The sequence below is a fragment of the Phocoena phocoena genome, chromosome 8, assembly GCF_963924675.1.
Source record: "Phocoena phocoena chromosome 8, mPhoPho1.1, whole genome shotgun sequence".
NCBI lineage: Eukaryota > Metazoa > Chordata > Mammalia > Artiodactyla > Phocoenidae > Phocoena > Phocoena phocoena.
This window is the reverse complement of record NC_089226.1, coordinates 67,045,700-67,622,415: the sequence shown is the minus strand read 5'-3', so window position 1 is coordinate 67,622,415 and position 576,716 is coordinate 67,045,700. Positions and strand designations below refer to the sequence as shown.

At 42.9% G+C, this 576,716-nt stretch overlaps 2 protein-coding genes across 5 annotated transcripts; both read right to left on the bottom strand.

The window, feature by feature from the left end:
* Positions 1 to 172,481: 172,481 nt before the first annotated feature.
* Positions 172,482 to 176,012, bottom strand: RASSF10 (Ras association domain family member 10). The gene has a single exon (XM_065883059.1). It carries the CDS (start codon positions 175,789 to 175,791, stop codon positions 174,286 to 174,288), a length of 1,506 nt encoding a protein of 501 aa, XP_065739131.1. The 5' UTR covers positions 175,792 to 176,012; the 3' UTR covers positions 172,482 to 174,285.
* A 58,183-nt stretch (positions 176,013 to 234,195) lies between these two features.
* TEAD1 (TEA domain transcription factor 1) lies at positions 234,196 to 491,678 on the bottom strand. Of its 4 annotated transcripts, XM_065882844.1 has the most exons (14): positions 491,267 to 491,404; positions 406,797 to 407,052; positions 301,090 to 301,154; positions 298,679 to 298,741; positions 298,527 to 298,589; positions 285,595 to 285,606; positions 284,682 to 284,816; positions 283,503 to 283,549; positions 282,554 to 282,615; positions 281,451 to 281,575; positions 266,347 to 266,520; positions 244,986 to 245,126; positions 239,853 to 240,005; positions 234,438 to 234,649 (listed from the first exon to the last, which is right to left on the bottom strand). In XM_065882844.1, the coding sequence occupies exons 2-14, from the start codon at positions 406,951 to 406,953 to the stop codon at positions 234,536 to 234,538; spliced, it is 1,311 nt and encodes a 436-aa protein (XP_065738916.1). In that variant the 5' UTR covers positions 406,954 to 407,052; positions 491,267 to 491,404; the 3' UTR covers positions 234,438 to 234,535. The 4 variants fall into 4 exon arrangements, with proteins under 4 accessions (XP_065738918.1, XP_065738916.1, XP_065738917.1 ...); XM_065882845.1 differs by lacking the exon at positions 298,679 to 298,741; XM_065882846.1 differs by lacking the exons at positions 285,595 to 285,606; positions 298,679 to 298,741 and having other exon boundaries at positions 234,196 to 234,649; positions 491,267 to 491,678.
* Between the last annotated feature and the right edge of the window lie 85,038 nt (positions 491,679 to 576,716).

The following is a 576,716-nucleotide window of genomic DNA, read 5'->3' as shown; positions in this document are numbered from 1 at the left end:
AATGACTCTTGACATTCAGTTTTCTGCCTGGGCTGCAATGACTCTTTGTTATTTCCACCTCTTTAGTAAAAGACTCTCATATACACATAAGCCTTCAGTTGGTGGCTCTCTGGGGAATGAAGAAATAAAAGTGGCTGGAACCTCCAAGTGAGGAGGATGGGGGAGGGCGGAGGGGGGCAGGGGTGGGGCGGAGCAGCCCTCAGGAGCCCTGGAGGTGTCAGGGGAGGCCGTGGCCTCCTGTATGGTAGACATACAGCTCATTCCTCTGCATATTAATAAAAAGCCATTCCCGGAAGAGTGCTAGTGACCCACATGTATCAACAAGTAAACACTGCATAACAAATTAGATTATTCCTCACAACAACCATTTATTCCTATTTACAGATGTAGATGAGAAGACCTTGCAAGTCCATTTGTTCTAGAAAATAAATTCCAAAAAGAACTGGGGAGAGAAAAACTCCCCCTCCCCCGACACATTCACACCTGTGTCCAGAGACCTGCAGAGAGGGTGCCCTTGCAAATGGTGGAGTGGCGGCATTGCGAGGATTAGACTTAGAACCACGCAGGGAGCTATGGCTTCTTCTGTGAAAAACGCCGAGTCTGGGTCTGCGGCCAGCATCAGGGAGTTGGTGGAAGCCAAGTCAATGCCTCCAGAGATCCCCTTGTCTCTCATCATTGACATGAGCTTGTACCATCACTGCACAGGTGCTCGCAACCAAGCAAGGACCTTCTTGAATGTCATATTTAGAATGACCAAAAGAAGGATGTCTGCCTATGCCATGTGACCTTGCTGACCTGCATCTGAATGGTCCCATGTGGACACCCTCAGGACACTGGCGGGCCCTTTAAAACAGGATGTGTTTCTTAACAGGCTGAAAGGTGGTTGTAGCTTAAAAAAGAAAACCCAGCACACATTCTTGGCGGGGACTGGACAGTAGGGAATCACATTTTCATTGGGGAAACTGAGGCTTAGAGGGGGTTAAGTGACTTGTTCAAAACCACAAATGTAGATAGTGATGGAGCCAGTATTTGCACCGGTCACTTTAAGTACAAACCTTTTATCTTTAGCCAATCTACCACACCACCTCACAAGTTATTGCTGCAGGTGGAGAAAGGCCCCTATACTCTAAATTTTTCATGTGCCCCAGTGCAGATCTACTTTAAACTCATCTCCACCCCTCTCTGTGCTCTTTGAGGTTGACCTTTGTGGACTGCATCCAGGGGTTCTTTTGCCTTCTGGCTTCCAGTTGGATTTGGCCAATGGGAAGCACAGGCAAGAGGTCGGAGGGCAGGAAGAGAGCGAGGGTGAGCTATTTATTTTCTTGAGCCAAGGACTGGCTGTGCCCCTTGGCTGACAGCCACAGTGTGCTCCAATGTCCCTTTCCTGCAGCTATTCCCTCCGGGTTCTGGTACCCTCTCCCTCCCCCTGTCCCTTCAGCCTTCTCTTCTCACCCCAGGGTACTTCACCATGCTTGTGGTTTCCCTTAACCCTTCTAAATAATCCCTTCCCTAAATTCTCTTTACTTACCTGTTTGATGGAGGGTAACGTCTGCTCTCTGCTGGGACCCCCAAACGATCCAGCTCACAGCCCCCTTGCTCACTAGATTTGGTTGGACCCTGGAATTGGGCCAGATGGAAAACTGGAGGAAGAAAATAAAGAGAGGATCAGATACTGGCCCAGGACACAGAATTTGCCCTAGTGGGGACAGCACTGCCCAAAGCGCCAGCCCACAGCAGCTCAGTGGGTCTCCAGCCCCACCCACCAGGTCCCCCCCTGCGGCCCCCGCTCCCACGGCAGCCCCTACCCCACACTAGCAGTGGCTTGGAGCTGGGAGAAACCCTGGTGTCCCAGCCCGGCAGATGTGGGAGGGGGACAAATAACACCAGAAGACCTCCTGGCTCTGCCACACAAAGGACCGTGCAGATCAGAATCCTGAGTGGGTTTTTCCCCGGAAACTTTTTGCATATACTTCTGTCACAACAGTGTGATATTTTAGATACATTAAGTGATCAATAACATTCAATGACAAATGAATTTTGTGGATGGCTAGGGCCTGACGTTTCTATGGTGATGTGTCACAAATATTTGCCAATCAAGTACCCCAGACAGTAAAATGACCTCATTTACTAAGTGAAGACAGAACACGTCTAACCTGCACTCCTGTCATTTACACCGATGCAAAGCAGGATCCTCATGATTCCCAAATCAAATAAAAGCTGCCCCTGCCCCTCTCACTGCCTTCCCAGGAGACCTCTCAGCTGCTCTCTTTGGCAGCCCAGTAGGGCTGGAAGTGAATCCCTTAGGGAACCCACTGGGCTCCCAGTGGCATGGGCACATCAGTCAAATGACTAAGCCCCTTTGCAGACTGTTGGCGTGGAAGTCATTCTGTCAGACTTCCCTGGTTCTCCTCTGATGATCTAGCAGGGGCTGGAAACACATTGCCTGGAGGTGAGATTGCTTGGTTTCAAGTCTTCTGTGGCTCTGCTAAATTCCTCCAGCAATACCAGTCCCCAGTAAGTTGGCCCTCTGTATCTGCAAGCTCCACATCCACAGATTCAACCAAACTAGAATAGAAAATATTTGGAAAAAAATTCCAGAAAGTTCCAAAAAGCAAAATTTGAGTTTGCTTCACACTGGCCACCGTTTACATAGCATTTACATTGTATTAGGTATTATAAATAAGTAATCCAGAGATGACTTAAAGTATATGGGAGGATATGCAAGGTTATATGCAAACACGATACCACTTTATATAAGGGACTTTAGCAACTACAGATTTAGGTATCCACAGGTGGTCCTGAAACCAAACCCCCAAGGATACTGAGGGACAACTGTAATTAAACTTCCATGCGCTGTGGAACCAGATAATCTTCATAAATGGCACCAGCCCTGTGATGAATCTTACTGGGAGCACTCAGATGCTGTGGCTGATTGCCCACTTGACCAGGGAGAATTATTTGTGACTAGGAAGCATGATTAAAGTCTAAATGCTTCCTTGAGTTAGCATTTGAATGGTTATCTTTAGTACGTGTTGTGATCAAATTTGTGTTTAAATGTGCATCTGAAATGGCTCTCTGAAATGATATAAAAAAATACATGGATGTATTTTACATAATAAATTGCATAACAAGCAAGTTGTAGGCAATGTGACATAGAAGAAAAACTGTGAGCTTTAACATTAGACAGACCAGGGTTACAATCCAGGCACTGTGACTTATCAGCTGTGTGTTCTTGGCAAGGTTACTTAACCTCTCTGAGCATGTTTCCTATTATTCCAATAGGAATATTATTCCTATTATTAAGAATAATAGCCTCACGAGTCTATAGTAAGTATTAAATGGGCCAAGCATGTAAAGCATCTATTCATTGCCTGGCACATTTGAAGGTGCTCTTAAACAGAAGATTAAATATTCAGGATCTCATTTCAATCATAAACTAAATCTACGGATATTGGCTGCATTTACTACAAAGAACAGTAGAGGGCAGGCTTTACAAAGTTATTTATGAAATACTGTCTTTCAAGTCATCTTCCAAGCCGAAAGCCAGAACTCCAGAAATGACTTTCTTAAATCCTTTTGGCTGAAAGATGCTTCTATCACTACTTTTAATTTCTTCACAGAAACTGGGGCTTTCCTGTTTTGCAAGAATTCCAAAGGAGGATGTTGGGCAATATTTACCCACAACTTTCACCACCATGATGTGTGTGTCTGGTCCCCAGATTACAGTGGAGGGGTTTTGACAGATTTCTCTGACCACATTTATGCCTGTCATAAATTTAACGATAAATAGAGGAAATAAAAGATGCCAAACTCTCTTGACATCATTTCAAATTGCATCATGTAAGAGTGGCATGAAGTTTGCGACTAGAAGCATTATAGAATACAAGGAGTCAACCTGCAGCTGACTGGAGATCAGATTACGTTTAGTTAATGATTGGGATCACAGTGGGTGTGAATTCCATTCCATGACAAAAGAACAAATGGGCATTTAATAAATGTTTGTGGAAATCTGAAGAGGTTCTGAAGGGTAAACATTTGTTCCAATTTTCACTGCCACCCGCAGTCTCTGGGGGAACCAGCCTCACCCAGGCTCCACAGCAGTAAGTGATACCACTGCTTGGCATATTCAGTAATTTGGAGATGGAAAAATGGCACCTCAAATTGCTTAAAACTCATATTTCTTTGGTCACCAGCGATGAACGTCTTTCCCCTCTGTGGATGTGAACATTTTTATTTCTTCTTTCATGGATGGCCTGATCATATCTTTGGCTCATTCTTCTATTTGAGTCCTGAACATTTTTTTCTTGACTTCTGCAAAGGATTCATTGTAAATCATTGATATCATCCTTGGAAAACATAAGTGACCCAGTTCTATCAGTCTGTGGTTTTCCTAGCATATCACGTAGCACACGATCGGCACTCAAAAATGTTTATTGAATTGTACTCTTAAATTATTTTATATTTTAAAATACAGTTTTGAAATATAAAGTAAATATATACTCATTATTTTTAAAAATATTGAATAGGTAGGCAAAGTAGAAAGATCACCCACAGAGGCAAAGACTGTAGTTTTACTAGGCACTTTTTAATGGCTAAATACTGTTCAATCAAGTTATATTCTCACTTAGCTATTTTCTAATTCTGTTTTCACTTTTGTTCTATGATAACGCTGTTAAAGGGACAGAAACACCAAATTGTAAGTATTTATATTTATAGTTCTACTCCCCACAAGCAGTGTAATCCACCACCTCTGTACACACATACACCAATGCTCTCTCCAGCCCTCCTCCACTTCTCTCTCTCTCTCCCTCCCCCCACCAGAACAGCAGGTACAGAGGAAGGCGTTTTTGCTTTGCTGAGCTGTGGGGAAGTAGAAGGGATGAATGGCTGAAGGTTTGAGGAGTAGCTTACTGAGAAGGTAGTTGAAGTTGCTCAGGGGGAAGAAATATCAGTGAGGTAGGTTGTGAGATAGAGAAGATGAGGGGGTTGAGCTTTGGGAAGACAGACAGAGATGATTAAAGAGGATTTTAAGGAAGTTTTGATGTCTAAACCAGCACTCTCCATGCTGGGTTGTGAACTGTTTATCTCTCTGCGCTAAGCTAATTGCAAAAATCAAGAGCAAGCATTTAGAAACATTTACAGAAATCTGTCATGGCTGCAATACCCAAGTGAACTTGTCTTGTTGAACAGAACGTGGGCAAGCTGCACGGTAGTCTTGTGCGAAAGGTTCACGTCACAGCATGCCGTGTTTGAAGTTATTTTATCAACTGTAACTCGAAAGTTTATAAAAAGCTGAGAAAATGTAAGATTATAAAGATGAATTATTGGTGTTTATACAAGATGAGAAGCCATTTTGATCAACTTTTAGAAGATGTGAATTGGATAACCAGATTCCTTATTCGTCTGATGTTTTGATAGTTTTAATCATCATAACGCTTCCACGCAAGGAGGTTAACATAGCATATTTCTTTCCATGGCAGATAAGATCTAAGGGTATTAAAAAAAATAGAAGCTTGGAAGAACTGAGTTTCTACAGATTGTTAGGCATGTCCCACAGTATAACAACAATTTTCTGTGAAGTGCGTCTGTGACTCTCTGCTCTTCCACTTCTGACCCCTCATCTTTATTCTTCACTCTCTGCCTTTTTTCTCTCCACCCTCTGGGAAGGTGTTTCTCATCCTCTTCTTTTCTATTCCCTTGGGGGAATCTCATCAAACTCACAGGTCCCAATGTTTACTCTCACATTTATATAAGTCACACAGCTGCAGATAGCAGTTTTCCAAACTTCTAATTTTAATTTGTTGGCTCAAATTTTGATAATGATTTTTTAAAAGTCCATTGTTTTCCTTGAACGGATAGGCTTACTTCATTCATCTACAAGAAAATACCTGCCAAGTACCCAACTCTGAATGTCCACAGTTTATCAGTTCTGCAAGTAAAGGTGGCTCTCCATGAAACAAGCAGCTAGTTTAGCTCTTATGTGAAACCACTGTATATGTGATTTTCCTCAGCATGCAGCATCCTACGAGCCTTCTTGGCAGTGTCATGGCTGAGAAATAAGGTGCTTTCTCTTTAACATTCAGCCTTGACTATTCCTAGTCTTTAAGCCTTACACTAGGGTGACTTTATTTTCTGAATCTCAGATCAGAACATATGGTTTGCAAAACGACTTTTATGCCAATTTGAGGTATAAGAGGCAGGCTGAAAAGTAGACGTTTCAATGGCTTTGATATTTTGTACGACTGACCAAGAGACTGCTTGAAATTGGAACTATCTTAAACATCCCTGACATAAGCCACTATTGAAACTGGCGAGTGCAAAGCTCCTCCAGGAAGGTAATGGGGAGCAATGGAACCATGTCAGTGCCCCACTTGGAGATGTTTAGGCAAAGCCTTGAATGTCAGGCTTAGCATGGTCTAATTTAAATTGACATTCCATAATGGGGCTGCTTAGAACTGCCTCATCAACTCTGTCAACAGACACCAGACACTGAAATACCAAGTCAAAGAGCATCTGATAAAGACCACACCTGTCTTACCTCCTTGCATACACAGGTGATGGACATTTATACTAGAAATGCTGGATAGACTGTTTATCCATCTGATTTTGGAGGTGGATCTGATATGGTCATATGATCACAGGTACCATCTGTTGGGGAGACAAGACTCATAATTAATCCATGATTGTTGGAGAGGTGAAAAAATGGGGCATTGTTGAGGGAGGGAACTGATGACGGTCTTGATGTCCATCTGGCTGCATTAAAACACATGCACGCTCTGACATATGGTCACTAGCTGGAGAGAAGTGAGAGGATTACAATATACAAATGATAAATGGACGCCACAGCTTCCCTTTGTGGCCAATACAAGAGGGGTCTTATTTTTAAGTTGTTTAAAAAATATTCATGAAGAAAAGGGTCTTTTACTTTTTTGGAACATTTTGAGGCTCTAGCCAAGCATGCCACTTCTCCATTCTCTCAAACAGAAACCTTAAATGTTTCTACCCACTTGCCTTTTGCCATGTGGGTATGTTAACTGATGTTTGATGGTGGTTGGAAGATTTGTGGAAGAAATGTCATATATTTGTATGAGCAATTATTACTGTATTATTATAATTTCTATCATGTATAAGGGCAATATCTAATGTCAACTCACATGTAGTGGGATATTATTATGTGTTAGGCATTTTGAGTGTACTGCATGTGTTAACTAATTGAAATCTCACAAAATCGTACAAGATAGAAACTACCATCCCTATTTTACAGAGGAAGAAACTGAGGTATACAATGATTAAGGGACTCATCAAGGGAACAGCTAATAAATGGCAGAGCTGAGCCTATCTGACTGATTCTAAAGTCTATTCTTCACCATTTGCTTTACTGTAGGTAAAATGGAAAGAACATACGACAAGAAGAAGACCCCATGTCTACTGCCAGCCACATGGTGAACTAACTGTATGACTTTGGATAATACAACTCTTGGTTGATTCACTTTTTTAAAAAATTGAAGTATAGTTGATTCAATTATCAATTATAGTTAATATTGTATTAGTTTCAGGTGTACAGCAAGGTGATTCGGTTTTATTTATATATATATATATATAACTATATATATATGTAAATTCAGATTATCTTCCATTATAGATTATTAAAAGGTACTGGATATATTTCCCTGTATTATACAATAAATCCTTGTTGCTTACCTATATTTCATGTGTAGTACATTGTATCTGTTAATCCCATACTCCTAATTTATCCCTACCCTTACTCCCTTTCCCCTTTGGTAACCATACATTTGTTTTCTGTCTGTGAGTCTGTTTTGTATATAGATTCATTTGTATTATTTTTCAGATTCCATGTGTAAGTGGTATCATATAATATTTGTCTTTACTGTCTGATTTACTTCACTTAGTATGATATTCTCTTGGTCTATCCATGTTGCTGTAAATGGCAATATTTCATTCTTTTTAATGGCTGAGTAATATTCCATTGTGTATATATACCACATCTTTTTAAACCAATTGTCTGTTGATGGGCACTTGAGCTGTTTCCATGTCTTGGTTATTGTAAATAGTGCTGCTATGAACACTGTGGTGCATGTATCTTTTCAAATTAGAGTTTTTGTCTTTTCTAGGTATATACCCAGGAGTGGGATTGCTGGATCATATGGTTGTCCTATTTTTAGTTTTTTAAGGAATCTCCATACTGTTCTCCATAGTGGCTGAGCCAGTTTATATTCCCACCAACAGTGTAGGAGGGTTCCCTTTTCTCCACACTCTCTCCAGCATTTATTACTTGTAGATTTTTGATGATAGTCATTCTGATCGGTGTGAGGTGATGCCTCATTGTGGTTTTGATGTGCATTTCTCTAATAATTAGTGATGTTGAGCGTTATTTCATGTGCCTGTTGGCCATCTGTATGTCTTCTTTGGAGAAATGTCTATTTAGGTCTTCTGCCCATTTTTTTGATTGGGTTTTTACTTTTTTGATATTAAGTTGTATGAGCTGTTGGTATATTTTGTATATTAACCCCATGTTGGTTGCATCATTTGCAAATATTTTCTCCCAGTCCATAGGTAAGACACACAACCCTTTGGTTCTCAGTTTTCTCATTTCTAAAACAGGGGTGATAATACCTGCCCTGTTTAACTCATGTGGTTGGTGAGGATAAAAAGACTGTTAGTTCCCTGAGAAAGGAATTGTAGGATTTGTAACTGTAATCTACACCCCAAGCACAATGCTTGATAGAGAATTTTTTAATGATTACGTGCACGCATGAATGAATGAGTCAGTGATTCTATGAGATGATGTACGTGAAAGCACCTTTTAAAAACTGTAGACCATACAATTATAAAGGCTTATTCTTAACTTGCCTATGATATCTTAAATGAAAAATTTCATCAAAATTTTAAATTTAGCTTTTTACTTTGAGATAATTGTAGATTCACATGCAAATGCAAGAAGTAATACAGAAAGATCCCATGTACCCTTTACTTGGTTTTCCTCAGTGGTAACATCTTGAAAAACTACACTACTATATCACAATCTGGCTATTATATAGGCAAGATACAGAACATTTCCATCACCACAAAGATCCCTCATTTTACCCTTTTATAACCACACTCACTTCTCCTCTGCCCTCATACCCTTCCTGGAAAACTCTTATTTATTCTCTATTTCAATAATTTTGTCATTTTTATTTGTCCAATTTTATATAAATGGAATAATACAATAGCAGCCTTTTGAGATTGCCTTTTTTTCACTCAGCGTAATTCTCTAGAAATTCACCCAGGTTGTGTTTGTTCCTGAATGAATCAATGGTTTGTTCCTTTTTATTGCTGAGTGATGTTCTTCGGTATGGATGTACCACACTTGGTTTAAGCCTTCATTCATTGCAGGACATCTGGTCATCTAGTTTTTGGTAATTACAAATAAGGCTGCAATAAACATTTGTGGGTAGATTTTTAGGTGAACTTAAGCTTTCTTTCTCTGGGATCAATGCCCAGGAGTGCAATTACTGTGTCATATGGTAGTTGGGTGTTTAGTTGTTTGTTTGTTTGTTTTTTTTAAAGAAACTGCTTGTTTTTCTAAGGGAGCTGTACCATATTATATTCCCAGCAGCCATGTGTAAGTGATAGTTTCACTGCATCCTTGCCAGCATTTGGTACTCTACTTTTAACTTTAGCCATTCTGATAGCTGAATAGTTACTACAGAATGAACTGTGTCTCCCTTTGAATTCATTTGTTGAAGCCCTGACCCCCAATATGACTATATTTGTATACAGGGCCTTCAGGGAGGTAATTAAGGTTAAATGAGGACATAAGGGTGGGACCATAATCATATAGGACTGGGGTCCTTATAAAAAGAGGAAGAGCCACCAGACAGCTCATTCTTTTTTTTCTTTTTTTCCGACCAGGGATTGAGCCCATGCCCCCTGCATTGGGAGCACGAAGTCTTAATCACTGGACCACCAGGGAAGTCCTCTAGAGAGCTCATTCTATGAGTAAAGAGAAGAGCACAGAGGTCATGTGAGGACACAGCAAGAAGGCAGCTGTCTACAAGTTGGGAAGAGAGGTCTCACCAGAAACCAACCGTGATGGCACCTTAATCTTGAACTTGTAACCTCCAAAACTGTTAGAAAATAAATTTCTGTTGTTTAAGTCATCAAGTCTGTGACATTTTTTTATGTCAGCCCTAGCAGACTAATATAGTAATGATATCTCTTGTGGTTTTCACCTGAATTTCCTAATAGCTAATGATGTTGAATATCTTTTCATGTACTTATTTTCCATCTGTACATCCTCTTCAGTGAAATTTCTGTTTATGTCTTTTGCTCATTTTCTAATTGGATTTTTTTAAACTGTTGAGTTTGAAAGTTCTCCATATTCTAGATACTAGCCCTTTGTCAGATATGAGGTTTGCAAATAATTCCTCTCAACCTGTAACTCATCTTTCATCCTCTTCATAGGGTCTTTCATAGAATGAAGGTTTGGTATTTAAATGAAGTTGAATGTATTAGTTATTCCTTTTTAGATCATGCTTTTGGTGTCAAATCAGTGTTGTGTAGTTTTCAGCATAGAAATTCTGTACATGTTTTGTTAGATTTACACCTATGCATTTCTTTGAGCAATTGTAAATGATATTGTATTTTCTTATTCCACTGTCTATGTGTTTATTGCTAGTATATAGAAACACAATTGATTTGTGTATGTTTATCTTCTGCATCCTTGCTGAACTCGCTTATTAGATCTAGAACTTAAAAAAATATATTCCCTGTGATTTTCTACATAGACAACCAAATAGGGACCATTTTATTACTTCCTTTCCAATCTCTATACGTTTTCTTTTCTTTTCTTGCCTTGTTGCATTGGCTAGAATTTCCTGTCCTATCTTGAATACAAGCAGTGACAGCGGACAACTTGCCGTGTTCCCAAACTCAAAGGGAAAATATTTAGTCTTTCATCTTTAAGTATATTGTTAGCTTCAGAGTTTTTGTAGATGTTCTTTATCCAGTTGGGGAAGTTCCCTTCTATTTTTGAGTGTTTTTTATCATAAATAGGTGCTGAATTTTGTCAAAAAATTTTTTTCTGTATCAATTCATGTGATCATGCTTTTTTTCTTTTTTAGCTTGTTAATATGGTGTTGGTTGATTTTTCACTGATTGGTTTTCAAATATAACACCAGCATTGTATCCTTGGAATAAACCCTTTACATTCATGGTGTATATGTCTTTTTACATATTGTTGAATTCTCTTTGCCAATTTTTTGTTAAGGGTTTTTGTGTCTTTATTTATGAAAGATATTGGTCTATAGCTTTCTTTTTTTATACTGTCTTTGTCTGGTTTTGTTATTAGGGTAATTCTAGCTTCATAAAAATATATTGAAAGTACTCTATTTTCTGGAAGAAATTGTGTAGAATGGTTTTTCTTGTGTTTGGTAGACTTCTCCAATGAAGTCATCTGGGCCTGAAGATTTCTCTTTTGTGGAGATTTTTTAAATTACAAATTCAATATCCTTGATAGTTATAGTGTTATTCAAATTATCAATATAATATTGCTGGCTTGTGTTTTTCAAGGAATTGGTTTATTTCATCTAAGTTGTCAAATTTATTTGTGTAGAGCTGTTCATAGTATTCCCTTGTCTTTTTTTTTTTTGTGGTACGCGGGCCTCTCACTGTTGTGGCTTCTCCCTTTACCAAGCACAGGCTCCGGATGTGCAGGCTCAGCGGCTATGGCCCACGGGCCCAGCCGCTCTGTGGCACGTGGGACCCTCCCGGACCGGGGCACGAACCCGCGTCCCCTGCATCGGCAGGCAGACTCTCAACCACTGCGCCACCAGGGAAGCCCCTCCCCTGTCTTTTTGATATCTACCTGTTCTGTAGTGATATCCTCCATTTCATCCATGATATGGATAATTTGTATCTTCAGTTTTTCTCTGTCAGTCTTGCTAGAGGTTTATCAACTTCATTAATCTTTTCAAAGAAATAGCTATTTGTTTTATTATTTTTCTGTATTATTTTTCTATTTTCAATTTCATTGATTTTCACTTTTATCTTTATTATGTCCTTCCTCTTAAATACTTGCTTAAGGTTTAATTTGCTCTTCTTTTTCTATGTTCTTGAGGTGGGAATTTAAATTATTGATTTGAGACTTTTCCTCTTTTAAATGTAAAGTATTCATTTAGTGCTATAAACTTCCCTCTCAGTACTACAGTCCCACAAATTTTGTGTCCCACACTATTTTTTTTTTTTTTTTTTTTTTTTTTTTTTGCGGTACGCGGGCCTCTCACTGCTGTGACTTCTCCCGTTGCGGACGCGCAGGCTCAGCAGCCATGGCTCACGGGCTCAGCTGCTCCACGGCATGTGGGATCTTCCCGGACCGGGGCACGAACCCGTATCCCCTGCATCGGCAGGCGGACTCTCAACCACTGCGCCACCAGGGAAGCCCCTCTAGCCCTTTTAAAGTTAGAGTATCATTGTAGGCACACCCAGGAGGCACTCAGATGGAATTTGAATTCCTCATGCTCATAATCAGAATTGGAAGTCCACACCCCTGCTTCAGAGAGCAACAGAGTGAATGCTTAGGTCATCCATTCCTTGCAGAAGTTTCTCAAGACTCAAGTCCATGACTGGGACTGGCCTCCTTTGTCGCTCTCTTGCTCTGGCAAGACTCAAGATGCCCACAGCTAGCGTCTGTCAACCACAGGGCATGGTGACCCATGGTTGACCCCCAAACCTTGTATAATTCCTTGACCCTGAGGCCCAGAGCCCTGATGTCTGGGTGTGCCTTCTCTGCCCTGCTCACTCCCCACTTTGACCGACCTTTAAGAAAGACTCTCAGAGGCCGACTGCCTTTTGCTGTGGTAGCTGAAGATTCTCCCTTTCAATCAGACTCTTCCTAGCACAGATGAAGACTCAGCTCCCTCAAGGAGCACAGGAAAAGTCACCTAAAATACAGCCCCGTGCAGATGTGTACAGTTTACGTGCTAGTCCCTTCAAGTTTATAGAAACAAGCGTGCCTACTCTGGGAGAAGGAAACAGAAAGACCTGCTGCACCTTTTCCTTGAGATTAATGGCTGGGAGATGTTGCAACAGACCTGAACGCCTTCTGGGAAAGGGTGTACTGTTTACTTTTGGAGCCACCAGCATGGTGGTGAGTTAGGCTAAGGGAGGATCCATACCCTTTTTGCATCGCTCTAGTCCAACATGCAGCCTTGCTGGAGCAACAGGTTTCAGCCTACAGAGCTAGAGTGGGCTGCCGGACAGAAAGAGCTGTTACTTTTCATGTGGTCAGTGTGGGATTCTGTCCAGCAGGGGAACACTGTACGTCCTTTGAGGCTTGGTTCTTTAGTCTTTGCAGCTGAGCCAAATGGCAGTGCCAGGGAGAAGGCGCTGCCCTCTGGTGTATGGATGCTCTTGTCTGTCAAGGCCAAAGAGACTCCAGCTCTGGAGTTTCTGGTGAAAGGCGCTTTTCAGCCCTGGGGCATTTGCATTTTGAGCGAGGCTCCAGTCTGACAGGAGACAGCCTCCCTCTGCAGCTGGAGCAAAACTCACTCTGAACCAAACCTTTGGGAGGCTGGGGGTGGAGATGAGGGGAGAGAAGAGAAGAAAATAGCAGTTGTGTGTATTCTGTCCCCACTCAAAAATGGCTGGCTCATCAATAGGACAGTTTCCTGGAGTTCCCTTTTTCACTCACAAAGACAAGAGTAACTATGAATAAAAAAGAAAAGAAGTAAAAAGAAAGGGGGAAAAAAGGAAAACCAAAAAAAGCAGTACTTTTGTCAATTCTCCTCTTTGGGAAGTTAGCCCTAGTTATGCACACTAGAAAGCTCTGTCTACATTGTACAAACACACGGGCTGAAAGTAAATCAAACAGCTAGATCTGTGTGTGTGTGTGTATGTGTGTGTGTGTGTGTGTGTGTGTGTGTGTGTGTGAATGCATTTCAATGGGCCAATAGCCAGTTTCTTTTGTTGTTTTGGTAAAAACAAAGTGCTTAATACACAAAGCTGAATTAATGATAAATGTCTTATCTATTCCTGAATGCAGATTTTAGAACCAGGCAGGAATGGATTCATGTTCCACTGGAGAAATTTGGCAGCTTCACGACTTTGGCTAATTCATGAAATCTCCTTGAGGATCAGAGGAGAACTCCTCACCTATAAAATTGGATTAACAAACCTGTCTAAGATGAAAGAAGACTAGATGAGAGAGCAAATATAAAATGATGGACATGTGGAAGTGGGTCTGGAGAGAGGCAGGGACTGAGTCTGGCAGCCTTGGAAGTTATAGGAAGTATCTTGTCTTTATCCTAAAAGCAATAGGTGTAATGAGGTGGATGGACATAGAGTCTGTCATACAGAGTGAAGTAAGTCAGAAAGAGAAAAACAAATACCGTATACTAACACATACATATGGAATCTAAAAAAAAAAATGGTTCTGAAGAACCTAGGGGCAGGACAGGAATAAAGACGCAGACGTAGAGAATGGACTTGAGGACATGGGGAGGAGGAAGGGTAAGCTGGGACAAAGTGAGAGAGTAGCACTGACATATATACACTACCAAATGTAAAATAAATAGCTAGTGGGAAGCAGCCGCATAGCACAGGGAGATCAGCTCGGTGCTTTGTGACCACCTAGAGGGGTGGGATAGGGAGAGTGGGAGCGAGGGAGATACAAGAGGGAGGGGATATGGGGATATATGTATGCATATAGCTGATTCATTTTGTTATACAGCAGAAACTAACACAACATTGTAAAGCAATTATGCTCCAATAAAGATGTTAAAAAAATAAATAAAAGCAATAGGAAACTAAAGAAGGCTTTAAGCAAGGTAGTGACTAGTGGCTGTGACATGGAGAAGGCACTGTCAGGGGTGAGAAGGGTCAGGATCCAAGGCAGAAAGACCAGCTGACCATTACAGCATATTCCAGCCCAAGTGACTTCAGATATTTTCTGGGCTTTGACCCTCTGTGATTTCCTGGCTTTTTTTTTTTTTTTAATAAATTTATTTATTTATTTATTTTTGGCTGTGTTGGGTCTTCGTTTCTGTGCGAGGGCTTTTTCTAGTTGCGGCAAGTGGGGGCCACTCTTCATCGCGGTGCACGGGCCTCTCACAATTGTGGCCTCTCTTGTTGAGGAGCACAGGCTCCAGACGCACAGGCTCAGTAGTTGTGGCTCATGGGCCTAGTTGCTCCGCGGCATGTGGGATCTTCCCAGACCAGGGCTCGAACCCATGTCCCCTGAATTAGCAGGCATTTTCTCAACCACTGTGCCACCAGGGAAGCCCGACTTCCTGGCTTTTGCCACTGCACCTGACTCAAATTCCATGAAACTTCTATGGTCTTCATGTTCCTAATGTTTGACCCACCACTGTTACTAAATTCACTCCTTGGGTCAAAGATAGCTTTGGTTTGTTTTTTGTTAAATCAATATTTATTAAGTGCCCATCATATCCTAAGAACCGTACTGGCTGAATATAGAGTTTAATGCAGAGATGGCAAGTAGATTTCAACTGCTCACACTAGTACAGCCTTCATTGAAAGGGTTCTAGGGTCCCACAGTTAAGAGGGCCAGGACTGATGAGCGTGTCTGCTCTGGGTGAGGGGAGTATTGCCAGCATCTTTGTCCCATATTTGCCATCTCTGGCCCAGGAGTTCTCAGCTCTGATATTCCACCCTAGCTTGATCTTGGCTCTGCTTGCAACGTATTATCCTCAGACAGCTCCCACGAGTCTGGACACAGTGGTTGACACCTCTAGCTGTTTCCTGCCCAGCAACCATTGGAAAAAGAAGCACTCTTTTACCATTGGGACTGCTATGCTAGCAGTACGTTAGCTGACAGGGACCCACATGTGGAGAGAGCATTCCTGATAGTGAACACACAGGAAGGCAAGGTTGAGAGATAAAGAGGTTGAACAGGAGTTACAGTTTGAAGCCCTGGGTCTAGCAATGTTGGAAGCTCTCATCCAGGAGAGAGACATGTCCACAAGTGCAGTGAATTAGTACATCCTGGAGAGGCCTCAAACTTAACACAAGGGTAACCACACACAGAGAGTATGGCAATGGTTGGAGCAAAGTGGCTGAGTTTTAACAGCCAACAACCAAAATGGGCTTATGGACACGTGAATGTTTCTTGGCAGATTTTCAGAAACAGTTGGGAAGGGGAACCCCGAAGGACTTAACTTTCTGTCATACCAGATGGGTGCCTGAATGGTTGCTTTTGGGGATATCAAAGAGAAGTGTGATGCATAATTCTGATCTGGGGCAGCTAAAAGTGGGTGTGCTTTCCTCTGCTCTTTCTTTCCCATCCATAGGGCTGGAAGTAAAGACCTTTGGGAAGGCAAAGCTATAGGACAGAAACCTCTCGGTTCCTGAGGCATCCTTTGGAGAAGAGCTGCTCAGAAGAGCCACACAATCTATATTAAACTGTTATGAGATATAAACTTCAAATGCTAAGCCACTGAGGATTTGAGGTTTATTTGTTACTTTAGCTTATAGTATATTGATTAATGTACAATAAGTTATACATTAATTAATTATAAATTGATACATTGACAATAAACTTATACATTAATATACGGAAAGAGCTAAAAATTCCATTACTTCAGTGTTCAGAAAGGGTTACCTATATACCGCCCCCCCCACAAAAAAAATCTCTACCACTTATTTGTTCATACAATGTTCATTTTGTTGATGATAATGCAAAGTTAAGCAGGCTGAGAGTTTGGTGAGATGAACACTTTCATACGTGGCTTACATTGTAAACTGCTGGAAGGTTTTGGAAGGCAATTTGGCAAAATTTATCAATTATCTTAAAACTATTCATACCCTTTGAACAAATGGTTCTACTTCTAGGAATCCAGCCTAAAGAAACTATGAGACTATGTGTAAAGAATAATGTACATACAGATGGTCAACTGACACATGAAAAAATGCTCAAAATCACTAATTATTAGAGAAATGCAAATCAAAACTACAATGAGGTATCACCTCACACTGGTCAGAATGGCCATGATTAAAAAGTCTACAAATAACAAATGCTGTAGAGGGTGTGGAGAGAAGGGAAACCTCCTACACTGTTAGTGGGAATGTAAATTGGTGCAGCCATTATGGAAAACAGTATGGAGTTACCTCAAAACACAAAAATAGAGTTGTCATATGATCCAGCAATCCCACTCTTGGGCATATATTCAGACAAAACTATAATTCGAAAAGATATATGCACCCTAATGTTCATAGCAGCGCTATTTAAAATAGCCAAGACATAAAAGCAACCTAAATGTCCATGGACAGATGAATGGATAAAGAAGATGTGGCGTGTATATATATATACAATGGAATACTACTCATCCATAAAAAAGAATGAAATAATGCCATTTGCAGCAACATGGATGGACCTAGAGATGAGCACACTAAGTGAAGTAAGTCAGAAAGAGAAAGACAAATATTGTATATGACTCATATGTGGAATCTAAAATATGACACATATGAACTTATTTATGAAACAGAAACAGACTCACAGACATAGAGAACAGACTTGTGGTTGCCAAGGGGGTGAGGGGTGGGGGAGGGATGGAGTGGGAAGTTGGGGTTAGCAGATGCAAATTATTATATATAATACAGATAAACAACAAGGTTCTACTGTATAGCATAGGGAACTATATTCAATATCCTGTAATACACCATAATGGAAAAGAAAAATAGAATAATGTACAAAGTCATTTATGATCATCATGGAAACAACATAAATTTTCAAAAGTGTCAGAATGATGGGAAATTATGGTACCTGCATAAAATGGAATACTATGTGTCAATTATATTTGTGTTTATGAAGACATCTTAATGGCATGGGGAAATGTTTATATTATAGTGTCAGTAGAAATCAGGAAGTGAAACTATATAAAATCGTACTTATTCTGTGTGTATGTATTTAAGGAAAAAACATAGAAGAAAATGCACCAAATTTAACAGTTAATAGTGGTTTTTGACAGGCCTCTTATATAGCCTTATCCACCAGAGGGCAGACCGCAGAAGCAAGAACTACAATCCTGCAGCCTCTGGAACAAAAACCACATTCACAGAAAGATAGACAAGATGAAAAGGCAGAGGGCTATGTACCAGATGAAGGAACAAGATAATACCCCAGAAAAACAACTAAATGAAGTGGAGATAGGCAACCTTCCAGAAAAAGAATTCAGAATAATGATAGTGAAGATGATCCAGGACCTAGGAAAAAGAATGGAGGCAAAGATCAAGAAGATGCAAGAAATGTTTAACAAAGACATAGAAAAATTAAAGAACAAACAAACAGAGATGAACAATGCAATAACTGAAATGAAAACTACACTAGAAGGAATCAATAGCAGAATAACTGAGGCAAAAGAACGGATAAGCGACCTGGAAGACAGAATGGTGTAATTCACTGCCACAGAACAGAATAAAGATAAAAGAATTAAAAGAAATGAAGACAGCCTAAGAGACCTCTGGGACAACATTAAACACAATAACATTTGCATTACAGGGGTCCCAGAAGGAGAAGAGAGAGAGAAAGCACCCAAGAAACTATTTGAAGAGATTATAGTCAAAAACTTCCCTAACATGGGAAAGGAAATAGCCACCCAAGTCCAGGAAGCGCAGAGAGTCCCATACAGGATAAACCCAAGGAGAAACACACCAAGACACATAGTAATCAAATTGGCAAAAATTAAAGACAAAGAAAAATTATTGAAAGCAGCAAGGGAAAAATGACAAATAATATACAAGGGAACTCCCAGAAGGTTAACAGCTGATTTTTCAGAAGAAACTCGACAAGCCAGAAGGGAGTGGCATGATACTTAAAGTAATGAACGGGAAAAACCTACAACCAAGATTACTCTACCCAGCAAGGATCTCATTCAGATGCACTGGGAAAATCAAAAGCTTTACAGACAAGCAAAAGCTAAGAGAATTGAGCACTACCAAACCAGCTCTACAACAAATGCCAAAGGAACTTCTCTAAGTGGGAAACACAAGAGAAGAAAAGGACATACAAAAATAAACCCAAAACAATTAAGAAAATGGTCACAGGAACATACATATTGATAATTACCTTAAATGTGAATGGAGTAAATGTTCCAACCAAAAGACAGAGGCTTGCTGAATGGATACAAAAACAAGACCCATATATACGCTGTCTACAAGAGTGCCACTTCAGATCTAGGGACACATACAGACTGAAAGTGAGGGGATGGAAAAAGATATTCCATGCCAATGGAAATCAAAAGCAAGCTGGAGTAGCAATACTCAGATAAAATAGACTTTAAAATAAAGAATGTTACAAGAGACAAGGAAGGACACTACATAATGATCAAGGGATCAATCCAAGAAGAAGATATAACAATCATAAATATATATGCATCCAACATAGGAGCACCTCAATACATAAGGCAACTGCTAACAGCTTATAAAAGAGGAAATCGACAGTAACACAATAATAGTGGGGGACTTTAACACCTCACTTACACCAACGGACAGATCATCCAAAACGAAAATTAGTAAGGAAACACAAGCTTTAAATGACACAATAGACCAGATAGATTTAATTGATATTTATAGGACATTCCATCCCAAAACAGCAGACTACACTTTCTTCTCAGGTGCACACATTCTCCAGGATAGATCACATCTTGGGTCACAAATCAAGCCTCAGTAAATTTAAGAAAATTGAAATCATATCAAGCATCTTTTCTGACCACAACGCTATGAGATTAGAAATCAATTACAGGGAAAAAAACGTAAAAAAACACAAACACATGCAGGCCAAACAATACATTACTAAATAACCAAGAGATCACTGAAGAAATCAAAGAGGAAATCAGAAAATACCTGGACACAAATGACAATGAAAACACAATGATCAAAAACCTATGGGATGGGCTTCCCTGGTGGTGCAGTGGTTGAGAGTCCGCCTGCCGATGCAGGGGACGCGGGTTCGTGCCCCGGACTGGGAGGATCCCACGTGCCGCGGAGGGGCTGGGCCCGTGAGCCATGGCCGCTGAGCCTGTGCGTCCGGAGCCTGTGCGTCTGCGGCGGGAGAGGCCACGGCAGTGAGAGGCCCACATACCGCTAAAAAAAAAAAAAAAAAAAAAAAAAAAAACCTATGGGATGCAGCAAAAGCAGTTCCAAGAGGGAAGTTTATAGCTATACAAGCCTACCTCAAGAAACAAGAAAAATCTCAAATAAAAAATTTAACCCTACACCTAAAGGAACTAGGGAAAGAAGAGCAAACAAAACCCAAAGTTAGCAGAAGGAAAGAAATCATAAAGATCAGAGCAGAAAAAAATGAAATAGAAACAAAGAATAGCAAATATCAATAAAACTAAAAGCTGGTTCTTTGAGAAGGTAAACAAAATTGATAAACCATTAGCCGGACTCATCAAGAAAAAGAGGGAGAGGACTCAAATCGATAAAATTAGAAATGAAAAAGAAGTTACAACAGACACTGCAGAAATACAAAGCACCCTAAGAGACTACTACAAGCAACTCTATGCCAATAAAATAGACAAACTGGAAGAAATGGACAAATTCTTAGAAAGGTATAACCTTCCAGGACTGAACCAAGAAGAAACAGAAAATATGAACAGACCAATCACAAGTAATGAAATTGAAACTGTGATTAAAAATCTTCCAACAAACAAAAGTCCAGGACCAGATGGCTTCACAGGTGAATTCTATCAAACATTTAGAAAAGAGCTACCACCCATTCTTCTCAAACTCTTCAAAAAAATTGCAGAGGAAGGAACACTCCCAAACTCATTCTATGAGGCCACCATCACTCTGATACCAAAACCAGAAAAAGATACTACAAAAAAAGAAAATTACAGACCAATATCAGTGATGAATATAGATGCAAAAATCCTCAACAAAATTCTAGCAAACAGAATCCAACAACACATTAAAAGGATCATACACCATGATCAAGTGGGATTTATCCCAGGGATGCAAGGATTCTTCAATATATGCAAATCAATCAATGTGATACCCCATACTAACAAATTAAAGAAGAAAAACCATATGATCATCTCAATAGATGCAGAAAAAGCATCTGACAAAATTCAACACCCATTAATGATAAAAACTCTCCAGAAAGTGGGTAACATGGCCTACCTCAACATAATAAAGGCCATATATGACAAACCCACAGCAAACATCATTCTCAAAGGTGAAAAACTGAAACCATTTCCTCTAAGATCAGGAACAAGACAAGGAAGTCCTAGCCATGGCAATCAGAGAAGAAAAAGAAATAAAAGGAATACAAGTTGGAAAAGAAGAAGTAAAACTGTCACTGTTTGCAGATGACATGATACTATACATAGAGTATCCTAAAGATGTCACCGGAAAAGTACTAGAGCTAATCAATGAATTTGGTAAAGTTGCAGGATACAAAATTAATGCACAGAAATCTCTTGCATTCCTATACACTAGTGATGAAAAATCTGAAAGAGAAATTAAGGAAACACTCCCATTTACCATTGCAACAAAAAGAATAACATACCTAGGAATAAACCTACCTAGGGAGACAAAAGACCTGTATGCAGAAAACTATAAGACACTGTTGAAAGAAATGAAAGATGATACCAAAAGATGGAGAGATATACCATGTTCTTGGATTGGAAGAATCAATACTGTGAAAATGACTATACTACCCAAAGCAATCTACAGACTCAATGCAATCCCTATGAAATTACCAATGGCATTTTTTACAGAACTAGAACAAAAAATCTTAAAATTTGTATGCAGACACAAAAGACCCCGAGTAGCCAAAGCAGTCTTGAGGGAAACAAACTGAGCTGGAGGAATCAGACTCCCTGACTTCAGACTATACTACAAAGCTATGGTAATCAAGACAATATGGTACTGGCACAAAAACAGAAATATAGGTCAATGGAACAGGATAGAAAGCCCAGAGATAAACCCACGCACCTATGGTCAAGTAATCTATGACAAAGGAGGCAAGGATATACAATGGATAAAAGACAGTCTCTTCAATAAGTGGTGCTGGGAAAACTGGACAGCTACCTGTAAAAGAATGAAATTAGAACACTCCCTAACACCATACACAAAAATAAACTCAAAATGGATTAGAGACCTAAATGTAAGACTGGACATTATAAAACTCTTAGAGGAAAACATAGGAAGAACACTCTTTGACATAAATCACAGCAAGATCTTTTTTGATCCACCTCCTACAGTAATAGAAATAAAAACAAAAATAAACAAATAGGACCTAATGAAACTTAAAAGCTCTTGCAAAGCAAAGGAAACTACAAACAAGATGAAATAACAACGCTCAGAAAGGGAGAAAATATTTGCAAACGAGTCAATGGACAAAGGATTAATCTCCAAAATATATAAACAGCTCATGCAGCTCAATATTAAAAAAAAAAAAATCTGGATTCCAAAAATGGGCAGAAGACCTAAATAGGCATTTCTTCGAAGAAGACATACAGATGGCCAAGAAGCACATGAAAAGCTGCTCAACATCACTAATTATTAGAGAAACGCAAATGAAAACTACAATGAGGTATCACCTCACACCAGTCAGAATGGGCATCATCAGAAAATCTACAAACAACAAATGCTAGAGAGGGTGTGGAGAAAAGGGAACCCTCTTGCACTGTTGGTGGGAATGTAAATTGATACAGCCACTATGGACAACAGTATGGAGGTTCCTTAAAAAACTAAAAATAGAATTACCATATGACCCAGCAATCCCACTATTGGGCATATACCCAGAGAAAACCATAATTCAAAAAGACACATGCACCCCAATGTTCACTGTAGCACTATTTACAATAGTCAGGTCATGGAAGCAACCTAAAGGCTCATCGACAGACAAATGGATAAAGAAGATGTGGTACATATATACAATGGAATATTACTCAGCCATAAAAAGGAACGAAATTGAGTCATTTGTTGAGACGTGGATGGATCTAGAGACTGTCATACAGAGTGAAATAAGCCAGAAGGAGAAAAACAAATATCATATATTAACGCATGTATGTGGAACCTAGAAAAATGGTACAGATGAACCAGTTTGCAGGGCATAAGTTGAGACACAGATGTAGAGTACAAATGTATGGACACCAAGGGGGGAAAACCATGGTGGGGTGGGGATGGTGGTGTGCTAAATTGGGCGATTGGGATTGACATGTGTACACTGATGTGTATAAAATTGATGACTAATAAGAACCTGCAGTATAAAAACAAAGAAACAAACAAAAACTAATACTAAACTTTCTTTGGGTTATTTGTAGGAAATATATTAATATAAATGCTTCAGACATTACATGAAATTTCTAAAAATCTTATATGTTCTGGTATAATGTTATAAGTCATAATTCTAGTTATTACTTTAAAATGTATATCTCAGAAATAAAAAAAAAATTTTTTTAAGCTATAAAAAAAGACACATGCACTCCAATGTTCATTGCAGCACTATTTACAATAGTCAGATCATGGAAGCAACCTAAATGCCCATTGACAGACAAATGGATAAAGAAGATGTGGTACATATATACAATGGAATATTACTCAGCCATAAAAAGGAAAGAAATTGGGTCCTTTGTAGAGACGTGGATGAATCTAGAGACTGTCATACAGAGTGAAGTAAGTCAGAAAGAGAAAAACAAATATCGTATATTAACGCATATATGTGGAACCTAGAAAAATGGTACAGATGAACCAGTTTGCAGGGCAGAAATTGAGACACAGATGTAGAGAAGAAACGTATGGACACCAAGGGGGGAAAGCGGCAGCGGGTGGGGATCGTGGTGGGATGAATTGGGAGATTGGTATTGACATGTATACACTGATGTGTATAAAATGGATGACTAATAAGAACCTGCTATATAAAAAATAAATAAAATAAAATTCAAGAAGATTAAAATAAATAAAATAAACTACAAGGGTATATTGTACAACACAGGGAATATAGCCAATATTTTATAATAACTATAAATGGAGTTTAATCAAAAAATTGTGAATTACTATATTGTATACCTGTAACTTACATCATATTGTACATCAACTATACATCAATAAGAAATTAAAATTAAAAAATTTTTAAAATAGCGGGTTTTGTCTTATCAATGGGATTATATGGAATTTCTATTTTTTTCTGTATACTTTCCTATATTTTCCAGTTTTAAGGAATGCTGATATATTATTTTTTATAATCAAGAAAAAAAATTGCAAAAAGCTTTATTTTAGAATGTTTGCCAGAGTGTTTCCCAACAGGTTGAGGTTGTCATTGGGCTTCTCAAAGGTGAGGTTGCACTTCCTGAGATATTTCAGGACATGGTCTTTACCCAGGCCTCTAAGTGTAGCCCTTAACCTGATGGCCACTCAGTGGTTCATCAGAAAAGCCTCAGGGCTTCTAGTGAATGTCTGAGCATGTAATAAAGGCAGTAATCAGGGTAAATGATTTCTGCAAGTTGGGGAGAATTTTGCAAGTGATGGTCACCCCCATGTAACCTCTGCCCTCTGCTGCAGAAAGATAGAGGGCAAGGAAGGAGTGCTCAGGGAAAAGTTGGGGTGGGGGGCATGGGGTGAAGAACAAGAGTAAGAGGGAGAATGTGCAAGAAAGAGAGAAAGAGCATGAAGGCAACAGATTCTGGAGGGGAAAAATATACTTAACTTCTGGCATTGCAGAGAGATATCAATAGGGATTTGCAACAGAATAATCAGAGTTACCGAATTACAGGTAGAAGATGCTTGAATAATTTCAAATGAAGAGATGGAGACTTTTCTGTAATTATTACAAAAGCCCTGATATCTAGAGGTATGCATTCTGATGTAATGAACCCAGATTAGAATTAAAAAATAATAATCATTTTAAAAAGAGATGAGCATTTGAGCAATTGAGTACAACCAAAATGAAGATATTTCCCTCTCCCTAAAAAGGAAGAATTTAATTTTTTTTTTTGTTTGCAGTATGCGGGCCTCTCACCGCTGTGGCCTCTCCCGTTGCGGAGCACAGGCTCCGGATGCGCAGGCCCAGAGGCCATGGCTCACGGGCCCAGTCGCTCCGCAGCATGCGGGATCCTCCCGGACCGGGGCACGAACCCGTGTCCCCTGCATCGGCAGGTGGACTCTCAACCACTGCGCCACCAGGGAAGCCCAAGAATTGAATATTAATATCACATCAGTGTTGTATGGTTTCCATTACTTGTTTTAGTGTTTCCCTTTGGCTCCAGAAATGCAAATGGAAATATTTGATAGAGAAAAAATTAACATACTTAGTACAGCAATGTGAACTGGAGGAGTGGGTGAAACACACCAAGTCAACTGCTTCATCCATGCTTCATTCATTCATTTACTCACTCATTTAGCCCTTGTGTGTGCCAAGAATCAACCCAAATGTGCCTGCACTGGAGACACAAAGATGAATCAGTTCTCTGTTTTCAATGAGCACAGAATCTAATGAGGAAGACAACCATGTAAATAAACCAATTATTACACAGTGTGAGAAGTGCTGTAATGATGGAAATATACAAAGTGTACAGCACACACCCTTGATGGGATAGTATATTCATGAGCCTGTAGGAGGGTCCAGGTCAAGAGAGTAGGAAGGGAATTTGAGGTGGTGACAGGAGCATGCCATGCAAAGTCAGAGAGGTGAAAGGCAGGGCATGTTTGGGGAACCAAGAGATATTTGGTGTGGCTAAAACTTGGATGTGGGGAGTAACAGCCTATGAATCTGGTGCTACATTGAGAATGACCTCCTGCAATGCAATAGCATCTCTCAATCTTGGCTGAGGATTGGTTGGGGAGTTTTAAAAATATTGATGTCGGGGTCCCACCCAGGGATTCTTATTTAATTGACCTGTCAAGTGGTTTGGCCAGTGGGACCACAAAAGCTCCCCAGGTGATATTAATATGCAGCCATGGTTGAGAACCGTTGCTCAAAGGGATAGGAAGTCTTTGAATAATCTAATTGAATCAATTAATTTTTTTATAATATTAATTTGGCATCATTTTGGAGGCCAGAGACTGGTGGCAGAGAGGCACATTAGAGACCAAGTACAAATGTCCAGGTAAGAGAGGGTAAAGGTCTTAAACAAGACATTGACCATAAGGAAGGAGGGGAGGGAACAGGTCTGAAATATACCAGGGAGGGAGAATTGGTGGGCTGGGGTGGGAGGAGGGAAAAGAACAAAAACAGTCCACTTTCCTGGTGAATGTCAGTGCCTCCACTGAGGTATGAAACCCAGGAGAGGAAACAGGGTTGGTGCATGCTTAAGGTGTTTGGAAAGCAGGAGTGGAGATGATAAGTTCAATTTGTCTCTTGTTGCATTTGAGGCATTTGTCTAAGTTTTCCATCTTTCAAGCCCCAGCCATCACTTTACAGGCTTTTCCAGTTGCTTGGATACCACGAATCAGATTGTTCAATATCCATTCCAATTTTCTTCTAGATGCTTTCTGATGGTGCAGAGGCTGCACAGAAAAAGAAGCCTGTATTTTTTCAGACTCCAATACAGCTAGGGCTCTGCATGAGATTTAGGCTCTGCCAGTCAGAAGTATCCACACAAGATTCAACAGATAAAAGGGAAACACGATGAGATGGAAGCCACTCTTATGAACTGAAGCAGCTTGTGCTGCTGGTAGTTCTGTTGGCAAACACTCCCATGCAGGCATGCGGGTTTGGGGGTTTTCTTTGGCATTTGAACAGAGATCACAACTCCCTCCTCTTATTTTACAAAAGAAAGGGGCACCTGCCACTCCCTCTCCTCGTAAATCTTACTATAGGGCTTTGCCCTGGAGTGAAAAATCCTCTGTATTCCAAATAACAGGACAATTTGTAATATTTATTTCTAATTGTATTTACGAAGTCTCCTTTAATCAAGGCACCATTGATGTGTTATTGGGCTCTTCCCCTGCTTAATACATATTTCCATTAAGAAAAAAGTGTGGCTGTAAAAAAGCAGATTTTGGTGCACAGTGGGATGATATAAAATTTAAGACAGGGCTTCCCTAGTGGCGCAGTGGTTGAGAGTCCGCCTGCCGATGCAGGGGACACGGGTTCGTGCCCCGGTCCAGGAGGATCCCACATGCTGCGGAGCGCCTGGGCCCGTGAGCCATGGCCGCTGATCCTGCACGTCCGGAGCCTGTGCTCCGCAGTGGGAGAGGCCACAACAGTGAGAGGCCCGCGTACCGCAAAAAAAAAAAAAAAAATTTAAGACATATTACAGAGTGTGGTATGGGGTGATAATTTTTATCTAACCACCTGTCTCTATCATCCCCAAATATTGTCAAGGAATACCTTACTTCTGACAATACAGCCTCTTAAAGTACAGCAGAGTACAGGTCTAAGTAATGAGAGCAGCTATGTCTCATTTCCTCTCTTACCAATCCACTCAGGGCAAAGCTCTGTTATCTGTCTGTCTCGCCTTCAGAATTAGGATACTCAACATTCATGAAAAGCATACTGGGAAATACTAACCTCCTAGGAGGTGTGTCCTCCCTGCATTTTCTCCATTTTCATTAAGGGAAAAGAGCTTGGTGAGAACCCTTATTCATTTGGTCTTGATCTGTGTCTCATTTGCATCTTTTGTATTTCAAGGAAAAGAAGGTGATAAGCTTCATGTTTACCTCTTAAAAACCCAACATTACTTTTTTTTAAACTAAAAATATTCTGTGAGAGGCAAGAAGTGTTTTAAATTTTTCTGCACACTTATTTAACCTCCTTTCTTATTTTGCTTTTACAAAAGGATTATTGGATAACACATTTAACACTTACAGACTTATGGTCACAGGAAATAAAAATAAATAAAATCTTCAATTTGTATACTTAGCTTTGTTGCAGAAAAAGTATTGAGTAATAAGTAAAAAAAATTAGACTAAAACGATATAGAAGGCTAAAATACAGTATAGGAAATGGAATGGAAATCAAAATTCAAGAAGAGAAAACCACAATGTTAGATATTAGACAACCAAAGAAGATTTGCATATGTATTCTTTAAATGGATTATGATGGGAACTAAGATTTATGATACTACTGGATACATTTAAAATAATATGTCAGCTTAATTTTTAAAATTAATATTTACAATGTATCATAAATTGCATCATTTACAGCTATTTAATGATGAAATATTTTAGCTGTCAACTTAAAAATGTGCAAATAGGTACATAGTTTTTCAAAATTCTTTTAGATGGAATGCCAATAAAAGTAGTGAAGTAAGTCAAATATCATATGATATCACTCATATGTGGAATCTAATTTTAAAAAATGATACAAATGAACTTATTTACAAAACAGAAACAGACTTGCAGATATCAAAAATGAATTTATGGTTACCAAAGGGGAAATGTGAAGGGGGAGGGATAAATCAGGAGCTTGGGATGAACACACACACACTACTATATATAAGACAGACAACCAACAAGGACCTACTGTATAGCACAGGGAACTCTACTCAGTATTCTGTGATAACCTATATGAGAAAAGAATCTGAAAAAGAATGAATACATGTATATGTATAACTGAATCACTTTGCTGTACCTCTGAAACTAACACAGCACTGTAAATCAGCTATACTCCAATAAAATTTAAAAAAAAGAAAAGTGTGAAGGCCATTTATCCAGAGACAAGTCTGGGGAGCTTCTGGATAAGGTCAACTCTCCCCTCCTTCCTCCCCAGCTACTCCACCACCACCACCTGCATGGCTGAGCCTGGGTGGGATCAGAGGATGCAAACTAACTTAGCAGTAGCTAGAGAGAAACACCACTGGAAGCATCACCCTGCTGCTGAGGGCCCATGTTCAGATAACTTCCCAAACTTAAGCAGGAGAGACTTCAGGTCCTTGACTGGTTGCATTATTTATGCCTATGATCCCCTCTGTCAGGCTAATCCAGACTTGACAAAAATTAAAAGTGTGGGCATGTCTTGCTGAGATGTGTCACACATGTGTCATCCACCATTTACACATGGCTGACTTTACAACCATTTACAACTTATAGTTACAAGCAGGAACATGCTAGTTTGGGTAGTAATAGCTATTTGGATAAGTGTTCAGGGTTTATGAACAGTTGCACACAATGGACAAAGTGAAAAGTAGGTCATTGACATGCTTTTCTTCACCTTCCTTCTCATCTTGGTCCCCTCTTGAAGGTTCCCTACTTTACCTGCACACTTCAGGCCACATCTGGCTATTGGGGATGAAAAGATTTTTAAAACCCAAAAGGTTTTACTCACTACGGGGGTTGGAGTGGTCTCCAGGCGACTTCTCGCCTCAAATTGTCTGTTTGTCCGTGAATTAGAAACCCCTCTGAGATCCTGCCATCTCGAAGTCTTTGTTAGGGAGCCAAAGCCCTGCAGGCAGCTTCCCCAGATGTCAGCGCCTTGGCAATGCTCTGGTCTGAACAGGATTTTAATAGCAACTAATTCCCTTGGCTGTGGCACTGCTGCAAATGGCTCATTGCTTTACAGGCAAGTTTCAACAGTCATGTAACCAGATGAGAATATTTGCCAGAACAATAGCATGTGGTAGAAAACAGCTAAGGCATGTCAGGGGACCGCTGTGAGGCAGGTAGCGCAATGGAAGGTGGGATGAATTATCTATGTCCTGGAGTGATTACTCATTTAAATCTTTAATAGTTCCTGACATTAACAGGGGGTTGTTTTTTATTTTTAGTACATTTGTACTAATTATTTTTAGTACATTTGTAATGTCCAAGAGGGAGTTTGTACTCAGGGACAATGGCTGCCAGTAAAGTGGGTGTAGGCTGTCAGAGGAGTTATTCTTTTTTTGTTTGTTTTTTTTTTTTGCAGTACGCGGGCCTCTCACTGTTCTGGCCTCTCCCATTGCGGAGCACAGGCTCCGGATGCGCAGGCTCAGCAGCCATGGCTCACGGGCCCAGCCGCTCCGCAGCATGTGGGCTCTTCCCGGACCAGGGCACGAACCCTTTCCCCTGCATCGGCAGGTGGACTCCCAACCACTGCGCCACCAGGGAAGCCCAGAGGAGTTATTCTTAAATTCCAACCCACACTTGGAGGGAAGGGAAAGCCACCGTCCAGAAATGCTGCTAGACTCATGCCAGCCTGAAGCTGCAAATTCATCCCTGTTTTTGAGGTGCCATGACCCCATCCTCCCCATCACCTACCACTCACCCAATAGGTCATCAGAAATCCTGTTGTTTCATCCCTCTAGTGGTTCATTCATTCAGGATTCTGCACCATGACAGGGGTGGGGTGGGGGTGGGGGGTGGTAGGAGGGTACAAATGGATGATGTACCTGAGGCTGGGATGTTCAGTCTCTGAGATGTCAACCTCTAAAGCATATGGCATTATTCAAACATCTGTCATTTGCCTTATAGCCAATGATAAACTAACTCACAATTCATTTAAACCCACAGTGCCTCTAGCTGGAGGTTCAGCTTAGGCTACCTCTGATAATATGAAGGATCAGATGACTTGAATGAATTGGTACTCGTAAAAAGACCATCTTTTCTTGCATTCATTTTCAGTGATAGTTATTGTTCTTTGTTATCTGCTTTGCGGCAGGTTCTTTAAGCAGATCAATGTAAATTCTCATCTTTGAGTTATCAAACAAATAGTCTTATTCCTTTTCCTCCAGATAAAGAAGCTGAGACTCAAAGAGATGACTGAATTTTCTCCAAGTGAGTGACTTCTATGGAGTAGAACCCAGTCTATCTGACTCTGGAGTCTAGGTCCTTTCCACTACATTTGCTGTCGTGAACTTTGCTTTCCCTGAACTTGGGTGATAAGTCCACAGTTCTGACCATGTGCCTTGTGATTTTGTAGACTTTGGCATCTCTGAGTTTTTCCAACAATAGAGTCCTCCTTGTCTTAGAATCCATGGGAAGGCAGTGGCTCCAGGCTACAACTTCTCTCATTTGCCCTTCTCTGGAATTGTCCAGCTTGGCCAAGTTTTCCTTGAATTTCAATGGTCAGGGCCCAAACCAGTGCTCCAGAGGCCAATGTCCTTTTGTTTGGTACAAGGATAGGGAGCCATTTCTTGCTTAGTTTTTAATACCCAATATTGACCACGAAACTCCAAAATTTTTGAGTTGGAAAGAAGCTTAGGAATCCCAGTGGTACTCAAAATGTAAGTGTGCAACAGAATCATTAGCAGGGCTTGTGCATCTATTGCTGCGTAACAAATTACCCCAAACTTAGCAGCCTGAAATAACAAAAATTTATTATCTCATGCAGTTTCTGAGGGTCAGGAATCCAGGAGTAGCTTAGCAGAGTGGTTCTGGCTCAAGGTCTCTGATGAGACTGCAGTCAAGGTGCTTTTTGGGACTGCAGTCATCTGAAGGCTTGACTGAGGCTGGATGATCTGCTTCTAAAAGGACTTACATGTCTGGAGGTGAGGTCTCTTCTTCACCAGGGGGCCTCTCTATAAAGCTGCCTGAATGTCCTAAAAACCTGGCATCTAGCTTTCCTACAGCCAGTGATCCAAGAAAGATCAGGAGAATAACCAAGATGGAAGCCACAGTGTACTGTGAAATATAATCTTGGACGAGACATATCATCCCTTTTGAAGTATTTTAGTCATCAGACAGACCAATTCGGGTTCAAGGTGGGACAGGGCTACACAAAGTTGTGAATTCCAGGAAGTGAGGATCACTGGGGACCATCTTGGAGTTTGGCTATCACAGCATGTTGAAACACAGATTTCTGAGCCCCATCCCTAGAGCTCTGATTCAGTAGGTTTGGAGAGGGACCCAAGAATTTTCTAATAAGTTCCCAGGTGATGCTGATGCTACTCCTCTAGGACACATACTTTGAGAACCATTAATCTATTCTGATTTCGCAGATGATGAAATTGAATCTCACAAAGATAGAGAAAAATGAGGAGCAGAGAAATATACCAACGATGAATTATTGAATACCTACTATGTGTCAGGTGCTCGGTAGACGCCTTTATATACATCTTCTTGTTTAATACAACCATCCCTGTGCATTAGTCACCATTTCATGAATGTGGAAACCAAAACTAAGGTTAAGTAACTTACCCAAATTCACATATACAGTTACTGACAGGGACAGGTCTTGAACTCAAATGTCCTGATTCTCAAGTCAATGTCAAAGTATTTTGTACAAACAAATAGCCCCCAATCTACTATTCTATTATAAGTGGAATTGTTTTCCCTGAAAATGTGTTAGCTGCATTATTATAGCCCCGTCGCACAGGACTAGGAAATCACCCTGTAAATTGTACCCATTGAATTGGCAACTCATAGGCTAAAAACTAACCTTAGTTTCCTTTGAAGACACAGAGATTCAACATTCATGGTGCTAGGTCTTGTAGGACATGTCTAAGAAACACTGGTTCCAGCAGGGATCCCCAGGGAATGCTGACAATTATATCAATTACCCACGGGATGTAACCTCAGTCTATTCAACTGCTAAACTTGCTTGCTGTTCACAGGTTCCACCATAACCTTGGGCAAGTCTCTTAAAAGCCCTGTGCCTTTAGTTCACCGTTTGTAAAATGGAAATAATAATAATTGCTTTTTTGCCGACCTCACAGAGTTAGTGTGAGGTTCAAATGAAATGATATATACAAAGCCCTTTGTAAACTGCTAAGCGCCTTGCACACAGAAGATCCTGTTGCTTTACTGCATTTGTCCATCCAGTACCTGCTTATTTCTGCTCTTTGGTTTTTATCTCTTATTCTTAAGAATAGGATGCTGGACTTTATTGAAAGCCTTTAGGCATACTTTGAAATGATTATTTGATTTTTCTTATGAAACAGGTATTTCTCTAGGAAGAATCAGCTGTAACGTAAGAATTTTTAAAAATAAAAGAAGGGAGAAAACAAACTCTTACTATTTGGAGAGCCCTGTGCTGGGTGCTTAACTTATTTACGCCTCATAACAAGTCTATAAGGGTGATATCAATATCTCTGTTTTAGGAACTTCCCTGGTGGCGCAGTGGTTGGGAATCCGCCTGCCAGTGCGGGGGACGTGGGTTCAAGCCCTGGTCCGGGAAGATCCCACATGCCGCGGAGCAACTAAGCCCGTGCGCCACAACTACTGAGCCTGCGCTCTAGAGCCCGCGAGCCACAAGTACTGAGCCCTCGTACCACAACTACTGAAGCCCGCGTGCCTGGAGCCTGTTTTCCACAACAAGAGAAGCCACCACAATGAGAAGCCCACGCACCGCACCACAACAAAGAGTAGCCCCTGCTCGCCACAACTAGAGAAAGTCTGCAGGCAGCAACAAAGACCCAATGCAGCCAATAAATAAATAAATAAATTTATTTATTTTTTAAAAATCTGTCTTAGACGTAGACATTAAGGAAAAGAGACGTAAGGGCATTGCTGTATTCGACTCCATTAAATTACTCAGCACAGGGCCTGGCTCATAGAAAACGTTCAAAGAATGGAAGCATCTCAGTATCGCACTGATGCATCTATTGGTGATGAACAGGACCACCCTCTCACCATAGTGGATGGGCTTGCTGGAATTAGAGACAATATTTGGAAAGCAGCCATACGAGGAGGACTTACAAATCCTTTCTTCCCAGCATGGAGCATGGTAGAAAGACTTTTTCTGGTAGAGGGTCAGATTTTGATTAAGTCTGTCATTGCTGACTTTTTCCATCATTATGGATGATATTGGGAGCAGAGTTTCACAATGCTGACTGCTTGGGAACATTTTAAAGCATCCAACGAGTACAGTGGTCACTAGGAGGCAGCATGGGTTAACTAAGAACCAAGGTGCTGTTGGGGAAGGATTATTGGATGATAAGAAAAATAAGAAAAATGCTGTAAATGTAGTACATCTTGATTTCTACAAAAATATTTTGAGACAGATGGAGGAAAGGGAGTTGGACACAGGGAATTCCAAAGAGCTGGTTGAAAATTATACCCAAGAAAATAGTGATCCAGTAACATGTTACAAGGTTCCATCCTTGATCCTGTTCTATGCAACAGTTATATTCGTGCCTTTGTCAAAAAGTTGATGACCTGCATATCAAATTTAGAGACGATGTACATCTCGGAGGGATAGAGTGTATGTTGTATGACAGAATAAAGGTTTAAAATGAACATTAGGCAAACTAAGTTAAAACTTAACAACTATTAACATAAGTCCTCCACATGGATTCAATAAAAGCAATACCATAAAGAACAAAGTGGTTTGTCTATAGCTCTTATAATAATGACATAGGTGTTTAAGTTAATCATAACTATAGCCAAAGTTCATTTTAGTTAGTTAAGAAGGTGGGTAGTTAAAGGGTTCCAGCCAATACACTTTATCATATGGCTCCCATAAACAGCCTTGGGCTATACTGATGGATGAGCAGAAGAAATGTAGTCATAAATTTTTACACAGCTTTACGATATCTGGAGGTCTTGGCTGCTACATTTCCAAAGCGATATTGACACACGTCATAATACGCAGAAGACGGAAGTTAAAAGTATGAGAGACACGGACACTGAAGACTTCCAAAGGACCTGGGACTATTCAGTCTGGAGAAGAAAAGAGTTGGAGGGAGGACACGGCAGTTATGTTCAAATGGCTTCTGGAAGGGTTAGAGCCAGTTATGAGCCAAGCGTGTAGGTCATTATAGCCTGCATTATCACCTTCATCCCTGGATCTCCTTTATTGTCTCAACCTTGTCAATTTTTTTGGTATCCTTTTTATTAAAAGCTTTTATTGAGATATGACATACCCACAGTGAAGTGCACACCTGTTATGTGTACAACTTGATGGATTTTTATATATGTATGTACCTCTGTAAGCCCCATCCAGATCAAGGGTCAGAACAGGTTCCCTTGTGCCCCAGAAGTAACCTCTATCCTGACCTCTGTGACTAAAGATCAGTCTTATCTGTAACAGAATTACATAGGATGTACTTCTGTGTAGGCTTTTGTGATCTACATTATTGTGAGAACTTCATTCATGTTGTTGGGGGAAGTGGTAGTTCATGATTTTTCATTGCTGTATAGTATTCTGTTGTATAAATACACTACAATTTATTTATTCAGTCCACTGCTGTTTACAATTTGGGGCTATTTTGATGAGCTCTCTTTTAAACTATACTAACTTGTCATCTTTTATAACTTACTTTAAGTAATTTTTAATACAAATACCTAATGTGCTGAAGAATTAGATCTATTCCATGTTGCTCCACAGGCTGAAACCAGCACTTGTGTATTTCCTGACACATAGTAGGTGCTCAACAAACATATGATGAGTCTGATGAATTATCTGTTAAGTTGCTTAGAATCAATGAGTAGAAGTTACAGAGATGCACATTTTAGCCCTATAAGGAGGAATATTCTCAATATTAGCCCTGAACACCAGAAAGTGACACCAGGTATTGAACACCAGAAAGTGACAAGTTGTAAAACAGTAATTTCCCCTTTTCCTGAAGGTGTGAAAGTAGAAAATATGATCCTCCAACAGGGAACTTGGAGGAGTGGACACAGCGGACTGCCCAGGTCTCCCTGGACCCCCTTTATCATTTCTTGTACCTCACTCCCAGCTTCTGTGTTCTTTTGATTCTAAGGTTCAGCAGGGTCTGCTTCTAAAGAACATGACCTAAGACATTTGGTAAGGAACGAATTGATTTGAACAATTCTGACAGATGATAATTCAGGCCAAATAGTGTGGAAAGAAACCGATTTAGCAAACCTACCGTAGCTGTCTTTTGACACCTAAATGATGCACAGTTCTGACTGTCTGAAGTCAGGGTGCACTGTTGAAACCTGGAGGAGCTGAGTCACTAGGCAAGGCTGGGACCTCTGAGGTGGATCAGCCTGTGCAGAAGGATAAGCTGGAGGAAGGTGGGCTAGGAAAATAGCAATGCAGAGACTGATCTGGAAGAGGAGATAATCAACAGTCTAAATCACAGGTGAGAGACACAGTCTCCACCATTTACCTCCCAGGGAAACACTCAGAGTCCACTGCAGATAGCATCAGGATTCATTGAGTTTAGGTGAGGATCTCGACTGGGGGCTGGTTGCCATTACCCAAGGCAAAAGACCTATGCATGCTGGCTAGACATAAAAGCGGGGACGAGGGGAATGTTGTGACTTCAGAGACAGAGACATGCCTGTTCTCAACAGAGATACTCATGCTGGACTTGTCAGCAAAACAAATTTCAAATTTCTCCCGTAAGTGGAACAGAATTTCTAATAGACTATGCTCTGGTTAGAGTAGGATACAGGGAGAAGTATACAGGCCGAGAAATATTTGTTAGGACTAATATGTGCCCGGCCCACTACTAGGTGCTTTTTATACATTACCTTTAACCTGCACAGCCACTCTAGGAAGAAAGTATTATTAACCTCATTTTTCAAATTTTGAGAATGAGGCTCACTGAGGTTAAATTAAGTGCCCTAGGTCACTGGTTTGGGCCGAATTCACAAGCATCAAACATTAGCTAATTGAACAATGCCCTCTGTGGTCTGTGCCAGGGGAGTGGGGCAAATGATAATTGCCACAGGGGTGTAAACAGAAAAGGCCGAGATGCCAAACCAGCTTTGTAATAAAATGAAAAAATATCAGTCATCCTCATGAGTTGCCCCTTAATGCCAGCTTATTGGGAAATAGAGCATGACTTCTCTCAAAGCACTTTTCTAGACCTATGTATTCCAGAAACTTTTCTTGATTTTTCATACAAATGCCTCAACTGGCTTGGGGCAAGGGATGAGGAAGCAAATTGTTTTAGTCCTTTTATCTGGGTTACCTTGTTTAATTTTCTCAATACCAGTGAGGAAGGTATTAATCATTCTATATTTAAGAGACGGGACTGTTGAAGGTCAGAGAACTTGAACATTCCCCAAATCTCACAACCTATAAAATAATCCTGTTTCCTGTGATCCTGAGTCTATGTGGGTTATTCTTTTTTTTTTTTTTTTTTGCGGTATGTGGGCCTCTCACTGTCGTGGTCCCTCCCGCTGCGGAGCACAGGCTCTGGACGCGCAGGCTCAGTGGCCATGGCTCACGGGCCCAGCCACTCCGCGGCATGTGGGATCTTCCCGGACCGGGGCACGAACCCGTGTCCCCTGCATCGGCAGGCGGACTCCCAATCACTGCGCCACCAGGGAAGCCCTATGTGGGTTATTCTTTACCTGTGCCTCCTTCTCTGTGAAATTCTTGAAATTATCATGGAATTTATCTATATGTTGGTTGTTTGGCCTCTATAACTGCCTTTCTGCTAACTGAGGGATTTATTCCTTGTTCTGGATTTGTGAATGACTGATCCTCACTTAGTTTCCTACCTAGGCCATAGCATAGTGGCTCCTTGGCAAGAATTTGGGTTCTTGGTTCCAACCAAACATGAAAACTTTGACTGCAGAGTCTGAATTGGGGATATCCAGATAGATGGTTTACACTTGTGAAATACAGATCTTTTCAAAGCCCCATCTTGTGAATCTGTATTACTCTGTTCACCCAGCAGCCCACCCTTCTTCTAGGAATAACCCTCGTTCGTTTGGAGAGCTTCGACCCCCTCACTCCAACATGATTTGAGGGGAGATGAACATCCTCCCCTTTGGCCACAGAAGTTGGTCCAGGGAGCTGTCACACGAGCCAAACCAGACCAATCAGAATAGTTCCCTGGGGTTTTTTGAACTGGAACTCAGTAGGGATTTTCTCAGATGATGATGCAGGGAAGATATGAGCCTGCAACTTTGGGGAGAATTGGTCCATCTTTGGAGAGAGTCAGTTTGGAAAGATGAGGTTGCCATGGAGAGAGAAGCAGAGATCAGAAAAACAGATAGAGAGAGAGAGACAGAGCACATAAGCGATGGAGTGCTGATGGAGTCCCTGTCTTGGTCCTCTAATTCTAGAGCCCAGCTCACCCCAGGGTTAGGTGACCCCAAAAATGTCCCCTTGATGCCCAAGCTAGTCTCCGTTTCTGCCACTTGTAACCAAGTCCTGCATAATACAGTCTACCTCTTTTTATCTACTGCTTATTCTCAGCCTAAGGCCAAGACAGTACATGACCCTGAAATAAGTAGTTTTGATTTCAGTGAGGCCTGTGGAATTGCTGTAAAACTGACAGACCTGATGGCTTCATTTTTTAAGGCTAGAATGTATCCCGGTCTGCTCAGGACAGCTGTGGTTGATGCCTGTTGCCCTAGAGTAACTATTGCAAGTGCCCCCTTCCAGTATTATAAGGGCCTGACATGGCTGACAAACCATATATTTACCTTATTCATCTCAGTCACGCCCTTTTTGAAGCCTTTTCTGACCCCCCAACCTTGAGCCATCCTCCCATAAGTGGGAGCCCCTGGGAGACATAGACAGAGCATGCCTCACCCATCGCTGTAGCCCAGTGGAGTTTTCTGCAACATCCTGCACACCGTCTGAACTCACGCAGTTGTGGCTGCTTTGAATAGGTATGCCTTAAAATAACTATTAAACAGGCTTATCTAAAAGAAATCAATTTGATGGATGTGCATTAGTCATGACCTAGGTTTCTAGTCCTTCAAGTTTAAAGGGAACCTAGTCTCATTTATGAGACATTATTATTATGGAAACTTTGAATATGTGCTTTCATTTAATTCCCTAAGATAAATCTTATCTCCATTTTTACAGAGTAGGGAATTGACAAAGAGGTGAAGTATGTGCCCCCAAACCTGATCTCTCCCTACAATATGGGAGCCTTCACTGTGTCATGGATTCACCCCTTGGAGTGCCATTCTGCCCTGCAGAGGCTGAAAGCTAACCACAACATCTCCCACATTTCTTTATAGAGAGGGTTCTGGGTGTGATCCAGGCCCTCCTATCTGATGCTATTACACTGGTTGGAGAATGGAATTAATTCCATAGGATGAGAGGTGGACATTCATTTTGCTGGTGCAGGTCATGGCAGAAGCATGATAGTTCTGGAGCCAGCAGATGCAGGTCCCCACTTCAGCAGAAATGACTTCCTGATCGTGGCGAGAGCAACAGGCCCCTTGAGACCTCCATCTACAGTGTGGCTTTTGGGTGTCACTCCTGGAAGCTCAACCTGGAGTCTGTTTCTTCAGTTCTGCTATCGATTCTGTGGATTTAATACCCTTACAGCCAGGTATAATGGGAGTTCCTCTTTGCGCAAGTAAGCACTGACCATTAGATTATGTCTGCACATACCCGGGAGGCATCACAGATCATGGTTAAGATTCAGGGGAGCCAGATGGGCTGGGTTCACTTCTCTTTACATATGCTTTGATTCTCTTCTTCGTGATGAATAGTGGAGACGGAGTCTGAGGACCCTCCTCTAGGCTTCTGGCCCCTCATTTAATAATATCGAGTTCAAGCCATACCTGCTCACTTCCTACTGCTATCTGCCAGAAGATTATGATCACTACCCAGTCTCATTCAGACAGAGCTATATGGAGGAAGAACAAGCTTAATCATGACCCCAGTGCTGAATTAAAATCATCTGGAGCTTTCCTTACACTGATATATGTTAGAAATTTTTTCCCCTCATTTATATGGGGGCCAAACAAAGGAATACGTCTTTTATTTATTTCCTTGAAATGATTCTTACATGATAATTGTCCTTAGCATAATCACAGCTTGGTTCCATATTCTCACGACTGAACATTTTTCTTTTCATTTTGGGGTAAGGTGACAGAATCATAGAGAAATACTAATCATTTGGTGTGGTTTTCTTGATTAAAGGAACTGTAAATGACTATTTGAAAAAGTCAAGGAAGGCTTATTCTTGGATTAATACCAGGTAAAATTTGTGTCTATAATTCATCTTACAGAGCAACTGGCTACTCTTTAAAAGTTCAAACACAGTAAGATAAGGAAAATGAGAATAATCATGCCATAAGCCTCAATTAGTAAAATATCTCAGGGAATGGGCTGTCCAACCATTAGGGTAACAAGAAGGACTTTTCTTACTAATTTCTTTGTAGCATAATTTTGGCAGCCTCGAGAAAGACCCACACATCCAAAGAAATTCCACTCCCTTGGCTAACAAATTGCTTTGAATTTCTTTACGAAGTTATAATGGTTAATTTTATGTGCCTTGACTGAGCCATGAGGTGACCAGACGTTTGGTTAAACGTTATTCAGGGCGTTTCCTGAGGGTGTTTTTGATGAGAGGAACATCTGCATTGGTAGACTGAGTAAAGCTGATTGCCCTCCCTAATGTGGTTGGGCCTCATCCAATCAGTTAAAGGCTTAAATAGAACAAAAAATTCTGACCCTCCTCCAAGTAAGAGGGAATTCTTCCTGCCTGACTTCCTTCAAGATGTAACATTATTATTTTTCCCCCTGCCTTCAAACTGAAACATCGGCTCTTCCTGGGTCTTAAACCTGCCAGCCTTTGGACTGGAACTACACCACTGGCTCACCTGGGTCTCCAGCTTCACAACTCAACCTACAGATCTTGGGGCTTCTCAGCTGCTATAACCACACAAGCCAATTCCTTATGATGTATGTACAGAAGACATATATATTCATCCTATTGGTTCTGTTTCTCTAGAGAACACTAACACAGTAACAGAGAAGGGACAAAAAAGTACCCATATATCCCAGAGGGGAAGCAGGACTCTCATATACACCCACATACTCAGGAGTGAGTGGCTCATCTCCCTGCTTCTCGAGCACACATTTGTAAGGAGAGGATGGAGGAAGAGCCAAACACTTGACCCAAAAGAGCACAGAAAACACCTGTGAAGGAGATACTTGCCACAAAAACCAGAAGCTTCATTTGGTCATAAAACGTATCTAAGATTTTTCAGCAGAAACTTAGCTACTGGTAGAGGGGTAAAGAGAACATTTCCATTTAGGGGACATGGACTAGACAGACTGGTTAAGAGATGGCCACAGCTTCCCAGTGACAGCTCAGCTGGAATGGTCTCACCCCATTACTAATCAAGTAGGATTTTAAACAGTGTCCATCACTTCCCGGGCAAAATAAGAATGGGTTTTGCAAGTCAGAAGTCCAAATATGCAGGCTTGGATGCAAGGTAGGTTTCCCTGGCCTGCTGGTCCCTGACTCTTTGGCAGGATGGCGGCTCACTCTGAGCTGGTGAAAATGTGACTACCCACATAGACCTCTGCTCAAATGTCTGATTCTTGATTCCAGATTTCAGTTGTCAGCCTCGAGACCACGAGGGTCAGGAGGGAGAGAGACTGGGAACCTGGCATCGCAAGAAGGACAAACAAAGAGTGAAACAAGGGGAAAGTCCAGATTGTCTGAGGCAAAGAGAAGCAAGCAGGGACATGGTCGAGGTGAGCTTTGGGGATCAGGCTAGACAGTTCCTTAGGCGTCTTCTGGTCTAACACTTCCATTTTTCAGGTGGTGACACTAAGGTCCAGAGAAGGGAAGAGGCTTGCCCACGTCATATAAGACATTCTAGGGATAGAACTCTGGACTCTGTCTCCAAGACCCAATAACTTTTCTGCTTTATAACAATACTTCTTAAAAGAAACCCAAACCCTATCCTTCCACCAATAGGACAGGAGACCTTAGGGTCAGGATCCAGGCCAGAGCAGCTCTAGAAAGCAGGATTTCGTACTCCGGGCCTAGAATAGAAGCCATGTGGACACTGCCCATCCCTACACCTCTCACTCCCATCCACACATTGGAGCAGGAAGGGGGCCTGCAGGTGACCTGCCCAGAAGAGTGGAGAGGAAGGGCCCAGGTGACCAAACACCCATGTTCCATATCTCTCCCTGTCAATCCCCACAAATCACTTTCCCTCTTTGTGCTTCAGTTTCCCCATCTGTAGAATACATTGGTCTAACTTCACGCTCTTTAGTTTTATTGATATTTGGACATCCTACACATTAAATGATTAAGTATACCTGTTTGAGGCAGAGACAGAAATACTGTATTTATGTCCAGAGGCAGAACCATTCTGTGCTGCAGTCACCAAGGTGTAGATGTGCTGGAATCAAAGGCCACACAAAGGGCAGATTTCTATTACAATTAAAAGAGGACTCAGAGGATGCAAGAGAAAACGCTAATTTGTCTTCACTTGAAAATATTTCCAACAGAAATTTTGAGAAGGCTCATCCCCTCTTCCAGCCGTGCGCCTCTCCCATCTTTCCCGAACGGAATTCAGCTTGAGAGACAAATAAAGGAGGACATTTTCCTTTCAAAGGTAGCCTGTCTCGCGTCCCAGGGCAGCTGGCTTTGGCAGAGGTGACAGGTGAGAGCAGGCGCTCCTGAGTGAGGACTCGGAAGTGGACATCCTGCATGGCTTTAGGTACAGGTTATAAAGGTGTTACTGACAGCTCCCCACTGAGGTCTGGAGCAGAAAGGACACTAGGTAGGAGTATGTGGGGATTTTTTTGTTTGTTTGTTTGAAAAGATATTGGGTATCCTGATGCTATTATCTTGGTAATTACAAATTGCTTATACCTGTGAAAAGCAGCCACCTAAGGGAGGGGAGGGGTCCCCTTGAATGTGGTTATCTCAGGGCATTTGCCCCCTGCCCTGCCCATCCTCCTCTGCCATCTCCCCACCTCAGGTCTCTCACATATCTTTGGCTGGTGATTCCCAGATATGGGGATATGCTCCACCTGCCAGGCTGCAGTGTACCCTGCTCAGGAAGTCTATCTTGACCCATAAAGTTGGGCTGGGTGCCTGTATCAGATGTTGATGCTCCATCCAGAGCTCCTCGGATCCCTTTACTATTTCTCTGTACTCCTCCCTGGCTTCCTTCTGTTTTCCCCTTTGGAATGTTTTTGCTTCCTGAAGCTTCTCCAGGACAACTGCCCTGGGCCCACTGGCGCTGGCAGGTGTAGCGTGTTGGAGAACGTGCCTGCCCCTGCAGAAGTGCCTAGCCAATGACTGGCAGGGTGGGAGTCTGAAAGTTCATCCTCTCTTGTTGGGACAAACTCTGAGACCTGGCTAATACTCCAGAGTTTCCCTATGGGGTCAAGTGGAAGCCACTTGCAGTAGGACTTACGCCTCTCACCCTTGTTGGGTCTCTTCCCCTGTCCTGCTTCCTCTGCACTCTCTTTTTTTTTTTTTTTTAATATTTTATTTATTTGTTTGGCTGCGCCGGGTCTTAGCTGCCACGTGTGGGATCTTTTAGTTGCAGCATGTGGGCTCTTAGTTGCGGCATGCAGGATCTAGTTCCCTGACCAGGGATCGAACCTGGGCCCCCTGCACTGGGAGCGCGGAGTCTTACCCACTGGACCACCAGGGAAGTCCCTTCCCCGCTCTCTTACCGGTTTCTCCCGAGACCCTGCTTGAAAAATCACGCATATATCCGATGTACCAATCTCTAGGGAACCCAACCTAGGATGGCACTCCCATGTGCTGCCACAGCTCTATGGACCTGCCCCATTTATAGTACTGACCACAGTGACCCATAACTCTCTATCCACTAGCCAGCCCTGCCACTGGACTGAGAGCTTTCCAAAGGCAGGAACTGTGTTTTGTCCAGGGCTGTACCTCAGGACAAACTGAGGACCTGCCAACAGACTCAATGAGAGCTTGTAAATGAATGAATGAACCATGAACTCCAGCTATCAGAATCAATCCCAATAGAAGGCTGAACCCAGAAAGATATCTGAACAGTATGCTGTCTTGAAAATGGAGTAAGAATGTTATGGGACCCTACCCGCTGGGCCTAGGACCAAAATAACCCCTTCTTCCTCGTGCTCTTTTTGTGTGTCTTCACCAGCACACTTCATCAGGCCTTTGCCTGTTGATCCCATTTTCCAACTCTTAAAAATAGACCTATGGGGCTTCCCTGGTGGCGCAGTGGTTGCAGGGGACACGGGTTCGTGCCCCGGTCCGGGAAGATCCCACATGCCGCGGAGCGGCTGGGCCCGTAAGCCATGGCCACTGAGCCTGCGCGTCTGGAGCCTGTGCTCCACGACGGGAGAGGCCACAACAGTGAGAGGCCCGCGTACCGCTTAAAAAAAAAAAAAAAATAGACCTATGTATTTACATCTGTCTTCTTAGTTTTTAATTCCTCTGCAGCTTCTGCATCCAGGCTCTCAGAGTCCCCCACAGCGTCCACATTCATCTCTTAGCTTCTCACTTACTGCTGGATACTGACCTGCCTCAGAATTCCACCCTGAGTCCTGCATCTGCCACATCAGATCTGCTAACTGCTGTCCCCAGGTGCCCCCAGTCTCCAACTGGCCCCCATCAGGTGTCCTTTCCAGATGGCAGGACCTAGAGCATTGGACTCTCACCACAACACCCCTGGCCCCTCCTCTGTTCTCACCCGGGGCCAGCACAGTGTGGAATGTGGCTGTGACAGAGAAGCCCATTCTGTCACCACCACACAATCTCTGGCACGTTCAGGCAGGCCTGGGCAGGTCACCATGGGTTTTGTTGCCAGGAGGGAAGGCCCACAGCTTTCCCAGAAAAAACCGTGATGAAGGCTTGGAACTGTCACTTGGCCTAAATGGAGACAAGCAGATTGGAGGGCTCTTACACTCTAAGTCATCTGGGGTTCTGGAGGATGGCTGGCCATGGGCTGAATTTATCCTCAGGGAGGATACCAAGGCCCGTTTGTCCAATTTATTTGAGGGCAGGGGTGAGGCACAGAAAAAATAAGTCATATAAAAGAAACGAAAGAGCTTGAGAGAAAGAGGCCCCTGCTGGAAAAGGAGGTCCACCGGCTCAGGAGAGGGCCCGGGAAGCAGGTGTAGAGGAGAGAGAGCCATTGGAAAGGGCTATTTAGTTGCAGAGAAAAGGCTCCTAAATCTCATACACACAAAAAAGTGCTTGAAAATGAACTTTGTGAACTTATGCTCCTTTGCCTTTGCTAATGTGGCAAATGCCATCCTTTCATCAAATATTCACAGGCAAGCTATGAATACTTGGGAGTCAGGCTGTGCAGGAAATGATGGTGACCTTGGCTGGGCAGTCAAAGAGAGGGCAGATAGGGCTTCCCTGGTGGCGCAGTGGTGGAGAGTCCGCCAGCCGATGCAGGGGACACAGGTTCGTGCCCCGGTCCGGGAAGATCCCACATGCCGCGGAGCGGCTGGGTCCGTGAGCCATGGCCGCTGAGTCTGCATGTCCGGAGCCTGTGCTCCATCCGCAACGGGAGAGGCCACAACAGTGAGAGGCCCGCGTACCGCAAAAATAAATAAATAAATAAATAAAAGAAAAGAAGAGGGCAGAGGATATGTTAATGATTTACAGCCAGGAGGCCTGGGGATTCCTTCGATATAGACTAACGGCACAAAGAGCCACAGGAGGGATGGCAAAGATGAAAAGGCTCCGTGCAAGGTGATCCCGGGAAGAGCATCTGGGCAAACAAGACTAGTTTCAAGTTTTCTCTACCTTTATCTCTACCACATTGCCCATTCCAGATCCTCATCTGTCACACCCATAAAAATGTCAGAGACCCCCAATCTCCTGGCCTTCTTTCCCCTCTTCCTTCAATGAATATATATTGTCTTCCTTGTACCAGGCACTAGGGAAACTGCAGTGAACAAAACATCAAAATCTCTGCCCTGGTGGCGCTTACATTCCAAAGGGAGGACACAGACACACGTATAGCAAGTCAGAGAGCCATAAGCCATGGAGAGAAGAGGAAAAGGGAATACGAAGGTAATGGGAGGGGAGGGCTGCAAAGTTAAAGACAGAGGTCAGGGAAGGCCTTGCAGTTGAAACTTTTATTAAGCTTCTCTATGCCAGACATCATGCTGGCCACTATGCACGCGTTGGGCACAAATTCCGAATAAAAGGATGGGATTCGCCCTTGTAAAGCTGACCATCTAGCTCCTTTTCTGCACACCTTAAATCTCTCCTCGATATGGCTGGCCTGGTGATTTTCCTATAACACAGGGACCACCACATCACTACCCTGCTTAAAAATCCTTCGATTTTCCTCACACCTCAATGTGGCGAGGATCAAATTCTGCCTCCTGAGCAGGTTTAACGTTCCCCGTCCCACCCACATTCCCGTCTAGGATCTGATTACAGCCTTCCTTCCCTCTAACTAGGTACCACACAGGCTAATCTGCCTGTTAGTCATTCTGCCCTCATATTAGCAGTGTGCACTGCACTCTCAAGGCGGATAATAGCTCGTGCAGTCACGCTACTTGTAGCACAGCCCAACGCTTCAGCTTGTACAAAATACCCACAATTCTCCAAAAACACGTGCTACTGCCAGCTTCCTCACCTTGCTCACGCTCCCCCCTCAGTCGGGGTTACCCTTTCCTGCCGTGCTTTCTGACGAAATCCTCTTTATCCTAAAAACCAGCTGAAATGATAACCTCTCTGTTTCTGGGCTGTCTCCGCACCCTCACCCCTCTACTAGACAGCATCATTTGTTCCCTCCTCTGTGTCCCCAGTTCGTCACCCCTTAAGCTGGTGCAGTGTGCTCCACACCTCCATCTGGGTGTCATCTCCACCTCTGCCCTGGGGGAAGGGCCTGGATGCTGTCCAGCCCTGTGTCCCCAGGGCCTTGCCCAGCATCTGAACCACAGTGGGTACTAAGTGTGGAGTAGGTTGAATGCAGTGTGGTTGTGCTCTAGCTGCAAATATAACAGCTGAAAGCACTAAATGCTTTCAAGGAAACTTCTAGAACTTGAAGACTAGATCTGCCATGCATTCCCCCCCGCCCCGCCCCCAATCTGTCACATAATTTCTTCAACATAGTGTGAAGTCGGTGTCCTAACAGTGGATCTCTTGTTGATCTGCACCTTAATTTTCTGGCTCACAGGTGCTCACTCACCTGTACTCTGTATTGTCTCACCTTCCACTTCCCTTGCCTCCTGGGGGAGAGCCACTGGGACATGTACCTTAGCTCTGAGTCTTGGGTCAGGGGCGCAATGAAGGATATTCTCAGCCTATGATGACAGGGATAGTAGGGAAGTGAGACTGGGGCGGGGGTGATGTCAAGAGTGGGAGCCAGCAAAAAAGCACCCCTTATCCAAAGCTGAAATGAGAAGTTTCTAAAAAGGGAGACATTAGAGGGCAAAGTGTTGGTACCAGCAGCAAAGTTTCAAGCAATTCTATGTTTATGAGTCTTGAGTAAGGGAGGACGAGGGAGGAAGTTTAACACGTGACTGAAGTCAGGAAGCCAATGGTTAGAAGAGGGGGTATGAAGCAATGGAATGAAAACAAGCTATGCTTTTAAAACCCTGGCTCACCATCACTCAGGTGTTGTTTTACTCATTCATATTCAGTCACAGTCGCCCAATGAATACTGAGTGCCTATCTTGGGCTGGGCACTGTGCAAGGTGTTTAAAAGACAATGATTAGAAAAACAAAAGACCCAGTTCATGCCAGTCTAGTGAGGAAGTCAGAGATAATCAAATGCTCATAAGATAAAAATGCCCACTTTAGCATTAACATACATACACCACCAAATGTAAAATAGCTAGCCAGTGGGAAGCAGCCGCATAGCACAGGGAGAGCATAGCACAGCTCGGTGCTTCATGACCACCTAGAGGGGTGGGATAGGGAGGGCGGGAGGGAGACGCAAGAGGGAGGGGATAGGGGGATACGTGTATACGTAGAGCTGATTCACTTTGTGATACAGCAGAAACTAACACAACACTGTAAAGCAATTATACTCCAATAAAGATGTTAAAAAAAATGCCCATTTTAAATGGTTGTAAGTGCTCTGAAGGAAGCATACACAGGACTCTAAGGGCCTATAATAGACCAGGCCTGCCTGGGGAAATGATGGGGAGTTGTGAGCTTACGGATGAAGGAAAGTGGGCCTGCGGTGGTTCCCCAGGTGGAGGTGGTAGCATGTGGGAAGGTCTGGTGCCAGAGAGAAGCAACGCACCGCCGACTTGGTTTGGAGCCCAGAGGGTAAAGGGAAAGCAGGACAAGATGAGGCTGAGAGAGGAGGGCACATACCCTGCAGGGCTGTGTCAGATACCTTAGGGCATCTGGTCTTTTTGCCAAGAGCATGAGAGGACAGGGAGGTTTCTAGCAGTGGGAGTGGGGGTAAAGAGTATGTATGTGTCACCTGATCAGATATGTATTTTGAAAACTTCATTCTAGCTGCAGGGTGAAAATGTGTCGTAGTGGAGAGATCACTCAGCAAGCAATTGCAAGAATACAGGCCAGAGATGGGGTGTGGAGCTCAGACTAAGGAGGGGCCCATGTGACTTCCCATAACCTCCCTGAGTTTCCGTGTGTCATCCTATAAAAGAGACAGTAAGATTTAAAGCTCTGGGTAAGTAAATAGGCAGAGCGTCTACTTCACAGTAAATGCTCAATAGACGTGTGGTTTCCTTCCCTCCTGAGTGAAGCAGGCAGCTGACACCTTGGCCGAGATTCCTGGGCCTGTCAGGCTCTGCTTTCTGAGACAATTTTGGTTTTATTCACAGAAGCAACCCTGTGTTTGTGCAGGGAAATGGGGACAGGAAACAGCCCAAGACACATTGTGGAGAAGTTCCTTTCCAAAATATTTTTGAGGTGTAAAAAGAGAGGACAAACTATATAGATTCCAGGAGTCTCTCTCTCTCTCTCCCTCTCTCCCTCTCTCTCTCTCTCTCTCACACACACACACACACACACACACACACACACACACACACACACACGGGTGAGGTTCCTTAGGTAAAAAATGACATTGGTCTCTATCACAATAGGGAGGGCCAGTGTCCTAGCTAAGAAGGCTGATGGATTCCCAGGAGTATTGTTATATCTGAGGTTTCCTTGGAAAACTCTTCCTGTCCCTTACAGCCAATCAAGTAATGAAAGTTGCATTGGACTGTGATCAGGTAACTTAGATAAAGGCCTCTTGTGTTCATCCTGGTGTGTGGAATATCAGGTGACCTGCTCTTCCAAGGAAAATAAAGAGTAGCCATCCTCCAACTCAGCAGAGGGGGAGAGAAAGCCTCCCCCCATTTCATGTGGTCAGCTGGAACAAAGGCTTCATCATTGGTTGGCTTACAGAGTACACAGCCAAGGGATACCTGCACATTTGCATTAATCAGATGGTGTTATCGTAAGCACAGTCAGAGATGCTTCTGGCAAAAAAGAAAATGTAATTTCATTATCTTCTCTCAAAGTAACAACCTACAAAAGAAAGCTCAACTTGAAGCACGGAAAACAAATCATTCGTTCCTAAAGACAAAATCGGGCAAGAACATTTTGCAAAACTTACTGTAACGTAAACAATTCCTGCGATAAAAGCTTGTAACCAAGAAAGTCACACTTCCTTTTAGTACCCAAATGATGATGGCATTAACCCCAGCAACTGGGTTGTTAATTAACAGCTCCCATCGAAGTGTCCCTTAGTTATCTCAGAAAGCTCCCAAAGGGTGCCCCAGTCTAGCCTCTCAGCACAGACTCCTTGGGTAGGGCCTTCACCCTCCTCTCCTGGTTGGCTGTCCACTCAACCGGATGCTCCCTTGCTGTTCCAACCTGTCAAGCAGATGCCAATGACCCTATTACGGGGGCTCCTCCACGGAATGGCCAGGAAACTACTGGAGGGTCCTGATCAGAGAAGCACATGCTCTTCTTATCTTTAACAGGTTCACGATGTTGCTATGCTAGAAACAAACTGTAGGGGGCGAAAGTGCCAGCAGGGAGACCTGTTTAGAGCCTACTGATGCGCAGGTGAGAGACGAGGAGGCTTGGACCAGGGTGGTGGCAGTGGGGGTGGTGACATGTGGTCAGATTCTGGATGTATTTTAGAGGTAGAACTAATAGGATTGCCTAATTGCAATGCAAGAGAAAGAGCAGAGTCAGGGATAACGCCAAGGTCCTTGGCTGAGAACCAACCGGGATGGAGCCACCATCACGTTCCCTGAGTAGAGAATTGGCTCTATCCACCTTGCTTGCCTGACTGAGCCCTAACATTGTCGCTTACTAGTTCTTAAGCCCAATACTGGGACCAATGAAAGCTGTCTTTCAACTTTATTCACTGAAGATTATATTTACCTCTAGCAAACAAACCACAGTCACTTGTCAGCCAAAAAAGAAAACTTTAAACAGATTTTTTTTAAAATAGCAATTTTACAGGCGAAATTTCTTTTCTTTTTTTTAAATTGAGATATAATTGACATATAACCAGGCAGATTTTCTGATTATTATCTAATAACTTTAAACACAAATTATTAAAAGGTGAATAAAAATCTTTACTTAAGAAGTGTGCACCTAGACAATCTTTGGCTTAATGAGGAAATCAAAAGGGAAATTCTTACTGCTAAAAAGCAATAAAAAGGAGAAACACAAAACTAAAACAAATGACCCAGCAAAGCTGTCCTGAGAGAACTATTTATGGTCTATTACAATTCTCTTATAATTGGAAAAAGAAGACTAAAAAGTAAAAGAACTAAGGACTTGTCTTAAAGAACTAGCGAAATAACAATAAACCAAAGGAAACTAGGAAGAGATTTGTAAAAATAAAAGCAAAATTTAATTAAATATGAATTAATTAAATTTTAATTTATTGATTTATTAAAATTTACTTAAATTTAACATTTATTTAAAAGTTTAAATAAACCTAAAAGCTGGTTCCTTAAAATAGCTAAACCCTTAAGAAATCTGAATAAGTAAAAAAGAGAAACAAAAAAGGAAGATTCAGCCCTATGGCAACAAATTCAAGAATTTAGAGAGAGAAGATGACTTCCTGGCACAGTACGTACTACTAACACTGACCTAAGAGAAAGAGGGAAACCTAAACAGATCAATTCCCATTACTTTGAAAGGTGATTAAAGGTGTACAATATCAAGAGTTTCTAGGACCAGATGGCTTCCCAGGTTAGTAACAAACCACTGTTTGTTCCATTTCCCTCTCTTTTTAATTCAGCCACACCACTTGGTTCTACAGTGAATAATAGTTACATAGTCATAATATCTGAATTCTCTTTATTGGTTTTCTATTTTAATAGAAACAGAAAAATCAGCTCACAGACGAAGCAAACTCAATTATAACTGTACTATAACATCCAAATGTTATGAATATCGAAAATATGGTTCCTTGACTAAAAAGGGGAGGCTAATACAAAGAGAAGTAGATGGGAGAGTAGGCGCATCTAATAAAAAGCAAGTGTATAAGTATGTACAACTTTGATGGATCAAGATATAGAGGTTTAGGTATATTATTTAATGATAATCATCAGAAGAACTCAAATTAGGACTAACACAAAAACCAAGAAAAGGGAGAGGGAATGGAAAAAAGAAGTGGGAGGTGGAGTAAGTGTGCTAATTTCACCATATTTCATATTGAGGAGTCAACAAATACTGTCTTGGATAAATTATGAAATAAAGATTTAAGTATCAGAAGTTAAAGTCATGGTGGTAACCACCAGAAAAACTCAAAATAGAAGTGGGTAAAAGCAGTCATTTCTGGGTGTAAAAGAGATATAGTACTTTAATTTTATTTTGCACTTTTTTTTTTTAAAGCTGATCATCTCTTTTATTTATTTATCTATTTATTTATTTATGGCTGCATTGGGTCTTCATTGCTATGCACGGGCTTTCTCAGGGTCTACTCTTCGTTGCGGTGTGTGGGCTTCTGACAGCGGTGGCTTCTCTTGTTGCCGAGTGCGGGCTCTAGGCACATGGGCTTCAGTAGTTGTGGCACGTAGGCTCAGTAGTTGTGGCTCGCGGGCTCTAGAGCGCAGGCTCAGTAGTTGTGGCGCACGGGCTTAGTTGCTCCGCGGCATGTGGGATCTTCCTGGACTAGGGCTCGAACACGTGTCCCCTACATTGGCAGACGGATTCTTAACCACTGTGCCACCAGGGAAGTCCCTTATTTTGCACTCTTATGTTCTGTTTGCATTCTTAAAATCAATTCTTATAAATAGCAACATTCATGTATACATACACAAAAATAGAGGAGAAAAGAGCCAACACAACAGGTACCCTTTGGGGGAGGGGAAGAGAGAAAAGCCTCTGGTTGTAGCATGGCCAAGGAAGGAATTTCATGGGAAGACTTCTGATGAGCAGTTTTCAGTTGTTTGCGGTGGGGTGTGCCCTGTGAGTCCCCCTCCACCATTCCCACACAGTCTGCATTGCTCCGGGGTGGATCGGAAGTCCTCAGGAGCTACCAAATGGGGCACCCGGGTGGGCTTGGGGTGAACACAGACAGCACATGTGGATTATAGAGCTGTAAGACAAGGAGAAGCCAGTGCCCTGGTTACACAAAGATGGATCCAACAGTTTCTGTCTTGAGGAGTTCACAGTCTATAGAAAGAGCAAGATACAGAAATAGAGCTTTGCTTAGGGCTATGTGTAGGTGAACATAGAAAAGAAAACTGGAAGAGTCCGGAAGGTCACTATGGAAAAGATGACCTCTGAGTTACATGTTGGAAGTTGAGTAGAGAGAGGGAGAAAAAGGGCTTTCTTGGCAGAGGAAGAGGAAAGGGGCCTGACAGGATTACGCTTGTTCCTGGAATGGTGGGTGATTGGTGTGGCTAGACCAGAGGCTATGTGGGGTGGGGAGATTGACAGGAAATAAAGCTAGAATGATACTCTGAGGCAAATCGTGAAGAGGTTGGGCATTAGCCCATGGGTGTTGAAGCATCCATCAGTCAAGGGCTGGGAGTGGGAAAACAGCATGACAAGATTTGCACTTTGGAAACATCACTCTGAGTGGAGGCTGGGAGGCCAGTTAAGACTGTGAAAACTAGGGAAGATATAGTGAAAGTATGAAACAAGTCTGTGGTGTGGGAGTTGTGAATTTCAGTACTTGTCAGCAGCACATGGGCGGTCACTCGGAGAAATCCAGGGAAGATGGGCTTGACCTTGACCCACTCAATAGAGTGCTGCCTGGAGAGACCTAGCCAATGGTCAAGCACAATATGTCTGGGTGCAGCAATCCCCAGGTATGGTTTAGGAAAAGGGCGGGCATCAGTGATTCTGAAAGTATGGCTATCTCAACAGATAGGACACCAGACTGGAGGATCCAGAAAGGAGATTTCGGAAATCCAGGCAGGCAGAGGCCTAAGCCAGAGCAGGGCTATCAGATGCAGCAAAAGCCTCTCAAAGGCTTACTTTCCCCCCTTTTTCTTCTAAACCAACATCTGAATCAGAGTTGGGGCCAGATAGAGTCCTGTGGCTGCCCCAGTCAGGTCTAATTTACTTTAATATTTATTCTATATTCACTCAACAGAGTTGGAAAGAGAAAACCTATTTTCAATAAAAATGCAATGCAAACATGAAAAAAAGGTCCTCTTTATTTTCAAACAAAGCATTGTTAAATATTAAACAATATACTAAACTTTTTTATTTAAAATTTTAATTTTTGTGTTTCATTGATTGTTTTTTCTCACTTATAACTAGATAACATTAGGTTACTCACCAACTCAATTACTGTAGATTAATTTACAATAATATATGGGTTGGCCAAAAAGTTCATTCGGATTGTTTCCATAAGATCTTATAGAAAAACCTGAACAAACTTTTTGGTTAACCCAATAGTTACACAAGTTTTTACCCATCTACCTCCTACCCCTGGGTTTTGAACAAACTGCTTTGAATCAATCCCTTCTTCATTACTGACTAGCTGTATGACAAGGCATGTTACTAAACTAAGGAACATTTTTCTGATCCGGAAGGCAACGGTATTATTATCTTCCTCTCAGAGTTGCTGTGAGGATGAACAAAGTTTATTGTGTGGAAGTTCCAGGAACATAATAACTACTCAATAGGTGCTGGTTGCCTTGTTTTTTCCCAGTCATGTGGTATCTAGAAGTGGGGTTACTGGCAATCTGGTATAGCCAGTGAGACAACATCCCTCATGCCCTCAGTCTTCTGGAAAATTAGGAGGAGGTAGGGAAGAATCATCAGGAGGTATTCAGGCTGTACCTGTTGAAAGTGTACCATATACTCCTGTGAAGTCGTCACTACGGTCGAGATAGTGAATATCCATCATGCCCTAAGTTTTCTTGTGCCCCTTAGGAATCGCTCCCTTCTGCCCCTCTCCACTATCCTCATTCTCCTGCTCTCAGGAAACCACTAATATGCTTTCTTTAACTCTCCAGGTTGTCTTCTTCTTATCGAGTTTTGAGAGTTCTTATACATGGTGGGAAAAAAAAAGTTCTTCAGCAATTATACAATTTGCGAGTGTTTTCTCCCAGTCTCTGCCTTCAGTTTGGGTTTGTCTGACTTTTTCTCATGATCAAACTGGGGTTATGGGATTTGGGGAGGAATATCACAGAGGTGAGGTGCTCTTCTCATAGCATTATATTGGGGTGCATGCTAGCAAAATGACTTATCGCTGGTGATGTTGATACGGATCAATTGGTTATGGTGGTACCTGCCAGGTTTCTCCACTGTAAAGTTTCTTTTTATCCACTTTCTATATTCTTTGAAAGTTGGTTAAGTCTATTCCGTACTCAACTAGAGGGGAATTAAGTTCCACTTCCTGGAAGGGAGAATATCTATGTATATTATTCAGATTTTTCTGTAAAGAAGTTATCCCTTTTCCCTGTTATTTATTTACTCACTCATTTATATCAGTATAAACTCATGGATATTTGTGGTTTTTTGACATGCTCCCATTCCCCACCCCCCCCTTTTTTTTTTTTTTTTTTGCGGTATGCGGGCCTCTCACTGTTGTGGCCTCTCCCGTTGCGGAGCACAGGCTCCGGACGTGCAGGCTCAGCAGCCATGGCTCACGGGCCCAGCAGCTCCGCGGCATGTGGGATCCTCCTGGACCAGGGCACGAACCTGTGTCCCCTGCACCGGCCGGCGGACTCTCAACCACTGCGCCACCAGGGAAGCCTCCATCCCCTTTTTTTTGTACTTCCTTATTTTCTGTGCACTACAAAATACTCCACGCTCATCTTGTATTTTCTCTATCCCAGCCCTAGAGTTAGCTATTTCTCCAAGGATCCCTGCTTCCTTGAATTGGAGGCAATAGTATTTAGAAATAAATATCTGAATAATGTATGTGCTCCTTGTTAGTGGTGTTACTGTTTTTAGGCATGGGCAGTATTTTTTGTTTTCCTTGTAAGTTTCTGTGTATTCAGAGGGAGATTGAGAAATTTACAATTAGCCAGTCATGTAAAAGAGTTCTACTAAGTGTGATTCATGATCCATCAAGGTCAGCATCACCTGTGTGTTTGTTAGAACTGCACATCTTGAGCCTCATCCCAGACCTACTAAGTCAGAAACGAAGTTGGACCCAAGACTCTGTTTTAATAAGCACTGTAGGTGATTCTTTTGCATACTAAAATTTGAGAATCAATGATGTAAGCAGTAGGCTGTAGAAATACAAGTTAACTGCTATCGTATTTGGTACTCCAGTCCTGCTATAGGTGGTGCTCCAGACAATGGCCAAGCTAGTTGGCTTCTTAATCCAGCTGTGATGTCAGTCCTTGGATTCCTACCATTCTGATGATGACACATCAGACAAGGAAGAGCAGACAGGCCAGACAGAAGAAGCAAAAACAAGAACAAAAGAACCAATCATCAACAAAATACTAGCAAACCAAATCTAGCAGCATATACAAAGGACCATATACCATGACCAAGTGGGATTTATTCCAGGAATGCAAAGTTGGTTTAACATCTGAAAATCAATTAGTTTAATACAATATAAATAGAATAAAGGACAAAAAGCACATGATCATCTCAATAAATGCAGAAAAAGTATCTGATGAATTCAGCACCTCTCCATAATAAAAACACTTAGCCTAGGAATAGAAGAGATCTTCCTCACCTACTAAAAGGTATCTATGAAAAACTCACAGCTAACATCATACTTAATAGTAAAAGACTGAATGCTTGCTTTCTAATTTACAGATTTATTTTGAAGATTGAATGAGTGATAATGTGTGTAAAGTACTCACAACAGAACTAGGCACACATACTGAGTCAGTTATAATTATAGAAATATTGGGTGTAGTTTCTTAGTATAGTTTCAACTTACTATAGTTTCTGACACTTATTAAGGGCAGGATTAATATTGGCTGTTACTATTAATATTATTTTAATGGAGTCTTATTATCTTGGGGTGAGGGAGATAGCATACAGAAGTTTCTACATGAAAGGAATCCTGGAGGGACATGGAAGGGACTATAAGCATGAGAATTCTGTTTGGAATTTTGATACAAAAGTAGTACTGAGCATTGGCCAAAGTCCTGCTATAGGGAAATACACTATGGCCAGTTTATCATGAGGTCTGCTTGCTGGCAGCACTGAGCTGGGGTAGGGGTATTCTATAAGCAGGAGAAACTGCCTCATGGAGAGAGGTGTTAGCCACCCCCTGCCCCCACCTCCACCCCTACACCAGCTATGGGGTCTGATCTCCCTCTACATCTTGTTTTATTTATTTATTTTACTTTTGCCTGTGTTGGGTCTTTGCTGCTACACACAGGCTTTCTCTAGTTGTGGTGAGTGGGGGCTACTCATCGTTGCAGTGCGTGGGCTTCTCATTGTAGTGGCTTCTCACTGCGGAGCACAGGCTCTAGGTGCGCGGGCTTCAGCAGTTGCAGTATGTGGGCTCAGTAGTTGTGGCTCGCGGACTCTAGAGCGCAGGCTCAGTAGCTGTGGCGCACGGGCTTAGCTGCTCCGCGGCATGTGGGATCTTCCTGGACTGGGGATTGAACCCGTGTCCCCTGCATTGGCAGGCGGATTCTCAACCACTGTGCCACCAGGGAAGCCCCTTTACATCTTGTTTTACATCTTGTTTTCCCAACACAGCTGGCAGCAGTTGCCTTAGTATTTCCCGGGCCTCTTCTCCAATGACACTCCCTTCCACACAACCACTCTCAGCTGAAAGGCACCAAGAGTGACCATCTGTGAGACAGGCCTATTCAATATGCTTTTTTACAGATCAGAGGCCAGGTTTTGTTTTGTTTTAATTGCATGCCAAGCTGTCACCTAGAGCTTAGTGAAGGGTATGAACATATCCATAAATTATCCAGTATTCAAAGGTGATTTTGATATTCCTATCAGGAGCCTCTTTATGCTCAAATGAGCATGCAGTATTTTTGCAAAGGTAAGCATTCCGAGGGAGCTGTTAATTATTTGAAACTAGGGTGCTTGGGTGACTGCAAACAGCAATGAATAAATCCCAGGAGTGGCTAAGATAGGGCATGATTTTATAGTTGCTAGTGGGGGACTTACTTGGGAACTGTTTAAAAAAGTAAGAGTGACCCATTAGATTATTTCATAATTCAAAAGTGGCACACTATGACAGTGATGGGGTTCAGAGGGAACCCTAGGGATTTTTGTGTCCCTGATGGGGGGCAGAGTTGCCTCTGGGCAACACTGTGGTTACTGAGGTACCCCTCAATAACATGGTGGCATGAGAGTAACACTGAGTCACAAACTGAATTCTTAAAATATCGAATTAATGAAATTCTTCTGAGGTATGGGAGAAGGGGACATTTAATCTCAGATCCACCTCTCTTACTGCTTTTTCTACTCCTTGGTAGCTGGATCTGCTGATGGTTTTAACTCAGGGTCAAGCCTGTCCCAAATTCCAAGCCAATCTCAACAGGCAAAGGCAGGGCCTTTCAGTCATTCATCTTTTTTTCCTTTCATTTATTCAGCATACGCATGGTGATAGGCATTGTTCAAGGAATGAAGGGATAAGAGACTATAAAAGGCATGGCCCCTTCCTCAGAGTAGCTCACTGACTAGGGCTGGAAATGGACACATAAATAACTCTAATCTTCAATTTGTTCTAGGAAGCCCAGCCCTGCCCCAATTAGTCTCTGCCTGACTGTGGCTTACTCAACAAATCCAGCCCTATACGCTCCGCATTCCAGCCCCACATTACCAGGAAGTGTTAGTGCCTTGCACCCAGCTCCCAAGTCATGAGATGGTCTCACACACAGCAGGGTAAAGAAGAAAGGAGGGTCGGAAGAATGAAGGAGGCAGGACCTAGTGAGAAGGCAAGGTTGTCAAGACCAGCTGTGGGGCAGGAATAGAACATTTGATAGGACAAGGAGGAAAGGGGCAAGGCAGTGGGTCTGTTCACATCTGTATCTTCATTATCTAAAACAAAATTTTGGGACTTCCCTGGCAGTCCAGTGGTTAAGACTTCACCTTCCAATGCAGGGGGTGCGGTTTTGATCTCTGGTCAGGGAGCTAAGATCCCACATGCCTCGTGGCCAAAAAGCCACAACAGAAAGCAATATTTTAAAAAATTCAATAAAGACTTTAAAAATGGTCCACAGCCAAAAAAGAAATTCTTTAAAAAAAAAAAACACAAAAAATTTTAACTTTGTCATTAAAAAAGGTTTGTGTTATTCCCAATATTGTTTAGTGGTCAGGATTAGGGGTTTGAGGTCAAGCCAACCTGAATTCAAACCAGTATTTCTCTTACACCCAGGTAAAAGGGGCTCCTGCCAGGACCCACACGTACTAAGGATCCTACCCCCTCCCAAACACACACGTACATATACACAAACACTATCGAGTGACTTTCTTAAAACTTTTAAAGTGCCTCTCTGGTGCTTAGGACCAGGCAGAGCTGGCAGTGCTGTCCAGGTGGGTGCCCTGATCCCAGATGGGACTTGCATGAGCCCTGACCTTGTTTCTCCCCTTGGAAGCTCTCTCTGACCCTCCACCCCATGCATGGGGTCAACCAGATGTCCCCTTTTTCCTTATCAGGACAGTAGCTTGGCAATCCGATTGCTTCTGCTGGCTGGCATGGCATTTCTTTTGCATGAGATGTAGCTGCCCAAACAGTACTGACATGCTGACGTTGCTACTCTCACAAATGTACCACTAAGAATGAGTTCCTGGCCCTGGGCTACTGACGTCCACCGTTGGCCCTCAGGGTTGAGCCGCATGTGTGCGTGTACTTAGGTATACTTGTCCATGTTCTGACCACAGTACTGGCTTCAGGCTACAGACTCAAAGATGGTGGGATGATAGCACACCCTGCACAAGCCTCCTCAGGCTTCACACCATGTGAATCAGCAGTATTCCCAGGTGGCTGTGCTTATCTCCTCTGGGGCTTTTGAGACCAACTGCCACTCTGAAAGATCAATGGATCTTCTGATTGCTGATGTCCTCTCTAGCCAACGTGGTGACATGTGCTCCCCTGGACCTGTGTTGGACCACGCAGAAGTTCCTGTACAGAAGAGACTAGTTTTCTTTCTCTGCCATGGACCCCTCACCTATCTTAAGAAAAACTTTCTTGGTTTTATGATTCATCTTCAGTTCTAGTCCATGCATTTGATCCAGAGGGTTCAGGAAAAGAGATTAAAATGACCTTAAGGAATTAAGGTTTGGGGAGAGAGAATGGATTCAGTAAGAAAACAGTTAAGGAATCAAATTTGTTTTCTTTGGAGAAGAGAAGGTAAATGGATGGTTTAATTCTTGCCTTTAAGTATAGGCAATAGTTTAACGCAAGGAATATAGAAAAATTATTCTTTATGTCTGAAAAGACTAACAAGAGGGAACAAAATTAAATTAGAGCTGGAGAGATTTCAGAATGATAAAGGGTGATCGGAGAAAGCCTCCCTACCCTGGGGGACATATGAAGGAAATCAGACAACCATTCACTCAGCTTATGTTTTCCTGAGAATTTTCAGGGTTTTTTGGGAGAGGGGGTGTGGAGGAAGGGGGAAGGATGCAGGTGTGGTCCCAGTGGTTTTATCCAGGTTTTCAGCCTCAGCAGATGTGTACAGTGTTTAGCGGGTAGGCCTGAGAGATTATTAAGTCTCAAGCCCAGGAGCAAAGGGAACTTGGTTCTCGGGGGTATCCTGAGCAGCAGAGCAGTACCTCTAGACTAAACAAACACCTCTAGGTGTGCCTCCACCTCTCTGCCTGTAAAAAGGGATTACAGACTTTCTTTTGTTCTATCATGTCTAGGAAAAGTCACTGAGGTTTATATGCAAAATAAGTTCCTTAGAGGATTCACAGTCTGACCCACAGCCCACATCAGCTGAATTTCTGCACATCCAGCTCCGGGCACAACAAACATGCTCACCATCTCCAAACACGCCCTGCTTCTTCACTCATAGCGCCTTCTTTGCTGGAAATGAGCTTCCCTTCCCTGCGCTCTCTCTATTCTGGCCAATTCCTACCCATCAGTGAAGGCTCAGCTTAGATGTCATCACCTTTGTGAAATGTTCCCCCACCCTCCCTCAAACTGAAGCAAACTGAGTCCTGCCTCTGCATTGCTGAATGACTTGGTCCACACTATTGCCTCCCCTCTGGACTGAGCTCACTGGGGACAGGAGTCGTGTTTCAGTCTATCAGTCGGTCAGTCAGTAAACAAATGATGGTTGGGCACCTACTATGTCACAAGCACTGTGTCAGGCACAGCAGATACATCCATGAATGAAACAGACAGGATTACTCCCCCGTAGGAGCTTACGATCTGGGTAGGACTCTAACAGATAAAGAGGGCATTACAATGAATTTGATAAGTAAGAGTCCTGTAGAAGAAGAGGGTGGGGATACGTGTTCCAGATGGAGGGAAAGGCATATGTAAATGGGGGTGGCCAGATAGAAACTGGCACATTTAAGGAAGAGAAAGAAGCTCAGTACTGCTGTTGAATAATACTGGCAAGAGATGGGGACAGAGGGGAGAGCAGGGGCCACGTTACCCTGTGCCTTTTGAGCCCTTTAGGAAGATTAAACTTTATCCTAAGAGCAAAGAAGAACATCTGAAGAGTTTTAAGCAGGGAAGTGGCATCTCAGATTAGCCCTTTGAAAGATGACTCTGGCTGCAATTTGAGGGATAGATAGGCAAGACTTGTTATGGAGGCAGGGCCAGCAGTGAGGAAGGATTTTGGTGAAATAGTTTGGTGAAATAAGATGGTAGCAGCAGGAATAAAGACAAGTGGGTTGTTGACAGCGGTGTCTCACAGGTGGAATGGACAGAGCTTGTGGCTTATTATATATGGCTACAGATGGAGGGTAGAGATGGTAATGGAAGGGAAGACTCAGTGGAGCCTTCTAGGCTTTTTTCTTGGACAATGTTTAATGGAGGTGTATTAACCTCCTAGGGCTGCCTTTGCAAAGTACCACAAACTGGGTGGCTTAGAACAACAGACAATTATTGTCTCAGGGTTCTGGAGGTCAGAAGTCTACCATCAAAGTGTTGGCAGTGCCATGTACCTTCTGAAGGCTCTAGGGGTGGATCTGCTCCAGGCCTCTCTTGTAGCTTCTGGTAGCCTCAAGTGTTCCTTGGCTTTGTAGATGGCTATCTGTTCCCTGTGTCTCTTCACGTGGCTTTCTTACAGTACTCATGTCTCTGTCCAAATTTCCCCTTTTCCTAATAACACCAGTCATATTGGAGTAGGCCCACTCTACTCCTATATGACCTTATCTTGATTAATTATATCTGTAGCAACTCTATTTCCTAACAAGGTCCCATTATGTATAGGGGATGTATAGGTATTATGTATTATTATTATGTATAGGTATAGGGGATGAGGACTTCATTAAATGAATTTGCGGGGAGGGGAATTCAACCCATGTTGCAGGGCGTGGGGGTAGCATCATTCACTAAGACAAAGAACTCATGTGATAAAACAGGTTTGGTGATAGAAGATGAAGTCTTGAGCTTGGGGGTTGTTGCATTCAGTGGCCCTGTGGGAAACCAATGAAGAGATGTCTAGAAAACTCTCTGATACACTGGTTTGGTACTTAGAAGAGAAGTATGGCCTGGGCTGGGAATATACATCTGAGAGTCTTCAGCATATGGGGTAGATAAGATGGTGAATCTCTGGGGAGGGTCAAACCACCTGGGGAAAATGAACAATTCATCTTTGAAATCCCAGCACTTAGCTCAGCTCCTGCCATTGCTCTAAATGTTGAATGAATAAGTGCCTGATGAAATGAAAATGTTTCTTAAGTTTGAGACAAGAAGGCTTTGCATGGGTGATGGCGCGCCCCCCTCTGGCTCTGTGACATGGAGGGAGTATACTTTGTAGGAATGAGAAACAAGTGTCCTTAGGTTTTACCTTATATTCTCCTTGGCTCTAATTTAGTAAATTTGTCAAAAGCTTCTCACCCTACATCTCCCAGGGAAAGCCATGAGGTCAAGGGTGAGGGATCCTAGGGTTGTGCCCATCTCTTGACTTGTAGGAACATGAACCAGAGGAAGGGTACACGAGTCTTGTTGCAGTCTGCAGCAACATCTCCTTTTACCTGAAAGTCTTCACCTTTGCCATCAGCCCAGCTTTTCAATAAACTAAATTGTACTGAAGTTTCTAAATAAAGACTTTCCTACACCATCTCCTTTCCCTCCAAATCCCAAGACTGATGGTAATTTGATCTTGGGGGAATCTGGGGCAGAGTCACTCTCTGGCCTGGCCACACTGGAGTGGGAACTGCAGGGGGCGGGAGCTGTGGGTGGTGTAATTGTCTGCTGGGTGCTTGATCCAGCCTTCTTTGTGCCTGTTGCCTGGTGATATCCAGAGGCCCCTATCTCAGAACCACACTCGGGCTTGCTATTGGTTCAGTGGTGGCATTTGTTGACAATAGATACTTCCCTGGCCCTGGACTCTGAAAGGGACCTCTGGAGCTTGAGTTTCAGGCTACACTGCTTGTCCAAGCGCAGTTCCTTAACTCTTTATGTACCCTGCCAGGAAGGCCCAGCTGCAGCTGCCAGGGTGCCGTGAGTGTGTCCAGCCCCATCTACAGCACTGTTCTCTGCCTCAGTGTGCAGCTGGGCTACGGGATTTTCTTTTCTTTTAATCTTATTTTCTTTTATTTCTTTATACAGCAGGTTCTCATTAGTTACCTATTTTATACATATTAGTGTATATATGTCAGTCCCAATCTCCCAGTTCATCCCCCCCACCCCCTGCTTTCCTGGGCTGGGGGATTTTCTTTTCTGCTCTGCTTCTGTGGCAGAACAGGGTTTTCTTCCCTTCTCACCTCTTCCTGGGTTTTCTTGCAAGACAGTTTAAACAAATAGACTTTGTTGGCTTAACAAGTCATCTGAGCTGAGCTAGGAAAGGCAGTCAATATTAACAGAAAGGCTTGTTTTGTCAATGTTCTTTTCTGAACAATCTGAAAGATCTGAACCTCTTCCTGCGGTGCCTAGGAGTCTGTGGATGAGATCTACACCTTCCTGGGATGGAGCTGGGGCCACGCGGGAGAAGAGAGGTTAGAAGGAGACTGAGGTGACTACGGGGGAGGTAAAAAGAGAGGGAAGCCAGTCAGAGAAGGGGTTCTGGATGCCTCCAAGGTGGACCCCATTGGATCAGTGACTGAATGAAGGAACCAAAGGGATGGTACCATTTATGGAGGTCAGTCCTCCACTTGGGTGAGCACCTGGCATCCAGGCTTTTCAGGCAGCTCCCTAGGCCCTCCCCACCTACCTCCTCCTCACCTTCTGCCTTGGGCACCCTTTAGAGAATGGGTCAGCTGAGGGTCAGGCTGGGGACAAGCTGAGTCAGGGCAGCTGCAGTGAGGACTAGAGTTTGCCCAGTTAAGGGAAAGAGAGTTCTGGCTGGTTCCTCAAAGGTCCCAGCCCTGATCTTCTAAACCCAGTAGCACTTGGAGGAATGTTCAGGCCCAGCATCCTGGCAAAGCCCCTACCCCCAATCTCCACCCCCTTGTGCCTCTCTCTCCTTCCACGTGCAACAAAACCACTAACATTTAGGCAGGGAAAGCAGAGGATCTTGCAAAGACGAAGCAAGGATGTGTGTCAGACATGAGAAAATGACGGGAAACGGGAGGAAGGGGAATGGTCTTCCCTCCCTTCTGCTGACCCTTGCAGCCAAATGCCCAAGCCTGACCTACACTCCGAGAGGAGGCCCTAAGAACATTGCAGGAAGGAGAGGAAGTACTAGGGGTTCTAAGTGGTGTCCTCAGGATTAACTGACCTCCAGCTACAGTAGCCAGCACTCCGGAGGAAGTAGGGTTTGGAGCTGGAGCAGAAGTGCCAGGATCCCGTGGCCAGGAGACATGTGTAGCAAATCCCAGTGATCCATGGGTCCTAGGGATTTCTGTTGGGCCTGCTGGAGCCCAGATGTCTGGTTGTCCCTGTCTGAAGGGCACCACTGGGTTGGATGCAGTGAAAGGACCCATCACTCCCCACCCCTGTCCAGCAGGGCTGGGGATCATATTATGCAGCTTCTTTTCTTTTCCTAGTTCATCTTTCTGCCAGCACGAATTGCTCATCAGGGTTTCTGATGTGACTCTCCCTTTTGTTTGCATCTGAGATCCAAGGAAAAGGTGGGCTTTGTTCCCAATGCAGGTGTAATGTGCCAGCTGAGAACGCAGTAGCCCTTTGCCGCCACCAGTTTCCACAACCATTTGGACTAAGAACCAGCAGGAAACAGACCCTGAAATGGGTACAAAGTTTTGCTGTAACAAAGTACCTCAAACAGGAAGTACCACAACAGAAACGTATTGTCTCCCGGTTCTGGAGGCTCGAAGTCTGAGATCGAGGTGTCAGCAGAGTTGGTCCTTCTAGGAGAGAATCTGCTCCATGCCTGACTCCTAGCTCCTGGTGGTTTGCTGTCAATCTGCGGTGTTCCGTGAGAGATCTCACTCCTATCTCTGCCTTGACCATCACATGATATTCTCCTGTGCACGTGTCCAGGCTTCTCCTTTTTATAGGGAACCCAGTCATATTGCATTAGAAGCCTACTCTAGTATGACCTCATCTTAAGTAATTACATCTGCAATGATCCTACTTCCGAATAAGGTCACATTCTAAGTCACTGGGGTTAGGACTTCAACATATAAACTTTGGGGGAGAGAGAGAGCTTTAAAGCATTTGGTAAAATAATCAGTCATCTCTAGAAATCAATGTAAGTCCACTAAGAACAAGCCATGTCAGTCTAACCATTTCCTATTGTCATAGGGTTAAACACAAGTAACCAGATTTACCTGCAGGGATGGGCAGGGGCCAGAGCCCAAGCGCCCTTTTGGCCACACAAAAGGAGACGACATTTGCCTATATAACGTAACTGACCTCTCATTTGTTCCAAGGTCTCTAAAACTCAGAAGTAAAACAGTTCAGCGAGAAAGTTATCCCCCAACTGGCTTCAACATTTGGCCTGGTGGGCAACAAGCTATCATAGTTACTAGGATAGCAGTCATATTATAAATCCAGGGAGGCAGTTCTCAGAATCATTTATAATGAAATCTCTAAAGCCTGGAAAACAATCTCCTATCACTTCCTTTGTCATCATACGACTTCCTTTTAATTTCCAAGCCTCGTTAGTGCCTCTTCCCACAGAGTCTGTGAACGAAAGCAAACGCCTGCTTTCGCCAGGAATAACAGTGCAAAGGAGTGTGGGTGTCAGGGCCCTAACGCCCAAGCTTGGGCCTCCATTTCCCGCCATTGTTCCCTCAGTCATGTTCCCATACACTGGTTTGGGCTGTCCTGGGGGGAGTTTTTCCAGATAAAAAATGGCCTGGTTGGCCGCCAGTGATTCAGGCAGGTTCACAGCCCCACACCTGTTTTATCTCTCACGCTTATCACTCATCATCAGCTTCCAGGACACAGACAATAGGGGCAAAGAGGCATGTTGGCTGGGCCAGGTCTTAGGTGGCCCCAAGGGTTTTAGAGGCCTCCAAATAACCAGACTCCGGCAGTCTCACCAGGTCCCTCTAGGTTCTAGGTGAGGGGTCCTTTCCCAGTTAAAGCAGCAGGGATTCAGTGAGTTCACTTGGTGTTCAAGCTATATAATGCCCATTTCCCTGGGGCCCATAATGGCAGAAACGGATCTCTCCATATGTGTTGATTTGTCCCCTCTTCTGATCCTGCTGTCTCAGGAAGCCCCAGAGGTGGCTGAGCATTTAAGTATCCAGGGAGGAAGGGGTGCCAAAGGGCCTTTTAGATAGTTGTGGTTTTGGTTTTGTTTGTTTTCCCCCAAACTGTGTTAAACTTAAAAATAACCCCAATGGTGAAATTAGTGAAATCTGAATAAACTCTGGATTGTACTAATGTCGATTCCTTGGTTTTGATATTACACTACAGTTAGGCAAGGGTACAATTTTTTGCAACTTTCTGTGAACCTGTAATTATTTGAAAGTAAAAAAGTTCTTTCAAAAGTAATCTTGATGGGTCCCCAAAGCCTAGTCAATGTACCTTGCCTTTGAAAAAGGTGCAGAGTCTAATAGCTGAGAGCACAGGATTTAGGCCAGACAGATCTCAGTGCCAATGCAGGCTTTACGCCTACAAGCTGTGTGACTTTGGGCAAGTTACTTAATCCTTCTGAGCATGGTTTCCTTATCTAGGAGAGAAATCTTAGTGCTTCCCTGATGGATTGAGTGTGAGGACTAAATGAGATAACTCATGGAAAGCACCTAACAGGATAGATGATAAAGCACAAAATGTCCCTTTAAAACCATAATCTATTGAATAGAGGAGCCATGCATGTGTTTTCAATAGTGGGTCACAAGCTCAGACAGTCCTGTGTAGCTGAATTTTTTCAGTGGCCCCCATGGTGAGTAGAGACGATCCACACATGGATGTGATTCAAACATGAGTCAAGTGCCTATGGAAGAACTGTTTGAATTTTGTCCCAATTTTTTTCCCTATAAATTGTCCAAAGTCCCAAGTTTCCTAATGTGGAATTAGATTAAACAATTAACATCACAGAATAAGCAATATTCCATTTCCACTGCAAAGAGGAATTGGCTGAAGCCTACCGGCCAGCCAGGTGCCTGGAGCTCAGATGGGGTGGGAAGCCTCGGGGGCTGAAAGGTGTTAGGCCCTCTTGCCCCCAACTCCTGAGTGAGAGCTAATTAAGGAGAAGCAAATTTTTGTGAACTAACCCAGGCACCTGCACTCCAGAAAAAGAAGGACCCCTTTGTGCCGGGGAAGCATCTTAGCTACTATGAGCACCTCCTGGAGATATAAGAATGGGTCCCGAAGCCAGCTCTTGACATGCCCTTTCTAGTCCTTCTCCCCTTCCCAAGCCCCATATTCCAGACATCCTGGTTACTCATCATTTCTCAGACACCACCTGGTTTCTCCAAACAGGTTGTCCATCCACCTGGAGAGCTCCTCTTCCACCCACTCCTATAGTCTCACGCACCTCAGCTGGTTCCATTCCATCCATTCTTCAAAGCTTCCATCAAATGTTTTATCATTGTCACTCACGGGTCATCTCTCCTCCTTTGAACTCTCCTAAGTCCTGGTTTTTCTCTTTCTCACAGCCTTTACCACAATCATTCAACAAATATCTACTGTGTTCTGTGCAGCAAGCTCTGAAGTCGGCCCTAGAGGTGCTGCAGGAGGGTAACAGAATGTGGGAGCTGTGCGTTGGGATGGGGGTGGGGAGAGGGCCATTAAAGAGTCACAGTGAATCTGAAACTAAAGAATTTTGCTGGGGGCTTCCCTGGTGTCTCAGCGGTTAAGAATCCGCTTGCCAATTCAGGGAACACAGGTTCGAGCCCTGGTCCGGGAAGATCCCACATGCTGCAGAGCAACTAAGCCTGTGTGTCACAACTACTGAGCCTGCGCTCTAGAGCCCATGTGCTGCAACTACTGAAGCCCATGTGCCTAGAGCCCATGCACCGCAACAAGAGAAGCCACTGCAGTAAGCCCGTGCACCACAAGGAAGAGTAGCCCCTGCTCGCCACAACTAGAGAAAGCCCACTCATAGCAACAAAGACCCAACGCAGCCAAAAATAAATAAATAAATAAATTTATTTATTTTAAAAAAAATATGAGTAAGACACAGTCCCCGCCTTCAAGGATCTCATGGGTTAGTAAGGGGAACAGACCAGAAAAGACACCAACATCTGTGACACCTACGTCAATAACAATGAGTGCTCTCTGGGTACTAAGTATGTGCCTAGAGATATCCATTCACTGTTTCGCATGATACTGAGGTCAATACAGTGAAGCAGGTAATAATATTCTCATTTTATGGATAAAGGAGATGAGACTAAGATTTTAAGTTATTTGTCTAAGATCACAACTGGCTAATGGCAGGGTGGAGATGTGAATTCAGCTTTGCCTGGCTCCAACTCCATGCTCTGGGCGTTACCCTCATGGCCTGTGGGCAACGTGTCTCAATGCTTCTTCCCTGCCTTACCCCCCGCTGCAGAAACTCCTGGCCTGCCTGCTGCAGGACATGGTTTCTGGGACATAATCTACCCACCTCTAACAGTGAGAGCAGAGGCCTTGGTTTGTCACAAGAACTGATGTGCTTTAGTATTTTCAGAGCCCCTGCCCTCAGTGAGCCTGCAGTCTAGGAGAAGAGATATCACGCGTATGCATAAACATTCAGGTTATATGACTGACAAATTGATGGCCTGTTCCCTATCTTTTAGACTGTGTCAGCCATTATCTCCCGTGATAGCACCTCCTCTATCTCCATTATAGGTTCCCTGCATTGCATTGTACTTATTTTCTACATTACCAGTTTTGAGGCCTTCCAGAGCCGTGAGTGCGGTGTAATTTCACATCGTGTACATTGCTCATATTTAGCCTCCTCATTCCTGGGGCAGGTCACCGTCCTCCTATCTCATGCCTTGGGTTCTTGCCACAACTTCCTTACAGCTCCTGGTTTCAAGTCTCTCCCTGGTTTGATCCATTCTTCACACTGTAGTCACAGTGATCTCAGACCACAGATCTTGAGTCTATCCCTCGCTTAAGACCCTCAACGGCATACCACTACCATCAGGGTGAATCAGAGCATCTAAGCCTCGTGTTCCAGGACCTCCTGCTATATCTTGTACATTCTATGCTTTAGCAACGTTCTCTGCTCCAGCAAGAAGGGGCTGCTTGCAGAGTCTCCTACATACTTGGCTGCTCTTCGGCTCTGGGTCCCGTTCTTTTGTCTGTGTTGAAAGTGTACTCTCTCCCCACCTTCACCTGGCCGACTTCTACTCATTCACCAAGACTTAACTTGGGCAGAAATCACACAGGAAGTCTCCTCGAACCTGCACTCACGTTGTATGATAATCCTCTCCTTAAGTGTCGGTTTTCACTGCTAGACTGAATTTCATGGGGACAACAAAGGTGTCTTCCGAATCTCTAGCACCCACCGGAAAATAATAATCACTCAGTAAATACTTGTTTAAATAAATGAATGAGTGAATGATTCATTACAGAGTACTAGGATGTATTAAGTGCCAAATGAGTAGTACAGACAATAAGAGTAACAGAAAGGAGGAAGCGGTCACTTCCAGTTGGGAGAGCCCCAGAGGGCTTCACGGATAAAAAGAATTTTATGCTAGGCCTTGCAGGATGAGATAACACATGCGAAAGTGCTGGCCCAATGCCCACCTGCCGTTGGTGTTGAATCAGGGTGAAACGAATCTGATTTGGCTAGGTGGAAAGAAATGGGGAGGACATTCCATGGGGGCAGGAGGTGGGAGCAAAGGTTTAAAGGTGGAAAAACACACGGCAAGTTCAGGGAACAATCAAAAGGCCAGTTTGACTGGAGGAAAGGATTTGCATCCGGGAGGACAAGTAGGTTGGAAGTGTGGGTGAGGCAAGCCGTGGACAATGCAGAGATATCTCATACTATTGCCCAAAGTGGTCAGTATACAAGGGCCCCAATGCCGCCTGCACCTGTCTTTTCCATCAAGAAGGTGTAAATTTGAACTTGATTAAGGGGATCTTTGAACAATGTAAGCAAAATACTCAGGATTGTGAGACAGAGGCAGAGTGGGTAAGGTGCAGGATTAGGTAATTATTTGGTGTTTCTGTAGTGTGAACAGTAGAGCAAAAGAGCTCTGACCAGTTTTCATTTTCCCTTGCCTTTCTAGTTTTGCCTGAATCAGAGAGCAGCTGAGTTGACCTAGAAAAAAAAAGTTGCTGTAAGCAGGAAATGCAGTAGGGAGGGGAATGGGAAATCCCAAAATCATGCCAGGAGAGAAAGCAGTCAGTGCTGGTCAGGCTGGGAAGAGTGAGGCCTGCTTGTCCCACTTCGGTCCTGGCCCGCTCTCGGGAGCAGCCTACCTGAAAGGTGCTGGACAGCACAGGATAATGACAGATGGGCCTGTGTCATGACATGTTTGGAGCCAGCACCGATATTACACCATGTTTGGAGAAGGAAAGCAGGAAATGTAGAGGGGAGCACACAGGAGAACTCTATCCTCTCACCAACCCCACATGCATGTAGCGGGGAGCACACAGGAGAGCTCTGTCCCCTCAACAATCCCACCTGCATCCTGTGTGTGACCTAAAGGAGACAGCACACTGCCGTGAAAGAGAGACGGGGAAGGGGGTTCTGAGCCAGGAGCTTCCTAGCCCACCACCTCTGCTATTTACCGGCTCTGTGGGCTTCACTGGCCATTGAAACTCTCTAAGACGTGGTGTTCTTTCTTTTCTGCTTTTCTAATGAGGGAGGGAGGTTAAGGGTGCCTTCCAGATCTCAAGTTCTATGAGACTCCCACAATTTCCTCTAAGAAACAGAACCGATAGGAATGTGTATATACAGAAGCAGACATATTACAGGGAATTTGTGGTTATGGAGCCTGGTCAGTCCAATATAGGCAGGGTGGGTCAGCAGGCTGGAGACCCAGGGGAGTTGATGCTGCAATTTGTTTGAAGGCTGTCTGCTGTAGACCCAGGAAGAACTGAGGTTACTCTTGAAGTGCAAAGGTAGGAGCCTGGAGAATTCTCTGTCACATGGGGGAGGCCAGTCCTTTTAGTCTAATCAGTCCTTCAACTGATTGAATGAGGCTCACCCACATTAGGGAGGGCAACCTGTCTTAATAAAGGTCCACTGAATCCCAAAACACTCTCACAGCAAGACCCAGAATAATATTTGACCAAATATCTGGGTACTCATGAAATAGGAGGAAAGGGGGCAGGGCACAACCTTTGAAAGAATGACACAGCCCAAGGACATGACATAAACTGATTAGAACCAAATGGGTCTAAGATGGCAGACAAGTCAACTTCCACTAGACCTTGAGCCTCAGTATATGCTCACTGTAACACAACAGCAAGCTAAATGACACACCCACAGGCGCCATGACAGTTCCGAGACTGACAGTAAGGATCAAAAAGTGGGTGGTAGCCCACTTCCTGGAAATCCCCGCCCCTTCCTGAAATAGCTGGAATACTCCTCCCACTCACTAGCCTATGAAATTACCCACCTCTATAAAAACTGACAACCCCATACCCTGGTGCCTTTCTCACCTTTTGAGATGGCCCACACTCTGTCTGTGGAGTGTGTTTCTCTCTAAATAAATCCACTTCTTACCTATCACTTTGTCTCTCACTGAATTCTTTCTGTGATGAGACATCAAGAACCTGAGCTTCATTAAGTCCTGAAACCAGGTGATCTCAGTTGGAAGACTGCGGGTTTTGGCTGGGTTGGAGTCCTGGCCATGTGGGTTCGAGTCCCAATCTGAGGTGCATGGTGTCACCCATGGCCCAGCCAAGTTGACACATAAAATTAGCCATTACACCTGGTTATCCAACCTAAGATTACAGATCTCACTCATCTTTTGCTCCAGCTACAAAAGAATATTCCCCATACCTGCCCTGTATTTTCCAACTTCTATTCCTTTGCTCATGCAGTGCCTTCCACCCCTAATACCCTTCCCTGTCCCTCAGTTCCATTTATTGAAATCCTATATTTCCTTCACAAGTAGCTTTATACCGCCTACTCCTGAAAGCGCTGTCATGTTCTAGCAGAAGATCTCAGATAATTTCCACAACCTCTGTATCCTTGGGTTTCCTCCTCTGTAAACTAGGGATAATGATTCCTAACACAGTAAAGATTGCATGAGCTAATACACATAAGGCAGTCAGAACAGTGCCTATCACGAGCATTGATGGCTTTTTATTATTATTCTCTACCCGTTCCCCCATTCCCTACTAGGAACGTGTGAAGAATAATAATAATGATGAATGAAAATTTAGCAGTTATCTTCAAGGTAAAGTGCTTTGAAAACAGACATCTACACGTAAAATTTACTTCTGTTCTCCCCTTTCATTTGTATCTCAGTGGTCTTGAACATCCAATGGTTATAAGATTTCCTGTCCAGGGCTGTAAACACAAAACAATGTCTGCTCTATTCACAAGCATTAAAGGATGTTGAAGGATAATTGTGACTATATGTGATTTTTGTCTCATGCACTGATTCCACGTAGAATCTAAATAGTGGCTCTACTTTGTGTGTTTGGTTTTAACTACTAAATCCTTTCTCCTGGGGTTTATTGAGGAAGCCCTGGGGGAAAGTGGTCAGCAAAACATTTGCCCTAGGCATGGTTGAGGTGCTCTTAGTTTTCTCACTCTGCCTTTACTTTCACTGGTTGGTTATAGTGCCAATGCCTAGGGGTTTAGAGCTCTCAGAATCACTCTGATTCCAACCCTTCAAGGGCTCTCTTCTGGCTGAATTACTAGCTGTTTAGCAACTGTATTTCAACAGCTTGTAAGTCTTTCACTATTGTGGGGAAATGTAAATGAGGGACTCTGAGCCCACAAGGGGCAAATGCTTAGTCAAGTGGGTGTCACCCAGGCATGAACACTACAGAGATGCAAATGGGCAACCTGAGACAAAGAACACCTATTTGTGCCTGGATGTCACCTTCAGGCAGAGAGACTTCAATGGGGAAAATGGCCCAGAGGACCCTTGGTACAGAGTCAAAAGGAGAAGAGAGGAGGTGAGCACTGTCCTTGGAAATGAAAGTGGAGGTTATAAGCCCCCAACATGCTCTTGTTTACTACATTTGGGGAGCTGTGAGGAAGCCTAGACCAGTGGAGAATAAAAACTTTGTAAGAGTTCAATACCTGTGTTATTTTCCTATATTTGCATCTTGTTTTCTCTCTGGCTGTGCTGCTGGAAACAGCGGTTAGACGTGTGGACTTGGCTTTAAGGAGAGCCAAGAGAGGTAGCTGGAGCGGCTGCTTCCCTCCTCATCAGGCTTGAATGGGGAAGAAAAGGGCCTTAAGAACCCTGGGACCTGCGAGAAGATGCTACTTCCAAGCAGTATGAAGTTCTGGGTGAGTTGCTTCAACAACCATTGCAATATTCAACTTAAAATGCCTATCTCCTTGATTCCTATATCCCATATTAAACTTGTTTTTGTATACAAGTGTATGATGTCCCCCTTAGACTCTAAGCTCATGGAGGTTGGGAGACATCCTTAGTTATGCTGTCACTGCCAGGCTCTGTCTATCACAGGGTGTTGCCTGCAGAAGACACACTGTCTTTAGCTATTGCTATATAACAAACCACCCCAAAACTTAGCAGCTTGGAACAAGAGTGATGTATTATTTCTCATGGTTCTGCCATTTGGGCTGTGTTTGGTGGAGCAGTTCATGCTACATGGCATTGGCAGGGTCACTAGTTAGGCTGCATTCTGCTGTGCTGGAAGGTCCTAGAAGGCCTTGCTCACATGTCTGGCTCTTAGGTGCTCCTCCACCTGGCCTCTATCTGTCCATTCAGTAGTATAACCACAGCTTCTTTATACCATGGTGATGGCTTCCAAGAATAAAAGTGGAAATGGAAGCTGCCAGGCCTCTTAACGGCTACACTCAAAACAGATATAATGTCACTTCCACCATGCTCTGTTGGTCAAAGCAAGTTATAAGGCCAGCCCAGATTCAAGGGAGGGGAATTAAGCTCTGCTTCTTGATGTGGGAGGGACATGCTTATCTAGGGAGGGGAAAAACTGTGGTGGCTATCTCTGGAGATTCCCACAGGCACTTGGTTAGTATTTGTTGAATTTGCTTTCCAATGTGAGGACTGGTGAGTGTGACATCATGAAGGGAAGCTTATATTTTTCTCCTTTTCATGCATCACTATTTTTTGTCTCATAAACTAACAGGTTAGACCAGTGTTATCCAAAAGAAATATAATGTGACTCACAAATGTAAGTCACATATGCAATTTTTAATTTTCTAATAACTCCATTTAAAAAGTAAAAAGAAATGGGTGAAATTAATTTTAATATTATATTTTATTTAATCTAATATATCTAAAATATATCATTTCAGCATGTTCTCAATCAAAAATGAATAATGAGATAGTCTACATTCTTTAAATTTCAAAATTTGATGTGGATTTTACACTTATAGCACATCTCAGTTTGGACAAGTGCCTAAGAGCCGCATATGGTGGCTACCCTATTGGACAGCTCAGAGCAAAACAATTTATTAACTTTCCTTATATCTAAAATAAGAGTGATAGGGACTTCCCTGGTGGTTCAGTGGTTGGGAGCCCGTGCTTCCACTGCAAGGGGCACAGGTTCAATCCTTGGTCAGGGAACTAAGATCCTGCATGCCGCACAGTGGGGCTAAATAAATAAAGTATAAAAAAATAAAATTAAATTAAAAAATAAGGGTGATAAAATAGAACAGGCAAGCACTATAATGCATTTTTTTCAGTGCTATTGTGAGTGCAAAATGAGAAAGAATACATTACACACTCAGCAAGTATCTTGCATGCAATAAGAGTTCATTAAATGTTTGTCTGAGAATTCTGGGCTGTTATAAAAAATGTGCCATAGACTGGGTGGCTTATAAACAAAGCTGGGAAGTCCGAGATCTGCACTGGCAGATTCAGTGTCTGGTGAGGGCCTACTTTCTGGTTCACAGATGGCTGTCTTTTGCTGTGTCCTCACATGGTGGAAGGAGGTGAGGCTGCTCTCTGGGGTCTCTTCCATGTGGGAATTAATCCCATTCGTGAGACCCCCACCCCCCAACCCCATGACCTAATCACCTCCCAAAGTCCCCACCTCCTAATACCATTACATTGGAGATTAGGTTTCAACACATGAATTTTAGGGGACATAAACATTCAGTCTAATTCTGGTCCCTCTTCATTGTTTATGGGTATTTCATTGCGGGAGTGGAAACCCTCTCAAGCTTGCTCAAGTAAGGCTACATGTTCCTTGAGCTGGAGAGCATTTATTATTTGCTTTTATCTGGTGCTCTTAACCAGGTTTCTTGTTTTTCTCATTTCTCAACCTTTCTTGAAATTTCTTTTCTCTCTGCATATCTGCTGTGTTTTCTTCTCCCCACTGACCAGCTTCTTTTGTCTACTCATAGTTCATCATAGCTTCCCCAGCCTTTCTTGCTATGACATGATCTTTTGATAAACTATCACCGACTAATAACTGGTTTGGGTTTTCCATGTTTCCCAACAAATTCCCAAGAGGTAATCTGATTGGCCTGGTTCATCTTTTCATGCCAGTTCATGTCTTACCTTACCTGAGAAATGCCTGCCTCGGGTTCAGGTGCCCATCCTTGGCCTATTCAGCTGTGGGGAGGGATGCACCGTCTTATAGTACTCAATGTGGCCACCGGGAAATCAGGGCCTGTGAGTGGGGAAGTTTCCCTTAGAGGAGATGTGGGCAGACAGGCACTGAATGATATCACAATACACTATTTCTCTCTCTGTCACTGGGATTTTCCAGTTGAGCGCATCAGTCTGACCCTGACAGAAGGAAAGTTTCTTCCCTTTACTTGCTACTTCCCTTTCCTCTGGGATAGACTCTCTTAACAACAATGCATATAATTGGAGACTGCAGGAACCCTGCTTGCCGAGGAAGTCTGGTTAGGCGCAAGGCAGTGCTCAACCAGTGGGAGGGGATGCAGATAGTCTTCCTTCTGTAGTTCTTGACAAACCCATTCTTGGCTCAGTACTCATCACAACAGATTGATCTAAGTGCTTACTTTGCCAGCATGGCCAGAAATCAGTGTTTTTCTAAGTGGAATTTGTCGTGTCACCCTGTTGCACTAGAATCAGCTGGGAATGCTCACGAAAAATGCAAATTCCTAGTCCCAACTGCAGACCTATGAGTGAGAAGCCCAGGGAATGCGGTCAAGAATCTGCATGTTTACAAGGTCCGTAGATAAGTCTAATGCACAGTGAGTTTGAGAAGCATTGCACTAAGCTACCCTATGAACCTCGTCTATTTCAGACTATTCTGTTCCATTAGATTTCATGAAAATCCCTTAGAACACCTGATATGCAGAACCTACATTTCTTTTCTAGAACTTTCCAGGTAGTCTAAGGTCCATCCAAGTATCCTCAAAGGCAGATATAAATAAGCATGCAGGTCCTGGCCACCATCCACTCTGACCCAAAACCCTGGATTCAAACAGGGAGCACCCAACCTTTGCCTCTGACTTGACATTTCCCATGGGATGGCAAAGGGATTTACCTGGTAGCTCTTGTGCGATAAATAAGCACAAATCTCAAGACACCACCCTGGATAGAGGCCCTCCTGGCTGGCAGCCAGAGTCACAGCTCAGTGGGATAAGCCCAAAGAAGCCCCAGGTGGGTGGAAATCAGTGCATGTGGGGCAGCCTCTCTGCAGAATCACAATGGAGCCACGGTTTGCACTAGAGTCAGACAATGACTCTGATTCAAGGGACCAGATGCCAAGGCCGAAGGGTGCTCTGGGTAAAAGGGAGGACCTGGGCCCCTTTCTTGGCTCAGTCTCTGCCTGGAAATGATTCCTCTTTGTTTTTAATCCTATTTGTCTTTCTTTCATATTTCTAGGAGCGCCAATAAATGGCCATCCATTTCTTCCAGGGTAATCACATCTTTTTCCCATTTGACCCCCCAAAATTTAGACACTTACTACCCCAGCCTGTCTATGCTGTATATGAGCAAGAGATATGCATTCTCCAGATTTTCTGGAGAAAATGAAGTAATCGCCTTAACAATGAGTCAGGATTGACATTCAGCCTCTCTCAGCAGTCAACATTCTTTCGCAATGCCTCACTGCCTGCCATGTATCACAGATTTCCAGCTCCAGTCACTCCAGATATTTTCATTTGTACTCTAGGACAGAAACCACCATTTGACTTGTGAGCATTTAATGGATTATGTGCTTCATAATCCATTTCCTTTCCCCTAAGCATCCATTTGTAACACTAAGAGGTCTTCAAAGTAGGCAAAATGTACAAATATGGTTCCTATTTGGTGCCTGCTTATTCACTGAACAGAAAACTTGCTATCCTCTTTCTTTGCAGCCTGGAACTGGATGCATTATACTTGTCTCCAGCCTTTTCCTGAATGGGCTCATCTCTCACCTAAAGAGATGATCAAAGAGACAAAAATTAACAAAGATCTGTGAAAATCTATTATTTTATACAAGAGGAGAAAAATGACCCAATATTCTGGAATCAAATGTAGATTTCTCGCCCTCTGATGTAGATTTTTTTGTACGATATCAAAATACTCTTAGAAACTCTTCGCCTTGTGTTTTTAGTAGCTACTCCTGAAATTCTCCTACTAAACAGGAACAGGACTTACTGAAAATACAATCAGCCAAACAAGAAGAGACTTTGTGGAACTTAAAGTGCAGTACCATTCGGCATCTATGTTGGACATAGAAAAATAATAAATATGACACTGTAGAAAACTATATTAATGAAAGGATAAACTGAAGAAACTATACTAGAAAACAGAAAAAATATATATATGTAAATGAGAGATAAAGAATAGCTAGTATAGAAAACAGGTCCCAGGATCTATCTTATTAATTCTACTGAGAAAGGAAAGCTGAAGCAATAATAAGCGAAAATACTCTTGACTTTACAAACAAAATCAACCTGAGTGTGTTTTCAGTGCGTTTTATCCAAAATATTAACAGGTACAAAAATATTGGCAATTTAAAAAATTTAAAACAGAAGGAATTATCTTAAAAAAAGAAAGAGGCTACTGACAGAAGAAAACAAAAGAATGACCCTCCTAGGTCTTCCCATCACAATGAATGCCGAAAGGTGATGAAGAAATGTCTACAGAGATATGTAGAGAGGAGGTTATTACCTACAAATTCAGAAAAAATTGTTATCTGTGACAACAATAGAAAGATGTTCTCAGAAATGCAAGAACTATGAAAATGTACATCTCATCACTCCTCCTGAAGGTTCCTGAGAATGTCCACCAGAAAGGCATGAGGGGAGTCCAAAGTAAGATCTTAGGACAAGTAGGAGGAAAGAACTGGAAATAAGTACTGAACCAGTTACACGTGCATACATATACACAATTACCCTGGGTTTTTTTTTTTTGGCCACACCACACGACTTGTGGGATCTCAGTTCCCTGACCAGGGGCTGAATCCAGACCAAGGCAGGGAAAGCCTGGAATCTTAATCACTAGGCCACCATGGAACTCCCAGAGGAAAGGATGATTGTTGTTTTGTTTTGTTTTGTTTTTCCACACGCACAATTATTATCAATGTGCTTATGGGAGCTTGAATATAGAAAGTAAACTGAATGGATAATTATATTTTTAATTGTTCAGTTAAGGGACTTCCCTTGTGGTCCAGTGGTTAAGACTATGCACTCCTTGGGGCTTCCCTGGTGGCGCAGTGGTTGAGAGTCCGCCTGCTGATGCAAGGGACATGGGTTCGTGCCCCGGACCGGGAGGATCCCACATGCCACAAAGCGGCTGGGCCCGTGAGCCATGGCCACTGAACCTGCACGTCCAGAGCCTGTGCTCTGCAACGGGAGAGGCCACAACAGTGAGAGGCCCGCGTACCACAAAAAAAAAAAAAAAAAAAAAAAAGACTATGCACTCCCAATGCAGGGGGCCCAGGTTCAATCCCTGGTCATGGAACTAGATCCCACATGCCACAACTAAGAGCCCACATGCCGCAACTAAAGATCCCACGTGCCGCAACTAAGACCTGGCGCAGCCAAATAAATAAGTAAATATTAAAAACAATTATTCAGTTAAAATTATTGGAAATGTGGAAAAATAGACGAGAAAGAAAGAACACTTGGTTCCTCATTCCATGTAAAGAGGAGTAAAAAAGTTAAATGTTTACTTTTAAATAAAATAATAAATATGCTCTTCTGGTTGTCTGTTATCAACTTGCTGTCATTCTGCATGGCTGCAGAGAAGCCAGGAACTACGTTTCCTAGAATCACCTTCCCTGAATGGTTCTGGGTTAGATTTTGCCCAGGAGAGATGCTCTTGAGAAGTCTGGAAGGAGAGGTCTTTGTGACCACAAAAGTGGATAGTCCTGTGACTTCACAGTGGCTTCCCAGTGAGTCCCAAGAATCACCTGCTTTAGATCTTCAGGCTCAGATCTTGGTATGGATTCACTGACCTTCCCAGCCCTGCTCTTCCAAAGTTGTGCCAGCCCTAGTTCCTATTTTAAACTTTTCATTCCTGGAATACCTAGACAGTGGTTTTCCTGACTGAAGCCTAGTGATACATTTGACTTTAAGAATTACTTCATAATTTAGTCACCACTCAAATTTAAAGCAGGAAATCTAATTTCCAAATCATTGTGGAAGATAAAAGCAAACAAAATACTCTCCCTATAGCAAAAGACAAAATAGAAAGTAAACAGAAAACGTAAGGCATAAAGCAAGATGACAGAAGTAACACCAGGCATAACAGTTGTGCCAACAAACATTAACACTTTTAAACCCCTTTAAAAATAGGCAAAGATTCAGGTTGGAGCAAAAACAACAAAGCAATTCAATGACTGCTTACCAAAGCTGACTTAAAATGATGCTGAAAGATTGAAAATAAAAGGATGGGGTATGGACATGTCATGCAAACGTAAACAAAAAGAAATCAAAAAGAATTTAACGTAACAAAGATTAAACAGGATAATTAGAATTTTTTAAACGTTTAGACACCTAGTTACATTCTCATTGTTAAAAATCCAAACAATATAGAATTAAATAGAGGTAAAGGTAAGCACTGCTAACATTTTGCTGCTTATCCGTTTAGTCTTCTATCATTTATTGATTATCTATCTATCTATCATCTATGTTATATTGACTCTAATATGTATCTATTTTTTAAAGTTCCATTATTTCCTGTACATCCAAGAAAGGAAAACACTATGAGTTAAATTATGACATGCTAAAAACTGTGAGATACATCCCAATTTTAGATATTAAAAAATATTTGAATCTTAACAATGGATTTATTTCTAATGTATTTTTATAAGAATTGACTTACTTTATATAAGGTTTTCCTTATTTGTCTATCTATCTATAATATTATCTTCTGTCATTTTATTTCTTTTCCTAATGATATGACTTGGTAGACTGTTCTATTTCATGTCATAACTAACTACCCCAATAAAAATGCTACATGGTGTTTCATAACTTGCATGTATCATCATTTATTAGTTCTTTTCTTTAAATGTTAAACTTAATATTTAGGTTATTTCCATTGTTTTTTGCAATGACAAAATGCTGCAATGATCACTTTACACATTCTTATGGAGCATCTGTGTGCCGTTTTTCTAGAATAGATAACTTGCTCTCTCAAGTATAAGCGCCTTTAAAACTTTGGTAGAACTAGCAGATTGTCCTCCACCAAGACCATACCAGTTTATTGTCCCATTAATACTTGCTTCCTCATCAAAATGGATATTGTTATCATTATATACATTTTTGCTGATTTGGTAAGTTGTTTTCATCTCCACTTTCTTGATTACCAGAGAGGTTGATTAACTTATCATGTTTATTGCTCATCACATTTCTTCTGTGAATTGCCTTTTTATATCCTTTGCTCATTTTTCCATTGGAGTGTTTTTTTCTTCTTGATTTGTGGATTTCCTTAGTGTTGAGGATAATAGTTTGTCGACCCATTATGTACATTGCAAATATTTTCTCCCCCTGTGCTGCTATTTTTACTTTATTATGATTAAATCTGTTATCTGGAATATCAAATAGATATAATCAATTATGTCAATCTTTTCCTTCACAGATTTTAGGGTTTGTATCCTGATTAAAAAACACTTAATTCCAAATCATTTAAAGTCTTCTCCTATATGTTCTCCCAATAAAGAAATGTATTATTTCACTTAAGATGTCCAGAAGTAAGGTGGATTTAGGCTGGTATGGTCAGTGGCCCAATGACATTTTCCGGAACTTGACTTCTTTTCATTCCATTGTCAATACTGGCTTTATTTCAGGCTGCCAACAAGATCGCTAGAGCAGGTGCAGATTTCATATGCAGAGTTCATAGCAAATCCAGAGGAACAAAAGGGATTGTGTTTTCCTGTTTCTCTTCCCTTTTCTTTTTTTTTGGCCACATAGTTTGTGGGATCTTAGTTCCCCAACCAGGGATTGAACCTGGGCCCTCAGCAGTGAAAGCATAGAGTCCTAACCACTGGACCGCCAGGGAATTCCCATGTTTCTCTTCCTTGGAAACATGAAAATCTTTTCCCAAAGTTTCAAAATACTTCCCCTCATGACTTGGCCCAGGGAAACGTGGTGACCGTGAATACCTTAATCCTTTGGGGTGCACAGCTGGTGGGGGTGGTCAAGCACAATGATCACCACGAACTCTTTGTGAAATTTTTCATGTCTGACACTTTACCTGAAATTACTTTGCACGTGGTGCTAGGTAAAGACCACCCCCTTAATGAATATCTAATTATTTGCTTAATGAATATCTAATTATTTTAATACCAGTTATTGACTAAGTTATGGTTTTGTTATTAAAAATGCCACTTTTAACACACGTGCACATATACACACGGGCACACATGTGTGGGTCTCTGGACTTGCTTCTCTTCTGGGTCACTATATGTTTATTTCTACACCAAAGTCATCAACTTCGTTGTGTTTTGCTATGTGGGAAGACAGCCCCACCCACTTCTGATTTTGTGTTTTCCAAAAATTTTTGTTATTTTCAGATGATTTCTTGGACGTTACTGAATCTGCTTGTAAGGGTAAAAGAATAACCCTTCTGTAGTTTTGAATAGGATTGCATTAAATACCTATTGTTTAGGAAAAGAATCACCATCTTCACAATACTGAACCTCCCAATCTAGGATTATTTGGGTCATTTTTTATAGCTCTCAGAGAGATTTGTTGTTTTCTTCATATTAAGCCATACACATTTGTTACTGGGTATGTTATTCTGTTCAGGCTGCCATAACAAAATACCACAGACTGGGTGGCTTAACAACAGAAATTTATTTCTCACAGTTCTGGAGGCTGAAAAGTCCATGATCAAGGTGCTGGACGATTTGGTCTCTGTGAGAATTCTCTTCCTGGCTTGCAGACAGCTGCCTTTTTGCTTTGTCCTCACGTGATTGAGGGTGGGGAGAGAGAAATCTTCCTCTTCTTATAAGGTCACATCCTATTGGATTAGGGCACCACCCTTATGACTTCATTTAACCTTAATTACCTTCTAAAGACCCTGTTTCTAGATAGAGTCACACTGGGGGTTAGGGGTTCCATGTATAAATTGTGAGGGGCGCAAGGGGCACAGTTCAGTCCATAGCATTAGACTTGTTATTGGGATTTCATAGTATCTGAAGATAGTATGAACAGAGAAAGAACTGTTCAGCAGAGCAGAGTCAAGAGGAGACATAGAGGGGCTTCCCTGGTGGCGTAGTGGGTTAAGAATCCGACTGCCAATGCAGGGGACACGGGTTCAATCCCTGGTCCAGGAAGATCACACGTGCCTCAGAGCAGCTAAGCCCATGCACCACAACTACTGAGCCTACGCTCTAGAGCCCGTGAGCCACAACTGCTGAGCCCGTGTGCCACAACTACTGAAGCCCACGCACCTAGAGCCCGTGTTCCACAACAAGAGAAGCCACCGCAATGAGAAGCCTGTGCACTGCAATGAATAGTAGCCCCAGCTCACCGCAACCAGTGAAAAGCCTGCGCGCAGCAACAAAGACCCAACGCAGCCAAAAATAAAATAAATTAAAAAAAAAAAAAAAAAGAGGAGACATGGGGAAGAATAAAAGTTGATCTCTGCCCGTACACTATTGAGTTCAGCTTATTCAATAAAGGTTTCACTATAGATTTACCACCCAACGTATATTCCCACCTGCAGAGTTCCTATTTTCCCATACCCTTGCCATCACTATCATTTCTAAAATCCTTGCACAAATGATGAAAACTTGTAACTTATTTATATCTGCTTTGCCCTGACTGAATAGTGAGGGTATCTCTCATATGTTACTCTCCATTCTTCTCTTCCTGTGCCTTACTTGTTTATGCCTTTTCCCATTTCTCTATTGGGTTGCAGTCTTTTCCTTTTTAATTTGTAGGCTTTCTTTATGTTTGGGATACAGATACTTTGTAACATGTGCAAACATTTCTCCCATCATGTGGCTTACCTTTTCATATTTTAAAAATGTGTCTTTTGATGTACCAAAGCTTTTCATTTTAATATAGTCATGTTTATAACTCTTTTCCTCATGGTAGGTCTTGTCAAAAAATTCTTCCCTACCCCAAGGACACAAAGATATAATATAAGGATATAACATATATTTTCTGTTAATAGGTTTAAAGGTTTGTGTTTTACATTTGTGTCTTTAATCCTCCTAGGAATACTTTGGATAAAGGGTGAAGTAGGAGTCTGATTTCATTTTTTTCCACTTAGAAATCCAATTGCCCCCAAACCACTTAGAGACTATTCTTCCTTTCTGCACTTGGGTTTTTTTTTTTTTTGCGGTACGCGGGCCTCTCACTGTTGTGGCCTCTCCTGTTGCCGAGCACAGGCTCCGGACGCGCAGGCTCAGCGGCCATGGCTCACGGGCGCAGCCGCTCCGCGGCATGTGGGATCTTCCCGGACCGGGGCACAAACCTGTGTCCCCTGCATCGGCAGGCGGACTCTCAACCACTGCGCCACCAGGGAAGCCCTGCACTTGGGTTTTTTAAAAATAAATAAAAAAATAATTTTTTTTGGCTGCACCTTGCAGCATGTGGGATCTTAGTTCCCTGACCAGGGATTGAACCTGTGCCCCCTGCAGTGGAAGCACAGAGTCTTAACCACTGAACTGCCAGGGAAGTCCCCACGCTTGGTTGTTATATCTCCTCTGCTGTATTATACTAGGTTTCCTGTCGTTTGTGTTTTCGTTTCCAGGTTTTCTAGTCTGTTTTTCCAATCTATTGGTCTCTTCCTGCTTCTAGAGGCAACTCGCCCAATAACATGGAAGGCTGTGCATGCACACACATGTGTGTGTGTGTGTGTGTGTGTGTGTGTGTGTCTGATAGAGATGGGTGGGGTTTGATCCCGGGGTAGAGTTTCAGGTCTGAAAGGTTTTCTTGGCTACCAGAAGGCTGCCCACTTTTTAAGAATACTTATGATAAGGGCCACATGTGCCAAGAACTGGGGAGCAAAGCAACAGGCATACTCCATAAACTGCAGGAATTTCAGGAATGCTTTAGCTCCAATGTCATAAAAATCTTGGTTTGCAACATCCAGATTTCTTGCAAGGAAGTGATGGGAGCAAGTCAAACTCAACATTTTTGTGCTTTGTACTCGGGAATATAATCAGTTACCTCACGATGGTCCAAGCAAGTTGAGACTGAGGGTAAGGGAAGATGTCCTCCTAATTCTGTGACATGATATGTTGATGGGTGGTGAAACTGTATATGATTTCCCCTCTCCTTTCAGCTCTTCTGAATTTTCTAAATTTTCTATAGTACACATGTTGCTTTTGTTTATGTATCTATTAGGAATATGTTCAGCTGCAAAAATTGAATATTTGACTAACAGTGGTTTAAAAAAATAGGGATTTATTTGTCTCAAAAATAAGAAGTCAGGACTTCCCTGGTGGTGCAGTGGTTAGGCATCCACCTGTCAATGCAGGTGACATGGGTTCAAGCCCTGGTCCGGGAAAATCCCACATGCCACGGAGCAGCTAAACCTGTGCACCACAACTACTGAGCCTGCGTGCCACAACTACTGAAGCCTGTGTGCCTAGAGCCCGTGCTCCGCAATAAGAGAAGTCATCACGATGAGAAGCCCACGCACCGCAACGAAGAGTAGACCCCACTCACCACAACTAGAGAAAGCCCGCACACAGCAACAAAGACCCAATGCAGTCAAAAATAAATAAATAAATAAATTTATTTAAAAAAAAGAAGTTATTGGGCTGAGCCAGTGTCACAATGCTGTCAGAGACACACTTTCTGTTTTAGATGTAGGCTTTCATCCTCATGACTGTAACCTCATCATCACAAGATGGCTGTTGTTCCTCTAGGATTCATGCTCATGTTCAAGGAAAAAAGAAAAAGGAAAAGGAAGGAGGAACTGGTAACACCTTTACTAGGAAAACAGAAGCTTTTCCAGAACTCCATCATAATAGTCTGCTGCTGTCTTATTGGTCATAACTACCCCTAAGTGCAAGGGAGTCTGAGAAGGTGACAATTTCTAAAAGGGTACATTGTTGCATAGAACATACTAAAAAAGCGCTGGCAAAGGATGGACCACAGGCCTGATGCCTGTTTCTATAAATAGAGTTTATTAGAACACAGCCACACTCGTTCATTTACATATTGTCTATGGCTGCTTTTGCTACAACAGTAGAATTGAGTAGGTGCAACAGACCATATGGCCTCAAAGTTAAAAATGTTTATCATCTTGTCCTTTACAGAAAAAGTTCGTGGACCCCTAATCTAAGGGAGAGGGGAAAAGGATAGCTGTTGGGAGGCAACTAGTAAGTAAGAAAAAAGAAAGATCCAGCATTATGTAGGCAGCCAGTAACCCTTGAGGAATGACAGTCATTGTGAAGAAGGCAAGTTGTCTTAATGTACACAGCCCACAAAAAAGGACAGATGTTTAAAAAAGAAAACAGAAACCTAAGTTAGAATGGAACTCACTGGAACAAATACATTTTTAGACAGTTTCCAGGCCCTGCTGGGCACCAGCCTTGATGTCTGAAGGGCAATAGTTTAATCCTCTAACCCTATTATTTTTTCATCATTTTCTGCTCATTAGCACAGAGGAGAAATCTCTTCAGGTTTCCTAAGTCCCTTCTTAGGCTCTTTAAAAGGAAAGCATTAAGGTGAGCAGGCTGTGTGAAGTAATCTCCTTTCTCTGTCCTCACCCTCCAATGAAAGGGAAATGTAACACTGCCTTGTAAGTTACACTGAAAGGAAATAGTTCTCATTGTATCTGAAAAAATGTGTGGTGGTAGCTGAAAAAGAGACCACAGGATCCTGGGGAATGTGTCCTCTGAGCTTCTGTACAAAGCCCAGTGGACACTGGTATTTAGCTGAGGTTCCTTATAACGATCTCGCTGTACAAACAGATCATTTTACTCCTTTGAGTTACCTTGACTGTGAAAGATCAGCCCAAGTAAACTGGCAAATGAATAGTGCTGATCTTCCTTGATCCTAAGTAAGAAAAATAAATCCATCTCAGGACAAAGATGACCCCAAATTCTCATGACAATCTCTGGTTGACCTTGACTCGGCGATGAGGCATAATATGAGAATGGGGCAATCCACTTCCAGAGCGCCATGGCTCAGGTTTTTTCTGCAGAGACCAACTGTCTGCAGTAACTATCATGGCAGCTGCTCACAACCTACATTCCTGATGCCTAAGGTAGTGTTTTAAGACTGAGGCCAACCATGGCCCCTTGGCTTATAAGGAATCCACCTTCCCCATGGCTGCTAGAGGGATCTATTCTCAAATGCAAATCTGATGAGGGATGTTGGCGAATGCACTGGGATCAACCAACTGTTGGTGTCTGGAGCATTTGTATGCAGATGAGTCCTGAGTCTGTGTTTGAGCTGAGTGTCACAGATTTGAGAAGTCTGTATGAATGGGGAAGGGAGAAGTGGTGTCACAAATACAGGTATTCACTGTGATTGCCCAGAGTATAGCCTTAACTTCCCTGTTGTATGGCTCCTGCCAACCTCTCCAGGCCCCTCCTGCTCCAAATTTACCAAAACCTCCTTCAAGGTCAGTTCAACCCTAACCTTCCCTGTCACACCTTTTCTAATTTATTCAGGCTTCCACCTCTGTGTTCCAAAAGCACCAAATATATATCTCAACAATCCCATGTTGACGAAATGATCTGTTTTGCCTTCTGGTTCACCTACCAAACAGTAAGTTTTTAAGAGAAGCTATGTAAACTGTCTCTAGCACAATTCTTGGCACATAGTAGGCACTGAATAAAGTTTTGCTGTTTTGCCCAAATTCCTTTCACAGGCAGATGGAGACTGTGGGTTTTGCATAGGGCAAGGATAAAAGCAAGGAAATCTTCACAGCAGAGAGTCTGTATGAGCTGAGTTTTGAAGGGCAAGGAGTGATTAGCTGGATGAAATAGGAGAATGAGCTTACTGGGAAGAGAAAGCAATGCTAGCAAATGCACAAAGGCATGAAACAGCGTGATATGTCCAGGAAATTGCAAGGAGCTCCATCAAGAAGGAGCAAAGGGTGCAGGAACTGGTCTTGGCCAGATAAAGAAGAGTCTTGTGAGCTAAATCAAAGACACCAAGCCTCATCTTAAAGCTGAAGAGAACCATTGAAAGTTTGTAAGCAGGAGAGCAACAGGGTGATATTTGAATTTAAGAAAGGTCACTCTGGTTGCAGAGTAGATGATGGCTTCATGAAGGAAAGGTTGGAGGCAAGAATCATTTCTATTGCAACAATCCAGTGGAGAAAAACTGAACTGTCGTATCTTTGATAACCTTGATATATCAATTCCATGCCAAAGAAGATATCCTAAGAAAATAATCAGAGGCACAGAGAGATTTATGTACAAAAATTTTCATTGCATCATCATTTATAATGGCAAATTTTAAAGAATAATTGTAACTTCTATTTATGGGGGATGGTTAAATAAATTATGGTGCATGTATCATACTTTGAAAACATGTTCTAGATCTGTGCCATTCAGTATGGTAGATGGTAGCTGCTAGCCACATGTGACTATTGAACACTTGACATGTGACTGTCTGAATTGAGATGAGGTATAGATATGAAAAAAATTGGAGTTTTGAAGACTTGGAATTAAAAAAAGAACTTAAAATATCCCCTTGGCAATTTTTTATGTTGGTTATATGTTGAAATGATAACATTTTGAACATGTTGGGTTAAATAAAGTATATTAATAATTTGACCTGATTTTTCTTTCTTTTTTAACATAGCTATTAGAATATTTGAAATTAATATATAGCTTACAGTATATATCTATGGGACAACACTAGTCTTGATAGAAGTCACAAGATGGGGAAAAGTAGGTTTCAAGCAATATCACGTGACAGGATGTTTTTATGGTTTAATATTACGTGCAAACCAACTTGCAAACTTGTAATGGGGCAAACTGACATCGTGGGCCTCCTGATGAGATGTACCAAAAAGAACACAACATCACTCAGGAAGTATTCCTGCCTAAAATATATGGTCCGAATCTAATCAGGAGGAAACACCAGACAAACTCAAACTGAGGGACAGTCTAGCCCGTACTCTCCAAATATATCAACATCATAAAAGACAAAGAAAAGCTGAGAAAGGATCCTAGATCAAAGTAATTTAACAATCAAATGCCACATTTTCAAAAAGGCTCTAAACGACGTTCCTGGGACATTTGGCAAAATCTGAATATGGACATAAAATCATATTGACTCCATGTTACATTTCCTGAGTTTGATCATTGTGCTGTGGTTAAGAGAGTGTCCTTGTTCACAGAAAATGTACACTGAAAAGTATTTAGAAGTAAAGGATCACAGTGTCTGTAACTTATTCTCAAATGTTTCAGCAAAAGTTATTGTAGGTATATATCTATGTATGTATATATAGAGAAAGCAAAAAGGAATTCATTGAACTCTTTTCGCATCTTTTCCATAAATTTTAAAATATTTTGAGTAGAAAGTTAAAAAAAATTTAAGTATAAATTTTTTGAAAAGCATATGAGAGGCAGCAGTGTAGAAAGTGTCAGCTAATTCTCATTTTTAAGTAGTAGCACCCTTAGAAGATCCAGGTAAGAGGGGCTCCTGCCCTGCACCTTGCAGTTTAGAGGGCCATATCCTACCCCTCTCTGGCTGCGCCCCTCCCAACAGGACAAGAAGGCTGCAGGGCCAAAGGGATGTACCCTCCCAGGGCCCATCAATCCCATTCTAGAGCATTCTCCAAGTACCCAGAACTTGGAATTCCCTGCCATATAATGCAGAGCCCACTTCCAGACTTGTGTGTGCCTGTTGCCTGGGTCCATCTTCCTAAGAATAGACCGTGCTGTTGCGGTGTACATCCCTGAGTGACAGATGTTTGCAGGGGGCACTGCATGAAGCTAGGATGTGTGGGCAGGGTAACCATATGCATTCAGGGGACACCCCTTGCAGTGCAGGATGGAGCCAGGAGTGGGAAGAGAAGGGTGCAGGGTGGGAGCCAGAGGCCCCTTCTCCCCACACCACTTGTTCAGGGTGGAACTCCAAGGAGTCTGAGAAGTCCAAATTCAGATCTGGCCTTGTAGGTCATTATGAAGTTCCATATGTCTAAGTCAGATGATAAAATGCATTTTATATACAGTTTGCCAGCCTGATGCATAACTTTCAAGTATTTAGACATATGGTATGCAGACTTCCGTTTGTGCTCTTTCCCCAGGTCCTGCAATGGTGGGAGTGTGATGAGGGATAGGAAGCCGAGAGGAGCCTGCCTGCATAGACCTGGCACTACCACCGCCTCCTGTTCCTCATTCAAAAAGGTAGGGGGGACTCCCCAAACAATGGGAAAACCAGACCCTGTAATGATTTGGGAAGATTGACGGGAACCTGGCCTGAATACATGGGGAGACTGAGATAATTCAGAAGAGCCTGCAGGCCCTTGACCAGCAAGCCCCAAGGAAAAAAACATTTTCCAAGAAAAACTCTCACAGGTGAGGACAGAGCACTTTCAGTTTGGCAAGGATCTACTCTCCAGGCCCTGAAAGGTGCACATTATCTGGAAACTCTTGTCTCCAGTCCTTCAAGCTTTACCTGTTATCCCAAAGGGGGTTGGAGGTAGGACCACAAGCCCAGAGTCCAGGGCTGTACAGGCAGCCTCCTTGGAGCCTTAGAAGTGCTGGGTACTGAGCTCACCCATGGCCCGAGGAAAGCCTCAAGGGGGCAGCCCTGAGATACTAGAAAGGCCCAGGCTGGGGGTTCTGACTGCCTCCATCCTGGGCACGGATGCACACTGGCAGTACCACCGTCAGGAAGGATCACAAATCCCTGGATCTGACACTTCTCACTCTTCACATGGCTGGCTCCTGACTACACAGGTCTCAGCTCAAAACCATCCTCTGAGAGCCTTCACTGAGCACCCAGCTAATGCCACAACCTGCGACCCCAGAGCCACCCCAGTCGTGCCTTCTTCTCCCTCTGTTACGGTCTTCACAGCACTTACCACTCCTGAAAGTATCTTGTTCATTTATTTGTTCCCTTATTTATTATCAAACTCCCTTCTTTTATACTAGAACTTTTATGAGAGCAGGGAATTTTACCTGTCTTATATATCACTATAGCTTTAATCTAATACCAGACAGAGAGCGGACATTCAATAAACATTTGTTTAAAAATGCATACCAGGCCTTCCCTGCTGGCGCAGTGGTTGAGAGTCCACCTGCTGATGCAGGGTACACGGGTTCGTGCCCCGGTCTGGGAGGATCCCACGTGCCGCGCAGCAGCTGGGCCCGTGAGCCATGGCCGCTGAGCCTGCGCGTCCAGAGCCTGTGCTTCGCAACGGGAGGGGCCGTGGTGGTGAGAGGCCCGCGTACCGCAAAAAAAAAAAAAAAAAAAGCATACCAGTAAGCCAGGCTGTTTCAAGCTTTCCTTCTAAAGTTTCTTTCTGTAGGGGGCATAAATAGCAAGCCCAACAGGGCCATGAAACATAGGCCCAAACAGCTGACCCAGCAAGGGTCAGCACACCAAAAATTAATATGAAATATTTTTTATTCTAAAAGGTCAGTGTATTTAGTTTTCTGTTGTTGTATATCAAATGACCAGAAATTCAGTGGCTTAAAACAACACAAATTTTTTATCTCATAGTTTCCGCTGGTCAGGAAGCTTGCATGTTTTAGCAGCTTCTCTGCTCAGTCTCATAATGAAATGAAGGTGCCAGCTGGCTGTGTCCTCACTCAGAGACTTAACTGGGGAAACATATATTCCCCAGCTCCCCCTGTTGACGACAGAATTCAGTTCCTTGTGGTTGGAGGACTGAGGTCCCTGCTGTCTTGCTAGCTATAGAACAGCGACTGCTTTTAGCTGCTAGAGACCACTCTTGGCTCCTTGCCATGTGGCCCTCTCCACCTCAGCAATGAAGACCCTCCCCACGCATTGAATCCCTCTCATGCTTTAAATCTCTCTGACTTCCCCTTCTGCACCCAGCCAGAGAAAATGCTTTGCTTTTAAAGGGTTCAAGTGATTATATCAGGCCCACCCAGATAATCTCCTTAAGGTCAACTGGTCATATAACCCAAACCCAGGAGGAAAATTTTGCATATTCACAGTTTTGGGGATTATTCAGAACACATACACCGAGGTCAGGAAATCTCGAGGACATCTTAGAATTATGCCTACCACAGTCAAATTTATTTGTCTATTTCATTGTATATTTGTTTTGAAAAATATGTTTATTTAAATTTGTATGTAAATTTATAACATATATATTTATAATATAGATTATTATGCTATCTATATAGTATAGTATATAATTATATATTATGTATAGTTATATAATATGATATATCAAAATAATAACATAATATAGTTATATATTATAAACATATTTATAATACAAATATTAATGTATATATAAAATATGTATAACAATATATATGTATATAATTTGTATAAAACAATATTTAAATAAAATTGACTGGCTAGGAAAACGTAAGATGGCTCTTCTGTGGCATTACGTGCCCTCTGGCCACCACTGCATATCCAATTTGGAAATCCCAGGTGGAATGGGTCTATCACAGGGATGCCATAGCATCACATAAGGCAAAGCATGAGAGAGAAAGGAGACCAGAATGTAGTGGGTGGTCCATCTACTTTTGCTGAAGTTAAATCAAAAGCCCTAGGTCCCATCACTTGAGGGTGCCCCAGTCGTGGGCAGATGGTGGCAGGAAGCTGGGGCATGGTGCAGGCTTGGAGAGAGAGCCACGGCTGCTATGTGGGTAGGGGAAGCAATCAGAACTTCTGACTTGGAGTCTGACAGAGACGAGCTTTAATCCTGTTTCTCCCACTCGCCAGTTTTGTATCCTTGGGTGATTCATTTAATTTGTGTTTGAGTTTTGGCTTCTCCATCTTAAAATGGGGACAATTAGACTTACCATGGTTTGCTGTATCAAACAGAATAATGCTTGGGGCAGTTCTCAGTCCAAGCCTCAGATTAGGGTAGGTATTCTGTAAATGTTTGTGGATTCCAAATCTGGAATTTTCCCACTGAGCTAAGCCTTTACATTAGGGCATTATGTCTCCATGGAGCTTCTATCACAAGGCAGATGTGTACCTAGAAGGGGTAAGATCTTACCTTGGCTCTGTGCTTGGCACCTGCTAGACAAAGAGAAAACACTTTGGTCCTGAGCAGTCAGCCTTGGTGAGGGGAAGCGGGTCTTGACAGAGAGCTGGTGGCAGAGAAGGTGGCCCCCAGGCCAGGGACACCTGGGGATTGCAGGAGCATGTAGGAAAGCCCAGATCAAGGGTGGCCACTCCTGGGGCTCAGAACTTAGTGGGCAAATCCAGTAGTTCCTGGGAATCCCTGAAGCAGTGGGAACTCTTTACACCCATCCTTCCCAAGAGGGAGTGGGGTTGAGCCCCCAGGCCAGTAGCACACTCCCCAACCCTAACTGTCCAGTCATTGCACTCTGACAGCCTTCCTTCCTCCCTTGCCCTAATTCCCTCCCCACCCCTCCCAATCTATCTGTCATCCTAGCAGATTTCCACTCTGACCTACAAATTCAATGACCCTCCTTTGAGGAGCTCTCACAACACTTGTAAATAACTGTAACCTAAAGTGATCTATTTTTTCCATAGGTACATGTGCACAGTGCTATCATAGCAGCCTGGGGTGGAAGGGAATTGGAGACGGGAGGCGCTGTCTGGAAGGGACTCCAGGGGCTCTTGAGGGCTGGGTGGAGTTGCATAGCTGTAGAAGGGGGAGGAATTCTAGAGGGAGCAGGGGCTGTCCACAAACATCTTGGCTCTCCTTCCGGACACATGATACAATTTCATCTCTCTGCTACTGCTTTCGAACTAGGCAGGGATGGGGGGGGGGGAGAGGGAGAGGGAGAGGGAGAGAGAGAGAGAGAGAGAGAGGAAAAAAGAGTGTGAGGTGTGAGGGTGCAGGGGGCGGGGAGGAGGAAACGTGAGAAGAGAAAAATATTTAGAAGTTTTTTTTCAATCTTCTTTATCGGCTGTGAAGAAAGCAAATATTTGTGAGGAATGTGGTTCTGGTGATGTGAACAAGTAGCCTAGGTGTGTGTGTGTGTGTGTGTGTGTGTGTGTGTGTGTGTGTGTGTGTGTGTGTGTGTGTGTGTGTGTGTGTGTGTGTGTGTGTGTGTGTGTGTGTGTGTGTGTGTGTGTGTGTGTGTCAGAGAGAGAGAGAGACAGAGACAGAGACAGAGACAGAGAGAGACAGAGATAGGGACAGAGAGTCTTTAAAGTGGGTCAAGCCAGAATCAGGCTGAGTAGCAGGTAGCCAGGAATCTCTTTGTACTGAGTCAAGTCAGGCATTTGTCCTGCCCAGGCCACTGAGGGCACCAATGCAAGCACTGTGTCTAGGCATTGTGGCCCAAGCTGCATATGTTCTTTAACCACATCCACCTGATGAAAGTCCAAGCCAGAAATAGGAAGGATTTACAAGGTCCCCACTCTCCCACTACAGAGGCATTTGCTGTTGAGTTATGAAGCCAATGGGGTCAAGACTCCTTAGAGTCACAGAATGTATTACACCTTCTTCTAAGCACTCTGGATCCCATCAGTGCCACTGGACACCTCTGAGGTTAGAAAGTGACTCAGAAAGAGGAAAGGAACAGCCCCTGCCAAAACTGTGCCAGGAATTAGTGCCCAACAGGAATCCTAAGAAACTAATCCTAGGATTTGGAATCAGGAACAGATCCCAGGTAGAGCAACTGCCCCAATACCTTGTTTACTTGCATGTGTTCTGACCTGAATAGCACCAACTATAATTAACCATGCTGATTGTACCCAGCCTTAGCAAATCAGCCAATTAAGTCATGGGTGATTAGCTGTAGAACAAAACAAAACAAAGAATCCCAGGCTTGCAAATTCTTTAGCTTCTTGTTGTAGCTTTTACTCTCACAGCTGTCTGGCCTGCATTTTGCCTTGCCCTACCTAGAGAGGAGACTTGTGTGGGTGATCTGGACACCAAGAGGAGAAAGAGGAAAGGGAGGTGGAAGAGAGAGTGGGAAGAAAAGGTGTGGCCAAATGCTATGTTTCCAAACAAATAATCCAGTGCTGCATAAGTTGCAAAGAAACCAAGAGCCTCTGTTCAGCATAAAAGTGAAAAAAGGGAAGGAAGGAAAGGTCTGCCTCTGAGACACTTGGAGGGGCTTGTGATTTTCTCTGATACTTACCATTCTGCACTGAACTTGAAGCATTCTGGGTCCTTGACAACAGGGGGAGGAGGGGAAGGGAGTAGACCCAGACTGGGCAGAGATTGTAAGGTAAAGAGCACAGCCAAAAAAGTGACCTTCCCTCTGACGCAGCCCAGACTAAAGCAAGTGGGCAAGCCAGGTGTGCCCCACACAGTGCTAGATGGAAAGTTGTGTGTGTGTGTGTGTGTGTGTGTGTGTGTCTGTGTGTGTGTCTGTGTGTGTCTGGCCACCGCAGTGAGAGTGCCGAGTCCTAACCACTGGACTGCCAGGGAATTCCCGGAAAGTTATTAAAAAGAAAGGAGCTGGGTTGCCAGCTCTGGGCACTGAGGGCTCTCTGGAGCCTGCAGAGGAAGGATTAGGGGCCATGTTCTGTATAATGGTGGAAGACATCTTTGGCTCCAACTCCAAAAAGGAAGTGACCCTTCCCAATTAAAGAGGGGTAAACCTCCTTTCCAGTGCCATTATGTGTCCCACAGTCTACAGAGAGAATATTATGTGTCTCTCAATCCACAGAGAGAAGAGACCCAAGGCCAGCAGAGAGCTAGCAAGAGGCAATATCCCACAGCTGTCCTGGCACAAGCAACAATCAAGAATACTACGTTTCTGAAGCATGAGCTGGCCGAGCACGTGCTCCAAAGTGAGGGAGTCAAGAATGGTGAGGGGAACATAAGAGAGGGCGAACCCTCCTCCTCCCACGCAGCCTCAGGGTATCCCAGCAACAAGCAGCTGGGTCCCCTCATCTTCCTCCTGCAGGTCCAAGTCATGTAGAATCCTAACCCAGACAAGATACGGGTTACTGGCCTTGGCCTCCTTGTCCGAGATCCTGTGACTTAGTGATACTTTGACCCCATCCTGAGTACCTCTCTTCTCTTCCTGACATCACGCATACCTGCCTCCAGTTCTGACACCAGTTCCGATGTGTTTTTTTTCCCATACCACCAAGCAATTAACTCAATTCTGACACTATCTACCTAGAGATAGCATCAGATTCTACAGGTTAAGGGCTCAGTCCTACAGGACTGCAGCCTCCCTTGCCACTTCAGATGCCAGTCACAAGTCCAGGTTCACCTGTGCTTCTGACCAACCAGCTACATACTGGAGGTTCCAACGACATCCTTCTTGGGTTCCATTAATTTTCTAGAGTGGATCACAGAACTACCAGTTTATTATAAAAGGATATAACTCAGGAACAGCCAGATGGAAGAGATGCTTAGGGCAAGGTATGTGGGTAAAGCAGTATAAAGCTTCCACGCTCTCTGAGTGTACCACTCTCCAGAAATGAACAGGCGTTCGCCAACCTGGAAGCTCTCCCAACTCAGTCCTTTTGGGTTTTTACAGATGCTTCATTACATAGGCATGACTGATTAAATTATTGACCATTGGTGATTGATTCAACTTCCAGCCCCTCTTTACTACCAGGACATCAGCGGGTGGAAGATCCAACTCTTCCATCACTTGGTTGGTTCTCTTGGCAACCAGCCCCATCCTTAGGTGCTTTCCAAAAGTTGCCTTATTAACATAACAAAGACACCTTGATTGCTCTCACACTTAGGAAATTCCAAGGGTTTTAGGAGCTCTGTGCAAGCAATGGGGCAAAAACCAAATATACTTAATCATGATACCACACTGCCTCAAAGCACTTTTCTCTCCTTTGGCTGCCATGTGGTAGCAGTCCACAAGACTGAGCTTCATGTGCTTCCCTCCCAAAGCCTTAGATCAATTACACTACCTGGTACTCCACCCCCACCCTAAATCCCAGACCCCGCATGTACTCACCCACCCCCTTCTGATGACTGGGTCCTGATTTCCTGCCTCTCTAGGGTTCAGCCACTACTTGAATCCCCATTGCTCTTTATCTCCCATGGCCCAGATGATGACCATTCCTGCAATGCTGTGTCTGAGCACAGAATCTCACTTCCAGGAAGAGAAAGGATCCCTCAGGCTCAAGTTTATCCAGGAGGTTGTTCCTCTGCTTTGCCTATTCTGGAACCAGAAACTTGCTTCTAAGACTCAGGTAGAGGCTTCCAGTTTTAGCATTCATATTTGACAACATACAACCTTGAAAACAAGACTTGAAGCATCACGAAGATAACACTGCTGTTTCTGAGAATGACCAGGCCCATGTTCTCCAAGGAGAATCACATGCAAGAAATATAAAGGACATAGAGTGGCCGGGGGTCCTCATTTCACTGGGAGCTGATAGACGTGTGAACTTTGGCCTCATCTTGGGACATCCTCCCAGTGAATTCTGATGTAATGAGGGGACCCTACACCCAGTTTTCATTTTAACTCTATCCCCCTCTGGGCCTGCCTGGGTCTCAGGGTCTGGATTATATATATATATATATATATATATATATATATATATTTATTTATTTATTTATTTATTATTTTTTTTCCGGTACGCGGGCCTCTCACTGTTGTGACCTCTCCCGTAGCGGAGCACAGGCTCCGGACGCGCAGGCTCAGCGGCCATGGCTCACGTGCCCAGCCGCTCCGCAGCATGTGGGATCTTCCCGGACCAGGGCACGAACCCGCGTCCCCTGCATCGGCAGGCGGACTCTCAACCACTGCGCCACCAGGGAAGCCCTGGATAATATATTTTGAGGGTACATTCATCCATCTATTCATTGATTCATTCATTCAGTATATAATTCCTGTGACCTACTATATATGAGACCCTACCCTGGGGCTTGCAGCTTCCACAGTACGATAGCATTACACAGTGGTTATGAGTGTAGACTAATGCCTGGGTTCAAGTTCTGGAATTCGTACTCATGAGCTATATGATTTTGACCTAATTATTAATTTTCTGAGCCTCAATTTCCTCCTAAGCAGAAAGGAAACATGATAGCACCTAACTTGTGGAGTTTTATTATGCTTGACATATAGTAACTGCTTGATATCTATTAGTTATTATTTTATTTTATGCTGATCCCACTTGGGTTACCAGCCACTCCTCCCATAAAATAAAGAAATCTATAATTTTCAGGCAATAAAACAATATGAATTTAAAAATCTCTGTGTCAACTAAGATAGTCTGGGCTGTATTCAGGTTGTTTCTCATCTTGCTTTCTGATCTGCCGGGAACAGAGGGACTTCGTCATTTAGAGAGGAAAGAGGTAGAATTTCCGAGTACCTTCCTTGGGGATCTTAGTGGGCAAAAGCCTGCTCGCTGTCCCAGACATGCCCTCCCCAGCTTCGCAAGCTCGGCAGCCTCGTGCTACCCCAGGTCATGAGCTTGTCCAAAGTGAAGCAGGACGTTTATCAGTGGCCTCAGCCCCTCCAACACACAGGGCTTAGGGTACAGTTGCTAACTCAGCTTTGGATGGGGGTCTGCCAGGTAAGAGCAACTCTCAGGCCCCCTGCTCCAGGTCTCCTTTTCTGTCAGCTAGATGCAGGAACCAGCGTACTAGAGAGCATGCTGGGCATCTGTGGATCCCCCATACCCTAACACACCGCACCTACCCACTCCCCTTCCTGTGTACGCCTACTTCCAAGACTGTGCCTCTGCCTGCATTTCCTCTCCTTAATTTCCATGTAGGGCCACTCCTCCTCCATAGGCCAGGGGCCCTGCTCTGCATCTCTGCCAGTGGCCAAGGCTCCAGTTCCTGACCTAGATTCTGAATCCTCCTCCTCCAGGCTGAACTCTCTTTCCCACCTCCCTGCCAACTGCTCCATTTGCATACCCCTGGCTCACATGGTTAGATCTGTCCCTACTCACTGCTCAGGCTGGATTTGGAAACTGTTTGCCACCATATTCCTTCTGTTATCCTTGGGGCTGATTAAACCACCTGGGTTTGGATTCCTGAGTCTCTCCATCAGGACAGTTTCTCCAGCCCCCAGGCCACTTAGTCCCGACACTCAGGCTTTGGAGAATCCAGCACCTGCCAGTGGTATGATCTTGCAAACGTTAAAATTTCTATGCCCCAGTTTTCTCAAGTGTAAACTGGGAAAATAAGACCTATCTTATAGGCCCGTTGTGAGGATTCAATGAGATAATACACAGGCAGCACCTAGCACATTGCCTGGCACACAGTAAGTAATCAATAAAAAACAACCGTCAAAGAGCTTAAAGCAACGGTATGAAAAGACATCTGTTCAGTTTTTGGTACAGTTCTGTGTTCACATATTTCTCATTGATCCTTGAAAACTGTAATGATGCTCCCTTTCCCACACAGCCCTTCCTGTCCCCAACTAGTATTCAGGACCCAAGGGACAGTTTGGAAGGGTCTGAGGTGGGTAGAGTCTGTGCTCCCAGGTGCTGGGCAGAGTGGTCTGGGGGTTCAGCCACCTCTTGGTCACCAAAGGTGCAGATGCTTCCCAGGCTCTAGGTATGAGCTGAACCCAGGGAAAAGGAGAAAGGAGGGAAAGAGGATGGAGTGGGGGAAGTGGCTGAGTAGAAAGGACTCAGGAAATGAGAATGGGCTCAGTAGTTGTGGCGCATGGGCCCAGCTGCTCCACGGCATGTGGGATCTTCCCGGACCAGGGCTCGAACCCGTGTCCCCTTCATTGGCAGGTGGATTCCTAACCACTGTGCCACCAGGGAAGCCCTGGTATATTTTTTAAAATACCAATGAAAAATAAATGATTCTAATGTGAGAACTACTGCTCCAGACAGAAGAAAGGATGGTTCCCCAAGGACAAAATGGGAATGGGATAGGGAGACCAGACGAGGTCAGTATTCAGGGGGAACAAGTTCACTTGGATTCCTGCAAAATCCACATTCTTTGAGTCTGATTAATCAAAGAGTCAAAGTAAAGATATGGGCTTTTTCTTCCCCAGTAGGAACCTAAGTCAATCAAAGCTGCTGCAGGAGGCCCCTTTCGCCTCTCCTCGCATGGACACCAAAAAGACATAACTTTCCCCCATACCTACCCAGCAGCTCATTCAGGACGGCTCTGAACCTACTCTGCCCACTTGAGGCTCCCAGACAGGGACCGTAATATTGATTGGGTTCACCTGGCTGAGGTCCACCTCCTTAATGATGCCTAGAGGGATTCTTTACCGAGACCCAGAAATTAAAGACAGCAAAACTATCTGTTGCTAACAAATAAACCCACATTATGGGATGAGCTATGCACTGTGTTTATAAACACACGCACACCCCTAGACACACACACACATATGTGTGTGCACACACCAATGATAAATAAAGTGTAACAATGGTATACATCTGGTGTTAACTTCTGTAAACCAGTTTATTGAATGGGATGAATTCAATGGTTGTACAAACAGAAAACAGGTTAGTTTTTCTCTTATTGCTACCTTCAGCTGCACTGCCTTCCTTTCATGGCTTTCTGGTCACTTTTGTGTATTTAAAGGGTTCAGTCCAATTTAAAACTTGAAGCATTCAAATGTTATAACTGATAAGGGGTTAATATCCAAAATATATAAACAGCTCATACAACTCAATATCAGAAAAACAAACAACCTGATTAAAAAATGAGCAGAAAACCTGAATAGACATTTTTCCAAAGAAGACATACAGATGAGCAACAGGCACATGAAAAGAGGCTCAACCTCATTAATCATCAGAGAAATGCAAATTAAAACCACAATGAGATATTACCTCACACCTGTCTGAATGGCTATTATTAAAAAGACCATAAATAATAAATGTTGGGGAGAAGGTGGAGAAAAGGGAACCCTCATACACTGTTGGTGGGAATGTAAATTGGTGTAGCCACTAGGAAAACATTGTGATCGTTTCTCAAAAAACTTAAAACAGAACTACCATATGACCCAGCAATTCTACTCCTGGGTATTTGAAAGAAAAAAAATTAAAACAATCATTTGCAAAGATACATGTACCCCAATGTTCATAGCAGCATTATTTATAATTGCTAAGATATGGAAGCTACCTAAGTGTCTATCAACAGATGAATGGATAAAGACGATGTGTGTGTGTGTGTGTGTGTGTGTGTGTGTGTATGTGTGTGTAGATACATATATATATATATATATATATATATATAAAATGAAATACTACTCAGTCATAAAGAATGTAATTTTGAAATTTGCAACAACATGGATGGACTTGGAGGATATTATGCTGAGTGAAATAAGTCAGACAGAGAAAGACAAATACTGTATGATATCACTTATATGTGGAATCTAAAAAATAAACTAGTGAATATCACAGAAAAGAAACAGATTCACAGATACAGAGAGCAAATTAGTGATTATCAGTGGGGAGAGGGAGTGGGGGGAGCAATATAGAGGTAGGGGGTTAAGAGGTACAAACTACTATGTATAAAACAAAGAAGCTACAAATATATATTATATAGCACAGGGAATATAGCCAATATTTATAATAACTATAAAGGAATACAACCTTTAAAGGAATACAACCTTTAAAAACTGTGAATCACTATGTTGTACACCTGAAACATATAACATTGTACATCAACTATACCCCAATTTTTATAAATAAATAAATAAACAAGGGTGAAGAAGGTTCTTCCAGAACACAGATGGGAACTTATTCTGAATAAAGAGGAAGTGAAGACTAGGGGGGAAATGCAATGGATACAGAAAGAATTTAAAGAAAAAAACAAAATAAATAATAAAAACCAAAATGATTAATTGGTTAAAACAAAAACAAAAAAAGCTTGAAACACTCTCAATTCTAGATGTCTCACTCCTACTTTCCTTCCTCTAAGCCCAGGCTGGACGTGTGGCTTGGGGATCATCAACGGGGAGGTGAGGACTGCTGTGTTCCTTCACTCTTTCTTCATTTCCTTCCCACTTCCTGCTGTAGATTCCTCCAGGGTTGGGGAATAGAGTGTCTGGTGTCTTACCTGTCCTGCAGGTGCTTTTCTCTTGAGTGTTGACAGCTTCTGGGAACTGTAAGTGTTCAAAGACTGGCTCCACTGCAGGTTCTCCAACCGGCGGGGTGCACTGTCTGGTCAACATCTTGCAACACTCTTAGCAACTTCCCCCAACAACTCACTGTGCAGCCTTTTCCTGTCACCTCTTAACTGGTAGGCGATCCTCTCTGACAGAGTCCCAATTGATCTCAAGCCTAATTATCTTCCCCAGTGCATGTTTATCCCAAAGGAAAATCATGCTTTCTTTTCACACTAAAGCTGGTCTTTTTGCTCACTCTTTTTATCCTGCCTTAGTGGATGACTTCAGCCACCCTCTTGCCTTCCAAATTTAGTAGGAGGTAAGGTTAGGAGGGGGTACCAGTGTCCACGTTCAAATATACCTCCAAACTCCAAGGGAACAAACGTCACTTTCTCCCAATGCCCCTCTCAAGATAGACCCACAATTTCTGCAGCTCACCAGGGCTGTGAGATACCAGCCCTCTTTTTTGCAAATCTCAATTTCATCCGTTTCCCTTCACTTGGTTTGGGAGTGATGGGAAAGAGAAGAGAAACATCACAGCTCTCCCAGCTAAGCTGACAACTCCTTACCTCAGTGACTCTCCAGAGAGCTCCTTTCAAATCTCTTGTTTTCTATATAAGCCCAGTTGGGTTAATGGTTGCTGACCTATTTTTGTTAACCCTTGAGAAGTCCTGAACAGATATGTTAAGCACCTCTCTCTAGAGTATGTGGATACTTCTCACCATGCCAAAAATTTGAATCAACAGGAAGAGTTCCATTTTATATCATTTTATGCTACCAAATCCAACTCCCCAGGGTCCTCAAATAAGGAAAAACTGTTGGTAGTAACAATGATGACCCACCCAGATCCCCTTTGTGATTATATGCTATTGATACACATCGGGGACCCACAATGATCTGAGTCCCTGGAAGCCACTGCTAGTCTGACACACTGGGCGTTCTGAGCTGAAATGCTGCTGCCCAGACTTCTCAGCCACACGGACTATTGTGATTCTCTAACAATTTCTGTTTTAAATTGCTAAATGTCTCACCATGGATATACTGGAGGTGTACCTCTCGCTTTAAAATAGACCTTAAGAGATCTTCTTGGATTTAGCCAGAAAAAGAAAGAGAAATGTCCTGGGTTAAAGGCTGCCTAGAATCCTTTCACCATCTCCTCAGAAATCTCTCTCTTCACGGTTGTTTCTTGAGTCACCTTCCCAAATATCTACCAGCTGCATCTCCTGTGTGGCCCACTCCATGTCTCTTGGGAGTTTTGCTGATATATATTTCATGCTTACTTTTCTGTGGGTTACATACTTTTTGCTTTTCTTTCTCTCTTTGTCCTCCCTATTCTCTTCTTCTAGTCTCTTTTTCTTCATTTTTCCTACTTGTGCCTCAGTTATGCTTGAGAAGACCCTCAAGACCAAAGACATTTGTGAGCCCTGACTAAAAGCTGAAAATGGTTGCATCTAATGGATCCAAAATGCTCTGTGGTCTCAGTCCTTCTGGCTGGACTGGGGACCCTATGCCCAGCTTTGGGCCATTTATATGCTGCAGTCACATTGGCAAAGGCTGTTGATGTCCCACCGATATGCCTCTACCCTTTCCATCTCCGTGCATGCCAGCCTACTTCCAACCGCGACTCCTGGCCCCATGCCTGGGGGCTTTATCCAGCTGCTGAGCACACCTGGAGCAGGTCAGGTGCTAGGAATTAACACCCTCCCTTTCCCCCAGGAGCAGCACGCAGCCAATGACTGATAGGAGTCAGTGACTAAAGAACTCATTTCCCTTGCTCCCTTGGTGGGATAACTCCAAAGTGCATATTCTACACTGGCTCCCAGAGTTGCTTCCGCCAGAGGGATGAAGCTCCAGTTGCCACAACTTTATGGGCTGCCTTCCCTTCCTTGTTGAACTCTCAGCTTCAGGACGCTGTCTCAGGGTACCCTTCTAGGGGAATCTCAACTAAGAACAATTCTGAGACAGAAATGAAAATATTGTGGACAGATTGGCAGGACCAGTAGACTCAGACCCAGGACTAAGCAAGTCTTCCCAGGTGCATGCCACATCTGTGTTGCATCTTTCAATGTAAGGCTATATATAGCCAGGACATCTTTAAGAGAGTACACCTAGCAGCAGACATGCAGCAAAGGGTGAGAATTTTATTCCTCTGTCTGCTCCTCTTCTTTCTCCTTTCTTCTTTCACCTCCTTCTCCTCTTTCTACATGGCCTCTCACATTTAGAGTATGACCCCTGGCTCTGTAACTCAGCCATTCCTTCCTCCTTTTAGAGCTCGCAGCCTTGAGCTGAGCTGGGTATGGGTGCCCGTCTCCCTTCTCTGTCCTGTGAGTGGCCTGGAGAGCAACCAGCATGCCACCTTCTGTGAGCACACCCCGAAGAGCCAACCATTGTCTCAGGTCTTTTGGAAAGAAGTCAGCAAAATGATTCACTGATGAAAGAATCTGGTCTTAGGAAATAAATTCAGTCAAACCTAGGCATTTGTTTTCCTAGTATATGATGGGAAACCTCTTATCTCTATGTCAACTGTGTCAAGAAAGTGACTAACTCATTACTTAATATCAGTAAAGATGATTTAAGGACTTCAGATAGAAGCCAGTAAAAAGGCACGCTGTAGCAGTGATCGCAGGCGAGAGGGCGGTGCTCATTCCTCCCTCCAAGGGTTCAGAAGCCCATGAGGCTGCTCCGTCACTGGATGCATGAGTTCATGGCGAAACCCCACTGGGGTTCTAAGATGCCCTCTAACTGGGGTGTAGGTAGCCCGAAGGGCAGCAAAATCACAGCCATTGAAAGCCACTACTACTGACTGTATGGCATCGTAGCCCTCAGGGTACAGGATGAAGGACAGGTTGAGGTATCCCCATGACAGCACTGCCCTGAACAATCCCCCATGGAGCAGGTGGTGTCTGCTACCCCGCACTGTGTGTGTGCAGCAGGGCTCCTGGCCCCATCTACACGGGGTGGGTCAAGCATGGTTGTCCTCAGAGCACAGCAGCCGGAGGGATCCTTTGCCTGCACGTTTTGCAGACACACTCAAATTCTCTCTGCCAGGCAGAATGATTTATTTGTCTGTCTTCATTGAGGACAATTATTTTTTAGCACCTTGCTAGGCATACTGGGTGATCTCATCACAGGGAAGAGCCCATGAGTGCCTGCATCGCTCAGAGCAAAAGTGGGAAAGGAGCCTCCCCCTCCTGCTCATCGAGAAATTCTCCTCTTTCCCTGGCACCTTCACAGAGATATGAGGAGCCTGCTTTTTTTGTCTTGAGAGCACTGGTTTGCCCATAAAAGTTTCATCGAGGAGGATATTTTAAAGGTGCCTCCCTTTTGGAGAGAGTTTTTCTTTTTTAGAAAGAAAGGGAAAAACATTTCAGATCTCCTTCTTTTTAAATTAACAACAAGTAGCATTAAACCTGATTCAATACGTAAACGTAATACTAAACATGTCTTAGATTTCCAGATGTAGGTAGTTGAGCAGGGGAAGAGGAAAAAGAGAGGAAAGGAATGGAAACAGGACACAGGATGGGCCCTGGCAACAGAGGAGAACCCATGGGAGAGAGATGGAGACAGAGAGATGGACTGAGGGGAAAAGAGATGGAGAGGCAGCAGGCAGGGAAAGAGGCCTGGGCGGGCAGGCAGACAGCAGGGATGGGAGGAGGGGCAGAGAAAGACACCAGGTAGAGAGAGGGCAGGAAGGAAGAAACGGGCAGAGGGCACAACCCCTCCCAAGGCTTCCTGGTTCTCCTTTCCCTACTCACCAATTTCTCCAACAAGGGTCTAGTCCAGACTCTTCTACTTCCACACTACCCATCCCTCAACTCTTTACACCACCTCACCATGCCTCAGTTTGGATGCCCACTCCCACGCTGCTCCTACAAGACTTCTATGGGCCAGATTGACACTGCAGCTCCATCCCTGATTCCTCTACTTCTGTGGCATCTAAGACAGTGGAAGCTGGGTCTATGGGATACAGAGGTTCCCATACCCGTTCTGTTGTTTATTAGCTGTTATATCTTGGGCACGTCCCTTACCCTCTTTGAGTTTTCGTATCTGTAAACTGGCAGTAATAACAGTACTTAGCTTGCTTCCAACACTGGACTCTGTAGTGGTTTTTGGATGTGTGTGTAGGTGTGTGGTGTGTGTTTATATGATAAGAGATAAGGACACAAAGACTCACTGTGAACTATAAAATGATACGCAGGGCGTCCCTGGTGGCGCAGTGGTTGAGAGTCTGCCTGCCGACGCAGGGGACACGGGTTTGTGCCCCAGTCCGGGAAGATCCCACATGCCGCAGAGTGGCTGGGCCCGTGAGCCATGGCCGCTGAGCCTGAGCATCCAGAGCCTGTGCTCCGCAACGGGAGAGGCCACAACAGTGAGAGGCCCGCGTACCGCAAAAAAAAAAAAAAGATACACAAATAGGAGTATTTTGGTTCTTTTGCTCTTACTGTCACTTTTCTCTCTCCTCCCTGCTTGCTCTTCTATACTGCATCTCATCCCCATTATCCTCTTTAAACAGACCTTCCCCAAGGCTTGTCTTTTGTTCCTTTCAGTTCCTGACCTCTCCTTTACTTCCTTTTCTGTCGACTACAAACACATCTCCAGCCCTACGCTCTCTCCGGAGCCACAAGCCAGGCTCTGTAGCCTGCATGCCTCAGCGGCACTTCAGATCAACATGCCCCACGTGGCATGCGTAGAATGTCTGCTTGCCCCAGGCTTGTTTTAGAGGAGTGGGAGAAGATAGACTATGGATAGATAGGCTCAATTTCAAATCCTGGCAATCCTGTGGATGTGTTGCCTTGCAGTAATCTTCTGAGTTTAGTTTGCTCACCCACAGCATGGGAGTAATAAAACCCACCTGAGAAGTAAGATGAGGCCTCACAGTGATGAAATATTAAATGACAGCACAGTGAGATAAGGCCAAGAGGGCACATCTGGGGCTAGATGTTCTACAGACACTTCTCAAGCACCAGTGAGTGAGGGGCCACAGGAGGACGATATTCCCATAGGCAGGTGGCAGGCTTGACTCTAGCAAGCTGGCAAAATAGCATAGAGGTTAATAGCACACAGTCAAGAGCCAAACCTTGGCTCTCCTGCTTACTAGCTGTGTTGCTTTGAGAAAGTTACTTAATTTCACTATGCCTCAGTTTTCTGTAAATGGCTTGTCATGAGGATAAGTCATCAAACATATAAATTCACACAGGCTGCTTACAATGTGCCTGGCATGAAGAAAGTACCATACAAGTACTTTATTTAACAAGTATTATATTAGCTATTAGTGACATTATTTATCAATGGCTGCATGTTCATTTCTTACTTGGGAGGCTTTGGGGGCCACATGGCAGCTAGAAAACAAGAGGCCTGAGGACGATCCCCACTGTGTCTCCTGCCAAGTCTTGCTTCATCTTCCTTCAGGCCATAACCTTCTCTCTCTGAAGAGAAACCGGGTGGGGATTCATCGCTCTCCACCTCACCCCCTGCCTTGGAGCCTTGGTGCAAACTACTGCACATGCAGCTAGGCCTGCGACATCACCAGGTGAGACGGACGTGTCTGTAGGGGCAAGGGGATAACGGAGGGAGTAATGAAAAGTGCCTCCAGGTCCGTCTCCCCTGTCCTGGTGACTCTGGAATGTGGCATCATGGGTCGCTCCTGGCACTGTGACCAGCCAGGTGGAACTGGGGCCTGGCGAGAAAAAGAGAAGTGGGTCTGAGGAGACGAGGACGGGACTGTGGAGGGCTCATGCCCTGTGGAGGGGGTGACTTGGTCCTGAGGGCAGTGAGGAGAGACCTGAGCAGAGTTTTATTTAAGAAAGTTCTCTCTGGCTCCTGGGTGGGAAACGGGGCTCAGTGCAGGGTGAGATGGGAAGTGAGGAGAGCAGGTGCAGACACCCGAATCTGGGCAGTGGCCACGGGGAAGGAGCAGAGGGACCAGACAAGTCTGACTTTAAAGGAGGAATTGGCTGGACTTGGTGTCAGCAGTGGGGAGGAGTGGAGTCTCGGGTAGCATGAGGTCTCCAGAACAATACGTGCTTTGTCCACAGTGGCAGGTCCCACACCTTTCAAAGGTGTTGTTTCACCTTGGGTAGACTCCACAATGTGTAAAGGAAAAGGGCAGGTTGCAGTGTTTGCTGCTTCCTTTAAACACAGAGTGGGCCCCTGCTTGGAGGGAACAGGCAAATGCGGCCCTGCCTTTGAGGTGCTCACCTCTGATCTAAGGAGGCAGGTCCTCTGGCCAAGGAGGCCTCGTACTTCTTGCCTCACCCAGGTTTGGTCAAGAACCAGGGAAAACCTGAGCTTCCCTCCTGGGGGGGGGGGGTGAAGGGAGAACCTCCAGGCCAGCCCAGCCCAAGACGCCACCCTCTCTACTACTCATGTGCTTCCCCAGAGCTCTGGGGTGATATGAAGTTTTAAACTGTAGTTACTAGCTTATCAAGACATTTGTCAACTTGTTGCTTCATCTATTAAAGGAAATGATAAGAGAAAGAATAAGTTAAGAAATATACGTAAAACTCCAAGCAGAGTGTTGGCACATAGTAAGTGTTCATTTAAAAGAGGCACTATGACTATCACTATTACTACTTATTATTACACTTACTATCACACCCCCCTCTGTCTCTTTTCTCTCTTTGCTTTTAATACCTCCGACACTTCCCAGTCCTTCTCCCTCAAAGATTTGTCCGAGACAGTTAAATATTCCCTGATATACATCAGAGAACTTAGTGGAGTCAGAATCAGGAAGGAGAAAAGACTTTCTGGTCCCTGAGGCCTGCTAAGCACCAGCCACATAATTACACTGCCTGGCAGAGTCCTCATAGCCCTAGAAGGAGGTATCATTGCCCTCACTTTACAGAAAATGTAAAATGAAATAGAGAGAGAGGTCAAGTAGCATGATTGAAGTTCACACAGAAATAACCAGGAGGCCAGAATTAAATGGGGGACTGTCTAATTCCAAAGTCTGGGCCCTTACTTCTAACCCCACAATCACATAAAACCTCCCATCACTGAGTAGACAGGAGCAGCCATCCCTTTGATGAACAGCCCACAGAAGGAAAGTAAGTCATTCACTTTTGTGTGGCCTTCCAGATGGAATTGCCAAAGGAACAGAGAGTGCTTTAGACCTAAATAATCCAGACTGGTTGTGTGTGGGGAACAGGGTCAGTGTTTTCATCCCATCCCTTCCTGGTGTGGCCTGGACACAGCGATGGTTGTGAAATGGAAGGGCTATTAACGGAACCAGGCCGAGGATGTACCTGGGCAGACACTTATCTAGGCAGCATCTCCATTACACCCAGAACCCTAGCCCAGCCTTTACTATGGCCAGGCTGCCAAGCAGGAGAATTCCAAGTCATAAATCCTCTTAAGGGCACAGAGCACATGTTCCACCCTGACCAATGGGAAATGCACACCTCATCTGCTCCCTTCCATCCCTCCTAGGTTCCAGCCCTGGGAGAAAGTGTCGGCGGTTATCACAGCCAGCACTTGTGCGTGAACTTTAGACATCTCTTTCCCATCCACGATCTCATTCCACCACATGTGGAGGTGGAGTCAACAGTCCTGTGATCAAATCAAAACTCTGCCATTTACTGGCTCTGGGCTTTGGCTAAGTTATTTCTCTCACTACAGCCCTGTGAGATTTTCACTGGGGAAGTGAGAAACTTGGGCTCAGAGAGGGCACCAAGGTAAATAGCAAAACATGTTTTGTAGCTAGATCTGTGTGATTCCAAATCCAAGGCTCTTTCCAAAAAAACATCTGGTCCATGGAGAAAGGAAAAGCTCAGCAAACAGAGTATCTTTGCTACTTCTCCTACTACCATCTGAAATACAGCCACCCAAATTCAACCATCAGCCAACTCAACAAGTTAGGCAGAAGGGCAAAGCTCTCTGTCCCATTCAAGTTCCATCAATAAGAGACAACCCAGGTGGTGGGGGATTGTACCTTATTTGTGGGACCCCATCCCACCTTCTGGACAGCACAGACTGGCTATGCGAACGCCTCAGCCTTGGGGGATACAGCCTCTTTCTGGAGTGCAAATGCTGACCAGGAATTTAAGATGGTGGGAGTCTGGAGAGTGGGGCTGAGGTAATCCATGTGCTCCTGAGGGAGATCCCAGTAGGACACTGGCTGGCTGAGGACCATGAACAAGGCCCACAGGAATGTGAAGCCTGCAGTTCTGAGATATTTGTGCCTGTTTCCTATGCCTGTAAAGGGATCAAGTCAGTGTGACTTCTGGAGACCAGCCTGCTGGCCAGCACTCTGCATCGTTGCATTTCAGGGTGGACTTTCTGACTTGTGCTTCTTGGTCTCCTTTTTCTAGGAGAAGCTAGAGCCACACTTTGTATCACCTGGTGGCAGAGTCTGAAGACAAACAGTTTACTACTCATTTGTTCACTCACCCTGACTGGCACTGGGGATTACCATTGTAACGAGACAGCTCAAGGCCCCTGCCCTCTCAGGCTTAGTGGAGTGACATGAGATGTAGGGCAGATGGACCAGGGCTCTAATCGCAGCCCAAGCATTTACCATTCGGATGATCTCACCCTTTCTAAACTCTCTGAACCTCGGTTCCCTCAGGTGTCAGATGTGTGCAGTGATGCCACCCTCATAGGATTCAATGAGTGGAAGTTACTCAAATAAATGTGAAAGTGCTTTCCTAACCATAAAGATCATGTCGACTTTAGTTATTTACTGTTAATAATGTGACTATTATTATTACTATTGCTACACTTTTCCATTCAGGAAGTTTTCTCTGCCTGACCTGTGCATTGTGCCGGAATTTGAGTAAAATTTTCTTTGCACAGCAGGCTCAGACAATATTGGTTGAGCTACTCTGGTTAGCCTACTTTCTTTGAGATATAAATTCACTTTCTACACAATCCACCCATTTAAAGTGTACAATTCAATGTTTTTCACTATTTTAACAGGGTTGTAGGACCATCACCAACTCTAATTTTAGAACATTTTCCTCGCTCCTAAAAGAAATTGTATGCCCCTTAGCAGTCACTCTCATCCCCTCCTATCAATCCCCTCTCCCCACTATAAGCAACCAGTAGTCTTTTTGTGTCTATAGATTGGCCTATTCAGGATATTACACATAAATGGAATCGTACAATATGTGGTCCTGTGTGACTGGCTTCTTTCACTTAGCATAATGCTTTCAGGGTTCATCCACGTTGTAACAGGTATCAGTATTTCACGTTTTTATTGATGAATAACATCCCATTTCATAGATAAAACACATTTTATTTATCCAATCATTAGTAACAGACATGGGTTTTTTCCATTTTTCAGCTATTATGAAAAATGTTGCTATGAATATTTGTGTATAAGTTTCTATGTAGACATATGTTTTCATTTTTCTTGTGTATGTGCTTTAGAGTTGAATTGCTGGGTCATATGGTAGCTCTAAGTTTAACATTTTGAGGAACTGCCAGACCGTTTTTCAAAGGAGCTACAGCATTTTACATTCCCACCATCAGTATTCTGGTGTTCCAATTTCTCCACACTCTCACCAACACTTGTTATTGTTTTTTTCATTACAGTCATCCTAGTAGATGTGAAGTGATATCTCCTTGTGGTTTTGATTTGCATTTTTCTAATGACTAATGATGTTGCACATCTTTTCATGTGCTTATTGGCCATTTGTATATCTTATTTGGAGAAATGTCTATTCAAATCCTTTGCTCATTTTAAATTTGTATCATTTGTCTTTTTATTATGAATTGTGAGAGTTCTTTCCCTATTTTGGATACAAGCCCCTTATCAAATATATAATTTACAAATACTTTTCCCCCTTCTGTGAGTTGTCTTTTCATTTTCTTGATGATATTGTTTATAAAACAAAAGTTTTACATTTTGATGAAGTCAATTTATTTTTTCTTTTGTCTCTAACGCTTTTGGTGTCATATAAGGTCTGTTTCTTTCTTTTTTTTTTTTTTTTGCAGTACGCGGGCCTCCCACCGTTGCGGCCTCTCCCGTTGCGGAGCACAGGCTCCGGACGCGCAGGCTCAGCGGCCATGGCTCACGGGCCCAGCCGCTCCATGGCACGTGGGATCCTCCTGGACCGGGGCATGAACCCGCATCCCCTGCATTGGCAGACGGACTCTCAACCACTGCGCCACCAGCGAAGCCCTAAGGTCTGTTTCTTAAGTGGGCTCTGCCTTTTAAAACACGAGTCTATTATTTAAATAAAATTTTGATATTAAATATCTAGCATTAAATCCAAATTAGGAAAAAGCAATGGATCATCACTATGGTCTTGAACAAGTTACAATAATGGAATAAACCTGACTGAAACCTTGTTATAGAAGAAATGGGGAAAGAATGGAGTTTTCAAACTGGCCGAATGGCATCTGAGGTGGGCTAAAACCCCATTTCTCTCACCATCACCAGTGCAAAATACTTGTGGGGGTGGGGTGGGGCTTACGATAAGAGAGAAGAGTGTGGAAAAATGTACTGGGACTGAGATGTTTAGGAATGAAGCAGCCTGTTATGTGTCCTGCATCTGCACCCAAGGGCCAGGCAAGGCCAAGACTGGATTCCAAGGCCACCCTTCTCACCCTCCCCTCCCCACTTACCATCTGGGAAGAACTGGGGGGATGATCGAGCTCTTCATAAGGTTTGACAGGACACCAGGGTCTTTGAACATGCTGTTCCCTCTGTCTGGAATGTCCCCCACCCCCAGTCCATCCCCCAGCCAACTACCACACCTATTTTCACTCATATTTCATTTGTTACTTCCTAGGAAAAAACTTCCCTGACCTCCACCCATCCCCACTGCCAACAAGATCAGGTACCTCTGAATGCATTTTCACAGGTACTGTCCTTTCCCTTCATGAGACTTTTCACAATTTCTGATTATACCTTTAACTAGTTCATCATCTCTCTTTTTCAATAGGCTGCAACCTCCATGAGCACAGAGTTTGTGTTTGTTTTGCTCACAATTGCAGGCTTATCACAAAACTTGACATAAAGTAGATGCTCAGTAAATATTTGTGGAATGAATGAATGAATGATCTCAGGAACTGGAAAATCCCTCCAGAATGACCCATTTGTTTTCAGAGGGGTTTGTTTTCAGGATCCTCATGCAACCAGCATAATATAAAACGATCACTCCCCAGTAGACAGAGCAGCAACAAGCACCCTGTCTGTCTGTAAGATGGCTTCCATAGTACAGGACTACCCTGGCATGGTAACTGACAGGACCCTCAGGCTGGGCAGGGAGGACGTGGAGGCAGCATGAGGAGTGTTAACAGCTCATGAGGTCAGCATTTCAGGGGCGGCTGGCAGCTGAGTTGCTTGCTCCTGGGAAAGCTGAACTTGCAGATGCGGGAGGTAAAGAGTACACCACGGGAAAGCAGTTCACCTGCAAGGGAACTTGTCTGAGAAAATAACTTTGTTTACTGGAAATCCTCAGCCAAATCAGCCAAATTCTCATCCTGACAAATACGCCTCATCCTGACAAATACAAAGACACTTGCCTTCACCAGTTACACCTTACTTTATAAAATGTGAGAGACTTTGTTTAGCTCAAACATTCCATTTGCTTCCACAAACGACTTCTGAGCATGCACTATGAATCAGGTGTGGTACTGGATAAGAGGACACCTGGATAAACATGCTCTTTTCAAGGCGTTCACAATCTCGGGGCGAGACAAACTGTCAATAGATAATTATGAGGCAGCCATGAGTGCCCCGATGGAGCCTTAAAGAAGGGACTGAGAAGAAAGTGATTCTTTTTCTCGTGGAGGTAGCCTGGGAAGGACTCCTGGAAGAGGTAACTCTTCCGATGAGTCTTGAAGTAGGAATCAGAATTATCAAGGGGACGATGCGATCAAGAGGCAGAGATGTTTCATGTAGAAGAACTGAGTTGTGTTGAAATGGTAGGAGCAATATTCAAGCTGGAAACATCCTAAACTAGAGAAAAACAAGGCCCAGTGCTCTTGAGAATGAATCCTCCATCTGCTCACACCCACATCTGACAGGTCTCTGAGACCTGCCGCTTCCATCACCTGAGCAGGTCTTGAATTCTCCTCTCCAGCCCTATTGCCTTCGCTCTAAGCCAGCCCCTCACAAGCTTCCCCAGTTCTACTGCACAGTCTCCCGACTAACTGGTCTCCCTGGCTGAAGCCTCTAACACGTCCTGCGCCCGGTAGATCTCATGTCAGGCCGAGGTGGATTCAGGTATGCTAGCAGCGGCATCAGGACTTGATCTCTCTGTCTTGGCTCTGTTTCCCTTTGTGTTGGCCTCATTCTCAAGCTGGCCATCTCCCTCTGGTGGCCCCACAGCCACAGGTCAGCAGGCTTCCTGCTTTGAGAAACAGGATTGCTTCCCAACAGAGCCAATGGTAGCCTAAGAGCTGGGTCTCCTTGGACCACCAGCAGTGTATGCCCATTTCTGAATCAATCCCTTAGAATCAAATAACGAAATACAGCCTGCAGATTCTACCTTTGCAGATTCAACCAACTGTGGATCAGAAATATTCGGAAAAAAAATTCCAGAAAGTTCCAAAAAGCAAAACTTGAATGTGCCACACACCAGCAACTATTTAACATAGCACTTACATTGTATTTACAGCTACTTACATAGCATTTACATTGTATTTACAGCTACTTACATAGCATTTACATTGTATTAGGTATCGTAAGTAATCTAAAGATGATTTAAAGTATACGGGAGGATGTACGTAGGTTATATGCAAACATGATGCCATTTTATATAAGGGACTTGAGCACCTGAGGATTTTGGTATCTGCAGGGTGGGGGTGGGAGGACCAGTCCCCCGTGGGTACTGAGGGACAATTTACACTGATTGGCCAGGCCTGAATCGTAGGTCCATTCAGGAACCAGAAGGAACCATATGAACTGACAGTGATGGAGGGTTGACTCCCCAAAGCGAAACAGAGACGTTATGATTAGCTGAAGGGCGAGTGAGGGTTGCAGGGGCAAAAGGAAGGGTCGTTCACTGCCAAGATTGTCTGAAGCACAAATCTGATCATGCTGCTCCACTGCTTTCAGGATATGGTGAGCAAGGCCTTCGAGGTGTGGCCCCAGCCCACATCTCTGAAACGACTCCCCATTGCTGCGCCATACCCTCACCTTTCCTGCCTTCCACCCACCATCCGTGGCTTGGCCTGTACCGTCCCTCCATCTTCCTCCAGGCACAATGCAAAGGCTCCCTCCTGCAAGGGGCAGCGTGTGCCCACTCCTCCTGGCCCTCCACAGAGCTGGCCGCTCCTTCCTCCGGTGTAGCACTGAGAGCTCTACTCTGCACCTGTTCATTTGCACCCTCCTCATCCTCGCCCGGTTGCTTGGTGAATGTTGGTTAAACTAAATAATTATTTAACCTGCCAGGCAAAGGGATGCACTGAAGAATCTTCCAAGGCCTGGTTCCTTTGGATAAAATTTTAGAATAAACTGGCTTAAACAGGGCACTTGTATTGGAGGGGGGGGAAAAAAACAGGCTCTACTTTAGTTTTTCCCTGATTCACTGAAGAGAAAATATTTTTCTTTTCAGTGACTGTGTACCCTCCACTCATGCATCAAGACCCTATATGTCCTCTGAGGGACTCCCCACCTCTGGCAGGGAGGCAGTGCCCAGGCCTGGCCATCCCATTGTTCTAGGGGCCTGATCCTGGCCTTGGGCATCACCGTGAGGCTTAAAGCACAGGCAGTGGGTCATCTGGGGACAGGAGCTGTTCTCCACCGCTTCCAGGGCGGCCTGAGTGTCTGTCTGCCACAATTTTGCCCACCCAGAGTCTGCCTGTCTCCCCCCAGGTCTGAGGCTATGTGCTGCCAGCAGCAGCCCTTTCCCTGATGGCCCTACCCTTCTCTCAGGTGTTACCAGGGTGGAGGAGGTGAGAATGCTTGTAGCTCTAACCCAGGCATTGTACAAGTAGCTATTACTGCCTATTTTACCAGAGACAGAAACTGACTCTCAAAATGGCAAGATCACCCGCCCTGTGTGCTTTTGTCTGCACAGCTAGCTAGACATTGTACCTCATGTTACATAACTACACATTAACTAGATTTCAAAGAAATATGGGGAGAGAGCCGTCATGTCTTGTGGGCTTGCGGATCTCTGCTTGGAGACAGTGCAGGCCATGCACGACTGCCCCCAATAACAACCCCGCTCCACTGGCCTTTCTGCCTTGCCCTCAGTTAGCCATTCATTCATTTACGAGTATTTGTTTCCTAGGTACTGTTCTGAGCTCTGGGACACAGCAATGAAAAAGGCAGGCATCAGACTTTACCTTCCAGTAGGTATGACAGAAAATAAATACATAAGGACATAATATAATTTTAGATAGTTAATAAATGCTATGCAAAAAAAATCAAGTGTTGTTAATATTCTAGACCTTAAATTGGTTGGTGGGTTCATAAGTATTCATTACATTATCATGCTTTATAACATACCTCTTCTTTCCATATTTTCTTTGTATCTATTTTTTTATATTGGAGTATAGTTGATTAACATTTGTAAATATATTCTTCTAATTCAGTATTATAGAATAAAAAAGTTGTGCTTATAAAAAGATTGGGGTAAGAGGACGGAGAGAGATTGTGATGGGGCACGGGGGGCGTTTTAGATGAAGTCATCAGACAAGATTTCTCCCCAGATGTATATTTAAGCTGAAATCAGAAGGATGAGAGGGAGCCCGCAGTGCAAAGGTCTGAGGAGCGATACTCACAGCAGGACAGGGAGGGTGAAGGCCCCGCACGGAACGACTTGGGAGTTCCAGAAGCAGCAGACACTGGAAGGACTGGAGCCCTCACCGAGAGTGAGAAAGGGAAGGAGGAGGTGGGTTGAGTAGGGAGGATGGTCCCGGCACATGGATCTTGGGTGCATAGACCTTGGGACACTGGGCTCATGGCATGTGGATATTATTCCAAGTGTAATGGGAGGTGGGTTTTGTTTTTAAAAGATTAGTCTCTCAGGAGCACCACAGGAAACAACTGCCCCTCTCATTTCCCCCCTCGCCTCCCCTCTGTCCTCACATGGTCAGGGATATGCCAGAGGCCCTTGTCCCTCTTTCCAGACTCATCAACTCCAAGAGCGTGGGCTTTGTTTTTATAGGGCAAGGAGGCAGAACCAGTAAAGGTTTAACTTTATGCTGCTTTTACAGGTGACAGTTAAATCCATGTTGCCAGTAAGTTTCAAGTTCAAATATGTCTGTGAAATGATGCTCTAGTTACTTGATTTATATTGACTGTCAATGTTTTCACCAAACTATAACCTCCCCTTAATTATGCTAATAACTTCACTCCTGTCATCTTCGTTCAGCTCCCCCAACAATTCTCCAGTGATGTCTGCCTCGACCCCAGCCTTTGGGTAAGGGAAGAGAACGGGGGAGGGAGGCAGTGAAAAGAGCCTGGTCTAGAGACCTGGCTTTAGCACCTGCCATGTCTCTTATCAGCTGAGTGACTTTGGACAAACCATTTAACCTCTCTGAACTCATTCTCTTATCTGTAAAACCAGAATAAATCCTTTCTCGGAAATAAAGTATGAGAAAAGCACCTAGCACAGTGACTGGGATGCAAGAAGAAACCTGTAAAACTGAGCTGAGTCTGATTTTAATTAAATTCCTAAATTAAAAATCCTAAATCTATTAAATAAATTTGACCATCGTTAGTGCTACTTCACTGACCGCTCAGCATTTTTCTTATTGTTTTTTTAATGACTATGCATACTCATTGTAGGCTATTAGTAAAATACTAAATAGTATAAAGTAGGAAATTGAAATCATAATTCCACCACTCAGAGATAATTACTCTTAAAATACCCATGTGTTTCCTTCTAGCCCTTTTTCTGTGCATGTATTTTCATATCTGGATAGTACTGTTTATTCCATTTTATATCTTGCTCTTTTCATCAATTTCCTAAGTCTCTAAAATATTCTTGAAAACATGAGTAGTAAACAAATAGAAAGATGTCTGCTCTGTGGGAATGGAGGAAAGCATTCAGGTTCAGAATGTATTGGGAAGGAAGAGGAGACAGGTCTTGGAGATGGATTCAATGTGAGTGATCAGAGAGAGAGATCACAGATAATTCCCAGTGTTTAGCCTGAGCACCTGGGTGAAGAGTGGTGCCATTTGCTGAGGTGGGGGAATTGAAAGAGAGGCAGATCTGGGAGAACATCCTTGGCCACAGGGACATTCTAGCTTCTTGGTCTTCTAGAAGACTTTGACAGGGGGATTAGGGGTGGTGGGGTAGATCTGACTAAGTGCTTAGAGACAGCTGACACATCATCCCTGAGATGTTGTAAGATGTTTCCCCAAAGAGCACCTTGTGAGCAATTCATAGGCAGCCCCATGGACTGAGTGCCAGATTATGTTCCAAAACTGGGCCTCCCACCTTTTTTGAAGGAGGAAATCGTAGACACAACTTTCAGCAGTTAAAGGCAGACACAGTGTCCATTCCTCATTCCACAAATAATTTCTGACTGCTTACTATGTGCCTGACACTGTTCTCAATCCTGGGCATACAGCATCCATCCTGCCCTTATGGAGCTTACATTCTAGTGAGCAAGACCATAAGTAGTATATAATGTGTTCCACAGTGATAAGTGCTATGGAGAAAAATAAAGTAGAAGAAGATACCAGGTGGTGTGGAGGGGTAGAGTTGAAATTTTAATTATTGTGGTTCTGAAGGCCTCACCTGTAAGGTGACACCTGAGCCACATGGGGATGAGAGTCTGGGGGATGAGGAATAACCCGGGAGCCTTGGGTCTTTTGTGGTGACTGATATAAAGAGGACTAATAAGATAAGTTCTGATGGTTTCAAGGAAGAGAATAGCAGTAAAGCTTGAATGTCAAGCGTCGACAGAGTGTATTAATTAGACTTTTCAAGAGAAACAAAACCAATAGGAAATATATATTATATATATTTACACACACACAGAGATTTATTATAATATATACTTCATGCAATTATGGAGGCTGAGAGGTCCCATGATCTGCTATCTGCAAGCTGGAGAGCCAGGAAAGTTGATGATATAGTTTGAAGGCCTGAGAGATAGAGACCCAATGATGTAGATTCCAGTCCAAGTCTGAAGGCCCGAAAACTAGAAAGATCTCTGTTCCAGCTCATGCAGTCACGCAAATAGCCAAGTCAACTTTCCTCCACCTTTTTGTTCTACTCAGACCCTCAGCATATTGAATCATGCTCACTCACATTGGGGAGGGCCATCTACTTTACTCGGTATACAGACTGAAATGCTAAACCCTTCCAGAAACACCCTCACAACCACACCCAGAAATAACGTTTAACCAGCTATCTGGGCATCTCATGAACCAGTCCAGTTGACATACAAAATTAACTATCCCACAGGGATAGGGAGGGGCTGTGTCAGGAGTGCACAGAGCTCGTGATTGCTGCCTGGACTCCTGATGATGGAAGGTATGGAGGTTGGAGGAGGGCATCTCACAGAGAACAAGGATGGCTGTAGGGCACTCCCTTGATTTCTGCTGACGGCAGCTGGAGAGGCCAGGGGAGGGCATTCTTAAGTTTACAGAGGACTGGAGAGAACTCAGAGTGGGAATCCAGGTACGAGCTCTAAGGTCAGAGTCAGGAAGGTCAAGGGCCTCAGGGAAACAGGCAGTGTTACTCCTCCCTCAGGCCACGGATGATGGGGAGTTTGGGGGAAGGCAGGAGTCCTCTTCCCGGACAGTAGACATCAGCCAGTTGCTCAGTTTCATAGTACTGGCTATTGTATAGTACACCATAAGTAGGTAGCATTGCTATGCCAGCTGTGCTGTGGCCCAAGAGGCTGCCTGGACTCTCACACTCTGAATGGAAGCTCTGAATATTTGGAAAGTATAATTGAAGAGCTATAAATAAAGATTAGCCAAGTTATTTATATTCATAGTACTCTCATGTCTAGCATAAAAGAAGGTACTTATCCTTCATGTAGCAGGCACTTGATATATACTGGAAATTAAACCAAAAAATTATTTTCAAAGAAATAAAATCTATTATTTATTCAAAACTTACTGTATCCAAAGTTCTGAGTTAGGTGCAATGGGGATTTAAAAAAGGCAAAGACATAAGAATTACCCTTAAGAAGTTTACATTCATAAATTAGAGTAGAAAATGTACACTCAAAGAACAAAATTGAATCCAACCAAGTTAGGGAAATTTGGGACCAGATCAGTGAATGAAATAATGGTTCCAAATACAATCCTCAGATACTTGAGTCAGTCATTATAAGAAATCTTTAAAATGATAGAGGTGAGGGACCTAAGAATTCATTTAGCCATAACTGCTCACACTTTCTGACCATGACCTACAATAAGAAATATATTTTACGTCCCAGTTCAATACATACACACACACATGCACACGCGCACACGCAAACACCTAATTGAAACAAGTCTCACTTATCCTTGATGAATGTGCTGCACTCTGATATACTCTATTCCATTTATTTATTTTTTTGAGAGCTGATCTCAACCCACTAAACTGATTTCACAACCCACCAATGGGTTGCTATAGCGTGAAAGACACTGATCTAGTCTAAATACCTCCTTGTACCATACATACCTTCAGCCCAGGCATACTACGGGACCCCAGGTAAGTTGTGAGTTGCTGACCTCACAATAAACTTAGAGTTTTGACTCTGCAAAATCCAAGGAGAAGAAGAACCCTGGCTCATTCTACTCACCATCATGTCCCTGATGTCTAGCACTCTGCCTGGTACACAATAGATGTTCAAGAAATTGGTTAAATGAATGAATGAAAGCCAAAAGTCCCACAGCCAGTTAGCTAGGAATGATGCTTCCTTTCAAAGGCAAGCTAGAACAGACAATTGTTGGGTGTCAGGCAATAGCAGCTATTTCACAATTCCATAAGAAAATAATTTAAAATTTTAAATGTAAAAATAAATCATTGTCATGACATCTTACATGTCATCAGTACATTACTTTAGGTAGTTACACATTGTTTTCTGTATGTACATCCTCATCTATCCATTCTACCTCTGGCCAATGGATTGCAAGCATTTGGATGAAACAGATGTCTTCTTTCTTTGTTCCCACCAACCACCTAATAGTAGCCTCGGCAGTTAGACTGAAAATCCTTTGGGGAAGAACTGAAATCATTAATAGGATTGATTTCTCTTCCATTGTTTTGTAACAGCTTTATGAGGTATTATATAATTGACATACAATAAACTGCACATATTTAAAGTGTGCAACTTTCAACACAAATATATACCTGTGAAATCATGATCACTATATATATTTTTTAAATATATGATTTGCAAATATTTTCTTCCAATTTTTGGCTTGTCTTTTCATTCTCTTAATAGTGTTTGTCAAAGAGCAGAAGTTTCTAACTTTGATCAGTCCAATTTAGCAAAAGGTCAAAAAGGTTTTCTCCTATGTTTTCTTCTAAAAGTTTTACAATTTTACATGATACATTTAGGTCTGTATTTCAGTTTGAATCGATTTTTGTATATGGTATGAAGTATGGAAAAGTTCATTATATTTACATATGGATATTTAATTTTTCTGGTACTACTTTGTGAAAAGATGATGCCTTCTCCTCTGAATTGCCCGTGTACCTCTGGCAAAAATTGGCTGTCCAAACGTGTGGATCTATATGTACACTATGTATTCTGTTCCATTTACATTTCTATCTGTGTTAATTATATACAGTTTTGATTGAGATTATGTTGAGGCTATAGATCAATTTGGGTAGAAGTGACATCTTAACAATATTCTAACCCATGAACAAGATATATCTAATCCATGAATAAGGTATATCTCCCAGTTTATTTTAGGTGTTCTTTAATTTCTCTTGGAAGAATTTTGTAGTTTTCAATAAATAGGTCTTTCACATCTTTTGTCAGGTGTATCCTTAAGTACTTCATATTTTTTGAGACAAATGTAAATGGTACTGTTTTTTAATTTCAATTTTGAATTGCTTGTTGCAAGTATATAGAAACACAATTGATTTCTGAATAGTCATTGTGTATCAGGTAATCTTGCTAGACTCACTTATTAGTTCTGGTAGATTTTTTTGTAGATTCCTTCAGATTCTATACAAACAAACATGTTATCTGTGAGTAAAAATTTTTTTACTTCGGGATGCCTTTTATTTCTTTTTCTTGCCACAATGCACTGGTGAGGACCTCTAGTACAATGTTGCTGTACAATGGCATTTAACCATTAAGCATATGGTTAGCTATACTTTTTTTGTAGCTGCCTTTAATCAGGTTGAGGAAGTTCCCTTCTTTTCCTACTTTGTTGAGTTTTTAAAATCAGGAATGATGTTGTAATTTTAGAAATTTTTTTTGGCATCTATTGAGATGATCATATAATTTTTCTTTTTTAATTTGTTAATAGAGTGAATTATACTAATTAGTATTCAAATGTTAAAACAACCTTGCATTACTGCAATAAACCCCACATAATTATGATGCATATTCTTTTTATACGTTATTCAATTTTATTTGCTAAAATCTTAGCTAGAATTTTTGCATCTATGTTTATGAGATATATTGGTCTGTAGTTTTCTTTTCTTGTAATGTCTTTGTATGAGGTAATGAGGTAAAATAAAACAAGTTTGAAAGTATTTTCTCTTCTTTAGCTTTCTTGTAGAGTTTATGTAGAACTGGTATTATTTCTTCCTTGAATAGTTGGTAGGATTCATCAGTGAAACCATCTGGAGTTGGGGGTATCTTCGTAGGAAAAATTTTAAACTACAAATTCAATTTTCTCTAATAGCTATAGGGCTATTTACATTACTTATTTCTTGTTGGATGAGCTGTTTTAGTCTGTGTATTTTAAGGAATTTGTCCATTTCATCTAAAATTTCAAACTTATGAACACAAGGTTTTTCATGATATTCCTTTATTAACCTATTAATATTTATGGATGTTTATGGATTTTTTTTTTCCTGATCAGTCTAGCTAGAGTTTTATCAATTTTATTGCTCTTTTTAAAGAAACAGCTTTTGGTTTTATTGATTTTCTCTAGGAAATAAACAAAGAAACAATAGTTTATTGTTTTCTACTTTATTTTTTTTAATTTATTTATTTATTTATTTTTAAATTTTTGGCTGCATTGGGTCTTCATTGCTGTGAGAGGCTTTCTCTAGTTGTGGCGAGCGGGGACTATTCTTCGTTGAGGTGCGCGGGCTTCTCATTGCGGTGGCTTCTTGTTGTTGGAGCATGGGCTCTAGAGCACAGGCTCAATAGTTGTGGTGCACGGGCTTCGTTGCTCGGCAGCACGTGGGATCTTCCTGGACCAGGGCTCGAACCCGTGTCCCCTGCATTGGCAGGTGGATTCTCAACCACTGTGCCACAAGGGAAGTCCCTGTTTTCCAATTTAATCTTTATTATTTCTTTTCTTTCACTTACTTTGAGTTTAATTTGCTCTTCTTTTTCTGATTTCTTTAGGTGGAAACTTAAGTCACTGATTTGAGACATTTTATCTTTTCTAGTGCAGGCATTTTGTGCAATAAATTTCCCCTTCAGTACTGCTTTGGTGGAATCCTATGAATTTTGATATGTTGTGATTTTATTTTTATTTAATTCAAAATAGTTTCTAATTTCCCTTTTGATTTTTCCTTTTCCCATGGGTTATTTAGAAGTGTGTTATTAAGTTTTCAAATATTTAGGAATGTTTTCAGTTATCTTTTTTGTTACTGACTTCTAATTTAATTTCATTGTGATCAGAGAACATGCTTTTTATGACTGAATACTTTTAAGTATATTGAGACTTGTTTTATTGCCCAGAATATGCTGTATCTTGGTGAATGTTATGTTCACACTTGAAAAAAAATGTATATGCCACTGTAGTTGGGTGGAGTATTCTACAAATGTCAATTAAGTCAAATCAGTTGATAGCATTGTTCAAATTGTCTTCATTTTAAATTTAAATTTCAAATCAATTGTTGCAACTTAAAAATACAACATATTTTTGAAAATTGATCTTTTATTTGTCACTCTTTCTCTCTACTTTTTCTACCAATTATTGAGACAGAGGTAGTGAAATTTCTAACTCTACCATTGGATTTGTATGTTTCTCTTTGCCATTTCTATCAGTTTTGTCTCATATTTTGAATCGGTTATTAGGTACAGAAACATTTAATGTTAATGTTTCCTTTTTATGTGTTGATCCTTTCATCATTATAAAATGACCTTTTTTAATCCCTGGTAACATTCTTTGCTTTGAAATCTATTTCGTCTGATTTAACATAGCTGTTCCAACTTTCTTTTGGTTAGGGTTAACATGGTATATATTTTTCTATCCTTTTAGTTTTAAGATATTTGTGTTTTGATATTTGAAATGTGTTTCTTGTACCTAGAATGTATCTAGGATTTTCTTTTTTATACAGTTGGACAATTTCCCAGTTAAAATTGGTGGTGTCTAGACTGTTTACATCTAACGTGATTACTGAGATAGTTAGGTTTAAGTCTATCATCTTGCTACTTGTTTTTTAGGTCCCAACTACTTTTTGTACTTGTTTTTCTCTTTTGCTGTCCTCTTTTGTATTATTATTTTTTCTTATAATTCCATTATGTTTCCTTTGTTATCTTACTATAACTTTGTTTTGTTATTTCAGTAGACTCTTTAGGATTAGTAGGATTCTTTAGTAGGATTTATAATATAGCATCAACAATTTGTCATAGTCTACCTTCAAGTGATATTAAGTGATATTACACAGCTTAACACATAGTATAAGAACTTTACAGTAGTAATCTTCCCTCTGGGCTTTTATGCTATTGTTGTCATACAATTCACTTATGTATGTTATAAAACCCATAATACATTGTTATTATTTTTTTATACACAGTCAATTATCTTTTTTTTTTTTTTTTTGAGGTACGTGGGCCTCTCACTGTCATGGCCCCTCCTGTTGCGGAGCACAGGCTCCGGACGCGCAGGTTCAGCAGCCATGGCTCACGGGCCCAACCGCTCCGCGGCATGTGGGATCCTCCCAGACCAGGGCACGAACCTGTGTCCCCTGCATCAGCAGGCAGACTCTCAACCACTGCGCCACCAGGGAAGCCCCAATTATCTTTTAAAGAGATTTCAATAGTAAGAAAATGATGTATTTACCCATGTTACCATTTCTTGTGCTCTACATTCCTTTGTAGATCCATATTTCATCAAGTATCATTTTTCTTCCATCTGAAGGAATTTCTTTAAATACTTCTTGGAGTGTGGGTCTGCCTACATCTTTTTTATGTCTGAAAATATCTTTATTTCATCTACTTTTTTTTTTTTTTTGCGGTACGCGGGCCTCTCACTGCCGTGGCCTCTCCCACTGCAGAGCACAGGCTCCGGATGCGCAGGCCCAGCGGCCACGGCCCACGGGGCCAGCCGCCCTGCGGCATGCGGGATCCTCCCGGACTGGGGCACAAACCCGCGTCCCCCGCATCGGCAGGCGGACTCCCAACCACCGCGCCACCAGGGAAGCCCCATCTACTTTTTTTTTTAAAGGTATTTTCACTGGGTATGGAATTCTAGATTGACAGGTTTTTCTTTCAATACTTTAAAGATGTTACGCCACTGTCTCTTTTTATTTTATTTTTTTTCTTTTTTGTGGTACGCGGGCCTCTCACTGTTGTAGCCTCTCCCGTTGCAGAGCACAGGCTCCGGATGCGCAGGCTCAGCGGCCATGGCTCACAGGCTCAGCAGCCATGGCTCACAGGCCCAGCCGCTCCCCGGCATGTGGGATCCTCCCAGACCAGGGCACGAACCCGTGTCCGCTGCATCGGCAGGCAGACTCTCAACCACTGCACTACCAGGGAAGCCCGCCACTGTCTCTTGACTTGTGTTGCTCTAATGATAAATTCTGCTGTCATCCTTCTCTTGGTTTTGTGTGTGTGTGTGTGTGTGTGTGTGTGTGTGTGTGTGTGTATAATGTATCTTTCCCTGCTCCCCCCAATTGTTTTTAAATTTTTCTCTTCATCACTAATTTTGAGCAATTTGATTGTGAAAAGCTTTGGTATAGTTTTCCTTGTGTTTCTTGTTTTTGGAGTTCATTAATCTTCTTAAATCTGTGGATTTAGAGTTTTCATCAAAATTGGAAGTTTTTCGGCCATTATTTCTTTAGTTTTCTCCCTTCCTTTTTCGCTTCTCCTTCAAGGATAAGAGTCATGTGTATATGAGGTTTCTTGAGGTTGTTCTACAAATCAGTGATGCTCTTTCTTACTTTTTAATTTTTTTTCCCTCAGTTTTTCATTTTGGATAGTTTCAACTGCTGTGTCTTCACAGTTACTAAGCTTTTCTTCTGAGGTTTCTAATCCGCTGTTAATCTCATATAGTGATTTTTCATCTTACTCTGTAGTTTTCATCTTCATAAGTTTGATTTGAGTGTTTTTTATGTCTTTTTCTACTTAATTTTTCAAACATATGGAATGCAGTTATAACAACTCAATTTCTTTCTCTGCTATTTCCAACATTTGTGTCAGTTTTAGGTTGCTTTTTCTTCTCATTTGGGTCAAGTTCTGCTTCTTTATATTCCTGGAAACTTCTAATGGATGCCAGACACTGTAAATTTATCTTATTGGGCATAGGATATTTTTATAATCCTATAAATATATTTTTGAGCTTTGCTCTAGGAAAGAGTTAACTTATTTGGAAACAGTTTGATCATTTCAAATCTTGCTTTTTTTGATTCATTAGATGGGCTCAGAACAAGACTCAGTCTAGGGGTAATTATTCTCCATTACTGAGGCAAGAACTTCTAGAGTATTCTAGTCAATGCCCCATGAATTATGTGTTTTTCCTGTGTGGCTGATGGAAACAGAACTATTTCTGGCCCTATGTGTGCATTGGGAACTCTTCCTTTAACCTTTTTTGGATGATTCTTTCTCCAACCTTTGACAGTTTTCTCCCACATATGTGCTGATCATATCCTGTTAAAACTTGAGAGGGACTCTATGCAGATCTTAAGGGTTTTCTCTCTGTGCAGCTCTCTCCTCTTTGGTAGTTCTCCCTGTACTGCATATCGTAGCTGCCTTAGCTTCATCTTCTCAACTCTGGAAGTATGCTGAGCTTTACTTGGATTTCCCCTCCCTGAGCTACGGGCAGGTAATAAACTTGGGCAGTCATAGGGCTCACCAAGTTTGTCTCTCATATCTCAGGGATCACTGTCATTCATTGCCTGCTATCAGTATCTTGAAAACTTTTATATATTTTGCCTTTTCTTAGTTGTTTCAGGCAGGAGAATATATCCAATCCCTATTACTCTATTTTGGTCAAAAGTGGAGTCTCCCTCCATTTTTTTCTCCCTTTCTCTACAATGAGATTTGTGTAGGAAGGTTTCTTAGCAACTATCCAAAAATTGTCAAAGGTATCATGTTACTCTCCATGGGCCCAGATCACCTTAATAAATATGACAGCATTTAATTTTAAAAAACAAATAAACAAGAAACACTTCTTGACTCTTGAGGAATTTTTAAAAGGTACAGCACTTGGCCACTGACCTCCAGAAACTGAGACTGTAATGGAGCCATGCCTATATTAATAAATAACTCTAGCAAGACTAACAACTCTGTCATTCTAACTGTTGAAAAAATTGATGTAGCACCTGTCCCTGCAGCCTGCGGGCTGAGAGAAGGGAAGGGTGGGGCCCAAAAGGGGCACACAACTCAGCGAATTCATCTGTAATCTGGAGATTTCAAAAGACTGACTGATAAATGGAGCGTCATAAATTTATCTGTGGTGTTTATCTTCAGAGGTTTAGAGCAGTGGCTTAAAAGACGCTAAATATAGATGTAATCTTAGTTTCAAACAGTCTAAGAAGGCAGCTGCGTTTGGTGAATCTGAGATTAAAGTCTTCCTGGGACCCCTGATAGAGCCATTAGTGTTCTTGCCTGCAGGCAGCGGCAGGGCTAGTGGTTCAGGTGGCTCACTGAGCTACAAGTGGTAACATGGAACATGTGTGGGTGTTAGGCTTTTAGGGAAGACAGCCTTGGGGTGAAATGCCAGCATTGCCATTTACTCTACTCTATGAGCTGGGGCAAATCAGTAGTTCTTTCTGAGTTCTGTTTCCCCAGGGTATATTTTTCTATGACTATTGAAATCACTGCATTGCATGTAATAGAGTAACATCAGTAATACATCTCTTTTTGAAATCCCATTCAAATCATCTACCTTCTGGTGATAGTCCTCTCCTACACAGTGGTATATAAGACAATTGTTTAGCTTTTAGTTTTCTTATTTGCAAAAAAAGGGAAAGGCTCAGGAATCTTTGCTGAATTTGTGTGTTCTCAAATCTTCAAAATCTTTTATTTTCACACTTGACTTGGGTTACTTCTAGTGATGGTTACTCTTATTTTTGCCATTTCTATCTTCCTAATTTCACTTTGGGAGATACCCTCTTTCCAAACACTGGACAGATCTTCACTATAGGGTTTATCACATTTCTTTGGGAATTATTTGCTATTTTTACTGATTGCCCCACTAGGAGATGAAACCCTTAAAAGCTAAGACTAAGTATTAGTCAGCTTGGTATTACCAACATCTACTATATCAAATAAAACATAGTAGGACCTTTTTAAAATAACAAATAATCAATGAATGGACCAATGGAGGAGAAAATTGACATGATATCTGTTAAAGATACACCTAAAACGATCCAAGGTTGAAGTCTAGCAAGCTAAGTTCCTTACTGGGAATAATAATTTAAGTGAAGCCAGTCAGAACACAAAGAACATGCAGGACATCCTTTCTGGAAAGCAGCTCTGAGAAAAACAGTGTGGTAGAGAGAAAGGAGCACAGACCCCACTATCAGAAGGGCTTCAGTTCAAATTCTAGCTCTTCTATGTTTAAAATATGTGACCTGGGATAAATTATTAAATCCATCTAAGCTTTAGTTGTATTTAAAAAGTAAAAAGGGAGAAATAATAATAATAATATTGTGGCAATCATCAAAAGTTTCTGGTTCTTCTTCTTCAGGTACTTGATAAAGACTATACTTCACTTCTCCCTTGTTTTCAGGCATGGCAATACGATTGACTTTAGTCAGTGAAATATGGAAGTGTTTAAGCTAGTGCAAGATTTGCCACTGTTTCTTCTCCTTACCCTAAAGATTGGGAATGTTCCAGAGGTGAAATCTTCACCACCTGGGTCTCTGTGTAGGTATGAAGTGCAACAGAGCCCCCACTGACCTCAAGTAGTAAATTTTGTTGTTTAAAGCAACTAAGATTTGGGACTTGTTACTACAGCATAACCAAGCTCACTGTTACTGATACAAGTTGATAGGTTGTATCAAACTGATAGGTTGTTGAAATAATTAAATGAGATGTTTTTTAAATGCCTGTGTCAGTTTTTAAGTCTTTGTGGGCCTGACGTTGCTGGGTTGAAAATGTAAAAAAGTTTCAAATTATTTAGTTTGAACATGAGAATCTTTTTGGTGAGGCAACAGCACTGCAAAGTCTGTCAATAAGAGAACTCCCAGCCTCAACAATTGTCAATTAATAGACAGTATATACCAACGAGTGAATATTTAGTGTTGGCAACCAGTATTTAGCAAGATCTAATAAAATATGAATTATGTGGCAAAGGGAGCTAGTGAAGGGACAGACCACTTGTAGCTAGAGGAAATGGGGGAGTTTGACAGAAGTCTTGAAGGTGGAAAGGGTATGAACAGATGGAGGAGAGAGAAGACCACAAATTTCTAAAAACTATGACACCTCTAAAACATCTAAGTCTTGCTCTTCTTGTTGCAATTCTCTGATAAGAAGTTGTATCTGAATATAAAAAGCTGCATTTTCACTTTTCTTTCCAGGGAGTGTGGTATCATCAAAACAGCATAGCCTTCCACAATTTCTGGCACATAATAGAGACACAATAAATATTTATTGGTCAGATGTATGAATGGATGGATGATTGGGCTTTATGGAAAGACAGACCTGGATTCAAATCTCAGCTATTTTACTATATGACCTTGTAAAGGTTACTTGTCATCTCTGTGGTTTCTTTCCTACATCATAGCATAGTTTTATGTTCAAATGTAGCACAGTGCTTCACATGGTGGCAGCTCAGTAAAGAGTAGTCTAGCATTTTTCTGTGTTGCAACATAGCTTTCATAATGATCACAGTTAATGCTCTTCACCAAGTGAATGTACATTCTTGGCATGAAGGGAGTTTTCTAATATATCAATATCATAAAAATGTGCTGATAACATCATTATGCCTAGAGAGTCTTCCTTTTGTTGAATATTTTCAAGTTTGGACTCACTGAGTCAAAGGCAGTGAATATATCCATGGAAAAAATCAGCATCTTAAAGGGATGCTACAGGATGCAGTCCCAGCTAGTGCAAGACGGAACATAATTATAAGAGCCCAAATTCAGCTGATGAACTTAGATTGGATCAAAAGATCTGCTTGGGCTTGTTGGCAGATTCTGTTTAGCAAAGTTGTTTTCTTGTGCAAACTCTTTCCCTGTTTTAAATAAATCTTCAGTCTTCCGTCCCACCGTTCCCTCTCATCTCCCAAACCTATCACCACCACCTCTGGAGTTACTTCAATCCCCTTATTAGTGAATGATACTATCTGAGGGTGGTACAGCTGGCTGGGGTGTAGGTTAATTATTTTCTGTGCAGTATGTGGGCCCGTTCTCACTCCTCAGATGCCCTGAGTTCCTTTTCATATCTTTCTGTACTAAAGGTTTTCAATGTGTTTACCGTGTAAGTTATAAATACTGATTCAACTTACAGCAAAAGAAGGTAAAATCCATAGTACTACAACAAGAGATGGCATTTCTAAGAGTGAGATGTAAACACACAGGACTCTTCCTGGAACCAAATCGTGGTTGTGTGTGTGTGTGCGCGCGCGCCCGTGCGCACGCACACATACACATGTCTGTTTTTTCTCAGGGTTTTTACTCCCCCGTGTATCCAGATCATTCAACATTTCATGTCCAAAAGCAAACTCATGATCTTCTACTTTCTCATATTTGGTCTTTTCCAAAGTTCTTTAACTTGCTGAATGGTGCCAATTATTCATCCGGTTGGGCAACAGCAGAAACCCAGGAGCTATTCCTGATTCTTCCTTTTCCCTCAATACCTCCACCCCATCTACATACAATCCATCAAGTCCTGTAGCACTTCAACTACTACGCCATCCCTGAACCAGGCCCCTTTTCTTTGTCTCTACTGCCACCACACCGTTTCAAGCCACCGTCTTCTTTCCCCTGGACAACTAGTTAACTGGGACCCCTATGGCCTCTTGTGGTAGAAAAGGTATGCAGCCCAGATCCCCCTTCAAAGGAAGACTTACTGCCCAGCCATGGGGGTGTAGACAGCAGATGGCTTCCAACTGTTAGCTCTTGCAGAGTCGGCGGCAGCTGCAGACAGCCGCCTCACCTGGGGTCATACTTTTCCCAGGGTATCCCAGACAGGTGACTGGGAAGTAGAAAAGCTTGGTCATTTCAGCCTTATGTGGGACAACTTTGATTGACAGTACTCTAGAGGTCCCCAGTAGCTTGGCTGAGCCTTTGCCACTGAGGCTCTCTCTGTGAGCCCTCCTGGAGAACTCAACCTGCAACGCCTCTCATCCCCTCTCCACTCGTTCTGTTTACTGTGGCCGCAGTGACGTAATTACAGTGTAAGTAGAATATCACTCTCCCCCTTACACTCCTTAATACTGCCCCACTGCTTTAAGTCCAAAGTTCCAAATCCTGGACCTGGATATCTGATTCTTCTACCCTTCCTTTCTCATCTCACACTCCTCCCTTGCTCTCCATTTGACAACTCAGCCACACTGGCTCTATAAGTTTCCTGGGGCTGCTGTAACAAAGTATCGCAGACTAGGTGGTTTAAACCAGTGGTCCCCAACCTTTTTGGCACCAGGGACCAGTTTCTTCATGGAAGACAATTTTTCCACGGACCGGGGTGGGGGTGGGGGGTGGGGCATTGGTTCAGGCGGGAATGCAAGTGATGGGAAGTGGCAGATGAAGCTTCGCTCGCTCGCCCGCCACTCACCTCCTGCTGTGTGGCCCGGTTCCTAACAGGCCGCAGACCGGTACTGGTCCACACCCTGGGGGTTGGGGACCCCTGGCTTAAACAACAGAAATGCATTGTCTTACACCTCTGGAGGTTAGAAGTCCACAAACAAGATGTCAGTACAGCCATACTTCCTGCAAAAATTGTGAGGGAATCCTTCCTTGTTTATTCCTAGCTTTTGTTATTTGCTGGCTATCTTTGGCATTCTTTGATTTGTAGATGCATCCCTCCAATCCTCCATCATCACATGGTACTCTCACTGTGTCTGTCTCTGTTTTCACATGACTGTCTTCTTATAAGGATACCAGTCATGTTGGATCCGAGGCCTACTGTACCCCAGTTTGACCTCACCTTAACTAACCATATCTTCAACAACCCTATTTCTAAACAAGGTAATATTCTGAGGTACTAGGGATTAGAACTACAACATATCTTTTTTTTTCCCCCAACATATCTTTTTCTGAGGGGGACACAAAGTAACCCATAACACTGGCATATGTTCAATCCCTGAAACAAGCCACACTCATCTTGCTTCAGGTCTTCTTCAAATACTGTCCACATCTTCCCAGTTTCTTGTCCAAGCCCTTCATCCTCTCAATCTCAGTGTAAAGTTCATTCTCCTTAGGCAGATTTTCTATCCCACTCTTCCCCCAAGCTAGGTCAGCTCTTCTCACTCACAGCACCTTGTACTCTTTCACAGCATTTAGCACTACTTGTAATTACAGACTGTCTGAGCAATGACTGTCTCCTCCACAGCCTATCAGCTCCATGAGAGCAGAGGCTGTGTCTGTCTCGCACACTAGGTATCTCCAATGCTGAGCACGGTACCTAGCACACAATAGGTACACAGTACATATATATAAAATCAGTGATCTCAGAAAACTTTTATGGAGCTATTAGGTTTTATCCCTCCTTAGAGTTTTGAAGGCTTAGGTGTCCCTGTTTTCAGGAGATATGGTATTGCACTAACCCAGTCAAGACAACAGCTTGCTGAAGAAATGGGGAAGAGGAAGAGAGTAAGCCCCAGTTAAAGATGCTTGAAGTTGACCCCCCAGATATTCCCAGGAACGAGAGCAGACAGAGGCTTCTTCCAGGGGCCAGTTATAAATCCACTACCCAATAGGGAAAGTGGGCAAGCCCTCTATTATTCTCCTGAATTGTGAGCTTTCCTGCCATTAGGACCTTCCAGAAACCTAGGTTCCTCACTGAGTTTCTGGGATCATGCCAGAAAGCTTGATAAATGACAAGAGGCAACATGCAATTCCATAAATATTCCACCTAGAGAAGAGAGGATGCCTCATTCATTCGGGTGATAGTCTGGAAGGTAGAGTGGTGGAAAAAGTCCAAATACATAAAAATAGCTATTTAGAGAAGGTTGCAATTGGGGGAAGTGGAGAAGAAAGTTCTAATTAAGATGTTATTGAAATATACCTATTAAATGAAGGGTGACTGCTGATCAGCTGGTTATTTCTTGAGTAGGGAGAAGTGAGTAGTTCTCATTTGAAGAAAGCCCATTAAAGCTCTTTATGGGCTATGCTTCCTGCAGCTTCTTTTTTTCCCCTTCAAGATGCCCTTTGAGTGATGTACCTTTCCCTCCTGTTTTTTTCCACTCAGGGGCTCTTATGTCCCCTCTGTCATCAGCTAGAGCCATTGTCATCCCATCCTCGGCTGGGACCAAGATTTACCAGGCTGACAGGGACAAAGATGTATCCCAGTTGGAAGAATTCTCATTGCACAGTGCTGCAGTGTGCCAGAGTGGAAGGATCTTTCCAGAGAAGCAGGTTTAGAAGAGTAATCAATATTTTGGATTCTTTAAAATTGTTCCTTTTCTTTTTAACCTTCCCAAGTACATAACCTTTATCATAGAATGCCTTAGGAAGATTAGATTTTGTGACAGAAAGAATGTAAAAAGAATTACCAAAGTATTAATTAGCTTTGGCAATCACGATTTAGGCAGGAGGGTAGTAGTTTGCACCCAAGGCTACAATCTTGAGAGGTGGTTTTCCAAATTCTTTTGTATCCCTCCTTAGGTATCAGGGTCCAAGCCTGGAAGACCTGGCTCAGAGAGTGCTTCTGTGGTGTGGAGAAGATACCCTAGGCCTCATGCAAGCCAGGTACACTGTATGTGAGAGGAAATGGAGCAGAAGCAAAAGACAAGCTCTCCACTTTGTAGCCCCGGGAACAGCAGGAGACAGAAGGAGCACCTGGAGGCCAGAGAGCAAAGCTGTCGGTCTTGTTGGCTACCTCCTGGCAGACCCAGCAGGGGATGTGTTAGTTAAGTCCAGGGGAGCCAAGAAGGCTGGGGGCTCTGTTGTGCAACCTCTGGAAGACTGGGAGGAGGCTAATTCTCAGGCTGTCCACACTGAGCTGGGGGACCACCTCCTCACCCTGATGGCTTAGCACAGTCAGGCAGAGGCCAGCCTATGGTTCAAGTGTCCTGGGTCATCTTTGGTTCCAATGTGGTAGAGACAGGCTCCAGAAATACCTGAGGGTCCAGAGGAGTTTGCAAGAAGGATCAACATGGTGAGGATGAGGGATTTAAGTAGGAAGGGCTACTGAGGGAGACACTCAAGTCAAAGCCAGACAGGAGTCTCAGAGGAGCTTCTGATGCCTGAGAGCACCAAGGGTCAGGATGAGTCAGCCGGAGGGAGCTAGAAGGCCCTGAACAAGCTGAGCAAGGCCAGATCACGAGTCACACTTCCACAGAGACCAGAGGAAGCAGGGAGCATCTGCACAAAGACCCTGAATCTTCCCCATAGCCACGGCCGTGGGGTTGCATAAGCTGCCACCATCCCCAGACACACATCTGGACACATCTTTGGGAACTAAAAAGAGACAAAGAATTTTATCTGTGAAACTGAGCAATTTTATCCAAGAGAGGTTAATTTAAAACTTTAATATTGGGTTTAATATTGAGTTAAGCTTTCATTTGAACATTTACATTTTTTCTTTGCTAACCAATTGGCTGTGGGTTTGGGAAGAAGGCTGTATTAGATATATGAAAAACAAAGCAGATGTTTCTCTGTGCATCCAAGTTATAGTGTGAAGTTAATATTCTGCTTCTGACATACAGGAATAAGGGAACCATGAAATCACTTGTCAAAAATCTCAGCAACGTTTAAAAAACCAAGCATTCAGTTGTTGCAGGGTTGGATGGGTCACATTCCGGAAGCCCCCCCACCCCAAACAGGGCTGACTGCAGCTTTCACGACTGCAGAAAATACAGGAGGAAGTTCAAGGAGTGAACCGGGATGTGGACTCCTCCAGCAAGTATTCTGTTCTCCACTTTAGAGAGAGGTGCCCACACTCAACCCTCATTCAGACCCGTGCTCTAAGGAGTAGCTAGTCTGCCCAAGGTGGGCACCAGGTGACTTCCAAGGACATGAGACCTGTCCATTCACTTCCCTCCCTTGGCAATACCAGTAGGGGTTATGTCAGCAAAACAATTTGTTTAAAACGACCAAGCCCACAATATATGATGAACCACACATAGGTTAACTTACACATGAATGTAGTTAGAGTAGTGAGGAAATAAAAACTCGTATTCTAAGGCAAGTCGAGGAAAAGTTACACATAAAACATTTTCTCTGCACTTTGGCCTCCTCTCTCCCCTCTACCATGCATCATGTATCTGCATTATGCATCGACCAAACTTCTCCATCGGCAGAAATACCCACTTAACCGTAAAGAGCGACATGCTCCCTAGCATCAACAAGACAACTTAAAAGGTAACATTCCTTCTTAATCTTTGTAAGTGTAGAACTGGATCCATCCACTACTTTGTAAGTGTAGAACTGGATTGTGTAAACCGTCAATAATATGTCATTTAATATCCAGCCTTCTGTCTCAAAAACTTATAAAACTGTGCTTTGACCTCTAATGGCAAAATATTTCTCAGAGCTTTCTGAGAGGCCGTTCCTGGGTTATAATCCTCAACTTGGCTTGAATAAAATTTCCCATTTCTTTCTTAGATCGACCGATTAATTTTTACATCAACAGTAGGAAAAAAAATAACATGATTAAAACAACATGGGTCTGGTGTTCGCTACCTTGTCCTCCCCACTAGGACAAGCCACAGGGACTGTGGCCATCTCTTCCCTGTTTTTTTCTGTCTTACTTTCTTTAGTTAACCTTGTTATTCTTTCACAGGTTTCCTCGTGTATGCTGTGCTGAGCTACATTCCATCATGATCCCGGCCCATCCTTTCAGGACGGAAATAATAACAATCAGTGAGCTCTGGGCCATTCCATCTGCAAAGTTTTCATCTTCCATAACTCTAGCCGTTCCTGTTTTTGTTTCTATTTGCACAATAAATTCATGTGTAAACTGTGGTTCTCCTCCAGTGAAAGCCCACTTGGTCAAGTACCTATTGCCAAAGGACAGTGAATGTCCACTTATCATCAGTGCTGAACATGGCCCTCTTTTTAACTCCTGATGGGAAAGGACAACTCCCAGGCTAGGTGCCTCTGTTCCCCCATCCCATTATTCACAAGTTTTTACTCTGAATGCTAACTGTGCACCACTACTAAGTGTCCTGCTGGATGTAGTATGGGGACTCAGAATCGCCCACTTGCTCCCTACGTGCTTTTTTTCTGCTTAGTTCTGTAAGTCTCTCTGCATAGGTAGATGAAACCCACTCTTACACTCGCACACATATCTAGGTGCTTATTTTTAGCAATTCTGAGCACTCAATATTGTCATTAGAAAACTCTACAAGAGTACAATCCAACTCTATGGAAAATTCCTTAAGCACAGGGATGTTGATTTATAGTCATTCATCTGCATCCACCATGGGGATTAGTTCCAGGACCCCCTGAAGATACTCAAATCCTAGGATGCTCAAGTCGTTACATAAAATGGCTTAGTACAGTGGCCCTCCATATCTGAGGTTCCACAGACAAGGATAAGGAGGACCAGCTCTACTTCCTTCATTTCCCTCAGTGCCAAGCAAAGAAGTTTCCGTTTTGATTTGACTTCACATCCAATTAATATTTGATATCTAACCAGTGTTTACTAAGTGTCTGCAATAGGCCTGAGCCTTTCTTATACATTCTCTAATTTATGGACTATAGGATATCCTCAGCTTCGCAGAAGAGAGCACACTGATTCAGAGAAGTCAGGTGACCTGTCCAGTCACTCAGCTAGAAGGTGGTGATCCTGGAATTAGAACATATGCTCTTCCTGCTTCAGAGTGTACAGTGCTATTTTTTGCACCACAGCGGCTTCTCCACTGGTGGCTCTTGCCTTAAAGAAGAAGGTCTGCCTAAGGTCAGTAGACTTACCCAATCAAGAGGAAGTCCTTATGTGGAGAGGTAAGGACCCAGCTTCATGGAGCAGGGCCTGGAGGCCCCATCCTGTGATAGGGCACCAGTCCAGCAGGTTCCCAGTTCTCTGGCTGTGTTAGTAGGTTCTGATGCACGTAGAAGGGCAATCTGGGCTCATTTCACTACTCCTGCCAGGGCTGGGATAGAGGGGGATAAGGCTGGCTTGGCCGGGTCCTCTCACCCACAAAAACCAGGCAAGCGGCTTCAGCATTAGCCCTTTCCATTAAAAGGGCAATGTGGAATTCAGTCTTCCCCAAACAAGGAGGTTGTGATGGGGGTGACGAGTGACACTTCCACACCCTGCCTGTCCTTGACCATGATCATGCAGAGCCCCAGGTACGATCCCTTGAGCAAGCAATGGGGTCATCCATGTTATCCAACCAGGTTTAGCAGGAGTTGACAGGGCCAGAGACAGCTGGGACCCAGGTAGGTCTATCCTCTCCCACTAGTGTAAGAACTCCACGAGAGCTGGGACTTTGAATGTCTTATCTACTGCTGTACCCCACTGTCTTGAACTGTACCTGGCATACAGTAGGTATTGTTGAACAGACATTGTTGAACAAATAATTGGATGGTTGAGCAAAAGAACCAAGAGGCATGCTGCATCTTGTGTGCACAGAACCCCATCTGCAAGGGAAATGTATGCACAGACCTTTTTCTAAAGGCCTCCCCTTAGACCTTGCCGGCCCCCCTCCCTTCTTCAACACATACTGTCTCCTGAAAAAAACATCTCTGACTGATCTCTAAGCACTGGCCTTATGCTGGCACCCTCTTTACCAAAGGCAAGAAAAACTCGTCTCTCAACTTTCCCTTAGATTGAGCAGAAGCAGCCGTCTCCAGCTTCAGAACCGTGATTCTCTCAGGAGCAGCTGAGCCCTTTCAGTTTAGCACCACTCCCCTGAGGCAGGAAGGCGAGAGGCAGAAGCCATGCCACAGTCCAGGCTTGGGTCTCCCAGACTCAAGCTGCCTGAGGAGGACCCCATAGTGAGGCCAGGCCCCAGTGGACATCTGAGAGAGGCGCAACCTCCTGTACATTCTGGAAACTCTCGTCTATACTCTCTCATTGTTCTTTGTCTGAGGCAGTCTGTAGTACATGGGGCCAAGAGTCTCACAGAATATTTGACCACAGGAAACTTTCTTAACTTGGCTAAGCCTCAGTTATCTCATCTATAAAATTGGAATAACAATAGCTTCTGCCTCATAGAATCATTATGCAAACTAAATAAAAGAACATCTACAAAGCGCTTAGCACGTAGTAAGAGCTCAGTAAGTGATAGCCATTATTATTCCTGTTAAGTATGGTTTGTTCCTGTGCTTCTATTGTAAAAACAAACAAATATAACCCACAATCTGAAATAAAAAGTCTCACTTATCAATATTAATTCATTCAACCAAGACTGCATCAGGCCCTATGCCAGGTCCTGGACAGATTAGGGAAGGTCTCTAAGTTCTTTAAGTCTTTAACTTCTCTGGGCTTTCACTTATGTTGATCCCTGGAATGAATCGCACACACTCTCTGTTTGCCTGTCTCACTTTAATCTCCAAAACTCAGCCAAATGGAACCTCCTTTAGGGATGCTTTTCCTGAACGGGTGCATCCCATGCTAGATTCCTCGGGAGGCAAATTCTGAGATTAGCATGGAGGAAATCCTGGGGATGATAACTTACGGAAGGGAGGAGAAGAAAAAAGACTGGATAGAGGGAGATGTTGAGCAGCAATGCAGTCCCAACAGGGGCCCCAGCAACCCCACAGGCCTGTCAGATAGCAGTGAGTGGGCCAGGCCTTCATGCTCCCAAGTTGCATCAGTCATTGGATGCAGGCTGCCTCTGGAAGGTGTGACCTTGGGTGAGACAGTTTTCTTTAGCCCGACAATCCCCAGAGAGGGCTGTCAGCTGAGGGTGATCTGGAAGCACTCCCTGCAGCAGGGGAATGAGTCCTTCATTCCTGACACGGGATTTGGGCAGCGCAGTGTAGCATCCACGATGTACTCCAGCCTAGATTTTATCAGTCATATAGGGATGTTGATTTCCATCTGCTCGACTCCTATCTCTCAAATGGTATACTACATGCGAGGGAAAAAGGAAAGGAATTTACGGGCCCCTGAGCTCTCAGCTGCATTAAAATCTCCATTATCCTCTTCTATTCCACAGCTCTGAGTCCTTCCTTCATTGCTAAGCATCCCTGCCACCAAGGCTAGAAGTCAACAAATGTAGGAGGGTTTATGAAAAAAGTAGTGAGTCAAGATGGAGGAGGGTGGAGGGTGGACAGGGATTGAGCTTATCTCTGGACTGGGCTGGACCTAGTTTAAGACAATTTTTGATGCTTCTATGGCTTTTTTAAAGAGAGAAGAGGGCAGGCAGATTTCAGTCTCACCTGAAAGAGCAGGAAGTTGTTTCCTTGGGCTGTCAGGTAGGTCTACTGCTGTTATCAGTTTGGCACAGTCTATCTTAAGAAAATGTTAACTAGTGGTTCTGCTGTCTGTTGGCAAGCTCCAACAAGGCCTAACTCGAGACATATTGGGCATAAACGTCTATCTGAATGAATTCTGGGATCACACAGTGGATTTGCAAACATGTTTTCAATTAAAGGCTGCTTTCAGGAAACTGCAGCTGCCTTTCCACCCTAGAAAGAAAATATCCAAAAATCCAACTCCAAACTGAGAACTGAACTTGTATTTCAGGCCTATAACAGATTTTTATCTCTGGGGTTTCTGAGTCCCGAAGATATTTTTCAGACTTCTTATTATTACCCACTAAAACTTTTATGAATTTTAAGAATTATGAACACATCCTAAACTCACTTTAGTAGGTTTGTTTATTTAAAGGGCACAGGTGAAGCAATTCTGAAGCTATTATATATGTATTACAGGATTGAGAAGTGAATGAATGTATCAGTGTTGAGATCCAGGGTGTCCACTCTGGAAGAAGGGACATACAAATATGAACTGATAAACATGTGAGGCAATGGATGTGTTAATTAACTAGGTGGTGGGAATCCTTTCAAATCACCATTATGTGTACATGTTAAATATCTTACAATTTTATTTGTCAATTATACCTCAGTAAAAATGAAAAGAAAAAAATATGGATTCGGAGAAGGCAAAAAAGAATTCCATGAGGAAGGAAATGGAGTTATCAGTGTAAACTCATGATTTCTAAAACAAGTATATGTGTGTGAATACACATTTTATGGGCACATATGTACGAATATGTATTTATATTTATATACAGGCATATATTCCCTAGATCTGCCTACTAAAAGGGTCAAGAAGCAAACCCCCTCTCCCCTCCCCAATCTTGGTCTCTAATACCATTCCCCACTAAGAGGAAACATGTTTCTCAGAGGAATGGCTGATGCCAGGGTTGAGGTGAGGTAGGGACAAAATGAACCTAGAACATCTTATTATGCCAAGAATGCAAAAGAGGGAGAAAGAGAGAGAACAATTGGGGCATGTCAAAAGGACACAGGAGCCAGATTAGAGGGACTCCCACTGGCCAAATCAAGTCCATCCATGCATTATAAAGCATTGGAAAAAATAATTTGTATATTCTTACCAAGGACGAATAGATAGATAGGTAGGTAGATAGACAGATAGGTGAATGAATGAATCCATGAATGAATGGAGAAGGGAGAACTCTTGCTTACAGTAAAGTGCAGAAAACCGGCTGGTGAATTTAGAGGTAGTCCTGTAGGTGGAAAATGCTCATTTTGCAACCATCATAATAAAGATAGGATGAGGCAAGAACCATAAATGGAAATAAAATCTAGGAGGAAATTTTGACTAAGAGCAAAATATTTGAACCATCTTAAGGTGTCTCTCCCACAGACTGTTTATTAGGAAGAAAAAAAAGAGTAACTATAGAGTGGAGAAGTCAAACAACACCTTGACTGGGTGATCAAAATTAACATCACTAAGAGGACATCATGAACTTCCAGGTGTGACACCCTAAGAAGGACACATTATCACCTATGCAGTGTTCTGGCCAAGAATGCACGACCTGAATTTAATCATGAGGAAACATTAGATAAACCTAAAATGAAGACTGTCCTATAAACCAAAGGGGAGAGAGTTTGAATTCTTCAAAAATGTCAATGTCATAAAAGACAAAGAAAAGCTGTGGATAAAGAAGACCAAACACCAAAGACGGACAATAGCAAGTGTTAGGGAAGATGTGAAGAAATTGGAAACTTCATACATGGTTGGTGGAATGCAAAACAGTGCAGCTGCTTTGGAAAACAGTCTGGAAGTTCCTCAAATTTTAAACATTGAGTTACCATGTGACTCAGCAATTCCATTCCTACATAGATACCTAAGAGAAATGAGAAAATATATCCATATAAAAACTTGTACATGAATAGTCATAGCAGCATTATTCATGATAGCCAAAAAGATAATAGGCCAATGTCCATGAAATGATGAATAGATAAACAAAATGTGATATATCCATACAATGGGCTACTTATTATTCAGCAATGGAAAAGAATAAAGTACTCATACACGGTGCAACATGGATGAATCTTGAAAACACCGTGCTGAGTGAAAGAAGCCAGACACAAAGGACCACATACTGTATGATTCCATTTATATGAAATGTCCAGAACAGGAAAGTCTCTACGGGCAGAAAGCAGATTAGTGACTGCCTAGGTCTAGGGGAGAAGGAGGGCAGGTAATGCTAATGGGTGAAGGGTTTATTTGGGGTGAAAAATATGTCTAAACTTCGGTTGTGGTGATGGTTGCACAGTTCTGTGAGTATACTAGAATTATATCTCAATAAAAATGGTTTTAAAAGTCTAATGTTCTTTAAAATACCTGAGTAGCAACAATATTTAGCAGTATGATTTATCTCTATAAAGAGCAATTTTTTACAATAAAGAAATAAAACATGCACATACAAGGATGGTTTGGGAAGCATGGAGGACATTTGTGACCTGGGCAGGAGCAGCTTGAGTGACGAAGTAAAGGCAGAAGGCAGACTGGACTGGGTCAGAGGAATGGAAGGTGAGGAAGCAGACAGAGTACGTTTGTATTGCAGACAACTCTTTCAAGGAGCTCCCATGTAAAGGGAAGTACGTAGAGAGATGGAGTGAGACATAGGGATGTGAGGGCTGGAGTAGGCTTTAATCATGTAGGAGAGCTAGAGTGTTGAATGCTGCTGGGCAGGATCCAGTGGAAAAAGCACAGTTGGAGATGCAGGGGTTGAGAGAAGATAATCCATACAGCAAGGTCCAAGAAAAGTCATGGGACCCAGAATCCATGTGATAACCAGGGAAAAGAACAGGAGAAGTGCCCATATATACAGGTCTGGGATTTGGCTTCAGTAAGATGAGAAAATTCCTGACAGCTGACTTCTACCCGTGGAGAAGGAAAGGACTGAAGGTTTGAAGTTTCACATCCTAAGTTGGTCGCCTACTAGCTGTGTGATCTTGGCAAATGTAGTGAGCTTCTCCGAGCTGGTTTCCTCCTTTGTAAAGTGGATTATACCTTGGAGTGTGCTTGTGAGGATAAAATGAGAAAACATACGTAAAATGTAGAACAGGGTGACTATCACACAACAGGCTCTCAACAAATGTTAGTTTCTTTTTTAGTTCATTTCTATACCCTTGTTCACTCCGCTACCACCCCCAAGTACATGCAAAAATAAGAGCTTCTTAAAGGCAACAGCCTTATTTTATTAATCATGTTCCCATGACCTATAACGATACCTGGCACACAGTAGATGTTCAATAAATATGTTTCCTAAATTCCTCTTCTCTGAGTAGCTGTCAAGTGTCCAGCCCCATGCTAGGAATTTTCACCCATGTCACCTCACGTACTCCTCACAGATACACTGGAAACGGGGTGGTATCATCTTGCCTTTACCAGCGAAGGACCTGAAGCTGAGAGAGGTTAAGTCATCCAGCTGCTAATGATAAAGGTGGAACTCCAAGGCAACTCTTCATTCCAACACCAGTGTCTTTCCACTATCTACCGATACCTGGTTTTGTTTTTGTGTTCTGTTTTGTTTTTTCTCCTGTCTTAAGCTGGTTTATAGGTGAGTCTCCAAGACATTGCCTGGAGGAACCTGTGTAAGCCTCACAAGGGCTAGAAGCTTTCTGCTCACCCATCCTAACTTCCCTCCCCATCAGAATTGCCCTCCCTTCTTCCTCCTGCCCCTCCCTGACCTGATGAAGGTGTCTAGTACCACAATTAGATGGTTTAAAGGCTTCCTTTTAGTTATTTCCAGACCCAATATATAAAGAAGAGAATAAAGGGTAATCTTAAAGACTAGTAAATTATCAGTGAGCAAGTGAAATTCACTGTCTAGTTTTGGCATGATAGAAAGTTTGGGGACCTGAAATGCCCAAATTCACTGCTGTTGGAAAAGGATAGAGGGGAAAACTGTATCTTTTGCCTTACATGCTCTGTCTTTTAAAAATTTTCTTAAGGTTTTAATGAAAATTTTTGAACATACAATTACAGTGGCATAATTGTAAAATAACCTAGTAGAGAAACTAGTATAATGAACCCATGTACCCAACAATTAGCAAGATTTTGCTGCACTGGCTTCATCTCTCTCTTTTTTTAAAATGTAATTCCTGACTTCCTGTCATTTCACTCCCCACTTCAAGATGCATTTTTTTTGTGGCTGCGTTGGGTCTTCATTGCTGCACGTGGGCTTTCTCTAGTTGCAGCAAGTGGGGTCTACTCTTTGTTGCGGTGCGAGGGCTTCTCATCGTGGTGGCTTCTCTTTGTTGCAGAGCATGGGCTCTAAGCGCACAGGCTTCAGTAGTTGTGACACGTGGGCTCAGTAGTTGTGGCTTGCAGGCTCAGTAGTTGTGGCACACCGGCTTAGTTGCTCCACGGCATGTGGGATCTTCCCGGATCAGGGCTCGAACCTGTGTCCTCTGCATTGGCAGGCGGATTCTTAACCACTGTACCATCAGGGAAGTCCCAAGATGCATTTTTTTAAATGCATTTTTTTTTAACTTAGCCACAGGATTATTTTTACACCTAACAAGCTTGACAACAATCTCCTGGTATCACCTAATACCAAGTCTGTATTCAAATTTCTCTGATTATTTAACTTTTTTTTCTTTTTCTTTTCCTCTCTCTTTTCTTTCTTTTTTTAAAAAAAATATTTGGTGTGTTTGAATCACAATGCCAGACCTACACATTGCATTTGGGTGTTCTGTCCCTTAAAACTTTTTAAGAGAGGGAGTTTCCCTTTCGTAAGCCCATTACTTGCTTTTGATGCCAATGCATTGGGGGAACTAGATCCATTGCCCTAAGAACATCCCCCATTCTAGATTAGTCTGTTTCCTTGTGATGAAATTTAACTTGCTCTCTCGCCCCCATAATTCCTGTAAACTAGAAGTTGGCATTAAACATTTGATGGACTTCAGGTTTTTTGGCACTGATTCTTTGAGGTGGTGCTGTGTGTTTCACATTGGACCACATCAGGAGGCAACAGCACTGACTGTCCTGCTCTTGGTGATGCTGAGGGTGGTCAGTGTGTTCAGGTCCTTTTCTGGGGTAGAGCAACCATGAAGCAAGTTATCAAAAGTCAAACTGACAGTGATCTTTAATTCATTCAGTTGTCATTACCTGGATCCCTACCATGTGCGAGCCACTCCATTAAGGAGATACAGAAATAAATAAAAAATACTTTTCCTGCCCTTGAGAGAACTCACTGCGACGAAGGAAACACTGTGAACTGCCCTGGTCTTATCCCGTGAATTGCTTCCTCCTCTGTAGGTCTGCAGCTCTATAAACACTTATAAGACACAGCTCAGGGACCAGGAAGTGCCAACATTTTCTCCTAAGACATCACCTTGCTTGAAGCCTGCAGCCTTCCAGGACTCCTGGTCATCATGAGCTTTCCTGTGGGAAACTAAGGGAATAAGGGAGTTTTCTCCAATAACCACAAGGTGCCCAGGTTGACTCTTCCTTCAGTCCTGAAAAGTCTGACTTCATAATTCAATGAGCAATTGGACTTTTTGCTTTTTGCTTCAAATTCTAAAAAGTAGAAACTCTCACCTCCAGTGAAGGGGTCTTAAGTGCAGCTGCTTTGAAACATTTATGTCTTAAGTACCAGGTGGCTACACGTGAATGGGGAGACTTAAGTCTGTCCTTGGCAAAATTAGAACTTTAGAATTGTGTCACCTCAGCTTTTATGTGTCGTCCAAATGCTTCACCCTTCGGTGGTTCTCACTCTGCTCAAAACCCTCCACAAGACTTCTCTGCTGCACTTCTAACTTGTGTTCAGCTCTTGCATGGGGGATAAACAGGGGATATAACTCACTACACCTCAGAGGATGTCAAGTGTATTCTGAGGCTCTGTATCCTTTAAAAGAGGCTCTGCCAAGTCACCTGGTGCACGTGCCCCTCTTGGAGGTGAAGAGAGTGGAAGCAGCTGAGGACACTCCACTCCAGGCCACTTTTTCTCTGAGTATTTTTATTATGGATACATACATCTTTAAAAAGCGATGAAAGCACTCTTTATCGCAAAAACTCCCTCTGTTTGCATTTCTAGCAACATTTCCTAGCCCGCTCTGGAGCTGGAACAAATTCTTTCCTCCGCCTGGCCCTCCTTTCCCATCTCTCCTCCTGAGTGCTGGAGACTGAAACCACAAATGACACATCTACCCTGCCTATTGACAGAGGAGGCTGTGGCCTCTCCTCTGCTGCCCCACCCAATGCCTCAGGGACCTCCTCCACGGAGAGTTAAACCCGTCCTCACCAGTCAGGTCCTTCCCTACAGGTTGGGTTGATCAGAACTCCCTTGACCAAGTTGCCTTGGAGACAGCCCTGGTGTCTGAAGAGAACAAAGGTGGGGAATTGCCGCCCTGCCCTGGAGCCCAAGCAGCCTCCAAAGGCCAGTGGCTCTGACACCAGTTGCATTATCCCCAGTCTCTTAGTATCACACAGTCTCTTTCCCCTGTTTTGTTGCTAACTTTACTAACTTTGGCTCATGTACCAAAAAACTCATTGGGAGGCCTCTGAACATTATGTTTGTGGACTTAGGAGAAAATTCTGAAGAATATCCTAAGTAAGGGGAATGAAGACCCCAGTTGCCAGGGGGTAGGGTTAAGGGGAGAGCAGGGTGGTTTTGCATATGCTTGTCTATCTGAAGTGTATCATACACGAAAATGCCAAGTATACTTCCAGTGGTTTTGAAGCAATAGACAGTTGCAGTGGGGAAAATCTTCAGAGGCACAGAAGGTCTTCCCCACCAGCTGGTCTCTTTTTTATTATCTTTTATAAAAAGACATTCTGATTTATTTGCAGGTCCTTACATCTGGGTTATAAATTAATACTCCTTTTAAACAAATTTACAAGCTCTAAGAGTCAGACATTCTTCTTCCCCTGAATCATGAGTATCCTTTGCATTAGAAAGAGAGAGCAAAAGAGGGTGTAGACTATAAAATCTAAAGCATTATTGAAGACGTACGTGCTCAATCCTTTTCTAGCAAAGCAGGATGGTCTAGCTCTTTCTAGGGCACCTGGGTTCAGATCCTAAAACTTTTCTGTCTTCTGCAGGTGAACCCTTGGAGACTCCATCTATTAATACATAAATTAGGAAAGAAGCAGTACTCATAAAGGTGTTGAGAGACTTAAAAAGAAAGGATGCATACAATATTGGCTTTTAGTGGTGCTCATTACTGGTTAGTCCTCTTTCTTATCACATTGAAAATCTGGAAGCTCTTTCAGAATTCATTAAGTCAGTACAGCAACTTTGGAACAAGAGCTTTGAAGTTCAATTCCCTGAGCTTAAATCCTGCTTCCCTCTCTTATAAGCCCTATGACCTTGAACATGTTCATTAACTTTGCTATGCCCCAGTTCCCTTAACTGGAAAGCAGGGATAGTAGCAATACCTATCTCATAGGGTTGTTGTTGGGCTTAATTGAGATAACAGTCCCTGGCACACATAAAAGTGCTCAATTAGTGACTACATTCCAGAAGCTGAGAAGTGTGAGAGTTGGATCAAAATTACACTTTCTCCTTGACTTTGTCATTATGAAGAACTTTCTCAATTGAAAAAAAAAAATGCTGTTTTTTCTAAGAGCAAAACTTGCCCATTAAGGAGCTACTTGAGTTGAAATGTGCTAGCAGGAGGCGTTACTTTTGATGGATTGTGGAAAGTTCTGTACAGCACGCAACTTGTGAAATGAAATAGGTTATGTTTTTGTAAACTCCTCCCGCTCTAAGAAGGTTTAGTGCCACTAGGGGTTCTCCAGGGACAATGCACGCTTTTGTTGTGGTTTGACTTTTAAAAGTGTTTGATTGTTCAGTACACCTTGTTTGAAGAGTTGCTTTACTACAACTTAATGGCAAATTCCACTCTGGATTTCCTGCCAACAAATCTATAAAAGCTTTGTTTGAGACTGAAAGCATTCAGAACATTTTTTTTTTTTTAAGCTGGGAGGTGCTGGGTGTACAGAAAAAGAGGAGGAGGAGGAGAAGAGAAGTCCTGTGGGTGTAGGATGAGTGTTTGTTCTAAGAACTGGCTCGCCGGCTCCAGAGCAATTAAGAAAGGCCAAGATTTAGAGTGGGGCAAAGCAAGCAAGCAGCTCTGTTATCGCCCGGCCCAGAAGAAACAGCCCGGCTCTGCTCTGCCCCTCTCATTCAACAGTTCTGTTCCTGTTCTGAACTGATGTGATGACAAAGCAGCTTTCAGGGCATTCTTCCCAGGATGTAACATTACATAACACCTACTCTGCTTGGCCTGCTGCGGGTGCCATGGTTTAATATCCAAGACTGGCATTCCAGTGTTAGGCTAAGGAAATAAACACGTAGTGGTTTTCGTGCCAGTGTTCACGGGTGGCACCTGCTTAAAGAGCATTTCAGACTTATGTTCCTAAGGCTGTATCCACGTAAGCCACCTTATATTCATGTTGGAATAATGAAGATTAAAAATAAAATTAAAGTGTCCATTAATGGAGAACTCTTTTTAATATGGATAAATATCATACATATAATGATAAGTGAGAAGAGCAGTTGCAGAAGGGCATGTAGCTGTATGAAGCAATTTAAAATAAGGCTAAACCGCCCTCTGTATCCACAGGTTCTGCATCCTCAGGTTCAAGCAACTGTGAATAGAAAATATTCAGAAAAAAAATTCCAGAAAGTTCCAAAAAGCAAAACTCCAATTTGCCCACTCTCTGGCAACTATTTACATAGCATTTACTTTGCATTTACAACTATGTACGTTGTATTTACATTGTATTTACAACTATTTACATAGCATTTACTTTGTATTAGATATTATAAGTAATCTAGAGATGATTTAAAGTATATGGGAGGATGTGAGTAAATTATATGCATATATCACACCATTTTATATAAATGACTTGAGCATCTATAGATTTTGGTATCCAGGAGGGTCTTAGAATCAGTCCTCCATGGATACCTAGGGACGACTGTATTATGTACTGTATATATACAAGTACAAAAACATGCACAGAAACCCCGAATACCAACTTCAGGATCGTCAGCTCTGCAGAAGGATGAAGAGATGAAGGAAGGGAGAGTGATGGGAGCAAGGCCCTACCTGTATTTGAAGGTTTTTTCTCTTTAAATCCAAAATAAAGAGATCTGGGACTAATATGTCAAAATGTTAGCATTTATTAAACCTAGGTGACAGGTGTGTGGATATTTGTCATATGATCTGTACTTTTCTGCTTTTTCAAATATTTCATCATTTAAAAATTTTTATTAGAAACTAAAAGCATATCTACATGATGGAATATCATGCAGCATTAGATAGAGTAAGGAAAGAATATAGGTTATCAGAGAAGTATGTACAAGAAATATTCTAGATCAAAAGCACAGGCTGCTCACGTTGGCCCAGGCAGGAGTGAAAGCTAGATCTAGGTGGAATGGGGGTGGCCTGCTTAGGTGGAGGCCCCTCTTGACCACCTCCTTTCCCTCGTCTCCCCCCTAACTCCTGGGCCACGTGGGCTAGCCCGCTGAGCGGGGTGGGGGCTGCCTCCACGTTCCTCACCTCCTCAGCCGACTTCTCCACAGGGGCAGGCTGCTTGCGACTGGGGGTGTGTAGCTGGCGTATGGGTACAAGGCCACTCGGGATGCTCTTGTGGAGTCCCCCACCATCCTTTCTTGAGTTTCCACGTTTCCACTTGGGCATCCCTGAATAGTACTCTTCCACTCCAAACTCAGTCTCCTAAGTTCCAGCTTCTGCCATTCCGCCTTTAAGGTGCAGCTCCTAACCCCTTAGACTTTAAGCCTACTCACCAATGTACCAGACCACCCCACGGGTTCCCATAAAAGTAATTTCCAGCCAGAAGGAGGAGGGCATCATTACAAGAACAAGAACAAATACAAAAACATGAAACAATAAGTTGCTGTAGAGCATGATACTATAATCTATTTTTGCATAATAAAATATACATATGTATACATACACACACAAACACACACACACACACACAGTAGTCTAAAGCTTTCCTCTGGGCTCTATACTCATAATCAATGCCTGAAATCTCCATTTGGATGTCACTCAAGCAATCAAAAACCCTACTGGGTCAAAAACCAACCTCTTCATCTTTCCCTCCAGACATTCTCATCTTCTACTTTTCCCCATCTCACTACATGACACCATCATCCACTAGTTGCTCAGGTAAAAATCCCAGGAATCAATGAGGATTTCTCCCTTTCCCTCAAGGCCTGCTGGTCCTACCTGCCAGCTCTAATGGATCCCATCTTCTCACCTTCCCTGTCACCCCCACTACCCAGTCCATTATCAGTCACTGGATGCCTGCAAGTTTCCCGACCAGCTCTCCTGACAGCAACTGCTGATCCCTACAATCCGTTCTCCACATGGCCAGACACAAATCATCCCTTAACTAAAACCCATCAATCTCCCACTGTTCTCAACTCCTTAATTATGGGTCTGGATCTGCCACCTTCCCCTGCCTCATTGGGCACCATGCCCCCCTCCCTCCCCTGCACTCCAGCCACCCTGGAGGACTTTCATTTCCCGGGGATCATCACGCTCCCTCTGGGTCAGGGCACATGCTGCTCCTCTTGCTTCAGATGCTTGATACTTTCCTCCTTTGTAATCAGAAATAACCCATAAACTTAGTTAAAATATCCACATTGAGGGAAGATCAAATAAATGTATTTGTCTTATTTATTTCTTGAATAGTTTATTTATTCACTTAATTCAGCAAATACCTATTGAACACCAACTGTGTTCCCAGATCTGTACTGGATGTTATGGTTCCCTTGTTTGGCTTCCACATCCTAAGCCCAATTGCTTCAAGGTTTACACTAGGGGTTTCATTTTGATTACAGCCCCTTCGTATGCCCAGCTCTGCTATGAGATGGGTGAGACTCAATGGAAATGCAAACACACTTTTATTTCTCATAGGAGAGAAAACTTTTACTATAATAAGCCATCTCCTTCAGGAGATGAGGCTAAACAATTGCCACTGCAATCATTTTCCTCTTATAGACAATTATAAGCCCAGAAACCAAGTAATTTTCACCATGTTCCCACTGACCACTTGTTCTGAGATTTCTGCACCCACCCTGTTGTCGATTGTTCCCCAATGCTAACTTTATGTGTCTGCAGGGTTTGCCAGGGACCTCACTGAGGAACTTCAGTGTTGGAGCTCAGGGTGAGCAGTTTCTGGATATACGGACAAGTGCCCAGTGCACTGTGCGCTCTGTCCATCAGAGCTTTCTCATCTCTTTGGGCATGTTTCAGATCTCATTTCAAAAGCCTCAGGGCAAAAGTCTGCAAGGAAAACGTGTTTGTAAGACTGGAATTATCTAGGTTGACTATCGATATTAATTCAACTCAGTTTCTGTTTTTCCTTTTTATCTCCCTAAAAGACCTGAGTGTACAAGAAAATACTCAGTGAACATCTGACAAATTGTGAGATGAATGGAAGTAGTTAATTTAGCATAGTGTTTAAAGCAAGGGTTTCAGAGCCAGAGAAAGCTTGCTCAATATGTTCTTTCCTTCACGCCCTGCCCTTTGCTTCCAGACAAACTCCTACTCATCCACCAACACCCACCTTAAATATCACTTCTGGAAAATTTTCCCCAATGCAATCAATATGAGTAGGTAGTCCTTTCTTCCTGGGTTCCCAGAGCATGTCTATTATGTTTAGTTTAGCATCTGTCATGTTGTCTTAAAATTGTTTGTTAACTTATATGTCTCTTCCATTGAATAGGTAATACAAGGCCAGAAACACACCTTACTCTGTTTAGCACGGGGTCTGTCATACATTATAGTGATCAAATATGAGCACTAAGTAATCAGTCTGACCTGGGTTCAAATCTTAACTTTACCTCTTACCAGTTATTTAACCATGTGAAGTTAATTAATCTCCATAAGCCTCAGTTTCCTCATCTAAAAGACATTTACCTTTAAGAGTTGTTGAGAAAATTAAATTAGGTATTGCATATAAATGTTTGACATGGTAAATGGTCCACACTGAAGGATTTTTTAACTCTTACTTTTATTATTAACTGCACAAATGTTTGTTAGCCAAATTAATAAATGCATGACCTAAACCTCTGATCACAACCCCTTCATGCCAACCAAAGAAGGCATTGTGAGTGAAATGTAGGAGGAAATGTCATTGACATAGTGTTCACTTTTCTCATAAAAATACAGATAAAAATATACAGGTGTTTTGAATGGTCACTTGTGAAGGACACCTGTTAGGAGAAAATAGCCTAATTGTTCTAAACTGTTTCCCGTGTTAACGGTAAAAATCAAATTCAATTTAAATACTGAAGGTCTTATAATGTGCATTTCAGCCTACCTGTTTGGGCAAGCGATTTTTTTCTGGGAGCCTGCAAGAGACAGCTTAATTAGTGGTGGTCATTAGAAGAGATGCAGCTGATTACACATCACTTAAAAGCATTTCAGGTCGATTTTTTTTCACTTTGTAATCTTCTGCCTTTATCCTTCCCTGGCAACTTTTCTGCTTACTCCTGATTGAAATTTAAGAGATAGACACATTTTCATAAAATTTTACAGCCTGTTATTTTGCCTCAGGCTCTTCATCTTTTCTTAATTATGATAATAGTAGCACGAATTCCCAGAATGCCTACTGTGTGCTAGCCAGACAGTGTGCTACGTGCCAGATACACTGTATATATCTCCTTTTCCCTGAGTTTATCACCATCTAACATACCAGATTACTTGCTTCTCTATTATTTCATTGTTTATCATCTATCTTTCCTCCCCTCCCATCCCTCACCTCTAGGAAAGTAAGAGCCCAAGGGCAGGGATCTTTGTTTTGTTTCCTGATATATCCCGAGAGATTAGAACAATTCCTGGCACATAGAAGATGCTCAATAAATATTTGTTGAATGACTGCATCTTCACACAACCCTGAAGTAGCTAGTATTATGCTTATTTTGAGGCTGGGGAAATCGAGGCCCAGAGATATAAAATAAAAAGCCCCCCCACCACCAAAAAAAAGCCCAGCATCACATAGATAGTAAGCAGCAGCTGTGGCCCTTGGACTCAGACTTGTCTGACTCTAAATTCTCTGCTTTCTCCAAGAGGGAATGCCTTGCTGTGATCAAGTCCTCTTCTGGAACGCGTGCATCCCCTTGTGCCTGGGTTGACTTGTGACGGGATTTGAGATCCAGGATGGCAATGCCAGGAGTGCACATGATTGTGCTGTCAGAACTAGACAAGGAGACAGGTCAGACTGCTGGCCACAAGGGGGTGGCTTGGAGACAGGTTGGCTGACCATAACACCCTCTGGCTCTGTGCTCAGAGAGAACTTCCTGGTCTTCTCAAATCCTGTTTTTCCTGAATGCCAGAAGTTAATATAATCTCCCCTACCTCTTACAGACCTCCCAAGCTTTCTGTGAAAATTCAAGGTGTCTGGGCAGAGATTCCAGTTCTTTGGAGAAAGGTGTTCTCTACGTGCCAGGTGTTATTATTATAATGATCATTTACTGCTATTCACACCCTTTTGATATTTGGAACCAGGCACCTTTGTTCCCGGACCTCTTCAGTCAACCCCAAACTATTTCATCCCCAGCTCCTTTCTCTATATACTGAACATTATGAAAATACTGGCTGAGTTCCATATTCCCATCCTGGATGTGGATTTTGATGAGTGAGTTAAATTAAGAAATCATGACCTGTTGTGGGAGGTTTGGTACCCTCTCCTCATCATACATACTTCCTTGGCAAGATCTTCCAATTCCATAGCTTCAGCTGCTGTTTACTGATTGGCTTCCCAATCAGCATCACTTTGCTTTCCAAACTCCAAACTCATTTTTGCAACTGTCTTCTGCATACCTCCACCTGGATGTCTGGAAAGCATCTCATATCCAGCATGTGCAAAGCTCAGTTTCTCATCTTATCTCCAAGTCTAAACACCCCTCTCAGTTCTTTGTCTAAATGAATGGTCTCTGTCATCTTTTATTTCTCAATTCTCGTTTCTTCACCACCCACATCCAGGCATTAAGCTCTTTCTGTTTCAAATCAGAAAAAATGCTTCACATCTGTTTCCTACTCTTGGTGTCTACAAACACTGCCCTAGTTCTGACCCCAAGCAGCTGCTGACCTCCTCCCTGGCCTTTCTGGATACAGTTTCTTCCTTTTACACGTGGCCATAACAGCTGTCTTTGACATGACAAGCCTAATGATGTTACACGCTCCAACTCTAGGCTCTTCAGAACTGGCCCTATCCATCATGCTAACACCATGGGCCCCATCATGTGCTAACTTCTTGTCCTCACCATTGTCTTCCATGACTACCCTATGTTTCAAACTCTTCATCCTCCCCTACATGCAGTGGTTTTCATTTCTTCATGCCTTCCCACACTCTGTTCCCCTTGTCTGGAATGCCTTTCCTTTTCTTTGCCACCCATCACATTCACATACATCTTTTAGGTCCCATCTCTTTTGCTTTTCCAAATCCCTGGAGGTAGAGTAACATCCTTCTCTATGGTTCTGTAGCCATTTGTAAATGCCCTCTTGTATTAGCCAGGGTTCTCCAGAAAAACATAACCATTAGGATATAAATGTAGGAAGTGATTTATTAGGAATTGGAATAAGGCATTGCCTCACCCTATTATGGAGGCTGAGAAGTCCCCCAATCTGCTGTCTGCACACTGGAGACTCAGGAAAGCCAGTGGTGTGATTCAGTCTGGGTCTAAAAGCCTGAAAACCAGGAGCACTGAGGGTGGGACAAGATTGATGTCGTAGGTCAGCAAGAAGGGATGGAATCTTCTTTCCTCCAACTTTTTATTCTATTCAGGCCTTCAACAGGTTGGATGATGCAGAACTGGGGAGGGTGAACTGCTTTACTGAGTCCACCAATTCAAATGCTAATTTCATCCAGAAACACCTTCACAGACACACCCAGAAATAATCTTTACCCAAATATCTGGGAAACTTGTGATCCAGTCAAGTTGACAAAAAAAAATTAACCATTACACCTCTCAAAACAATTCTTACTAAAAGCATCCTATAATACATGTTTTGTGATGGGCACTTTTCTGACACTCATTTAACCCCTGCAACAAGCCAAAGAGTAGTTATTATCTTTATCCTCATTTTATCCTCAAGAGGCTAAGACCAAAGTTAAGTCACTTGTCCCAGGTCACCCAGCTAGGAAATGGAATTGCCCATTCAAATGGAGACAGTCTACACCAGAGTCCATGCATTTGAACACTATGCATTTTGTGTCTCACTGTGAGATTTATGTATCTGTCTAGACCATACGTTTGTTGGTTTCCCCAACTCTAAAACCTGGAAAATTATTATTAATGCCTAGTTCTCAGGCTTTGGGGAAGCATGAACAGAGCTTAGAAATTAGATGTAGACGTAGATGGTAAAACACTAATAAGCAATTATGATTACACCCTCGACTGTTGCACCAGGCTCCTGAGAGTAATTCATCCTTCCAATCCGTCCTTTTTGCCACCACGTTAGTGTTCTAGAGCACAGATGAAATAATATTATTTGGTGGCATTAGTTTATATGCTAAGGATACAACAGAGAGCAAGACAGATATGTCCCCTGTATATATGAGTATAGAGTCATGGGAAAGATAGATATTAAGTGTGTGGTTGCTAATATGATAAGTATTTTGATAGAGGGCATATATAACAACAATAATAACAAGTGCTGCAACTTCTTTTGGATCTTTTATTTATTTTTATTGAAATATAGTTGATGTACAATATTATATTAGTTTCAAGTGTACTACTTAGTGATTCGACATTTATATACATTACAAATTGATAACCACAGTAAGTCTAGTAAGTATTTGACACCATATGAAGTTATTACATTATTGACTCTATTCCCTATGCTGTAAATTACATCCCCATGACTTATTTAATTTATAACTGGAATTTCGTACCTCTTAATCCCCTTCACCTATTTTGCCCACCCTTCTACCCCCTCTCAACTTTGGTGATCCACTAGTTTATTCTTGGTATCTATGAGTCTATTTCTGTTTTGTTTTGTTTGTCTATTTGTTTTTTAGCTTCCACATATAAGTGAAATTATATGGTATATGTCTTTTTCTGCCTGACTTATTTCACTTAGCGTAATACCTTCTAGGTCTGTCCATGTTGTTGCAAATGGCATGATTTCATTCTTTTTATGGATGAGTAATATTCCATTGTGTATACATATACCACATCTTCTTTATTCATTCTTCCATCAATGGACATTCGTTTCCATATCTTGACTACAGTAAATAATGCTTCAATAAACATAGGGGTGCATATATCTTTTCAAATTAGTGTTTTTGTTTTCTTCAGAACAATACCCAGAAGTGGAATTGCTGGATTGAATGGCAGTTCTATTTTTAATTTTTTGAGGAACATCCATAGTGTTTTCCATAGTGTTGCACAAATTTTCAATCCTACCAACAATGCATGAGTGTTCCTTTTTCTCCACATCCTTGCCAACACTTGTTATTTGTTGTCTTTTTTTTTCTTTTTCTTTTCTCTTTTTTTTTTTGGTGGTGGGGGGGCCATGCTGCGCAGCTAGCGGGATCTTAGCTCCCCAACACCAGGTACTGAAGCCGGGACCGTGGCAGTGAAAGCGCCAAGTCGTAACCACTGGACTGCCAGGGAGTTCCCTTGCTGTCTTTTTATTTTATTTTTTAATTTTTTTTACATCTTTATTAGAGTATAATTGCTTTACAATGGTGTGTTAGTTTCTGCTTTATAACAAAGTGAATCAGTTATACATACACATATGTTCCCATATCTCTTCCCTCTTGCGTCTCCCTCCCTCCCACCCTCCCTATCCCACCCCTCTAGGTGGTCACAAAGCACCGAGCTGATCTCCCTGTGCTATGCGGCTGCTTCCCACTAGCTATCTATTTTATGTTTGGTAGTGTATATATGTCCATGCCACTCTCTCACTTTGTCACAGCTTACCTTTCTCCCCCACCCCATATCCTCAAGTCCATTCTCTAGTAGGTCTGTGTCTTTATTCCTGTCTTACCCCTAGGTTCTTCATGACATTTTTTTCTTAAATTCCATATATATGTGTTAGCATATGGTATTCGTCTTTCTCTTTCTGACTTACTTCACTCTGTATGACAGACTCTAGGTCTATCCACCTCATTACAAATAGCTCAATTTCATTTCTTTTTATGGCTGAGTAATATTCCATTGTATATATGTGCCACATCTTCTTCATCCACTCATCCGATGATGGACACTTAGGTTGTTTCCATCTCCAGGCTATTGTAAATAGAGCTGCAATGAACATTTTGGTACATGACTCTTTTTGAATTATGGTTTTCTCAGGGTATATGCCTAGTAGTGGGATTGCTGGGTCATATGGTAGTTCTATTTGTAGTTTTTTAAGTTTTTTAAGTCCTTGCTGTCTTTTTGATGATAGCCATTCTGACAGGTGTGAGGTTATATCTCATTGGGGTTTTGATTAGCATAATCCTGATGATTAGTGATGTTGAGCATCCTTTCATGTGTCTGTTGGCCATCTGTATGTCTTCCTTAGAAAAATGTCTATTCAGGTCCTCTGCCCATTTTTCTTTTCTTTTCTTTTTTTAACATCTTTATTGGAGTATAATTGCTTTACAATGTTGTGTTAGTTTCTGCTGTATAACAAAGTGAATCAGCTATATGTATACATATATCCCCATATCCCCTCTGTCTTGTGTCTCCCTCCCACCCTCCCTATCCCACCGCTCTAGGTGGTCACAAAGCACCGACTCTACCCATTTTTCAATCAAGTTGTTTGGGTTTTTTGGTATTAAGTTGTGTGAGTTCTTTATATATTTTGGATATTAACCTTTTATCATATATATTATTTGCAAATATCTTCTCCCATTCAGTAGGTTGCCTTTCTGTTTTGTTGATAGTTTCCTTCTCTGTGTAAAAGCCCTTTAGTTTGATGTAGTCTCATTTGTTTATTTTTGCTTGTTTCCCTTGCCTGAGGAGACAGTTCCAAAAAAATATTGCTAAGACCAATGTCAAAGAGCATACTGCCTATGTTTTCTTCTAGGAGTTTTACGGTTTCCTGTCTTACATTTAAGTCTTTAATCCATTTTGAGTTATCTTTGTATATGATGTAAGAAAGTGTCCCAGTTTCATTCTTCTGCAAATGTCTGTCTAGTTTTCCCAACACCACTTATCAAAGAGACTGTCTTTTACCACACTGTAGATTCTTGGTTCCTTTCTCTTGAGTTAATTGACCATAGATGTGTGGGCTTATTTCTGGGTTCTCTATTCTGTTCCATTGATCCATGTATCTGTTTTTGTACCAGAACCATACTGTTTTGAATATTATATCTTTGTAGTATAGTTTAAAATCAAAGAGCATAATACCTCCAGCTTTGTTTCACTTTCTTAAGATTACTTTAGCTGATGAGGATCTACTTTGTGTCAGGTACCGTTTCAGGCCATGAGAAAGCACTATTTTCATGAAGCTTATGTTCTAATAGGAGACACAGACAAATAAAAATGTTAGGTAGGGACTCCCCTGGTGGTCCAGTGGTTAAGACTCCATGCTTCCACTGCAGGAGGCGTAGGTTCGATCTCTGGTCGGGGAACTAAGATCCTGCATGCCATGTGGTATGGCCAAAAAAGAAAAAAAAAAGGTAGGTAGTGGTAAGTGCTATGAAGAAAGATCAATCTGGATAAGGGGTATAAAGCAGTCTGGGAGTTGTATTGGTTAGGATTAAGTCCAAGTGCACTGAATAGGCAAAATAAATAAGGATGGTTTAATATAAGGTTTTTTGTTTCTCTGCAATGACGAAATCCAGAGGTATGCAGTCCAGGGCCTTTAGAATAGTTTCACGGTCATCAGCCTTCCACTTTCTTCTCTGCCATTTTCAATGTGTCTTACCTGTTCAGGATTGCCTCATGGTTCAAGGTGGCTGCAAGAGCTTCAGCCATCATATCTGAAGTCCAGCAATGAAGAGGGAAAAAGGAAGTGAGGACAAATAAGGGGCACCTCTCAGTTAAGTCAGCCCCCTTGAAGGGAATTTGCCAGAAATCTCACACAACTTCTTCCTTCCTATTTTAATAGTCACCCCTAAATGTAAGGGAGATTAGGAATTGCAAGTCATCAGCTGTGTGAAATGCTATCTAGAATATAATCAGGGTTTATTCATAAGAAAGAAGGAAAAAGTGGTATTGGATAGATAACTCCACCAGGAGTTAAAAAGGCTTTCCAGAAGAATGGAGGCTTGGGCTGACAGCTGAAAGATGAGTAGGAGGGGCCAGGCCAAGAGGAAAAGAGCACTGCTACAGATAGAAGAATAGCAGCTCTGATGCTCCCGTAGGGCTGGAACCAAGTTGATCTTTGTTCTGTGCTTAGAACCTTAAGGAACCTTGAGCACCTTGTTCTGTGCTCACCTTAAGAAACAGTTACTGACTAAATACTGGCCTCTGATCGGCTATTTATGCTACCCAATGTGTAGTCTCTACCCCAGGAGGAATACCCCCTCTCCCAAAGAAACTCTCTCTGTTATTTCCATTCTACTTACAGCAAATGACTCTTGGTAAAAAATCATCTTGTATCCAGATGCAGACAGGACAGTGCTCACAGATGCCAAGAAATCAAGGTATAAAACGTGTTGCAGCAAAATCTGACCATAAATTCCAAATGAATCAGGAACACTGCTTAACAGGCCAGTGCATCTCACATATTAAGTATCCTTTGTTGTTTATAGCTACAGAAGCTGCTGAGGTTGGGAGTAAGGTAAGGAAATGAGAAGAAACCTGCCCAGCCTTTCCTGTTGATGAAATTCCAGGGGAGTCTGGTTCTCAGGTTTGGTGATTAGTGAGCCAAGTCTGGGAGATCTGACACTGAGCCAGTCTCTACTCTGCTGGCAGACCTGGAAAGCTTGGATGGGGTGGCTCAGAGGAGGGACCAAAAGACTGTGTGCCTTGCTTAGAGCCTCGCACACGGCAGATGTTCAATAAATATTGGCTACCTGAATGGCTGAGGCATTTGAGAAAGAGTTTGTAGAAGTATGACATTTGAACTAAGTTATAGGGGTTCCTGCAAGGGTGGGAGGAGGGACAGACATTTGAGGTGGGAAAGACAGTGTGTGCAAAGGGAGAGAGGTGTGAACAGGTTAACCTCACGTGGTACAGTGAGGCTAGGGGAGGGTGGAAGTGGGAGATGAGGCTATTAAGATGTATTATGCAGGACAGTGCTAAGATAGACTTTTATAGACTTTCTCCAGTGAGTAATAGGGAAGTTTTGATGAATGCTGAGCACGTGACGGACATAATCAGAGTCATGGGCTCATTCACCCCTCTCTGCCACAGTCACTATTCCAATGCGAACTTTCCATATAGTCACAATATTGCTTCCATTCATTTACCTCTCTCTGTTCCTTCACATCCAGACCTCTTCCTCTCTTCATCCCAATTCTTGATATCATCATAGGGGCCTTCATCATCCACATGGATGTATCTCCCAACACCTGTGGCTTCCAGCTTTGATGACCTTCAACTTCAGCCATTCTCTTTAGCCATCCACTTCCAGAGACATACCATAGACCGTCCCCATGTTGAGAATCTCAAAGCCCAGTTATTCCCTTCCTCTGTCATCCATGGGGCAGGCAAAAGAATCCAATCACATCATTCCCCTGCCTGAAGCTCTTCAGTACATGTACAAATCCAAACTCCTTCCTGTGGGCTTCCGGACCCTACCAGTTCTGGCCCCTGCCTACTTCTCCAGTCTCATCTTGGACCACTCTCCCCCTCACCTTGCATTCTTCCTTGGCCCTTCATCCTTTTACAACTACAGTTGTATCTCCACCCTCATCACACCAGACCTCTCAAACGAATTCTCATTACTTGCTGTCCCTACCTTTCCACTTCCCATTCACTCCTCAAGACACTAAATGTGGCTTCAGCTCCCCCCAATCTTCTGACACTCCTCTCTCCAAGGCTATGGTTATAAATTGCCAAATAAAATGGGTGCAGGTAGCCACCCTTGTCTTGAAACTCACTCCCCCTAAACATGATTTCCACGATGTTACTTTTTCCTTCTTCTCCTACTTCTCTGTTTTTTCTTAGTCTTTGTGAATTCCTCTTCCTCCATCTACTATCTAAATCTCTGTCTTATCCAGAGCTCTATCTTCAGTACCTTATATTCCCACTCTACACTCTTTGTTGAGCATCTGAATCCCTGTCCATGGCTTCCCTGTCCCCTCATCCAGGCACCCAGGCATCTGGGTGCCTGGCACCCACAGACACCTCAACACAATATACTCCAAACTGAGTTCACCATCTCCCACTCCCACCTCTTGCCAAGGCCCAGTCCACACCATTTAAGAAAAGCACCCACCCATATCTTCCCATCTGCCCAAACTTGAAAGCCGGAAATCATTCCAGGTTGTTCCTTCTCCCTCATCCTCCACCAATGATTAATCACCACATGTGAGTGAGGCTAGCTTCTAAATGTCTCAGATCCCTGCTTAACCCCATCTCCTAGTTCAGGCCCTCCGCATCTCTCTTCCAAACTTTTGGACCACCTGATTACCATGTTCCCTATCTTTGTTTTTTATCTCTTGTCCTCATTAGATCATGTCTTATTCAATTTCTTATCCTCTGGGTCTGCTAATAGCGGCTGGCACATAGTGTGTACTTGTAGTAGCGTTTGTGACTATATGAATGGACACATGAATATGTGCATAAAAGAAGGAACAAATTGGGCAAGGCACCTGGCATTGCCTAGTTCAAAATAATATGCCTACAAAATCAAAATTCACAAATCACTTGCACAATAACTTTGTGAGGTGCTTATTATTATTCCTAACCTCTCTAGTTCAATAATTTAACCTAAACGATAGAATTAATGTCATAGAATTTGTAAGTGGAAAAGCCTGGATTTTAACCTATGGCTCCAAATCTTAAACTTGTCACCAAGTCTTAGGGTTTTTCTCAGCAGCTGCATTATTTTTAGGTCCTACCAACAATCTGGGATTAGCCAAATTATCTGTTCTACTTTGCAGCATTGTTTTTAAACAACACATTTTTACCCACAGAAAATGAAATGTATTCATTTCCTTAAAGTACAAAGGTTTGTCTTCATTGTTGCTGCTCCAAAGAATGTGTGATCATGTGCAGCCTCAGGCAGACACTTCAGTCCTGGTGCGTATGTTCAAAAAATAGCCCTAGGTACCAAAGGCTCAGACTTGTATGCTGCTCTGTGGCTTGAAACTCCCTCTTCCTTGGTGATTTTGGCAGCCAGTCCCCTCCTAGAAAGGCTGACACAGATAAAACATCACCCACATAGAGTTTGGTTTCCTGCACCATCCTCCCTCAAACCTCCTCCACCTCTCGTATTCCCTACCTCTGTGAATAGCCACCCATTTCCCAGACCAGAAACTTGGTCATCATCCCTGAGTCCTCCACCTGCACATCCAACCAGTCTCCTCTACCTCCCAGCCAGTCTGTTCTACCTCCTCAGTGTTCCATGACTCTGTTATCTCTTCATTCCAATGACTACTACCTTCATTCAGGTCTCCACCTGAATCTTAGCTGCATTAGGAATCAACCTCCCAACACATCTCTCCACTTTTTGGCTTTGCACACACAAGCCAACATCCACACTCTAGTCCAGTTCATGATGCAAGCAGACAAATCTGCTCAGGTCAGGTTTCTGCCTTTGAACCTCTAACGTCTTCTCTTTTGTCTCAAGATTAAGTCTAAAGTCTTCATCATGGCACACAAGACCCGTCATGGTCAAGCCCCTACCCACCTTGCCAGCCTACTCTCACCCACTTTCCACGTCTCAACTCTGGGTTTGTACTATCTTCTCCTGCACTTTGCATTTACTGGTCCCTCCCTCCCCCACTTCAACTTGGTCAACTCCAACCAGTCCTTCAAATCTTGACTTGGGCATCATCTACTCCCAGTGTCTCTGGCTTCCACAATCTGGGTTAGATGCCTCCTTCATTTTCCCATGGGAGCCAGAGCACTACCCACACCGTATTGTGATTGTCTACTTGTTTGTCTATCCTTTACCCCACACCCCTTACTCAGTGAGCTCTGTGAGGGCCAGGAGTGTTCATCTCTTTGCCTCTAGTTCCTGAGCCAGTGGAGGCTCATGAGTTTGTTGAGTCAATGAATCCTTGGCCTCACCTCTCCCAACTCCCCTTTCGCTGCCACCATAGTGGTGGAGACACCAGTAAAACAGTCAGCATATGTCAGTGTTATAAGAACCTTAATGGAGTTATGTATAACGTGCCCTGGGAGCAAGGAGAAGGGAGCCACGGCAGCTTCAGATGTCTCAACCAACTGTATGGCAGAAATATGCCTGGGATGTTAACTTTCTGAAAAACAGCAAATGGAAAGAGCACCTCAATTTACAACCCTGAAGATCAGCTTAAGAATAATTCATAACTCTACGTCAGTGGTTCCCATTCTCTTTCCATATGAGGACCCCTTCTAATATCAAAAAGTTTAGATATCTCTGTGTAATAGTAGCTGACGCTGAAAATCCTAGAACTCCTCTAACTTCAGTAAGGATTTTATGAATCTGATTGGATTCATCACAATGCCATCTACAAAGATTCACAAATTAGTAGTACATGAATGTGAAAGACAGTTATTATGCCCACAGACTGCCTGCTGTGGGTATGGGTTTGTGGACCCCCTGGTAAACACTCCACAGGGCCCCTGGCAGCCAGCGGTTTAGACTCACTGATGGTACCATAGCCCTTTATGCCTCTCAGCTACCCTTTCACCCTGGATTTAGGCCAACTCAGGAAACTCACTGATGTAGAAGACAGACATGGTTGGAAAATAAGTAACTGGTAATACCTTCATAACTAAGTAATTCTATTCAGGCATTAAGAGATTAGTTCAAAACTTTAAGAATCTGTATTTTAACACAGAATGAGCAGATCAAATACTTTCCTTTAAGCAACCGATCAAACGACCACCTTACTGTAAAGTCTACTTTGCTGCCATGTGATGAGATGAGAAGACCATCTGTCCCAGAGACCATGGATCACTTTGTTATCCCTCATGGCATGCAGGTTGATTGGTTCAGGGTCATGCTGAACCTACTCCAGTGATTCAAGAGCAACCTTCACGCTCATGGTTTTAGGTTCTATTTTCAGCAGCTATGTTCAAACAGGATATAAAAAAACAATCTCCCATGGTACTTTGCTCATACTTTAATTATGACACTTTACTCTTTTTTTTTTTTGGTAGTTACATAAGTTATATGTACTTATTTAAAAAGTCAAATGAGGGACTTCCCTGGTGGCGCAATGGTTAAAAACCCGCCTGCCAAAGCAGGGAACACAGGTTCGAGCCCTGGTCCGGGAAGATCCCACATGCTGCGGAGGAACTACCACAGCACACAGCTACCTAGCCTGCGCTCTAGAGCCTGCGAGCCACAACTACTGAAGCTCGCGCGCCTAGAGCCCGTGCTCTGCAACAAGAGAAGCCACCGCAATGAGAAGCCCATGCACCGCAACGAAGAGTAGCCCCCGCTTACTGCGACTAGAGAAAGCCCGCGTGCAGCAACGAAGACCCAACGCAGCCAAAAATAATAAATTAAATTTTTTAAAAAAGTCAAATGATACCAAGTTTATAAAATAAAAAATAGCAGTTTCTATATCACTCCCTGATCCCATTTCCCAAAGATAACCATAGATAATAGTATAACAAAGTCTTTTGTTCTGTTTTGTTTATTAAAAAGAAAAAAAAACATATTGTTCTACAACCTGATTTTTCCTTCTCTCTTCCAATTTTTTTTTACTTTCTATTATTAAAATCTTCAAACCAATACAAAAACACAGAGAACAGTATAAGGTATCCTCATGTACCTATCACCCAGCTTCAACAAATATCAACAATTGGCCAATTTTGTTCTATTTATCTCTCCTGCACGTCCAATTATTTTCCCTGAAACATTCCAGCAAATCTTAGACATTACAGTATTTCACCATAGTATTTTATTTTGTATTTATAACAGGCAAAATCTTTTAAAAACAATCATTTTGTCATTATCATATCTAAAAATAACCACCTTTTAATAAATAGTCTGTTTCTATTTTTCCTGATTGTCCCTAAAATTTGTTTTTTAACTTTTGGCTTGTTCGAATTACTATCCAAATAAAGTCCATAACTTGTTGATACATCTCTTTTAATCCATAATAGTTATAATAGTTCTATCTCCACTCCCTCTGTTAGGCTATTTATACATGGGTTTTTGTCCTACAGAATTGCCCAGTCTGGATTTGGCTATTACATACTCAGAATATCATTCCACATGCTCTTCTCCTCTCCCTGTTTCCTATAACCTCCTCAGTAGACCTAGACTCTTGATTAGATTCAGACTCTTATTTGGGGTGGAATATCTGGTAGATGGAGCTGACAGCTTTCCATTTTATCATACCAGGAGGTACATCGTGACTGGACGTTCCATGGCTGTTAGTGTTGTCAGCTGATCTGTCCACTATAAAGTTTCTGATTAACTTGACACCTTCTCATTTTAATATCATCAATGATCACCATCTAGATGCATTAACTCATTAGGGGTTGCATAAGGGTAATTTTCTAATTCTATCATTTCTTCTGCATTTGCTAGCTGAAATTTTTTTGTAAAGAAAACTTTCCCTCATTAACTGTTTGATGACTTAGAAACTCAGTGTGTACAAGAAAGACAGAATAAATGTTCTCTTTATTACTAATTTCCAGAATAACAACTTGGTATCCTAGCCAGCTCATATTAATCAAAGGTGATTAATAGGTTAATTTTTTTGTAATATCATTGTGAACCCCTAGATTTTTATGCTTTTGGCGTGTTTCAGTCCATTGCAGTTGTTATTCATATTTTCCTGTCTTTAACCATTGAAGCCCCTTCAGGTTGCCCCTGAGTTTATATAAAATCACAAAATCTTTTACAGTTTCCTTGTTTTCTAGAACATAGGATGTAGCAAGCCTATCTTATCTATTTCTTGTCATGAATTTGGAAGCAGCCATTACTTCAAGGAGTCTTTGTATTTTTAATAGAAAATGGTATTTAGATATCATGGTATAGGTGCTAGTGGGCAGTAACTGATTCCAGACCTTTTCTGTGGACAAAGCTAAGAAATGTATAATTTTTAGAGCTATAAAAAAAGTAATGGGGCTTCCCTGGTGGCGCAGTGGTTGAGAGTCCGCCTGCCGATGCATGGGACGCGGGTTCGTGCCCCGGTCTGGGAAGATCCCACATGCCATGGAGCAGTTGAGCCTGTGAGCCATGGCCGCTGAGCCTGCACGTCCGGAGCCTGTGCTCCGCAACGGGAGAGGCCACAGCAGTGAGAGGCCCGCGTACCGCAAAAAAAAAAAAAAAAAAAAAGTAATGACTTTATACTATTTCTACTTCCTTGCTTTTTTTATTTGACAATATAATATAGATTTTTTTTTCATGTCAGCAATGCAGATCTAATTATTTTAGTAGCTGTGTAATGTAATTATATGGCTATAACATAGTTTATATAACCAATTTTCTCTTTAGAAAAAATATTAATCCAAAGGGCTTAATAAATGTAAAATCCCAATACCACTGTCTTAGAGAGAATTGTGCATGCTTAACCCCTAGGCCTGGTATACAGCAGGAACTCAATTTTTGTGTGTTGACTTGGACCGAGCAAGCCAAGGCCCACAGAAGAAAATGTAAAAAAGAAAAAGTCTAGGCTAAGGCCTCTGTAATAACTCCAAAGGACCTTTGGGAAAGCTCTGTGCCTCTGGTCCAAACAGGATGACAGACCCATGAAGTAGGCCTAAACCTAACCCACAGATTAAAGCCAAGTTCAGTGGAGCCTAGCCTGGATCAACTACCCCCCAGGTGAATGAGAATGAATGATTATTATTTTAAGCCACACTGAATTTGGTAGTGATTTGTTATATTTATTATTATCATATTCTTGGACAGAATGACTTGACATGATAAAGATATCAATTCTGCTCAAGATAATGTATATATTTAATATGATCTCAATAAAACATACTGAGAAAGGTTATTATTAGCTACATAAGATTTTCTATAACTAAAATTGTAGATAATATCAAAATGAAAAGGGAGAAAGACCAGAGAAGTGGGAGTAGTGTTTTAAGATTCTTATCTTGCTTGGGGGCAAACACAGCATTTATAAGTTTATATCGTGGTCAGAAAAAATAAGCAAAGTATGGCTCTTAGTAAGTTTGGAAAAATAGAAGAGCAAAATTAAATGTATAACTTTGAAATCAGTCAAAGAAAATTCTATCCATTCAATGAAAAAAGAAAAGAGAAAATGAAAACACTTGTAAGTGACTTAAGTGGGAATGGCAGAGAAAGGACATCCAAAAAGCTACTTGTCAATAAAAGTAACAAGAATACTTGCAAAAAGTTGTAGGAGCTTCCCTGGTGGCGCAGTGGTTGAGAGTCCGCCTGCCGATGCAGGGGACGCGGGTTTGTGCCCCGGTCCGGGAGGATCCCACATGCCATGGAGCAGCTGGGCCCGTGAGCCATTGCCGCTGAGCCTGCGCGTCCAGAGCCTGTGCTCCACAACGGGAGAGGCCACAACAGTGAGGGCCCGCGTACCGCAAAAAAAAAAAAAAAAAGTTGTCAAAGAGCTAAATGTAAGAACTGAAACTATAAAACTCTTAGAAGAAAACAGAGAAAACACTTCAGGACGTTGGATTTGTAAGGATTTCTTAGATATAACACCAAAAGCAAAGACCACAAAAGAAAAAATAGATAAGTTGGACTTCATAAAAATTTCTTATGCATCAAAGACACCATCAACAAAGGCAATAAATGGAATGGGAGAAAATATTTACAAATCATACATCTGATAAGGGATTGATATTCAGAATATATGAAGAACTCCTACAGCTCAACAAGAACAACAAAAAGAATCTAATTCAAAGTGGACAAAGGACTTGAAAAGACATTTGTCCAAAGAAGATAATAGAAGTTACCAGGGGCTGAGGAGATGAGACAATAGAAAGTTATTATTTAATGGATACAAGGTTTCTGTTTGGGATGACAGACAAGTTCTGGAAATCGATAGCGGTGATGGTGGCACAACATTGTAAATGTACTTAATGCCACTGAATTGTACACTTAAAAAGACTTACAATGGTAAATTTTATGTTATCCATAATTTCGCACAATAAAAAATTAAAAGGAAACAAGGACAATGTATTTCCTAGCTCTTTCCATGAAAACTTTCTAAAAGTAATCACCAACCCAGTAGCAGTTAGTGCTCCTAGTATCCAGACTGTGGTTTCTAATATGGTACTGGCACAAAACCAGAAATATAGATCAATGGAACAGCATAGAAAGCCTAGAAATAAACCCACACAACCACGGTCAATTAATCTATAACAAAGGAGGCAAAACTATACAATGGAGGACAGTCCCTTCAATAAATTGTGCTGGGAAAAATGGACAGCTACATGTAAAAAAATGAACTCAGAACATTCTTTAACATCATACACAAAAATAAACTCAAAATGGATTAAAGATCTAAATGTAAGACCGGATACTATGAAACTCCTAGAGGAAAGCATACGCAGAACACTCTCTGACCTAAGTTGCAGCAATATATTTTCAGAGCTGTCTCCTAGAGTAATGGAAATAAGAACAAAAATAAACAAATGGGACCTAACTAATTAAACTCAAAAACTTTTGCACAGCAAAGAAAACCATAAACAAAACGAAAAGACAACCCACAGAATGGGAAAAAATATTTGCAAACGATCCAACCAACAAGGGATTAGTCTCCAAAATTTAAAAACAACCCATGTGGCTCAATATCAAAAAAAACAAACAACCCAATCAGAAAAATGGGCAGAAGATCTAAAAATAAACATTTCTCCAAAGAAGACATACAGATGGCACAGAGGCACATGAACAGATGTTCAACATCACTAATTATTAGAGAAACACAAATCAAAACTACAATGAGATATCACCTCACACCAATAAGAATAACCATAATCAAAAAATCTATAAACAGTAAATGTTGGAGAGGGTGTGGAGAAAAGGGAACTCTCCTACACTGTTGGTAGGAATGTAAATTGGTGCAGCCACTATGGAGAACAGTATGGAGGTTCCTTAAGAAACTAAAAATAGAGCTACCATATGATCCAGTAATCCTACTCCTGGGCATATATCTGGAAAAAAACATGGTTCAAAAGGATACATGCACCCCAATGTTCATTGCAGCGCTGTTTACAATAGCCAAGACATGGAAGCAACCTAAATGTCCATCGACAGATGAATGGACAAAGAAGATGTGGTACATATATACAATACTGTATTACTCAGCCATTAAAAAGAATGAAATAATGCCATTTGCAGCAACATGGATGGACCTGGAGATTATCATAATACGTGAAGTAAGTCAGACAGAGAAAGAGAAATATCATATGATATTATGACTCTTAAAAAAATGATACAAATGAACTTATTTACAAAATAGAGACAGACTCAACAGACTTCGAGAATGAACTTATCTTACCAAGCGGGATGGGTGGGTGGGGCACGGATAGACTGGGAGTTTGGGATTGATGTGTACACACTGCTATATTTAAAATAGATAACCAACAAGGACCTACTGTATAGCAGAGTGAACTATGCTTAATACTCTGTAATAACTTAAATGGTAAAAGAATTTGAAAAAGAATAGATACATGTATATGTATAAATAAATCACTTTGCTGTACACCTGAAACTAACACAACATTGTTAATCAACTATGCTCCAATACAAATTTTTTTTTAATTTTTAATTAAAAAAAATATTTCCCATTAAAAGGAATCAGTGATGGCTGATTTCAGGTCTGGGTCAGAAAATGTACAGTATGAACCTGGAACACCCTGACACACCAGAGAGCAAAGCTATCAAAGACTGTGAAAAATGTGTGAAAAGGATTCAGGAACTAACCTGAAGAAGCTCCCACTCAGCCAAAGATAGGACCAAAACTATAATGGATTGAAACACATTAAATATTTTAAGTTCAAAATTCCACAATGATTCCCAAAAAGATGAACAAAGAAGAAAAAACTCATTAGTCAACTTTGGAGAATGCTAGGGAACAACCACATTATTCTGAACACTAGTAAATAAAAAGAAAATATAGGAATGTTGCTTTTATCCTATATTTCAGGATAATCAGGATTTAAACTGTTCATCAGGGTGACATTTGATATAAGAAAGAATCTTTCTATAGAAGTATTCCAGTTAATGAATGACAAAGGAATGGGAGAGGGAGAGGAGAAAAGAAGGGAGAGAAGGCGGACTTCCCTGGTGGCGCAGTGGTTAAGAATCCACCTGCCAATGCAGGGAACACGAGTTCGAGTCCTGGTCCGGGAAGATCCCACGTGCCGCAGAGCACATAAGCCAGTGCGCCACAAATACTGAGCCTGTGCTCTGGAGCCCGTGTGCCACAACTACTGAAGGGAAGTGGATGTGGGGTTGGGCGGGGGGAACATGAAGTAAAATAAAATATGACAGAAGAGAGACCTTGCACAAACTGAGGATGGCAATGTGACCTTAATGAAGAAACAGGATCCGGTCAATTCTGTGGTTTTTAAGGTGGGAAAGGATGACATCGAAGAGGGGTCTTAAGCTGGATAACCAACAACCTTATAAATCCTGCTAAGCAATGTGGATTTTATCCTGAAAGCTATAGAGAATCCTGGAGATATCTGAAGCAGGAAAAACTTGCATGGGACTACGTGAGAGGGGCAAAGGCTGGGAGAGTGGTCCTTCAAAGCAATCCATGCTAGGTCTCCACATGTGTAGTGGGGTCAGTGTGGACACAGAAATGCCCTAAATCAGGTGTGCATGCCCAACTCCACGGCACAGGGATCTTTGCAAGACCCAACACTGCCTCCCTTTAACCTTCTCTGATCCTCATGTACCAGAGGCTCAACCAGGAACAAGGCCTGGTTAAAAGTGCTGGGGACAGCTCCAGCACAGTCATGGTTGGTACCACCTTCCAGATGCAACTGTGAATAGGGCACAGCTGTCTGTTCTGATGGACAAGGATTCCAGGTTGTTGACTATACACCTGTGTCCTTGGGGCATTCGGTCAAAACCTCCATGCTGATACAGAGGGTATTAATTTTTTGTGAGAATTTTTTTTCATTGGCAAAGTCTTCACCTCTCTCAGACAGATGCCCAGATATTTATATAGGAATTTCTCCTCCTTTGCTTTTTCCTAAATCCTCACCTGGTAGATATATTTACCAGCCCTATGGTTCTGAAAAGTCATTCCACCTCCCTGGTGGAAATACTTGGACAATACCTGATAGTCTCTGAGCACCACCCTCTCCAATGCCAGCACTCTGAGGCCTGTAAGCACTCTTTTTCTGAGTGTGCAGAGCACTGCTTGGGTACAATGTGCCTAGTGTGATGTAGCAAAATGCGTACAGGTTTTAGTCAGGCTTAGGCTAGTATCTTGCATCTTATCAAATGGGTGGCCTTATCTTCTCTATCTATAAAAACTGGAGGTTAAAAAGGTCTATCTCACAAGATGAATGTAGGGAAAATGCATGTGAAAATACTTAGCCCGAGGAGCGGGCATTTGGAAAGTACTCAAGAAAAGATAGTTCCTCCTCACCCTCCTTCATTTCTGTTTAGGAGAACATGTTTCACAAACACCTTCACACTGAAAATCTCACAAATTGTCATGATCAAATTTTCCCTTTTCAAGAATTTAAGGGTGAACTCAGGTATAGTAACATATGTAGAAATGCCTAGAATAATCTAAACTGTTAATTAGAGGCTGTTAATAAAGTGGTCTTACGTATTTATTTTGATTTAATTTTTGATAGGGGTGGGTAGGGAGAAGCACAAAATCAAATATGTTTTATGATATCGCCTTCTAAGGATACCTTTTCTACTAGACTCAGATGAAAAAAGATAATGATTCTTTTTATAAATCTGATTCTATTCGTTAATCTCCTTAATCTCACTCATGTAGAGTTTTTGGCTCTTCTGCTCAGATGGATCATTGTTCAGCTCTGATATTAGACAAGACTGCTATTAATAACAAGAGTTCGGGGAAGATAAAGAAGTGGGAGGAAGAGAAAGCACCATGTCCTCTTAACACTCTGGTCGGATGATTTGCCCTTCAGGTTGTAAGGATATTTTAAGTCAGTGGTTGCCAGCCCTGGATTCCTGGGGCCCCAATGAATTAATTAATTAATTTTGGTTAAAATACTTTCTTAACAAAATATAATATCAAATGAAAGTCAAGGTGTGGTGAAATAGGCACTGTTATGCGTGGCAGATTGTAATTAGACCAAATCTTTTGTAAAGCAATTTGGTAATTAAGTATCAAGCCTTTAAATGTTGTACTCTTTGACCTGGGAATTCTTTCTGGGAACTTATTGTTGGGGAGGAGTGTCTAATTAGGGAAACAGATATGTACACAAAGAAGCTTATCACAGTGTTGTTTTATAATAGTAAAAAAAAATATTGGGAACAACCTAATAACATGAGAATAGTTATATGCACTATAGTGCATCCAACAGATGGATGGAGCCGTTTACAAGGAATATGTCAAAACCTGAGCCTAAAAGCATATAGGCTTCTCATTAAAATTATATATATATTTTTAAAAAGCAGCAAAATATGAAAACTTCACAATTCAAAAGGTCTGCAAGGAAATATACCAAATTTTGACAGTGATAAGCTTATGGTGATGAGATTTTGATTGACTTTTCCTTCTTCCTTATGTTATTTTCAGGACCACCATGAAGACCACAGAATATAACTTTTCTAATTAGCAAATCATCATTATCATCATCATCATCATCACCAATCATGTTTTATAAGGAAGTAAACAGAGATGCCAGATACAATCTTTTTGGTTTGGGAGACGGCCGAGAATGGGATCATAAAGATCAAAGACACAATAAATTCTATCAGTTCCACAAAAGGATGGGACTGGTTGGTAAGGAGCCTACTCCGTCTCATATTCTCCTGCACAAGCTTGCTGGTTTCTCCTCAGCGTTTCTGTTAGGCTTGGAGAACAGGACAGGAGGTAGTTTTCCCAGGCGCACTGAAATCCTGGTGCTGGTGCATTCACTGTTATGCATTCCTTCTCATTCTTAGTGCCATGATGATTATTTTTAAAGTGAATGAAATTCTAAGGATATCTAGGATTTGTTAGGCACTTTTTATCCCCATATTTCACCTTCCTCAGGCTTGCAGAAGTTCTTAGTAAAAGGAACTATTGTCTCCCCCCCGACCTTCTCCTTTCTCTTACCCACACAGAAAGTGCCTTTGGGGGATATAATTGATTTGGATAAAAGAAAAAATGGGCAGACTGGACCACCCTTTGTTATGAACAAAACCTCCTTGACTGCCTGAAGAGCTGACTGGGAAAGCATGTTCAGGTGGTCAGGACAGGAAGGTTCTCGAAAGAGGGCATCAGAAAATCCCACAGGCTTTCTCCCTGTGATGTGGCTTATTTGCTTTACAGGCTTCAGGCATATTTGCTGACGTCAGCAGCCCGTCAAAGTTTAAAATAATAATAGTGAAAAGGAAAATGGCCCCTTTCTGCCAGGCAGTCCTGTTCTGCTAACTTTTGTGTTTTCTTTTGAGTTAATAAACGTCCTAAAGCCACCTCCCCTACCACCCTTGGTGCGGAGCGAGGGAAGCACAATAACTTTAAAACCACCAGGTCAGCCTATTGCCAGCATAAACCATTCAGACAAGCAGCGTTTGTCACACTCTAATGAGGATTTTACCTCTGCCTCCAAAAGAAAGCTATCATTAGGCTTTGTGTTTATGGATTCAAATGACTGTCTTGGGACAGTGGGTTTCCTTTGGTCCCTTCCTCATTTTAATCATGCTCCAGATCAAACGCATAGACGTTTTCTGCATCAGACGAAACGAAAAAACCATAATTATGCCAGCTAATGTCTTTGGAAAACATCAGTTAAGAAAATGGCCTTTTAATTCCCATTTCACTCGAAAATCTGAAAATATCTACACATGTTATAATAGCACGGCAGTGGTGGAGGGTGGGTGTCTAAAAAGCAGAGAGCTCAAAGGGTCTGAGGAGGTCTGGTGGGCAGGCCCCTCTTGGCAACAAGCAGTGAATCTCTCCAAGAAAAGAAATTTCTCTATAAAAGCAAGACCTCTTAAGTTATCTTCCCATGTAGTGTTGAAACTGGAGCCGGCCCCCGCACAGTTAGGTTGATACCAGGCTGGCACCGCACACACACCCTATTGTTAATACCTCCTCAGGACAGATTAGATCCCACATTTCTCAGAAGTTCTGAGCTCTGGAGGGAACACTGCCAGCAGGCTCCTTCCACAGGGCAACAACTAGCTACAACTGATAAGTTTTCATTGAAATAACTGGAACAATTACACTGAGTTCCCACAGGGCTGTGTCACTAGCTATTAAGAGAGAAGCACTGCACTTGCACGCTGTGGTGTCTGCAAAGGTGTGAGCCAGACAAGAGTAATTCAAGTCGAATCTTTAGCTCAATTTTATATGCCTTTATATGCTTTTATGGCTACATGCCGTTGTTAACCAAATTCTTCACCTAAGGTGTACTATTAGATTGTTTTATGTTTTCTTTTCAGGTCTTATCTAGTAAACCTTGATATTTACACTATCTCAATTTAGGTTTGGACAAGTAACTAATTAATCTCTGACCAAAGATACTGAAGTTAGACTTGGGTTTGTTTGGTAAAATCTGTTGAGGTCATGGTTGGTTTTACACGTAGCTTAGTTAAAAAGCTGAATACTAACAAAGATCTTTGCTTTCAAGGCTTACCTTTCAACCAGAGTGCTCATTAAACAGCAAATGTAGTTGTACTTGAATTCTGCAACTTCCCTTTTATTTTTTCTGAAATAACAGTGTCTGAAGGGAATGAAGTGGCAATAAGAATAAAAGGACAACACACATACCTTTGCAGGAGCAAATCTCAAAGGGCCTAGATTAAATTTTAACCAGGGGTTATGTCTACCACGATTCTGTATCTCCAAGGATTAGGTTTGGCTTTTATAATAATAAAAGGTGATTTTGGGAAAAGGACCCCATTTTAACATATACTGTATTTGCTAGGAGGAAACAGAGTTAGTCTTTGAAAGAAAATAAAAGGCAAAGCGTTTAGCAGATGGGTAATTCCCAAATCTGCATAAATGTAAACAGCCAGGATTTTGGTGCCTATGGGTTTTATCAAAGGTGTGAGTAAGGCTGAGACCAACACCAGTGCATCCTCTTTGGCTAGTTTTAACATGTTCATAGTCACAATTAACATTCAAGGAATTTCCTTTTCATCCAAGTGTTTCTTTAAAAAGTACTTTATACCACAAACTAAAGTTCTAGCTGCCATCAGTCCTTCCCATACAAAAGATTGGTGAAATCTCCATAATACTCTTTTTGTTGTTGTTTTTTTTTTTTTGAAAACGGGCTCGGACCACGTCAACTTCCTGGAGCATTTGTTTTTCCAACATAAGGGGGTTCTCACTTCCTCCCTCCTTTCTTTCCCTGAAAGAGCTTGTAATGGAGACCCTGCTTCCTCGTCTGGTTATCATCCTCCACATTCACTCCAAGGCCAGAGGAGCGCCGCTGCCGAGCAGGCGTCCCCTGCCCTCTCCCGCCCAGTCAGAGCGCTGCTGCCCGGCAGAAGGTCCGGGCCCACTCCCTGCCTGGTTTCAAGTCCCTGAGCCGGTCAAGCCGGTGCTTCCTACAAAGAAGGGAGAATCGGCCGTCTCCCTCTCCCCGCTCTGCTCCTCCTACACAAGGGATTCGCACACAGGCACCGAGTCCGAGTCCTGGCTGTGCATAGAGCTCAGACCGGTATCGGAGTCTTCGTCGTTACCAGGACAGCTCTTGGCCAGTCCGCGGGCCTGGTCCACCCACACCTCTGCGCAGGCCTGAGGCCGGGGTTCCTGCGAGGGACCGCTCGAGACTGGAGTCCCATCGGGAGCTACCGTCAGCTCCAACGAGTGCAAAGTCTGGAGAAGGCCCTGTAGCTCGCGCTCCTTGCTGTCCCACTGCTGCTGGCTGTAATCTAAGTCCGACTTGACGGCCTCAAGGTCCGTGTTGAGCCGGAGCCCGATGTAGAGGCTGGTGCTGAGCTGCGTCCTGACCCGCTCCCGCTCCAGCAGCAGCTCACCGTCGAGGCCGCCATCAGCCTCCGGGGGCTCCTCCCGTGCTGCGAGCTCCTCCTGGCGCCTCCGCATCCATCTCTGGTTCAGTTCCTCCTGGATTTCGGCTGAGAGGCGTTCGAGCAACTCCTCCTGTTGGGCCCGCTGCTCCTGCAACCGCAGCAGGTCGTCGCAGCGCTGGGCCAGCTCCTCCAGCTCGACTGCCTGAGCCTCGCCGTCCAGGGCCGGCGCCGCCGTCGCCGCCGCCGGCTCCTCTCCCGGGCCGCGCCCGTCGAGCTCGATGCCTGCGCCCACCAAGTAGGTGTCCTGCACGTAGTTCACTCCGTGCCGCCGCATGCGGTCCAGATGCACCTTGGCCTCGTAGCGGTCAATCTCTCGGTCCAGCTCCCGGAGCCGCTGCACCTGCTGACGGATGGTGTGGTCCTGGGAGAGCACCAAATGCACCAGAGTCTCCATGCGCTCCACCGACGCGCTCTCGGCGGCCCGCGGCGACGACGAGCAGGACGAGGCTGTGGACGACGACGTGGACGAGCAAGGCGACGACGGCTGCTGCTGGCGCCGCCGGTTGAGCTTGGCCAGCTTGCGGAAGGCCTTCCGCACCACCCGTCGCTGCTTCTCCTGGGTCAGGGCCAGGCTGGGCCGCGCCGGGACGCCCCGGGCGGAGCAGGTGCGCTCGCGACTGAGCACAACGCGCGCCTCGGCACTGCGGGGTCCCGCGTTGGGCAGCGACGCCTCGCTACGCACCAGCACGAAACGTACGTTCTCTCGCTCGTCGCCCCAGGCGTCCCAGAGGCGCAAGATGCGCGTCTTGTTGGGCAGGATGCGCTCAAAGCCCCGCCACTTCTCCACAATGCAATAGCACTGGGGGGGCCCGCACAACATGCCCTGGGGCAGCGCTTCGTCGTCGTCGTCGTCCTCGTCCTCGTCCAGGGGTTCCGGCAGCTCCCCTGGGCCTGGCGGGTCGCCAGCTATGCCCCGCCGCCGGCCTCGCCTCTGCCGGCGTCGCCGCTGGCAGCCATCCTCCAAGAGCACCCGCACTACGTCCGAGCAAGTGGTGCGACGGGAGAGACCGGACACCAGTTTCTCCTCCTGGCAGATCCACACCGATATCGTCTTCTCCGAAGGATCCATGGCTCAACCGGGACGCAGGTGGCGGGAGGGGCCGAGCCCCACTGGGGCGGCAGGGGCAGCGGGCAGCCCGGCAGCTCTTGAATAGGGATTGGAGCTCGGGATCCTCGCCTCGTCAGCACCGGCCCTTCTCCCAGCTGCGCAGAGAAGGCAAGCTGCGGCGGTGCTCGGCCTGGACGGCGCGCTCCCGGAGCAGCATGCGCGGGCTCGGGCTCCCGCCGCTCTGGCTCTGCCTAAGGTTCCCGGGGCCTCCGGGTTTCGCTCCTCCCCACGTGGCTCCTCCCCCTCCCGCCCCCAGCGCCGGAGCTACGGCCGGAACGCGGGAGGCACGGAGCCCAGGCCCGCCCCTCTTCCGCGCTGCCCGCGTGGGCACTCTACTGCGCTTCGGTTCGAGAGAGGGACTCGGGGACCTCCGTGCTGCAGGGCCTGGATCCGTGCCTAGGCGCGGGTCAGCTCCGCTCCTTGCGCCTAGAGCTAGCTGGACTTTCTCACCTTTCCCGGCGCCCCAGAGACGTTTCCTGGTCCTTCAAGGCAGCACGGTCTGAGAAGTGCCGCGGCGCAGAAAAACCGAAACACCCCGCGCCACCGGAGACTCCAACCGCATTGCCTGACCTCCAGATGGGAGCTGTAAAAGCCTGCTATAATGCGGAAGGCCTTCAGTCTTTCTTGTCTGGAGGCAATATTTGCATATTGAAGGAGAACAGGACGGGGCAGTGTGCTCGGGGAACAAGTGTAGATATAGTAAGGTCTAGACTTGAAGGGGACGTTCAGAGGCTGCTCCCGGTGCCCGGCACCGTCACGTCTGTGGCTCCCCACGTCGCCTTGGCTTCGCATAGCCTTCTTGGTAGGGGGACTCCTGATTCTAGTGTGAGTTCCGGGCCCAAGCTCTTTTCCACATCCCACCTTCATAAAGAGAAACCTAGTCATTACCGCGACAGTTTCTGGCATTACCCAGGATCTAGATGTGGTCAAGAGGAGGTAAGGGCCAACTTTCACAGCTCAAGAAATCCAAGACCAAAATGCAAATAAACTTTTTTCATCCTCAGACGCTGATGAGGATGGTCCGTTGTGTGCAAGGCTTGCTCCCAGCTTGTCCTTGGGAACACAGGCCTGATAAGGTCACTGATTTGCTTCAAGATCTTGGATGGCTCTTCACTGCCTCCTGAATAAAGTACTTTTATTCATTCATTCATGCACTTGATAAATATTTGCGTACCCACTGTGCTCCAGGTATTCAACAGAGGTGCTAAACGTGTCCAACACGGGGTCTTCTGTGCTCTGATAAAGGAGAGCACGAGGTGCCAGAGGAATGCTGGAGTAGCGTCCTACCCAGCCTGGAAGAGTCGAGGAAGGCCCCCCGGGGAAGTGTCATCTTAGGCAAGACTGAAAGCATCATCTGAGTCAGCCAAAAGAAAAACAGAGGGGAGGAGGCAGGCAGCATGCCAGGCAGAAGGAACCACATGTGCAAAGTCAAGGAATCAAAAGGGCATGGCAGTTACTGGGGCTACAAGGAGTTTAAGTGAGAGGAGTGTCTAAGAATGAGGTTGGATGGGTGAGCAGGAGCCAGATCTGGAAGGGGCTTTAATTCCATGTGTCGGTATTTGGACCTATCCTAAGGGCAATGAGAAGCCATGGACTGTGGATTCTGAGGTCAGACTGCCTTAGTAAAAATCCAGCCCTGTCACCTACTAGCTCTGTAACCTTAGGAAAAGTATTTCATCTCTCCGAGCTTCATCTATGAAATGGTGACAATAAAAATACCTGCCTGATGCAAACTATTATATATGAGATGGATAAACAGCAAGGTCCTACTGTATAGCAAGGAACTATATTCAACATCCTGTGAAAAATCATAATGGAAAAGAATATGAAAAAGTATATGTATATAACTGAATCACTTTGCTGTACAGAAGAAATTAACACAACATTGTAAATCAAGCAGAAATTAACACAACATTGTACATCAACTATACTTCAATAAATTTTTTTTAAAAAACTACTTAATAGAACTGTTATGAGGATTAGATGCTTGGAACTGGTAAATCCACAATGGAAGTTTTATTGGAAGGTTAGAAGTAGGGGGTATATTAGTTTACTATTGCTGTGTTAACAAATTACCACAAATTTAGTGGCTTAAAATAAGACCCAGTTATTAGGTCTGCAGGTCAGAAGTCCAGCATGGTATGGCTGGGTCTTCTGCTCATGGTCTCCCAAGGCTAAAGGCAAGATGTTGGCTGGGTTGAGTTCTCACCTGGAGGCTCTGGGAAACAATCCATTTCCAAGCTCACTCAGACTGTTGGCAGAATTCAGTTCCCTGCAGTTATAGGAGTGAGCTCCTTGTTTCCTTGCTGGCTGTTGGCTGGAGGTCACTCTCAACTCCTGGAAGCCTCCCTCAGGTCCTTCCCATATAATACCCCCCTTCAGCTCCAAGTCAGCAACAGCATGTCAAATCCTTTGACTCCTCATTGGCTTGAAGTCTCTGTGACTTCCCCTTCTGCTACCTGCTGGAGAAAACTCTGCTTTTAAAGGGCTCGTTTCATTACGTAGAGCCACCTGGATAATTTCCCTGTCTTAAAGGCTGGCTAGAGACTTCCCTGGTGGCACAGTGGTTAAGAATCCACCTGCCAATGCAGGGGACACGGGTTCGAGCCCTGGTCCGGGAAGATCCCACATGCCGTGGAGCAACTAAGCCCATGCACCACAACTACTGAGCCTGCATGCCACAACTACTGAGCCCGTGTGCCACTACCGAGCCCACGTGCCACAACTACTGAAGCCCGCATGCCTGGAGCCTGTGCTCCGCAACAAAGAGAAGCCACCACAATAAGAAACCTGCACACCACAACAAAGGGTAGCCCCTGCTCGCTGCAACTAGAGAAAGCCCATGCACAGCAACGAAGACCCAACGCAGCCAAAAAATAAATAATTAAATTTTTTTTTTTTTTTAAAAAGAAAGGCTGACTAATTAGTTGCCTTAACTGCAAAATCCCTTTTGCTGTGTAATGTAAGATAATCACCAGAGTAACACCAGGGGGATGGAGATCATGGGGCCATCTTCAATTTCTGTCTACCAGAGAGCCTAAGGTGACCATTCTCATTTTGAAAAATCACTCTGCTTGCATTGGGGATGATGGATGGCGGTGGGGAATGAAAACCAAGGTGGCCCTTGCCTTATGAAGACTGTCACATTCATCCAAGGAGGAGATGGTGGCTTGCACTGAGAATAGTGGTGGTGAGAGGACTGGACAAAATTGAGAGCTGTCAGGGAGGTGGGAGAAGCAGGACATGGTAATGGATTCAAGGGGTATTTCCATCTTTCTAGCATGGTATTGGGAATCTCATAATCTAGCCCTGCCTACTCCCCTAACTCCTCCTTCACATGCTTAGATATCCTTGCCTCCTTCCCCTCTCATGATTGTTAGAGCTTTGTTATCAGCTGCAATCCCTAGAAGATTTTAAGCTCCACAAAGGTAGGGATCATATCTGTTTTGCTCACTTTTGAATCCTCTGCATTTGGCACAATGCCTAGCATATTCTAGGTTTACTAGGTATCTGCTGAATAAATAAATGGATGAATGAATGAATCCTACATTCTAGCAAGTCAACACCTCACTCATTCAGAGCAGCACCTGAATCTTGATGCATTCATGCTTTTATAAGTGCTTTCCCCACTAACTAGGATCCCTCTTAAACTGAAAAACTCCTACTCATCCTTCAGAAGTTCAGCTCAAACATCATGTGTTGTGGGAATTCTTTCTTTCCTCCTCCAAGATGAACTGACTCCTTGTTCCTCTTCTGCCTCTCTTGATGCACATGTTACTTTGTGTTGTGATGCACTTTTTTCATCTCTCTTTGTCCACAAGACTTAAGAGCTTTTCAAGAGTGAATTGACTATCTTATTTATATTTTGGTCCCTAGTGCCTAGTGCCTGGTACATAGCAGGCACTTTCTATGTCTTACTCAATACTGTAAGGAACACTGTAAGGAACACTAAGATGAATACTATCTAAGATATTGTGCTACCCTCAAGGTTGTAGTTTCTTTTTAGTGGCAGCAGATAGATACATGAAATCCCTGTTGTAGGAATGTTATATATGTTATTCCTGCTGGAGCAATTAAAGGATAGAGTGATTAAGGGGTCCTGGGAAGACTGAAGAAGGCAGGGCTTTAGTAAATGGAGAGAAGGAGTTGGTGGGAGAAATGACATGAGCTAAAATGTTAAGGTAGGTATGCCCATGGTCATGTACTAGTGTTTTAGAGTGCAGGCTCTGGGGCTGCCCTGCCAAGACTTGAGTACTAGCTGCAAGCTTTCTAAGCTTTAATTTCCTCATCTGGAAATAAAAAAGAATAACAGAACCTCCTTAGAGAATTGTCATGAACATGAAATAATGTACAACATGTAAAAAATTTAGTATGGTATCTGGCATATCACATCACAAATGCTCGATAAAACATAGCTAGCTTTATCCACACATCTTGAGTACCTTTCCAAGCTGTGTCCTGGGCTAGGCTTTACGGCTACAGCAGTGAATTAGACAGGCATGGTCCCTGCCCTTACAGAGCTCACAGTCAGGACTAGTTTGGTATTTGTTTGATTAGAAATGTAATTGTTAGATTAGGCAAGACTGTAGTAATAAACAGAGCCAAACGTGTATAATGGTTCAAACGTAACAAAGGTTTATTTTTCTCTGATGTAATAGTCAAAAGCAGGTATCCTGGTTGGTAGGTGGCTTTATTCCAGACAATGATACAGGGATCCCGGTTCCTTCCATCTCATGACTCCAAAGTCCCCTAGACCTCGTCGTCTACATCCAGCCAGAGGAAAAGGAGAGGAGGAAGGGGCATATCGTTTTCTTCAAGACCTTGGCCAGGAAATGGAAAACACTGCTTCTGCTCACATCCCATTGAGTAGAACCCAGCCACATGGCCACTTGTAATGGCAAGGGAAGCTGGGAAATGTAGTGAATGTCTCAAAAGAAGGAGTGGATTTTTATGAATAGCTAACTACCTGCCAGAAGAATCTTTATAAAAAATGGGAGATGAGGCAGAGATGTTCCAAAAGTCTGTTGTAACAGGAGGCCCACAGGCCAATTCTGGCTGTCTTAGATGGAGCACACCCTTTCCAGTTGGCCATGAACCCAACACTTTCTTTGTCTCTTATATGACCCAATTCACCTACATTCACAAGTCACCTCACCACTGTAGACAGCTGAGTTTGTGACTCCTGCTTCTACACTTCCTCCCAGGATTATCTCACTGCCAGGGATTTAATACTATCGATACACCATGGCTCCCAAATCTAGGCATCCCTTCCAGATCTCCTGATCTCCCAGTATGCATATTCAACTGCTTGCCACATAGCTCCACTTAGGTGTCCCCAAAATACCCCCAAACATTTGTCAAAAGGATAAGCTGAACTTATCTTTCTTCCCAAACCTGTTCTGCCTCCTGAACTTCTATCTCAGAGAATGGCCCCACCATCCACCAAATGACATATGAAACCTGAGGATCACCCTGCATCATCTACCTCTTATCCCACAGTGTAATGAAGTTCTATGAGAGCAAAACTGTTTTGCTTTCTCTCCAGTGCCTAGCACACAGTAGGTATTGAGTGTTTGTGGAATGAATGAATGAATGAATTGCCTTAGCTCCGGCCCTAATTATTTCTCACCTGGATCACACACTTTCCTCCACACTAGTTTCCTCCTGGCTTGCCTTTCTCCCATATTCCCTACTGACAAATGTGTGATGACTTCCTATTATCTTCAGAATCAAATCCAGCTCCCTCAGCAGAGCCTATATACCCCTCAGGATCTGATGGCTGCTTCACTCTCAGCCTGTACACTCCAGCTACCTCCTTGTTCACAGTCTTCCCTCTGACCCCCTGGCTAATTCCTACCCACCCTCCAAGTTTCAGCTTAACTGTCACCTCTTCCTAAAAGTCTTCACTCACAACAACATCCGCTCCAGGAATTAATCCAAGCAGAACTGTGCTTTAGGAAGATTAATCTACATCAGTAGGTAGGATCAATTGAAGTTATGATACACTTTTGTTAAGAAGAACAGGCTGCGGGGGAGGGTAAAGGGCTGCACTGTCCAGTACAGTAGTCACTAGACATATGTGGTTATTGAGCACCTGAAATATGGTTAGCTGAATTGAGATGTGCTATGAGTATAAAATATACACCAGATGTCAAAGACTCAGCACACAAAAGAATTTAATAACATTAGTAATATGCTCTATCAACTACATGTTGAAATGATACTATTTTGGAAATATATGATTAACTCATTGAATTTATTTTACTGTTTTTTTAAATGAAGAAACAAAATTTTATTCAGCAAATGGGAAAAAAAAGAAATTCCAATACTTTCCTAATCAAACACAAAAATTAATTCAAGATGATTCATGGACTTACATGTAAAAGCCGATACTATTAAACCTTTTTCTTAAAGAAACATATTCATAAAAAAAATAGAAGAAAAAATATATTCAAGCTTTAGCATGGCTAAGATTTCTTAGAAAAGACACAAAAATGACCCCAAAAGAAAAACTGGACTTTATCAAAATTAAAGACCCCTAGTCATTAAAAACAAATAAACAATAAAAAACAAGCCTGTTAAGAAAAGGAAAAGGCAAACCACAGACTGAGAGAGGTTATTCACAGTGCATATATCTGACAAAAGACTCATGTCCATAATATAAACTAATCCCTACAAGTCAATAATTTTTAAATGTTATAAAAGCAGACAAAAGACTTGAACAGATACCTCACAAAAGAAGTATAAAAATGGGCAGTGAGCTTAAGAAAGAGCTCAACATCCTCTGTCATCAAGTAAAAGCCAATTAAAACCACACTGAAATACCACTACATATCTACTAGAATGACTAAAATTTAAACAATAACCCCAAATGTCGGCTAGGATGTAATGCCACCAGAACCCTCACACGTGGCTGGTGGCAATGTAATAATACGAATGCTTTGGAAAAACAGTTTGGCGGTTTCATACAAAGTTATACATCTCCCCTATGATTTAGCAAATCCATTCATAGGTATTTTATTCAAGGTAAATGAAAATATGTCTAACAAAAGACTTATCCAAAATGTTTATAAGAGCTTAATTTAATAGCCCCAATCTGGAAACAACCCATCAACAGAAGAATGCAGTATATTATATTACATTATATTAATTATATTAATTCAACAAAATACTAATTAGCAATAAATGTTATAAAGTATTGTTATCCATAGCAACATGAATGAATTTTAAGAACACTCTACTGAGTGAAAGTAATCATATATAACACATATTGTAAAATTCATTTGTTCAAAGAAGGCAAAACCAATCTTTGGTGACTGAAATCAGAACCCTGGTTGTCTCTAGCGTAGAGGAGATTGCATAGGATGGGTTATGGAGAACTTTCTAGGGTGAGAGAAATGCTCCTTATTTTTATTGGTGTTTTTTGTTGTATCGGAGAATGGATTTGTCAAAACTCATTGAACTGTACCTTTATAAATCTGTTTATTTACCTGTATATAATTTTTATCTCAGTTAAGATAATCCAGTCTGTCTGATTCCAATGCCCACATTTTTTTTGCTATCTTATGCTGAATAACAGGCAAAAGTTAGCCACTGGAAATTTTACAAACCTGAAATGAATCAGCACCTTGTGAAGGAAAGAGAATGGATTCCTGTATTACAAGAGCGTAAGTGAGGAAGCTGTTTATAAACTGTAAAGGTGACAGAAATACTTATTTTTAAAAAACTATTATTATAAACTGTTAAAGCAGTATCACACCCTAGGGGCTTTGGAAAAAGTAGCCATTTCCATTATCTGTTGCTGCATAAGTGGCCTAAGGCAACAAATTTTATTCCCTCATTTTTCTGTGGGTCAGGAATTTGGAAGTGGCTTAGCTGAGTGAATCTAGCTTGAGATGTCTCAGGAGGTTGCAGTCAAGTCCTTGGCAGGGTTCAATTATCTGAAGGCTGGAGGGTCCTCCGCCAAGTTTACTCCGTGGTTGTTGACTGGCCTCAGAACCTCACTGGCTGTTGGCAGGAGGCCTTAGTTCCTTGTCGAGTGGGCCTCTCCAGACTGCTGAGAGTCCATAGGATATGACAGCTGGCTTCCCTCAGAGCAAGTGGTCCTGTTATGGATCGCAAGTCCATGTGCCCGACACACAGTGAGGCAAAACAATAACAAAACGGAGTTTGCAGCAAAGAAAGGCTTATTGCAGGGTCATGCAAGGAGAATGGGGGGCTCATGCCTTAAAAACCCCAAACTCCCTGAAAGCTTCCAGCAAAGCCATATTATAGGAAAGGTGAGGGAGGAGCATGGTTAGCAGTTGCAGACTTCTTTGTGTCAGATCCTTTGTTCTTGAGGTCAGGTCACGGTCACATCACGATGTTCCTGTAAACCTTAATGGCGGTGTCCATATACTCCAGCTGCTGAGGCCTCAGCGGACTGCGACCCACGGAGACCGCCACTGCCATTAGGTCACGGAGGTGGGGATGCGGGGAGGGGTTTGCTGCTGCTTCAAGGCCTGGGCCTGGCCAGTGGGCGGCCGTGGCGAGGGCTCTGGAGCTCTGCAGGACACAGCCCTCAGCCTGGCCCCAGGCCCCCCCAGCTCACCTGTGTGTCCCAAGGACGGAGGGCCTGGGAGGGCCCCGGGAAGAAGGCCATGATCTGCATCTCACCGCAACCTCTGCCATGAGGACCACTGACAGGCTGACTGTTGTCGGAGCAGGACCCTACGGTCTCGTGCTCTTTTTTTTTTTTTTTAATGGATAAACCAACACATTTATTTTGATGGATTTTGTTTTTCAGGCAACATAAGAATGATATCGCAAGTGATATGAGATATTTAGTTTTAAAAAAAGGAGTACAGGAGAAACAAAATTTAGATACATTAAAACAGACCTGCTACCAAATTCAAACATAAATAATTGAATTTCACAAATTACTACTCTCTGTAACTGTGGTTTAATCTTACATGAAAGTGACTAAGTTCCACCCCATTTACCTGTTTCTTTTTAAATGTGGCTACCAGAAATTTAAAAATATCTGTATGGCTCATATTATATTTCCATTAGACTATGCCGCCTGTGGAAATTTCCAGAAGCTTGAAGCAAATTGTTTGAGCCTCTCAAAGTGTGGAATTACCCTAAATATCCTAAACAAGTGCATGTCTGCCTGCGTTATGGCCATCTCCAGAGAAAGCCATTGCACAGCTTTTCTAGATTTGTAGTTTGAATGTTTCTTTTTGTTTTACGATGTCCCTCAGAAAAGTTTCTTGTTAGAACCTAAGCTACTCCCCTTAGGCAGCCTAAGATGCACATTCCTGAGTCCAAACCTACAGTTGGATCCAACTGAAAGTCAAAATATAAGTGGTTACTTCCCAGACAGGACTTCAGCATCCTTGCTCATCTACCAGTCCAGATCCCTGGTGGAGATTCAGGTAGTGTCCTGAACCAGAAAATACACAGGCTTCACGATAGGAGAAAATATACAAAAATATATTTTTGATCTGGGCATAGGGGAGGCATTCATAAACAGGACAAAAGAAAGCAAAATTCATAGAAGACGACCACGTAAAAATTTGAAACTTCTGATTGGAAAAATATACAAGGATACCATAAATTATGTTGTCAAATAATAACGCAGAAAAAATTATCTACAGCATAGATACCAAAGGATTAGTATTCAGGAAGTATAAATAACTCCTAAAATTTAGTTTTAAAAAATCATGCCACACGACGTAAGATAGATGAAGGGTAGATTAGAGGTAGATCACAAAAGAGGAAACATAAATAGCCAACAAACAATAATGCCCAACTGGACCAGATATCAGGAAAATGTAAATTTAAGTGAAACCAGATGCCCTTTTACTGACAACAGATTGGCAACATTTTAGAAATTGACACTGACAACGTTGGCCAGGATGAGGGGATATATCTATTAAACATTAAAATGTACATACTCTGGGACATAAAATGTCCCAAACATCAAATGCCCCATTCAACTTCATGGTATCTACCTTAGAAAACATACATGTGCTCAAGGAGGCATGTATACGGATGTGCACTAAACCATTTCGTTTTAGCAAAACAATGGATACAATCAAAGTGTCTATCAATAAGGGAATGGCTGAATAGACTAGGAGATACTCAAAATTTGGAAGGCTTGGCAACAGTGAAAGCCAGTAAAGTAGATTTATAAGAATTAGGTAATCACAAATCTCCAAGATGAACTGTGCTGTGCAAAAGGCAAGTTTCAGTGTGATGTTTATGATGAGATCCCATTTATGTTTTTAACACATACACATATACATCAAATCAGGCCGTGTGTTTCCCTGGGTACAGATAACTATATGTGCATGCACAGAACAAGGTATCGAAGGATGTTTGCCAAACTGAAAGCAGTGAATCCCTCCTGGAAGAATAAGAAGTCTGCAGAGGGAGACGATCAAAGAGGAATTTAGTTTCATCTGCAACAATTTTACAAGAATTTAGTCATGCATTACTTAATTATGCAATTGCAGTGTATGATTTTTAAAACTGAAAGGGCTCAGGTTGGGATCACTAAGTTCTGGTTCTCTTTTCGACCTTTCCTTCATCCCTTTTAGACATAGCTCCCTCACTCATGAGAAAACTGAGGCCATGAGGAAGGGACTGGCCAGTTTCCCAGCTCACAGAGCCCTGTTTTGTCTGCAGTTTCTACCTGTCCAATCTATCCGTCACAGTTCATGGCAGCTGTGGAACACCCAAAACAGGAACTCCCGCCCTTAATTATACTGAGGCGTGCAGAAGTGTGACTGGCCCTTACTGCATGAATCGGCTCCTCTTAATGATTAACTGTAGAAAATAATCCGGCAAATTATGTTTACAAAAACTTTTGGTTGCTCTCAAATGCATTAGAGGAAATCTGGGAACCGCCACGCTTGTCCAAGGGAACCCATTCCTGATCAAACTGAACACCTGGCTGGGGGATATCCTCAGGGATGTGGCTTCTTAAATTGAGGTCAATGGGCCACCTGCCCAGAACTGCCTGTGGTGTTTATTAAAATGCAGATATCTGGGCTCCACTCTAGACATAGTGAATCAAAGTCTCTGGAGGTAGACCCCAAAATTTGCATTTAAAGCAGCCTCTCCTGGGGGTTCTTTTTTTAATAAATTTATTTTATTTATTTTTATTTTTGGCTGCAGTGTGTCCTCGTTGTTGCACATGGAGCGCTCTCTAGCTGCGGCGAGCAGGGGCCACTCCTCGTTGGGGCGCGCAGGCCCCTCACCGCGGTGGCTTCTCCTGTTGCGGAGCACGGGCTCCAGGCACGCAGGCTCAGTAGTTGTGGCTCGCAGGCTCAGTAGTTGTGGCGTGTGGGCTTCAGCAGTTGCGGCGCACGGGCTCCAGAGCGCAGGCTCCATAGTTGTGGCGCACGGGCACAGTTGCTCCGCAGCATGTGGGATCCTCCCAGACCAGGGATCAAACCCGTGTCCCCTGTGTCGGCAGGCGGACCCCCAACCACTGCACCACCAAGAAAGTCCCTCCTGGGGATTCTTATGCACACTAAAGCTTGACCCCAACTGCACTAGGAGGAAAGAACTAGAGACAAGAATGCTTTTAGCAAGAATGCTCTTTAGCCATCTTGGTCCCATAGATGGTGATCATATAAAAATGACATACATACACAATAGGGTGCTGGCAACACATGACAGGTGAGAAAGAGATGTCCCTGAGAAGAAGAAGGTAAGAGAGAGGACAGAGTATGGGAGGGGCTGATCACTCTTTATCCTCTGGAATCTTTTCTCTTTGGTGGAAGCCTGGGTTACAAGATGATAACATAGAAATGTTTAGGTAAGGGAGTCTAAAGTATCAATGACTTCAGTCATCTGAAAGACATTCTGGAAGATACTGAGCATTCCTAGTCCTTGTTCCAACAAAACCAACCTAGTTCCTGATTCACAAATCATCCTGGGAATGTATAGCACTTACAGTCAAAGAGAAACCTCTTAAGCAAAAAGTATCATCTATTCAATGGTCTATGACATCACCATAGAAGACCATGTCAAAAGGGGTTTTGTGTGATTAATTTTCATTATCTGTTGTTACCCAGTTAATGAAAGGTGATACTGTTAATGAGTGTGTGAACGAGACAGTGTCTTCGTTGCCACATCTGAAACATTTCCCAGCTTTCCCAGGGTAGAATAGTCCTGACCCTAAGTGTGGCCTTTCTTCATTATAGAGAGATACAAACTCTTTCTCTCTCCAATTGCCCAACACCAAATTATTGTGTGTCAGCTACTCACCACCCAGGACACAATATGAGGCCTGTACTTGAATTACTGCTATTTTATGTGAGCAAAATGCTAGCTTTATTTTCTCAGTAAAGTCGATTGAGTTGAGAGAAGTTTCAATACCACATTTCTTGGTTTGAAAGCATGATTGTTTTAGTAGCTGGTGTGAACTGCCTGGAACTTGGCAACTCCCTTTAAGAAATATTTAGAAGATATTAAATTTGACTAAATGGAAACTTTGATACAAATAACTTTGAGACAGTGAAACCATGTTCACAAGGAGATGTTCTTTTCCCCACTGAGGAAGAAATGGAGACATGGTTCTATTGTCAGTGCGTCCTATCCGGCCAGATTAAAAAGGAAGGCTGTGGGCTAGATAAGCAAAAATAGGTTACATCTGGGTAACTCTGCAGTCTCTCCCTGCTTGCTGAAGAAGCTCCTCTTTGTTTCGCTCGTAAAGCACAGCGTTGTTTTCTTGGACTGGTGCTCTGAGTTAAACCTGGGTTAAACTATGGATCCCTTACACTTGATTTTGTGATTGGGAGACCTACACAGATGCAAACCTAGAACATAATTGAACCCTTAAAAGCTAAAATCTCCACGAATAGGAAAGAAGCCACTTGATCCTACAGAAGATTGTCTGGTTCCCTTCTCTTTTGTATCTGTTGTTAAACTAGAGAGAGAAATCACTAAATTATCAGTCTGTATTTGCTACTTTAGAGTAGCCATTAAAGAATTTTACAAAACAACTGTGTCATAAAAAGTATTTCATCCATATGATTCAGCCATCCCATTTCTCAGTGTGTATATACCCAAAATAATTGAAAGCAGGGTCTTGAAAAGATATTTGTACACCCATGTTCATAGCAGCATTATTTAAATAGCCACAAGGTAGAAGCAACCCAAGTGTCCATTGCTAGACGGATAAATAAAATGTGATATGTACATACAATTCAGCCTTAAGAAGGAAGGAAACTCTGACACATGCCACAACATGGATGAATTTTGAGGACATGCTAAGTGAAATAAGCCAGTCATAAAAAAGATAAATACTGGGACTTCCCTGGCGGTCCAGTGGTTTAGACTCCGCACTTCCACTGCAGTGGGCACGGGTTCAATCCCTGGTCAGGGAACTAAGATCCCACATGCCGCATAGTGGAGCCAAAAGAAAAAAAAAAAGATAAATACTGTGTGATTCCACTTATATAAGGTACCTAGAAAGGTCAAATCCATAGACACAGAAAGTAGAACAGTGCTTACTGGGGCCTGGGGAAGGAGGGAGTGGAGAGTTATTGCTTTATGGATATGAAGTTTCAGTTTTCCAAGATGAAAAGAGTTCTGGAGATGGAGGTGGTAATGATTGTACAACAGTGTGAATGCAGTAATGCCACTGAACTATATACTTAAAATAGTGAAGATGGTAAATTTTATGTTATGTACATTTCACCACAATTTAAAATCATAATGCTTTTTTAAAAATATTTTAGATTTTTATGCCAAAGCTCTTACTAAGGGAACCTTCAACTTTTTCAAAAGGTAAAATACTTTCCACATGACTTTCAAAGTAAATACAGTATTTTGTTAATTCCCTGCATCTCTCAGGAAACAATTTCTGATCACTGTTCATTTGAAAAACCTTTGTCTTCCTTCTGCTTTCATATTCTTTCTCCCTAGCTCCATGTATTGGTCAACTTTGTTAGCGATTTATGCTGATTTGTGGCTTTATTGCTCCAGTCTTTATGAGAAACTTAGGTAAACAGTTGCAAGCTTTGCTAAGCTTGAAAAATGATAGCTGGGTACTAAGTCTTTATGTTGAAAAGACTGTGACTACAAAATATATTCTTAATAAAATTAATATTCTCCCTAGTTCACAGAGCCATGTGCAGAATAAACAGCACAATTTCTGCCTGGAGACAATCGATATGAACACATGTTGTCCTAGTAGATATTTGCTTATTAAGCAATTGCAAAGAATAGAGCTGGATGGACCCAAAGACATTATTTTTATCCCTGTTTCCTGGAGCACTAGGTTTCTAAGCAGGTCTCCTAGGAGAAACAGAAGACAGGGCTCTAAACCCTGCTTCCTATATCAGCTAGTGAAGCTCCATTTGTGTATATTTTATACACTGGGGCTCCATTCCTCCCAAATGTTTGAAATCCACTGACCATGAAAATGTTTTGCTTGACTCTGCACCTTTCCTTCTCTTCTTCTCACTTCCCAACTGTTACAATTCTGTATGGGAATCAATGCAGTTATAGGGAGGCTGAATCCACCCTCAGCAGTGGGAATGGACCTAGCACCACATTATCTCAGCCTGGCCAATCAACACATTTCATCCCGTCAGTTATTGGTTCAGGGACAGGCATGTGACCTCAGAGGGTGTGGTTAGAGTAAATCTTAGAACTTCTGCTGATAACACTGACACAGAGATTTTCTCTTTGTGCTATTCGTGAATGGGCGTGCATAGCCCCAGGAAACAGCTGGAAGCCATTTTGCCACCAAACGGTCTGCTGGGGTCTGCCTAAGATAAAGCAACACCAGGGAAGCAGTGCCAAGAAATGATGAGGGGCAGACTGATTCCTGGTTAAGTTGTTTGAGCTATCCCTCAAGCTTTTCAAATTTCTTTGGGCTTTTCAATTACATGAGCCAGTAAATTCCCCTCATAATTTAAGCCAATATGAGCCAGCTGTCCTGTTACTTAGAACCAAAAACATTTGAACTGATACACCATCGATACATGTCAAACAGCCCCTTAGTTTTACAGATGAGGAAACTAGGACCCATGGATGCTATGTTAAGAGGCATAGACTTCCAATCCCAGGCTATTTTCTTTTTAGCATCCTAATCATTTAGAGCATATTTGTGGTGAGTTTGGCAACAGTGAATAAAATGTTAATTCTCCATATAAGCAAGCATTAACTGGATGTGATCTAAAGTACTAAAACTGATTTTCCTCATGTTTGACTTCTGGCAATCAATCTCATTGCTTTATGGCTACTCTGTGTATTATGCACCCTGATGATTCATTAAAGAGAAGAAAGATGAAATAGTTGGGAGGAGGTGTGGGGACCTCACTGAAGAATTTAATTTATAGCTAGTTTACCAGCAATTTAGGATGCTGCTTTGCCATTTTCTTCTAAATTTGTCATGAACTTTTACTTCTTAATAATCATCCCTTATTACCATTTCTCATCTTTCAAAAGCACAGCCCTGCTGCCCTGTCTTCTTACTTTTTTTTTTTTTTTTTTTTTGCCGTACGCGGGCCTCTCACTGTTGTGGCCTCTCCCGTTGCGGAGCACAGGCTCCTGACACGCAGGCTCAGCGGCCATGGCTCATGCGCCCAGCCGCTCCGCGGCATGTGGGATCTTCCCAGACCCGGGCATGAACCCGTGTCCCCTGCATCGGCAGGCGGACTCTCAACCACTGCGCCACCAGGGAAGCCCTCTTCTTACCTTTTGAAGCTCCTTCTACAGCTAGAATTTCCAGATTCTGTATGCTCTTTGTCTGTAAACTCTGAAAATTCTATCATTTTTACCTATACATACCATCTCCCTCACCCAAACATTGATCTTATCTTTTGGGGAGGACTTTGTTATCTACCCCTAGCCCTAAAATTACTTAAGAAAATGCTCACTGAGTCTTCAAAGAAATGTCCCACAATGAGGAGAAAAGAGAAAGGAACCCACATTTAATGGGCCAGGAGGGGTACTTGATGTCTCACAGATATTCTCACAACCACCTGACAGGAAGTAGGTAGTAGTGTCCTAGTCTAAAAATAAAGAAGCTGGGATTCAGTGAGTTGTTGAGACTCAAACCTAGGTGGGTGCAGGTCCAAAGACATTTCCTTCCGCCGCCGTGCTGGGCAGTGGACTCTGCCCCTTCTTTTGCCAGCTCTAAATAATAGTGACCACCTGGATCTAGTATTGGGAAGACTGAGGCCGCATCCAGGCCGAGAGGGGAAGACAGTAGACATGTCTGTCAAGCTTGCCAAAGGGGAAAGTGGCAGCCCACATGCCACATATTTCACATCTCTGCATGCCCATGCCACAGCCAGTACCAGAGGTTTTCCTGGAAGAAGTTCAGGTGCATCAGAGAGTCTAGCTATAAAGTTTGTAAACTCAAATGTGTTGGGGGGAATGGTTTTGCATAAAGATGAGTATGCATTTGTAGTGTGTATGTGAGAAAACTAAAAGTCAGAGGGCTAATCGCTGTCTACTGGAGGTGAATCACGAACCAAGCAAGTGAGAAGTTTGGGTCCTGAAATGACCAGTACACTTTTGTACGGAATGCACCAGGGCAGCATACCAGCCTCCTTTTTCAGATTCACATTGACACACAGGTACATGAATGTTGCCATCTGGAGTGACTCGCTTAAGAGGAGCCAGTTCACATGCCACTGCACAGACGGACTTACAGCGTCTTTCTATCAAAGCATACAGTGTGGCACATGAACAAACAGTGAGAAATAACCAGTTTTCTTTTCCTGGAGAAATAGGGACACCAGAAAGGGAAAGAGGAAAGGAAGGTAGCAGTCAGGGAAGCCACCTTCTAGCTCCTGCTTTGAAGACATATTCATCATGCATATCCCTTAGCTGGGTGGTGGACAACACTGGAAGTTACAGGCCTGCTGGTTGCGTAGACGGTGGTCCTCACGTGGGGTTATTCAAGATATGCAGAAGGAAAGAGGCTGGATCTGGTCACAGAAGGCATTTCATAAAGAATAAATGAATGAATGAAAAATGTAATAGAAATTAGTGCAAATCGTGGATTCAGATCTAAGCCATATTTGTCTTATTTCCTCATCTGAAGAATATCTATGATTTTCGGTTGTCTGGGGAGAGACTGCAGAAGGCAAGGAGGCAGATTCTGAGTTCAGTAAAGGTGGGGGTATTTGGGGCTGAAAGAAGGCAGTGCAGGAATGATGGGCTTCACCAGGAGAAAAAGTGCATCTGTCCAAGGGATGGACACTGAGAGTGACCTGGGAGGCTGAGCAGGTTAAACTCTTCCATTGGGGTAGACTGTGCGTTTATCTGAACAGGAGGTTAGCTGTGGGGTAACTGGAAAGGAGGCCATTCTCCAGAATGAGTAACAGTGGATTTAAAGACAGACTTGAAGTAGACAAATTAAAGATGCCAGATTTTTGTGGCAAAGTTAGTATGATATCTAGTTTCCAGAGCTCTGCTTCTCAGTTCTGGCTGAACCCAGAATTACCTGGGAGCTTTTAAAACTTACTAACGCATGGACCCTTCCCACAAAGATTCAGATTCAATTGGTCTGAAGTGAGGCCAGGAATCAATTTTTTTAAATTTTATTGAAATATAGTTGATTTACAATGTTGTGCTAATTTCTGCTGTACAGCAAAGTGACTCAGTTATACATATATGTATTCGTTTTCATATTCTTTTCCATTATGGTTTATCACAGGATATTGAATATAGTTTCCTGTGCTATACAGTAGGACCTTGTTGTTTATCCATTCTATATATCAGGGGTCTCCAACCCCCAGTACCAGTCCGCGGCCTGTTAGGAACCAGGACACACAGCAGGAGGTGAGCAGCCAGCGAGGGAGCGAAGCTTCATCTGTCGCTCCCCATCGCTTGCATTACCGCCTGAACCATCCCCCTGCTTCACTGTCTGTGGAAAAACTGTCTTCCACAAAACCGGTCCTTGTGCCAAAAAGGTTGGGGACCACTGCTATATATAATAGTTTGCATCTGCTAGTTCCAAACTTTCGATACTTCCCTCCTCCGCTCCCCTCCCCCTTGACAACCACAAGTCTGTTATCTATGTCTGTGAGTCTCTTTCTGTTTCATAGATATGTTCATTTGTGTCATATTTTAGATTCCACATATAAGTGATAGCATATGGTATTTGTCTTTCTCTTTCTGACTTACTTCACTTAGTATGATAATCCCTAGATCCATCCATATTGCTGCAAATGGCATTATTTTCATGCTTTTTTATGGCTGAGTAATATTCCATCGTATATATGTACCACATCTTTATCCATTCATCTGTCGATGGACATTTTGATTGTTTCCATGTCTTGGCTAATGTAAATAATGCTGTTATGAACATAGGGGTGCATATATCTTTTCGAATTATAGTTTTGTCTGAGTATATGCCCAGGAGTAGAATTGCTGGATCATATGGTAGCTCTATTTTTAGTTTTTTGAGGAACCTCCATACAGTTTTCCATAATGGCTGCACCAACTTACATTCCCACCAACAGTGTAAGAGGGTTACCTTTTCTCCACACCCTCTCCAGCATTTATTATTTGTAGATTTTTAAATGATGGCCATTCTGACCAGTGTGAGGTGGTACCTCATTGTAGTTTTGATTTGCATTTTTCTGATAATTAGTGATGATGAGCATCTTTTCATGTGAGTTATGGCCTCGTGAGTTTCTGGGGGGCCTCGTGAGTTTCTGGGGGGTAAAGGGTGATGGAAGAGGAAAGAGTAATATGGGAGAAAGTAGAAAAGGTGGACAGAGGTTATTTGAGCTTTAAGAGATACTGACAAGGTTCTATATCAAGAGTATTAAAAACATTCTAAAATTTATTTGGTTCTGGATACAGAATTCACTTAAATTGAAGGAGAAAAGGTGGGACTGAATGTACACTTCTCTAGTTGGAGAAAAACCTAACGTGATGATGATGCTAATGGACATTTTGCAGCACTTGACAGTTTACAAAGTATTTTCACATATTAATAATTATAACTATATAGTACTTTAAGTAAAAAATACTTTGCAGCGCTCTCCCACCTGTAGGAGTTGGTATTGACTGCACACATAAATGGGCTTATTATTTACATGGTTGTTACCAGAAGTGAGAGTGATGGAGATCCAACACTAGCATCTGGACAGCGAACAGTTCAGAAGATGACCTGGCACATCTGTATCAACACTCCTGTATTCAACCTGGTGGTCTCCTAGTCATGGTCTGGAGCAGAATTTGAGCTGTGAGGCCCTGCTTACCTTCCTAGGAAGTATGTCTTTCCTCCATCACCACTGAATCCATATATTTGCTTTACTTCTCCTTCCATTTAGTTTCCATTAACAAGCTGTCATTTTGTCTTTTCTCTCTAGAGAGAATCCTAGCCTGGGAGGCAGAAATTCTGGGTCCCGGTCCCAACTCTGCCATTTAATTATTTTGTTCCATCTGATCCTCACTTTCTTCCCCTAGAGCAGAGTAGAACCAGCTCTTTCCACCTCACTAGGTCTATGTCAGGCTCAAATAAAGTAATATATGTCACAAGGTTTTGAAATGTTAAAAAGCACAATCCAGATAGACCTGAAAGAATGTGAACTATTGTTATTTGGGGGCTTAGCAGGACCAGGAATTTGTTCTCATTGCCTCCAGAACATGTCAGTGCTATGCTGGCCTCCTGACTCCCTAGGATCCTCCTTCCATCACACAGAACATTGATCCTGGATTGTCCCCAGGATTTCCAGAGTATATCAGGGCTGTGCCGACTTCCTGACCATCCCCAGATTGTATCCCTGGTTCTTAGAGTGCTCTTATGGGCTTAATTGCTCCAACTTTCTATCTCCTGCCCACATCTAGAGACTGTCATACAGAGAGAAGTAAGTCAAAAAGAGAAAAATATCATATATTAACGCATATATGTGGAACCTAGAAAAATGGTACAGATGAACCGGGTTGCAGGGCAGAAATAGAGACACAGATGTAGAGAACAAACGTATGGACACCAAGGGGAGAAAGTGGCAGGGGGTAGTGGTGGTGGGATGAATTGGGAGATTGGTATTGACATGTATACACTGATGTGTATAAAACTGGTGACTAATAAGAACCTGCTGTACGAAAAAATAAAATAACTAAATTAATTAAATTTTTTAAAAATAACCTTACTATGTGCTACATACTCTGCCAGACACATAAATTTGCATTTAATCTCCACTATAGCCCTGAAAGTGATGCTTTATTTTCTCACTTTGCAGACGAAGACCCTAGGGTGAGTTGCCCAAGGCCACAGAACCAGGGATTGACAAATCTAAACTTCAGCTTTGGTCTTCTGATCACAACGCCAAGACCCACCAAACCCCCTGATCACTGTAAGCCCCTTCAGGTTATCCACTCATCCATCAGTTTGGGTCCAGAAGCTAAAATAATTCATTCCAACTGGCTCAAATTTTAGAGTCCTTAATCAAGGGACTATTTACAGAGCAGGGTTAAGGGAACAAGAGAGGGACAGTTAACCACCAAAAGATGACTGTATCCAAGTCCAGGAGAAAAATAAAAACAGAAACAGAAACGATGCCACGGTACGAACAGGAAGAATTAAATATAATAGATTGATTAACCAGGCATTGGAAGACTAAAAGGGTAAAAGAGAACATTTCTAAACAATTAAATCAAACCACTAAGGGATGGCCTCTTTGCCTATGGGCAGTAGCAGCTACTACAACCCTGCTAAAGGGGGCTGAAAAGTTAACGGTTGGTCAGCCAGTCACTACACAGACTCCACACCAGGTTCAGGCTTTAGTAAGCAATAGGGAAGGTCAATCTGAGTTCAGGCTATGCTTTTAGACAGCCCAGTGGTTACCATAAAAACCTGTCACATGTTGAACTACCGTATGACCCAGCAATTCCACATCTGGGCATTTATCTAAAAAAATGAAAACACTAGTTTGAAAAGGTACATGCACCTCCATGTTCATAGCAGTGTTATTGACAATTGCCAAGATATGGAAGCAACCTAAGCATCCATCAATAGATGAATGGATAAAGAAGATGTTTTATACACACACACACACACACACACACACACATATACATACAATGGAATACTACTCAGTCATAAAAAAAGAATGAAATTTTGCAATCTGCAACAACATGGATAGACTTGGAGGGCATTATGTTAAGTGAAATGTCAGACAGAGAGACAAATCCTGCATGATATCATTTATATATGGAATCTAAAAATTACAACAAACTAGTGAATATAACAAAAAAGAAACAGACTCACACATATAGAGAAAAAACTAGTGGTTACCAGTGGGGAGAGGGAAGGGGAGAGGGGCAAGATAGGGGTGGGGATTAAGAGGTACAAACTATTATATATAAGCTACAAGGATATACTGTACAACGTGGGGAATATAGTAAATATTTTATAATAACTATAAATGGAATACAACCCTTAAAAATTGTGAATCACTATGTTGTACACCTGAAATGTACATCAACTATACCTCAATATAAATAAGTAAACAAACAAACAAACCTGTCACACTGAATCCTGCCACCCTGCTACCCACAGAAATGGGGCTCCTGGAGCATGACCGTATAGAAACCGTAGACACAATCTATTCCAATCACCCAGACCTAGGAAGTGAGCCTTTTCCAAATGCTGAAGAGGAATGGTTCACAGACAGGAGCAGTTTTATGAGAGAGGGATAAAGGCCAGAAGGATATGCAGTTACCTCCTAGACCCAAGTCATAGAGGCAGGAAGCCTATGTCCAGGGACTTCAGCCCGCTGAGCTGATAGCCCTCACCTGAGCATTAAAGCTCAGGACCAGGAAGATCTTAAACGTTTACGCCATCCTACATGCACATGGGGCTATTTGGAAGGAAAGATATATGCTTACAGTGGAGAATAAGCAGTTGAAACATGGCTTAAACCTACTGAGACTCCTAGAAGTAGTGCAGCTGCCAAAAAAAGTGGCAATGATTCATTGTTGGGGTCACCAAAAGAGGGATGCAGAGGTAAAAAAGGGAAACAAGGTGAACACAATTGCCAAAAGGGCGGCCCTAGAACTAGTAACTTGGCAACTACCACTCATACGTAAGAGGTCAAATCCATCCAATTATTCCCCGGTCTACACAAAGGGAGAATTAGCCAAAGCCCCAAAATGGTGCTTCAGTAGAGATCTAGGAGGCCATGGGTGGCTAATTAATGAATATGGGCAATACTTATTTCCCCAAACTGCAGCTTGTCAAGCCATCAGGGAGGTTCATCAAGGATCTCACTACAGGAGGGAAGCTCTGTATAATTGGTTAGTTGAGGTCATAGTAACTCCCGGCATGAAAGGTATAATCAGTTGGATTGTTGAGACCTGCCCCATCTGCACAATGAACAACCCCAAAGTTGGACCCCACTGCCGACCAGAGGCCCCTAGGTAAGCTCCATTCAGACTATTCAGACCAGAGAGACATATCCTGAAGATCAGCAGATTGATTTCACTGTCACCGAGAGCATTAGACAACTTCAGGTATCTCTTGGTGCTAGCGGACGTGTTTTCAGGGTGGGTAGAAGCATTCCCACTAGAACTTAAACGGCAGCCACAGTGGCTCAAGTATTGCTGAAAGAGATAATCCGAAGGTTTGGGCTCCCAAGATCCCTATAAAGTGATAATGGCCCAGCATTTGTGTCTCAAGTGACAAAGGGGATAACAAGTTCCCTGAGCATAAAATGGACCTTGCACTCAGCCTGTAGACCCCAATTGTCCAGGAAAGTAGAGAGATCCAGTCAGACCTTAAAACAAGCTTGGCCAAGCTATACCAGGATACTCAAGAAAACTGGATTAAGTTACCCCCAATTGCCCCGCTTTGCACACAGTTAACCTCAAGAGATAAGTCAAAATACATTTGACTCATGTATGATAGACCTATTCCCAAGCCCAAGAGAAGGGACACATTAGCCCCCTGGAAATGGAACAACTCAAGTATACCCTCCAGTTAGGAGAAACCACGAAAGCCCTCATGGAATATGGTAACCAGGTGCTGCCTGCACCCACCGACCTTCACCCACTGGCCCTCCACCCCTTCCCCACCGGAGACTGGGTGAACCTAAACACCCGGAAAACTGGCAACACGCAAGATCAGCTCACTCCTAAGAGGACCGGACCCCACTCAGTGATCCTAACCACCCATCCTGCCCTAAAGCTGCAGGGGTCACTCCATGGGGGCATCACACTTGAGTGAAGGGGGCCCCTGACCCCCAACCTCAGAGAGACAACCTGGGGCAACAGACACCCCCTGACTCCTCGTGTGAACCTCTCTCTGGCCTGAGGCTTCTCTCCCGAAAAACCACAAAAGTGTGACCAGGGATATTCAGCCATGGCAGAGACTCGACATCAGGGCACACTTGTACCTACAGGCAAAGACCAAGAAACCTTCATTGGTAGGAAAAATTTTAACGCATGACCATTATTCTCTTGCTAACATTTGGGCCATGCATCCTAAACTGTCTGGTGTCCTTGGTCTCCAAAGTCTAGAGTTTCTAAAACTCCAAATGGTGGTCGCTCAAGGATGCGAACAGCCCGGGCGGAGGCCTGTGACAATGAAGCACACGTAAAGGCAGCTGGGAGAAGCTCTGCTCCTCCACCCGCGGTTATGACGACGCCCCAAATCACCCGGAAGCAGTTACAGACGGACCCGCGCTCCTCGGCGCCCCTCAAGCGTGAGGAGCAGGACAAAAGACAGACGAGGGATTTGTCACCGACAAAGCCCATTAACAATTCCTGGGAAATAAAAATAGAATCTGCGTAATAAAATAAAGTCTAACCTTTTTTCCTCTGTGCTTCATCTAGTTTCACTTGCTCGTTGGGGACCGTGTGCAGAGGCCTCGCACCTGGCACTTGAGTGCGAAACGGCTGCGCCGACACCTCAGCTTGGGACCAAGTGCAGAAGCGCTGGACTTGACACAGTTCAAGATGGCGCCGGCGGCAGGGCGGTGATCAGAGACGCCGCCCCACGCTGGGCAATCAGGGGCGTGAGCAGCGCAGCTGCGTCTGCCCCTAGCGCTCCGCCCCCTACTCCGCTGACTGGAACTGTATAAAGCAGCCCCGCCCGTGGCCTACCTGGGAGAGTGGGTACTCTGGAGGACGAGATTGCCCCTCTCCGTTCTTTGATCAAAGAACAAAGCTTTCCTTCGCTTCTGAACTGAACTTGGTCTTGTTCTATTAGTGTGAGAGACTGCGGGCAGGAGATCCTTGTTGGGGACTGACCTGGGAGGGTCGGTAACAATGCTACACTTAGAGCTCGGGAAACACAAGGAAGAGATTGGGATTATTCATTAGGAAAAACACTGTAGAACTGGGACCCAGATCTGTGAGAAAGGTGCTACCTACCTGCTGGTCCTGTTCATCTGGCCCCTGAGAGCCCCAGAGCGGAGAGAGTGGACACAACAGAGCTGTTCCCACACCTGTGAGAAGAGGGTGTTCTTAGCGGATGCTGGTTCTATAAGAGGGTACAATGAGGCTGATTGTGAGAATATGAACAAAAACGTGAAACCTGGGACCGAAGGCCACTGCAAGGTGACAACCTGTTGCTCAGAGGATTCTGACAGGAGCAGGAAGCCAACACGGAAAGATGCAAGACCTTTCTTCCCCTTCCTGCCTTCCATCTCCTTTCAGTGGCCCCTTATTGACAGAACCTAACAGGGAGCCACTGGCAAAGGAGTAAAGCAATGATAGAGTCCCAGCTCCAGGATGAAAATGCTGAGACTAGAAGGATGTTTTTGGAGCAGAGAAGTCAGAGCTGAGCACCCAGCATAGCCCACCCTTGGCCACTCATTCACATATACCCTTCTACACACACTTGAACTTCTATACAACAATAGAGTTGTATGCTTCTGCCTAACAAAACGCAACTATCCTTCGTACAAATGAAGACAACTTTACCTCTCCCAGAGAGGAAAGGCACAAAATCCCAAAAGTAAAGGCGTCCATTTCTGGATAACAGTCACAGTATCTGTCTCTGGGTGATGTGATTATCAGTCCCACCTGAATGTTTTGTAACCAAAGATTAACTTTAAAGTTTACCACTGCCACCAATACTCATATAAATTAGAAGGGAAGGAAGAGAAAGAAAGAGAAGAAATAAGTGTGTGTTAAATATATGTGTGTGTATGATGTCACTTATATGTGGAATCTAAATTTTGACACAAATGAACTTATCTATGAAACAGACTCACAGACATAGGGAACAGACTTGTGGTTGCCAAGGGGGAGGCGGGGTGGGAGAGGGATGTATTGGAAGTTTGGGGTTGGCAGACGCAAACCATTATATATAGAATGGATAAACAACAAGGTCCTACTGTATAGCACAGGGAACTATATTCAATATCCTGTGATGAACCATAATGGAAAAGAATATAAAAAAGAATGTATATATATATATATATATATATATATATATATGTATAACTGAATCACTTTGCTGTACAGTGGAAATTAACACAACATTGTAAGTCAACTATACTTCCATTAAAAAAAAGTATACACTGCGCAAACATGTAAGAAAAAAACATGCAGAGTGGTGACAGTCCTTGTCTCTGTAGCTGATCACCAGGAAGGGTTGAAATTTTTAACTTCCTTCCTCTGTTACTCATTCTATGTTTCCTTCCTTTGCTCTCAGTCAGCATATCACCTGGTGTGGGTTTTTTACCTGCTAGGATGACATCAACTTTCATTTCGAAAGGGTCTGAATCTTCAGTGGTTCTGCCCACTTTTCCATTAAGTATTACTACTGGAAGTGGAAGTACTAAGAGGTGCCCCAAGCAACCCCTAGATTCCAGACACGGTCCTCCATGTCCTCATTGTGCGGCATCTATCCAGTTTCTCCTTGGTAGTCAGAGCCTGCCATCTCAGCAGTGTTTGGATTCTATCCTGTAGGTAATAAGGAGCTACTGACCAATAATAATAACAAAACAAGGCAGTGAGGAGGATTTTTTTTTTTAATAATATAAGAAAAAACAGGGCTTCCCTGGTGGCTCAGTGGTTGAGAGTCCGCCTGCCAATGCAGGAGACACGGGTTCGTGCCCCGGTCTGGGAAGATCCCACGTGCCGCAGAGCGGCTGGGCCCGTGAGCCATGGCCGCTGAGCCTGCGCGTCCAAAGCCTGTGCTCCTCAACGGGAGAGGCCACAACAGTGAGAGGCCCGTGTACCGCAAAAAAAATAAAATAAAATAAAATAATAATAATAATATAAGGAAAACAAACGACCCAATTTTTAAAATAGCAAAAGATTTGAAGATACTTTACTAAAGAAAATTAGGTATGGCAGGCAAATAAGCATATGAAAAAAATGCTCAGCAACAGTCATCATTAGGGAAATGCAAATTAAAATCACAATTAGATACCAATACACACCTATTTGAATGACCGAATTGGTTTTTTTTTTTTTTTTTTTTTTCCGAATTTTTTTTTGATATTTTAAAGTCTGACAACACCAAGTGCTGGCAAGGATGTGGAGAAACTGGGACTCTCCTACAGCAACTCCACTCATTAGTATTTACTCAAGATAAATGAAAGGGTATGTTCACACAAATAACTGCACATAAATGTTCATAATGGCTTTATTCGTAATCACAAAAAAAAAAAAAAAGAAACAACCCAAATGTCCTTCAACTGATGAATGGATAAACCAACTGTGGTACTTCCATGCAATAGAGTATCACACAGCAATAAAAAAGGAGCTACTGATTCCTGCAACAACATGGATGAGAACCAAATGAAATCAAATTAATGTTGTTTATAGATCTAAAGTTGCCAAATGATGTGTCTTTTTTGAAAATCAATGTTTAACTTTTTAAAAGATATAACTATTTATTTATTCTTGCGCAATTGCCCTACGTATAACAAACACAATCAATCCTTGATGATTTTGCCAGGTCTAAAGCTGCTCTTCTCCATTTGTAAAATATAGTATAAAATTAAATATAAACGATTTCTATTTTCCATCATTCCAGTATATATCTATATAATCAATATGGAGTTTTCCGTATATGCCCACATAAGTTTGAGTTGGAATGGTTTCTGACAGCATTCGGTTATCATTGTAGGTGAACAATCATGAATGCAAAGGAATTTTATCAAATCATACCCAACATCTTATGCATTTTCCACAGTTCTTGAATTTTGGCTACTCTCAATCAACAAAATTCCTTTATCATATATTCCAAATCCCTTTCATGATGCTACATTTAAGAAGAAGTAGAAATCATTTGAAACTTGATATTCAGTCCACATTTCCCCTTCAAGTTAAAAAAAATGACGTGAGACCACAGAGCTGGACACATATTAGGAGTCTTACTGTGCTAGTCCTGGCGGGAGATGGTGAGAGTGGAGCTGGGCAGGGATGTGGGGTGGAGAGGAGGGGACAACACATAAAATAGAACTGGCAGAAAAACTGTGGGTTCAACAGAGTGTGTGTGTGTGTGTGTGTGTGTGAGAGAGAGAGAGAGAGAGACAGAGACAGAGACAGTGACAGAGACAGAGACAGACAGAAATACAGACAGGTACAGAGACATAGAGAGACATGCAGAGAGAGAGATGGAGGCAGACAGGGAGAAGTGGTCCTGGTACAGGACCACTGAATTTTTGGTTCTTTTATTCTCCAGAAAGATACAGGACAAGACCTGGAATTAACACATACAAAAAATCTAAAAGAAAAGCCTTTAAAAAAAAAAAGGATTTTTTTTTCTCTTCTGCACATGGGGAAAGTGCAACCTCTCCTCATTATGAGTTTTCAAGTATAAAAGACTTTTTCTTCCAGGGCATTAAGATCTGTGGGCTGCTGAGATCAGGGAAGCAGCTCAGGCTGCAAAGAGAGCTCTTGGTTCAATTGAAGCCTCCGCACCCCGAGGGCTCAGCCTCCAAGAGGATAAGGAGTTTCAGGAAAGCTCCGCAAACGGTAGCTTCTCTAGGAGAACAATCCTCCAAAGGAGGGGAGCAGGCAGGAGGCTCCCCTCAGGGCTCTTTCAGCAGCTGAGTGTCTGAGCTCTGTGTGCCGATTGAGCTGTCTCTCATCATCACTGGACTCCAAGGACAGTGATCCGCTGTCCATCACCAGCAGAACGTTGTTCCCTCACTTCAGAGGGTCCTCTTGTTATTTAAGCGGTTTTCTGCCTTCTCAAGTTCCTTTGTCAACAGTCTCCAGGAAGAAGCCCAGGCTGCTGGGGCAGAAATGAATGCATGCTCACATTCTACTTGGGAGCGCTTAATCATTGCCTGGATCACCACTCCTGCACCACCTTTGTTTGGAAAAGTTACACGTGGGAAAACTTCCCTTTCTCGTTGAAATTAACAGCGAGGCAGAGAGAGTCCACTGATGTGTAGAACCTCAACACTCACAAAGAGAAAGAACTTTGCTCCTGTGTGTGAGCGAACCATAGAGGAATCAGATAGAGTGATAGTAGTTACCATCCTGCGACCAAGACACTTCTGCAAGATTTGACACCACCCTATACTCAGTCCCCTCCCCCTGGGCCTATGAGACAGACCCAGCCACGAGGACAGGCAGCTCAAAAGAAACTGAAGCTTAAAAAAAAATACTTCGGGTTCAACAGAGGTGATAGGGCAGAGGTAAAATGTGGGAGGGAGGCAGGGTTGCTTTCTTTCACTTCTTCCCCTTTTGTTTTTTAAATAGCATTTATCACTCTCTGCTTTTATCTTGTTCGTGTATATGTTTTTATTATTATCTGTCTTCTCTCCTACCTTGGAAACTCCATGAGAGCCTAGCTGTTTTCAGTCTTGTTCATCATTGCATCTCCAGGCCCTTGATCAGAAGTAGGCTTTCAGTAAATATTTGTGGAATGATTGAATAAATGAAGATGCCCCCAAAGGTGGGCTCTCAGGAAGGCGGGCCTGGGCACAGGTTTCCAGCACCAGTCTGACCACATGGCTGGGATGCATTCATTTCACTTTGCCATCCCAGTTAGAGACTTGGAGAAATAAGCATCCCATAGAGGTGGAGCCATCTCGGGGTGGGGGGACGGCGGGGGGGGGGGGGGGGGGGCAGGTGGGAAGGGATTAACAGCTGTTCATATCTTCCCCTGAGCTCAGTCTGGGTGCTTTCCCAAGGCCAGGGAGCTAAGATCCCCGGCACTGAAAAGGTGGGCATTAAGCGCAAAAGGGCATATGGGAGTAGGATGGCCTTGATGAATCCATGCAGCCATGGGTTTAGGACCAGTGAGGAAAGCTCCAGAAGCCAGAAGGGGGAAGTAGAGAGTGTCTCACATAAGCTGTACCTCTGTACTTACAAGGTTTCCAGATAGCTGGGCTTGTGCCTTGGAAAGAAAATAAAATTTGTTTCTCCTTCTCCAAGAGATTCTGAAACACACAAGGAAACAATCTCACAGGATACAGCAGTAATAAACAAACAACAAAGCAACAACCCCAGGCCCCAGGCTCTGCAGTCCTGGAACTTGGGTCAGATCTAGCTGCCTTATTCATTCATTTATAAATTCATTTAACTAATGTTTATTGAGCACAAATTTATGCTAGAAATTGTGCCACTGTGTCCTCAAGAGTTTCTGACTTGTGGGCTCCAAAAGCTTTTGTGATCTAATGGGTAAAACAATGTTTTGTAAGGAAATACCATTCTGATAGTTGAATATCATATTCAAATTAACTTTGTGGAATACAAGCCATTTTTCAATTGGGATTTGTCTGAATTGCCTTACACTGTTAATGAATTGCTTCCCAGGCTGATGGGATGCTCCTTGGATCTAACCATTGCAGTCTAAATATTGCTAACCTGTGTTTTGTTTTGTTTTGTTTTTTGCGGTACGCGGGCCTCTCACTGTTGTGGCCTCTCCCGTTGCGGCACACAGGCTCCGGACGCGCAGGTTCAGCGGCCATGGCTCACGGGCCCAGCCGCTCCGCGGCATGTGGGATCCTCCCTGATCGGGGCACAAACCCGCGTCCCCTGCATCGGCAGGCAGACTCTCAACCACTGCGCCACCAGGGAAGCCCTAACCTGTGGTTTAAGTCTGCTGCTTTTGTTGTTGCTTCGTTGTTTGCTTATTTCTACTGTTTCCTATGAGATTGTTTCCTTGTACGCTTCACAATCTTCAATTGTGGGCTGATTCTGAGGGTGTTTAACGGTGGGATTTCTGTGTAGTCTGGATTGTGTGTCTACAAAGGGGTTTTTGCATTTGCTTCTGCCAGCCTTGTTACCAGCTCAGGACGTTTTTCATGTCGAATTGTTAGGGACTTCTCCACCACTCAGATAGTATAAGTTTGAACCTGTGAAATTTGAATAACCCCTGTGGGTAAAACCCTTTAGTTACAGTTGGCTTCAGGTTACAATTTCTCTGAAGGGAAATATTTTTTCTTACCCAGAGCCTTTTGCTGGTGGGAAGAATTTTCCAGAATGTGCCTTTAAAAGTTATTTACTCTATGCAGGGGTCTCAGTTTAAGGCCTTGCCCCTGTCCCTGAATGGGCAGTAAAACTCAGACTTGACAGCTCTGCCCTCAAGGACAGCCAAAGCATCAGATACTACTTGAAACTCCTTTTTTCAGCTTCTACTCCATTTTTAGACTCTGAGCATTTCCTTCCTTTTCTTTCCCTTTTGCAAAAGTGTATTGCAGAAATCGGTGTCTATATTTATCCTGTGACTGTTCTTTAATGGCTCATAATTCACAATAGACATGTTTCAAAACCAAATCAATAGATTTTCAAAACGTGCTATTTTAAGTCTCCTTGTGGCACAAAAAAAAGGGGAAAAACTATGAACCGTGAACTCTTAGGCAATTTCATGTACATTGTCTTATTTGATTCTCACAACAATCTTGTGATATCGTTATTATCCCCATCTTACACATAAGGAATCTGAGGCTCCAGCTTAAGTGGCTTGCTCAAAGTCACATATCTAGTCAATAAGAGGACTGGCATTATACCCATGTCTGTCTGACTCCAATGTCTGTGCTCTTCCACTGTGCCATGCTGAGGGTTCATGGCAGAGCCAGAGAGAAAACATAACCAGCAAAAGGCTCAATACAATATAAAAGTAAAAAAATAAAATGATAAAAACCACATTGCAGGAGGTACTACAAGAAAGCAAGGACGTGTGTAGTTGCTGGTGAATAAGCCAGGGAGCTTTGATTTCAGAGGGGCCATAGTGAGCTGGGAGAAGGAGAGACTTGACTTGGGCCTTGATGATACTGTCTCAGTGGAGAAGGGGAGAAGCACATTCCTGACAAAGGGGAGAGCGTAAGAAGAGGCATGAAGGTGAGAAAGCGCATGCCTGCTATGGTCTCCAGGAGTAGACAGGGCATGGTTATATAGAAGTATGGCTGGGAGATAAGATGGGAGAAGTTTGAGGCCAAGTATGGAGGATCTTGACTGCCAATGGATTTGAACTATGTTGAGTAGGTAATAAAGCCTCTTAGCTGGGAAAGGTGTAGTCAAGGTAGTGGTTTAGGAATATGTAAATGGAAGTCATGTACAAGACTGACTGGGAAAGAATGGAGGAAAGGAGAGAAACTTGTGAGCCTGGATTAAGGGGGCAGCAGTGAAAAGGAAATGGAAAGGATGGATAAATAGACATTTCTCCTACTCAGGAGGCCTGGTACTTAGTATGTGTTCAGTGAACAGTAATTTTATTATTAGTTCAATGACTTCATTTTACAGATAAGGCCTCTGAGGCCTAGAAAGCGTTTGCTCAAGTTTGCACAGTTGGTGGCAGAGCTAACAGTCTCTTGGACTCATATTCCTTAACTCTTTCCACATAACCAGAGAAATCACCTACAACGCCCAGGTAATGTGGTCGCGGGTGCGTTCAAGCCTCTGTAGATTGGCTGAGTTGATGAGAAACCTGGATACTAGGAAGTAATAACAGATAACAGCTCTGAAATCTCTCTGTAGCCTCAACATAGGCCTTCTTATCTAATTTTTCAGGATGCTCAGCAAAGGCAATCCCCACACAATGCTCCATATTTCTCTCATAGCTTTATCATGTTTTCCCAGAATTTTAACTTTTGGGGTAGCAATCCTTGTTATTCTCTTCATACTCCAGTCAAGGAACAAAGCTATGGTGCATACCTGTTTCGTTCATTATTAGTTGTTATATAATTATAAGTCTAGATGGCTGGTTCTATTAGTTAATACTTCAAGTGATAATAAAGATACAGATCCAAAATATCTTTCTGGGCAATATTAATATAAAATTTTATAACTTTGGGCCACACCCTCTCTCATACTTTCAATAGATGAATAGCCTGTCCTTGTCAGGATGAATGGAGAACATTTACCTTTGTCAGCATTTATTGGTGCAGTATTATAGGCTGCCATTTCTTTAATAAGACAGTAACTCTTTAGCAGAGTTTATAGGCTGTCTTTCATCAAAAGACCTCAAAGTAACATTGTTAACACTGTGTCATTATTAATCATCCAACTTGCCCAAGGAGGCAAGCGGTGGTTGTTTCAGAGGAGAAACTGAGGTTTTTAGAAGGTTATATGACCTCTTAAGGTCATGAACAAGGTCAGAAAAAGAGCTGGGCACACTGCCTACATTCCTACCTCTCAGGCCAAAACCCAGCCTCCCCCCACAACACTCTCTAAACATTTCCTTTTGACAGAAAATGCAATTGGCTACCTTGATCTATTAAGCAGAAATGAACTCTGAACCCTCCTTCAATGACTTGAGGAAATCAAAGCTGACTTCTGAAGTGACTTCAAGTCATAAAATGCTTGATTCACTATATTAAACAGTAACATTGAAATAAGTAAATAGCTTTGTAGTCAGAATGACAGCTTGGATTTAAATGGTGCCTGTTCACACTGCACTGTTTGAAAAGCACTGCAGTTCACAGGCTTCTAAAGGCTGTCAGTCATTTTGGCTGCCCGCGTCTTTTTGACTTCAAGTATCCCTTTCTTTCTCACAAGTCTTTTTTTGTTTTGTTTTAAATTTATTTATTTGTTTTTGGCTGCATTGGGTCTTTGTTGCTGCGCACGGGCTTTCTCTAGTTGTGGCGAGCAGGGGCTACTCTTCGTTGCAGTGCGCGGGATTCTCATTGCGGTGGCTTCTCTTGTTGCGGAGCACGGGCTCTAGGCGCGTGGGCTTCAGTAGTTGTGGCTTGTGGGCTCTAGAGCACAGGCTCAGTAGTTGTGGCTCGCGAGCTCTAGAGCGTAGGCTCAGTATTTGTGGTGCACAGGCTTAGTTGCTCCTCGGGATGTGGGATCTTCCTGGACCAGGGCTTGAACCCGTGCCCCCTGCACTGGCAGGCAGAGTCTTAACCACTGTGCCACCAGGGAAGCCCTGTCTCACAAGTCTTTTCTCCACCTCCCCCCTTACTTTACACACATCCCTTTCCTTTTATCGAATCATTTCCTCCTGTGCATCAGGCAATCTCAAGATATAAGAATCTCCTTGCTTTAGCTAGATACGAAGAAAGACTTCCAGGCTCTCTGGAATAGCCTGTGGATTCCCACTCTATGGGACTCTCCCAGAGGCTCTTATGGGGATGATTTAGCTCTAATCTTGCTTGAGGTAAAGAATCAAACTTACAAAGACTGATTAAAATTCATCAAACACTCAAATGGTCCTCTAAACATCCCAAGCCCCCTTTTGTTGAGATTGGGGTTTTGTAACTAGTCTGGCCAATGGAAGGAAAGGCAGTTGAGAACAGAATTCTTCCTCCACCTCCCAAACTGCTGAGTGACTTTGGAGGCCACGCCTTCCAGATGGTACAGCTACAAGATGGAGGGTGGTTGCCCACCCAACTTCAGACTTTAAGTAAGCAAGCAACAAACTTTTGTCAGGTTAAACCACTGAGATTTCAATCAGCTGTTGTCAATTATCCTGACCAGCGCCAGGAGTAGAATATCACCCAAACAAAGAAATTTAAGATGTGTGGCATTAGCATAGCAGTCAAGCTGGAGGGATGGCAATCCGTGATATGCAGTGGCAAAAAGTTGAATAAAGGTGGGCGGGAGATAATTTGGAAAGCAGACTGTGAGCTGACGAATTTGTAAGTCTAAGGCAGGGGTCAACAAACTTTTCTGTAAAGAGCTAGATAATAATCTTCAGCTTTACAGACCATACGGTTTCTTTTCCAAGTACTCAAGTCTATCATCACTGTAGCATGAAAACAGCCAGAGACAATATGTAAAGGAATGAAGTATGGTTATGCTCCAATAAAACTTGCCATTGACTGCATTTGACAAGACACTTCAATAAAGAGATGAGTTCCAGAACTATTTGCTGGTTTGCAGTCAGGAATTAAAGAGAGAAGTTAGAAATTTGGGTTCCCAATCTTCCATAAACTAAATGTGGGCTGAGAATGCTGTGCAGCCCCCAAAGCCCATTCAGATGTGGAGGAGGGGGATAAATGCATGAGGAGTGACCTCCTAGAGAACAGAGCAGGGATTGGGGTGAGGGGTTAACCTCATTAAAAATGTGAACAAAGTGAAGGACAAGCTAGGTAGATAGATGGGAGAACAGAATTATAAGCAAGTGCAAAGGTCCTGAGGCAGGAGTGTGCCTTGTACTTTCAAGAAACCACAAGGATGCCAGCATGGCTGGAGCAGAGGGACCAAGGAGTAGAGGGATAGTAAGAGATGACATCAGAGTGGGAGGGCAGATGGGTATGGGGGTCCTGTCACACAGGGCCCTGTAGGTAATTTTGAAGATGCTGGCTCTTATTCTGCATGAGCTGGGAAGGCATAGAGGGTGCTCAGAGTGTGAACAGGGGTACACGCTGATTAATGTTTTTAAAAGGATCATTCTGGTTGCTGGGTTGAGAGAGAAACAAACAGGGGGAAGGATGTAAGCAAGAAACCAGTGAGGAGTCTATTGCAGTAATCCAAGCAAGAGATCATTCATTCATTCATTCATTTACTGAACAAGTATTTCTTGGCCACCTCTTGAGAAGACGTTACCACGGGTAATGCTCCACAAAGTTATTGTGAGAAATTTCCTTTAAACAACAATGCTGTATCCATGCTATGAGAGAAAAGATTAAATGTGGTAATATGTTGTGAGTTCTTCAAGAACTAAAGGTTTGAAAAATCATGAGAAATTTTTTCATTTTTAACCTTTGAGGAAATTTTTAATGAAAAACTTTTGAATTTGGGGAATGAAAAATAAGATCAGATGACAGCTTCCTTATGTTGTTATATTATATAGTAAGAAATTTGTAATGTAAATCTCCTGTACCGGCAAGCTTGAGCTGTAAACAAATGCAACGTATGAATCTAGATTGAACCCTGAATTGGAAAAAAGAAATCTGTAAAAGACATTATTGAAACAACTGGCAATATTGGAATATGGACTGTAGATTAGACAATAGTATTGTAGTCATGTCAAATTTCCTGAATTTTATAACTATATTGTGTTTATATGAGATAATAATAGCCATGGTCTTGGGAAATAACACTGAAGTATTAAAGATAAAGGTATACAATGCATAGAGAAGGGGCATGATATATGCAACTAACCCTGAAATGGTTCAGAAAAAAATATGTACAATGCACATCATATATGTGTGTATGAACATATACAGAGATTGTATATGTATGTGTGTATGGGTATATATAGAAATGTATATGTGTGTATATATATGTGTGTGTGAACAGATATGGTAAATATTAACAATTAGTGCTTCTGGATAAAAAGTATACAAGGGTTATATGTATCATTCTTGATATTTCTGTTAAGTTTGAAATTATTTCCAAAAATTTTTATAAAAACATTTGACTTCCAAAGTCAAGTTTACTAGAAAAAAAATTAAGCTAGTTAAGCTTTCAAAGGAAGAAGTGGAACTATTTCTACCATCAAAGGACATCACAACTTTCATAGAAAAGGGAGGAGGATTCCAAGTCCTCTCTGCTTGAACACTGACCTCCTTTTCCAAACAGAAGCTGGTCAGCCTTCTTCTCTCTCCCCGCTGGGCCCCAGAGTCTCAGAACCATCTCAGCCATTTGACATCACTAGTTCTCAAACTTGGCTGCTTTATTAGAACTGCCTGAAAAGCTTGAAAAATGACTGGTGTTTGGGTCCTACCTACAGAGACTCTGATGCAATGGGTATTGTGTATGTGTGTGTGTGTCTATGCGTGTGGGTGTGTGTGTGTTTGTGTGTGTGTGTGTGTTGGGGACAGGGGTGCCTGAGCAACAGGATTTTTTTTAAAAACCCACATGATTCTCCTGTGCAGCCAATATGGAGAATCCACTGCACCACACCGCGTTGCCTCTTGCTCTGAGCTGAGCTCAGAGCCTGGTGGGGTCTCAGGTATACAATGAGCTCTCTGGCCTCGTTCTTTGGCTGCAGAGAGCACCTCTCCTCCATGAATGGCTTTGCAGTCCTCATCTGGGATGCAGGACTGCAGGTTGCTTGGAAGTGTCCATCTTGGAGGGCCTCGGGCATCACCAAAGACACCTGTTGGTTCCAGGGTTTCCACAGCCAAGCTCAGCACTAGGAGAGTGCGCGGGGGTTATTGGGCATCACTGCAGGAAGGCGGCATTCTGCATGAGCGATCAAGAGGGAGAGCCCCGGGAGGCGGCGGGGTTCAGAAGCTTTTCTTTCAATTGACACCCCTGTTCTACCCTGAAAGCCTAGGGCCTGTCTCTCTAACAGCCCAGAAAATCCAGGGGCAGCATGTAACACTTGTCTGCCTTTGAGACTGGCGATCACAGGATAAGTCCTCGAGCGGAGCACAGAATGGTCAGCATTCTGACCATATCTTTCCTACCACATGGATATCCTCTTTGTCCCCTCTCCCCTTTAAGACACCCACCTTCTACATTCTTCTAAAGAAAGTCATTTTCACAAGCCTTGGAATGCCAGTTCCGAACAGCCTCTGGCATCACGGAAGGCACCGCACAGGTACTTTTCATCTCTAATCTCCCCTGCTCACCTATTAAAAGATACATTTTCAAAGCAATGGGAGCAAGTTACTCATTCAAATGCTGTTAACAAATAACAGGATTTAAGGGTGTAACAGGTAGTTACTCAGCTTTGAAAATTTGCCCCGAAGAGTTAAAATTTCTGCTTCATTGGGAAGGGTGGGGGCCGGGAATGTCCTTGTGGGAGGAATTTTCAGCCCCTAGAATTTTCTGTCTGATCTCTCTCCCCTGCATCTGAGCTGGAACGCGAGATCCAGCGTGAGATTGGAGGAGAGGGAGGGCTGGGGACAATCCCGGGACCTGCAGGTGTTCAGCGGCTACACCAGCCAGGGCTACTCCCCGACCCCAAGCCAGCAGACACCAGCTGGGACTTGCCGCAGCCCATGTCAGGGGAGTTGGCTTGTAAATTACTCCCTGGATCATCCTTCCAGGTTGGATGGGATCACAGGGGGCGGAGTATGGAGGTGCTGCAGCCCGGGCTTCAGGTGGAGGGCTTCCTGGGCCAAGTCCATCAAGTGGAGGCTGACAGTGCAGTGATGACATGCCCCCCCTCCCCCCCCAGCCAACTCAGCGGAGCCTCATCGTCACCACAACCTCCAGAGCAGCCCAGAACCAAAAGCTGGGGTACTGCACCCCCTCCCACCTCTACTGTAATGATTGCTTTTTCTTTTAAAGATTTCTTGAAGTCCTACACCATGAGAACGTGACACTGAGTCCTTCACTATGAGACATCCTATGCAGTGGGGACAATACCTCCAGGGAGGCTGCAGAGTTCTGGTCTCTAGAGTAAGTGCTCAATCAATGGCAATTCTCTTCTGGGGTTTAAGAAAATCTTCAGGCTCCCAGGGTGGTATTAAGACATAAGCTGTGAGGCCTAAAGGGGGGTCAGTAATAAGGCAGCAAGAACGGTAAGGAGGTCAAGACTCCACATTAAAGGACTTCATCTGATCACCAGGAATTCTCAGGTTCGGCTGTTCTGCGGACAGGTTCAAGTTTAAGAGAGTACTTGTGGTATAGAAATTCAGAAAACTTGCATTAAAAGAAGAAACGGTTAAATTAGAGGTGGGAGAGGGGTACAATGACCAAGGTAAGAGAGAAGAAAGGACTCTGAGTTCCCACTTGAGGCAGCTCCTGAGCCTGTAGGCACAGAGCTGAGGGGGGAAAGCGGGGGTACGAACACCAATTAAATCCCTTCGGAGCTTCGAAGAGGGTGGGGGCGGGGAGGAAAGGTGGAAGGAGAAAGAGCAGGAAGAGAAGAGTCAAGGGTCAAGTTCTCAAATTCTGGTGAAAAGAGCAGTCTCTCTGCAGGGGAAATTCAGTCCGCCTTAAAGTTCCCCTTCCCATTCTGGATTTGACCTCATCAGACACCCCATTCTGCCCCAGGCCACCCACCGACAGACAGGGACTCACAGATTATACCTTGAGAGTAGATGCATTCCGGACCCAGCCCAGTACTTTACACATCTCACCTCTGAATCTAGAAATCCATGCCTTAGCTCCCTGTGATCTTACAGCTCGCCTTCCTCTGCATAAATCCCCTTTCAAAGTTCTTATCTTGGATCTAGTTGACCCTGATCTACATTTTTGTGATAATATTTTAATTACCTTTGCATTTATCTATTGATTTTCATATCCAGTCAAAAAGGATTGGAGGCAGCTTCTAAAGTTTTAACGTGGTAACTACTTTGATAAGTCTGGCTTTCCAGACCCCCTTCACAAACAGCTATAGGCACAGCTACAAAATAGAGATGAGCCTTCTAGTTTAACTGCAGAGCAACATACAAAGCACCTTTGAAATCTTGCTCCAAGTTTTAAAATATGTGCATCTACTTAGTATCCCAAGAAGTTTCAGACAGTATTGGGCATCCTGGTCGCAGAGACCTGGTGCTGTCAGTGACCTCAATCTGCTGCCTGTCACAGCTGTCAAAATCCTGGGTTTCCTCAAAAGTATGCCCACCTCCCCTGAACCCCAGCATGAGGCTGATTCTTGTGCAGGAGTTTGGATTCAGGGTTTGGGACACCCAGGAGGAGGACCTCCTGCATTTTCTTTCTTTTGTTAGGTGCAGAGGAAAAAGAGGGGCAAAATTGTGCTGGAGAGAGGTATTTTGTTCAAACCAAGGGGCATTGGAGGAGGAGGGGTTTCCTTCTCTTCCAGAAGCCCCTGCAGTGCCCCGATCTCACCAGCTCAGACCTTTTCCCAGCCACACTCGCGTTCCATCCGGAAGAGAGTCAATCAATCCGATCTGGACCTGTAATCCTTTGCTAAAAGGCCTCTTGGCCGTGGCCCAGCTCAGCAGGGGAGGGTCCAGCATTGTCCTTGGAAGGTTTGCTGTGTAGGGTCCCACCCTTGGGGGCTCCCACGCTGGGACCTAGCAGAAGCCCCTTCCCACATTCACAGAGGTAACTGTTGAGGGTTACAACAGGTCTCGCCTCTCAGGTGTAAGTTACCTCTGGGAACCCCAAGAGAGTCCCTGGACAGCTTCACCCTGGGGTAAATAAATAGCAGGGCCTTCTCTTTCTGCCAGTGACTCAGGGCCAGATCTGCTCTCTCCCCACCCAAAGGGCCAAAGAGAAGACAATGGGGACCAAAAGGGGGCCATTTTTCCTCATTTTGTTGTTGTTTATACATTTAAAATATATACCTTTCTTCTGAAAGCATCTGAGAGGGCGTAGAGAAAGCATGACACGGGAGAAGGTAGTCAAACACAAAATGCAGCAGCCTCTTTGGCTGGAGCAGAATATTTGCTTTCAAATACCAGCCTGAGCTTGGAGGAGGGGAATAACGTAAGAGCTCCCATTTGTGAGTCTGGTCAACACTTGGCATCCATCATCTTATTCGTTTTTCACAACACTGTAGTGGTAAATGTGGTCACCACTATTGGACAGATAAAGAAACAAAGGCTCAGAGAAATGGAGTAAATTTCCCAAAGACCCATCGCCAGTCAGTGATAAATCAGAGCTGGAATCCTGGTTCTAGAGCCCTCCGCCTAAGCCACCGCAGGGTACTCTTCTCCTGTACTGTTACCAGCCTTGATCATTCAGTCCTGCATCCTCCAGCTACTAAGGCAAAGCTAAGCTGCATGCTGGCTAATGAATCTCACTCCTCAGAAGGGCAAAGGAGCACAGTGATGGTTTTCTCTTTTGTTTTGTTGTTTCATTGTGAATGCCCATTAATGAGGCACTCACTGCCTCTCACATCTGACGTTTAGGATTGTTGCCTGCTCCTGGTGTGCATTTGTGTTTGCTGGACCACAACTTTGCCGTTGACTATGAAAAATTTCAGCTCTGTCTTATTTTGACACCTGTGTGCTTTGGGGTCTGCCTTATGTGGTTGCACAAAGTCCTCTAAGTAGCTTTTAAATGTAATCCATTTATATAGAACAGTTAGAAGCTGACTGGGAATGTGAACGAATGTCCACTAAAGTCAGTTTTCACTGGGCTGAATCAATGCTGAGTTTCCCCTTAGAACCACAGCGCTCCAGAAGAGAGCAGAGTAAGCTGCTGGATTATTGCTTTAAAAAGAAAAAAGAAATTTTAAAAGTTCTTTCTTTGCTTGATGAGAGATGCAATCCAGGTCACAGACCTTGGGTGGTTGTGAGTTCTCCTGTTTGCACGCCTTCTCTGTGACTGGGAGAGGGCTGGGGTATAGCCCGAGGGAACTTGTTTCCACCTGACAAAGCAAAGGCAAGAAAAAAATGGCATTCTCTTTTTTAAAATTTTGTAGAGGCAGAATAAACCTGTGTTAAGAGCATGACTTTTTTTTTTTTTTTTTTTTCCGGTACGTGGGCCTCTCACTGTTGTGGCCTCTCCCGTTGCGGACGGAGCACAGGCTCCGGACGCGCAGGCTCAGCGGCCATGGCTCACGGGCCCAGCCGCTCCGCAGCATCTGGGATCTTCCCGGAACGGGGTACGAACCCGTGTCCCCTGCATCGGCAGGCGGACTCTCAACCACTGCACCACCAGGGAAGCCCCAAGAGCATGCCTTTTTGAACCCAGGTAGATCAGAGTTCAAATCCACATTTTCTCACTTCATAGCTGTGTAACCATGGACAAATTACATCAAGTTATATTTTTGAGTCCAGTTTCCCACCAGTAAATGCAGATGAAAATACAGAACTAGCTGGCGTGTTCTAAGGATAAGAGGCAATCCCTGGACGACCCCATGCCGGACCCCATGGAAGGCTCTTCATAGCAGGTCTGGCCATTAACAGGAGGAGCTGGCACGGGGCACTGCTCATCCGGCCGCTAGGCTTGTAACTTCAAGGTAAAAGGAACTGCTCTAACGCAACTCGGACGGGTTTCACCAGAGTAGCAAATACCAGGCGCCACCGCACCTAAGGTGGGGCTCAAGAGCATAGAGTTTCTGGTTGTCAATGATAAAAACAAGCAGACAAACAAGCAGCCCTGTAGCCCGTAAACATTCGGGAAAGTCGGCTTCAAACCCTACCCTTCCTGGGTAAGAAACCCTTAAGTGGCAGTTTGCTGCCCTCTGCTGTTCATCTGGAAAACTCCGGGATGCTTCTGGCAGTGCTGCCAGCCTCCAAATCCCAAGGAGCTTGGATGTCCAGGACTTACCCACCCCCTCCAAAAGGTGCACCCCAAGAGGGAGGGCGGGTAGTACCAGGAAAGGCTACATAATCTGAGGGGTCCAGTGAAATATGCAAGTCACCTTGTTAGAAAATTCAGAATTTCAAGACTGGGACAAGAGTCTTAAACCAGGCAATGGGCACTTTGGAGGATGGGGCCCTGTGCAGCTCCATGTGTGACACACATACAACTGGCACACCTCATTATTACCTGCTCTGACGTTAAACTTCTGGATCCACGTCCTAGTCATCATAGTTGCCAGAGGACCTGAAATTTAGTAGAACATGTCTGGGGAGAGGAGGTGGGGAAAGGGCCTTCTCTAATAAGCCGGACTTGGAGTGGGTGTGGGGTAAGTTTCTTTTGGCTAGAATGTTGTTGTAGCACACATCTAATCTCCTTCTGCTTGAAGTTGACAGCGATCAAATCGAGACATTAATTGACAACAGTCAACATTATACCACGCGGGAGATAGCCGACATACTCAAAATAACCAAATAAAGCGTTGAAAATCATTGGCACCAGCTTGGTTACGTTCATTGCTTTGGTGTTTGGGTTCCACATAAGTTAACCAAAAAAACCCTTCTTGACCATATTTCCACATGCGATTCTCTACTTAAACATAATGAAAACGTTCCGCTTTTAAAACAAATTGTGACATGTGATGAAAAGTGGATACTGTACAATAATGTGGAATGGAAGAGATCGCGGGGCAAGCGAAATGAACCACCACCAACCACACCAAAAGCCGGTCTTCAGCCAAGGAAGGTGATGTCGTGTATATGGTGGGACTGGAAGGGAGTCCTCTATTATGAGGTCCTTCCGGAAAACCAAACGATTAATTCCAACAAGTACTGCTCCCAATTAGACCCACTGAAAGCAGCACTCGAGGAAAAGCATCCGGAATTAGTCAACAGAAAACGCATAATCTTCCATCAGGATAACGGAAGACTGCATATTTCTTTGATGAGGTGAAAACTGTTACAGCTTGGCTGGGAAGTTCTGATTCATCTGCTGTATTCACCAGACATTGCACCTTCAGATTTCCATTTATTTCGGTCTTTACAAATTCTCTTAATAGAAAAAATTTCTATTTCCTGGAAGACTGTAAAAGGCACCTGGAACAGTTCTTTGTTCAAAAAAAAAAAAGTTTTGGGAAGATGGAATTATGAAGTTGCCTGAAAAATGGCAGAAGGTAGTGGAACAAAAGGGTGAATACGTTGTTCAATAAAGTTCTTGGTGAAAATGAAAAATGTGTCTTTTATTTTTACTTAAAAACCGAAGGCAACTTCTGGCCCACCCAATATTTACAACAAAGGGAATGTGATGCGGGAGACTGGTGGTGAGGGTACTGAAAAGCTGAACTCCAAGATGAGCAGGAATAGAAAGTCACTCTAGTTTTTAGGATAAAAGAGCGAAGGGGTAAGGTGATGGTCCTAGATCCCCAGATCAGATCACTAGAAGCTGGAACCCTTGGGGGTCCCTCGAGTGGGAGCTGGAGCCATGAAGGAAATACAGCCTCTGCTGCTGGAGGCGCCCCCTGGAACGGAAAGGGAGGGCAATGAGCCAGCTTCTTCCTTCTACCAGGACCTTGCATTGGCCACGCCCTGCTGCCAGGCACCTGGTAGAGGTGCCTGGAGAAGACAACCAACAAGGTTGCATTTCAGAGGAGGTAAAGGCAAGGAGTGGATCTGAGCGCAGACAGGCCTGGGGCAGAGACGCCCTTGATGGTTACAAACTCCGATGAGTGCCTGTTGCCTACTGGATACAATGTAAATTCTGCCCCATGAAATGAAAGGTCTTTCCCAAGCCAGACCACTCATAAACCGCATTTCCTGCTACTGCCTTGTCCTCGTTCTGTCACTTACTTCCTAATTCTAGGCTCTCAGTCTTGCTTCCTCTTCCTGGAACATCCATTGCCCACACCATCCCCTTCTCTCTTCTCATTTCTCCTCAACCTGCATCCTTCTCTTCACCCCAAGCTTCTCCTTTTTCTTCCTCTTCTTTCCTATTTCATTCCTTTCCTTTCCCATCCCTATCATCTCCCTGTCTTTCTTTCCTATTAATGAGCAGATTGAAGTCCAGGTCTTTAGGTATATTAGTTGTTATTGTTTTCTAGTAACTATTCCTTAAAAATCAATTATTAAAACATATTGTAACCACTGACCCCCCACCCTCACCTCCACACCTGGGAAGCCCCAAACCTAGATGTAACTGATTAAAACCAGTCCAAACTTTCTTTACCAAGCCACTGGATGTCATATTGATTTCACAGCAGAGTTGGGAAGCCCTTGCAAGAGCTCAAAACCTGCAAAGAAATAAGCATCTTCATACCTTGCTTGCCCCGAAAATATCACAGCCAGACTTCTGCTTACTGTAGTGACTGAATAAGATTTTACTAGATGGGGACTTCCATGGCGGTCCAGTGGTTAAGACTCCGCACTTCCAAAGCAGGGGGCGCGGGTTCAATCCCTGGTCGGGGAACTAAGATCCCACAGGGCGCGGAGCCTGACCAAAAGAAAAAAAAGATTTTTACTGTATGGACGTGTACAAAATGGAAGCATTGAAAGTACCGGGGAGTAAAAAGAAGCAGGTGGATTTGGGTGGGAAGTCCATGTGTGGAGAGAGAAGTGATAGGAAGTGAGCTCCCTAGTTCTGCTGTTTTGTGCCCGAGGGGCCAGGTACAGGGAGTGTTGTGCAAGCCAGTGGTGGTGCTAGTGGAAAAGCAGCCATCTTTTTGGCCCATGAGAAAAGAAGATCGAGTACAGGGCAACTACAGCTGCCAAAAGGAGGGGACAGATTCCTGGAAGGGAAGGGCCAGAGAGGGGGTCTCCAAATTTGATCTGTTCATATCTCTGGCTGGCTCCTGGACCACACAAACACAAAACAGACACAAAGCATCTCAGCTAAAGGCAAGAGTCTGAAAGAGTCTTAACCCACTGATCTGATGTACCATTTCTGTCATGTTTTATATAACCTTGGATCTTTTTCCAATCTCCCTATTCTATTCCATCGGTTAGTTTGTCTAATTGTGCATCATTACCGCACAGACTTATTTACTAGGGCTTTATAATAAATATTGATATCTTGGTAGGATTAGTCCCCTATATCAGCCACAGAAATCACACATATTCCTGAACGGGGAAAATGTAGTATAAAGAATTGTTAACTCGTAGAAAGCGGTTTACTAAAAGGGGTAAAAGAAGACTCAGAGGAGTACAGGAATAGCAAGTGCAAAAAGGCATCAACTACCTCTAGGCTAAACAAGAGTGTGAAAATGGACTACTACTCAGCCATAAAAAATGAAATAATATCAATTGCAGCAACATGGATGGACCTAGAGATTGTCATACTAAGTGAAGTCAGAAAGAGAAAGACAAATATCATAAGACATCCTTTACATGTGGAATCCAAAATACGACACAAATGAACCTATGAAACAGAAACAGACTCACATAGCTGTAAACTATTATATAGAGAATGGATAAACAACGAGGTCCTACTGTATAGCACAGGGAAGTATATTCAATATCCTGTGATAAACCATAATGGAAAAGAATATGAAAGAATGTGTATATATATATATTTATAAAACTGAATCACTCTGCTATGCAGCAGAAATTGACACAACATTGTAAATCAACTATACTTCAATAAAATAAATTAAAAAAAGAAAAAGAGTAGACAATGAAGGAACTAGGGACTTAGGAGAATTCCACGCCCTTCCAACCAAAGGTTGAGAACGTGCAGCCTGCCAGTAGCAAAGAAACGTGACAGGGGCATGGGCCAGAGCTGGTCTGTAGAAATTGTCCACCATGGCCATAGGCCATAGCTGGGATAAAGATAGTCTGTAGAAACTGCCTACTTGGTGGAGAGACAGTTGCCAGAGGCACAGTTGGAGCTGCTCCACAAGGTCTGCTGGTCTCCTGTGCAGAGCAATAATAACGGAGGACTGATCCCCAGAAGGGAAACGCCTTCCTGTCGCCATTGCCTTGCAGTGTAACTCCAGTGCTCTCTATTGGTAAAGCGTAACATTGTGTCCAGCTGGCAAAGAAGAAATGTTTACAGGGTCTATAGCTCCACTATCACAAAGCAGGGCAAAGGTTGGATTTGGAGCTGAGAGAAAATTGGTAGCTAGCTCATACTCCTAACCTGTTCTTATTCTTCAAATTTTTTAGCTATTTTTGGTCACTTACCTTCCCATGTACACAAGTGGGAGCAGGGTAGTGGTGGTGGAGATTATTAAATTTTCACCTGCATTGGATTTAATCTGTAGATTTGGTGGACCTAACAGCCTTACATTATGGAGTCTTCCAGCTCATGATATTTGTCTCTGTCCATTTATTTAGATCTTTTTTAAAGTTTTTCACTAACACTTTTATAATTTTCTCCATAAAGATCTCTTACAGCTTTTGTTAGGTTTATTCTTCAGCACTTCATAGTTTTCAAGCAAACAGTATATTAAAAATTTTGTATGTTACTATTAATACAAAAATGCATTTTATCATGGTACGTTGTTTTGTATCCAGCAACATAATAAACTTACTTCCAAATTCTAGTAATAAATCTATCTGTCCTTTTGGCTTTTCTACATATACCAGTTCATCTTCCAAGAATGACAGATTGGATTCCCATTCTTATGGACTGTTTCTTATTCTAGCCTTACGACATTGTGTAGAACCTCAGTATGCTGAGGAAAAGTGGCAAACTTAGGCATCGTTGCCTCGTTCCCAAGTATCAAAAGGAATGCTTTCATTTTTAGCTTATTGATTTATTTTGTAGATACCCGTTATCAGTTCAGAGTGTTTTCTCCTAGTTCTAATTTAAGAAGTTAAAAAAAATCATGAATGGACATTGTGTGTTTTCAGATGCATCTATCTTCCTCTATTCAGATGATCTATGATTTTTCTCCTTTCATCTATTAATGTGAATCACATGGGTTGATTTTCTAATGTAAACCAACCTTGCATTCCTGGGATGGACCCCATTGTGTCATCATGCATTATGCTTTATATACATGGCTATCCTCAAATTAATACTTTAATTTTATGCTCATGAGTGAGATTAACCTGTACTTTCCCTTTTTCGTACTGTCCTTGTTGGTACGCTAGCCATACAGTAAAATGGGGAGTATATTTAGAAACAAACTTTATGCACCTTCTCAAACACCCTTGACTGCCTCCTCTTTCCCTGCCTTGACTTGTAACTCATACATTGTGGAATTTCCCTCCATTTTCAGACTTTAATGAGATGCAGCATTATAAGACATGGGATCTGAATTCCTGAACAGCTGTTATGAGGTGGATAATGCAACCCAGTGGGACAGTCAATCATCCCTGTGGCAAGAACATTGACCAATGAGAACTGAGAGATGGGAGGTTACCTGGTAGCTAGATTACTCCATTTTCTTTCTCCCATTGGTTACTCCACAACATTGTTTCTTCCTGGAAACCTTACCAGAAAAGTCCACATGCTAAAGTTTCACATGCTGAGTAACCTGATAGGTCTCTTTCAACTCACTGTGAAGTGGCAGTCAAGACAATAATGTGTCACAAATTTCATAGGATTCCCCTTGTTTTACTTCCGTTTTTCTCTCATTTTTTCCCTGAGCTTATGTTTCCCAAATGAAGTACAGTATGTGTTAGTATCTTAGTCCTTGCCTCAGGCTCTGCTTTCTAGAAGACCTAAGCTAAGGTCAGAATTATACCCTTTGTTCTATGCACTGCAGTATTTTCTGTAAGATTGCAGGACCTTATTCCTTTCAAGTTTGATAGACCTCACTAGTAAACCATGTAGGCCTGAGTTTTTGTGTGGAAATATTGGGAACTGTTTCATTAACTTTAATGGTTAAGACTACTCTATTCAGGGTTCCTACTTCTTTGTGAAGCAACTTTCATAAGTTACAGTCTTCTAAGAATTTATCCTTTGTATCTATACTTACAAATTCATTGGCATAAAGTTTATGTTTAATTATCTATTTTATTATACTTTTATTAATATCTGTGGGATCTGTAGTGATAACTGTATTTCCATTCCTGTTACCTTTTGTCTATTTAGTTGGTTGATTTGGTTCTCTCTCCCTCTTTTATCAGTCTTGTTAGGGTTTATAGATTGTATTTGTATTTCTGAAAAACCAATTTTTGACTTTGTTGATCTTCTCTATTGTGTTCATTTTCTATTCCATTACTTTGCTCTTTAACAGTTCCTTCCTTGTGTGTGTAGTGTGTGTGTGTGTGTGTGTGTGTGTGTGTGTGTGCTTATTTTGGTCTTCTTTTAACTTCATGAATTGGATGCCTAGCTCATTAACTTTTGGTCTTTTTTCTTATCTAGTATGGACGATTCTCCACATGTTAGTCTAGTATCCTCTACTGCTTTAGCTGCATTCCACACATTTTAGTAGATAGTATTTCTTTAATATACAGTTTTCAATATTTAACTTCTATGACTTCTTTTCTCATGCATTAAGTAGAAATGCTTATTAATTCCCAAACATATGGGAGCTTTTCCAAAGATCCTTTTAAAATTGATTCTACCTTAATTGCTTTGAGGTCAGAGAATATTGGCAGCTTTGCAGCAATCCTTTGGAATATACTGACACTTGCTTAATTTGCAAGTGTACGGTTTTCATACCATTCCATGTGACTGAAAAAATATGAATGACAATTTTGGGACAGAGTACACAATTAGTACTTCGATTTTTCTACATATTTCCTGGAATGTGTCTGCTTGTTCCGTCAACTACTGAAAGCATCGCGTGGTTTTGTCTTTTTCCTTGCAGTTCTCTCGCTTAAGAGTGTTAAGGTAGTTTCATTAAGAGCATATCAATTTACAATTATTTCATCTTTGTGGTGAATTTAACCTTTCATCACGTGAAGTGACATCTTTATTAAGACTCCCAAATAAACTGTTCACCCTCAAGTCTTTTTTCAGGGTCTGCTTCTGGGGGAGCCTAAACTAAGATAGTTGGTCCACTGGAATGTTGTAGCAGCACGACAACTAAGACTGTCACCTGTCGTAAATTGGCACTGGGTCCAGAAGGAAAGGGATGCACTTACCTTATGCAATTTCTAGCATGCCAGAGAGACTGGGGTGGTGTGAATTATGATTGGTTGGTGGCATTAATAGGTTAGTTGTTGCTAAGTGCGATTGGTGCACAGAAGGAAGAAAATGTCAGGCTCAACTCAGGGCATGGTGTAAAAGATCTCCCTGGCAGCATTTAAAGAAATCCTTAGCTCATGCAGTTGAAGGGCAGACTGTGCTAAAAATCAAGCCAGAAATTACAAATAAAGCTGAATTTAGAGCTCTCACAAGTCTCCCGTCAGGCCCTAATAGATAAGGAGTGGGATACTGAAACATGGAGTGGGAACACCTGGGTGGGAACACTGAGAGCTCTGAACCTCAGATCTCTCTGAAACTTCTAGGCTAGCCGTCCGCCCCTCTGCCTGAAGACCATGTTAAGGCCCCATTTGAAACATATGCCTCACAACATGAAGTGCTCGCCTCCCCGCAGTCTGCCCCACCTCATCTCATTGCTTCTAGTAATTGCTTCTAGCAGCCTGAGGCTTTGTTAGTTACAACCACCTAGATAAATCTGACCTATGGGGCATTAAGCAGAACGAAAGTGTCTTCAAAGGCAATTAAAAAAACTCTGAGGCTTCACCAGCTAACACAACACTGTGCTTTTTGAATCGGAATTGTTCAGGTGCTCACCAATGACTTAACAGGAGCTAAATTGCTTTCAGTATGTGGTAGCTATGATAAAGGGTTCTCTGTCAGTAGTAAGGCAGGAAGAAATGATCGGGCTTCCCAGTGAAGTTTCTTGTTCCCCGATATTACAAGAAGCCTTATTCACCCTCCCCTGTGTGCCTTCAATCCCTTTCCTCAGTGATGTTAGGTCACCTAGCATGTCGCTCTCTTTGCTGAACTCGAGTCGACTGCAACTGCAGGCACTAATAAAGGATGTTTTTGATGCGTTGAACACCTTGTTTTAGAGGAGGCGGTGGAGGGCTAAAGCGCCACACAGCCAGCAGCAGAGCCAGGACTGCAAGGGAGGAGGTTTTTCCACCTCTAAACTCTTGCTACTTATTAGCTTTTATGATCTTAACAAGGACTTAACTTCTCTGGGCTTCAATTTCCTTATTGGAAAATCAGAAATGATTCCTTTACTCAAGAGGATGTGGGTTAAAGGAAATCGTGACTGTGAAGGTACCTGGCATATTAACAGGGCCTCAGCAAAATGCCCCACAGTTCCCCTTCCCTCTGCCCCGAGCAGCTCAGGAGACAATGGCCTTCCTCTTGAATTGTAGCTCGCTAAAAATATGCCTCTTCAAAGGAACTGGAAGCTAATTTTTTCTCTGCCCCCCCTCCCACAGTGCCTCTTGGGATTCGAGGCAGGCTGTACCTCAGATTTCAAAGAAATGGGAAGAAGCAAGACCTCCTAAGGTCTAGTTCAAACTGAAGGATCCCAGGGTACATTGGGTCCTGCTGTCAGGGCCTAAGGTCATTGTTGCTTAAGAAAGCCCCTCGGCCCCCAGATTTCTCCTCCCCAGCCTTGAGCTGTTTCCACGGAGTCTCAGTGAGCCAAAATGCAGGGGCCAAGGGTCAAGGCATCAGAGCCAGGGTGACCAGCTGAAGACTCTACCACTCACCAGTCACAACTCTGGACGACCTGCCCTTTCTGAGCATCGGTTGGGGGGTAATAATATTACTGTCAACAGGACGGTTGTGAGAATCACACGTCGTACCAGCACACTGGCCCAGTGCCCAGCGGGCAGTGAACTTAGCGACTCCAAGGCTTTGTTGTGCGTGCGTGTGCTGTACACTCCTGAGGACAGGGCGGGGTTACAGCATGCACCGTGCAGGCACCAACTTCTACCCCTGGTTCCTGGCATGCACACAGCAAGGCAGGCTAACAGTTTTAATGACACACTAAAGAGAGACAGGCAGACAGGCAGGTAAGACCAACTGACCTGTGGATGTTTTTAAGAAACCCTGCTAAAGGGAACTATACTCAATAATAACCTATAAGGGAAAAGAATATGAAAAAAATAGATATATATGTACGTATAACTGAATCACCTTGCTGTACACCTGAAACACAACATTGTAAATCAACTATACTTCTGTTAAAAAAAAACAAACAGGAAGAAAGAAACCCTGCTAGACATTAACATGTCATGTTCGGATAACTGAGCTTGGTGGACACCATCAAAAGGATCATGGCTTCAACCTCCTTTACTCTGTCCTTCATACATTCACCCACAAGACATAAAGCACCTTTCATTATCAACAACATACACTTTGGCAGATAAAAAAGGTGACCCACACTTTCATTTTCTTTATTTTTCATTGATACCGTATGAATACAAAGTTTCTAGAAAGCTACAAAATGTCTACCACTTTATCAAGAAGGCATCAAAATGTGTCACTTTGCAAAGACATGAAAACACCTGCAGGAACTGACACAAAAATAGCATTTTTAGAGTGATGAAATAATTGCACTTAACTGTCATGGATATTACAGTTATCACACATATGTACCGCGAAAGCTAGAATACATTTTTTTTTTTACAAAGCACTTTATAAAAAAATTCTCTGCACACAAACCCTATAATTTTCATATAACTATCATACTAAAGATAAATTCACTTTAAAGCCAACACTTAGAACATTTTTAAACAAAAAGGTACCAGTACCTAAACACAGACGTTAACAAATACAAGAATACTGTACTGCCAAGAGGTTTAACCAAATGCCTTTTCAAAGTTTCTGCAAACAGGTTAAGAAAACGTATGTGAGAATTTGCCCCCATCCCCCCATCTCTCCAATCTACCCAAGAGGAACCTTACTGCCTAAAGGGCAGGCTCCCCAGCCCACTCACAGCAGCAGTACAGTATCAAAGGAACCACTGACCAGATGAAACGCTTACGTCACAAGCCCATTTCATACACGTGACACGAAGACACAGACTGTGAGAATCCCATTAAGCCATTTAGAATGTGAACAAACACACGTGGCAAAAAACCGATTTACATAAAATTTAAGCATATTAAAGAATTAAAGGCTATTCAGGTTTCTTTTTTAAATGTTACAAAACTTTTTTTTGTCATTTTTTTAGGCACATAGTTTTTGTTTTTACTTTTTTTTTTTTCCTTATCTGCAGTCATGAGCCTATTGAAAAAGGCCTACAGAAGTGACTCTTTCAAGGAGGTAACAGGGAGATGGTTTTTTTTTTTTTTAAAGAAGTGCAGTTAGTATCTAATTTACACAGTGAAACTAATCACGGAAAATGACTGATGGAAAAAAGAAAAGAGAAGGAAGGAAGGAAGGAGGGAGGGACTGAGGGAAGGTGGGAGGGAGAAAACCAGAGACTGGTTTCCAATTGATTTACACCTAGATTCTGTCAGCCTCTTTCAGAAAAAGGGGAGGGGAAGGGGAGACAATTTCATAATGGAAGGCAGACAAAAGAGAGCCAACATGATAGAGGTGGAATCTCCTGGAATCTGACCCCATTTCATGATGAAGGAGAGGGAACATAAATGCTATTTCAAATGCTAAAATGATGGAGTGGGGCATATAACAGACTCAATGCAAATTCACAGAGAATAAAACAAGTTTACAGCTTAGGAAGTAGAACAATAAAGACAAATATTTCATCTTATTTAATGGTGCATGACTTCAGTGAAACTATCCTTTGCAATGCAATTTTAAACACAAAACCTTCATTCTTAACAATATAAGTAATGAGTTAATGAGAGAAAACTATTGCCAAAGAAAGCACAGTAACAGTTGAAAAGGGAAGCAGGAAAACAAACATTTGATTAATTTCTTCCAAGTTGTGGTGTAGTCCTGCCACGACAGGGAGGGGCTGAATTCAAGCAGCTAACTATAACTTGTGCTGAGCAATTTTCCTTTTCATTTAACTTTTTTTGTTTCTTGTAGAAATTTCTATGAATACTCACAACTTGGTGTGGATAGAAATCACTCCTGAAATTTCAGACAGCCCAAAGAGACACCAGGTAGAGACAGACGGACCATCGCATTCAGAGGCTAACTTTCAAAGATGTCTAATGTCACTGTAAAGTCTATATTGGTAAAGAAAAGTCTTTTTTGTCCTGGCTTTTGTTTGGCTCGTGTTTTTGCCTTCTCATCCTTTTCACTCCTTTTCCTCCCCTCTATCAATTTTCACAATTTACACAAGGTTTTGATAAAAGCCAGCACAGACTCTAAAGAGTTGCCCTTTGGAGGGCTGGAACATTCTTCGAAAATTCCGAATCGTGAGTGGTGCTCTTTGGAAGTTTCTCATAGCGCATTCAGACAACACTCAGAGTCAACATTTTCGCCCTAAGAAGAACACTTCAATTGTAATGACCCTAACCCATTTTTTTGTTCTGCACTGTCATCTCAGTTTGAGGCTTCCAACTTTCAAAACGGTATCACTGCGTAAACCAGAAGTGCGCGCTGTCATCTGAGTGGAAAGGCAGGCCTCCACAGACTGAACATGAGCATAAGAAGGACAAATCTGTCCACCGGCCGAGAGTCTGCGGTTTGTGTGCAAGTTCCCTCAGGCGGACACAGGGCTGGGTGACGGGTGGAGATGGCACATGGGGTCACGGCGCACAAACACACCAGTTCCTGGGGGCCCTCCTGCCGCTGTGCGCCCCAGGGGCATGGGTGGCAGGGGCTCCCCCACGGCAAACAGACAGCGCAGCAGGCAGGGTCCGCGTCGTGCTCTTGTGAATGGAGGCCTGTGGTTGGTTACTATCCCAGTAAACCAAAGGCATCACGGTGATCTCAGGATATTTTTGGTCTCTCTACAAATTATCGTGATTATGGCAGCACTTTTCTAAGCTGGAATCTCAAACCAAAGGCACTTTCATGCTAGAGTGCAGAAGGTTCACAAATAGCTAAGTATTTGGTCATGAATTTAAAAGGCAACATTAAAAGTATACAATTTGCTTTTCATAGTAAACTACGAAGTTGCAAAACCTTCCATTTTGGTATAGACATTTGACAGTGTGGTCAATGAACTGACTTCTGTTCATTTCAGATTTCAGACCAAGAAGTCAGTTTCCAATAGAACTGGAGAAAAATGGGCTTACAAAACAAAAATGAAAACAATGCTTGCTTGCTCTATTTTAAATACCATGCCGATCAGTAAAGGGACATCGAGAACTGGTGTGAGAAAAGGCTGGCGGCACGACTAAGTATCACTAAGGCACTGCTTACTGAACGCTTTGGCAGCTCTGAATTGAAAACTTCCTACAAAAGTTAACAGTAGTAAGAGAAATGCTTCCAGCTTACAAAAGGGCTCACAGTTCCGAGGCAGCCTTCTGCACTGCAAACCCTACACGCAACATCGCAAAGATTTAAGGCTTTTCAGAAATGACATGTGCAGGGTTTTGCCACAGAAACATCAACAGAAAGAAAGAAGCAATGCAGACGTATCCTCTTAATGTCACAGGTGTGAACATCAACACACAAAATTGGTTCTACCCTTCGTTAGAACAGGTGTAGTGTACCAGAGCATAGACAAAAATCATAGAAGTTATCGGTACCTGGTTTGAAAAGTTGACTGTCATCTTGTGTGATTTAAATAACTTACGTTTATACAAACTGCAAAAGCCACTAGAGTATTGAGACCTAAAGAAGACTTGGGTTTGTAACACCAAGTTCTGGGCACGGGGGCTGTTTTTTGGCTGGTCCGAGCGTGGGACTTTGCTGCTGGGATGCTTTGTGAAGAGAAATTTGACTCAGAGCCTGTGGCAGGTGAACTGTCCTCAGGGTAAGGAAAAGGCTCATCAGCTTTCCTATCTGCTCGCGGATGCCTCCCAGACATGACACTCCAGGGAGAGAAGCAGCGTCACCACCAGGAGATGCTGCTGCTCTGGCAGAGGAAGGGGGTCTTAACCTCCCTCTCTCTTCCGCCCTGAGCACCAGAGAGGGACAACCCCCACCAAGAGGCCAAGGATTAAGTGTCAGGAGTCCCAGAGCCTTACTCTTAATCTGTCACTGACCAGCTGGGTGACTTTGGGCAAGCCATCTCCCCTCTGGGCCTCAACTTTCTCATCTACAAAATGGAGGTCACAGGCATACCTCGTTTCATTGTGCTTCACAGATATCACAGCTTTTAAAAATTGAAGGTTTGTGGCGACCCTAAGGCAAACGAGTCTACCAGCGTCACTTTCCAATAACATTTGCTCACTTCACGTCTCTGTGTCACATTTTGATAATTCTCTCAATAATTAATAATTGAAGAATAATTCAACTTTTTTATTATTTTCATATTTTTTATGGTGACCTTCAAGTTTCTATTGTAATTGTTCCGGCATTTTTTGGCAATATTTTTTCATTAAGGTATGTGCACTGATTTTTTTTTTTAGACATAATACTATTGCACACTTAACAGATGACAATATAGGGTAAACATAACTTTTATATGCACTGTGTGACTCGCTTTACTGTGATATTTGCTTTCTTGTGGTGCTCTGGAACTGAGCCCGCGCTAGCTCTGAGGTATGCCTGAAGACCGTGCTTTCCTAAAGCTCAATAAAGGAACATTCGATCAGCCCTCTTCCGAAATGAATCCCTCTCTCCACCATCCTTAAAGATGAAATGTTCCAGAGGTCTCTGTAAATTCCACAAAAAAGCAATGAGTGCAAGGCTAAAAGTAGAAGACCAGAGGAAATGTATTGAAATGATTAAAGGTTTGATAATGAGAACTATAACCTTAGGAGAAATAATAAAAATGGGTGGGATTTTCTTTAACCTGATAAAATAAGCAACGAAGAGCAAATTAGAAATGCTCTGTAAATAGGTGTGAGTTGATTATAGGGATGATGGTGGCCAGCTGTCCCCAACTTTCCCAGGGAGGAAGGAAAGAATACTTGTAGCAGAGAGATTCTGTTGTGAAATAGAAGTTCTGAAACAGGAAGAAACATGGACACAATATCATTTGAGTAATATTCCTACCTGTCTCTTGATGGCCTGAGACAAGGCTCCCAAGAGAGAAGCTTTCTCAGGGTAAAATGGAAGGAGAAAGAAAACCTCAAACATGGCATTTGTGACCTGTCAGATGCAGGGCAGTGGTTCTCAACCAGGGGCAATTCTGTGCCCCACGGCACATTTGGCAATGTCTGGAGACATTTTGGGTTGTGACAACTGGGGAAAGGTGTATCTAGTGGGCAGAGGCTAGGGATGCTGCTAAACCTCCTACAATGCACAGGACAGCCCTGCACCACAGAGAATTATCTGGTCCAAATGTCAACAGTGTCGAGAAAGGGTTGAGAAACCCTGGTCTAGGGTAGCTTAGACGTTCTGGGATTCTAGGACATGTTTTGGAAAAGCCCCAACTTTATTTAGGTCTCTTGCTAAGATGAAAATGAATACCAAGAGACCAAAGCCCAGTTCTTCCGCTTCTCCCTATTTAGGCTGCGGAAAGTGGCCTCTGGACTCTCCAGTGAAAGCACAAGATGTCCCTGAATCGATCCTGGTAGTGGAGGGTCAACCAGGAGATAGAGCACCCAGAAAAAAGCAGTGAGGACAGAGCTTTGGAAAGGCTTCTTTATGGTACAGAAAGCTTTACGAAGGGAGGAGACTCTGCCATAAAGGGTCAAAGACCAAAAACAGACTTGGATTCGATGTTCTAACACAAATCTAATCCCAGGGTCTAATTTGGGAGTGACAGAGAAAGGGTTAAGAGGTTGGACCAGTGGTTAAGACAGGGAGAATATCTGCCCTGGAGAAATCTTTAGAAGGACAAGACAAGAAGTAAACTTGTTTTAAGAGCAAAAAGCCATCCTCAAGTTCATCCATGTAAACCCCCAAACTCAACTACAAAGGCATTCGGAGGAAGAGGCAAGCATCAGAGGGCCCAGCCTAACTCTGTGAGTTCAGCAGACCAGGGTATGCCCTTCTCTGCAGCCAAAAGAACTACCCTCTAGCTGGTGTTCTTGGGTCTCGATCTATTTGCGCTTTGAAAAAAGTAAATCCTCAGAGCCCCCCTGGCAGTACCCAAGAGCCCCATTCCCGGGAGAAAGCGTGAACCAAATACCTCTTGCCCTGAAGTTCTGGGATGGCGTGGCTTTTAGCCACATAAGATCATTTGCGCCCCTTGGTCCTGAGAGACTGGGGGTAACACCTTGAGTAAAGACACAGGAGATGGGAGCCAAAGAAGCATCCCTAAGAGGGGTGACCAAGAGAAGTCATAAATATATGACCAAGGAAGAAGCTTAATGCTTGGGCCGAAGACCAGATACAAGGGTGGGCCACTAGGGCATTTCTTCAAAGGTCCACCTGGAATCAGGGAACAAACTGTAGTCTCTTTACGTAGGGAAGATACACACCATGCTACTGGCTTATGTAAGGGATGTGTGTTCCAAAAGGGGAAAGTTCTGCGCTCTCTCCTTTGGTCTTCCCAGTGACCAGGGTCATGGGTTTGGGAGAGGTCAGGCTTGGTTCTTCTGTTTGCCATGAGCCAGCCACACCCTCATGACCACCAGATACTAATCAGTATATAAGCAGGGTCAGAGCAGGTGGTGGGACAGGGAAGTGGGTGTGTAGGTTATTTGAATGTGACAGAACAAAGTTTTCATTTTCTGGCTTGACGTAAAACTCTTGACATGTTTCACAACTTACAAAACATTTTATGTTCTAATAGTGTTAACCTATTCCTGACAATTATAAAAAACGTCTTTCCTCCAGGAAGTTGGGGAGCATGCCCTGTCCCCTTCCCAATGAAGCACTTATGGAAATAACCCAAGACATGTGGCCACATCAAACAGACTGCCTGGACAATGCTTTGGAAGATTTGGGTTGGAAAGTTGAATTCCTCCTAGGAAGAAAACCTCCCAAATGTGCCTGTGTGGAAAGGGCAGAGATAGATAGCTGAGCCTCTTCAACCTCAGTCAAATAAGCATTGTGACTTATCGAGAGATGTCAAGGAAACACGTGTCCTTAGCGAATACACCTAGATCTACGGACACAGACTGAGAAATACACACGTATCAGCACCTAGAAAACTGAGTGACACTGAATAGATGTTCAATAAATATGTGTTGAATAACTATATATGTATATGTGTATATATGTACACACAAACACACACGTACACATATAGTTACAGCAGGTTAATACTGGATCACCAGAAAGAATTTACCCACAGGCCGGTGAGCACGCTTGTGATTTTCTGGGGAGCAGAGATCCTAAAACTGATGAGCCTTTTATGAGTTCGGTTGATGAAATCTCTCCCAGCCACAGGGTTTTCTATAATTTGCAGCTCACAGTGCAGTATTCGTGCCAATTTTACATTTTTGTTATTAAATTTCAGTGGTTCAAAGATTTACTCATCTTAATAAAAAATTTGGTTGTCCATATAAAATAGAACTGCACACACAAGACTATAAACATTGTAAGTTTAGATTTTCAGTATTTATCTACTTATTGCAAAAAGAGCCATCTTTTTCATTAAATAATCATCACATTAGTACAATACAATTTTATATTTTTTAAATATACTATATATGTTAAGGATAAGGGGTGAAGTTTTCTTCCTCTGTAATAGCTGTTCCAAGAGTTTAATGGATTAGGAGATTAGTTTTAACCTCGAGGAAAAAAGTACAAATTTGTCTCATTAGGATATGTCTACCAAGCATTTCTTAAGGCTATATTTTAACATTTGGTTTCAAAAAGAAGGAAAAGTTTCATTTAAAAAATAATTTAGTGAATTACATTCTTTCATAACTTCCACCCTAATTTGTTACAAAGATAAGTCTAAAGATTCTTAGTTTTGTGTACTAATTTACATTTATATTTAAAGATTAATTTTACTTGTATCTTAAAACAAGAATTTTATGTTGGAAAAAAAAAAAAACACTAAATACATTTGTATAAAGGCTGTAAATGTCCAATGGTAAATGCTCTGTCTTATTTTTTTTTCTACCGCAACGAGAAACAGGTCTCCGCAGACAGAGACTTGGGTTCTTAAGGTTCACCTTTCTGAGGAATTGTGGGCTGTGGATCTGAATAACACACAGAAACAACTCGATTTCTCTTTTTACAACTGTACCAGAACTTCACAGCTACAATGAGTATGAACACATGAAAAAATGACTTCACTCAAACAGGATTTAGAAAAGTTGGGGTGACCTCAGGGCCAGGGCAGCACCCCTGTGTGGTGAGGTTTACAGTCAGTCGTTCGATCATGGAGAGAGAGTGTGTGTGTGTGCACATATGTGTGTGTGTATATACAGATATCTATATATATAAATAACCACGGTTAGTCCTTTACAAGCCTGTAAATATGATGCTGTGCTCCATGTTCACTATTTGAAACTTCAAATACACAGGCCATGCACAGGAGAGTTTCTTGTGTATCCCTGTTTGTTACCACCTGTTTAAAAAAAAAAAAGTATAAATGGAAAAGAATATGAAACAGAATGTACAATATATATAGGTATAACTGAATCACTTTCTGTACAGCAGAAATTAACACACTGTAAATCAACTATATGTCAATAAAATATTTTTTAAAGTATATATATATGTATATCAAACACCACATGAATGAAAACATATTCCATCTGTGCCATGATGACTACGATTTACTTGGAGAGGAATATGGAGTCCAGTGTTCAAAAAGTGGATTGTTCAGAGATCTGCCCAGCCTCCCTCCGCCCCCTCTAGCAAAAACTCAGGATATTACAGGTCTGACTTAAATCCTATTTAAGCTTAGTTACCATATGTAAGAAAGACCTTACAGATTGAGTCTCATTCAGAGAGCCTAAGAAGACACACAAGAATTAGTGTGGGGTTTTTGTTTTGTTTTGTTTTCTTGGGGAGGGGTGGTGCAATTTTTTTTTACAACACAGAGAATTTTCTATAATTCAGTTCCATTTATGGGACAGTCATTTATCCTAGGGACCGTCTCCTATCTTATTCCTAAACCTCTACTAAATTTTGTTTCATGATAGCCAATGGGAGACATAAACTCTGTGAGTGCCTTGCTCACCACTGTATTAACATGCAGTGCCTGGACTCAGTGAAATATATGCGGAGTAAAAGAACAGTCACACAGTTCAAACCCATGTTGTTCAAGGGTCCACTGTATTCGCTGAATGGATGGAAATTCACAGAATAATAGCCACCATCTGTTCAGTGCTTACTATGCACCTCCTCAGTAGTAAATGCTTTACAGAAAGTATCTCATATAATATTACAACAACTCTAGGAGCAGGTGTGATATCACTCCCTCTTTGACAAGGGAGGATGCTTGGGGTTAATTTGTTTAAGGTTATACTAACGTCAATGAAAAACCCAGATCTTCTGGACCTGAAGACCTTTTTCTTACCCGTTATGCCATGCTGCTCTAGATAAATGCATTGATACAGTGATGAATCATCTGATTTTTTTTTTTTTTTCTGGGTAACAAAGTTTTTTTTCAATACTGGTACCCACCTGCTTTTCTGGTCTCACTCCCTGCCACTTCCCTTGCAGATCAAATACTCCAAGTATGCAAGTCTTCCAGCCCTGAAATCTTTCCCTCCCTCATCCCTATATCCAAACAAATGCCGTGTCCTGCTGCTTTTACCTCCTGAAGAGTTCTTGAATCCATCTCCCTTTTCCCCTGCCACAGCCCAAGGCACCAGCAAAGCTGACCTAGACTCCTCTACCAGCAGCCACCCTTGCCAGGCACCAGTCTCACCTGTACACAGTAGTCACAGTAACCTTGAAAGAAATATGAATCTGACAACACACCCCTGCTTAAAAACTGAATGGCCTCTTTTAAACTTTAGGATGAAGAGAAAACCTGTTCTCATCCTACAAGGATGAGAGTGAGTGGCCCATTCTGGCCGGTCCTACCCGGCCAGCCGCACTGCTCTGTTTCCAGTCCTCCTGCTACCACATTCCCACCTACGTGCAGTATTCTTCCCTACCCTCTCTGCCTCTCTATCCATCTGGAGACACCTCTCAATTGCTTCTTCCTCAGGGAAGCATTCCCTGACCTCCTACTACATGTTCTCTTGTCACCATGCACCGACCTCTACCAGCCGTCAGCCACAGGTGAATTACACGCATTTTGTGACTCCCTGTCCTTGATGAATGCCTGCCTCCCTCACCAGACCCCAGGATGCCTGGTCCCACCTGTCTAGTTCACCGCAGCCCTGCAGCTGACATGTCAGTATGCACCCACCGAACGGGCCTTTTCTTGGTAAATCTGAAAAATATCTGCTTGTCCATCAGGCAACTTAAATATCATCTTTTAACATCTCTGAGAATTCCCCACCTCATTCCAAGTACAGGTGCCTGCTCAGGCAGTTCAACTACTCTGTGCTCCCATGATGTCTGTTTCACAAGTTTACTGCAGCCATGATGGCCTTGCATCGTCATCATCTATTTACCCACCTCGTTCTCCCTACAAGGCCCAGACTTCCTTTGTTTTATTTGCACTGTATTTCAGCAGCTAGTACAACCTTTCCATAACTTAGCTGAATCAATGCAAACATTCTCAATAACCTTTGAGGTGGAGAGGGCAGACTTGAGCACTTTGTTTGTAAACGGAGGTAACTGAGGTCTGGAGACTTGAAATGTCTTACCCAAGGTCATAAAGTAGAGCTGAGTCCTAAACCCAAGTCCTCTCATTCCATGACCATGACATCCCGCAAAGTGTCTTTTCCATCAGTTCAAATCTTAATTTACGTCTATCACTGGCTCTGTGACCTCAGGAAGGACTAACATTCCTTATCCATAAAATAGGGATAAAAATGACTTAACAGTTCTGCAGTGAGAATTTCATAATATATCTACAAAAGATTCAGCACTGTGCCTGGAACCTCTATGATCTATTTTACCTTCTTGCAGACTTTCTATGAAAGACTATATCCTATTTAGGCTTCATGCTTGAGATGAAGGAGGAAGGAAAAAAAATGTTTCTAGCAACCTGTATGTCTGAACATGACCTCAAATGATGATCGAAATCCTTGGCCCACAATTCAGTCGTTGTCTTCCTCAGTATGATTGCCACCATTAAGGCCCCAAACCTACAGGGTCACCTCAATTCCTGAATCATTCTGACGAAACCAGAGTCTAGCCCACCAGCCAGTAAGGCCTGGAACTGGCCGTGGTGACACAGGTTTTGTATCTAATGTTCCTAGTAAAACACCTGCAACTGTGTCCAGCAACTGTCATTCTGGCCATGTCCCTACACCTGAGGAAGTGCTGAAAAGTATGATCTCTCCTGTTTATCAGTGAGATGACTTCATATTCATTGCCCAGGAGTGCTGGCTTAATTTCAGTTTTTCTACAGAAAGCTATTATTTCTAGCAAATATTTATTTGCTACTAATTCTATATTTATTTGCTTCTGATTCTTCATATCAAAGGGATGTATATAGTTGCTTAATGATACGTTTTAAAATTAATTTAACCTGGTAAGTTAAACGGATGGCAGTCATGTGTTCCAAGGGAGCATTACTGATATAGTTACACGGGTTTTGTGGGTAATAGATACTTACAACTTTCCCTGATCATATTTATCTTGGCTGTGCCGTGAAGTCGGGTTTTAGGGACTGAGGACATATTCCTTAACGTGCTGAAACAGTCTCACTGGTTTGTAAGAAACATCTAAGACTCCCTCCAGAAGAGGGGGGGTGGCCATACACTCAGAGAGTTTTGGTTAATTTCTGAGGCAACTGAACGTCCATACCAGGATGCCACACACACCTTCTGGTCATCTGAGCACTAAGGTGATCCATCTGTTCTTAAATAGCAACAAAGAACACCTATATGACAAGTACCTGCCAGCACCCCAAACCTTGAACTGCTCAATTTTCACCGAAGACCGTTAGAAAAAGGATACTAATGAATAGTTATAATATGTTTTCCAAACTTTCTCCTGGACTGCTAGTTTCCAAGTTTCAGAGGGACATGGACACATAAGAGAATCCAGAGATTCTCTCCTTGGAATAAATGAAAATTAGATGTAAAATTATCTGTCTGCCAATTGTATACCCATAATCACGTGTCTGTGAACTGAGGCTCCCTGTGGCTCACTTAACCAATCCCCTATAGCAGTGGGTCTCAACCTGGCTACACACCAGAACTACCTGGGGAGCAGTAAAAATAAACAAAAACCATGATTCTGGGTCCCATCTTTCAGAATTTTTAAAAGCTTCCTGGATGAATATCTTGATATGCAGAAGGTTTTCAATTTCTTGATTTTTATTTATCTTTTTTTTTTTTTTTTACAGTGGCATACAAGAGCTGGCTCCTACCAGCTCTGAAAGTTGTTGTTAAATATGAAGGAATTTCGTGGGCTGGACAAATATTGGTAGCTTGAAATTGCCCATGGAAGCTGTATTTGCAACAATGGAAATGGGCAAAAGCTATGGATCAGGGTTTTGGAAGGAACTAGGGGAGAGCCTTATTTTTTTTTTTTAAACCAGCACATCACTGATTGAGAATCACTGTCCCACTGAATCCAAAAAGTCCAGGTAAAGAATTCTTGCTCTAAGTATTCTAGTTCTTAAACCTGGTAACAAAGAAGAACAAAATAGGCCTTCAGAGGGCTGAATATTTGACCACAATATTGTCTTGCTGCCCCTTTTTGCAAAATTGTTTCCACCAAATTTTGTTTTGGCATTTTGCCTTTGGTTTAATCAAGGAATGTTATTTTTAAAAAATTCGCTTTATGAAATCCATTACTGCATATTTTATAGGTATATTTTGAGAGGAGCCCTGTACTTATTAACCTTCCTAAGTAACCAAATGAAGCCCCTGTGAGAAACTGTTTTAAAGTTAAATTTAGGGGGAAAAAAACACACCAAGCATTGCCCGGGGAACCAGAAAATTTTCCCATCATGGGCCTTGAGCACCATTGCTTTTTCCTTGCCCTTTAGCTGCCCATTAAGTTTGACCATACTTTTCAGCCCATAAATATTCTCCCCTGCTCCTGGTTATGCCACTGACTGTATTCTAGTTTACACTTCTCCTGGTACTGAGGGTTTATACTTTGCTATATTAATGTATGTTACTTATAATAATAAGGCCTTGTAAATCCTTCATGAAATGAGTCTAGGTATGTTTGAAGCACAAACCTGCTGACTCAGCTTTTGCCTCGTTTATGATTTGTATACCACAGTGCTGCTGAGACTCACACTTAGCCAATACTGGAATTACCCAGGGAACCTTAGAAAACCTTAGAAAAATACACATGCCCGGGCCCTATCCTCAGAGATCCTGATTTAATTGATCTAGGAGGCAGCCCTGCTATCGGGATTTTTAGATATTCTCCAGGTCTTGCCAATGTGCAACCAGAATTAGGAATCCAGCTGTGTCACCCTCACTCTCCCCTCCCAAATTCCCGTTCTGCTAAGCTTAGAAAGCCCGGCCAGGTGAGACCCCTTTCTCTTCCACAAACTTGAGCCAAACCAAGTTTGCCCTATGGATGTGTGAATTCAACTACTGATTGACCACCTGGGGCCCAGCCCCACAGTCTAGTCAGTTACCCTTGGCCCAAGCCCCAGCACCTCCCAGGCCCATCTTCCCCACCAGCCTCATGGCTGAGTCTGACAAAACATGAAAGAGACAAACAGTTACCAATAAAATTGTGAAGTTTTCCAAAACACTGTTCATCATATATTTCTCTGGTAAGTGTTTGAGCTTGTGGATGAAATTGATCATATATTCACACATCGGGGAGCGGTTTATTCGGTATACAAATCGGCCATTCTCAAACCTTGCATATTCCGTCTGTGAGGGAAAAAGGATTTGAGCATTTTTACACCTTTGACTTCAAAATACATAAAAAAGATATTATTGCCTGTAAAAGCATTTTACATTTTCAACATGAATCACCTGCTATATGCTGCACTACTTATGTAGTTTACTTCATTAAAAAAAATCCTATCTCCAAACTTAACACCATACTCAGAATCCATTATTTTTCTGGAAATTTTTTTTTCAAACTTGGGAAGATGACAGCTTTAAAGAAAAGTTGTATAGATGCTTTTCAGCAAAGGTTAGAAAAAAATATAACTGCCTGCTTAGTGATTCTCTACCTCGAGATCTGTGAGAGCAAGCCCAGCCAGTCACAATTCTTCAAAGGGCCCATAGAAAATCCTTCTTTACGGTGACAAGGCCTCACAGGCCAACAACCAATGCAGCTAATTTCTCTTCTTTAGGAAAAACTGCTTCACACTGATCATGAGCCCCTGTGTTATGTCTTTAATTTTTTCAAAAAAGGGGTTTTTAAAAAATATATACATGCAGTTTGAAGATCCCACTGAAGCACTTAGAAATAAGAGAGATGCGCTTAGATACTCTGGATCAAAGAGGAGTTTAAAAAGAAATTACAAGCTATCTAAAGCGTAATGAAAAAGAAAATATTTACATCAAACTTTTGGGACTCGATGAAGCTATACTTGCAAGAAAGCAGCTTCATGTCTTCATCATTAAAGATGAAAAGTTATAGAACTTAGTATACATCTTAAAAAATTAATAAACCTTACAAAATAAACCAAAACCAGTGAAAACCAGGAATAGGAAATTAATAAAAAAAGCTCAAATCAATACAAAGGAAATTTCTTTTAAGATTTCTTTTTGTTTTGATGTGGACCTTTTTTTTTTTAAGTCTTTATTGAAACTGTTACAATATTCCTTCTGTTTTATGGTTTTTGGTTTTTTGGACACAAAGCCTGTGGGATTCCAGTTCCCTGACCAGGGATCGAACTCGCACCCCCTGCATTGGAAGGCGAAGTCGTAACCACTGGACTGCCAGGGAAGTCCCGCAAAGGAAATTTAAAATGTAGACAGGATATAAGAACTAGTTATTTAAAAAGACAAAATAAAATAAATAAACCCTTCACAATCTTAAGAAGGAGAAGAAAGAAAAGAGACAAAACCACAATTACATTATTGTTCAGAAGACTTAGAGGAGGTTACTTTATGTAACTCTTTGGCAAACAACCAATCAACCAACCAATCAATCAATAAAAGCAAAGGAAAACCTAGAGGACAGGATGATTTCCCAGCAAAATACAAATTGCTAATACTGAACCAAAAAGAAGTAGAAAACTCCAATAGGTCAATTACTGTGGAAATGACTAAAAACTATTTAGAAATCTACCACTGAAAAAGGTCCAAAGACCAAATGGTTTCACAGCTAAGTTTTATATAACCTTTAAAGAACAGTTATTTTCAATGTTATTCAAACAATGCTATACCATAGAAAAAGACAGGTATTCCAATTATTTTTATGAAATTGATGTATATTCAATACCAAAAGTTGATAGTTTATAAAAAAGAAAAGTATAGATTAATATCGCTTATGAGGTGCAAACATTTTACATAAAATAGCAAACAATGCATCAAAGTATCCAAAGTAGAACTTTCTTCAGGAATGCTGTGGTGGTTCATACACAGGACATGTGTTAACTCATGATGTCAACAAACTGGAGAAAAATCACATAGTAAGAGTTGCTGAAAAGGCATCTGATAAAATATTGCAGCTATTACTAATAAAAAAATTTAAGTAAAATAGGAATAGAAAGAATTTCAATATAAAATAAAGACTATTTATAAAAGCCAATAATAAGTTTAATCCCAAACGTCAACACATCAAAACTATTTCTACTGACATCAGTAACCATACAAGGATACTCACCATCATTATTTCTTTTATTTCTTTTTACAACTGTGTTGGAAGTTTTAGCAAATGAAGAGAAGGTGAGAAAATAATAATAGTAATAATAATAAAAGTGGCATGAACATTGGAAACGAGGAGATAAAATAAAGTCTTCTCTTTTTGCTGCTGCTAAGATAATACAACAGAGAAAACCCATGAATCTAGGGGGAAAACCCGCTGGAGATAGACAAGAGAATATGGTAAGATGGCCAAATAGAATATAGATATGCAAAAACTAGGACCTTTCTACTATTCTAGTAATTAAAATCTGGAAACTGGAAAAATTGTATTAACAAATTATATAATATTTAGAGATATATTTAACAAGAAAGGGATAATCCTATCTATGAAAACTAAAATCTTATTAAAATAGATAAAATGAGATAGAAATGCAAATAGGTTCTTGATTGGAAAGATTTAATATCAATAACATATCAATCTGTCCCCAAATAATATCTAAATCTAATGCAATTACAATTAGGTTGCTCAGGACTTCCCTGGCAGTCCGGTGGTTAAGACTCCACACTTCCACTGTAGGGGGTGCGGGAAGATCCTATATGCCGCGGCAAAAAACAAAACCCCAAAAACGATTAGGTTGCTCAAACAAGATTTTTGTTTTTCTCTACATTTTAATTTTTATTTATTTATTTATTTATTTATATTATTATTTTTTGAGGTATGCGGGCCTCTCACTGTTGTGGCCTCTCCCGCTGCGGAGCACAGGCTCCGGACGCGCAGGCTCACCGGCCATGGCTCACGGGCCCAGCCGCTCCGCGGCATGTGGGATCCTCCCGGACCGGGGCACGATCCCGTGTCCCCTGCATCGGCAGGCAGACTCTCAACCACTGCGCCACCAGGGAAGCCCATTCTTTACATTTTTAAAACGCTCTCATAGTTTGGAAGAATAAATGCTGGCTACCTGCCTAGAAAATATATGAAAAAGAAGAGCAGTGAGATTGACTTGCCCCAGCAGATATCAGAACATGCTGTAAAGTCACTGTAATCAAATCAACACAATACTGGGACATGTAGAGATAAACAGAGGGTGGAATAGAACAGACTCCAGGAACAGCACCCAGTATATGCAGTAACTTAAAGGGGACAGATCCACTCAGTTGGAAAATAAATGATTTAATAAATGACTTTGACACAAATGCCTATCTATTTGGAAGAAAATATAAGCAGACTCCCATTTCACACCAAATGCAGAAACATACTCCAAGTAGATTAAAGGCTTAATTACAAAACTCCACCTGCCACACCACAGCACGTTCTCCATGAAAATGCCTGGGATTTCATCAGTCGAAGACAACCTTTCCCTGTTCCCTGAACTTATAAAGAGATTTGCGTATGTTAGCTGAGGATGAACTGAAGAATAGTTTGACATCTGGGAAACTGAGTTACTTATCTGGTTCATTGTTTCTCACAGGTACCTGTCCAGGCAGGAAGTCCATCTACAGGTAAGCCCTGACAACCTGGCCATTTGGTAGCAACAGTAACACTAACCTTCCGTGCTCCCAACCACCAGCAGGTACCTTTGCTTCCTCCTTCTCAGGGGAGATGGAGGTCATGTGGCTCCAGGTCCCCCAGCTGTGTCTCATTACACAGCCACGTTCTCACCCACCCTCTCCTTGGACTTCCCAGACACTGCCTTGAGCTGGTTTCCCCCCTCCCTCACCCTTCTTTGTCCTCGGCTTCTCTGTTCATGTCTCCCTTTCCACCTACCCTAGGTCTGGCTGCCACTCTCCAAACTTAATCCCTATTTTCCTTGCTATTCCCTCTCTGCAGCTAGCTCTCCATTCCCACAGCTTTGATTATCCTTAATGCTCAGGATTCTCCATTGATATTTTCAGTCTTTACCTGTCTCCCAAATCCTAGTGTTGCAGCTATATTCGTCCCTGACTATTTCCAGTTGAACATCTTATTTACTTATCTCTGCTGGTGGCTACACTGTCCTCCTAAGCATAAAACATGTGATCTTTGACTCTTCCTCCTCTTTAATATTTAATATCCAGTCAGTTTCTAAGTACCATTCAAAATGTCTTCCTGAATTCCCACTACCACCCTTTTAGTAAAGCTCATGACACCTAAGTTTACGGCTACCATCTAGTCAACTCACTTACATCCTCCTCTACCAGCATAACCCTCCTTTACACCATTCTCAGGATGCCCATCCTGTGCTCGGGAAGCTATGAGGGCCTGCAGCATCCCAAATCTGCCTTGTTCAGCCCAAAGTCTTGAAAAACATCTCCTGCTCCCTCTCTCCACCCAATGCATCCTCTCTCTCACGCCTCAACACAAAGTCAGGTTGGGCTCCTGGACCTGAGAGGTCCTGGACATCTGTGAATAAACACCACTCACTGAGCATGGATGAATTGGGTGATGGGTAGAAGACAATGGAAAGCACAACTCTAAATGAAATCACCTGCAAACATTATTCACAAAAAGCAACCCACCCCAGTAAAATGAACATCCATTTTTTGAAGGGGAGGGAGGCATGAACTATAAAGGCCATAAATAGGTTTTTGGTCCCAGTATGTACTGAAATATATTTAAAACAATTAAGATGAAGGGAGTGGAAATGGCAAAAGCAAAAACCAAACTCAAGGCATCAGGGTTTTAGAAGGCAGGTGCCAATCAGCTGAGGACCACCTTGGTTGTTATCAAGATGCCTGGAAGTGCCCTTGAACCTGGAACCTGGGGTGGGAGGGGTACCATCTACTGGGCAGCAGGGTCTATCTCTAATAGATTCCATATCAGCACCCCCCCCATCCCCCCATCCCAAGGCCACCTGCAGGACTGACACACTGGCAAGCACAGGGCTGACTTCAGACAGTCGGAGGGCTGGCATGGGATTACTCCTGGCCTTCTTTCTTTCAGTTGCTTTCAAATCATTTTGCCTTCTTAGAAGTAATGGGTTGTGGGGGTAGGAGTGGGAGAGGAAGGAGAAGATACCAGAAAAATAAAACCCTCTGCCCCAGTTTAGTTTTAAAGGAAGGCGAAAGGCCGCCCTGAATGAAGGTTCCAGCATACAGAGGCCAACTTACCTCTACTTTTTCTACTACTTGCTTCCCAAAGGAGCAAACTTTGGTGGAACAGGTGACTGTCATATTCTCAGAACTCTCATACTGACTGGTCACGCCGTAAAAAGCCCCGGCATCATCTTGAATACTGCAGTTTAAATCCGCCTGTTGGAAATGAGATGGAGGTGGGGATTACTCTCTCATCGCAGGAGTCAAAGCAGTAACCATCCGGGTAAGAGCTCCACCATGCTGGCTGGAGGTCAGTAGAGGCCTGGCGTGGCTCAGAGAGGTGGTGAGGTGACACCCCGCTAGAAACAAGTTCTATGCCTCATCGGTTATTTTTTGAAGAGAATGCTAGTTTGGGCAGTCTTCCCTTGAAATAATGACATGCTATATGTATGTTTCATTTTACCTTCTTGTATTCAGTATAGAATACTATATATCCTTGTAATAAGACATTCGTGAGGTCTCTGAAGTATGTGCAGAAAGCAGTATATGAATTGTATTCATATTCACTAATCTGTAGATATAGTTAAAAGAACAGGAGAATCTGTAGCTGACTGGCCATTTGTTATATAAGTAAAAACAGATACCTCATTAACAAATTACAGCACCCGGAGGGGAGATGGTTCCTACTAAAAACTGGCTTACAAAGATGCAAAATAATTAATACAAGTTTCCACTCATTTAACGTATTTATGATTACTTAGTGAGGCTCATGCTAGAAACAATACAGGACTACAAGCCAATATGGGATGTAAAGAAAATAGCTTTAATTTAGATAGAAAATAAGTACCATGTCAAAGGTAGTCAGTTTGGACAATGGAAGCATTATTTTCAATTAAGGGTATTTACTTTCAGGATGGTTAAGATTTGAACATGCGGAGAAGGGCTGAGAGAACGCTTGCACAGAAGCAGCCTGGAGTGCTTCATTCTAGCTACACCGTGAGGACTAAGGAGACAGGGAGGAATGAGTCTGGAAATGCCACAAGGGCCCAGGTAGAGGAGGACTAAGTAGGGGTATGGGTTGTATCCTGCAGGAAATGGGGACCTACTGAAAGTGTTGACACAAGGCAGTGAGGTGATCAGAGCTGAGCTTCAAGGAGAAGTGTCTCAGCATGGTATAATGTTCACTGCAGAGGGAGGCTGGGAGGCTGCTTCAGCGGCTAGATCACTGACGGACAGTCCCCTTCCCTCAAATATCTACTGACCCTTTCCTGCACACTAGGCACTGGGTGTGGAGCTGGGGATCAACGAGTCCACACAGCTTAAGATTCAGGAGTGGGGACATCGCAACAGAAATAAGCACTCCTGAGATGGGCACAGAGACATGAGAACACAGTGCGGAGGGAGCCCTTGGGGTCAGGGAAGCTTCTGATGATGACGCAGCTCAGATCCAAAGAGAGAAGCGCTGGCACGGGTCGGTGGATCATGCTGTAAGAGAGAGTGTGTAAAAGGTGCTCGGCCAGAAACAAGGCTGGAACAGAGAGAGCAAGGAGAGAGGGTAGCTGGGGAGGTGGGGGTGTGTGGAGGGGTGCGGGGGAGGGTCTTACATCTTAAAACCAAGGGACATACGAGTTTTAAGTACATAGGATAGGGCCAGTGACAGTTTAGGATCAGATCTGTAATCCAGAAAGGCACCCCTGACCACAGCTCGGAGACTTGAGAAGAGAGTGAGAATGGATACGTGAGGTGTGTCAGGAGGCCTGGAAGAAGTTCCAGATGAGGCATGGTACTTGGGCTACTAGGGTGACTGCAGAGAAAGAGAGGGGGATCTGACATACAACGAGACTGTATCTTGCAAGGTGTGGCACGTTTTGGCTAGCTAATTTTAATACCTTGACAGGTACTAACCGCCATGAAGACCTGAGTCAGGCAAAACTTTGGATATGCTGGCTTCAAATAAAAGGACAATATACTTTATATTCCCTTTTCTTATGTGCCAAGAAATTCAAAGTTAAATTAAGTGTTCAACTATAGTCATTAACTTATTCTAGGTACTTCTGATAACTACTAACAACCAGTGTCCAGCTCCTGTTATGGGATTCCAATCTACTTTTACTTGTACTTGTCCAGTTTTACATTATCCATAAATTTAGTATTGCTCCCTCACATTTTGTTTTTTGGAATTTTATGGGGCATAAATTGCAAATAATGAAAAATGCCCAGGTGTGCCTTTGGCTCACACTCAAAGGTTTGACATTTAGCTCCATGAGAGAGCAGTTTAGCGGGGAACGATGGGAGGTCTTACCCTGAGATCTGTATCTCAGCTCCTTAAGGCTGAAGAGAGGCCCGTGAGTCTACGTGGGCTCCAACCTCCAGTACAGAAAGATACCAGTGTATCCTAGGCACACAGGAGCTCTGACACTGGGTTGTCATCCAGCCTTCCAGGGCGGGTATCACCTGCTGTGAACTAAGAGAGGGCCTTTCAGAACTCTGAGCGGGTCCTGCCACCAGCTGAGAACACAGAGCTCCGAGAAGTGGCTCAGGTGTTTTGCGGGGGTGGGATGACCAGTGATGTTCTTTGTGGGATTGATGCTCTTACTATTATGATGTAGTTTGTGCCAACAAGGTTTAACTTAAAAAAAAAGTAAAAATATGCATGTGGTAAGGAAAAAAAGGAAATCAAACTGTAAAAAGGATGTACGTTGTATTTCTACCCTGAACTTGCCAACCTCCCTAGATGAGCAGTGTTATCTATTTCTCAAGTGTCCTTTTAGAGATATTTAGCATTTAGATATTCAAACATACACATTCCCTCTTTCTGCACCAACTGTAGCATTCTTCTAAACCTGGCTAGAAATAAATACTTCTTAGAATTCACATAGTACTGATACAGAATACCAGTTTTTAAAAGAACAGCCCTTTAAAAACCTGAACAGCCACACTTTTGGGCGGCTGCATATTATTCCATTATACAGATGCACCATAATTTAACATGTGCTCTACTGATGAATAGTTAGAATGCTTCCAACAACAGTGCAATAATAAGTCAAGTGGAACAGGAAAGGTCCATTAGAAATTACGTTTACTTTGTTTACATTCAATTTTAAAAAATACCCTGCTTTGAAAATGAGAATTAATGGGCCATAAGTACACTGTTAACTAATACTGCAATTTAAACAAACTCATTTTGATGTAATCAAGTTGTCGTGAAGGACTGGTGAACAATCAAAAACAGTCTGGTGTTTGTGGTGTAAGGGGTGGAGTGTGGGAAGGAGTACGGGGAAATTAGCAATGTGCAGGGGAGTCAACAGGAGAGCACATGGGATTGGGTTACTTTTTAAAAACTATCAACTTCAAATTACATCAACTTAACCAGGAGGGAGGTTTCTTAAGAATTGCACCTCAACTCCCTAGGCACAATGTTTTCTTTTCTTTCAATGCTCCATTTTTCACTTTATTTACTTCAGTGGCAGTATTTTTTTATATACAATTTTAAGGGTTACATTCCATTTACAGTTATTACAAAATATTGGCTACACTCCTGTGTTGTACAGTACATCCTCGAGCCTATCTTACTTATACCCAATAGTTTGTACCTCCCACTCTGCCACCCCTATATTACCCCCCCGCCCCCATACTGGTAACCACTAGTTTGTTCTCTATAATATATTTTGTTATATTCACTAGTTTGTTGTATTGTTTAGATTCCACATATAAGCGATATCATACAGTATTTATCTTTTTGTCTGACTTATTTCACTCACTTAGCATAATGCAGTGGCAGTATTTTTGACAAGCAAAAGATTTACAATGTAAACAAACTACGAGTCTTAAAATCTAAAGCAAGCATAGAAATATACAAAATAATCCATACAAACATACAAATTCAAAATGTTACCCAAGTTTATAATGGCATTCACCATAATTTGATGTTAGCAAAATTGCAGAAAATTTTCCAGCTTTTATGTTTCCATCTCTATGAGTTTCCACGCTTAAGTAATACTGGTGCTATAGCAGTGGCACACCTAGTAGATTTGACAGTTAGAGTGGATCATTTTTAAGACACCCCTTCCTTTGACAAAATTATCTTCAGTAATCATCAGCACTGTTTCACCGTTTTAAACTTTAAACACAAAAACTCTGAAAGTGGTAACAGAGAACGAAGTAACTCTAGTTCTACTTTTTCGTCTTCATAACTACCGTGCCCATTTCCAAATCACAGAAGCAGCAGCACTGTGTGGACTGCAGCTCCAACGATTCCAAACTGTTAGAACTTACTCTAGAATATAAGACTGAGTCTTTAATCACATGTGTTATTAAAGAATAAGTAACATAATGGATAAGCAATATAAGTGTGCTGGTTTGAAGCATATATATATGTGTGTGTCTATACATATATACGAAATAAAATATATATGAAATATATATATATACGAAATAAAAGCCCAACGCTAATTTTACCAGTTGTTTAAGGTTTAGGCCAACAAAGGATTTTTTCTTTTTGAGGAATATTTTATTGATAGCATTGTTTAGAACTGTGGGCACAGTGTGGTAATAAAAATGACAACCATTTTTAGATGGTTTTGCCAGATAAACTTCTCTGCAATGAACCTCCTTAATGCCTGCACCTGGGGCAGACCATGCCCACCCTCTCACCTTTGGTTCACCACTGTCCCTTAGAATTCCCTAAATAATTTAATTAGTTTTAATTCGGAATGGATGACCCGTAGGTACAATGTCAGGAAGTATCAAAAATGAAGGTATTCAAGAATTCACATTATGAAACTCCACCATCTGAAACAATCTCAACAAAGCATGAGTTTTAAAGTTGTTAGGATTAACTTTTTTACATAAAATTAAAGTAGAACATACATTCAGAGAAGTGTACAAGTCACAAGTTTACAGACTGATTAATTTTTATAAAGTGAACACACCCATGTAACCAGCACCCAGACGAGGAAACAGAAGCCCCCTCATCCATGCTCCCTTTCAGTGCAATCAAACGCCCCATGTCACAAGAGTAACCTTCATCCTAAAATACTGTACGTTAATGTTGTCTGGTTTTGTGAACGTTTCACGAGTGGAATCACATAGTGCTGACTCCTCTGTGTTTATTTCTATTTGGGCAGCATTACAGTGTGAGAGCCATCCATGCTGTCGTGTGTAGTTCATCTATCCTTGTCACTGTAGAGTACTCCACTGAATGGACTATACCACCACCTATCTCTTCTAGGGATGGACATTTACAATGTTTCCAAATTGAACCTATTATGAAGAGCGCTACTCTGAACATTCAGGAATAAGCGTTTGATGAACTCATGTGTGCACTCCTGTTAGGTGTTCCTAGGAGTGGAATTGCTGGTCATGAGAGCTATGTGCACTTTCATTTAGATAAGAGCAACAGATGGTTTTTGAATTATCTTGTTTTTCTTAAAAAAGTTTGAGACAACTTCGTATTTAAGTATTAGTGTATATTTAATAGGTTAGATTTTAAAAGACTTCTCAACTAACAGTAAATAAGCAATTTGCTATTACAACTGCTTTGCAGTTACTTTTGAACATGGAAAATAATTACACAGCCATCCAACCATATCACAGCTGTTCTTTGGGAATTTTCTAGGAGGAGGTATTGATGTGAAAGATAATTATCTGTCAGCTGATGATATTATGATTATCCCAGAAAGAAATATGGTCACTGAACCCCCGTGGAGCAAAGGTAATATCAAAGAAAGAATGCTAACATTAAATCAGCAACAGAGGAGGCAAACTCTGTAATGAGTCTACGATTCGTGCTGAGTTCATTATCCACCCTCCCTCTCGACTCATTTTTCCCAACTAAAAACTCAGGGCAAACCTATTTCATATAGTTCTGAAGGCAAGAAAATGAGGAAAAAAATGCTGGTATCAGACATACAAACTATTTTTGCCTAATCAGCTCTTATCTGATTACAGGATATTTTCTAAAAGCAAATAAATATAAAAATCCAAGAAACAGGGACTTCCCTGGTGGTGCAATGGTTAAGAATCCATCTCCCAATGCAGGGGACACGGGTTCGAGCCCTGGTCCGGGAAGATCCCACATGCCGCGGAGCAACTAGGCCCATGCGCCACAACTCCTGAGCCTGAGCTCTAGAGCCCACGAGCCACAATTACTGAGCCCACGTGCTGCAACTACTGAAGCCTGCGCGCCTAGAGCCCGTGCTCCGCAACAAGAGAAGCCACTGCAATGAGAAGCCCAAGCACCGCAACAAAGAGTTGCCCCCGCTCGCTGCAACCAGAGAAAGCCCACGCGCAGCAACGAAGACCCAACCCAGCCAAAAATAAGTAAATGAATGAATGAATGAATTAATTAATTTTTAAAAAATCCAAGAAACAACTAGAACCCAGCAAACTTATCCTCCCAACAAATTCCAAATTCAAACGATATCCTATCCTCCGGGGATAAGCCAGCTGTTGGGGCCCAGGGCAGAGGCCGTTCCAAAATGTGCCTCAATGGCATACTTATTTTGGATTAGAGTTACTTAAGAAACAACCAATGGAAGAGGGACCCTCTGACCCTCTCCTCGGTCTCCCTGAAAGCAGGAAATAAATCTCTCATATGAAAGGTATACTTCCTGCATCTGGAGGTAGAAGGACACCCTTATCGCCAGAGATCGAGAATTTAGGGCCGAGAAGCCTTTTAAACAAACCTTGTTACTTTAAAATTTTACTCCTCCAAGCCCAAGCCCTGTTTAGATTCTTCACTAATTAAGCACCCCAAACCTATGTCTCTTTGTCCTGTGATTCCTCACAAATTTATCGTTCGTCTAAAAAGTATAATAGATGCCTGCTTCAGCCACTTCTTAGGTCCCATTTCTGTGTGAACTCCATTGCCATGAATTAAAAATTTGTTTCTGTTTCTCCTATTAATCTGTCTTGTGTCAATTTTATTTTCAGTCCAGCCACAAGAACTCAAGAGGGGTAGAAGGGGAAATTTCCCCCTCCCTAGCTAGTCACGGGCCATGTTCTAAAATGAAAAAAGAAGAAAAAAACAAGCGCCTTGACGATGTGACTGGAGAGGGCAAGTCCAGGCAAATGGGCCCTTCTAAGGAATCTTTGCCCATTTTGCCCTAGAACAGAGACCCTCCATATGAACTGGGTTCAGAGACCAGCTCCTTCTCCTACCACCTAAGGCAGGAGTCCTTTCTACAGTATCCTGACCTGCGGTGCCTTCTGGCTAAATACTACCTTCAGACACAGGAAAATCATTACTTTTATAAAATACTCACCATGTCCTGGGCAGACCTAATTGTTAGAGAGTTCTTTTTCCTGTTGTTATTAGTCTTCTATTGCTGCTTTAACAAACTACCACAAATTTAGTGATTTAAAACACCACCAATTTATGGTCTTCTACTTCTGTAGGTCGGACATCCAATATGGGTCTCACCAGGCTGAGATCAAGGTATTGGTGGAGCTGTGTTCGTTTCTGGAGGCTCTGGGGAGGGATCGGATTCTTTGCCTCTTTCAGCTTCCACATTCCTTGTCTCTTAGCTCCTTGCCCCATTTTCAAAGCCAGCAACACCAGGCTGAGTCCTCACATTGCCAGCTGTCATCTCTCTAGACCTCTTCTCTTGCCTCCCTCTGCCACTTTTAAGGAAACTTGTGATTTACCCACTCACATAACCCAAGGTATTTCCCTGTCTGCTCTTAGCGACCTCCACTCCCCCATTCCATGTAATGTAACACATCCCCTAACACTGTGGTAAGAACTCGGACATGCTGATGCCTACCACACCCATTACGTTGCAATCGGCTTCCCAGCCGCTTCCACCTACAGCTCTGCCTTCTGCAATCACGCAGGCCTAGGAACACTGCTGTAAGACAATCCTGCAACCGTCTTTCATTTCCCCCCTCATCTCACCTTTCCACTACCCCTTCACACTACAGAGTTCTTCAGGTCCTACTGCTTCCTAGGATCCAAGTTCCATGTTTATTTTTATTAAACTCCATCCTGACTTCAGACCTCCCTTCCATCTAGTTCAGAGACTTGAGAATCCTGAGTCTTCACTTGTCATCATCTCATCTCAGACACCTGACGGACAGGATGGACAGTGGTCACTCCTCTGCGTCTCACTCTCCGCATCTCTAACCTCAAAGAAGATGTTTCCAAAGCCCACCACTGCGATCAGGAGAACGTACACGAGCCTTATCTGTATACTGAAACGTGCCACATAAACGTAGACCACTCCTGTCAACCCAGGGACTTCAACACAGACCTGGACAGAGATTAAAGACAGAGCCTCAAGTCACATCTCCAGAGGTGTGACCCAAAGTAGATGGTGGTTCATAATCAACAAACAAGACAGGCGCTTTCCCCCCAGAGCCAGTCAGAGTCCCAATCCATGCTTATCAGGTGAGCAGCACAGATGCAGCAATGGCTGTTTTCAAACAGAAAACTTAGTACTTTTTCTGATTTGTGAGTTTATAACAAGCCTTAGGTTTTAGGCATAACTGCTCAAACAGGTACAAAATTACAATCTTTCCCACAAAGATATGATTAGAGATGTCATGAAATTCTGCAAAAAAGGAAGCAAAAAAGGCCATCATTAATAAATGTGTGGGGAATGGATTAAAAACTTGAGGATCTATATGCGGGCATATAGATCTGGAAAACAGTGTAAGGTCGAAGTAGAAGCAGGTTACAATGCTAGACAGAGAAAGCTGACTGCACCAGACAGCAAGGAAACAAAAAAGTGAAACATCAAATTCCCTCAAATTCTTCCGTAAATAATCCTTCTCTTACACACTTGTTACTTGTGCGGCTGAGACATGTAAGTCACAAGACGAGACTTCGGCTTGGTTTCTCCTCTGTTACCTCTCACTCAGCAAGCGTATGTGTTCATGGATGTGTTCCACTGCTTCATTTCATGTTTTTGAAATTGAAGGAAAAAAAAAAATCAATATTCTTCAAAGAATGATTCTTCCCATTTCATGGGTGAGGAAAACAAGGCCTAGCCCAGTTACGTAGGATCCAGAGTCCTCTGAGGGGAGGGCTGGGCCAGGGAAGGGGCTCTGCAAAACCTCAGGCCTCTGGAAACCTGGCTCCAGGTGCCTGAACGACAGGGAAATGAGCGTGAGGGTTGCCAAGGGCAGAATGGAATGGTACAGCTCAGGCAGAGGCAGCATTTGGCTGACACAACTACTTTGTCACTGGCCTCAGAAAGAAAAGGGCTGCAGCCATAAAGAGGAAGCAGATCAGTCCAAAGGCAGGGGAGAGGGCTTGGGCGCCGGGTAGGAAAGGAGCAGGCTGCAGACACTCCCTTCCCACCGGCCTCTCCCTTCCACCTGGAGGGCGTGGAAGGGCTGGGCAGGAATTACTTGGTTGCAAAAATGAAAACATCAAGAGGATTGTCCCTGACAAGAGACAGTATAATAGGCACCGAGGGGTGCAAGGAGACGCTGGCGTTTTCACCGCTTTGAACCTCTCCTCTCCATCCTCTCCCAGCCATGATCAAAGGACCAAGATTTCAAATTGTGAAGCAATTTTTTCCAATGGCAGCATCTGGCTCCTTGGCAGGCAGCGCTGGGAGCCAGGCCCTGTCGTGGGCGTCCATCCTGGCCTGCCACGTGGTGAGGCTCGGCCAGGCAGGGCACCACGTGGGCCTTACAGCTGCTCCCCCAGGCGCCGCAACAGCAGTTGCTCTGCCCTGGGCCGTGAGCCGGCAGGCAGAAGTGCTCCAGGAGGCAGCCCGGGCAGGGGACTCTTGAGGCTGCGGTCTGCTCCCCAACCCTCCCGCCTGACTCATCTGCATGCATCTGCCCCGGTGGCTTCGGAGGCCTGGGGTGCGGGAAGCTGGGATGACTGTGGGACGGCCGCCGCGCCCCCTCCCCCCACCCCCCGGGGGCAGGTCGACTTGCATTTGGGGAGAGCGAGAAAGCTGCCCAAAGGGAAGGGAGCCTTTGAGGGTGTTCGGGCCACGGTGCCCCTGCCCGGTGCAACAGGACGAAGCTGTAGCTCTCCGGCCACAGCTGTTTTAAATAAGAATAACAGGCATAAACTCAGCCCCCTGCTCTTCAAGTCACTTCCCACGAACTAGGGCATATATTTACATCTACAAAATAGAAGATTTTAAAAAACAACCACCAAGAGCCCCTTTATAGTGCAGATCAGCACCCATTTGAATTTCATCAACATTTAGTACTTCAAAGAATCTTAAAAGCTTGCTCTAATTACAATAGGCACTGCCCGAAAGACTGGCTGTTTGCATTGCAAATTCCTACAAATACTGCCATTCATTAAAAAAAAATTCAATTAATACCGCCCACACAACTTCAGGTAACTGCCACCGGTGACCTCACACAGTAGGAGCTGGGGTGAAAGAGCAAAGGTCTCAGGTCCTAGTACAAAGCAGCTGCACAGGCCAGTTCTCTCCAGCGGAGGCAGTTAATGAGTCCTGGGTGCCCAGCTGAGCTGGCCCTGCACCCAAAGCATTCACCAGGCAGGCGAACATCGGCCAGAGACCACCTTTTCCAGACCAGAAAACAAGGCCTTTTCTCTGGTCTGGAGTTTTTGTGCATGAACAGTCTTACATAGAACAATAACAACAAATCAATCAACTAATTAACAAGTGGAGAGTTGCCAAATAAAATAACAGGCTTCCTGGTTAAATTTGATTTTTATATAAACAACACACTTTTTTCCGTGGGGATAGGGACATATCCCTTTGTCTCCAAGATGGCATGGGACAGACACTAAAAAAGTATACGCTGTTTACCTGAAATTCAAATCGAACTGGGTGGTTTGAATTCTTATTTGCTAAATCTGGCAACTCTTCTAACAATTCACCTTTACCAAAAAAGAATAACAAAAATTGGGACTTACCCTCAAATTTCCATTGCTGTAAGGAGACATCTTTATGCTCAAAATATTTTTGAGTGGGAAAAAAATGAAGCTGCTGAATAACACATGGAGCATGCTACTTCTTTTAGTAAAAACAAATGGTGTACGTACAATGTTTGTAGATGCACATAAAAAGTCAGGGGGGATACAGGGCTGGCGGAGGGTCGGTCTCACTTTTTCTTCTAGTCTTTGGAACTGCTTGGGAAATTTAATAAGCTTCTCTTGCTTTGGTAATGTAAACAGTACATTAAAATGGGAGTGGATGGGCAGGGTGTACCTTGCATCTCTACCTTCACAGGGAGAGGGAATTTCACACATCACCAAGGGTATAGGTCCAGTTTTAGACAACTGACCAAGATGCCTGAGGCGTTTATGACTATGTCTAGGTAATCCACTAACTCCTTGCAAAACTGGGTCTGGAAATAAGCAGCCACACCCTGATTGTGCCACTTCAATTCTTTCCTTCTCAAGCTTTTCTTGGTGATGGTTACAGAGTGAAGCTAACTGTGCCTCCATGAACAGGGTGAATGCTGGGAGGTGCAGGTGTACCACACGTCTGCTTTCCCCTGGGCTTCTGCTTAGCAGCAGCTCTTGGGGAACACAGTGGCTCTGCATCTCAGCCTGTAACCACGGCACGGAGCAGAGTTAAACAGCCCCATGCAGGAAAGAATGGACCCCTGACCTTGGCTTTGTTAGCAACCACTGAGCCCAATGGCCCAGGACAGAAAGCATTAGAGGAACAGCTGTCAGATGGATTCTCCCAAGAGGTTAAGAGAATTCCCAATTTAGATTCTGCCTAGATGTCCTGAAGAGTTCAAGGTTAAAAAAAAAGGATCCGTGGTGGGACTGAGGTCGAGGGATTGAGGGAAAAGCAGAGTGAGCTTCTGCTCCCAGCTTCCAGGCTGTCCTATTCTGCCTTATGTTTTCAGTGGATTCAGAAAGGCTCTTTTAAATAAAGTCACTGCCATGGAGATCGTTTCCACCCTCAACTCTCACAATTCTCCAGGTTCTGTGAGGCCCAGCGGCCCCCAGGACCTTCTGTCAACTCTCAGTAGGACTCCTGGTCTCTGCACGCATCCACCTGCCCTGAAAACTCCTTCCCACTCCCCTTCCATTGATTAAACTCTTTCAAGATTCAGCTCAAATGCCACATCTTTGTGAGGCCTTCCAGAATGTTCTCAGGCAGAAAGAGCACCTCCTCTACCTCTGTGCTTCCACATTTCCACTAGAGCCCCTATCCCACAGTGTGTCTGCCATCCCACACCAGACCCTAAGGTCTGCCTCTTACTCATGTCTGCTTCCCCAGCTTTCTAGGAGCAAAGTAGAAATCAGTGAATTGACTGATTTGTTGAATGACTCACTGGCGATGTGTATATTCATTACTAATGTAAATGATTAAACTATTTCTCTAAGAACCTAATAACTCCAGAGAGAGCCTGGAAAAGGTTTTGTGTGAATCTCTTGAGGTCTCCTCCTACCCCCTTTCAGTAAATTCCTTGAGAAATTTATTCAACAAACTGTCAGATGCCTACGATATCTGCCTACACTATCAGAGCTGGCCAAGTGACAGTTCTAGGACCCCGTGTACAGCAATTCCTCTAGGTGTACTGAATGAAATAACTCTTCATCAACTGAATTAAAAAAATAAATAAATAAAATAAAAAACTGTTGAAAATCTGCTATATACATTGCACTGCTGGATAAACAAATGCTATGGATAGGATCCTTGCTCCCTGGGGAAGGCTTACAAAGTTTAGGGCACAGGCCTGGGAAAACAGGAAGGAAGCAATAATAGACAGCAGTCAACGCAGAAAGCGCTAACAAGCTCCAGATATTTTTCTCATAAAATCAAGCCAAAATGGGTCGGATGTGCAAGGTTACTGACCACCATGCCCCCCCAACCCCCATCCTTCTACATGAAATATCAGAAACTGCTATCCAAAGAAAATTTTTCAAAAAAACAGACCCTGGTGAAGATAATCATAGAGTCACAGTCTACCAAAGAGAATTTATCATGTATTAGCCCCATAAGTACCTCTGAATATGGTATTTCTTGCTAATCTTCCTTCCACTACATCATTCCATTACTTCCTATTGTTCACATAATTTCAGAACTTAACACTGTTGTGAGAAGAGACAGAAGTAGAGAGAAAGGGAAAGCTTGTTGAACTGAAAGGCCCTTTCCTTATTGATAACTGTTTAAAACATGTGGGGAGCAAATTATTCCATTTTGCTAACGTCCTTTTCCATGAATTGCAACAGGGACATTTGGTTCCAAATGATAGACTCAAGTCTACAATTCCAGCCTAAATCATGCAGAATCCAATCAGAAACAGGCTGAAACTCTGGAGGGGGTCTATCTGGCCAGGTTACATGTGCACCCAGTTTCTTCTCCCTAAATAAAGCCCAGTTGTTTTATTTATAGTGCCTGTCATTTTGTCCAACAAATGTCATTTCGTTCCTACCAAGATAAAAACATCTTCTAAAGGCTGCCCTCTTTCCAGATAATTCGCTTTCCATTTCTGTTTTATATCTTCTCACATCTGCTCTGGTTAGTAAAACTAGCCTTGCTTTTTCTTCCTAGAGAAAAATAGGTTAAGAAAGTAAGTTGAATCACTATGAATAAATTGTTAATTGTTTACACTGGATGATCATAATCCCAAGAATTTTAAAAAGCAAAGCATAAATGGCCATAGGGTAACATGGAGTATATCCTGATTTCTAACATACCACTAATTTAGTAATGGTTTGAGAGAAAAAAGAAATATTATAATTAAGAATTTGTTTCTTAACCACAGGATACAGATCCATACAATTTCATTTTCATATTATTTTCTTCTTTGTTATTCCAAACAAAGTTTGAGAGTAAGCCTTCATCACCCTAATGATTCTTCTGAATAGTTTTAGGCTGTAAGGTTTATAAGTAACATGTTAGTGGCGCGGCTTTCTTTGAACCAGTGTCCCCAAGCTTGACACTCTTGAGGACTGTTAGGACAGAGAGTAGAATTTTGAGGCTCCTCCAAAAATACTACTTTCATTGCATTTTTAAATTTGGTTAAATCCATCATTTTGTTTATTCCCTTAAGTAAGCTACTTATGGCTGGAAACAAACTTCTTTTGAAAGTGAGCTGCAAGCTATACTTGGGTTTCTGTCTTTCAGGATGCATGACTGAATCACACCTACTTCCTCCTAGCTTTGGGGATTCTATGATGAATTGCAAGACAGCTGACATTTTATCTTAAACTAGCTGCAGTGTCTGCCATATCACTGGCAACCCACCTGCGTGGATCTCAATACTGAAATGAAGCACAGCTCTGTCCACTTGTGGGTGTACATCTTCCTTTCTTAGAGCCCACAAAGCATCTGACCGTTGTTTTATAAGGAAAATAGAAGCATGGTTTTCTGCCAGTGCAAAATGTTCACTTAGTACAAATCCGGTCCCACACTCTTCCTCAACGATAATAACAATTTCAATGCTGCATCAAACTATAATTTTTCTGAGACATTTTAATTAGGGATTCAAATTTAAGCTACTAAGTATAGTAGTATACACTACTAGTGCAAGTAATTCAACTAAGGTGACAAGGAGGTGGTGAGATGCCTTTTACACTGCCTACGGTTGCAAAGGGCAAGTAATAATAACCACATCATGACTTACCCCTCTGTGTAGGGGTGGGCACGGTGCTTATGACGGCCGCTGTAAGAAGCATCCCACTTCTATGACTGTTGACATGGGAAGTATATGTCTTAGAATCGAGGGAACACAGTATGTTTAACCTTATTAATAGTTGTTTCTATAGAGAGTGAGGAAGGATTAAAGACTTTGAGTGGAAAGAAAAAATAGCTGCAGATGTAGAGGAAGCCAAAAACCAAAGTGACAACAGAAAGTTGTTTTCTTTTAAATTACGCCACACGAGGCTGATGAAGATGCCTGGTACGCTCACTATTAACGGCTTGACAACTTTCGAAAGCAACTTGGTTCTTTACACACAGACACAAACTCACACATACCTACACATACACACACACACACACACACACACCCTAATCAGTGTCTAATAAGAATGGTTAAATTATGATACACCCAGTAGAGAGGATATTATGTAGTCATTAATAATGGTATTAGGGATCTAATGACATCTAGCTACAGGGAAGGGTGCTAGATAAGGAAGAAAAGCAGGATGCCAGATTTAACGCACTCCTTGGTTGAAACTACATAAACATGTATCACATTAAGCCATATTCATGGTGCATTTAGGAATGAATTAAGAATTATAGATTTCGAAAACTGCCTAGAAGATTATGATGTTGGCTTCGTAAACATGTGAACACGATGGTGCTGCCCCCCGCACAGGCAGCTACCAGGGTTGCACTGATCGCTCTGCTAAAACTGAGGATTCAACTTGAACTTCCTGGTAACACTCACCTTGGTGCCCAGGTAAACAGACACCTGAGCGCCCCATACTGACATGCCTTCACAAAGAAACTACACTGCTTCACTTCAGGTACCCGCACTGGCTTCCACGCACAGACGTCGTGGAAAGCACGTGGATTCCCGAGTCCAGCAGATCTGGCATCAATTAGCCGTGTGACTTTGCAGAAATCACTCTGCCTCTCCATGATTCAGTTTCTTTATGTGTAAAGTGGGAATAACCACATGTACCTCACAGGGTTTAAATAATACCAAGTACATGCTTATGCCTAGTCCAGGGACTGGCTCAAAGGAGGAACTCATTAACAGCCACGGTCACACACTGCTGAAAAAGAGAGGAGCCCCCTCCCTCCTGCTCCAGCAAATTCACTTTCCGCTCTTTGTAATGAGATGTGGAGTAGAATTAAAATGCACGGGAGTGAATAAAAAGTAGGCAAGAAGGAAGAGGAAGGAAATAGGAGACTGTCATAAAAGGAAGAAGTTAAAGAACAAAAATTAAAAAGGCAAAATGTGGAGAAAGTTGCTTAACAGTAAAAAGAATCCTATTACTCTCTTGGCTCAAAATTTGTTGAAGCCACTGACAGCTCCCTATGACTGATACAAATGAACCCCCCTGATTCCTCTCTTTCCTCATTTTCCACCCACCTGTGTTTCCTATATAAGTGAGGACCCAGCTGCAAAACACCTTGATGCACCTGAACACACCTTAACTAGCTTCACATGTCCCTTGTTTTGGTGCTTCCCACTGGTCCCTTACCTGCCACACTCACTGCCATCTCTCCCTATCCTAATACTCGCAGACGTAACGGTCAAAGGAGGAGGTGACCCCTAACATCTCCCCGCTGGGACTGTAAAGTGGTACAACCATCTCAGAAAACAGCTGGGCAGTTTCTTAAGCTAAACACGGAGTTACCGTAAGACCCAGCAACTCCACTCCTGCATAGCTAGCTGCCCAAGAAAAACGAAACCATACGTCCACACACAGACTTGTCCACAAAGATCTCATAGCAGAATTATTTATAAAAGCCTAAAGTGGAAACAATCCACAAGTCTATCAACTAGTGCATGGATAAGTAAAATGCAGTCTATCTATACAGTGGGATAGTATTTAGCAACAGAAAGCAGCAAATTACTGACTCAGGCTACGAAAACATCATAAGTGAGAGAAGCCAGATGCCAACAACCACACATTGAATGATTCCATTTACATGAAATGTCCAGAAAAGGCAAATCTGTACAGGCAGAAAGTGGATCAGTAGCTGCCTGGGCCTGGAAGTGGGAATAAAGACTGACTGCAAATGGGCACTGGGCATCTTTTTTTTTTTTGCGGTACGCGGGCCTCTCACTGTTGTGGCCTCTCCCACTGTGGAGCACAGGCTCCGGACGCACAGGCTCAGCGGCCATGGCTCACGGGCCCAGCTGCTCCGCAGCATGTGGGATCCTCCCAGACCGGGGCACGAACCTGTATCCCCTGCATCGGCAGGCGGACTCTCAACCACTGCGCCACCAGGGAAGCCCTGGGCATCTTTTTGAAATGATAAAAATATTCTAAAATGTAAGAGTGGTGACGACCACAAAACTCTGCAAATTTTTCTAAATATCATTGACTTGTACACAGAAAATGAGTAAAATTTTATGGTATGTAAATGATACCTCAATAAGTTTCTTAAGGAAAAAAAAAAGGTCTCCCCAGATGCACAGCCATTCACAGAGGCCCTTGGGTGTCCCATACCATTAAGGCTCACAGGGTGGAGGGGCACCCACAACAATGGCATCTGTGGCTCTGCCATTCACTTGTGTTTTGGGGCCTGAGTCCTGGGGGGCCAGTCAGAGTCTTCCACCCTGAAGCCAGTGGAGTGACCACTACATGACTCACTGCCATCCCATTTACCTCAGTGTCCCCTGGCAAAGAGCTGGGGTCACAGCTTGGGCGTAAGTGCGGGTACCTCAGGTGGACTCAGTATTTCTCCCACAGCAAACTCCTAAGGTGATCTAGCCTGAATGAGCCCAGAATGGACATGGAGCAAACATTATGAACAAACTAAGAGTCAGCCTGATGGTGACAACCTGGAGACTGCAGGCACTTTGAGAAAGAGGAGAAAGGGAGGAGAAGAAAGATGTGAGGATAGGACCTCTGTTGAAATGCACTGAATTCACACAAAAATGAAAATCTGTGAAGCCAATTGCTAATAGGAAAGAAATTTCAAAAGGAAGATTAAGCCTACTTAAGAAAACACCCACTGACATTCAAGGATAGAGTCTAAGTGTAATTCATGCTTTCTCAGTCATTAGAGGACGGCAATGAGATTTCAAGTTGCAGCAAATTGTAAACCTAATTCAAACTGCCTTTCTCATTTATTCTAACATAGTCAGGACTGAATTTCTTCATAAAGGTTAAGTACTGCTAACAATTATACTGAAGGAGTGATGTCTTCCATCATATTCATAGAAGAGCTCAATTTTAATTCTGCAAATCTTAATTTAATAAACTAATACCTAATCTCAGAGTAATTGCTTCTACATTCACAAATCTCATACTAGCCACCACACTCTAAACATCTGCAAATCTAGACTTCATTATTTGGGGATTCATGACTGAAGGGTCCCATCACTGAAAGCATTTATTAAAATCACCCCCTGTGTAAAATGGAAAATTTTGGAAGCAAAAACAAAAACAACTTTCTAATACTTTGCATTCCACTTTATAGTCAAACAATATGCTGACTATAAGAAATCTTATTATCATTAAAATCCAATACTATATGGAGGACTTCCCTGGTGGTCCAGTGGTTAAGAATCCACCTTCCAATGCAGGGGACACAGGTTCGATCCCCGGTCGGGGAACTAAGATCCCACATGCCGCAGGGCAGCTAAGCCCGCAAGGCGCAACTACTGAGCCCATGCGCCACAACGAAGACCCAACGCAGCCAAAAAAAAAAAAAGGAAAACAAAAAAACCAACACCGTTTAATTTGAAAGCACTGAAAATGGCTTATTTTTATCTTATCCTACAATTTCTGATTAATTTTAATTCATTTGGGTAGAACAGTCTCTTTTTATATCCTTCACAATAGTGGCTCTCAAACTTTTGATCTTGGGACCCCTTTTCCACTCTTAAGATTTACTGAGGACCTCAAAGAGCTTTTGTTTCTGTAGGTTATAGCTGTCTGTATTTTCCACGTCAGAAATTTAAACTGAGAAAAATTTTAAATATTTATTACCTAATTTAAACATAATATTAAGCTCATTGGATGTTAACATACATCTTTTTTTAATTAGACATACCTATATTTTAAAAAACAATGAAAATTAGTGAGAAGGATAGCACTGTTTTACATTTTGCAAATCTACTTAATGTGTGGCTTCATGAAAAATACCTAGATTCTCATACCTGCTTCTAAATTCAATCTGTCATGATTTGTACTTCAACTTTTGGTTGAAGTACATGAAGAAAACCCAGCCTCACATAAATATGTGGCTGGAAAAGGGAAGAATATTTTAATAGGTTCTTCAGATAATTGTGGCCATTTTTCTTTGACGCTACACCAAAACTTGACAAGCTGTAGTTTTTAAAGGTTAGCTATAGTGTGGAGTCTGAAACCATATCAATGAACTTTTCACACTCTGTTACTTTAAAATCCATTGGTTTATCTTGCACAGAATAAAAAAAAAATACATCACATTTGTTAATATGACTGCGGATCCCACAGAAAAGTCTTTTAAGTATTGGGAAGCTGTCAAGTTCACCAAAGTGGATACAAGTTTTCCAAAATTCTTATTTTTACTTGAAAGCTCAAATCTTATCTTTGGCAACAAAGATTATCCGTTGTTTTCCTTGATGTAGCAGGCAGGCTCACTGCATTCATTTTCAGTGTGTACTCTAGTAGGTTCAAGATATAATAAACCTCATAAAGGATATTCTTGGTGTGACTGGTTTTTTTTTTTTTTAATTTAAACTGTGCGGGCTTCCCTGGTGGCGCAGGGGTTAAGAATCTGCCTACCAATGCAGGGGACACACAGGCTCAATCCCTGGTCCGGGAAGATCCCACATGCTGCAGAGCAACTAAGCCAGTGCATCACAACTACTGAGCCTGTGCTCTAGAGCCCGCAAGCCACAACTACTGAGCCTGTGTGCTGCAACTACTGAAGCCCGCGTGCCTAGAGCCCGTGCTCTGCAACAAGAGAAGCCACTGTAATGAGAAGCCCGCACGCAGCAACAAAGACCCAACACGGCCAAAAATAAATAAATAAAAAATAAATTTATATAAAAAAAAAACCCCAGAAACTGTGCATGCAACCCAGCCCGACTGATCCAAGGCTTCAGCAGTTTTACCCTATTACATTTGAACCATCAATGAGCACATCAGCAGAGTTCAAAAGGAAAATAATATCTCAGTGTCATAATGAAAATTGTTTTGACCTTGTCAGCCCATTGAAAGGAGACTAAGGAACCCCCCAGGGGTCTGTAGAACACCCTTTGAAAACTGCTGTGTTATCATATAACAACTGACCCCCAACCACCATTCAAGTCAATAGGTGGCAGCCACTAATTTAGAAGAAGGAAGTGCTTTTTAGGGTGTCCACGTGTATTACTGATCCCAAGAACATTAAATTAAGTAGAAGGCTACTTCCACAATCCAAATTCAATATGGAAGCATGACAAATGAAACCCACTTACCATGCAAGGATTAAAAAAAACCTAAACGAATTAAATTTAATATGTAAATTTCCTCCCAAGGAATTTAAAGTATGAATTTTTCCTTAGTTCATCTGTTTGTTTCCCCCATTTGTTGAGTTTTTTGTGCCAGGCGCTTGCTTAGCTTCGCAGATATGGAGAGCGATTGACAGACCCTGTGGGTGGGGTCCAGGGGACAAGAAGCAGCCAGGAAACAGAGCAAAGGCACTTTAGTCAAACGGATCGGATTTCAAGCCCCAGCTCCCCACCCTGGAGCAGCCTGTACTATGTGATCTCTGGGTCTCTGTTTTCTTAGTTGGATATGAGGCAAATTCCAGGTAACACTGGGAAGACTGGATAAAATGCATGTAAAGCATGAGCGCAGCTCCCGGCCCACAGCAGGCATTCAATCAGTGTAGCCATCATTATGAATAAGGTGTCTGGAAACAGTCGAGTCCAGAGGAGTGGGGCACACATCCAAATAATTACGACACAGCATGGGAACTGAGTAACCACACAACACGACAGGACTAAAAGAAAAATCAACCATTTGTTTAAGTGAGGAAGGTGCTATGTAATAAAGAAGCTACCACCTCAAAAGAAGGAGGGCAAGGAGGAGAAGTAAAAAGTCCACCCACTCACACACAAAGGCAGGCCGTAGGACAGACAGCAAGGGCAACACCCGGAACCAGCTCTTTTAGGGCCTTTAATGCCACGCTAAGAAGTGCAAACATTTGAGCCATTTTCTTTTTATTCTTGTCAAGACTGAGGAGTTATAAACGCTCAGTGCCAGCAGGTCCTCTGCTCTCAGGCCCCCAGTACACACACATTATCCTTACGCTTGCTGTGACATCCCTGACCCAACAGCAGTCCCCTGGCCCGGGCCTGACGGGTGGAGAAGGGACAGCAAAGCTCTCCTCAGAGGCAGGGGGACAGCAGGAAGCCCCAGCAGCTGGGGGAATGTGCCCTTGGTGTTTTAAGGCACAAATGAGGCACGTAATGGGCAGAGCCATTGTGTATTCTGACACTTATAAAACCTTGAAGCGTGTCTTTAGCTCCACCCAAGCCCCTCCTTTGCCTCAGGTCCTACGCTCCAGTGGAATTTATAGGTTGCTTTGCTTAATGGTGTGTGAACAAACAGAAAGAGGGTCTAAGTGTCTCACGTCTGCCATTGTGACCCCAGCCATCTGCAAAGTTTCTTGTCATTGCATGAGAGAGCCCTGAAGCCCAAGCAGCTGCCTGTGTCTCTTTGGCAGGGACAGCAAATGCCACCTGGGTCACCACATGGATGTGCCACAGGCCAGCATGAGGACGGCCCACGGATGTGAGTCTGTGATCCCTTGGCGATCCTGCAGATCAGTCAGTGGGAATCCACAGCCAGTGCTCTGCCCTCAAGTGTGGGATGCGACCATTCAGACAAAATCCACTGAAATCACAGCAAGGTCTTACTCACCCAGAATTTTACGAGGAAGAAGGCATTTTGAGGGCCCTTTCCAAACAGTTCCTTTAAGCCACCTTTCTTTTCAGGAAATTTGTCATAAATCTGACGAATGTCCACTGATTCGAGCAATGGGTCACTGTAAGAATGGTTGGCATGCCCAATGTGCACGAAGAGGTGTTTGTTGTACTGTAAGAAACCAACAGAAACATTCCCATTACAAACCCTTTGATCAACCTGGGACACATCCATCTTGAGCTGCATAAAGAGTGGTAGTCTCGAAATCCCGGAATTCCGCCTTGAATAGCCTCGGGTCTGTGCCTTCGAAAAGATGAAGATATTAAGAAAAGCCATTATAGCTAAGGGTTAAAACAATCATTGTCTATTATTACAAGGGCATATATTTTCCCAAGTGCCTAAAAAAGTCTTTTTTGTAGACACAGTAGGAAACAACAACTTAAGTTACCCAACTACCAAACCTAGAAACAATTCCGTTACCCAGTTTTACCTGACTCAACTTAAAATGACAGTGACACCCCCTTTGGAGCCCATTATTTACAGTGTAAGTCCAATAAGCAGTATGGGTGTGGTCAGCCAACGCCATCACCCAGAATATACTTGTCACTCCAGCTCCCCTAGCAACAGCATGAATGCAGTGCTCTGAGCAATGGTACCCACCTACTTCTTCCATCAGGAATAAGAGAGCTGAGTGTCTTTCTCACAAGTCCCCTTAGTAACCAATCTAAAACTTTTGCAAAAGGGCTGGTCAATATGTGACTGTCAGTGCAAAGTTAGAGTCATGGGTATAGATCATGGAGAGGATTCATGGTGCAGGGCTATACGGGACCAGTAAAAAAAAGTCCAGTCACTCATTCACAAAAACAGAAACAAACAAATCAAAACCCTGGCAAGTCATTTAACAAATGGAAATGCTTTCTTCTCCTTGCTTTGGTATAAGATATGGTAACCAGACCAAAAAGGAGTGTGGCAAACCAGTGGTTCTCACCCAGGATGCAGCAGAATCACCATGGAGCATTTAAAAATCACCAATGCCTGGGTCCCACCCAGGCGAAACTGGCATTTCTGAGAATGAGGCCAGGCATCAGTAATGTTTAATGCTCCCTTGATGAATTCCAATATGCAGCCAAGTTGGAGAACCACTGGCCTCTATACTCCAGCCCCCCCATGCCCGCCTCTCCTGCTGGATAGGCAGTAAGACCAGCCTAATGTGACACAAAGGCATCCGGGGTACAGGGGTCCCAGGGAGCTCAGAACCCAACAGGGTTCACAAGAGAAACCCATGTCAGTATTCGCCCACCAGTCCCTATTCACTTTTCAAGTTTACAATGGCATTTATCCAACTAGAGTCCTTCCAAGTACTAGTTCCATAGGGAATGAGAAGTCCCAAATAAAAGAAGGCTGCTCCAAGCTGCTCGCCAGCAGTACTGTGTACTGGCTGAGATGGAATCTGCGCTCAGCCTGCTTCAGCACAAAACTTTGTGCCCACTGCCAATCAGCTATGACACTGGGTAAGTCCCCCCAGCCTCCGACACGGGGACAGTGATGGCATCTACCTCCCAAGGGCGCTATAGGGTTTATTTTCATCTTTTTGCTTATTTATTTATTTTATTAAAACAATTTTTTTGGCCGTGTTGGGTCTGCGTTGCTGTGCGCGGGCTATCTCTAGTTGGCGGCGAGCGGGGCCACCTCTTCGTTGCGGTGCACAGGCTTCTCACTGCGGTGGCTTCTCTTGCTGTGGAGCACAGGCTTTAGGCGCAGGCTTCAGTAGTTGTGGCACACAGGCTCAGTAGTTGTGGCACGCAGGCTCAGTAGTTGTGGCACACGGGCTTAGTAGTTGCTCCGCAGCAATGTGGGATCTTCCCAGACTAGGGATTGAACCCGTGTCCCCTGCACTGGCAGGCACATTTTTAACCACTGCGCCACCGGGGAAGTCCCAGTGCTATAGGGTTTAAATGATGTACTGCATACTAAGAGCTTACTGAAGCTCCTCCACTCAACAAACAGTAGACACTAAATAAATGTTAGCTCCTATTATGTCTCATAAAACCTCTCTCCTTTGAGGTTCATTGAATATAACACATTAAAAGCACTGCGGAAGAGAAACATTGTGTAACTTTCTATAGCCCAAAGTTTCCCAAAGTTGTTTGCTCACAAAACCCTGTAAATATATCCTGAGGAAGTGATGGTTTACACTCATGACCTGCTACCCACACGCTGTGGATCTCTGGCCACAATGTGGAAGGGCAGGAGGCCCAACACCCCATCTGGTGCCAGCTGTCCACATACAGGGAGTGTGGCCAGGGCCCAGCACCATCTGGGAGAGGGCTAAGCCCCTCTCCTGCTCAACATCAGAGTGCTATCTTTACCAAGGCTTCCAAAACCCTAAAAGGCATCAGGTGAAATGAAAAAGAGGAACGTCAAGCTCTGACATGGACCCAGCCTCTGTTCCAGCTGTCTGGTGGATTTCTGGATGGCCTGAGACCTGGATGCAGCCACGCAGGAACAGAATATGTTGGGCTGGAAGAAAACTTTTAAAATAAAGTAGAAGCCATTGTCATGTTAGGGAAGTGAGGTTATAGGGAGGGGTGAAGTACCTCTGATCTTTTAAAAATTTTCTCAAATGTCATCACATCATCTTTTCAATTATAAGCAAACCAAAGCCCACAGAAATGTATGAGGCACTGCTGCCAAGGTGCTTCCAGTCTCATCAGTCGGTAGGAGGATAAAAAACAACACAGGTGAAGCTGGGAGCACAAACACTAGTGCAAGGCCCTCAGAGATGAGGAGGTGCATGAAGAGGTGATGCCTCATGCCTGGCCCCTCTGTTGGACCTCTAGTTACCAGTACAGGAGCAGAGGGCAAAAGGCGTTGTTCCTTCATTATCCAGACAACTGGCTGTCTCCATGTCCATCACCCAACCCTTAACCAAACCTTGCTTTGCAGCAAGCTCCCAGCCCTACCCGGCTTTGAGAGGCACCATTTCTGTCACTTCTTGTGGCATCCGTAGGCAGTGAGTTACAGGAAAGAATGGAATACAAACAGAGCCTTGGGTAGTATACCTGCGAAAAGAATCAGAGTCTCTCTGTTGAGCACACCTCACTCCCAGCTCTTCTGCCTCGCCAGCTCCCACGGGCCAGGGAATCCGAGCTGGGGTGAAATTAAAACTGTTGTAACTCAGGGACCACAGCCTGGACCTCCAGGCGTCAGAGATCAGGAAGGTGAACGACCGGAGGGTAAAATTTACCGTTCTTCAATGGGGACCCTGAAAGTATAGCTGAAAATCAAGGTGCTGAGCACAAAGCACTCTGGAGCCAGACAAGGACCTGAAATCTCGGTTTTCTCGTATGTACAATGGGGATATATGACTGTCATACAGAACAGGTTGGAAGATTAAAGGAAATAATGCACAGAGGGTTCTCCGCATAGGGCCTAGCATACAAGAAGTGTTCAATAAATCACAGCTGCTAAGATTACTGTTGTTGCAGTGTATTATGTGAGATTAACTAGATCCTGGGGTAGAATCAAAAGAACTTTCCTACTTTAGCTATCCCTCCTGCCTAGCAATGGAAAAATAAACACAAATAAGCCAAGAGCTGGGAGCAAGTTGTGAAGCTGCATGGCTGTTCAGATCCTTGATTACAGCCCGCCCATTACAAGCTGCTCGGGGTGTGGGCCTCTCACCTGTGTCTACAGAAAGAAAGAGAACTGTGTCCATTCAGTGTTGTACAATGTGCTTTCTATATACGTGACCTCTATACAATGACCTCAGGGTCACTGCCTCACAATGACACTGTAGGCAGATTTTATTAAAATCATTTTTACAGATGAGGAAATAGAAGCTCAGAGATGAACAGATTTGCCTGAGGTCACACATCCAGGAACAGTCCTGAAGTTAAGAATAAAACTTGGATCTGTCAATGCCACAGCCCATGCATTGGCTGCAAACATCAACCACACTGTCTCCAGAAGAAAATATAAATGCCTAGATCCTTCTAACTCAGATCTACTTTTTCTGAAAGCTGATCTGAGAAAAAAGAAAAAAGCTGAATAACGTTTTCAAAATTCTGAGAAATGAAATTAGAGTTCGGGACAAACATAATTATTCACAGATGCATCAGATAGAGGCTTCAGAGGTTTCTATTTTGAGGAGTTACCTTAGTGCCCAAGTGGCTGAAATGAACTGAGTATGGGCAGGCTGTCTTTGCCAAAGGAAATCGGGCGCTGCCTCCCCAAGGCTGGTGACTTGAAACCAAACCCTGACTGTTGGCATCTGAGTGGCTTTATTCCTGCCAAGAGGTGACTTTGTTTCTAAGAATACAAAGGGCTAAAGAAGGCATCCTGGAGGCCACAGCAGTGGGACAAACAGACCTCCCTCTCTCCTTAATTCAACCTGGCTAGGTGAGGAATCCCTCTGCACCCAAATCTAGAAGGCTGAAAAGAAGACGTCTACCTGATATGTTTGGGTTCAAGTTTTAATGAAATTAAAACCCTAAAAACTATTTGGTGAGGCTCTACTTCCCATCCTGCCAGATCTCCTTATAAGAGAAGACTAGGGTGGATACCTCACTTCCCTTCCTCCTTCCCCAATAAATCCCATTTTCTTTCCAGCAGTGGTGGTTTCCCCAAAACTAAAGGTGAAACACAAAACCAAAACAGGGCAGTTCTATTCTATATGGCAGAAAACAAATATTTACAAAAACAACAAAAATAACAACAACCAACAATCCCAAGTATGTGGGGAATGTACAAGCAGAAATGGGGTGAATGTCAATGTGTCACGTCTACCAAAGCCTAAGCCTAAATTTCCTTGATATCGAAAAGAGAGGTTAACGCTGGCTTGTTCAATTACAAGAAAGTCTCCTAGGCACTCAGTAGATACGCTGATTATCAACATATCAATGACAACAACAGAAAAGGTGCTCACTCTGCATATTTCTTTTGTGGATTTCCATGGAACAAATCAGCACACCTAAGGTCCATTATACACCAGGCACTGGGGTGGGCACAGGGAATCCATGAGCTAATAGTACAAAGCCCCTCCCTTCAAAGAACCTACAGAGTGGATGTATGGAGCCAGCTTATTGCCTCTGTAGTCAGAACCATCGGCTGCCCATTAAATACATGTTCTCAAAGATTCTCATAGAGAAGACTGGGATTAAGGACAGTCAACATCCCCTCCCCTGTACATCCCATGACTTAAATCAGCATTTACCTGCTCTGTTCATACAGATAGCAGTATTCTCCAGCACTAAACATACAGTGTGATTCATTAGCAAGGAGAACATATGTGGAATTTATCTTGAAAATGTGAATGAAGCTTCACAAGCCTAAGGTGCAAACCAAGTTAGCCATCACATGTGAGAATAGAACACACTCTCAGATTTGTCAGGTTTCAGAAAACCGACCTTCCTTGCAACTATGAGGTAGCAATAGGAGGATATGTTCTTTTGAAATGAGGGAGTAAATCAAAAAAGCAGGAGATGGGCTTCCCCGGTGGCACAGTGGTTGAGAGTCTACCTGCCGATGCAGGGGACACGGGTTCGTGCCCTGGTCCGGGAAGATCCCACGTGCCACGGAGTGGCTGGGCCCGTGAGCCATGGCCGCTGAGCCTGTGCGTCCGGAGCCTGTGCTCCGCAACGGGAGAGGCCACAGCAGTGAGAGGCCCGTGAACCGCCAAAAAAAAAAAAAAGAGGGAGATGAGGCCGGAACCCAGAAGAGAGGTGAAAGGAACACACTGGCCCACAGCTAGGCTGCTGACCTGGACAGCAGCCAGTCCAGAGGGGATGAGAAGCTGGAGGGCTCCTAAAGGGACTAGAGAGATTCCCTGACTTAGCTGATCGTCTGGAGAAGAGCTTGAGAATTCTGTTAGAAATGCGGAGGATGAATTTGTGTAGGTATATAAAAACGGAACAAATAAAAAGGCAGTGACAAACCTTAGAAAAAACAAGTTTTACAATCAAGAAAATGGTTCTAACCCATTATACGTTAACCATGCTGTGTACAAAATTTGCAAAGGTTTGTAATATAAACACTGAGTGTTAATTAAACCAAAAATTGTGATGTAACCATATGGGGGGTGGGTGGTGAGGATGTGCGAAGTTCAGAGAGCTAAGTCCTGGTCTTCCACAGGAAGAAGTCAGAGATAATGTCTGCAGATCGATGGACTGAGATACAGAGTAGAAGCATGTTGTTTAGAAATACGGAGACACTATACAAAGCAAGGAATAAAAGGCGGCAGCAGCTGTTCCTAAGGAGCAGGACTGGGGGGTGGGAGACAGGGCAAGGGGGCAGGCGATGGCTGCTCTGCCTTATAGGCCATGCATGGGGTGTGATCTGGCTTATACACGAAGCACACCTATTACTTTATTAAATTAAATAAACAGCCAATCCAAAACTATCTTGAAACATCATGGAGTTTTGTGAGGAAAGAACTATAAAGGGAAACAAAAACACAAAGGGTCGTGCTTCAGGATGTTCATTCCAGTTGGCCGCAAGTTCCCTGGACCTGAGAGGAGCTTGGTCAGATCATAGAGCCTTCCTAGGCTCAAGTACTCAGGATGACTGAGCAGGAGCTTGGACCCTGTCTGCCTGCAGGGTTCACCAGAAAGACTGATGTTGCACCGGCACAGTCCTACCTGGATTGAGACGTCCCGCGGCTCAGCAGCGCCTGACACAATCGTAATACACAGATTTCTATTCTGGCTTGGCGAAATGCTCATTTTCTCTTTTTATTGCTAGAACCTCTCCAATTATTCTTCACAGCAGTTGTAAACAGTGATAAAGGTAAATGTAATCCTAAAATCTCCCCAAAGTGACTTGTGAAGGGTAATTTAGCTACCCTGGGGGATTAACAAAGGACTTTCCCCCTCCTCCAAAGCTGTTCTGCGAGGTCGCTTTCCTTCCTGGTCTCTGGCTCTCCCTCTCTCTCTGCTGCTTAGAGAGGCTGCAGGGGAGGAGGGCTGAGCACCAGACTCGGGAGTCAGACAGGGTCTGGGTCTGAGTCCTGGCGCCGGCGCCGCTTCCTAGCTGAGTCTTCTGGGAGGGGCGCTTTCAGCCCTCTCCACATCGGTAATGCAGGGATAATAACAGTACCTACCTCGAAGGAGCGTCACGATGCTTAAAGGAGAATCCACAATGCTGTACCAAGCACGTAATTTGTTATTATTATCATTGCTATTATTATTTTCCCCAATAATCACGATGTTTCTGTACTTCGGGTGAGATTACTTGAAATTATGGCTGTTCCTCTGACAGCAACGAAATGGAAATACTAAAAATTTAAAGCAGATATTGAGAGGAAAGTTTCAGACACATTGGTGATTTCTACTGTCCCGACACTGCCATTATGTACTGTACTGTAGGGCAGCTAAGGTAGGGGTGACGTGTACGCGAGGCCTTGAGGAATCCGGCCCCTGAACTACCCCCAAGGCGTGTCCGTGAAGAATGCAAAGTCTGTCCTCGCAAGTGGGGCTAGGGCAGCCTGGGCGGTTGCCCATTACTGCAGATGAGATAAACCAGAACAAGCAACTCCCAAAGTGGCCACTGGGGGTTAATTTTCTTTTCTCTTTTTTGAAAGGGCTGCTAATACGTTCTAGTCCAGAGCCCTCTGATGAGGCAGTTCACTTTTTATGCAAAAGGAAAGGGAAAGCCCTAAGAATCTGCTGGCCCTTGGCATCTGAGAGGCTCCCTTGGACACACCCCAACGCTGCACTACACTGTCTGACCTGAAGATGGCGGTCTTTCCCTAAACTTATTCCAAATATTCCAAGTATTTGAAGAACGCAGTAAAACCTTGAAAAATGACTGCTGTCAAATAATACCGGGAGAAAAATTATAATCCACTTAGGAATTCAAAGAAACCAAGACAAATAACTCATGTCAAGGGATGCTAATGTACAAGTTGAAACAGAACAAGGACAAATCACCTACATTTGCTTCCTGTTATTTTCCTGCCTGGACAGTCTGCTCAGACACCCCCAGCGCAGCCTGGGCAACCTGTGACGGCCCCTGGGCCCTACAGGGACAGGGAGTGGATGCAGGACCAAGCCACGGAAAGTGGCCTGCGTCTTCAGTCCCTGGGGAGAGGAGCTTGCCTGGGCTCACGCTCCAGCAGGCTCTCTCCTCAGCTAGCTGGTCCAGAGGCACCAGCCCTGTTCTGGCTACTTGGCCACCCCGGTGCTGCTTCCTCCCCTCCCTGTGCTCTTCCCAGAAAGAAACATCACTGAACACAAGAAACAAGGAATGAATCGGTCCTTCCTCCTGGATCTCACACCAGGATGCAGCCCCTCACCCCACCTCCCACTTCCACCACCACCTCCATGGAGCGGCTGCTGTTTTCTTAAAAAGAAGTGTGTCTTCCCCACACAAGTGCAGCTGTTAAGGCCCACTGGCTGAGTACAGGGACAGCGACCAGGAAGGCAGGCGGTGGCTGACCTGCTAAGGAAAGCAGATGGAGTCTGGCTGGGCCTCTGTGAAATGTCTATAAAACCCAGATTTCCAGATGCTTTCAATTGCCTCATCCCCAAATGGTCATGAATAAAGAGGGTGAGCGTCCAGAGAAGCTCAGACATGGAGAGTAAACCACCCACTGCTGCTACGAGAGGGTGCAGTTGGCATGTATGAGCTGACAGCACAGCTTGGCAGTCGTGCAGGACAGGGTGGGAAAGGCTGTCACAGCGACCTGTCACCTCCAGCACTGGAGAACACTCCATGTCCCACGTCCTACTGGAAGACCACACGTGGTAACACGTAAGAGAAAAAGCAGGCAGAAGCATGAACATTGAGCACAGCCAACCATCAGACCTCCTGAGGACCTGGGAGGCCAAATGTGCTTTCTGACCATTTATTCAAATATGTGATGCGTTCATTAAGAACCCATGGGTTAGAATCCAGGCCCTGCTGTTTCTGAGTTGTGTGGCCTGAGCCAAGTTGCTTAAACTTTCTGGGCTGTGGTGTTCTTATCTGAACAGAGATGTCACCTGGCCTGCTCATCTCACGGGTCAGTGTGAGGTCAAACAAAACAGGAAACATGACAGTTCTGTGTGAGCCTTAGGGAGCTACACAGATGCTAGGATGCAGGTTCACTATTAATGAGAGCCACACACAAGCCATGAACTGGGGGAGAGAAAGAGTCTCTTTTCTGAAGGACCAGAAACCAAATGTCCTCAAAGAGCTGTTTCCTATGAACACACAACCCCGCTCTGAGATGTAGCGACCCCCTTAATTAGCAGGCACTGCAGGGCTTGGAAGCTTCTTCAGAGAGAACTTGCCCTCTTCCACTCTGTCCAGGATATAGGCGAGGATCCTCCTGGCAATCTGGAATCTAAACCTTGCTTCTGATCTTACTTCTCCAACTGAATTCCCATACAAAACAACTGACTCTTCTTTCTGCCACGGCTCTCCTCAATGTTTTATTTCCTCAGAGTTGCACTCGTCACATTTTCCAAACCAAAGTCGGGATCTGTGAGATCTGACAAAGGAATTTCAGTTGATCTGTGAATTTAGGCCTTTGAAAGAAGCTACATAAAACCATGAAATCATCCTTGGGGTCCACATTTAACCAACTGCCTGTATGGAAAAGAATCAGGCTGTCTGCAGAATATATTTGCAAAACTTGAGGGACAAGACTCCCCCCAGAGGGAAGAACTCAGGTTCCCTCAGGCTGTGAAGACCGCTGACTCACTCCCCGCAATGGGGAAGTCCCATGTTTTTAGGCTGTTCCAGCCACTTAGAAATAAAGATAAGGGGCCAGGTCACTCCAGGCAGCAAAACTCCTCACCTTCTGGTTGAGGAACTGCCATCGTCCAAGCCTGGGTATCATTCGGAAATTCTCTCCTCCTGTGGAGCCCAAATCAAGGGTCCTTACTTTTCTTTCTCCAAATGTCCCGATCACCTTCCTTCACTGGCTGCCCCCGTGTGAAGGGCCTGCTACATCCAGGCTGTGCCTGGGGAGCTCAGACCTTGAAGGGCAGCCGTTTTTGCATCTGAGTGATTTTTTAATTTCTTCAAAAGTACAGTGACATGGTGAATATACAAAGGGGAGACAAACCACGGCACAGTCATTTCCTGGCAGTGGAACTTGATAATGTACCTTAATGCTCCTGAGCCTCCGGGACGGGACGTAAGAACAGTGCCTGTGTCAAATGCTTGGCACGCAGGGCTTGGGACACAGCTCAGCCAATGCTGGAGGTTATCGTGATGGCTGCAACTAGCAGAGGTGTCTCCCTGGTCAGGTGTGCTCCTGCACATCATGGAACTTCTTCTTCCCCAAGATACTGCTCCTTCAAAATCTCAAGAGAATAATCTCCTGTCCCGCCCTCTCCATCCCAAAGCTTGCCTTTCTCTGGCCGTGTAACTCCTACCTAACCGAACTCACACACTCTCTTCCTGCTCGCAGCCCTGCTTGCTCTGGAATCCAGATCACGGTAGGCATTAAATCCACAACCTCTGCCTGGGAAGGTGTGGCTGAGCTTCGGGGCGGCTGGAGGAACCTGCCCTGCACCAGGGAGCAGGTAGAGGGATCCCGTTAGGCTTTACCAGGAAAACCACTCTGCATGCACACACGGGATTCAGCTTACAGCTCATCAAGGCCGGGTTTTCATTTCTCTAAAGGAGCAGCTGCTTCAGGTCTCCAGGAACTGGGCCCTGATTACAGGCGAGGCCCTTTTAAAAAGCCCACCCTGGGTGGAGGATCTTGCACTTAACACCCTTTGATACGCAACACTGAAATCGTGTAGAAAGTGTACTTTCAAGCATTACTAACCACTTCTAAAATAGTCTTTGTTTTTTAGATCTTCCTTTCTTCACCCTCTGCTGTTTTTCTCTTAGCTTCTAGTGGAGCCAAAGGTAACAGAGGGACTGACTTGCTGGTTCTCCACCAATATAAACAACCACCGACTCCGGGAAATGTCTGGTTTACACATGATGCAGAGCCAGCAGGGGGCGTTCATCCCCCAGATTAGTTTTCCCTTAGCTCCTTGTAGATTATGGCTGGCTACAGGTACACACATCAGATACAAATGGACCCGAGAACCTTTGGTTACAGGTCTCAGGATATGGAATCGACAGACCTGGATCTGAATCCCATTTCCAATGTCAGCTGGCTGCCTAATACTGGGCAGGCTATGTCATAGGGCTGGGTAAGACAGTGCTGGCTATCACCAGTACTACTGCTGGTAGGGGTGGCAGAATTGTGAAGAATCTTTAGTGGTAGCAGGTGACACGTGGTAAACCGAAGAGTGAATTTCCAGCATAGCTGGGACTAAAAGAGGTGGCTGACTAACTGAAATGGGGGAGAATTCACAAGATTACTTAAAACAAGCATTCTGGCAAGTCTCAAGCACCAGCCTCTCCAATTATGTAATATGTGCTTCATTTTGCAAACATAAGGTGCTGTTACAATGAACATGTAAAGGCCCTTGAGGTCCAAGGTCACACTGAAAAAACATGTAGCATGTGAATGGTTTCTTTGGCTCTCAGACTTCCAGCTATAAGAAAATTTAAAGCCATCGAAAAGAAACTTAACATTTAACATCAAACATTAAGCATGTTAATTTGATAAGGAAGCCAACAAAGTGACAAATAATTAAAGGTCCTAAACAAATTCAACTTGGGATTCTGCAAATCTTTGTCTACATACAGACATGTACACACATTTCCCCCTACGTCTTTGCAATGGCTTGGGTTCACTGGAATCCTGGGTCTATGGGTAGTGCTGGCAAAAACCAAGCAAATAAATTAATGAGCTTGGTGCAGTGTGATTCTTTTTCATCCCTATCACAGCCCTATGAGGTAGGTAATTCTATTTCTTTCTATAGAAGAGGCTTGGAGAGATCGTTAGTCAATGGCTGTGGGCAGGTCTGAACCCTTTTCTGCCTGTATTGTCGCCCAAGAGGAAATAAGGCACACTCGGGGAGCAACAAAGCCAAGAGGAGAATCTAGTTTGCCTGGTCCTCGGTTCAGGGTGGTCTCCCTTAAGTCCCTCCTACACTGGAAATTCACTCTCTAGTTTACCACATCTGTCACCATTAAAGTCACGTGTTAGAGTCTATCTAAGCTAAAGAGGCAAACCTGTTCATTCATCAGTGAAAGGTCAAATCTAGTTGAACCATTCAGATTTTTAAAAATTTTATTTATTTTTTTATACAGCAGGTTCTTATTAGTTATCCATCTTATACATATTAGTGTATATATGTCAATCAAAATCTCCCAATTCATCCCACCCACCCCCCTCTGCCACTTTCCCCCCTTGGTGTCCACATGTTTGTTCTCTACATCTGTGTCTCAATTTCTGCCTTGCCAACTGCGAACCGTTCAGAGTCTTAAGTGTAATCCTGAACATACATGAAACAAGTATCTCTGGACTCTATTCCAAGGACTTGGTGGGCCCTGCCTTTCTAAGCTAGTCACCAGCTTTCACCTCCTGCTTTATCTACAACAGAGTCATCGCCCCTCGAGTGCTCTTCTCCCTTACTCGTCCCTGCCCATATCGATGCTCTACCTCTTGGCAGGAGGGCTGCTTCCTTGACGAAGCCTGCCCGGTTCCCTGTCCCTCATTCACAGCGTCCAGTGTTCTCCCTCCCCAGCGGTCACCACACTTTGCAGTGGCCTCATGTGTGACTATTGCCTCGTGTGCCTCCCCAACTAGACGTCACCCCCACCCCCCACCCCCGCCCAGGGCAGAGCCAGTGGCTGGCTGTGCAGCACTGGGCCGGCCCCTCCTCGCTACAGCGCCCTGAACAAGCAAGTGCTCATAAATGTTTACAGAATGGACTGAATGAATCTGCCAGTGATTCACAGTGTGAAGCCCAATTAACACCAACAACAGGAAAAAGAGGAACTGGTCATCCTGGGCCCTAACAGGTCCATAACTGAGGAGGACAGTTACAATATGAGGGGGCTGCCATAGGCTTTTTAAATTAAAAAAAAAAAAAATTGTTTCGTTTTTTGGTGATAAAACATTATATTGAGTCTTGTAACAAGGATAACAACTAACATCTTGGGACTTCTGCTTCCCAATGTCTTGGAGTTCTATTCCTTAAAAAAATGGTCAGAGAGAGATTTGCTGATACAGGAGATACACAGACTGAAAACACAATCCAAGAGACCTTCACAATTGGTGATGGTTCACAGTAGTGAAGAGAGTACACGGAAATGGAAGATCTGAACTCCTGGTCCTCCTGCTTATTGGCTAAATATCCTAAGTCATTTAATGTGCCTGGGCCTCAGTTTCTTCATCTGTACAATGGGGAAAAAAAGAATGCAGTTCACCAGCACGTTGAGGACAAAATGAAATAACCAATGACAATGTACTCTGCGAGCAATGAGGTGTCATACAAACACAAGTTACAGAAAGCAGAAGCACAATCTGGGCCAAAAGCCCAGTCTTCAGCCAAAGAACCATCTACACTTCTCAGACAGAAGAGGAAGAAAAGGAAGGTAATCTTTTTGGTTGTTTATTTCAATGCTCCCGCAGAGAGGGATTTAAGCTCTCACCATCACCCTTCTTGTAAAGCCACTCAGACACTAGAGAAGAGGATCCAGGTGGCCTTCTCTTCCCTGTTCTCAATAATCTCATTTTCCTTGACCTGCCTCGATGGGCCCAATGACCTACTCTACAACTCCTTCTTCATTTTTTCCTAATTTTGGAGCAGGCTCTATTTTTCCACCAGCTCCCAGCATTCATAATTCATAGACAGAAATGTCAGGGGGCCACACGTGGGTTCCCGAGTCTCCACTCTGATGACGGCTGGCGGAAACCCCTCTACCTGTGGGGTCTCCCCCATCCTACCATAAGAGGCTTTCCAGCGAGCCAAAGTACAAATACTCCCAGGAGAGGTCACCTCCAGATGTCTGTATCCAAGTTACTTACAACAGACGGTGAACTCATTCATGATGATTTTTCCTGGTAACAGAATGACAGCAAGCGGCAAATACCCAGAGAGCGTGGCACCTGTGTGCTTTTGGTAGCCCCCGAGATCAGCAGGGTGGGGTGAGGTACAAATTATGGAAAGGAGTTGGTAAAGCTCCCAAAGACAAACTCATGATTTCTTTAGTTTTTGACTTGGGCTCACCCACACACAGATGCAATGCTCATAATCACAGCCAAGGAGTGGGAGGGAAGAAAGGGTCTCAGGCTTGTCGGGTGGGAAAGAAGGGAGACTCACATATGCAGGGGAAATGGTGGGCCTGGCTGAGAAACAGGGGGATGACGGGCACTAGATGGGCGGGGAAATGGGAAGGAAGAAAAGCGACAAATAGAGTCCAGATGCCAATGTTCTTGGTATTTATGGAATTATAATGCATCACATTCTACTTCAAATTACTTAAGTACTACTCTGTTACTTCTCCTTCAGAAGGTAGTGACTTGCTATCTTGAGAAGACACAGCTTTGAAAAGAAGTATAGAAAAATGGCTAAATGTTTAGGCTTGAGTTTTACAGACATGAGTTTGTTTGTTTTTGTTTTTCGGTACACGGGCCTCTCACTGTTGTGGCCTCTCCCGTGGCGGAGCACAGGCTCCGGACGCGCAGGCTCAGTGGCCATGGCTCACGGGCCCAGCCGCTCCGCGGCACGTGGGATCTTCCCGGACCGCGGCACGAACCTGTGTCCCCTGCATCGGCAGGCGGACTCTCAACCACTGCGCCACCAGAGAAGCCCAAGACATGAGTTTGAATCTCTAATCCGTAACTCTGTGGCTATAGGGAAATGATTTAACCTCTCTGTTTTCTCATGTACCACAGAGCACCTACCCTTATGGGGTTTTGTGAGGGTAAAATGTGATCCTATCTATAAGCTTTGCACAAAGCACCAGCCACAGGGCAGGGCTCAAAACATGTTACATTTTACTACGTGCAAGAGCCTGTTGAGGTCCTTCGCTACAGCTCCAGCAATCCTTGGAGTTCGCAGTCCACAGCATCCATAACCATTTAGCTCTAAAGTTCCACGTATTTTGTCAACAGAAATACCTTTTCTCTTAATTGAAGGGCTGTTCCGCTATCCTCCACCAGGTCTGCTTCACACAGGTTACCTGTCAGGCCTGAGGGCAGGGAAAGAGGGGCAAACCCTGGGTTCAGGACACACCTCTCTGGGCACACTCACCGAGTCTGGGTCTCGCTGCTGTTCGAGGAAAGCTGAGAACTCCACCAGGCGGAGTTTGGTTGTGCCAATGGAGCGGCCCTGCCAGGCCGGGACCGAGGGAGCTGGGGCTGACGCAGGCTCAAACCCTGAAATACCGATCGATCGTCACCTTCAACCTGGCCGCTCACCTCCCCTCGGGCCTCAGGCCAACCCCGGGGCAGGGCCCTACCAGGAGGAAAGGCCAACAGGCCCGTCCACCAGAGTCAGGGGGGAGCTGAGCCAGGCAGTGGTGGGTTCTGGTGGAGGAGCCCAGAGGCAGGGCCAGCCGGAGAAGCGCAATGCACGTGGCGGCTCTTTCTAAGGCCGGCGCCAGCTCAGGTTAAGGGCTGTGGCATGAGGACACCTAATCCTGGGCGAAGGGGCCTTGCTGGGGACCACGACAAGAGTGACGAAGAGTGGAAGCAGGTGCTGGCAAAGATCTCCTGTGAGACAGGAAAGACAGGCAACAAAGACCTCCTATGCTCAACCACCTCCTTCCCTAAGACTGCAGTCACCAGCACTGTGGAGTACTCTCTTGGAATGCTCCATGGTGCTGGAGCAGAGGGTGACGAGCAAATGCACAGCAGCCTGGGGAGTCTCTAACGGAGAGAGTCCCACTGAGCCTCTGCGCCTGCGTGTGGCGGGAGGCAGGCAGGCCGGCTGGGTCCCCGGTTTCTGGCTGGGTTTCCGTGTAAGCGCTCCTTTAAAAAAGCGTGCTCGGAATTGAAACGCACTTCTCTGAGAAAGGGTGAGTAAAACCCTATCTGCCCTCAAGACTGGGACTGCCCGACATGGCCTGTTTATGATGAGGGAGGAACCACAGCAACTTCCCCTTCCAAGGATGACCCAGGGTCCTGAGTGAAAGTGATCAGCCTTCCTGTTTCTTTAAAAGCCCATGAGAAGAGCTCTCTAGAGATGACCGAGGCGAATCAGGACCTGGGAGGGGACACCCCCCTGACCCTCCTGAGCTCCGGGCTAACCCTGCCTTAAGGAGGGTGCCGGCAAGGAGGGGGCGTCCATGGCTCTGCAAGTGAGGGAGGGTGTGCAGCTGTGGAACAAAGCAAGAGGGTCCCGCAGAGACTCACCTGGAATGGGAGCTGTGACCGCTGGCTGGATAGGGTAGGCCTGTTGCACAAAGGGCTTGACGCTGGAGACAGAGGACGGAGGAGAGTCAGAAACCACGACTGCAGCAGCGGCTACTTCCCAGGCCTGGCCTTGGCCTCCCAGGGGCTAGGGACCCACCTGGGGGCCTCGCCACCGTAAGGTTCCCTGTCTGCAGGTGGTAGCACAGCCCAGGCAAACCTCTGCCAAGACAGAGACCCAGGTATGCTGTCCATTTGAGACGGGCCAGCAGGCTGCTGGGGACCAAACCACCAAGCCTCATGCCAGTTCCGGGGGACGAGCTGGACAGATGTCAGCCTGCCTTGCACATGCTGTGATATCTACCTCGGAACCTCTCCTCTGATCCCTGCAGAGACCGAGGTAGTGGTCACCATCTCCAGGCAAGGATTGGGACGTTTCAGGCTCTCCTTCTCTGGGCCAAATAGCTCTAGAGAATACATGGGCAGGAGTTCCTTTCTGCTTTTATCCCTAGACTGCCCTTATCTTCCAGCATACTGAGCTTGCTTCCCTCGCCCTCAAAGCATCAGTTAGGACTTTCTATCAGCTGCCCCCACTACAGGGAAAGCCGGAATAAAATGGGCTATAGGATCACCTCCACTGCCCTCTCTCAAGCAAGCACTTTCAGGAGGACCCCAGGCTCTGCCCACCAAAGCCATGAAGGGATGGAGCCCCTCCTCCTGTTGCCAGCTGCACGACCACTAATACTTAAGGTGGGAGTGAGGTGTTTACATGTCTCCCGGATCTGAGCAGTCTCTTTCCTGCTATTGGCCTCAGTAGATTACAATAGGGGATGACTTCGGCGATCTCAGCTTCTCCTCCAAGCCTGCAGGCAGTCTGGTGCCAGGAAACCTCTACCCGGGATGGGCTGTGACCAGCCCCTAGTTGCCATTGCTGGCCCCTCCTCAAACTTACTCTTGTGAGGATCCAGGCTGTCCTGTTTGTATCATTCCCGGCCAGAACTGGAAGGCAAAATGCAAAAAGCTTCAGGGTTATGAGTTCACCTCAAAGCACTGCTCAGGACGTCTGTGCGCTGTAATCTCTGCTAAGGACAGTGGGTTCAGACCATCCACCAGCTGCAAAGTGACCTTCCCTAAATGCAGACACGGTGGCTGCCCTGCAGAAGATCGCAACCTACAGCTCCCTCTGGCTTTTCTTCCAGAAAATCTCCTGGACAGCAGGGACTAGGCAGCAGCTCTTCAGCGTTCACCTGACACCCAACTGAAATCTGGGTGCACTGCAGAGGGTTCAAAAATATCTCATCTGACTGCTTTACCCATGTGCCTACCCACCCTTCTCCTCCTCCCTCCATTCTGAAATGTTTGCTGTGTAACATGTGCCTCCACAGCTCCCAGCACCGGGGAGAGGACACAGCTCAGAACGAGAGGCCAGGAGCTCGGAGCAGCAGCAGAGACGCCTCCTTTGCTGTGAGCTTTCCTGAGCTTTCTGGTGCCCGCTGACTGGAGGCCTGCTGGAAAGGCAGTAGGATGTCAAGGGAGTCAGAGAGCCCTGGGTATGAGTCCTGACATCACTAACCATGTGATCATGATCAAGTTACCCAAACTCTTGTTCTGTTACTAATTAACTCCAGTTTTCTCATCTGTAAAATGGCAATAACAGTAAGAGGCATTTAAGATTATTTTGAGGATTAAATGAGATCATAACATTAAGCTTCTCAGCCCTTGGCAGGTGCAAAATGAAAATGATAATAGAATACTTCTGTCCCTTTAGGAGTCAGTTGCCATAAAGTGACTCTGAGGACACAGGAACAGAGACCAAGGGCCAGGATTAAAATGATAGAGCTGAAGAGGCAGATAACAACCTGGAAAGGCACCAAAAAAGTGATACTTAATTCCATGTCTTCAGGGACTAAGCTCCTTCCCTCTCCTTCTCCCTCTCTTACTCTCCCCCTCTCCCTCACTCCATGCTTTCTTTCACCATTTTGCACTCAGCAACAGGGTGCCACAAAATGGTCCTTACCCTCTCTTACACCTGACCCAATTAACAAGAAGTGCCAGGTGGATGGCTTTGTGCTTGGCCACGTGGACCCCATGCGCTCAGGGGCCATCATTATGGATCCACCTCATGACTTACCCCCGGCGCCCCTGGGAAGGTGGGGCGTGGAATCCCTGGCAGCCCCAGCTTGTTGTGAATGGCAGTGGCTGATACGATCTGGGCTGACGACATGGCGGCCATGTGCTGCAGGGCCTTATCCTTTGCAGTCTGATCCTTGAAGGTGACAGTGACACACAGAATTAATACACAACACATGGCTACCGGGCAGCTTAAACAGGCACAGCCACGAGCACAGGGACTAAAATACAGTGCCACAAAAAAGGCCGAAAAAGCAAACATGCACAGATAAATAAACACAGCCAGAAGGCTAAAAACACACTCAACCTACTGTAACTCTGAACATTTACTGAGAACACCCAGTAGCAAGGTTTAAAAAGAAAAAAAATTTTAATCCATTTTCCAACAGAATGGGAAGCCTCTGAGAAGAGTGGACAACGTATTTATTTTTCCAGCTTCCAAAGGGAGATGTCTCCAATTACTTAACAGACTCAAGGAGAGGGGGAAAAAAAGGCCCTGCTTTCAAGCACACAGATGGGGAGGAGGGTGAGAGAAGAGGCGTGGTTGTGGATCTGGGGTAGGACCATCGCAGAGTGCTGGGAGGCCCGTCTGTGTGCTCGGCCTGGGGGCCCTGGCAGACACCTGGTGGGGAGGCTCAGAAGCAGCGGGGCGGCGGGGCGATGAGGCAGGGCGATGACGGGGCCAAGCAGCATGCTGGCGGGGGGCATGCTTTCTCAGGTATCCCCGCCTGGGTCAAAGGCTAGACGGGTTCTTTCTATACCCAAGGACACAGGGGATGCTACCAGGTAAGTGGTTTCCCCTTTTCCTAAAAGGGTCTTTTCTTAAAAAGCCAAGGCTGATAACACACAGCTAGCCAAAAAGTCTGCCAAGCACAGCTAAAGTACAGAATACTCAATTTGGTGAAAATACTTACCATGCTTGTTACCTGGATACAACAATAAACAATTTGTTAAAAGGAATGCGTTACAAAGGCAGGGTTATTTTTCTTCTTAGTTAAAAAATATATACGTATACAAACACATGATACTTGGGTACAATAAAATGCATAGGAGTGTGGGGTTTTTTTTTTTCACATTTTAGGAGAAATGTGTGACCCAGGTAACTATCTAAAGGGCAATTATCAACAACCGTAACTCCCAACTCCTTTGAGCTGGTTCTGAGGCTTTCCCAGTACAGATGGAGAAATGGTCAGGCCCCTGGTGTGGGACAGGCCCTGATGGTGGGGCAGGGCTTCACACTCAGTAAACATATCAAGGGTCCTGGCTGCTTGCACAAGGTCTATACAAGCTATCCCAGGCCCAGACTCCATCAAAGCAGGAACAAAATGGTGACATCAGAGTAAAAAGAGCACTCTCCCCAGCTGTCATTCAGAGTTCAGACAGAGTGAAGGTCAAGGGAAGCTTCAGGCTAAGACACTGAGTACCAGCTGAGAGGTGGCTTCAGTGTTTACAGATTTACCCAAAGGTGATGAATAAACATGCTGAGGTGCCAAAGGCAAGGCCAAAAGGAGGGGGGGAAATCAAAGCCTATAAGACAAGTACTAGAGGGTTCTAAGGAAGATCAATCAGGTGCTCCCAAGGTAGAGACGCCACTTTGCCCCATAACTGCCAGGAGCACCGTGTGAATTTTCAAAACGCTTATATTAACCCTTGAAAAGGAGCCTAACGTTTGCATAAAATTTTATATTTCATACACTTCTCTGGCTCTCAACTGAAAAAACGAGCCTCATCTAACAGCTATTCGGGGATACACATGGTCATAATGAGTATCTGTAAGGGCACTGCTGCAGCTGAATGACACCAGGAGGGCTCCGGAGGCCTGCAGGATTATTGGTCCCCAGAGACTGAAGTGATGCCTTTGCTGCCTCTGGTCAGATGGCATTCTTCGAGTTGAAGTTCCATTTGCTAATCTGCTGAACGTTCTAACCTGAAGCCAGCTTTCTCAGGTAATTTTTAAAGGCCTGAAACATTTCAGACACTGAGATGCCAGGAAAAAAGGCAAATATTGAAGTCAGTGGAATTTTACGATAAACTGACTGTGTGTGTGCAAATGCCCTACAGCCAAACCGGGCCCGACACATACAAATCTCAGTGAGCATCAGTCTACCCTTAGCTGGTCCTGCAGTTCCACCTGCCACCTGCCCCGCCATCCCCTCAGAGGGTAACCCTGGTATAATGAACAGGAAACCTGGCTCAGTCACACTTCCTTCCTTCTCTGTCAAGAGCACCTTGACATCAATACAAGCTCATGGGTTTCTCTTTGGACCAGTCACTTTGGACCCCAGCCCCCAAGTCATGTAACCCTTAATAAAATGGTATCAATACCCTCAAGGAAACCGAAGGAATGGCAGAGGTATAACCACAGATGCCTTCCCCAACGAGCTACAAGCCTTACAACCTGTCCAGGGCCCAGGCGGGGGGAGCTGAGAAAATGGCAGCCCAGGCTGCTTGTCTGCCTGGTCGATGCAGACTGTACAGAATAACTACAAAAGAGCCGTGGGCTTGGTTCTATTCCAAAAGTACATCATGGGGCCTCTCTCAGACCTGAGACTTCTGTGTTTATGAAATGCTGATGACAAGGGTGGTTCTGCTTGCCCAAATACAAAGTGCGTCTGTGCACACTTGGGTGCGGTGACCAGGAATCATTAAGTCCAGGTCCACATGGAAATAAGTACCTACATCTCCACAACCCACTCTTACTCTATTAGAGTTGCTTGAGATGTTTCCCTTTGCTAGGCTGATTGAAAAGTTCTTCAAAACGTTCACGAAAGTTTGATACTTTTCTTTTCTAACAGGGTAATCAGTCAATGAGGAAAGGAGAAAAGTCACCACCTTTGCTGTTTATGTCACATAGCTCCAGACATTTCAGAATACGGTCTTTTTCTTTTGTTAAATAAAGTCAGGTTTGACTCTCTTATTACCCAGCATTCCACCAGGTACCCAAATGAAAACAGAAGTTCAGAAGCAGAAGAGCAAGTCAATTGCTGCGAGCACATCAACTTGCTCTATGCCAGTAAAAGGCGTACGTGCTGGGGAGTCTGGAGACCTGGTTCCAAACCTGCCCTCCACCTGACATTAATGGGCTGTATTACCTTGGGCAAATCACCTAACACTCTAATTTTCTTCAACTACAAAGGAAAGAGTTGTACTTTATTTTCTAAAGGTCTTCTGATTCTAAAAGTATTCAGAGCTGTGAGTTTAACATCCATTATAAGCAAATACATCTTAATACAATATAGCTGAAAAACCACTAGTGAAAAGACAGCAGGATGTTAAAATTTGGGCAGTTCTTGGCCACCTGTCCTAATAGAGAGAAAGCCAAGTGCAGAGAGGAAATTTTATCTCAAGTAGAGGTTCTTTCTGCACTTGACCTACCTATTTGAGAATAGGCAATTTCCTACAAATGGACTAAAATGTCTACACCAGTTATTTCCTACTTTTTGTAGTGGTGACATTCTGAGTACTCACTTAATTTTATAACATCTCCCCTCTACCTATGATATACGATGGAAAATTAAAAATTTTTGTTTAAAATCTAAAGTAACCCTGCAGATAATAAGCACCACCAGGGAGATCTTGAAATCAGAACTGAGAGACTGGCTATAGGCCTACTTATCCTGAAATGGGAGTACAGAAGGACACCTAGCTGAGAGATTTCAATTGAAGGATGTCTAAGTTGTCACTTTCAGCCTAGAGATACATGCCTGGCTTTGAAGAAATTATAACTCTCAGTATCAGACCTGACTAAATGGCATCTCTGGTTCATTCTAGTCTAATATCCTGGACTTTTAAACGTTCCACTCTATCATCACCACCTACCCCCAGAATAAAGGGGGGTGTGGGTGGGGGTGTCACTAATCCATCCAAACAACAGTAGCTTAAGTAAAATCAAAAATATATGCTACATTTGTACACCACATTAATTTTATTCTAAGATGTTTTCACACCAATATTTCTGGGATGTGGAAGAGATTTACAAAGGATGAGCACATTGTTTTATCTTGAAAAACTGTTAAGTCAATACTGAGTTATCGTCTATGATGTCTTAGATTACAGAAAATACTGAGTGTATGCATGTGTACATACGAGTATGCACGAGGAAAAATGTGTCCTAGGAAAAAGCTTGGACAACTTCATATTCACTCCTTATTACTGATTTTAAGCCCTTCTATTCCTAAGATTATAAAGAATAAGGCCATAAAAAGCCGAAGTGGGGAAAGAAAAGGCATATCTCCCTTATCCAACCAAACCCAAACTCAAACCCACAACCTGGAATGTGGAAAATATTTATGGAGCAGGAAACATGGGTCTAAGACTGTTGATGGAGTGCTAAGAACAAACAGCCCATGCGACCTGAGACTGAGGGCAGACGAAGCACTCCAAGGCAGGGTGCACGTCTCAGTACCCACTCGACTCTCTTCCTGCCCCATTCCTGGCATACCGCGCTGTCAACGGCCTCACTACCTCTGCCACGCGGGGTCCAGCAGGCCATGGCAGACATAAACTTCTCAGCCTGAAGCCTTTCAAACTGTTATTGTTACTAAGTAAACAGGCTTTCATATTTCATGAAGCAGAGCAAGGCTGCCACTACCACTCTAGGATCAGCTGACTACCTTCCTCTTGCTGCTGAAATGTACACAATGTTTGGAAAATGTCTTCAGGTGATATCCATGACAGGAAGGCAGCCTATCACAGATGCACATGGCTGGAGTGGTGCGGTCTTCAAACTCAGGGAGATTTTATGAATCAGTCTCTGGAAAGTAGGGGACCCTTGCTCCCCCCTCTCTGTTTTCTCAGCTTTTAAATATTCTGGGGAATCAATTATCTCATAATTTTTAGGCATTAACCATAAACACATTTTAAAGATAATATAAAATGGCACATGCTTGCATGTACTATATTATAGTGGCTACATATGAAATCTGAATGAACAGCATACTAAATCAATATACTCCTGCTTATTCAGGGGCCATCATTTCAGAACTTAAAGACTCCAATCTAATTTCTTCATATGGAAGCCCACCAATACATCAGGAAAAATATGTACAGTCAAAAATAAAAAAGACCATGGATACAAAAACTTCTGATAGCTATTAAGTGTTCTTCTCCAAATATACCTCTCTCAGCAATATAAAAATATAGCACATGAGAGGAAAGACAGCAATTTGCTTGCAAAATCACTTTTTCAGAAAAAGACAAAACAATACTTCCCTAAGAAGTAATTTTGCAGATGTTGTTTCTAATCTTGCACTATGTGGATTCACATGACCTCTGCAATTATTAGCAGTAGCCCTTAAGCAGATAAACATCATAAGAGTCTATGATGGCTTGGAGAAAGGATGGAGGGCACTTGAATTTTTCTAGCCATGATCTCTAATTTGCTTATTATTAGAGAAAGCAGGAGTAAATACAAAAGGGCCTATTTCAGGCGGGCAATGGCTAATGCCAAGGAGAGAAGGCCCATTCATGCTTCTCCTGACTTGACATGTAATGAGTAGCAATTAATTCATCTTATTGTATTTCCAAATGCCAAAAACTCCATTCACATCAAAGAAAAATTTTTCAAGGCTTTTACCATTGTCCATTTTTAAATGTACTGTTCTATATTTAGTATTTTATAATTGTCAATAGTGTTTCCTTTAATTCTCATGTGGGGCTCGGCATCATAAAGGACTGCAGACAAGGATCTGTGATTTGTAGGTGTGCCTGATGACTCTCTACCAGGAAGTCTGGGATTTAGGTCTGCTAATGCCAGGTCTGGGTGTTGGGGAGAAGGCACCCACTAACTTTAGCCCCTTTCCCCGTGAGGGACAGTAAGAGGCAGGAGGCAAATCTCCCCTGAAAAGCCAGAAAGTACCAGCTCCCACCACTCATCTTCTCTGTTTCATTCGAACAGGCAGACACAATGAAAATAGGGCTCGGTTGAGGGAGACAATGCAAAAGCATCTCGAGTTAAGGCAATGAGCCCTCATCCTCCACCAGCGAGCACTCTGTAAGGAGGCAGCATGACAACACAGCTTGCTTGGGCTGTGGTGCCAGATAGCCCCGGGATCCAGTTTAGACTTGTGACCCTGGGTGAGCCCCTTAGCCACTGCAAGCCTCTGCATCCTCACTTGCAAAGTGAGGACAACACTCACCTTCAAGAGTGCTTTGAGAACCACATCAACCACTCTGAGCACACAGTGCCCACAGCCTCGCCATTCTGTGGACGTGCCATCTATGGGGCCCACACGACCGACCATCCAGGCTCAAGTCACTGGAGAGCTGAAATGCTTAGGAGCCCTGGCCCTGAGTACATAACCTCTGGGCTCAATGTGATTGAGCACTGTTTATATTGGAGGCCAGTTAACAATGGGATTTCCCTAGGAAGGGATAAAAATGTAGAACGAGGCTGCTTCTGTTGTCCTTAAAGAGAAAATCCAGACCTGGCTCAGCTGACATAGAAAGGTAAATGTATTCAGTCTCCTAGTTTACACTGTAAGTTCTGTATCATCACACCGTTGATGAGAGGTTCTAATTCCACCACATCCAAGCACAAGAAATTAACTGCCTCCAGTCTTGGTTTTAACCCAGCTAAATTTTAAAAAAGGTAATGAAAATATTGCTGAGGAGAAAGAGTACATGTCATGAATGCAAAAGAACTCCTTGAAGTTTGGGAGATGCCAGGAAAGGCGGTGTATCATTTCCCAAATCCTGCAGCAAGGCCAAGTGCCTTGGTGCTGGCGTTGAGACAAAGGAGGTGGTTGTTTCGGGCTTCTTTTGCTTTGTGTACTGCTAACAGTCAACGCCTGAACGAGCAAAGTGGCTCAGAAGGCCATGGGGAGCACCACTGGATGAAGTACAGCGTGTCTTCCCCGTGGACAGGCCCATTCCTGGATAGAATCAGTGGTGACACAGCCAGGATTCAACAGTGTAGATGCAGCAAAGCCCCAGCAAAGTTCTTGAACTCCTCAAGAGAATTAAATCAACAATTTGAACTTTAAGCTCTCTGCTTACTGGAAGGAATGGCAGGTTGGAAAGAATGGCCTGCTCAGAAATCAAATCACAAAGGCCACCAGGGCGAGAACGAAGAAAATGGCCCCGGGGAGCACATGGAGCTCGTAAATTAGTCACCAACGACTGGACACAATCAGAGAAGCTCAGGCTTTTTTCTGCTCTACTGGGATGATGCAATGTCAGCAAGTACAGGCTTTTCTTCAATACAATCCAGAGCTTGACATGAATACGTCTATTGCCTAAGATGTATTCCTGCTGAGGTTAGGGCAGAACAAAGACTTCCTTTACTCTTAGCACTGTCTGGACTCATTCAGTCACCAAAACACACCCCAAACCAGAAGCGGCCTGGTCCACCTTCAGGGGAAGGTGAGGACAGTCCACAAAGATGAGGACAGTCCACAGTGTGGTGGTGGCCTGCAGTGTTTGGCTGTGGCTCTCACAAGCCTTTGAAGCCAGCAAATAAAGGACCACCTTTTTACTGCTATCAGGGAAAGGAGGCCTCTGGGCAGGGACTGGACAACCTCCCAGGACAAACGAACATATAGAGACTCAGAGCAGGAAACTCTAAGTAGGAACTCTGAGTAGGAAAGAAGAGACTGTTTACAGCGCACAGAGAACATTTCTGCAGTCTTTCTACATGCTGGGATAATAAATCCATGGAGCTTAAAAAAAAAAAAGCAAAAACAGTTAAAGACCTTTTGATGAATTAATGGTGAGTGAAATAATTCAAAGTACAGAATCATGTCTAAAGTTGCAGGCCAGGCCTCAGTCTGTACCATGCAAAGTCTTCTCAGACGGGCTGCTGCCTCTCACTGCTCAACTGCAGATTCCAATGAGGGGATAAACTAGGGAACAGGGGGAGGTGGAAGATAACACATGAAACCGGCATGGGCAACACGGCTGTAGACCCAGCTGGTGACACAAGGTCCAAGGGAGATTTCTGAGTCAGCATCTGTGGAATTCCTCAATGCATGTTCCATAGACCTATAAGCCACCTGCATGCTGTAATTGCACGGATCCATCTTCTACTTTATAACTAGAACCAGGCACCTGAAGAGTGGTGGGCCAAGAGGGTCTTGTCTGGGCAGGGGCCAAGCATGTGGTCCTCCCATCACAGAGAAATGACTCTGTTCTAGACCAGCGGTTATCACACTCTGACTTGTCTTTTAGACATTTTAGTCAAGAAAATTAAAAAAAAATAAAAGTATATATTTGACGTCCAATATTCTGGCACTCTGGCCACAAATGCCTTGCAGTTCCAATCCATCTTAGGGCTTCTGAATCTCACCTGCACTCTGCTGGCCCCTTCACCCTTTTCCCTACTGCCCCAGTCTCCCTGCTGATGGTTCTTGGTCTCTTCACATCGTTCCTTGACCTCTTCAACTATCCCCTAGTTTTTCTTGCCCCTTGCATCTCTCTCCTGTGGTTGAAGTCTGTGTCCAAGGCCATCCCAAATTTTTGGCCAAGTCTATCCTAGCTCAGGCCAGGATAAACTATAGAGAAGAAGTCTCAGGTTGGTGCCAATGGCTTTAGCACAAGTTCATAGTAAACAATGGGTAAAAATCTAGATTAGTTTTAGGATAAGGGCCAAAGGAGAAGAGATAGTTTTCACTGGATTTGATTTTCTCAGGGAAATACTAAATGGCAAGGAAAGACACTGATGGTGGGGGGCTGAGATTGACTGAGGAAAGACAGTAGGTAGAGGAAATGAGAAAAGGTAAGAATAATGTTTTGCCATTTGATTTCTTTCAGTTAAAAAAAAACAAACCTTAAAGGAAATATAATGAAAAGAATCATTTCTGGCTAGTACAAACATGAATGCTTAATATGTCATTCTCTGTACTAACTTTTTGGTGTATTTAAAATTTAGCAACAAAAACTTCAGTTAATGATTTTAATATCTATCTATCTATCTATCTATCTATCTATCTATTTATTTTGTGGTACGTGGGCCTCTCACTGTTGTGGCCTCTCCCGTTGCGGAGCACAGGCTCCGGACGTGCAGGCTCAGCGGCCATGGCTCACGGGCCCAGCGCTCCGCAGCATGTGGGATCTTCCCAGACCGGGGCACGAACCCGCGTCCCCCGCATCGGCAGGCGGACTCTCAACTACTGCGCCACCAGGGAAGCCCTAACCTAAGTTTTAAATGCTGCCTTTGAAAAGTTTCAGTGTACAGTTTTCAGACTTAATAAGAATAGAACTTTTAAACATAATTCACTCTTTAAAAACAATGAGCAAGAAAGAGCATGCAGCAATCAGATTGGAGTGGAGTGGGGACCAGCCGAGGGTGACAATACGGATGGATAAGAGCCACGGAGCAGGGCCCCAGGGGTGCTTGGTCGGCCCCTGGTCCAGGCCCACATCTTGCTCCCTTGGCTTCTTAGAGCAGCCCCTGAATTAGCCTTCCTGCCTCCAGCTTTGCCTCGCTCCACGCTATCCTCTAAAAATGGTTGGAGGGATCTTTCCAAAGCATAACTGTGAACGACCCCTGCGTGTTCCCATGCTCCTCAGGGGAACCTCACCCCTCCAGTCTCACTCCTCATTCCATGCCGCCAGCTAGATGGGTGTTCTTCATGGTTCCCCCAACCCCCCCACCCCCATTATCTGTGGAAATTCTCTACCTTCCTCTATGCTTAGTTCTACTGGAACCCCCTCCACGGGGCTTTCTTTAATTCCCCCACACTCAGAATTAATCATCCTTTTCACTGCGTGGTCTTTGCACTGCTCTGTTAAATTTCTACTGCAGAGCCCCCTAGCTGGGGACAATCCACTGGGAATCTTGTATTTTCCCCAAATGTGGCCAAAAATAACAGAAAGAATGAGTGTTCCCCCAAAACAGAGACTCTTGTGTATTCAACTTTCCACGCCCAACATCTACTAAAGGGTCTAGAACACATGGCTTCTCAGTGGAACCATTACTGGACTGAATTAAGTAATCATTTCTGCGCTTTTAAAGTTCAAATCTACACGGAAATCTTAAAACTTTTACTAAAACAATTTTGTTTTAAACGAAAATTAAAATCCACACATTTTGGGGTGATCTGGCTCACAAACAAGCACTTTGAGAACCAATGCATTTAGCAGAAGCATAAAGCTGACCTTTGAAACTCATCCTAAGAGATTTTCAAGAGCGTGACTTCTGTAGCTAGGATGACTCATCCACAACCGTGACATGAGAATAACCACTCTCTCGAGCCTGTTTTCTTCAGAAGGCTACGGCAGAACAGGCTACGGAATTTAGAAAATGTGGGCTCTAAGTGGGACCCCCAAGCTGTCCCATAAAGGCCGGAGGCACGGCTGAGAGGCGGGCACTTCCTTTTCCTTCTGCCTAAAGCAGTGTGGGTTTTCAAACCTTATTCAACAGAACCAGCCAAAGAGGCCACTGCTAAGGATGAGAGAGTGTGAGCTTTAAATAAAACAGCTTTTACTCTTTTATATATGGAAAATTTCGAGTAAGATTTCAATCTGAAATGTGAGTTTTGCTGCTTAAAAAAGGCTGGAAAACCACTAGCCTCAAGAATTCTCCTGCACCCTTCCCGGGAAAGTGAAGAGGGGCTCACAGGCAAGAGGGTGCCCTCGGAAGCCACACCTGGCCCTGGCCCTGGCCCCGGCCCCAGGTGTGAGCAAACCACTTTTTCAAACCCCGAGGGAGAACAGGGAAATGAAACTTGGCTTCAGTCTTCACAGGAGGGCCACAGGCCTCTGTCCACCCCAGAGAACAGAAATCCTTTGACTTCAGAGCATGCGGAGAAATGGCGAGAAGCCCGGCTGGCAAGGCACGGCAAGGACAGGTCCAGAGATGGCCAGTCAACGGCTATCTCCTCCAGGAAGTCTTGCTGCATCGTCTCAGACAAAGCACGGCACCTGCTGTGAGTCTGGATACTTCCTGCCACCCCTACCCCTGCTCAGAAGCTATCCTTGCTGTCTACTGAGACGACTTCAACTTCTGTAGTGAGTTTATCTCATGAGCCAGTGTTGGGAGGCCAAGAAGCCAGAGGCTATCAGCCTGACCCCACAAGGAACTCGGCGAGGATGCTCATCCCTGCCTCCCGAGAACATTAGACTCCAGAGCTGAACAAGAAAGTGCAGACAGAGAGAGGAGTTCTATCCTCCTACCACGCCAAGGGGCCTGAGCCCGTTTCCTGGTAATGGCTGGCAGGAAGGTTAAGGAGGGCATCTTTAACATAAAACGCCTGTGGGAGGTGAAGGCAGCAGGATATCTGCAGGCAGGTGGCAGCCAGCCTTATTCTCCTCAACTGTCCTAACTCCCTCCGAGTGGGGACGCAGCAGCTCTGCAGCCAGGAACACATCACCCCGAGATACTGATGACCGTCAATCCCAAATTAGGCCCACATCTTGACCGATGGCTCAAAGTTTAAAAATCTTACTTCTAAAATGTAGTGGCTGAGGGACTGTGGGAAGCAAGCCCTGCACGCCCAGGTCCAAAGGGGCGTGAGGGGTGGTGACACGTTATCTACAGTGTGTACTGATGAGAAGCCTACTGCTTGAAATCCACTTCAGCCTCCGCTACAGGAAACCCTGTCTGGAAGAGCTGTAGTTTAGGATTCAGAAAGTTCAAATCCTGACTTCGCCACTTCCTATGCTGGATGGCTTTTGGTGAGTTAATTAAACCTTTGGATCCCTGGTTTCCTGAATATTACTCCTGAAAATCTGAGAATGGAACTCACTTTGTAGTGAGCTTACATGAGAGAACACACAAGAGGCCCTGCACTGCACTAACTCCCGTCTTTCATGCCCAAACTCAGCAGCACACTGTCCATACAGCTCGTCTCTGGGATTGCCTACACATTTAACTTTGGCTCTTTCTGCGAACACTTATCCTACAGTGCCCTATATTTCACATTCCCATTTCCACGGCCAGCTCTGTGAATAGAGGATTGGTTGTTAACTGCCCACTGTGATAAGCGCCATGCCTGGAACACTCGACTGGTATTAGCTGATGGGAAGAACAAAGGCCTCCATTTTTCCAAGAGTAATGAGGTAGGGAGGAAGGAAAGGAACTGTAAGAAGATGGAGGTGGTTCTTGGAGATGAAATGCTGAGCCAGTTGCTACCCCACTGCCTCTGTCTCTGCCTCTTCTTCGTGCCCGCCCCAGAGGAGAGTGGTCCAGGACTGGCTAAAAGTGGGGGGAAGTCTTTTTGTAAGAACAAACACAAAAACGACTGTGTGTTGGTATGTATGTGTATGTATAAGATAATGGCAAAACTGTTTCCATTGAGGAAAATTTGTAAAGTCACCAAGAGAGAAAAAGAGTGCTTGTGGAATCCTATGGGGATCCCCTCTGACCGGGAGAGCTTTACCCACCATTTACAGGGCTTTCGGTCCAGGGCCATGTGCCCTGGTGAGCATACAGGAACCACACAGTGCAGAAATAGAACAATTCATAACATCACAGATGGAAACACAAAATTGATGTCTGTAAACTTCTTTGTACATCATTAATCCGTTAGAGAAACTAGAAACAGAGTGAGAACTTGAGCAAACACTGGGGTAGTTACATCCACATAGAAAGGACTGCACCTTTGGTTAAAAAGCAGGAGCTACGAAGTTATTTTAGTCTTCCAACTGCTCAGCCAGTGCAACTAAAAGCCAGCCACCATCAGCCACATGTGTGAGCGAGCGAGCCAGCATGCTGCCCACTGCAGAGGGCACCCCAAATGCGCCTTCCTGGTCGCTAGACCTATTTCACAGTCAGCGTCGTTTGCATAAAAAATGTTGGAGGCCTTTGGGAAGGGTCCCAGTGTTCACCACTTGGGGCTGTGAAATCACACTTTGTCCTTTAGTTTAGAACAAAAACACAAATTTACTTAATGTACGGGGCGGGGGGGGGGGGGGGGTATCAGAACAGAACCAAAAACAGGCTTGTGGGAAAGACAACAATATGGACTACAGATTCATTTTTATTATAAGGTAAAGCTCCTCCATGCAAACTATAATCCCTTTGCATTTCTCAAATAGGGCATTATGGAGGAAAAAGAGTCATGTATGTTTTACTGCAAGTTTTGGAACGAGAGAAAATAGGGAGAACTTGCATTTTTAAGTCGTCCATGCCTCTGTTTTTTCTATGAAATATATTTTAAAAGACTGGAAAATGAGGCACATGTACAAAAAAAAATAATAAACTCAAGTATAAATGGAATTGCAAACATGGATTTGATCAAGAGCTTTCCCATCTCTAAGACCTATCTTTTTTTTAAGCCCTCACCTCAAATTTCTTTTTTAATTAACAAAGCCACACACTTAAAAAACATTAAGCAATGTGGAAGAAATCTGGCAGAAAATACTCTCTGTTGGAAGAACTCATGAAAAATTACATGAAGAAGATGTATTTTTCATAAGTACTGAAAATACATCAGAAGCACAAATTAAAATAATTTCTAAATTTTTTTCAAAGTAATTTCATGATGGCCACTTGGAAATGATTCATTTATAATTTCTACACCAACTTTGCATCTCTTTGACTTTTTTTCCCTCTCCTAGCTCAGGGCTGCTTGGTGGTTATTTGAAGGGTAAAAACAAAATCATGTTTCTGTGCTGAAAAGTTATCAAGACCAGCTCTCTGCTGCATTTGCATTGTTATTAGGGACACACACACACACAAACACACACACACTCTCTCTCTCTCTCTCTCTCTCTCTCTCTCTCTCTCTGAGCTTAATGTGAGGCTAGTACAGAAACAGAGAGATTAGACACAAAGAAATGTAAACAGCTCTCACATGCGAGGAAACTAGGTTACCAGAATCCCAGCACCAGGCATTCACCAGTCACCATGGAAAACAGGAAGTGAGATGCATAGCAACCACAAGCCAAAAAGCAGGAAAGCGCATACCTTTAGCTTGGAATGAAAATCACGAGATTTCCTTCTGGCAAGAACCTGAATGTGACTAGACACCTGCAGGGTAGGGGAAGGGAGGAAAACAAAGGAAAAGCCTGTAACCATGGAGATGAAAAGCCCCCTACAACTGGGCAAGCCAGACGTACCTTAATGGCGGCTTGAATTTCTCGAACTTTCTTTCTTGCTAAGACCTGTATATGACTAGACACCTACATTGTTCGGGTTTATGAGGGGAAACAAAACAAAACAAAACAAAACAAAAAAAGGAAATCAAATATAAAATCGCTACTCCTTGGGAGGGTTTCGGGGTGGGGGGGTGGGGAAGGTTATTTGCATCTCAACAAAGCTCTGCAGTTAGGAATACACAGTCCCAGCCAGACACCAAGCCCCCAGCGCTGCTCTAAGCTTTTCAGACTGGGTCATCACTGCAGTGACTGGAGTCAGGATGAAAGTTGAAGCTAATCTTAGTTTTCTCACCCAGGAGAAATCATGGGCACGGGATGAGAGGGGGAGAGTGGGGTTGTTTTCTTTATAAAATTAAAAAGGTGGGAGTAGAGGTAAATGAAAATATTTATAGCTTCTCGGTATCAGGAGGGAAAATCCCTTTTTCTCAATTTAGAAGAGACTATCCATAAATTAGCACGTTCCGCAGAATCAAAAAGCTGAAGCTGTAGGTTGTATTCTGATCTCATTAAGAGCTCTGGATTCTGTAGCAAATGTTAAAATAATACTGACATGTAAATTAGATCTCAAAGAGAAATGGAAAGACCCAGTTAGCAGAGCTTTTTTTTTTCCCCCCTTATAAATATCTTTAATCCTTCCACTCTTTTGGGTATTGACTGGGCGCCAAGTGGATTTGCATATTATTACAGAGCGAAAAGTGTGAATACAGCCAGCCAGCCATCCTGTTAAAAATCTGGGTTGGAAAACCACACGGATTTGCTGAACAACAAATTCACATTGGAGAGGTATCACCAACTGCCGCCTAAAAACATCCCCGGGATGCCGGGGCGTGGAAACCAAGCCAAGCCAAGCCCGGCTTCTGAAACACAATGATTCCACTGGGTAAACAAATTTGCATCTCTTTCAGCGGGACCTGGTTAAATTTAGAAGTGTCCCCCCAATGAAGGGGTTGGGCACATGACCAGAGCTCACAGACCAGCAGACAGCCCAGGTCCAGCACCTTCAGTATGCTGGGAATTAAGATTTGTCTGTTTCAGAAATTTAGAACCTCCCATTTAGAAGTTCAGCAACTGTGAGGCCATTACTTGATTTCAAACACTCTAGCCACCCTAAAAACAGGATTTATGATAACAAATGAACCTCTTATCTCTAACTTTGTCTTCGAGTTTCAATTTGCTTCTGCATTTTTTTTTTTTTTTTAAAGTACGGAGAAGCAGGAACTCCCCCATCCTCTTCACCTCTCCATCCTGCTCCTGCTTTCACTTGTTTTCACCAGAATTTTGTTCTGATGTGATTCTCTGACTTGCTGAGGGCCACAGTGGGGGGAATATCCACTGAACAGACAATGCCCTGCCTCTGAGCACAGGCAGGAGGCCACCTGCCTCTGTGCTGACTCAGCAGTGGGCTCCCGGCTGGGGCACGGGAGCGTTCCTGGGGAAAGCTCTCCCCGTCATAAACACTCAGGAAAACAACTCATCACTGAGCAGAGGACTGGAATCTGCTGCTCAGGTTTAACGAGACCACAGTTGAGCTCGCCTTTTGGTTTGATTATAGTTTTTAAAATTCATGCCATTTCAGTCAGCATAGGTCAACATTAAAATATACATATATACTTTTTTCTGTTAACAACTCACCCATGAGGTTGGTTTGATGGTTTTCCCCCCTTCCATTTCTTTCTTTTTCTGTTTTTTGTTAAACACTAATTTCTCATCCGTTCCAGTTCTGAACTGGGTCAGAGATTTGGGCTGCTTTACATCAGAAGGAACGAAGAGCGCCAGAACGCTGACAGAGGGCAGAGGAAAATTCCTGACCCTGCTCTGCACAAAGGTATTGTAACTTCATTTCAGTCACAGCAGCTACTGACAAAAAGCCATAGCTTAAGGAGCAACAGTTCCCTGGACGCACATCATTCAGCCTTATATTCCAGCCAATACTCGTGGCTGCTGGTGTTACTTTTTCATCGAAATGATGACTAATATGTAATTGTTCCAGGATTTTACAATGCGCAAAATCTCAAAATTTCATGACTTGCAAAGTTTACCTGCACCTGCAGCTTTTGCAATGTTTGCAGATGCACAGTTTTGGAAAGAAATTTAAGTTTTACGATACAGTACAGGAACAGTTCATACACTGTCCTTAGCGGTGAAACTTTCCCACATGTGTATAGAAGGAACTCCAGAGACCACATAATAAAAGGTCACTGAAATGATGAACAGTGAAAACTGAGCCAATTTCAAACACCTACAACATTGACGTCCTTACAGGGAACTCCAATCGGGGGCTCCTAGGAGCCAAAGCACAGACAGCCACTGCAGCCAAAATGCCTCCTTGGGCCATTCACTAACATGCACAATTTCCAGGTCGGTTGTTTTACCTGCTTTCTGGTCCTCGTCTTCCCTGTCCTGAGTTTGATGTATCTGGCTATCAATTCATTCCTACCTGAAAGAAAGAAGAATTTACAATAAAGTAGGTTACTTTGGGGTGAGGCGGGGGGGGGGGGGGGGGGCCCTCTGAAAAACTAAGAATAGAATTCAGAATCAGGAGTTTTTGTTGCAACTGTAAGTTTATTAATGCTAGAAAAATAAAAAGGACAATCATTTGCAAACAATATTTCCTAGGAGAAATTAGGACGAAGGGAATTTAATTATGAACTACAGTCAGCAACTGAGGAGAGAAATGTGCCTTTTAAAAATGTGCCTTTGTGTTTGCATGCTTGTCCCTAAACGGATGGTCACTTGTATAAAAAACAAATACAAGAATTAGTGTGGGAGTATACAGACCTGGTTCTGTTCCAGTCTTATTTTTCATATTCCTTCTCACCCAGGTTTCTACTCAGAGTTAGCTCCAGTTAGAGTCATAAGAGCCACGAGAGGATGAACTGCTCTGGCCACGGAAACACAACGAAAAGAAGCTACAGTATGAAGACAGACACCCCCCTAAATGTAGTCACTGTGCCAGTAACAAACTATACACAAAACCGTCAGCGCCCAAAAAAAAAAAAAAAAGACTCAACCTTTTCCAAGCTTTATTACCTCTGGGGGAAAGAAAACGCCTTAAAGTATAAACAAATACCTCTGGTCCCTACTCCAAGAGACTGAGAAATCTCAAAGAGACGACCTGAACTATAATATAATGGGAAACTACACCCCCAAAGCCAAGTGGGGAAATGTATTACTAATACTATATGAAATATAAACGCACTCATACGGGACACGTGGGTCCAAACTGCCACTATAATCATCACGTATTACCTAGTGGTCTAATTTGTGTTTGCCGTCTTACTCCCCACACATACTGCATAGCTGAAGACAGCAAGAGATTTTGTTTTGTTCCCCAAGGTCTCCCCAGCACGCAGCACACTGCTGGGCACACAGAAAGAAGAAATGAGGAACTAACACAGCCTCTGGTGACAGAGAGTACCACAAGCCCCAGACCTCCCCAGCAGAGTAAAGAACTGGCGGCCCTGGTGAGAGTGTCTTTATGGGAATCTTGCCTGAGAATTCTAAAACCTCTCCCATCGCTGCCTAGAACATTCCTGTAATTATGGCTCTGTTCTCCACCTGCCCGTGTTAGGACCGTGCAGGACATGGTCGTCACTGGAAGGCAAGGGAATCGTGGCATCTTGGGACTGGGAAGTACTTCTGAGTCATCCTTTCCTACCCCTAAAAGTCTAAGTCCTTATGTAAGCCAGCACTTCTAGAATTAAGGAAGTAGCCCATGCTATCTTAAAATATACTGAAGAATTAAAAGACCCTCCTTATTTGAGGCTTCCTGTAACTTTCATCCCCAGATTCTTTTTGTTCCCCTTAATAAGAACAAGGCTAGTTCTTAATGCACATGACTGCCTTTCAGATATTACTGACAGCTTTCAGGTCCTCCTGCAGTTTGTATCCAGGCTAAACCTTTCCTGTTCCTTTGTTATCTGTGATAAGCTTTGGAACACTCCCATATCCATCCTGTGACCATCCTTTGTCTAGTTTCCTTTCATAGCCTGGAGCCCAGAACTGTAGTCACCTCCCTGGTCTTAAATACTCCACCTCTGTTAATGCAGCCTAACACTGCACTAGATTTGGGGGGAAATCACAATAAACCGTCAACTGATGTCAATTTGAACTCTTAGGTCTTTTTCATATGGCCTCATTCTCAGATATATCCCTACCCCTGTTCCCAGTCTTTTCATGCGTAGTTGGGATTTTCAGATCCAAATACAAAATGCTGTGTGTATTTCTATCACACTTCATCTTATTAGATTAAGCCTGTCATTCCAGTCTTTGAATCTCAGATCCTGATTCTGTGACTGAACTTACCCTTTAACCATAGGAAAAGGACCTCCAAATTCAGTTTTGAGGACTGCTTCTCAAAGCATTCTCTTTCAACTTTTGAGAACTACCAATATCCCCTGTAGTGTCATCGGGTCTACTTCTCCATCTCTCAGATGGTTGTACAGATTTTGCAATTTGTTTCAAAGGCTGGCTCACAGCAGAGCCCAGCTAGGAGTGCCTAATTACCAGAAGCCAGACCTAAATGACAATGTCTGCAGCAGAGCCAAGCATCCTCCAGCTCAGGGCCTCACTGTGCACCCTGTTCAGAGCTGAGTGGCCAGGACGAAATAAATCTAGGGCTCTGAATTACATGCAATTTCATCTGAACCTTGTCCAGATGGGAAAAACGTCTCCTGCCGCCCCCCATTTGCTTATTTTCTAGGAAAGCAGACAGAATAGCTCGATACAAGTGGCATACAACCTATATCACCAGTTTTTAATTTCTTATGGCATTTGGTTGAATGAATGAGATCAGTACCTAGGACAGCCACGTTTGACTGTGCACCCTGTGGTTTATGCAGTGGCATAAACAATGTCAACTCATAATTTGATTAAAATGCTTCTAAAGACCACTACTTCTACAAGAAGACCTCATTGAGCATCTACTACGTGCTGAGCGCTATGCTACATCATTTCATGGAAAGCTGGTCATGACTCTCATGTCCCTGGTTCTTTACATGAGCAAGATTACCTTTCTTTTAAAAGCCTGTGTTCTTTCTTTCATACCATGTTTCAAGCCACGAAGAGTAATTAACTTGAAGCTGCTATGTGTTCCTTCTTGCCCTGCCATAAGGAATATTGCTGATTCAAATTACAAATTCAAATTCCACTAACACTAAGCATCTACTGTGAACTCAAAGCAGACTGTTGATCATTTTATTTTTTGTGAATTTTTAAAATGACGATAAGGGTGGTTTTGTGCACAGAAAACATTAGTCAGGTTTACCTGGCTTTAGAAATGTTTACTTCATTTGTTCAGTCATTTTTTGAAAAACCTTAAATGCCCTAGCTCATTTTTTAAGTTTTCAGTTCAACTTACAGATCCTGTAATTTTTATAATCACTTTCAAAGGGCCATCGGATTAAAGTTTGGTCCATTTTACAAACCTAGTTAAACTCCTTCAAACATTTAAACTATGTTATTTATAATCTATAATTTATTTAATTCTTTTAAATATTAGAATTGTTTGATTTAACTTACAAAACCTCCTCTTAAACAACTCTTAGAAACCTAATAAATTCTCTTAAGTGCCCCAATATTGCTTAGAAATCTAGTTAAGACTTCAACCCTCCCTAAAATCAAGTCTAAGTCTGTTACTTTATTGCATGTTTTAAATTGGAAATACAGGCTAATGTGTTATGTGCGCCAAATTATTTTAAATATGCATACTGAAGTACTCACATGCACAAATCCTTTAAATAAAAAGTATTAACACTATGGCTCTGATTATATTAAAAACTTCTACATTCAATTCTAAATCTTCCCAGAATTATAATATGCTTACCCTTTAAGGAAACAAGTATGTCATTCCAAATGATTTTGGAATATCTTTTTGGGTGCCTGGGGTTGTACTTATTTTACTAGGTTCTGAATGAATTCTTATTAGCAACCCTGATAGGACTTTCTGAGCCCTATTTATATTTCTATAGCATGGCCCTCCAAACGGGTTGGATTCATACAATTCAAAGCCTTGGATTTGAATCATGGTACTAAGGTACAGAATTCTCCAATCAAGGACCGGGAACTCAGGGACACCAAACATCACGGATGTAACTGGCAGTGGGGCTCTGGTCCATACAACACAGTTCTGTTTCACAGCCATGAAGAATGCTGGTTATTAGAAATGTTAACCCTCATTTCTCTAACTCTCGCTTCCAAAAAAAAATACACATGTACACATATAGTGGTGCTTGATCCAGTAAACCTTACATTACAAAAGTTACTTTCAACTAAGTTAACTTTAAAGTTAATCATGACATTCCTAAACTATTCCTACAGTTATGTGGGTACCATCTCTCCCTGTGCCTTACATGATGCCTGTCTGGTGTATCAGGGATATAAAGACAGCCTAGCCTGCTGCCCACAAGGAGTTCACTGTCCAAAACAAGGGCTAAGGTAGAGGAAATCAGCTCTACGTGTCAGACAGCAACTGAAAGAGGTTCTAGTAACATATGTGGGTAATTAGCCACAAATAATTCCAGAAATCTAGAAAGCCTTCCCCAAAGTACTGGAATATAAGCTAGCCTTTAAAGATAGATTACATTTTCTCCAACATTATAAAAAATTTCCAACATACAAAGTGAACACTATATACACGACATACCCACCATCCAGATCCTACCTTCACTTTTTCTTTATTCGCTTTATCACATGTCACTCCATCTATCCACTCTTCTACCCGTCCACCGAGCCATCTTATTTTGTTGTTGTTGCATTTCAAAATAAGTGGCAGGCATGATAACATCCCTGCATCCTTCATTGTGCATATCATTAACTAGAGTGATAAGACTGATTTTGATAGGCAGAATGGAGGGGGTACACTGAAGACCCTTCCAGACAGAGGAAGCAGCATTTTAAAATATATATACAGAGGAAACTGGGGCTCCTAAAAACCAGGCATGCTGACCCTCAAGCTCCCTTGACCACTGCACACTTTCTCTTTCTGAGCCCAGGAATCTCCAGGTTCTACATTCACAGCATCCATGAATCATCTCCTTCACTCTTCTCTATAAATACCTGTAATAGCTTATAGAGCTGAGTGGCAATGTCACACTTCACCACTAAGTGTCATTATACTACAGCTTCTCTGCAGCACAGAATGTCCTTTAGAAATGCACACCCTATCACTTCTTCAAATCTGAGATGCAGCAGCTGCAGTTGCCTTTGCTTTTCCCACAGGCAAGAGGCAGCAGCAAAGGCAAACAGCCTGACCTGTCGCTTTTATACTGTGATCCTCACTAAGTGCTACGATCCAGTTTTTATTTTCTTTTTCCTTTCTCCTAAGTGACATAACACAGTTGAAAGTGAGCCCATCATTGGCTTTTCCAGCCTCCCAGATTGCTGTGAAATTTCCGCTAAAGGGGCAAGAGAGAGAGAGATTCCGACAGAAAGGGAGTTTGCGCTGTGCTTGCCTTACCCAGAGAGAAGACTGGTTAATGTTGTTGTGGGCTTGTGTGTAATGGGATGTGGCCTCAGGGTCATGTTTGAGGCACAGCAAATGCAGGGTCTGTGGCTAGAAATTGTAGCCCAGAGACACTCGGCTTTAACAGTGTAAGAGCCACTTTGTAATTGAATGGAGTCAGGGAGCCACAAAGGAAGAAGTAACAAATGGAACCTCCTCTTCCCTGGCTGCAGCCGGGTCTGAAGGCTAACACATACTCCAGCCTGGGGAAGGGGCTTTAGTGTACTCTAAGGAAACCTCTGTTAGCCCTCTCTTTGCTGGGAGGGACATGGGAGGATTCCCCCACAGGTTTTTCCCATGTTAAAAAAACGAGAATCAGATGGAAAACTCAAGCTTCTTCTGACTGCTAGACCAAAGCTGTATGAAACAGGCACTGATGCTATGGTTGTAGCCATATGGTCTTCCACACCCCCTCACAAGCCTTAACTTGGCCCAAGGGCACTATTTGGCTGTTCCTTGTGAAGACCCTAAGCTGTCTGAGCTCTGTACCTGAACACACAATTGCTTTCATGGCCTGCATCTCCTTGCCCAGTGCTGCATGTCTGGATTCTGCCCACCTCTCAAATGCCTGTCCTTCATGAGCTTTCCAGCTGGGAGAGGTCAGGTCCCCTCTCCCTAAACATCCACAGCCCTTGACCTTGGCCTCTTTACTGCTGGCTCGTATATTTTCTGCCTTGTATTTGATCGTTTCAGCACACGTCATGGCTCCAAACAGAGCATAAAGTCTTTAAGAACAACAACCAATGAGGGAACTCCCTGGTGGTCCAGTGGTTAGGACTCTGGGTTTTCACTGCCAAGGGCCCGGGGTTCAGTCCCTGGTCGGGGAACTAAGATCCCACAAGCCACGCCTTGAGGCCAAAAACAAAAAAAAGAGCCAATAACATCCATCTTTTCTCTGCCTCCCCTTCCCAATCAGCTCAATGTTTATGGAATGAATTGTCATCAGGAGCAGAAAAGAGGCTCCTATGTCCCTACAATCCAGTTTGACACTGAATCATCAGCATAAACTGGAAAAAGATGACCCAGTGAGAAGAAGCAAAGAAAGATGTCTTCTACGAGGTGACAACACCACAAAGCATGATTCTGTCCTCCAACACCAGCAGCAATGCCCAATGAGAGAGCGATTTACAACGGACTTTTCTTGGGTAAGATTCTATGAGATGGTGTTAAAATACTTTCTAGCTCTGGACCTCTCTGTATGACCTGAGGTTCATGTAAAGCAAAAAGTATCTTAGAATATGAAAGCCAACAACCAAAAAGCACAGGTGTAGGGTACACTGCAGGCACCAAGTGTCAGCTGCTAGGGAGAGGTCTACAGAACGGGGATGTTGGATGAACCTGTCCTGCTGAAGACCTGGGGCGTCTGTATCTATGGATACTCCCAGAGGAGGCAGTAGAGACCATTCACTGACCTGTGAGGAGTTAATAATTAGCCATTTCTCACACACTGCTTCATCACCCCAGCAACACTGGGAAAGAAAGGAGGTCTACCAAAGCTGGCCAGTCACCCACCGCACCTACAGGGCACAAGCAACATGCTAGGATTCTGGGGGTAAAGAGATGCCATCTCTGCCTTCAGGGAGCTTACATCTGTGAAGGACTCTCACCCGTGAGAACAGACTCAAGTCACCCTACCCCTCTCCACGCCTCTCAATCATGGCACGCATCAGAGCTGACAAGTTCCATTTATCTGAATGACTGCATGATGAACACCTGCCTCCCCCACTAAAGACAGGAATTTCCAGAGGAGCAGAGACCTTGTGTTTTCGCTCATCGCTGTGCCCCCGGTGCCAAGAATACAGCAGGTCCTCAGAAAGTATACACTGATGGAAAGAATAACTGAATGAGAGGGATGGAGAACCAGAGTGGGGGAGGGCTACAAGGTTTAGATTGGGGGTAAACGAAGGCGCACTAAAGAGCATTTGAAATGGTCACAGAGTGTTGTTGCCAATGAGGAAGTTTAGACACCAGTGTCTCAGTTAATCCCCAATATAAATCATTGACCAAAAATCAGCACCAACCAACATGGAAAATCACCAGGATGGGCCAGGCAGCCCATTCTGCATTGCCAGAGGCTGGTACTGCATGTTCCCCATCTAAAGTCTTACAAAATGAACTGGTGGCCTTCAGGAGGTGAACACTGGCAAGTCTCTAAAATAAATATCCTCTGTCTACACTCACCCAGAGGTTTACAAGGAACAGCTTTAGAAGGAAGAATACACACACAAAGGCTGTGTTAACCCTGGTTGGTCAGAATTTACTCCTTGAATCCCTTCAAAACGCCTGGCAATAACCCAAGTCCCAACTTCTCTGAGTTCCCATCAGTCAATGGCAGCTGATAACATTATCAAGTGATGGCTCCATAAAACACCGTGGTCTCCTTCATCTTAGCTAACAAACTACACATTTGCATAAGACTACAAGGGTCGAAGAGAGATGAGCAAGTAAAAATGTCTAATGTTATGCATTGAATACAAACAATCCCTCCATGTTGAATTCTTTTTGTTGTGTTTACTTCCAGAAGGAAAAAAAATATAAATGAAGAAAATTTTTCTAATGGCTCATTCTTTATGAAGCAATAAAGAGATGCTACACAATCACCTTTTTAAAAAAAAATTATTTACTTAATTTATTTTATTTTTGGCTGGGTTGGGTCTGTTGCTGCGCGCAGGCTTTCTCTAGTTGTGGTGAGCAGGGGCTACTCTTCGTTGCGGTGCGTGGGCTTCTCATTGCGGTGGCTTCTCTTGTTGCAGATCACAGGCTCTAGGTGCACAGGCTTCAGTAGTTGTGGCTCGTGGGTTCTAGAGCTCGGGCTAAGTAGTTGTGGCGCACGGGCTTAGTTGCTCCGCGGGCATGTGGGATCTTCCCAGACCAGGGCTCGAACCCGTGTCCCCTGCATTGGCAGGCAGATTCTTAACCACTGCACCACCAGGGAAGCCCTACAATCACCTCTTTAATCCTCTACCTAGCCTTAATTACGTTATGCCTCTAGTTGCTCTTTCTAATCCATCCTATATACAGCTACTTGAAACACACCTCTGGTTCAGCCACTCTACTGCTTCAAGACCTTCTGCCTATAGTCTAAAGGTCAAATTCCTTTAGTATAGTGTTCAGTATGGTCCCGTCTGGCCCTAACTTTTTTTTCATGACACACCATCATCACCTTAATCCATTTTACTGCCATCAAAATGCACACCTAGCTTTCAGCTCCCTGAACCATCCTGCCATTCTAAGGTTTTGCTCACAAGTACAATATCCCTTAAGGTCACCAATCAAAAGCCTTCCAGGTCCAGCTCAGATACTCTTTCTTTCACAAAACCTCCATGAAAGGCCTGAAATATGCACTAGGCTTGGAGTGTGTGAAGAGGAGTGAGCCAGGGAGCCAGGTACCTGGAGCTCACCTCACAGACCAGTGGCTGGGAAAGACCACAATACTACAGAGCAAACTGAAACCAAATACACTGTGAGTTAAAAACAAGCTGCCTGGGACTTCCCTGGTGGCACAGTGATTAAGAATTTGCCTGCCAATGCAGGGGACACGGGTTCAATCCCTGGTCTGGGAAGATCCCACATGCCGTGGAGCAACTAAGCCTGTGAGCCACAACTACTGAGCCAGAACTCTGAAGCCTGCGTGCCTAGAGCCTGTGCTCCACAACAAAGAGAAGCCACCGCAATGAGAAGCCCGCGCACTGCAACGAAGAGTAGCCCCCGCTCGCCGCAGCTAGAGAAAGCCCGCGCGCAGGAACAAAGACCCAACGCAGCCAAAAGTAAATACAAAAATAAATTTATATATTAAAAAAAAAGAAAACTGCCTTGTATATACAAGTGGGGTGAAGGGAGATGGCTTGACTCTGACTGGGAAGTAGCACAGATTCCCCATGCTGCCCTGGGCCCAAAGTACTTTACTTCATGGGTCAGGGCACTGCCCACATTGTGGCTCTAGTAAGAGTTCCTTGTGTAAAAGACCATAAGCTCCTGAAAGGTAGGTTCTATATCTTCAGCATTTTTGTGTCCCACACACTCAAGGATGTTAACAGACTCTAACCCTGTCGACTCCAGTGGCAACCTAAGTAGACCCCCTACCCAGAGGCTCTCAGGAGAGTGTTCAGTCCTGACAGTTCCTGCCATTCATCTTGTGGGCATTCACCTTCTCTTTCATGCCCACATCTGATTACGTTGCTTTCCTACACCAACAGGTCCCCATCCATTATAAGAAAGACACACACTCCTTAGCTTGTTACCTAAGGCTAACAGCCCGTTCCTGTACTGCTATAGTAGCTTCATAGAGTTCCCCTAGCCATCACTATGCTTTTCCACACCTCTATGTCTTTGTGTAACCATCTGTCCTTAAATGTTCTTCTTCTTCTCCTTTGCCAGCAAAACTCCTATTTATCCCTGTAAGCACCAACTGAAGCATTTCCTCCTTGACATCTGGGAGCTTTCCAAACTGAGTTAGTCGTTTCTCCTTCGTATGCTCATGTACTGAGCAGATAGCTCGGCTGCTGCTACACTGCCATTACTTACCTACAGGACTATCCAGTCCCCTCTTAGAATAGTGACTGCTCTATGGACAGAACCCATCTGGTTCTGACTCCAGATCTAGCGCCTATTAAGTAGGTGCTCAGTAAATGTTTTCAATTAAAGGAAAAAAAAAAATGAATGAGCTCTCCTCTTCCATATGAAGAAAATCAGAAAAAAAACAAGATCTAAAAAATGAGTAAATTGGATAACAGCATTGTCAGTACCATCTGAAATCTGTAGGCCCTTTTACAGTTACAACTATTTTAGTGAGAGGCGGCACAATTCTCCAGACTCTCGTCCTGAGCTCTTAGCTTGGCTCAAGTGTGACCAACACATGCTCTTTTCCTCCTCACCCCTCTCTCCCCCTGATGACCTCCACATGCCACAGTAATATGGACCTGGTCCAAAAAAAAAGGTAATCCAACATTAACCCAGGAGAGTCCTGTTAATGAAAAACTTTGGTAAGAACACTGTTTATTTATTAATTATTTGGCCTTAGAGAAGTGTGAAATCCACACATTTGAAGTGCTAAAAATTGCTGGTCTTTAATGGAGATTCTTTAATAGTGGCATTGCTGCAAACTTTTTTTTTGGATTCAGATGTATCATTGCCTAGATCTTCTCTGGGAAATTTGAACATGTACTTATTAGCTGTGTGAACATGGGAAACTTGCTTCATTTCTCTGGACCTCTTTTTCATTACTTGAACTGACATACATGGTTTCTGTCCAGGATACCATACCACATGGCATCTAGTATAAACCTACAATGTTTCTACTTTTAACGCTATAGAAATGGAACATCTTTTCCACGCTACACTGAAAATGTCCTCAAAATCTTTGCATTCATTACCCTAAATCATCCAAATGATATGGCCATAAAACCTGTTTCTAAGTAAAAGGAGCCCTTTATTGTGATATCTGAATATTAAGAGGGCATCATGCAAATTACGTAGTTGCTACAATAATCTTTTAATTTAGAATAGATTCTTCCTTGAATAAAATAGCAAGAATTAGGTTTTTGCTAAGGGCTAAATGAGGCCAAAATTATAATTTGTGGCAGACTGTAAAATTACCTCTATGAATAGACTGCAGGCATTGCATTAAATGTCCCAACCATGTCATCAATGGTCATCATGCAGAAGTAAGAAAGGCCCTGTCTCAACCTAAAATGCAAGAAGTCCAACATTCTAGAAGTGGAAGAGGAGGCCACTTTGGTTTTGTATATTCTCATGGTAGTGGTGGAAATTTTGGAGCAGGACCAGGAAGGAACTTTAGGGAGGATCTGATGGATATGGAAGTGGTCCTGGATTCAGGGGTAGCTTTCAAGGCTATGGAGGAGGACCTAGAGGTGGCAATTTTCTAGGTAGCCCTGGTTATGGAGGCTATTAGCCAGAATCATGGTGGAATAAGACATAATGTTATTCCTTTAAAAAATTTTTGTGGGGGGCTTCCCTGGTGGCGCAGTGGTTGAGAGTCCGCCTGCCGATGCAGGGGACACGGGTTCATGCCCCGGTCCGGGAGGATCCCACATGCCGCGGAGCGGCTGGGCCCGTGAGCCATGGCCGCTGAGCCTGCGCGTCCGGAGCCTGTGCTCCACAACGGGAGAGGCCACAACAGTGAGAGGCCCGTGTACCACAAAAAAAAAAAAAAAAAAAAAAAAATTTTTGTGGGTGTGTAGAGTTAAGAAGCTGTTGCACGTTTATGATTTAATAAAAATTATTCTAAAGGAAAAAAGAAAATAAACAGCATGTCTCCCACTGGATTTCCGGAATTTAGTTGTCAGTGTAAAAACACAACTATCATTAGAAGAATTAAGCATCAACTTCTGCAGTTATATAGCAGTAGCTATACAAAGGTGAGTTATGCAAGCATTAAAATCCAAATGACACTCACATAGGATTACTTGCTGCTTAGAAAACATAATATTCGATAAAAAGAATTCTAAATGTCTAGGCACTTAGTAATTCTTTTAAAAATAATATGGAAACCATAACATAAAGAACAACATTTTAAAAAATGCACTCAAACCCAAGAGACTGAAACTTGGGGGGGTTAAGCTAAATGAAATAATATTGGATGACAGGTAGGGACGAAGTGAGATAAAAGAAAGCGAGACAATACCTACTGTGTGAATACCTACTGTGTCAGCACTATTCAAAGCACTGTGCTTATACATGAATACATTTAGCCTTCATTCCCACCTTATTCCCGTTTTATAAATGCTGAACCTGAGGTTCAAAGAAGAAACTTGCCCAAGTTCCCAAACCAGTTAAGTGGTGGAATTGGGATTTGAACCCAGCTTTGTCTTCCAAGCTCATTATGCTTAACATCAGACAAACTGCTCTGAAAATAGCCTCTATAATAAGTTAACTTCTCACAAGATCATTACTAAGTGCTTAACCAAAACAAAATCTTAAAGGGGGCCCAACCCAACCACAAAGTGGATGGAACTGTAATATACCATTTTAAAAGTCCATTCACCACCTATAATACAAGATAAAACCTCACCTCTTCATGCCTTCAAGGCCATCATAATCTGGCCACAATGTAGTCCCCGTCCCCTGTTCAGTAATATCTGTTAAGTATCTTCTATGTAAAAGGCATTGCACTAGGCACTGGAGGAGATACACACTGGAATAATAACATGTTCTCTGCCCCCAAGGAGTTTAGATTTTAGAAGGAGAATTGAGGCAAGAAGCCACACGTCTGTAATAAAAGGCAGAATATTTAGAAGGAGAGGAAACATACTGAAGAACAGTTTGAGAAAAGTCCAGAAATGTTTCCTCCCGTGGTTGCCACGTTCTCTGTCATTTACCCAACTGCGCTGGATGCATTAGACTGCTCTCAAAATCAGGAGTATCCAAAGGCAACAATATCATCAACGAGAAAGCAGTGGCCTATGAAATGGGCTTTCATTTTAGCTAGTGATCAAGCAAAACAAAGAGATTATTAGCTCTTTTGGTTGAGTTTTAGATTCAGGAGAGTTAACCCATTTTTATTCCTTTTAAATTTCTAATTACTCAGGTAATATGCAATATATTCTCTGTAAAAAACATAACTGTTACACATACAAGCCCACTTTTTGCCCTTTCTCCTGCCTCGCTCTACAGAGCTATTGTGTCCGTTGGGTGCTATTCCCTTGGTGTAGATTGACCTGCCCTCGCCCCTCAGTCCTGTCCAAATCTGCTGAACACTTACTTCTGAGTTGTCAAGACCCGGTTCCAAAGGCACTCCCCCAGCTCCGTGACAGTTTGTTCTGCCTCTTCAGCTCAGCAACCTCCATGCAAACTAGCATAGTGCTTGCCATGCACTCTTCCTGTGCAAGTTTTTGCTCCCTTTTTTTTTTGACAAATTAGGAGCTTCTTTAAAGCAAGGCCCACGTCCTGTTTCCCACAGTATCCCCCGGCCTCTAACTCCTGGCATTGTACTCAGAGCTTGCTACTTAATGATAGCACTGCTGCTGATTTTAGCCACTTCTTGGGAAGAAAAAATATATTTGAAGAGGTGACATCATGGCACACAGGAGGTGGTGACAATGTTTTCTTTGAAGAGGCAGGAAGACAGGGAGGGAAAAGGAACAGGAAGGACAGAAAAAGCACTGTGCTGGCAGGACTGGGATATAAAGAAGAACACAAGAGTTCGAGGAACTCACAGCCCAGCTGAACGCTTGTGAGCTGCTGAGATACCCATGCACCCCGAGACACCTCTCCTCTTCACAAGCTCCAAGAAACGGACAAGGCACACGTGATCATAACTGAGATACAGGGGGCAAAAAAGGACACTGAGTGACTGCTCCATTCCCTAGTGGACAGGACCCGGAAAACTTAGAGCCTTTCCCTCTTCAAAATTAGCTTGCTAAAGCCACTCTGTTTTTAATTCTTGTGATCTTTAAGATTTATCATCCTGCCTCAATTCACCACCCTCACAGAGGAGAACACTCAGTATTTAACTGAGAAAAACAAATTTTCTAAGAAACGGCTAGAATAAGTTAGAAAAAACTGGATAAAATGGAAACAAACCAGCTCACTCTGGGCTGTATCCTGGGTAGCCATGATATTTTTTAAAGACAGGGAATACGGACAGTCGACGTGGCTTCATCTGCAAGTTCGTTCACCACCCACAAGTTTGATTTTGTAAAAGGCAGAGCCCAAACTACTCTTGACTCCAGCCCTGAAGGCTGCTTTGCAAAGATATCTCAGAGTGAAATTATTCAGCAAACCCTTGGTGGATAGAAGGTTCCACAAGTCAACAACCGCTTAAGCAGTTTAAACCAACAAGCAAGATGCCCTCTATTTAAATGCTATGAGCGAATCTATTTTAAGCCTTTAAAAATCCTTTGGGCAGGTGTTTAAGCTGTGTACAGACTGAGCCTGGGGAGGCTCTGGACGAGGGGGAGGGCGGGCTCCACTCTTCATGCAGGCAACATTTTGTTCAGACAATCTTCCTGCAGCAGGTCATGTGACAAAGGCCACATAAACAGCATCTGGGGATTTTCAATTACAGACCTTCGCCCAGCATGCCTGCACTGTAATCTCTACCAGATGAGGCTCAGGCCTCCCTATTTTCAATAATTCACACACTGTGTACACATAACATGACAATAAGGGCATTCACGGTGCAGCCTGATTCGCAGATCAAAGCTAGCAAAGGGCCAGCTGTAAGCATGCTCTGCTGCTGGATGATTCGTGCTTTTCACGGACTTGGAAAGACGCTCTGCAGGACCTGGCAAGCCGGCCTCTTTCCTGTGCTGTATGCTGAGCAAACTCTGAGCATGAACCAGGCACAGCCTCCTGGGATGTCCAGAGAGGCAACTCATTCCATGTGCATCTGCAAGTAGTGGGCAGCTTCAAACTCCAGCCTACTCAACAAGCTGCCTCTCGGGAAAAGGTTGCCTTGGGCCGGTGCAAGAGCCATGCAAAACCTCGCCCACTCCCAGGAGCAGGTGGTTCTTGAAAACGAGCCTGTTCTAAAAGGACGGTAAGGTTCTCGTACTTAATGAACCCTCAGCCAGGTGCTCCGAGTTTACAAACCCAAGGGCTGTGGAGTCTCCATTCAGCCATCACACACACAAGCGACTCAGACGCAAACTACACGGAGGTATCTATTTAACGCATGTTACAGAGCTTTGAGTCTGGGAAATAAAAGAGGACACTCTATTGTTGTTACCAAAATCCCCACACGTTAACTCAATTAACTTGTGTGTGTGTGGACCAACGCGTAGCCACTGTGGGCATGTGCACGCATGCGTGCCTGAGCACTTGAAAAGCATTCGGAATGCTCAAGTCCACAGCATTCCACGTGCCTACTGCCCTGCAGGGAGAGCTGCAACCGGAGGAAATAAGGACACCGCTTCCTCATATAAAGATTTCATACCCGTCAATCAGGGTAGGACCCCGGAGAAAGCCGTAATGGTGACTTCCTCAGCAGCAAACACAGGCTGCTCACAGCTGTGAGCTGGGCGTCCTTACCCCCTTTTCTCTCTCATTCAGGATGGTTTCCTCTTAATCACAATAATCCCAAAAGTGCTAAAACATATCAATCGTTGGGTAAGCCCTGCCTACAAAGGGCCAGCCGGCTGGCTTTTATGGCCTTGTTCAACAGCAGCTGATACTTCATTCAGTGACAAATCCAATTTAGCAGTTACAAGAGGTTTAGCATCCCTGAAAAAATACTGGGGTTGATCTGGCGCTCTGAAGTCAGCAAATGCTCCACTGCCATATTGTTGCGGAGATTATTCTGCTGTCATGTCTGGGTGTCTACAACCAACTGTCTCGCACCTTCTCTACCCTTGCCCCCCACGAGCTGACGGTGATGCTGGTGGCAACAATTTAATCCCCGGATAAAAATACAGGCAACAATCATACTTGGAAACTGACTAAATAATGTGACTTTACCACTGCCCTCCTCTCTCTCTCTCTCTCTCTCTCTCTCTCTCTCTCTCTCTCTCACACACACACACACACACACACACACACACACATGAGTAACTGGCTCCACTTTTCAAAAGGAGGATTTCTACAATACCTTGAAGGAAAAGCTATGGGGAGAAATTAATTTCACTCCAACCTTTGGATTCTGGGTCAGCTCTGAAGAGTAAAAGGAGACAGGGTGCTTCCCTGGTGGCACAGTGGTTGAGAATCCGCCTGCCAGTGCAGGGGACACGGGTTCGAACCCTGGTCCGGGAGGGTCCCACATGCTGCGGAGCAGCTGGGCCCGTGAGCCACAACTACTGAGCCCAGGGGCCACAACTACTGAAGCCCATGCACCTAGAGCCCATGCTCCACAACAGGAGAAGACACCGCAATGAGAGGCCCGCGCACTGCAACGAAGAGTGGCCCCCGCTCGCCACAACTAGGGAGAGCCCACGCACAGCAACGAAGACCCAACGCAGCCAAAAATAAATATAAATAAAGTAAATTTATTTAAAAAAAAAAAAAAAAGAGTAAAAGGAGACAAACAACATGTAAAGATTTTACCCTTGGACTGAAATTCGTATTATTAAAAAACTCTTGCAGGACTAATGTGAAGACCTGGGAATTAAATTCTTTACATTCATTTTTAACATCAAAATGTTAAAACAAAGAAAGGCGTTGAGCCATGGTGGAAGGAAGCAAATAAACTGACAGAAAGAAAAATTAACTTTTGAATTTTTAATACACGCAATATATACATATATATGCATATATATACTTTATAGATTATTATATAAATTCAAGTTAAAAGAATCTCCAAAGAAAATAACTCAGATAATTTAGCTACAAAAGGGATACACAACCAACAAAATGCCATTTTTAAGCAACAGCACAAAGTAATTTACAAAGTAGAATAAAAGGGAAATGATCTAATAGGAACATGGGCTGATTATTCCTTTAATATTAGACTTCGTAGTCAACAGTTGGTTTTTTATCCCAGCTCCAGTTTTAACGATACCAAAAAAAGTGACCACAGAGACATCTGGTTTAAAAAAAGAAAAGTTTTCAGTGCCATAAATGAGATGTGCAATTGTGACTGGCAAGATATCAACAATGGAATATTCCATAGAGTTTTTATTTCATGTGGTTTTAAAACTTTATTCTTTTCTCTGGATTTTTTAAAGCATACACTGGAAATTAAAACAAAAAGCAAACATCCAAAGCCTGCAGACTAGAGAAGACATTTAGCTTCTGCGAATAACAATCCATTAGATTAATATTTTGTCAATGTCACTTATCACAACAAAAGCAACGGGATTTTATAATTTACTCTAAGTCTGGATTGATTAAAATTCAAAAAACCACGGCAAAGCTATATTGAATTTTGTTTGCTGCATTGTAATTACTTACTTTGTAGCTGACTATAAACAGTGTTTTATTACAGCCACAAAAATGCATTTAAAAACTAACAGTAATTCAGAGACACTAGAAGGACCAAGGGAACAAGTCCCATCACTTCTACTCTGAACATCAAGTTAGTCTCTACATTAATGCGACATCAGAAAATGGGGACCCATGATCTTTCTCCATTCTAGGGGACCTGTGGGTCTGCCTAAGTTGCCTTCCCTTAGAGCAGGGCTCGGACCCCCTTGAGAGCACAGATTTGGCACAGCCAGATCTATGCACCTCCTTCCTAAGACAGAGAAAGACTCTCACTTGGCTCCAACTCAACAATGAGATAATAGAGGCTGCCAGGCATGATGGATGACTTAAAGGCTTAAAACTACTATTTGCATCCTCCAGATAAACAATTAGATGGAAAAAAAAATTTTTTTTCTAGAGGCAGCTTCCAATACTGTTACTATACCTGGCAGGGGAGAGTTAGTTTAGTGAAATGAAGACTTACTTTAAAAACATCTGTCTGAGCCATTTTCTGAAAGTGTCTTTCTGCAGTGGAAAGAAGCAAACCATCCATTTCGGATAAAAAACCAAGTTTAGAAGTTCAAAAGTTAGAGATGTATAACTCCCTTAAAGTTAGTATCAAGGTTTTCAATGCATTTGATTACTTAATTTTTCCATTCCCTTATTTTAAATCCATAATTCTTAAAGGCGGAATAATAAAAAATTCACTTATTGGACAAGGCAGGCAGGCATAAACATGATTTAAGCATGAAAGAGAGGAAACAGCCTTCACACGCACTTGCCAGAGAAAAATTGGTGGTTCTGAAACAGCATACAGGCAATTTTCTGGAGCTCATGAGGATCCAGGGGGCAATGCCTGAGAAATGACAGAAACATGTTTGAAAAGTCAACCTGCATTTCTCTAGAATGAATTTACAGGACAGGGCAGGAGTACCTCTGGAAGTTCACCAAGCCTCCATTAATAAATGAGGCAGCAGTGCAGTTTCCATGGCAACAGAGACTCCAACTCTCCAGCAAGCTTAGTGCATAAACGCCAAAGGTTTCTCCTCAAATCTCAACTTCCCGTTTCCAGGTGCTGACAAAACCAAACATACTTTTAAGCCTGGAAAAACAGTGCAGGGGTTTTGAAAAGGGATTCTCATAACACTGGCTTGGTCAAAGTGGTGTGGCAGCTTCACAGACAGAACTCTGCAGCTCCATCTTGCTATAACAGAGGCCTGGAGCATGATTTTAAAGGGAGTTAAGAGCCCCCTGAGAATGTTCCATGAGTTAAATATATTTGCTGTACTATTATAATGTGTTACGACAAGTTATATATCATTATAATAGGCTCCCATGATTAACATTAGTCTGACTGTTTTTTCCTTGCTCTGTAGAAATCATTTGAGGATAGGATCAGCTTGCTCACCAGTATGGGCACCTGAGGAAAACTGACTGCATTTCTTTAACATACGTAACCTTGAAGCTTATACTTCATGATGTCATGATACATTTTCAAAGGAGACCTTTCCAGAACCTTCCATATGAACAGGGAAGTGTGGTGCAGACCTCAGAACTCTGCCATCAACTAGTCACTGACTTTAGGGGACACTTATTAACCTTTTTACGCCTCAGTTTCCCCAAAGGTCTAATAATGCTGTAATTTCACAATAATGATGAGAACTCACTGCTTTTACATTCCTTCCAAACACAGGCAGTCAGAGAACACCAGAAAGCACTGGTGTCCTTTGATCCTCCACCTTCCATTTCCCTCTGAACACTGAAAGAGCTGAGTCTCCAAGGTCCAAACCAAAGGAAGATGGCATACTTCCCAGTAAATCCAAGAAGCTACAAGAAGGGCTACTATGCGAGCAGTGGCAGAGGAAGTGGAGGTATGGAGGGATTCTTGGAAAAGCACAAGAGAATTCTAAACCAACCCTCCAAGAATAAGGCAAAACCAGCATTCAGCACAGAGTTCTCCCTGGAGAAAAATGATCAAGGAGAATAAGTCCAGTCTGTGCGCTCACGTAGGGAACACACTTCTTAACCAGCATCCGTCCCAGTCACCTCAAGGGCTGTGCTAAGAGGACAGAGACACTCTCTAAAGCCAACGGCTTCTGACTACCACCGTACCTTATGGGCATGACTTGGGTACAGATAGCTGAGAGTATCAAAGGAGGACAAAAGGCAGCCTTTTTGCACCCATGGAGCTTACAGTCTACCCTGTGGCATATAAGAGATGCAGGTAGGAAGAAAAGGCAGATCCACAGGGTTTATGTTTTTAAGGGTTTTCCTTTTTAATTCTGTTCCCTTGCCCCCCAACCCCTTTCACACAGGAATAATCTAGTTTTAAGTCCCTCTCTGCATCCATATAATAGTGTAACTTCCCACACGAGTACTGCCTTTAGCATGTTATCATGCTAAAAGGCTTTAGCAGACAGTAACAAATTCCTGACAGCTCCGACGATAACCTGAAAAGAGAAAAGGTTTACCATTTCAATTTTCAGACAGGTCTGGCCTGGGGACAAATCAGTTGAAAGACAAAGAGGGTAAATTTCCAGTATGACTCCCCTTGTAAAAACCATAAAGTTACTATCCAGGGGGAACAATCAAATGTCTACCAGAACTCTGAAAGCCACTGCATATCTAATTCCATTCCAGTCATGAAATCACATACAGGGAGCCGTCATGTATGTATAAATTCCCTTAATATGAAGCCTGTGTCTCATTTTTCTACCTCTGAGGAAAATGAGGTTTCTGGTGTGAATGGGGCCGTTCTCTCCCTGAAAGGAGATATGCAGAGAGCTGGTGTACCTATTAACATAGCCAGCATCCCCAAGTTACATGAAGAGCACAAGGAGAGACACAATGACATCACTGAACCCTAGACCCAGGCGTCAAGGGCCAACAGATGCTCTTTCATGTCATGATTAAGAATATAAGTAAAAGTGGAGACAGAAAGACCCTTACTCAGAAACAACCATCCCCATTATATGAATTTTGACTGACCTTTCTGTACAATTTAATTACAGACCCTTCAGCGTGAATGAGCAACTGGGAGTATTTATTTAGCTTGGTTTATGAAGTGAGTAGCTAGAGGAACAGCAGAAGATGAGCTAAGTTTGCTATAGTGAGACAGCCGTGCCAAGAGTCTAGACTGCATCCTGCAGACAATGCAAAGGGCCATCAGATGTGCTCAAGGAAGAGAAGCCTGAACATCCTACCTGGGCTTTGAAAAGCTAAATCTAGCTATGGAATGAAGATAAGAAATCTAGCTATGGGACGCAAACTAGACTGACGGGGCTAATCGGAGGCAGGGAGATGGGCAACAGTTCAGGTGAGAAAGGTGATGAAGGCCTGAATTTGGGGAGTAAACCTGAAGAGAGCAGGAGAGGAGATGGAATCAAATGAAGAACTGCCAGGTCTTCTTGACATATCTGGTGTGGATAGGAAGAAACGATTTCCATGGCAGCTGATGTTCTTTTTTTGTTTTTTGCGGTACGCGGGCCTCTCACTGTGTGGCCTCTCCCGTTGCAGACCACAGGCTCCGGACGCGCAGGCTCAGCGGCCATGGCTCACGGGCCCAGCCGCTCCGTGGCACGTGGGATCTTCCCGGACCAGGGCACGAACCCGTGTCCCCTGCATCGGCAGGCGGACTCTCAACCACTGCGCCACCAGGGAAGCCCCGGCAGCTGATATTTTTAGCTCCAAGATGGTAGTAACAACTTAGAAACAAAGAATACGGGAAAATCAGAAGACTGGAGCAAAGGAGCCAATAGGTCTCATTTGGGGTATTTTCATTTGAGAACACAAAAGGATGTCCACGTGGAGCCATCCAGCAAGTAGGTGGATGTGCAGGGTTGGAGATTAAGAGATTCAGGCTGAGCAGGAGACACAGGTCCAGTAGTCTAGAGCCTGCTGCTGGTAACCAAACCCTGAGAGCAATGAATGACATCCAGGCAAGAAGTGTAAAAGAAACAGGGCACTGCGGAGAACTGACAGAACAGAAGAAAAGGAATCAGCAGAAGAGGCAGAGAAATCGAAAAGAGACATGTACTTGGTCCAGTGATATCATGGAAGGCAAGGATAGATGAAGCTGAAAAAAGAAGAGTGCTATAAAAAGTCAATGATAGGACCTCCCTGGTGGTGCAGTGGTTAAGAATCCACCTGTCAATGCAGGGGACACGGGTTCGAGCCCTGGTCCGGGAAGATTGCACATGCCGTGGAGCAACTAAGCCCGTGCATCGCAACTACTGAGCCTGAGTTCTAGAGCCTGCGAGCCACCACTACTGAGCCAGCGTGCCACAACTACTGAGGCCCGCGCGCCTAGAGCCCGTGCTCCGCAACAAGAGAAGCCACCGCAATGAGAAGCTTGCGCACCACAACAAAGAGTAGCCCCCGCTCGCCACAACTAGAGAAAGCCCGCGTGCAGCAACAAAGACCCAACATGGCCAACCAATCAATCAATCAATCATATAAAATGCTAGGGAAAGGTCAAGTGGGATGAGAACTATGAGGATATGTTACACGGCACATTAAATTACATCTCTTCAATGCTATATAATAAACATCCTCACATGCAAAAGTAGTTGTGGTTAGAGGTGAGGCCCACCCATCAGTTTGGTCTAGTTCAGTTTGCTTCTCAAGTGGGATTCTAAGGATCAAGGGGCCCTTCGAGATTTTTACACAACTCATATGGTCTCATATGCATAGACTTTGGTCACTGACCTAGGAAGTGAGGGAATGAATAGAAACATATCCAAAAGCAGCTACTGAATGGTGTGTGGTCTGGGAGAGAGTGTGGACAAAGCGGCACCTGTATCGTGCAGACCTTTGGTAGACAGTAAGGGAGGTGAGGCACTTTCCCAGACGGATGCAAAGACTGGGGGTGCAGGGCGATTACACTCCCTGGTCAATGGCAAGCAGAGCTAAGCTATGGATACAAGAGATCATCAGTGAAGATATTCTGTGAGAAAATCAGTTATATGTATTTTACAATAAAAAGCATGTATATTAGTATTTATAAATTGTGTGCTACACGTGCTTTAGATTAGTAAAAAGTTTAATCAACACATTGATTTTGTGTGTCCATGTGCGTGCGTGCGTGCGTGTGTGTGTGTGTGGTTAGTTGATTGAAAGTATTTACCAGCACACCACTGGCTATCACCTCTTTATTCCAGTCACTGCTTCTAAAACTTTCACCAAAGGGGCAGCAGGTTCCTAAATCAGCAAGAGATGGCACATTTGAGGATCCTAAGTCACTCCCTTGCCAATGAGTCTCTCAAGGGTGCTCCAACCAACTCGCACAAGTTAGAAACCCCACAATCATGCCTGGCTTCCCCTTCTGGTTCCCAATCCTTACGCAATCATTCAGTTACATAAATACCCATCTCTCAGGCCTGCCTATAGCTCCAACCTTCCCTGCCTCTTCTTTCGGACCTTTCGAAGTAGCCTAACTGCTTTCCTTATCATCCATCTCTCCCTGCCCCACTCTCACCTTCCTTAAGGCTGTAACCAGAGTGATCTTACATAAAATAACAAGTCTTATCATATTACCTTCAATGTCATCTTCCTATCCCTGGGCTTTCTATCTTGCAGACCCCTACATCAAGAATGCCAACCCTTGTTGCTACCTGCAAACTTCTATTCATTTTCCAATAAAGGCTTCCATGACCTACAATTAATGATTCCCTGCTCAGGCTCCCTACACCCACCCTGCGCTCAAAACCACATTCTATCATCACTGTTTCCACAACCACATTCTCTACTGGTCTAGGTACTAGAAACTAGGAACTAGATAGCAGGAGCTTTTTTCTGTAACTCCTCTAATTCTCAGCCTCCAGGATCCCACCTAGCACATAGGAGATGATCAATAAATGTTGACAGAATGAATGGACCAGGAATGTACACAGAGTACGGACTGTACTTCCTTCTGAAGCCTACAATATTAAAAAAAAAATTTTTTTAAATAAATAAGTTGGACGGAAAATACTATTTTGAAAAAAAAATATTATTTGGGAGTTGTCCTACATCTATGAAAAGCAGTGCTCAGAGGTCTTTCATGAGTTGCTTGTGTAGTGACATGTTTGTTTTTCAGGAGAAATTTGTAAGCCTGTTTTCAGAGTTTGAGCCACACGGATTTTCTGTTGAGAAACCCTTTCATGCCATGTATGTGGTTTCTCATCTACCCAAGCCTCATAATGACAAAATCTTATCACAAAAACCAACCAGAAAACAATGAAAATATTTGTAACCATAATGCCTAGACTTAAAGGAACTCTCTCAGCTACTTTAATATTAAACAGAGTCAGAAATGTTTGGCTTTAGAAGACACTGTAGGGATAACTTCAACAATTTCAACTTTCTTTGCAGATGAGAAAATTAAAGCAAAGAGAAGCCAAAGACAATGCCCAAGGCCACACCACTCATGAGTTTACAACTGGGCAGAACTGACGCCTCCTGACTCTGAGACGGTGCTCATTTCAGAACCACTCTATGCTAAACCTTAGTTTTGTACCGATTTTCTACTTAGATGTTAAAATTTTTCTTTGAAGTCCATGTCATCATTAGCATTTAGTAAATGCATAAAACGGTCCCTTAACTTTGCTTCCAACAGGATTTAAATCCAAAATTCTTCTTTAATTAGACAGAGAAAGTTAATCTGGATATATCTGGAATTATGTCCCAGAGTCTATTCTGATCACAGTCACAAAATCAAAAACTTAAAGGTTGATCCTCCCCTTGAAGGATCAGTGGCCTTGGAATGTTCTTGGAGGCCACACAGCATTGTCTACATTCAATATTATCCGAGGACAATGCAGTGTTCCCAGTGCCCCTCAACAGTGGAATCCTGTCTGTCATACATTCCTCCTGAATGTATTCAAAGTTTCACAAAAGGAGGTCCCATGTTCACAAAGAACCCAAAACTTTTGTTATTAGGACTCACAGGGACATGTGGTATGTCATGAGGTAGAGTAGTGTTTTCAAAATCCCATAAGCGTTGAAGAGAGAGAATGAAATACCTTCTTTTTTAACTGGATTGATAATATGGCAGAGATAAGAGGAGGCAAAAAAAGACTAATTTTGAGTAAATCCACAAACATGAAAGATGACATCTGCTGTCACTTGAGTCCTTGCTTTACCCCATGAAGGGTTGTCTACCAGGGCGGTGATGGCTCATCCCTCCTGCGTTGCCCCTCAGCCAGGCCTGGCCCAGGTGCAACACCTACAGTCTTCTGCTGGGGGAGGCATTCTGGTGGCCCTTCATTCATAACTTCAACCTTAAAAACTTAGAATCCTCTCTGCAACTACACAACTTCTCTGACTCGTTCTCTACGGATCATTCCTTCATCCACAGAATGTCTGAGCCAATTAAATCTCAGCTGTTAAGATATACAGAGTAATAGAATTTGAAATGTATTATGCAACTCTGTCCTACAAATCCTTCCTTGTAATTTCTAAATGCATCTACACTGCAGCACTTGGGAAAATACTGAATAAATCTACATTTACCCTTTATGATTTTAAGCTTCCTTTAATGTTTCCCTTCAACTTTCTTCTTTCCGACGGAAGGGGTCTAACGTCTTCAGCCCATCCGAAGGCGATCCCCAGGATCATTTTCACGGCCAGCAAGCGTGCTCATCTTTTAACATCCTCCTGCAGCAGCAACATAACACTGGGCATGACATTCCAGGGGCCCACACGGAACAACTGGACAGGACACTCAGATAAAAATACTGATACCAGATCTTATATACAAGGCAGACTTGGTGGTTTAGAAGGAAGGGCCCTTGGCCTGGGTATCTGGAGACCTAGTTCAAACTCCAGTTTGAATTTGTCTGAACCTCGATTTTCTTGTATGTAAAAAGGGTCTAAAACTCCCTTATAGAACTGTCGTGAGGATCAAGAAAGAACATTTCTATGAAATCGGCTGGCATGGTCTCTGGCACATATCAAACACACTGTACACGTCAGATGAACCCCAAATTAGCTATAAATAAATTCATTTCTCATCACTATTATAATTTCTCATCTACATTACTGTAAATGTGACCTGAATGCAATTACTCCCTCAGTCCAACAGAAACAGGCTCACACCCCTCCAACATTCATCACTGCCAATTAAGTGAGGGCAAAGAGAACGTTCACACCTCTGCAACTTTTTGTTTCCCTCAAAGCACCACTGCACCTATAGAAAGAGTGGTCAAAAAACATCGAAGGCTAATTTACAAAAGAAGAAACGTAAATGCTCTGATGAAATGAGAAAAGGTCCATCCTTACATATAGTCAAGACAATACAATGTTTAACAATTCCTTATATTTGGTTTAGTTTGTTTCTCTTTTCCCCACTGAGAAAACTATGACAGACATCTCTGAGCAGCTTCCTTCCCTGCCCCAATATTCAAGATACTATCCCTAAATTAAATTAGGAGCAAAGATTATTTTTAAGTCTTCTGATACACATAATCAAATTGCTACCCAAAAGGGTTGAATCAATATATTAATAAATACTCCCAACAGCAATACTTGCTCCTAGGAACATTAGAAAATGAGTACAGGCAAAAATGGGTATTTTCTTGTTGCTTTACATTGTATTGTTCTGAGCAGAACACAAACAAACATTATATTTAACGGGAATGGTTTATGCTATACCTTAAGAAAGCAAGATAAAATATACATATAGGATGATTCCAACTTTGTAAAATAAAAATTAAGTCATGTAAAGGAAATATATCAAAATGTCGTTGGCTCTGGGTGATAGGAATTATAGGTGGATCTTTTCCCCTTCTTTATTCCCCTACTTTTTGTTTGGGCAATCCATCTCACTCCTGCACCCACCTGTGGAACACATCGCCTGCAGAGGCAGCACCTGTAGGTGGTAGATGAGGGCAGATGACAAACCCAACCAGAGCAGTACAGGTATGTGGGGGAGAGGCTACTCTGTCAATCCCATTCATAACCCCGACTCTCCACAGATAAAAGGGGACTGCATCCCATCTTCACACTGAACACCGATCACAAATCCAAGGACAAAATACACTGAGTTCTAATGAGCTGACACAATTCAAGACTACAATTCATGCGTACATGGCATTCAAATTCAGATGGAAGGAAAAGCAAGCTATTTCTAAACCCAGTCATACTGAATTATCCACCACATCCTCTTCCATGTCCTCTGGACCTTCAAACATGTAGCCTAAGATATTTCTCCCTTCCCTCTCTTCCTGACCAACTCCTACTTCCATGTCAATTCCCATCTTAGACAGCCCTTGCCTCCACTAAGTCTGCCCTGACCAAGACTGGGGTCACACACAGGGACCACCACCGACCCATGTCAGTAACTATTAACGTGTATTATAGACTAAATCGTGTCTCCCTCAAGATCCATATGTTGGAGCCCTAACTCCCAATGTGACTGTATTTGAAGACAGAGCCTTTAAACAAGTAATTATGGTTAAATGAGGTCATAGGGGTGAGGCCCTAATCCAACAAGACTGGTGTCCAAGAAAACGAAGAGACAACAGGGATGCTTGCACACAGAGAGGAGCCCATGTGAGGACACAGGGAGAAGGTGGATATCTGCAAGCCAAGAAGAGAGGCCTCAGGAGAAACCAAACCTGCTGGTACCTCGATCTTGCACTTCAGCCTCCAGAACTGTGCGACAATAAGTTTCTGCTGTTTAAGCCACCCAGTCTGTGGCCTTTTGTTACAGCAACCCTAGCAAACCAACAAAATGTGTCTGAAGCTTCCAAAGAAACTCTAAACTCACTGAGGGCAGCAGCCACATCTGTCCTGTCCACTACTGAGGGCCCAGGGCCAGGCACAGGGTAAGGGCTCAATGAAAAATTAACACATCTTGAAAAAAGGAATAACAAATAAGAAATATTGAGTGTTTGCAGAAATTAATAATAGTTTCAACCAGGCAGCTCTAGAGTGTGACAGGAATGGCTACGTTTCATATAACAGCCAAGTAGGCAAAGAGAGGAATGAGAGGGTAACCAACCATGTTGGTCCCTTTTATTCTAAACAGTTTTTAAAGTATGCTTGCAATGTAAACTCCTAGACATTATAAATAGTTAATTTCAAGAGAATTATGGATGGAGAGTAAGTTAATTGTTTGCCTTTTTGCACTAGGGTATATGCGAGTGTGCCTGGCTTGAGAAAGAGTCACTACGGGATGCGCAGCATTAACTAACTTGGGCTTAGCTGCTGAACATAAAAAAAGCACACATTAAGCCTGAGTTAGTTGTATTTAAGGAAACTACACTTCACAACACTTTTCAGAGGTGATCTCTGCCAAAGAAAAATAGAGCTACTTTTTCTTCTTATGACAAATGTGACTTTTTTCTCCACCTTTACCCTGCTATGTCCACAATACGGTGAAGGTTTTTCAAAATAACACTTAAGGCACAGAAACTAGGAGACGGAGTACCCAGCCTAAGAATGGGTTGTTTTCCAAGGCCTGAAGTCAGAAACTGAACTGCCCCTGGAAAGACAATATGCAGAGTTAGGTTTCCAGCTCATCTACAAAATCTTGATGAGCTCATAAATCCAAGACCAGTCTTTCTATCCAATCTGTAAAAGTAAGACTACTAACAGTGATGACCTGTGTTTTTTCCTGAGGTGCAAAACAGAAGAGGGAGTCCTCTCCACTTTTTCCCCAATCTAGTAAGAAGTAACGATTGCTTTCTATCATCCTCCTTTCCTAGCTTTACTTCCTTCCCAAATCCTATTATCTTTTTTTCCCTAGGTCCCAGGTACTCTACCCCTAAAGTCTACTAGGTTCCAAAATTACCAAGCCTTTTCTCTGCTCCCATTCCCTCAGTGTAATGATCCCACTTGGGGGTTATGAGGAATCAATCTGATTGACCTCATTTACACTACATTCAGTGCCCTGTATTTGTCCTAACAGGAAGAGTAACATTTTAAGAGAAGATTATAATGACTCTCAAATAAAACTCCAAAGAGCAACATTGAGGTGTTCATTCATTCATTCATCCATCCATCCATGTAACAACTGATGGTATAAATTTTACCATTTAAAAGCTCACTGCCAAACAAGTTTATTCTCCTGCAAATATGAAAGCGTTCTGTAAGTATAAAATGCTAGACCTAGATCGGGTAGTAAAACTATTGGCATCGCCAGGAATCTATCCCAAATCAGTGAAAATAAAATATTATCACAATGGCAGATCTGCTGCTTTCTAGTTAAAAAAACAAACAAACAAAAGAACCACAAGGTTTGATAATACATATATTCGCCCCTGGTGTGTTGGCACATTAGCTCCTGCCCTCTTTCTGCTACATTCTGAGCACCCGATGCTCTGAGTTCCATGGAAGTGACTTATAATCACAGAGATAATGGCAATCTCATACAACTAGAGAATCAAAGTCAGGGTAAAAAGTCACAAAACTCCATTAAGCATTTTCTCTACATATACTACTGTATTTACACTCCACCTTTCCGAACTCGAGAAGGAAGCATCAAAACATTATCTTTAATCAGTAACAGGTATCATTTATTAAGTGCCTACTGTGTGCCAGCCAATGAGCAACACATTTCCCAAACAGCCCTCTCCATTACCACAACAGTTCTGTAAGACAGGTACTATTATTATTCCCAGTTTCCAGATGAGGAACCTAAGCCTAAGACCAGTTAAAGAGCTCACTCAAAGCACAAAGCTAATAGATGGCAGAGCTGGGATTTGAGCCCAGGTCTGTCAGAGTGCACTGCCCTTAAAAGGAGGTTGCATCAGATGTTCACAAGTCCAAAGCTTCCATGGATATCTGTTCCAGCCGCTGTCCAGCCTAAGTAACAGATGACCTAAAAAGGATGAACGGTCTAAGTAAATCAAATGCTAGAAAATCTATTCTGCGTAATTCATACATCACCCTCCCCCATCCAAATGTGAGCTGAGTAATTTATCTTTCACACCTCGAATGGCTTGTTTTACACCAAACTGTAATTATCCCCCAACACTGGTTGCCAGCCACTTGTTAACACTGGCTATAATACATATTGCTTGACATCTAATTTTATCCAAGTCATCTTTCTTGAATTCAAACCTTAAATTCTCATTCCTGAAGATGTACCTACTGCAACTCAATTCAACAAACATTTATTAGGTCTTTACATGATTACATGTGTGAAGCATACAGATACAGCCCTTGCCCAAGGCTAACTTAAAGTCAGCTTGGGGAAGAAAGGAACCAAATGTGTAAGCACCAAGGAGGCGGCGGCTAATCCCGGTCTGAGAAATTCAGAGGAGGCACCTGAAAAGCGTTCTTGAAGAATGAGTGGGGACTTCTAAAATGGCTAAATAGTATTAGACCTTGGACATAATAAGTAACTCTGTGTGACTAAAAGAATAGGGGGAATAAACAGTGGTGATAGGTTGTGAAATTTTTTATACTTGAAAAACTTTCTCCTGCAGGGAAAAGGGATCCAAAGATTTTCTCAGCAGCATAGGGACAAGAGTAAATTTAAGATTCAGGAAGATGAAACAACGTATCCAAACATTTTTGGGGGTGTGACTTAGTTTCTAGCTAAGATATAAGACAAATCCCACATTTGTAGACTCTACGTGCCTAGTTTCTTGGGTTGCTAATGATGAGTATCAAAAAACCAGGTTTCCGTAGGTGAATCTGTAGAAGGATCATTATTAACGTGGTTCCGAGAGCGCGGCTGCGGACCCGCCCGCTCGCGAACGAGCCTCTCCACCGGTGCTGCGCAGGACTGGAAAAGGAGGGGGAGGGAGGAGACCGGGAGTTGGCACCTGGCGCGAGCGCGGATGGGCGCGTGCGTGCGTGCTGCCGCCCCGGGCGGCCCGTCGGGTCGGTGGTCCTCCGCAGTGGGGAGGAGAGCGAGAAGTGGGTGGCCCGAAAGAGGTCGGGTTGGGAGGGTGGCTCCTCGCCTCCCTCACCACACCCGCCCGCCTGCGCCCTGGCGCCTCCCCCGGGGCAACACCTTCCCCGTCCTCTCGCCGTATGGCCGCGACCGTCGCGGTGTTCTCCCGCCCGACCTCCCCGCCACGTCCCTCGAGGTTTGGGTTCGAAGGTTCCGGGAGTGGGGGGGGCGCGAGCCCCCCCCCCCCCCGACGCGCCTCCGTCTCCGGTCACGCCCCCCCGTTCGCGACCGTCCCCAGCGCGGAGCCTCCGGTGCGTCTCGGGATGGGTGGCGTGGCGGTGGTTAAAAAAAAAAAAAAAAAAAAAAAAAGCTGTTTATGTTTCTCCTTTTTCATGATCTTAATTCATGCACAGTACGCTCCTGCTCTGTACATGTTAGATCCAAGTTGAACCTTGTATTAAAACATTTCAGCACAAGAAGGGCAGGGGGAAGGTAGATCAGCAGCATTTCAGCACCTCTCTGCAGGCTGGAATGCAATGTTCGTAATTAAGATGATCTGAATTCCACGCCCCCAACCCAAATCTTACTTTTTTCAATTCATTGATAAAATCTGGATTAAAAATACAGACTTTTGTCATCCTCACTACATTTACCTCATCTCACAACTCTCCTGACTGGGTGAAAGCTAATGCTGCTGCTTCTGTCTGGTCAATTATTGCATGGACACAAGGGACCAATTAATGCCATCCATAAAAGCCTGAATCATTCTGTCAATTAACGAGAACTAACTATGTCATCAGATATATTACTGGTGAGCAAGTCTATTTGGTTGCAATATGTCTTGAAGGAGAGCAGTATCAAATGAATCACAATTGACTTGGACAACTGCTAGCATAATTTCGGAAGATGAAAAGACAGATGTGGTAGTTATTAGTGGTCCCCTGAGGAATTACAGCCAAGCAATTGTAATGTGCTAAGACTGCACTAGCAGGTGCCTGCAGTACAAATCAGACAGAGGGTTAAATCAATATTTTCAATTTCTTAGGATCAATCTGGTGTTTGAACGAGATGGAAACTTGTTAGCAATTGGCAGGATGTGTAAATGGAAAGTCAAACTTCTTATTATTTGTTAAAAAGGAATGGGTGTACTGCATCATGCCCTTGGCACAAGGTAATGCTTTCATGATCCAGTAGCCGGGGCATTCACTGAGAATCAAGCGGTTCTTAAATTTTAATAGAGTGCAAAAGGTTAGCTTTATAAAGGTTGAACATTCAAGATCTTTAAAAATGACTGAAGTGTCAATAGGAAAGTTTTGAGCTGTGACAAGAGTATAGTTATTAATGATTAGTGCAAGAACCAGAAGGAAAGCTTAAACTCAATGGAAAGAGGGGGGAAAATAAGGTCTTACCAAGAATTTATAGATTAAACACAGCCTTGGGAACATTACTACTTTTCTCTTGCTTTACTAAGAAGCAGTCTGGCTTTGAGGACAATTTACCAAAAATTTTGATTATTTTTCCCCAGTCGTCTATATATATTGTATTTATAACCCTTGTTCAGTGTCTAGATTGACTGAAAGACTATCTCCGACAATGTTCCATCTTGGTTTTTATTAGGCTTCTTGCTTTTAATTTAGGGATAGACAATCCTTCATATGCCCCTAAATTATGAAGATCCAACACACATAAACAGAGCTTGGAAGTGTAAACAAGCAGAACTTGCAACCTAATGCATTTTATGTGTACACAGTAACCAGTTTAATCATTACTGGGGAGCAGTGTGGTTCACTGGAAAAAGTCAGACGTGGGTGTGAATCTGGGATCTGTGGCTCCCTTGTTATGTGCCTCAGGGCAAGTCACATTGCTGCTCCAGGATCAGTTATCCCATGTGCTCTAGAGGGGAGGGAAGGGGGGCGGGGAGGTTTCCTGCCTCCTATACTTATTGGAAGCAGTAAATCTCCTGCCTGGCATACCAATTAGAAGTGCAAATGTTTCCTTCCTATTTAAAGCAAAGTGGTATATTTCAATAAGAAATAAGTAAAGAATAAGTACAGCACAAAACTTAAATATATAAAGCCAATGTACGTAGTTATAGACAAATAAGAGACTTTATGTTTTCCTTTTGCTTAAAAAAAAAAAATCCTCTCCAGAATCTTAAAAAAAAAAATTAATTCAAACACGTATTTCTTGACTACATAAAAACCAGATTTTTGAGACACAAAGATAATGAGGCAGGGTATCCGCCCTCAAGGAGCTTGAGGGTAATATGTACCTAATTAATGGTAAACAAAGCAGATCTTAAGATCAGGGCACTGGGGGAATTCAGGGAAAAGAGAAAGCCTTTAGGTGGCAGAGGGGGCTGTGGAAGGGCAGGCTCTGCAGGAGAACATCCATGGAAGAAGTGATATTTGAGATGGGTTCTGAAGTATATATAATTCACAGTATGTGTCTGTGTATATATAAGGTAATTATAAATAACACATACAATCCACTATAATTAATGTGTAAAACACATGTGTGTATATTTATGCATATGACACATATGCTGACAGCTTTTTTAAAGGAATGAACACATGATAGTCTTGTTTATCAAATGCACCCCGGCAGCAGACACCTAAGAACAAACTGGGCTGGGCTGCTGGGGAAGGGACGTCCCCGGATGACACGAGGCCCTGAGAGCTGGTCCGTCATTCTGTGCCCGCCTTTGAGCACAACCGTCTCCAGGCCCGGAGGTAACTGGGCCTGTGATGAGGAGAGGCCAACTCTCAGGCTGTCCCAACGGCAGTCAGGTTTGAGCTGAGTCCTCCTGAGGGCCCAGGGCTCAGGGGCTATGGCAGCAGCACACCGCCCTGGCAGCCCAGTGAACCAGGTAGGTCAACCAAGAGGAGGCTGCCCACTTCCTACCGAGATAAATACAATACATGTCGAGATGAGCAGCTCTGACTTCACTAAGGGATCCAGAAATTATTTATAATGTTAACAGGATGCCCCCTGGAAGCCTCTGTGATCTCTGCAGGGCAGGCTATCCTCTTGACCTCACCTGCCTAGTGAGGTGAGGTACTGCTCAGTCTCCAGGAGGTTTTCTCTTTATTTGTTCACTGTCATCCTCAACTACCTCATCTCTCTCAATTCTCTCCTCCAATTTCACCAAGGCTAAGCTCCTCTATTTCCTAATGACGACACAGAGGTCTCTCCTCGACAGTAACTCCAAGTCCCTTCTCTGATGGTCTCCCTGGCCTCCTTGTCCCTCACCTGGCCTCCCTCAATATCTCTACTCCCAAGGCCCAGCTCAGCAAAATCACCTCATCAAACTTCTCTGATTCTCTCAGTTAGAAAATGCCCTTTACCCTGTTCTACAGACAACTACAAACCCTCCCCCTCCCAACGCTTCTGTTAAAAAGCCTTTAAGGGGCTTCCCTGGTGGCGCAGTGGTTGAGGGTCCGCCTGCCGATGCAGGGAACACGGGTTCGTGCCCCGGTTCGGGAGGATCCCACATGCCGCGGAGCGGCTGGGCCCGTGAGCCATGGCCGCTGGGCCTGCGCGTCCAAAGCCTGTGCTCCGCAACGGGAGAGGCCACAACAGCGAGAGGCCCACGTACCGCAAAAAAAAAAAAAAAAGCCTTTAAGATTTGGTGTTAGAGAGAAATAAAGATGGCCTCAACAGTCTCACAATGCCAACACATGTGTCATGCCTCAAGAATTACATAGAAGGGGGTTCCCTGGTGGTCCAGTGGTTAGGATTCGGTGCTTTCACTGCTGTGGCCTGGGTTCAATCCTTTGTCAGGGAACTGAGATCCAGCAAGCAGCACAGTGCGGCCAAAAAAAAAAAAGAATTACATAGGAGATTACAAGTAAGGCACTATGCAACTCAACTGTCTTCCAGGTGTAACATGTGCTCAATATACTCAAATCATATAGCTTTCTTGATGAGTTTCTACAAACACCCAAGTTCACGCCTAATCTCTACCACTGGGTAGGAAGGGACCAGGCAGAAGCACTCCATATCTTTATGCTTCTCCATCTCCTGTGCTAACACTGTAGCCTCAAATGTAGAAGATGCTCAATAAATACATGGACAAAGGAAGAAAACTGTTTTGGCTAGAGGATCAATCTGAGCATTATAAGCCAATGTTCAAAGTCAGCAAGAGGGGGACTTCCCTGGTGGTCCAGTGGTTAAGAATCTGCCTTCCAACACAGCGGATGCAGGTTCAATCCCTGGTAACTAAGATCACACATGCCGTGGGGCAACTAAGCCTGCGTGCCGCAACTACTGAGCCCACGTGCTCTGGAGGCTTTGCACAGCAAGGAAAGATCCCACAGGCCGCAATGAAGATCTCGCGAGCCACAACTAAGACCCGTTACAGCCAAATAAAAAATAAATAAATAAACAAAGCAAGAGGAAGGAACAAATTCAAGATCCTTTCCTTTGGTTTAGAATTTTCTTCTAAAGACAAATATCAGGGTAACCAATGTTTCATGCTTTCATCACAGCACTGACAGCTACAAAGAACCCAGTTGCTCCCCAAGGCACATCCAGGGTCCCTTGGTGAGCACAGCTATATGGCAAAGCCAAATGGGCTGGGGGAAGGTTCTCTGGTTCGGGTGAGGCTTAAGGGATGCTCACACAGAGGGAGGGAGAGGTTGAGTGGGTGGGCTCATTCGCTCGTTCATTCCCTCATGTATTTTCTGTCTTGGGCTGGGCAACATGGAAGGCTCTGAAGATTCAAGGTTAAACATAAGTCTCTGCCACACAGAACCATATGGTCCTTTGGGACAAAGTGCATTTGACATAAATCCTGTCTGCTGCACTTGGGTCTGGGGGAGCTCTTGAGACATGCACGGTGCCTCCAAGTCCACCATCACTACATACAATTAATCAGGTCACGGAGGTAAAACCACGGAAAAGGGGACAGAGGTAGCAGGCAAATTTCCTTTTCTTTCCTTATTTTTTGGGGGGTTAATTTTCTTTCCAATATTTAAAAATCCTCACAAGCTTAAAGCACTGCATCTCTGCTCCATAAACATTATCATCTGCAGAAATCGTTTGTGGGGTATATCAATACATAACAGAACCTAACTAACGGATACTCCAACTTGCTCTCAAAAGGGTTTAAGGCACGTTCCCAAAAATACAGGGTGAAGAAAACAATGAGGACAAAAGAATAAAAAATAAGGCAGGAGTAAGATTATACCCAAAAATGCAAAGCAAGAAAAAACAAGGACTCTATATATAGCAAGGCCTGCGTGGAACCGATACCAGTGAAGGAACTGTGAATAGAGAAACCTTTTGCTTGTATTTTTGGTTAGGATGTACCATAAAATATATACTTTGTATATAGTTTTTTAAAACAACCACCCTGCCCTGGGGCAGGCTATGTGTATTGCTCGACTTCAATTTTGTAAAAAGGAAAGCTATTCCTTTAAGAAATTCAACTCACAAACGTCAGCTTTTGAAACCAAGGTTCAGCACAGAAGAGCCAATAAAAATGCTGTAACTTGAAACCAACCCACACGGCACAAAAAGAAAGGAGGGAGGTCAGCCGGGTTGCCCTCCGACACACCCTTCTAACTTGATTCTAGAACAGCAGCGCCCAGTTTGCAAGACAAGAAGCTAATTGACTCGAATGTCTGCTGCATAAGCTATAAAACAAGTACATAGAGAACAATATGAACATACAGGGCCATCAGTTTCATAAAAAGGCCTGCTGTCCAGCGCCACACTGGGCACCAAACAAGCGGGGCAATTGTTTCAGCAGGCTGCATGATGAGGAAGGAATAATTAGCGTACTTGTGAATCAAGTGTCCACCAGGAAGAGATCTCCATCCCTGAGCGGCAGCAGGCACCCCCCCACCCACCCGCAGCCCTCAAGAGTCAAGCTGGAGTTTTTAAAGATCTTTATTGACCATCGTGATGCAAGCAAATACATCCTTCAGCCCAATACACTAACAACTCCCTCCACTGTGGCCATGTCTTATTTGCTGAAACACACACACACACACACACACACACACACACACACACACACACACCCCTAAAGTTTCACCAACTGTTACTTTCCATTACCAGGAAATGTCATTTTCTCTCACTCATTTTTTCAATGGCTAGGGATACAACTCCTGCCAAAAAGGGAGGGGTGGTGACAAAAGCATCCATTTGAGCTGTCCTGGCACAAAGAGGGCAAAACATGATATCGAATCCATAAACGTTTGTCCACAGAGTTTGGAGGAGGGGGACCAGGAGTAAATACCTTTGGTCCTAGGATTTTTCTCATTATCCAACCTGTTGAATGGGAAAAAAAAAAAAAAAAAAAACTGTTTTCTTTCTCCTGCAAATCTGAAAATAAGCAAGTGGGATGTGTGGTCTGTCACTAGGACAAAACCCATTGACCGGGTGGTATCTGATGCACATGACAGTCCACAGCAGAAGCAACATATGCAACTGACTAGAATCAGTAGATCTGAGTTCAAATCTCTGTTCTCCCTCCTAAGAGCTGAATCCTGTTTGGCAAATCATTAACTTATCTGGGCCTTAATTTTTTCTACCTGTAAAATAGGGATAATAAGTGTTCTCATTCTCACAACCTCCCCCGAAGGGCTGTTGAGAGAACGAAATGAACATCATTTGACACGAATATAATTCCTTAACCTGGTCTACTTGGAAACTCAGAAAATGCCAGGCATAATCCCAGCATCTCATGAATACTTACTGTTTGCTCAGCACTGAGGCAGGTGCCTAGGAGATGGAGAGAATTAAAAGGTGCCATCTTCTTGCCTGTGAAGAACTCACAGGCTAATTAGAGGCAGGATATGTACGTTTAAGGCTAAAGCAAGATTAGGCATGGTTCCCTGGAGGTAATAAAGTCTAAATGCTTTCCCCTCATCTGACAATTCTTCTGCACTCAAAAAAATCCACTGGGTTCTATCCAGAAGGCTTACAGCCCTCAAAACAATAACAACAGACTTGATGAGTGGTATCTCGGCAGCGCCCAAAGGTATTCTCAGAGACAGAGCTGAGAGGAATTCTTTCCTGCCCTTTAGTTACTCTATGAATTCAAACCATAGGGAGCACAGTGGGCCCAAAGGAAATCTTGTCTTTAGGGACAGAAAGACCTGCTCCCAACCTTTCCAGTGACCTGTGCTTTTAAAAGAAAAGAAGACTGCATGGAACACCTGGAAGGACTTCCTTCAGGAAGCTCCAGTCCCAGGGACTAGAAATCCAAAGTCTAACAATATTCATTAAGAATGGGTTCCTGGGAATTCCCTGGTGGTCCAATGGTTAGGATTCCGTCCCTCCACTGCAGGGGACCCAGGTTCAAAAAAAAAAAGAATGGGCTCCTGTAGGCCAGGTAGAGCGCTAAACCTTTACACACATTATTGTATTTGATGCTTAAAGCACCCTGAGAGAGAAGTAATTATCAGATCTCCATTTTGCAGGTGAGGTTAAGGACTTGATAGGGTTAAGTAACTGGACCAAGGTTTGCAGAGCTGGTAAGAACTATGATTTGAACCCAAGCATGCTGATTTCAAATCCCACACTATTTCTCATCACAGAGGATCACTGCAGATCCACTCTTCACTCTGCTGTTTGTTTCTTGAAAACTAGTCACTCACACTATTTTCTCTGCAGAAGGACAAAAGACACTATGAATCTACCATGGAAGCCCATTAAAACCACAGTTGACAAGGAAAAGTGTAATCCAAGGTACAAAGCCTAATTTATGTTCTTCTCCAAGGAAATTTTTCCTCCCGAAAGGTTTGGCAGGTTAGGAAAAGACAGGACAGAGAGCTAGAATACGTCCAGAAAGTTTTAATAATTTTGAGTGGTTAATAAATTTTTTAAAAATTCAACCTCTCTAGGAACAAGAGAATATAGTTAAATGATGTATTCACTTTTCACTCACTGAACGACTGAAGATTTTTTAAAAGACAATTTTCAATGCTAGCAAAGGTAAATTGATTGAGATCATCTCATATGTACTGCTAGCAAACCTTCTACAAAGTAGTCTGGCATGCTGTTTCTAGTTTCATATCTAACAACTCTTTGCCTAACCTAAGGTCATGAAGATATTAGCTTTTACATTTAGGTCTACAATCCATTTTGAGTTAATTTCTGTGTATGGTGTGAGGTAAGGGTTTAAATTGATCTTTTTTTGGATATGGATATCCAATTGTCTTCACACTATTTGTTAAAAAGATGATCCTTTTCTCTATTAAATTGCTTTGGCACTTTGTGGAAAAAAATCAATTGACAATAAATATAATGGTTTATTTCTAGACTTTCAACTCAGTACCAATGACTTACCCTTACACCAATAACACACTGTCTTGATTACTGTAGCTTTTTAGTAAGTTTTGAGACCAAAGTGTAACCCTCTATTTTCTTCCTTTGCAATTTTTTTTCTTTATTCTGGGTCCTCTGCCTTTCTATATAAATATTAGGAACAGCCTGTCAATTTCTACCAAAAAAACCCCAAAAGACAAAAAAAGGGATGCTGGAATTTTTATAGGGATTGCATTAAATCTATAAATCAATTTGGGGAGAATTAAACAAATAATGAGTCTTCCAATCCATGAACATGGAATATTACTCCATTTGTTTAGATCTTCTTTAATTTTTCTCCCCAATGTTTTATAGTTTCCAGTGTGCAAATCTTGTACTTCTTCTGTGAAGTTTATTCCTAAGAAATTTATTTTTTGATGCTACTTTAAACAAGACTATTTTCTTAATTTCATTTTTAGATTGTTTTTTGTTAATATATACAGTTGATTTTTGTATATTGATCCTGTATCCTGTAAGCTTAATGACTTATTATAGGTTTGTGTGGGTGTGTATGTGTATGTATTCAAGACTTTCTACATACATACAGGCTCAATTCACCTGCAAATAAAGACAGTTTTGCTTCCTACTTTACAAGCTGGATGTCTAAACTTGCAGTATACTTTTCAATAGAGGTGGCAAGAATGAACATCCGTGCCTTGCTCCCAATCTCAGGAGGGAGCCATATTCATAATTTGCACAAAGCAATCTACTCAAGCTATTATCTTTCCTGAAGACTTTATGAAACAGAGCTGGATAAATATTTTCGTATACTGATGACCCATGATCACACACAAATGAAAAACATACTTACAAACTTAAAAAAAAAAAAACAGTGTGTTTTAAATTAAGAACAGAGAACCAAAAATGTCATCTAATAGATAAAAACATATAAAGTTACTAAAAACTAAATATATGAAAAAGCAGCACAATCAATCATTGTCATTGATTGTGTAAAGTGGAGAAAGGTAACATAAGGGAGGGCAAACAGGGGCAGCCCAGTCTGGGGAAGGTGACGTCACTGCCAGCTGCTGAACACCCTCCAGGTCAGCATGGCTCGCAGGGCCAGAAGCCCAGGCTCACCAACTCTCTCCACCCTCCACTATCCCTAGCAACCAGGACTGGAAGGGCCTGGGGGGAGGAGGCTCTAGCAATCTGGCCCAAAACCTCTCCCCATCAGCACATGAGCCAGCTGGGAGTGAACCGTGCAGGAGACTGGAAGAGAAGAAGCCTCCAGTGGGAGCTCTCACTCAGCAATCTTCACATAACAGTTTCTTAACAAAGCAGCCGGACTTCTTTACAAAAAAAAAAAAAAAGAAAGAAACTCGGTTCCAGAATGGAAACTATCAGGCACCATGCAGCACTGTTTGAAAGAACATATTGGTTCCAAAGACCTTGTTTGCTCTGAAAGATGAAAGTTTAGATGCCCCAGCAAAAGGCGCAGATGGGTGTTCAGAATCCAACTGCTCGACAGAACTGCCAGCTCTGACAAACGTTCACACTCTATCCTGTACACAACTTCCATGCTGTGTCACTGCACCTGCCTAGAATGACTACCATTTTTACAATCAGACGAGCCTGCAGACCATGGTTAGACACCTACTATATGTAGAACCCAGTGCCCACAGTATACACTGAGTTATCTGTAACATACATATTCTATCACACACTGAGATAAATCTGATAGGGATGGACAAATGGACATAGTAAACAGACTAGACGTTACAAGAAGGGATTTCACAGAAAATAAATTAAAAAATAAAAGACCTGCTACGAGGTTTTAAAATCTAGCGAGAGAGAGAAAAAAACCTCTCTGGGTAGAAGTAAAGCTCATTTCTCTAATTTTACAGTAGTTCTCCTTTTCCAGTATCTCAGAGCGGTGAAAAGCCAAAATCACTTAGTTTCTCCAAGGACAAGAATTCGTTTGGGCTGAAGCAGGTGGAACCCCATCTGCTGAAGGGAAACTGGCAACACTTACGGTGCCCTTTGCTTACCTCCACTTACACATTCATCACATTTTCTTTCTTTAAAAAAAAAAAAAATTTGTTTATTTACTTTTGGCTGCGTTGGGTCTTCGTTGCTGCACGTGGGCTTTCTCTAGTTGCGTCTAGTGGGGGCTATTCTTTGTTGTGGTGCAGCAGGCTTCTCTTGTTGTGCAGCATGGGCTCTAGGTGCGCGGGCTTCAGTAGTTGTGGCACGTGGGCTCAGCAGTTGTGGCTCACGGGCTCTAGAGCTCAGGCTCAATAGTTGTGGCGCACGGGCTTAGTTGCTCCGTGGCATGTGGGATCTCCCCGGGCCAGGGCTCGAACCCGTGTCCCCTGCATTGGCAGGAGAATTCTTAACCACTGCGCCACCAGGGAAGCCCATACACGTTCACCACAGTTTCTGCACATTAACTCTTTAGTTCCCACCCCCAGCTCTCACACCCTCTGTGTCCCCTACCCCCCAACAACTGTCCCTCTCACCTTTGTAGGCTCTGTGCCTGGTATATAATAGGTACCACGCACATGTTTCCTTCTTTCCTCTGGTAATGGTTCTCTGGACAAGAAAACGTGATACTGGAAATACCTCATCATAGCTGGACCTTTGTCACACAGCACTAGCACATTACACAATGTGGCAGGTCCCTGCCTCCCAGCTTTCCCCACACATAGCTTGATCTCCCGTCAGAATGGTGTGCAGGAAGAAGAAATTACCCATGGCAAGGAAGCACCTACTCTCCCTGCTCTCCGGCTGGAAAGGTGAAGAGTCTAGGGTCTCCTCAAAGGTCCCCAGCATCCCCACCTGCAGTCTGGGAAGCCTCGGCACCTGCCCTGCCCCGCCCCTGGGAAATGACTTTCAAAGGCCTTCCACAGACGAGGCAGGGCCTTTGCACAGAACTACCTCCTTTAAGCCTTGGCGCAACCGTGTGAAGAAGGCCTCAACTATAAAGTGGGAACATTTTACAGGCAAAGGTTATCAGAGCTCAGAAGCCAAGGAACTTGCCCAAGATCACACAGCTGCAATTTAGTCTTCCATTTAGAAAAGACCCCAAGGGCCCACACACATGTCCTGCAAGGTCTTATTAGCCATTAAACATTTCCTAAAGTGCTCAGAGAGATGGCCTAATGAGCAAGGTGAAGGAAAACCAGGACAGCCGTTCTCTCTTCTTCATTGTCACGACCACAGACAAGATGTGTGGGGAGTGGAGGATGCAAACTGTTAAACAAGTAGAATCTGACATATGCCACACACACACACACACACACACAAATGCTGGACAATTACCTACTAAGAATGTTGTCTTGAAATGTAAAAACTACAAATTAAACTGGAACTGGGGCCTGAATTGCTTTTCTAGTTCACTTGTTATGTAGTCTGTACAACATGTAATCAGGACATGCTCTGAAGATTACCCCCAATAAGCTTTGAAAAGAGCACAGTCATTAAATAAAATCATCTGATAATTGCATGGTTCTTGGGGTTGGGTGTTACTAATAGAGATGCTAATTTTATCTGCCCAACCACACTGATATCAGAATGAGGGTGCTCCTGAAATGGAAGTTCCTTGAGCAAAGCTCCACTGCACCCCATTCTACAAGGCGGCAAGGCTGAGGAAAGCTCCCGGATGCCTCTGCTTAGCTGGAAGGAGCAGAGTAGACAAGCACAAGGATACCCCTCAGCCCCGGTCCCTGGAAAAAGCATTGGCCTTCACCAGCTACATGCTTTCGTCATCCTTCTAGTAGAGACACTTCACAGGCAAGGCCTCCAGCGCCCCATCTTCTACTGGACTCCTGTGGAGAAGCTGAGGATGAGAAGCTTGGGATAAATTATCTGAGTTCTTACTCTCAGAGGATGTGACAGCGTGGACCTGTCTTCCCCAAAGCCTTCATCTGGCAAATGGGTATGTGCACCCTGTATGAAATGGGTCCTTCAACATAATTATTTCAATAAATGTTCTACACTTGTGAGAACAATTTTTCTCTATATTTTCATCGACAGAGGACCCGTGTGTGAGAAATGAGCCCTCTCATTTCCCTACAGGTGAGGCAGAGCAGTTAGGAGAAGAGAAGGAGGAAAAGGAGGAGGAAAAGCAAGGAAGGAAGGATGAGGACAGAAGTGAGCGAGGGTGTAAAGGGGAGGGGTGCTCACGCGGGGGTTGCACTGCAATGCTTTACCAATGCTCAGTCGATCAGTATCTGGCTACAGGTTCCACACAGGTTGATCAATAGTCTAAAAATACATGAAAACAGATCTGGGCATTTTCTATAAAGCCATTTTTCACTTTTTCAAGAAGCTTCAACTGACCACCTGTGATGTCTTTAAGTCATGACCCTCCAGAAGGGCTGGGAGTTTAGGGTTCTGGATCATTTGCTGTAATCAGCAAGAAAGGTGTGTGTGCGTGTACTGGAAAAGCCAGGGACAGAACCTACATATTGCCTAGAAAAGCACCTAGGTCAAGACAAAGCAGAATGAACTGTGGTCTGTGATACCCCCGGTACACAAAGGCAAGTTCCTCAAGCCCCAGAGGGCATGAGATCCACAAGGCTGTACCTAAATAGCCAGTCTCCATGAGGCTGGGCTTATAACTTGGGCACCGCCCAGAGGAAAGCCATCACCGCACACTAAGAGATTCCACTCAACACAGAACTCTTTAACTTGGGGCTCTAGTTTCCCTTGCTGTGGCATACAAATTTTGCATGTTGCCAAATGAATGAGAATCTATCAAGTGGAGAATATCAAACCCAGCATATGTGGGGCTTATTAACTTGAAACAGACTAGAAGAGTGGTTGAGAGGAGGGACTCTGGAGCCAGACTGCCTGGGTTCAAATCCCAGCTTTTCCACTTATGAGCTTTGGATTTGACGTCCACTGTCCTACTAAACAGGAACATGACAACACCTATCGTAGTTATGAGGATTAAACAAGTTATCTATATAAAGTAAGAGTTATAAAAATATTGTTATTATGAGAGAATTTATGTATATTGTTTCCTCAATGTACATGCTACAATTAAATGTCTGTGCACCCACCAATTCCTATGTTGAACCCTAATCCTCAGTGTGGTGGTATTTGGAGGTGGGGCCTCTAGGTGATTAGGTCATAAGGGTGGAGCCCTCATGAATGAGATTAATACCCTTAAAAAGGGCTAAAGAGACCTGAATACTCCTCTTCTGCAAGGTGAGGACACAGTGAGAAGACAGCCGCCTATGAACCAGCAAGCTGTCCCTCTCCTCACTGGATACTGAATCTGCCAGTGCCTTGATCTTGGAGTTCTAGCCTCCAGAACTGTGAGAAGTAACCTTTTGTTGTAGATAAGCCACGCAGTCTATGGAGTTTTGTTACAGCAGCCCAAACAGACTAAGACAGCACACATCTGAAAACATTAAGATTCTCAGGCCCGAAAGTATTTTCCCTATCATAGAAGTAATTGCTAACATTTTATCTTATCTTTTTTGATCTTCCTATTTTGTAATTACATTTATTGGATAAAAAACCTGAACTCAAAGAGGGGAGCCGACTGGGTGGACACCTCACCACCTGTGTGTGGCAGATCAGAGCTAAGCAGTCTCCCTGGCACTGTGCCACCTCCTCTCCCACACGAAACAGGGGTTTCCTGTTATGTGAGTCTAACACGCCCTGACTAGAGATTTACGGTATCAATGCTCCCCAGCTCATCTGCTGGGATTCCCAGGCTGTTTACTTACTTCCAGTCTTCCTGAAACATTTCTGACACACCACAGAAAAATAATTCACTCATAACTACAATTCCAACCCACATGGCCAAATGGAATCCAAAGAGTTAAGCTATGAATGAAATGAGATGCAGCCTACCCACCCATTCAGAGGCCACCCTGTTGTAGGACACTGTTGACTATTCTCAACCCAGTACTACCAGTATACCCCATGCAGATACCCTGCAAGACAGGAGGCAACCTACTTCCATTCCAAAGATATTCCAACTACCCCAGCGCTGTGTAGATGAGGTTCTAAATTTCCATTTGCATGCTGAGGGAACTCCCAAGGAAGGCCTCAGTTATGTTCCCATTTGAGTTTAGAAGAAACTAAACTCTGACAGAGGTTAACTTTCCTCGGTGTCCACGTTACGTTATGATGCAAATATGAATAAAGATATCCTCTCATGGGTGCATACAGCTTTAACAATTGCTGAATACTTTCACATGTGTCATTTCATGTGGTCCAATTAAGCTTTTTTTCTTCTTTTTTTTTAATCAAGGCTCAAAAAGTTTTGGGGACTAGACCAGGGTTACAGGGCAAGAGAGTGCTTGGAACTGGGGACAGAACTCACAACTCTGGACTCGTTTTCACGTAAGGAATGGCAAATCACTGATCTGAAAGCACCACCTGCTACAAAGGCACTGAGCTCATCATGCCAGGGCCTTGAAGAAAGTCATCCCACAGAGACCCTGGCTTTGGATAACAACAAACTGGAGAACAAACTGGAGAACAGGGGCTCTGCTTCCGGAAGCCCTGGACAGCAACAGTGGTTCACTTCCCCGTGTTAAGGGCAGACGGGCCAGTGGGGAAACAAAGGCAAAGACTGAACAGAGCATGCAGAGAGGTACAAAGCTCCCCAGCGGCTGCAAACACTTCCCTTACCTCCAAGCCCTTTCTGCTCTCAGCCTTAGAGAGACTGACATACAACATACCTTCCTGGGTTCCCAGCTGGACTTTCAGACATAATCTTGCCATCTTATAATTGTTTGCATTTGATATCTTTAAATTAATGTACATCAGTAGCCCGACAAAATCATTATAATAATGAACTTCATTTGGAAAACCAGCACTTACAATCCCACAGCCCTTCCAAGCCAACGGTTTTCATTTGTCTGGGTTCCCTTCTGGTCCTCGTCCTCTGAAACAGTAGCCATGATAGTAGAATAGGCACTACTTTGTATCCCACTTTTACTTCATGTAATCGCATTTTCTCTCGCAACCCGAGCATGTCTAATGACCCTGGCAAGTTCCTACTCCAAAGGCTTCTTTTAGGGTGTTTCGATTTCATCACCAATGTAGACAACTGATCTCAGAAGCTCCATGACATGTCTGACTTGTAACTCCTAAGGTCTGAGATCATGGTTTTGGGTGAGAAGCAGAACACTCTGGGGGCGGGAGGAGAGGAAGAAAGGAAAAACAACTGTGCCTTTCTTCTCAGGAGACAAAGTGCTGTTAGAGGCGAAGGCTTTAAATGCCCCTGTGGGTGGGAGGGGGCAGGGGTGCCTATGGCTCTCAGGCTATGCAGCCTTGGTGCTGCCTTAAGGATAAAGCCACTCTCCAGTCCCCAGTAAAGCAGTGTCCTGTGGGTTGCAGAAAATTTCTGTAAAGCAAGAGCCCGGAGCATATTTCATTCAAATCGAATCATGTCACAACCCCCAACATACTTTCCCACTTAGTACCTTTGCCAGCTGGCTCTGCACTGATGGAGAAGTTTATACTCCAAGACCTGACACTCTGCCCCCTTCGCCTTCTACCTCCTCCCCTCCCCCCACAGCCTTGAGCCCCAACTCCAGGTCCCTGCCCACCTGGCCACTTTGCTCACTCAGCGCCTCCACCTCCAACTCCAAGAAGTATGACCCTATTCTCAAGGAGCTCACGATCAGGGTACCAAAATAAAGGTTTTGAGTGTATGTTTATCACATGAAAATCAGTAAGCCATTTAGCTATACGTGAAACAATAACAACATGGTTTTAACCCATCATTTCAAATGGTGTAAAACTGGGCTAATATATTACAAAATAAGATTGCCTCTTAAACATTTTTCTACTGTGAAATATAATATATGCACATAAAAGTGCATATGACATAGATATACCTTTAAAATGAAGCATTATAAAGTGAACTGACATAGGTACTCAGTTTTTTTTTTAATTACAAAAAAAAATCCCCTCTGAAAAAGCAGTGATAACAATGCAGTCACGAAGCCTTCGTCACCAGTAGAAGTGGAAGATGCTGAGTTGCAAAGCTTTCTCTTGATTGGGTCATCATTTGCATCACTCTTTAACACCCCTCCATTTGTATTTCAAGTCGACATACATTCCAGATTTCCCAGGACAACCCAAATTCCAAAATTTAGGTTCTCTGGTCTCCATAAACCACCAAAAGTGCCTCAAATTCCTACAGATCTCCAGGACTTTCTGTTGAACTAGAAGCATCATAGAAAAACCTTGAACATACCATGAGCCCTAATTTGAGGCTCAAAATGTATTTACTGTTACTCTAGCCTATTTTCTGTGTCTGCTTTCTGTTTGTACTTCTCTCACAAAGCCTAGGAAGATTCAGTTGCTTCATAGGGGTCCCAAGTCAGTCCTAAACTGACTCAGAGCTTTTCTCATCTCCACCACTAAGCGTGGTAAAGGTTACAAGTATTTCTGGTGCAATTATAAATTGCATCTGCACACCCCAGCTTGTAAGTGCCTCAGGACAATTTCACACAGCTCTGCTTCAATGTCTCCTTGCCGCCCTCTAAGCTTGAGAAACCCACTGACATTGAATCTCCTTTGACAGCAAAGGCAATTACGAGAGTTCCGTGTGAGGGGAGAAGGGAGGGCCGAGGAAGGCACGGACAGAAGGGCAGTTCTGAGGAGCTGGACTTGACTGACCCTCCCAGACTCAAAGGGCTTTCATCTCCCAAGGATCCGGATGCCCTGACTCTGGGTCATAAGCACCAGCACTGATCTCCAGACCAACTTGTCCCCAGAGAGGCCCCAAAGCACTACTTCCTCAACTTTTCTCGACTCCAAAAAAGAAAAAAAGGTATGCCCTTTGAAAGAGCTTAATGAGGTCTGGCCATGTGAGAACTGTTCAAAACACATCCACACTTTTCACATACGTTAACAGTGGCTCCACAGACAACGCTGGTGACCCCATATTTGATGGAGGCAGAACAGTTATAATTCTAGTTACAATTTGGAGCACACCTGCTGTAAGATATCATATGATGAAAAGTATGCATGCACTTTCATTCTCTCAAGAGTTTAAGACAAAGGTTAAAAATAAAAGGTGTTTAATGGTTATTAGCTGCGACCGCCCACGTACATGAAAAGTAATGAGAACATGTCTCCCAATTTCCTACAGGTTTCCTGCCAAATTCCTGCCTCCTTCATAAGGAGACAGAATCTGCAGTGTTTTCTTTGCCATGCAGATATACCCCATATCACTGTAAACAAACGTCGCTTTCTTTGCAGCTAATAACCACATGTGTGGGTAAGAAACCTCTCCAGTATAAATCCGTGGGGACAAGGCGGCATTGTGGGCATTAAATAATTATAACAATCTGACATGAGTCAGAGGATTGTTTTTCAATGGCCCTGTTGCACTTCAAACTTTCAAGTCGACCCCAAACTCTCTTTCCTGGCACTGTGTCCATGCGCTGGGCTATTGTGAAACAATTCTCATTCTTTAGAGTTTGGTCCCATTGCAAGGAGCTGGCAACGTGGGCACTCATGAAATATTAACACGTTACACTGATTTTTTTTCATAAGTGTGGCCAACAGTGGGTCAATTATATTAGCATGAAAAGCTTTTCATAATTCATTTGGGGGGCATCAAGATCTCATTTCTAGAAGACACAAGGATGATGAAGGAGACAGTTTTGAAGAGGCCGGCACTCACGCACAGAGTACAATAATTGTGAGAGATGGAGTAAATACACTGTTCACAAAAGAAGAAAAATGTTTAAATCTGGCAAAATGATTAAAACAGGGTCCAACATATCAACGAATTGAGAATTGAGTCCACGGCAGTCTCTCTCTGTAAACAAGAACAGAAAAACCCCAAATGCTGTCCATTTACACCCCTTCTTGTTGGCCACCATATTTATCCCTGCTTTCTTCAAAAGCAAAACTTGTTAATTTCTAGATAATAGAAGAATTATTTCAACCTACCCCTGCTCTGAAGTACCTTTCATTCCAAGAACGTGAACGGCTGGCCTGAAACAACAAGAGTCTCCTGGCTTGCGTGTATCCACGGAGAGCCTGGCGTGAGGTTCTGCTTATCTGGCAGCCCGTGTTTTCTCTTTAGTTGTGCTGGGTGCATAAACTTCACATAGGCTGCTCCACCAAAGACGGGAACCCTTCATCAGACAGGGGAACAAACAATATTCCAAGCCAGCAGGGCTCCAGCCATGCTGTCCAGAGAGGACATACTCAATATGGAACAAGAAGGGGCCCCACAGTTCTCAGTCCCCTACTTTCACATTATTAACACTGTGGTGACCTATATCCAACTGTCTCTGCCACTAAACCGTGAGCATCTCGAGAGGAAGAGCCAGGTCTTATTCATCTTGGTATCCCTTTCCCTGGCAACAGAGATTTGCACAAAAGATGTGGTAAATGAATAGCCACATCTAGTGTGTAAATGCCCTCCTGCTCTGGGAATCTTGCATCTGGCTTGCATGTACAAACTAAACTTATCCTCTTTCTTGCACTGATCCATAGCAGTACCAGGAGAGAAAAAGGTCACAAAGGGCCGTCTTCCTGATATCCATGATTAGGGGCCCAATGTGAAAATGCCCCGAATAAGCCAACAAATGCTTTCCATTACTTTAGAGTTTGTAAGCCACTAGGAACACCAAAAAAGGGCAGGGTGAGTTACAATGTTGAACCAATCCTGAAATCCCCCTGGAAAATAAATATGCAGGCAAAAGAGGTTCCCAAGGGCTAACGACTGACAAGAAGCCTGGTTCGAGTGTCCTGAAAACCGGACCACTGCTAGAATGCTTTTCCAAAACCCTATGGGGCTTTCTAGAGGGCCTAGTGGGAATGTGGTCCCACGGGCACTAGAATGAGAGAGGGTGATGGCAAGGTAGGCCGTCTGACCCCCATCCAGCCCCAGATGGGACCACAGATGCAGTGGTACTAGGGTAATAGAAAACCACCCAGGTGCAGACCCGGTGCCTGGGAGGATGGCTCATGAGACACTGGCATCAGCCTGATGGTGGCTCCCAACAAAGGAAGGACACAGCAGTCCCCAGGTCACTCAGCCTCAACAGAGGACTGGCCTGGGCTCCTAAGAACTCTCCATCCTCTGAAAAGCGAAAAGGACTTCAGTCAGGGCCAAATCAAAACTGAAGGGCTATAAAAACTAACTTAAAAGGATTAGGTTTATGTCATACTTATGATCCCAACTTGCAGCGTTCTGTCTTTCCACTAAGCCAGTGAAGTAACAGAAGAGAATTCATCACCCTTTAAGGCAGGCAGCAACTTACATGTGTTGGCATGGCCAGCACCTGCCCTCTTATGCACCCCAGTGCTGAAAACACACATTTCTCCTTTGGCTCCACCTGTGTTCTGAAGAACATATACGCAACACACAAGTATACACGTATCCCAAACACTCACTAAAACTGTCAAATCCCTATGCTTCAGCCTAGATTACAATTTAGTCCAATCATCAGCCAATCATTGAAACAACTTATTACTTGGTTACATTTAGCTAAACTTTTCACTGGGAACACCTGTCACCAGAGACGTGACATCACATCCACGCTAAGTTTTAATTAAGGAGGATGGTCACTGCACACACAGCCACACAGTGTGGTCTATGTTTCTGCAGCTTGGGCCTGTTACATTTCTGAGACCTCTTTTCTTCTCCAGATTCCTCTATTTATTATCCATATTTTCTGAATTATTTTAAATGTTGTGTTTAAGTAGAAAAGAAAAGTTCTGAAGAACAAAAACCAAATGGAAACCGCTGGGGTGGGAAAAGCATTGTTTACTCCAGAGGCAGCTGGGAGCCCTCTTTCTTCCCCAGGGACCTCCACTGCAGATGAGGGCAGTGGCCTGGTTCGTCTGGGAAGGAAGGGAGGGCAGCTTCCTGGCCCTGGCAGGCCTGTTTTCCAGCTACTGCAAGAAAGCAACACAGCTTCCATTTTAACCTCACCCTCTCTGATGGTTGAGGGAGAGGGGCTCTGGAGCCCACAGAATGAAACCTACTCTTATCTATAAACAGAAATGGGCTTTGATGTTGGCCAGCTTGCTTGCCTCTTTCCCTTTGCAACTGTGGTTTATCAGCAGCAACATCTCCATTAAGCACTTAGTCAGCAGCCATTATGGGGCCCACTTCTGCACTGGGTGCCTGTTCCTGAGAATAATAGAAAGAAAAAGCATGTGCCTGGCCCACGGGGAGGGAGCATCCAGTGATGGGTGGGTGGGCAGTCACCAACGCGCGCGTGTGTGCGTGCGCACGCGCGAGCACACACACACACACACACACACACACACACAGTGCTTTGGGACAGTCAGGGGTGGCTGGACTTGAGATCAGGATTCTCAGCTCTCTCACTGTGTGACAAATGTCCTAACCTTTCTAAACCTCTACGTCCTTCCTGCTGTTGGGGGAATGACATGAGATAACACAGGCAAGATTCTCAAGTGCTGTTATTTGATTCATTTATATAACTTGTGAATCACTTGTGATCTGGACTTTCCCTCCATTACAGACCCTGGCACTCCTGACAAGGACAAGCCCCTGAGGTTCCCTGAAACCAAAAGTACCCGCCCTGGCCCAGCCCCAGGGTCCCCCTCTTCTAGGCAAGTTCTCTAAGCAGGCCAGCTGGGGCTCGAGGGGCAGTCATGGAACTCAACTCCACCTCTTCGGGGCTACCCGTCTCACACACTCTTAATGTACATTGGTTCCTACAACCTTTGTTGGCGCCCGTTGGCTACATACGCATCTGTTTCAAAGAGGAACAGACTCTCTTTTCAAGAGAGGAAGCAGCACTCAAACACAGGACCAGTGGCCCAGGACACCGTCCTCTGAAGACAAGCTCATATGTAATCCCAGGGTGCCCAGGCCTCCGTGGGGCCTGGGCCTCAACAGCCAGAGTGTGGTCTCCGGCTGCTGCCAGCAGCCTCCTCACACAGACAGCAAACAATGGCATGCAGTGTCCTCCCCACACGTCAGCCCTGGGGACCAGCGAGGGTGGCGAGCAGCTAGCAGGAGGCAAAGGGGAACAAGAAACAGCCACCAGAACAGTTTGTTTGTGTCCAACTGTTGAGAACCTGGATGCAGTGCCAATGGGGAAAGAAACACCCTCCTTGTAGCACTTCTTTGGGGCCGCAGACTTGTGGTCAGCACCTCCCAGCTGTGTCCAAGAGAGCTGGACCCAGGCTGGACCCCACCCTCTCTCCTCCACCGTGGGTGGTGATTCAAGACACTGGCTGCAGGAGGAGGGGACACCAGCGCCCCAGCTAAATCCAAATGAAATGCAAAGATCTCAAGTGAATTTGCAGCTCAGTGTGCTCTCTTCTGGCACCACTACCCTCCCTAAAGAAGGGAAGGACCAGGTACCATCACACTGAGTCCTTCCATAAGCTTGCAAAGGAGGTGCAGACTGAGGCTCAGAGAAGTTAAGCAGTCCACACAGTCACACGGCTCTTATCTTGTAGGGAGGCTTCTGGCTCCTTGTGCTTCACTTCCAGAAATGACACGCACAGTCCTGGCTTTAATATTACACTGCCTATCAAGAGCACTGCTGTGAAGAACAGAGCATGTGTGTGCACACACGCACACGCACGCACGCACACGCACACACAAATGAAAATGCTATTTTCCCAGGGCCTAGGGGCTGCCAAAAGAGCAGAGTGTGACTCACAGTGGTCCCTTCACCTCAGCAGCTCTTCCCTCCCTCCTATCCCCTAATTTGGCTCACTTGACGCTCTCTTAAAGGGGGCTTCCTCAATGGCTGATTGAAAGATGACATTTCTATAATTTCATAAGGAAAAGGAAACACCCAACAGCCTCCTCTGGCCTCCTTCCACCTCTCAAGCATCCAAAGTGGTAGAAGCTGCTGCCAGGACTCCCAGAGAGCCCCCAGCTCACCCTCACTGCTTCTACAGCTCCGACACCCTCGGCCCCGTGAATGTCCCCACCAGGACCGAACTCCTCCCTTCCAGCTTCGGGCTGGCTCTTAGCTGCCTGGCTTAGCTGCTCCTCCTGGCTCCCATCTACCCAACAGAGCCCACTGCCACAGGTCCAGCAGGAGCATTAGAACGCCACTGATTCTGCCTGTCCACACTCACCCCACTCCGACAGACTATGTGCCCTGACTCTTGGTTGCAAACATCATGGTCATTAACCCTTTCCTTCATTCCGGGGACCTGCGTTTTCTTCCCAGCATGGCCAAATGCCTTCAAAGAGGTATCACTCTATGGAATTGTCTCACTGGGTATAGAGATGACCTGCTCTGAAGCTCACTAGGGGTGATTCTCCAGCTTAGTATCCTGAACTGGAAAAGCGCTCAGCCGCCACCCTCCCCAAATATGGCTGATCCCCTCTGGTCCTGAATGTAGAGGGTTCATGCTAACCAAGTGGTATTGGAGAAAGATCGTGGGCTTCCAGCATCTCCAACAAGTAAATTTTCTCTTGATAAATTTCATATCTCAGATACTACATTTGAAAGAAGACTGGCTACCAGCAGTAATTCAGAATTCTGCTTTAAAATTGTTTTTAAAAGAACATGTGCCTGTGTGAACTTCATCTATTATCACTTATCCCATTTATTACAGATCTGTTGTCCGTGTAAGGCTGAGAGTTCCTTCGGATGGAGACAAATACTTTTATCATTTCCATCTCCCCAGGGACTGACAGACAGTAAGTCTCTTTTTAACTGGCGCCCTTTTGGAATTCTAACGAGAGAATACCAGATAGGGATTAGCCCTGTGTACTAGGATGTACTATTCCACCCTGCCTACCCAAACACCTCTCTGCAAACCCCTGAAGTCTTGTCTTTCACTCACATCCATCCCCAAGTGCTCACACCAGGAAGCCATCGCTGAATAAGTGGTGGCAAGGGGGTCATTTCCCCTACCTTCCCTGTAAATTCAGGAAGCAATCTTCTCAGTCCACAACCACAAGCCCAAAGCCACAAGCTCAAAAGCCCATGTGCATCATAAAGACAGTGTTTCCGCACATGGGCCTGGCCCTGTGGTTAGCTCTGGCTGGCGTACAGCTGCTGCGTACAAGATGACCTATCCAACCATAGATGGCTTTGAAGGACTCTCTTCAGGATAGAGGCAAGAGCTTTACAAAATAAGCAAAATAAGCAGAGATTGCTGGGGGAGAAGTTACATCTGTAACACCCCAGACACCCCAAGCATGATAGAATTTGGACTTCCACCCACCCTCACCCCCATCCCATTCCCAAAGTCTACGATAACTGAGGACCTGTATCTCCATGCCGGGAACTTTTTTTTTTTTTAATAGACTATTTTTTAGAGCAGTGTTTTTTTAGTTAAGTAATTAATTAATTTTTGGCTGCACTGGGTCTTCGTTGCTGCGCACAGGCTTTCTCTAGTTGCAGCCAGCGGGGGCTACTTTTTGTTGCGGTGCGCAGGCTTCTCTTGTTGTGCAGCATGGGCTCTAGGCGTGCGGGCTTCAGTAGTTGTGGCACGTGGGCTCAGTAGCTGTGGCGCACGGGCTTAGTTGCTCCGCAGCATATGGGGTCTTGCTGGACCAGGGCTTGAAGCCGTGTCCCCTGAATTGGCAGGCGGATTCTTAACCACTGTGCCACCAGGGAAGTCCCATAGAGCAGTTTTAAGTTTACAGCAATATTAAGCAGAGGGTACAGAGATTTCCCATATATCCCCTGCCCCGACACGTGCAGAGCCGCCTCTATTATCAATATCCCCCATCAGAATGGCACATTCACTACAACTGATAAACCTACACCGATACAACATTATCATCCATCTGTAGTTTACCATAGTGTTCATTCTTGGTGTACATTTTCTGGGTCTGGACAAGTTTATAATGACATTATAATTTGTGACAATCCATGCTGGGATCTTCAGTGGAACTGGGGCCCCTCCACTATGAGCAAAGCCACTTGCTACTACCAGTGAAGACCTCTCACTGATCTCTTCCAACCTGCTGTTTCCCTCTGGTTCTGTGGGCGACTGGGTCCCACCTTAGGTTTTCCCTGGGGATCACAGACACCCTTCTCTGGCCCTGGCCCTCCTCAGCAGGAGATGAGAGCTATGCTCTGAACCCGCCCACCACAGCTGAAGAGAGGGAAGGTACCGGGCCCCAGCCAAGATAAGGACTTGGAAGAGACCTTGTTGCAAATTCCTCAACAAATTCTGAATGGAAAGAGTCTTCATGTCAGCTTACTACTTTCCAAGAAATAGTAAAACTGGCTTTCAAGCAAAGGATGGGGGCAGGGCGCTCAGTGGCTCATTTAAATAAGAAGTCTTAATCCAGCAGCTCAGATGACATCATCGCAAATCTGCTCCCATTAGGTGAGCTCCTCATTCCAACCAGTGACCAGTCCTGTACATGTGTAGGTTCCTCATAAAATAAAACTGCCACCACAGTTACAAACCCCATGTCCTCACACCACACCATCCACAGGCTGTGAGATTCTCTTCCAAAAGCTTCTGCAGAAGAAAGCATTTTCCAGAAGCTCCAGAAAAGAACCTCATCTACTTCACTGGCTCCGAGAGGGTAACCAATCACTGTGGACATACATAAGCTGCTTGGCTTCCATCAGTTATGCCCACCTCTGTAGTCGTCAGTGAGGGGAACCCCAGCCAGAGGACAAGGGGGAAGGCTAGCCTGGGTGCTTTTCGTAAGGAGAAGAGAATGGATGCTGAGGTTTCCAAAATACCCTCTACAGCTTTGGAGTATTTAAGTACCAGTGACTCCCAGCCTCACTGGCCGCAGCCACCTCACCAGTCCAGGGAAATAAGTATTAACTGCAGGCAGCCACCAGGTGAGGAAGTACCAGCAGCCCCAAGGAACATACCTCAGGGCCGGGGACAAGGTGACAGCTTCATTAGAGGCACAGAACCGCCTGAGACCCCTATGGCCAAAAGCAATAGTAAGAGTGTCACCACAAGGAACCGCCACAGGTGACACCAGCGTGAAGGACAGAGTGCTGAGCATCGACTCACTGCTGGTGACACCTCCAGACCCAGGGAGCTGCAGCAAGGCCCCCAGTCGCACCAGAAAGCATGGACCCTTTAGTCACCAGAAATCCCAAGTCCATAAAGACACTCAGAAGACTGAGGGAGAGGCAGAGAGGGAGGAACACATGCCTTGGCCAGAGAGGTCAAGACAAAAGCCGCCTCAGCTCTCCTGTGGGCAGGGAGCCCAGAGGTCTCCCAGCACACCCCGCGCTTGCAAAAATGGGGAAATGTCTTGGGAGTTCACTCTGGCCATCCCCCCAGGCTTAAACCCCAGTGGAGAAAATGCTCCAGCTTCTGTACATTTGTGTCTAAATTCCCAAGCTCCTTCACTCCTAAAAAGCCTTCACCTGTTACTAGTTACTTAGGATTAACAAGAGTTTTTTCTCTTGTTTATCCTTCCCTTCTTGTTGCTCTCAAGAAGACTTCCTGCCTCGGCACATTTCCCTAAGAACACGGCTGCCTTGTCAGGACAGGGCTCCAAGCACACAAGGTAAAGCCCAGTTCCTGTGGCTGGAGCTGGAGCTGAAGCAGAGGGTCTTTCTTAACCTCTCCTGGCACAGAAGTCTCCACAGATCTCAGCGGTTGCCCATTGGGCCCCCAGGGGTAAAGCACAGGAAGTTGGATTTTGGCAGCCCCACCTTAGGCCTAAGTGGCAGCACTGTCAGCTTCTGCCTGCTGCAAAGAAGGGTGGTATCTGCGGAGGTGAAGAAAGGCTGTGCCCAACCTCCTAGCTGTGTCTAAGGCTGAGGAGGGAAAGAGGTTCCTGTGGCCAGATCAAGAACTATGGTCTCTGAAGAGCTGGGGATGTGCACCCAGGGACATCAACCACATTGGTGACATTCCTCTAGTGGGGATTCTTTTTTTTTTTTTTTTTTTTTTTAAATAAGTTTTGTGAATATTTTAATTGAATGAATGTGACGTGTAACATTGTTTTTTTTTTTGTTTTGTTTTTTGCACTATGCGGGCCTCTCACTGTCGTGGCCTCTCCCGTTGCGGAGCACAGGCTCCGGACGCGCAGGCTCAGCGGCCATGGCTCACGGGCCCAGCCGCTCCGCGACATGTGGGATCTTCCCGGACCGGGGCACGAACCCGTGTTCCCTGCATCGGCAGGCGGACTCTCAACCACTGCGCCACCAGGGAAGCCCTAGTGGGGATTCTTGAATGCCTGCTAGATACCAGGCTGGGTTCAGAAACGGGGCTAGGGATGAGTGGAACTGTGCCTCCCCCTAACACTCGGCCTGTCAGTGGAGAGAGCAGTGGGTTTGAATCTTCCAGATTCCACATGCCTTCATGCAGAGTAGAATTTAAGGCTCTTCCACTGAGCAAAGGGAATGGTAAGGAGTCCACTGCGAAGAAAAAACGGGAAACTGAAGACACAAATCTCCTAAGGTTACACTGACCTATGGGATCTGGTGGGGTCAGGGTTGGACTGAGAGCAGGTCCATCACCGCAGGTCCACTGCTCTGCCTTCTAAGCCTGTCCCTGCTCAGATGTGGGAGTCTGTAGGTTCATTCACTCTTGCTAGGTCGGGAAGGATGTAACGCTAATCATTACCACACTCATTAAGAAAGAAAACCAGGACTTCCCTGGTGGCGCAGTGGTTGAGAGTCCGCCTGCTGATGCACGGGACACGGGTTCGTGCCCCCATCCGGGAGGATCCCACATGCCGTGGAGCGGCTGGGCCCGTGAGCCATGGCCGCTAAGCCTGCGCATCCAGAGCCTGTACTCCGCAATGGGAGAGGCCACAACAGTGAGAGGCCCACGTACCGCCAAAAAAAAAAAAGAAAAAAAGAAAGAAAGAAAACCAGTGTTTATGCCATATTCAATATGACACTTTTGCTTTCTACTTTGGGATGGGTCTCACTGCTTTTCTTAACTTAGGCTCAGAATTAAAACCTCCAGCTCAATAAAGGATTTCACAGCTCCTTTCCTCCTCTTCTAGCTACTCTGACTGCATTTACTGGAGTCATACAGCCTTTCACCTGTGACATTCCATCCTCGCAGCCACTTAGTGAGAGGACACTATTTTTCTCCCCATTTGACGGATGAAAAAAATGGAAACTTGGGTGACTTTTTCAAACACCAACAATGAGAAAGAAAACATAACTGGCAACTTTAAAGTATGTGGGGACTTCCCTGGTGGTCCAGTGGCTGGGGCTCCACACTCCCAATGCAGGGGGCCCGGGTTTAAGCCCTGGTCGGGGAATTAGATCCCACATGCTGCAACTAAGACCCGACGCAGCCAAATAAATAAATAAATGTTTAAAGTATGCGTATGGGGGTGAGTAATGGTAGAAAATTTGAAATTGTGCTTGCTCAAGAAGTTCTGTGAATCACACTTGTTGCTCTCTCCCTAGTGTCTCCAAGAAGAGAGGCATGGTGACCAGTGCAACGACCCCCCCACACACACACAAGCAAGAGAGAAGGCGTTAGCTAAACTAGCATGCTCTGGGTGGTCCCACGCCAGGTGCCTCTTCTTTCAGCCTCAGAGCACCTTGGCAACTTGGGAACCTGCCTCCCTTCTTACAGAGCAGAAAGCCAAGGCTTAAAGAAGAGGAAGGAGCAGGGGAGGTACATTCATTGGGGCTGCTAGAAACCAGTTAAGTAGCAATACTCCAGAAAAGAGGTCAGACTCCTGCACCATATAAGCCATGTGGCCTCAGCTGGAAACGGCTCCGGGGCAGAGCTGAGGACACAGGAATGGTCGAAGTGTGCTGCTCCATTCCACGACAAATCTCAGGTTCACTCTAGGCACTATTTTGAGCCTGCTATGACCTGTAATTTCCTTGTCTATGTTTGAGGCCAGTATTTGATTATTCCCAAGGGAGACTATTTAAGCATAAATCACTAAAAATAATGATAGCCACAAGTTACTTGGGAAATGAGATGAATGGTGCATTTAGAAACAGAAATCATTTTCTTTCTCATCTTTTCCCTGTATTTTCTGAGGCTGTGTACTGTATTCACTTAGAAAAAGAAACTTCTAGTTTTTCCTTCGCCCTCTTCCGTTTTATATTCCAAGAGGAAAAATCATATTCTTCAAAACCACTTTGTGGGGCTTCCCTGGTGGCGCAGCGGTTGGGAATCCGCCTGCCGATGCAAGGGACACGGGTTCGTGCCCCGGTCCGGGAAGATCCCACAGCCTGTGAGCCACGGCCGCTGAGCCTGCGCGTCCGGAGCCTGTGCTCTGCAGCGGGAGAGGCCACAACAGTGAGAGGCCCGTGTACCGCAAAAAAAAAAACAAACAAAAAAACCCACCACCTTGTGGATAAGCAGTAAACACATACATCTAGGGCTCTGGCTACTTAGGATTCCTTGTGAATGGCTGAGGACTATAATCTGCCATCCAGGATGGGAGACAGGGACACAGCAACCACAGGAACCACTGAGCTCTCAACATCTGTCCAGGACTGATCACTGCCAACACTTCAAAGCATGACCTACTTCACCTTAACACGTAAATTCCAGGAGAAGGCCAATCATCCACAATGGAATTTTCCTTACAGCCCTTTGGAGTTTTCATAAATTCTCATGGAAAGGCATTTTACCATGAAATGTTGCCTTTATATAAACCCTTAGACCCTCCTTACACAGGTGAGCTAATGATGATTAATAGTTTCCATTTGTTAATCTGGTAATTAACTGTTATCAATAGTTTTACTAAGTGCTATGCTCTATACTGGTATTTTTCTTTTAATCCTTACTGCCACCATACAGCACAGGTGCTATTATCCAATCCACTTTACAGATGAAAAAAATGAAACTTGGAGACTGATTAAGTAATTTGCTCAAGGTCACAAAGGTAGCCAGGAAGTGGCGGGGACAAGAGCAGGGCCAGGACTGTGGTTTCCGAACTCACCTCAAAAGGTTAAACCATTATGCTACACTGTCTTCAACCATGTGTTATACACAAGAACGTTTTAAAGCATCCTATGGGGAATTAGTCTTCATAAAGACTGTGTGTGGAGCTGACAGAAACAGAACTCCATGACAAACAAAACTCCAAAGCTTGACCAGTTGCATTTTCCTTAAAAAAAAAACAAAAAACAAAAAAACCATAGGACCAAAAATTATCTTACTGTAATCAACCCAACTGTACATGCAAACATTATTGCTTCCAAATACCTTTGCAAAAGAAGGACAGCTTTCACGCTGGAGGATTTTTATTGTGAAAAACAGCATCTGTGCTGTTACACTCAGTATTTTCACATCATTCTTTAAAACAACCCGCAATGCAATTTGCTTCCCCAGAAAAGTGTATTATATTTGATTCTTATCGCAACTCATTTCTTACTAGTTATATTTTGAATTTTTTTTCCGAACAGCCTCAGGATTTTGCCTATGGCAGCCAACCTACCAATTCGTGTGATTATTCAGCAAAACCTACTATTCTTATAGGCAGTTTCACAGCTGCAGGGATTTCATGTCTGCACATTTACAAACCAAAAAATAGGAAAGAATTCAAACCTGTCCTGATCATCACCTATTTTTTACTCAACTCTCAGACCATGATGTTGAGATCATTACCAAGGTTAAAAGACAAAAGTTGCTTCGGCTAACCCAACTAGTCAGTTTACTATTCAGTGGAAAGCTCAGAAGCTTGAAAGCTAGAAATTGGTCATGTTTCTACCCATATTCACTACTGTCCTCAGGCCCAGGCCAGCAGGCCCAACTTGAACCCTAGGATTTAGAAGGCCCTGCACTGGTCCTCTTTCAGCCATACTTCTCCTCTACTGGTGAGGAATCTTTGAAGGTCAAGGGGACAGCCCGCTTAGGGCTCCCCTTACCTTTCAGACCATGAACCAAGGACCTGAGGCTTCAGAATTCCCAGCTCAAGATACCCATTCCACTTCCACGGCCTGAACAGGCTATTTCCCTGAGTCTGTCACAAAGGCACACTTTTGTCACTGGTGTGGGTACGCTTAGGTGCAAGGAGTGGCCAAGGGGCAGCTTTGGGGATGCAGGGAGTGGAGGAAGGTTTGCTTGAGCCAACTGGGATATCTATACACACATATTATGAGATGCAACCAGGGGTAGGAAGAGATGGGGACAGGACCCTAAATTTGAAGGTGGCTCCAGATTGTTATGAAGGTATATTTGTCAAAGTAAGAGGTGAGGAAATGTTATTTAAGAGTTTATTCCCTTGATTTATAGTATTACCTTGACTTATAACTTTTAAGTATTTAGACATACAGTATATGAGTTTCCATCTACACTCTTGCTTCAAGTGCCATAAATATTCAGAGCAAGTCTAGCTATATTCAAACATAAAAGTACTGCCATTTAAATAGACAGATGAGAAGCTCACACAGACCCCCAAAATGTATAAACCAGCCAGTTGATTCAGGCATCAAAAATTGCTCAGCAAAACTCCTAGGAAAGAATAAAAGAAACTCCATAAAACTATCTAATCAACTTAGAGACAACAAATAGAGCTGTAAAAGTAACTTGACTTAAACAGATCAGTTCTTCAGAACATACAAGATTTATCAATCAATGCTTCAACAAGTTTCTGCGGCTACTTATCTTTATCCAATCACTCAACAGCTGAGTTTGGAGACAGTCTCAATTTCTGAAACTCCATGGGTTGTTTTAAAACTATGATACATAACTACCAATAGCAAAAAGATCACCATTATATCTATCGCACATGGAAACTTGTGCCATATTTAGGATCAAGCATTTTGAAAATATAAAGGATAAACTCCCTTGGTAGTGTTTATGGGGCCTCCAAACTTTAGTGGTTCTACATCAAAGACAGATTTTATAATAATTGCAACACTTTTACAATGGCCAGGATATATGTTACCACATGATCTTTACTACTAGGCTCAAAAAGGAATTACACACCCACAATATATAATTATGCCATAACAACTATAGTGAACTGGATCTGTGCTATGATTCTAGAGGAAAGGATCCTGCAGTAAAAATTGCTCATTTCATAAACTACAGTTACAAATGTCCAAACATCTCTAAATTGATCATATTCAGCTGTCTCCCCAAACAGATAAGTAAATAATTTAAAATAAGTCATGTTAATTGTGATACATATCTTCCTTCATTACTAGCATTCCTCTCCCAGGCAACTGGCAAGCCTGCACTGTGACAGAATTTTTATGACTAGAAATTTTAAAGGAGATTCATTATATTGTTTGATCTGCATAGTGAACCACCAAATGGTCATTTGACGCCTGCTTAAACACTTCTCACTATATCCTGAAACAGAGGCCTAGTCTACCATCGTAGGACTATTAAAAAATAATCTTTCGGGCAGACTCTGGGAGGGCTCACGTCAAGGAGAACTTCCCAGAACTTCTGCTGCCAGTGTCCTTGCCTTCACGGTGAGCCACAACCACCCCCCACCTCTGCAGGAGACCCTCCAACACTAGCAGGCCACATTCGTCATGGGAAAAGTCAAAGGCTTGAGAGGAATGAGGTTCCAGCCCCCACCTTTTTATCTCAAGAATTCCTACTAGACCCACCTGAGAAAACACCATCTCGAGAGGGCAGAAAGCAGAAGCAAGAAGAACTACAATCCTGCAGCCTGTGGAACAAAAACCACATTCACAGAAAGACAAGATGAAAAGGCAGAGGGCTATGTAGTGGATGAAGGAAGATAAAACCCCAGAAAAACAACTAAATGAAGTGGAGATAGGCAACCTTCCAGAAAAAGAATTCAGAATAATGACAGTGAAGATGATACAGGACCTCGGAAAAAGAATGGAGGCAAAGATCGAGAAGATGCAAGAAATGTTTAACAAAGACATAGAAAAATTAAAGAACAAACACCTAGAAGAATTAAAGAAGAAACAGAGATGAAAAATACAATAACAGAAATGAAAAATATACTAGAAGGAATCAATAGCAGAATAACTGAGACAGGAGAACGGATAAGTGACCTGGAAGACAGAACGGTGGAATTCACTGCCGCAAAACAGAATAAAGAAAACAGAATGAAAAGAAATGAAGACAGCCTAAGAGGCCTCTGGGACAACATTAAACTCAACAACATTCACATTATAGTGCTCCCAGAAGGAGAAGAAAGAGAGAAAGAACCCAAGAAAATATTTGAAGAGATTATAGTTGAAAACTTCCCTAACAGGGGAAAGCAAACAGCCACCCAAGTCCAGGAAGTGCAGAGTCCCAGACAGGATAGACCCAAGGAAAAACATGCCAAGACACATAGTAATCAAATTGACAAAAATTAAAGACACAGAAGAATTATTGAAAGCAACAAGGGAAAAACGACAAATAACATACAAGGGAACTTCCATAAGGTTAACAGCTGACTTCTCAGCAGAAACTCTACAAGCCAAAAGGGAGTAGCATGATATATTTAAAGTGATGAAAGGGAAGAACCTACAACCAAGATTACTCTAACCCAGCAAGGATCTCATTCAGATTCAATGGAGAAATCAAAAGCTTTACAGACAAGCAAAAGCTAAGAGAATTCAGCACCACCAAACTAGCTCTACAACAAATGCTAAAGGAACTTCTCTAAGTGGGAAACACAAAAGAAGAAAAGGACCTACAGAAACAAACCCAATTAAGAAAATGGTAAGAGGAACATACATTTTGAGAATTACCTTAAACGTGAATGGATTAAATGCTTGAACCAAAAGACACAGGCTCACTGAATGGATACAAAGACAAGACCCATATATATGCTGTCTACAAGAGACCCACTTCAGACCTAGGGACACAAAAAGACTGAAAGTGAGGGGATGGAAAGATATTCCATGCAAATGGAAATCAAAAGAAAGCTGAAGTAGCAATATTCATATGAGATAAAGTAGACTTTAAAATAAAGAATGTTATAAGAGACAAGGAAGGACACTACATAATGATGAAGGGATCAATACAAGAGCAAAATATAACAATTATAAATATATATGCACCCAACATAGGAGCACCTCAATGCATAAGGCAACTGCAAACAGCTATAAAAGAGGAAATCAACAGTAACACAGTGATAGTGGGGGACTTTAACACCTCACTTACACCAATGGACAGATCAACCAAACAGAAAATCAACAAAGGAAACACAAGCTTTAAATGGCACAATAGACCAGACAGATTTAATTGATATTTTATAGGACATTCCATCCAAAAACAGCAGATTACACGTTCTTCCCAAGTGCACACGGAACATTCTCCAGGATAGATCACATCTTGGGTCACAAATCAAGCTTCAGTAAATTTAAGAAAACTGATATTACATCAAGCATCTTTTCTGATCACAACACTATGAGATTAGAAATGAATTACAGGGAAAAAAACGTAAAAAACACAAATACGTGGAGGCTAAACAATACGTTACTAAATAACCAAGAGATCACTGAAGAAATCAAAGAGGAAATCAAAAAATACCTAGAGACAAATGACAATGAAAACACGATGATCCAAAACCTATGGGATGTGGCAAAAGCAGTTCTAAGAGGAAAGTTTATAGGTATACAAGCCTGCCTCAAGAAACAAGAAAAATCTCAAATAAACAATCTAACCTTACACCTAAAGGAACTAGAGAAAGAAGAACAAACAAACGCCCAAATTAGCAGAAGGAAAGAAATCATAAAGATCAGAGCAGAAATAAATGAAATAGAAACAAAGAAAACAATAGCAAAGATCAATAAAACTAAAAGCTGGTTCTTTGAGAAGATAAACAAAATTGATAAACCATTAGCCAGACTCATCAAGAAAAAGAAGGAGAGGACTCAAATCAATAAAATTAGAAATGAAACAGGAGAAGTTACAACAGACACCACAGAAATACAAAGCATCCTAAGAGACTACTAAAAGCAAGCCTATGCCAATAAAATGGACAACCTGGAAGAAATGGACAAATTCCTAGAAAGGTATAACCTTCCAAGACTGAACCAGGAAGAAACAAAATATCAAAAACAAAAGAAACAAAGAAAAAAAGAAAATATCAACAGACCAATCACAAGTAATGAAATTGAAACTGTGATTAAAAATCTTAGGTGAATTCTATCAAACATTTAGAGAAGAGCTAACACCCATCCTTCTCAAACTCTTCCAAAAAATTGCAGAGGAAGGAACACTCCCAAATTCATTCTATTAGGCCACAATCACCCGGCTACCAAAACCAGACAAAGGTACTGCAAAAAAAGAAAATTACGGACTAATATCACTCATGAATATAGATGCAAAAATCCTCAACAAAATAACAGCAAAGAGAATCCAACAACACATTAAAAGGATCATACACCATGATCAAGTGGGATTTAACCCAGGGATGCAAGGATTCTTCAATATATGCAAATCAATCAATGTGATACACCATATTAACAAATTGAAGAAAAAAAACCATATGATCATCTCAATAGATGCAGAAAAAGCTTTTGAGAAAATTCAACACCCATTTATGATACAAACTCTCCAGAAAGTGGGCATAGAGGCAACCTACCTCAACATAATAAAGGCCATAAACGACCAAGCCACAGCAAACATCATTCTCAATGGTGAGAAACTGAAAGCATTTCCTCTAAGATCAGGAACAAGACAAGGATGTCCACTCTCACCACTATTATTCAACATAGTTTTGGAAGTCCTAGCCATGGCAATCAAAGAAAAAGAAATAAAAGGAATAGAAATTGGAAAAGAAGAAGTAAAACTGTCACTGTCTGCAGATGACATCATACTATACATAGAGAATCCTAAAGATGCCACGAGAAAACTACCAGAGCTAATCAATGAATTCAGTAAAGTTGCAGGATACAAAATTCATGCAGAGAAATCTCTTGCATTCCTATACACTAATGATGAAAAATCTGAAAGAGAAATTAAGGAAACACTCCCATTTCCACTGCAACAAAAAGAATAAAATACCTAGGAATAAACCTACCTAGGGAGACAAAAGACCTGTATGCAGAAAACTATAAGACACTGAAGAAAGAAATTAAAGATGATACAAACAGATGGAGAGATATACCATGTTCTTGGATTGGAAGAATCAATATTGTGAAAATGACTATACTACCCAATGTGATCTACAGAATCTATGCAATCCCTATGAAATTACCAATGGCATTTTTTACAGAACTAGAACAAAAAAATCTTAAAATTTGTATGGAGACACAAAAGACCCCGAATAGCCAAAGCAGTCTTGAGGGAAAAAAACAGAGCTGGAGGAATCAGACTCCCTGACTTCAGACTATACTACAAAGCTACAGTAATCAAGACAATATGGTACTGGCTCAAAAACAGAAATATAGATCAATGGAACAGGATAGAAGGCTCAGATATAAACCCACACACCTATGGTCAACTAATCTATGACAAAGGAGGCAAGGATACACAATGGAGAAAAGACAGTCTCTTCAATAAGTGGTGCTGGGAAAACTGGACAGCTACATGTAAAAGAATGAAATTAGAACACTCCCTAACACCATACACAAACATAAACTCAAAATGGATTAGAGACCTAAATGTAAGACTGGACACTATCAAACTCTTAGAGGAAAACACAGGAAGAACATTCTTTGACATAAATCACAGCAAGATCTTTTTTGATCCACCTCCTAGAGTAATGGAAATTAAAACAAATATAAACAAATGGGACCTAATGAAACTTAAAAGCCTTTGCAAAGCAAAGGAAACTACAAGCAAGACAAAAAGACAACCCTCAGAATGGGAGAAAATACTTGCAAACTAATCAATGGACAAAGGATTAATCTCCAAAATATATAAACAGCTCATGCAGCTCAGTATTAAAAAAATAAACAACCCAGTCAAAAATGGGCAATATTAAAAAAATAAACAACCCAATCAAAAAATGGGCAGATGGCCAAGAGGCACATGAAAAGCTGTTCAACGTCACTAATTATCAGAGAAATGCAAATCAAACCTACAATGAGGTATCACCTCACATCAGTTAGAATGGGCATCATCAGAAAATCTACAAACAACAAATGCTGGAGAGGGTGTGGAGAAAAGGGAATCCTCTGCCACTGCTGGTGGGAATATAAATTGATACAGCCAGTATGGACAACAGTATGGAGGTTCCTTAAAAAAACTAAAAATAAAACTACCATATGACCCAGCAATCCCACTACTGGGCATATACCCAGAGAAAACCATAATTCAGAAAGACACATGCACCCCAATGTTCAATGCAGCACTATTTACAATAGCCAGGTCATGGAAGCAACCTAAATGCCCATCGACAGACGAATGGATAAAGAAGCTGTGGTGCATATATACAATGGAATATTACTCAGCCATAAAGTGGAAGGAACTTGGGTCATTTGTAGAGACGTGGATGCATCTAGAGTGTCATACAGAGTGAATAAGTCAGAAAGAGAAAAACAAATATCGTATACTAACGCATATATGTGGAACCTAGAAAAATGGTACAGATGAACTGGTTTGCAGGGCAGAAATAGAGACACAGATGTAGAGAACAAACGTATGGACACCAAGCGGGGAACGTGGCGGGAGGGCAGGGGGGTGGTGTGATGAATTGGGAGATTGGGATTGACATATATACATTAATATGTATAAAATGGATAACTAATAAGAACCTGCTGTATAAAAAAAATAAATAAAATTCAAAAATTTAAAAACAAAAGAGGGCTTCCCTGGTGGCGCAGTGGTTGAGAGTCTGCCTGCCGATGCAGGGGACATGGGTTCGTGCCCCGGTCTGGGAAGATCCCACATGCCGCGGAGCGGCTAGGCCCATGAGCCATGGCCGCTAAGCCTGTGCGTCTGGAGCCTGTGCTCCTCAACGGGAGAGCCCACAACAGTGAGAGGCCTGCGTACTGCAAAAAAAAAAAAGAATATTTCTATAATTGGGCCAAAATTTGACTGCTTCCACCATAACCAGGTCCTATAGGACTAATGTGCTTCCTCCTAACCGATGAGCATCTTACACTTAGCACGTGGTTTCTTGCTCTCTTTAATATCTGGGTTGTTCTCCTCTGAAAAAGCTCCACAATGTCCACATTCTCTTTAATGGGGGCTTTCTTCTGTCCACACTTGGACCCTCAACACACAGAAGGGTACCCGGCACAGAGTATATAGGAGGGAGAGAGGGGAGGGGGCAAAACAGGAAGAAAACAGAACACCAAACTCAAGTATGACCTAATATGGTCATCCTCCTCCTCTCTTCATCAACACAGCCTGAGATGACACTCCTTTCTGCAGAAGCCATGATTATAAATGTGCTGTAATCTCACAGTCAACAAAACTCAGGTAGTACTGCCAAGTCACATGTTTACCATCTACTCAGCCAAAAATCAATTAATTAATTAATTAATTTCTTTTAAAGCCGTATGTCACAAGCTTGGAAAGCACTTTCCCCCACAGAGGTCCCTTGAAGGTTTGAAGAATGGAAACATCGTAAAGCATAGTCTTTCCAGGTTAATACTTCAAAAAGAACAACATTGGGCATCCCTGGTGGCACAGTGGTTGAGAGCCCGCCTGCTGATGCAGGGGACACGGGTTCGTGCCCCGGTCTGGGAAGATCCCACATGCCGCGGAGCGGCTGGGCCCGTGAGCCATGGCCGCTGAGCCTGCGCGTCCGGAGCCTGTGCTCCGCAAGGCCGCAACAGTGAGAGGCCCGCGTACTGCAAAAAAAAAAAAAAAAAAAAAAGAACAACATTAACTTAGGTATATAAGCTCTGGTACATGTGCCTAAAAATTAAATTTGAATACTTTATCACTGTACCCCAAGAAACCTCACAAAACAGATGGGCTTTGTGATTTTCCTGGACATAACTTAGGGATTTGATGACACATATATACCTCCAAAGTTTAACCACCCCCTCGAGCCAAAGTCTCCAGAGCACTGCTACAGACCTCTTCACTCTGCCCTTCACCAGGGATGGGCAAAACCCCACCACCAAATCCTGACAGAAGGCTCTCCACCCATCATGTTGCCTGACAGGAGGGCAACAGCATGTGACTCGTACACCAACAGAACTGGCCTGCATTCCACAGTCCTGGGCAGGGGCAACTCCTTAGAACACCAACTTCCCGCCCTTAAAATAAGGATAATAGAGCCTACTCTGCAGGCTTGCTGGGAGGGGTCCAGGAGACCCCACTCTGAAAGACCCGGTTCAGTGACTGGGACATGGTAGGCACTCGGGAAACGCAATCTTCTTTCCTCTTCACCTCCCATCTCCCCTTTCCCTAAAGCTAAGAATCCCAGCATGAAGGCACACACAGCTGGCACTCAATCGCCAAAAGCCACGAAAATTATTATCTTTGTTGCATGGCTTATGAAAAGCCATAGTTCCCCTTCCTATTTACCAGCAAGGCACCTAAAGACATCTTTCTCTCACACAAGATCGACTTAACCACCTAAGCCACAGGTAAGGAGAAACCTTCCTCATTATAACTAAAAACAAAGCCGCACTAATTCACATGCAGACTCATAATCCCTCAGCCGAGGGCCTTCAGAAATGCCAAGACCCTCAGGGAAGTGAAATTTCCTTGAATGTACAGAGGCAGAGAACACCCGGGGTTTCAAAATGACTAATAATGGAAATGTACTATAAACAGGGAATATTAAAGAGCTTAGAAAGCCTCTCAGGGAAAGAGAGGAAAAAATCCTCACAATTCGGAGCCTGGTGGAGAGAACGGCAGTTTTCAGGCCAACAAAAAAATATATAGGTGAAAACGTTAGGCCCTCGCAACTTTTGTTTTCGCAGAATCCGGAGCCCAGGTTGGTCCTGTGAGGGAGAAAGCTCCCCGGCTTCTCGCTACCATGGTGTTTTTTCTATCTTGACAATTCACTTCCCTGACAGGCATGCCGCCAACTCAAATGAGACTCAGAGCAGTGAAAAGCCCTTCAGGTAAACAGTGTGATAAGCTAAACTGAAAAACTAGACAATGTTTTTGGACTATGAGGTAGTTGCTATGGAGACAGTTGCTAATTAACTGCTTTCAACCAGGAGAACAAAGGGCTCCGGGCAGGCAGGCCTCTGTATCTCTGCGTGAGCGATGCTCCCAGGCCTGCGCCATCGGCACACCGCTCATATCTGGAATACCTGAGACCCGGCTGGGTTTGCCACATGCCTGAGGAAATGACAAGAGTGCATCTTCTTCACCCCGCCCTGGTTGCAGGGCACCTGGCCACCAGTACCTTTAGGGGAAGAAAGCTGCACAGGGGAATGCAGATTCACCGGCATCCACGTGTGCCAGGCACTTCCATAAATACCATCTTCCTCCCCACCGGGAGACACAACTGAGCTATCCGAATGAAGGGTCGGGGGGAGAAACATAACTGCTTTAAGTGATATATTTTACTTGACATGCTTTATTAGAGAAAACAAAATAAAACTCATAAATTCAAAGGGGAATAGATACATCTCCCCTACTTCGGGGCTATCTTCCTCATGGGGAAAAAGTGACTGGATATTTCTCAAAAACAAACAATGATCACTCCATATTTCTAAGCCCCACACCTTGTGGGCACCCAATAAATAATAACAAAAAAACCACCTTAATTGTAATCTGACTTATCACTGATGGATTTTCTCCTCCGACACCATCCCATGCTGACCAGTTGCCTGGAACGTGGTCTCATCCTCAGAGGTTAAAATTGGTGCCCTGAGACTGAAACAATCCGTCTGAAGGGCTGACCTTTGAGCTACAACCAGTGAAAACCAAAGATCTATGTTCCGTTCACGAACAGTTAAACTGAAGTGCGAAATGGGAAGAGAGCTGGGCATAACTACCTCTACTCACTCCAAGGCAACCCAAGAGGGCCTGTTTCAGCCCTCTGCCTAATTTCTGCTTACACTAAATATAGCCACATTACGTAAATGCCAAACGCAACCAAGCTCTGGTGTGATCCATTCCGCTTCCCTAGAACAAAATCAACTTTTTTAACTCGTGAGAAGCACTGATCAATACAGCCTGTGAGCCACCTACCTTCATGATCTGAGACAGAATCTGGATTAAAACATGCTATGATTCTGAATGAAATAACAATCAGACTCTCAGCTGGACTCCGCAGTGATAATGCACATAAATATTTTCAGGGAAATCCAGTGATCAGGCAGCACTGAAATCCACTTAAGAGCATAAGCTTTGGAAGCAAACAGGCCTGGGCTCGAAACAAGGCTGCAACTCTTCTAGCTGTTTAACAGGAACGTCCGTGAGCATCCGATTACACGTCTGCAAAATAAGGACACTAATACCTCTCAGAAAGTTACTGCAAGAATTCAGTGAAAGTGTTTACTCCAGTCCGTTGCCTATGGCAGGTACTCAAGACACTGTGGATATTAATTAAAGCCTCCGCTGATTTTCTACTTTTCTTAAAAACGGGACAAAACTGAAGGCCCTAGTTTCTACCTCCACAGTCAAATTCATGAAAAGAGAAAAGGAAAGGACTTGTAGGCTGAGCTGGGACCCTTTCCACCCACCAAGAACCCTCTTCTCTCCACAGTATACCATCCACACTAATCACCAGCCAGAACTGGAGAAGTTTTCACTACAGTACAAACTGTAGGTATTCGGCTTACTTGTCAAATCCAGCCCATATCTGAGATAAACTCAGTCCTTTCTTATGAAACCAAGGAGTTAAATTCTGGTTTTGCAGATGGCAGCTTTTTCATAAGGCTTCCAGCCCAATTCCCTCCCTGCTTGGGCTAAATTTTATCAGTCACTGCCCAATGACATCTCACCTCTTCTCATTTCAGTCTCTCTTGCCTCTGGTTCCTTCCAGGCTGGACATCCAGTAATCCCCATCCACCATCCATTCATCCATCCATCCACACACTCAACAGAATTTCCCAGCCACCATCTTTGTGCCAGGTACCATGCTGATGCTTAGAACACAAAGATGTAACCGACTCCATTTGAGAGGCATTTTAGGCCAGTGCAGGATACAGACATCTACACAGGATTAGCACAGGTGAGCCCTGTGCTAGGAGATGCACGTGGTCCTGGGGGCACAGATAGGGGCAAGGGGAGATCGAATGCCTGACCACAGTTTCCCCAGAGAAACAGACTGTGACTCCTGCGGCTCTTCTTCCTTCTTGTGCAACCACTCACTTTCATCACACCCACTAATGTCCCCATATTAAGCAGAGTACAGGGAAATGTACTCTGCTTAAGGGGGCTACTGCTAGGGAAATGGAGGTGGAAGAGGAGGAAGGCTGACGTCTAACCAGCACACTAGGGAACATTCCCTGATACACACCCAGCTGTACAGTGTGGCTTGCTGCCTCCCCTCAGCCCCCGGGGCCTAGCTCTATCTGTTGTTCTATCTCAAGAACAACAGGACCATCACCATGACTCCTGGCAGTCTCCGCCAATGGTCTGAGAGCAGAGACCTTATCTAATTTACATTGCTATCTGAAGCACCTACCACAGTGCCTGGCCCAGAGCTGCTCCACAGAAGCTTGCCACACTCAACTGAACTGCGGTCTAGAGCATGCGGGCGATTTAGGCAAGATCACAGAGCTAAGCAGAGAACTGGATTGGAACCCAGAGCTCTGGCTCACTTGTTCTGCACTGGGGTGACTGCAGGATCTTTCCTAGAGGGGACTATTTAGCGCTAGAAGAACAAATGGGTTCTCCAGCCTCAAATCTCTCCTTAAAAGCCTCTCTCACCCAACTTTGTAGGCCTGTGCAAGTAGAAGTGAGAACACTCCCATAGTGGAAACTGTATTTAATTATTAGCATTATGCACGTATATTCCCTTGGGGTGCCTGAGTCTAAAAATATCAAGAAAAATCTTGCAAAACTTTCAATCTATAGTTATCAAAGAAAAAAACATTCCTTGTGGTATCTGATAATCTCCCCTCTTTCAGAAAGACTGCATTCTCAATCCCCCTACTTTCAACTTCGACCATACAGACCTGGAATACAAATAAAAGAAAACATTACTGTTGATCCAGGTTTTAAAAGCAAAGCATGTCAAGAAAAACAGAGACTAGAACCTTCCAAGCTATAAGCAGCATATTAGCATGGGAAGAGCAAAGTATTAAGAGGACTTGGGTTCAAATTCCAACGTACTAATCATGCTAAGGCCACAGGCCAGTCTTTTAACCTCTCTAAGCCACTTACTTCATTTGCTAAATGGAAATTAATAATAACTCTTCTTACCAGGGTTGCTGGACTAAGGCAGATAACATCTGAAAAAGCACTTATAAACTGTAGAGCTCTGGAGGAGATTTTTTTCAGTAGGTGTTAAAATACAGATACACACACCAAACACACAGCTGTGGTCAATCTTAGAGAGAAACACAAGTACAGCTATGACCATTAAAAAAAGCCAGAATGAATTATGGGGATAAAAGCCATAGAACGAGACATCTGATTGGGAATAACAGACATTTCGTCACCTGAATAATTGTTGGAGGTCAAGGAATACGAAAAATAGTAATTGCTAAAGTCTTGTTAAAAATAATAGCCCCGAACTAGGTGTGTGATTGTTAACGGGCCCCTTAAATCACTCTGTGCCCAGATTTCTTATCTATGAAATGAGGATAATGAGAGTATCCATGTTACGGGGTTGTTATGAAATTTAAATGAGTTCATATTTGCAAAGCACTTAGATTAATGCCTGGCACATTTCTAATTTGATAGCTAAGTAGGTAAGTAGGTAAATAGATAAACAAGCAAACAAACAGAAAATAAATTTGTATTCCTCTCTTTTCCATGACACTTATTCATTCAGATTTCAACTCCCCTACAGATGAGGGAGGACTAGTATGAAACCTCAGACTCAACCTGAGTGTATGGATGGACAGATATGAAACACTCCAATCTTTCTATTTTAACGTGGTATACCAGCAAGCAGAATGCCAGATTTTTCTTCTTTATTGAGTGGGGAGGTCAGGGGAGGAGGAGAGAAAAACCAAACCCATTCACCGACTGAGCCTAGATTGATCACCACTACCCGTGCTTGCCTCCTAAGTGGGACAGCACTGCCTTGAGACATCCAACAGTAATCACCACCTCCACAGAGGTTCATGTTCCTTCCACAGAAACAGAGCATTCAAGGTTTTACAACATTTGTACCAAAGAAAGAGAAACCAGCGCTGACTTGGTGCCAAACTCAACTGTAAACATGAGGTGTTTTTAAATTGGTAATTACAGATGAGAACGTTATATACTTTTGGCATACACACCATAAGGCATTCTTGGTTTACACACTTAAATAAATATACTCATCACAGGTTTCAATTCTCTTCGTGTGTTTATTTGACCTTGAGGGATCAACTTCCTACTATGTGCAGGGCAGTGACTTGCAGTTAGGTGAGTGAAGACAAGATATAAAATCCCAGACGCTGAAGAAGACAAAACTCCCAATGACAACATTTCCTTATACCCCAAGGTAATACAAGGGTTTCTCTATAAATGACAAAACTCAGTGAGACAAACCATGCCGGGTATTTTTCCCCCCAATTTAATTCAGTAAACACCAAGGGTCTGCTGTGTGCCATCTCCATACCACCTTTCATGTTCCCCCAAGGTCCCAGTCTCGATACACAAGTTGCCACCTTCAGTGAGTATTTGTACAAGGTAAAGTCAGAAGAGAAGTGCAGTGTGATCTTCCTTGCTCGGATATTCTGTTCTCCCCCTGAAATACAGTTTTCCCCACACTTTCTGTACTATTGTGGAAATAAAAAGACAATCCCAAGCAGACAGAATTCTCAACCTTAGCACTGAAGAGTCTCCACACTCTCCCCAAAACGAGCACCTCCAGGCCCCCAGTCATTCTAGACTCCGGCAGTGAATCAGAATGGCAGGCACAGCTTTTGAGAAAAACAACGCTGGCCACCTCATCAGAGATCTGATTCAGCTGGCTTGGGGTGAGGCTGCTGTCATTGTTTTTCTTTGTTTCAAAGTTTCTCAAGTAATTCTAATACACAGTTAGGGTGCAGAAGCAGTGCGCTACCCGAGGCAGGAACTTCACCAACCTGCACTTCCAACGAGTTCCCAGGTAATGGGGTGCCCCCAGTCCATGGATCACAGTTGGGGAAGCAAGGCTGTAGAGCCTAGGCCTCCGTGTTTTTTATTAGCTCTCCAAGTGATTCTGATACAACAAAGTTAGTGGAAAGAGAATTAACTGGCTTTGGGGTCAGACTGACCTGGGTTACAATCCTGGCCCCAACACTCTGGAATCACAACCATGGCCGAATTACTAATCCTCTTTAAACCTGCACCCTTGTATACCACATGAGTGTTATGGACTGAATTGTGTCCCCCCACAAAAAAAAGATATGCTCAAGTCGTAACCCTCAGTACCTCAGAATTCGACCCTATTTGGAAACAGAATCATTACAGATGTAATTAGCTAAGTTAGTTGATGACATCCTGGAGTAGGGTGAGCCCTGAAGGCAATATGATAGGTGTCCTTATAAGAAGGTACTGCAAAGATACATGGGGACCAAACATTATGTGACAGCAGAGACAAAGACTGGAGAAATGCAGCTGCAAGACAAGGAAAACCAAGGGCTGATGGCAACACCAGAAGCTTAGGTGAAGGCATGGAACAGATTCTCCCCTAAAGCCTTGAGACAGCTTGGCCATGCCGACGCCTCGATTTCATACTTCTAGCCTCCCAACTGGGAAGCAATACATTTTTGTGGTTTTAAGCCACCCAGTTTGTAGTCCTTTGCTACAGCAGCCCTAGCAAACATAAAATGAGGCGCTGACACCTCCCTTGGCGGGGCTGCTGCAAGCCTCAATCTGCTATAGGGGATGGTGAGGGCCCTGCTGATCAGTGCAGGACAAATTTCCTTTCCTTGTTAGACGTATTAGGGAAAAGCACCAGGTGATAAGCATCCCCTTTCAAGGAAAAGTAGCTGCTGGGAGACGTGTTCCGGCACCTAGCCTCTCGGAGGGTGTTCGAGGTGGCAGCCACGGCAGGCAACGGGGCCCATTATGTGTCTGCGCACCCACTCAGCTGCTCCCAGTGGGTCGTAGGAGCAGCTCTGCTCTGTCATGAGTGCAAACAGTTACAGGCCCGGCTGGGTCCTGGGGGCCAATTTTGGACCTGGAAGTTCTGACAGGCAGCCTGTGGGCCACACAGGGGGAAACTCAAGGTTCGAGGGCCCTCCCGGAGAGGAACATCAGCGCCTCACATCAGCCTTGGCCCTAACCCCGAGAGGGGCTGTCACGAGTCCCAAAGTGAGGATTCCAGGTGCCAATTTATATAGGACACTCCTAAATCAGCGAACCCGATTACCCCAAAATCATCCGCACCACAAGGTGTATTTTTTTAATACCTTTATATGTATATAAGAGTAACATACAGAGACAGTGTTAAAGTCAATTATCACTTTTCAGAGCATACTTGCTCCTATATAAGCTGCTGCCCTTGGCCTCATCCATTCGGCCATCAGATAATCACACAGTGACTACTACATGCATGAGGTTACAGAGACGGATGTGGTGGAGATCAGGCCTGAAGAACCGCACGTCTGGCGGGAAGAGAGAAATAATTGACAAGCATTTACTGGGTGCTTAGGCGTTGCCAAGAGGATCACATATGTTATTCACTTTACCAACACAGCAAGCCCAGGAAACTGAGACTAATGACATTACATTATCTTTGCAGGCTCACACAGCTGATTAATAGAAGAGGTAGGATTTGAACTGCTAGTTCCAAGCCCTTCCCACCGTCCCACAGCTGTTTCCTGACAGATTTGGCCAAGTGAACAAAATTTAGGAGAGGTTAGGGTAGACCAAAGGTCATGGCCATTTCACTCCAGCGCCCTAAGAATGAAATGTCTGCTTCCATTAACCTCTGTAGTGCTCCAATACCGATTCTTCAAATCAAAGTATTGCAGATATACCTGGGACACCCTCAAGGAATACCCCGTATCCTGACTTCCCCAGTGAGGAGTGGCTTCTGAAGAGCTGCAGTGAGGTCACAATAAGAACATGAGCTCTAGATGTTAGGCCCTCAGCAAGATTCCCACCTGGCCTGCTGCATCACAGACTATCCCAGGGCTTAACAATAAGGAAGTCATTGGGATAGGTCTTTTAGGTTCATGTTCCACATCCTGCATGCCTTTTTCCTAACGAAGTCTTAACATCACCATGTCAGTGGGTATCTAAAAATGCCTTAAAAAAAGAAAAAGGAGTGAAATGCCAAACTCAATCTATCTGTAACTTACTTCAAAAGGGTCAACATCCTACAAATAATAAGAAAGACAATACTCTAAGGGAAAAATAGAGGAAAATACTAAATAGATAATATATGAAAGAAATACAAATACATAATAAACATACACAATTATTTAAGCTCACCTGTAACCACAGAAATACAAATTGAATTAATAATGAGACATTTTCTATCAAAATAGCAGATATTTAAAAAATTAACTACCCAGCAGTGATCATGAACTGGAGAAATAAGCATTCTCATTGCTTTTTTAGTAGGGTGGACACAAGTAATTGGCAATATCATCATAGCTCTTAAAGAAAATAATCTACCATTTAACCATGTACATTCTACTTCTTGGAACTGTCCTAAAGAAATTATCAGGTATATTACTCAAGAGCATTCGCTATAGTTAACTTGTGGCAGGGAAAAACTACTTTAATTGCTCAAAAAACAGGTAACTGGTTCTACAATTACAATTCTAGGTAATTTTTTTTAAGTAACTTTATAGATTTTCAATGATATTGCAAAAATCTAAATTGTGACTCCAGTGTTCCATTATGTAAAAGAAAATGTTTTTAGGCATAGAAAAAAACTAAAATAAAAATATATAACCAAATATTAATTTCCAAATAACGGGAGTTTGATTTTCATTTATTTATATTCTTCAATTATTTCTAATGTTATAATCAGAGGGAAAACAATAAATATGAGTAAGTACTACATATTATTCCCGTTTATAACTTTCATTATAAGATAATTAAGTATATATAATGGAACATTTTAGCGTTTACCTTGTTCCTGGCATTATAATAGATTTACGTATGTCTCATTTAATCATCACAGCTACCATATGTGTTCCATACAACTGTCCTCTTTAAAGATAAAGAGAAGCTGGCGAACCTGCCCAGAGTTGCTCAGGTATAAGCTAAGCCGTGCATATACAGGCCTGTTCTAAAACCAGGACATTGTTCTAACAGAGTGATGCAGTGGAGGTCCTGAGAACAAGTCTGCATTTCTATTTCAGTGACCATCACAAGGATACGAAAATAAACAGGCTTACATCAAAGGAAACAAACTAAAGAAGAAAGCAACAAGTTTTCAGCTTTGCCTCTATTTTTATGTCTAGGTCAAAACTTTCTTCATAGTACTATATAGTACTCTTAACTATTTTTCCCCTTACTTTCCTTTTCTGGTTACTCTTATAATAACCTTAGAACTGCCCCCACAAAACATTTGAGGGGTCAGTGACAGCTGACTAGAGAGAAAACACCCCAGAGCAGAGAGGCACTATTTATCTATCAAACAAAGCTTGATGGAAAACTCCCTCAAAAACACTCACTCACTTTTGTCCTATTTCTGGACTCACCAAGCAACTTTCTAATCAGTGAGGTGATCTCGAAGTAACCCCATGCACACAGAGGAATGTCCTGGGCACTTGCCCAGTGTCCATCACCCTGCAGCTTGATCTCCCATTGAAGGCACTTCTAAGTGCCCACCCATCCTTAGTTTCAAGAAACATCAGAGTCCATGTCTAGTTCATTTGTTCCTTTGGTGGAACAATGTTGTTATCTTGTTATTCCTCTATCTTTAGGTTTCTGTAATTACACATTGTGGTTCATGCACAGGTTTTAGTTTAACTTACTTTGTGTATAATAAACATTGCACCTATGTTCTCCAAATAAATAAGGCTGTTTGCTGTGTGCTTTTTATTGTCTCCCTACAGTCATCTAGCTTTATTTGGCCTGCTATTACGGAAGCATTTTCCCTTATTCCACTATAATTTTACTAAAGAAAGAATATATCTCAAAGGCAAGAAAATAATTGCTTAGAAAACTGGCTTAGGGCTTCCCTGGTGGTACAGTGGTTAAGAATCCGCCTGACAATGCAAAGGACACGGGTTCGAGCCCTGGTCCGGGAAGATCCCACATGCCGCGGAGCAACTAAGCCCGTGCACCACAACTACTGAGCCTGCTCTCTAGAGGCCGTGAGCCACAACTACTGACCCTGAGTGCCACAACTACTGAAGCCTGCAAGCCTAGAGCCCGTGCTCTACAACAAGAGAAGCCATCCAATGAGAAGCCGGGGGACCGCAACGAAGAGTAGCCCCTGCTCGTCGCTTAGCCCGCACACAGCAACAAAGACCCAATGCAGCCAAAAATAAAAATAAATAAATAAATTTATTTTAAAAAAAAGAATAAGAAAAGAGAACTGGCTTAAATTGGCCCCAAGCCTCAATCCACAGGCCCTCTCCTCCAGGCTGATACTCGCTGACTCCTGAACTCCACAGACATATCTAAGATGTTCCACTCCCACACCCAACCCGACTGTAAGGCATCACTGGCTGGAGCCAGGAAAAAGCCTGCTGATCGGGTATCTCAGTCACAAGAAACCTCAGTAAGAAGGACCTGCCCACTCTTGAAACTGACAAGGCCCTTATCAGTGCCTTCCAGAGATATCCCATTACTGCCAGAATCTCCTATCAGACCAGGAATCCATCTTCAAAGTGTTGAGAGCAACTCACATCATAACAAGAAGGGGTCGTCCCATGCTGATTACAAGGAACGTGGGGAGACCAAAGTCTGTGAAGATACTAGATACCTTCAGCTGATAAGGGTTTCTACAGAAGCCTGAAAAGATGCTCTGAATTTGTGTTCTTAAGCACAGACCAAACTTAGGCAGCTCTCTGAAAGTTATAAATGATGAAAGCCAAAGCTAGGTATTTCCTAGGCATGAGCCACACATGACAGACCCAACAGGAGAGCAGCCACTTCTGGAAGATCTTTCCCACAGGATGTCCCAAGACCCAGTTCATAACAGAAACTAGGCATTCACATACAGCCTATAAGAATAATGCTGCTATGAATATTTGCACCCAAGTCTTTGTGTGGACATATGCTTTCACTTCTCTTGGGTAGTTACCTAGAGGTGGATTACTCTACGTTTGCCATTTTGAGGAACTGCCAGACTATTTCCCACATAGACCGAACCATTTTACACTCCCACCAGCAGGTTATGAGGCTTCCAATGGTTCCCCACCCTCAACAACACTTCTTAGTGTTAGTCATCTCAACTGCAGTCATCCTAGCAGCAGGTGTGAAGGGGTATCTCGTTGTGGTTTTAATTTGCATTTCCCTAATGGCTAATGATGGTGAGCATCTTTTCATGTGCTTTCTTGATTATTTATGTACCTTCTCTGAAGAGATGTCTATTATGATCCATTGGCAAAGTCAGTAAAAGTTTGAATCAATAAATGAAGACATGCAAACAGGCTTCTTTTTACATCCTGAGTGTCTGAGATTCTTTGATATTGGGGATACAGAAGGAGCAGAACCTGGGGAAATCCCCCTTTTCCACAGATTAAGAAAACTGCAAAAATTGTCTCTCCTCCTCAGCACAACTCAGGGATGTAGGCAACATCATCTCCATTTTTCAAATTTAAGTTGCTGTTTACTGAGCACCTACTATGACCAAGAGACATGGAGATGAAGAAGGCATGTGAACAGCCCTTGAAAAGTTCACTGCCTATTAATAGAGGAAACAAAACCCAAGAGGTAAACTGACTTAAGTGATCCAAGGTCATTTAACCTGGGTGGCCGAGTCCACACCTTCTTGCTGTCCAATCCTGAGTATCACAGTTCCCCCCAGGCTGGCAGGAAACAAAACTCCAGAAAGGTCCACTGAAAGGCGGGGCAGGTAGGAGGCAGCAGCACTGCAGGGGCATCAGAGGCCCCACAATGGGCCCAGGCTCAGCAACTGCCTCTGGAGGGTCAGGACTGGAACAGGGGGCTGCAGTGCTAGCCTTGCCTGCACCCAGACGCCGGACAGGACCCCTGAAGAGGTAATGAGCTGAAACCTGTAGCGAATACACACTGCTTCTGCTTAGGCTGGAGTCAGTTACCAGCACTGATGGATTTAAATAGCAGAGCAGAAGCTTGCACAGCCCTGGCCTGAAACAGACAGCAGAGTAGCTGGAGGCCGCAGCCCCCGACAGGGGCAGAGTCAGGCGGGTCCAACTCGTGGCAATGCCTCCCCGGGCCCAGCTGAGCCCCGCTGCACACACACCTCAACCACACCTGGGCCTCCTGCCTCACGTCCTCCTCTCACTACGTATCCCCGCTGTCGAAGAGCAGCCAGGAGCCTCTCGGCTTGCGTCTGTTGAAGCTACTTATCAACCTGGCTGAACAGCAATCTGGAGTGCCATGTCAAGTGTAATAGCACATTCACCAGGACCCTGGGTTCCCACCTCCCACCTATTCCTAAGCCAAACTCTCTCCTGCCTGTGCCCCCTCTCTCAAGGCATTCAAGAGATGCTAGCTGCACACCCCAAACTTGAAGTTGGGTGGCCTTGGAAATCATTAAATAATATAAATTGTACAGTCTCCATCAGGAAATAATAAAAGCAGTGCCCATAAGAAAGACACGGGCCAACACGCACCGAGAGCGTACTGTGTGCCAGTACCCATCTAAGGAACCGATGGGAGTCGCCTCATTTAACTGGCACAACTACTTCGCAAGGTAGGTTTCATTATCCCCATTTCACAAAGGGGAAACTAAAGCTTAGAGAAATCAAGGTCAACCTGCTATATCTTTCTAGCTCTAAAATGAAGAGCTAGAACACACTAAAATGCACTTCTACCTTGTAATTCGAAAGTGAGTTGGCAAAAATCTCAATTTATCCTGGTTGGGATCTCAATTACATTATAGTGATTTACAGTGAGCTTTAGTCCCTGCTTAAGAGAACAGCTAAAGTCACTAGAAAAGGTGTAATCTAAAATGCCCACTTCTCAGGCATTCCCTGGCAGCCCAGTGGTTAAGACTCGGTGTTTTCACTGCCAGGGCCCGGGTTCAATCCCTGGGTCAGGGAACTAAGATCCTGAAAGCTGTCGGCAAAGCCAAAACAAAAACAGAGCAAAACAAAACAAAAACACCCACTTCTCCAATTACACAGCATATGTACCTGTGTTTTAACACACACTGCACTTCATTCCATGTTTTCTTTTTTACAGTGCTCACCCCAGCAATTATGTATTCTTAGGGTCCAGAACATAAACTGGCACAGACAGTCCCTTGGAAAAGTCTGCTTAAATACTGACTCAGTCTCAATACATTCTTTACAACTCTGTAGAATGAGGCCATTTTCACATTTGAAATGTCTGCACTATACTTTTTTTTTTTGCGGTACACGGGCCTCTCACTGTTGTGGCCTCTCCAGTTGCGGAGCACAGGTTCCAGACGTGCAGGCTCAGCGGCCATGGCTCACGGGCCCAGCCGCTCCACGGCATGTGGGATCTTCCCGGACCGGGGCACGGGGCCCGAACCCGCGTCCCCTGCATTGGCAGGCGGACTCTCAACCACTGCGCCACCAGGGAAGCCCATGCACTATACATTTTTTAAATTGTTTCATTTTCTCAAAGAAATCTTATGGAAATATGTGAAAACTTAAATATTTATTAATAATATTACTTATCAAAACTAATTTACTAGTATGCCATCTCTAAGCCAATAGGCTTGTCAAAGGTATTTAGATAATATTTGCCACCCCTTTTGAAATTATAAGTCTCATCATCAAATTTGGCTGACATTTAAAATAATCCTACTGACCAAAAAGCCAAGCTTTCATAGCCTCAGTATTTTTCTCCAAAGAATTATTTTACAAAATAAAATGCATATAAGGCTTCCCTGGTGGCGCAGTGGTTAAGAATCCACTTGTCAACGCAGGGAACATGGGTTAGAGCCCTAGTCCAGGAAGATCCCACATGCCGCAGAGCAACTAAGCCCGTGTGCCACAACTACTGAGCCTGAGCTCTAGAGCCCCGTGAGCCACAACTACTGAGCCCGTGTGCCACAACTAGTGAAGCCTGCGTGCCTAGAGCCCCTGCTCTGCAACAAGAGAAGCCACTGCAATGAGAAGCCTGCGCACTGCAACGAAGAGTAGCCCCCACTCGCCGCTACTAGAGAAAGCCCACGCACAGCAACAAAGACCCAACGCAGCCAAAAATAAAATTAAATAAATAAATAAATAAAAATAAAATGCATATATTCCTTAGTTTTTGCATTCTTTAATAAGAAATGTGAAATATGTTTGGCCTTTTTTAAAAAAAAGTAGACTGATTCAGCCAGGTAAAGCAGAAAAGGTTCTGACACAGATCTTCCTTGACTTACAATTGAGTTATCTCCTGATAAACCCATCATAAGTTGAAAATATCATTAAGTCGAAAAATGCATTTAATATACCTAAGCGGTCACACCTTAGCCTAGCCTTCCTTAAACATGCTCAGAACACTTACATTAGCCTATAGTTGGGCAAAAATCACCTAATATAAAGCCTCCTTTACAACAGTGTTGAGCATCTCACGTAACTGATTGAATACTGCACTGAAAGTGAAAAACAGACTGGCTGTATGGGTGCAGAATGGTTGTAAGTGTATCGGTCGTTCACCTTCATAGTGGCGTGGCTGACTGGGAGCTGTGGCTACTGCCACTGCCCAGCATCACGAGAGTATCATACCGCCCATCGCCAGCCTGGGAAAAGATCAAAATTCAAAATTTGATATATGGTTTCTACTGAATGCATATCATTTTCACACTCTTATAAAGTTCAAAAATTGTAAGTCGGACCATATGACTCTTCTTCTTTTCACACACTGGAAACAAAAGACATGCTTTCAAGCCCTTCGGCTCTAAAACAATTTAAATTTAAATTAATTAATACAAAGGAAAACAACTTCCTCAATAAAAAACTGACATTTTTACTGAATTATCCTTTGGCTGTGAAAACTCCAGATATAAGTGATATGCAGCAAGTCACTAACCCTTTCTCTCAAGTTTAGAAGGAGACATTAAGAAATAGGAGACATTAAGGACTGGTCCCTCAAACCAGGTACATCACACAGTGGTTGGCAAAAAGGGACAGGTAATGACTACATATCCCTCCCCTTCTTCACTAGGAACATTCCATTCAAACAGGAAGAAAGTCAGGAAGGTTCAGAACTCTGAAGTTCTGTTCAGAGAACAGAGGTCCAGGACCCTATAAAGTGCTGCTGTGTCCAGGGAGCAACATCCCTTTATTCTAAATGACACGCAAATGTCTCAAGTCCCACAGCCCATCCCTGAGGACAAGGTGGGGGCCGGGACCCCGGCCGGCTTTTGGTCTGTTCTCCATCAGCAGCCAGGGACTCTGCAAATCTAATCAGAAACACCCCAACCCTGCTCAATACCCTCTAACGGCCCCCTTCATCCCGACACACAGCGAGAGCCAAAATCCTTACAAAGGCCTCCAAGGCTCTACAAACTCTGGGCCCGTGACCTCACTGGTTCCTCTTCTCACTTCCCCCCTCGCTGACCACTCCAGCCACACTGGCCCTCAGGCTCCTCAAACACACTAGGCACACCAGGGCTTTGCCGAGGGTGGGTGTGCGTGTGTGTGCACACGCACACACCCACCCGCTGCCTAGAACATGCTTCCCCAAACATCTGCTTGGCCTGTAGCCTCAACCCCTCACCTCCTTCAGGTGCAAACTCTCCCATCCCCCTTCCTGCCTTAATTTCCTCTTTACCACTTTCGCCATCTGACTAAGCTTCTTACCATCTATCATCCATCCCACTAGATGTAAGCTCCATGAGGTCAGAAACCCCTGCTGGATTTTGCTCACTGCCATCTCCACAGCACCTAGAGCAGTACATAGCTGGCACTCAGTGTACACCTGCTGAATGAAGGCAGCATGGTGAATGCTGCCTTACACCATGCTCCACTGGAAAGCAAAATCTGGCCAGGCCCTACTAACTAGGGTTGCCATGTATTGATAAAATACGACTATGGCATGGGATATACGTACACAAAAAATTATTCTTTGTTTATCTGCAACTCAATTTTTTTTCCCCTAAATCTGACAACCTTAGTCCTCACTACAGAATGGTCAAACCCAGTCCATCCAGGTCACTCACTGGGCGAGGCAGAGGTCTGAGGATGTAATCAAAGGGCCAAGGGAGAGGTCATTTCCTCTCCTCAGACCCTCTTCATTGAGGTCCCTGGTGATCCGGGTTCTGCCAGCTCTGGGTTGAAACATGGGCCCATGCAGGCTGAAGAAGCCACCAGGCAGAGCTCTCATCTACGCCTCCTCTGCTCTCAAAAAGGAACACTTTCTTTTCCTAAATCCCCATTTGGCCTGGTCTCAGAGAGGCCCAGATGCTTTGTTCCCTCCCACCCTCCTCTGTGACTGTGGAAACCACAGAGACAGAGCATAAACAAGTCCCTAACTCCCAGCTGCCTGCACACTCCCGTCACGGCCCGGAGCCCCAGCTCCCGCTCCAGCTCCGGGTCAGACCGTGTGGCTGCGTTTCTGACTCTATACAGGGCCACAGGCTCTCGGAACAGCATGTTTCTCTCGTTATCTGTATGTCACCAGCAGGCCACCTTCTGCAACATGTGAGAGGAGACTGAATATATGTGAAAACCATCTAGAACTTAGAATAAAAATGTTAGTAAATTATGACATACCCACACTATCCATATCGAGGTTCTGAATAGTCACGGATTTTCAGACATATGCTCCCCAGGGTTATTCCCAAGTCTCCCATCTCCTGAAACTTCTAACGTGAGAGACCTCTGAGGTTTCCGTTCTGTAGCCTAAATCTAAAAGGACCGAGATCTGTAAGCCCTTGGCACCTAAAGTCAGGTGGGTCATGGGATCTGGGAGCAGGGGGTGGAAAGGAGCCAAAAGTGCAGGTACAGAGAAGATGACATATCCTGTTTTGCCTGGGAAGGTCCCAGTTTATTTCTGTTTCCAGGTGTTGTTATTTACACTGCTCCATTTTATTCTAAGTTTCTCAGTTTGGACATTAAGTGGTGAAACTGAGAATGACCTTGGCACCCTGGAGCCAGGATCTACGGGACAGAAGGGAACAGCCATGTAAGAGCAACTGCGATCAAGCAGGGCCAACTCGCCCCCAGGACTGGAACTGGGGAAAGGGCATCTGTGGGCAGCAGCTTCCAGTATGAAAACCGAGGAGACAGGGCTGATCTCTCCAGATCCCTCCAGCTCTGAATGCTAAGAGAACAGCTGGGAGAGGTGCTTGTCCTACCCTCCCACTGGGCCTGCACCGAGCACATGCAGGTCCACACGTCCCCCGCAGTTCCCGGGCACAGGCTACCAGGAGCCCAGCCCTGGCTCAGAAGCATCCTCACATTAGGGTGTCAAGTGACTCAAAAGTCGGTCTTTGATCTGACACGGAGAGAGGCCAGGCCCTGCTTCTTCTCACAGGTCACACCTACTGCCTCTGGGTTTTCTCCAGATTTCTTGGCCCTCAGGTTGGCCCCAAGAGAGCAAATTGTAGCAGATATTGAAACAGTGCTGATTCCCCAGGCTCCCTCACACCCCGACACACCTGCCAAGGGCTCCGGGCAGCTTGTCACTGTTATTCACAGTGCACTGCAAGTCCACGCTTCTCAGCTGTAGGAGCTACAATTAACAGGGTGGCTGATGCCTCAGTTGAAACCGCTGAAGGAAACTCAGCAACACTCCCAAGTGGGAGGAAGGAAATCACATTCGGGCTTGGACCTGAGTTGGCTTAAAAAAAAAAAAAGGAGCCACACTGGACTGGGGTCCAACCCATTAACACTCTAGGGAGCCACAGACTAGGAACGTGCCAAGACATTAGGCACCCTGTTAACACACATACGAAAAAATCATATGTGTTTCCATCAGCACACCACCAAGGGACAGACTTAAAAACTTCAGCATACTTAGTACAGTAAAGATGCAGGGATCTTGCTCCAGCATTTGTAAGGTTTCATGTGACATGCAACATGCTCACTAAGATGTTCACAGGAGTGAGTTGGGGCTTGAGATATTGACTCAGTGCTTCAAATGGGTTCTCTCCTTAGCCTTCCTTCCTCTTTGCCTTTTCTCTCTCCTAGACAATTTCCAAGGTTTCTGCTCCAAATCCTGAGATGCTATCTTCCAAATTGTTCTCAACCCAGAATGCTGAATTTCCAAGTGCCTGCTGGTTCCTGCTCTATGGAGAGCCCCAGAGCCCTGCAAATTCCATACAACTCAAACTCATGACTCCAATTCTGCCCCATAAAACCTGTCCTTCCATGCTGTACATCTTCCTTGTCTCTATAAATGCACAGCTGCCCATACAGATGAAATACCTGCATCTCTTTCCTTGCAATAAACCCTACCAAGTCTTCTGATCTCCAATATCTCTAATCTAATACCTGATCACAAATATACTGATCTGAAATACCTTTCCCACCTCATCTCCTCCTTGTCACTCCCATAGCCTCTGACCTAGTTGTAGCCCTTCTGCCCCAAGTACTGCAATAGCCTCCTTATGGGTCATCAGGCCTCCAGAATAACTCTCCTCAAATACTAGTTGAATATCCTAAAACAATGGCTTCTATTTCCCCCACCCCTTCCAGGAATGTGATACCTGCACAGAAAAGCTGACCTTTAGTGCCCCAATCGCCTGGCCCATTACTCCATAATCTCTCATCCTGCCCTTCCCAGCTCATAAGCCACTCTACTTCGTCCATCCTTCTCTGCACCCCACACTCTAGCTCTACCAGAACCCTACTGTTCCTGAGAACATGTATGTTTTCACAGCTCTCTGCCTTCAACCCTCTTCCTCTTCTACTTAGTCCATCCCTGAAAGGCAGTCCGGCATAGTAGCTAAGACTAAGAACAAACTGTCTTGGCAGTCAGGTAGACCTGGGAGTTTCTGAGTCCCCACTCCACCACTCAGTACTATGTGACCTTGGCTGCCAGTGCGTGGCCTAAACATCAGAAGAGCAGCTCACTTGGTTTTCCCAACAGTGAAATGGGAGATTCCTTCCATAGGTAGACACCTGGGGAAAAAATACTGTGACACACGATAGCAAATACACACAACTTAGCAGAGAACCTTCTTGCCTAGTTGGCACATGTTTTCCAAGCTCTACAAGAGGAACCACTGATAACTAGCTCAGGGCATCAACAGTACTGATGCAAAGCTTCTGCAGAGAATAACTTCCAGACTGTGAGGGCTGGGCTTTCTGTCCATCTCTTCTAGAGGGATTTGAGCACACAGGCCCAAAGGCATCCTGCAAAGAGCAAAGCTGTTCACCTTGGACTGACTATGGGAAACTGAGTTTCCCCAGACACTGCACCTGGAAAAAAAACAGAGCACCAGAACCCAAACTCTGGTCTTTGTCATACTTATTGTGATTTAAAAGGAAAACACACACATCTGGTTTAATGACTCCTCGACACAAAACCCCTGGCCTTTATCACACTAACGGTGATTATTCTTTTGTGAAGAACATGTGGTTTGGTGACATCTGGATCTGGAGACCCAAGTTCAACAACATTTTAAGGGTAGCTAAATTCAAATGTACACAACAGTTCAGGGTGCTTACTATGTGCCAGGCACTTGCATCACGTAACTTGACTTAACCTTTACATTAGTTCTCCAAAATTAGCGTTCAGCTCCTGGCCTACTGCTGCCTTGGATTCGGCCACCTTCTCTCTCACTCAGTATCTTAATTAACTGGTATGTTCACCTACTTTTCTAGCATTCTCCTCTCATTTCATCTTTACTAGTGAAAGAAGAAAGTTTTATTATAATAGTAGCTAACATTTATTGACCACTTTCAAAATGGGCCATGTATTAATATAATGCTAGGCATATACATATATACCCAGACCAGCTTTATTGAGATATAATTCACATACCATACAACTCACCCATTTAAAGTGCACAATGCTCTGATTTTTAGTATACTCACAGACTTGTGTAAGCCTCACCACAACCAACTTAGAACATATTGATCATCTCGGAAAGAAATCCCAAACCCATTAGCAGGAACTCCCCAATTTCTCTCAAATCTTCCAGTTCTAAAAAAAACACTAATCTACTTCCTGTCTACAGACTGGCCTATTCTAGACATTTCACACAAACAGAATCACACAATATGTAGTCTTGTGACGGTCTTCTTTCACTTAGCATAATGTTTTCAACAGTTGTTCATATCATAGCATTTATTAGTACTTTTCATTGCCAAATAATCTGTTGTATGGATATACCACATTTTATTTAAATAGTCATCAGCTGATGGACATTTGGGATGCTTGTACTTTTTGGCTATTAATGAATAATGTTGCTATGAATACTAGTGTACAAGTTTTTGTAGGGACATCTGTTCCCACTTCTCTTAGTTATATACCTGGGAGGGGAACTTCCGGTCATATGGCAATTCTATGATGAACCTTCTGAAGAACTGCCAGACTGTTTTCCAAAGTGGTGGTATCATTTTGTATTTCCACCAGTCATGTATAAAAGTCCCCGTTTCTTCACATCCAAGCCAACACTTACTGCCAGTCTTTTTGACTATAGCCATCCTAGTGGATATGAAGTGGTATCTCATTGTGGTTTTTATTTGCATTTCTCTGATGCCTAATGACGTTGAGCATCTTTGCATATGCTTATTGGCCATTTGTATATCTTCTTTGAAGAAATGTCTGTTTAGATCATCTGCCCATTCTTTAATTGGGTTATTTGTCTTTTTATTAGAGTTGTAAGAGTTATTTATACATTCTAGATACAAGTCCCTTATGAGATTTATAATCTGAAAAAAGTTTTTCTCCTATTCTCTGGGTTGTCTTCTTTTTTTTAATACTTTTAAAAAATTTTATTGGAGTACAGTTGCTTTAAAATATTGTGTTTGTAAAAAGTTTACAATTTACAAAAAGTTTGTAATTTTTATGAAGTATCAGTTTATCTATTTTTACTTATATTACTTATGCTTTTGGTGTTATATCCAAGAAGGCTAAACCAAAACCAAAGTCAGAAAGACTTATTCTCAGTTTTCTTCTGGCGTTTTATAGTTTTAGTTCTTACATTTATGTCTATGATGGATTTTTAGTTATTATAGTGGATGATATGAGAAAGGGGTCCACTTCATTCTTTGCATGTGGATATCCAACAGTCCCAGCACCATCTGTTGGAAAGACTACTGTTTTCCTCTTAAAATCATCTTGATACATTCGTTGCAACTCAACTGACCGTAAGTGTGAGGGTTTATTTCTGGACTTTTGATTCTATTCCACTGACATGTGTGCCTAACTTGATACTAGTACCACATCATCATAAGATTGTAGCTCTGTAATAAGTTTAAAAGTTATCTTGAAAAAGAAGTTTCTTCTTTTTCAAGATTGTTTTCACTATTTTGGGTCCCTGAATTTCCATATGAATTTTAGGATCAGCTTGTCAATTTCTACAAAGAAGTTAGCTGGGGTTTTCATAGGGATTACAATTTATCTATAGATCAACCTGGTGATTACTGCCATCTTAATAATATTAAGCCTTCCAATCCATGAACATAGAATACCTTTTTAAGTATGATGTTAGTGGTGGAGTTTTCATAAATGCCCTTTATCAGGCGAGGAAGTTCTATTTCTAGTTTGTTGAGTATTAATATCACGAAGAGGTGTTGGATTTTGTCAAATGCTTTTTCTGCATCTACTGAGATGTTAATGTGATTTTTGTTCTTTATTGATATGATATTATTATATACATTAACTAATTTCGAATTTTAAACTAACCTTGCATTCCTGGGGTAGATCCCACTTGGGCATGGTGTGTAATCCTTTATATATGTTGCAGGATTCGGTTTGCAAGTATTTTGTTGGGGATTTCTGCATCTATATTCATAAGAGATTTAGTCTATAGTCTTCTCATAAAGTCTTTGGTTTTGTTTTCAGGGTTAATATTGCTCTCAAAGAATGGGCTGGGCATGCAAAACGTTTTCACACATTATCTCATTTAACCTTCACATCAAACTTGCAAGATGGGCACTCGTATTTGCCCCATTTATCAGATGAGGAAATGAAGGTCTAAGAATATTAAACTGCCCACGGTTACACATAGTAGACACAGGATTTAAACCCAGTCAGCCCCCACTCCTGACCCTATGACCTTCATCACCATGAAGAACTTACTCCTTTGAGCTAACTGACAAGCCCCCATACAAACCAGACACTAACTAGTGGCAGGTTAAAACTATACTAACCAGATTTTGTGACCTGGTCACAAAGGTCTAGTAACCCGCCCTAACTTAACATCCTTCTGAATTCCACAGTGATAGTTTACTTGGTTCATTGTTCCACTTAAGTGAATCATTCAGGATCAACAATGTCATCTTAGAATAATCAGCGGTTGAAGTAATGTTCAGACAACTAAAACTAAACCCAGAGTCAGCCTGAAAAAAGCTATGTACACTTGCGCATGTACACAAAGAGACACACACACACCCTCCATTCGGAGACAGATAAGCGTACAAACATACCGTGTCAGGTATATACTAGGAAAAAGTAATTGTCGAAGTCTAGCTTTCTAAGGACAGAATTTCTGAATTGTAAAAATCAAATCAGGGTGGGAAGTGGGTAGATTCAGTCACTGCAATAACCAAACCAAGCTCAGCAATGAAGACAGCCACTGAATGTCCCATTTGGACAAAACCATTGTGATACTGACATAAAATGTAAACTAAAATAAACTGTTCTCATTCGCAACACCTCAGGCACAGGGTCAATACGGTTACAACAGAAGGGTGTAAACATGGGAGTGAGGTGCTGCTGGTTCTACACTAAGTTCTGCTTCACCAAGAGGTTCCTCAAGATAAGATGCTCTAATGGAAAACATCACGGGCTCTGTGCCTCAGCTTCTTATCTATGAAATTATAACCCTTGCCTCCATTATTTCTTTAGAATGTTGGAAATGTGATAACAATAAGGCTGTGGGAAAGAACACCTTATAGAGAAAAAAGATGAAAGTATTATCACCAGTAACTTTCACTAATTCAAACATTTTTTTGAAGGCCTAACGTGTGCCAGGCACTATGCTAGGGGCTGGAGATACAGACACGCACATTAAAAATGAGTCTGAGATGAATGGATAAAGAAGATGTGGCACATATATACAATGGAACATTACTCAGCCATAAAAAGAAATGAAGCTGAGTTATTTATAATGAGGTGGATGGACCTAGAGTCTGTCATACAGAGTGAAGTAAGTCAGAAAGAGAAAAACAAATACCGTATGCTAACATACTTACATGGAATCTTAAAAAAAAATGGTTCTGAAGAAGCCAGGGGCAGGACAGGAATGAAGACGCAGAGGTAGACAATGGGCTTAAGGACACGAGGAGGGGGAAGGGTAAGCTGGGACCAAGTGAGAGAGTGGCATGGTCATATATACACTACCAAACGTAAAACAGATAGCTAGTGGGAAGCAGCCACATAACACAGGGAGATGAGCTCAGTGCTTTGTGACCACCTAGAGGGGTGGGATAGGGAGGGTGGGAGGGAGACACCAGAGGGAGGGGATATGGGGATATAAGTATACGTATAGCTGATTCACTTTGTTATACAGCAGAAACTAACACAACAATGCAAAGCAATTATACTCCAATAAAGATGTTAAAAAAAAAAGTCTGAAAAGCGCTCTGAAAGGCCGTCAAACAACATGCTATGGAAATACAAAGGAGGGAGCAACTAGCTCTGCCTGTGGAGACTAAGGAAGGTTTCAGAGAGGGGGGAGTATATTCTACTCCTACTGGTCTTGAAGGACCAGTAGGAGTTTACCAGGCAGAAAACAGGATGAAGAGTGTCCCAGATACCAAGAAAGCCCATTCTCCCTTTTTCATTGTTTACTTGGAACCAAAACTCTCTTCCACACAGCAAGGCAGCAATGTAGGGGTACAGTCCAGAGAACCTCAGGTTCCCATCCTGTCACAAATCAGAGGCAGCAAAAGATGGTGGTGAAGAGTTCAGGCAATGGAACCAAACTGATGGGGATTCACATCCTGGCTCCAGGAGTTCTTAGTTCTATGATCCTGGGCAATTTACTGAACCTTTTTAGGCCTTGGTTTCCTCATCTGTAACATGGGAATAATAATAATAGCTATTGATTTGTAAGGAGGCTTAAATGAGTTGATGTTAATTGTTTAGAACAGTACCTGGCACACTGCAAGCACTGGATAAATACCATTATTATTATTATTATCAATCTCTGTCACAATGCCTGCTCTGGTCAGTCCAGGCCTGACTAAGATTTGTCCATCTCAAAAGGCCCCTATCCCAATGCATGTGGTCATCCCACCTGGCAATTCCCTTCACCTAACAACTGTTCATGACTGCTGTTTCAGGACACACGGGGACTGAGAGAATGCTTCCTAATACACACGGCTTAGGATCCAAGTAACCCAAACAGCATCTTCCATAATCAGGATCATATCGCCATTGCAGTCTGTGTGTTGCTGTGAGACAGCAAACACAAAGGCACATCCAAGTACAGAGACTGCAGCAACAGTTGAATAAACATGCAATCCGATACCTAACATCTGGCATGTCATCAGCCCCAATACCTTATTCACAATCAAGTATGTTTAAGGCTGTGGCTACTTTATAGGTACAAATGTCTTTATCAGGACATTAATGTGCACCAAACCCCTCTCCATAAAAGCAGTCATAAACAACAATCTCCTCTAAGCTGTCACGGAAGCTACTGTGTTTGTAATAGAACCATTCATCTAAGAGACAGTTGCCAAAGCCTGTCTCAACACAATAGCAAGCAAGTCACAGCGCACAGAGGCAGACCCAGGGAAGAGGGCAGGCACAGAGTAATTAGGGCTTCTGTAAATGGCTGGAGGGGGCGGGTATGGACTCAGCTTATTAACATATGTTCAAAGTTACCCGGGATGCTGCAGAGCTTTGGGGTGATCAATTACATTTCCCCCAGAGCACTTGCTTTCAAGGTAGCCTAAAAAGTTCCTCCAGCTATTGTAAAAAGAACAGTGTCTATGGAAATTTCTTTTTTCAGCTAATGACCAATTTCGCCGTCTGTAGAGGGGGAGCACTGCAACACTACATAAAATTTTTTTAAATAAATTAAATGTCCCAGGCAGGAAATTTCACTGTCACACCTTTCAGACTGTATTCTAAAAGGGCAGAAAGGAGAGGGCGTATATCTGATACAGGAAGAGGCTTTAAAGAAATAATATCCATATGGACTTTGAAGAACGATTTGATTTTATTATTTACCTGGAATTGAAGCATTTGAGAGAAGAAAGGTGGGCAGATGGAATAATCTGTAGTGAAGGCATAGCAGGTAAATATCAAGTAAATGAAATATACCTGTGATTAAATCAAATGATTATAATCAAATGAGAATTTATAGCACTCTCTAAAGTCTCCAGAGTGTTTTCATACTCTAAAATCCACCCACCTCTGCCTAAAGGCAATGCAAGTACAAGATTACCTGCCAGGAATCTGTTACAAAGAATAACATGGTCATCAAAAAGACTACCGACATTTTTAAGAAGACAGGCCCGCAACCCTCCAGAAATAAAGCATGTCCACCCTAAAGTACAAGTTAAACGATTAATATTGGCTCGGCAAAGATGTGGATCCTGTTCATTCTGTTGTAGCAGCTTGCTGTGAACATGTGGACACTGGAAGAATGGATTTGAATGCTTTCCTCTGTCTCTCCCATCACCATTTTACCACAAAACATGAACATCAGAATAATGCCACTGTTAGTCTGGACAGCTGACTGACAGGTCCAACTGACTGGGCACCTGTCGAACTCCTGAACCAATGTCCTAAAATGTATAATAAGAACACCCTGCCCTGCTTCCTGGCCCCAGCACCACCACTCTCAAACCACCTGTCTCCCCAGATCGGTGCCTCAGCCATGAACCCATGGAAGGAACAGCTTGTTGGCACCAGCTCCTCTCCCAGCACCACTCTCCTGCCCACCAGGACCTTGCAGTGGCCCACCCAACTTAAGCCCTAGTGAACATCACACCATTGTCGACCTGGATGATATGACTTGTTTCTCATTCTTGGTATTTTCCACATTTTTCTTTAATGAGTATTTCTTACTCAGAATCAGAGGAAAAAATAAACTATATAATTATTTTTCCCTCTAATTCCAAAAGTAACATATGTTCACTATTTAACAGAACTCCATTAATACAGAAATATATAATAGACACACAGAGTTCCCCATAAACCCATCCGCCTGCAGCAACTGCTATTCATGTTGTAAATTCCTTCAGATTTTTTACTATGACCTTAACCACATAGCACATTTATATGTTTTAATTTCCTGAGTTGAGTATCCTCTAGGATAGGCCCTCTACTACACAGATCAGCAGAACACTATCATAATAACAATAATTTGTAGAATGACCACTTTAAACACCTACTACCAAAGGAATGGGATACATTTAAATAACAATGGTATTGAGAAATTAAGACACACTCTCAAGTGAAATGCTATATAGAGAGAGGAACCGAAGCTCTAGTCCTAGGTGGAAGTCAGCAAGGGGTAAACGAGAGAGAGACAGCATTGGAACCAAGGGCCATGCAGCTAAAAAAGTGCACATCCGTGAGTCCAGTGGAAGCTACTGCTATGGGGCCTGCCCAGCCTCTGCCGGCAACAGGTTCCCACTGCCCACTGGTCCCTTCCATCAGCTGTGACTCTGACCTAGTCAAGTTTGCCCTGATCTCCCCTTCTCCAGTACCTTCTTTGGCAGAAACTCTGAAATGTTTCTGCCAAAGTACCTCCCTTAACCAAACACCCCTCTACCTAGGCTAGGCAACTTAATCCTGAGTGACTGCTCCAAAATATACTACCTTTTTTTTTTTTTTTTTTTTGTGGTACGCGGGCCTCTCACTGCTGTGGCCTCTCCCGCTGCGGAGCACAGGCTCCGGACGCGCAGGCTCAACGGCCATGGCTCACAGGCCCAGCCGCTCCGCGGCATGTGGGATCCTCCCAGATCGGGGCACGAACCCGCGCCCCCTGCATCGGCAGGTGGACGCTCAACCACTGCGCCACCAGGGAAGCCCTTTCCTACCTTTCTAATGTGCCATGAACAGAGGGGCTTAACCTAAGAAAAGTAGTATTTTTAGAATTCAGTTCAAAATACCTTCTCATACATAATTGCATTTTCTCTCAACATTGCTGAGAGGTATGGAGAAATATGTTCATTTCCTCGCCCCGTTCTACAGATGATGGCAACAAGGCATATAGATACATCACAAATAGGTATAGTTTTAGGGCAGCCAAAGAATTTGGGAGGAGGAAGGCAGAGAATGTTAGCAATTTCTTGTGACTCCAATGTTCCTTTTGCCAGACTGTTCTGCCACCTGCTCTTTACTAGGCCCATACCATTCATATCAATATCAAACTCTTCCCATTCATATCCATGGGGTCATGTCCTCCTCAAAGAAATCCCCCTGGGCTTCCCTGGTGGCCCAGTAATTGAGAGTCCGCCTGCCGATGCAGGGGACACGGGTTCGTGCCCCGGTCCGGGAATATCCCACATGCCGCGAGCGGCTGGGCCCGTGAGCCATGGCCGCTGAGCCTGCACGTCCGGAGCCTGTGCTCGGCAACGGGAGAGGCCACAACAGTGAGAGGCCCGCGTACTGCAAAAAAAAAAAAAAAAAAATCCCCCTACTAACTGGTTACTTTGGTAGGTTTATTTGCAAATTCACAGTTCACTACTGTGGACTTCAACGTCAATGTATTATTCAATCAATGCTGATGAGCCTCACCATGTCCTACTTCCGTGTCTCCAGTGGCCATCACCCACGTTCATATCAGTTGACCACATTTGCGGCCACACCTTGAAACTCGTCACTTGAAATCTCTCCACCTTTAACCTCAGATGCTTCCTCACCTGTGCATGACCGCAGCCTCCTGTCCCGCCACATCTCCTACGTGTGCACAGCCTCTGAGCAGCACATGTCACGACCTGCCGGCCCCTCCAGCTTCACCTTGTCCCTGTCCCTACCTAGACTGGTGCAAGCATGCACTCACTAGCACCTTGGTGTCTCAGGTCCCAAGCCTTAACGTTGTCAAAATATGGATAAACCAATAATCCCCTGGCAGAAAAAAAATATATATATATCACATAATAACACCAGTGGGTTCCCCCAAAAGTAACGTTCTCCGCCTTGTACAAAAATTAATTCAAAACAGATCATAGACTTAAATGTAAAACATAAAACCAGAAACCTTTCAGAACAAAACATAGGAGAAAATTTTCAGGATCCAGGGTTAGGCAATGAGTTCTTAGACTTGACACTAAAAGTACAATGCACAAAAAGGAAAATTAATCCATTGGATCTCATCAAAATTTAAAACTTTTACTCTGTGGAAGCCCATGTGAAGAAGATGGAAAGATAGGCTACAGACAAGGAGAACATATTTGAAAACCACATACCTGACAAGGAACTCATATCTAAAATAAAGAACTCCCAAAACTCAACAGTAAAAATATAAATAATCCAACTAAAAAAGGGACAAAAGACATGAACAGACATTTCACTGAAGAGAATATACAGATGGCAAATAAGCACATGAAAAGATGTTCCACATCATTAGTCATTAGGGAAATGCAATTTAAAACCACATGGGATATCACCACACACCTATCAGAATGGCTAAATCAAACAATAGTGATACCACCAAATGCTGGTGAAGATGCAGAGAACCTAGATTGCAAGTGAGAATGTAAAATGGTACAGCTGCTCTGAAGAACACTTGAGCAGTTTAAAACAAACAACAACAACAACAAAAAAACTGAAGGCACAACTACCATTTGACCCAGCAATGCATTTATCCCACTGAAATGAAAACTTACGTTCACACAAAAACCTGTATATAAATGGTCATAGCAGCTTTATTTGTAATAGCCAAAAACTAGAATCAACCCAGATACCCTTGAACAGGTGAGAGGGTAAGTACACTGTGGTACATACACACTAGGGAACCACTCAACAATCAAAGGAACAAACTACTGATACACACACAACCTGGATGAATCTCCAGGGAATTACGATGAATGCAAAAAAGCCAATCCCAAAAGGTTACATACAGTATGATTTCACTAGATAACATGTTTGAAACGACAACATTTTAGAAATAGAGAATAACTAATGGTTGCTAGGAGTTAGGGGAAGTCAGGGGAAGCAGGACAGCATTGGGTATGGTTATAAAAGGGCAACCCTGGGGATCCCTGTGGTGTTGGAACTGTTCTGTACCATTGAGGTGTGGATACACAAACCTACACAGGTGATAACACTGTACAGAACTTAATAAAACACACACACACACATACACACTCATTCACAAATGCGTACAAGTAGAACTGGGGAAATCTGAATAAGATCAGTGGATTATATCAACATTAATATCCTCATTATGATATTATACTACAGTTTTACAAAATGTAACCACTGGGGGGAAATGGCAAAGTGTACAAAGGATCTTCATATTATTTCTTACAATTGCATGTGCAAATTTCCATTAAAAGAAGGAAGTAATGTTCTCCAACTTCTCTCAGGCCCTCCTTCCACTGCTCAGCAATTCTTTTACTCACCCCCGTGCGTCCATATCCCATTCCCCCACAGTATCTCTACTAAGCTTGCTCTATTTTTCAAAAGCCCATAAGCCACCTCAGCTCACATGGCCTTACTTCTCATCTGAAGAAAGCAATCACTATGCCCTCCCTGGGCCCTCTACCTGGACCCTTCTCCTGCCATTATGCATCAGAGTAAAAGAAGCCCTACTCCTTTTAAAGTCTCTTCCTGGTTCTATTCCATCATATATATCCTCAATTACATATATTTTCTCCTCTACTAACCAAATGGCCAAGTGTCTACCCTGTCCTAAAATAAGTCTTCCTTTAACTTTTTATGCCCTTTAAGATACTACCTCATGGCTCTTCCTGTACATGGCAAATCTGGGCCATGGTAATGTTCCCTCTCTGTACACAGGGAGCATGAACTGAATAATGTAGCTCATTTCCTGTACCCAAAGTCTGTAAGGACTGTTTCAAATGTCAGTCTCATTCCCTCCTCATTTGTTTCTTTTACCAACTCTAAAAATGTGGCCCTGTCCTCTTGGACCCAGGCTGTAGCTTAGCCCAGTGGCTCTCAAACCTGGCTGATCACCCAAATTACTCAGGGAGCTTTTAAAAACACAGATTCCCAGACCACACTCTCAGAGATTCTGATTCAACTGGTTTGAGTCTGTTTTTGTTATGTCTCTTGTTTTAAGCTTCTCAAGTGCTTCTGCTGATGATGGTCAGATTTGGGAACCACTGATGGGTCTACCTTTTTCTTATAAAGGCAATCTTTTTACTCTCCCACAAACACAGACACTTCATTTAAAATCCATGCCCATTTCACCACAGTAGTACATGTGAGCCTGCGCATATCCCCCATTCTCATCCCTTCTCTGCTGATGAGCCCCCAAACTACCCCTGCAACTCCAAGCTGCCTGAGCTCCAAGCAGGAATTTCTGAACACCACAGATCACCCTCATCTGGATGGCCACCCAGTACACCTCCGGCACATAACAAAATTCAACTCCTCGTTCCTCTCCTCTCTACAAACTGCTTCTCATGTCTCCACTCCCCATCCATTTGATAGTCCCATCGTCCTCCCCACCACCCAGAAGCAGAACCCTGGAATCATCTTCAACTCTATCTTCTTTTTCACAAATCGCATCTGGTCAGCCAATCCTGTTGGTTCGACCTCTGAAACTTCTCTGCCAGCACTGTCAGTACCGAAGTTTAGGCTCAGCCTCTCCCACTGGCCTACTGCAATAGTCATCTAACTTCTCTTCGTGCCTTCAGAGTTGGCTTTGTCAAACCCAGGCTGAGTCACATCACCTCTCCTGAAAACATGCAATGGCTTCCCTCTGTCCCCAGGATGAGCGCCGGGCACCATGGCATGGCACTCGAGGCCCTCCACAATGCAGTGCCAGCCCACATTTCTAGGTTCATCTGCCATCCCCCTCCAGGATACACCCTCAATTCTAAGAGCACCAGAGCTGGGTCCTTTCAGGACTCTGTGCCTTTATCATGCTGCTCCCTTAGGCCTGAATGCCCTTCCCCTTCTCTCTCTCTCCCCACAGTAGCAAATGTGAACCTAGGCTTCAGAAATCCCTTGCAACAATTATATGCAACAATTCTATAACTGTGCACAAGCATGCGTTTTTTTGGAGAAGAGATCCACAACTGTCTATAGATTCTCAAACGGGGTCTGTAATCCAAAGTAAGTTTAAAAGCAAAAAAAAAAAAAAAACACTAAGTGGCCTTTTCCCATTGAAAGTTAGTTCACCTAAGTCTGCCTCTCAGACTCTGACTCTTCCAGCCTTTTGCATTTTCAAATATAGACCTGCGCATTCCCCAATCATAAACAATCGTACTTTCTACTGCCCTACCACTGAGCCGTATATCTCTCTAGTACAGAATATACTTCCTTCCATGTCAATATTGTAGTTAGTTGTCTTAACTGGCTTGTTGTATCAAGCTGACTTTCAAACGTCAACTCCACGACTTATTTACTGCGGCCTTGAGCAAGTAACTCGACCTTGGTGGGCCTCAGCTTCCTCAGCTATGGAACAGGGATAGTCACGGTAACCTACATCATTGGGTTGTTCTGAGGAATAAACAAGTCGACGCATTCTAAAGCAATGAGAAAGTGCCTAGCACACAGTTAAGTGGTCAAACAGGTCAGCTTTCTTAATTATTTTACATCTGTAGTCCCCCCTCACAGTCCAGGCACAGCACAGGCCCTCACTGAACGACTCCCGAATCCATGTCTTCCCGAATCCCAGCGCTCATCCATTGCCACAGAAAGCTGTTGAAAAGCATTAAGTTTCCAACTTGGTAATAATTTAACATTCTCTCTCTCATTTTTTTTTCGCCCTTATGACCAATTCTTGAGCCATCCTAATTAGCTATTTTTTACCTGGATTGCACAAGGGCTCACACCTTGTGCATAAACCTTTGTAGGTCAGACCCCCACTACGTTAAACTTCCCAGTCCAAACACTGATGACGTTGGCTTTGCTATTCTCACAGGAACCAAACTATTTCAAAATCCCCCATTACTCATGTGTTCTGAGGATCCCAGAATTAACCCTTGTTCTGCTGTTGTGCTTATGTGGGTAGAAATCCTTCCTACCTCTTGAACTAACATTTGCCAACACACAGAGCAAAAACCAGTATTTCTTCCTTCTCAGTCTAGGAAGACCATTAAATATACCAACACACCTCTCTCTCTCTCTCTCTCTCTCTCTCTCTCTCTCTCTTTTTTTTTCTGTTTTCTCCCTTTCTTTCTAGCCAGCTCCTCTCGGGGCTCAGAGGTTTACCTACTCACTTCTCTTTATTTTAAATAATAACTCACACATGCATATATTCAGCATACATCACTGATACCTTCTCTGTCCAGCGAGACAGGGTGAGGCCCCTGCCTTACGGAGCTTCTAGCCTGTTCTAAGGGCACAGCACTTTGTCCTTCACATTTCTAGCACATTCATTTGAAATAATATCCCAAATCACAGGTAAGACAGAAAGAGGAAACCAAAGATGCCACATGATGTTCAGACAGAGAAATGGGAAGAACAAGTTCAGGTCAGGCCCCAAGGCTCACTCTCCCAAGGCCTGGAGATCCTACAGGGCTCAGATTCTACAGCCATGTGCACATCAGGGCTGCTGGGGCCTCCACAGAGGTAGCCCACCTTCCTGGTCCCCATAGAAATGACGTGAAAATACCCCGTCTTCCAGAGAGACGACTCTGCACTGCCTTGCCCAGTTCTTCAGAGCAGGAGGAGCATGGGGACCTCAGATGTCAGCCGCTTTGTCTGCACTGATGAACTGGCGCACACCTGTGCCTGCTTGTGTGCACTCCTTCTGATGTCCCCTTGTCAGTTCTGCCACCACCTCACTGAAGCAGCCCCCTCTCTCCTCTATCTTGTACTTCTATGAAGTAAGCAAAAGAGGCAAGTCCGACTCCTGTGCTCCCCTGGTTGGGAGGGCTCAGGTCAGCAACTGGGGAAGACCAGCCAGGGAGGACTGGCCCAGCGATACCTTCCTCCTCAACTCTTCTATGCCTCACAACTCAGCTCTCTAGGGCTGACCAGTAGGCCTGGCAACCCAGTAAGAAAGTGGGGGCCCCCCTGGAGCTCTCCTAAGCAAGGACCCTGAAGATATCTGCTCACAAAAGGAGAAATCAATTGTCCAGCAATTGCTCTGCCCAAGTTGCCTGTAGGATCCTAGGGCACCAGAATCTTCCAGACATCTTTCTGGCCACCACCAAGGCCAGCCTTATGATCTAGGATCCTCCCCGCTGCGATATTTGAGAAGCTTTCTTCCTGCCAGCATTGGGCCAGGTGCCCTGGACACTGGTGGCCAAGAACAGGCTTCAAAAGGCTAAGTGGAAGGTGAACATCTTCAAAGGGGTCTCAGACTTCCCAGAAAGCTCTGGCACACAGCCCTAACCTCAGGTCAGTGCTTCCTGCAAATGAACTTGTGATGGCTCCATGAGGGTAGGGACTTGTCTGTCTGGCTTGCTGCTGTATCCCTGACAACCCTTAGTATGGGGCTGGCATACAGGTGGTACTCTCAATGCTGACTTGTTGAATTCACTTATAATGACCTCCAGCAAGGAAGGAATGAAAGCACAGTGGAAAGAGTCTGGGTTTGGGAGTCAGACAGAGCTGGTTTTGAAAGCATCCAGCTATACCATTTATACTGGTCATACACAAGCCACTTTATCCCTTTTAGACTCAGCTTCCTCATCTATAAGGTGGGAATCACAATACCCACCTCAAAATGTTGTTGTGAGCATGAGACGGAAGTTTTGTGTAAAGCCTTTAACCCAGCTATTGGCAGAGAGCACTTCTTTATTTTCACTCAGAGACACTGATTAACTCCCGCTGTATGCCAGACACTGTTCAAGCGTGGTAGGGGGATCCCAAGCCACGAGTTCATTGAATTCTTATAACAATCCTGTGAAGGAAGATCTATCTAAATCTCTCTTGCAGTTGAAGAAATGGAGGCACAGAGAGGAAAAGCAACTTGCCCGGAGTCTGATGTCTAGAAGAGGTAGGGCCAGGCCTCATATCAATTCCAAAGTTCAAAATTTAAGGCGCTACACTGCGTGTCTCTGAGGCAAGCAGCCAGTGAATGTTAGCTCCGGTCCCTGACTTGATTATGAGAGATATTTGACTACACTGCCTGACTAGTGTTTTCAAGTGCAATAGAAAACACATCCAGACATTCCCATGATTCACTGTTTTGTTCTGTCTTGTTTTAAGCTGTGACCTGCTCCTGTGAAATTCAATTCCAGACAACTCTGCTGATCAAGAACATCTCTGCCATCTTGTCCTCCTGCTATCTACTCCACAGCTATCTACCAGAGAAAGAGACACAGAGCGATGTAAAAATACGAAAAAGAAAGGACAAAGAAAACACAGAGAAGAGAGGGAGTGAGCTTGCAACCTCTTAAGAACAGTCAAAGAAGTCTCACCCTCCTTCTAATAATCCCTAAGAACAACTGCCTACCCATAGGGTACCGCAAGCAGAAATAATCTGGCCACGTGGAGACCAGCCACATAGAGGCTCGGCCTCTCCACTGACCCAGGTAGCATAGGGAAAATTAAGCCATCTTTTCTAATGGCCCAAACCTCAAAGTAAAGAGAGCTTTCCATTTTCCCCCTCTATAAGATTGCATTTGCCCCACTGACAACCACGGAGGAGACTTCATTACCAAAATAAATCAGCACTGCACTTGACCTTGCTTCTCCAAAGGCTCAGGATTAGTGACATCACAATACTCTACAGATGCTCAGAAATACCGGAATAACCCCCTCAAGTCAAAAACACTTGGTATCTCACTAGAAGGCATTAAATTTTGATTTTACTCCAGGAATCCAAAATGCTTTCAATGTTTTCATTTCCAAAATGCTTAAGAGAAAAAGCATGCTTTTAGGACCTTCAGAAACCTCGACTCCTGGTCTGGTTTGTGTCCTGATTCATGTGTGGTAAGATGGGGAACAGGCTGGAAGCCAAGGAACAGTAGCTCTGGTCCCACACTGCTCACATGACTCAATTCCCGAGGGGCTGGGGGCTCACCATGGAGGCTCCCAAATCAACCTTCTCTTACCCTCAAAGTTACAGGCAGGTCCCATGCAGCTCTCAGGCACCTGGGCTACTTTCTCTGAAGGGATCCAGTCTCCATTTCCCATAGCCCTGATAACCACCATGTTTCCCTTCCAAAGCAGCAGTACAAGCAAAGCTCCTCCACGCTGGCCAAAGAGAGGGAGTTGAAGGGAATGTTTTCTCTCCAAGGCAATGGCCTAGACATGGGGATGGCTTCAGGGCCGCTGCAGCAAATCCATCTCTTGCACCCCTAGCCAGGACACATGACCTTGCAGTTGTGATTCCTAACGCTACTCGCTCAAAATGACTGCCCAATTTTAAATCAGGTTGGTCACCAACACAGTCAATAAATGTAACGTGGATTTCAGGAAAAAAAGAATCTATGCGTCAAGAACACACGCTCCCAGGAAGCACTCAGAATCTGATTACTTCCAGTATTAAAGACACGCTCCACAACCAGCACCACATTTGTCAACAGACTGATCACTCTTACTGAAGTACAAGTCACAAAATCCAGCATCATACAATATATACGCCCCAAGGACCACAGATATCATCTACTTTACCCTCGTTTTGTACAGGGGAGAAAACTCAGACACACACCAAGGGTAGGATTGTTCAAGTTCACTGTGGGTAGACGGCTCAAATCCAAAGCTTCTCACAATTCTTTTTCCTAGTCTGCTGCCTTTGACCCCCAAATACCAACAAGAATTCTTTCACAAATTATTTTCACAAAAAAAATTAGTTCAATCTACCATGGCTGCCACCTAAAAAGTAAAATCAATGGAAAAAAACTGGAGTTGAAAAGAATAACTCCGGCTTTGAATTATGTTCTTATTCCTAGCCCAAAAACCTGCTTCCTAAAGGGACAGCTCCTTTCCCATATTCCCAGTGAGAAATGAAAGGCATCTTCCCACCAGCATGTCCAACACTACGCCAGTATTTTAGATTAAAACAATCTCTGGGTAAACAAATGGGTGTTGGTACAAGGTAGAATGGCCCGAAGCCACCTTCACTACTCCTAATAAAATCAGCTTCAAAGAAGGCTCAAAGATTAAAGTGCTTTTCTCTGCCTTTAAAATGGGGAAGTTGTATTTTTAGGTATGAAAACAAGACCCTGAAAGCAAATAGCCAGGCTGAGGAAGGGTAGCCCAGGAAAGAAACAAGCACACAGAAAATGGAAGGCCCTGAAACTTTCTACCCACAGCAGCTGAGATGTTTCATCTTGAGTCCATTTCACCAGACATGAAGAAGCTTCTTTGGCTACGAAGGATCACATGAGAACATAAAACAAATACTGAAGGTTTACGTTCCCTTTCTCTCCTGTGTGTGTGACCCGACTGGCCAAGGGAGAGAGACTCTAATGCTGCAGAAAGCAAAATTTTCCTTGTTTCCATTACATCATCCAAATTGGAGAGGGGTAGGGCAGGGTGGGGGGCACAGCTGGTGGCAGCTGCACCACCATCTGCTTTCTCCTCAGCAGTGGGTGCTAGTTTGAGCTGCAGCCTCCTACGGCTCCTGATAGAGGAGGTGTGGTATTAAAGGTACAACACCCTATTATGGAAAAGCTTTCAAATTATTTAGAAATAAATCACTCCCGTGATAAGTTAATAACCTCCGCTAGGCTGCTGAGCCGGTTCTCTTTGAGTTTAGGTTATTTGTTTGCATCTCTTTAGACTCAGCCACAGTGCAAACTGTCAACTTAACGTGCCCAATTAGACAAGCAGAATGTATATGCAACCACCTGCCATCTGCTTCCCAAAAGGTAAGCAGGCAGAAAGTACAGGTCAGCAGCTGGAAGCCTTTACAGCAGGTGCAGGGAAGGTCCAAACCCAGTGTGCAAGCCCCAGACTAGTGGATGGGTGCTTGCTGCCACCTTTGGCATCCCCAGCCATCTGGTCAACTGGTCTCATCCTCTTGGGTGCTCTTGGAGTTTTGAATGCACTGTGAGGGGTCCCCATGTGGAAAGGGAGACTGGTCAGAGTAGCCCGGGGGTCAGTGCCTTGTCTGGCCATTCAACTGCAAATTGGCAACAACGCAGCAAACTGGTGGTTCAAAGGTCTGATCAAGTCCCTGGGCATGTTTTATATGGCCTATACAGAGTTGTGTTTAAAAAAAAAAAAAAAAAATGTTGGCTTTTAAAAATGAGTACATTTCATATATAAACATCCACCTTGCTAGATTTGGCAGCACAAGGCCCCATTTCTACGGAGCTTCAGTCAGTTATCTGGAGCTAGGCAGCAGCACTTCCTTTTGATGGGGCGTGCATTCAGAAGAATTAGTCCCCACGTTTGGTGTCTGCATATGCCACTGCAACTACCTCTGCTCCTATCTGGTCCTTGAGAGCTTTTGATATGAAGAAGAAGAAGAAACTCCAGGGAATGATTTCCCAGTGGTCCTTCACTGACTCTCCTCTTCAGTTGAGATTCAGTCCCTTGGATGGCCAACTAAAATCGTACAAAGATCATTCAACCCAATACAAGGAATGGATCTCAGGAGAAGGCTAGCTACGTTGACCCCTTACCACAAAAGCAGGTTGCAGCATTTCAAAGGAGCATTTCAAATCACTTACCATACATCTTGCCTTCATCTGATAAGATGATTTTCCTCCTCCCACATGGTGGATAGATAGCCAAGGCTTCCTGAAAGCTCTGCTCAATGTCGGGGCTCCAGACCCCTTCTGCATCATTGTCAATGGGCTTATCTGCAGAGTCACTCATCCTTTCCATGTTTTCGGCAGGGCTCTCACTGCCGCTCCAGCTGCTGGGCTCAATTTTGGCGGTTGGATTTTCCAAGCCGAAGCCTGGAACCTTTTCAAGAAAATAAACCTAAGAGAGAAATCAAAAGATAGTATAAGGACACGGTAACCATCAACATACTGCTCTCACTGGTTCTACTGCAGACTTTTCAGTCACCAGCTTTGCTTGGAGAATAACTCCTAGGAGAGAATATGGAATTTTGAGATCCAAGTGTCTTTTGTTCCTATGTATCACGTTAGGAACAGAAAGAAAACAGCAGGCAGAAGCTGGATAATCTTCACAGATGAGAGGAAATTTTCATCTGAGAACAGTACTCACTCTGAATTGCAAGTTCACAATGAATCATGCAAAATTTGCTAAGTACCTACTATCTACCAGGAGCACTTTGCTCGATGATAATCAAATCTCCAGAGCAGAACAAGTTGTTTAAAAGAAAATAAAGTAAAACAAAAGGCATCTACCTCACTGTGGCAATTAGCACGATAACTCTAAAATGTCAAACCATCCGAGAATTTGTCACTGGGATCACCAAGAAGCAAGATGGCGGCAGAATGGCAGACAGAAGGAGGGACATTATTTTATCACAAATACTCATTCTACAAACAGCAATGCCAGCAGACCTGGACCTGCTATTCTATAGCATTTATCGCAGGGCTTTTTACACTGTACAAGTCAGGTCACTTTGCCACTCTCAGCTTCTAGATTGTAACCCTGAAGCTGGAACCAAGTTGTCCCCAATTCCTTCCTTCCCTGCAACAACTGCAAGCGGCCAGCACATCTGAAGAAATGTTTCACACCCACATGAGGCACTTCATCTGGTAGCCTCCTTGGAATTCCTGATCACAGGAAAACTGTGGGGGAGGCTTTCGTTTATTTTTCTGTAGCACTAAAGATTACAGAACCAAAAGAAATCTTTCTCAAAGATTTATTCTCCTTAAATTATGCATGTAACCTATGGTCATTCCAAACAAATGTCAAAGTGGCACAAACACCAATGTGAAAATGATCTAATCCAGTACCCCTTGCTGTCTGCACACCAACATATCAATATGCCTTTGTTGAAAAGGCATCAGGTCATTTATTCAAAGCCTTCCCCAAAAGGGGGATAAGAATTCCTCCTGGGGATTGACTGGAAGAGGGGAGGCGCAGGGCCTGGGTAGGGAGAGCTTAGAGCGACCACCATTCCACCCCCTTCCGCCGCCTCAAGTCCATGCAACATTACAACAAAGGCGGCCAGGAGGGAAGCAGATGTGGGCAGCCCTACTAGGTACCAGGCACTGCTCTGTATCCCAGGGCAGTCACCTCTGAGAGCCAGCACCTCTGAGAGCCAGCCCTTTCCTTCTCTCTCCCAACTGAACCCTTTTCCCCTGCCTTCCCCCGCTGTGTATATCTACAGATCCCAGGTGCAGAAAGTCTGAGGCACAGGAACATTACACAATAAATGGTATAACCAACGTGTGCTTTTGGCTCCGTATCCTGACAGCTCTTTAGATTTGGCAGCACCTGGATAAAGGAAACCCTCAGGTTATCTGCCTTTGAACGCTGCCACTGATCCATCTTTCAAAGAACTTGTCAGCAAAATATTTACTACTTCTTACCAACACATGTACACTGACACAGGACTTTAAAAACTGCCAAATGTTAAAGATATAAATTATGCCACAAGAAAGGGTTTTGGGACTGACCCCCAGGTGAACTCTACAATGCCTGCAGTGTGGGCCTTTGAATTCTCAAATTATTACATTTTTTTTCTTGGTTGGGATCTAAGAGTCTTATAAAATCCAAGCTGAACTGCATGCTACCCTAGAGTCTAGCTCCAAAGAGGTTTATTAGAGAAATTATAAGAACATGTGTGAACTCTTTGAGCGGTGACTAGCCGTTCACCTTCTCCCTCTCCACCTTACCCCAAAACTAAACAAAACAAGACGAACAAAACCAGACACATACAAAAACACAGGCCAATTCCTCAGCTCCAGGCAGCTCACAGCAGTAAGACTTCACTCCAGAGAGCCACATTTTAAGATTAAACTGTGTCCAGCGCTCAACCACTATGGTAGAGGGATGGAATCCAGGGGACCAGGGGAACTTTATTTGACTAAAAAAAAAACATTACCATATAATTGAAAGCCTCAGAGTCTCCAGACCAAAACACAACAACCCTAATTCAATAGCTGAGGTCCCCTCTGACACATCTCATTAACTGGTCAGTCTATGCATGAACATCACCAATAACAATAACAAAGAACCCACTACCTTCCCAGTATCACCTCCTTTGTACTAACATGTTGAAATTCTTCCATCTATTAGGCTAAAACCCATCTCCTGGTTAACTTCTAATCATTCAGCCTTGAGGTTTATCCATGCCTTGGGGAAGCAAATCTCCCCGAAGACACCCATTTAGGTATGACCAGAGCAGCCCCCAGTCTCCTGACCATGTTTCCAGACTAGACACAATTCACATCATCCCTCTTGCCCAGCCCAGTTTGTCACAATCTTCAATAAATGACACTCAGAGGTGGACTTAGGACCCATAAAACTTCTAAGCTCCCACCCTCCAAGTGCTGTTCCTGAATCCCGACTCTTGATCAATTGGGTTAGGAGCTAAAATCAGGAATTTATATCTATTCTATTAAATTCCATTATTTTTAGCCTTGGCCAGTGGCTCAAAACTGGTAAGATCTTTCTGAATCATAACTGCCAAGCTTAATGTCCTCAGACACCAAACAACTTCTGAAGGTGTTACACACGGGGAGGGTGTTAGACCTGCTTTGTAGAAGTTCCAAAGAAGATTATGGCTCAACATAAGGGAAAATTTCCTGTTAGTTCAACAAGTGGTAGATGGCCTCATAAGACAGGCAGCAGAGTCTTGCAGACAACCCCTTCAAGTTACCTCTAAAGCTAAGGGTCACAACTCCTTGGCTGTTGGGGAATGCAATATTAACTAGCATCGATTGATCCATCCACTTAGGAAGCATAGGCGCTTCTCTAAATGCTCACATGTTTTTATTCATTTATTGCAAAGGGAAGAAGAACTCCGTGTCCAGGCTCTTGCACTTGGTGAACTGGAGCTCAGCAGGATGGAATTACCTACTCTGGACAAGGGCCAGGACACAGCCCCAGAAGCTACCAGATACATAATCCACAGACTTCTACAGGCCCTTGGTTTTACAACCCAATTGTAAGATGAGGCCTTGTATGGGCAGAGTTTCCAATCACAAGACTAGGACTGGCTGAGAGAAGCTCCCTGTACTGGATACCAAATTCCATCCCTCAGTTCCCTTCCAGCCCAGCTCAAAATCCACCTCATTCTGGAAACCATCCTTGTATCTAGTGGCTCTGAGAGAATCAGCCACACATTAGGAGCATCCGAAAAACGTGTGGAATTAGTTAACTACCACCCGATCTACCTGGCTTCTGAACATACAATGACAAGCACCTGCTTATTACCAACAATAAGATCTAATCAAGTGATATACGCATAGAGTATCTGTGCCTGCAGAGCTGATGTCCTGGCCTCCTCATACACCCTTTGAGCAACGGAGCCAACTTTCACTCACTTCAGTAAATGAAGAACATAGTATTGTGGGGCAGAGGGGGTGGAGGGGGCAGCGGGGGTGGGGTGTATGGTATTAAGATTCAAACTGATCTGGATTCCAAACCTGTCTCACCCATTAGCCACGCAGCCTAGACTAAATTAGGTAATCTCTAGAGGCTCAGGTTTTAATTTATATAAAATGAAAATAATAAATTAAATGCAACCCCAGTGCAGAAAAATCATTAAGTAGTGGAGGGACTCTACCCCATGGAGTTCGCATAAAGATTTAGTGAGATAATGAATGAAGGTGCTCTATCATCTGAAAAACCATGAACAGATGATGTTTTCAAGTCCATCATCTCTAGACAGTGGTATGGACCTTGTGATGCTCAAACACCTACTGATAATGGGATGGTAAAGAAATGAAGGAGCTTCCCTAATGGCTCCCTTTGGGAAATAAGTTTGAAGGATCCTCTTCCTTAAGGTCTTCAGATGCCTAAATGGAAAATTTTAATTGGTAACAAACGCCTGCACTTATAATGCACACAATCAATAGTTTTCATATTCTTCTGGGAAGTTTCGTTGAGGGGAATAACCCTAAATCTAAACGAATGCCTAAAACAAAAGAGAGAAGGGAAAATGTTTTTGGTTGAAAATGTACTATATATCACGTAGCCCCCATGTGCCTCAGTTTCCATCATTAACACTTTTCTAAAACCTTCTTTTTTCCTGAAACTCTTCCCAGCCACACTGGAATAAACTCCAAAAAGAAATGTTACCAGTGACCCAAACATTCCTGCTAATAGCCACACTGCCTAAATGAATCATTCTTTCAGGATTACCCACTTACATTTCAAGACAGGTAACATAAGCACATTGGAATGACATCTTATATGATGAACATTATACATATATATGTGTTTGTGTGTGTGTGTGTGTGTGTGTGTGTGTGTATATATACATACATACACACACACATACATATATATAGTATTCAACCAGTACATATTTTGATTTAAAAGTCTAGGGGAAGAAGGAGGTTAGACGGTCAATGCAGGTGCTTCTAACACCAACTCTATCCAAGGGACATATGCACAAGGGGTATGACACAGGACACAGGAATCGCTGCTCCTTTTATATTAATTCCTGTGGGTCTCTCGTAATGTAAGCATCTCACCCACTTACTGGTGATTTAAGAGCTCTTAAATAAAAGTATTAGTTTTAACTAACCCTCATGATTAGGGAAATGTCACTGAACGTGAGGATCTAAAAAAAAAAAATCCATAAAGCTTATATTAGCCAATATCTTCATACTCTGTGAGGCAACAAGAAAAGAGGTGGACTGGAAGTTAGGACTCTGCCTCTACCCGAGTAACCCTGGACCACACAGTATCCGCCATGTGCCTCAGTTTCCACCGTTAACACTGAAGGAAACCAACTTCATCATTCATCGCCTGTGTTTCCAAAGACTACCTATAAGAGATCTTAGATTAAGTTGGTTTGTTATCACTCCCCCCATCCACATCCCAATGTCCTTGACGGCAAGGACTACTACAGTCACCATAGGTATCCCCTGTGCTAGCACAGTACTTGGCATAATAAATATTCAAAGAAAGAAAAAATGAACCAACAACCAAATGATGTGAACATTCTTTGATAACAACATGACTGAACTTATCACCCAAGCTTTCCATGAGAAGGGTCAGAGTTTCAGCTCCTTTCCCATTCCTCAGCCTGACTTTGGCCAAGGTTCTAATGAATAATAAGAGCCCCAAAGGAAATCAGCAAACCAAGAAGATGTAAGAGGACAGACTTATGCCAAGCACAGTTTGGATAACCACGAGTTAGCTGTCTGATTCAACTTCTTATTTATTAATCACGACTACAGACAACCAAGAGCCCTTTGTGTTAAAGGGACAAATATGGTTTGGGTCTTCTAGGACAGGGGTCCCCAACCCCCGGGCCGCATACCAGTACCAGTCCACAGCCTGTTAGGAACTGGGCCACATAGCAGGAGGTGAGCAGCCAGCGAGAGAGCAAAGCTTCATCTGCCACTCCCCACTGCTCCCCATCGCTCGCATTACCGCCTAAACCATCACTGCCCCACCTCGGTCCGTGGAAAAACTGTCTTCCACGAAACCGGTCCCTAATGCCGAAAAGGTTGGGGACTGCTGACCTACAGGATCGTATTTAGTAACTGCACTGCCCTCACTGGGTATTATTCCTACCTTATGAGGTCCAGAGGCCTAAATAAGTTGACTGAAGTCACATATGCTTAATAGTCATTGCTCCAGATAGAATGCACATTCCATGGGAATACTGGACTCAAACTACATCCTCACTAGACAGTGAGCTGGAGGCTGGATTCGAAAGGGAGAGAATGTGGGCAGTGCTGAATTCTCAGCTCTGTCCACAAATGACACCATGAAGCACAGTCTAATGAATTCCTAATGAATAGTTATGATACTGACTCACCTCCCTGGGTACTTGGGAGGAATGTCAGACACTAGTGACGGTTCATCGCTTTTGCATATGTAAATGCGGAGAGCTGTTATTTTCCTACCATTTCAGACGCTAGCCAAACTTGCTAACAAGTGGCCTGAGAAATACAGGTGAGGATCGGCAGCCTGGTTTTGAAGGCAGTCTCCAGAGAGTCGGAACGTCTGCTGTGTAGTCAGTATCAGCCAGTGAGCCTTAGTGTCATACACTCCAATTGCCAATAGGTTCCCTCTAATTTCAGCAGGAAGGAGCAGATAATTACACCTTCTCATTTCTGAAAATCACTTCTATATCAACAGGATCCATCAACAAGCCAATACCTCTTCACCAAGACCCCGATGCTGAGCACCCCATCAGAGGTCTTAGCGTTACCCTCCTGAGATTCCCTGATTAATTCTCCGCTTCATCAGCTCCAAGTACTTGCCCAGGTGACAGCTCGAGAAAGGCTCTGACTGATTTCATGCCATGCGGTTCTGTATTACCAGCCTTTGAGGGAATCACCTTCCCCATCCCCTTAATGAATGTGTTAGCCATTAGAACAGAAATTCCTGTCTCTTCCTTTCCTCTTCACCACCACCAGGCAAGCTTAATCACTGCTCTCCATCAGTAGGCTCCTTCAAAGAGACAAGGCCATATACACTCAGGTCCAGGCAATCTATGCCATCTGACCATTCCAAGAGAAGACTTGCTATCAAGAACAGTGCACCTGTAAGGGGAGCGTAAGCTGGATGACATGACCGGTAGCCCAAGTCATGGATCCCTGGAAGGTGGGTTGTTTAACCTTGGGAAACACGTTTCAAAGCCAGAAACAGAAGCTTCTTTAATGCTCTAAGAGGGGAAAAAAGAAAAAAATGCCACAAGAGTTAGCAGTAAGTAGCATTTCAAAAGGAACATTCCTAAGCCCTTTCCCAGGAATAACAAAGAAAACCCCCAAACTAACTCCTCCATTCCAAAAGGTCTGTAGAGTGAACACACATTTCAAGTAGACTCACCAATCCTAATGCTTTTAAACAAAGAAAACAAATACCAGGAAAAAAATACTCCTTAGTCACTAAGTCACGGGTAATGTTACTTTCTTAGGTGGTGAGATTCACCATCAGACTATCATGATGCCTCAGAATTTTACATGACAACGAGTACAAACTAAAAATCAAAAGTAGACAGCTCATACTTTATTTTACTTTTTTAAAATTTATTTATTTTTGGCTGTCTTCATTGCTGCGCGCAGGCTCTCCCCAGTCGCGGGGAGCGGGGCCCACTCTTCATTGCAGTGCATGAGCTTTATTGTGGTGGCTTCTCTTGTTGCGGAGCACGGGCTCTAGGCGTGCGGGCTTCAGTAGTTGTGGCACTCAGGCTCATAGTCGTGGCTCGCGGGCTCTAGAGCCAAGGCTCAGTAGTTGTGGCACATGGGCTTAGTTGCTCCACGGCATGTGGGATCCTCCCAGACCAGGGCTTGAACCTGTGTACCCTGTGCTGGCAGGTGTATTCCTAACCACTGTGCCACCAGGGAAGCCCCAGTTTTACTTTTTTTATTTTTTATTTTTGGCCACACTGTGCGGCACGTAGGATCTTAGTTCCCCAACCAGGGATCGAACCTGTGCCCCCTAGAGTAGAAGCACGGCGTCTTAACTACTGGACCACCAGGGACATCCTGACAGTTCATATTTTAAAAGCTACCAGCACATCAGATAAACACATGCTGCATTTGGTCAGACCCTAAGACAAGCATTGCAAAAGAGTCCATCTCAGCCCCAGGCCAGAAGGAATGCCAAACAAATGGGCCTCATGCAATCAAGGTGCTGTTCCCTAGGTGGCAAGTCTATAGGCACATGGGTGGGGAGACATGGGGTGGGGGGTTTGTTGTAAGAAGGCACCATCCTTCTTACAAAAGCTGGTGGAGACTCACTCAATGTTACACAGCTCATTGCCGGCCAACTTAATGATGTGTTGGCTCTGGACTGACTCCAAGTCCCAGCAGCTGACCTGCCCAGATGCGGCTCCTTTGGCTGATGTGGAATCCTAATTCTGCTGCATTAGGAGTGGCCCTCTCCACTCTACACAGAGAAACGGTCCTGGGCTGCCTTCTCCAGTTTCTATGATTTAGGATGCTTCCCCCATTCTGGCCATGCCTCCGTCTACCCTGGATTATTACACAGCATGCTGGGTGAAAGCAGCAACAGGTAAATCCAGGGCTGACTTCTGCTTGGGTCATAAGCCAATCGACAAGGAAAACTGGAAAAAGATGGCATTTGAAAGTGCTGAACTGTGAGGACCAAGCTCTGCTCAGGGTCTTCAACTGGGTACAGTGGCATTCAAATGCTCTCTAAAGACCCAATGGATCCATGTGACTATCATCATCACCGCATCAGAGAATCCAAAATTTAGGCTCCAACGTGCCCAGAAGGAAAAAACTCCTCTTTCCTGCCAACTTAGGGTAACCAAGAACACAATACACGGCGACAAATGTTGTTCCTTTCCATCCTCTCAACCATCACAAATCATATGTTTACATTTTTGTGTGAGTGTTGGTCTGGCCCATCTTACTTTAAATACCCATTTCTAATGCATCTGATCATAGAGATACTGATCCCATATCATACATGAGTATTTTCTGAGTCCCAACACATGATCATCAAACTCCTTGGGAGCAGAAACAGAGCTTGTGTGACCTCTAGGACCGAGGGCAGTGGCATGTAGCATTAGGACACTGGATAAAAAAGAGGGACAGACTGAACAGCAGGTAGAACTATCTGTTCCAGTCCCATAGTGATTCCACAGTTATCTGAGAGAAAGTGTATTCCAGGAGCTCCGGATAAACTGCTTTTATTGAATTATGCTTTTACGTGATACCATCAGCATACCCAGAAACATCCCATGAATTAGTCACTGAATGTACTCCAAGAAGTTGAGTATGTCCTTCATCACATTACACAGATTGCTCTTTACAAAGGTCCCAATGGAAAGTTCAATAACCAACAAAACACCACGTGTTTTTCACCTCGTGTTCACCCGACTAGGCTTCCTCACTCGCTGCCAAAGAGCACTAAGCCCCACTGGCAGGCCCCTCAGACAGAGCACGGTGGTTACATGGTCGGCAAGCTTGGTTTCATTCCCAAACCCGCTTTTTGAGGTCCCTGCCTCAATCCTCTTCTTTTTCTTCCTTCGTCCCCTGCTTCTTAATTTGTGCTCTTCTACAGCCTTGCAAGCTGCCTTAAATTCACTCTGAAACAGGACAGGGCGGAATCACGAAGGGGAAATAATTTCTGTTTTCTTTTTATTATCTGTTTCAATTCAATATGATAAAAGGTTTATTGAAACCCCCCACCCCAGGTCTCCCCACCCATGTGCCAGGCACTAGAGAGAGGAAATAAACATGCTCCCCTCCCTGCCCTCAAGGAGCACCCTTCCAGCAGGGAGACACAGAAGTAGGTTAATTATCCTTCAAGACTTCAAGCCACTCCCGCCATGTTCCTGCAGAAAGCACCTTCGCTCCCCAGGACAAATGAACCCTCTCACTCACTGCACAGGAATGATACGTCTCTGTGGCTGTCAACCCTGGGGGGTTGTGAGATCTTTAAGGCTTAGGTCCATGCCTTTAGTCATTTTCCTGTCCTTGGCATTTAATGAAGGTCTGGCACACAGTCAATGCTCCCCAAAAATAATGACCCAAAGGGTGCCTAAAATAATGAACCCACGGGTGAACAAATGAACAAGCGCATGAATATAATATGTCAAAAGAGGAATGAACTAAGTGCTGTTGGAGCACAGAAATAGGAGCTGATTCTGTCTCTCAGGTCAACAAGGGCCTCATGGGAGGTGATGCTTAGGCTGGTCTTGAAGTCTGAGCAGGACTTACGGGGCCAATTGAGAAAGCTCAGGGAGGCCTGTGCAGAGATGGGTATCTGTGAAGGGGATGTAGTGAAGAAAAGACAAAGCAAGAAAACAAAAGGTAAACTGAGCCAGACCACAAGGGGCCACACACACAGCAACAAAAAGTTTGGGTTGTTTCATTCAAAGGCAACAAGAAAACGCCAGCAATATCAGGAGTATGCAAGCAACTCCTAAAGGGGGGGGGGGGGGGGGGTGTGTGTTAGTGTATGTGTGTATTTGGGGGGATAAAGGATGAAGAACCGGCAATTTTACAAATTTGGAATCCAAATTGTTTAATCAAAAGCATTTTCAGGGCTTCGCTGGTGGTGCAGTGGTTGAGAATCTGCCTGCCAATGCAGGGGACACAGGTTCGAGCCCTGGTCTGGGAAGATCCCACATGCCGCGGAGCAACTAGGCCCGTGAGCCACAACTACTGAGCCTGCGCATCTGGAACCTGTGCTCCGCAACAAGAGAGGCCACAATAGTGAGAGGTCCGCGCACCGCGATGAAGAAGAGTGGCCCCCGCTTGCCACAACTAGAGAAAGCCCTCGCACAAAAACGAAGACCCAACACAGCCAAAAATAAATAAATAAACAAACCAATGAACCGACATTTTTTTAAAAAGCATTTTCAGTGTGGTGTGGTCCAAGACCAAAAGAGTCCTCTAGATAAATTCAAGTGTTACAATGTGGCTTATCCCTTAAGCGTTCCAAATTTATAAAGGCCTTTTAATGCACAAAAGGACAACGACCGTTTATACAGGTGTGCTTGTTTAAAGAGCCTAGAACCACAGGATTCACTCTGCTTGGTGCCCAGTTACTCAGCTCTTCCAATAAATGCTCTCAGAGTTGGTCGTGGAGGGTTCCACGTATTTCCCTGGTCCCTCGCTGATAGCGCGGTCATCCTGAACCCAATGTGGGGACTAGACTGCTATGCTTACACAGTGACACATGTGTGCACATGGCCAACGTGCAAATGGCAATGTGAGCAAGTGTATCAACAAACCAAAAATGTATGACACTGCTTGTTCACAAATGTCTACCCGTTCCCAGCGTCACTGATACAACTGAGTCCCCACCCCTCCAATGAGAAACATATCTGCCATTTAATGATGATACAGGGATAGAGCAGCTGCAAAACTGGTCTTACACTGAGAGGGATGCAAATTCAGGGGCCAATTAAAGCCTCACCCTCGCCCCCATCCCTGCCCTCCAAATGGAAAACCGGTCCTTCTTTTATACCCAGTGCAACTTCAGCAGGATAAAGAATCTTGGCAGGAAACTGGTTGAGGCAGAATAAGTATTGTTCCCCCTTAGACAATACACCAGTCATTCAAATTAACAAATATTACTTGAGCACCTACTGTGTGCACAACACCAGCTCTAAGCAGTCCATAAGCGCGTCAGGGCATGTGGTGGGGCAAGAACCCCAGGCAAAGAGAGGCATGGACAGAAAAGCTGAGGCACCCAACTCTGAAACCAGGCGAAACATCTGCTTCACTTCTGCAAGGCCCAAGGTGCTCCGAAGGAAAGCGGACTCTGGCCATGACACCTGCCACCGGACTCCTCCCTCCTCATCCCCAACGCTCCCCACCCTAGCAAATGAGGCAGTCGTATCAAGCAAAAAAGGCAAAAGGCCATAGCTTGATTCAATCAATATTTCTACACCTCCCCAGCACGCGCACACACGCACAAAGGAGGAGTGAGTCTCTTTAGAAAAAAAAATAATAATAAAGGGGAGAGATACGTATTTCCTTCCAGGATCTCTTCCTCCTGCAGATTCTCCTAACCCTGGTAGAGGAACAAGGAACTCCTCTCTCTAATCAAAATGCATTTCCAATCACAATTACACCATTTCCAATTACACCTGTGAACTGCCGCTAAAGCCCTCCCCCTCTCGGACATTCACGGTGTTGATGCCTGCTCAGTCCAAACGACTAATGAGGACTTTACTTACAGGGCGAGACTTGAGAGGCTAAAAGGCCCAAAGACAAAGCAAACAAACCCAAGCCCTCACAGACACACAGACCTGGCATACCGGGCACTGACACCTTCCAAGTTACGTTTCTATATTAAGGATCTGTCTCTAAAATCACCCAAGAAAATCCAAAAAGGATTTTCCAGGCCCTGGGTGAGGGAACCCAATCCCTCAGGCTCCCTCTGAGGGATTCTGCTCCTCAGAGAACCTCGCTGAATCAGCACCCAAAGGAGGGCCATCATCTCAGGCTTCTCCCATCCCTTCCCATGCAACTCGTCACCAAAAATGTCCACTCGGCCCCTCATCTCTCAACTGCATCCCTTCCACTCCTCTCCACCCCCACTAACTTTGCTCCCGTCTCACAGGCAGGACCTCTTCACACCTCTCTGAGCTGGGCTGTCCCCTATGTCCTCAAACACCACCACTACCAACAACCTAGTTCTGCCAGGTTCCTGACCCTGGGAAGTACACAGATGGCTTCTTAAAAATACAGATCTCAGCCCTGATGCCAGAAGTACTGAATCAGAATCTCCAGCTCATATATTTTTAGTCAGCTTCTCCTGTGCTATTCTTCAGCCAGAGTTTTCCCAAAATGCAAATATGACTTTTATCCTATGCTCACTTTAAATCTTTCAGCAGAGGCCCACACCCTCCAGGACCTAACTGCATAACAGGGCACCCATGGCCTTGACCACCTGCCCCCAGCCTACTTCTCAGGCACCTGTGCAGTCCCCCACATTCCAGCCAGAGACCACTCCAAGGTGCCCAGACACAGCAGGCTGCCTACTTCACCCCCTCAGCCACCTGGGCCCCTCTGCTCAGCTGCTTCTCTCACCAGCAATTCCATCTAATGAATGTCTACTGGTCCTTTCAAGACCAAAGCCACCAACCTCTCCTCTGGGAAGCCTTGGCAGATTCCTGCACTAGGAGAAGTCACTTCCATGTCCTCATAGCACCTCAAGCAAACTTCCAACACCATACTTGGTACGCTTCACTGTAATTTCTCTTAAGATACTGTTTCCAGCTGATCGGTAAGTCCCTTGGCATTCCTATGTTTAACGTCTCTCACTATCAGATGAATTGTTGGAACTCCAAAAATGTTTGCAAAGTGCCTTCCTTTGTGGGCACCCCTACAATTCCAGGGAGGACACTGTGCATCTGGAGAGTCTATATGGCCAAACAGTTAAAAATATGTGTATATAAAGAGTACATAAGATTTTAGAATCCCAGAGGTTTTAATTTTGAGTTCTCCACTTGTTAGCTGTGTCTCAGGGTGTTGTGTGTGTGTGTGTGTGTGTGTGTGTGTGTGTGTGTGTGTGTGTGCATGCACGTGCAGGTACAAAGCAAAATGAGAATTAACATTACATACCTGTTGAAAGATTAAACGAGATGATCCATCTAAGTATAGATGTATCAATCCTCAGCAACCATTATATACATTACTTAATCTGTATGTTTACAGATCAGTGGGTATGTGTGCACACGTCTTAGAGCTGTGCCTGACACACTGCAGGTCCTCAAATAATTGCTGAATGAACATATACAACTATAATTAATACTTCTTATATATCTGTCATTCCTGCTATACTGCAGATTTCCAGAAGACAGGGGCTCTGTCCCATTCATTTCTGTACCTCGTCCCTACCTCAGCTTGATAAAATTGTTCGCTTTAGTTTAACATAAAATATTAATACAATCTTCGTGACTATTAAGAAACTCATCCTTGTCTAAGGAATCACAAAGACAGCCTCAGGCATACTCTAGACCAGACCCACAGAATGAAATGAAAAAAACGCAGTAGCTTAAAACCTTCCTCCAGTCTCCAAAACCCCTGACTAGCTGGCCTCTACTGGCCCCCCACCTCAAGGTAGGGCCTGTTGCCTGACAAGCCACAACCCGAGGGCTGAACTGGTGACACACACCCCTCCTCCCCAGTCTGTGGCATCCCCCAGCCCTGCTGCAGCAGCTGCTCCACCTGGAAGATCAGATCTGGAGCCTGCCTTTTCAGCTCACAGCAAGTTCACCCCCCAGGGACCTGGGGGCTGCAATTGCTGGCCAAAGTGTCAGGTTACCACAAAAATAACAGCGGGCCTACACCAGGCAGGCGTGCAGGCCAAGTGCAGGAGGGGAAAGGTGAGAAAGAGAAAACCAGGAGAAGAAAAGCAGACATTTGAGTCTGTGTCTAAGAGGAACTGGGTTTTACAAAATGTACTTTAAATTCATAAGTATACTCCTAACATCACCACTACAGCCCCTGCAATAACTCATTCATTTAGCATCCAATCCAGAGTAGCTTATATATTATCCTTAAGTATGTTGAATGTGCTTTTAAAAACATTATTTTAAGGCAAGAGGGGGATGGGTTTGTTTGGGTTTTTTTTTAAGTTTGCTTATTTAATACTATTTATAAAAGTCAGATTTGGGTCAATGAAGATTTTAACAAGTATTCCCATTCAACAAATTCCTGCTATTACTCAGCTTTAATTTTCTCAAAATTAAATCCAAACATGACAGAGCTAATTAGGCCTAGTGAAGGAGGGACAGACCTTCAAAACAGAAAAGGCCAATAAAAAGCATTGATGTATTTTTTTTTTCCCTAAAATAAAATTACAGTTCACTCCTGTGCTATCCTCTTGCAGGAACACTGCTGGCTTGATGTGGTCTGACCCAGCCTGGGTACTTCAAACAAAGTTAACTTCAATCACTACAGGGAGTTAGCAGGTTATTGAATCTCCATCCATTGTGCTTTCATCTTGGTTTACTCCACACACTATGCCTTTTTAATTGGCTTCTCGCAACTGTTTTATAAGAGAGTAGATAGGGACCCAGCTATTAGGAAAGATGCCCTTCTTCCAGCTGGGCAGGTAAACCCCAGACCAGGCAGTGAACCGGGTGGGTGAAGTTTCCCATTGTAATCTCTTACATGTGAGAGACACTGTGAATGCTCTGGCAGGGGAAGACGGCTAACTCTAACAGGCACCTTAGATTCCCAGCCTGAAGGTGTTAAAAGAGAAAGAAGATTTAAAAAAAAAAAAAAATCCCAAAGTGGGGAGAAAAAGGATTCTCTGGTTGGTTGTTTTTAAGTTAATTTTGATGGAGAAAGGTTCCCCAATGTCATGTTATTTTGCAGTTATTGATTTATGTTTCATGTTAAAATATCAGGGTTACAAGCATTATATGGCACAGCATAATCTAAACAGGACTCTATCTATTGCAAATGTTTAAAAAAGGAGGTACTTAAAATGACAATCTTAGTGGCAGCCAACAGCAGCTAATAGACATGCAGACAGGCAGATTCTGTGTGTTTTATTTTTTAGCTTTTAAGAAATACTAGCTCGCTCCCAATCAAATCAGTAAAAACTTCAGAAAAGGAACGTACTACCAGCAGAGTTTGAGCTCTACAAAGTTAGAAGAACACCAAATAAATAGTGAAATAAGAGGCAGTTTCATTCTGCTTTAAAAACAGTCAGAGTCTAGTTCCGGGAAGAGAGGACCTCATCCAGCTCGCTCCTGCTAGTGTGGTCAGAATTCACACAGCTCATGCAGGACACATCACACCGTGCAATTATCAACCAGCATTGATTGCCACTACTAAAAGATCTTTAATAGTCCTGATTTTTACCATAAAAGCTCTCATTATTATCCCAGCTCTCTTTGCTTGTTCAGCGTGCCTGGTCACTTACAGGAGGAGGAGGAAAACCCAGGGACTCGGCTCATCTTTCCCCAGCCGTGTCTTCCAGGGAGTGTTCGTTTCCCCGCAGCGCAATGCCACGCCACTGCACTGGCCGGCACACTGGGTTTAAAATTAGCTGAGACCTGGAGAGCCACGGGTAACCTTCTGACAAGGTTAGCCAGCAGAGCAGAGCACGGCTCAGCGAGGGACATTAATAAGAAGCCAAGGAGAGCCTTTCAACAAGCGCATTAGGGCCTCTTGGAACCCTTGCAGTCTGGAAGCCGGGGGAGCTGGGGCCCCCCGCATCGGGAGGCTGACCTAGGCTCTTATTTTTATCCCACCAAGTCAGCAGCTTCCTTTACAGGCGATAAACACAACCTCCAAAAGTGTTTCTCCAAGTTTATATTCAAAATACTCAGTCGCTGATTATACAAATAACTTGTTAAACTCTAAACTGGATTTAAGAAATAGAATATTTATGGAACGCTTCTAATTATAAAGTTAATACCCACAGATGACCCAAAAAGTGGAACATTCAGAAACATACATAGGAAAAATTAACTTTACCCACAGCCCTCCAAACAATAGTCAGTGCTAACAATGCATTTTGATGTATATCCTTGTACTAGTAACATTATTATTCCCTATAGTTTCGGGTTCTTTTATTGTCCACCTAACATTTTACATTCAGCATTTTCCTGAGTCCTGAAATATCCTTTGTACTCATGAATTTTAAGAGGTATAGTATTCCATGTCAAGGATATACCATTATTTGACTATTTCCTCATGGCTGGACATTTAGATTTTGCCCAGCTTTTCACTGTATAGTAAACATCCTTGTAATGATTTCCTATGGACAAATTCCTAGAGTCCAGGGGCAGGAAAAACTTGAAGCCACTGGTGAAGATTGGGAACCCCATGAAGACAGGGACGGTGCCTGCCACGTGTAGTGTTTTCTAATTAAAGCAATGTGTCTCAGTGCTTTCCAAACAGAGAACCCTAAAGTCTAATGTGACACGTTCCGAGTGCCTACCAAGAGGTCAACAGGGCGAGCACCACAAAGGTCCCCTAAGCACTGAGATAAAGGAAGGCAAGCAAGGAATGGATCTAACACCTCTGAACACCTGTCAAAGGTGATTCAGATGCTGCTCCCACCCCCTCACGCTGCCAGCCCCCATCAGTACCTCACTTGTACAGCCACCCTGCTTGTTTCAAATACTGAAATACTTCCACACGAACTGGAAAGAGTCAGTGGCCCAAGCACACTGAATGCCTGTCCCCCTTAGCTCCCACCCCTCTTCCAGTGCCCCCAATCTTCTCAGTATACAACAAGTACATGTAAGTGCCTGGCACACCTGGGGGCCTCCAGTGTCTTCCATTGGTCCATGTCCACACTGTCTGTTAAAATACCTTAAACATCACCCCTCTCTGCACATAACCTATAACCCGGGACTTGCTTTTTAAATTTTGTTAATCCTCCCCTCCAACCAGCTCCTCAGAGACCACTGCTTAAAATCTTATTCACCAACGCATCAGCGCTGTCTCTGAAATTCATTAAATTCCTTAATATTTTATTTTTAAAATTGAAATGGACACTTAATGGGAAGAACTTCCCGAGACGCCGGCTGGGGTAGGGGGCAGTTCCCACCAAGTTATTCTCTACAGAGCACAGTGAGCTGGGTTAGACAAAGACAAACATCACAGTCCTAAGAGTCGTGGACCTAGTACGAACACCAGTGACACTGGTTCCCTGAGGGTAAAAGCTACCTGCTTAAATCACATGAGACTTTGAGGAGGTCTCAGATCGTCAATGACAGTCTCAGCAAGCTAAAGCAAGAATACTGAAATGCTGAAGTCTAGGAATAAGAAGAGTCGGTACGGCCTAACTTATGCCCCGACCACCCTGGTACTGGCTCACTCTATAATACCAAAGCAACATTTAGGGCTGGGCATATGACTATGCACTTGGAAGCATGACCTCTACCTTAGCCCTCCCTTTAGGGGGGGCTATTTTCTGTGGAAGAGAACAGGTACCTAATAAGTGGAAGAGAGTTTTGTTTCCTCTAAATGTTTTTGTCCATCCTCTACTGGGGTTGCCAGGGCAGGAACACCAGCCAGGAAAGGGAAGAAAGACAAACAAGGGGTCTGTAAAATCAGACTTTGAAAACCAAGAAGGGGTCAACCTGGATGCATTACAGCACTGTCCAGCCCAGCAGCTGGGATCATGGCCCAAGCTGGAATCAGCTCAAAGACAATGCCTATCTAACACCTCCATGATGGAAGAATATACTCAAAATTCCAAGTCACTGTGGGTGCTGCAGCTTCTTTGCCAATTCAGCAAAATTCTAATAAACGGATATAAAAAATAATTTTGATTCATAAAATCAGATGTAATGGCAAAAGTTTAAGGAAGTGCCTTATAGTAGTAAGTGGAGATAATATTCACAACTAACATTTATTCAACACTACTGTGTGTGAGGAACAGGGATCTAGACTCGATTTTTATTATTTCTTCTAATCCTCATCACATCTATGTTAGGTAGAGATGTAATATTACAATATCGATTATTCAAATAATGAAGCAAATAAGGTTTAGAAACAGTAAGTCTTTTATCCACTGGTCAAACAGAAATTCAAACCCAGATCTATCTCACCTTGAGCCCAAGGTCTGTCTTTGTGAGACACTGACCCTCCCATCGCCGGAGGTAATCAAGGAACAGTTGAGGAGGGATGCTGTGCAGGGGACTAGAGTAGGCAGAAGAATGTCAGGGAAGGTCCATTCCAACCCCTGATCTATGACACATGAAAACAAATTGCCTAGTGTATGCTGGCTCTGTACCAGGTGTGTGTGTATGGGACATGAGGAGTAAGAGAGACCCTGTAAATGAAGTGAGCACACTGTTAGAGCTGAGATAATGGACAGCCGCTCTATTTTTCTGCTCCCAATAAAAAGCAGCTGAAAAGCAAGGCCAGTGGAGAGTCCAGACTCTTGGCCATCGTGACCCCAGCAGAGCTGGCACGTGGCAAGCACTGGTGTCTCTTTCTCCCTCTCCAGAAATGCAGTGGCACGGATGAGAGCCTCGCTACTGCAGGGCTGGGAAAGAGTTGTGATCCCTGCACCTGAATTTCTTTTTCAACACAAAGCTTATATTTACAGTGAATTAATGATTCACATTTGCACTGGAAAAAACCATGAACACAACCAGAAAAGGAAGTGAATGAACAAGTCACACAGGAGAACAAGCATATAACAAAATATGCACCTTCACTAGGAGGGGGAAAGAATGGCAAATGCAAGCAAGTTTAAGGTGTTATTTTAAATCTCCTAATCAGCAAACCTTAAAAGACAATAAGAACATCTGTAGTGAACATGACACAGGAACTATGCTAGTGATGTTGGGGATGTGAAGATCCAAATGGCTATACTTACTAAGCGCCTCAAAAGGCTGAAATTCTTCAACCTAATAACCTTAACCCTAGAAATTTATCAAAAAGAGAAAATCCCATGGTAGAAAAAAATTAGGAGCACAAATATCTACATTACAGAATCATCTATAATACCATGAATAGCAGAATGACTAAGAAAACTACAGTACATGAATGCAAAGGAAAACTGTGCATTCTTTTACAAGAAAAATTTTTAAAAATAGAACCACGAGGGAAAGTTTCTCAAAGAATATTCATTTTTAAAAGCAAAATACAGGGGAACTCCCTGGCAGTCCAGTGGTTAGGACTCCACGCTTCCACTGCAGGAGGCACGGGTTTGATCCCTGGTCAGGGAGAACTAAGATCCCGCATGCCACACAACGCAGCTAAAAAAGTAGATAGATTGGTAGATAGATAGATAGGCCCGAAGGCAGAGAAATACATAAATAAATAGCAAAATACAGAATTGTGTGTATATATATAAAACTATGTGTATATATATATATGTAATTACAACTCTAGTTTTATGCATATTTCTACAGAAATGAAGTGAAAATAAAAAGGAAAGGTACTCTGTTAGGAGGGTGACATTACACGTTTTTATTTTACACTTTTTTATGTTCCATTGTTTTTGTAATTTTTAAGAAATTATTCCGACTTTAAGAAACTTTAAGGAAACTCAGGTACAAATTGAGGTATTCAAGCATCTGAATACAAGAAAGCTTAGAGGTCAGACATTTGTGGATACTTGAATCCTCTTTACCACTAGGATCCACCCAACCAATCTCCAAGGTCTAGCTGCAACCTTCAAATGCAAACACAATGCACAGATTATAGCCTACTTTAGGTAGACCGAAGGACTTAATGTTCCTCTAAACATTTCAGTAGCAATAACAGCTAATACCTACAGAGTGTATATTCTGTACCTGGCCCTATTCTAAGCACTTTATCTGTCAATGCATTTAACTCTCATAACAACACTATGAGAAAAGTACTATCATTATTCCCATTTAGAAACAAGGAAACTAAGATACCGAAAGAGAAAGTAAATTCCCACCTGGCTCATGGATCCTCAAAGCCAGGATCTGAACAGTCTGACTTCAGAGTCTAAACTGATAATTACCCAACTAGACTGTCTGTATAGCCAAGTCTCCCAGCCACCGCTCCGCTGGTCCTCTTTTCTGAAACATCTTTCCTCCCCTTAGCCATCTCTAAGGCTGCCACACAAAGGCCACCTCAAGTGTTACCTCTTCAGCAAAGCCTTCTCTGGCTCTCACGCAGATTTGCTGTGTTTCCTCTATCTCATGGAACTTTAAACACACAATTACCATTTCACTGATACTGCTTAGTAATTTAATTGTTTGAGTCCTTCCTCCTCAGAGAATACAAGTTTGGGGTGGGGAGTAGATAGAGGTATTCTTTGTATCTCTAGTCACTAGCCCAATGTCTGGCAGGTAACATGTAATCAAGGAAGGAGGGAGGGAAGACGGATGGATGGGTGGCCGGACAAATGCATGAATGACTTCTCAGTAAAGGGACTAGAGACCTAATTCATGTGTTGGTGGGTGAATATTTCACACATGCTTGGGGTTAAAATAAAATGGGGCGTTGAAAAGTATGCATCCTCAAAAAGGAAGGAAAACCACTACAACAAGGATAAAGCTCGAGGACATTATGCTAAGTGAAATAAGTCCGTCACAAAAGGACAAATACGGTATGATTCATTGTATATGAGGTCCCTAGGATAATCACTCTCATTGAGACAGAAAGCAGAATGGTGGTTGCCAGGGGCTGAGGGGAGAAAGGAATGGGGAGTTATTGTTTCATGGGCACAGAGTTTGTTTTCCAAAATGAGAACAGTTCTGGAGATGGATAGTGATAATGGTAGCAAAATAATGTGACTGTACTTAAATGCCACTGAACTCTATACTTAAAAATGGTTAAAATAGTAAATTTACGTTCTGTACATTTTACCATAATTAAAATTATAGATAAATAGGTAGATAGATAATTAGACAGATAAAAACAGGACCACAAAGCAAAGAAGTCAGACCAAGTCAAAGTATACCTATAGTGCAATCCAAACATAGCCCTCCAGTGCTGGAACACTCACCACTGCACATAGATGCTGCATGTATCGTTCCAAAACTCTTCCCCTCTCAGCAAGGATATTACTTCCTCCAGGGAGCCTTCTTGGATACCCAAGTCCAGTCTTGGGGGGCCTGCCACATGCTCCCATAGTACCAGGACCTTGTACCAGAGCCCGTCAACAGGTCTATCCAGCCAGTGTCAAGCTCCGTGAAGGCTGCACCCTTATCTTGCTTAGATGCGTCCACAGGACCTGACTCAACAAATATCACCTTTAATAAGTACTGAGTCAATTAATTAACTGCTGAGAAAAGGAGAGGCTAGACTACTGCTCTGTTTTTCAAAGCTTACACGCAGGGTTGTCTTAAGGAGTTGTTAACAAGGCAAGTTAATACATCGGCCTTCCATATCCCTCAGATATAGAACCCACTGATATGGAGGGCTGACTGGACTAAGCCATTTTACATAAGGGACTTGAGCATCCACAGATTCTGGTATCTATGTGGGCTCCTGGAACCAACTCCTGCAGATACCAAAGGACGACTGTAACTCACAGAAAACCCAAAGATTTTCTAACTTGAAACTGAAAAAAAAAAAACGGTGGGGGATCCAACCGCAGAAGATTGCCAGACAGGTTCCCACTGCCCCTCTACCTCCTCTATTAAACAGAGGGGATGTTCTTCGTGAACAGCTGATTTCCAGAATCTATACCCCTCCCCACCAAAGTTAGAGCTCCACGCCCACCTTCGGATACCCAGGCGGAGACCCAGGTGCCAGGCGCAGCCCAGGGGCTTAAACACATCACCTCTTCAAATTCTCTTGAGGTCAAGGGAGCATTTTCCTCTTTGCAGGAACAAAAGTTTAAACTGCAGTTTGATCAATTTGTCAGGCACCTGTTCTTCGGGCTAAAATTAGAAAACATTCTTTAAAGGCTGGTAAATCTTTATCAATACTGAGGGGTCAGCTCAGAAGGCGGGGGCAGTAACTGCTGTTCTTTGCCTAGTCCATTCTTTAAGGCAGCTGGTACCTGTACTGAATTTCCTCTTGTACTTTTTTCTGCCATATAAATTACTTCATCACCCCTAAATCTGTTCTGCTGTATACACCTCCAAGTCTATACTCTTGGTGCATGTTTTGCATAGGAGAACAAATTTTTGGATTTGCTACTGGGCAAAGTGTGTTTCCTTTCCCCCTCGTCCTCCAATTACCAGGCAAACTATAAGAGTGATGCTGAGAGGCAAGTGAGGCTCATCCACACTGGAACCCCACCATGCACAGCATATAGGACCCAACTGAAGAGTACAAATGACTTCCAGCATGACTTGAGCTGACTTCAGGGCACATGCACACATTTGAGTTACAGCTCCAAACAGGTCATGCTGATATAACAAGGAAAGGTTATCAAGGTAAGAGATAGACCTGCCTGTGGGTTTCTGGAAACCCTCAATCAGTAAGCAAAGTCCTCACATGAACCTTACGTTTTGCTCTTACCCATTCACAAAAAAAATCATAGGTAAAGGATATTTGAGGATCTAAAACAGAGAAGCAGACACTCAGAGGACATTTTTATATGGAGCTCTTGATTACTACTTCTTTTTTTTTTTTTTGCTTAGTCTTCCATTTATTTAGTCAAACCATCCTTATTACAAAACATGTGAATTATGGAGACAGAGATGTATCAGCACACAATCTGACCCTTAACTTCTGCTGGGTAAGATAAGACAGAACAAGAGTATAACCTTTGGCAATTCTCTTTTTTTCCAAGCCCAGGCATGGGTGGATTGTCCAACACTTAAATATTTTTAAAGTCCCCTAAAATATTATTGACCACATCATATATATATATATATATATATATATATATATATATATATATATATATATATATATATAGTTGGCCAAAATGTTCGTTTTGTTAGTTAATACGTTGTTCAATACAGTTGTTGGTGAAGATGAAAAGTGTGTCTATCTTTACTTAAAACCGAATGAACTTGTTTTTGGCCAACCCAATATATATACACACATGTTCTGACAGCATTTTTGCTTCTGAAGAAGCAGACTATTTCTCACAAAATAATAAAAAATGGTGTTTATAATTTTGTCCAACTGTTTCTAAAGGTTTTACAAAATCTTATAAGAAAATTATGGGTAAATTTTTAAAAGAAAATACATTCTCATGCATAACAACTCATTTAAAAGAGAAGCACCCTGCCAATGCAGAGGGCGCAGGTCCGATCCCTGGTCGGGGAACTGGGATCCCAGCAGGCCGCATGGTGCAGCCAAAAGATTAAAAAACAAAAAAATAGGGCTTCCCTGGTGGCGCAGTGGTTGAGAGTCCGCCTGCCAATGCGGGGGACGCAGGTTCGTGCCCCGGTCTGGGAAGATCCCACATGCCATGGAGCGGCTGGGCCCGTGGGCCATGGCCGCTGAGCCTGCGCGTCCGGAGCCTGTGCTCCGCAATGGGAGAGGCCACAACAGTGAGAGGTCCACGTATGGCAAAAAAAAAAAATAAATAAAATAAAATAAAATAAAAGAGAAGCAAAAGCTTCATTTGGCTGTCTATCTCAAAGAAACATTTCCTGCTTCCCTCCCCACCCCACTTTACGTATGATATTACTTTGTGAATGGGTAAGAATAAAAAACCAAGGTTCCAGCTGGAGCCCATCACATTCCACATGACCATCAAATTTGATAAAAATTCTCTATTTAATTAATGTGTTCAAGCACCATTCAATAAGCTTTGAGGATTATACCTTCATCTGAAACTTAGAATACAGTGAATTTTCATAGTTTTTTTAGTTTTAAGAACAACGATTGATAAATTCTATCTTCAAAGGAAGAGAAGTGATCATGTCTGTCCCACTTTACAACTAGTTGAATTCAACAAAATATCTAGAATCCTAAATACAAATAATATTTTCAATTCCATATTCCTTCTTTAAATTGAGTTCATTTTTATTTTAAGATACATTGCTTCCATGCAAACCTGTGCTTCCTGAAAAGTTTGTTCTAGGTAGGGCAGTGGCACCAAAACAAACAAACAAAAAAGTCTAGGAAAAAAAAGTCTCTTTGGTCTTAATAGGCTGTAAACATGTTCATATATTCTGGTTTTGAACAGAAATAGTAAATGCGAAGAAGAAAAAGGATGCGGTTGGAATTTCAGGATATTATGTGTAGATTCATAGAAATCTGAAAGAACTTTGCCAGAGTAAAGAAATACCATAATCATATTAACATTTTTTTTTTTTTTTTTTGCAGTACGTGGGCCTCTCACTGTTGGCTTGTTGTGGAGCACAGGCTCCGGACTCGCAGGCTCAGCGGCCATGGCTCACGGGCCCAGCCGCTCCACGGCATGTGGGATCCTCCCAGACCGGGGCACGAACCCGTGTCCGCTGCATTGGCAGGCGGACTCCCAACCACTGTGCCACCAGGGAAGCCCCATATTAACATTTTAAAGGAAATTTTGTTCACAATTCACACATACTGATGCAGTGGTTGAGGGACTGCCTTATCCCCTTCTCTAGATGTCTACATAAGGCATGGTCTACTATATGCTACTTCTGCAAGGCTGAGACACAGAAGTCGTAGGTTTCTGCATTGCTCAAAATTTAGATGGCTGTCAGAAAAAACATACATGCATTTGTTCAATTAGCCTTCAACAGGCATGTGGCCAACTCTGGGCCAGGCACTATGCTGGAGAGATAAAGATGAGTAATAAACACGGGCCCCACCCTCAAAGATCTCACAGTTCAGTGAGAGGCTGATACATCAGCTGACACCCAGAACAGTGCATAGCACGTCGTAGGCACTCAAAAAATATAAAGCAGGTTAGGAGCCAGGGAGGGCAGGCAAAGATCGGCCTGAGGAGCTGGAGTTTAGCAGGGAGCCTGACTCTTAACTTGGAGGGCTGGGCTGGAATGCACACTCCACCACTCTGCCGCTGTACGAGGGCAATGCATTTCACATTGCCACGCCTCAGTGTCCTCATGTGCTCTCTCCTAGGGTAGTGATGAGCTAACATACGTGGAAATGTCTGGAATGGCAAATGTGTTAACCCCATCTCTGCCCAATGGCTACCCCAGGTCTGGGGCAGGGACCAGAGTGGCAGAGAACCACTATGGGAGGATAAGATTTTTTTTGCTACTTCTTCTTCCTCTCCCTTTTCTAATCCTTCCTGCAAAACCCCCCTTTCCCCAATGCTGACTGAGCAAGACTCAGAGTGAATGAACCAAAAAGGAACTGGGAGGAAGGGAGTGTGAAAGAGAATCCTGGCTAACAATAAAAAAAAGAGAAGATGGCCATCCTTTGGAAGGGAAACCATCAGTAGTTCTAAACTGGAAAAGGGAAAAATAAAAAAACAAAAACAAACAAAAAAACTCCTGAACCAGATACCTAAAACATTTCAACTTCTGCTGGTTAGACTACTTTTCTGGATAGCCTCGGATTCTTGCCAATTAGCTGTAGTTATTTTCTTCCCATCTCCCTGTTTGAACTTCCTTTACTAAATTAAAATAATTGCAGCACATTAACATTTAATCAACACAAAAGAAAGACTAAACCAAGCTCAAATATAATTTTAGAGCTTGCATTTTCTTTTTTTTAAAAAATGGGCGTTTGTGTATTTCTGTGTATCTAGTGGTGAATGCACATTTGTTTACATATATATGTATATGCACACATATATGCACATTGTTTAAGTAGGCATGCATCTATATACAAATATAAACCAACCTTCTTGTAGTTGAGGCAAGTGTGACAGATACCAGCATCTGTATCTGTATCTACCATACCCGGAGGCAGCAGGAGAGGTAAGTTGAGTGTCTACTCCAGAATCCTGCAACCTCACCCTGCACCAAAAACTAAGGTCCCACGCAATGAAGAAGCCCTGAAGTTTCCAAGAAGACCAGGGCTGGAGGGCTGGAGGTGCTCGAACTCCCTGTGACTGGACCCAGCCCCTAAAGAAACTCTCCCTCTTCCTGGAAGAACGCTTTCCTTTTAGTAAACAAGGGCCTTTGTCCCAACCAGGAGAGCTGAAACTGCTGGGGTGGGAAGCAGGGGCTCCAGAGCTGCCTTCATGCCTGCAAAAGACCACAGCCACACCGGGGGAGCTGGAACCCTCAGGCTGCTGCCCCTTAACTCTCTTGAGGTTAAGAAATGCTGCCAAGTTCACTGTCATCCACCTCAGTAGGTCTTTACTTAGAAGCAGCTGTGTCTAGAGCCCAGCGCTCAGGGCTCACTTCTCACAGCACCATCTCGTGTGTTTCACAACCACCACAAAGGCAAGGCGGGTGGTATTACTCCTTTCACAGGTGAGGGGTCTGAGGTTCAGGAAAGCTGATGGGGCCAAAGGCAGACACCAAAGTGGGTAAATGGAGGAGCCACCAGGCCACCTTCACACCATGACGACTGGCCATGGGAGAAGAATCTGAGCTCCTGGGTTCTGGTCTCAGTTCAGCCTCTCATCTAAGGTGTAATCAATGGCGAGTAGGTCTTAACTTTGTGAGCCTTAAGCTCAATGACTATAAAAAGAAAAAGAGGGAGTTCCCTGGTGGTCCAGTGGTTAGGACTCTGTCCTTCCACTGCAGGGGGGGCACAGGTTCGATCCCTGGTCAAGGAACTAAGATCCCACAAGCTGCGAGGTGTGGCAAAAAAGAAAAAAAAAGGGGGGGGTGGGGGGATAAATACATAAATAAAAAGAGGAAAAAGAAGCCAACTTTTGTTCTGTATTTCGTAGGACAGTCAGATAGGAACACTCTCTGTGATCATTACTCAACCCAATTCTCAAAGGCTGGGTGGGTGGTTTTCCTGTCATCAGCTCTCACAGCATACAACACGTACCCTGCCATCGACGTGCTGCCATTCACCTACTGTACCCTGAGGAATCCCTCCACTGCCTGCCTCCCTGGAAGGCATCAACGATCCTTCTCAACAATGAACTCAAGCAAAACAGGCAACCCTTGGGCAACACCAGAAGTCTCTGTACTTATCTTTACTACAACTGATGCTCAGTTTTTACGCTGTCCAACCCCACTGTAAGTTCCTCACCCAGAGACCCAGCCTTGACTTCTCTATATCTGTCATCACTATGATACTACCACTACCACCATGCCTTCAACCCTGGAGTTTAAGCAAATATCCACATGGCAACATTTTTCTGGGTATCCACTAGGTCATGTAAAATAAAAATGGAAGTAGGGATTGGTTTTTTTAAGAAAAATAATATAGTATGGTCTTGGCCCCAAACAACTCACAATCCAGTGAGGAGGAATAACTGACTGCTGGGATTTGCTGAATCATTTGACACTGGAATTTGCCAGTGACTGGGAGTTGGAAGGGACAGTGACTCTGAAGGATAACAGAGTCCGCTCCTGATACTATCTCAAAGGATATGATGACCAGCTGACTTTAACAAGGTGGAAATTTAATAAGGATAAATGTCAACTTATGCACCTCGCTAAAAAAATAAAATAAAACACGCACACACGCACACACACACCCACACACTCACACTCACACACACACTCACTCACTCACAAGTATAGGGTACAGAAGATCACATGAGAAAGTCTTAAGGGACTGGGTTGCCCACGAGCTCAATGACTCAGTGTGATGAGGCACCTATAAAAGCTAATGCAGTATCAGGCTGCCCTGAGTAGACTGCTGCATTCACAGTAAGAAAAGTGAGATCTCAAATCTGGATTCCAGCAACCACAGGGGATGAATGGTCAAAAGTGAGCAAGTTTCAGAGCGCTGACAGGAGTGTGAAGCCACATCCTAATAGGAATGAGGATCACGAAGCTGGAGAATGAACAATTCACAGGGCCATGAGAGTCATTTTCAAACTAGTCTTGGGCTTTACCATTCCACTCGCAGGAATAGGTAACAGAGATACAGTTGACCTAAACCACAGAGGCACTGACATTAACCCAAAAGCAGGGGTTTAAAAAATGAGAGGGAGCAGGCAAAATGAAACAGAATTACCTATCTCATTATGAAATAATGTTACCAACTGCAATATCATACTGACATGAAAGTTATAAAAAGAAAATTACAAAATACTATAGACAAATACTACAGACAAATTTCATTTTGTAAAAACAACAACATATACACACATCGAAAACTGCACTGAAGGGGCTTCCCTGGTGGCGCAGTGGTTAAGAATCCGCCTGCCAATGCAGGGGACACGGGTTCGAGCCCTGGTCCGGGAGGATCCCACTTGCTGCGGAGCAACTAAGCCCATGCGCCACAACTACTGAGCCTGCACTCTAGAGCCCGCGAGCCACAACTACTGAGCCCACGTGCCACAGCTACTGAAGCCCGCACACCAAGAGCCTGAGCTCTAGGCACAAGAGAAGCCACCGCAAGGAGAAGCCTGCCCGCACACCACAATGAAGAGCAGACCACGCTCGCCACAGCTAGAGAAAGCCCGCGTGCAGCAACAAAGACCCAATGCAGCCAAAAATAAATAAATAAAATAAACTTATAAAAAAAAAAAAACTGCACTGAAAATGGTCTGGAAGACAACATGGTGTAAAGCTCATAACACTAATTACATATGAGTGGTGAGGTTACTGATAGTTTTAAATTCTCCTTTCTGCTTCTCTATATTTTGCTTCTCCAAATATTCTCAATGTTTCATAGTGGGCATATATTTGCAAACCTGGGAAGAAAAATTACTTTAGATTTTTCAAAAGAAAATATCTAAATGGGCTAGCATATGAAAAGAGGAATTAGGCTTGTGCCTTCAGCAGGAAAGGGGGAACTGGGATTAGTGGGTAAAGATTCTAGGAGACCTTATCTGAGTTCAATATAAGAGAATGGCCTGTTAATGAAATAAACAGCCCTTTGTTGTAGTGAGCTCCCCATCAAAAGAGCTGTGCCTCTAGAATGCTTTGAGACTATTTGGGAATGTACTGTAGGAAAAGCCTCCATGGAGTACAGGGTTAGCTTCTCCTAAATCTGTGTATTCCAATTCCTTCAACACTGCTCAAGCCATCCCTGCTCCAGAATCCATAATACCTCTATTTTGCTCTCTATAAGTCCAAATCTTCAATCAAGCTTTTAGGATCTACTTCTCTGCTCTCTCACCGAATCAGAGCCAAATGGAGTACAGTTAAAAGAACATTCAACTGGGAATCAAAAGGTTCAGATCCCAGCAGTACCACCAGAAAGAATACAGCCTTGGACAAGTCACAATCTCTAGGAGCCTCAGTTTCCACATCTGTAAAATGGCAGTAAAATGTATACAACCTCACATGGTTCCACTGACATTCCAAGATAAAGCCTGTGAGACTGCTTTATAAACAATGAGGTGCTATACAAGCAAAAGACGATACATTCCTGTTGTGAGAGCATTCAAGCAGAAGTTGGATGAGCAATAACAGGGATCTTATTCCACTGGAAGTAGAAAACTTTAATTCCAAGATCATATGATTCTACATTGTGGCTCAACCACCACCTCCATGAAGAGGTCCTTTACTCCTTCAGCTTTCTTCTGACCACTTCTCATGCCACAGAATATAACAATGATTGTTTTTTCTCTGGCTTCTAAGGATGAGTCTTGATTTTTCACTATAACTACATTTTCTTGAGACAAGGACCAAGACCTCCACCTTTATCCACAATCCCTAGTGCTGCTAGGCACTCACAAAAGACTCATTGATGATTTGACTGAACCTTAATAGAACCCCTACTTAAAGTACAGCCTATGGACTGGCACTATTGGCATCACCTGGAAACGTGTTAAAATGCAGATTCTTGGGCCAAGTCCCAGTTCCACTAAATCAGAACCTGCATTTTAATAAGATCCTCGAATGAATCCTGTGCTAACAAAGTGAGGCTGCTGGTGGTCTACAGACTACCCTCAAGAAGCAAGGACCAGGGGCACGCTCATCCAACAAGACCTCCAAAGCCCAGAAAAGCATCTCATTTGTTCACTCACTCAACAACCATATATTAAGTTCCTATACCATGCCAGGCACTTTTCTAGGTGCCAAGTCCTGTTCTAGCCAGGTGTGACTGAACAGTAAGGATTCTCTAATACTAGAGAGAATGGCCCAATCCAGCTGCCTGCCCACAAAATCCAGCTAAAAGCAATTTAAGTGCCTCTGAATTCCAGCTCCTCCAACCCTAGCCCAGCACCTCAAATGCTTTGCAGGTGTCAGGGCTGCTCTCTCTTCACAAACCACCAAGGACCCATCCACACCATAGCCACTGCCCAATGGTTTGGGCACAGCCCCTTTATATTTCTGCAGGTGCTACATTCCAAAAATATTTCTTCTTATAAAGCATGGCAGGAATTCTACACTGAGGGGAGAAGAGAGGTTCAAGAGGGGCCTTATTTTTCCCAGGGGAGAGAAGAGACTAAAACCTCTCATAGAGAGGTTTACATTTTCAAAATGTATTTATTTTATCAACCACATGCTCGCAAGTCAAACATCCCCTCAAAGACATCTTGCAGACAAAGATATTCTGGGAACATACTGGAGGCAGCTCATTTATCTGCAACTATTATAAGACTAGCCCGAAGGGATGAGTATCAGATGCTCTCTCCCGCTGAAATGACTGTCTGCCTGCCTGCCATCCTATGCCAGGTCACAGCTACTTCATGCCCCCAAACACCCCCTGCTTGGCCCTGCCAAACTGCCTCTACCCCACCGGTCCTGTGAGAGCCTTCCAATTAGCCCAGGTCACTCCTGATGGGAAGGGCTATCAGTTTGCTCCAGGTGTTCTGCAACATCTTTGCTCCTTGCGGTCTGTAAACCGACAATGGAAAGTGTAACTAATATACAAACGTAACATTAATATCGAACACTGCCACAGTGCTGGAAACCCCTGCGGGCTGGGGGCTGGTAAGATCCCAAGCAAACTCAGCTCTTGGGTTTCACTGTCTGAAAGGGAGTTATAAGAAAGTATACTCCAGCCAGCTACAACTGTCTCTTAGCTCTCTCCTTCGCTATCTTTAATCAAGTTATCCTTTGGGCCACAAGATCTCGCAGTTAGGAACGCTTTCGTATCTCCTGCAGTCCTCTCTACTGTAGCCTGCTAACTGTCTCCTTCCCCACAATGAGCATCTTGGGATCAGGGTAGCTTTCTGTTCAGTGCAGCATCTCTGGAGCCCAGCAGATACCTGACACATCCAGGTCTTCAGTAAATACTGACAGAATGACAATTCGTTCATCAAGCATTTAATGAGTGCCGAGTTTTAGGATTAAAAATACTAAATACCCAAAGATAAAAAAGTAGTAAAGAAATGGTTAGCCCTTGTTGGCCTTTGGAGACTAAACAAAACAAGGAACAAGGACTATGAAAGCCTGGATGCAAACTCCGATGTGAGGGGTGAGGGAATTCCTGGAGCAGAGCAAGCCAAGTGCAACAGAAATGGAATTTTCTTATCCACAGCATCTCACACAGATCCACCCCCAGTCTGTAATTCATTGTGTGCTGAATGCACTTCCCACACACCAGCCTCTCATTCTGCAATTGGCCAAATTTCTCATCTGTCTTTTAAAATATCGGTATATACTGCATGGCATATCCTGTCTTCACCCTAAACTGTTTTATTACAAGGAGAGCCACCCCTCATAACGGGGTGGACTTCTCATAGGCATTCTGATTTCATTCTTAGCCCCAGCTATAAGACTGTTAGTGCCCTGTTAGGAGGGCAGAGAGGTGCAGTGATGCACAGGCCTGCCATAGGCTGTGCCCCTGGGACCCGACTCACACCTCTTCATTCTAAATCCCGTGCTCTCATCACCTACCGGCTTCCTCTCCCAGGCCTCGCTCTCCACCTAGCACCGCCACGTAACAGAAACGCAACACGAGCCACACATGTCATCGCACATTTTCTAGTAGCCTCATTAAAAGAGGAAAAAAGACGAGGTGAGAGAGTGGCATGGACATATATACACTACCAAGTGTAAAGTGGACAGCTAGTGGGAAGCAGCCGAGTAGCACAGGGAGATCAGCTAGGTGACCGCCTAGAGGGGTGGGATAGGGAGGGTGGGAGGGAGGAAGCCACAGGAGGGAAGAGATATGGGAACATGTGTATATGTGTAACTGATTCACTTTGTTATAAAGCAGAAACTTACACACTATTGTAAAGCAATTATACTACAATAAAGGTGTTTAAAAAAAAGGAAAAAAGAAACACGTGTTAATTGATTCTAATAACATCTACTAACCCAACAACCCAAATATTATTTCTACCTGTAATCAATATAAAAATAGCTGCCAATGAGGTTTTGTTTGTTTGTTTGTTTTTTGCGGTACGCGGTCCTCTCACTGTTGTGGCCTCTCCCGTTGCAGAGCACAGGCTCCGGGTGCACAGGCCCAGCGGCCATGGCTCACAGGCCTAGCCGCTCTGTGGCATGTGGGATCCTCCCAGACTGGGGCACGAACCCGCGCCCCCTGCATCGGCAGGCGGACCCTCAAGCACTGCACCACCAGGGAAGCCCCTCGTACTAAGTCTTTGAAGTCCAGTGGCCACTGCACACTGATGGAGCATCTCAGTTGAGGAGTCTCCTTCTGAGTGCTGAACCGCACATGTGGCTGGTGGCTACGTACTGCACGGCACGGACCTGGAGCGAGTACTTCTTACACGTGCTTGAATCTCACAGAGCCTAACACCTGTTGTTTCCAAGCACATAAAGCCTTTTCAGTGGCACCGACTTCTGCTGTATTTGAGTTTGGGAAGGGCCCAATCGTCAGTCGACATAGGTTCTCCATGTTTCAATGACTTTCAGGTCCATCCTTCAAGTCTCACGTAAGGCACCACTCCTTTAAGGAAGCCCCCACTGACCATCCCCCCAACAGAGCCCTCCCACTTCAGACACCACAGCCCTAACCCCACACTGTGAGTGCCTGCCCAGCTGTGTTACCCACTATTGTACGTCCCTTGAAACAGGACTCTGTTTCATTCATAGCCCAAGCTTTATCTCCCAGCCCAGCACAGCCTCAATAAACATTTACCAGACGCACGGATGGATGGTGGGATAAATGAATGAAATTCCTCCTAACACAAAATCTCCCGCTCTCTAGGCCATAGTTTCCTCGTCTGTAAAATCTCCATGGCTCCTTCCAGCTCTGAAAGTCAAGAAGGCCACGCAGTGACTTGCGTTGCTTATGCCCGGGTCACAGCACCGACTGGGGCGCTTATACTGAGCCCACATTGCACAGCCAGCTTGACCAGCCATCTGACACAGGAAGGAACATTTAGATTGCACTTGAGAGGTTACTTCTCTAGACCAGTGCAAAATGGGGCAAAACAGACTGTTTTCAGGTCTTCAGAAAGTATCCTATGAACCTTCTTCTATTCCACAGAACTAAAGAAATGCCTATATTCTCTCATGTAATTCTTGAATAGCTTCCCTGGCCAATAATTTATATACTTCTTATACAGAAAATGTTTAATTTTATCCTCAATGAATGAATGTCATTAAAAGATCACAAGATCAGGTTTTAGACTCCAAAGTCCTGGTTTTCATCACAACTGCCTTTTTACCAGCTAGTTCCTTGGTCATCAACGTGTTATTTAACCTCTCTGTACTTCAATGTCCTTATCCATAAAACAGGGATAACAATATAACCAACTCACAGAGTTGTTGTAATGCCAGAATGCCTTTTATACCATACAGAGCCAAGCAAAAATGTAAGCTGCTATAGAAACTACTTCTTCCGAAGCATGTCAAAGTGGGGTGACAGAGCAGTTCACAACTAACACAGCCATGGCCAAGGCCCAGGCCTGGGGAACTCAGCGAAAGGCCGGAAGGAACCCAGTGCACTCCACTCTCGGGCTAACGTTGTACAGGCCCAGAATTCACAGCCTCACAAAGCCAAGCCCCCAAGGTGCTGCCTGGCTAGGAAGCAGCCCAGAGGGCAGGCTCCCCCAGGTAAACCAGGCATGCATCTGCCCGGCGCCACTGGGAGGTGGCCGTGGAGGAAGGCTGCCTGCTGCCTACCGGACAAAGGAGCCAGCCTTTCGAGGTTGGGCAGGGAGTTTCTGTCTCAGAAAGGCAGGGCCGCCACTGAGCAAGGGGTCCTGCCCTCAGTCAGGCCAAGCCAAGGAGCTGGAGAAATAGCTTCACCTGCCTTTTCTTTCTTTCTTTCTCCTGCAGTGTTTCAAGGGCACCTGAACTTTCCCAAACCAGTTCTGCCCATTTCAAACAGGAACTAGGTTTGCATCTACGTGTGTGTGTACACGCATTTTATCATTTCAGAAGAAAGCACTTTGCAGTCCGAGAATGAGTCATCAGTAATCCTTGTCAATTTGCCAGCAGCCTGCCCCTCTTCATTACAAACAGAAAGATAAAAGCTTTTGCACTACATTAGCTGGCATATGCCTCCACAGACAGTACAAATAAATTAATTGTGCCTCATCTCAAACAGCCCGGGAGGTGTGCAGGGGGGGAAAATGCGCTCCGTCTTGTTTCATTAACGAATTAAACTGCAATAGAGCCATGACCACTCTCTTATGTACAGACGCCTGGCTATTCGGCCAACATGAGACTGTCGCCCACTTGGGGCAGCACTGCCCAACGAAGGCGTCCACGTGCCAAGAAACTGTGTCTCCTGCCCAAGGGAGTGCGTGTCCTTCAGCGCTTTCGTGGTCCTTGTTGGGGGGGGGGGGGGGAGTGACAACCACAGGGGCCACTGTAAGGGCACCTGGGGGACAAGAGTCACCCCTCTCATGCTGGGCGCTGCGCAAGAGGGAGGCGTTTCCATCATTTACCCCAGGCAAATAAGCAAACCAGTTCTGCGGCCCTGGTATGCACGGCAGAGTGAAAGAGTCTGTCATCAAGCAAACTCTGTCATGCTGAGGAGGGCAAGCATTCCAGAACAAAGCTATTCAAGAACGACTTGAAAAACAAGTCAGACTCCCCCTTCACCACAAGCTAAGATTACACCCTCAAACACACCTTTCTACGATTCTGAGACATTTGCTTTTGCAGTGCAGTTAAAGGCAATTTGCTACAATGCTGTGATTTTCCTTAACCTGGTTCCGTACTGCATAATTTAGGCAACCTGCATTTTATAAGTTGAAGGAGCATGACTGAAAAGCTGATCCTTTCATGTTTTATCTCCAAAGAGACAAAAACAGTATTTACAGGGAAGGAGGGGGACAGGAAATGGGGGAATGACAGTGGAAGGAAAGAACAAAGCGGACTCCAAGGAGAAGAGGAAGAGCCCCTCTCCTCTCCAAGTATCACCCTATTAACCGGTGACCTGCAAGGATGTTAAGATCACAAACAGCTAATCCAACCGTAAAGTATGTCCAAAGTATTTATTATACTGATGGGCTCTGGGTTTGGGTACTGGTAGTTTGGTTTTTTTTTTTAACTGTAAAATCCAAGAATCTAAAAAATTCTGAGCAGAAAACCTGACCTCACATGGCTAGGTCCTGCCTATAACAAAAGCAAAAAAATTAAACCCAAAAAAGACAATAATAAAGCCATATTCAACCTTATCATAATAGAAAAAATACCAAGTAAACAATGAGGCACCATTGAGCCAAATCTTTGTAAAAATGACCATTTATCTAATGCAGGCCAAATGCTGAAACTGGTACTTTACCCCACTGCTGGTGGCATGGTAAACTGACACAAGTCTTATGGAAAGCAGTTTAGCAATCCATCCAGAGCCCCCCCCAAAAAATGTTTGTGCCCTTTAACCCAGAAATCATGCTCTCGGGAATTCACCCCAAGAAACTAATCTACAATAGGATGAAGCCATATCTCCAAGTATTATTTATAATAGCACAAAACTGTAGGGGAAAAAAATCTAAATGTACAATAATAGATGAATGGTTAAATAAATTCAGCCTGTGGGATGACAGATTGTAAGACCATTAAAAATCATCTTGAAGACTCTGTAACCATTTGGAAAACATTTGCTTAAGGTTTACTGAAAAGAGCAGAATACAAAATTGGGTCTACATATGATTACAGCTATACAGAAATATGTCTGCATACAGACAAGGGCTAAAAGGAAAAATGAAAACAGTTGTGTTAGAAGAGCACGCTTGTGGGTGAACTATTTCTCTTTTGTTTCATTTCCTTTATTGTGGTTAGAGCATTTCATCTTGTGAAATAAAGAGAAATCACGGGGTGTATATGCAGCAGCTCAACTCACATTCAAAGGATGAATCAGGAATCTGAGAAACCAATACGCTAATTCAGGGCATGTGCAATACCTAGCACGAGTCTCTATCCTATGCTTTGCATGGGTCCCTCCAATCACATCTCTCAGCCAGTGAGGCAGGCTGATGAGCAATCGGATGCTCAGAGAAGCAGAACGACCTACCCAAGTCTGTATGAGGCTACAAATGACAGAGACAGGATGAGACTTCACATCAATTCTGCTCCAAAGCCCCAGCCCATCCTGTCTACTTTTGCCACTACTTCCAAGATCCCTTCCGTCTCTGGGAATTCGTTTTCCCTCCTTAATAAAATGAAGAGATTCAACTTTCTTCCAGCACTGTGTGGATCCATCCACATGTGGTTCATAGACCACCTGCAGCCAACTCACCTGTGTGTCAGGTTAAAGCTCAGACAGTTGGCCCCAAACCAGACCTGTTGAATCAGAGTACAGACAATCCCAGACTTAAGGATGGCTCAACTTAAGGAGTTTTCAAATTTGCAAGGTTTGAATGTAATACCCATTCACTAAAAACTGTACTTCGCATTTTAAATTTTGATCTTTTCCTAGGTTAGTGATAAGTGGTACCACACTATCTCATGATGCTGGACAGTGATCACAAGGGGAAACAACCGATACACTCACAACCATTCTGCACCCATACAACCCGTCTTTCACTTTCAGTACATTATTCAATCAATTACATGAGATGTTCAACACTTATTATAAAAGAGGCTTTATGTTAGATGATTTTACCCAACTTTAGGCTAAGGTAAGTGTTCTGAGCACATCTAAGATAGGCTAGGCTAAGCTTCAAATGCATTTTGACTTACAATATTGTCAATTTAGGATGGGTTTTATCGGGACATAAAGTCATCCTAAGTGGAGGAAGATCTGTATTATAGAACTTTCTCTATTTTACATGGCAGACGTAGTCTGATTTTTTTTTTTTAAAGCCAACATATTTCACATTTACAATTAAAGAATGTAAAAGTTAAGGAATATCGGGATGTAACCCCATCAAGGAAGATCTGTATCTGGGAGTGTAGCACCTGAATCTGAATTTAACCAGCTACCCAGGCAATTCTTATGCACAAGAATATTTGAGAACCGCTAGTTAAGAATCATGCAAACATCTGCCAAATCCAAACACCCAAACTCATATGTCCATCTCCCCACACACAAGAAAGTCCCCTGGATTGGGGAGGGGGGTGGGGGTTAGAAGCTTGTACTTGTTCAAATGAGTATTTAACCTCAAAGAGTTAAAATGTTTAAGACGGAAAAACACAAGAGAGTGATCTGTATTCCTCAGACACTTCTTTTTCTGGTGAAATAATTCCTGGGCTCCCAGACATGATCCAATTTCACATGTCCATGTTTAGCATAGTGCTGGGAACATAACTGGTGTTCAAAACGCTTACGGAAAAAAAAGGGAATGAATGACTGCTTGAGCTGGTAGTGTGGCAGTATCTTCCAACCAACTACACTTAGTGTTTATTTTGTTTGCTTGCTTGTCTGCCCCCAGCCCTGGGAAAGGCCCATGACGTGGGGGTGGGCTGTAGAGCATCCCTCCTGTCCTGCACAGTGGCACTGTGTCCCCAGACGCTATAACAGGGCCCAGAATGCTGTGCATTTGTGAACAGTGGTTGAGTGAATGAACAACAGGCACCAGCAAGAGCCAGAAAAAATATGAGCGCTCCTGGATCCAGTCATCTCATCAATAAACGGACACTGTTCCTACAGGAGAAGGGAATGGGGAACTTCTTTACCAAGTGCACACCACGCCCTGGGCTGCGTACTCCCACACTCACCTGTCCTCAAGGAAACCACAATGACATCAAGTAGACTAGCAACTAGGTCTAAATGGTCTGTCCAAAGACCCAGGCAGTAAGTAAGAGACTCTGGACTCAAAACCACATTCTCTGCAGTCTTAACTAAATACAGCATAGTCAAACAAGAAAAATAAGAAAATTAAAAAATATATAAGTCTAAAAGAACATCCCATAGAGGATCCATTGTCCAAAGGAAACCCACTGTATACACACGTTCAAAGATTTGGAGTTAACTTAAAGAGGCTTCCAAGAGGAGGCACTGGGGCCAACCTTACACAAGCTGTGGACAGGGAGTTGCCCTTGCTAGGAACTGTCCCTTTAGCCTGTGGACGCTGTGAGAGAGCCTCAGCTGCTCACCTAGGGAGCCATCTCTCTCCTTGAAAGCAGTAAGTAATGGCAGCACTGATGCTGCCCCCAAATTACCATCAGCTGCAAACACTTTAGAATCCAATGGACTTTACACCCAGACCATGTGCAGGGTTCTATTGGCTATAATTATTGAGCACCCACGGGAGCACTTCCCAATGTAATGAAGAGTTGAGATCAATTATGAAATCAAACTGGCCTGGATTCAAATCCTGCATTCACCATTTGCTGAATGCGAGACCTTCATCTCCCGAGACTCGGTTTCCTCATCTATAAAGGGAGATAATAATAATGCTCACCTCAGAGAGCTGTTTTGAGAGTTAAGCAAAACAATGCCCTTAAAGGACTTACCACAGGACTGGCATGCAATAAAGTTGCAGTAAATGGTACCTACTACAACAGTCACTACAAGCATTGTAAAATCTGAACACCTGGCGTTTCTCCAATTCACAAGCACACACACTACCTATGTGTCCTGCATTTTCTACTGATTTTTTCCTGTTCCCCATAAAAAAGCTTCATGTATTAACACAGGACATATACCTGTTATTTTTAATAGGCATGGAATAAGTGCCTATTCCTCTCCCCAGAGATCTAACTTTTTAATGATTTCCACATTAGATTTAACATTAAATGCAAATTGATCCATAAAGTCATCTAATTAGAAATTAAACATGCCATAGACATTATCCACGATTTAATTAGAAGAGCAACACGATATGATGAGAAATGCCCCTCCCTAGGAGGAGAAGCTGGGAATGGAGCTCCACCTCGACCAATTACTGGCTGGGATCTGGAAGGTCACCTAGCCTTTCTGGGACCCCGCAAAGTGTACAAGTTAGATTTCAAACATCCTTCCCAAAGAAAAGAAATCTACAATTCAAATCACTTCAGTAACTATTTATGAAGCAATAGGCTCTGGGGATTCAAAGACTCATTCATGCTTTAAGGACATGGCAGATTAGGGAATCTACAGCCTGTTCCATCCACCAACACACCCTGGCTTGTGAAGTGGAAGGGTTCGAATTTTCATTATGGGCAATGCTACTGGGCAAATGTTCCTCCCGCCCTGCCTTCCCCACTTTTGGGAGGCCATGCCCCCAATGTTTATTTCCCAGAGCATAATTTTCAAGTCTCAGGGCTCAAAGCTCAAGGCTGGTATATCTGGTCAAGCTCTTTGCTGTTTAAATCATTACCCCTACCCCACCTCCAACCCAGGGCTTCTCCCAGATCAAATTCTGAAAAGGCTGCCAAGATCTTCCTCAGCACTGCTTGTCCTTTTCAGTGCAAAACGATCCTTGTCCCTAGCCTGGCCTTTTGACCAAAAAAGTGGAAGGGGAGGAGAGGAAGAGACGGAGATGTGCTGAGAAGCCCTCTGGAATCAGGCACGCAGCACACAGTCTCAGAGGTTGAGCGATGCCCCGCGTGGCCAGGGACTGTGCAGCGGCTGAGCAAGGCGTGAGGCTGACTCACAGGCAGCATCTCCCTCTCAGGTATTGGGGAGCCTATGGGACAGTATCCTACCCTCATTCACATGAGTGATGTGGGGGGGCCCTCTCCTTCCCTCTCTCACTCTGGGACAAGGACATGCCTCCATAGCATGCTACAGCATGCCACCGCAGTCCCTCACCCACCCCCAGGCACCTTCTATCACCTCCTCAAACTGCTCTCATTCTACTGTTTAGGGTGAGCAAACAGGGGCTGCTGCCCCTGCAGAGATCCTGAGGAGGGGTCTCAGGGTAACCCAGACCAGGACAGTGGGCCCTTTCCTGATTCCTGGAAATGTCACTGTCTAAGAGATAGCCTCCCAAGCTCTGGCAATCCCAGAAAGCAACCACAATTCAACAGTGGTTGCTCAAAAGACTCTTGGACGCCCCCACAAGAACACCCCAGAGCAAAGTCTTCCAACTCTTAAAAGTTACAGAACTGCCCCTAATTGAATATGATGATACATGTAAAGCATATGGAAGTAAAATTTATACTACTCAGCCCAAATTAGGATAGAGGAAGATACTTAAGGTAACATTAGGATGGAGGTTATTGGAACCTGATGGAGTTTCTCCTTTAAAAAAAAAAAGCCTGGATCACACCAAAATGAATGAGAAAAGTTAGATCTGACTACAGACTAGCCCTGCACTCTGCTTGAGAACCCTACAGGGATAAAACAAGAATGTAATTTAGTGAAGAGAAAAGGAAAGGAAGGAACTGGATTCAGAAATGCCCTTAACACGAAATCAAAATGTTATTCTCACACAACTTCAAACTTGAATTATGTCAATAATTCCACCAAAAAAAAAAAAAGTGGGAGATATCAAAATCCTTACAGAAGAACCACATCATTCTATAAACATGATTTCAAAGCCCCTGTCCCGCAAGGGCTGGGAGGGTGGGGAGCTGCAGGGAGGCCAAGGGGATGCAGGAGCATAGTGAGGAAGATGATAAGAGCAATGATGCCTTCCCTCTGAAGAGGAACTTTGCAGCTTACAAAGCCCTTCCACTTTCGTTATCTTCTCTGATGCCCCCAAGACATTCCTGTGAGGGCTGTGGGGATGCCCGCTTATCTCTGTTTCAAGCTCTGAGAGGGGAGGAAGCTGTTGAAGGTCCCGCAGACAGTAAGGGACAGGTCTAGCAGGTGAGCCTCGGGTCACGTCAGGGCCAAGCATCGTCCATGGATCACTATGCACAAAGAACACCCAGGATCTTTCCCAGCGATGTCCATGCATCTCTGTATGAGATGGTGGGAGGAGGGAGTGGAATCACGAGCCTGTTTGGAGCCATTCCTACCAGAGCTGTGCGTACCCTACCTCACAGTATGAGGTTAAAGGGAAAGAAAGCCACTTCTTCCTGCTTTATCTCAATAAAGATGCATGAGCCAGGCATGATTCTAAGCGCTTCATGTACCCTGACTCATTTTACTATTACAACAGCTCTATGAGGTAGGAACTCTTATTAATACCCCTATTGTACTATTCAGTAAGCAGCAAGGTTAAGTAATTTGCCCAAAGGCAAAAAGCTGGAAACTGGTAGGCCAGGAGCCAGGAGCCAGGCAGTCTAGGCCCAGATGCTGTTCTTTTGACCACTAACCTATATACTGCCTCACAAGAGGTGCCAGTGTTAGTGGATTCAAACCTGTCGTGGGCCTGGGTACAGGTCCCTCACAGCTCCCTGATAGTACCACACCAAGCTTCCTCAACTTCCAGATGCACCGTGTTTCAGAAATATGCAGGACACCACATTCCCTCCCTCCCTCCTTCCACCTCCCATTATTGAGTTACTGCAGGAGGATCGTGTATTAAGGCAAACACCACTTTGACATAACCTAATAACCACCCATCTCCCAGCACTCGGCAAGAATGAATGCTACAGGGCACACGTGCAAACTCGATTCTCAGTCCAGGAGTGATTTCTGTGGGAAGCGTAATTCCATTGTCCTCCTCACCCAGCACATCGTATATCCATAAAACACAAGACCCCCCATCAGTCAGGATACCCAGGAATGAAAGGCCCTGCCTCTTAATCCATGTTTCAGGTACAGCTAGACTCCATCTGGTGACAGAAAGTCAAACCTAATCTGATCTTTTCATTTAAAAACACAGTACCAAACACACACAGCTGTATGTAGAAGGCAGCATTATAACAGAGATATATAATTATTCCCCATTCAATTCTGCTGCTTACTTATTTATTAGCCCCAAATTACTCTTGATATTGTAGCCTATGGTCACTATAAACTAGAGGCCTACCTCGAAGACATTGAGGGTTCCACGTCCAGACCACCACAATAAAGCCAATGTCACAATAAAGCGAGTCACACAAATGTTTTGGTTTCCCGGTGCATATCAAAGTTATGCTCACACTATATTGGCGTCGATTAAGTGTGCGATAGCATTATACCTAAAAGCAATGTACATACCTTAATTTCAAAGTACTTTATTGCTAAAAAATGCTAACCAGCATCTGAGGCTTCATCAAGTCGTAATCTTTTTGCTGGTAGAGGATCCTGTTTCGTGTAGACCAGCCCCCAGTGCAGTGGCTGGTCTGCTGCAACTTCCAGAAACAAGCTTCTGCAGGAGCAGGGTGCCTGTGCTCAGCACCCAGCTGAAGGGGGGGACGCAGCTACCCCTGCCCCGCCTTTCCAACCACCTGACCCAACCTACACCCTCTCCCCGCCCCCTCCTCCCCAGCCTCCAGGCTGGCTTCCATCCTCTGACCCCTCAAGAAGTCCCTCTAAACTAGAAAGGATGTCTTCTCTCTCTCTCATACCTGTTCTGCTGGTTACACTAGGTCACAAGGCATTTCCACCCATGTCTCTGAAGAAGGAATAACTCCAGAGCGTGGAATTTACAGTAATAAGGAGTCTGGGAGAGAGTGAAGTGCTGAAATCATAGTACGTTAGATGGTCCTAAAGAGAAGCCAGAATCGGTGACTGAGGACTACTCGTTTCCCCATCCCAAGGCAAGCTGCATACGGGCGGGGATCTTTGTCTCTTTCACTCACAGCTGTAGCCCTAGTGCCTAGGACAGTGCAGGGCACATTTTAGCACACAGTAGACAACTGGGGTTGTTATTAGTTGAATTGTGTCTCTCCAAAGTTCATATATTTAAGCCCTAACCCCCAGTACCTCAGACTGTAATGGTATTTGGAGATGGGGTCTTCACAAAGATAATGAAAGTAGAATGAGGTCATAAGGTGGGCCCTAATCCGGTAGGACTGGAGTCCTAAGAAGAGGAGGAGATCTGGACACACAGAGAGACACCAGGGGTGCACGCAGACAGAGGAAAGACCAAGTGAGGACACAACAAGAAGGCAGCCATCTGCAAGCCAAAGAGAGAGGCCTCAGAAGAAACCAATCCCACCAACACCCTCATCTTGAAGCCACCCAGCCCATGGTATCTTGTTATGGCGGCCCTACGGAAGTACTAACAGGGATGAACAAATACATGTATGAATGAAAGAGGGATGAGTCCATGCCTGTCTCATTCTGCATTTTATCTTTGAAGCTTGTGCCAGTATTCATGGTGTACCGTCATTTTAAAAGGCCAAAGCAGCAGCCAGTCTCTCCCCAGAGCACCATTTGGAGGCTGACCAGGCTGAAGCTCCTGGGAACAAGGATATGGGTACAATCTCTACCATCAGCATCCCACCCTCCAAACAGAACTTCCCACTTCTCCTAGCTCCCTGGGGCTCTCTGGGGCTAGCTGCTTGGCAGAACAGCCCTCAGATGTGACTGCTTGAGAGCTTTCTACTGGCTACCACCCTGTACCTTCTATCCTTAATGAAAGAATAGACTCTGGGAACAAATACTTCTGGGCATTAGTGTTGTGATGTGATGCCTGGAGCTGCTGCAGCCATTTGCTGACCATGAGAGAGTCTGGGAACAAATACTTCTGGGCATTAGTGTGATGTGATGCCTGGAACTGCTGCAGTCATTTGCTGACATAAGAGGAGGGAGCTGACATGTGAAGGATGGCAGAGAGAAAAATGGAAAGAACCAGGTCCTTGATGAGGTCACTGAGTTGCTAAGCTAACGTACTCTAGGATCACCCTACCTCCAGACTTCTAGTCCTGTGAGATAAAAGTTCTCCTTATTATAAAGCCATTTTGAGTTGGTTTGTCTGTTACTTGCAGCCAAAAGCCTCCAGCTACATTACATGAGCCAGAATGCTACCGGTATCAACTTTCCAGTTTTATTAGGCAAAATCTGTGGTTCCTGACTTTTTCAAGTTTGGGAACCCCTTTTAACGTCAAAACATTCTACACAACACCCATCTAATAGCAGTCCTACTTTCAGTATCCAATATCTAACAGTCAATAAACTACTATGACTTCCAGTAATTTTTTTTCTTTCTTTTTTTTTTTTTGCAGTACGCGGGCCTCTCACTGTTGAGGCCTCTCCCATTGCGGAGCACAGGCTCCGGACTCAGCGGCCATGGCTCACAGGCCCAGCCACTCCGTGGCATGTGGGATCCTCCCGGACTGGGGCACAAACCCGTGTCCCCTGCATCGGCAGGTGGACTCTCAACCACTGCGCCACCAGGGAAGCCCTCCAGTAATGTTTTGAAGTGAATTTGCATTGTAGACAACTAATTCTATCTAAGGAAATCTAAAAACACTCAGGCATAATTTTAGACAACACACATAGAATTAAGTGAGCCTGAAGACAATTCTTGGCTGGGCATACGGGTTTGAGGACACTCACACCAACTGCACAGCCCTTTCCCCCAGCCCCTAAAAAATATCTGGCTCCCAACTTGAGAACCCTCTGATTATACAGAAGACCAAAGAGAGACCTTTCCAATTCAGTTGGGGTCCACACTTTATGCTTCTCCTTGTCAATTCAGGTCCAAGAACTATTTAAGACTCACTTCCCCCAATGAAGGCTTCCCAGATGGTACCCATCGATTGTGGTCAATTCAAAATTGCCCTCTGATGCTTGCATAATTAATGCCAAGCACACTGGATTTGATTTATTCTCACCCAGATAAAAACTTGGTCTCTGGGGACTTCCCGCAGCAAGCAAACAAACAAATAAAACTGGTCTCTCATTTTACTTTTTCCCAATTCTCCCATGTGACTGATATATTTCCCAAGGGAAGAAAGGATGGTGGTGACAGTAGTAATACTAATGGTAGTAGTGGTGGTGGTCGTCGTCATGACATTTTAGCACGTTATATATTGTAGCCAATGTGCCACATACTTTACATCATTGTTTAATTTCATCTTCAAAGCAACCTTTGAGATAAGTATATTAGCGTTCCCATTTTACCGAAAGAGGACAGTGAGACAGAGTTTTAGGTAACTTGCTCGAGGTCACACAGCAAGTAAGGAGCAGAGCTGTGGTGAGAGTCATCCACGCATAAGCATCAACCGAAGCTGGGTGGATGCAGAAATGTGAATGGGCCTCATGGGAGGAGGCCCTCTGACACAACCAGATCACCTCCTCCCGAGCCAGTGCAGTGGCCTCCCTGGTGAGCATATCCTGATACTCCTGTCTCCTTCCCTTACAATCCAGCCTCAAAGTCAAAGAAAACTTTCTAAACCACCAATCCAATCACATCTCTTCCCAGTTCATAAATTCTGCGGGCCAGCTGGTCACTAATAGATACAATCCAGACTCCTAAACATGTTCACAGTGGAGCCCCAGAAACACTGTTCCAGACTTGGGGTCCATCCACAACAGGTGCAGATCCCCAGATATAAGCCTTTCTTATCTCTGTGCCTTTGTACCCGCTAGAACCTCTGCCTGGAATGCCATCCCATCCTTTTCCATACCCTTCCTTGCAGCTAACACCATTCCTCTCCTCTGCTCACCATCAGTACTCCTCCCGAAGTTACTTCCTAACTCATGGGGCACAACAACCGCCTCACCTATCCTTTTCTTGACTCTTTGTCATCGCACTGATCGTGCTCTTCATGACATGTCTGTTTCCCTCTCTTGCTGCATGGGAGCTCCGTGAGCACAGGATCCTACCTGCCTTGCTCTGTGCTCTGTCCCCAGCGCCTGCAACAGTAGCTGGCCAGACAAGGTGCTCAGTCTTTACTGAATAAATGAATTGTTAGAATCACTGCTTTCTCACTGTGTGCACCGTGGCGCTCCATTAGCACCTACCATCCAGTTGATAATCATGCCTCTTCACTGCAAACTCTTCAAAGAACCCCTTGCATCCCAGACACCTGACAAAGTGGACACCCAGTGGTGACTGCCACATATTTTCACAAAAGATACATCCACAATTCCGTTCCTTTTTATTTAATATGTCTTTGCTCATTCTGGTTATACAAGTTTAGGAGAGGAAAAAAAAAATGTGTTGCAGTTTTGGACTTTTAAAAAGTATAAAAAGCTCCCTTACAAAATGGGAAACCAGAAAGTTTCCAGCAAGTCAAAAAATTAGAAGACCTCAAAAACAGGCCCTTGCTGGTTTTCTAAGAAGTAACTATCTCTAAATGGAGTATAATCTATAAAAATATTCAATCACTATGTTGTACACCTGACACTACCAATAATATAACAGTGTAAATCAACTACACATCAATTTAAAAAATAAATAGGTAATAAAAACCTTTTGGTTTTCCATTTAATAAACAGTTCAAACAATACAAAATGAATGAGGTGGAAAATGAGCGTCCTTACATAACTCTAAATCTTAAATAAGTGATCACTATTAGCAATTTTTTTTTTTTTTTTTTTTTGGGCGGTATGCAGGCCTCTCACTGTTGTGGCCTCTGCCGTTGCGGAGCACAGGCTCCGGACACGCAGGCTCAGCGGCCATGGCTCACGGGCCCAGCCGCTCCGCGGCATGTGGGATCTTCCCAGACCAGGGCACGAACCCGTGTCCCCTGCATCAGTAGGCGGACTCTCAACCACTACGCCACCAGGGAAGCCCAACTATTAGCATTTGATGTATATTCTTCTCCCCGCCGCAAAATTAATGCATATCAAATTATATAATATGTACTCATTTCATACAAATACACACACACATATATATATTAAAAATAGGATCACACTGTACATACTGATCTGTAATCTAACTTTCTCACATAAGTTCTCTGCCATCTTTCCATAAAAATACATAAGATGACTTCATCATTTTCAAAAGCTTTATAATATTTACTACATGGTTTTACTGGAGTTTATTCAACTACTCCTTTATCAATGAATGTTCTAAAGTCCTAGTTTGACTAAAATAGAATTACCATATGATCCAGCAATCCTGGGCATATATCCAGACAAAACTCTAATTCAAAAAGATACATGCACCACTATGTTCATAGCAGCACTATTTACAATAGCCAACACATGGAAGCAACCTAAATGTCCATCAACAGTTGAATGGATAAAGAAGATGTGGTACATATATACAATGGAATGCTACTCAGCCATAAAAAAGAACAAAATAATGCCATTTGCAGCAACATGTATGCAACTAGAGATTATCATACTAAGTGAAGTAAGTCAAAAAGAGAAAGACAAATATTACACAATCTCACTTATATGCAGAATCTAAAATATGACACAAATGAACCTATCTACGAAACAGAAACAGAATCACAGACATAGAGAACAGACTGGTGGTTGCCAAGGGGGAGGGGAGTGGGGGAGGGATGGAGTGGGAGGTTGGGGTTAGCAGATGTAAGCTATTATATACAGGATGGATAAACAATAAGGTCCTACTGTACAGCACAGAGAACTACATTCAATATCCTATGATAAACCATATTGGAAAAGAATATAAAAAAAGAATGCATATATGTGTACAACTTAATCACTTTGCTGTACAGCTGTAATTAACACAACACTGTAAATCAACTATACTTGAATTTTGGGACTTCCCTGGTGGTTTAGTGATTAAGACTCCAAGCTTCCAATACAGGGGTCGTGGGTTCGATCCCTGGTGGGGGAAGTAAGATCCCACATGCTGCATGGTTAAGTAAATAAATAAATAAATGGCTAAATAAATAAATAAAACAGGGCTTCCCTGGTGGTCCAGTGGTTAAGACTCTGTGCTCCCAATGCAGGGGGCCCAGGTTTGATCCCTGGTCAGGGAACTAGATCCCATATACATGTCGCAGCTAAGAGTTTGCATGCCACAACTAAAGATCCCACATGCCGTAACAAAGATTCCACACATGGCAACCAAGATCCCGCATGCAGCGACTAAGACCCAGTGCAGCCAAATAAATATTTAAAAAAACAAACAAAAAAGTTTTTTAAAAGGGGGGGGACTTCCCTGGTGGTCCAGTGGTTAAGACTCCATGCTCCCAATGCAGGGGGACCAGGTGCGATCTCTGGTCAGGGAACTGAATCCCATATGCATGCTGCAACTAAGAGTCTGCATGCCGCAGCTAAGACGCAGCACAGCCAAATAAACAAATAAATGATATTTTAAAAATAATAATAAAGAAAAAGCAAGGAAATTGTTATTAAAAAAACTACACTTCAATTTTTTTTAAAAATGTAGAATAAAGTCCTAGTTTGACACTATATTAAACAGTATGGTGAGGAACATACTCATACAAATCTTTCCTTAGGATAAATTATATGAAGTAGAACTGCCAGGTCATAGAATATGCACATTTGACCTTATAATCCCTGTTTTCAAAATTCCCTCCAGAAAAGTTATGTGGACCCCGACCAGTAACATATAAAATTCCACCATCACCCCACCTCAACGAAGGGTGGTTTTTTTTTTGATCAATAGAGTTAATGCCTTCAGCAGGATAAAATCTCTGACCCTTGGCACCAATTCATACTCACCTCACCAACTCCGCCTCTTCAAGAAAAGCAGGCATTAATTCTATTCTGGACCAGGGTTCAAGAGCCTTACCAAGGTTAACTCTGGGCTGCACTAGAGGCACACATAACTGCACAGACCTCAGGTGAAGACCACTATTCCACAGAGAGGTCCTTAGCTCTGGGCTCTGACCACAAAGCAAAGGGATCACAGGTAGGATCCCTTGTCAGTATACAGAGAGCCTGTAGCTTCTGCAAGACAGACCCTCATGAAGGAGCAGCCGTGCAGCAAGTATGTATACCCCCGCTCATCATTCTTGTCTTCTGAGGGACTCTGGGAACTGCAACAGCAGAGCTAGAGTCAAGAGCATTTACAGTAAGTCCCCTACATACGAACGAGTTCCATTCCGAGAGCACACTCGAAAGTTCAATTTGTTCATAAGTCCAACTGTTAGCCTAGGTACCCAACTAACAAAATCGGCTGTATAGTGCTGTACTGTAATAGGTTTATAATACTTTTCACATAAATAATACATAAAAAACAAACACAAAAAATAAAGAAAAAACTTTTAATCTTACAGTACAGTATCTTGAAAAGTTCAGTAGTCCAGTACAACAGCTGGCATCCAGGGGCTGGCATCAAGTGAACAGGCAAGAGGAGTTACTGACTACAGGAGGGAGAGGAGGTGGGAGATGGCAGAGCTGAAGGATCGTCAGCAATAGGAGACGGGGGATGGGGGGTGGGGGCGCAAGCTGCAATTTCATTCTTCATTAATATACTTTCAGTATGAATACGGATCAACACTTGGAGCATCAAAACTTTTTATTTTTTTGAAGAATATTTCTACAATTCTTCCCTGCCTTCTTAAATAGAGTTCACTAGACAGAAGCATGTTTCTTAAGGATCACAGTCATACCATGAAGACCCACAGGGGTGTTGACCACTCAAAACAACAGGGCAATGAGGGCTAAAGAACCCCAGTTTAATATACTTTTTAAATGTGTCTACTATTGAGTTTGTCTCTTCCCATACTATCAGCTATCAGCTTCTCTCTCTCCAGCAGATGCCCCCTCTCTACTTCAGAGCCATAAATGGTCCCCTCCAGTCAGTTATGCTATGGGAAGCAGTAATTAAGTAGATTAGAATTACAAAGACATTAAGAAAAAAAAGAGCATAGAAATCACCTCTGAGTGATGCAGCTAAGCTTGGGGAGGTCACTGTGAGTGAAGCAGTTAAGTTCTGATGCACAGACTTTGTGAAAACTCATTCAAGAGCCATCATTACATTGAATATGTGCCTTAAAATGGCTTGCAGATAGCTCTATAACATCCTTGGAGGGAGGGATTTTGTTTTTGACACATAGAGGCAGGGAGCTGGTTGGCCGCCAAAGGAAAAAGCATGAGAAGGAGTGGAAGGGTGATCCTAAGGTCTTGGGGTCCAGTGTTTTCGAAAGAACACATCAACTGCTTTCCTCCACAGAAAATGAGAGGATCATCCAGGCACACAAGCACAGCACCGCAGGTATACAAGTCTTCTGCTGGCATGCTACTGCTAACAAAAAAAAAGTGTCGCAAATGTTGTTATTCCTTTCCCTTACTTAAGCTTTCTAGAAAACCTCCAAATGGCCAACAATCTAGAGCCAACAGGTTTTACAAACCAAAACTCTCCTCCTAGGCACAGCCACTGAGATCTACAAGTGTCACATGGCCTGTGCTGGGGTCAAGGTCAAGAGGTGACCTTGGGCCAATCATATGCCCTTTCTCAGCTTAGTTTTCCCATCAGCATAAAATGGGGATGACACCTGTTCTTCTCTGGGAAAAGAGGATCGTCGTGGGGAGTGTGAGGAGATACAGCTGTGGCCACCACGAGTCGGCCAGGCTGCCCCTCCCACTCAAGCCTGCATGAACTGCAGGACATGTGCATGGGGAGCACCACATCTGGTCCGGCCACACCAGAGGATCTTGAGAGTCCTAGAAGGAGCCAGGTAGGAAAGGGGCTCAATGACAAGTTTCCAATTCAACACAGCAGGCTGCAGCCCAGAAGTTCCACTGTCTGCTTTAGAAATATCTTGGCAATGGTTTTTAACAGCAGAATCACCCTCTGTCAAAGGAAACCTTACATATGCCCCCAATATATAAAACAGATAAAAAGTGGTATTTGGGGCTTCCCAGGTGGCGCAGTGGTTGAGAGTCCGCCTGCCGATGCAGGGGACACGGGTTCGTGCCCCAGTCTGGGAAGATCCCACATGCCACGGAGCGGCTAGGCCAGTGAGCCATGGCTGCTGAGCCTGCGCGTCCGGAGCCTGTGCTCCGCAACGGGAGAGGCCACAACAGTGAGAGGCCCGTGTACCGAAAAAAAAAAAAAAAGTGGTATTTGAATTTCTTAATTTTTTAATTTATAGTATCTATTTATTATAAATACAGTGAGGCTGCTCTCATGAACATAAGATTAAATTACAAATGAAACATCTAATATATTTCCCTTTTATTTTTCTGACAGTATAAGAAATATAAAGCAGGAATACAAAATCCTGATTCACAAATAGTGCAAATGGTATCTATTTAGCCTTTTACTTGCAGCCTCAAGAATCCATTCAATTAAACTAACCAGAAACCTAAACTTAGGACAATAAGAATTTTTTTTTTTTTTTTGGCTGCTCTGGGTCTTTGTTGCTACGTGCAGGCTTCCTCTAGTTGCGGCGAGTGGGGGCTACTATCCTTTGCAGTGCACAGGCTACTCATTGCGGTGGTTTCTCTTTTTGCAGAGCACAGGCTCTAGGCACACGGGCTTCAGTAGTTGCAGCATGCAGGCTCAGTAGCTGTGGTGCACGGGCTTAGCTGCTCCACAGAATGTGGGATCTTCCCAGACCAGGGCTCAAACCTGTGTCCCCTGCATTGGCAGGCGGATTCTCAACCACTGTGCCACCAGGGAAGCCCCTAGGAAATTTTTATTTCAAGTTGGATTACATTTCTTACTAGGAAATGTTCAGTTTGGAGGGAGGTGAAGAATGGTTTCACTGGCCAGTTTAAACTTTTATGTGTGGAGGAAAGCACTGTTAAAATGTATCTTGGAACATAATTCAACGTTCAAATGAGGTCAGCTCTAAAAATCCCCAGATACTTGGTACCAGGCTCTGACAGATATTTATGCAAAATTTCAAGAGTCAAATTTATTTTGTTTCACACATTAAGTTCAAACTAAGTTTCGACTTCATCACTGACATTCTACCAGCCTTTGTAAATACGCACAGTGAGAACACAAGCCCATTGCCTAATGGAACTCATTCAATTTATTGTAAAAAGTTTCAACAAGATATACAAGCGAGGGTACCAAATTATATTTGAGAGATTTAGGTAATGGAGTTTGTCAGCCAATGTAAAAAAGTGATTTATTGCCTCATTTGAAATATCTGAAGCTCAACCTTTTCTTGAGTGGTCAACAAACTCTAGTATGAAAAAGTAAACTACTAAGAATTATTATCCACGCCATTACAAATAACTCATAAAAATAAAAAGATAATATCTTAGAATAATGCCCACACTGTATATTACACACATAGCATCACTCTAAGAGGTTACCTACTGAATGAGCAGTTTTGTATATACAACACACAACTTTTGGTAACAGCTGGTATACAAACCAGCCCTTCAGCAATTTTGCTGCCATTGTTCTCACAATATTAAGATGAAATTTTCTTCACTTCTGTGTGTCAAGTACTTGAAAGAACTGGTCTTTCTCATGTTTGCCTGGATAAACACATACAAATGCAAGCAAAACGTTGACAACTGCACCACCCACACTTCCGCTGAGGTACATCATAAGAGCATTCATCATACAGCCCCAGCACTTTCATTAAATGGGGAGCATTTGGTTCTTCTCTGTATACATCACTCTACCATGACACTAACCACCTTCACAGAGCACTGTGAGGTGAGGACTGGGAAGCTACAAGTGCGTGCTCCACGTCAGGTTGAAACTTGCTGGTGGAATTCTACGATTCTTAAGAACAGGGTAAACCCTTGGGATCTAGGAACATGTGAGGAGACACACAAGACCTGCTGTTCTGTTCTCAAAAACAGAAATGACTAGAAAGAAAAAATATGGATTCCCCGAGAGCTGCTGTCAGCTCAGCTCCTGCCTCAGCCCTCAAGCCAGGCAACAAATGCAGCTTCAAGAGCAGTGCAGAAGTGCAGTACATCCCACCCTTCCCTCCTTCCCAGAGGATGGAGGCTCACTCCATTCATCCACTCACTCACACATTAATTTGGTCAACCCGCAGACATCCACTGGATGTCTACTTCGCAAGGCATATGCATGGTGTATGTTTCCATTCACATAAATTTAATTATATTTTATTTTGGAGAGTTCCTCAATACCCTTAAAAGTAACCTGAAGATACCCAAAATGAGTGACCATCACCAGAACCAGGACTCACTTCTGTTAACCAAACAGGTACAGCATCTGGCAAGTGTTAACCATTTCTATCACATCCAAATACTTTGACTTGTGCAAGCGTGCTTTTGAGCTTCTGTGTGCCAGGCAGGATACACAGATAAGATCCAGTTCCTGCCCTCAAGGGGCTCAGAGGGAGGGAATGTAGTAAATCCAAGATAGAGGACAATGTGATAAATGCAAAGGCAGACTAACAGTATGGGGGACTAGGGGAAAGGAAAGAAGGCTTAGTTACATTATCCTGAAGGAACCGGGAAGGCTTCTGTGAAATGATGTACATTCTTCTCTTTAGAGAGAAGCAAGAGCTGAACAAAAGCAAGAACATATCCCAGGTAGATGCAGGAGGAAGAGAAGGCATGGAGGCATAAGAGACAGTTGAGTGTGGCTGAAACAGGAATAATGGGTGGGAGTGGCTGGCCAGGAGGCTGGGAGGGAACACCAAGACTTTCTCATCAGCAGGCTTAATATGATTCAGGTCGCCTGGTCTCAGACACCTCAATCATCTGTAAAGTGGAAAGAGTGGCTCCTCCAGCAAATTCCACATACCAAATTGAGTGGTCACACTGCATTCTCCCTGTGCTTGGCAGGAGGCTTGGCCAATACATACATCATCTTCCTCTGGTCTAGGTACATGGAGGGGAGCTCCCAAAACAAACCAATCACAATGCTGACTCAGCCATAATAGAAGATACATGTCTCTGACTTGGCAGGAGTCGAGTTCCTCTAACATAAGTCTTTCCATGCTCTAAAATCCATGCAGTTTTTTAAAAGTACGCCCAAGGCCACTCTGCTTCCAGGGGATTTGGGGTTTTAGCCAATTTGCTTATAAGATGGCTGTGCAAATTTGCACCACCCCATGAGCCTGGGTTTGAAATGGAGGGGAGGATCTCAGCTATAACAGGGAAGACTTTTAATAAAGAGCAGAACCCAGAGCCCATGCAATAGAGAGCTGCTCTTGCAGGTGAACCCACGCGGGGCACTGCTCACCCAGCTCTCCAAGGGATGCAGTAACCAAATCCCACTGGCCCCAAATTCACTCACTTCACAGATACATTCTGAATGCCTATTATATGCAAAGTACCACGGAGACCATAAAGGTGTGCAAGTCACAGCCCGAGCCCTGAAAGGGCTTACAGCCTAGGAGGAAGGACACCTACAAAAGCCAGTAAAGGGACTTCCCTGGTGGTCCAGTAGTTAAGACTCCACGCTTCCACTGCAAGGGGCACGGGTTTGATCCCTCGTTGGGGAACTAAGACCCCGCATGCTGCATGGTGCAGCAAAAAATAATAATAATAAAAGCCAGTAAAACATGCTGGATGGTGGAAGTGCCATTAAGACATCGATGGGCCAAAGGAAGTAAAGGTCCCTTCTGGTAAAGAAGGAAGAGACTTCCTAAAGGAGGCAGCTGCAGAGAAATGGGGAGGTTTTCAACACAAAACAGTTGGAAAAGGTGCTCCTCTTTTCTGAGCCCTTGCTATGCATCACTTCAATCCCACAACAAACCAGTGTGCCAGGTGATACCGCATGGACTGGGCATGGAAATCCTGGTGAGCACAATGTCACACACATCATGGGTGGTACAGCCCTCGTTCTCTGCTACAGAAAGCCTTTCTGGTAGAGGGAATGGCATGAGTACAGCCGGTATGGGATATGAGAAGAATCCAATATGTTGGAAGGACACATTGTAGGCCATCCGGCTGGAAAGATACACTGAAACCACACAGCAGGGGCCTCATCTACCTGGCCTTAGGAGAATGTGTTTGTTGACTGGGTGATGAAGTACGTAGGGAAGAAGAAGCTTTTGAGAAACAAAGAGTCCAGGATCAGGCACAGCGGCTAAGAGCCACTGGAGCCAGCCAGCTCTGACCTTGTGGACAAGGTCTTTAACTTCTGTGTGCCTCCACTTTCTCATCTATTAGATGGGGATGATAATACTACCTAATTCACAGAATTGTGACACTAAATGAATTTGCAAAGCAATAAGAATAATGCCACCCATAAAAACTGCTATAGAAGTGTCACTGGATAATGATGGTGATGATGAAGCAGCCTTAATTAACCAGATGAGACATCCTGAAGTTGGGATATTATCTCAGAGATGACTAGAGTAATCCAGACAAGAGAAAGGATGGTAGCAGCTACCGGGAGGGGGGGGCAAGGGGAGGCGGGGGAGAGGAAGTCAGCGATCTGAGAGATCAGAGAACTCGAAAGGGGAGGAGAGGGTTGCAGCCTGGGAGAAAAGCAGTGCTGCTGGAGGGGCTGCTCAGCCATAAAAGCACTTGGCAAAGACTCAGAGGACTCCTTGCTAGACTTCAATCCTTACACACCCAGGGGCAGTCCTCAGAGCCTCAAATCTTCCATCTTGAAAACGGAGCCAACAATTCTTACCCTTTCTATTCTCAGCATTGTCATGAGGAGCTAATAGGGCAGTGGATTTGGCCACAGGATGTTAAGACATAATGCACCGTACAGATGGGAGGCATGAGCTGGGACAAGGGACTAGTCTGGGGAACGAGCCCAAGGAAAGAGAGACACTCTACTCACCCTTGTGCATCATGCTCCCAGAGAGTAAGACTGAGGGGCGATTCTAACATCCTCGCCCTGCACGGCTACAGGCTGGTACCAGCCCAGGACCAGGGACACCTGAGGCTGCCACGGCACTGAGGGTAGAACACACAAGGTTCAAAGGGCAGGCCCCCAGTGCCGACAGCAGAATTCACCATCCCAGGGCACACCAGGTATAAAAGAAGCCCACAGAAAACCCAGTTGGCTCTACCTCCTCCAGCTCTCCAGTTACAAAGCCTGTAAGCAGATCAAAAGAAGGGTTCCGGAGCCAGCCAGGGATGGGGAGGAGAAAACCAGCCCCTGTGGGCTGCAGCAGGCGGCCCCCCCAGCAGTTTGCCTTCCATTAAAGCCAAGTGTTTGTTTACATTTCCTGCAACATCTTGTCACTTTCTGGATAGGATTTCTTACAGAAACTCATCTTTTTCATGTTGAGTGTAGTCTACAGAGTCCAGGAGACCATAAAGAGCAGCAGCTCGCATACCCTGTTTAAGTTCTCTTTATTTTAGCTTCGGGAGGAACTCAGGGAGTCTCTTCTCCAGCAGACCCTGCGCCTCCCTATCACATCATTCACCACAGAAGACTGGGACGGTGTCCTTAACACAACTCTCTCCCTCCCACTACCCTGGAGTTCCTTGAAATTCCCTGTACTAACCTAGAGTCCCCACCACCCAACACAGACCCTAGCATATAATGAACTGAAATGTCACCCCATCCTTTGGAATCCAAAAGCAGTGAGAACCCACAGGCACAACCTGCTCCAAATACTCAACTTTGCCCCTTACTCAGAAGTCTTTTAATATAGCAGCACCTCATGTCTTCAAGCCTCCCTGTTTGGTTTTCCAAAAACCTGACTTCCGAGGTCAAAGGAAAGGCCTAATTTAGGTTTGTGACCTTACCCTGTGTTTCATTTTACAGTTTTGATTTGTTTGATACAGGTTGTGGAGAAGTAAAAGCCCTTATCACTCCAAAATACAGTTACCAAATTCAAACCACTCGAGAACAGGGCCTTCTCCCTTCAACCAACTTTTTTGGCTGACTTTTAACAGTTTTAAAGTTGATAAACTAGAGGAAGCGCTTTATTTAAAGAAAGAAAAAAAGATCTAAGTAAACAGTTCCCAGAGTTCTCTAAGAATTTAGACTCAAAGAACACAATCTGTCTACACAAGGATAAATGCAGTTTTATTAAAGAAAACACAGTGGGCTTACATACACTCTTCAAACAGTGTACACTGTCCACACGAAGAAGCAAACAAATTCAAAGCGAGTGGAACAGGGTCATCAGTGGGGAAGTACCATGGTTTTTCGCTCGAAAGCTGAACCACAAGGCAGGCAAGTGTAAGAGACAGACTTTCTCAGGGTATCTCGAATGGAGCTCAAGGAGATGACCACAGAATCATGCAGTGGAGCTACTGTGATGGTTTTCAAAATGATTTTTATTGAAGAAACGATCAACGGAACTACTTATAATCTGCAAAGCCAAGCCCCTTGGCACCAAATGTGTTAAAAGCCTCCAATAGCACTGGAGTTTCGATTTATTCCAAATATAGACCTGAAATCACAAACTACAGAGCCAAAGCCGCAGTGTTTTAAATGACTGACCAACTCCATCGAAATATCCCACACTTCTCGTTTCAGAGTGAGGGGGAAATAAATGAGAGTCAAGAAACACAATTTCTAGAAATTCTTCCATCATAGGAGGGAAAGTCTGAAAGATCCGTGTGGCTTTTAAGAAAGCCAGCAAAAAACTAGGACATATGCAAAAGTTATTTCCACTGCACACTACAGATAAGAACGTCACTTTTCCAACAATTTTAAAATACACGGTATGTTTAGAGTTTGATTTTTCTCTCACTACTTGAGCTTTTGTCAAGCACCTGGATGTTAAGAGTTATAACAATGAATGAAGGGGCTTCCTTGGTGGCACAGTGGTTAAGAATCCACCTGCCAATGCAGGGGATACGGGTTCGATCCCTGGTCCAGGAAGATCCCACATGACGCGGAGCAACTAAGCCCGTGCCCCACAACTACTGAGCCCATGAGCCACAACTACTGAGCCCGTGTGCCACAACTACTGAGCCCGCACACCTAGAGCCCGTGCTCCGCAACAAGGGAAGCTACTGCAATGAGAAGCCCGTGCACCACAACGAAGAGTAGCCCCCGCTCACTGCGACTAGAGAAAGCCCACGCGCAGCAGTGAAGACCTAACACAGCCAAAAATAAAAAAATAAAATAAATTTGTTTTAAAACAAAAAAATGAATGAAGATTCTGTTCCTGCCCATAAGGCACTCACAAGTTGGGTATCTGTACCCAAAACGAAAGGGTTTAATAAAGAGATGATACGAATTTCAGTAAGGGACTTTCAGTAATAGAAAAAAGGTCCAAAGTTCTTTGCAGCAATATTTTATTTTCCCCAGTTAAAGAAAAAAAAAAATTAACCTAACCAGAATGATCTATTAGACAGACGCTGCTAAACATGGTGGGATGTGACCAGGAGCATTAATTTACCAAAGGACTGGCCGGTGACGAGACCTGCACTAGCTATCGATCATCATCAATCTCCACGCTTCACTGTGACTTTCTACCACTTCGTCAACTTTCATAGATTAAAACACTCCAGGCCAGTCCTTGATTCATTTGGTAGATAACTACTGCTTCCCCTCAAAAACCACATATTCACTTTAATCCATTTGAATAATTTCTCAAACTATGGGCTGAATTCTAACTGGGATCCAAGTCCAGACCATCCCACATGAAGCTAATCTTCAACTAGAGGGCCAGAAGCTCTGGTTACTGGGATTTCACTCATTCCAACTCATTTAACAAATATTTATTGAGCACCAACTGCCAGGAATTTTCTAAGCACTGAGCAATTCCACTGGAAAATAAAACAGACATGGAACCTTCCCTTGTGGGGCTTACAATCTAGCAGTCAGAGCATCAACAAATGAATTTTACTGAGGGAAAGGAACATGATTCAGGATAACAGGCAGCTGGGCTGGGGAAGAGAAGGGATAGGCACCCACCAGATAGGATGGTTAGTTAGAGTGAGTTTCTATGAAGACAAAACCCTACAGAAGATACATCCTTAAAACTTGCAAAACACCTGTTACAGAGGTTGGTGTGACTGTTACTGAAAAAATTTTCTGAATAACTAGTATATATAATTTAGAAAAGACAAAAATATGTTTAAAAATAGAATGAGGATAAACTAATCTATAAACTTAACAGAACCCCAATAAAAATAGTTTCTGAAAAATTTTTTGACTAGACAAAGTGCGTCTAAAAGTGTAAACAGATAAACACACCTGTGAAAAAAGCCAGGAAAAAAATCTTAAAGAAGAAAGTGATGAAAAAGTGAGTAGCTGAATTGTACAGCAAAACCCCTGTCACAGAGCTATGGTAATTAAAGCTCCAGGTAGATAATGGAGCACATGTGAATTTAGTTTACCAATCTATAGAGAAAAGAGTCAATGAATTGTGTTAGGACAAGACAAGCATTAAGTTAAAAGGTTGGGATCTCTACCTCACTCTTTCTACCATACCAAACAAAATCTAGACATATTCAACTATGTAAAGTACATTATGACTTCATTTTTTTTATGTGTAAGACATTTTTCCAATAATTTCAGGATAAGATGGTCTTTTGCATGCAAATGAAAAACCTAGAAACCATAAAGGAAGAGTTGATAAATTTGATGTAAGATTAATTTCTGCATGGCAAGTTATGTAACAGGGAAAGTCAAAAGGCAAATGACAAACTGGGAAAGAATATGTGCAACTACCCCACCCTACAGCCCCCTGACGTTTCGCTGGGGCATTAGCAGTGCTTCTCAAATTTTAATGTGCATACTCTTCACCCGGAATCTTGTTAAAGTCAAGATTCTAATTTGGCAGGCCTGGAGTGGGGGTCTCAGAGTCTGCATCTCTAACAGGCTCCCGGGAATACCAAGTAGCTAAATTTTACAGAACTTTTCAAATTAAAGAGACATGGGGCCAGAACTGAGTGGGGCTCAGATACCTCATGAGAATCACTTCGGAAAGTTTCAGAACCTTGGTCCAAACTTCACCATTGGACATTCTGATTTAGAAGATCCCAGGTGAACAGGAAGAGTCAGTATTTTTTTTTTTTTTAACTCCCCAGGTGACAAAGATATTCAGCCTGGTTTGAAATCCAGTGGACAAGATCGTCTGAGTCCCTTCCTGCTCTTTTCTGTGCTCTGAATACTACAGAGAGACATGTTTGAACTGGTAGTTCAAACTTCTTTCCCACCCCCAGACCTCCCTCCCCTACCCACACATCACCTTCCTGCAGCCTTGTCCTAACATATTCTCCTCTCACAACAAAGGCTGACAAAAGTACAGGAGCACAGCAAAGGAGGCCCACAGCATGGTTAAGTGGCATCCCAGTGATGATGGTTTACCCAGTCGCTGTTTAACCAGTTATCGGCTGTGTGATCCTGGGTTAGCCTCCTAACCTCCTGGACTGTATTTCCTCACTTATACAAACCAAGTTGTTGTGAGGGTTTAAATAAGTTAATCTATTGAAAGAAGTGTATAAATTGTAAAACATCATGTAAACATTAGATGTTTTTACTAGATGTGACATTGGGAACATACTTGTCTAAATATGAACCCCCTCATGTCCACATCCCAACAAATTTCTACGTTGTCCCCCTTTCCAATTCCTTCTCAATTTAAATAAAAAAATTCTCCAGGTTTCCACTTTCTAAATATACAAACTAAACACTATGAACAAAACAGGTAGAACATAAATACTAAAAACAGAACTACCATATGACCCAGCAATTCCACTCCTGGGCATACAACCGAAAAACACTAATTGGAAAAGATACATGCACCCCAATGTTCATAACAGCATTATTTGCAATTGCCAAGACATGGAAGCAACCTAAGTATCCATCGACAGATGAATGGATAAAGAAGATGTGGTATGTGTGTGTATACACACACACAATGGAATACTACTACTCAGCCATAAAAAAAAAGAATGAAATTTTGCCGTTTGCAACAAGATGGATGGACTTGAAGGGCATTACGCTAAGTGAAATAAGTCAGAGAAAGACAAATACTGTATGATCTCACTTATATGTGAAATCTAAAAAATACAACAAACTAGTGAATATAACAGAAAAGAAAGACTCACAGACAGAGAGAGCAAACTGGTGGTTACCAGTGGGGAGAGGGAAGGGGGCAGGGGCAGTATAGGGGTAGGGGATTAAGAGGTACAAACTATTATGTATAAAATAAGCTACAAGGATATATTGCACAACATGGGGAATACAGCCAATATTTTGTAATAACTATAGATGGAGTATAACCTTTAAAAACTGTGAATCACTTTCTTATATAATATTATACATTAATTATATGTCAATCAAAAAAAAAAAGGAGGAAACATTTCCAAACTTTCTCAGTTAAAAAAAATAACAAACCCGCAGGTAGAACGTGTTATATCAAGCCTAAACTAAAAATGGCTTCAAATCTGTAAAAGATGCCAACAAATACTGCATATGTCTCCTAATGTACATGGTAAGGGTTTTCCAAAACAAATTCTACCCTCTTTAACAACTTCTACTTTGCTATTTCTAAATGTTAAGTCTCACCTAAATCTTCCTCCCTGCTCATTTATACTGCCACCCCCAATCTGGGGAACAGCAGATGAAGCAGGCCTTTTGTTTCTGACACCATCCCCAGCGGCACACACACATCTTATAGGTCTCCTCAAGAGGTGCGTTTGCTATTTAATCCATTTGCTAATAAAATGAACCTGGAAGGTTCCCTGACAGAGGAAGCTTGAAGCACGTGCACAACATACACACTGGATTTATCATCAGGAAGCATTTGCCAAAGGCCACTGAGCGCATGCTTTTCCACACCGATCAGAGACGGCAGGGGAGGAAGTGAAGGGTGGCGCCACTAGGCAGGACACCCAGGTCTAATGACACACCTGGCCTGCCTCCTTCCAGGTGCTCAGCCAACCAGAACTCCTCAGTGCCCCAGGGTATGACTGGAAAAATTCCTCACCTGCCACATTTGAACCAAGCCACCGTACAACCTAAACCACGTGGCAAACCAGGCAGCAGAAAGGCCTACATAAGGCCTGGAAATGTTCCAGTCTGAAACACAGGCTAGGAGGGTAACCCTATTGTTACTACCTGCTTAGCTCCCTCAGACAGAATCCATACTGGAGAACTGGGTCCAGGACAGCAGCCCTGCCTTGCAGACCAAGCAGAAGCTGTGTGCCATCACACTGAGTAGGGCCTCTCCAGAACACCACACAGGGCTTACTTCCCAGCAAACTAGTCGGCCAGAGACCATTTGGTTTCAATTAACAGAAACCCACTCCCACTAACCTAAGAAAAAAAAAAAAAAGAAGGGTAGGGGAACGTGGGTTCATTATAAGGCCAAGGGGTCTATCAGATGACCCCGAATCAGGAACTGCAGCCAGCTCTCATGGGAAATGGAAACCAGGAAATGGAAAACCATCCGGAAATGAGACTATTCCCAAGGTCTCTCATCTCCTCCTCTGCACAACAGCTTTGTTGTTTTCTCTCTGCAAATCAGTTTTAATTCTATGCTTCTGTGTACCCATGGGTCAAACATCTACTCCCCAGTTAGCTTTTCCCTGAATTGTAGGGTGAGCATCAAAGACCAACTAGGATTGCTGTCTCAATCCCAAAAGATTCAGGAGAGAGAGTTCAACTCAGCTTGGATCAGACAGCCCCCTTTGATCCAAACATCAGAGAGAAGGTGGGTAAGTTGGTCTAACTATAGAGGATATCTACCTGTCTGGCACAATTACAAAAAATGACAATATAAATGACAAGAGCTTAATGAACTCTGACCTTTGTTAAAGCCACAAGGTTTCCAAAGGTACCATCTTGTCTTCTTATCATCACTCCAAGGAAGCACAGCTGTACAGCCAGATCCTCAAATAACAGATAAATGTCTTCTTTGTAGTTTGCCTGTTGGTTGCTTGGGTCAGAGAAAAAAAGCACTTTGTTGTTATCAAATAGGAATTTATTTCTGGTTCCTCCTTTCCTCTTTACAGGAGGGTTCTCGGCAGGAATCTTGCCTGGAAACAGGCAGAACCCGGCAGTACACAAAAATGTCCTTGAATCATGAATGCAGAGGTAGGGGAGAGACACAGTCATGGTAGAGAAATACACACACAGAACTAAAGCCTTCTGGGGCAGGGATACTAAAAATAATTTTCCATAGGAAGAATCTGTTCGGTGTAAAGGTTAAGCAAGGCTCCTTCCTTCCTTACAAAAGCGTCTGGGTTTTTCATAAAGTAGACCCAAAGAGTCCATCAGTGGGGGGTCTACTTCACCTAGAGCAACAAACACATTCCTCCCAGATCATGGGCTGCTCTGTGTGGTTGCTAATAAGATAATCTGTTACAGGAGGCTTACAAATCCATTTACATTGATTTTAATTAATGAATCAATCCCTGAGCCTGAACAACTTGGTCCAGAGAGGGTAAGCAATTCAAGATTCAATCTGCACTCCCAGCCTGAAAGCTACATTAAAAAGAAATTAACTCTCAGATCAATGCAGGACAAAAAAAAATAATTGGGTTTGTAGCTCTTACAACATAAGAAAAAATCTCTTCCAAGTTTAGACAGTTACTCTTCACACATTAATAAGGGGAATATATTTTCAGTGATTTCCTAACAAACTCACCTAGGATTAAGGGGTTTTTTTGGACAAGCCTGAAATCTGGAAAACCAAAGTCAGATATCATGACTCTCAGTCCAGCCTGTGAAATGAAGATGAGTCCACCTTTCTCAAAAACTCATCAGAACCTCTAAGCTCAGACTGAAGTTGAATAGAGAATCACCCAAATACAAACGACCAGTAAGAACAAAGTGGCACCCACCAGCCTGGCTGTGCTCTGAATCAGCCAGGCTTCATTAAGAAGGCAGGCAAAGTTTTGCATTTGCTTTTACTTTATCCTTTACAAAGGCTGAAATAGAATTTGACCTTTCTGAGCTATCGCTAACTATGAATTGGAAACAAGCTCAATTTAAAAGACGGCATCAATATGTGACCGCTCATAGGTTCATTTTTCTCTTCTCTTTCCTCATCTTTTTTCACAGGGTTTGTCTACCCACTCTATTTTTAGACTCCTATCAGAACTTCCAATGACTCCATGTAAACCTAGTGGAAAAAAGTCTAGTTTCAGTCCCACTTTCTCAAATCCTCCAGCTGGCCAACACCAATTAGCATCGGAGAAGAACATTAGAGTTAATAACTGAAAACGCATCACACTCAATTTTAATTTTTTTTAAGATGGAAAAAGTTCATAAACTCACCAGCAAACCGTAAAGCAGCAGAGAGACACCAGTCTGAGTCTGCCCCCACTTATGAAGGCAGACAAGGGGGGGCTGCTCATAAAAGAGAATAAATACATACAGGGTGTGGAGACCCATGACTTTGGGAGGCAGCATTTCACATTTCTCCCTCACTCTTTACAATATTTAATAAAAGAGTTATCAAATTGATTTTGAAGTCAGTAAGACTGGCCTGAAACACTGCAAAAGGAATAAAAAAAAAAAAAAAGACCCTGTACATAAGGAAGTAAACTGCAAGAAAAAGCAAGAGCAAGAGAGCCAGGCCAGAGCTCGGGGCGGGCTGGCACTCGTGTGTTCTCTCCCTCCCTCCATCCCTCCCTCCCTCCTTCCCTTTCTTTCTCTCTCTCCCTTCTCTGTCTCCCGACTAGGCGAACAAAACAAAAGAAGTTGATACTTCAGCTATTCATATAGACTCCAGAGCTTTCTGCCCCTAATGTCTGCTTGCATGCCCTCAAGTTTTAGGATTCACTGGACGCTTAACTAAAGCTCCCTGAAACATTTCCTGTGCATTTCTGGGGGCACCTCGGCGGACCCAGCCAGCTGCCTTTCCTGGCAGAGTTGCGCGGGGCAGGGTATGCCAATGCAGTCTGACATTCAGAGCAAGACCACAAATTATAAACAGTTTCAGTAAATTGACTTGAGTGTCTTTGTTCCTCAGACATACATCTTTCTACCACTTACAAAGGCAGGCAGCAGAACCTAACCACCAATGCGACTATAGCCAGGACTGGGAAAGGAAGTTATTGAAGCCTGGATTTCCTGCTTTTGCTTGTAGCCAAGAACTATGAGGCTTGTAGTGGTTTCAGGAACTGACTCATCTAATGATTCATGGATAAGATACTGCTTTTAATACGTTTCTGACCCTAAGACTCAGGAACTTGAAAACCAACCTGAACCTATGCTTCACTCTTATTTGCAAATGACTATTCACAGCAAAATAAACAGGAGGACAATGGTTAATGAAACAATGAAAACATCACACCAAGGGCAGGAAAAGCAGAATGTGGATGCCACATTTGAAGCCATGATCAAAAGCCTAATCTGTGGGCTGTGACTTGATAGCATCCAAACTTCCCAAAAGTGAATAACAGGTGTAATGAGGTTTATTTTTAGATATCATTCCCCTAGATGTAAAAATAGATTTAGCACAGCAATGTTTTAATTCAGGCGCATCTAGGGTTGTGACTCTAAATACCCAAGATGGAAAGCAGCATGTAGCTCTAAATTTAACTGCTACAGTTGCAAACCAGGGAAAGAGTTCAGGGTTAGCTGACCAATGAGTAATGGGTAATAAAGGACTCATGGTGGAACTCACTCTCTTAAATCATCCTCTACAGGAAGACTGCAACTCAGTATTTCCACCCATCCTCTGACCAGTCTTCTCTTTCCCCCCTCCACACACACGCACACACAGGCACATCAGTCCTGAAAAGCAAAACTCTCTAAAAGTGGAGTCAGAAGCTGGCACCTCTAGCTGCTCCCCGTAACAGCCCCATAGACTCATTCATCATCAAGCAAGCCCACTAGCGAAAAGTTTTCAAGCCTCCCTGGCCCACCAATCCTTGGGTTTTCCCTGCCCCTCCCCCTAGGGGCATTAAGAACAGGACCAGTTTCAGGGGTGGCTTTCAAACCGTTTACAGGTTTCAACACCAGTCCAGTCACACAGAGGGAAGGGGGAAAAGAAGACAAAAATGGCAGGGGGAGGGGGAGGGGGGCCGTGGGGGATGGAAGAAGCAGTAAGACCAGTTGACCAGGCAAGGCCAAAGTGCAAGGGCTGCCTGGCAGGCCCTGCCCAGCTGGGCTCCTCCAACAGATTTACTGACATGACGTCAGTGGCTCCAGTCCAGCTTTTCTTTGGTAGCTTTTACCACTTGCCTCCCCTGTGTTAGGGAGCCACAGGACCATAAAGAAAATTCCCGTTGTGAAACGAGTTTAACCTCGGGGCACAGAGGCCTGCCTGTAAATTATAGGGCTCCTCACCCTCTCTCTGTGCCCCTGGAGGAAGGGGAAGGGAATAAACCCCTACTCTACTGTACTTTTCTTAACACAGAGGAACCATTAAACGAAGCTTGCTGCCTTTAAAAAAAAGGGGCGGGGCGGTGGGAAGGGGTGTGGTGGGGATATTAAATGAGTATACAAAGTTTCACAGGACAGGATGCTGGTTAATTTCTCAGGGATGTCATGAATGATGATAATTTCAGTACAACTCACTCATTCTGTTGTGAGGCTGTGTTGGCTGGACTGTGAACGCATTCGGCTTTGTTTCACCAACAAAACAGAAAAGTATTACTGAAACTGAAACTTCAGGCCTGAATGGAACCTCTGAAGAGAGAGCACGGTAGATGTATTTAAAATGAGATTTTCTTTTGGCCCAAGTGCATATTCTGTGATGCACCAACAGGGGCATCAAACAATTTCCAAAAAGCAAAGACAGAAATTACTAAAAATAAGTCTAATAGGAGACTCATTAAACAAAAAACACTCATTTGAGACTTAAAGGCTTACTATTGTATTCCCACAACAGCAGAATAGCCGTGTTCCATCTAGGACTCCAGTGCATACAGCTGCCTAAAACTAGAGCTTTAAAATTTTTTAGCTTATAAAAATAATGTATTAGTGATAAATTCTTTAAATGAGTGAGAGATTAAATATATTCTATTTTAAACACTTTAGAAGAGAAAGGTACAAAACTTAATTCAACCAGTATTTATTCAAACACATGTGTGTAAATTGACCCCAACAATATCATCAAAATATAGCTTGCAGTCTGAATGGCTCAGAGTGGTAATAAGATAAGGAATCTCTCACCTTCCGGTTATTTAAACAAGGCACAGAACAAACCATCAGGGAGACAGGACTGAAAGCAATGATTAAAGTCTTCCGTGAAGCCTAAATTAATGTGAGCTTTGGCCTTCAAGATGAAGAGTCAAGCCATGAACTGTCCTGGGGGAATTCTTCAGTTTGGCCTTTTTCGTAGGGGAGAAAAGGACATGATGACAAGCACAAGAGTAGAAATGGCAGAATGAGAGCCAAAGGGGCCAAACATGAGACAAGTGTGCAAGGAAAGTTTTTATCATGGACCAAAAAGTTGACATGGTAGGTGGGATCCATTTCTGAAGGGGGCGAGGGGTGTGTGACAGAGACCCTACCCAAGTTGTAGCTCTGAAATAGCATTTCCCACTAAAAGAAAACAAGCTCTGCAGAAATGGTTCATTCTAAATCCAAGAATACAAAAGACACAGGATAGCAAGGAAGCTGCTATCAATAAGGGTCACATCAAAAGGACACAGGAGCCAACTAAAGAAACTCCCACTGCCCAAAGATTGTACAATTTGAGCATCAATAGGAAGAGGAAACTACACAGAGTCAAAAACATTGGACAGGGCTTCCCTGGCAGCGCAGCAGTTGGGAGTCCGCCTGCCAATGCAGGGGACACAGGTTCGTGCCCCGGTCTGGGAAGATCCCACATGCCGCGGAGCGGCTGGGCCCATGAGCCATGGCTGCTGAGCCTGTGCGTCCGGAGCCTGTGCTCCGCAGCGGGAGAGGCCGCAGCAATGAGAGGCCCGCGTACCACCAAAAAAAAAAAAAAATTCCGACAATTTTAAATCCACGATTGCATAATGATATTCAAACAAACAAAAGAAACCACATACCTGCCTTTTCTGTACAACTATATGCCAGGTTAACCAAACAACTGATGATAGAAAGTTTCTATGAATATTTTGGCTAATAAATGAAGTAAGAATGATAGGACTGGAATATGACCAGTTTACGAAGTCCATATGAAACAACAGATACAGGCAGAGATCATAAATCAGTGGCTAACACACAAAGAAAGAGACAACTGGACATCACGTGCCTCCTGGTGGATTGCTAGTTATGGAATATTCCTGCCTTAAAAAACAAAAAACATTAAACCTCAAACAGACCAAGCTTCTAGGTCTAAATTCCAATTAATAGGAGATACAGAGGATAGTGGAGCATGATAAATAGCACTAAGAGAATGCAACTGCAAAATCCAGAATGAGCAAAACTTGACAAGAGAAACAGGCTTTTATAAACACATCACCCGCAAGGGGGAATAAAGGAGGGAAGAGATCTTCAAAGAGTTTTAAGAAACAGAACAACCAAAGATAACCTTTGATCTTGTTTGGACCCTGATTTAAACAAACCAACTATGGAAAAACAGTGATGAGACAATCAAGGAAAACTAAAGAGCCACTAGATATTTTACATTAAGGAATTATTATTAAAATATTGGCATGATGATATTACAGTTGGTGTTTTTAAAAAGTTATATTTTTTAAATACATACTAAACCTTTACAGATAAAATGGTATGGCATCTGGGATTGTTTCAAAATAATCTAGTGGAAAAGGAACCCGGGATTTAGAAGGAACAAGAATGGCCACGGGGTGATGATTGTTGCTAAGTCATGATGGTCCAGGCACGTTCACTGCCCTCTACTATACTGAACTTTTCATAATAAAAATTTTAAAAATCTAAAACAAATAAAAATAAGGCACTGCTCCTGTCCCCCTCCTTCAAAAAGACAGAAAGATGCTAAGAGAAGAGATACTTGGCACTCTAAGTCATGGCTACTGGGTGATGTAATAACAGCCGTAATTATAATCGGCAGATAACGTTAATGAGACACTCTGCCAGGCATCGTGCTAACCCTCACTATAACCCATGAGAAAGGCACTACTATGTCCATTTTACAGGTGAGAAACTGGGGTTCAAAAAAAATAAAGAGGTTGCCCAAGGTCAAACAGGTAAGTGGAAGAAACGTATGTAATTCCACAAATTCAAAAATGTAATGAGAATCAGGATGAGTTATGTCTTTGCAAAATAGTTACCGGAAGTGCCGGTAACTCCTTAAGTCAAGAGATCCGACGCTCTCCAACGTGAAAGACAGCAGAATCAAGAAGTGGTGCTTTGCTGATGACCATTTTTGGTGAAACCCAGGAAACTGAAGGGGCAGTCTCTTTAAGATCTCAAAGTGATAAAAGCAGAGGAGAAAGGGTGAAAAAAGTGGACGGCACGTGTGTGTGTCTGTGTGTGTGTGAAAATATGAAAGCAAAATGGAAATTGTCTGAAGAGTGAAAAACAACAGAGCAGGAAATCCAGCAAGAAGGGAAGCTGGAAAAAAGCTTAAAACTAAATCCAAAGGAGGAAGATGGAAAAGCAAATAAATGAGCTCCTGTCAGACTGGTCCATTCTGGTTAGGACAAAACCCTCAGGATCTTGGACAGAGAACTGGAGGACAGAGGAAGCAGGAGACTTCAGAATGGGTTGGGGCAACCAATGGAGAAGCTCACTGTGGGCCATTCGCCATACTCCATCATATTTTACTTATTCTTTTTATTTTCATTTTTCAGATAAGGAGACAGAGGCCCAGAGAGACTAAATAATTTTCCCCAAGAGCTCTCAGCCAATAAGCAGAACTGGGACTGGAACCTGGGTCTGACTTCAAAGCCATGCTTTTATATTTGCTTAATATATATAGCACTAGAGAGATCTACACAACATTAGGGCAACCCCAAAATGGCCAACAGCAGAGGTACCCAAAAGGCACTGGGAAATATATGACAACTCTAAGAAGGGGGCAAACCAGTACAGGGAAGGAGGGGAAGACAGGAGAACAAGTCCTAGAAACTGGCCATCAGTGCCCCAGCCCCTTTTGGCCCAGAGTCAGCAGAAATAGGTGAACAAGAGTAAGACAGTATCAACTATCCCACAACCTTCCACTAAAAACCAACCATGACATCAAAGATGGGTAGCAACCCCATTAGCAATCCCATTTCAAAGTCCCTGCTGTCTATTTCAGAGACCTGATTAAGGGCTCTGAAGAAAGCAGTTAACTCCCTTTTCTCTTCTGTCCCTGCCACTGTCCATCACACATCACTGCCTAAAACATATTTCCAGCTGGTCACCTGGGTGGGGAGGGAAGAAATTCACCCCATCTCCCTAGTTCCCAAGTACTCCCAAAGGTCATCTACCTAAAAACCCTACCCCCAACATGAAGGCATTTCCATATCCAGGCCTTCCGGGTGGTAAAGGGGGCTAACTTACTCTGCCTGCAGGCCAACAAGAGCACATTCCAAAGGAAAACCAGATAAACTGGCAGGTCCAGTTCCAGGCTTCCAAACCAGATCAGCTTCTTGCCAGAGCCCCCAACCCAACTATAGAGCATTTTAGATCAACCCAGCCCCCAGATAGCCTCTCATTTTCATATAACCAGTCTGAGAGGTGAGGCGTTCTGGGTCCCCACAGTCTTTGAAGCCTGACACCAAAGTGGGGAGGTGAATCTTGCCCCCTCTCAAGAAGATGAACGACTAGGGTGGGGCAGTTCCCCTAGGAAAGGCTTGAGTGGGTCACACCTAACATCTTAGGACCTTAGCCACAGGTTTGTTTTGAAAATAGAGTAAAATGGGCCACCAAGAACACAAAACAAAATAAAGTATTAAGTAGTCTGTCTTTTCTGCACAAATACACCAAAAGAGGGGAAGTTTACCTTTGTTTCAATGTCACAATCTAAACACCATTCAAATGCCACAGGTGACTTAATATGCAGTCTTTTTCAGCCTGGCAGCCGTGAAGTCACACAGATCTAGGAACTGGCTTCAAATTTTGGTCCCCATTGCACTGGCTGTGTGACCTTGGGCAGGTTACTAAACCTCTCTGAGATTCACTTTCTTCAACCACAAATAAAGCTCTCAGGTTTAAATTAAGGTAATGCTGAAGAATGGGCTTAAGACAGAACCTGGCCTGTCAGCCTTCCTTTCTTATCCAAATTCTCCAAGGGTGGCCTGGGAATTAGCACAACTGAGAGAAGAGGTATGGAATAGACTCAGCAGTACTGCTCCTCCTCCATAAAAGGGAAGGGAGTGTGGGGTTGTGGACGGGATGACTCAGATAACAACACTGCTCCAGGACCTTTTGGCCTAAGGCTCTCACATTTTATCTCTTTAATCTAAAGCTCAGCTCAAAAGCAGGCTGGATCATCTTCCCAGAAAGGGAAAGCAAAGATTTTCAAGTGACTTGCCCAAGGTCACAGGGAGAGCCAAGACCAAGGGCTATCCAACCCACACAGCTGGAAGTGGAGGGACCAAGACCCCAGCCCTGGGAAGACCCTCAAATGCCTTCTCCCAGTGAACCACCCCAACAAGGAAATAGTTCTCCCAATTCTCAACAGCAAAGGCCAGAAGCCATTCTTTCAAACTGAACACCTGCCCAAGTTACTGCCTAGAGCACATGATAAAATAACTAAATGAATAGTGTTGTTAAGAGAACCACCTGGAATTGAGCAGTGTCATTACAATTATTTTTGGTTTTAGGCAAAGTACTTAAATTTCTAAGATTCCACTCCATTTTCCCTCTGTATCCACAGGTTCCAAATCCACATTCAACCAACCTCGAATCGAAACTATCTGAGAAAAAAAAAAATTTCCAGGAAGTTCAAAAAAACCAAAACGTGAATATGCCACAAGCTGGTAACTATTTACATTTAGTATTTACACCGTATTTACAACTATTCACGTGGCATTTACATTGTATTAGGTATTATAAGTAATCTATACAGATAATTTAAAGTATACTGGAGGATGTGTGTAAGTTATATACAAATACTACACCGTTTTACATAAGGGACTTGAGCATCCGAGGATATGGGTATCTGCAGAGGTCCTGGAACCAATCCCCTGTGGATACTGGGTCCGGGTCCAGTGTATTTCGGCACATCATAGGACATCATTACAGTCTCCCAAACAACAAAGATAAGCAAGTTTGAAACTAAGAATGTCAAGAGAGCCAAAACTACAGGTTTTAAAATCTGTAATCTGAAATCCCCAGATTTCACACAGTACAAAGCTTTCAGAATTCCACTGGGAAAAACTTCTAAATTGAACTTTGCAAGTCCGAAAGGAAATGAACCAGTGCTGAATCATTCCCATGAATGATGAGACACTTTTTTTTTAATTCGTTATGAATTGATCCACAGAATAGCAGAGGGTTTGAAACAATTTGGTTGAAACTAGCACAGGTTTATAGGAAAAGTTGTTCTCTGAAACTCCCCTCTACTGAAGCTCAGAAACAGCCTGGGACGCTCCAAGAATAACACTGTTATGAGCTCAATATCAGGGTACCTCAAAAGTCTCCTGCTTGAGATTTTTCTCTCTATCCTGCTTAATTAAAGAGTCAGCCAGTTTCCTCAACAGTTCCTATTCGTAGGATGACCATATCACTTATCTTCCAAACTGGGACATTTTGACAGTAAAAGAGAGCACGATTAAGGGCTGCGCCACAAGCAGCCCAAACCAGGACTGCACCAGGCCAGAAGTTACACAGCCACAAGGAATGGTAGAGAACAATCCTTTAGAAATACAAGTGGATAAAAACTACCACAAACAGTTATTATGAGGAAGACAGTGTGCATCTGGTAGGAGGACCCAGCAATAAATTAAAAGTTAAAATTAAGAAAAAAATGGGCAGGGGGGAGGGAGACACAAGAGGGAGGGCATATGGGGATATATGTATATGTACAGCTGATTCACTTTGTTATACAGCAGAAACTAACATACCATTGTGAAGCAATTATACTCCAATAACGATGTTTTAAAAAAAGAAAAAAGAAGAAAATGGGCAGAGTAGAACCTGAAACTCGAGGTATAAATTAACCTATGCTGGGTTCAACTTTTCCCCATCTTAAATCAACTTAAATCAGATTCGATACTTAACTTGTGGCCTCACGTGCCTTCCAGGTCTCCCTCCCTCGTGATCTCCTAGTTTATTTATCTTTTATGATTTAGTTCACAGGCTGTTTAAAGTGTAAGCCATACGGGCGGTTAACATAGTCAACGTTTATCATTAAGGAGCAGGTCATCCCACATTACTGAAGTTATTCTTTCTTAAGTAAAAAAACCTTCCACTGTAGATACTTCTAATGGATACCTTTAGGCTCTGCACTAAAACCAGTAAACTAGCAGAGATGTAAACCCTTATTATTAGGTCATTGCTCTGAATATCAATCTTAAATCACTTGACCAGCAAAACAAATGTACCACCATGTGAGGAGTGCTGGGAGTACCGTGCTTCATCTTTTCCTATGAGATATAATTCACATACCCTTTTAAAAGTATAATTCAGTGACTTTTAGTAGATTCACAGGTTGTAAACCAATTTTTTTAAATCTACCTTTCTCCCCTCTTCAACTATCAGTCTGCCTGCCTCTAAAAGCCTTTATTTCCCAACTAGTCTACTCATCTCTCTTAACAATTTTTAACCTCAATTTTTAATTTAAACTAGGAAACCAGATTAACACACAGTTCTATATACCCTGGTTAAGAAGACATGAGCAAAAATGCAGGTGGTCCTCAGCCTAGGCTCACACAAAGCAGTCTTAACTGCTCAAACGAGTCACTGGGAGTGGCCCCGCTCTGAAAACACTGAAAACACGGGGACATGAACACACCCTGAAGTGTACCTGGGTGTCAAGTGGAGCAAGACCAGCCTAGGGCCTCTGGCTTTGAAAACACAGGTTTCTACCCACCAGCATCCAGAAAGGATTCAGCTCATCTGGCCAGGAAGTACCTCAGTACTAACCCAACTTAGACACTCACCTGGGACTAACATTCTCTTAAAATATGCAAATATACTGGCAGAGGGATGGTCTGCCATTCACACATGAGTGTGAATTATTATTTGAATTATATTTAAGGCCCAGAGAAAGGAATCTGATGAGAGGGGCAGAGATTTAACTCCAGAGCTTGGAGTACTTGGAGGAATAGGATAAGTCTGACAGCAGTCACACCTGCAGCTCTAGCCTACTGAGCTAGCTCTTATCTACATATATCACAGCCCTTCAAAGTGGGTAACACACCAGCCCATTTTCCAGATGAGGAAACTGAGGGCACAGAGAAGTTAAGCAGTCTGCCTCTAAACAGGTTAAGAGGTGCAATTAGGCCAGCAAATGTATGGGGAGGTACCTCTCTGCCTCTTGTTCTCTCACACCCAGAGTTGGTGCCCTCAGAACTCCAGCAGGGATTCCTCAATAATGGCTTTACCAACAGGTCCAGGGCCTTGAGCATAGCTTCTCTATGAAAAGATGAGTTCCATACAAACACCTTGGAAAAGAACTTTCAGAACCCAATCCCAAAGTTGGGAGAGTGGCTTCCAAGCAAGAACCTAAGGAAGACATTTCCTTTCGAGTTGATATAGGTGCACCATGCTACCCATCTTTGGAAGCATTCCCATTTAACTGGTATTACCATTTGGCAAGGAATGGCCTCAGATATTGCGTATTTACTGATGGATTTCCTCTACTTTATGAATCGGGGAAGTGTGGTTCAAAGAGATAAATGGTCTAGGACTTTATGGGATGCCTCACCTCTCCTGGATTTCAATCATTCGCCCGAGACCATAAGTCTGGCTCTTCTTAGCAACTGCTTCAGCCTCGGGTGTTCTTCGAGAGTCAACGTCCAGGCTGACCTGGCAGGAACTCCAGGGAGACCTGGTGTACAAGACAGCACATGAAGCTGCTGTTTGCTGAGCATGCATTATGTGCCGGGCACACAGGAGGCATTCTATTAAAATGTACAGATGGGGACACAGAGGCTCAGAGAGGAAGTAATTTGTCCAAGGGTACAGAACAAGTGTGGCTGCGCCAAGAGTCCCACTGAGGTGTGTCCAACTCCAAACCTGTGCTTTTAAACCTATGTTATTATCCTGCCTTTTTCCAAACCAGAATCAGGAAGCTTCCAGCTCCCCACAACCAGACCCCTCCCTCCCTTCTGCTTCTTTCATTAACTGTTCATAGCCAAGTTTTAGATCTATACTGGCTCACGACTGGCAATGAAACTTCTTTATTAGTATTTTAGGGTTGAGTTCATTACTCTGGAGAGTATTTAGGGGGTGGGGGAGATGTTTGTTTGTTTATTTAACAACTTAGTCCCACTCTAATCCCAAAATGGCATCTGGCCAAAAAAATAAAATTAAAAAAAAAACGCTTTCCCTTCAAGGCCCAATTCCAACATCACTTCCTCTACAAAGGTTTCTTTAGTCTCCACCACTGGGAAACACAACTCTGGATATATCATGAGCACTTACTCCACTGGATTTTTTTTTCCCTTTATTCTGATATTACCTAAGAAAATGTATGTTCCTGAAAACTACAAATGTGTAAAAATGAAAGCCCCTCCCCTTCCCAATCCACTCCCTCAAAGCAACCCATCAATGATGTATAATCTCCCAGATCCTTTTGGAAAGAGATACAAACATATTTCATCAACATTTCATCAACTCTAAGACACCAGTGATTGTTAAATGCAGTATAACTTTATTTCTAAGAAATACTGTTGCAAAACACGTTGCCAGAGCACAGCCTTATCACTTAGAAACTGTATTTTATAAATATTGAAACTTTATCATATGTCAATCTTATGCAGATATAAAAAGGAAACTATATAAGCAAACAAAAGTGGGTAAGATATACTAAAACAACTTCTCAGAGAGATCAACATCCATGCTTTTCCACACAGTACTGCCCTCTGTGTCAATAAGAGCACTGGCGACATCAAATACATTCTTAGGAATGCTTAGCGCCTGACGCTGGAATTTTCTTCCTCTCCACTGCATTTGTTCTGCAGGCTGTGATGAGTGTACGCAACCACATCATGGGTCATGACCACCACCTGGCCAGCCATGATTGCAGGACACATCCTAATTTCGAAATGTTCAAATATGGGGGAAAAAAACTGCACCTTGGAACTCATGAAATATGAAAAACACAGCTTGCCCACTGGATTGTGATGATCTCTTTAATCTCTTCACATGCCTGTTTCCCTTGCTAAATTGGAAACTCTGCAGGGGTGTTTTACTGATGGCCATTCATTGACCACCCTTGGCTGATCACCAAATCCCTGGCACACAGTAACCCCTGAAAATGTTTCAATGTAGCACTTCTAGGCAAAACTGGGAGCCCCTAGATTTCAAAGTGCCTAAGGTGGAAGGAAGAGAGAAGAAAGGAAAGAATAAAAAGCCGAGTATGGTTTATCAGCAGCAAAACCACGCTCACCTCTGGGATGCTGTCACGATCACCCTTCCTATGCCCTCACTCTGCAATATCAAGGTGTACCACGAGAGACCCTCTATGAACAGCCCCACTACTCAAAAATGAAAACTACCTCTGCAAACAGCCAGGCAAGAATTAGTCCTCAAACTCCTTGCCAGGGAGCCTGAGGCTCACCTCTATAATCACATCTGGAAACAACTGCTACCTTCCCAAGGGATAACAGATGTGTGCTGAGCACGGAGAAGGCGGTAATGCTCATTGTATTGCTTTTCCTGCGCATTTTTGTGTAGCCATATCTTTAAAACCAACCAAAAAGATCTTAGTGAATTCCATAAACAGTCAGTATATGCTCCTAGGTACATCACCTCACAGATACAGGAAAAATCTAGAGTTAGGAGGCAAATTTAGCCTGATTCCATCTGAGGATAAAAGTTAGAATACCTAGAGTAATAATTCCCAATCAGAGGTGGACACCACTCTGGGGTCTCTTAGAAATACAGAAACACTACACCTATCCCAGCCCTCCTAAGGCTCCAGGGCTGATACCCAGTCTGTGGAAAGCTCCATGGAGGCTGTGGTGCACATGCTCAGGCGGGAATCACTGGTGAGGCAGAGACTCTCTAGGACAGGCGTGGAAAGAGGCTGCCCTGGGTTTGCGTCAGAACCATCCTGCATTAGCCATGTAAACAGACCTGTGTAGCAAGAATTAGAAACCCCAAATTCAAAAGGCGGGAGGCCTGGAAAGGAGACTGAGAATGTGCAGAGAGGCTGGGTGGGGAAAGGGACAGACAGTCTTACCCTGGCTTCCCCAGTGCCTGGCACACATCAGGGACACAAATGTTTGCTAAATGAGATTCACATGGCTGATAAGCACATGGGCATGCACATGATGAAATTTCCACTAATCCACCTACTATGTGCAGAATCCCTGAAATGGCCCCAGCAACTCAAGGCAGGAGTCCCCCAGTCGATTTACCAGTGGCAGAGATTTTAGTTTTGCTTCAGCTTCACTGAACATCTGAGTAGAGGTGTTCTAGAAGCATTTCCCTCTCTAAGAATTCCTAGTCATAAAGGAAGCTGCTTTTTGCCTCCGAATACTTCCTCTGATTTTCAGTTACATAGATATTAATCATTTTTGCACTTGATGAAAGGTGGAAGAAAATTAGGGAGGTATTTTTAATGCACAACAAAACTAGAAACATTTTATCAAAATAAGAACCATATTGGTCTTATCCTCCCAGTATTTAGAACAAAAGCAAATTTTGAATTATGGGAATTTCTTGGCTCTGCCAGTATGAAACGCTATTAAATAGCTTGTTTTCTGCTTTTCTGTCAATGGAAATACCTGATGAGATCTTCTAAGCATTCCAGATTTCAAGACGGGGTTGAAGGTTCCCTCAGCTGATATAGCTCTTTCTAACTCTTACCAACCACCATTGTCTCCCAAAAGCTTTGAAATGAAAAGGAGAAAGGGCTGAAAGAGATTCCACCAAAGGAAGCATCGGCTCCCAGAGGTTTCAATAGTTTCGGAATCAGCCCCCAAGATAGCCCCAGCCACAGTGATGGGTGATCTGAAAATGAAGCATATCAAAATGCTATTGATGAGCTAAATTACCAGACAGCTTATCTGAGGCCCACATCCGCCATATGGTGCCCCAACTTCTGCCGCCTGTTGCTGCCACAACAATAGGCACGCCTACCCAGAAAGCACCATTGGACAGAAACCCAGCAGCAGCGGCATGTGGGGTGGCTACTATGTTTACATTTTATATTGTGCTATTAGCTGTGAGCCTCCCCCTATCCCAGGAGTGACTTGAAACATACACACATTCAATGTCAAAGACCTGTGTTACCTGCAGGACACATGCGTGCACGCCGCATGTGTGCACGTGTGTGGTATACATCAGGTGAACAGAGAGAAAACCAGATGTCAACTTCAGAAACGGAGCTGTCTGGTTGGGGGGAGGGCGAGCCAGGCCAGCTCCCAGCTAGAGCTGCAAGCAGACAATGCTCTTTTCTCAAAACACTTGGGCAGGCGGGCCTCGGGGAGTGGCTATTTAAAACACTTGGCTCCTTTTATTTCACCACCAGGGAAGTGAATTCGGACTCTCAAGTGCCAGAGCAAATGAAGTCATTTGGTTTCCGCGGGCAGAAGTCTGCATTTTAGCAGAAGTCAGACTGGACAAAAGTCGGAAGGTCCAGCTGAAGATGTTCTTTCTTCCAATTAAAACTGATTCCACAGAGGATTTGGTGCCTGGGCTTCACTAACTTTTTCTTTTTCTTTTTTTTTTGAAAAGACACTAAGGTCACAGAAAATGTAAAGGACACTGGAATGAATGCTGTCAAAGATGACTCCCTTTACAAAATGCCATTCTAAAGTCTTGGGTGGTATAAAAGATTAACAGTGATTTTTGGCAAATGAATTCATAAGATTTCTGCATTTCTTTCTCTCTACTCTCTCAAAACAGGTTCCTATCTTTGCAGAGATTATATCATTGATGGTAACAGAATATCTATTTAGTTTACTATCAGGGGAAAGACACTGGTTTTCAAAGAGAACTCGACAACACATAGCATCTGGTTATGAAAAAAAGCACAAGATGCAGGTTTGGATACACTACAAAGCAAAAAAAAAAAAAGCCTCTTTCCTAATATTCAGATCTAATTAACTATTACAGAAAGCCACTCATTTCATCCCCCCAATTAACCACACCTAAGCAGACAACATTCTTGGATGAACTTTTCAAATTTTCTTAAACATTCTCAGTTAAAATAAAAAAAAAAAAATCTCCTTTCAAGTTAAATTGAGATTGCACTTGAACTCCATCCAAGAGCAGAGCTGAACTGAATTATGATAATTAGAAAGCTGTGCTTATAAAAAAGCAGCACAGTTCATGCATTTCTTTTAAAAGTTCATGCCAGAGAATATAAGTTCAATATGTTCTCACATAATTAACATTTCCCACCATTAGCAGCAGTTTTTCAGTTTATATGTAAAAACAACAGCACTCGCCATTGTTGTATCTACCCCCGCCAATAATGTTTCAGTCACTTTACACGTACATCTAAACCTGTCAGATGCCTCAAAGCAACCAGAATTTCCCAATGGAGACAATGGTGGTGCTTAACTTGTTCATCAATAAACTGGCTTTTTCTTTTAAACCCCTTTTCCAATGCTGGGCCCTGCTCCTCATACTAAAACCATTCATGAAATCCTAGGACACAGCCTTAAAAACTAACGTGAAAAGGGCAGGAAGCATTGCATCAGGATAGTTAATACTGGGGGGTTAGCGGCAAAATACAGCCAGGATAGAGCCTTCCTCCCTGGGCCTGCCACAAAAGTAGAAAAGACGGCCTCTTAGGAACTCCCCCCACCCCTTATCCAATCAGAAGAGAGACCAGTGGTTTCACAGTTAGCCAGGCAGGACTCCCAGACTATGGAAAGTATTTTCAGAGAATCCTCCCAACCATGCAAAAAGCCAGTGGACAAAAGGAGAACTTAAGAGCTGAAAGCGACCCACCCAGTAAGAAACACTCCTGAAAACCCATTTGCTTTGACTAAAATAAATACACATTTCAAAATTCTCTTATGCTGCACCACTACAAAGCCCGAATGTATCTGAAGAAATGGCTGGATTTCCACTCTGAGTTCAAACAAGGGAGAGTGTCGAGGAAGCTTATGATGACAATCTTACACATTGAAAACTCTCAACTGCCCACAGCTTTGAAACAAATTATAAAAACCCATGCAGAAACACTCCAAATGGGCTTCCCTGGTGGCACAGAGGTTAAGAATCCACGGGACAATGCAGGGGACACGGGTTCAAGCCCTGGTCCAGGAAGATCCCACATGCCGTGGAGCAACTAAGCCCGTGTGCCAAAACTACTGAGCCTGCGCTCTAGAGCCAATGAGCCACAACTACTGAGCCCACGTGCGGCAACTACTGAGCCCACGCGCCTGGAGCCCGTGCTCCACGACAAGAGAAGCCACTGCAACGAGAAGCCCGCGCACCGCAACGGAGAGTAGCCCTGCTCCCCGCAACTAGAGAAAGCCCGCGCGCAGCAAGAAAGACCCAACACAGCCAAAAAATAAATAAAAATTTAAAAAAAAAACAAGAAAAAAACACTCCAAGTATTTAGATCCAAATATTCTAGCATTCCACAAACTACCCCAGAAGAGTAAAGGCCCCAAACTTCCCTGATTTCAGAAGTATTCAGTAATTGCGATACAAGGGGGTCGAAATTAGTATTTGTCAATAAGCCCAACCCTGAAACATTAAGTGCTTAGGATGGACCTGAATTACTTGATTTTATCACCTTCGTGAACAAGAAAATAAAATATATCACTGATACTGTTCAAACATGACTTGGGATCTAACTTAAGCACCACAGTGTAATCTGTGGCTTCTACAGATAAAATAAGAAAAAGCGCCACGCAGCTGTAAGAGATTACTCCAGTCATCGGTCAGTCCCCAATAGCCCAGCAGCACAGCCTGAGTCTGTCAAAGCTTACAATATACTTTTCTTGCCGAGTTCAGAAGTAGGCCATTAGCACTCTGCAGTTCCAATCTCTGAACTCGAAAGAGGAAGCTGTAATGCCCGCATTTATCAACAAAAAGGTGGGCTCTGATTTCCTTGCAATTCTACAGAGAAAGCTGGACATTTGCTCGGGCCAGTATTCTTCAGTCTTTGGAAAAAAACCAAAAAGTTTTATCACTAAACAGATCCAACTTCTAAGCACAGCTTTCAATCCACAATATTTTTCTCTCCTTTCGCAATCTCTTTATTTGAAACAAGATAAAATGCCTAAAATACAAGCTTAAAAGTGTTATCTACCTACTGTCTGTATGTGAGCACGGTCATTTTACATACATGGGATCATACACACAGTTATTTGCACCAACCTTTGGAGTGATAAGACACTACAATTATCATTTGCAGGCAATATAATTATGCTCACAATTAACACATAATAACACAAGAGATTAGAGAGACGAGTAACCCCACAGATGCACGAACTCTTGTCCCACCGCCATGTATGACAGGTCAATCCATTTCAGAAGCAAGAAACCTTAAAATATTGTTAACGGCACAGCTCATTCCTCCAAAGGCCTATCTAACATTTGGGATCTACATTCTCGAACTGTCGAACTGTCACATTTTTCTACTGAAAATGTGACAACAAATATGATCTAGATCCCCATATCAATACAAGTATATTCCACCAAATTTTCGCATTAAAAAATACCCTCTTATACTTGCTGTCCTGTATTGTCAGAGCCAGCAAAATTCAAAATTGTTCATAAATGACTGTTACTCAAGCAGCAAAAAACCCGAACATTTTTTTCCTTATGACTTGCTTGTCCTTTTTCCAAAAAAAAAGTGGGGGTACCAGTGCCCAAAGTTGAGTATGTGAATATAGAATTCTTTCTATATAAAGCAAAAGAGGGGGAGGGGCAGAGAAGAAGAAAGGAGGAAGCTGACTTTCCCCAGGCTGCCCCCCAACCCCCTACCACCAGCAGCCCTTACATATAATTAATTTGCTGCTGGGGCCTAGGCACACACAGCACCACAATGCCAGGAAGCACCTCTTGGTGAGAAATTCAGTTCAGTCTGGCTCATAAGTTAGCGTGTCCTCCTTCTTTAAATTAAATTTCATTAAGTATATTCCATGGTGAGTCCTGGTTTATGTTTTGGGAAAAGAAGAAGAAAAAAATCCCCCAATAATCTCTCTCAGGCATGTTTCCTGGATGGAGTTCTATTTGTTACTTTATAAAACATCACACAGAGGAGAAACCTACACAAAAATTCTTTCCTTTAATAGTTTTTTACTCTTACTGTCAAGGCAAAGTGTCACACTGGTTTTATTTCAAACTTGTAAAAAGAGAGAGAGAGACAGAGGGAGAGAGAGAGAGAGAGGGAGAGAGAGAGAAAGAAAGAAAGAAAGAAAGAGAGAAGGAAGGAAGGAAGGGAGGAAGGAAAGGTAGTCTGATATTCTCCTAAAACTGCAAATCAAATAATACTTAATCATTAACGTAAAAATAAAATGGTCTACATGGGCATTTTTATACCATCGGCAAGAACCAGTAATGGATGCAGCTTATCAGCTCATTCTTTTACACCAACAACAAATAAAAGAATTGTAAACTCTGTTTAAAACCTGAAACCTGAGAGTCCAACACAGAATTGCACATAGAAAGAAATACTAAACAAAAATATCTGTGACCATTTATGGGAATAGTGAGATTAGAAAAATAAGCCTTTCCCCTAAAAAACAATCAACAATTCAAAACCTCACTGTTGACAAAGGTTCAACTAATCCATTTGTCTTTCCTGAGTCACTTTGTAATTGATTCTACTATTTCCATCTAAAAAGGAAAGATTCTTACCAAAGTTGGATCTAAGTCTGGCCCTTACAAGCATTCAGATGTACTTGGGGCTCAAAGATCCTGCTATTTACAGAAAGGCACAAATCCAATAGTGAAAGGATGAAGCACTTGGCACAGCCTGAGGTCTGTTCCCCAAACCACCTCACAGTACCCTGGCAGACAAGCCCCCATGCATAAAACACCAGCCAAAATTCACTGCAAGCTTTAGAGAACAGAGCTCACTCCCTGCTCGGACAATGCAGTGGGATCACTTCTTCCAGAAGGGATCTGTCTATTCAGGTAACCACCTGCAGGCACCCAGCACACCCCAAGCATCAGACCACCTAAACTTCCAGAAACAATCAAGGTAAAGGGTAGGGAGGAAGAAACACGTGGTTGTCCAGAACTGACAGTGTTCTACTCATTTGCAATATCTGTAGCATTTTTAATACATATATTTTTTAAACTATAATATTTTGAAATCTGATAGGTTTTGCAGACCTTTCTGTGCCAGGACCTGGGCTTCCTCCAAAGCACTGTTTTTAAAACACGGCCTTTTTACATTACCCGCTCCTGGAACATCATCTGTCTCTAAGTTTCCAGTGCTTACTGAGGTCAATTTTCATTTCTGCAAATCACAGGCAGCCACTTGCTTCTGAGAAGTTAACAAGCCTCCTGAGAAATGCTGGTGGCTGGTATTTCATTGTTTCATAAATATTTTTATACAGTGACATTCAACTTTAAATAAATCTTTAAAAAGACAATTAAAAAGCGAAGAAAATTATGATCTGGATTTTATTTATTTTCGTGGGAGAAAAAGAAGGGAGGTGTGAGCCCCTCCACTGTTTCCAACTCATTTAAAATGTTGCTTCGGTTTAAAAAAAAATAAAAACACATTAAAAGAAAAAAAGGAAACTCATAGAAGTTGTACTTTCTTTAAAGCGGGCCTCTGGACTTTAGAACAAAACATGTTGCTGCTATGAACAAAGAGCAGAAATGCACCCTGATTTTCTCCCCTCCTGGGGATCATTTCTCTTCCAATAAACAAACGAATCCCCCAGTATTTCCTACCGAAGGGAAGTTTTCCAGGGAGACTCTCCTCCAGGGTTTGGTGGTAACTGCGACTCAGTCTTTTTTGGACACAATGTTTCTGCTGACTCCTGAAAATTTTCCACTTGAATGTGCAATGAAGCAGCGGCGGCGGCAGCAACAGTCCTGGAGAAGCGGCAAAGACGACCGTGCCTCCTTTCATCTTTGAGAAGAAGGAGCGAAACCCCGCCAGCAGCACAAGTCGGCGCAGCCCCCAGGCCGGCCTCGGGGGGCCCAGGCGCCTGGGGCGGCTGGGGAGGCGCGGTGGGGGGATCGGGCCGGCTTCGGGCTCCCTGGAGGCGCCGGCGGCTCTCCCAGCCCGCGCTAGCTCCTAACTTCTGACTTCCCCGAGAAAAACGTGGAAACTGCCCGAGGGTGTGTGCGTGTGCGCGCTGGCAGGCAGACGGGCGCGAGAGGGGGGCGCGGGGGGCGCGGCCGGCCTGGCGCCTCCAGGGCCGCCTGTTGCCGCGCGGGCTCCGCAGCGCGCGGCCCAACTTGGCGTCCCGGCAACTCCCGCGGCGGCGCCCGGCCGCTCACCTTGAAGGGGCGCGGGGAGGCGGGCGCAGGGGCCCGGCCCCGGCCCTCCGCGTGCCCACCCGCCCGCCGCACACAAAGCAGAGTCCGGAGAGAGAGAGCGGCCCGTGCCGTACGCCGCGGGCCCCCAGCCCCCGGCGCCCCGCGCGCCCCCCGCACCCAGCATCAGCCCCGCGCGCCAACTTACCTCGGCGAAGGGAGCTGCCGCAGCGCCCGGCGAGTCCGAGGCAAACTTCGGCGCCGCTTCCCCCGCCTTCAGCTCGGAGCCCGGCTCCCGGTCCCCGGGCTGGGCCACCCCCCCCCCCCCCCGCCGCCTAGCACCGCTCCTGCCCCGGGGCCGGCTGGACGTACTGGGCTGCTGCCCGTGGCTCCGGGCAAAGGTGGACGGGGTGGGGGGACTTCACTGCATGGCCTGTCCCCGGACGCGGCCGCCCCGAGCCCGGGCCCCGCCGCGCGGACTGGCCCTCAGGGTGGAAGCGAGTCTGCAAAGTGCTTGGTGGGCGCCCGCGGCGGGCGGCGGGGCCGCGGCGGCGGCTGCAGAGGCTCGGCTCGGCTCGGGCGGCGCGGCACGGCGCGAGCGATGCTAAGAATGCTCGGAATGAGGACAGGAATGAAATGAACGCCAGGACCGAACTCGCTCCGGAGGGGTGGGGCCTCGGTGACGTCATGCGGCCTGCCGCCCGGGGCCGGGGGCGGGGCCTGCCGCCGCCGGTGACGTCATGGGGATTCGGGGCGGGCCCGGCTCGGCAGCCTAGCCGTTGGGGCGCGCGCGGGCTCCCTCAGGAGGGGCGGCGGGGCGGAGTCTCGCGCCCACGGGGGAGCGGGGAGCGCGCGGGAGCCGCCCTGCCCCTTCCCGGCGCGGGCTCCGGGCTTTGTCCCTAGCTGGGCGGGGCGGACCGGGGGGAGGGCGCCTCTGAGGAGCCTACGCAGCGCGAAGAACTCTGGAAGCCTGGGTTCCTTCCTTGGGGCGGGCGCCGAGGCCGGAGATGCGCGCGCCGCTCCTGCCCTGCCTCAGTTTCCCTGTCCCGGGACGCGGAAGCTCGGGCGGCCGCTTGGAGCGCTCCTGGACTCGGAGGAAGTCTGCAAGTGTGGGGAAGAGAAGTTTCTCTTCTGGAAATTCACGTAGTTGTTCACAAGCGCGGTGGACGCCTTCCCGGGGCCGGATTCCCAGCCTGCCAAGTCTTCCCCTCTTTTTCAGTTTATAAAAGTTCAGGGCTCTCATTCAAGTCGAAGGCAGCCCTACTGTTGGAAAGGGAAACCTTTAGCATAGCAAAGAAAGGATAATTGCGGAGTTCGTAATAATGCTGCCCTGCTAACACGTCCTCCGAGTCGCTCAAGAAATCGAGTTCACTCATCCCTGCGAGTCGTAATTTTCGAAAGCAATGGGTCAGGTAAAAACCCTAAATTTTTAAATGCTACATCCGGCAATTTCACGTCACTCTTTTTTTTGGTGATGGGGGGAATAAACTTCATGTACACATAGAATAACTTTTACCCTACCTTTGGAGGTAGTGACGCTGAAGTGACATAGTAGACTCCGTGGGTAAATCAGAAAACAGCTGGATAAAGCTGACCCACTGTGGCAGAACTGTCTAAAATTTGGGGTAATTGTAACCGGCAGTTTCAGTTAGATCGAAGTAGCAAAGCAATTCCTGTTCTGTTGACTTCTTTTCTTGGGGCACTTCGCTCTCCTTTCTATTGGGACCCCCAGGATCCATAATGCCGCCTATTTTGTGTGCCCCCAGGAATCCCCTAAATATGGGTAACTGAGGGAGGCGGAATGTGACTGGAGACAGCACATTTTCTACAAGGCATAATTTTACTAGTGCATTTTTAATTGAAATTTTTGTTGAGAGAATTAAATATTCACGTGCAGTTGTAAAAAATAACAATACAGAGAAAACCTTTGTTCATTTTCCCCATTTCTCTCACCAGTGGTAATGTCTTAATTATAATAACACAATTGAGATATTGACATTGATACAATCCACCACATCTTATTCACATTTCCCCAGTCTTGTACTCATTTGTGTGTGCCTGTATTTCGTTCTATACAATTTTCTCACCTGTGTAGGTATCCACCACCACAGTCAGGTACAGATGCATTTTATCTCTATCTAGTTTGCATGCAATAATGAGGTGATACAATGAGGGTCACAATAATGACTAGCCACCTTAACGCTGGTTTTGGGAAATTTGTTAGGGAAACACAAAATTTGGCATTACAACCGTACTAGGCATATCTCTCTCCAAATATCAGTTTCTAAATACACCAGATAGAGTCCGATGGCAGTGCCAGACAGTAGGGTTTCTAAATCACTGTTGGTTAGCCCAGTACACCTGGGCGCCTTTCAGACACTATTTCCCATCTCACAGCCACCTGGCAATACAAGGTCTCCCAATCCTTACTGAATTCAGGAAAAAAATCCTTGGCCTAGGATTCAAAGCTCTTCATGACCAGTATTTTCTCCAACTTCTCCCATCTACAAGCATATTTTTTGAGACTCATCTTAAAAACCTTTTCTACCAGCAAGACTACTCACATAGATATTTCCTCCCTAGCACCCTCAAAATTCCTTTCTCCAGACAAAGTACTTGTATTCTGTTAGTTACCAGCATACTAGGGTGCCCCAGATCTGAGCCTCTAGAAAGTGTACTGGGTCTCATTCAGCTATGTGTATGCTGCCAGAGACCTACACATAAATGGGAGTAACTTTCATGGTCTCTCCACCCTTACCTCCACACATTCTCAGTCTCCTCAGCCACCCATTGGCCAGTGCAGAGGAGCTAAGGGTTTAGGACCCGGGAGCTGTTCACTCCCAGCATCTGAGGGCAGGAAAAGTAGCTGCCACCTGCTAAGATGGTAGCAACTACCATGTACTGCACTAATACTTAGCCCTTGGCATTTTGCATTTGCCATCTCAGTTCATCCTCATGGCACCTGTACAAGGTAGCAATCGTTAGCTCAGTTTATACAGGTCCCACAGTCAGGAAAGAGCAGAGCCACGTCCTGAATTCCTTCTGACTTCAGCCCATGTTCAGAACCCCTCTACTGACCACAAAACAGAAATGGATATATATCAAAACAATAGAATGCCAGGCACTGTTCTAAGTACTTGCTATATATTACCTCATTTAATCCCTACAGTCACGCTATGAGGTAGGTGATTTTATTTATTCTCATTTTATCAGTGAGCAAACTGAGAATCAGGTGAAATAATTTGGTGAAGATCATACTGTTAGGAAGTACAGAGTGAGGATTCAAACCCAGGCATTCCAGCTCCAGATTTCATGCTCTTAACCTTCCACTCAAAGGCCCAAACTCAGTAGTATACAGAACAAGAAAGATCAACCATCTGCAGGGGCTTACCTACCCTGAAATGTAACAATTATACATATCACCTATGATAAAGGAAAGTTTGTTACCTTCAAGTTTTACCAAGGAAGAACCTAATTTGTAACATATAAGAAAAATAGTGATCCACTTAGTGGTAACAAGTCATGCTGAGGTAGAAACTCTGAGTCCACCTGAAACTAGAAAGGAGAGCCAGTGGGTTAGAATTTACCATAAGGAAGCACTTGGCTCAGGAAGATACTGCTTTGGAAGACAAAGATGTATGATTAATAATAATGATACAGTTTGTCTTATTTCTAAGAAGTTGATCCCCTTTTCTTATAGGAGTGTAAAAATTGGTACAACCACATTCGAAAAGTTTGGTAGTAGCTAGTGGAGTGGAAGCTATGCATATTTTGTGAGCCAGAAGTTCTTAGGAATACAGCCAAGAGAAACTCAGGTATGTATGCACCAAGACACATGTACAAGAATGTTCATTGGGGCATTTTTGTAGTAACCCCAAGCAAGAAACAACCCAAATGTCCACTAACAGTAGAAAGGATACCTGAATTTTGATGTAATCATACAGTGGAATACTATACAGGGTTGAAAATGAATGAAGTACAGCTACATGCAACAACATGGATAAAGGCTAAAAAATATAATATTGAGTGAAAGCAGCATGAAATAAAAGAATCCATGTAGTATAATTGTGTTTATATAAAGTTCAAAAATAATCAAAATTTACCAGCATTGTTTAGGGATATATAATTATGTACAAAACTAGAAAAAAGGGGAAAAAAAAACTAGATAGAAGAACATGAAGTAATTACCAATAAATCTGGGGTAGTGGTTATCCCAAATGATAGGATGTTCTGGCAAAGAGGGGAAACCTGGGAGAGGGGGCTTCTGGAGTGCTGGCAATGTTATATTTTTGTCTGGTTACATGGGTGTTTATTATAAGGATTCATTAAGCTATGAATTTGTTTCAAGCATTCTTCTTTACATATCTGTTGTATTTCACAATTTGTTTCAAATTTTATTGAGAAATAATTGACATACATCACTGTATAAGGCATACAGCATGATGATTTGATTCACATATATTGTGAAATGATTACCACAGTAGGTTCAGCTAACATCTATCTTGTCATATAGGTACAATAAAAAGAAAAGAAAGAAAAGGAAAATTTTTTCTCCTTGTGATGAGAACTCATAGGATTTCCTCTCTTAACAACTTTCATTTATATCATAGAGTAGTGTTAGCTATAGTCATCATGTTGTATATTACATCCCTAGTACTTATTTACCTTATAACTGAAAGCTTGTACCATTTGACCGCCTTCCTCCAATTTCCTCCACCTCTGGTAACCAGAAGTCTGATCTTTCTCTATGGCTTTTTGCTATTGAGTTTGTTTGTTTAAGATTCTACATATAAGTGAAATCGCATAGTATTTGTCTTTATCTGACTTATTTCACTTAGCATAATGCCTTCAAGGTTCATCCATGTTGTTACAAATGATAGAATTTCCACATTTTTTATGGCTGAATAATATTCCATTGTGTGTGTGTGTGTGTGTTTGTGTGTCTGTGTGTGTGTGTGTATCACAACTTCTTTATCTGTTCATCCACTGGTGGACTCTTATGTTGTTTCCATGTCTTGGCTATTGTAAATAATGCTGTTATGAACATGGGGCTGCTATCTTTTTGAGTTAGTGTTTTCATTTCCTTGGGGTATACTCCCAGAAGTGGAATTGCTGAATCAAAATTAAATCTATATTTAACTTTTTGAGGATCCTCCATACTGTTTTCCGTAGTGTTTGTACCAATTTACAATCTCACCAACAGTACACAAGGGTTCACTATTCTCCACATCCATGCCGGTATTTGTTATCTCTTGTCTTTTTGATATGGCCATTCTAACAGACATGAGGTGATATCTCATTGTGCTTTTAATTTGCATTTCCCTAATGACTAGTGACATTGAGGATCTTCTCATGTACCTGTTGGCCTTTCATATATCTTCTTTGGAGAAATGTCTGTTCAGGTCCGTTGCCAATTTTTTAATTGGGTTATTTGTTTTCTTGCTATTGAGTTGTATGTGTTCTTTATATATTTTAGATATTAACCCCTTATCAGACACATGATTTGCAAATATTTTTTCCCATTCCATATGTTGTCTTTTGACTTTGTCAATGGTTTCTTTTGTTGTGTAGAAGCTTTTTAGTTTGATGTAGTCCCACTTGTTTATTTTTAATTTTGTCGCTTGTGTTTTAGGTGTCATATCCAAAAAATCAATACCAAGAACCATGTGAAGGACCTCTCTTCCTATGTTTTCTTCTAGGAGTTTCATGGTTTCAGGTCTTACATTTAGGTCTTTAACCAATTTTGAGTTAATTTTTTGGGGTGGTGTAGGTTACGGGTTCAGTTTTATTCCTTTACATGTGAATATATAATTATCCCAACACCATTATTGAAAAGACTTTCTTTTCTCCATTGAGTATTCTTGGCTCCCTTATCAAATATTATGCCTGAATTTATTTCTGGGCTCTAGGTTCTGTTCCGTTGGTCTATATGTCTGTTTTTATGCCAGTACCATATTGTTTTGAAGCCTATAACTGTATAGTACAGCTTGAAATCAGGAAATATGATGCCTCCTTCTTTGTTCTTCTTTCTCAGGATTTCTTTGACTATTTGGGGGTCTCTTGTGGTTTCATATAAATTTTAAGAGTGGTCTTTCTACTTCTGTAAAAAAAAATTCCACTGGAATCTTGGCAGGAATTGCATTGAATTTATTGATGACTTTTTGTAGTATTATTAACATTTTAACAAAATTAATTCTTCCAATCCATGAACACAAGATATACTTCCATTTATTTGTGTCTTCTTTGCTTTCTTAGATCAAAATGTTGTAGTTTTCAGAGTAAAGATCCTTTACTTCCTTGGTTAAATTTATTCATAAATATTTAATTGATGCTGTTATAAATGGGATCAATTTGTTCTTCATAAAATTCACTGTTAGTATATAGAAACACTACTTATTACTGTATGTTAATTTTGTATCCTTGACTTTACTGAATTTATTGGTTAGATCTAACAGCATTTTGGTTGAGTCTGTAGGATTTTCTGTATATAAAATCATGTCATTTGCAAATACAGTCAATTTTCCTTCTTCTTTCCAATTCTAATACCATTATTTCTTTTTCTTGCCTAATTGCTCTAGCTAGGACTTCTATTACTATTTTGAATAAGAGTGGTGAGAGTGGGTACCCTGTCTTGTTCTTGATCTTAGAGGAAAATTTTTCAGTCTTTAACCTTTGAAAATGATGTTAGCTGTGGGCTTGTCATATATGGCCCTTATTATGTTGAGATACATTCTTTCTATGCCTAATTTGTTAAGAGTGTTTATCATAAATGGGTGTTGAAATTTGTCAAATGCTTTTCCTGAATCTATTGAGATGATCATATAATTCTTTTATTCTATTAATGTGATGTATCACATTGATTGATTTGCCTATGTTGAACCATTCTTGCATCCCAGATGCTTGAATCCATTCAAATGGCTTGAATCCCATTTGATCATGGTGTATGATCCTTTTAATATGCTGCTGAATTCAGTTTGCTGTTATTTTATTAAAAATTTTTGTATCAATGTTCACCAGAGATATTGGCCTGTAGTTTTCTTTTCTAATAGTATCTTTTTCTGGTTTTGATATCAGGATAATACTGACTAGTAAAATGAGTTTGAGAGTGCTTCCTCCTCTTTGAATTTCTGGGAGAGTTTGAGAAGAATTGGTGTCAATTCATCTTTAAATGTTGGGTAAAGGGGAATTCCCTGGTGGTCCACTGGTTAGTACTCCATGCTTTCACTGCTGAGGGCCTGGGTTCAATCCCTGATTAGGGAACTAAGATCCCACAAGCCGTATGGCATGGCCAAAAAGTAAATAATAAAATAAAATAAAATAAAGAAAAAAAAATTTTTGATAAAATTCACCACTGAAGCCATCTGGTCCTGGGCTTTTCTTTGTTTGGAGATTTTTGGTTACTCATTCAATCTCCTTTCTAGTAATTGGTCTATTCAGATTTTCTATTTCTTCCTGATTTGCCTTAGTGAGTTGTATGTTTCTAAGAATTTTTTACATTTTTTCTAGGTTGTCCAGTTTGTTGGTGTATAGTTGTTCATAGACTCTATAGTTGTTCGTAGACTCTTATGATCCTTTGAATTTCTGTGGTATCAGTTGTAATGTCTTCTTTTTCATTTATAATTTTGTTGATTTGAGTCCTTTGTTTTTTCTCCATGGTTAGTCTAGCTAAGGATTTGTCAATTTTGTCTATCTATTCAAAGAACCAACTCTTAGTTTGATTAAAATCTTTTCTATTGTTTTTTCTGTTCTCTGTTACATTTATTTCTGCTCTCATCTTTACTATTTTCTTTCTTCTGCTAACTTTGGACTCAGTGTGTTCCTCTTTTTCTAGTTCCTTAAGGCATAGAATTAAGTTGTTTATTTGGGATCTTTCTTGCACTATGTAGGTGTCTATTACTATGAAATTCCCTCTTAGAAATGCTTTTGCTGTATTTCACAAGTTCTGGTATCTTTTTTTTTTTTTTTTTTTGTGGTACGCGGGCCTCTCACTGTTGTGGCCTCTCCCCGCTGGGGAGCGCAGGCTCAGTGGCCATGGCTCACGGGCCCAGCCGCTCCGTGGCATGTGGGATCTTCCCGGACCGGGGCACGAACCCGCGTCGCCTGCATCGGCAGGCGGACTCTCAACCACTGCGCCACCAGGGAAGCCCAAGTTCTGGTATCTTGATTTTCCAGTTTTTGTTTGTCTCAAGGAACTTTTTTATTTCCCCTTCAATTTCTTCATTGATCCATTGGTTGTTCAGGAGAGTGTTTAATTTCTGTGTGTTTGTAAATTTTCCAGTTTTCCTCTTTGTTATTGACTTCTAGTTTCATGCCATTGTAGTCCAAGAAGATACTTGATATGATTTCAGTCTTCTTGAATTTGTTAATTTGTTTTGTGGGCTACCATATGGTCTGTCTGAGAAAATATTCCAAGTGTGCTTGAGAAGAATGTGTATTCTGCTGTTGTTTTACAGAATATTCTGTATATGTCTGTTAGGTCCATTTTGTCCAAATAGTTTCCTTATTGATTCTCTGGATGATCTATCCATTGTTGAGAGTGGGATATTAAAGCCCCCAACTATTATTGTATTACTGTTTATTTCTCCTTTTAACTCTGTTAGTTTTTGCTTTATATATTGGGCTGGCCAAAAAGTTCGTTCAGGTTTTTCTGTAAGATGTTACAGAAAACCCCGAACGAACTTTTTGGCCAACCCGATATTTAGTGTAATTATAAATAATTACAATTGTTATATCTTCTTGATGTATTGACCCCTTTATCATTACATAATGACCTTCTTTGTCTCTTTTTACCATTTTCAGTTTTGAGTCTATTTTATCTGATATAAGTATAGCTACCCCTGCTTTCTTTGGTTACCATTTGTTTGAAATGTCTTTTTCCAACCCTTCACTCTTGGTTTATGTATATCTTTAAGGCTAAAATGAGTCTCTTACAGGCAGCCTATCGTTGGATCTTGTTGTTGTTTTTTTTTAAATCCATTTATCCATTCTATGTCTTTTAGTTGAAGAATTTAATCTGTTTATATTTAAAGTAATTATTGATAAGCACTTATTATTGCCATTTTGTTCATTGTTTTCTGGCTGTTTTATAGATCTGTTGTTCCTTGTTTTCTATCCTGCTCTCTTTCTGGGGGTTTTGATGTCTTTATGAATCAGTGTGCTTTGGTTTCTTTATCATGTTCTTTTGTGTAATTACCACAGGTTTTCCCTTGTGGTTACCATGAGGCTTACATAAAATATCTTAAATGTATAACACTCTATTTTAAACTCATAGCAACTTAGCTTCAATAGAATTTGTAAACTTTTACACATTTTTGGTTATTGCTGTTACAGTTTACATGTTTTAGTATTATATAACTAATAACAGATTATCATAGTTATGTCTATTTTACTACTTAAAAATTTTTTTAAACTAGAGTTGTAAGTGAATTATGCACCACTATTACCAAATTGCAGAATCTAACTATGACTATATATTTACCATTACCAGAGAGTTTTATACTACCTTTTTATGTTTTTATGATATTAGTTAGCATTCTTTTACTTCTACTCAAAGAACTCTATAAAATTTCTTGTAAGGCAGGTCTGGTGGTAATGAACTTCCTCAGCTTTTGTTTGTTCGGGCAAGTCTGTATCCCTCCTTTTTTTCTGAAGGAAAGCTTAGCTGAGTGTAAAATTCTTGTTTGACCGTTATTTTCCTTCAATATTTTCAATATGTCATCCCATTTTCTCCTGGCCTGAAAAGTTTTTGAGAAATCTGCTGATAATCTTATGGTCCCTTGCATGTAACTTCTCTTTTTTCTCTTGCTGCTCTTAAAATTCTTTCTTTGTCTTTTGACAATTTAATTATAATGTGTCTCATTGTAGCCCTATTTGAATTCAAGCTATTTGGGGTCCTTTGGTCCTGATGGATCTGGATGTCCATTTCTCTCCCCAGGTTCAGGAAGTTTTCAGCCTTAAATATACTTTCTGTCCCTTTTTCTTTTCCTTCTGGGATTCTCACAATGTAAATATTGTTTCTTTTCCTGTGTCCCATAATTCCCATAGAGTTTCTTCACTCTTTTTCAATCTTTCTTTTTGCTCCTCTTCCTGGGTAATTTCCAGTGTCCTATCTTCCAGGTCACTGATTCTTTCTTCTGCATGGTTGAACCTATTTTTGAAACTCTGTTGAATTCTTCAGTTTAGTTATTGTATTTTTCAACTCTGGGATTTCTGTTTGGTAGTTTCATTTTTGTTTTTGTTATTTGATGGTTGCTATTTTTTTTGGTGAAATTTCTTGTTTTGTTCATGCATTAGTTTCCTAATTTTGTTTAGTTGTCTGTTTGTGTTTTCTTGTAGTTCACTAAACTTCCTTAAAAGAATTATTCTGAATTCTTTGTCTGACAGTTCATAGATCTCCATTTCTTCAGGGTCAGTTTTTGGAGCTTAATAAAGTTTCCATTGGTGGTGTCGTATTTACCTGATTTTCATGATCCTTGATTCTTTATGTTGGTATCTGCGCATTTGAGTAATGGGGTTCCTCTTCCAGACTTCACAGGTTTGCTTTGGCAAAAACAGTTCTTCACCAGTCAGCTTAGTTGGATTTCTGGGTATGTCTGCTGGTAATGTCCTTGGGCAGGTGGAACCAGCTATTATGGTCTATTTTGGGGGAAGGCAACTGTTCAAGCTCTGAGGACATGGATGGAGGGCATGTGCCACTGACCGAGAACAGTTGCATACGACTGCTGGCATTGTTTCCTACCCAAGTGAGGCTCTAGGATGGGGTCCGTGGTTGTGTGGATTCCCTGGTCAGGTTTACTAGATGGTCAGGACTGTGTACTATATTCAATAGCTGATGGGACTATGAATTAGCTTCCATGCCCTGGCAGGACAGCGGGACAGGACCCCAGCCTGTACAGTTTGCTGTTTGGGAACCCAAATCAGAATGTACACTAAATTCCCTGGTCAGGTGTGGCCACCATTTTACCACACAAATGGTGGAAGCCATAGGCTGTGCTCTCTGTTCAAGTGCCCCTGTGTGTAGGACTGTTGAATGGCCACATGTTTCCCATGTTCTCTGGTTAGGTTCCCTGGTCAGACAGGCTGAAGACTGTATTCTGCAATGAGCAGGGCTACAAATTAGATTTCCTGCCCAGGGATAGTGGGAGAAGCAGCCCTAAAGCTGGTAACGTTCTATGTTTATTATCTTAACTCAAGCCAGCCCACACTCAAGTTCTCTGATTGAATAGGGCCACTGGCTGTGTTCTGCAAACTGTCAACTCTGCCCACCAGCCTCCCAGTTCAAGTGCTGCTGGTCCACACAGCTTCCAGGAATTTTGTCCAACACTTGTGGTCAGATGAGGTTGGAAGGCACTCTCTACAGTGGGCAGGGCTATGTAGCAGCTTCCTTGCCTGGACAGGAGGGAGAGGGGTTGCTCTAGGTAACTCTCAATTTCCTGAACAGGAGCTCAGGTTGGAAGGGCTGAGAGCTATCACCAACCTTGGCTATGGGTTAATCCCCTTGCCTGTGTGTAGCACGGGAACATTCCCTGTCCCCTACTAGCTTTGCTCTGGGGGCAGTCCTCTCTGCCTGCCTACCTCTTGGCTTGAGCACTGCTGGGCCACATTGCTTCCAGGAGTTATTGCCAGCCCTTCTGGTCAGATAGGGCCCCAAGACACTCTCCACAGCAAGGAGAGCAGTGGGTAGGGCTATGATTCAGCTGCTTGCCCGGGCATGGGTAAACCAGGGTCTAGGGCCAGCAAAACTCCTTGTTTGAAGTCCGAATCTGACAGATCTGCCCCCTGCCAAGTTCCCTGGTCAGAGTGTGCCCCCAGCTTGGCTCTGCAGATGAGCAAAACTCTGGTTGGGATTAATACTTGGGCACTGCATGATGTAAACTCAATCTGCCAAGATCCATTGTTTTTGCAAGCATCTATCCTCTTCTCTGTCAGATTCCCTGCAATTCCGTGGAACGAGATCAGGGCAGGGGCTCCCACAAAGTGACCCACAATGCTGGGAGATGCTGGTTGTTCCTGCCGGGGTTCTCTTTTCCCACTGGAAGAACTGGAGACTCAGGGGACACCTTTCCCCATGGTGCTGTGCTGGCCCAGGGTTGGGGGTGGGGACAATGCTGTTAACATGTAACCACTTCTCTTACCTTCTAATGCCATCTATCTTGGTCTGTATGCTACAGGAGGTGCTCCAGCCTTACCCCTGTGTTCTAGGATTCTATCATTTGTGTCTTGTTCTGGAATAGTTGCTAGTTGTTCCTCTTGTGAGGGGGACCAAGTCAGGGACAACCGATGTCGCCACCTTGGTGACCATATTTCACAATATTTAAACATTAAAAATAAATGTTAAAGAGACCTGCCAATATTCAAATGCCTCCCATGTGCCCAGGGCTTGACCTGGTTCTGAATCCTATCCCTTCTCACATTCCCATAATCCTTTTATTTTTTTTTTATTTTTTTATTTTTTTTACAGTACGCGGGCCTCTCACTGCTGTGGCCTCTCCCGTTGCGGAGCACAGGCTCTGGAAGCGCAGGCTCAGCGGCCATGGCTTACGGGCCGAGCCGCTCCGCAGCATGTGGGATCTTCCCGGACTGGGGCACGAACCTGTGTCCCCTGCATTAGCAGGCGGACTCTCAACCACTGTGCCACCAGGGAAGCCCCCCATAATCCTTTTAGAATACATCATTCCTTCTCTTCCAGATTTTCAACTTCACTGTATATTGGATCCTTTCCATCAGCATTTAAACATACACAAGTCCTCCCATCTTAAAAACAACCTTCTATTGCTCTAACCTCATGCCCTCCTACTGTCCTCTCTCCTTCCTTTCATAGCTAAACATCTGAAAAGAACTGTCTGACTCCATTACCTCCATTTCTTTACCTCTTACTATTCTTTGACCCTGTCCAGTTGGGCTTCTGCCTCCATTACTTATTCCATCAAAACAGGTGTCCTTCTAGCCCTCATGATTCAGTGTAGCTGATTCAGTTATATATATATATAATTTCCTGCTTGACAACATCATCTGGATATCTCAAAAGTAAGTCAGACCACCTGTCCAGAATTATGATCTTCCACTATGAATATGGTCCTTGTCAGGTGTTTCCTATCTCTGAGAAAAGTACACAGTTGATGGGCTTGATATATCCCTACCTGCTTAATACCCTTCAATAGTGTTCTATCATATTTACAAAAAGCCATTCTAAAGCCCTGCATGATCCAACCTCTCCCTACCTTTTCAGGTATCTTGCATCTCTCCCTCCCAACTGTGTGGCCCTAGCACACTGGAAAACTTTTAGTTCCTCAAATTTATCATTTGCCCACAGGGTCCTTTTTTGTGTTAGTACAGCTCCTTGGAGTACTTTTCCTTCCTCTTTAGCTAATTCATTCTTCTCCCCCTGTTATTAGCTCAAATGTTATTTCATCAAGAGGGTCTTTCATGATTCTCCAGCCTTTATCACATTAGTTATATAATGCTGGGTAACAAATCTCTCTAAAATGCAATGTCTTAAAACAGTAATAATCATTTATTATCTTTCATGGTTTCTATGGGTCAAGTATTTGGGAATGTCTTGGCTAGGTGGTTCTACCTTACAGTCTGTCATGAGATTGTAGTCAGATATCAGCTGGGGATGCAGCTATCTGAAGGTTTGACTGGGATTGGAGTTTCTACTTTAAGACTGTTCACTCATGTGGCTACCAAGTTGGTATTTGCTCTTGGCAGGGGGACTCACTTTCTCTCTACATGGACCTCCACATGTTTCTTGGGCTTCCTCACAAGATGGTGGCTTGAATTCAAAGGTAAGATTTGAGAAAGAGACAGAGAGAGAGGGAGAAAGGGAGAGTTGTGGATAGAGAGAGAGGGAGGGAAGGGGGGAAGGAGAGAGAGATAGAGAGAAAGCTCATGCAGACAAAAAGCTGCATCCTTTTTATGACTAGCCTCAGAAGCCACATAGTATCACTTCTACCATGTTCTGTTTGTTAGAAGTGAGTCATGATGATTGGCTCATATCCAATGAGAGGGGAATTCGATTCTACTGCTTAGAGGGGAAATGTCAAAATATCTGCAGACTTATTTTAAAAATCACCTCACCTATACCCTCCCTTCCTGGACTTGCCACAGTCTGTGTATATACTTCTGTGACTATTTGATTAATGCCTATCTTCCCACATTAAAACAAGTTAGTGGAATAAGCTAGTAGGACAAGAACCATATCTACTTTTCTTTCCATCTGATTCCTGGTACCTAGCACGCTATCTGGCAATTAGTGTGGAATAAATATGAATAAGTTATAGATTATAAATGACACCTGCAACGCCCCTTTTAGGTAGGTATCATTCTTTCCATTTTATAGATGTGGAGTCAAAATTGTTGGGTAACTTGTTCAAGTACCAAAGTTTGAATCCAGATCCCTCTGTTGCTAAGCCAGAACTATTTCTTGGACTCTAGAATTTCTCCCTATGACAACAAAAGAGGCACAGAAGTTACTCTGGTCTGAGTGAAATTGTCTCCTATGTTTCTAGATTTTCTTATCAGGAAGCTTTGGGATAGCTAATTCAGTTTCCCAGGTGTAAGAATTTAAGGACAGACTGTTCTTAAAGTGAGATAATACTCAGAATCTAGTCATGGATAAAAAAAGGTTCTCCAAAGTAATTGATCCTTTTGAGTTTTCTTATCATGAAAAGACGAGAAAGTGGAGTTTCTGAAACTACCAATCTACTATTGGGAGAATCACCCAGAGTGGTCACTGGGAGAACTAGTGGCTCTCAATACCAGATTCTTCTATCTGACCCCATGCATTCCTCCACTCCTGTGCAAAGTCTTATCTCCTTCTTTACTATGGAGAAAGGAGACATTCATTAGCTGCTCTGTCCAATGAGGTGGCCATTAGTCATTTGTGTGTTTTAAATTAATTGAAATTAAATAAAAATTTTTAATTCGGTTTCTCAGTTTCACTAACCACATTTCAAGTGCTCAAAAGTCACACGTGGCGAGTGACTACCATATTGAAAGGTGCAAATTGTAGGACATTTGTATTATCACAAAAATATTCTATTGAACAGTGCTGCCAGAGAACCTAGATAATCCTAACCCCAGAGAATTCCCAAGCCATGGAAGAAGAGGAAACCAAGGGCTAGAGGAATTATCCATCGCAAAGACAGCCCCAGCTCACCTGAAGGAAATGGTCCCTAATCGAGGGGCTCTGGGTGTGGATTTTCCTCTACAGGTCTGTGCTCTCTCACCAGGCTTTCTCTCTCTTCTCCATCTATCCTCTGAGCTATCTCACTTTAAATAATCACCAGCACTCTCCAGACCAGATTGCTCCACACCTGCTGCCCTGAACCCACTGAGCCTAGGCCTATTCTAGGCAGCTCCTCTGCCAAGACAGCACATCTTTACCCTTAAACCATTTCATCTCTGTACTTAGGCCAATCTTTGCCCCTCCTGTCTCAGAGTATGTAATTTCTCTCCCTCTTAGATACAGTCCCTCCATCAACTTCTCCATCAACAGATGTGTTCTGGATTCTATGCCCTTCATCGCACGGGAGAACTTGCTTTACTAATTATTCTCTTTCTCTTCATCATCTTCATCTTTCCCTCTCCACCAAGTAGGCACAGCTTACCCAATGTCGTTAACCTGAGTTAACCCTGAGGCCACCGTCCCATCTTCCCCTTCTTTTCCCTACCAGTTTGTTCTGGGGAACTGTCTGCCTACATCTTCATTTCTTACCTAGAGCCTAACTTTCATCTAATTCATGTGCTTCCTATTTAATCAAATTTGTTCAGGATATGTCATTCAAGGCTCCCCCCAATCAGTCCCTGGCCCATTTTTCTTACCCTTTTTTCTTTTTCGTCTTTTAGGCAAGCTCATCTCTTCACTATCCACCACACATGTCTAAAACATTCCTGCCCCTGCAGCTTTATTAATACTATCTCTATCACCTAAAATACTTGCTCCATGTATACCCCTTCATCATTGGAGGCTGAGCCCAATCCATCCTTCTCAATGAAGTCTTTCTGATAATAAAAGCCCAAGTGCTTCACTGACTCCCGTCACTGAGCACAGAACTTCCTGGTGCTACTGTGTATTGTCATATGCATATTTATCTTCTCTCCCTAGTTGAGTTTCAGTGTGCATTCTGGCAGGGAATTAGCATTCACATCTTTTCTCTCCCAAGAGTTTTGAGATGCAGAGTCTTGTGCATAGTGGATATTCAAATATTGCTTGATTGACTCATACACTGACACCTTCTATCATCACTTCAAAAGGGGCCAGTGGTAAACCATGAAACACTATTTTAAATAAACCTCCTGAAAAGAATATTATGAAATGGAGACTGACAGCTATTAGCTATGTAAATGCCCTGAGGATGAAGGTGGTGCGTTAAAAATAGTACACCTCTATTATGCTAAGTGAAATATGTCAGACAGAGAAAGACAAATACTGTATGGTATCACTCATAGATGGAATCTAAAAAATACAACAAACTAGTGAACGTAACAAAAAAGAAATAGACTCACAGATATAGAGAACAAACTAGTGGTTACCAGTGGGGAGAGGGAAGGGGGAGGGGCAATATAGGGGTAGAGGATTAAGAGGTACAAACTACTATGTACAAAATAAATAAGCTATAAGGATATATTGTACAACACAGGGAATATAGCTAATATTTTACAATAACTATAAACGGAGTATAACCTTTAAATGTTGTGACTCACTGTATTGTACACCTGTAACATATCATCATACTGTACATCAATTATACTTCAACACAATTTTTTAAGTTAGTTTACTTTTTTAATTAATTAATTTATTCAGTTTTGGCTGCACTGAGTCTTTATTGTGATGCGCAAGCTCTTTGTTGTTGTGTGCGGGCTTCTCTAGTTGCAGGGCATGGACTCTAGAGCATGCAGGCTCAGTAGTTATCATGGCTTGTGGGCTTAGTTGCAGTATGTGGGATCCCCAACCAGGGATTGAGGAATGCACTGAGAGCATGGAGTCTTAACCACTGGATCACCAGGGAAGTCCCTCAATACAACTTTTTTAATTAAAAAAAATAATACACCTCTTTGGTAGATCCTGGGACAACAGGTGTGAAAGGGTGCTGGGAACTGCAAAGAGCTGCACAGCTGGCAAGCATCTTTGCCATTGTTGATACATTTTGGTGGGTGAGGAAAAAAAATCTGTGCTGTATTTTACTGTTTGGTGGCAGGGGGATGGAGGAGTGCAAGGAGAAAGAGTATAGACTTTGGAGGCAGGACAAACTTGGCTTGGCTCTCAGCTTCATTGCTGAATTGATGTATAAAAGTGAGAAGTAATCTTTTTTTTACATTGCAGAAAAATGTTATTGGCCCAAGGAAAGGTTTGTGATAAAAAACATGAACAGTATGATATCACATTTATAATTTGTTTTTATAAAGGTTATCATCAAAAAGAACACAAATAACAAATGTTGGCAAGGATGTGGAGAAAAGGGAACCCTTGTACACTATTTCTGGGAATGTAAATTTGTGCAAAACAGTATGGAGGTTTCTCAAAAAATGAAAAATAGAACTACCATATGACCCAGCAATTCCACTCCTGGGTATATAGCTGAAAAAAGACAAAAACACTAATTTGAAAATATGCATGCACCCCAATGTTCATAGCAGCATTATTTACAATAGCCAAGATACGGAAGCAACCTAAATATCCATTAGCAGATGAATGGATAGAGAAGATGTGGCATATATATAATGGAATACAGCTCAGCCATAAAAAAGAAAAACATTTTGCCATTTGCAGCAGCATGGATGGACTTGGAGGGCATTATGCTAAGTGAAATAAGTCAGAGAAAGACAAATGCTGTATTATATCACAGTATTTAGGTGGAATCTAAAAAATACAACAAACTAGTGAATATAACAAAAAAGAAGTAGACTCACAGGTATAGAGAACAAACCAGTGGTTACCAGTGGGGAAAGGGAAAGAGGGGGGGCAATATATGGGTGGTGGAGTGAGAGGTACAAGCTATTGGGTGAAAGGCTACAAGGATGTATTGTACAACACAGGGAATATAGCCAATATTTTGTAATAACTGTAACTGGAGTGTAAACTTTAAAAATTGTATAAAAAATTTAAAAATTAATCCATTAAAAAATTAGGCATGAGAGAATCAAAGTAAAATTTCAGATTAAAAACAAAAGTATATGTGTGCACAGAAAAGTACCAGAAAGGTACATGCCAGAATATTATAGGTGATTTTTTATTTTTTTCTTTGGCATTTTCTGTGTTCTTCAAATTTAAAGCACTGTGACTCTTATAAAGAAGGTCTGCTAAAAACATTATCTGAGTTAAAGAATTGCAGTATAAGACCCCCTGATTATGTATATTTTAAGAAGTTTGAATCATTTCTATGTATTGAAAGGTGTATGTGTTTTTCTTTCAACAATCTCAAATATTCAAAAAGATGAGTGGAAGCTACCAACATGACACCACATCACCCCCAAATTCTTCAATGTGTCTTTCCTCCAAACATGAGCATTCCAATACATAACCTTATACAGTCATCTAAATTAGGAAATTAACACTGACCTGTAAGCCTCAAACTGCATTTGGGTTCCCTCAATTATCTAATAGAGTCCTTTATAGCAAAGGAACCTGTCCCATATTATGTGTGGCATTTAATTGTCATGTCTCTTTAGGGTCCTTTAATCTGAGTTAGTTCCTCAGCATTTTCTTAACTTTCATGATGGTAATGGTTTTGAAGATTATAGGTCAGCTATCAATATTTTGTCCCTTAATTTGGGTTTGTAGTAGTCAGACTCCAAAATGTCTTCAGTGATTCTCATCTCCTGGTATTTATGGCCTGTGGAGTCCCTTCCCACATTGTACTGGGATGACCTGTGTGACCAGAAGAATACTGCAGAAGTGACAGCATGTACCTAGAGGCCAGGTGGTAAAAGACATTGCAACCTTTGCCTCAGGTTGCTTCGATTGCCTCTTGGATTGCTTTCTCTGGGGAAAGCCAGTCATTGCACCCTGAAGACACTCCAACACTCCTGTGGAGAAACTCACATGGAGATAAACTAAAACATCCAATCAGCAGCCACACTACCCTGCTGGCCATGGAATAAGCCCCCTTGAGGGTGGATTCTCCAACCATCTCAGGGGAAAGCCTAAGTGAGAGCCACCCATCGAAGTTGCTCCCAAATTCCTGACCCACAGAAACTTTGAAAGATAATTTGTTATGCAGCAATAGCTAACGAATACAGATTTGTCTGTTTCCTCATGATTAGATACAAACTATTCATCTATGGCAGGCACACCACAGTGGAAATGCTATATTCTCATTGCAACCTGTCATTTCTATGCATGATTTCAATTTATTGGTTAGCTTTGATCATTTGATTAAGGTAGTGTCTGCCATGCTTCTCCACTGTAAAGGCATATTTTTTTGTGTGTAATTAGTAAGTAATTTTTGGGGAGATACTTTGATACCACGTGACTGTACTGTGTTTAAACAACTTCCACTTTATTCGTCAATTTTTGTTATATCTGTATAGATCCCTGGACTCCTATTTTATTCGGTGGTTATAAGCCATTACTATCTGTGTTTATTTTGATGATCAACTCATATCATATTTAGCCAGTCAGGGCCCCTTCAACTGGCTTCTGTGTCCTTTTGACATGTCTCCATCGTTTTTTGAGCACTTTACAACTTTCTGGCCCCAAAGTATTCCCAACACATCTGATACTTTCCTTGGCCGGCTCTCAAATTAGCCATTTCACCAAAGAGACATGATTCCTTTTAGTAGAGAATGGTTTTTAGAAGTCAGGATCTGGGTGCTAGGTATGCTCATTGCTTTTGGGGGACTACTTCTCTCATTGCATCTTTATAGACAGAATTAGATAATATATGCATGCATTCACATATATACTTATATGTATATCTAGCTAGCTCAAAAAAAATAAAAATAAAAAGGGGCTTCCCTGGTGGTGCAGTGGTTGGGAGTCCGCCTGCTGATGCAGGGGACATGGGTTCATGCCCTGGTCTGGGAAGATCCCACATGCCTCGGAGCGGCTGGGCCCGTGAGCCATGGCCGCTGGGCCTGCGCGTCCGGAGCCTGTGCTCCGCAACGGGAGAGGCCACAACAGTGAGAGGCCCGCGTACAGCAAAAAAATAAATAAATAAAAATAAAAAAAATATATCTAGCTAGCTAGCTAGGTATCATCTTTTGCAACTATGAGTTTATAATGGTACCTCCAATTCCAGACAAATACTCTTGAATTCATTCTAGTTTTCTTTTCCACATTTGTAACTCCGTTCTCCAACACTGTGAAAACTGGCTCCCATTATTCTTTTTTTTTTTTTGTGGTATGCAGGCCTCTCACTGTTGTGGCCTCTCCCGTTGCGGAGCACGGGCTCGGATGCGCAGGCCCAGCGACCATGGCTCACGGGCCCAGCTGCTACGCGGCATGTGGGATCTTCCCAGACGGGGGCACGAACCCGTGTCCCCTGCATCGGCAGGCGGACTCTCAACCACTGCGCCACCAGGGAAGCCCCCCATTATTCTTAATATATGATTTGATTAATCCCCTATTGTAACTAATTTCTCTTCACCACTTCCTGCCTCCCCTCCCCTGACATGGATGCCGTCTTCACCTTGTTAAGTTCCTGCACTTCACACTGGGAACATCCTATTCCAGGAATATGGTGAATTAGATATCCCAAATGACCCTTTGTATCAGTTTCCTATAGATGTGCAACAAACCACCCAAAACCTTAGTGGCTTAAAACAAAAGGAATTTATTACTTCTCACAATTCTGTGGATTGACTGGGAGGTTCTGCTTATCTCACCTGAGCTCACTCATCTGGCTGCATTCAGTTAGTGGGTTGGGTGGAGAATGGCCATTTATAGATGTCCTCATTCACATTTCTGAGGTCTTAGCTGAGATGGCTGGGACGGCTCAAGCTCTCTCTTCATGTGGTCTTTCATCTAGGACTTCTTTTCATGATTCTGGAAGTGTTCCAGGAAGCAAAACTGAAAGGCCTCTTAAGTCATACAACGTAACTTACACTACATTGTATTAGTCAAAGCAAGTCACAGGACAGCCCAGATTCAAGGGGTGGGGAAACAGACCCTCACTTTTTTTTTTTCTTTTTTTTTGCGGTACGCAGGCCTCTCACTGTTGTGGCCTCTTCCCTTGTGGAGCACAGGCTCCGGACGTGCAGGCTCAGAGGCCATGGCTCATGGGCCTAGCCGCTCCGCGGCATGTGGGATCTTCCTGGACCGGGGCACAAATCCGTGTCCCCTGCATCGGCAAGCGGACTCTCAACCACTGCGCCACCAGGGAAGCCCCAGACCCTCACTTTTTGATGGCTGGAGCTGGAGCAGCAAGTTACATTGCAAAGGAGCACAGGGAGACAATTCATTGCTGGCCATTAGTGTAACAATTTGGCACACTTTCCTAATTAAATGATTACAATGTCAGTTAAAAAATATTTTTTTAAACCATTATTTTAAATGTTTCTCTGAACCAGAAAGAATATAAGAAACCTCAGAGCTGTAATCAAAATAATAGCAGGAAACTTGGGAGACAAGAGACTCCAAGATTTGTCTTTTTCCCTAAGATTTTCTGCATCACTGGAGAACTTGAGCTCCTATTTTAATAGTTACATGGTGCATGGGAAATAGAAGACAAAGCTAAGGGTTAAAAAAAGAAGGGAATCAAATAGCAGACCCTTACATAAAGTTCAGACCCCACCCTCAGTCTAAAGTGAATGAGAAAAACAATCTTACTGAAAAAAAGGAGACAGCAAGAAAAACTTGCATACATGTTTCGTCCTTGGTGCTAGATGTTGGGGAAAAGAATCATCTGAAAATTTGTAATCAAAAACTGACCATCATATGGGTTTACAGAGTTTTCTGTAAAGGAAAATGCAAGCTGATGATGGTATTCAAAGTGGTCCCCTGTTGTAAGGCCCTTCATTGACTCAGAGGCGCAAAAGTGAATGCTCACTGAAAAAATTCAAACTCAATCCAGGCCTCCAAGAATTCCTACAGATGAAGTTCCAACACAAATGAGAAATGCATTGTAAAATAAGATCACAAAACATGCTAAGAAGCAAGGTACCGGGGCTTCCCTGGTGGTACAGTGGTTAAGAATCCACCTGCCAATGCGGGTTCGAGCCCTGGTCCAGGAGGATCCCACATGCTGTGGAGCAACTGTGCCCATGTGCCACAGCTACCAAGCCTGCACTCTACAGCCTGCGAGCCACACCTACTGAGCCTACGTGCCACAACTACTGAAGTATGTGCACCTAGAGCCCGTGCTCTTCAACAAGAGAAGCCACCGCAATGAGAAGCTCACGCACCACAACAAAGAGTAGCCCCCGCTCACTGCAACTAGAGGAAGCCCGTGTGCAGCAACGAAGATCTGGCGCAGCCAAAAATAAATAAAAAATAAAATAACTGAATTTATTTTAAAAAGCAAGGTATCATCTGTGAGAACAAGCAGAAAAAACAGAAGGCAGAAATAGAGCCTTTATATATTCAGATACAAGACTAAAAGACATGGACTTTGAAGTAACTAAGTTTAATGTGTGTTATGGACTGAATCATATCCCCCCTAAAATGTATATGTTGAAGTCCTAACCCCCTGTGTGAAAGGATTTGGAGTAAGGAAGTAGTTAAGGTCAAATGAGGTCTTGAGGGTGGAGCCCCGAAAGGATTAGTGTCTTTATAAGAAAAGACATCAGAAAGCTTGTTCTCTTTCTCCACCATCTGAGGACTCGGTCAGAAGTGCCATCTGTAAGCTAGAAAGAGAGCACTCACCAGGAACCTGAGCATGGTGGTATCCTGATTCTGGATGTCCAGGCTCCAGGCTGTGAGAAAATAAAATTCTGTTGTTTAAGCCACCTATCCTATGGTATTTTGTTATGGCAGCCCAAGATGACTAATACAATATGTTTACATAAATATAAGACAAGCTTAAAATAGAAGCATGGAATAATTTGACAGAATCGAGAAAAGTCCACAGAAATTCTCAAAATTAAAATTATAATAATGGAAAGTAAAACATCTGTTTGAAAAGTGGGTTCCACCACTGAAAGTAGATTCTACCACTGAAGATAGAATTGGATGGATTTATATGGAATATAAAGAGATTGAATATATGATAGGTTATGAGATATGGTGGATATAATGAGAAGGTCTAGCATATCTCTAGTCATATTTCCAAAAGAAGATAATGGGGATGGGAAGATTGGAACCTTCATACGTTGCTGGTGGGAATGTAAAATGCTGTAGCCACTTTAGAAAATGGTTTGATAATTCCTCAAAATCTTTATAGTTAGTGTATGATCTGGAAATACCACTACTAGGTATTTATACAAAAGAAATGAAAACATACAGTCACACAAAAACTTATATACAGGGACTTCCCTGGTGGCGCAGTGGTTAAGACTCAATATTCCCAATGCAGGGGGCCCGGGTTCGATCCTTTGTCCGGGAAATAGATCCCACATGCATGCCACAACTAAGGAGCCAGCGAGCCACAACTAAGGAGCCCACCTACTGCAACTAAGACCCAACACAACCAAATAAATAAATAAATATTTTAAAAAAAGAAAAAACTAGTACACAAATGTTCATAGCATCATATTCACAATAGCCAAAAAGTAGAAACAACCCAAATGATGAATGGACAAACAAATGTGATATATCCATACAACAATATTATTTGTCAATAAAAAGTAATGAAGTACAAATAAATACTCCAACATGAATGAATCTCAAAAACATTATGGGGCTTCCCTGGTGGCGCAGTGGTTGAGAGTCTGCCTGCCAATGCAAGGGACACAGGTTCGTGCCCCGGTCTGGGAAGATCCCACATGCCGTGGAGCGGCTGGGCCCATGAGCCAGGGCCGCTGAGCCTGTTTGTCCGGAGCCTGTGCTCGGCAACAGGAGAGGCCACAACAGTGAGAGGCCCGCGTACTGCAAAAAAACCACAAAAAAACATTATGGTAAGTGAGACAAGCCGCTAACAAATAGTTACATACTGTAGGATTCTATTTATATGAAATTTCCAGAATAGGCAGAGAAATAAGAAAAGAAAGAAGATTAGTGGTTTCCCAGGACTAGGCAGCAGGCGAGGTAGGAATGGGGAGTGACTGCTAACAGGTACAAGAATTCTTTTGGGTGTAATGTGTTTTAAAATTAGATTATGGTCATGGCACACAACTCTAAATATACTGAAAACCAGGAAACTATACACTCTGGTTTTTTAAAGATTTATTTATTTATTTATTTTTGCTGCATTGGGTCTTCATTGCTGCACATGGGCTTTCTCTAGTTGTGGCGAGTGGGTGCTACTCTTCGTTGCAGTGCACAGGCTTCTCATTGTGGTGTCTTCTCTTGTTGTGGAGCATGGGCTCTAGGTACGTGGGCTTCAGTAGTTGCAGCACACAGGCTCAATAGCTGTGGCTCATGGGCTTAGTTGCTCCACGACATGTAGGATCTTCCCGGACCAGGGATCGAACTCGTGTCCCCTGCACTGGCAGGTGGATTCTTAACCACTGTGCCACCACGGAAGTCCCGAAACTATATACTTTAAACAAGTGAACTTTATGTTATATAAATTACATATCAATAAAGCTGTTTTAAAAAGAGGTAATAAATAGGAAAGAACCAATATTCAAATTCATAATAACTGATAATTTTCCAGAAGAGTTGAAAACACATCTTTAAATGCAGGAAATCCAATGAATCCCAAGAAGAATGAATAAAAACAAAACACATATCTAGACTCATCATCAGATAATTAAAGAACACCAAAGAAAAAAAGAAGATTTCAAAAGCATCCAGAGACAAAAGACACATCGCCTGCAGAGGAGCAATATTGATTGCTGTCTGACTTCTCAACGGCAGAAGATCTGATGGAAGCTGGCAGACAGTAGAATAACATCTTCATGTGCTGAGAGAAATAAACTACAGTTCTAAACCATATATAATATACATATTATATATTTCAAGAATGGGTTAGAAATAAAAAAACCTTCAGACAGATACAGATGTGAGATTACATCATGCACAGACCTTCACTAAAAGAAATTTTAAGGGCTGTACTTCAGCCAAAAGGAAAATGAATGCATATGGAAATCTGAGGAGCATGAAGGAATGATGAACATATTGAAAAACATTTCAGTAACTCTAAGCAAACACTGTATAAAAGTTTTTTAAATGTCCAGTTTGTGGAGGAATACAGGCTAGAATTAAAATAATAGACAACAGTATCATATAAAGTGGGGATGAGTTCATGTGTCCTAAGGTCCTTGATTGGTCTCCCTACAGGCAACTCATTACTTCCACTGCCCATCCCTATTGGATTGTGCTGCAGTTTGTTTTCCAATAAGTCCTTTGATTTGACCTGCCTTTAATCTTTATCTTCTGACACCCTGTCCTAGTTGCTACTGGTGCATGTCAGTGAATGACTGACTAGGCCTGTTGGAGCAGTTTTTCCTTTAAATATTAAAAAGCTTAAACAGGCTCGTACAAGGATTGGGTTCTTGGGAATTCCCTGGCAGTCCAGTGGATAGGACTCGGCACTATCACTGCCAGGACCCGGGTTCAGTCCCTGGTCAGGAAGCTAAAATTCTGCAAACCGTGTGGTGTGGCCAAAAAGTAAAAACAGTATTGGGTTCTTAAAATTATCTTCATTCCAAACTATTCTTTTTTTTTTTTAATTTTTTTTAAAGGAATTCCTTTATTTTTAAAATTTATTTATTTTGGGCTGTGTTGGGTCTTTGTTTCTGTGCAAGGGCTTTCTCTAGTTGCAGCAAGCGGGGGCCACTCATCATCGAGGTGCGCGGGCCTCTCACTATCACGGCCTCTCTTGTTGCGGAGCACAGGCTCCAGACGCGCAGGCTCAGTAACTGTGGCTCACGGGCCCAGTTGCTCCGCGGCATGTGGGATCTTCCCAGACCAGGGCTCGAACCTGTGTCTCCTGCATTGGCAGTCAGACTCTCAACCACTGCGCCACCAGGGAAGCCCGAAACTATTCTGTTAAAATTTTAGAATGCTGTTTTTTTATTTTTGGGGGGGGGTGGTGTACTCGGGCCTCTCACTGTTGTGGCCTCTCCAGTTGTGGAGCACAGGCTCCGGACGCGCAGGCTCAGCGGCCATGGCTCACGGGCCCAGCCACTCCGCGGCATGTGGGATCTTCCCGGACCGGGGCACGAACCTGTGTCCCCTGAATCGGCAGGTAGACTCTCAACCATTGTGCCACCAGGGAAGCCCTAGAATGCTTTTTTTGATTCAAAACTGAAATGTTAATTGTATTAAAATTTAGAAAATTGAGAAAAATATAAAGAAGAAAATAAGTGTCATATCATAAAACAAAAATTATTTAAAAATTTTTAAAACTGTTTGTAAAACACAACAAATAGATTAATGTAACAAATAGTTGTGTTTCTACTACTCAGAACTGAAAATTGCTAATACTTTGTCATATTTACTTCTAGTCAGTTCCTTACATTTTCATAGCCTTGGATAAATTACAAATAGAGGCCCACATACTTTATGTCTAAATATTTAAGATCTAAATCAGGACAACAAACCGTTAAAGTATATTTTACCCTCCTACACTGACAAATAATTTTCCTGACCAAAAACTATAAGGCTATACTTTTTTGAAACTAAAAAGTAAGTAAATAACAAATATGATTTAATTTTTAAAAACATCTTTATTGGAGTATAGTTGCTGTACATTGTTCTGTTAGTTTCTGCTGTATGTGTGGGAGTTTGCTGATGGACTTGTGATATTTAGATGATTACTAAACTAAAATATATATAATCTATGAATAATTATATATTTCCCACAAAGTTTTTTTTCTTGCCTCCATTTCAGCAAATCACTAATAATCTTCTTACAGTCAAGATTTTCACGTACTTTGTCTTCTATTGATCATAATGCCAAATTTGACAACTTTTCTTCAGCCATTGAGGTTCTTAGATAATTTTTTTGTTAATTTCAGTTCGGACAATTTTTTCATCTCCAACAGTATCAACTGGAATTATCAGTAAAATTCTTATAAATTTGCAACTCCTGTTACAAAGGGTTAATTTCCATATACACAATAAGGTCCTACAAATTAACCAGAATATAAATCCACCAACCCAAAAGAACAATAGGCAAAAGATATGTTTTATAGCCAGCTGTATTTCTTTTTCTTAAAATTGTTCACATCCTTTGCCTAGATGACCACTTTGTTGTCCCAATAACACACAGCTAAATAGTTCTTGTTTTACGTACTGATATGTGATTATCACTTCATAATATGAATTCTCATACTTGTGAATCTATTTCTGAGTTCTTTATCACAGGACACTGATCCATTTGTGTATTACTACACAAATGCTCAATTATTTAAATTCTAAAGGTTTATGTAGATTTGTGTGTGAGAGTTTTTTTCCTATTGAATTGTAACTTACATACCATAAAATATGCAATTCTTAGTTTTATAGCTAAAATGAAGTTTGACCTATATATAAACCTAACTACCACTCAGATTAGGATATGGAATATTTCCAGTACTCCATGAGAGTATCTTATGCTCCTTCCCTGTCAATACCCTTGAAATGCAACCGCTATACTGATGCCAATCATTTTTGCCTGTTTTTGAGTCTCACATATATGGATATCACATACAGGATTTTCTCTTTATTTGGGTCTCTGTTTGCTCAGCATTATATCTCAAAGATTTATCCATTTCATTACATTTAGTACTTTCTCATTGCTATGTAGAATTCCACCGTATGAAAAAGCACAGTTTATTGATCTATTTTGCTGTTGATATACATTAGCATGCTTTCGAGTTTGGAGATATTGTGAATAATCCTGCTTTGAATATTATTGGATGTGTTTTTGATGGATATAAGCAATTATTTATGTTGGAAACATACTCAGAGATTGAATTGCTAGGTCATAGAGTATAAGTTTATTCAGATTTAAGAGACACTTTCAAACAGTTTTCCATAGTGGCTATAACAAATTAAACTTCCTAAAAAGTGTATGAGCGTACCAGTTGCTCCACATTAACATCAACACTTGGTATTCTCTGTCTTTTAGGATGGGGGTGTAGTGGTATTGACTACGGTTTTAATTTGTGTCTCCCAGATTGTTGATAATACTGTACAGTTTTTTTTGTTTTGTTTTGTTTTTTTTACTGTACAGTTTTTCATCCATTTATTAGTGATTTGCCCATCCTCTTTTGTGCTGTGCTTGTTGAAATTTTACCTCATTTTTGTGAAAATCACCTAACTTTTATTTAGTGAACTGCCGGAACATATTATATATTCTGTATAGGATTCCTTTGGTAGAGATGTACACTGCAAATATCTTTCCCATGCCCTTGGCTTTCATTTTTGCTTGCTCAATGTTGTGTTTTGATAGAGAATATTTAAGCTTCAATTTATTGTATTTTCCTTCTGAGTGATTATAATTGATACCGTATTTTTAATTTCATTTTCTACTTGTTAATTTCTAGTGTCTAGAAATACATTGATTTTTGTGTGTTGATCTTGTTTCCTGTGGCCTTGCTGCTGGGCTCACTTATTAATTTAGGAGGTTGCTTTTGTTTTGTTTTTTTTAGATTCCTTGGGATTTTCTATGTAGATAATTATGTCATCTGGAAATAGGGACCGTTTTATTTCCTCCTTTCCAATCCATGCACCTTTTATTTTCTTTTATTGCCTTATTGTGCTGGCTAGGCCTTCCAGTACTATGTTGAACAAGAGTGGTAAGAGTGAGCATCCTTGGGACTTCCCTGGTGGTCCAGTGGTTAAGACTCTGCGCTTCCACTGCAGGAGGCATGGGTTTGGTCCCTGGTCGGAGAATTAGCTGCAGGGGGAAAAAAAAGGAGTGAGTATCCTTGTCTTGTTCTTGAATTTAGGGAGAAAGCATTCAGTCTTTCAACATTAAGTATAATATTACCTGACAGTTTTTTATATAGATGCTCTTTATTGAGATGAGAAAGATCCCCTTTATTCCTTGTTTGCTCAGTGTTTTTATCACAAACAGGAAACAGATTTTGTCAAATGTTTGTTTTTGCACCAACTGATATGATCATGTGTTTTTTCTTCTTTGGCCTGTTGATATGGTGGTTACACTGATTGATTTTTGAATATTTAATCAATTTACATATGTTTTAAATTCCTCTCAGCAGTGTTATAGTTGTCAAGGTAGAGATCTTACACATCTTTTATTAGGTTTATTCCTGTGCATTTGATGTTTTTGTCTGTAAATGGTATTACTTCTTTAATTTCATTTTCTAAATGTTTATTATTGGTATGTAGAAATAATTTTTTTTACGTTTTTGATTTTGTATCCAGCAACTTGATAAATTTACTTAATAATTACAATAGTTTTTCTGTAGATTCTTTTTTATTTTCTAGGTACTCAATCACATTTCTGTGAATAAGGACAATTTTAGTTTTTTCTTCTTTTCTACTCTTTATTTTTATTTGTTTTACTTGATTTATTGTACTGGTTAGGATCTCCAGTACAAAACTGAATAAATGTGATAGTGGACATCCTTGATTTATTTATGAGATCAGTGGGAAAATATTCAATATTTCACCTTTGAGTAGGATTTCAATGATAGATTTTGGGGGGCGGTTCCCCCATGTTCGAAATTTAGAACCATTAAAAAAATGTCCTTTAGCCCCATATAAATTATTAAGACCTGCTACTGTAAACTCAGGACAATTTTAAAAAATGACCAATAGAGAATAAGTAAAATAATTTACTTTTGATTATGATTGAGAATGTAGCATGTTTAAAGTTTTTTAAGTATTTTAAATCAAAGTAAAATTTTCATAGATAAAGATCCACATGTATATATATATATATATATATATATATAAAATTAGATGAATTATAATATACTCATATATCCAGTACCATAATCAAGATTTAAAACATTTTTATCTCCCCCTTGCCTCCTTTCAGTCACTACACACAGCTTATAGAGAACCATTGTTCTGATTTCTGTCATGGTTTTAGTTTTGTTTGTTCTAAATTTTCACTTACATGGAATTGTAGAGCATGTATTCTTTTGTGTTTTGGCTTATTTGCTCAGCAAAATATTTTCAATGTACCATAAATACCATACATTTTTATTTATTCATCTATTTGATGAACATTTAAGCTATTTCTAGTTTGAAGGTATTATAAATAAAGCTACTATAAACATTTCCATACAAGTCCTTTTGTGAACCCAAATTTTAGTTTCTGGTGGGATAATACCTAGGACAGGAACTGTTGAGTTATGATGGATTAAGTCTATGTTTAACTTTATAAGAAGCTTCAAAACAGTTTATCATACTGGTAGTGCTGTTTTCCATTACCACTAGCAATATATGAGTTCCAAATGTTCTGTATCCTCAACAACATTTGGTGTTAGTCTTTTTTAAATTTAGCTTTTTCTTTCTCCTTCTCCCTTTTTTGTAATAACCTCTTCATCAGATTAAGGAGGTTCTCCTCTATTCCTAATCTCCTCTGTGACTGTATCATTTATAGGTGTTAAATCTTATCAAATACTTTTTCTGCATTTATTGAGAAACATATAATTCTTCTCATTAATTTTAGTAATGTGGTGAATTATATTGGTTGATGTTTTAACAAATTTATTGAAGCACAATTTACATACCTTAAAATCACCAATTTTAAATGTATGGTTTGATGAGTTTTAGGAAACGTACACCGTTGTACAACCACTATAACAAACTATCACCCAAAATGTTTCCTTGCTCTCCCTTGCAGTTCATTCCTATTCTTATTCCAGCCTCTAAGCACCCTCTGAAATGCTTTCCGTCTGTGTAATTTTGTTATTTCTAGAAATTCTATATAAGTGAAATCATAAAATATGTGGCCTTTTGTGTCCTTTCCCACATGGCAATGAACTGAGGCCTCCTGCCAACAACCATGTAAGTAAGCCATCTTCAAAGCTGATTATCTGGTCTCCATCAAACCTCCAGATGACTGTAGCCTCAGGTGATATCTTGACTTCAACTCCATGAGAGACCCTGAGAGCTATCTGAGCAACTCTCAAACTCCCAATCCATACTATGAGATAATAAATATTTTTTGTTTCAACCATTAAATACTGAGGTAATTCATTATACAGCAATAGAAAAGTAATACACTTGCATTCCTGGAACAAGTCCAGTTGGTCATGATTACCCCTTTTACATAATCCTATATTCAATTTTCTATTATTTTACATAGAATTATTGTTTAGTTTCATGAAAGATAATGGTCTATAATTTTCCTATCTTGTAATGTCCTATTCAGTTTTTGGTATCAAAATTGTGCTGACTTATAAAATGAATTGGGAAATTCCCTTAACATTTTTATGACCCGAAAGAGTTTTTGGAAAAACTAGTACTTTTTCTTTATTACATATTTAGAGGAAATCAGGAATGAATACATTTAAATCTGAGGTTTTCTCTAGAGAAAGTTTAAAAATTACAAATAGAATTTCTTTTATAGATATGGAACTATTCAAAAATTTTTTCTTCTTATTTCAGTTTTGTTAACTTTTGTTTGTACAGGAATTTATCCATTTTATTCTGTCAAATTCATTGCGACAAAGTTATTCCTAATATCCTCTTATCTTTATGTTGTAGGATTTCTAGAATTCTTGATATTCATAATTAGTGCTCTCTTTATTCCATCAATCTTTCTATGGATTTATTGATTTTAATAATCTCAGCAAAGAAACTTAGACTTTGTTATATTTCTCTATTATATGTTTACTTCCCGTTTTATTGATCTCTGCTTTTATCTTTATTATTGCCTTCTTTCTACTTTATTTAGGTTGATTTCTTATTCTTTTTCTAGACTCAAAAGTTGGGAGTATTCATAATTTATTTTCAACCTTTCTCTTTTTTTGTAATACATACGTTTAACATTTAAAATTTCTCTCTAAGCACTGCTTTAGTTGTTTCCTACACATCTGTATATGTAGTATTTTTTTTGGCTATTATTCAATTTAAAATATTTTTCTAACATCCATTGTGATTTATTTTCTGATCCATGGGCTATTAAAAAGTGAGTGCTTAACTTCCAAACCTCTGGAGAGTTTCTAATAATCTTTTGTAAAATTGATTTATAGTTTAAATCAACTGTGTTCAGAGAATATATTTTATATTCTTGATATTCAAAGTGTGATTCATGAGCCCAATAACATCAGTATCATTTGGGGACTTGTTGGAAATTAAAAATCTACATTTTTTTCAAGATCCTGGTTGATATCTATGCTGACTAAAGTTTGAGAAGCACGGGGCTTCCCTGGTTGCGCAGTGTGGTTGAGAGTCCGACTGCCAATGCAGGGGACGTGGGTTCGTGCCCCAGTCTGGAAAGATCCCACATGCCGCGGAGCGGCTGGGCCCGTGAGCCGTGGCCGCTGAGCCTGTGCGTCCGAAGCCTGTGCTCCACAACGGGAGAGGCCCCAACAGTGAGAGGCCCGCGTACCGCAAAAAAAAAAAAAAGTTTGAGAAGCACTACTCCATATTATTTCAATACTTTGAAGTGTGTTGAGGCTTGCTTTACAACTCATCTTATAGTCTCTTTTGGTGTTCCACCTGTATTTGAAATAGTTCACATTATGCAGTGGTTCAGTGTGCTGTTCTATAAATATTTATTAAGTCAGGATGGTTAATCATACATTTCAAATCTTTTATATCCTCATTGAGTTTTTGTCTCCTTATTCTATTAGTTCTTGAAAGAGGTCTGTTAAAATTTCCGACTATGTTTGTCTATTTCTTCTTTTAGTTCTATTAACTTTTGTTTATATATTTTCAAATGTGAGCTTAGGTTCATGCATGTTTAGAGTTTTTTCATCTTCCTGTTCACCTTTTTATCATATGAAATTTCCTTTTTAACCTTTAGTAATATTTTTTTCCCTTAGAGTTCTATATATTATACACCTAGATTCCTTAGAGGCCTATATTTTATATATGTAGCTTTCTTTTGGATTAGTACTTGCATCTTATGTCTTTTTCCTTCTTTTTCTCTCAGTCTGTCTTAACTTTGTATTTAACAGTGTTTTTCTGAGACAGCAGAAGCAAGAAGAACTACAATCCTGCATGCTGCAGAATGAAAACCATAATGATAAAAGTGTTTTTGTGTAAACATAACTGGCCTTTTAAAAACATTTAGTCTTTTAGTATTTATCTTTTGATTGTAGTTTTCATCCATTTATATTTAATGTATATACTTAGTAATATAACTGAGTTTAAATCTACCATCCTTTTATTTATTTTCTGTTTGTCCATTCTATTTCTTTGTTTCTTCATTCCTGCTTTCTTGCCCTCTTTTGGATTAACAAATTTTTTTTTAATTTAATTTTATTTTTTTGGCCACACCATAAAGAATGCAGGCTCTTAGTTCCCCGACCAGGGATTGAACCCATGCCCCCTGCAGTGGAGGCATGGAATCTTAACCGCTGCACTGCCAGGGAAGTCCCAAATTTTTTTTATTTTTAATTTTTTTCTCTATTAGCTTTTGAGTCATATCTTCTTTTATTATTCATTTAGTGGTTACCAAATAAATGACACTATGTCCCTTGACTTGTTAAAGTCTACTTAAATTAATACTTTGACCACTTCCTGAACAATGCAGGAAGTTTACAACAGTTTAATTCTATTTATCTCCTTCTCATCTTTTTTTTCTTTTGTTCTTTTCTTTGGCCACCCTGCATGGCTTGTGGGATCTTAGTTCCCCAACCAGAGATCAAACCTGGGACCCCAGCAGTGGAAGTGCAGAGTCCTAACCACTGGACCACCAGGGAATTCCCATATCTCTTTCTTATCTTTTATGTTATTGTTGTCACACATTTTATTACTACCTATATTTTAATATCTACATGACATTATTATTATTTTTATTATCAGTAAAGATTCATTTATATTATCTACATATTTATCCTTTCCCATGGTCTTTATTTCTTCCTTCAGTTTCATGCTTCAATCTGGGATCATTTTCATTCAGTCTGAGGAATTCTCTTGAGTCTTTCTTATAGTGCAAGTCTTGTGGTGACAAAGTTTTTCATCAGAAGCTTTGTTTGAAAAATTGTTTGTTTGAAGAATTTTACCTTAATTTTGAAGGATGAAATTCCAAGTTGGCAGATTTCTTTAAAATTTCAGTATTTTGAAGATAGCATTCACTGTCTTCTGTCTTTCATAGTTTCTACTGAGAAGGTAACTGAGTTTTATTGAGGGTAGCATGCCTTTTTGCCCTCTATTTGCTTATATTTTACTCTTTGCCTTTGATTTTAAGCAGTTTGTTTTTATTATTTATTTATTTATTTTAGATGTTTTGAGATATAATTTACAAATGAAATTGTAATTCAGCAGTTTGACTATAGATACAGTTTTCTTTATATTTATCCAACTTGGAGTTTGAAGAACTCTTTGAATTTGTGGTTTGATACATTTCATTAGTTTTGGAAATCTGGGGGTTAGTATATCTTCAAACATTCTTCTGTTCCTATTTCTTCTCCTCTCCTTCTGGAATTCCAATTATATATGTGTTAGATCTTCACATTGTATCCTATACTTATCTTACACTGTTTTATATAATATTCATTGTTTTTCCCACTCTGAATTTCAACCTGTATATTTTCACTTCCAGTTTATTAATCCTGTTTTTGCTGTGTTGTAATCTGCCCTTAAGCCCATCTCTTGAATTCTTAATTTCAGTTACAATTTATTTTATACTTCTAGAAGTTCCATTTGACTTTTTAAAAATAGTTGTCAGTTATCTGTCAAATTTTTTTATTTTTTACACATGTTAGTATGGTTATTTAAAATGCTTGTTCGATAACTCTAATATCTAATTTACTCTGGATCTTTTTCTATTGTCTGTAGCAGCTCCCAGATAGGAGACCTCACCTCGTACACCCACCACTGACATTGCCTAACTGATATCCACTAAAAGTATTATTTAATATGACACCAAAAGTGCAGGTACAAAAGTAAAAGTAGTTATATGGACTACTTCAAAATTGAAAACTGTGCATCAAAGGACACAATCAACAGTGAAAAAGAAACCTAATGGAAAAAACATTTATAAATCATGTATCTGATAAAAGGTTAATATCCAGAATATTTAAATAACTCCTAAAACTCAACAACAACACAAAACAACCTGACTGAAAGTGGACAAAGGACTTGAATAGACATTTTTCCAAAGATTTATAAATGGTCAACAAACACATGAAGAGATGCTAAACATAACTAATCATTAGGAAACTGCAATTAAAAGCTACAATGAGATACCATCTCACATGCATTAGGTTGGCTACTATTAAAAAAGCAGAAAATAAGAAATGTTGGTGAAGATGTAGAGAAATTGGAACCCTTGTGCTCTGTTGATGGGAATATAGAATTGTACAGCTACTGGGGAAAACAGTATGGTGTTTAAAAATTGAACATAGAATTGCCATATGATCCAGCAATTTCACTTATGAGTATATACTCAAAAGAATTAAAAGCAAGGTCTCAAAGAGATATTTGTACACCCATATTCATAGATGCATTATTCACAATATCCAAAAGGTTGAAGCGATCCAAGTGTCCATCAACAGATGAATGGAAAACAAAATGTGGTATGTGCATACAATGGAATATTATTTAGCCTTAAAAAGGAAGGAAATTCTGGTATATGCTATCAAAACAACATAGATAGGCACTTCCCTGGTGGTCCAGTGGTTAAGAATCTGCCTTCCAATGCAGGGAACACAAGTTTGATCCCTGGTTGGGGAACTAAGATCCCACATGCCGCGGGGGCAACCAAGCCCATGTGCCACAATTACTGAGCCTGCATGCCACAACTACTGAGCCTTAGTGCTGCAACTACTGAGCCTGTGTGCTCTGGAGCCCGCACACCACAATTAGAGAGCCCGCATGCTTCTACTACTGAGCCCATGTGCCACAGCTAGAGAGAAGCCCGTATGCCACAACTAGAGAGAAGCCTGCATGCTGCAGCGAAGAATCCATGTGCCACAATGAAAGATCCCATGTGCCACAACAAAGACCTGTCATAGCCATAAATAAATAAATAAATAAACAAAAAAAAAGCAACATAGATAAACTTTAATGGCATTATGCTAAGTGAAATAAGCCAGTTACAAGAAGACAAATACTGTGTGATTCCACTTATATGAAGTACTTAGAGTAGTCAAATTCATAGAGATAGAAAGTAGAATGGTGGTTGCCAGAGACTTGGGGAGGGAGGAGTGTGGAATGGAGACGTGTTGTTTAATGGACGTAGATTTTCAGTTTTGCAAGATGAAAAGCGTTCTGGAGATTGCACAACAATATAAATGCTTTTAACACTATTGAACTGTATACTTTAAAATGGTTAAGATGGTAAATTTTATGTTGAATGTATTTTACAATTAAAATAATAAAAAATTTCAACTATTAAAAGAAGTATTGGCCTTTCTCACCTTCTGAGATGGCCCATACTCTGTCTGTGGAGGGTGTTTCTCTCTAAATAAATCCACTTCTTACCTATCACTTTGTCTCTCACTGAATTCTTTCTGCGATGAGACATCAAGAACTTGAGCTTCATTAAGTCCTGAAACGAGGTGTGTGATCTCAGTTGGGAAGATGTGGGTTTTGGCGAGGTTCAAGTCCCAGCCACATGAGTTCAAGTCTCAATCTGGGTTTTGGCTGGGTTCTAGTCCTGACACATGGGTTCAAGTCCCAATCTGAGGTGCATGGTTTCAGCTGGCAACCACGAAGGGACAGTGATAAGGTAAGAAAATGTTGAGAGTTAGGTCTTGGTCCTAAAGAGGCCCGTGGGGCACCACAAGCCAGGCATACTGGGGAGGACACTCTGCCCATGTCTGTTCATTTTAGACCGAGAGGTCAACCCCGTATACTTATGCACATCCAACAGCAGATCCAGGACAGAATTGTTAATCTCTATACTCTTCTCCTTGACTCTGAGGTTTTTCTCCTACATTCTTGCATTTTTATTCATTCCTGCTCTATTTCTTTCTCTGTTCTGTTAATCCCAGAAGACCTGTGTGACCACCAAGGTGTATTTTTTATTGCTTTTACTCCCTTCCCTCTAACCCTTACAAGTGCTGACCCTTTATTCCCAACTTATAGCTACACCAACTCCTGCTCATCATCAACACCACTGAGGACATCTTCTGTGCATTTCTTTGCGACTTTTGGGGCACTAGCACCTGGTTGGGAGACTGCCTTGGAAGGGATAACATCTAAAATCGTAAGTGCAAACATTGACCAAATTGTGTGGTGGATTTTGACTTAAGGGTGGAATTTTGGATAGCTCAGGAGTTACAGACGTCACCTCAGGCTTGTCTGAAATGGGTCAGGCTGTATCAATCCCAACCAATACCCCTCTGGGCCATATACTCCAGGACTGGGAAAGATTTGGACAGCAGGAATTAAAAGGAAAACACTTAATAGGTTATATAATCAGGTTTGGCCACTATATGAGTTAGGAAATTTAAAATGGAGTGAAGTACCCTATGTTCAAATTTTCATGGCCTTGTATCTAGGCAATGGAACCCAAAAGGAATTTAAGGGGTGTGTAGCTTGGAGGGATAACTCTAGGAAGGACACAGAGCACATTTTAACTGACCCACCCTACAGGGCCATGGGTCCTGAATGAATGTGGATCCCTCCTCCTCTGAGGTACAGGCCGTTTTGACTATGCATTTCATAACTTAGTCTGTCCCAGACATTAGGCACAAAATTCAGAAAGCAACTGCTGGTCCTCAGACTCCAATGAATGATTTGTTCCAATTGGCTTTTTAGGCTTTCAATAATAGGGATATGACCAAAAAGCCTGAATGCACCCAGAGAAATATGCAAAAGGCCCAAATGATTGCAGTGGCTTTGTCTGCTCAAAGACTGCCAAAGGGGAAGTTGGGTTTTCTGGGCTAATCTGGCCCTGGCAGACCACAAGGCCACAGGTACCAATACAAGGCCAGTGTACCCTGTGCGGACAAAAGGCACTGGGGGGAAGATTGTGATTGATATGCCCTTTGCAAACAGCCAGGGCATTGGAAGAGGGAATGCCCCAGATGCCAGAGAATGAAGGGGCCCCTTCAGCCATAGATGGTTTTGCAATCAGAAGACTGAAGGGGCCCAAGGCCAAAAGTGGCTCTGCCTAGAGATACCATCTACATAACTAATGTCTAACCTCAGGTGGTCATTGATGTGGTGGGCTACTTGATAGAATTTCTTATAGACACTGGTGCAACCTTCTCTTAACCCAAAGGATTGGAAACCTTAGCAATCATAAAGAATATGTAATGGGGTTGTCAGGGAAGAGACAGGGGCACACTTAACCTGGGACCCCTTTTGTGCAAGATCAATGGCCAACTGTTTTTACATTCCTTTCTGTTTGTGCCTGACTGTCCCATCCCTTTAATGGGAGAGATTCATTAACTAAACTAGGGGCCATTCTGTTTCTCGAGGGGCAAGGGAACACCCGCATCACCAAATGGTTCTAACAAAAAGCAAAAAGGAACAGATAAAATCTGAAGCTGAAACAGAAGCCTTAATAGACCCTAGAATGTGGAATATCGAGGTTCCAGGCTTGGCCAAAGATATCCAGCTGGTGATTATTAAGTAAAAAGGGTTATACTGTGTCTAAATATAAGGTACAAATTTCTTAAACCTAGGGAAGATCCTCAAAAATGTTTGTAACTAGATTACCAAAATAGGAGGCCACTGGTCTGACCATAGCTGATATTCAGAGTCTGATAGGAATTTTAGAGGAGGCCTTCTCCCCTAAACTACATGAGGAAAAGTAAAACTTTCTAACATAGATGAATGGGTATGTCAGCCCTTCAATATCCTTGAGGTAACCACCCAATTCTTTGAAAAAGAAAACAAAACTGTCTTTGTTTTACAAATGTAGTCTTTACAGGACCAGAGGTGTGGCTCCAAAAATAATCCAAAACCCACCAATCCTTTTACCACTCCCCAAACCTTCCCTATTTATCTTAAGAGGCTTGTAAATATTAAACAAAGGGGAAACAAAGTCATCCTAGGAGGAACTTACCCGTTCCTTTGAGATGCAAATATCCTATTTGGTCTTCTCAGGAATGCTTACCTCTGCCATCTTTTTAAACGCAAATTTTAAAAAGAGGGTATGTTTCCATTGAATTACTTAACAATGTATTCCTATAGTACAGCTAAGAGTTGCACACACATCAATGGTTATTGTCAAAATATAAATAGGAACACATCCACATACTTCCCTCCCTTTTATACATACCTCCTTCCTAATACTTTAATAGTTTAGATTGGATAATGAATCCTCTTAAAAGCATTATACTTTGTGTACTCTGTTGCTTTATGTCTCCTTTTTTTTCTTAAAGAATCAATTTTATTTATTTTTGGTTGTGTTGGGTCTTCATTGCTGCATGCAGGCTTTCTCTAGTTGCGGTGAGCTGGGGCTACTCTTCATTGCGGTGCGTGGGCTTCTCATTGCGGTGGCTTCTCTTGTGGAGCACAGGCTCTAGGCACGGAGGCTTCAGTAGTTGTGGCACATGCACTCAGTAGTTGTGGCTCATGGGCTCTAGAATGCAGGCTCAGTAGTTGTGGTGCACAGGCTTAGTTGCTCCATGGAATGTGGGATGTTCCTGGACCAGGGCTTGAACCCGTATCCCCTGCATTGGCAGACAGATTCTTAACCACTGGGCCACCAGGGAAGTCCCTATGTCTCATTTTTAATTGAACATTAAGGGAATGTAGTGTTTTAATCATAACTCTGCCAATATCTTTATCTAGAGGCCTGTTGCTATTTTTGTCTTTTCTTAAATTTTTGTCGCCAAGAAAGGATTACATTTTTTTTTCCTTCCAGATTGAGTTGATGTAGTGTATTTTTGGTTATCAAAATACTCATAGCTTTGGGACTTTGAAATGGTAAATATTCATGATGTGTGAAAAAGCATGATACATAACTGTATGATCTTAATTACATATAAATGGATGCTTAGTTGTGTTTAAATACACAAATGAGACCTAGAAGGACACATCAAATGGTAAACTGCTTGTGATGATGGATGACTTTGTTTTTGCTTCTTGTGTTCTTTGGTTTCCTATTATGCACATGTTAACTTTTAAGAAATAAATGTTATTTTTAAAACCTTAAATAAAAATAAAAAGAGGGTAAAGTAATTTAGAATTTGACTTGCCAAGGATAAATAGAAATCTTAAGTGTCTTTTCTGTAAACACTAGTAAAAAGGGTTTAGCCATCTAGGCAGGTGACCTTGATTTGTTCCATCTGCTAGAAGCCCAATTTGAATCCAACCCCTGGTAACTGATGGCTTTTATGTTGCACCTGACTCAGGGCTGAAATTTTGGAATGGGAACTATGAGGCCTCTGTGTTTGTTTGTGTGTTCCTATGTACCTACATGTGCATTGTAGGTGTATGGTATTGCCAAAAATTAATTCACAAAAGAGCTCTACTTAATTGGCTTTTTAAAAATTAAGTGCTTATATAAATACTCAGAAATAAAAAACAATCTGGCCAAAATGAATTTCAGGTTCATGTCATTGGGAAAATATTCAGTACTAAACTGATATCTGGTATTGAAGGTGGCTTTAAGCTTGTTAATTTGATTAATATAGACATGTTAGAGTCATCAATGTCAAGTATAGTATTTCTGTTGTACCTAGGTTTATTAGAGGTCAAATAAGACCTTATTCTGTTACAAATTTGTCAACAAGAAAAGTAACTCAATGTGACAAAAACTTTTAAGAAAAGTAAAATATGTGTTTTTAGTAAAAGGTGTGAAGAATGAAAAATACTGAAAAGAGTTTTGCATGATCAGGATTTTCTAAGACTGGATTGAATTTAGTTGGGTAAATGGATTTTGTTAGGAATGGGCTAAAACAAGACTGGATTTTTTTTCTCCCTCCAAAGTATTCTTGAAATGCTAATTTTGACAACAGATTGTATGAGTTTCTTTGCCTTTAAGTGACTTGTATTTGCTTTTAAGATCTTTTGTAACTTTGGTTAAGGAATAAGTATTGTCTCACAGTGACCTATGATCTTATTTGACCAAGTGTTTTAAAACTTTTTGACGAACTTCCCAAATATCACATTTTAATTGTTTCTTTTGATTTCCAGCTAACTTTGGGGTACTTTAGAGGTCCCCTGAGGTATCTTAAAGAGAAATATTTAACTAGGATTATTTGGTATGTTAAGTTAAATGTAATCATTCGTAATTCTGGTTATTGTAACCAAGTTTCTTTATCGATTACACTGTAATCAGATGTTTAACCATGCCTTTTAAGTCTTTTGTCATTTATAGATATTTTTGTACTCTGACGCTGTTACAAAAAGTGCTTCATCATCAAGGAGATTCATAGAAAGGCTATGGAAACAATTAAAACAGTTCCACACCAAGATGATGGCTCTGCAAGGATTCCAGCCCATACTGACTTAACAAGGAGCTTCCCTGCCCCTGGGACCCCTAGATCAGGCATCCAGAGATTTTTACTCCCTGACAGGCAGGGTTGACAACCCTACTCAGCCTTGAAGCAGTTACAGAAGACAGACCATCGCCCTTCTGCTTCCCATAAGAACATGGGAGTAAAATCTCTGAGGGGGGAATGAAACAGGAGGGAAGGGGGCAGGGCACAACCTTTGAAAGAATGACATAGCCCGAGGACATGACACAAACTGATTAGAACCAAATGGATCCAAGATGGCGGACAAGTAGACTTTTTCCACTAGACCTTGAACCTCAGTATCAGCAAGCTCACATCAACAAGCTAAATGACACACCCAGAGGCACCATGACAGTTCCAAGACTGACCATAAGGATCAAAGAGTGGGCGGTGGCCCAATTCCTGGAAATGCCCGCCCCTTCCTAAAATAGCTGGAATACTCCTCTCACTCATTAGCCTATGAAATTACCCACTCCTATAAAAGCTGACAACCCCTTACCCTGGTGCCTTTCTCACCTTCTGAGATGGCCCACACTCTGTCTGTAGAGTGTGTTTCTCTCTAAATAAATCCACTTCTTACCTAAAAAAAAAAAAAAAAAGTATTGGGGGACTTCTCTGGAGGTCCAGTGGTTAAGACTCCGCGCTTCAAATGCAGGGGTGGGGGTTAAATCCCTGGTCAGGGAACTAGGATCCCACGTGCCATGGGGCACAGCCAAAAAAAAAGGAATTGTTTAATATATTTGTTGCAACACAGTTGAGTTTTTCTTTGCAGAGGCTTTTAGCACACACTAAACTGGAAAGTAATAACATGGTTTATAAAATCTATTAATGCTGTAAATTAATTGATAGGGGTTTTAATGTGAAATCATGCATTCTTGGCTAAATCCAAATTAAGAAATTCAGTTATGATAAACATCTGTATTCAACTTGCCAATTATTTTTAGGACTTTGGAGTCTAGATTTCTTGGCAAGATATGCCATAATTTTCTTTTCCTCTACCATCCTTGTCTAGTTTATGTATCGATGTTTTATTAAAATCATAAAACAAATTGAGTGTCTTTTGAAAGTTTATATAAAAGAAGGTTATCTCCCTTTTTAAAAGTTTGGTAAACTTCACTGATAACACATGGTGCTTTTTGAGAGATATTTGACTATTAATTCAATTTCTTAAAGAGCCAACAGTCTGTTTAGATTTTCTATTTCTTTTGGAGTCAATCTTGGTGATATAGTTTGCTGTATTTTTAATTTCATTTAAATTTTATTAGCATAAAGTTGTTCACTATATTCTCTTATGTTTTTTAAAAACTTATCTACTGAAACAAGCACTCTTTTGGTTATTATAAGTATCTAGTCAGAGTTTCAGATTTCCAAAATAGTTAATTCAAGCAACTCTTTCCAGCTCAGCCGTTGCTTTGGTGAAGGGACCAACTGTTGGAGATTCCTACTTCACCATTTTGCATGAAGTCACTCTGATCTGGGCTGGCCTCACCTTTAAGAAAAGCTGAAGCCAGGAACAAGCCTGTTTGGCAGTCTTCTTCAGTTTTACTTTCTCATTAGTATTTCTTGTAAGGCATATCTACTGGCAATAAAAAAAAAAAATCTTAGGTTTTGTTTATATAAGAATGTCTTACCTCACCTTCATTTTTGAAAGATAGTTTTTTATTATGAGATATTTGGTTACAGGTCTTTTTTTCTTAAAAATTTTTTTTTAGCACTCTGAATATGTCATTCCATTGTTTGATGGCCTCCACTGTTTATCATAAGAAGTCAACAATTAATCTTATTGGTGGGACTTCCCTGGCTGTCCAGTGGTTAAGACTCTGCACTTCCACTGCAGTGGGTGCGGGTTTGATCCCTGGTCAGGGGAATGAAGATACCACGTGCTGCGTGGTGCGGCCAAAAAATAATAAAATTTTTTTGAAAAGTCATATTGCTGTTGCCTAGTACATGGCAAGTAGTTTTTCTTTCCCTGTTTTCAAGATATTTCTCTTTTTCTTTTAACATTTTGGCTATGATATGTCCATATATGTATCTCTTTGTGTTTATCTTACTCGGAGCATGTTGAGCTTCTTTGATATATAGGTTAATGTTTACTAGCAAATTTTGGAAGATTTCAGCCATTAATTTTTCAGATTTTTTCCTGTCCTTTTCTTTCCTTCCTCTCTGATACTCTCATTACATATGTGATGGTGCACTTAATGATATCGTACATTTTTCTGAGACTCTGTTTTCAAAAACATTTGCATAATTTCTGTTGCTGTATCTGCATATTAGTTGATTCTTTGTTCTTCCAGCTCAAATTTCCTACTGAGCTTCTCTACTGGATTTGTCATTTTGGTTATTGTACTTTTCAACTCCAGAATCCCACTGATTCCTTTAAATAGTTTCTAGCTCTTTATTGATATTCCCTATTGATGAGACATTGTCATCATACTTTTCTTTAAGTTTTTTTTTCCTTTAGCTCTTTGGACATATATGTAATAACTGTTTTCAAGTTTTGTCAGCTAATTCCACCATCTGTGCCCCCTTTGAATGGCAGTTTTTGTTTTTGTTTCTTTTTTTTTTTGCAGTATGCAGGCCTCTCACTGTTGTGGCCTCTCCCGTTGCAGAGCACAGGCTCCGGACGCGCAGGCTCAGGGGCCATGGCTCACAGGCCCAGCCGCTCCGCGGCATGTGGGATCTTCCCGGACCGGGGCACAAACCTGTGTCCCCTGCACTGGCAGGCGGGCTCTCAACCACTGTGCCACCAGGGAAGCCCTGAATGGCAGTTTTTAATGTCTGCATTTTTTCCTATGTAGGGGTCACACTTTCCTGTTTCTTTCCATATCTTATAGGTTTTTTTTGTTGTTGTTGTTGAAAACTTGACATCTTAGATATTATATTGTGGCAGCTTGAATACTTATTGCCTCATTCCCAGGAAGTTTTTGTTGTGTATTTTCTTTGCTTGATTGTTTGCTTATTCCTTTAGTGACTTCCATGAACGAATTTTGTACAGAGTCTATTTCTCCTGTAGTATGGAGCCTCTAATTTACCTACTCAAGTTTTCTCCTTTTGTTTTTATCCTTTAGCCTGGATACCTAAGAGTCACTCCTTGGTCAGCAGAAGTCACTTATTGGTCAAAGGTCATGCTTAAGCTCCCTTAGCCAGTTAGATTTTTTACATTTTACTGTTGTGTTTTGCAGTCTGTTATCACAATTCAAGATATTTACATTTTTGTACCGCATTCAGCCAGGGACTGGTAACTTGAATGTTCCTTCTCTAATCACTCCGGAGAGGGTGCAGTCTTGTGCATCACACATTCTTCCAGTTTGCCAGTGATGGGTGTGATTTCATTTTTAAGATTGGCTTCTTAGGCATTGTCTCTGCGGCAGAGTAGCTTATTGTTCCTGTGTTTGGTCATATGTGTACAGACCTCTCCTTTATTGCACTTTGCAGATATTGCATTTTTTTTACAAATTGAAGGTTTGTGGCAACCCTGCATTGTCAGATGATGGTTAACATTTTCTAACAATAAAGTGTTTTAAATTAAATTGTGCATGTTGTTTTTATAGACATAATTTTTTTTAGATATAGCATTAGAGTACAGTATATGTAAACATAACTTTTATATGTACTGGGAAACCAAAAAATTTGTGTGACTCATTTTATTGTGGTATTCAGTCTATTGTGGTGGTCTGGAACCGAACCTGCAATATCTCCATGGTATGCCTGTATTTAATCCCCTTACTCTATTGAAGCTTCACCTTGTATTGATGGGTCTATATGTGGCTCAGGGAATGTTTTCAAGTCTGCCCCATGTCCTACTCTGACAGCTCCTGCATCGGTGCAGCCTTGCACATGCACACAGCCTTCCTGACTCCAGAGTTGACTGTGATCCCAGGAAGCTTCTTCTTGACTATCTCTTTCCCTGGTTCTCTCTATTAAATTTGTGTCTGCTTTATTATTTGGTTTGTATAATGGAGCTACTGGCCTCCTCTTCATTGTTCTCCACCTAGTCTTCTTGGTTTTTGACAACCTTCTTAGGCAAGGAGTTCTCCACTCTGTTCCAGTCAGTCCCCTCAGGCAGACCTGCAGAGTTCTTCATCTTGTGGCCTACCTCTCCTCCCAGGCATAACCCTGTGCCACTGCATCTAACTGGGGGTGGAGACCAACTTTTATTTTGGTGATACTCCTGCTGTACAAGAGGAGACTGGGAATGGAGGGGAGGGAAGTAGCAATCTCTTATCTTCGTGGCTTGACTCTCCTAGCATGGAGACTGTGCTCTGTGAGTACATGGGGTGGGGGTGAGGGTGGGGGATGATTTGACTCCTAGTATCCTCAGCCTTTTACGCCTAGGGTAGAATTTCTATTCTATGAGTGGGGCTGAATGGAATAGAATAGAGCCTCTGCAATACAAGGTTGGGTTGTGGTGTGGTGGTGGTGGATGAGAAGCCCCAGCAGCATTCCCCCTCTGGGTTGAACGTATAACCCCAGATTGGGGGTTGAGGGGAGACGTAGTCCTCACTTTCTTGGCTGCTTCTTGACAGCTCTTTCTGCCTGGAGTTGAATACCTAGGGTAGAGTTTCCATAGCATGTAGATCAGAGTGTATAAAGGAGGGAGTGGTAGCTCACTATTCTTAACAAGACTTAGTAGATTTTCTTAAATGAATGTTTCTCCATTTGCTGTATGTCTTTAAGACAATTTCCAGAGACTTTTTTTTTATGTTTCAATTTACATATTTTTATTGATTTATCTTTGATTTCATTTTTCTTTTTTTTTTTAACATCTTTATTGGGGTATAATTGTGTTAGTTTTTGCTTTATAACAAAGTGAATCAGTTATACATATACATGTATTCCCATATCTCTTCCCTCTTGCGTCTCCTTCCAGAGACTTTTAATTGTTGTTTTCTTAAAATAATTTTCTCCAGTTACACTGATGTTTTGCTGGGAAGAGGGCCCACTGAGCTCCTTACTCCACCATTCTGGAAGTCCCACCCCCAAAATGATCTTTTAAAAATGTAAACCTAAATGATTTTCCTGCTCTGAAACTATTCCTCCTCTCTAACCTAAAGCAATTTAATGAATTTAATGATTCCCTATTACTTTTAGAATAAAATCTAAAATTCTCAATTTGGCCAACCTACATAATCTAGCCTGGCTCTCCAGCTTCAGTTTGAACTAATTTCTTTCTTACTCTTTTCCCACTGGCCACACAAGATCTCTCCCAGTTCCTCAAACATGCTAAGCTGTCTTCTGCCTCAGGACTTACCCACACAGCTTTCATGTGCTTGGAAAGCTGTGCCATTCTTTTTTTACCTGGCTAATTTCTACTCATGGTTCAGAATTCAGCCTAAGCATCACACATCAGCGAAGTCCTCTCATTGTGTCCTGATGTGGAGAGATCCAGCGCCCCACTGAAACAGAGACCATCCCTTTCCACACCTGTAATATTTATTATTTAATAACGTTTCCTTCTCTATTTGACTGTAAGCTCCCTGAGGGATTGTTTTCTATTGTGCCTTCCCAAGGAGCTCAACAAAGACTTGACTGATAGACCGATTGATCTACTGTGGAGCCTTTTAACATGGAGAACAGTGCTGAATTATCTTGTAATATAAGGTGGGGGAACAATACAATGGTTACTAATATTTATTATTTTACTTTTCATCTCTTCACAATTTATGCAATTGTTCTAAGGCAATTATGTTTTCCTCAAGGCATATAGATGCTTTTGGAGTTTGGATGACCAGTTCAAGCACCCTTAACTCAAAGAGACAGCAGTAGGATGCTTCTTCTAGTACCTCCAACACAGAGAACTTGCCTCTTCTCTCCTTTTCCCAGATTTCTCTCTGAAATCAAATGACACCCTGGCTGAGAAGAACTTGTGGAGGCCAACACAGGGAATATGCTGACTCATGTCTCCTTCCCATCCCCTTCTTTCTTTTGTGTCACGTAGATTTATAAAAAGATATTTGTCGTGTTTATTGGTACAAGTAGACACTTAATATATCCCTCTTTTCATTGCTTTTCCAGTACATAGGTAATTGTTTTAGTTTAGTTACGTAACAGTGAGATCTTAGAGTTCCTTCCATTGTTTTCTAGCTCTTGCCCAGTTATCTCTGGAAAATTCCTCAACAATAACCTTGGTTTCATTTGGCTGACAACCCCCAAAGTGGCCATGCTTATGCCAGTCAGTGCATAAATATTGTTGGTAGTTTACCTATATCAAGGAAAAGAAAAACAATACATTCAAAAATGAAATTACTCATAATTAAAGAAGCAGCATAACTCTCCAAGTGCCTTGACAGTGCCCAGAAGTCCCTTTTAGAATCTCTGCAAGGGAATTCCCTGGCAGTCCAGCGGTTAGGACTCCGTGCTTCCATTGCAGGGGGCATGAGTTTGATCCCTGGTTGGGGAATTAAAATCCCACAAGCCACAAGGCGCGGCCCCAAAAAAAAGAGAATCTCTGCAAATTTTGCCAAGATGGATTTTAAAATCTCTTTCTAAATAAACCCCAATAAATGTATTTTGAATGAATGAATAATACTCGCTTATAATCAAGAACTAGAAAAATAAGTAAAAAGAATTTTCTTACTGAATTTTGTTGCTTTCCTATTTTGTGTGTAGCCATAGCATGTCTCCTAACAGTATTCAGTGGGAAACGTACAGTATGTTGGCTTCAGTTTGTGTTTCTCCCTTCACTAGATTTTCCAGGGGTGGAGGGGCTTAATCCCTATGCGTGTAATTGTTTCTGCCTATGGGAAACAAGATCTGCATTCCGAGCAACTGAGTTACAAGTGCCCTTTTGGAGTGCAACTGGCTCTGAATCGCAGAACCACCTATATTATACTCAGCACCAAAAAGGAGTAATGTCTTTGTGCTTTCTGGGTTTTCTTTACTTCACCTTTTTGTTCTATTTCCATTTAAAACTATTATTAGCTTTAAAATAAAATAAAAGAAATATATAGATAAACATATCTTTTTGTTTTTCATTGCAGCTAACGAATGCCCTGGAATCAGAGCATAGATCAGTAATTTATAATTTTACCTATACTCTATTATAGTTGAGAATTTGAACTCATAATGACAACACTTACTTAGGTAACCTAGGAAAATGGGAAAAAGAAAATAAGCATTAGCTTAAAAGGTTGGGTTAGATTCCCTCAATTTGAAGTAGATAAAAAACAGAACAAATTAAAATAATTATTTAATGAAATACAGAAGTCAACTCCATTTTACTGAGTCATGTTTCTCCGTCATTCCATGGTTCCTTAGTTAATTGATTGTCACAGTGCTTGGCCTAGGGTAGGCAATTATCAAATGAATGAATGGATGGTTGGATAAATAAATGAATGAATAAACAAATGATATCACCTGGATGTAGTTGAAGGGTTTGGAAAGTTTAGATAAAAGTTGATAGTTTCTCCAGATATTTGAAGGTCTTTTTGTTTTTTGGAAGATTCAATGAGTTTATGAGGCAGAGCAAACACTACAGAGGGCCTACTATGTGCATGTTTGGCCCATTGGAAATAGAATCACTAAACAGTACAATCTTGCTCTGCTGCAAGTGAGGGGATTTGTAGAGAGGAAGTGAAGGGATTTGTAGAGAGGAAGCAATCTTCCTTCAATCTTCCCAGGGGCTGGGAATTTGTCTGGAAGCTGAGTTTGTATAATTAGTGAGGAAGATACAGGGAAGCCACCTTTTGGCCCCATCACTTATATTGGTTAATATTTAATGCTCTACAAACCCACCCCGTCAATACCTTTACTTCTTAAGGCCACATAGATGATTTTGTTTATTATGAAAAAGGTCAGGAAGTTCCCAGAAAGAAAAAACGATGGAGATTAACATTTTGAGAACTTTTACCTTATATCCTATTTATAAGTGATCTTCCCCTACCTAAAAACCACTTGCTTAATAATTTCTTACCTTTAAGAGAATTTCTGAAGTAGTACAATGAGAGATAACCCTACTTTGTCTGATGTCTTGATTGGGTTTGTTTGGACCATGAAGTCACTACACATACAGGAACTGGAAGAGGTGACTTACAGCCACTGTCTCAGGAAAGCTGAGCCTTTGCTAAGGGTCTCTGGTGTGCCTCGTCCCAAAGTATCCAAATTAACTCGAGCTGTGGGAAGCAGGCTGATAGTTTCCTACTTCTGTTAATACCCCCAAGGTCCAGGGGAAGGCCTGCAATCCACCTGTTGCAAGTGAGAAAAGCAGGCAGGGAAACTGGGTGCTGGAAGCAGGGCCAGCAAGTCAAGGGCTGGCTCTGAGCCTGGGAGAATGTTCAGGGCAGGATCGGGAGGTCATGTCAGATAAGAGGGCAGGATCCCTAGTGCTCAGTGGGACGGACTGGCACTGGGCAGGAAGGGAGCCCTGCAGCCTAAATATTACCACATGGACTCTCTTAGTGTGAATCTTTCTCAAAGAGCCTCCTGAGCCCTGGAGGATTCCAAACCTCCATGAAGAGGAAATTCACAGCCCTGGGGGCCTGGGCTCTTCTGTCAGGAGCCTTTTGCCCCCTAGCTAGCTGACAGGGCCCTAGGCTCCAGCCACCTTCCATTCATAGGGATGTCCTGATAGTCCTAAATGCCTGCCCTGCTGTTCCGGCTCGGGGAGTGTGAGCCAAGGCAATGCATGGGTAATGAGATTTGCATCCACATTTTCCACACCTCGTCTGGGGACACAAGGTCTGACAAACATGCGTGTGCTTGTGGGATTATGACCAGAATATGTGTAATCAGAGCTGCCCCAGAAACCTGGCATCTGTTGTAGCCAAAGCTTTGAGCAGTAGGGTCCCAGCTTCTATGGTCTTCACAACCCTAACAGCTGCCTTTGCTTTTGCTATTGTCCAAGGTAGGTTCATGTCAGGTGACATTCAGGTGACAGTGAGAATTTGGAGTGATGCCAGAGGCCCTGAGATACCCCTACTGGCTAATCATGCCTTGATGCAACCCCAGTTTCAATTAGGGTTCTCCACGAGGGTGCTTTTCAAAAGCAGTACTGGTAGCACAAGGCCATTTTTTGTCTTTTAGATTAGCAACATGTTTTTTTTTTTTTTTTAATGATAATACTAAAAAAAAAAAATGATAATACTGGCTTCGGTGAAGGATGAGGTTGAGATGGGTAGGAGTATACATTAACAGAACTTTTACGAAAAGGAGTTTGCCACTTTGTATAAGGAACATTAAAAAATTAAACAGATTTCTAGACAGCTCTGTTATACGTATCTGTCTCATAATGCACTTTGGCCCAGTAATTTCTTTATAACAACCTCCTTTCAGGAAATGATCAGCTATATGAACACAAATTTGTGATGTTTATCCCAGTATTGCTAATGCCAAAATAATGGAAATTTACTTCAGTGTCTAATAATAGATGAATGATTAAATTAGTAACATTAAACTTATATAGTGGAATATCATGCCTCCACGAAAAATGATTCATAGTCAGTCCTCCATATCTGTGGAGATACCACAGATTCAACTAACCGCAGATGGAAAATATTTGAAAGGAGAATTCCATAAAATTCCAAAAAGCAAAACTTGACTTTGCCTTGCACCAGTAACTATTTATACAGAATTTATGTTGTATTTACAACTATTTACATAGCATTCACATTGTATTAGGTATAATAACTAATTTAGAAATGATTTAAAGTATGCAGGAGGATGTGTGTAGGTTATATGGAAGTACTACATCACTTTATATATGGGACCTGAGCATCTGTGGATTTTGGTATCTGTAGGGATCCTGGAACGAATTCCCTGTGGATACAGAGAGTCCACTGTATTTAGAGAAAATATATGGTTCACAAGAAAGTAGGTATAAATTCTCTTAAATACAGGAAAAATTCTGATTTAATGTGGGCGGAGAACACTTAAGGACATGAATACCAGATGAGGATTATCAGGGCCATATAGGAGGCCCACATATTCCGCAAGTAGGAAGATAAATTCCACACCCTTCTTGGAAGATGATTGGTAATTTTTTTTTTAATTAAATTAAATTTAATTTAATTTAGTTGATTTACAATGTTGTGTTAGTTTCAGGTATACAGCACAGTGATTCAGTTATACATGTACATACACAAACACACATACACATATATATATTCTTTTTCAGATTATTTTCCCTTATAGGTTATTATAAAATATTGAGTATAGTTCCCTGTGCTTTACAGTAAGTTACCTATTGTTGGTTATTTTATATATATATTGTGTATATGTTAATCCCAAACGCCTAATTTATCCTTCCCTGCCCCCCTTTCCCCTTTGATAATCATAAGTTTGTTTTCTGTGCCTTTGGATCTATTTCTGTTTTGCAAAAAAGTTCATTTGTATCTTTTTTTTTTTTGGGTTCTACATATAAGCTATATCATATGATATTTGTCTTTGGCTTTCTTCACTTAGTATGATAATCTCAAGGTCCATCCATGTTGCTAGAAATGGTAATATTTCATTCTTTTTTATGGCTAAGTAATATTACATTGTATATATATATACCACCTCTTCTTTATCTATTCATCTGTCAATGGACATTTAGGTTGCTTCCATGTCTTGACTATTGTAACTTTTTTTTTTTGCGGTACGCGGGCCTCTCACTGTTGTGGCCTCTCCCATTGTGGAGCACAGGCTCCGGACATGCAGGCTCAGTGGCCATGGCTCACAGGCCTAGCCGCTCCGCGGCATGTGGGATCTTCCCGGACTGGGGCACGAACCCGTGTCCCCTGCATCGGCAGGTGGACTCTCAACCACTACGCCACCAGGGAAGTCCCATGTCTTGACTATAGTAAATAGTGCTGCAATGAGTGGCAATTTCTATCAAATTTTAAAATACACAAACTTTGGGACCCAAGACTTCTACTTTTAAGAACTTATCCTGTAGATACATTTGCATTTGTGTCTCATGATATATGTACAAGGAGAGTTATTACAGTATTGTTTCAGTGGCAAAAGCTGGAAACAACTAAGTGTCTACCAATAGAGCATTGGGTAAATACAAGATGGCACAGCTATCAAAAGTAACATACTAGGGACTTCCCTAGCGGTCCAGTGGTTAAGACTCCAGACTTCCAATGCAGTGGGGGGGACCTAAGATCCCATGTGCTGTATGGCGTGGCCAAAATTAAAAGAAAAAAAGTAGCATACTATGCAGCTGTTAAAAAGAATGAGGTACTTCATTTACCTCATGACTACTGTGGAACTTTGTATATTAAATAAAACTCAATATAAGAAATGAAAAAAGTACAGCACAATAACTAATATACTACTAATGTGTGTGTGTGTGTGTGTGTGTGTGTGTTAATTTATAGACTATCTCAGAAAGGAGATAAAAAGCTGTTAATGATAATGGCTCCTGTGGGAAATAGGAATGAAGGGAAAACATATTATTCACTTTATGTTCTTTCATATTTTTCAAATTTTGTACAATGTAGATATATAACCCACTCCAAAATCAATAAATAAAAAATAAGAATAACATTTAAAAGTAAAAAAGAAGTAGAGGGTTTCCCTGGTGGCACAGTGGTTAAGAATCCACCTGCCAATGCAGGGGACACGGGTTTGAGCCCTGGTCCAGGAAGATCCCACATGCCACAGAGCAACTAAGCCTGTGCGCCACAACTACTGAGCCTGCGTGCCACAACTACTGAAGCCCATGTGCCTAGAGCCCATGCTCCGCAGCAAGAGAAGTCACCGCAGTGAGAAGACTGTGCACCTCAACAAAGAGTAGCCGCTGCTTGCCACAACTAGAGAAAGCCCGCACCCAGCGACAAAGACCCAGTGCAGACAAAAATAAATTAATTTAAAAAAAGAAAAGAACTAGAAATAAATTTTAAAATTCCTGGGAAAATGCTCATAGAATAAAAATAAATGAAAAAAGAAACCCACAGTAAACCATATATATGGTATAATCCCATTTGTTATTGTTGTTATTTTTAAAATATTTATTTATTTATTTGGTTGTACCAGGCCTTAGTTGCGGGAAGCAGGCTCCTTAGTTACAGCACATGGGCTCCTTAGTTGTGGCATGCGAACTCTTAGTTGCAGCATGCATGTAGGATCTAGTCCCTGACCAGGGATCAAACCTGGGCCCCCTGCATTGGGAGCGTGGAGTCTTATCCACTGCGCCACCAGGGAAGCCCCCCTCATTTGTTTTTAAAGTGGTGTACACAGAAAAAAGACAAAGAACAAATTTAAATGATGCTAAATGATACATAAAATAGTTTTTTCCTTAATATTTCTGTTTATTTTTCAGATTTTTCTATAATGACTACATGTATTATTTCTGTAATCAAAACAAAAAATAGGCAACTTATCTCTGGTTAGTGAGATTAAGGGAAACTAATCTTCTTAATTCTTTTTGTTATTTTTCCATAGTGTTTATTTATTTTTTTTATTGTTTGTTTGTTTGGGTCTCTTTTGGCCATGCCACGTGGCTTGTGGGATCTCAGTTCCCCAACCAGGGATTGAACCTGGGCCACAGCAGTGAAAGGCTAGAATCCTAACCACTAGGCCACCAGGGAACTCCCCTGTGTTGTATTATTTTAAATATGGGGGAAAAAAAGATTTAAAAACTCTAATCCAGGACTCTAGATCAGAGTTTCCATAATTCTTCTTGAGGCTCCTGAGCAGTGCCCTGCAGAGTGAGAGGCATGTGTTCCTGGACATTCTCTGGCCAGGCTGGGCTCGGCCCCATGGTGACCACCGCTGGTCCAGGAGAGAAGGGGAGAGCACTCTCTTTCTCAATGCTGGCTACCACCGTTTCCCAAGCAATGACCTCTCTGTTCAAGCAGCCACATTTACTGCGGCGGAGGGACCCTGGGAGTGAGGAGAAGTGGAGTAGGGAGAGTTGGAAAGAGCCAGCAAGACAGAGGCCAAGGAAGAAAGCCAGGCACAGAGCAGCTTCTAGGCTGCAAACATCTGGGGCACAGTGTTCTAGGCTTCCTTGTTCTCCACGTTTGTTGAGGTTTCTTGAGTATCTCTGATGCTGGAAGTCTTTGCCTCCTCTATCCCGCCAGGCTCTGCTTGTCATTCCAGATAGACCATGAGCATCTACAGCTGTGAAATTCCTGGCACAGAACCTGGCATGCTGGAATAGCTGTTTTCCTGACAAGTAGTAGCCATATAAATGTAGTACGTTAAATTCAACAGTGTGAAAACAAAGAGCAGAAGAAGGACAATTCCTGGGTGCTGAGATGAGACGGCTGCCATGTACTGTTGTCTATGTTGAATCCTGCCACATTTTCCATTCAAAAAGTAAACATTAATAATTTGCATATTTATTACAACAGTTTTTTTCTGAAAGGTGGCTTTGTTAAATTGTTTAACAAAGTTAGTATATTATGACAATTTTCAGACATAAGAAGAAAAGCGTCTTGAGAAAGAGGTGCCCTTTTCTTGTTGGTTGTGTGGTTCAGTGGCAGCTCTGTTAGCAAAAGCCGAATTTTAATTCAGGGGCCACTTCTTGCTCTTGTCCACAAACCAGCCCAATCTGCCTTGAAACTTCGAAAGGTGAGGGTGGGTGACTGGACAGTACTAAAAGGATAGTCTCAGATGCACATTTACAGATGCTGAGAAGGAGGTAGAACGTGCATAGGAGAGGTTGTCTGTTCTGTCCTCACGCTTGGATTTCTGGCTTCCCCAGTATGAGAACTGCATGCTGATGTGTGGATTTCAAAGCAATTATTGAGACCTAAGGGCTCTATTAAGCAGAAATTGCTGTCTGACTCGTGTAAGCTTCAGTGACTTGGTCGCTATGGTGTTTTAATCCTGACTCGTGGGCCCACATGCTCTCTTCCAGATTGCAGAGCATAGATTCTGTGATTGACCACATCTGACTGCTCATATCCTTGTACCGTGTGTGTGTGTGTGTGTGTGTGTGTGTGTGTGTGTGTGTGTGTGTAAGCATGTGTGCAAGCTCACTTATATGTATAATGAATGTACATTGGCTTCCCTCTAAAATTCTTATTGAAATAGTGATACAAATTACTTTTGGCCACATTCAGTTTTAAGATGGGAAAAACCAGTTTGCTCTGCTGAAACAAATAGAGCAGAAACATGTCAGCAATATTGGGCTCTTATGTTTGGGGAGGTGTTTAATAAGGAGGGGCCCTAAGTCTGGGCATGGCCCCATGGTCTACCACACAAGGCCTCTATCTCTTTCTTCCCGCTCTGTTCTCCACCATCTCAACTGAGTGGAAAGAGCTTTGGGTAGAAAAAGCAGGAAGTCACTGAAAACCTTGGGTTCCCCTTGTACAATTATATCTCCTATAAGAAGATACCTGAGGGTCCTTTACTCTCAAAGCTCTTCTAGGGGTCACTCCCTAATGTCTTATTTGAGCAACCCAGACCCACTTGCTGAATTATGTATATTTTGTTGGTTACCGAATAGCTAAGAGGAAAAGATGTATCAAACTCAGTATTTTAAAAATGAACATATTAGTCACCTTCCCCATTTACCACTACTTCTTCTCCCATGTTCCCTACCTTGGTGTGGTGGCTATGAGAGGGCACCTACCAGAACGTGAACTACAGGGAGTGTAATTGACCAAGGGCCCACTGTGCTCTGAAATCCTTCACTGTGTTTGGGCTGAGACCATGCTTCCCACGGGCTGCTGCCAACAATGAGTAAGCGTGGCCAGGATACTGAGGCAGATCCATTTCTGAGTGATGTGGGATAACTCTGAAGTTTGACAACTGACTTCAGCTCAAGGACTCCCTGACAGCCTTGTGAAATGTTCCATGACAGTCTAGGATGCTTTTACCCAAGCTTTCTTTCCTTACTCCAACACTTGGGCTCTCCTGCATTTGTGGTCTGATGGCTCTCCCAGTTGTTTGCAGCTCTGTCTCCATTTTCTTAAATGAAAATCTTTGCACACTTAATCCCATCTTGGCATGACTTTCTCAAGGACTCAGTTAACAAAAGTAGTACTGAGGGTGGGGTAATAATACTACTGGCTTCTTTCCATTCTGGGAGGACTAGTAGTTCATCCTCACAGGGATAGAGACTCATTCTGATTATGGGTTTGTCTTTCTTGCCTCTGGAAAATGATCAGGGGCTCACATTTGCCAGGGGACACAGCAAGGATCCTACGGAACTACCAGGCACTAATACTAAGACTCTCTTTCATCAAAAGACACCATTAAGAGATTGAAAAAAATCAAGTCTACACAATGGGAAAAGATGTTTGCAGTGCATGCATCTGTTATAACTTGTGTACAGAGTATATGAATTCTTACAAGTCAATATGAAAAAAGCAGGTAACCTAATAGAAAAATAGGCAAAGGAGTTGAACAGTACTTCACAAAAGAGAGTATCCAATGGCAATAGACATTTGAAGAGATATTAAATTCCACTAGTTATTTGGGAAATGTAAATTAAAGCCGCAAGGTGATGCCACTAGAAATGGCCAAAATGAAAACACCAGACAGTACCAAGTGTTGACATGTGACTGGAGTCGAGTACCTAGAACTTTTACACTCTACTAGTGGATGTGTGTTTTGGAACAACTATCTGGGAAAATAGTTTGACAGTGTCTATGAAACTGTACATACACATTTCCTCTGACCAGCAATTCCATGCATACATAAGTTCAACAAAAGATGGAACTAGAATGTTCCCAGCAGCATTATTTATGGTACCAAAAACAAGTAATAACACAAATGTACACTGAGAGAAGAATAGGTAGATAAATTGTGTTCGTATGTTCGTATAACAGAATACAGGGTTGAGGATGAATGAACTACTATTACATACAGCAACGTGGACACTCACGGACATTGTTAATGAAAGAAGACAGACTGTACAAAGCATATGGGATGATTCCATTTGTAAAGTGCTTAAAATCAAACTAAATTAGTCTAGACTGTTAGAAATCAGAATAGTGGTTATCCGTGTGGGGCGAGTAATGACTGGGGTGTTTCATGAGCTGATGCTAATTACACAGGTATGTTACTTTATCAAAATTCATCAAGTTGTACTAGAACTTGTGCAACTTTTCAATGTGTATGTTTTGCTTCAATAAAATTTACCCCAAAAGTTAATTTTTTCCTCAATATTTTCATTATCAAAAATTTAGAAAATACAAAATAGAAAAATAAATATTGCAAAATAATACCCACTTCAAGCATTTTAATCATTATCCTTTTGGCCTTTTCTCTATACACTCAAATGTCCTCTCCAGCCCTTCCTTCAGATAAAATCAGGACCATGTTCTAGATTCTGTTTTGTAACTGCGTTTTGCAACTTCCACCATATATACAGTCAACACCTTTCCATGTCATTAGCATTCTTTTACCACATTTAAAGGGTTGCTAGTTGTCTACCGAATTGGAGTTCCATAGTCTATATACGAAGTCATTTTTCATGTTTAGATTTTTTCTAATTTTTCAGCGTCATAAACAATAATATATGGTGATCAGGACTTTCCTGGCAGTCCAGTGGTTGGGACTCCATGCTTCCACTGCAGGGGGCATGGGTTTGATCCCTGGTCAGGGAACTAAGATCCTAGTTCTGTACTGTGCAGCTCGGCCAAAAAAAAAAAAAAAAAAAAAGTGATGATCATTCTCGTAGCTAAATCTTTGCCATATATCCATGATTATTTCTTTAGACTCAAGTTCTAGGAGTTGGGTGTCTGCATATAAAGCGTTGTATACCCTTGAGGTTTAGACATCTCCTGGTTAATTTTTAACAGTGATGTAACAGTTTGCGCTGAGAGCATGCTTTGAAATATGTTCCTATCAGGTGGTTCTTGGAATCCTGAGAGCAACAACAGCAATGACAATGTCAATAATTGCCATGGAGCCTATTATATCATTTCATTTATTTCCCACCAAAAATCTGGCTATGTGGGGACTAATAACTACCTTTTACAAATGAGGATACAGGTTCAGGAGAAGAACCATATTCAAGTTCTCTCAGAATTGAAAGCTGGATTCAAAGCCAGAGGTGTCCAACCCTAAAGCCCTCTGCCACTCCATAGCGCCTTCCGGGGAACGGTAAATCCTTTTGTTGAGCTACCAGAGAGTCCAGCTGGACCAGTGATTACTGTAAGCTACAATAGCAACACAATAATGATCATAGTGAGAGCTAATGCTCAATTGATGCTAATAGACTGATCGGGAAAGCAAGTGGGATTGAGACAGAAAAAGAGAATGAATCTGGAAGTGTGGGTGCATGTGGGGAGGAATTCTGAGTCTTATGGAAGTTACCAGAAGATAAAAAATTGAAATCCCGTGTCAACCCACTTGTTGACGACATGTCACAAGGTTGTATAAGCCTCCTCAGCCACCAGGGCACCAGGCTGCTGGACTCATTCCCCTGGAGTAAGATTGATAAGCACATTCCACTAAGAACAGATGTAGCTGTGAGAGGCCAGAAGCCAGTTTACTAGAAGACACAGAGGGAGTGGAGAGGCTTGTGCAAGCTTTTTGATAGTGGCTCAGAGTTTTTGTGAAAGGCCAAAGAAGTGAGACTTTCTGGGGACGTTCCAGTGAAACTCTGATTCAAGCTGTATCCCTTTTTCCAGGAAGCTGTTAAGGCTGGTTACCCAGAAAAAGTAAGAAAACTCGCTCTCTGTGTGTGTGTGTGTGTGTGTGTGTGTGTGTGTGTGTGTGTGAGAGAGAGAGAGAGAGAGAGAGAGAGAGAGAGAGAGAGCGCAAGAGCAGCATGGGAGCATCCATGAAAGAAGCTCTGTGATTGACAAGTGACAAGTTTGGGGGAAACTGGATGTGTATGCCTATTGATAATTTGTTCTTAGTCCTTCTCCCTGCTGACTCACATTTCAACACACAGTCAGCTTGTCAACTGATAGGGCAAGTTGCTTGGAAGGTACAGAAAAGAGAAGAGGCAACATGGGGAAGTGGGAGAGAAGGCTTTGGAATGCCACAGCTTCAATCCAAATTTAGCCACCGGTCAGATTAATGTAAGAGAACAGTAGTTAATTTGTATTTCAGGATCTGTGCTAAGTACATCTTCTGTATCACTAAATTTTCAGCCACTCCACAGCAAAGTTTCTCCCATTGTCCCTGTTTTATAGATGAGGAAACCAAAGATCAGGAGGCTTAGGTAATTAATGGGAGATATCAAATTTGTTGAGAGGCAGGTTTGAACTGAGGCCCATCTAAATCCAACATCCTACTCTTTTTAATGGTGTGACTTAGAGAGAATTTTGTAATCCAGGCCTCAGTGTCTATTCTTTAAAGTAGAAATAAATACCGTTGACCCAGGTCATTGTCTGGGGGCCTAAATTAGGGTATTTTACACCAGGGTCTGGCACATAATAAGTCCTCAGTGAATGTTACTTTCTCTAGGGAGAGGACTTTCAGGACTTTCAGAAAGGGAGAGGGCATATAAAAAGCCAAACCAAACCAAAGAACCTGAAAAACATCTAGTGGCTTAGATGAGGCTAGATTGGACAGAGGGCAATACTATTAAAAAAAGAAGAAGGAGGCTTCCCTGGTGGTGCAGTGGTTGAGAGTCTGCCTGCCGATGCAGGGAACACGGGTTCGTGCCCCGGTCCGGGAAGATCCCACATGCCGCGGAGCGGCTGGGCCCGTGAGCCATGGCCGCTGAGCCTGCGCGTCCGGAGCCTGTGCTCCACAATGGGAGAGGCCACAACAGTGAGAGGCCAGTGTACCGCAAAAAAACAAAAAACCAAAAAAAATAAAAAAAAATAAAAAAAGAAGAAGGATTCAGATTCAACTGAGAGTACTAACAGGATGAAGAGCACAGGGCTCAGAACATCACATATACTGACTTAGCCACAAGCTTGTGGAGATGATGGTATTGCGTCTAACTGGCCAATGAAGAAATAATGTCCTAAAAGACTAGGTACCTTGTCCCAAGTCATGTTGCTGGGATTCTTTCCAAGGAGTGAACATGTCTTCTATGATATTTTTTTGAGACAGAATGTGCATCCTGTGAAATTCACCTTTAGAAGTATACAATTTAGTGGTTTTTACTATATTCACAGAGAAATGCAGCTATCACCACTGTATAACTATCTAATTCCAGAGTATTTTCGTTGCCCCAAAGAGAATCTCCATTCTCATTAACAGTTACTCCCCATTCCTCCCTCCCTTGGATGCTGGCAACCAGTGCTTTGCTTTATATTTCTATGGGTTTTCCTTTTCTGGACATTTTATATAAATAGAATCATACAGGATGTGACCTTCTGCGTCTGGCTTCTTTCACTTAGCATTATGTGTCAAGGTTCGTTCATGTTGTAGCATAAATTAATATTTCGTTTCTTTTTATGAGTCAGTAATAACCCACTGTATGGCTAGACCACATTTTGTTTATCCATTCATCAGTTGATGGAAGTTTTGGTGGTTTCCACTTTTTTGCTGAATAAAATTGCTATGAATATCTGTGTACATCTGTGTGGATATATGTTTTCAATTCTCTTGGGTATATACCTAGAAGTAAAATTGCTGAGTCATATAATAAATCTACGGTTAGGTTTTTGAGGAATTGCCAAACAGTTTTTCCAAAGTGGCTGCACCATTTTACATTCCCAACAGCAAGATATGAGAAATCCAGTTTCTCCATATACTTGCCAACACTTGTTATTATCTGTCTTTTGATGATAGTCATCCTAGTGGATGTGAAGTGGTATCTCATTGTGGATTTGATTTGCATTTCCCTAATGACAAATGATGTTGAACGTCTGTTCATGTGATTGTTGGTGATTTGTATATATATTTTTTCACATTTTAACAGCTTTACTGAGGTATATTTTGCATACCACGAAATTCACCAACTGTAAGTATACTATTCAAATGGTTTTAAGAACTTGATTGTTTCCTGATATAGGTGTTTAAAAGTATCCCTTTAATCCCTACTTTAGCTGCATCCCATAAATTTTGATATTAGGTTTTTATTTTTAACAAGTTCAAAATATTTTCTAACTTTTCTTGGTTTTTACTGAAGTATAGTTGATTTACAATATTGTGTTAGTTTCAGGTGTACAGTAAAGTGATTCAGTTATACATATATATATATTTTTAAATTTCAGATTATTTTACATTTATAGTTTATTACAAGATATTGAATATAGTTCCCTGAGCTATACAGGAGGTTCTTGTTGCTTATCTATCTTACGTATATTAGTTTGTATCTGTTAATCCCATACTCCTAATTTATCCCTCTCCTCTCCCTTCCTGGTTCAGTAACCATAAGTTTGTTTTCTATGTTTGTGAGTCTATTTCTATTTGGTATATAGAATCATTTGTATTATTTTTTAGATTCCTCAAATAAGTGATATCATATGGTATTTGTCTTTCTCTGTCTGACTTCACTTAGTGTGATATTCTCTAGGTCCATCCATGTTGCTGCAAATGGCTATATTTCATTCTTTTTTTATGGGTGACTAATATTCCATTGTGTGTGTGTGTGTATGTGTGTGTGTGTGTGTGTATTACACCCCCCCACACATCTTCTTAAACTAATCATCTGTTGATGAGTGCTTGGGTTGCTTCCATGTCTTGGCTGTTGTAAATAGTGCTGCTATGAAGATTGGAGTGCATGTATGTTTTCATATTAGAGTTTTCATCTTTTTTGGATATATGCCTAGAGTGGGATTGTTGGATCATATGGTAGCCTATTTTTAGTTTTTTAAGGAATCTCCATACTGTTTTCCATAGTGGCTGCACCAATTTACATTCCCACCAATACTTTTGGAGGGTTCCCTTTTCTCCACACCCTCTCCAGCATTTATTATTTGCAGACTTTTTCATGATAACCATTCTGACTGGTGTGAAGTGATACCTCATTGTAGTTTTGATTTGCATTTCTCTAATAATTAGTGATGATGAGCATCTTTTCATGTGCCTATTGGCCATCTGTATGTCTTCTTTGGAGAACTGTCTATTTAGGTCTTCTGCCCATTTTTTGATTGGGTTGTTTGGTTTTTTGACTGAGTTTTATGCATTGTTTGTATATTTTAGATACTAACCCCTTGTCAGTTGTATCATATGCAAATATTTTTTCCCACTCTGTAGGTTTTTTGTTTTGTTTATGGTTTTCTTTGCTGTGCAAAATATTTTAAGTTTGATTAGGTCCCATTTGTTTATTTTTGCTTTTATTTCTTTTGATTTGGGAGACTGACCTAAGGAAATATTGCTATGATTTATGTCCAATAATGTTTTGCTTATGTTCTCTTCTAGGAGTTTTATGATGTCATGTCTTTCATTTAGGTCTCTAAACCATTTTGAGTTTATTTTTGTATATGGTATAAGGGAATGTTCTAATTTCATTTATTTACATGTAACTGTCCAGCTTTCCCAACACCACTTGCTAAGGAGACTGCCTTTTTCTCCATTGTATATTTTTGCCCCCTTTGTCATAGATTAATTGACCATAGGTGTGTGTGTTTATTTCTGGGCTCTTGATTCTGTTCCATTGCTCTATTTGTCTGTTTTTGTGCCAGTACCATGCTGTTTTGATTACTGTAGCTTTGTAATATTGTCTGAAGTCAGGAAGGGTTGTGCCTTCAGCTTTGTTTTTTTCCCTCAGGATTGCTTTGGCAGTTCTGGATCTTTCGTGTGTATATATATTTGGGAAGTGTCTTCAGTCACTTTTTTTTTTTTTTTTTTGTGGTATGTGGGCCTCTCACTGTCGTGGCCTCTCCCGTTGCGAAGCACAGGCTCCGGATGCGCAGGCTCAGCGGCCATGGCTCATGGGCCCAGCCACTCTGCAGCATGTGGGATCTTCCAGGATCGGGACACGAACCCATGTCCCCTACATTGGCAGGCGGGCTCTCAACCACTGCGCCACCAGGGAAGCCCTTCAGCCACTTTTTAATTGGATTATTTGCTTTTTTTTTTTTGAGATGTAAGAGTTTTTTATATATTCTAGACACTAGACACTTATCAGATATATGATTTGCAAATATTTTCTCCTGTTCTGTTTCTCTTTTCATTTTCTTAATAGAGTCCTCTTATGCCTAAAATCTTTTAATTTTGACAAAGTAGAATATATCTATTTTTCTTTTGTTACTTGTGCTTTTGACGTCATACCTAAGAATCGAGTGATAAGTCCAAGATAATGAAGCTTTACCCTTATGCTTTCTTCAAAGAGTGTCACAGTTTTAGCTCTGATATTTAGGTCTTTGCTCCATTTTGAGTTAGTTTTTGTATGACGTGAGGGAAGGACCCAACTTCATTCTTTTGCATGGGGGTGTTAAGTTGTCCCACACCATTTGTTGAAGAAATTATTCTTTCTCTGTTAAATGGTTTTGGCATCCTTGTCGAAAATCAATTGGCCATAGATGTATGGGTTTATTTCTAGACTTTAAATTCTATTCTGTTGATCTATATGTCTATTATAATGTCAGTACCACACTGTTTTGATTACTGTAAATTTTTAGTAAGTTTTGAAGGAAGTGTGATTCTTTTTACTGTGTTTTACTTTTTCAAGATTGTTTGCATTTTCATATGCATGTTAGGATCAGCTTCCGAAACTATACCAGCTGGAATTTTCAAAGAGATTGTGTTGAATATGTAGATCAATTTGGGGGAGTATTGTCATCTTAACAATACTAAATAAACTTTTAAAACGTATTTTGTTTGTATTATGAGGTATAATTGACATATAATATTATATTAGTTTCAGGTGTACAACATAGTGATTCAATATTTGTGTACATTGTGAAATGATCACCACAAGGTCTAGTTAACATCGGTCACCATGCATAGTTAGAAAACATTTTTTTCTTGTCATAAGAACTTTTAAGATTTACTCTCTAGGCAACTTTCAAATTTGTAATACAGTATTATTAACTACTGCGTTGGCCAAAAAGTTTGGGTTTTCTGTAAGAGTTTATGGAAAAAAAAACCAAACAAATTTTTGGCCAACCCAATATCATCATGCTGTACATTACATCTCCATAATTTATTTATTTTGTAACTGGAAGGTTGTGCCTTTTGTCCCCTTCACCCATTTCTCCCATCTCCTACCCCTCCCCTTTGGCAACCACCAATCTGATCTCTGTATCTATGAGCTTGTTTTTGTTTGTTTGTTTGTTTAGATTCCACATATAAGTGAGATCATACAGTATTTGTCTTTCTCTGCCTGACTCATTTCACTTAGCATAATGCCCTCAAGGTCTATCCATGTTGTCGCAAATGGCATGATTTCATTTTTTATGGCTGTATAATATTCCTGTGTGTGTGTGTGTGTGTGTGTGTGTGTGTGTGTGTATCACATTTTCTTTATCCATTCATCCATCAATGATTGTTTTCATGTATTGATTATTGTAAATAATGCTGCAATGAACATGAGATGCATTATCTTTTCAAATTAGGGTTTTCCTTTTCTTCAGATAAATACTCAGCAGTGGAAGTGCTGGATCATATGGTAGTTCTATTTTTAATTTTTTGAGGGACCCTCATATTGTTTTCCATAGTAGCTGCATCAATTTATATTCCCATCAACAGTGCACAAAAGTTCACTTTTCTCCACATCCCTGCCGACTCTTGTTCTTTCTTTCGTTTTTTGGCCACACCATGTGGCATGTGGGATCTTAGTTCTCTGACCAGGGATTGAACCTGTGCTCCCTGGAGTGGAAGCGCGGAGCCCTAACCACTGCACCACCAGAGAATTCCCATGTTATTTCTTGTTTTTTTGATAGTAGCCATTCTGACACATGTGGGGTGATATCTCATTGTGGTTTAGATTTGCATTTCTCCAATGATTAGTGATGGTGAGCATCTTTTCATGTACCTGTTAACCAACTATATGTTTTCATTGGGAAAATATCTGTTCAGATCTTCTATCCATTTTTTAATTGGATTGTTTGGGTTTTTGCTATTGAGTTTTATGAGTTCTTTATATATTTTGGATATTAACCCCTTATTAGATATATAATTTGCAAATATATTTTCCCATTCCGTAGGTTGCCTTTTCATTTTGTTGATGGTTTCCTTTGCTGTGCAGAAGCTTTCTAGTTTGATCTAGTCTCATTTGTTTATTTTTGCTTTTGTTGCCTTTGCTTTTGGTATCAGACTCAAAAAATCATTTTAAGACCTATGTCAAGGAGCTTACTGCCTGTGTTTTCTTCTGGGAGTTTTATGGTTTTAGGTCTTAAATTCAAATCTTCATTGGAAGTTAATTTTTGTGCATAGTGTAGGATCATGGTCCAGTTTCATTCTTCTGTATGTGGCTGTCCAGTTTTCCCAACACAATTTATTGAGGAGACTATTCTTTCCCTGTTGTCTATTATTGCCATAAATTAATTGACCATATAAAGTTTATTTCTGGGCTCTCTATTTTGTTTCAACAATCTGATGACTTTTTTTTCTTTTTCTTGCCTTGTACCTTGATTAGCTCCTTCACTACAATGCTGATTAGAAGTGGTGAGACAAATATCCCGATCTTGGTCCTGACCTTAGAGGCAAATCTGTCAGTCTTTCCCCATTAACTATGATGTTAGCTGTGAGTTTTTCATAGATGCCTTTAATCAGGTTGAGGAAGTTCCCATCTATTCCTACTTTGTTAAAAATTCTTATCATAAGAGAGTGTTGGATTTTGTCCATGCTTTCTCTGCATCTATTGAGATGATAATGTGGTTCTGTCCTTTATTTTATCAACATGGTGTATTACATTGATTAATTTTCATATGTTGAATCACCCTTGAATTCCTGGGATAAATTTCACTTTGTAATGATGTATAATCCTTTTTATATGCTGCTAGATTTGGTTTGCCAGTGTGTTGTTCAGGATTTTTGCATCCATGTTCATAAGGGATATAGTTTTCTGTAGTTTCTTTCTTGAGAATTCTTTGTCTGGCCTTGGTATCAAGGTAATTCTGGCCTCAAAGAGTGAGTTAGAAAGTATTCATTCCTCTTCTATTATGTTTGAATTACTTATTTTTTCTTTCAAATATGTCAGTATATTGGACAGCCAGTACTTCATTAAAAACAGAACTTTAGGGCTTCCCTGGTGGCGCAGTGGTTGAGCGTCCGCCTGCCGATGCAGGGGACACGGGTTCGTGCCCTGGTCCGGGAAGATCCCACATGCCGCGGAGCGGCTGGAGCCGTGAGCCATGGTCGCTGGAACTGTGCGTCCGGAGCCTGTGCTCCGCAACGGGAGACGCCACGGCAGTGAGAGGCCCGCATACCGCAAAAAAAACCCCCAAAACAGAACTTTATTTTGGGCTGTGGTGTGGCAATAAATGAAATGTAACTGGCACCCGGGTGTTTATCCTGATAGATCAGATATCCCAAAATGCCAAAAGAGATGCCATCATAATGTAGAGGAGGCAAACTGAATACATAGGCACACCCATGCAGTCAATGCATGTTCAGCCTGGTTAAACATAAACCTACCTTAGAAGACAATCCCAACACACAACCTCTTCCTGTTTGCAGACTATCTTTGGAATTTCCAACTAGAACTGCATCTCACTCCTTATTTGCTCCTCATGGATTCTCTTGACCAAGGACCACATAGTTTCTTCTCCCATTTCTCCACCAAGGAATAAATAAACATATTTCTTGTTTGTGACTGTTTCCAGTCTAATTTTGTCTTTGTTCAAGCAATGCATATCAAAATAGCTCAAGGAACTCACCTTCTAGTTATCTCTTGCCCTACAAACACTTTCTTTCAAGAAGCTTTTCAGGGGAGTCCAAGTCTAAAATGTCTATGGAAGGCCCACACAGTTTAATGTGTGTTGAGTAAGAGAAAAGTACGGTGTGTGCTAGATTACACTGTGAAGTCTTCATGGACCAGGCACACAGTTGAATTGAGCCTTGAAATATAAGAAAGACTCGGAGTAATTTAGAGCCGAGAAGGGTCATTCCAGCTTCAGAAAACAATGTGCGATGTTCCCAGCTCTCAGTGGACATATATGCTGCATACATATAGCAATAAAGAGGTAATCTGATTGGAGCTGTGTATGGGAAATTTGGTAAGGTAGAGAACCATGCAAAGCATTTTTAGAATTTTGAATAGCTTTAGGATTCTATTTCACCATTCTCCAAACTACATTTCTTACTACACTAGTATTCCTCTAAGTATTGTTTTAATTAAGGTATAATTGACATATAACATTATATTAGTTTCAGGTGTACAGTGTAATGATTCAGTATTTGTATCATTTGAAAAATGATCACCACAATAAGTCTAGTTAATATCTATCACCATACATAGTTACAGATTTATTTTGTTGTGATGAGAACTTTTAAGATCTACTCTCTTAGCAGCTTCCAAATATACAATACAGTATTATTAACTATAGTTACTCTCTAAGTATTAATAAATTTCTCCCAATGAATAAAAAATTAAGAGGTTCTGTGGTCAACTCCATCTAATGAATATTGTTAAAGTCCTTACAGAAGGATGTCTCAAAGCCTTCATTCAGTGAATATTTATGTAACTCTAATGGGGGAATGTAGTATCCAAAATTTTCTGACCTTATTTGGCCATGGAGTCCTATTTTAAAGAAGATTCAAGCAACATATTCAAGATAGAAAATGAAATACAGATTGTAAAATGTTGATCCAATCTAATCCTCTTACCTTTCCAATGTAGCCTTGAGGGAAGTGCTTCTTTAAGGTCACACATTAAGTCAGAGCCTGTACTGGGGCTAGAATCCAGGTCTTTGACTCTGGACAAATTATGGTGGGTCTTGATTGCCAAGTGTATCAGTTAGGGCAAACACTAGATGCTGTAACAAACAAAGCCAAAATTTCAGTGCGTTGACTCAACAGAAGTTTATTTTTCATTCATGTGGTAGTCTAGTGTGGGAGTTTGTGGTCAGAGGGCAGCTTGCTTCCCTGTGGCTAATCAGAAACCCAGGACCCTACAGTTGTGTGGCTCTGCCATCCCCTGGGGCCACAGAGTAGATAGAGAAGCCTCATTTGCTTTATAAAGGCCCTGGCCCAAGAGGAAGCATAATGCAATGGTTAAGAGTATGGACTCGAATTAGATATCTTAAGCTGGAATTTCATCTCCGTGACTTATTAGCTGTGTTCCTCTGTATTATTCAACTACTCTGACCCTCAGTTTCTTTGTCTGTGAAATGGGGGCAGTAATAGAACTTTCCTTTCCACATAACAATAGAATTATTATGTGCATTAAATGAGTTGATGTTTGTCAAACACTTATCTATACCTGACACATATTATGCACTTTACAAGTGTTTTATAAATAATAGCAAAAACTATAGTAATAATAACTCCTGCTTACATTCCACTAGCTGTATCTGGCTGTAAGGAGAGGTAGGCAGCCATTTCCCAGTGACAGCTCCACACTCTGAAAGGAGAAAGAGGATTTTCTGAATTTTTCATAGAGAACTAGCCATCTTTGCAAAAGCCAAGCATCAGAATTTTTTGGAAATAAAGTTTTTCTTTTTTTTAACATCTTTATTGAGGTATAATTGCTTTACAATGGTGTGTTAGCTTCTGCTATATAACAAGTGAATCAGTTATACATATACATATGTTCCCATATCTCTTCCCTCTTGCATCTCCCTCCCTCCCACCCTCCCTATCCCACCCCTCCAGGCAGTCACAAAGCACCAAGCTGATATCCCTGTGCTAGGCAGCTGCTTCCTGCTAGCTATCTACCTTACGTTTGGTAGTGTATATATGTCCATGCCTCTCTCTCGCTTTGTCACAGCTCCCACTTCCCCCTCCCCATATCCTCAAGTCCATTCTCCAGTAGGTCTGTGTTTTTATTCCCGTCTTACCCCTAGGTTCTTCATGACATTTTTTCCCCTTAAATTCCATATATATGTATTAGCATACGGTATTTGTCTTTCTCTTTCTGACTTACTTCATTCTGTATGACAGACTCTAGGTCTATCCACCTCATTACAAATAGCTCAATTTTGTTTCTTTTTATGGCTGAATAATATTCCATTGTATATATGTGCCACATCTTCTTTATCCATTCATCCGATGATGGGCACTTAGGTTGTTTCCATCTCTGGGCTATTGTAAATAGAGCTGCAATGAACATTAAGGAACAAGACTCTTTTTGAATTATGGTTTTCTCAGGGTATATGCCCAGTAGTGGGATTGCTGTATCATATGGTAATTCTATTTGTAGTTTATTAAGGAACCTCCATACTGTTCGCCATAGTGGCTGTACCAATTCACATTCCCACCAACAGTGCAAGAGTGTTCCCTTTTCTCCACACCCTCTCCAGCATTTATTGTTTCTAGATTTTTTGATGATGACCATTCTAATTGGTGTGAGATGATATCTCATTGTAGTTTTGATTTGCATTTCCCTAATGATGAATGATGTTGAGCATTCTTTCATGTGTTTGTTGGCAGTCTGTATATCTTCTTTGGAGAAATGTCTATTTAGGTCTTCTGCCCATTTTTGGATTGGGTTGTTTGTTTTTTTGTTATTGAGCTGCATGAGCTGCTTGTAAATTTTGGAGATTAATCCTTTGTCAGTTGCTTCATTTGCAAATATTTTCTCCCATTCTGAGGGTTGTCTTTTGGTCTTGTTTATGGTTTCCCTTGCTGTGCAAAAGCTTTGAAGTTTCATTAGGTCCCATTTGTTTATTTTTGTTTTTATTTCCATTTCTCTAGGAGGTGGGTCAAAAAGGATCTTGCCGTGATTTATGTCATAGAGTGTTCTGCCTATGTTTTCCTCTAAAAATTTGATAGCTTCTGGCCTTACATTTAGGTCTTTAATCCATTTTGAGCTTATTTTTGTGTATGGTGTTAGGGAGTGATCTAATCTCATACTTTTACATGTACCTGTCCAGTTTTCCCAGCACCACTTATTGAAGAGGCTGTCCTTTCTCCACTGTACATTCATGCCTCCTTTATCAAAGATAAGGTGACCATATGTGTGTGGGTTTTCTCTGGGCTTTCTATCCTGTTCCATTGATCTAACTTTCTGTTTTTGTGCCAGTACATACTGTCTTGATTACTGTAGCTTTGTAGTATAGTCTGAAGTCAGGGAGCCTGATTCCTCCAGCTCCGTTTGTCGTTCTCAAGATTGCTTTGGCTCTTCGGGGTCTTTTGTGTTTCCATACAAATTGTGAAATTTTTTGTTCTAGTTCTGTGAAAAATGCCAGTGGTAGTTTGATAGGGATTGCATTGAATCTGTAGATTGCTTTGGGTAGTAGAGTCATTTTCACAATGTTAATTCTTCCAATCCAAGAACATGGTATATCTCTCCATCTATTTGTATCATTTTAAATTTCTTTCATCAGTGTCTTATAATTTTCTGCATACACGTCTTTTGTCTCCTTAGGTAGGTTCATTCCTAGATATTTTATTCTTTTTGTTGCAATGGTAAATGGGAGTGTTTTCTTGATTTCACTTTCAGATTTTTCATCATTAGTGTATAGGAATGCAAGAGATTTCTGTGCATTAATTTTGTATCCTGCAACTTTACCAAATTCTTGTTTAGCTCTAGTAGTTTTCTGGTAGCGTCTTTAGGATTCTCTATGTATAGTATCATGTCAACTGCAAACAGTGACAGCTTTACTTCTTCTTTTCCAATTTGGATTCCTTTTATTTCTTTTTCTTCTCTGATTGCTGTGGCTAAAACTTCCAAAACTATATTGAATAAGAGTGATGAGAGTGGGCAACCTTGTCTTGCTCCTGATCTTAGTGGAAATGCTTTCAGTTTTTCACCTTTGAGGATGATGTTGGCTGTGGGTTTGTCACATATGGCCTTTATTATGTTGAGGAAAGTTCCCTCTATGCCTACTTTCTGCAGGGTTTTTATCATAAATGGTTTTGAATTTTGTCAAAAGCTTTCTCTGAATCTATTGAGATGATCATATGGTTTTTCTCCTTCAATTTGTTAATATGGTTTATCACATTGATTGATTTGCGTACATTGAAGAATCCTTGAATCCCTGGAATAAACCCCACTTGATCATGGTGTGTGATCCTTTTAATGTGCTGTTGGATTCTGTTTGCTAGTATTTTGTTGAGGATTTTTGCATCTATGTTCATCAGTGATATTGGCCTGTAGTTTTCTTTCTTTGTGACATCTTTGTCTGGTTTTGGTATCAGGGTGATGGTGGCCTTGTAGAATGAGTTTCAGAATGTTCCTCCTTCTGCTATATATTGGAAGAGTTTGAGAAGGATAGGTGTTAGCTCTTCTCTAAATGTTTGATAGAATTCACCTGTGAAGCCATCTGGTCCTTGGCTTTTGTTTGTTGGAAGATTTTTAATCCCAGTTTCAATTTCAGTGCTTGTGATTGGTCTGTTCATATTTTCTATTTCTTCCTGATTCAGTCTTGGCAGGTTGTTCATTTCTAAGAATTTGTCCATTTCTTCCAGGTTGTCCATTTTATTGGCATAGAGTTGCTTGTAGTAATCTCTCATGATCTTTTGTATTTCTGCTGTGTCAGTTGTTACTTCTCCTTTTTCATTTCTAATTCTATTGATTTGAGTCTTCTCCCTTTTTTTCTTGATGAGTCTGGCTAATGGTTTATCAATTTTGTTTATCTTCTCAAAGAACCAGCTTTTAGTTTTATTGATCTTTGCTATTGTTTCCTTCATTTCTTTTTCATTTATTTCTGATCTGATTTTTATGATTTCTTTCCTTCTGCTAACTTTGGGGTTTTTTTGTTCTTCTTTCTCTAATTGCTTTAGGTGCAAGGTTAGATTGTTTATTCAAGATGTTTCCTGTTTCTTAAGGTGGGCTTGTATTGCTATAAACTTCCCTTTTAGAACTGCTTTTCCTGCATCCCATAGGTTTTGGGTTGTCATGTCTCCATTGTCATTTGTTTCTAGGTATTTTTTTATTTCCTCTTTGATTTCTTCAGTGATTACTTCGTTATTAAGTAGTGTATTGTTTAGCCTCCATGTGTTTGTATTTTTTACAGATCTTTTCCTGTAATTGATATCTATTCTTATGGTGTTGTGGTCAGAAAAGATACTTGATACAATTTCAATTATCTTAAATTTACCAAGGCTTGATTTGTGACCCAAGATATGATCTATCCTGGAGAATGTTCGATGAGCACTTGAGAAAAATGTGTATTCTGTTGTTTTTGGATGGAGTGTCCTATAAATATCAATTAAGTCCATCTTGTTTAATGTATCATTTAAAGCTTGTGTTTCCTTATTTATTTTCATTTTGGATGATCTGTCCATTGGTGAAAGTGCGGTGTTAAAGTCCCCTACTATGAATGTGTTACTGTCGATTTCCCCTTTTATGGCTGTTAGTATTTGCCATATGTATTGAGGTGCTCCTATGTTGGGCGCATAAATATTTACAGTTGTTATATCTTCTTCTTGGATTGATCCCTTGATCATTATGTAGTGTCCTTCTTTGTCTCTTCTAATAGTCTTTATTTTAAAGTCTATTTTGTCTGATATGAGAATTGCTACTCCAGCTTTCTTTTGGTTTCCATTTACATGGAATATCTTTTTCCATTCCCTTACTTTCAGTCTGTATGAGTCTCTAGGTCTGAAGTGGGTCTCTTGTAGACAGCATATATATGGGTCTTGTTTTTGTATCCATTCAGCCAATCTGTGTCTTTTGGTGGGAGCATTTAGTCCATTTACATTTAAGGTAATTATCGATATGTATGTTCCTATTCCCATTTTCTAAATTGTTTTGGGTTTGTTATTGTAGGTCTTTTCCTTCTCTTGTGTTTCTTGCCTAGAGAAGTTCCTTTAGCATTTGTTGTAAAGCTGGTTTGGTGGTGCTGAACTCTCTCAGCTTTTGCTTGTCCGTAAAGGTTTTAATTTCTCCATCAAATCTGAATGATATCCTTGCTGGGTAGAGTAATCTTGGTTGCAGGTTTTTCTCCTTCATCACTTTCAGTATGTTTTGCCACTCCCTTCTGGCTTGTAGAGTTTCTGCTGAGAGATCAGCTGTTAACCTTATGGGGATTCCCTTGTATGTTATTTGTTGTTTTTCCCTTGCTGCTTTTAATATGCTTTCTTTGTATTTAATTTTTGACAGTTTGATTAATATGTGTCTTGGTGTATTTCTCCTTGGATTTATCCTGTATGGGACTCTCTGTGCTTCCTGGACTTGATTAACTATTTCCTTTCCCATATTAGGGAAGTTTTCAACTATAATCTCTTCAAATGTTTTCTCAGTCCCTTTCTTTTTCTCTTCTTCTTCTGGAACCCCTATAATTCGAATGTTGGTGCGTTTAATGTTGTCCCAGAAGTCTCTCAGACTGTCTTCAGTTCTTTTCATTCTTTTTTCTTTATTCTGCTCTGCAGTAGTTATTTCCACTATTTTATCTTCCAGGTCACTTATCCGTTCTTCTGCCTCAGTTATTCTGCTATTGATCCCATCTAGAGTATTTTTCATTTGATTTATTGCGTTGTTCATCATTGTTTGTTTCATCTTTAGTTCTTCTAGGTCCTTGTTAAATGTTTCTTGCATTTTGTCTATTCTCTTTCCAAGATTTTGGATCATCTTTACTATCATTATTCTGAATTCTTTTTCAGGTAGACTGCCTACTTCCTCTTCATTTGTTAGGTCTGGTGCATTTTTATCTTGCTCCTTCATCTGCTGTGTGTTTTTCTGTCTTCTCATTTTGCTTATCTTACTGTGTTTGGGGTCTCCTTTTTGTAGGCTGCAGGTTTGTAGTTCCCGTTGTTTTTGATGTCTCCCCAGTGGCTAAGGTTGGTTCAGTGGGCTGTGTAGGCTTCCTGGTGGAGGGAACTAGTGCCTGTGTTCTGGTGGATGAGGCTGGATCTTGTCTCTCTGGTGGGCAGGTCCATGTCTGGTGGTGTGTTTTGGGGTGTCTGTGGACTTATTATGATTTTAGGCAGCCTCTCTGCTAATGGGTGGGGTTGTGTTCCTGTTTTGCTAGTTGTTGGACATAGGGTGTCCAGCACTGTAGCTTGCTGGTCGTTGAGTGAAGCTGGGTGCTGGTGTTGAGATGGAGATCTCTGGGAGATTTTCGCCATTTGATATTATTGGAGCTGGGAGGTTTCTTGTTGACCAGTGTCCTGAAGTTGGCTCTCCCACCTCAGAGGCACAGCACTGACTCCTGGCTGCATCACCAAGAGGTTTTCATCCACACGGCTCAGAATAAAAGGGAGAAAAAGTAGAGAGAAAGAATTAGTAGAAGTAGGAAGAAAAAGAAAGAAAGAAAGAAAGGAGGGAAGGAAGGAAGGAAGGAAAAAAGAAAGAAAGAAGAAAAGAAGGAAAGAAAGAAAGAAAGGAGGGAGGGATGGTGGGAGGAAGGAAGGACAGAAGGAAAAAAGAAAGAAAGAAAGAAGATAAAGTAAAATATAATAAAGTTATTACATTAAAAAAATAATTATTAAGAAAAAAAAAAAACGGACGGATAGAACCTTAGGACAAATGGTGGAAGCAAAGCTATACAGACAAAATCTCACACAGAAGCATACACATACACACTCACAAAAAGAGGAAAAGGGGAAAAAATCATAAATCTTGCTCTCAAAGTCCACCTCCTCAATTTGGGATGATTCGTTGTCTATTCCTGTATTCCACAGATGCAGGGTACATCAAGATGATTGTGGAGCTTTAATCCGCTGCTTCTGAGGCTGCTGGGAGAGATTTCCCTTTCTCTTCTTTGTTCTCACGGCTCCCAGGGGCTCAGCTTTGGATTTGGCCCTGCCTCTGCGTGTAGGTCGCTGGAGGGCGTCTGTCTTTTGCTCAGAAAGGACGGGGTTAAAGAAGCCGCTGATTCGAGGGCTCTGGCTCACTCAGGCTGGGGGGAGGGAGGGGCGCGGAGTGCGGGGCGAGCCTGCGGCGGCAGAAGCCGGCGTGACGTTGCACCAGCCTGAGCCCCGCCATGCATTCTCCCGGGGAAGTTGTCCCTGGATCCTGGGAACCTGGTAGTGGCGGGCTGCACAGGCTCCCCGGAAGAGGGGTGTGGATAGTGACCTGTGCTCGCACACAGGCCCCTTGGTGGCAGCAGCAGCAGCCTTAGCGTCTCCTGCCCGTCTCTGGGGTCCGCGCTTTTAGCCACGGCTTGCGCCCCTCTCTGGGGTCTGTGCTTTTAGGCTGCAGCTCGCGCCTGTCTCTGGAGTTCCTTTAAGCAGCGCTCTTAATCCCCTCTCCTCGTGCACCAGGAAACAAAGAGGGAAGAAAAAGTCTCTTGCCTCTTTGGCAGCTCCAGACCTTTTCCCCGACTCCCTCCCAGCTAGCCATGGTGCACTAACCCCTTCAGGCTGTGTTCACGCAGCCAACCCCAGTCCTTTCCCTGCGCTCCGACCAAAGCCCGAGCCCCAGCTTGCAGCCCCGCCCGCCCTGGTGGGCGAGCAGACAAGCCTCTCGGGCTGGTGAGTGCCAGTCGGCACCGATCCTCCGTGCGGGAATCTCCCCGCTTTGCCCCCCGCACCCCTGTCGCTGCGCTGTCCTCCGCGGCTCTGAAGCTCCCCACTCCGCCACCCGCAGTCTCCACCCGCGAAGGGGCCTCCTAGTGCGTGGAAACCTTTCCTCCTTCACAGCTCCCTCTCACTGGTGCAGATCCTCTCCCTATCCTTTTGTCTCTGTTTATTCTTTTTTCTTTTGCCCTACCCAGGTACGTGGGGAGTTTCTTGCCTTTTGGGAGGTCTGAGGTCTTCTGCCAGCATTCAGTAGGTGTTCTGTAGGTGTTGTTCCACGTGTAGATGTATTTCTGGTGTATCTGTGGGGAGGAAGGTGATCTCTGTGTCTTACTCTTCCGCCATCTTCCCCTCCGGCCTGTAAATCAAGTTTTTTTGGGAACAAAACCATGTTTGTTGTGTAGCCTTTTCTTTCTTTCTTTCTTTTTTTTTTTAGTGATTTAATACCAAACATTAGCATTTGTATTTGAACACGTAGATAATGGAAAATTTTAAAGATTTTGAGCAGAGAGGTAAAATAATAGCAAGAAGCCACTCCAGATATTTTTTTCTATCTCAAATATCTTTTCTATAAATTTTGAGTTGTGGAAGATAAAATTGTGTATATTATTCTAGACTGTGAATATGTCTGACTGAGAATATGTGAATTTTCAATTGTTATGAGGAGTTAAAGATAAAACAGAACACCTGAATGGAATATTAAATAGTAGAAAAATACCTTTTCACATACCTTATATTTATATAATTTGTATATTTGTGTATTCTACATACATTATACATACCAAGCAAAATGAATATACAGCTAGTACTGAAACTACTGAGGAGAGAAATTTTAAATTTTCCAGAGAGTAAAGAATGATAATAGGAAATTAATTGTAGAGAATCTTTATTGCTAATTTAATATGTATTTAAAAACTAATGCTAATGGTGTGCTGAGGTAATTTATTTACTTTGTTGAAAGTTTTAATTTTGGTGGTCCTCATTTGACTTTTCCCATAAGGTTGCATGTTTCTTTTATTTAAATTCTCCTATTATAAAAGTATGAATTATTTGGGCTGTTGATAATATTCCATTTCTCTCTGTAAGCACATAATAAGATAGCATTTCCCTGCCCCTTTTGAAGTTAGGCATAGTCATGTGACTTGCCTTGGACAAAGAAAGGTGAGTGGCCACCACGGATGTCACTTCTAGGCAGAAGAGTTAAGTATCAGTGTATAATTTGCCATGTTCTCTTCCTTCCTTCAGCTGTGGGGATTATGACCCATATAGCCTTCCTCTACCCGGATCTGAGAGTTTACAAAGAGCACAGCCCCACTGCCAACCATCAATGAACATGCAGCATAAGCAAGAAATAAACTTTTGGTACAGTAAACCGCTAGGACCTGGAGATATGCACTTGCCATACCATGACCTAACCAATCCTAACTGATGCAAAGAATATCAGGTTGGCAAAGTATGACTCTAGTTTTTTAGATAATATAATTGTGGTGTTCAACAGACATGGGTAGAGAGAAGCACAGCCTGGATATGGAAACATATTGCTATAGACTGGATATCTGTGCCCTGCACCCCCCCCAAATTCATATGTTGAAACCTAATGTCTAATGTGATGGTATTGGGAGGTGGGGCTTTTGGGAGATGATTAGGTCACGAGGATGGAGCCATCATGAATGAGATTAGTGCTCTTATAAAAGAGACCGCACAAAGCTTCCTAGTCCCCTTCCATCTTGTGAGGACACAGTGAGAAGATGGTCTTGTATGCACTGGGAAGCAGGGCCTCACCAGACACAGAACCTGACCATATGGACACCTTGATCAAAACATCCAGCCTTCAGAACTGTGAGAAATAGATTTCTGTTGTTTATAAGCCATTTAGTCTGAGGTATTTTGTCGTAGTAACCTGAATGCACTAAGACACGTATGTTAAGTGACAAGGGCCTAAACTAGCTTACTATAGTGGGAACAAAGGACAATAAAGCATTAAATATAATAATAAAACAATAAACCTAAAAGCATTACTCATACCATGTTCTTAAACATCATGCTGTCTTCTGAGCCTCTGTCAGCCTTAGATACAGGAGTGACTTGTAGCTGCACTTGGCAATCATAACATCTTCCCAGGGAATGGCTTGACTTTGCCTCTGAATTATTTTTTAAAAACCTAAAGCTAATTATGTTTAATGTACTGGTACAGTTTGGTTATTGGTTTATTGGCTATTATCTAATTGACGGGATTTCTTCTTATCTCGCAAATTGAAATCTCTTTAACATGATAATTATTACCGAACAATACAGGATTCAATTTATTCTGAAAGTAATCACGTTGTAATATCAGGTTTGCTCTTTGCAATCAATGGAGATTGATTTTTTCATTATAACAGAAAGAAATACTAATTTTAGGAGCAACAATAGAAAGATAAGGTCCAATGGAGCCGTTATTGGTATAGGCAGCTGATTTCAGATCACTAGCTAGTACTGTTTGTTGAATCACAATAGACTGAGGTCCCAGGGCCTTTTGTGTAGATAAAGGTACTGATGTAAAATACACACCTAACCTGAGGGAATTACTGAATAAGGCTTGTGCTTCCTAGATATCAGCTGAAGTACAGAACTGGTCCCATTGTCTTCTTGGTCTGTAGCTCATTATATCAGGAAAAAGCCTTCATAGAAAACTGACTCATCCAATATCCAAGTTTAGTATAAGATCACTTATCATTTCCCCAGACCACTAATGGACATGTATGGGAAGGTATTCATCCTTTTGTTGACGTGATATTTATTATTTAAAAAATAATCGAGAGAACTGGGTTATGAAAGTCAATTCAGCAAATATTTACTGAACACCCACTTCTTCCACATATTGTAAACAAAAGCCCTCACTGAAGTGAATGTGCTTATCCTGGAAAGTGGGGGACAGGGAGTAGAAAAGATATAATTGATATGCCTACCTGGTTCTCCTGTATACATTAAAGTTTTCAAAATGCTGCTTTAGAATTCAATTGTCATATAACTTCATTTATATTTTAACTTTTTATTGCTATCTAGTAGTTCAAGTCCTCCAATGTTGTTCTTTTTTCAAGTTTGTCTTGGCTCTTCTCAGCTTTTGCATTTTCATATAAATTTTAAAAACAGCTTGTCTATTTCTCCCAATAAAACATGGCTTATTTTTTGATCAGGAGTGCTCACAATTTATAGATCAATTTGGAGAGTATTGGTATCTTTAAAATATTATCTTCCATTCATGAAAATGGTATATCCTTCCACTTATTTAGATTTATTGTTATTTCTTTCAATTACATTATGTGGTTGTCAGTGTAGAGGTCTTGCATATCTTTCATTATATTTATTACTGGATACTTGAGGTTTTTTGATGCTCCTTTTAGGAGGCTGAAAAATGGCCCCCTAATGATGTCAGGTCCTAATCCTTGAAACCTGTAAATGTGACCTTATTTGGAAATGAGGTTTTGCAAATATAATTAGGTTAAGGATTTTGAGGTGAGAATATTGTCCTGGATTACCTGGATAAGCCCAAAATGCCACCACGGGTGGGTCATCCTTATGAGAAGCAGGGGAAGATTTGGCATTGGCGCATAATAGGGGAGAAGGTCATATGAAGATGGAGCAGAGAGAAATCTGAAGATGCTGGTCTTGAAGATTGGAGTGATGTCACCACTAGTCCAAGAATGCCAACAGCCTCCAGAAGGCAGAAGAGGCAGGAACAGATTCTCTCCTAGAGCCTCCGGAGGGATGTGACCCTGCTGACGTCTTGATTTTGTCCCAGTGAAACTGATTTTGGACTTCTGGCCTCCAGACTGTGAGAAAATTAGCTTTTGGTGTTTTTTTTTTTTTTTTTTTTTGCGGTACGCGGGCCTCTCACTGTTGTGGCCTCTCCCGTTGCGGAGCACAGGCTCTGGATGCGCAGGCTCAGCGGCCATGCGTGGCATGTGGGATCTTCCCGGACCGGGGCACGAACCCGTGTCCCCTGCATCGGCAGGCGGACTCTCAACCACTGCACCACCCGGGAAGCCCGCTTTTGGTGTTTTAACACACTTCTGGAGTTGGTAACTGCCCCTGGGTTAAAGAGACCCCAAGTTCCTGATACCTCCAAATTTCTGCTTTCTCCTGCATCTTTGTCCAGCAATTTTAAACTATCTTTTGGGTTCTTCAGTGACTCTGAGCAGATTAAAAAATTTTTAACAGTTCAGCAGAAGGGTGGTTATATTATCTAATTTCACATTACTCAATAACCTCACCTGCCTTTTTCGTGAGCATATTATAATTTTTAAAAGTATATTAATTTCCTGTATTGTTTCTAATTTCTCTATATTACTGTCTTTTTCTCTTTCTTCCTTTCTTCTTTTCTTTCTCCTGTTTCTTCATTTTGCATCAGTCTGTTATGTTAAAATATAAACTTTCTCCAGATGTCTAAGGAGACTTGTTTTTACAAAACATATATTTGAAAAACAAGGCACTAAATGTTGTTTGGAGATTGTGTGTGTGTGTGTGTGTGTGAGAGCGAGAGAGAGAGAGAAAGAGAGAGAGAGAGAGAGAGAGAGAGAGAGAGAGAGAGAGAGAGAGAGAGAGAGAGGTTGAAGGGGAAAGGCTGCAGTAGACTTCACTGGTTAAAGGTAACCTGGCCATTTCCTTGAGGGGACATTAAAATGTCAGTATATGTAAGTCCTTTCTCTTGAGCAGGGGTGTACTCCTAGCTTCGAAAATCCTGGGACCTCTCACCAATCAGTTTGATGATTTTTCATTTCTTTCTTCAATATTCAGGCCAGTGCTTCCCCACTTCCTTGTTGTTTCTTGAGTTTAGAACACCTCAGCCAGGGGGTAGGGTCTGACCAGTTCCATTTCAGGTGTCCATTTCTGGCCCAGTAAACAGTGATCAGGGACTTAGTCACATAGTGTATAGAGCTGCCACTTTTGTACTGAGGTTAGGGGATTTTTCCAAGAGGATATTGAATGGGAGGGCATTATGAGCACACTCTTTATAAGGCACATTTTTACATTTTGACTCACTTTCCTTGAAGCACTTTTGCAAGTTCTGAAATCTTTATATTTCCAGAGAAACCACACCTCTTGGTTTGGGTGAGTGGGAAATAATCAAGCTCGTTTGGGTAATCTTTCATAACCTGGGATACCTTCCAGGTGATGGGATGTCCATCTATTCATGATGGTTAGTACCTGGGCTCTCTCAAAGCAATGTCATTGATGGGACATGCAGGGGCAATACTAAGATTATAGCAGAAACTTCCTTCATTCTTTAGGTGAATTCTGTTAGTTCCAAATTTAGATGAGGAGACTTGGGGATGAGCAGGGTCCTGCTATCTGCTCATATTCTTGGGTAGTAACTTGGTGTAATTGAACACGAGAGAATAAACTTCAGTAAAGAGACTTTCATTGGAGCCAGAGCCACTCTAGCTGTGTGACTTAAGGCATGTTATTCAAACTTGGAGTTTCAGCTTCCCCCTTACTTTAAAATGGGAAAAATAAAGAATCCTTGTTATGCTCATAGTCTGTGAAAACAGTAAACATGTTGAACATAGGGTAATTTTTCTTACACTCTTATGTTTTACATAATTCCAGTGACTTGAAGGCATCTTGCAAAGTTTTCACCCCCAAGAGAGAGCCATGTTGATTCCTCATCCTGTTCTGCAGGGGACCTTCCTGCATCAGGATACAGTTTCCAGGGAACCTGGGCCAGTGACAAGCTGGAGCATCATTCATTCAAGAGAGGAAATGGATGGTCTGAGGGAATGACTAGAGAGACAGGATCTTGTAGAAAAGGCAAATTAAATGTTAGTCAATTTGTCAATTTGAAGGAGCTGGGTCAAAAATGAGAAGCTCAGTTGTGTACAAATTGGACTAAAATTTGAAAAATCAATCTTGAGTGAAGTTTTGAAGTAGACTTGGAAGACAGAGTCTGGAGTAATTCCCAGAACCACTAGGTATGGCTCTTCTGCTCCAGGCAGGGCATGGCCTGAGAGCTCAAAGACCAGGCCCTGAGATAAGATAGCCTTATGATTTTTATGTTTTCTATTTATTTTAGTAAAAAATCCAACATCTACATAAGTATAAGAAGTGAAAAGTAAAAGCTCACCTCTCTTCCCCCTTTTAATCCTTTTTCTATGCATTTACACATATATAAGAATACTTTTTTACATAAATGAGATCAATCTGCACATAGCATTATTTTTAACTTAGTAATATATTTTGGTCATTCATTCACTCAACAAATATTGATTGTGCACCATTTTAGGTGATAGAGATGTAGTGGTAAACAAAACAGAAATTCCTATCCCAAAGATCTTTCCATATAGACACATGCCACTTATTTTTAACAGTGACAAAATTATTTTACAATTTAAGGGGTATCTATTGTTTTCTCTCAGTCTGAGTCTTGACTTTTCACTTCCAATAGTGCCATTCAAACAACAGCTTTTAACTTTGCTTAAGTCTAATTTTTTTTTAAAGGGAGAGGGGATCTCTCCCCTTATTATTATTATTTTTTAATTAATTTATTTAATTAATTTATTTTTGGCTGTGTTGGGTCTTTGTTGCTATGAGCAGGCCTTCTCTAGTTGCGGCAAGCAGGGGCTACTCTTCGTTGGCGGTGAGCGGGCTTCTCATTGCGGTGGCTTCTCTTGTTGTGGAGCATGGGCTCTAGGCACGCAGGCTTTAGTAGTTGTGTCACGCAGGCTCAGTAGTTGTGGCTTGCAGGCTCTAGAGTTCAAGCTCAGTAGTTGTGGCGCACGGGCTTAGTTGCTCCGCGGCACGTGGGATCTTGCCAGACCAGGGCTTGAAACTGTGTCCCCTGCACTGGCAGATGGATTCTTAGCCACTGCGTCACCAGGGAAGCCCTGCTTAAGTCTAATTTATATATTTGTTTCCTTTTATGACTAGATCTTTTTTGGTGTTTAAGAAAACCTTTGCCTATTCCAAAGCTGTAAGGATTTTATCATGTTTCTTCTAGAAGTTTCATGTTATATCTATCCCTTGATTAGGACTTGGCCTGGTCTGAATCACAAAGATTGGTCAAGAAATGGGCAGCCATAGCTCCAACTAGTACATGAGATACTCTTTACATTTTGGGGTAGTGAATTTTGTGGGATAAAAGCGTGAGCTGCTGTTGGCTATCTCTACTGCCTGAGCGTGAAGTGTATGCAGAAGAAGAATGCAGAGACAAGAGATGAAAAGAAGCAGGTTCTTGACAACATTCTTTGGATACCTGGATCCCACTGGACCTGAAGCCATATATCCTTGTGTCTTTCAGTTACATCAGCCGGTAAGCCCCCATTTTGGCCTCTGGGAGTTTGAGTTGTGTTTATTTTAACTACACTTAAAATTTAGGTGACTAATGAACAATGTAAGGAGGTAGCGTCATGTATTTAACCAGTCCTGTGTGGATGGACATTTAAGTTGCTCCAGATTTTAGCTATTATGAGCCATGCAACCCTGGGGGCTCCACAGAGGAGGAGAATGGAGGAAAAGTTTGGATAAATATCTGGGAGGAATGTTTTGAGGGAGATGCAGTAGATTTCAAAAGAAGAATAAAGCCAGCCTGCCTAGCTGTGCCAAGGCAAAGGGACTGTGTCATCAGACTCTTCAGGAGAGGATTGGAGACCCCTGCCCAGGAGCAAAGGAGTGGCCAGGAAGAAACAAGGCTATTCCACATGCCTCAGCACCTGTGCCAAGTGAGGGGAGAAGGCAGAAGGAGAAGCCTGCTGCCATTATGTGTGCTTGGATCATGGTCTTGGTTTCAGCTCTCTCCACAGATCTCTTCCTGCTCACACACAGCCCTCTGTGTAGGTGACTCATTCTGAAACACAGGGTCTTTCTGTGACCTTGAACATAATCTTGAATATAAATAACCATTTGAATAACTTTAAAGTCTGGAAGACAAAATATGTGATGAAGACATTATTATTGTTATTGTTAGTATTATTATTATTACTACGACTAAGGCACATTTGAAAAGTAAGAGAGTATACTGGCGATAAAACTGCTTCAGCATAAACTTTGGAGTCAGAAAGATCTCAACAACTCTATTGGCCTAAAAGTTTGGGCAAGTGACTTCTTATGTCTCCATTTCTTAGTCTATAAAATGAGGAAAACAGACACTTCCTTCATGTAATTGTTGTGAGGATTAAATGAGGTAATTTTTAGCAGCATAACCCAGGGAACAGAGCAAATGAATGGTAATAGACATTATTAATAAACAAAGGTTCAGAAAAGTAGAGACACGTCCACATTCTCATAACCAGGGAGAGTTCAAAACAGTCTTGAATCCATGAGTTCTGACCCTTGTTCTTCCCACTAGGCTACACAGCTTCTGAAGTGACTATTGAAAGGATGAATGGGGAAAATGCTGACTATCTTAGCCAGTGAAGGGAGAGTGTAGAGATAATAGGATGTTTCCTGATTTTTTTCTTTCAGCGTTGGACAGTTTTCCTTTCTCAGATATTCTGCGAATACTGGTCTATTTAGAGTGAGGTCCTTTCGGGCACAGACGTAGGGCCACCGCAAGATTTCTTACTGGGATGATGACCTCAGCAGAGTGGTCCAACTTCCCAGAGCTCCTGGACTAGGCTCCCCCTAGCGGCCGCTGCGGGACGTGCGCACGCCAACTGGGACAGGAGGCCTTGGGCCCACAGAGGGGAGGGGTCATTTACCAAGAGCAGGCAGGACAAACACTTCACAGAACGTACCCAGCTGTGATGCAGTGCTTCCCCACGGGAAATACACTTACATTCTGCTCTGGGGGTTCCAGGGCCAAGAAGCTCAACAGTGGTAGGGGGCGGAGCTGAGATCCTGCAGGAGAAGTGTGAGTGAGAATCGGGGTGAGGAGGACAGAGACTTTCATGACCCAGCGAAATCTTGAGTAGCTCACTCAAGACCCTCCGGGCTGGGGTGTTTGGCCAATTGGCTGAGGGAACATTCTCGTCCAATCTGGACTTGGCTCTGGGGAACCCCCTCCAGAAGCTCTGTGCCTATTCTTGGTCTGCATGCAGGGGAACTCCTGTCTTTGAGAACTCTGTCTGTAATAGATTTTGGTGGAAGCCTGTACTAATTTAATACCCAGGACACCGTAGGAGCTAGATTCTTTTATTATCCTTGTCTTGAGATGAGGAGACTGTGATTCAGAGACCCTATCTCTCCTGCCAAGGATCACACACCCATGGAATGGGAAAGTTGGCATTCAAGCTCAAGGCTGAGAGTTTCAAAGGCTGTTTTCTTTCTACCAGGCTACCCTGCACTGGACACTGTAATTATTTGTTACCTACAGACACCATCAATCATAGAACTGAAGAAAAACTTGGAATCGCAGCAGAGAGGAAAAGCCTCCTTATCCACAGTTGGACTTGTATCTCCTTTCCCTGCTTCTTGCCCATCTTCCTCCCTCCGGATGGTCTGTCCTACAAGCCTTCCTTTTATCTAAGAACCACTGCCAAGCCACAATTTCCTGTGTTTTGTTTTATTATCCAGGGAAGAAAGTAGTGTCTGCCAGCCTGATCTGTGACTCGGGGCCATAATTACTTCTGGACTGTTTGGGTCCAAAAGGCTGGCTAAACATCTCCAAGAAATACCACAGCCTTCCTGTTCTTTCATTTCCTGGTGGAAGTTAAGTACAAGAGAATGAATATTATTAGAACACTAATAGTATTATATGTTGAATTTACCTACATATAAATATTTATAAGTATATAGGTGTATTATATGTATATGTATATATGTGTATATATATGTACTTACTTCTCTGTGTATGTATTTACTGTGTGTTATCAAACACAACTGTTTGATATAGATGTCAGTACTCTCGCTGTATAGATGAGGAAACTGAAAATCTGAGAGGTAAAGTAATCTGTCTGAAGTCACATCTCCGGTATATAAGGGCTGAGATTTGAACCCAGTTGGTCTGAATA

Bases quoted from the DNA above. Each gene is read 5' to 3' on its own strand.
- TEAD1 (XM_065882844.1), bottom strand. From the start codon at position 406,953: ATGGAAAGGATGAGTGACTCTGCAGATAAGCCCATTGACAATGATGCA. The intron at 298,742-301,089 runs GTAAAACAACCG...CGAACAATGTAG, and splicing joins AGACGAGGACCAGAAAGCAG to GTGTCTAGTCATATACAGGT. The intron at 282,616-283,502 runs GTAAGTTTGAGG...CTCTGTCTCCAG, and splicing joins CAGCCTGGATCCTCACAAGA to CGTCAAGCCCTTTGTGCAAC.
- RASSF10 (XM_065883059.1), bottom strand. From the start codon at position 175,791: ATGGATCCTTCGGAGAAGACGATATCGGTGTGGATCTGCCAGGAGGAG.